The sequence below is a fragment of the Eurosta solidaginis genome, chromosome 3 (genome assembly GCF_040869045.1).
Source record: "Eurosta solidaginis isolate ZX-2024a chromosome 3, ASM4086904v1, whole genome shotgun sequence".
Taxonomy (NCBI): Eukaryota; Metazoa; Arthropoda; class Insecta; order Diptera; family Tephritidae; genus Eurosta; species Eurosta solidaginis.
The window spans coordinates 147,459,042-147,948,308 of record NC_090321.1 but is presented as its reverse complement, the minus strand read 5'-3'; the positions used below and the strand labels follow the sequence as shown (position 1 = coordinate 147,948,308).

General features: G+C 38.0%; 1 protein-coding gene and 2 long non-coding RNA genes across 12 annotated transcripts; 2 read left to right on the top strand and 1 right to left on the bottom strand.

Annotated features, from left to right (window-relative positions):
* Positions 1-9,813: 9,813 nt before the first annotated feature.
* On the top strand, positions 9,814-432,433 carry Mmp1 (Matrix metalloproteinase 1). Of its 10 annotated transcripts, none has more exons than XR_010950917.1 (8): positions 9,864-10,200; positions 284,494-284,950; positions 396,831-397,237; positions 399,123-399,664; positions 399,737-400,113; positions 401,386-401,551; positions 406,584-406,661; positions 428,945-429,031. XR_010950917.1 is itself a non-coding variant. In XM_067773239.1 (8 exons), the coding sequence occupies exons 3-8, from the start codon at positions 284,693-284,695 to the stop codon at positions 429,106-429,108; spliced, it is 1,914 nt and encodes a 637-aa protein (XP_067629340.1). In that variant the 5' UTR covers positions 9,864-10,200; positions 100,201-100,656; positions 284,494-284,692; the 3' UTR covers positions 429,109-432,433. The 10 variants fall into 10 exon arrangements, 8 of the variants coding, with proteins under 8 accessions (XP_067629337.1, XP_067629340.1, XP_067629341.1 ...); XR_010950915.1 differs by lacking the exon at positions 428,945-429,031 and adding an exon at positions 416,956-417,488; XM_067773239.1 differs by lacking the exon at positions 406,584-406,661 and adding an exon at positions 100,201-100,656 and having other exon boundaries at positions 428,945-432,433.
* LOC137244349 (uncharacterized) lies at positions 142,938-162,828 on the top strand. The gene is made up of 2 exons (XR_010950918.1): positions 142,938-144,905; positions 162,502-162,828. It is a non-coding gene; the product is annotated as an uncharacterized lncRNA (long non-coding RNA).
* LOC137244350 (uncharacterized) lies at positions 264,517-278,124 on the bottom strand. Its single transcript, XR_010950919.1, has 2 exons — positions 277,994-278,124; positions 264,517-265,455 (listed from the first exon to the last, which is right to left on the bottom strand). It is a non-coding gene; the product is annotated as an uncharacterized lncRNA (long non-coding RNA).
* Positions 432,434-489,267: the final 56,834 nt, after the last annotated feature.

The following is a 489,267-nucleotide window of genomic DNA, read 5'->3' as shown; positions in this document are numbered from 1 at the left end:
AAATCGGAACTTTAATTAAAAACTTTCACACACGAAATGCTGCTTTATAAATCAAATGGCATTTGAGTACTTGGCGTACGTTTTATCACAAGATGAAGAATTACTAAGTTCATCGGCAGTAGACAGACACCTTCCTAGAGAAGTAGATAATCCATTCCCTATTGAATTCAACGGAGTTTCGAAAGCTGTACCGACTAACCCCAGACTTGGGGGTTAAGATACTTGGCTTGGATATCATACGTGGTTCCAGGCTCTGGATCAGGGACTGGTATCAGTCTTAGACCGGCCATAGTGACGAATTGTCACACGTGATTGGTTGTCACGTCCTGCACGAGGTGCCCCTGCTTCTACTGATAATGGCGGATCTAGAGAGGACAACTCGATAAAACCCGCACCCCTGAGTCATTGTGCCGAGCTCAGGGGAGGGAGGACCCTGTTAAGGGTCAAGATCGGTACTCAATGGTGACGAACCGGATTGTTAGGGACTTGATTTTGACTATGGATAGGAATTGATGACTTTGGGCTGGTAGGTGCAGTATTCTGCCACCTTAGTAGGTCGGGGTGAAACCCTATCGAAATGGCTGGTAGGCTAATGCTGCACCTGCCCACGTCCCGTTAAAACCGTGGCGGGCCTCAAGGTACGTTCCGGCTCCGTCGCCGTTAAGTTGGTGGTGTAGGTGCGGTTGAAGATTTTCCCGCTTTGCGTCCGGTCTGGCTCTGAACGCATTACTCATAAGGTAATGCGTCAACCCTCGCGTGGCCTCCCTGCGCAGCATAGATAACCACGGGACCGTTGAAGGGCGACTACACAATCGGCTCCGGATAGCGGCCTTGAGGGGGGACTTCTTAGAATGGACACGAAGACGAAGAAAAAGGAGGGTAGGAGTGACGGCGAAAGTCGTCATGGTGCGGGGGACGCGACAGGTGCGGAGAGTGCTCCGAAGCAGGTCGCCGCCAGCCGGGAAAGCTCCCGGCGGGTCAAAAGGGCTGATCAGACGGATCAGCGCAGGGGTTTGGTTTCAAACCCCGTAGGTACGGGTAGTTCGGTTAGTGGAAGGGTGTCGAAACCGACACCCAATGTAGGCCCATATGGGGCTGTGACAGGGAAAGGCAGAGGTCCGACGAATGCGACGGAGCAGCCCAGTACTAGTAAGGAAGCCCTGTCGCGAGGAGCTTTCCCAACGGGAGCCCTGGGGTCGAAGCCTGCCGGGAAAGGTAGGCGATCGACGCCGCGTAGGAAAGCTCTGGGTGATCGGCGCTTAGCTGAGAAGATCTTGGAGCGCTACGGCGGAAGGGATGCAGCTCAGATGTCTGAGAAGCATTCCCGGACGCTGGAGTGGGCCAGGAGCGTCGTAGCTTGCGACGACCACACACCGGTGTCGAACGATGCGGGTGAGCAGCAGGGTTTGGGGGCTATGAAGCGGCAAAGGTCGGATGAGCGGAATGCCTCAACGACAAAAAGGGCCCGAGGAGGTGGGGACGCAATTTCGTTTAGCGAAATCGCTAAACGTGCAGGCTCCATCACCCTCGGGGTCCTGGATAGGAGTAGGGAGGATGGTGCCATCTCCCGAGAGGAGTGGCCGTGGGTCGCCAGCGCCATATCAGCGGCCTATATGACCGCTGTTATGGAGAGCCCAGGTACGCGGCCATGCTTCGAATACTCGGGGTGGTATCATGGTTTTAGACTGATTACTTGTGCTGACGAGCGGTCGGCCTGTATCTTTAAGAAAATAATTTCTTTGGTAGGGGAGGTCTGGATGGGGGCCAGACTCGAGGCCGTGGAACGGAGGGATCTCCCCCTTCGACCGAGGGCTCGGGTGTGGTTGCCTGCCGGGCCATCTCAGCCGGAGAAAATACTCGAACTAATGCGTTACTGCAACCCGAACCTTCCGACGCATAACTGGAGGGTCCTCAGAGTAGAGGAGGCTGTTGGGCCACGTCGGCAAGTGCTGATTCTGCTAAACGCAGAGTCCACCGGTCCTCTCTCTGACACGAGGGGAGTTATCTCCTATGGCCTCGAGCGTGTGGTTCTTAAAATCTACCACGCCGATTCCAGGGGGGATGGTTCCTCTCCCACAGAGACTGTTCGGGAGGTGGAGGCGTCCGCAGGGGAGCCAGTACCCATGGTTGTGGATGCTGACTCCGCTAATTTGGACAGCGAAAGCACTGTTGACGTCCCGTCAATAGCGGGATCTGTCATCAGTGCTAGTCGTCTGGATGATAGGGCCGAGGAGGAGCTCCTGGCCTCCGAGGGCGAATCATCGATGGCGGGATCCGTCATCAGTGTAAGTCGTCTGTTGGGGGAGGAGGAGGACCTCCTAGTCTCCGAGGGCGAAGCCGCCAAGGATGGGGTGCAGAAGAAGAAGAGTGGTGTTGATGGAAATCCGTCAAATCAATCTTCAGCATTCTAAGGCGGCTTCCGCAAACTTGTTGCTCTGTCTTGAGAAAGGCGGAGTGGATATTGTCCTTGTCCAGGAGCCGTGGCTGAGTAGTAACGGCGGAAAAATTTCTGGATTAAGGACGGGAAAATTCAACACCTTGGTGCATGGGGAGGCAGGTAGGCCTAGATCCTGTGTGCTTATTAAAAAGGAATTTAAAGCTTTTATTCTCTCTAATTTCAGCAATGCTGACGTAACCACGGTCTGCCTCGAGCGAGGCAGTAGCGAATTGTGGGTGGTCTCAGCGTATATGCCCCATGGGGACGTAACGGGACCACCGCCTGTGATACTGGGCGAAATCACCGCTGAAGCAAGGCGGAGAGGTGTTGGCGTAATCATAGGTGCCGATGCTAATGCACACCATAGCATATGGGGGAGCTCGGATACGAACACCAGAGGTGAGTCTTTATTTACTTTTATTGTAGATGAGGGACTTTGTATATGTAATAGGGGGAATGACCCGACTTTTATTACTGCGGTAAGGGAGGAGGTCTTGGACCTCACCCTGGTTAGCAGAGAACTGGAAGATCGGATATCTGGATGGAGGGTTCTCAACGAGCACTCTTTCTCTGATCACCGATATATTCAGTTCTCGGTGAATGAAGAACGTCCCGGTAAAATATCTTTTAGGAACCCTAAAAGTACCAACTGGGACTTGTATTGTAGGAAGTTGGGAGAGCTATTGCCTGAGGCGCCTATCGCTGGTTCGGACCTGTCCGAATCTGAAATAGACGATCTGGTGGAAAACTTCACCTTGGCAGGCAATAGCGCCTTTCAACAGTCCTGCCCACTGAAAACTTACAGGGGGAAGGGCAAGCCGCCCTGGTGGTCTGATTCCCTTGACGACCTAAGAGCGTCCAGTAGGCGGCTCTTTAATAGAGCCAGGAGGAGTAGACTACCCTCGGACTGGGAGCTCTATAAGGTGAGTCTGGGGATTTATAAATATGAAATAAGGTTAGCCAAGCGGGATTCATGGCGAAGCTTCTGTGAAAACGTGGAGGGCTGCAATGAATCCGCGAGGCTTAGAAAAATACTCTCTAGGAATCCCGCCCCTCGGGGGTATCTGAGAGATGATGGTGAGGACTGGTCGATGAGTAGCGAGGAGTCCCTGAGACTTTTACTGGACAATCATTTTCCCGATGTCCCAGTTGCGCAGGGATCTTCGCTTGCGTGTTCGGCGGTTGCTGGCCATGCAGAAATGCCTGCCATCCCACTACGGGAAAGTCAAATATCCTGGGCTATAAATTCGTTCAAGCCCTATAAGTCACCCGGTCCGGATGGCATCATTCCTGCGCAACTTCAAAGGTCTTTAGGGATTTCCTGCCGCTGGTTGGCCATCATCTACACTAACTGCCTCAGGCTTAACTATATCCCTAGGTCGTGGCACACGGTTAGGGTCATCTTCATTCCGAAGGCCGGCAGGGGCTCTCATGTAACACCTAAGGATTTCAGGCCAATCAGTCTCTCGTCGTTTCTTCTAAAGACGCTTGAGCGGCTGATTGACCTGTACCTACGAGAAAGGATACCTGGGGGGTTACTGTCGGCTTCACAGCATGCGTACTGCAAAGGCAGATCGACGGAAACGGCTCTCCATTCGATTGTAAAGCAAATAGAGGGGTCTCTAGAACATAAAGAATATGCTCTGGGTGCCTTTCTAGACATCGAGGGGGCTTTTAACAATGTTCTACCGGGGGCAATCGAAAGAGCTCTGGTGGGTTTAGGAGTCGAAGCGGCTCTGGTTGAATTTATTAGCAAACTTCTATGCGGCAGAATTGTCGCAGCGGAGTGGGGAGGAGCCATAATAAGGAGGAAGGTGTGCAGGGGCACGCCACAGGGAGGTGTCCTATCTCCTCTGCTCTGGGTTGTGGTAGTCAACGAGCTTCTTGTGGAGCTGGAAGCCAATGGCTGTCGGGTGGTTGCCTATGCAGATGACCTCGCTATCCTAGTCAGGGGCAAATTTCTGGGCACCCTGCGCGATGTTCTGCAGGGATACCTGGATACTGTGGCTAGGTGGGCTGAATCATGTGGAGTGGCGGTCAACCCGGGAAAAACAGAATTGGTTCTTTTTACAAGGAGATATAAGATACCCGACTTCAGAACTCCTTCGATTGGAGGGGTACCGTTGGTACTTACTGACAGGGTTAAATATTTGGGAATTGTTCTGGACAAGAAGCTGTCCTGGAGGCCCAATGTGGAAGATAGGGCCAGGAAGGCCGCGGTTGCCTTGTACTGCTGCAGGGGGGCTATCGGAAAGAGATGGGGGCTCTCGCCAGGAGTAGTACACTGGCTTTATGAGATGGTTGTCAAACCGATTCTGCTATATGGGGTGCTGGTCTGGTGGAAAGCACTGGACACGGCGAGCACCTCCAAAATGCTAGTGTCAGTGCAACGGACGGCGCTTATCGGCATCAGTGGCGCTATGAGAACAACACCTACCTTGGCACTGAATGTCATGCTGAATATACATCCAGTAGATATTGCGGGAAAGGCAGCCGCGGCCCGGTCGTTGGTCAGGCTTCGTGATATGGGTTATATGCTTTCTGATTTCGGACACTCTAGCCTTCTTACTAGTTTCGACTTTATCCCGGACAGGACGGACTATTGCATGCCGGTGGCCGCTCCCTATACAACCTTCACCCCAGTCATTCCCCCGAGGGAGGAGTGGAGAAGAGGAATTATCTGGGGCATGGGACCGGTTAACTTGTTCACGGATGGGTCGAAGTTGGACGGAAAGGTTGGCGGGGGGGTCTTTTGTCAAGAGCTAAATGTAAGCCGCAAGTTTAAGTTGGCTGATCACTGCAGTGTATTCCAAGCGGAAGTTGCTGCGATTAAGGATGCGGTGGATGAAATGCTATCCAGCGCTACTACGGTTAGGGAATTTAACATCTACTCTGATAGCCAAGCGGCTATAAAGGCCTTGAGCTCAACTACAGCGCGATCGAGGGTGGTCTGGGAGTGCCTGACCACACTTGCGATTGCATCGAATTATTTTACAATTAAGATTATCTGGGTCCCGGGCCATAGTGATATTCCGGGTAACTGTCAAGCGGATCTCTTAGCCCGAATCGGTACAACTGAACCGGATGAAGATGGCTGTAGGGATTTCGGGATTCCGCTAGCCACCTGTGGATTGCTCTTCCATAGCTGGGCCTCGAGTCAGCTCAGCAAACGTTGGGCGGACACTACGTCTTGTAGGATATCAAGATCTTTCTGGCCGAAAGTGGATGGCAGGAGGTCTGCTGAAATAATTGGGTTCACTAAGGCTCACCTATCAATGGTCATTGGGGTTTTGACAGGGCACTGTCCCATGGGTATCCATGCGGTACGTCTCAATATATTGGAAACTCCATCCTGCTGCAGCTGTATGGAGGATGATGAGGTGGAATCACCAAATCACTTTATGCTTGACTGCCCAGCTTTTGCCAGAACTAGGCGAAAGTATTTTGGTCGTGACTCACTTGGATCTCCCGAGGAGCTATCCAAGGTTGAGATCGGGATCATTCGGAACTTTATCGTTGCTACCCAACGATTCTCTAAGTAGTTATATCTACGTCACCGTTAGTTTAGTTTATTATATGTGGTATCACAACGGACCGTCATGTTGTCCAAGTGAGCTTCCTCTCATCAGGGAAGCTACCACCCAACCTGACCTGACCTGAACCCCAGACTTTTTTTTCTCAGACGTTTTGGCAGCGCACTGCCCTCAAGTGGCCCGATGAAGCCAGGCTAATCCTGTTTTTGGTTTTTTTTTTTTAATTCATACATACTTTTTTTTTTTTTTATGTATCCTAATTCTTATTTATGTGTTATTTATAACTTTTTTGTTACCGAGTCTTTGAGAGGCAGTGGCTTCTCGAGCGACGAGATCTAAAACCGCTCAGCTACAGAGAAACTCATCAGATGAGAAATATAGATTCACAAAATACAATAGACTAACGGGGTTATTCTGTGTACTTGACAAATTGTCAATAAGTTGACAAGTAATCAGGATTTTTATCAAGTTGACAAATATTTCTATTCTGTGCATAGCTTGACAACTCTAAAAAGCTCTACGAACTGTGCTTTTCACCATATTGGGGTGAACTAAATTAGCTAAGCGTGGGGCAGTTGAGGGCGAGCAGTTTAATGTGAGTTATAAGTAAGTAATTTGATGTAGTTGTACGAGTATCAGTCGTAGCACAGTGGATGACGTACCCAACTCACACGTTTGAGGTTGCGGGTTCAAAGCCCACTGCAATCAAGCATTTTTTTAAATTTATTATTTTTTTTATTTTATAAATTATTATTTTAATGGACTGTATTTTATTTTCATTTAAATCAACGGTTTAGTGCAACAATCGCGAAATGGAAAAAACGTAAGAGTTAAATATTGTTCTTAATTTTTTGTAACAAATATTTTAAAATCATAGTTTTTTCAAAGAAATCAATAGTGGAACGTGCTACGCATGAGCAATTGGAGCGATATGTCTCATTTTATGCTTCTAACCACGAAACTGGAATAGGAAAAAATAATCCGCTGGGTTTTTTGCGGGTCATTTCGGCATGGCTTTGGGGACTCCCTCGGGGCATTTGGGGTTTCCCTCAGGGTCATTTGGGGATCATTCCGGAACGGGTTTGTGGACTCCCTCGGGGTCATTTGGGGGACAATGCGGGATTGTTTTGGGGTCCCCATCGGGTGCATTTGGGGGTCGTTCCGGAATCTTTTTGGGGACTCTCGGGATAATTTGGGTGTCTTCCGGGATGATTTTGGGGACTCCATCGGGGTCATTTAGGGGTGTTCCCAGGGTGAATTGGGGTCCTGCGGGATGTTTTTAGGGACTCCTTCGGAGTCATTTGGGAGAATTCTGGAATGGTTTTGGGGACTCCCTCGGGGTCATTTGGGGGTCATTCCAGGATCCATTTGGGGACTCCCTCGGGGTCATTTGGGGGCCATTCCGGGATGGTTTTTGGGACTCCATCGGGTCCTCCCGGGGTCATTTAGGGGTCGTTCCGAGATCTTTTTGGATACTCTCTGGGGGTCATTTGGGGGACAGAACCCCCAAATAACCTCGAGGGAGTCCCCAAAACCATCCCGGAATGTCCCGCAAATGCCCCCGAGGGAGTCCCCAAAACCGTCCCGGAATGATCCCCAAATGACCCCGAGTGACTCCCCAAAACCCTCTTGAAATTACCCCCAAAATCCCCAGAGGATCTTCCCACAATAATAGCAAAAGTAATAAATCTTCCATTTTCTATCGATCGCACAATAACAGAATTCTAATTTAAGTTTATCCGTATAAATTAAATTATCAAGAGCGTTTGACTTATTGACAATTTGTCAGCGAAAAGGCATTTTATTTTTTACATAGAATAGCAATTACTTGATAAATTATCAAACTTGACAAATAAACAAGATGGTGAATTTGTCAAGTGCACAGAATAGGGCTGTAAAAGTAAATATAATTTTTTAATTATTAAGAGAAGATATAACCGTCTTTTTTATGGCAAAGAGCGAGTCCGAAACATCAATTATTCTCGAGTGAGGGTTATAATCTTCACACAAACCTATAAAAGGTTCGTGTACTTGGCTCATGATATTATTTCTCAACTTGATGGTCAATTAAGGGGTACAAGAATAACTGCGATATCAACAGAGAAAAAAGAAATGAATACCGCATTTACTTACCCTTTGTTAAAATATGTACAAACTTGCACAATAATGGCTTTTAAAAGCAGTTAATATACGGAATTTATTTATTTTTGGCATTCTTTTTGTGCTTTTCGCATTTTTTAGGTTTCGTTAAGCTGTGCTATAACCTTTCTACTATTAAAACGAAATTTAAATGTCATTTATTTCAAGTCGTTTAAACTAAGTTGGTGAATAGTACAATCGATAAGGCAAGCGGCAAAATCGTTAATAAATTATATTTTTAATTTCCTTATTCGGATTCGTGGTGTTGGGTCCAAAACACGGACATTTCTTTCGATATTGCATGTGTTGTAGCAGTTGTGAGCTTCAGTAAAGAACTACCGTACTTTTTTCCATACCAATTCCTTTTTGCTTGAATTTTTTTTAAATTGATAATAATTTAGCGCAGTAGATTGAGGTGTAATATAAATTTAAAACGTATTGGTATTGCCGCTTAAAGGTGAGAAATTCGAAAATCGGCAAAATTTACGATTTTCCATTGAATGCCCATAGTCGATTTTCAATAAAAATACTTTCCCGAAAGCAGAAAATTTCCTTGCATTTTTGCATGCTCACCCCATAAAAATTGAGCACACAAAATAAAATAAATAAAAAAATATTATTTAAGAATTCAGTTTTTTCTTACATATTAATAAAAATAATTATTAAATAATAATAAAATGGTCAAAAATACATCAAATGCATGCACGGAAGATCAAAATTCAAAAAAAGAGTAAAAATGAAAGAAAATATTCGTACCTACTCTACAAAGAAATCTACCTTTTCATGGATTAGATCCTGAACTGCTTTTGTTATGTTATATGTTTTGTTTTGTTATACATATTTTCTTAAATTTGTTTGTTAAGTGCGAAATAAGGAAGATGAGCACATCTCAACTCCAATGCAATATAATTTGATTCATTTTAATTGAACAAATGAACGACGATCAAGCAAGCGACATTGAGAATTACCAAGAACAAAACTCATTGAAATTATATTCATGAAAAGCACACACTCTACGAGGAAAGGGGTTGATAATTCAACTAAAGTCTATGTACATGTTCATATGTGTATTTAATAAGTGTTGCCGCTTTAATTGAAATAATCTACAACTTATGCGATTGATGAGCCAGCTGTAGCGAAACTAAAAGTAATTATTAGTAACAATTTTAACTCGAATAAAAATTACAGCTACAACAACAATAACCCCGATTAGTTTTCAGGCTCATTTTTTGTACAAATTGGTGAGACCTACATTTATGATGATGGCAAACATCTGAATTAAAGAGGGGAATCATTTAATAGTACGGACATTTGGATGGTTGCCGACCGCTTTCCAAGGAAGATCGCGTTCTTACAAAAAAAATGGTCTGAAATATAAGCAGGAATCTTCGATATGCAAAGCAATCACACTATCCACATATCTGGCGCCTACTAATGTACACTTTTGCTCTTATTACTACCTCCAGCGTCCATCAAAGTAATCTAAATACTTCGCAACGTATAACGGTTGAACACAAGATAACCAAATAAATACATTTTGTTTATATTAACTCGACAACACTAATTGTTGTATGAATGTATGTATGTACATTAAAGTTGATCTCAGCTTAAGCGTTTGATGCTCACACTTTGGCTGCTGGACCCCTTGCTCTCTGATGCGAGTTGTCTATTTTCCAGCGGTCACTTGTCATTTGTCACCTGAAATATATCGCGTCCTGTCTGTCTGTCAGGTATAAAAGTATTTGATTAACGTGTTTTTAAATTCAGTCTAGATGAGATCGCGCATACATTGCAACAGATCAACGATCGGAGCAGAATCGCTAATCACAAAACTGATTTTTGTTTCTATTCACACTTGTTATTCTGTTTGAGATTTTCATATACCGCGTCCGATATTATCATTCAACTAGTGTAGTGAAAATATAGTGAAAAGTGTTCCGGCATACTCGTAGCGCTTCCGTTTTGTCAAGCTTATACATACATACTTATGTAACTCTTTATCTCAAAGGTATTTCCGAAAGTTCAAAGAAACAATTAACTTTCAAGCTGTATCGCGCTTATCATTAGTCAGATCGCCGGTGTAACTGAAAAGTGAGTCATCTACCTAAGTATAAAATCTTTAGATATAACAGTTGATGTGTCACATACATATGTACATATGTATGTGTACTCGTATGTGCGTGTGTTTATATAAAATATCAATGCAAATTTGGTTCATCAGTCATGTTTGATAACGTACAGTTTGTGTTGTGCTTTATTTTATTGGCGGGACTTCGAGTTTTTATCACAACTAGTGCTGTTTTATTTATGTCAAAGATTTTTCAAAGAATAAGATGTTGCATGATCGAAAAATAGTGTGAAGCAAGCTTCACAAGACTCTAGTAGGTCACATTCCCCACTCACCACAGCATAATTTGTTAAACTACCACTGTCTGTATTTATCATTTAACATTTAATTGTACATTTTTCATTCAGCTAATCTGATCAGAATTTTAATATTTATTCTCTATAACTCCAATTAATGTATTGTGTGTGCTTAAATTATGTTAAAAATTGTGTTAAAATTTGTGGTGTGGTGGAAGTGACCTACTAGAATTTTGTGAAGCTCCGCTACTTTCCACTGAAGTTTGTGTATGCAACATCTTTATCTTTGAAAAAACTTTGTTTATGTACTACTTTTTTTTGAACCCTGCGTGCTCAGAACCAGCGAGCTGTGTATAATTACTAAATGCCAGTGATCTGTCAAATAAAGTAATAGTTAGCGTTAACAGAAGATGATGAAAACGGTCCGAGTTAATACCGTGTTATGAGTACGATAACGGATCGAACATGACTGGAATGCAACTTTCGACCCTTGCGGAGCACATACACTTAATTTTGCAAGAGTCGATACTGCTGAATGTTTCACATGGGCAATTTTAAATTTTTGGTTGGTGTTCAGTAATGTCACAACATTTGTAGCAAAAGTACTCACAGCGGAGATTCTGAAACAACACGTACCCAATTCCCTACGCAGCCTTTCTGATACAAACTGACCGTTATAATACACTCATGCGATCAGCATCAACATTTCTACCCACCACAAATATGTATATTCGTGATTTCAAAAGACTCAATTTCAGAGACAAAAAAATTGTCTGGCTTATAAAACATTTAGAAAGAGAGCTATCTACTAAAACTACAAGGGAAACTAAAAAAAATCGTATTTCCAAAGCAAACTTGATATAGGCCTACCATAAAGGATTCTATGAAACAACCTAAAACTACGCGGTATTAATTTGTTGCGTCCCTCCCCCAAATTGTCATCCTCCCAGCAGATCCTTGCAGGGGCACTGCGCCATATTCTCCTGCTCCGGAAAGGTATCGAACCCAATCCGGGACCTGGTTTTGCTGCGTTTGCCAGAAAAGAATCTTTTTTAGACGGCAACACTCTTCTCAGTGTGTCACGTGTAAGGGATGGTTACACCAGACGGGATGTTCTGGGCTAGACCCCAAGACCCGTCGTCCCCGTAACTTTTACAAATCTTTTGTGGCACTTTGCTGTTCACTCCCAAGGTCGCTCATAGTCTGGGCCTTAGCCCTCACATAGACTGCATGTATCCATACAGTGACCATAATTCGTTTGACGACCAAACGTTTGAACCCGAATCAGCTGCCAGAATAACTCTGTCCTTTTGGCAAATATTAGAAGTTTTCTAGGACCAAACTTAATTGATACTTCGAGACCTAGCAACTCTACCACCCCTAATAGCTGCAGCCTTGACCCGGCGAGTGCACGACACGAACACAGAGCGTGATCAACCGTTTCTTCCTGCAGCTCGCGCTTTCTAGTCTAGTTCAGTTAGTATGCCCATTGAGCCTTAAGTCTTCTCTCTTCAGAGATATAAGTCACTTTGTGAGTCTTATATCGTAGGATTTGCACATGATCTTTTAAATTTCGCAGACCTGCTTTCAGAGCTTGTTTTTTAAACTATATTTATTTATAAACTACATAGTTTTAAGGTCCAAATGTTGCGTCGGCCACAGTAGTGTGGGGTTTTCTTAGGGGGATCCCCCTTGCAAATGTTTTGCAAAGACATCAAAAAGTCTGAAAAGCTTCTCAGATAAAGCTGCTTTAACGCCAAATGGTAGGAACAAATTTAAATAGCTCAACAAAAATTGGGAAAGAAGCATTGCATCTCAACGGAGGTATTTTGAGGATGATAAGCTTACAAAGTTAAATTTTTTTATGTAGGAACTAAGGAAATAAATTCGTTTTAATTCCAATATTAAAACTAACCGTTTTGTTTATTTTTAAATCGTTAAACCATTTAAAAATTTTTTTATATATTCAAGTATTTCTAAGCAAAACAACAAAAATGTTTGTCATTTCATTCCAAATTAACTTACTTACTTAATTGGCGCTTCACCGTCTAAACGGTTATGGCCGTCCAACAAGGCGCGCCAGTCGCTCCTTCGCTTCGCCATCCGGCGCCAATTGGTCACACCAAGGGAGTTTAAATCGTTTTCCACCTGGTCCTTCCAACGGAGTGGGGGCCGCCCTCTACCTCTTCTTCCATAGGCGGGTTCCGATAGAAACACTTTCTTGGCCGGAGCATCATCATTCATTCGCATAACATGGCCTAGCCAACGCAGCCGCTGCGTTTTAATTCGCTGGACTATGTTGATGTCTGCGTATAGCTCGTACAACTCATCATTAAATCTTCTTCTTCGAATCTTTCGAAGAACTTCCAAATTAACTACTAACTAGAAATTTCAATTTAAACATGAAACTTTTTTCTACTACATACATATACATATAACCAAACCAAATTCGGTTTAGAAATCAAACGCTTAATGTGATAAATGTTTAAGACAATTCCCTTTTTTATTTTATTTATTCGTAAACATTAAAACTGTAGGTAACATACAAAAAGGCCCTACATTTTTGACGAAAAATAGAACAACTTCGGATGAATAGCCACTTCCATACGTTAATATATAATTGCAATTGTTTTGGGTCTAACGCCTTCTTTTCGGGTAAAAATATTGCAATATCTGTAGACACAAAAGTTTTTCTCGATAACTTTTTAATGCGTGGAGCGTTGAAACAATCCCGTAAGTCTCTGTAGCGTCAATATATGAAGTTACAACAGTCTCGACCACTTTTTTGCGGTAAGAAAAGGGGCTCACAGCTGCTTTGGTTGCATTGGTACATCGTTGGTGTAGGTGGCCTCGCCTGCAGTTTCCATTCTACTTTCCACCTTTTCAATGAGGTCGTATATTTCCTTGCCCGATGGTATGAGTTGTTTATGTATCCCTGCACCCATGATTGAAGCACAAGAGGTTTGCTCGGCTGACAAACTTTTTGTCAATTGCAGCCATTTTGCTCCCAAATCTTAACTGTGTTGTTTCTTTGCGATTTTTCGAAAAATATTAGTAGTATAAATAGGAAGCAATCAGTTTACAAATTCCCGAAAAGTACTGAACTGCATAATTCCTTAGAAAATTTTTTTTTATTTTGTGATGAATTTATTAACTATGTCATGATCTGGCCGAAGATAGGTAATTTTTGTGAAAAGTACCGTCACCAATGAATCATACACTTTCGTAAACCTATGAACATACGAAACCTAAACCGCTTCGAAATTCATCGAAATGTCATCAAAAATTTCATTAGTAAATAATGGAGATGCCATAACGAAATGTACTCATTGAGCATGCTAACTTATTCATGCCGTAAGAATTTGTGGAATCGTTTTGTATTTGAAATATTATGTATATATTTATTTGTAATATTCGGACCTCGTGGATAGTATCAAACTAACGTGTTGTGAATATTCTAAATTAAAAGTTTATTCGGAACACTTCCATGAACACCTAACGGAAAAGAGCTTTCTGAAATTTAATAATAAAAAGGTGAACACTCCCTGTGTAGCAGGACCGCACAAAAGCTTAACTCTTCTGTCAAAGCCAAGGCCGTAATATAAAGTTCTAAGACAATACCCCATTTTATTTTATTTTTTTCGTCAGTTCATTGCGGCTGCTGAGTAGAGTATCACCCCATGTCGGCTGCCAGTTCGAAATAGTCCTATCTCAAAATATTTTTCAAAAATTTCCAAACTCAGGATTTGTCATAAAAAAACGTATATCAGAACTAGGTTGAAGAACGCCTTATCTCAGAATGCTTTTATTAACTATCTCCTATGTCAAAATGCATTGAACATATGCTCAGATAGAGAGTTTTTGAAACAAATTTTGATAGTGTATTTTTAAATAAAATTCTGACGTACGGCATTCTTCAAACTAATTCTGAAAGAATGAGCAAACCAACATAACTCTTTATCAATTCGCGAAATATTTATTAGAACATGAATTATTTCCCCCAAAACCTGTTGGCATTTACAAATTTATTATCACTACTAATATACTACTAAAGGTACTTTTCTACTACAATTTTCGCTGAAGGGGATAGAATTATTCCTCATTTTCCCTACTTCTTAAAAGCAACCCGTCCGGATTTTTCAATTTGGGAGTGTCAAAGCTCTGTCCTCATTGGAGAACAACCCTCTAGTAATTGAATCATGCCTGCAGCGCCTTGTAAACTGATGGGGCCTGTTTTATAAAGCAAACTACGGATATTTCCGCGGTTGGGGTTTAATTCATGTTCCTAGAAGAAATAATCTATTTAAAAACTTGAATAAATCATACACTGGTACTACTTTTATTAAAATTTCTTGCTTACATCGACTTTTGTCTATTGAGCTCCAAAATAATTTGAAAAATAAAAAGAATTACAAATATTTTAAAATTTTTCAGTTACAATTTCAAACAAACTGAAAATATTTAATTTTTCAATTCTTTGCACGGAAAAAACTAATTTTTTCAATACGTTTACTTTTTTCATATATTTCATACCGTTCAGACTCAATTCCAATCCTGCTGGCTTAAAATTTAAACCCTTTTTAGAATGTACTATATTCTTCTCTCAACTTTTCCAGCCTTTTTTAAACTATAAACAGACTTTTAATAAAAACATTGTAGTACTTTCGACCGTTTCCAATTTCGGGAAAGAAATTTTAAATTTGGTGTAAAACTTAGATCGGTTTAAAATTTAGGCTCAAATTTCTAGCCGTGTAACAATAACTTTTGGGAGATTTTAAATCTCCTTGAATTATTGGAATTTTTCAACCGTGTGGATGCATGCAATTAGCCTTGAAATCGTAGAAGGTTTTCACCGTATTTATCTTCTATTATAAATATACTAAGCATACTTTGTTGAAAGAACCGCCAAATCATTCAATTTATTCAAATATGAAAGAATTTGTTTACATTACAGTGCTATGCTAGTACTTGAGAACGCCTTTCGTAAAGACTTCTGATTATTTCAGGTCCCATATTACGTTTTACGTTCAGTGACTAAAAACTATTTTCACTCAAATGATAACTGTCAAACAACTGTCAAACGATTTCTAAAAATTATGATGATTTAAGGATCTAACAAGTACTATTTGTCGCTAGTTCACATATTTCACCAATCCGAAACTTACCTATTGCGATTTAAAAAAGAGTTTCGATCACGAATCGTAAAATGTAACATGGGCCTAGGCTTTAATTTATCTAATTAAAGCTGCAGACGCAGAAGTTGGCTTGCAAATTTCGTAAAAAATTCTTACACATAAGCGCACAAACTAAGGCATCAAATTTCGAGGTTCCTTTGGAATCACGGGTTTTCGATGTTTAAAAATGACAATCTCGAGATTCGGGATCATCCAGGGAGTTTTATCTTTGAATCTGTTTTGGTTTTTAAAAATAATTATATATGTACGTATACGTACACAAATAAAAAATTTGTGTTTTACACTTTTTTAACACATGTGTTACATATGAAAGTTCGGCCAATTCAAAATATTTCTTTGTTCTAAAAACATTCTGTAAAGATATGTAAGTTCATAAAGTAACATCCGAAAGGCTAGATCTTAACTTTTTACACATATAACCGTCAGTTGAGAAACATCTTTCAGACTCTACACTTGTAGTGGAAACTATAATTATACTCCATTTATAAATGTTAACCACTAGATCCATCGGATAAAAAAATGTATGTATATTTCCTTTGATAGGATCATCAAAATTTGTAACGTCAAAAGAATTTTTTACTTTATCAAGAAAAGAGGATTTCCTGTTGCTTGACACTGAAACTTAAAAAATAAGCAAATTAAAGACATTTAAATTTGCAATCTGAGATCCTGAAAAAAATTCCGAAATCCCGGGATTTTATTAAATGTAATCCCGGGATTTCGGCGTGTCAAATTGGTTCGGAAGGCCCGGGATCGGGGTTCCCAGGACTCGATGCCTTAGCACAAACCCTACGTCTGTGTGTACCTAAGTGGAAATGAGAAGACACCTTTCTTAAGCGTGAATCATTTGAGGCACCATTGAACATACAATGCTGCTATTAAATGGAATGTGCTTCTCACAAGAAGGCACGAACTCCCGTGTAATGAACCGGATGTGGCTTTGAACATAAATGTAAAACATAAAGAAAAATAATGGGTTTACACCATAAATAAATATTTTCATGTATAAAATTTTCACGCTCCAACAGTTTGCAATTAACAGGATTGAGCGAGTTCAAAAATTTTTTCTTAAGTTTTTCTTAAATACTCTCTGCGATCACTTAGATTTACTAGCCCTGTTCCCTCATATAATCCACGTTTACTTCTTTTAAATCTTAAACCTTTAGAAGCGAGAACGTCTATTCTTTCTTTGACCTTTTTATATTGCATCATCCATGGGGATAAAGATTGTGTTGCTCATCTTGAGAAAATTAATTTTAATGTTCCAAGAAAGGAACTTAGAAGCTTTTACCCTTTTTATGGCATTAATAGTAGAACGAATTATGTCAGAAATGTCCTAATTACCCGCGCTATGAGTGAATATAATAAGATTTTATCGAGTTTGATTTCTAGTTGTTACATGTGCAAATTTTAAGCCGAATTTCAAAAGCAACAAATATTGATAATGATTTATTGTCTGGGCCTGAGGAGACAATAAAAACATCAAACAAAAATGTGTTTCTCAGGGGGCCCGCGACTTAAAAGTACTAAGACATTTTTTTAATTCAGGAGAGTCTTTAGTTGTTCCATGTGCAAATTTTAAGCCGAATTTCAAAAGCAACGAATATTGATAATGATTTTTTGCCTGGGCCTGAGGAGACAATAAAAACATCAAAAAAAAAAAATGTGTTTCTCAGGGGCCCGCTATATAGAGGTACTAAGACATTTTTTTTATTCAGGATCGTCTTTAGTTGTTCCATGTGCAAATTTTACGCCGAATTTCAAAAGCAACGAATATTGATAATGATTTATTGTCTGGGCCTGAGGAGACAATAAAAACATCAAACAAAAATGTGTTTCTCAGGGGGCCCGCGACTTAAAAGTACTAAGACATTTTTTTAATTCAGGAGAGTCTTTAGTTGTTCCATGTGCAAATTTTAAGCCGAATTTCAAAAGCAACGAATATTGATAATGATTTTTTGCCTGGGCCTGAGGAGACAATTCAAACATCAAACAAAAATGTGTTTCCCAGGAGGCCCGCGATTTAGAGGTACTAGGGTTTTTCTTTTTAATTCAGGAGAGTCTTTAGTTGTTCCATGTGCAAATTTTAAGCCGAATTTCAAAAGCAACGAATATTGATAATAATTTTTTGCCTGGGCCTGAGGAGACGATAAAAACCTCAAACAAAAATGTGTTTCTCAGGGGGCCCGCGACTTAAAAGTACTAAGACATTTTTTTTATTTCAGGAGAGTCTTTAGTTGTTCCATGTGCAAATTTTAAGCCGAATTTCAAAAGCAACGAATATTGATAATGATTTTTTGCCTGGGCCTGAGGAGACAATAAAAACATCAAACAAAAATGTGTTTCTCAGGAGGCCCGCGATTTAGAGGTACTAGGGTTTTTCTTTTTAATTCAGGAGAGTCTTTAGTTGTTCCACGTGCAATTTTAAACCGAATTTCAAAGCAATAAAAACATCAAACAAAAATGTATGTTTACATGAATTCGAAATCGTTAAGTTTTGGTGGTGACACTGATGAAGGTACATCTTCCAACAATACCACCAACTCTGTATCGGAGTCCAGATTATTTAAATGAAAATTATTTAAATGAATTCGGTACCCGTGAATAATGAGTTTTTGCGATCTGAAGAAGTCAACGAAATAATTCGTCTAGGTCATCAAAAGTGTCCTGTTATTTTTCCACGTGATTGTCATGACGAGGCATTTCCTACCTCATTGTTAAACAGAATCTTACCAAATGGAGAGAAAGTGGAGCGCGACTGGTTAGTGTGGAGTGCCAGTAGCAATGCTTTTTATTGCCTACCATGTCGTCTGTTAAGCACCAATACTTTAAATCGACCTAAAATTTGTTGTGCGGTTAATCGAAATTCCAGGTATGAGAATCTATACTATAAACTGCCATCACACGAAAATACTCAAGATCACATTAAATGTTATATTCAATGGCGATCTTTACAAAATCTAATTCAAAAGGAGGCTATAATTGATACACTTACCAATGAACAGCTAATCACTGAAACTCAAAAGTGCAAAGAAATTTTATATAGAGTTTTGGACACTATTTTATTTTTGGGTGAAAGGGGGGGGGTCTAGCTTTGAAGCCGAAGGTATATATTTTGGTGAACGAAACGATGGACATTTTTTGAGCATCTAAGATCTCATAAGCCATTATGATCCGATACTCAGAGATCATTTGGAGAAAGAAATTTCACAACAGCAGCACAAACGTTTGCAAGTTCACTATCTTTCCCCAGACATTCAGAACGAGTTTATAGAAATTTGTGCAAAGCACGTGAGGGAAACTATATTAGATCAAGGCAAGAAAGCCAAGTATTTTGCTATTATCGTTGATGCTATCCCTGATGCTAGTCACGTTGACTACGTTCATTTTTCGTTAACTCAATTTCAGTTCGAAAGCAACAAATTTTACAATTCCAGAACGGTTTTTGACTAATTTGCCATACTCTAGGTAAACATGAAATCCCATTAAAAGATTGTCGTGCACAAGGTTACGATAACGGCGCCAATATGAAAGGAGCTTACAACGGAGCCAGGGCCGTAGAGAGAAAATCCGGGCCCGGGCCTAAACAATTTACGGACCCCCTATAAAAAATCCACTAATACAGTTGATTAACTTGAATTAATGACGTCTCCTTCATGAATCATTATTGATGCATTACATCAAAACTAATTTTTGCCACATCAAGTAAATGATTTTTGGACTAAGAGCTGACAATAAAATTAACACAGAATATTTACTATTTATACTATTTTATTGTAACGTAGAAATAAAATTCTCTTTTAACAGCCACATATTGTTTGAAATAATCTTTTCTAGTTATTTGGTAATATATATTTCTGATAAATTTAGTGATAATTATAAATTTTAATTATTCAATATAGAAATTTCGGATATCAAAGAGTGGCTTTACTTGCTTTTTTCGCTGCAAAATTTTTATAATAATATAAAAAATTTAACTGTCTTGCCAAAACGGATTCAACACAAGCGTGGCAAGTCCTGAAATTCGCTCTTGAGATGAACATGATCTATGAAAGTTTTTGATTCTTGAAAGGACGCTGAAAGAACGTTCTGCACTAGGTATAGTGCAAAAGCACCGTAAAGCAACACACATGTTGGGGAAAACTGTATACAAATTTTGAACATATGTAGATGCCATTTAGCAATTCCAATGGTGACAGACCTTTATCAAAATTTGCTTCGTAAATGTGTTTCAAGTAAATTATTTCGCATTCTAAGCTTTGAGAAATGTCCGACTTGTATTTTTCGACAAATTTTGCTGCACTCGCCCGAACCGTAGTCTCATCCATGCCTTAAATTGCCACAAAAAGCAAACGTCTCGTTCAAATTTCTCATAGCTGCAAATCGTTCAGTAATGCCAGTAATTACCGAATCATGGAACACCAAGAATGTATTGTTTTTAAAATCAGACTCTGGATCATCCGTAATCATCTCATTTCCATTATCTTCAAAAAGTCTTTTGGGTTTTCTCTTTCGAATGTCCGGAAACTTTGGCGAGATGTTCAATTGAATAGCAACTGTTTTGCATTCGTTTAAAATTGTTTCCCATTGGTTCCTGATCAACTTCAAATCAGCTACTAAGGCGTCTAGATGTCGGACCTCAACATCTATGGTGGCGTCTCTAGCTTAGAGGACCACGTTTCTTTCATTAATGGTAGTCAGTATTTTGAACCACCGTAGTGTGATGGTAGCGTACTCCGCCTACCAAAACTCCGCCTAAAATTTTAGAAATAAGGTTTTTCAAATTAGAAGAAAATTTTTCTAAGCGGGGTCGCCCTCGGCAATGTTTGGCAAGCGCTTCGGGTATATTTCTGCCATGAAAAGCTCTCAGTGAAAACTCATCTGCCTTGCAGATGCCATTCGGAGTCGGTAAAAAACATGTGGTTCCCGTCCGGCCAATTTGTAGGGAAAATCAAGAGGAGCACGACGCAAATTAGAAGAGAAGCTCGGACTTAGATCTCTTCGTAGGTTATCGCGCCTTACATTTTTTTTTTTTTATTTTGAACCAATTGAGAACAGCAAGATATATTCTAACTTGTTGATGTACTTGAGAATGCCGGTAACATCGCCGTATGCTTGCGTAGTAAAACTTGGCTTTTGGCTGAAAGATTATGAAAAGAGCTCGGTACATGTTTTTTAGGATGTCCCATCGTTGTGGAGTGCTGCTAAACATAGTAAAACATTTTTATACAACTCCGAAGAAAGTAATTGAAGCCGTACAACATTCTTCAGCATCAACGCCACATAACTTGAGACTGTGGGTTGCACAAAGCGAGTAATCAGCATTCGAGTTTTTGTCGAGAATGTGATCTAGTGGTCCGTTGTAAGCTCCTTTCATATTGGCGCCGTTATCGTACCCTTGCGCATGGAAATCTTCAATCAAGCATGGCAAATTAGATCAGCGATTTTCTGACCAGTTTTTTGGCTACAATTCACGAAAACCAAAAACCGTTCTTGAATTGTAAAATTTGTTGCTTTCAAATTGAAATGGAGTTAGCGCAAAATGAACGTAGTCAACGTGACTAGCATCAGGCATAGCACCAACGATAATAGCAAAATACTTGGCTTTCTTACCTTGATCTAATATAGTTTCCCTCACGTGCTTTGCACAAATTTCTATAAATTCATTCTGAATGTCTGGGGAAAGATAGTGAACTCGTAAACGTTTGTGCTGCTGCTGTGAAATCCTAACTTTCTTCAAATGATCTCTAATTATCGGATCATAATGGCTTATGAGATCTTAGATGCCCAAAAAAATGTACATAGTTTCGTTCACCAATACCTTCGCCTTTGAAAGCTAGACCTCTTTCACCCAAAAATAAAATAGTGTCCAAAATTCTATATAAAATTTATTTCCAATTTTGAGTTTCAGTAATTAGCTGTTCATTGGTAAGTGTATCAATTATAGCCTCCTTTTGAATTAGATTTTGTAAAGATCGCCATTGAATATAACATTTAATGTGATCTTGAGTATTTTCGTGTGATGGCAGTTTATAGTATAGATTCTCATACCTGGAATTTCCATTAACCGCACAACAATATTTAGGTCGATTTAAAGTATTGGTACTTAACAGACGACATCGTAGGCAATAAAAAGCATTGCTACTGGTACTCCACACTAACCAGTCACGCTCTACTTTCTCTCCATTTGGCAAGATTCTGTTTAACAACGAGGTAGGAAATGCCTCGTCGTGACAATCACGTGGAAAAATAACAGGACACTTTTGATGACCTCGACGTACTATTTTGTTGACTTCGTGAGATCGAAAAATCTCATTCACGGTACCGATATCGAAGTCGTTTAAATAATCTGGATTTTGAAGCAGAGTTGGTGGTATGGTTGGAAGACTTTTTGAAGATGAACCTTCATCAGTGTCACCACGAAAACTTTACGATTTCGAATTCATGCAAACATACATTTTTGTTTGATGTTTTTCTTGTCTCCTCAGGCCCAGGCAAAAAATCATTATCAATATTCGTTGCTTTTGAAATTCGGTTTAAAATTTGCACATGGAAGAACTAAAGCTCTCCTGATTTAAAAAAAATGTCTTAGTACCTCGAAATCGCGACCCCCTGAGAAACACATTTTTGGTTGATGTTTTTCTTGTCTCCTCAGGCCCAGGCAAAAAATCCTTATCAATATTCGTTGCTTTTGAAATTCGTTGCTTAAAATTTGCACATGGAACAACTAATGACTCTCCTGAATAAAAAGAATGTCTTATTACCACCAAATCGCGGGCCCCCTGAGAAAACCCGGGCCCGGGAGGACCGATGGGACATCCTCAAAAAAATGTACCGAGCTCTCTTCATAATCTTTCAGCCAAAATTCAAATTTGACTGCGCAAGCATACGGCGATGTTACCGGCATTCTCAAGTACATCAACAAGTTAGAATGTATCTTGCTGTCCTCAATTTGGTTCAAAATACTGACTACCATTAATGAAAGAAACGTTGTCCTCCAAGCTAGAGACGCCACCATAAATGTTGAGGTCTGACATCTAGATGCCTTAGTAGCTGATTTGAAGTTGATCAGGAACCAATGGGAAACAATTTTAAACGAATGCAAAACAGTTGCTATTCAATTGAACATCTCGCCAAAGTTTCCGGACATTCGAAAGAGAAACCCCAAAAGACGTTTTGAAGATAATGGAAATGAGATGATTACGGATGATCCACAGCCTGATTTTAAAAATAATACATTATAGGTGGTCGCCGATTCGGTAATCACTGGCATTACTGAACGATTTGCAGCTATGAGAAATTTGAACGAGACGTTTTCCTTTCTGTGGCAACTTGAAGACATGGATGAAACTACGGTTCGGGCGAGTGCAGTAAAATTTATACAAAAATACAAGTCGGACATTTCTGAAAGCTTAGAAACTAAATAATTCACTTGAAACACATTTACTAAGCATGTTTCAATAAAGGTCTATCACTATTGGAATTGCTAAATGCACTTTGCTAAATGCATTTACATATGTTCAAAATATGTATACGATTTGTGTTGCTTTACGTATCTTTTGCACTATACCTGTCACTGTAGCTAGTGCACAACGTTCCTTCTGCGTCCTTTCAAGAATCAAAAACTTTCATAGATCGTGTTCATCTCAAGAGCGAATTTCAGGACTTGCCACGCTTTGTGTTGAATCCGTTTTGGCAAGACAGTTAAATTTTGATATTATTATAAAAATTTTGCAGCGAAAAAAGCAAGTAAAGCCACTCTTTAATATCCGAACCTTCTATATTGAATAATTAAAATTTATAATCATCATTAAATTTATCACAAATGTATTAAAATGTTACCAAATAACTAGAAGATATTATTTGAAACAATATGTGGCTGTTAAAAGAGAATTTTATTTCTACGTTACAATAAAATAGTATAAATAGTAAATATTCTGTGCTAATTTTATTGTCAGCTCTTAGTCCAAAAATGGCAAAATTTTTTTTGATGTAATCCATCTATAATGATTCATGAATGAGATAAGTTAATCAAGTGTATTAGTGGATTTTTTATAGGGGGCTCGTAAATTGTTTAGTCCCGGGCCCCGATTTTCTCTCTACCGCCCTGGTCCCACCCGTGACGATGGAACATCCCTTATGTATTCGGTATAAAAGAGTTACATTCATACAGCAGCGAACAGACAAATAGCAGTGGGAATTTTTCATCAAATTTCGCCAATTAAACTCTATATGCCAAATATCCGAAACATGCAACTCCGATCTGGGTACTGTAATTGGTTAAATATTACTTATCGAAATTCAGCCCCGACATACTAAATGTACATACATATGTCGCGCATGTAACGTGTACCCACATGATACCAACTATTTTTTCAAGTGCAATGTGGAACTAACCTCTAACGCCCTTATCTCTTTAGGTCAACCCTGTTGAAACTGCAAGTTTCCTTGCGCTCATGTTAGAAGATATTGATGTCAGTTTGTGAGTGATCGCACCTTTTGGATGGGGCAAAGCACTGCCAAAACAACAAAAACAACAACAAGCGCATGTGTCGAGTAGTTGGCCTAACCAACGATGAGAGCAATCGGTTTGCAAGGGCCCGTGAGATTGTGGAGAAATTACGAAGACAATTCACTGACGAAAACTTTGGTGCGAGAAAGAAGCCCCGAGAGGCAAGAGGCAGCGATCGACTTAACTTTACGAGCCTGCTTTTAAGAGGCAGAAATGGAGAGAAAAGCCGGAATGGCAGCAACCAAACCTCAAAATCTGCCTAGCGGATCGAAGAGGGAAACATGTGTACCTCAAAAGCTGTCGGTTGGGCGGGCTGTGGTGGGTACTAATCCATCGGGTTTATTATTATTACAGAGGAACACAGTAATGCTTTTAGACACAAAAGAACATATGCTAATAAGCTAAAGGCAGATAACAATCAGACTTCAGCTTGATCGATGATACTAATGGGAGCTAACGCTGGGACCCTGGTTTTCACAGAGAAGAAGATGAACGAAATTGCGAAGCAGTCTGTGCGCTACTAGATTGCAGCGTCCACGATGAGCAGATGTCGACCGAAAGTAGAGATCCGATTAGTATCATAACCAAAGTGATGCATGATGAAACAACCAGACCGCTACCAGCGTTCGAAACAGCTGCATGGCACAATGGGGTTAAACTGATGACCTTCAAAAAGAAGAAGCCGCAAGGATGAAGGTCGTGGATATGACCCTAATGCCCACAATACCAAAGGCCAAGGTTTTGATACCCCGAATGATGAAAGCGGAGGACACGCTTAACATGCTGCAGCGGTAGAACTCGAATATATCAACATGGGATTGGAAGGTACTTCATGTATCCCGAGCCGTGGACGGGGACCAGTACTACATGCTTCAAATTAATCAAGAATCGGAGGATCTGTTGCACTCACAGCTTGGGAAAATGTCCTGCGGTGCAGGTAGTACTTTTATGCACCTTGAAAAAAGGAGTGCTCAGGACAATAACCCCAATACGCTAAAAGCGGGGGAGGTGGAAAAGAACCTCGAGAACCTGAACCGGGACAAAGACGTAGTGGCAGAGGTGCACAAGCAAACCAGTGATCAGAACCTTAAGAAAGACCACAATATGCCAAATGCAGGAGAGTTAGGAAAGGACCTCTAGGGTCTGGAGGTAGCAGAAAAAGACAAAGGTATAGGCGAAGAGGCGGAGATGTTGGAAAGGGACAAACAGCTCAATGATGCTACGAGACTAATAAAGACGCCTCGACCAGGGTATAGAACATCTCAATGGCGCTGCGAGTCTTACAGATAAACCTTAAACACAGAAGCGTCTAGCGAGCTCCTCCTGACTCTGGAGGAGGGTTCGGTTGATGTGGCGCTGATAGAGGAGCCATGGCTTTCACCTGGAGGATTCAGCGTTTATTACGCAAAGACGGTAGGCAGGGTTAGAGCTGCAGTCATGGTAAGGAAACACCTATTCTCGTGTATACGGGGCCGGATTAACAAGTAGGCAGAATAGGTAGTTGCCTGGGGCCCCCGATTTTAGGGGGCCCCCGACAAATGAAGAAGGCTTCTAAAATTTTCTTACAAACATAAAATTCTAGAGAGTGAAAGAAAAATATAATCAGAAATGAAAACAATTTTTACCAAAATAAATAAAACTCAATTGACCGCATTCAAAAGGCGACGACTGACAAACTAGACAAGGTTCCTAAAAAGGACATTGACATTTGAAAAATTGTATGAGCGTGCAAAGAAGTATATCGAAGTGAAAGGAGAGTATATTGAATAATAAAAAAGGTTTATAACTTTTCTTCGGTTGGAAGGTCATACTGGTGAAAGTCCAGCGAATCAAACTTTAAGGCTTCTTACTGAAGACTGTGGTTTAGATATTCAAAATTGTAGAGGACAATAATATGACAACGCATTAAATTGTCCGGAAAGCACAAAGGTGTGCAAGCAAGAATATTGAGTTTGAATGAGAATGCGATCTATGTTCCTTGTTCCGCGCATTCCCTTAATTTGGTTGGAGAGCATGCTGTGAAGTGCTGTTTTTATGCAGTAGATTTTTTCGCCATTATGCAGACATTATATAATTTTTTCCGCTTCCACCTATAGTTGGGGCATATTAAAAAATAAAATAAACAATGAGAAAACTTTTACGATTCATTTGATATCATATTAGAGGCTCTAGAAATATTGCTGATGACGAATCACAAAAATCGAATTTGGTTTCATGTTCATTTTATGGAACTCTATTTTGACTGCTATGCGTTGAGTGAATAAGTCATTGCAAAGTGGAAAAGCAGATTTGCAAACGTGTGGTTTTTTGTACGGATTGTTAGAAGAGAGTTTAGTTTCATTGCGTGAAAAGTTCAATGATTTCGAGGAAAAAACAAAACAATTATTACCTGCTGTAGTTTATACAGAAATCATAAAACGTACTCGTCGTAGAAAAAAAACAACCTAATGATGGAAATGCTCCAGAAGTCCAGAAGTAGAATATTCGCCTCGCGATGATTTTAGGACAAAAGGTTTCCTCGAAATCTTCGAAAATCTTCACAGTGAAATCACACCGTTTTTACTCTAGAGATTTGAAAGAATTTTTTATTGAAATGAAACAATTCTAAAGTTACGTGAATTCCAGATACACTGATGCACAAAAAACTCATAGTCATTTGTATAAGATTCTAATGTAAGATCAATTAGCTGATTTATTCCTAACACAGAAATAACTCCTCGGATTTTATTAACATTAATGATCACAAATTGTTCTGTCGAACGATCCTTCTGGCAATTAAAATGAATCAAAGCTGCTGAAAGAGCTACAACGCGACAAGAGCAACTTCAGATATTAGGTATACTTTGCATTGAGTCAAATATATTGAAAAAGATCGATATTGATGATATAATTGATGAATTTGCCGAAAAAAATGTAGAAAACGACATGTTTAAAATGTAGATAATAATTTTATTGATATTATTACATTGTGACAATAAAATGGTTATGAAAGATATAAGATTGTATTTTTTAATCGAAAAAAGAAGGGAACGGACGTTAAAAAAGGGCCCCAAATCGATGGTTGGCTAGGGCCCCGTCGAGGGTTAATCCGGCCCTGTGTGTATGATATCTAACTTCAGCACCAAAGACCTCGCGGTGGTCGCAATAGAGGTTAAAAAAGAACCGTACTTTATCCTGGCATTCTGCTACATGGCCCATAACGTGGCCGCCCCACTAGGGGAGTTCAAAGGGCTGGTGGATCAAGAAGGGTGAATATTACGCTTGTCATTGTCGCGGATGCGAATGCGTATCACAGTGTATGTGTAGGGGACGCTATTAATGATAGAGGTGAGTCCTTTTTATACTATATACTACAGAGTAGTCTACAGGTGGCCAACGTCAAACAATGTGCTTGATATCACATTGAGTTCTGCGTAGGATATACCAGGGTATGAATGAAAGGTCCTTGACAGACCATTCTTCTCAGGCCATGCGTTTATCAGCTTCAGAATCCCCCTAAAGAGGGTAGAGAAGGGCAAAACCTTTAGAAACCCTAGGGCAACGAACTGGTACAAATTTCAGGAAGATCTAGGGCAGCCTTAAGAGGTTACCACCTTAGAGGAGTTGGAGGAGTGCAACAACTTTTTATCAAAGGCGCTGACAACTTTTCATACTCAATTCATATAAGCGGAGAAATGATAACATGCGAGATTGTGCTTTTAGGGGGAAATGTTTATGTAGAAAATTAAATATATAACAGAATTCTGCCACTCAATAGCTTGACATATATACATATCTACTTAGTTATTTGCATTCTTATATTCACTCATTGTACTCTATTCTCTTTTACTGGTGCCTATGTACTCAACCAAATGTACTTACCTACGTAAATTTACTTTTGAATTCAGTTCTTATTAAATAGTTCACCGAGACTGTCTAAAATCGGGAACCTTACGAAATAGCGCGTTTTTATTTAAATCATTTTTTTCATGGTGCCGAAACCCGGGACAGTCGGACTTAGCGATCGGTTGAATTTAATAAAACCCAAAAAAATCGAATTGATAAGTCATTATGGAAGCGGTAGTCCGAGCATCGTATCGAACGCAAGTTACTAAGCTATGTAACGCGGCCAACGATTATCTAAAAACAATCAAACCTACAATTTTTTCCGGTTCAAGTTGTCCAACTACAGTAGAGGAAGAGCTGACCATATTCATACAGCGATTGAAAAATGCTCATTCCAACCTCAAAAGGGGGGATGAAGCCGTACGAAACACTGTAAAGCTCGATGATATGCAAAAGGAGGTTGAAAGAGTAATCGAGTACGACGATAAGGCCATAACGCTACTAGCAGAGATGGATTACGTTCTTTCTACCTATTTTAAGCCAGCGCAAAGCAATCAACCCAGCAGCGAGGGCACCGCGCCACCCGTTCAAAACAATGAAAGTGGTCATTATGGCATTAAACTAAAGGCTTTCGAGATAAAGAAGTTTGACGCAAGTCTGGAAAACTGGTTGCGATTCTGGGATCAGTTCAAGCTAGCGGTTAATGAAAATCAAAAATTATCAACAGCGGCAAAGTTTAACTTCCTAAGCGAGGCGTTGATAGGAAAAGCTGCAGCTACGATAGCGGGATTTACTTCATCTGAACAATGCTACAACGATGCCATAGCCCTGCTGCAAGAGGAGTATGGCGATAGCGACAAACTAGAAGAGAAATGTTTGCAAAAATTAATGAATCTTAAAATAGTACAGTCGTCGAGCGACGTTCATGGTCTACGCAAACTGTATAATCAGGTGAGCGCCACTATGAGATCCCTAACGGCACTTCAAATACCATCGTCACACTATGAAGTTATGGTGAAGTCGGTATTGCTTAAAGCTCTCCCATCAGCCATGCGCGTTCAATTCCATAGATCAGCTGGTAGGACATCCCTTTCTAGTACGGTACTTAACACAACCACTAACAACGCCCAGTTAAAAACTCTACTTGATTTCATTAAAGTTGAACTGGAAGCTTTGGAAAAGTCATTATTGTCAGAGCGAGAAAGTAAGCGGTTCGTCACATCGCACGAACGTAAGGATGGCATGCTAAAACAGGTACCGCCACTGGCCTGTACACCAGCACAAGTGATAAGCAGCCTCAATGTGTGTTTTGGAAGAAAACTAACCACACCACAAGAAATTGTAAAGGTAATTTGAGTGCTGAACAGCGGAAGGCCATTCTCCGTCGAGAAGGAAGATGCTTTCGTTGCACAAACAAAAACCATAATTCAAAATTCTGCAAAGCCCAGTGGCTTTGTGTGAGTTGTGCGGTGGGAGGCATGTGATGTCAATGTGTGAGCCGACAAAGAACGAACAAAGCGCAATAAACGATAAGTCGAGCGCTGTCGAAGCCAAAACGTTACCGTCGACAGCGAGTGCTGCTACGTTAAGCACGACGGATGAGAGCGGTGCAAAGGCTTTTTTGCAAACAGCGAAGGTAATAATTAGTAACGAAAATAATTCAGAGCGTATTCTGTCCAGAATTATAATGGACAATGGAAGCCAGCGAACATACGTTACTGAGAGAGTTGTGAAAGAGCTCAATTTACCCACGTATGATACGGAAAAATTACGAATCATTGCATTTGGCAATAAAAATCAGAGCAAACGCCTAACAGAATTTAAGCGAGTACAATTGTCACTAATGAGTCAATACAACAGCGTTCAAAGTAAAGTCATAGCGACTGTAGTGCCCTCAATATGTGAAGACCTTTTACCCACGCCAACAGTTGACAACACGGAGCTAAACAATGTGCGAATGGAATTAGCAGATTATAAGAGTTGTAATGAAAGGCTAATCAGCGGTATAAATCTATTGATTGGGCAAGACTACTATTGGAAATACAATACATCGGAGAGCAAATCGGTAGCGGATAACTTAGTAGCAGTGAAAACATTTTTCGGTTGGACAGTTCAGGGTCAACATAAAGGCAACAAAGGCGCAGCATATGTATTTCAAGTGCGCGAAGAGGACGCTGCAGATTTTGATATTTCACAATTTTGGAATTTAGAGTCAATTGGCATAGCGAACGTAAAAAATTACGATGAGAAATTGGCAACTGAAAACACACTGGCTAATATAACGATTGACGATGGACGATATGTAGTTAAATTGCCGTGGATAATTGACTGTGCGACACTAAACAATAATAAACAAGTAGCCCTCAGTCGGCTTTTTGGACTAAACTACAAATTGAGAAAGAATTGTGAAAAATTTGCGGAATATGATAACGCGATTCGCGATTTAATACACAATAACATCGTGGAGAAAGCGCCTGAAACCGCCGTTGGTAACCCAGTGTACTACATGCCACATCGCCCAGTTTATCGCGAACATAAAACCACTACAAAAATGCGTATTGTGTTTGACGCGTCCTCAAGCGAACCAGGATATACATCTCTCAACGAACATTTGAGTGCAGGAGAAAATTTGGTTGCGGATTTGGTGAGCACTATTTTAAGGTTTCGTTCCAATGCAATTGCTATTACTTCCGATATTGAAAAGGCATTTTTACAAATTTCCCTAGCTGTCTGTGAGCGTGATTCGCATCGATTTTTGTGGTATAAGTCCCTGCCTAATTCACAAGACGAGCTCCCAGAAATAGTTGAATTCCGAATGACGAGAGTTACATTTGGTGTCGCATCCAGCCCATTTTTATTGGCAGCTACGATTCATAAGCACTTAGATGTTAGTGAGAACCAGTATGGTCCTATTTGCTATAAATTGAAAAAGTCGTTTTATGTTGATGACTTGGTTTTAAGCGAGCAAAATTTAGATATGGCTATGGCCACATATCACCAAGCCTCTAAGATCATGGGTGAAGCGAAGTTTACCTTACGAAAGTGGAACACAAACGATACCGAATTACGAAAACGTTTTCTTAATGATGGGTTTCAAACCGAACCCAATCAAAAGATTCTTGGCATCAATTGGTGCACGTTAATCGATAACATCAGCGTAGATGTGTCAAGCAGCATCGACTATTTACAGTCCTTGCGTGGCACAAAACGAAATATTATGAGAGCGATGGCCAAGATTTACGATCCAATAGGGATTCTTGGTCCATTTACAATTACAATTAAACTCATTTTGCAAGATGTTTGGAAAGTGAATGTTGGATGGGACCAAGCGTTGAGCGGCGAGTTGTCCAGTGATTTTCAATGTTGGCAAGACGATTTGCAGTTACTACAAGATTTTGCAATACAGCGATGTTTATCTACGAGTGATTCAAAATGTGAGCTACACATATTTGCTGATGTTAGCCCCAAGGCGTACGGAACTGTTGCGTATGTTCGCCGAATATCAGCCTGTGGAACTATAACCACACATTTCGTATGTTCAAAAAACAGAGTGAGTCCAATCGAAAAGGGCTCTGCGAAGAGGGAACTCACTTTGCCAAAATTAGAGTTGACAGCGGCATTAATAGCAGCAAGATTAAGCAAATTTTTAATAAAGTCATTGGATTTCAAAATAGCATCTGTTCATTTTTAGACTGATTCCGCAATAGCACTTAACTGGATAATCGGTCATGGTAAGAAAATTAAAAACTATATTGCAGCGCGGGTAAGCGAGATCAATGACCTTACCAACATTTATGATTGGAGACATTGTCACGGTAAGACAAATCCTGCCGATCTTTTGACCAGAGGCGTTCGAGCCAAGGTACTTGCGGAATCTAAGTTATGGAAATATGGTCCACCTTGGCTATCAGAAGATTCATCAAGCTGGCCCTCGAAATTTGTTATTGTAAACTTTACTAATTTAATGGTAGCTACCCCTGAAACTAACAGCGTAGCAGAACGAATGTCAATTTTACCCGTCGAGAAATTTAGCCAACTTAAGCGGCTCTTACGTGTCACAGCATTCATATTCAGGTTTTTGTGTAACTTAAAGCGATGTTCCTCAAATCAACATGTAATATCAATTAGCGAAGTAGAAGAGCTGACGTCGCAAGAATTAAAATCGGCGGAGCTATACTGGATAAAAACTACACAGCATAAATTTTACTGCAATGAGATTCAGGCTCTGTCCAAAGGATCGACGGTTTCGTATGATTCAAAAATTTATTCTTTAAGCCCTAAACTGGAAAACGGCATCTTACGACTAACTGGCCGTTTACCGGCGGACAAAGTTGGTAAAAATATCTCTATGCCAATAATATTACCAAAAAGGTCTCATTTCAGTCAGCTGCTCGTGCTTGAAATGCACAAAAAAATGTATCATGCCGGTGTTAATGCGGTTTAGCCCAAATCCGACAGAAGTACTGGATAGTACAAGGAAGGCAGCTGATAAAGAATGTTTTGGGACATTGCGTTATTTGTAAGCGGCTGCATGGTAAGAGCGCTTCCGAGCCATGGACTGTATTGCCTATAGAGAGAGTGTCAGCTAGTCGCCCATTCGAAACGACTGGTGTTGACTTTGCCGGACCACTTTTTATAAACTCAGAGAGCGAGAAACAACAAAAAAAGGTTTACATTATGCTGTTTACATGTGCGGCGATTCGGGCGGTACATTTAGAACTGGTTGGCGATATGTCAACGAAAAGCTGTACAGATGCACTAAGAAGATTTATAGCGCGTCGTGGAGTGCCAGCGACCATAGTCTCTGACAATGCCAAAACGTTTAAGCGCGCAGACCTGGAACTAGCTAAACTAAACGAGCTTATGAAAACAACTGAAATGCAGCAACTAACAGCTCACCAAGGCATTAATTGGAAGTACATACCCGAACGAGCATCATGGTGGGGTGGCTTCTGGGAACGCCTTGTTAGAAGTGTGAAAACGTCATTGAAGGCTGCTGTTGGAAAAGCGCGTCTAACATACGATGAATTAGCTACACTCCTAGCAGAGGTAGAAAGCATTGTAAATGCGCGACCTCTTACGTATATAACAAACGATCATAACGATTTGGAGCCACTTACTCCATCTAATTTTCTCACTGACTGCAAATCTATTTTATTTCAGGCCGATCTCAAAAATGACGGAAGTGCCCTTTCACAATCATGGCATTTGCGACAAGCCTTAATGAAGCGCTTCTGGAAGCGCTGGCAGCAAGACTACCTAAATCAACTTCGTTCAATTCACCATAACCAAGGCGGCCCAGTTCGCAGCATTAAAATCGGCGATGTTGTGTTGGTCCACGAAGATAAGAAGCCGCGTCTTCTATGGCGGTTGGCAATTGTACAAACTACGTATCCTGGACGAGACGGCCGCGTTAGAGCATGCGACATTCGGCTCGCAAATCAGCAAGTGCTAAAGAGGCCTATTCAACTTCTATATCCTCTCGAAATTACATCATCCATTTCCGGGGCCGAGGATGTAGAAAATTAAATATATAACAGAATTCTGTCACTCAATAGCTTGACATATATACATATCTACTTAGTTATTTGCATTCTTATATTCACTCTTTGTACTCTATTCTCTTTTACTGGTGCCTATGTACTCAACCAAATGTACTTACCTACGTAAATTTACTTTTGAATTCAGTTCTTATTAAATAGTTCACCGAGACTGTCTAAAATCGGGAACCTTACGAAATAGCGCGTTTTTATTTAAATAATTTTTTTCAGTTTATAAGCCGGGTGGTTATGGCGTCATTTTTCATGTACATTTAAATAAGTAAAATGTTCTTATAGTTTTTCTTAAGCCTATAACCTGGGTGGATTTAAGAGAGGAGTACTATAAACTCAGCTGTGACCTCCAGAAAAAAAATCAAAACTCGCATCTAGCTCAAACAAGGGTGCGGTCGCCTAGAATTTTTTCTACAGCAGTTGAATTAACTTTATTTTTACGATATTCTTTTGGCAAAATTTCAATCAAACGGATTTTTTTTCTGATCAGTCACATTTGTAAAATCGGTTTTATCCAAGGTGGGGCATGTTGGGGTATTTTTTACTAAATAATCACCATTTTTCAAAATATTCCAATTTATATTGTGACGAATATTAGCAACACTAAGGGATACTATCATCTCTAAGCTGATACTAAGCATTCACTTGTATCTACATAAACAAAACCATCATGTCTACACATTAGGCCAGTCGATTTGCGGGGAGGCAAAAAAATCACCCATTGCTCTGTGAAAATCGTATTCTAGGGATCAAAATAAGAAACTTTGCCGAAGGAACCATACCTCTAAAACGAATTCTGATGTCCCCCCCTTTGGGTCGTAGGGACAAATTTTGAAAAATCCCGCTTTGAAATGCCTATGTTTTTTCTTTTTGGAGTTTATTTGAAAAAATGAATTTAACTTAGTAATAGAAAAGAAATTAAAAAAAATTATTAGAAATTAGCGTTTTTACAACCCCCTTTTTAAACCAAGGCATCACTGTGATGCATTTGCATGTCGTAAACATAGTTGTGTGGGTTTTTTATTCAACCGTTTTAAGAAATGAAGGTATCACTGTGACACAATTGCAGATCGTAAAATTGCTTGTGTTGTTTTTTTAAGCCACCACAAGACACAGCAGGTAGAATTGAAATTGCCCCTACACAAAAGTTCGACCCAAAGGGGGGACATCAGAATTGGTTTTAGAGGTATGGTTCCTTCTTATTTTGATCCCTAGAATACGATTTTCGCAGAGCAATGAGCGATTTTTAAATCGACCCGCCCTACTACACATATATACATACAGCAGCGGAGAGATACTCACAAAAGTATGCAATCATCAGCAAAGTAGTTCTCACACATTCACATGCATATTTCTGAGATATTCACAAAAGTATGCAATCTTCAGCGAACTAGTAAATTCTAGAAGGAGAAACGCCTAGAAATATGCACCAGCTGCGTCATGAGCAATCAGTTTGATTTAATCTCGCTATTGGTTGGGAGGTGTTATTGTGAAGTACTTTCAAGTAGTATAATAAAGACCATTTTTGCATTATTGAATATTGTAGTTATTTATTCAACAGTTTAGTAACACACTTTACAGGACCTTATTTGCGATACTAAGAAAGCTGATTGCGCGATAGTTGGCGCAGTTTGCAGTATCCCCTTTCTTGTGGACTGGGCTAAGAACACTTCCATTCCAATCGTAGGGCATGCACTCGTCCGACCATATTTTTCAAAGAAGCTGATGCATGCGCCTTAATAGCTCTTCGCTGCCGTATTTGAATAGCTCCGCAGGCAATCCATCAGCGCCCGCGGCCTTGTTGTTTCTTAATCTGGTTCTTGCTATTCTGACTTCATCATATTCGGGTGGGGGGACATTTATTCCATCATCATCGATTGTGGGATCGGCTCCGTCATCTCTGTGCGGTAAATCGCTGTCTCCGTTCAGTTTTTTAAACTTTGCAATTATGTTGAATTGTTGTCTCAAGAAGTGCAACCTTCCCTTCAACCACGTTGGCCGGTACGAACAGGCCTGTCAAAGACGTTACGATCAATGTAGCTCAGGAATCTCAACAATGCTCTGTCGCCTGCATGGTCGGCGGTCGTTGGCCATGCAGAAGTGTCTGCCATTCCAATACGGGAAAGTCAGATAACCTGGGCTATAGGGTCGTTCAAGCCCTATAAGTCTCCGGGCCCGGATGGAATCATTCCTGCGCAGCTTCAAAGGTCTTTGGGGATTTCCTGCCGCTGGTTGGCCATCATATATACTAACTGCCTCAGGCTTAACTATATCCCAAGTCTTGGCACACGGTTAGGGTTATTTTCATTCCGAAGGCCGGCAGAAGCTCTCATGTATCACCTAAGGATTTCAGGCCAATCAGTCTCTCGTCGTTTCTTCTTAAGACGTTCGAGCGGTTGATTGACCTGTACCTACGGGAAAGGATACCTCGGGGGTTACTGTCGGCTTCACAACATGCGTACTGCAAGGGCAGATCGACGGAAACGGCTCTCAATTCGATTGTAAAGCAAATAGAGGGGTCCCTAGAACACAAAGAGTATGCTCTGGGTGCCTTTCTAGACATCGAGGGAGCTTTTAACAATGTCTTACCGGGGTCAATCGAAAGAGCTCTGGTGGGTTTAGGAGTCGAGGCGGCTCTGGTTGAATTTATTAGCAAACTTCTATGCGGCAGAATTGTCGCAGCGGAGTGGGGAGGGGCCATAATTAAGAGGAAGGTGTGCAGGGGCACGCCACAGGGGGGTGTCCTATCTCCTCTCCTCTGGGTTGTGGTAGTCAACGAGCTTCTTGTGGAGCTGGAAGCCAATGGTTGTCGGGTGGTTGCCTATGCAGATGACCTCGCTATCCTAGTCAGAGGCAAATTTCTGGGCGCCCTGCGCGATGTTCTTCAGGGCTACCTGGATACTGTGGCTAGGTGGGCTGAATCATGTGGATTGGCGGTCAACCCGGGAAAAACGGAATTGGTCCTTTTCACAAGAAGATATAAGGTGCCCGATTTCATAACTCCCTCGATTGGAGGGGTACCGTTGGTACTTTCTGATAGGGTTGAATATTTGGGGATTGTTTTGGACAAGAAACTGTCCTGGAGACCCAATGTGGAAGATCGGGCCAGGAAGGCCGCCATTGCCTTGCACTGCTGCAGAGGAGCTATCGGAAAGAGATGGGGACTCTCGCCAAGAATAGTACACTGGCTTTATGAGACGGTGATCAAACCGATTCTGCTATATGGGGTGCTGGTCTGGTGGAAAGCACTGGACACGGCGAGCACCTCCAAAATGTTAGTGTCAGTGAAACGGACGGCGCTGATCGGTATCAGTGGCGCTCTCAGAACAACGCCTACCTTGGCACTGAACGTCATGCTGAACATATACCCAGTAGATATTGCGGGAAAGGCGGCCGCGGCAAGGTCGTTGGTCAGGCTTCGTGATATGGGGTATAGACTTTCTGACCGCGGACACTCTAGCCTTCTTACCAGTTTCGACTTCATCCCGGACAGAACGGACTACTGTATGCCGATAACAGCTCCCTATACAACCTTCACTCCAGTTATTCCAGAGAGAGAGGATTGGGGAAGAGGAATTATCTGGGGCATGGGACCGGTTAACTTGTTCACGGATGGGTCAAAGCTGGATGGAAAGGTTGGTGAGGGGGTCTTTTGTCAAGAGCTAAATTTAAGCCGCAAGTTTAAGTTGGCTGATCACTGCAGTGTATTCCAAGCGGAAATTGCTGCGATTAAGGATGCGGTGGATGGAATGCTATCCAGTGCTACCACGGTTAGGGAATTTAACATCTACTCTGATAGCCAATCGGCTATCAAGGCCTTGAGCTCAACTACAGTGCGATCGAGGGTGGTCTGGGAGTGCCTGACCTCGCTTGCGATTGCATCGAATTATTTTACAATTAAGATTATCTGGGTCCCGGGCCATAGTGATATCCCGGGTAACTGTCAAGCGGATCTCTTAGCCCGCATCGGTACAACTGAACCGGATGAAGATGGCTGTAGGGACTTCGGGATCCCGCTGGCCACCTGTGGATTGCTCCTCCATAGATGGGCCTCGAATCAGCTCAGCAAACGTTGGGCGGATACCACGTCTTGCAGGGTAGCAAGATCTTTCTGGCCGAAAGTGGATGGCAGGAGGTCTGCTGAAATAATTGGGTTCACTAAGGCTCACCTATCAATGGTCATTGGGGTTTTGACAGGGCACTGTCCCATGGGTATCCATGCGGTACGTCTCAATATACTGGAAACTCCATCCTGCTGCAGCTGTATGGAGGATGATGAGGTGGAATCACCAAATCACTTTATGCTTGATTGTCCAGCTTTTGCCAGAATTAGGCGAAAGTACTTCGGTCGCGACTCACTTGGATCTCCCGAGGATATATCCAAAGTTGAGATCGGTATCATTCGGAGCTTTATCGTTGCTACCCAACGATTCTCTAAGTAGCTGGATCTAGGTCACCGTTATTTTTGGTGTATGTGGTATCACAACGGACCTTCGTGTTGTCCAAGTGAGCTATCCTTATCAGGGCAGTTACCACCTAACCTATCCTATCCTATCTGTCGACCTTCTGGTGCTCCTTTGCAGTTGCTAACTCGTAGGGCCATATTTGTGATTTATGTCCCGATTACATACCTCGCTAACCGAAAATGATATTGCTCATTATATTTGCTCTAAACTAGGTGTTGCACCCACTTGCAACATCAATGTGCATAAATTCAACTTTAAGTATGAAAGAGACATAATAATAATAATAATAATACCCAAAGGATTAATACCCTCCAAATCCCGCCCGACTGGTGCGAGGGGCTCATCCGCATGACGCACGGATTTGTTATTGCCGAGTCGTTGATAGGCGGAGGTTTGTTAAGCGTCGAGATCTAAAACTTCTCAGCTACAGAATAAAAATCATCAGCTGAGTACTATACATAACAGTTAGAAATTATACATATATATACTACATTGTTAAATAAGTGAACATTTTTAATTTATTGAATTTTTTTTTTTTTTTTTTTTTTTAAGAGTTAAGATAGGATAAGACATTTATGGTAAAAAGTGAATCCGTTATATCAAATGAATTAGAATGTGTGTTAAAATCGTGACACAAACACCGAAAAGGTTCATTTGATTCGAAGTTAGTTCTACACTGCCTCAAAAGAAGAGGTTTGTAATGTCTTGACACCCGTGATGGAACGTTAAAATTTACTTCGTTCAAAAGAATTGGACTAGAAATCAGTCCATTCAGGAGTTTAGCCATAAATATAACGCCTAGCATTTCTCTACGACTTGCAAGAGTTGGAAGATTGATAAGCCTCAACCGACTAGTATATGGTGGAAGATTATACGCAGAGTCCCACTGAAAATTCCTTAAAGAGAAAAGTAGAAATTGCTTTTGTATTGATTCAAGTCTATCTGCATGTACTCGATATTGTGGATTCCAGACTATTGATGCGTATTCTAGTATCGGTCTAACTAAAGTGATGAAAAGAGCTTTAGTTACATAAGGGTCACTAAATTCTTTGGACCACCGTTTCACGAATGAAAGATCACCTCTAGCCTTATTGACAGTAGCATTAATATGAAGGTTGAAACTAAGTTTAGCATCTATCGTGACTCCCAAGTCTTCAAAATTGTTTACTGATAGCAGAAAAAAATTATTAATTACGTAAGAGTCTGCTGGCAAAGATCTTCGAGATAGGCACATGAATTTGCATTTATTGAGGTTCAGCGGCAGTGAATTTACGTTGCACCAAGTAACTAGGCAGTTTAGATCCGCTTGGAGCAAGGGACGTTCTTCGATAGACGCATAAGACCTAAAAAGTTTTACATCATCAGCATACATTAGGATTTTGGAATATTTCATAGTGGTACAGATATCATTAATAAATAGCAAGAACAGAATTGGACCAAGGTGGCTGCCTTGTGGGACGCCAGAGGGAACATCGATGACATTTGAAAAAGTAGTTTTTTGCGTTAGACAGCAGAGATACGACGAGATCCACTGGGTGAGACCAGGTTGGAAGCTAAGCCGATCCAGCTTGTAGATAAGTAAGGAGTGGGATACTTTGTCAAATGCTTTACTGAAATCAGTATAAATAACATCTGTGTGAAGATTTTCTCTAAATCCCTTAGAAACATGCGTTGTGAATTCAAGTAGATTAGTAATGGTAGATTTGCCTTTACAGAATCCGTGTTGCGGTTCTGCAATCAAAGTAGAAATGGTTGGTAACGATAGCTTCAAACAACTTTGGGATGGCCGACAACTTTGCTATTCCTCGATAGTTCTCTACACACGACCTACTACCACTTTTGTGAAGTGGTATGAGAAAAGATTCCTTCCAAGCAGAAGGAAAGACTCCACTTTTTAGGGACATATTGAATAAATCAGTTAGAGGCTGATAAATGTGTTCAGCGCATTTTTTAAGAAAACAAGTGGGAATTAAATCAGGACTTGTAAGATTCTTTCAAAGACGTTAAATATGAAAAAACTTCATCCGGATATATTTCTGGAATATTAATTGTGTTAAGTGAGTTAAGCTGAAATGGATATTCATTTGTAAAAGTATTAAATTCAGTGGAAGAGTTGGACTTGAAAAATTGTGCAAAGAAGTTAGCAATATCTTGATCGTCGCTAGACAAATCACCCTGGTATTTTAAAGCAGAGGAAAACCCTTTAACCCTACGTTTAGAGTTCACGAAGTCATAGAAAGCTTTCGGATTGCAAGTTATTTTCCTTTTCATCATACAGATGTATGTACAAAACTCCACGCCAACGCGAACGGACGTTTAACTCAAAAATTCCCTTGAAGACGGTTACTGATGTGTAACCGAAATATATCGGAATAAAAAATAAAAACTGGTGTTTTTATTACCAAAATATTGACCTCGAGCCGGTACACATAAAACCAATTTCTTTAAATATAAGGTCGCCAAAAAAGAATATTATAGCACTTTTTGTTTAATTCAAAATATTTATGACGCAAAATAGAGTAATGCAAGTAATCGGAGTGAGAGCCCGACCTTTTGTATAATTTGAAGAAGCGCGACTTTCTGTTTTTTAAGGACTTCAGCTCTTTAGTGAAACATATTTGGACTGATTCGGTAGACACACGTTTTCGCTTAGGTACGTGTTTTTCCAAAATACCGTAAATGGTGTTATAAAAGTCAGAAACATTTTTGTCAATATCTAAATCATATTTGAGCCAAGCCACTGTAGATAAAGTTTGATTAAGTTTACTAAAATTAGCCTTCGCAAATTGAAATCTGAAACTAGAGTCGTATTTAGTACCAATGCTACTGGGGGAATTTCTTTCGAATTCGTATGCTATTTCCAGGGAAGGATGGTAAGGGTCTTCAGGTACAGTAAGAGGTTCACCCCGGCTTAGAGTAAATTTTGATGTATCGTCAACAAATACCAAATCAAGGGTCCTCCCGAACATGTTAGGAATTATATTTATCTGTTTAAGGCAAAGTTCAGTTATTTCGGCTAAAAATTCGTTGTTGGCCAGGTTTGAAGAAATAGGTACAATATCCTGGTCAGATATGGTCCATAATACATGTGGGAGATTAAAGTCACCCAGGACTATCATCGAATCAATGGGCTTCAACAATGAATTAACAATTTTGAGCAGGGAAATATGATCCATATACACCGAAGGATCAGAAGATGGTGGGATTAGCAGACGGCGATATAGACACAACCCATTCCGAGATTGATTCTAATGCATTTGAATTCGATCTGGGTACTGTAACTGGTTAAATATTACTTATCCAAATTCAGCCTCGACATACTAAATGTACATACATAAGTATGTCCCGCATGTAACGTGTACCCACCTGATACCAACGATTTTTTCAAGTGCAATGTGGAACTAACCTCTAACGCCTTTATCTCTTTAGCTCAACTCTGTTGAAACTGCAAGTTTCCTTGCGCACATGTTAGAAGATATTGATGTCAGTTTGTGAGTGATCGCACCTTTTGGATGAAGCAAAGCACTGCCAAAACAACAAAAACAACAACAAGCGCATGTGTCCAGTGGTTGGCCTAACCAACGATGAGAGCGATCGGTTTGCAAGGGCCCGTGAGACAGTGGAGGAATTACGAAGACAATTCACAGACGAAAACTTTGGTGCGAGAAAGAAGCCCTGAGAGGTAAGAGGCAGCGATCGACTTAACTTTACAAGCCTGCTTTTAAGAGGCAGAAATGGAGGGAAAAGCCGGAATGGCAGCAACCAAACCTCAAAATCTGCCTAGCTGATCGAAGAGGGAAAGACGTGTACCTGAAAAGCTATCGGTTAAGCGGGCTTTGGTGGTTATTAATCCATTGTGTTTATTATTATTACAGAGGAACACAGTAATGCTTTTAGACACAAAAGAACATATGCTAATAAGCTAAAGGCAGATAACAATCAGACTTCAGCTTGGTCGATGATACTAATGGGAGCTAACTCTGGGACCCTGGTTTTCACAGAGAAGAAGATGAACGAAATTGCGAAGCAGTCTGTGGTGCTACTTGCCCAATGGGCAGATGTCGACCGAAAGTGGAGATCTAGTATCACAACCAAAGTGATGCATGATGAACCAACCAGACCGCTACCAGCCTTCGAAACAGCTGGATGACACAATGGGGTTAAACTGATGACCTTCAAAAACAAGAAGGCGCAAGGATGAAGGTCGTGCATATGACCCTAATGCCCACAATACCAAAGGCCAAGGTTTTGATACCCCGAATGATGAAAGCAGAGGACATGCTGCAGCGGTAGAACCAGAATATATCAACATGGGATTGGAAGGTACTTCATGTATCCCGAGCCGTGGACGGTGACCAGTATTACATGCTTCAAATTAATCAAGAATCGGAGGATCTGTTGCACTCACAGCTTGGGAAAATGTCCTGCGGTGCAGGTAGTACTTTTATGCACCTTGAAAAAAGGAGTCGTCAGGACAATAACCCCAATACGCTAAAAGCGGGGGAGGTGGAAAAGAACCTCGAGAACCTGAACGGGGACAAAGACGTAGTGGCAGAGGTGCACAGCAAACCAATGACCACAATATGCCAAAAGCAGGAGAGTTAGGAAAGGACCTCGAGGGTCTGGAGGTAGCAGAAAAAGACAAAGGTATAGGCGAAGAGGCGGAGATGTTGGAAAGGGAAAAACAGCTCAATGATGCTGCGAGACTAATAAAGACGCTTCGACCAGGGGATAGAACATCTCAATGGCGCTGCGAGTCTTACAGATAAACCTTAAACACAGAAGCGTCTAGCGAGCTCCTCCTGACTCTGGAGGAGGGTTCGGTTGATGTGGCGCTGATAGAGGAGCCATGGCTTTCACCTGGAGGATTCAGCGTTTATTACGCAAAGACGGAAGGCAGGGTTAGAGCTGCAGTCATGGTAAGGAAACACCTATTCTCGTGTATACAGGGCCGGATTAACAAGTAGGCAAAATAGGCAGTTGCCTGGTGCCCCCGATTTTAGGGGGCCCCCGAAAAATGAAAAAGGCTTCTAAAATTTTCTTACAAACATAAAATTCTAGAGAGTGAAAGAAAAATATAATCAGAACTGAAAACAAATTTTACTAAAATAAATAAAACTCAATTGACCGCATTCAAAAAGCGACGACTGACAAACTAGACAAGGTTCCTAAAAAGGACATTGACATTTGACAATTTGTATGATCGTGCAAAGAAGTATATCGAAGTGAAGAGAGTATATTGAATAATAGAAAAGGTTTATAACTTTTCTTCAGTTGGAAGGTCATACTGGTGAAAGTCCAGCGAATCAAACTTTAAGGTTTCTTACTGAGGACTGTGGTTTAGATATTCAAAATTGTAGAGGACAATAATATGACAACGCATTAAACATGTCCGGAAAGCATAAAGGTGTGCAAGTAAGAATATTGAGTTTGAATGAGAATGCGATCTATGTTCCCTGTTCCGCGTATTCCCTTAATTTGGTTCGAGAGCATGCTGTGAAGTGCGGTTTTTATGCAGTAGATTTTTTCGCCATTATGCAGACATTATATTATTTTTTTCCGCTTCCACCTATCGTTGGGGCGTATTAAAAAATAAAATAAACAATGAGAAAACTTTGAAGACATTGTCAACTACAAGCTGGAAGCACATTAGAATGCAGTGAATGCAGTTTACGATTCATTTGATATCATATTAGAGGCTCTAGAAATATTGCTTATGATGAATCACAAAATACTGATACTCGTTATGAAGCGACGTGTATCGCGAATAAAATGCAAAAATTCGAATTTGGTTTCATGTTCATTTTATGGAACTCTATTTTGACTGCTATGCGTTCAGTGAATAAGTCATTGCAAAGTGGAAAAGCAGATTTGCAAACGTGTGGTTTTTTGTACGGATTGTTAGAAGAGAGTTTAGTTTCATTCCGTGAAAAGTTCAATGATTTCGAGGAAAAAACAAAACAATTATTACCTGGTGTAGCTTATACAGAAATCATAAAACGTACTCGTCGTAGAAAAAAAACAACCTAATGACGGAAATGCTCCAGAAGTCCAGAAGTAGAATATTCGCCTCGCGATGATTTTAGGACAAAAGGTTTCCTCGAAATCTTCAAAAATCTTCACAGTGAAATCACACGACGTGTGAAAGTGTACATGGAAGTTTCAGAGAGATTTGCATTTCTCATCAACTTTTCTCTAAGTGATGGAGACCTCCGCGAAGCTATAAATAACTTAGTTCGTTTTTACTCTAAAGATTTGCAAGAATTTTTTATTGAAATGAAACAATTCTAAAGTTACGTGAACTCCAGATACACTGATGCACAAAAAACTCATAGTCATTTGTATAAGATTCTAATGGAAGATTAATTCGCTGATTTATTCCTAACATAGAAATAGCTCTTCGGATTTTTTTAACATTAATGATTGAATGAAAAATTGTTCTGTCGAAACGATCCTTCTGGCAATTAAAAAGAATCAAAGCTGCTGAAAGAGCTACAACGCGACAAGAGCAACTCAAGATATTAGGTATACTTTGCATTGAGTCAAATTTATTGAACAAAATCGATATTGATGATATAATTGATGAATTTGCCGGAAAAAAAATGTAGAAAACGACATGTTTAAAATGTAGATAATAATTTTATTGATATTATTACATTGTGACAATAAAATTTTTATGAAAGATATAAGGTTGTATTTTTTAATCGAAAAAAGAAGGGAACGGACGTGATAGTTGCCTAGGACCCCGTCGAGGGTTTATCCGGTCCTGTGTGTATGATATCTAACTTCAGCACCAAAGACCTCGCGGTGGTCGCAATAGAGGTTAAAAAGAACCGTACTTTATCCTGGCATCCTGCTACATGGCCCATAACGTGGCCGCCCCACTAGAGGAGTTCAAAGGGCTGGTGGATCAAGAATGGTGAAGATTACGCTTGTCATTGGCGCGGATGCGAATTCGTATCACAGCGTATGTGTAGGGACGCTATTAATGATAGAGGTGAGTCCCTTTTATGCTATATACTACAGAGTAGTCTACAGGTGGCCAACGTCAAACAATGTGCTTGATATCACACTGAGTTCTGCGTAGGATATACCAGGGTATGAATGAAGGGTCCTTGATAGGCCATTCTTCTCAGACCATGCGTTTATCAGCTTCAGGATCCCCCTAAAGAGGGTAGAGAAGGGCAAAAACTTTAGAAACCCTAGGGCAACGAACTGGTACAAATTTCTGGAAGATCTAGGGCAGCCTTAAGAGGTTACCACCTTAGAGGAGTTGGAGGAGTGCAACAACTTCTTATCAAAGGCGCTGACAACTGCATACAACAAAGCTTGTCCTCTGAGAAGATTCAAGGGGAAAGCAAAGCCAACCTGGGTGGATTAAGGAGCTGAGTCTTCTTAGAGGGCAAGTTAAAAAAAATTTTTAAGCTGGTAAAATTTGCGGAAAGTGTGGAATGCTGGGACAAATAAACAGATCTGTTGAGGATTTATAAACGTGAAATAAGCCGGTCAAATCGCGTTTGGTCGAAGAAATTCTGTGCCGACATAGAAGTCATATATAAAGGAGATGCAGTCCAGGGACTGATAAAAAATGACGACTATTGATATTAGACAAAAGTTGTAGGGTTTACACACGGCGATGGTTACTAGGACATGTTTCTGAATTTCACTTCCACATCAGCTAGCTTTTCGGGAGCTGAGGGAAATGTTCATACAATAGTGAAGAGTCACTTCGGCCACAACTTAGCACACACTTCCCATCAGGAAACGATGCGAAAGAGTTATGTTATCACGTCCACAATTTTAATACGGAGCGAGGGGTACAAGGATTGGTGACAAATATCAAAATTGAATGGGCAATAAAAACGTTTGCTAAGTTAAGATCACCGGGTCCAGATGGGATATTTCCTGCTATGCTGCAGATGGCCAATGGAACGATTATAGAATGCCTAAGAATAATCTTTGAGGGTTGCATAAAACTGAACCACGTACCGTAACCTTGAAGAACGGTTCGAGTAGTTTTTAAACCGAAAGCGGGAAATGCCAGTCATCTGCAAAGGAAAGATTATAGACCTATTGGTTTGACATCTTTTCTGCTCAAAACTCTAGAGAAATTAATAGATGGGTATATAAAATCCAATATGAGCGAGGAATTATTCTCATCAGCGCAACATGCTTATCAGAGACAAGTCAAGTCAAACTCTATTGATAGGGTGGTCATGAATATAGGGAAGCCCTGGAACACCAGGATATGCCCTAGGTGTTTTCTGGACATAGCCGGAGCTTTCAAAGTCTCGCTCGCAATGTCTCGAAAAAAGTAATCTTGGACAGTCTCAGCTCGATTGCAGTTCATCCAGCTTCAGCAAACTGGATCGGCTCTATGTTAAGCTTCGGAATGATCGTATAGCAATAAGGGTTTATGCGAGGCAACAAAATCTGTAAACAGAGGGACGCCGCAGGGTTGGTTGTTATCACCAATGCTGTGGACACTGATTGTAAACCAATCTCTTAGGCGGTTCGACGGAGAACCAGTCAAACTTACGGCATATGCAGATGACGTTGCAGTCACCACAAGCGGGAGATGGCTAACAACAATTAGCTCTCTGATTGATCGGTCACTTCGGGATGTACATAAATATAGCACAAAGTATCTAGAAGTTGTACTTGATAGTGGAAACTCCATGTGGAAGAGACAGCGAAAGAAGCCTCCGCTGTACTGTATGCATGCAAGAGAATGCTTGGATGCACGTGGAGTCTATCACCCAAACTCTCTCATTTGGTATTTACGGCAATTGTGAAACCAATTCTTTACTATTGAGTTCCTGTTTGGTGGACAGTCGCACAAAAAAGTACGTATACCAAAAAACTTGAGGGGGTATGCAAATTATCTATGATTAGCATAACGGGAGCCTTAAAAACTACCCCAACAGCACCATTGCACGCCGTTCTACACATCCCGCCCTCAGACCTAATGGCCAAAAACGTCGCCTTAGCAGCTACAAGAGTTAAGGCCTCGGACAGCTATTGTGGAGGCCATATGGCGTATAGCGCCATCTAAAATCGGGCAAATGGAATACATGGTCCCATGCCTGAGCTTCGGAAGAGATCTTGGGGCCAAAATTGAGCCGGAGGGTTAGTGCAGGGTGCAAAAATGGTATCAAATTCTATACATGTGTATACGGATGGTACCGAATTGATGGTAGGGGTGGGGCCTGCTGTTTTAATCGATCCAGAAATAAGTAGATCCTACAGACTTTCAGATTACTGCAGAGCCTTTCAGGCAGAAATTATAGCCGCGAAGAAAGCAGCCGAATTTCTTAAGGAAGCGTGCTTGAGCTGCAGTCTTGTATATATATATCAGAGCTGTAAAATGATTCAATCAATACAGTTATAAATCAAGATTGATTCATTTTACAAATATGATTGTTTGATTTCAAATATATAAGCCAAATTTGAATGCGATTTCATTTTTATACCTGTCATGAAAATGAAATGGTATATTAATTTCGTCACGAAACCGAAAATTGTAAGTCCTTAAAGGAAAATAGATAGACCCACCATTAAGTATACCGAAATAATCAGGTTGAAGAGCTGAGTTGATTTAGCCATGTCCGTCTGTCCGTCTGTCTGTTTGTATGCAAACTAGTCCCTCAATTTTTGAGATATCTTGATAAAATTTGGTGAGCGGGTGTATTTGGGTGTCCGATTAGACATTTTTCGGAACCGACCGGATCGGACCATAGATATAGACTTCCATATATCAAAATAATCAGGATCCAAAAAAAATTTGATTGAGCCATGTCCGTCCGTCCGTCCGTCCGTCCGTTAACACGATAACTTGAGTAAATTTTGAGATATCTTGACGAAATTTGGTACGTAGATTCCTGGGTGCTCATCTCAGATCGCTATTTAAAATGAACGATATCGGACTATAACCACGCCCACTTTTTCGATATCGAAAATTTCGAAAAACCGAAAAAATGCGATAATTCATTGCCAAAGGCGGTTAAAGCGATGAAACTTGGTAGATGGGTTGACGTTATGACGCAGAATAGAAAATTAGTAAGATTTTGGACAATGGGCGTGGCACCGCCCACTTTTACAAGAAGGTAATTTAAAAGTTTTGCAAGCTGTAATTTGGCAGTCGTTGAAGATATCATGATGAAATTTGGCAGGAACGTTACTACTATTACTATATATGTGCCAAATAAAAATTAGCAAAATTGGATGAAGAACAAGCCCACTTTTTAAAAAAAAATTTTTTTAAATTCAAATTTTAACAAAAAATTTAATATCTTTACTGTATATAAGTAAATTAAGTCAAAATTCAACTCCAGTAATGATATGATGCAACAAAATACAAAAATAAAAGAAAATTTCAAAATGGGCGTGGCTCCGCCCATTTTCATTTAGTGTGTCTAGAATACTTTTAATGCCATAAGTCGAACAAAGATTTACCAATCCTTTTGAAATTTGGTAAGAGCATAGATTCTATGACGTTAACTGTTCTCTGTGAAAATGGGCGAAATCGGTGGAAGCCACGCCCAGTTTTTATACACAGTCCTCCGTCTGTCCTTCCGCTCGGCCGTTAACAAAATAACTTGAGCGAAAACTGATATATCTTTACTAAACTTAGCCCACGTACTTATCTGAACTCACTTTATCTTGGTATGAAAAATGGCCGAAATCCGACCATAACCACGCCCACTTTATCGATATCGAAAATTACGAAAAATTAAAAAAATGCCATAATTCTATACCAAATACGACAAAAGGGATGAAACATGGTAACTGGATTGGCTTATTGACGCAAAATATAACTTTGGAAAAAACTTTGTAAAATGGGTGTGACACCTACCATATTAAGTAGAAGAAAATGAAAAAGTTCTACAAGGCGAAATCAACAGCCCTTGGAATCTTGGCAGGAATACTGTTAGTGTTATTGAATATATATATAAATTAGCAGTACCCGACAGATGATTTTCTGGATCACCTGATCCACATTTGGTCGATATCGCGAGAACGCCTTCACATATACATCTAAGGGCCACTCGCTTTTAAAACCCTCATTAATACCTTTAATTTGATATCCATATCGTACAAACACATTCTAGAGTCAACCCTGGCCCACCCTAATGGCGATATCTCGAAAAGGCGTGCACCTATAGACCTAATGCCCACTCCCTCTTAAAATGCTCAGTAACACCTTTCGTTTGATACCCATATCGTAAAAACATTCTAGAGTCACCCCTGGCCCACCCTAATGGCGATATCTCGAAAAGGCGTCCTCCTATAGACCTAATGTCCACTCCCTCTTAAAATGCTCAGTAACACCTTTCCTTTGATACCCATATCGTACAAACATTCTAGAGTCACCCCTGGCCCACCCTAATGGCGATATCTCGAAAAGGCGTCCACCTATAGACCTAATGCCCACTCCCTCTTAAAATGCTCAGTAACACCTTTCGTTTGATACCCATATCGTACAAACATTCTAGAGTCACCCCTGGCCCACCCTAATGGCGATATCTCGAAAAGGCGTCCACCTATAGACCTAATGCCCACTCCCTCTTAAAATGCTCAGTAACACCTTTCGTTTGATACCCATATCGTACAAACATTCTAGAGTCACCCTTGGTCAACCTTTATGGCGATATCTCGAAAAGGCGTCCACCTATAGAACTGAGGATTACTCCCTTTTAAAATACTCATTACCACCTTTCATTTGATACCCATATCGTACAAACACATTCTAGAGTCACCCTGGCCCACCCTAATGGCGATATCTCGAAAAGGCGCCCACCTATAGACCTAATGCCCACTTTCTCTTAAAATGCTCAGTAACACCTTTCGTTTGATACCCATATCGTACAAACATTCTAGAGTCACCCTTGGTCCACCTTTATGGCGATATCTCGAAAAGGCGTCCACCTATAGAACTAAGGATTGCTCCCTTTTAAAATACTCATTACCACCTTTCATTTGATACCCATATCGTACAAACACATTCCAGAGTCACCCCTGGCCCACCCTAGTGGCGACATTTCGAAAAGGCGTCCACCTATGGACCTAATGCCCACTCCCTCTTAAAATGCTCAGTAACACCTTTCGTTTGATACCCATATCGTACAAACACATTCTAGAGTCACCCCTGGCCCACCCTAGTGGCGACATTTCGAAAAGGCGTCCACCTATAGACCTAATGCCCGCTCCCTCTTAAAACGCTCAGTAACACCTTTCATTTGATTCCCATATCGTACAACTAGAGACACCCCTGGTCCACCTTTATGGCGATATCTCGAAACGGCGTCCACCTAGGGAACTAAGGATCACTCCTTTTCAAAATACTCATTAACAGCTTTCATTTGATACCCATATCGTACAAACATATTCTAGAGTCACCCCTGGTCCACCTTTATGGGGATTTCTCGAAAAGGCGTTCACCTATAGAACTAAAGCCCATTCCCTTTTAAAATACTCATTATCACCTTTCATTTGATACCCATATCGTACAAACACATTCTAGAGTCAGCCCTGGTCCACCTTTATGGCGATATCCCTAAATGGCGTCCATCCATAGAACTATGGCCTACTCTCTCTTAAAATACTCTTTAATACCTTCCATTTGATACACATGTCATACAACCACATTCCAGGGTTACCCTGGGTTCATTTTCCTACATGGTGATTTTCCTTATTTTGTCTCCATAGCTCTCAACTGAGTATGTAATGTTCGGTTACACCCGAACTTAGCCTTCCTTACTTGTTTATTTTATATTTATCTTAAAAATCGTTTAGATATGTTCAAATTTCACTAAACGCTTACGTGTATAGCATATATTGTTGTCTGAGAAAATCATAGATACCGGTGGTATATATAGTATATATCCCATACAACCGATTGTTCAGGTAAGAAACTTTGCGCAACTTCTTCCCCATTTTAACAGCTAGAAGCTTCAAATTTCACCAAATGCTTACGTGTATAGCATATATTGTTGTCTGCAAAAATCATTTAGATCGGTGGTATATATAGTATATATCTCATACAACCGATTGTTCAGTTAAGAAACTTTGCGCAATTTCTGCCCCTTTTTAACAGCTAGACGCTTCAAATTTCGCCATATGCTTACGTATATAGCATATATTGTTGTTTGAAAAAATCATAGAGATCGGTGGTATATATATTATATACCCCATATAAACTCTAATTTTTGCCCCCTTTTTACGGCTAGAAGCTTCAAAATTCACCGAATTTCATCAAATAGTTACGTTTACGTCATATATTTTTGAAATACGTGATTCGTAGTCATAGTTTTTACACGCAGACCACAAAAAACCTGAAACTTTGCATCCTCACACAAAGTACCTACCTGTTTTTATATTCAGTTGAGCAGAGCTCACAGAGTATAATAACTTTGATTGCATAACGGTTGGTTGTACAGGTATAAAGGAATCGAGATAGATATAGACTTCCATATATCAAAATCATCAGTATCGAAAAAAAATTCGATTGGGCCATGTCCGTCCGTCCGTCCGTCCGTCCGTCTGTCCGTTAACACGATAACTTGAGTGAATTTTGAGGTATCTCGATGAAATTTGGTACGTAGGTTCCTGGGCACTCATCTCAGATCGCTATTTAAAATGAACGATATCGAACAATAACCACGCCCACTTTTTCGATATCGAAAATTTCGAAAAATCGAAAAAGTGCGATAATTCATTACCAAATACGCATTAAGCGATGAAACTTGGTAGGCGAGTTGAGCTTATGACGCAGAATAGAAAACTAGAAAAATTTTTTACAATGGGCGTGGCACCGCCCACTTTTAAATGAAGGTAATTTAGAAGTTTTGCAAGCTGTAATTTGGCAGCCATTGAAGATATCATGATGAAATTTGGCAGGAACGTTACTCTTATTACTTTATGTCTGCTTAATAAAAATTAGCAAAATCGGAGAACGACCACGCCCACTTTTTAAAAAAAAATTTTTTTAAATTCAAATTTTACAAGAAAAGTTAATATCTTTACAGCATATAAGTAAATTATGCCAACATTAAACTCCAGTAATGATATGGTGCAACAAAATACAAAAATTAAATAAAATGTCAAAATGGGCGTGGCTCCGCCCTTTTTCATTTAATTTGTCTAGGATGCTTGTAATGCCATAAGTCGAACAAAAACTAACCAATCCTTGTGAAATTTGGTAGAGGCTTAGCTTCTAGGACGATAACTGTTTTCTGTGAAAAAGGGCGAAATCGGTTGAATCCACGCCCAGTTTTTATACACAGTCGACCGTCTGTCCTTCCGCTCGGCCGTTAACACGATAACTTGAGCAAAGATCGATATATCTTTACTAAACTCAGTTCACGTACTTATCTGAACTCACTTTGTATTGGTATAAAAAATGGCCGAAATCCGACTATGACCACGCCCACTTTTTCGATATCGAAAATTACGAAAAATGAAAAAAATGCCATAATTATATACCAAATACGAAAAAATGGATAAAACATGGTAATTGTATTGGTCTATTGACGCAAAATATAACTTTAGAAAAAAACTTGGTAAAATGGATGTGACACCTACCATATTAAGTAGAAGAAAATGAAAAAGTTTTGCAGGGCGAAATCAAAAGCCCTTGGAATCTTGGAAAGAATACTGTACGTGGTATTACATATACAAATAAACTAGCGGTACCCGACAGATGATGTTCTGGAACACCCTGGTCCACATTTTGGTAGATATCTAGAAAACGCCTTCACATATACAACTAAGGGCCACTCCCTTCTAAACCCTCATTAATACCTTTAATTTGATACCCATTTCGTACAAACACATTCTAGGGTCACCCCTGGTCCACGTTTATGGCGATATCTCGAAAAGGCGTTCACATATAGAACTAAGGCCCACTCCTTTTTAAAATACTCATTAACACCTTTCATTTGATACCCATATCGTACAAAAAAATTCTAGAGTCACCCCTGGCCCACCTTTATGGCGATATCTCGAAAAGGCATCCACCTATAGAACTAAGGCCCACTCCCTTTTAAAATACTCATTAACACCTTTCATTTGATACCCATATCGTACAATCAAATTCTAGAGTCACCCCTGGTTCACCTTTATGGCGATATCTCGAAAAGGCGTCCACCTATAGAACTAAGGCCCACACCCTTTTAAAATTCTCATTAACACCTTTCATTTGATACCCATATCGTACAATCAAATTCTAGAGTCACCCCTGGCCCACCTTTATGGCGATATCTCGAAAAGGCATCCACCTATAGAACTAAGGCCCACTCCCTTTTAAAATACTCATTAACACCTTTCATTTGATACCCATATCGTACAATCAAATTCTAGAGTCACCCCTGGTTCACCTTTATGGCGATATCTCGAAAAGGCGTCCACCTATAGAACTAAGGCCCACACCCTTTTAAAATTCTCATTAACACCTTTCATTTGATACCCATATCGTACAATCAAATTCTAGAGTCACCCCTGGTTCACCTTTATGGCGATATCTCGAAAAGGCGTCCACCTATAGAACTAGGGCCCACACCCTTTTAAAATACTCATTAACACCTTTCATTTGATACCCATATCGTACAAAAAAATTCTAGAGTCACCCCTGGCCCACCTTTATGGCGATATCTCGAAAAGGCATCCACCTATAGAACTAACGCCCACTCACTTTTAAAATACTCATTAACACCTTTCATTTGATACCCATATCGTACAAACAAATTCTAGAGTCAGCCCTGGTCTACCTTTATGGAGATATCTCGAAAAGGCGTCCGCCTATAGAACTAAGACCCACGCCCTTTTAAAATACTCATTAACACCTTTCATTTGATACCCATATCGTACAAACAAATTCTACAGTCACCCCTGGTCCACCTTTATAGCGATATCTCGAAAAGGCGTCCACCTATAGAACTAAGGCCCACACCCTTTTAAAATACTCATTAGCACCTTTCATTTGATACCCATATTGTACAAACGCATTCTAGAGTCACCCCTGGTCCACGTTTATGACGATATCCCGAAAAGGCGTCCACCCATAGAACAAAGGCCCACTCCCTTTTAAAACACTTACTACACTTTTCGTTTGACACCCATATTGTACAAACGCATTCTAGAGTCAACCCAGGTCCACTTTTATAACGATATTCCGAAAAGGCGTCCACCTATAGAACTAAGGCCCACTCCCTTTTAAAATACTCATTAACAACTTTCATTTGATACCCATATAGTACAAACAAATTGTAGAGTCACCCCTGGTCCACGTTTATGGCGATATCTCGAAAAGGAGTCCACATATAGAACTAAGGCCCACGCCCTCTTAAAATACTCATTAACACCTTTCATTTGATACTCATATCGTACAAACAAATTCTAGATTCACTCCTGGTCCATCTTTATGGCGATATCTCGAAAAGGCGTCCATCTATAGAACTTAGGCCCACGCTCTTTTAAAATACTCATTAATACCTTTTATTTGATACCCATATCGTACAAAATAATTTCTAGAGTCACCCCTGGTCCACCTTTATGAAGATATCTCGAAAAGACGTCCACCTATAGAACTTAGGCCCACTCCCTTTTAAAATTATCATTAACACATTTCATTTGATACCCATATCGTACAAACAAATTCTCGAGTCAGGCCTGGTCCACCTTTATGGCGATATCCCTAAATGGCGTCCATCTATAGATCTATGGCCCACTTCCTCTTAAAATACTCTTTAATACCTTCCATTTGATACACATGTCATAGAAACACATTCCAGGGTTACCCTAGGTTCCTTTTACAACATGGTGATTTCCCTTACTTTGTCTCCACAGCTCTCAACTGAGTATGTAATGTTCGGTTACACCCGAACTTAGCCTTCCTTACTTGTTTATTTTATATTTATCTTAAAAATCGTTAAGGTATGTAGATCTGTTCACTATATATTTCTTATCTTATACATCCGATTATTCGGAGATTACGAACGGGATAAGATTATTGTTCAGCCCCATTCATGAAAGGTATGAAGTCTTCGGCACAGCCGAAGACAGTCCCGTTATTACTTGTTTCCATTCAAAAATTCCCTTAGTTATTGCATGACTGTAAAAAAAGCGTTCAGCTTGATTGTGAATGCATCGAGAGCACTCCCACTCACGATTGATTGCAAAATTTGTTGACTGCAATCACTTTTTCATCCAGTTCCAGTGAAATATCCGTTTTCAGGGTTGATACTTTCGTAATTTTAATGGCTAACATACCTGTGATTGGTTTGAAGGTATCAAACTAGTTATAAATAACCGGGCTGCCATATTTCATTTAAAACATTATGTTTGATTCTAAAAAGTTCGGGAAATTTTGCCCCAAATGAATGAAATTCAATTTTGCATGCTTCAATTCTGATCGAAATAAATAAGAAGCACGTATAAATGAGTTAGTTATTCATAAAACATAATTGGAATAAAATATTATTTCCAATAAAATAATTTCCAATCATAAATCCCAAATGTAGATCTCGCATTCAATAGCGACGGCAACTCTAACTCAATGTTATGACATTTTATATTGTAAAACTGTATTTTCGTATTTTCTACAAAAATAAGCATTATTTTTTTAAAAGTTAAGAAGAAATCAATTGCCACATAAATAAGGAATATAATGAAGTGCTTTTTATGGGTTATAGTGCAGTGAAGGTGGAGAAAAATGCGTTTAAAAACCTGAAACGGTAGACGTCAAATAGTTGTGCACAGTGTTCCTCTTTATATCAAAAACACATAAAATGTGATTATATTATTCAAAGGCCCGGCATTTTTTGATCTTCTCCAAATATATATTCTCAGACCGCGAGACTATTTCACTTGCAGATATAAGCTTGCATTTGCAATATATTTATTTCAACATTTCTTGATATGGTTAACTTTGATAATCAGTGACTTTACATTTTATAATTTTAAACCTCTGTCTATTTCACCACGCATAAGTAACTTGAATATGTAAAAGATATGCACTCTGTAAGTTCGCGTAATAAAAATTATTTTAATCTGCCGGCTTATAAAACTGAAGCAGACAAATGTGATCTGTATTATAAAGGTCTTAAATCCTATAATGAACTACCAAATGATATTAAATCATGTCATTCCAATAAATTTAAACAAAAATTGTACAATTATTGTAGAACACTACCAATTTAGAGCTGGACAGGCGGGCTTCCATAGCATCGATAGAAGTGCAGCGAAACTATTCTGCTATGTAGCGTCAAGGTTTCCGAGCTCTTGTGCGCATACAAAAAAATTTTGCCGAATCACATACTGAAACTCATCACTCGATTAACTCAGTAAGTACATCTCCGTGCAGATGTTGCCTTCGCGCTTTACTAACATGCGTAAAATGCCTACATACTACACTAGCACAACACTTTGTTCGCATGATCTCCCATCCATGGTACTCTACGGTAGGACACAGATGTAACTATTCTAGATTGCATAGCCCAGAATACAATTATAAACATTGTAAAATAGATTTATGTTAGGTTTAAGAAAGCCGTAATAAATAAATAATAATAAAAATAATAATAACAATTCTTTGATTACAAAAAAGATACTCTGACACTTAAAAAAGCCATGTTTCCGATTTACAAAGTCTTTGGCATTGTGTGCGTAACATAAAATAAACCAATATGTGATAGTTAATTTCCACTAGATCTGGGGGTGGATATCTCTGTGCACTGACTAAGCTTCCCGTTGCGTTTGGTACAAATAAATGCATAAGCGGGATCAAAACCAAAGAGAAAGGGTAATTTTGTACAGATTATAATTTATAAAAACGATTTTTTTTGTTTTCTCGGAGCCGCTGCAATACTTTTGAAAGTTTAGAAAGTTTTGGCAGCTAATGGTATCAAAATTGGCCAGTTTTTTTAATGAAAAATATGACCTGTATCGTTTTGAAGGCTTTTTGAAAATTTGTTTATATAAAAAGATGAAATTCGCATGACAACAACATGATTTTTTATTAATAGCGTAACTATATTGTACTTTTAATCACGTTAGCTGGCTATAGGCTTGTTGATTTATATTTAATGTTTATTAAAAATGCTACACTGTGCCTGGAAGGCGATGTTTTTATACCTTTCATGAAAATGAAATGGTATATTAATTTCGTCACGAAACCGAAAATTGTAAGTCCTTAAAGGAAAATAGATAGACCCACCATTAAGTATACCGAAATAATCAGGTTGAAGAGCTGAGTTGATTTAGCCATGTCCGTCTGTCCGTCTGTCCGTCTGTCTGTTTGTATGCAAACTAGTCCCTCAATTTTTGAGATATCTTGATAAAATTTGGTGAGCAGGTGTATTTGGGTGTCCGATTAGACATTTGTCGGAACCGACCGGATCGGACCACTATAGCATATATCCTCCATACAACCGATTTTTCAGAAAAAGAGGATTTTTGTAATATCTTACCCAATTTAACAGATTGAAGCTTCAAACTTCACCATATACTTTCGTATATTGCACATATTGTTGCCTGAAAAAATTGATGAGATCGGTCGTATATATAGTATATATCCCCACAACCGATTGTTCAGATAAGGAACTTTTCGTAATTGCTGCCCTATTTTAAGAGCTAGAGGCTTCAAATTTCAACGAATGCTTACGAATATAGCATATATTGTTGTCTGAAAAAATCATAAAGATCGGTGGTATATATAGTATATATATGGTGGTATATATAGTATATATGTATAAATAGTATGTATATATATATATATTTTCGCAAATTTTAGCCCCATTTTAACAGCTAGAAGCTTCAAATGTCACCGAATATTTACGTATATAGCATATATTGTTGTCTGAAAAAATCATAGAGATCGGTTGTATATATAGTATATATCTCATACAACCGATTGTTCAGATAAGAAACTTTTCGCAATTTCTACCCCATTTTAACAGCTATAAGCTTCAAATTTAACTGATTGCTTACGTATATAGCATATATTGTTGTCTGAAAAAATCATAGAGATCGGTTGTATATATAGTATATATCTCATACAACCGATTGTTCAGATAAGAAACTTTTCGCAATTTCTACCCCATTTTAACAGCTATAAGCTTCAAATTTCACTGATTGCTTACGTATGTAGCATATATTGTTGTCTGAAAAAATCATAGAGATCGCTTGTATATATAGTATATATCTCATACAACCGATTGTTCAGATAAGAAACATTTCGCAATTTCTACCCCATTTTAACAGTTATAAGCTTCAAATTTCACCGATTGCTTACGTATATAGTATGTATTGTTGTGTCAAAAAATCATAGAGATCGGTGATATATATAATATATATGATGATATATATAGTATATATATATAGTATATATATATTTTTTTACGATTTCGGCCCCATTTTAATAGCTAGAAGCTTCAAATTTCACCAAATGCTTACGTGTATAGCATATATTGATGTCTGAAAAAATCATTGAGATCGGTGGTATACATAGTATATATCTCATACAACCGATTGTTCAGATAAGAAACTTTGAGCAATTTCTGCCCCGTTTTAACAGCTAGAAGCTTCAAATTTGACAAAATGCTTACGTATATAGCATATATTGTTGTCTGAAAAAATCATAGAGATCGGTGGTATATATAAAAACTTAAACTTCATATAAACTGTCATTTTGACCCCTTTTTAACGGCTAGAAGCTTCAAAATTCATCAAATTTCATCAAATAGTTACGTTTACGTCATATATTTTTGAAATACGTGATTCGTAGTCATTGTTTTTACATGCAGACCACAAAAAACGTGAAGCTTTGCATCCTCACACAGATTACCTACCTATTTTTCATTTTATATTTATCTTAAAAATCGTTTAGATATGTTCAAATTTCACCAAATGCTTACGTGTATAGCATATATTGTTGTCTGAGAAAATCACAGATACCGGTGGTATATATAGTATATATCCCATACAACCGATTGTTCAGATAAGAAACTTTGCGCAATTTCTTCCCCATTTTAACAGCTAGAAGCTTCAAATTTCACCAAATGCTTACATGTATAGCATATATTGTTGTCTGAAAAAATCATTGAGATCGGTGGTATATATAGTATATATCTCATACAACCGATTGTTCAGTTAAGAAACTTTGCGCAATTTCTGCCCCTTTTTAACAGCTAGACGCTTCAAATTTCACTATATGCTTACGTATATAGCATATATTGTTGTCTGAAAAAATCATAGAGATCGGTGGTATATATATTATATACCCCATATAAACTCTAATTTTTGCCCCCTTTTTACGGCTAGAAGCTTCAAAATTCATCGAATTTCATCAAATAGTTACGTTTACGTCATATATTTTTGAAATACGTGATTCGTAGTCATAGTTTTTACATGCAGACCACAAAAAAGCTGAAGATTTACATCCTCACACAAAGTACCTACCTGTTTTTTATTTTATATTTATCTTAAAAATCGTTAAGGTATGTAGATCTGTTCACTATATATTTCTTATCTTATACATCCGATTATTCGGAGATTACGAACGGTATAAGATTATTGTTCAGCCCCATTCACGAAAGGTATGAAGTCTTCGGCACAGCCGAAGACAGTCCCGTTCTTACTTGTTTCTATTGTAAAACAAAAAATATATAAAAATAAAAAATTATATTAATGACATAAGCACAATATTGAACTACCTACCCAATTGGAAACTTTATTGCTCATATAATATATATCGCCGTGTCTTTTCCAAAAATATGGTAGTAAGAAAATTTTGGATTTCGCGCAAATAAATAAGTTAATAATAATAATTAGTTTTTCTCTTGCAAATGAAGATGTACAAATTTTTTTATCCTCTGCGTCAAGCGAAGAAAAGTCTCTTTTACAATCAGATTTGGACACATTGCTCAATTGATGCACCATCAACTATATGCCACTTAAACTTAAAAATGCAGATTTATGTAGATTACTTCAGCCAGCTTCCTACACTCTTTATCAGTTATAATCAACACAGAAAAGGTATACAGTTTTATAGACCTTTATACGTATAGTAAACTTAACTTCAACCTTCATATTAGTGCAACTGTTAATAAGGCTAGACGTGTTCTGACGTTTGTAAAGCGATGGTATAAAGAATTCAGCGACCCGTACGTTACTAAAGCTCTTTTTACAACATTAGTCAGGCCGATATTAGAATACGGTGGAATAATTTGGAACCCGAGCTACCAGGTTCATATTGATCGACTAGAATTAGTCCAAAAACAATTCTTACTTTTCTCCGTAAGAGACTTCCTTGCTAGTCGTAGGGAAATGCTTGGAATTGTATTTATGATTAAACTACTAAATGGTTCGGTCTCTAACTTATTTCTGTTGAGCGAAATCCGGCCTTTAAGACATCTTAAACCTCACTACTCAAAACATTGTAGATCAAATTTTGAATTAAATGAGCCCTTCCGCTGTTTGTGTCACAATTTCAACTCCCAATCTAACATATTTGATGTTTCGGACTCGCTTCTTTGTATTAAGATATCTGTTCTGTCCTCTCTTAACAGTAACTAACTGCATTCATTAACATATTGAATTCATTTTCCACTAATTCCATCCATTAAATGTATGTATATTAATACGGCATTTATTTTACTTAGCTAATGAGGTTTCCTCTGTAGCTGAGCAATTTTAGATTTCGACGGTTAACAAACCATTGCCTTCCAACGACTCGGCATGAACAGGATTAGCCTGGTTTCGTTGGACGATTTGAGGGCAGTGCGCTGTCACAACGTTCATAAAAAAAAATGTTAAAAAAAACTCTTTCCGTTTTGAACACTTTTTGTTCAAAAGAGAATTTTCTAAAATGTTCAATTTGCTTGATGGGATCATTTAAAAAGAACGTAATAAAAACTTAAATCCTTTAAGTCCTTTAATTGGTGGTGCCAAAACGTACACTAACAATCATAATTTTCTACTTTGATTTATATCATTAAAACAACTTCTTAGTACTGAGAATAAGTACGAGTATTTTTCTGAAAAAAAAAACAATGTTGGGGAAACGGTTAAACAGAATTAATGTGTCAGTATGCAAAAAAAATTGTTAAAGTAATACTGCGGAAGTGCTTAAGGGCCCATTACTGATACTTAGCTTATACTTGACTTGATTTGGCCTAAACTTGGCAACTTAGCCACGATTATACTCCACTTATTGACTTAAATGTCAATTTGTATGACAAAATGTCAAAAGGACATGGAAACAAACAAATAGCATCTCAAAATGTAAACGTCACTAAGAACTTACATAGAAAATCAAAATTCAACAGACTTCTAAGTCAAGTTAAGTGTTGCTAAGTTTTGAGTAATCAGTAACATGCAATGTTCATTTAACAGGACAGTTCTCAAGTCAAGTCAAGTCTATGCTAAGTATGAGTAATGGTCCCTTTAGACTTCAATTGTTCAATTTAAGGGTAAAGTTTATAAAACCAACGGCGGCCACCGTGGTGTGATGGTAGCGTGCTCCGCCTACCACACCGGATGCCCTGGGTTCAAACCCCGGGCAAAGCAACATCAAAAATTTTAGAAATAAGGTTTTTCAATTAGATATAGACTTCCATATATCAAAATAATCAGTATCGAAAAAAAAAAATTTATTGAGCCATGTCCGTCCGTCCGTCTACCCGTTAACACGATAACTTGATTAAATATTGAGATATCTTCACCAAATTTAGTACACGAGCTTATCTGGACCCAGAATAGATTGGTATTGAAAATGAGGGAAATCGGATGATAACCACGCCCACTTTTTATATATATAACATTTTGGTAAACACAAAAACGTGATTATATAGATTTAGCTTTATATCAATGGTATTTCATTTCCCAAGTGGATTTATAACAATAAATAGGAAAAACTTCAAATTTTGTAAAATGGGCGCGGCACCGCCCCTTTTATGACTAAGCAATTTTCTATGTATCGGCAGCCATAACTCGAAGAAAAATTTGTTCAAAATAGAACCATATGTATATGTATTGTAACGAATTTAGTGCAATTCCTCTTATTTGCAACCTTCTACTAACGGTCGAATCACTAAACTGTTGAATAAATAACTCCACTATTCAATAATGCTATTATTAAAGTACTTCACAATAACACTTCTACTGCTCGACAGATAGCGTGCTTAAATCAAACTGATTCTCTATGCCTGAGCTGGTGTTGCTTTTATACTCTTTGGTTTCCTCGTTGACATATTTCTAGGCGTTCCTATTTCTAGGATCTGCTACTTGTTTACTAGCTATAAAATTACCAGCTATAACTACAGATGCAGTTATAGCTTCTCATATGCGCGCGTATATGTGAGTGATACTTCCACCGATGATTGCCTACTTTTGGGCGTATCTAAGATATATGCATGTGTTTGTGCTCTCCGCTGCTTGTATGGACATATGTAAAGACATAATGATTGATTAAATTTATGTGCATACAAGTCACTGCTTTGTATTGGCTTAGAGATGATAGTATCCCTTAGCGTTGCTAATATTTGTCACACTGCCCTCCACCTAAGTCTGATCGTCCCGATCAGACAAATCTCTCGATCTAAACGCTTCTAGCATCTCCAAATGAACCACCCTCTATTTCGTGGTTTCCCAAAGGTATGCGGTAGTTGGTATTACTGATCTTCTTCACAACTTTGTACGGGCCTTCCCAACTGCACCAAAATTTTGATGGAACAACTTTCCGCCGGTGAGGGTTGTATAGCAGTACCAAATCTCCCTCCCGGAAACCTTCCGAATTATTGTTCTTGTCGTACCTGTTTTTCATCTTACTACTCATTACCCTGAGCCGTTCCCTCACACTCTGTTCTTTGGCCAATGAAGAACTACTTCGCAGAGCTTGATTTTGACGGATTGACTTTGCATCATCAGTATCGTCTTGAAGTTTCACAGCAGTAGTGCGCGCTGGCTTGAAACCACCCTTGCATTCTTTCTGGAAAATTCTTTCAGTCGTTTTAGTGCATCCATTAGGGTTTGTCAATGCCAGTGTTTTTCTCGCAGGAACCTTCGGTTTTCATTTGTTTAGCCCATTCGTTCCATCAACCCTTACCCGATCTGCTGCCTTTGACTTTTGTGTTTTTTGTCGAATCTCTTTCACCAGCACTCTATTACTGCTGAACCCTTTTCCAAACTGAGTGGCACATCCTGGTTCTCTTAGCGCATAATCCTTCTCCGCATATCGATCCTGATGTCATGGTCAACTAAGAAGTCCACTCCCAATATCAACGATCCCCGCCACAACGAATTTGTGTAAAACTGTGACCGTTCCAATTAGGACTTCACATATCACTTCTCCCTGGACTTGGTTATACTCGCCAGTGACTGTACGCAACCTTGCTCCAGGTAATGGCTGTGCTCTCCTGTTGGCCAAATCAGCTCGGATTTAGGAATGAGATTCGCCCGTATCTACAGTCAGTAAACGCTCCTTGTCATCCACATTTCATCTGACGGCAAGACTGCTTGATTTCACTTTAGTCCAAAGTCACTCAAAAATCATAATAGATGTCAAACATGTTACGTACAACACTTGCCATTGTATTCACACACATACACACATAATATGCAGTTAGTTTGCAGACAATTGACATTGTTATTTGCCGACAGTGGTGCGCGTGCGTGTAGGTGCCGAGGGGCGCAGTTTGTTAAAAGGCTGTCGTTACAGGCTCGCATCCGCCGATGATGCCTGCGTCATGGAGCGCGTGCGTAAGAAAAGTTCATAACACAGACGCTAATTCCTTTCACCTCGACCCACTTCCAATACCGGGCTTCATCGTATCCTTACCCTCCTTTGAATCAACCTTGTCGGATACTTATAAACATAAGGAGAACTACTGGGGCTTAAAACTACTTACCTAAGGTATCGCTGGTTCATAATCTAAATCTATATCAGAGGCTAATCTTATTTTATATCACAGATTAATGTTGTTAGGAAATTTAAATGTATAATTACTAAAATAATTACATGAATTGATAAATAAATAATAAATGAATCAATAAATAAATAAACAAAATGGCTAATAAATACATGGTCAAGTCGGATATTTAGTTAGAATGTGTTATTGGTCTACAGAATTTCTACCGTCATTAACAATAAATAACATGAAACATAATTTGAGAACCAGCTACACTTTACATTGGTTACAAGGGCTACATAGAATATATATCTTACGCCGCGAAGAGATCCTTTCCGTGGTATACCCCGATTGCTTTGCCACTAGTATCTCCCGCTGAGCGGGTTGTGCGCTGGGCTTGGGACACGCCACGTAAAACCATACTCCAATGAAATATAACAACAAGCCTCGGATAAATACACTCTCTATTGATGACGACCATGGCAAACGTTTGAAGGACAATGATTAGATGGCAATGCTCTGGAACGTCCGCTCACTGAATGGGATTGGTGCAGATTCCCTGCTGGTTGATGTCCTTGTCAAAGCAAAATCTGACTTCACCGCCATCCAAGAAATGCGTTGGAAGAAAGAAGATTGAGACATATATTGGAGTGGCCATACGAATAAGCGCAGTTTCGGCGTCGGATTCGTGGTGGGAGAGAGACTTTGTCGCCAAGTGCTGGCGTTCACGCCTGTGGACGAGCGTCTCGCCGCTATCCGAATAAAAGCAAAATTTTTTAATATATCATTCATCTGCGCCCATGCGCCGACAGAGGAGAAAGACGATGAGGTGAAAGACACTTTTTATGAACAATTAGAACGCACATACGAGCGCTGCCCCCGTCATGATATAAACGTCGTGCTTGGCGACTTTAACGCCAGGGTGGACAAAGAAGGTGTTTTTGGCCCTACACTCGGAAAGTTCAGCCTACACAATGAAACTTCTAATAATGGACTGAGGCTGATTGACTTTGCCGGTGCTCGAAACATGATCATATCCAGCACGAGGTTCATGCATAAAAAGATACATCAAGCTACATGGCTGTCTCCTGATCGAAATACTCGCAATCAGATCGATCACGTTGTGATAGACGGACGGCATGCCTCCAGTGTTTTAGATGTGCGCACGATCCGAGGACCTAACATCGACTCGGACCATTATCTCGCTGCAGCCAAAATACGCACCCGCCTCAACGCGGCTAAAACCAAGGAACAAAAAAAACAAGGAAAGCTAGACGTCGAAAAGCTTCAATCACAACAGACTGCCAATGATTTCGCAACTCGACTCTCACACTTGCTCTCTGAGTGCACAACTCATCCTGAAGGAATACAGGAGCAGTGGGAGCATATCTCCAAAGCATTTCGTACTGCCGCCGAGGAAAAAATTGGTTACCGGCGGCCACGAAAAAACAACTGGTACGATGAAGAATGCCGCGTTGCAACCGAAAGAAAAGACGCTGCCTACAGGGCTACGTTAAAAGCGAGCGCGACAAGAGGAGTGTGTGAACGCTATCGTGAGTTGAAAGGGGAAGCGAGACGCCTTTTCAGGAAGAAAAAAGCAGAAGCAGAAAGGCGTGAGTGCGAGGAGCTTGAGCTGCTAGCCACCAGGAATCACGCCCGAAAATTCTACCAAAAAATACGGCGACAGACGGAAGGTTTTAAGACCGGGGCAAACTCCTGTAGGAATGAAAACGGCGACCTTGTAACTGATGTCCAGAGAGTGCTTAGATTATGGAGGGAATACTACTCTGCTCTCCTAAATCGAGGCAGCAATTCACCGCGCAGAGATGAAGAACCCGATCCCGCAATCGACGATGACGGAATATATGTCCCCCCGCCCGATTATGACGAAGTTAGAATAGCAATAACCAGAATGAAAAACAACAAGGCCGTGGGCGCTGATGGATTGCCTGCGGAGCTATTCAAGTAAGCATGCAGCAGCTTCTTAGCAAAATATGGGCGGACGAAAGCATGCCCGACGGTTGGAATCTAAGTATTCTTTGCCCAGTCCACAAGAAGGGAGCATCCCAACTATCGTGGAATCAGCCTTCTTAATATCGCATATAAGGTCCTTTTAAGTGTATTGTGCGAAAGATTGAAGCCCACCGTGAACCGGCTGATTGGACCTTATCAGTGCGGCTTCAGAACTGGTAAATCTACCATCGAACAGATTTTCACAATGCGCCAAATCTTGGAAAAAACGCGTGAAAAGAGAATCGACACACATCACCTCTACGTCGACTTTAAAGCCGCCTTCGACAGCACGAAAAGGAGCTGCCTATATGCCGCTATGTCTGAGTGTGGTTTCCCCGCAAAACTTATACGGCTGTGCAAAATGATGTTGAGCAACATCATCAGCTCAGTCAGAATTGGGAAGGACCTCTCCGAGCCGTTGGAAACTAAACGAGGTTTCAGACAGGGTGACCCCCTATCGTGCGATTTCTTTAATTTGATGCTGGAAAAAATTATACTAGCTGCAGAACTTAACCGCACTGGAACAATATACTATAAAAGCGTGCAATTACTGGCATATGCTAATGACATTGATATCATCGGCCTAAACACCCGCGCTGTTAGTTCTGCTTACTCCAAACTAAAAAAAGAAGCGGTAAAGATGGGTTTGATGGTGAACGAGGACAAAACGAAGTAACTGCTGTCATCGAGCAAAGAGTCAGCGCATATGTGCCTTGGCAACCACGCTACTGTTGGCAGCCATAATTTCGAAATAGTAGAAGACTTCATTTATTTGGGAACCAGCATCAACACTAGCAACAACATCAGCACTGAAATCCAGCGAAGAATCAATCTTGCCAATAAATGCTACTTTGGACTAGGTAGGCAATTGAAAAGTAAAGTCCTCTCTCGGCGAACGAAAATCATACTCTACAAGTCACTTATCGTACCCGTCCTGCTATATGGGGCAGAAGCATGGACCATGACAACAGCAGATGAAGCGGCTTTGGGAGTGTTCGAGAGAAAAGTTCTTCGAAAGATTTATGGACCTCTACGCGTTGGCGATGGCGAGTACCGAAGAATATTTAATGATGATCTGTACGAGCTATACGCAGACATCAACATAGTCCAGCGAATTAAAACGCAGCGTCTGCGCTGGCTAGGCCATGTTATGCGAATGAAAGATGATGCTCCGGCCAAGAAAGTGTTTCTATCGGAACCCGCCTATGGAAGCAGAGGTAGAGGGCGGCCCCCACTCCGTTGGAAGGACCAGGTGGAAAACGATTTAGACTCCCTTGGTGTGACCAATTGGCGCCGGTTGGCGGAGCGAAGGAGCGACTGGCGCGCCTTGTTGGACGGCCATAACCGTTTAGACGGTTAAGCGCCAATTAAGTAAGTAAGTAAGTATCTCCTAATTCGTACATCGAGTTGCCAATGACCCTAAGTACAACGCACTTAACTTGTTTTGGTGCGAGTTTTGCGTTAAAATTTTCTACTTTTGAACTTTGTTTAAAATTGCGGCGTTATACCATTTGCCCTACTTTAAAAACAACATCTCTACTTCTGAGGTCGTACGTCGTCTTACTTCTTTCGTGTGCCAATTTGAGTTCCTTCATGATCTTTTCCCTGAGTATGTGCATCTTATCTTCCGTTGTCTCACCTCGACGTCAGTATCTGTCAGGGCACTCAATTTCGAATCTCCTCCTCCACTCGCTTACTGCTGAACCCTTTTCCAAACTGAAGTTAAGTGGCACATCCTGGTTCTTATACTGCATAATCCTTCTTTGCATATCCTGATGTCATAGTCAACTAAGAAATCCACTCCAAATATGACTTCATCAACGATCTCTGCCAGAAAGAATTTGTGTAGAACCATGACCTCCCCAATTAAGATTTCACATACCACTTCTCCCTGGACTTGGTTATGCTCGCCAGTAATCGTACGCAATCTTGCTCCAAGTAATGGCTTTACTCTCCTGTTGACCAAATCGGATCGGATTAAAGAATTAGATGCGCCCGTATCTACAGTCAGTAAACGCTCTTTGCCATCCACATTTCCTCTGACGGTAAGACTGCTTGATTTCCTTCCAATTTGCGACACAGATATCACAAGACATTCGATAGCTGGAGCTAGCTCTCGACCTCTACATCTGACTTGCTCTTGCTTATCTCCTCCAGCTTTACGTTTACGACCAGCCAAGTTGGAACTACCAGGACCGCTGCTGCAATTACTAGCAATGTGACCTGAGTTACCGCACTTGAAACACTTCATAACTCTGTCATTTTTCTGTTGTGATTCCTTAAGCGCCTCCAATATTGTGCTCACCCAGTCTGGACTTTCCACTTCCACACGGCGTGCTTTGAAAACTGGCTTACACAGAAGCTACGCTGTTTCCTGAATCATAGCATGTGATACCGTTTCTGCGAATGTAGGTTTTGGGTTTGCGTATTACGCACGCTTCCTTTCGACATCCCGTTTTCCATTATTAAAGCTCTGGATTTTTACCCTTTCTGTGTATTCCACTGGTGCGTCCACATTCGCTAAATGTGCCAGCCTTTCAACATACGGCGCAAACTCTTGCAATGTTTCACCAGGCCTCTTGAAACGATTCAGTAACTCCAGTTGGTATATCTGTCTCCTACGCTCAGTTCCGTATCGTCTCTCTGGAGCGCCCATCAATGCTTCATAACAGTTCCCTTCGCTCTCTGGAATGGTTTGTAAAATCTCAGCTGCAGGCCCTTTCAATGCCATGAACAGGGCAGCCACTTTATCTTCCACGTTCCAGTTTTTCACTGCTGACGTCTTCTCAAATTGAAGCTTAAATACCCGGAAAAAGCTGGGCGATTTAATTGCAACTCCTGTGTACGACCTCTCAAAGCATCCACCTCGGCTTCGATTTTTTCTTCAAACTGCGTCGTCCATATGCGCTTCGAGTTTTGATGATATACTCGCCTCTTGCGCTTCGAGTTGTACTGTTATGCATGCCTCTTGCCCTTTCAGTTGCGTTTCCATCTTTGATGTAATCTGTGTCGACATTTCTGAAATACGCGTTTCTTGTGCTTCAATCTTCGATGTTATTTCTGACGACATTTCTGCAATACGTGTCTCCTGTGATTCCATCTTGGATGCCATATATGTCTTCTGCGATTCCAGTTGAGATGACATTTCGGTTGATATTTGCTTCCACACTGCTAGTATCGCGTTAGTTTCAACACTTGCCAATGGATTCGGAGTCTCTATCTTCTCCTCCATTTTAGTCGTTGGCTCTTCCACATCAGGATAAAAGAACCACTCGTTCACATAAATTCATTGCGACTCTATTACCTCCGTAGCCGTGCTTGAAGTTCGATTTTATTGCCGGTTGTATTCAATCCACGGTTCTCCACTCCTTTTTCAGTTGCTGGATCTTCAATTCACTCAACTTTGCCATGTCCAAGTTGTATTCAAAATCTTCGAAATTTATTCAACAATTCCTCTTCTCACACAATTTGTAACGAATTTAGTGCAATTCCTCTTATTTGCAACCTTCTACTAACGTTCGAATCACTAAACTGTTGAATAAATATCTCCACTATTCAATAATGCAAAGTGGCCTTTATTCAAGTACTTCTCAATAACACTTCTACTGCTCGTCAGATAGCGTACTCAAATCAAACTGATTCCCCATGCCTCAGCTGGTGTTGCTTTTATACTCTTTGGTTTCCTCGTTCACATATTTCTAGGCGTTTCGATTTCTAGAATCTGCTACTTGTTTACCAGCTATAAAATTACCAGCTATAACTACAGATGCAGTTATATCTTCTCATATGCGCGTGTATATGTGAGTGATACTTCCACCGATGATTACCTACTTTTGGGATTATCTCAGATATAGGCATGTGTTTGTGCTCTCCGCTGCTTGTATGGACATATGTAAAGACATAATGATTGTTTTATTGAGGTGCATACAAGTCACTGCTTAGTATTGGCTTAGAGATTATAGTATCCCTTAGCGTTGCTAATATTTTTCACAGTATTATTGCGCAGCCTTGTAACACTATTAAGCACACAAAACAACCAACAACATTAATTCAAGTGTACAGCTGGGTATGTAATGTTCGGTTTCGCCCGAACTTAGACTTCCTTACATGTTTGTTACAAATTTGGTGGTAATGTTATTATTCCATCATGGTGTGCATGAAAGGAATTTTAAGTTAAAGTTTCACACTCAGTTCATATAAGCGGAGAAATGATAACATGCGAGACAAAATTCAGTGCTTTCAGGGGGAAATATTTATAAGCCGGGTGGTTATGGCGTCATTTTTATGTACATTTAAATAAGGAAAATGTCCTTATAGTTTTTCTTAAGCCTATATATAACCTGGGTGGATTTACGAGAGGAGTACTATAAACTCAGCTGTGACCTCCAGAAAAAAATCAAAACTCGCATCTAGCTAAAACAAGGGTGCGGTCGCCTAGAATTATTTCTACAGCAGTTGAATTAACTTTACTTTTACGATATTCTTTTGGCAAAATTACAATCAAACGGATTTTTTTCTGATCAGTCACATTTGTAAAATCGGTTTTATCCAAGGTGGGGCATGTTGGGGTATTTTTTACTAAATAATCACCATTTTTCAAAATATTCCAATTTATATTGTGACGAATATTAGCAACACTAAGGGATACTATCATCTCTAAGCCGATACTAAGCAGTCACTTGTATCTACATAAACAAATCAATCATTATGTCTACACATATATACATAACAGCAGCGGAGAGATACTCTCAAAAGTATGCAATCATCAGCAAAGTAGTTCTCACAAATTCACATGCATATTTCTGAGATACTCACAAAAGTATGCAATCTTCAGCGAACTGGTAAATTCTAGAAGGAGAAACGCCTAGAAATATGCACCAGCTGCGTCATGAGCAATCAGTTTGATTTAATCTCGCTATTGGTGGGGAAGTGTTATTGTGAAGTACTTTCAAGTAGTCTAATAAAGACTATTTTGCATTATTGAATATTGGAGTTATTTATTCAACAGAACACAGTTCTTGTGGGTGTTAATAGTGTTTGTAACACCAATCTTACTCCTGCTTCTGATGTGAAAAGTGCAAATGATAGAGTTACCCGCTCTAAAGCAAAGGGTAATGAACCTTCTCCCAACTCTAATAAGCCTAAGCGCACTCATTCTCAGCAAGCACAAGAATCTGCAAAGAGCTCGAAGCACTCATTACTTGTTGTTAGTGACAGTGAGAAGAGTACTACTGTTGTTGCTGATGCTGCTGGCAATTTGTCATCAAGTTTGCCTACCACTAATATTCGCATTAGAACAAATTCAGACACTGCGCTCGCTGATATGCGGTGTGTTAAAAACTCATTGCCTTTTCCCGATTTGACAGTGAAAAATAACAAACACAAAAAGTCAGCTGTTGTGTTAGGCACTAATAATAACACCGATCTCAACGTAGCCGTTCGTAACTCTTGGTTCCATTTATCGTCATTCACCTCGTCTGTTACTAGTGATGATATTATTAAGTACGTCTCTCAACATATTGGCATCGCAGCTGGGGAACTCCTGTGTTTCAAGTTGGTTAAGAAAACTGGCGATAACTCATCTCGAAAGTGGTTTAATTTTAAACTTGGTCTACCTGCAAAATACAGCGACAAGGTCCTTAATGCATCAGCGTGACCTAAAATGTTAAAATCAAACCTTTTTTCCAGAAACGTGGAGTGACAGCACCAAAAACCTAATGGAGTCCTACATCGGAAATAAATTGCCTACGTCATCCACTATCACTTCTAATCTTAAAATTTATTTTCAAAACGCATCCGGTTTGAGAACGAAAGCGGATATTGTTAACTCGTTTAGTGCGCAAATGGAGTTTGATGTTTTTGTTATAGTCGAAACTTGGCTAAATTCAGACTTTTTTGATGGCGAATTTTTCGACCTCAACATATACGATGTCTTTCGCAAGGACAGAGATCCTTCCAAAACTGACTCTCGCAGGGGCGGAGGTGTTCTTATCGCTGTTCAACGAAAGTATCGCAGTAATTTAATTACGCTTAATAACGACGACTCTCTACTTGATCAGGTATGTGTCTGTCTGAAAGACTCTTCCAGATCCTTCTATATTGTGGCCTCTTACATCCCTCCGAATTGTAATCATGAACTTTACAAAATGCATGCAGTTAACATTATATCTCTGGCAGAAAACAATGTAATGGATGATAATTTGTGCATTTTAGGAGACTTCAATTTAAGTAATGTCCACTGGTCTGAAAGTTCTTGTCTTTCATTTCTTTCGCCATCCAATGTAACTGCCTCTGACGAGACATACTTTATTGATTGTATAATAAGTCTTAATCTTAAGCAAATCAATCTGTTTTTTAACAAACTAAACAAAATCTTAGATCTCATTTTTGTCAGCGATAATATTAATTAAAATATTTCGGAATGCTTGCTGCCTTTAAGTCAATGTGACAAGCATCATGTACCTTTAAATATATTGATTGTTATGAATACATTTCTACTAGTCAAAATACTAGTGATGTGATCGCTTTCCAATACAATAATTGTGATTTTACTGTTTTAAATAATTTATTACAAGAAGTCAATTGGACTGCTCTTTTTTCATATTCAAATGTTAATAATTGCTTTTCTAATTTTAAAAATTTTTTGCATGACTTTTGTTTAGAAAATATAGGAGTTAAAAAGAAACGGCCACATAAAATTCCGTGGTACACTAAAGATTTAAAAAAGCTTAAAAATCTGAGAAATAAGTTTCACAAAAAATTTCAGACAACAAGGAATATTTATTTTTATAATAAATATAAGTACTTTGCTGGCAAATTTAACCGGTTAGATAAGTTTCTATACAATAGAGATGGGTCTGACTTCACTGAAGCCTTCGTCTGAGACCGACGTTGATGGCCTATCGGCGACTTTGCTAAAGAATGCCCAGCTCTCATCGAACCTCTTAAAATAATGTTTAACTTATCTCTTTCATCAGGTACTTTCATTAATGATTGGAAAGTAGCACACATAGTTCCGATTTTGAAATCTGGTAAAAAGAATGATGTTCGGAACTATAGACCAATCTCGAAGCTTTGTTCCGTTTCAAAACTTTTTGAGTGCATCGTAAAAGACAAATTTTTCTTTGCAACCAAGCCGCTTATTTGTCATAATCAGCATGGCTTTGTACCAAGGCGGTCCACAGCCACGAACTTAGCTGTGTTCACCGACTACTGCAATACTGCCTTTTCGGCTGGATTCCAGGTTGACTGTGTATATACAGACTTTTCAAAAGCTTTTGATAAAGTTTCTCATATAGTACTACTTAAAAAACTAGCATTTATGGGCTTCCATTCCAGCTTTTTGGAGTGGATAAAATCGTATCTCACTGATAGACGTTGTGTTGTTACCATTGATGGTGTGTTCTCACAACCTTTCATTGCCTCTTCTGGGGTACCGCAAGGGAGCGTCTTAGGCCCTCTACTATTTGTTCTGTTCATCAATGACATTAGTAGCTGCTTTTCCTTCGCAAATTTTTTACTTTATGCCGATGACCTCAAAATATTCGCCAAAGTCCAAGATGCCTCTGATGAAGCAAAGCTTCAATGCGATATCAACGCTGTTCATTCATGGTGTCTTCGTTTTCGTCTCCCTTTAAATATAAAGAAATGTTTTAAAATGACATTTGCTAAAATTTTGCATTTTCGAAGTACGTCCTACCACATTTCTAATACTGTCCTTCAGAATGTTGTCGAAGTAAAGGACCTAGGATTTTTTTTTTACCCGAAACTGTCTTTTAACAAACATGTTGATTTCATCATTGCGAAGGCCTACTCTGTTCTAGGCTTTATTCGTCGGAGCTGCACCAAGTTTTCAGACCCTTATACTCTTAAAATGTTGTATATAACTTTTGTTCGCTCAAACCTTGAATATGCAGTTTTTGTCTGGAGGCCGTATAACCAGATATCAATAAAAAGAATAGAACATATTCAAAAGGTGTTCATTAATTTCGCTGTACGGTCCCTCAAATTTGATACTCCCATTCCACCTTATGCATCCCGTATTATACTACTTGACCTACAATCTCTCGAAACCCGTAGGTCAATCTTATATTTGACTTTCATGTTTAATGTTATTCATGGTACGATAGATTATCCTTATCTTCTGGAAAGGATTACTTTTAACATTCCAAGGCGAAATCTTCGTGTCACCTATCCTTTTTACTGGAAAAAAGTCAAAACTAAATTTGCCAGTAATGCTCCTCTTGCAAGATCTATGCGCGAATTTAATATTCTATCTCAGAGTATTTCCCTTGGGAAAACAAGCTTTTTTGAATATTTTACTCTCTTATTTTAAGTAGGTATGTTTCATTTTGTAACCTACACCATTGTTATTAGTCTGTAAGAAATGTTCTTTCATAGACAGTATTGAATATAAATAAATAAATAAATTAAAAAAAAAAGATTAGTAACACACTTTACAGGACCTTATTTGCGATATTAAGAAGGCTGATTCCGCGATAGTTGGCGCAGTTTGCAGTATCCCCTTTCTTGGGGACTGGGTTAAGAACATTTGCGCTCCAATCGTAGGGCATGCACTCGTCCGACTATATTTTTCAAAGAAACTGATGCATGCGCCTTAATAGCTCTTCGCTGCCGTATTTGAATAGTTCCACAGGCAATCCATTAGCGCCCGCGGCCTTGTTGTTTCTTAACCTGGTTCTTGCTATTCTCACTTCATCATAATCGGGTGGGGGGACATTTATTCCATCATCATCGATTGTGGGATCGGGTTCGTAATTTCTGTGCGGTAAATCGCTGTCTCCATTCAGTTTTTTAAACTTTGTAATTATGTTGAATTGTTGTCTCAACAAGTGCAACCTTCCCTTCAACCACGTTGGCGGGTACGAACAGGCCTGCCAAAGACGTTACGATCAATGTAGGTCAGGAATCTCAACAACGCTCTGTCGACCTTGTGGTGCTCCTTTGCAGTTGACTGCCGTGCCACCTCGTAGGGCCATATTTGTGATTTTTGTCCCAAATACATACCTCGCTAACCGAAAATGATATTGCTCATTATATTTGCTCTAAACTAGGTGTTGCACCCACTTGTAACATCAATGTGCATAAATTCAACTTTAAGCATTAAAGAGACATCTCATATAAAGTAACTCTTTCGGGTGCATATATCGATAAGGTACTTGATCGATCTTTTTGGCCTAAGGATACTGTGGTTCACTTGCTCACAAGAAACTTGAGGGCTGAACCTGTTTTATTAGAAAATCTAATAAAAAGAAAATAAAAAAAATTTATGCACTTCCTTCATATAAATGGACAAAATTTAGCGAAATATATGTGCTTATACAAAGACATATTCTTGCTGAACTTTGATTTTAAAAATTTGGCATAGAAATTGTAAAAATATTTATGAGAAATAAAAATATAAAGGTGAAGCGCACATTACTTGGATTGGAAATTTGGCAAGTTGGAGTCAATTTATCAATATATTGTGGCGAATATTAGCATTTCGGTTCATAAATATGCTGCTACTAAATAAATGCACAACAACAATAAAGCAAGCAGTCACACTTATGTACATGTAAAAATCAAAGCAAGCAGCCACACATACATGTAAACAGCGAAGCTAACAACAAAGAGAATATTTCACATACATACATGTAGGTAGCAGCTAAGTGCAGAATTTATTGCTCACAAATGCATACGCATAAAACTAGAAGACAAATCGTGAAAATCAGAAACATACAGGAGAAATATGCGAAGAAGGCAACAGAGGGTATGAAAGCAGCGCCAGCGGAGGAATGATCAATCGGTGTGACTTTAACACGCTATTAGCGATTTACGCGAGTTTTGTAATTGTGAAGTACTACTACTACAGTAAAGTTGTAATTAAAGTAGATATTGCTATACTGAATATTTGAGTTATTTATTCGACAATTCAGCGAATCGAACGATAGCACAAGGTGCAAAATAATTATCAGGAATTGCCCAGAATTCGTTACAATATAGTCAACTAATTGCGTTACACCGTTATATTTTTATTTCTCATAAATATTTTTACAATTTCTGTGTCTAAATTTTTAAATCAAAGTTCAGCAAGAATATATCTTTGTATAATGAAATATTTTTCGGTGATTTGTGTCCATTTATATAAAGGAAGTGCTTGGAATTTTACTTTTAACTCATACTTATACTTGCATAAGTTTAAAGATGCATAATTCATAAAAAATGCAGATTTCATAAAAATAAATAAGATATAAATATGGTAAGCTATTATTCGCTGTTGTTGTATAGTTGCAGAAATATTTTGCTTCAGATCGGGGACACAGATTTGCTTGTTTAACGAAATGTGAATCATACTTGAGCTTGTATTTATCACCCCGCTTCAAAACGTAAATAGCATAGAGGTCGTGTAGGCTATCATACGCTGATGTTGTTGTGGTAGCAGAAACACCTTTATTCGGTCCAACCTGTTCGTTCCAAGCCGCTATCTTCTTTGTTTGCTTTAGAGCGGGGACTTTAATTTACTTTTTTAAAAGAATGTATGTAAACTATACTTGTGTTTTATCAAATGAAGCAGCTTATGCAGTGTACATACATACGTATCTATGTTAACGTAAATGAAATAGGCTTCACTATCTCTGTATAATAGACTTATCTTGTTTTGTTGATTTTCCGACAGGGTGGATAAATGATGTATATTGGAACGATTTTCCGTCATCCCTTGTCTAATTTGGTTTCGAAACAAACCGGTTTCGGCGTTGTGCCATCACCAGTTTCAATTTTCGTTCTGATCTGTTGTTGGCGTTTGCCTTGTATTTATAGTTCGTAGATACATGAACAGGTATTGTCAAAATTGATGCTTGTATATGTTTAGGTATGTTCGTTTATTATTCTACCGTCGCATGTTTTCTGTTTGTAGGTTTCCATGTTTTCGAGGACGTTGAGACGTCGGCATTTTGCTTGTATGTGAAGAACACTAACTGTTTTATTGATATTTGCTGGGGAACATTCATTTTCGACCATGTGATTCGCGAAGTTAGACCCTGGTATAATGTTTGGATTCCGTGTTTTTTTGTTGTAATCTCTAATTTGCTCTCTGAACCTCGTTCTTATTTGCCACCCTGTTTGTCCTAAGCAACTATGTTGGCATCCGCAGGTAAGCTTGTATATGCCGTGGTTGCTAAACGGATCCTCTGAGTTAGTGTTAGTAATTAGTTTCCGCCCTAGATTGTTCGATGTTTCGAACGCTGTGTTAATATTGTATTTTTAAAGAAGTTTGCCAATATATATTTGATTTTCCAGTATATGTCATAGTCGTCCAGGTGTTATTATTTTCCTTTTCGTTATTCCTTTTTGGTTCTGAGCTTATCTACTAGTGCTTTTTTAAATCCGTTGTTTGCAGCAATGTTATATATGATTTCAAACTCTCTCTTATATGCCTCTTGTGTAAGAGGTGTTCTTTCAAGTCTATGTACCGAATGTCTTAATGCTACATTTTTATGCTGTTGGGGGCGATTGGAGATATTAGGTATTATTGTGTCGGTGGCCGTTGGCTTTCTATATATGTCATAGTTAAATCTTTTGGCAACTTTATCAATATTTATCATGAGGTCTAGATAGTTGATTCCTCCGTCTTTTTCGGTATATACATCTGTATAATAATTATCTTTTCGTGCATACTCTAATTTCCGGAATCACTCCATTTCGTGCATAGCATTCTCGATGCATGGGGTTTTTCCCATTAGCTTGGCGCAATCGGGCTCTTCTATACGAAGACCAAAGATTTTATTCGACTCAATATTACGTAGACCTGGCCTTTGGCGAAAAGTGCTGACCCTACATACACCACTGCGTTATCCACCGTACTCCCTTGCATTTTGAGCTGTGAAAGCCCAACAAAGTATAATAATCGATCGCAAGATTCCCTACGTTCCGTACGATTTTTTTAAATATCGCAATTCGTGCGCCCACTAGCGAAACTTTTTGTCATCGGCCTCTGAATTAAGTTTGAAATTTCAAGTCTTTAACTCATCCGGAAGTCACTTAAAAGCCGGTTTCAAATTTCCAAATCCTCTTCTAATTATTTCGGTCCGTGCACCGCCCAACGGAATTTTTTCTTTTTGTTCCTTTGCCTTAATCTATATGTGAAGTTTCACGTTTGTAGCTCAATGAGAAGTAACCGACTAAATATAAAGGAAATAAAAAACGCGATGACGAACACAGTAATAACAACACAATGGTAATTGCTGAATTGTCTCGTTTAATCATTAATTACCAAAGTTTTGGTGGTTTACGATCAAAATTTGTTCCTTTCTTCCTTAATACTTTCAATTTTTCGGCACATGTTTTAGCTTTTACGGAGACCTGGCTAAACCCTAATAATTACACTTCTGAGGTATTTTCAAATAAATATGCTGCTCATCGGCGTGACCGCATCGAATATAACATGTTCAATACGATTTTCCCAAAAGCCTGATGGACTCATTGTAGGGCCTTTACTATGGCATTAAATAAATTGTAGATGGCAACCCTCTTTAGAAATATGCAAGATGCAACCATACATCAGATGCACTTGGCATCACTAAAATTATTAGAGTCGAGCAACCCGGAGAGTTTCTGATTGGCTGAAACTGCCGTTGCTCGACGCCATGATTTATTTCGACGCCATCATTAATTTCGTTGCTAAGCAACGTAAAGAAAAACTGCCGAGCTACAGAGTTGCGTTAGCGGCAGTTTTCAGTTTAAAGTGAATCGGCAGCTGCATAAGCACGTAATAAGAAAAACTTATAGAAATTAAAGAGTGGTTAAAAAAAAATAAAAGTATAAAATAAAGCTGTGTAAGAGACTTTAAAGGAAAGTGTTACATATAGTTATAAAGAAGGAACTAAAGTGTACATTTATAAATAAAGTTTTATAAAGAAGAATATAGAAACTAAAAACTGTTTTTACTGAATTAAATAAGTAAGGAAAAAATAAGGGTGAGTATGCGCCTAGCAGCTCTGCGTGTGTGATCAGAACATTTTGGTCGGATCCCTAAAAATGGATCCTCGATATGGCGACCGTGGGCCGAAGCCCTGTAAAAACGGTGTGTTGCCGAAATGAGGCAAGCCTCCTAACAGGCGTGGGTGCTCAAAGTAAAGAAGAAAAAAAGAGAAGGCCTGCACAAAATTTAAAAAAAATAATGGAAAAATGAATAATCTACAAAAAAAATTACAAAAAATATAAAAGTTAAATACCTATCTACAAAACAAAAATCAACAAAAAAAAATTAAAAATATCAAAAATCTACAAAAAAAAAAATACAAAAATTTAAAAGTCATTTACAAAAAATACAAAACATTTAAAAATTCTTACAAAAAAAATATAAAACATTAAAAACCATTACAAAAAAAATATAAAAATTTTAAAAAATACAAACAAAAACCACAAAATTTACAAAAATCCTTCAAAAATAAAAAAAATTTAAAAACATTGAAAAATCTACAAAAAAAATACAAGTTTAAAATTCTACAAAAATATAAAAACAAAAAATAGCACAAAAAGTTCAAAATCAAAAAATTTACAAAAAAAGTACAAAAGATTAAAAACTATTACAAAAAAATTTAAAAATTTGAAAAATCTACAAAAAAAACACAAATTTTCAAAAACCATTTCAAAACAATTATAATATTTAAAATCATTACAAAATATATATAAAAATTAACAAAAAAACTACAAAACGAAATCAACAGAATTATGGCAGTGGTGGTGGATTTTTTTTGGTCATGGCTAGTGGTAGAAAAAAAGATCGGTTGAAAAATATACATATACACATAATACCAAGACTTAATAAAAATCGGAAATTATACGAAAATTCAAAGCTTATAACACAACAAACTAATCGGCAGCAGAAATAATAAAAGAAATTAGAAAGAAACTGGAAAAAAAAAAAAAATCAAAAATCGAACTGTACCAAAAACTAGTGGAAAAACGGCACTAGCCACACCACATCAATAACGGCACTAGCCACGCCACATTAATAACGGCACACCACCGTAACATCATGAAATAGCGGAATGCACAGCAACAAAAGTGACGCCACCCAGCAGCAGCAGAACAGTAAGCGCAGCGGCAGACCAGCAGCAGCAAAACAGCAAGCGGTAGGAGGTACAGCGGCAGTGGTATGCGAAACATTTTTTTCATTACATATGTACATTTTATAGGTTATACTTTTCAATTTTCATCAATATATAAACTAAAGTACACATTTTTATTGAAGAAATAAACATAAACTAAATTACTAAATTATATAAGAAAAAAAAACTTTCAAAAAAAAATTTTTTATCAAAAAATTACCATACTAATCACAAAATTTGTTTCATTACATTCAAAGTAAAGTACAAAATTATTTACTACAAAAAACAACAATAATTTTTCACATACATATAGGTATATGCGTAAGCTTACAGGTAGACACTGTGGGACAGGGTCGGACAAAAACGGAAAATTTTAAAGCTTTATTTAGTCTTTTCAAATTTGCCATAATTAATAATTAACCATAAAAGTTGTTGGTTTTAGTCCCACTCTGCTCCATCACAAAAGAATACAAACAAAAATTTTGTTACTTTTTTCAAAAGCGGTGCGTCCGCATATAAGCAGTTAAAAATATGATTACAATTTTTCTTTAAAGCGGTGCGTCCGTGTATAACATGACATAATTTGTTACATCCCGGTGCGTCCGAGAACATTTATATTACAATTTTGGAAAGATGCGGTGCGCCCGTATCTATAAAAATAAGAACAATACAATTTTGATAAAAGCGGTGCGTCCGTTTAAAGCCTGTACAAAAATATTTGCCATTCTATAATCTTTGCATTTAAATTCAAATAAAATTATAATTTTTGCCATACATTTCAAAAACAAACATTTTTTTCACATTCTGTACAATTAAAAATTCTTACATTTCAATAAATATATTCGTAAACAATATCCAACATCTTTTAAATTGCATGTGAATTCCAATTAAAACTTCCTTTTTGCATGGAAAGTTTTCAACTAATTTCAATCATTGGGTTTGGATTTGCGGACAACAAAAGCGTAAAGTAAATATTTTTTTAATCTTTCTTTTCATTAACTAATCACTAACTTTAGTATTTCAATAAAATTCACTAACTAAAGTTTTTGAAATAAGTATTCGCTAACCAATTGTATAATTATAACTAAAATCTAAAAGCTTTCAAAAATACATACTTTCACAAATTTCCTTAAAAATATTTTCATAAATTTCCTTTACGAATACTTTCATAATTTTCTTTTTAGCTCAACTCAACTCGTTCAAAAATTTAATTTCCTTTAAATTCAATTTCTATTCAATCTTCATAAACAAATTCCACATATCTTGCAACAAAAAAAAAATTTAATATTTTGTCTATTCGTTTCAACGCGTATGGACCTAAGAAGCGGGAAGGTTGTTTCTAAAAATTCACATCCGAGTTCAAGTTCCAAAAATTCAGAGCAAAATTTAGATTCCAAAAACTCAGAGCAAGATATAGATTCCAATAATTCAGATTCGGATTCATCTTCAAGTGCATCGTCAACTGATACCTTAACAAGTGAACATAATTATAAACTATCCCTGAGTGCAGACTTTTGTAATTCCAAATTCAGGTTTTTCTATTCTAACTCCGATTCTTAACGTTACAACCATGGCCACAATCGAGGAGAAAAAATCGTTTATTAATACTTGTGCCTCGATTATGCGAGACAACTACAGTGGAGACCCGTTAGCACTTGGCTCATTTATAAATAAAGTTGAATTAATGGAAGTATTCTCTAACGAAAATTTAACTCCTACTTTTATTGCATTTTTAAAATCCAAGCTCGAAGGCAAAGCTCGCGAAGCCCTCCCAACGCATATAGCATCAGTCAACCAAATTAAAGAAGCGCTATGTAGTGAAATTAGGCCAGACATTTCGAAAGTTGTCGCGGGAAAAATTGCAGGCTTAAGAGTTCCCAATAACAATTTTTCAGAATTTTCAAAGCAGGTAGAAGAGCTTTCTGACTCGTTAGAACGCTGTCTAATCATTGAAGGTATGACGAAGGCAAAAGCCCATGAGATGGCAGTTGAAGAAACCATTAGCGTTTGTAGATTAAATAGTAGGTCAGATATGGTTAAATCAATCCTTGCGTCAACAACCTTCAAAGACTCAAAGGACGTAGTAGCAAAAATGATTATAGAGCGAGAACAGGAAGTTAAAGAGCGGCAAGTGTTAGCGTTTCGGTCACGTCCGATAAGATATAATAATTTCCGTGGAAATTCTAGAGGTAACAGTAATTTCAGATATAACAACAATAGTAATTTTCGATTTAACGGTAATGCAAATAGGCAACACAGTAATACAAATTTCCGACATAACAATTATAACAGAGGCAATAATCGCAATTACAATAGAGGCAATAGTAATTCCAACAATAACAATAATAATCGGTCCGGAAATAACAGAAATTCCAATAATCAGGGTTCAAATTCTAGAAACTCAGCCAATGTTCGTGTTTTAAATGTCGAAGCCCCTCAGGCGCGAACACTGAGGGAGCAGGAGCAATTCGACTAAATACTTCTCAGTCTATATATTGTCTAAATTTAAATTTTTCCGATTTCGTCGAAGTCGCTTGTAGCGATTCTCATAAAATATGTTCTTTTCTAGTAGATTCACCGGCAGACATTTCACTAATAAAAATTTCCAGTTGGGCAAACGATGTAAAAGTAGACAATAGTAATGTAATAAATATAACAGGCGTAACAACAAACACGGTAACAACACTAACGGTAACAACGCTAACAGTTAATACAAGTATAATCGCATCAAATACATTTTTTCCTCTGACTCTTCACGTTGTCAATGACAACTTTAATATCCCTTCGGACGGTATAATAGGAAAAGACTTTCTAAAGGCGAACAAATGCATAATCAATTATGCTAATGACACAATTACATTCGTAATAGGGACAGAAAAGGTAAATATTTCAATTTTGCATAGCACTTCAACAAATACTCTTGTAATTCCACCTAGATGCGAAGTTTTTCGTGTTTTTAGTTTGAAAAATTCGACAAGTCCAGTTTTTGTAGATTCTCAGGAACTCTGTAACGGTGTTTTCACAGCAAAATGTATCGTTGATACAAAAAATCCAATAATAAAAGTTATCAACACCACCGACGAGGTCAAGTACGTAAAAGATTTTAATATTCAAACTGAAGACATTAAAAACTTCAATGTCTATAGCATAAATGATACACCTATCGATTCAAAACGTATTGAAGAGCTTAAATCAATTTTGGCAAAACAAATGCTTTCTTACGCTAAAAAGAAATTACTTGATTTATGCTTGAAATATTCTGATATTTTTGCATTAAAAACCGACTTAATGACGCTTAATAATTTCTACGAACAAAAACTTAGATTAACTGACAAAACACCTGTCTATATTAAAAATTACCGTTTGCCATACACACAACGCGAAGAAATAAATAAACAAGTCAAAAACCTATTACAGAATGATTTAATCGAACCTAGTTTTTCAAATTATAACAGTCCTTTAATTTTGGTACCGAAAAAAGATCCAACAGGCAAAAAGTCGTATCGTATGTGCGTAGATTTCAGAGCAGTCAATAAAAAGCTTATAGCCGACAAGTTTCCACTAGCACGCGTTGATGACATACTCGACAATCTTGGCAGAGCCAAATACTTTTCAACTCTAGATCTTTTTTCTGGTTTTCACCAAATACCCCTTCACCCTAAATCTAGAGACGTAACTTCTTTTAGTACAGATCGAGGTTTTCGTTGGAAAGTTTTACCTCTCGGGTTAAATATAGCACCAAACTCTTTTTCTCGTATGATGTCAATAGCATTTTCAGGCATTTAGCCAAATCAGGCTTTTATGTATATTGACGACGTTATCGTCATTGGTTGTAGTGAGACACACCACCTTAAAAATTTAGAAAAAGTTTTCGAAACCTGTAGAAAGTTTAATTTAAAGCTGAATCCAAACTAGTGCAATTTCCTTCGTTCCAAAGTAACTTTTCTAGGGCATAAATGTACGTCAAAAGGTTTGCTGCCAGACGATTCAAAAATAGACGCTATCAAAAGGTATACTAAGCCAAAAGACAAAGATACGGTTAGGCGATTTGTCGCATTTGCAAATTATTACAGGCGATTTATACCGAATTTTGCGTCACTGGCAGCGCCTTTAAATCGTTTAAATCGGAAAAAAGTTGAATTTGTTTGGGACGAAGCGTGCGAAAACGCTTTCGAAAAACTAAAACTTGCATTAATGCCTCCTCAACTTCTACAATACCCTGACTTTACAAAAGAATTTATAATTACAGTAGATGCTTCTAAGAGTGGCTGTGGTGCTATATTAAGCCAAAAGCATGGTGATAACGATTTACCAATTTGTTTCGCGTCAAAATCTTTCAATAAAGCAGAACAGAAAAAAGCAATTATCGAATTATAACTCCTAGCAATACATTTCGCTATAAAGCATTTTCGTCCATATGTTTACGGTACAAATTTCATAGTAAAATCCGATCATAGACCACTAGTTTATCTTTTTAACATGAAAGACCCTTCGTCTAAACTTTCTAGAATTCGATTAGAACTGTCAGAATATAAATTTACGATTAAATATATAAAAGGAAAATCTAACGTCGTGGCTGATGATCTTTCACGCATTAGTAAAGACGAAATAAAAGAATATACAAATCATGTGTTAGCAGACCAAACAAAAGGAATTACAAAATAAAGACGATAATTTTACTGATACTTTTTGCGAAACGCCTAAAGTACAAGTTTATGACAATTTTCATACAATTTTTCAAAAAAGATACCGCGAATAAAGTCGACTATACAATTTAATAAGAATAATGAGATCTCTAATATAGAAATTCATGCGCATTTGAAATATAAAAAACTAAACTTACTTAATTTTGTGGATGCTAACGGAAAGACAAATTTAGATGAGTTATTTTCGAGGCTTGAAAAGCAGCCGGCAGTCACAATATTAAGCAGTTAGAATGGCCAAAAAATGATATATTTTTCAAAGAATTTTCAATTACAAATTTTAAAATCAGCGGTAATAAAATTTTAAAATCATTACAAATAATATTAACAGACCCCGTAGAAACTGTAACAGAAACAGAGCAGAAACAAAAGCTTATGACAATTTATCATGAGGACCCTTTGTTAGGCAGTCATTGCGGTACAAAACGATTATATTCCAAATTAAGAACAAAATACTATTCGAAAAATATGACAAGAGACATTGCGAAATTTGTCAAAAATTGCAATAGATGCTTTTTAAATAAAGTAATACCAAAAACAAAGGAAAATCTTTTCTTGACTCCAGCAAACCCTTTGACATAGTAATTGTGGATACAATAGGTCCACTTCCGGAATCCAAATATGGTAACAAGTTCGCTGTTACTATGATTTGTGACTTTTCTAAATACCTGGTAACAGTAGCTGTACCAGATAAATCAGCAAAAACTATTGCTTGCGCTATTTTTGAAACCTTCATATTAACATATGGTACAATGAAAGCTATTAGATCCGATTTAGGAACGGAATATAAAAACGAATTATTATCTGAATTGACAAAACTTTTAAACATTGATCATAATTTCTCAACAGCCTACCATCACGAACCTGTTGGTACTGTTGAAAGAAATCATAGAGTCTTTAACGAATACTTGCGTGCATACCTAAATGAAACGTATTCAGATTGGGATACATATTTAAAATACTTTACATTTTTACACAATACTACAAGTAGTTCGGTTTTTGATAATAAATTTACTCCGTTTGAATTAATATTTGGCAGAAAAACTACAATGCCACATGAATTGCAAAAAGAGCAAATTGATCCGATCTATAACGTAGAAAATTACGCAAAAGAGCTTAAGTTTAGAATGCAAACATCGCATAAAATGGCAAAAAATTTGATTAATAAGCATAAGATTAGAAATAAAGATTTATACGATAAAACAGCTAAGCCTTTAGAAATTAAAATTAATGATAAAGTGTTAGTAGAAACAGAACCTAGGAATAAACATAAAAATATATATCACGGTCCCGACATAATAATGAATATTGAGGGGCCAAATGTAACAATTTGTGAAATAAGTAAAGAAAACGAAAAAATTGTACACAAAAATCGAGTACAAAAAATTAATTAATTTAATAACCTATTACTAATCATCTTTAGATATAAATGTATTTTAAAAATCCGCCAATAAAGGCTAAAAAAATGTAACAAACAAATATACATTTAAAAATAAAACCGGTTTACTTCAAACATTAAAACAAATATTTCAACCCAACTTTTATATTTCATTTTATTCAAAACTTTCTTTTCATTTTTAATCATATTTTTAGAAGTTGCACTGTGATGAACGAATGAGTCTCGGGTTAGAACACCCATATTAAAGCCTAAAGAAGAATGTGGCAAGATTAATTACTAATCGCACCAAATTCTTCTTTTCTAAAGGGGGATGATGTAGTGCCATAGTAAATTGCATTAAAATAAATTGTAGATGGCAACCCTCTTTAGAAATGTGCAAGATGCAACCATACATCAGATGCACTTGGCATCACTAAAATTGTTAGAGTCGAGCAACCCGGAGAGTTTCTGATTGGCTGAAACTGCCGTTGCTCGACGCCATCATTTATTTCGTTGCTAAGCAACGTAAAGAAAAACTGCGGAGCTACAGAGTTGCGTTAGCGGCAATTTTCAGTTTAAAGTGAACCGGCAGCTGCATAAGCACGTAATAAGAAAAACGTATAGAAATTATAGAGTGGTTAACAAAAAAAAATAAAAGTATAAAATAAAGCTGTGTAAGAGACTTTAAAGGAAAGTGTTACATATAGTTATAAAGAAGGAACTAAATTGTACATTTATAAGTAAAGTTTAATAAAGAAGAATATAGAAACTAAAAACTGTTTTTACTGAATTAAAGAAGTAAGGAAAAAATAAGGGTGAGTGTGCGCGTAGCAGCTCTGCGTGTGTGATCAGAACATTTTGGTCGGATCCCTAAAAATGGATCCTCCTCGATATCATCTCTTCTACATATTATAAATGTTCCAAATAGTAGAAACAAAATGCTAGATTTAGTATTTGTGGATGGCTCGGTGGGTACTGACTTTACTCAGATTCCACCTTTATCTCTTCCAAAAGATCCTCTGCACCCTACGCTTGAGATATCACTTGATATCAGCCTACCGCGCAGGATTCAAGTACTTACTGTCTCGACCTCTATTAAGTATTAAAAGAGAAGGTTGCTAAGCTTGAACGTCAGGTGAATTTCAATGCACAAAAGCAGCTGGAAAATGACGTAGGATAGTTGGTGTACCTAATGCAGAAGCGAATAACTTAAACGAATGCCTCGAGTGTATTTTTACGAATGCACTAGGCTTATCAGTACCAATCCAACAAATTGAGCGAAGCTACCGAAGAAATTAAAACCGATCAGTGCTTCCTCTGCCCCGCGTACCCCTATATTTGTACTTTTCACAACACATCATATCAAACAGAGTATAAAACGCGCGAAATTGTTAGCAAAGAAAAAGCTCACGCCAGGGTTTTTCTCTTCCGATAAGAGTAGGCAGACAATTTACATGAATGATAGCCTTAGTTATTATAATAGAGCTCTGTACGCTGCTGCCTATAAAACTTAATTACGCCCAGACATTTCGTCTACTTAAAACACAATGCCGGGCGAAATTGACGCTGTTTATTCAGAGTAGCCATTATTTAGAAATAAAGATGAAAACAATTAAAACTTCTTTAATTCTCTGCTTTAGCACGTGACTGCTAAAACACGCTTAAAATATTAAGAAATTAACAAAATAAAACAAAAATATTAAGAAATTAAATTAAAAATTATATGTAAAGAAAAAAAAATTGTTTTTGGATATTATGTTTTCTTTTTTTATACTTAAAAAATTTAACAGCAGCAACCCTTGGGATGTTTGTCGTTATCGCCCGGCGGCGACGATAGAAATAAATACATCGTCGCAAAATGACGTCGCGTAAATTTCGCTCTTGGCGTTCATTGTGTTCACCTTCATGTATATATGGGGATTGTATTTTTGACAAGGCGATGTTCGTCACGTTTATTTCGCGGCGTCAGGGCATTGTGTTTCAAGCTTAAGAAATAGATTCACTACAAATATCTGTGGAAAACTCAAAAATAATGTTAAGAAACACAGACAAAAGTGGTATTGTTGTTGGGAGATCTTTTGATTATTTGTCTGGGTTACTAGACTAGTTTTTTCTGTATTATATTTTATATTCTTTTTTAAGATTTAAGTGATGAATTTATTGCTCCCTCTCAACAGCAACAATCCTTTTGTTGACAGCCCTATTAGCAGTATCGATTTTCTAACTCCATATAATAATTGTCTTTACATTGTCCATCAAAATATTCGAAGTCTGGATATACTCCAGTCGAATACAACATCCGAAAACTATCTACCCTTATGGCTAGACATGGTTTTATTTCTTATGTCAACGAAACAACGATAATTTCTTCGGGAACCAGTTTGAATCATGTCTTTTGTAGATTTACTAGCATGTGTAATTCCAGGGGTCTAAACGTGGATTTTCAAATCACTGATCATACCATGGCCGGGATTAAAATAGAAAACTTATACCAGAGAAATAAGAAATAAAAAAAAACTAGGTACAATACATAAAATAAATTATGCATTGCTGAACGACTACAGGCTTCGTCATGTAGATTGGCTTAGGGTGTATACGGAGCCTGATATCTCAAAATCGTACTCACTGTTTATAGGTATATTGCAATTTCATATAAGATGTGCAAGCTACACTTGTGCCCCGCGAAGGCACAAAACCAAACTAAAATCCTGGATTACCTTGGATTTAGTTAAAAAAATTAAACTTAAAGATAAGTTAGGCAGTAAATGTCGTAAGCATCCATTCAATCGGGAACTCCGCTCTCGTTTTGGTAAATTATGCAAAGATTTAAGGAAAGATATCGATCTACAGTGTAATAGCTATTTCCGTAATAGATTCATAGATTGCCAAGGGAACTCGAAAAAGGAATAGAAACTAATTAATCGCGTTGTCAATAGGAAATGCGCAAGTGATGATCAAGTAATTTGTCTAAACGAGTTCGGCAAAACTTTTTCAGATCCGTCCGGCGTTTCCGCTGTACTTAATGAGTTCTTTGTATCAGTAGGGCAGTCTCATCCTACTCCATGCAAGTGTATTATGTCGAGTAATGACGTACCTAGTTTCAGAAATAGTTTTTTGTTTGAACCCACCACAGGTTTAGAGATTCCAACAATTATTAAAAATCTAAACAATTCCTGTTCGTGTGGTTTCGATGGGATATCAAATAAACTGCTAAAGAACACAGCCAGTAATTTAATAGACATTTTGAAATATCTTTTTAATACCAGTATTTACACATGTGTCTTCCCTGACCAGTTGAAATGTGCGATAATTTTACCCCTATTTAAAAAGGGTGACAAGGATAAAAATAATTATAGACCGATTTCCCTGTTGTCATCCATCTCTAAAGTTTTCCAGAAAGCACTAAAAACCGCATACTACTATTTCTTGAAAGCAAACATTTCTTTAGCTCGAGGCAGTTCGCGTTCAGGTCGGGCCGTTCTACTGAAGATGCACTCTTCGAATTTTGTTCATTCATTTGCAAAGAGTTGAATAGCAAAAAAAAGCTGTGGGGGTCTCTTCGTTGACATTACGAAGGCTTTTGATACAGTTGACCATAAATTTACTGGATAAATTATACCGTGCCGGCTTTCGGGGGTTTATACCCTACTGGGTTAGATCTTATCTAACAGATAGGGTGCAAAGGGTAAGAATTCAAGGCACTCTAATTGATCATAAATCAACAATAGTTTGGGTTCCACAAGGTTCCGTGCTGGGCCCTATTCTTTTCCTAGTTTATATAAACTCCATTTTTGACTTACCCTTTAAAGGAAATGTTACTGCATTTGCTGACGATCTTGCATTAGCGTATGGTTCAGGTAGTTCTTTTGACCTAATTGCTAATATAAGTTACGATGTCTCTCTGTTAAGATCTGGGTTTTCAAAACATAAACTCGTCATCAGCAGTAAAATTAAGTTAATGTTTTATAGCTTGAATTCAAAGCAACCTCCAGATGTCAACAAACCTTTTCATTCTTCAGATTGCGAACACTTCACCCTTCATCAGCATTTATGTCCTGAGATAAAGTCTTGTACTTTCAATTCTCTTACACCCTGTAGCGCCAATTGCTTTTTAATTGGCATAGTAGAGGAATTTCAATACCTAGGTCTAGTCGTTGATTGTAATATGAACTGGTCGTCACATTTCCCGCTTGAAAAAATATTTGCAATATTCACTACGCTGCCTCTATCAACTCAGGAATTACTGCTCACTCAAAATCGCTATAAGGCATCACCTGTTGGGGAGGCGCCAGCCTGAACAAAATTCAACCACATAACATTGCAAAAGTGTGTAATACGGAGAATATGCAAGGTGAACCGAATGCACTCCTCAAGGGAGCTTTTTAGAAGGTTATTGATTCTTCCAGTGAGAGACCTATATTATTTTAAAGTTTTTTTCGTTAGATGTGGTTACCGGGAAAGCATGGCCTCTGAAGTATATAATCTGAGGAGAAACGCAAACAATACCGTCGCTGTGCCTTCTTGGAGAACCACGCACTCTAACAAATTTTATACAATAGTGTCTCGTAAACTATTAAATGCACTACCAGCAGAAGTTCGGGGCTTAAGGAATCTTCAACTCTTATTAAAATATGTGAAATCTTTCCTTCTAAGCAGATCGTATTTCGAAATGGAAGTTTTGCTTCGGACAGATAATTAAAAATTTAATATTCTTAAGAGTTATAATTTAATTTAATTAATTTCTTCTGTTTTATTTTTGAATACTATTCACTTTTACTCAACCCACCTTGTGTACACAATTTTGTTATGAATTTACAAGTTTTGTTATTTTGTTATCTTTATTAACCTTATGAAAAAATTTAATATTAATTTAACAGTCCACCCCACTGTATTATTAACAAAAATAGGATTGGCATTTCACGCTATGTTATTCACAACATGTAAAAGGCCCTAACTTTTCTTATGTCTTGAATTTATATTCATACTTTTCCTTATTGTATTTATATTTAAAATTTATGTAGATATAAGCAAAATGATTAATAAACTAAAATTCTACAAAAAGAATTTCATTATGCTCAATGAATTGTTGGCTTCCCATTGCTGTCGATTCCGAAATCTCTATATTTTGCAGTACACTTGACGGCTTCTTTGATAACTGCATTCCTACTCGCTATACCCTGTGTGCGAACAGGCTGCCCACGTTTTGAAGGCAACATATCAGATTTAATAACATTAAATCTAAGCTTTACCATAGCTTCAAGATATCTGGAACATCTGCAGACCGCTCGTTTTAACTTTCACCGTCTTAGTCAGCTTTGTTATAAAGATTACTCAAGTTGTTGTAAAGATCAATTTTTAAAAAATCCAAAGAAGTCCCACAGTTATGTAAATTCAAAACGAACAATTTCTAGGTATCCTTCTTTATTTACCTTTGGATGTAAAAAAGCTAGCACTGATGGCGATTTGGCAGAACTATTTTCAGAGTTCTTTAAGTCCACCTATTCCTTCAGCAGTTTTCATTCCTGTGTATGCCTGTATCGCTTAGATAGCTCGAATTCCATTATGAATCCTGCTATTTATAGTAATAAATATTTTTCTTCAGAGTCTTCAATCTTTGAAGCCCACCATTTCTCCGGGACTTAAGTACTCCGCTGCAAATATATATGATCAGATTGTAAAATTTTTTAAGTTATCTCTGGGATCTGCGTCTTTCCCGCCACTTTGGAAACAGTCTTCTATATACTCTTGCATAAAAAGATAGTATGTCAAAAGTTGATAACTACAGGGTATTGCTAAACGTTCAGCTGTTCCTTAAGTTTTTGAACAGATTGTTACCAGTCAACTTCAATATCAGTGCTCTTCCTTTTTATCTCCATGCCAACACGGTTTCATTCGTCAAAAGTCAACCACTACGAACTTTATTGTATTCATATCTCTAGTTATGTAGAATTTTTAGCGAACAAGCAAACGGATGTCATCTACACTGTTTTCAGCTAAGCATTCGATACCGTCAACTATGAGCCACTTATTCATAAGCCTGATTTACTGGGATTTCCGTTTCACCTTTTAATGTGGCTGAAAAGCTATATTTCTAACTGGACCCAGAAAGTTTGTAGTTTCCTCCCGTGTACCTCAGGGAAGTCATCCTGCCCCTTTTCTCTTTACCCCGTTCATAAATGACCACCCACAGATAATATTACATTCCCATACTATAAGGTATGCGGATGATGTAAAACTTTGACACACTTATTGTCCTACCTATTTGAGCTCCTTAGATCTTCTTCAGGCCAATTTGAACTCGTTCCAATCTTAGTGCATAACAAACTTATAAGCTTTAAATTTCTCTAAATGTAAGCAAATGACATTTCACCGAGTGAAGTATTTTCTGAAACCTTATGTAATAGATGGTACCCCTTTGGAACATATGTATATTTATTGCAAATGATCTAGGTGTCCTTTTTGATCCGAAACTATGTTTTAACATACATATTTTATCTATGGCCAAACAGCGTTGGGTGTACTTGGAATTGTTTAAAGATGGGTTATAGAGTTCGATTATCCCTACCTCACTAAGATTCTTAACAAATCGCGGTCCGTCCAATACCCGAGTATTGCCCATGCGTTTGGTGTCCTGATTCTCAAAATCTTATAAAGCAATTTTTGATATTCGCATTACGTGCCTTAAGCAGACATTCTATTGGGTTGGTTGCCGTCAGTCGGTCACCGAGTGGATTGCCAACTGCGAGGTATGCAACAGAGCGAAAGGGCCCAAAACCCGAAGTCATGGCCAGATGAAGCAGTATATTTCAGGTGCACCATTTGAAAGGATCGCCATGGATGTCGCAGGTCCATTTCCTACTAGCAACCGCGGAAACAAATACGTACTGGTGGTTATGGATTATTTCAGTAAATGGCCAGAGGTATACCCAATCCCAAACCAAGAAGCAGAAACAGTAGCAGAAGTGGTTAAAAACGAATGGGTTGCAGGGTATGGTGTACCAATGGAGTTACATTCTGACCAAGGCAGGAATTTTGAATCAGCTGTGTTCCAAGAAATGTGCAATAAGTTGGGCATTCGAAAAACACGGACAACTGCATTGCATCCTCAGTCCGATGGTATGGTGGAACGCTTCAATAGAACATTGGAGGAGCATTTAAGGAAAGTTGTAGACAAGTACTATAAGGACTGGGATACACACATATTATTATTCTTGATGGCCTACCGATCGGCAGTACATGACACAACGGGCCAAACTCCCGCAAAGGTAATTTTTGGCAATGACCTTCGACTGCCAGCTGATTTGAAGTATGGGATAGATGCCGATGCGGAGAGGAATGTCAAGAAATCCACTGGTGTCTTGGAAGAAGAGCTGAGAGAGATACACGATCTGGTAAGGCAACGAGCAAAGATTATGAGTGACAAGATGAAAGCGAGGTACGATAAAGTAATTAATTCGGAAGGGTTTCAGGAAGGAGATTTGGTGCTGCTATACAACCCACAACGAAAAAAAGGTTTGTCCCCGAAATTGCAGTGTAACTGGGAAGGCCAATACAAAGTTGTAAAACGGATCAACGATGTAGTGTACCGCATACAAACCACTACCAAACCACGAACCAAAATGAAAGTGGTACATTTGGAGAGATTAGCAGCGTTTAGATCGAGAGATTTGTCTGACCGGGACGATCAGACTTAGGTGGAGGGCAGTGTCACGGATATTAACATCACTAAGGCGATGCCAAGGCCACGATAAGCAGTATTTACGTCAATAATCAAATCATGTATACACATATATAAGGCAGCCGAAAGATGTCACACACAGATGTATTTACTTATACGCCTATGTATGCGCGAGAGACTGTAAACTACAAACATTCACATAAATAATTCAATCATTATGTATCTACATAAACGAATAAATAAGTGTGTCTACACATATGTACGTATACGAGCAGCGGAGCGGCAATGCACAAACACATGCATATATCTTATCTGAGTTGTCACAAGAGAGAGCAATAATTTGTGCACGTAGTTGTGACTGGCGATTTTGTAGCCGAACTAACTAGTAACTTCTGGAAATCGAAGAGCCTAGAAGTATGCAGCGTAAACTATAAAAGCGGGGCAGGCGAGTAAGAATTAATTCAGTTTGAGTTGAGCTATCAATCAGTTTGATTAAGCACGCGATCTGGCGGCCAATAGTAGAGTTTCATTTGAGTTATCAATCAGTTTGGTTATTAAGCCAGCGAGTAGCAAAGTATAAGTGTTATTGTGAAGTACTTTAATAAAGGCCATTTTTCCATTATTCAATATTGGAGTTATTTATTCAACAGTTTAGTGATTCGAACTTAGCAGAGGATTGCAAATAAGAGGATTTGCAGTAAAATCGTTACAATATAATCAATATGATCCGTAAACCTCAATTGGCAATCAGGATCCCTAAGTACTTAAATATTTTGACATCCTCAATTCTCGTATTCATTATTTTTAGATCTAAATTAAGTGATTCTTTATTGGTCGTCCTAGATAAAACCATGAACTTAGTTTTGTTAACGTTAAGCTTGAGTTTATTAATGCAAAGCCATCTATACAATGAGTCCAAATCTTCTTGCATTTTGCTCCTTGCTATTGAAATGTCCGTTTCATTTACTTCAAGTAGCGCATCATCTGCAAACAACCTGATTTTACTATATTTCAGTGCTGATGATATATCGTTTATGTAAATGTTGAACAGGATTGGTGCTAATACCGACCCTTGTGGTAAGCCTATGACCACTTGTGCCTCGGATGAGACTACTGACTCGATGGCTGTTCTTTGTTTCTGGTCTGATAAGAAGCTTCTAAACCACTGCACTTAATTTTCCCTAATACCAATTTTTTGTAGTTTATCGAGCATTATATTACTATCAATTGTTTTGAACGCTCTTCTCAGGTCAATGAAAACTGCTACTATATGTTTTTTTAGGCTCAGCTCTTTATTCCAGCTAGATATGACGTAATTTAACACCGTCTCGCAAGAGTGACTTTCTCGGAAACCGGATTGTTCCTTTATAAAGATTTTATTATTTTCTAAGTAATTAAGCAGTTGATTTTTTATTACAATTTCCAGAATTTTTTCTATGTTCAGCAATGTATTTATCGGCCTTAGTTCTTCTTAGTTGACTTGCTCTGCCGAGAATTCGGGATACCCTCAACAAAATATTCGAATAAACTCTCCTCATCAAGGCTAATAGCATTCCCTATCTCCATTAGACAATACAAATACTCTCGCAAGGTTTCCGATGGTTTCTTCCTCGGATTTTTTAACATCTTATGGACTTCGACAGCTGACAATTTTTTACCGAATTCTAGATTTAGTGCTTCTTTCAACGATTTCCAGTCGCCGATGTTAGATTGGCTTCTAACAAAAGCTCTGGCATCTCCCTTTAACAACTGCCTTGCATAAACAAATTTTTGCAGTTCGTTCATTTTCGCATTATCTTCAAAATCTCTCACCCATTGACCTATACTCGGATAACGTACCCCCGTAAAATGGCCTATCGAGTCCTCTATATCACGCAATGTAAAGTGTGATGGCTGAATAGTCGATAGTTGTTGGGGAACACCGGTTGCATCTCCATATAAAGAACCATTATCTGAGCCGGATTCCCCATCGTTATACAAATTGAAATGCTGGAGCAACCTGGTTTGTAATTCAACCTTTCGTCCCGTTGTACTCAACCCTAACTCTGTCAACTTTTCCGTTCAGTCCGTCCACTGTTAATGATGTAATCGTTTGTACGTCCATAGTGTCAGTTGCGCCCAAGATTGATGTGAATGGAGAAAAAAAAAATCATTTTTTAAAAATACTTAAATTATTGTTATTTTTTACTATCTTATCGATCTTACTAAACTACAGTGTTTGGTTAAGCGAAATTTAAGGCAATGTTAAATATCTGTTTGAATTCTAATAAGAATTTTGTTTTTACTTTTCTTCTTTATTAGCAATTTTCTTGTTGAAAATTATTGATACTTCTTATTTACTCTAACTTTTGTTATTATTTGCTTTCTTCAGCACAAAACTTTATTCGCCCTATAGTTAGAGGATAGATATAATAAGAGCCGTCACTCGTTATTTTTTAGGCATTTACTCGATGTAAACTATGAGGTAGTCGCTACTTTTGTTTTATCAAAGAGGATAAATATAATAAGAGCCGTCACTCGTTATTTTTTATGCATTTACTCGATGTAAACTATGAGGTAGTCGCTACTTTTTTTTTGGGCGAGATGTTTATAAATGTCTTCTATACATTTTCATGGGGTATTTGTGTTTATTTTTCCGACTGTATTTAATTAATTATTTAATTCTCTTTCCAAAAAACACGTTTGCATAAAGTGACAACACCGCATGGAGAAATGGAAGGCAATTCAAAAATGTTCCTCATAAAACAAAAGTAGCGACTACCTCATAGTTTACATCGAGTAAATGCCTAAAAAATAACAAGTGACGGCTCTTATTATATCTATCCTCTTTGGTTTTATGAGGGACATTTTTGAATTGCCTTCCATTTCTCCATGCGTGTTTTTTGGAAAGAGAATTAAATAATTAATTAGATACAGTCGGAAAAATAAACACAAATACCCCATGAAAATGTATAGAAGACATTTATAAACATCTCGCCCAAAAAAAAAGTAGCGACTACCTCATAGTTTACATCGAGTAAATGCATAAAAAATAACGAGTGACGGCTCTTATTATATTTATCCTCTTTGGTTCAGCTATATTTTATTATGACACTAACTTCTCTTTCTAACTACGCCCTTTGATCTACGTCTTCATTACATTCACAAATTTTTTCTATATTTTCACATAACCAAAGAGGATAGATATAATAAGAGCCGTCACTCGTTATTTTTTATGCATTTACTCGATGTAAACTATGAGGTAGTCGCTACTTTTGTTTTATCAAAGAGGATAAATATAATAAGAGCCGTCACTCGTTATTTTTTATGCATTTACTCGATGTAAACTATGAGGTAGTCGCTACTTTTTTTTGGGCGAGATGTTTATAAATGTCTTCTATACATTTTCATGGGGTATTTGTGTTTATTTTCCCGACTGTATTTAATTAATTATTTAATTCTCTTTCCAAAAAACACGTTTGCATAAAGTGACAACACCGCATGGAGAAATGGAAGGCAATTCAAAAATGTCCCTCATAAAACAAAAGTAGCAATTACCTCACAGTTTACATCGAGTAAATGCCTAAAAAATAACGAGTGATGGCTCTTATTATATCTATCCTCTTTGCCTGTATATTTCAACTTTTGCACTTTTTAATTTTGATTTAGAAACTCGCTACTTTAATTCGCTGCTTTAATGAGCTTCTTTTCTCACAACTCAAATCTTTTAAACTTTACAATTTCATCTTAACTTTTATTTATAAAAATTTCGTTTCTACTACTACTATTTCTACTAAAATACAACGTTCACTTAGCTGCAACTTCTTGTACTCCGCTCTACTTTGATATGCTTCTTCCACTTAAGAATTTTTCCGAAATTGTTGTTGTTGTTGTTGGATTCTTCCTTTGATCTGCTGGCGCACTTGCCTTGAAATTACTAGCGTCTCTGCTACTGCGTACAGTTGACTTAAAAAATTTGCTGTTTCACAATTTTCGCATGATGGCGAATTTTTCCAGCCTTTTCACAAACTAGCGGAGCATCTGATTTTGGTTAGCCCCCAATTTTTAGTTCAATATTTATTGTGTTTATTAAGAATGTTTATTAGTTGTTAATTAGGTTTAGTTTTTACACATAGTTGTAGATTAAGTGTAGTTTTAGAATAGTAATAGTTGTAATTGTTGCTTAGATTTTAATTTCGCAAAATATTTTCGTTAAATATTTTAATCAACTTTAGTTATTAAACAATAGTTATTTTCAAGGCTAAGTAGCCGTGCGCATGTTAAACGCGTCCGTCCGTTTCGAGTGCTTTAATTCAACTGTCCTTTCGGTATTTTTTGATTGTCCATTCGTCCGTTAGTTATTAAGCGTTGGTCAAGTTTTCGTTGAGTCTCAGAGTCGCTTTTTATCAGGGTCGCTTAGGTCAGAGTTGCATTCCCACATAGATGTTGATGATTTCTAGGTTTGCATCGCCTGACCGGACAGATAGGCCTTGACGTTCTAACACATTGTCCCTGCGGTCGATGCCAGGATCAAATATATAATATTGCACAGAGTGGTGTATGATAAACGCGAGGCCGCCTCCATTTCCGCTCTCGCGGTCTTTCCTGTGGACATTATATCCAGAGCAGGTCTGCAATGCAGATCTTGCTGTGAGTTTAGTCTCTTTAATCGCAGCAATGCGGATGTTGTGCCGCTTCATGAAATCGACTATCTCCGTAATCTTCCCAGTTAGTCCATTACAGTTTAACAGCAGAATTCTGAAGTGCATAAGGGGAGACATCGCCACTCTGGGGGTAAGTGACGGGTGACTACGCCTGGGTTGTGGAAGGCCAGGACGCAATTGCTGTTGTGGCCCTGGGACTGGGCGTCCTTGGGCAAGCATTGGGGTACCCGGATGATTTGGGTTTGTTCTTCCTCCATACAGAAGTAAATCTGACTTGGAAGTATAATGACAAAGTCTATAGTACGAGCATTCCATGGTAAATCGTTAATTTTAACCGATTTCGAATTGCTTTCCTTTTTAATTTTCAATGTTAATATATTTCAATTAGTATCAGTTTGAGAAAGAACAAGTTAAAAAAATGGTATACAAAAATTAAATGAAAAAATCAAATTATTCTCAAAAATTTATTAGCAACCATTTTTTTATTCCATCCTGAAAAAATATAAAATGGTAATTTCTGTACATAGACTAAGCCTGTACCTGGGATATATATGTGAATATAAGTAAACTGGAGTAAATTTCCAGAAGAGAACTTAGGCCTAGCTTCTCTCTCTCTCAATTTATGTCGTGCTCCTTTTAAGTTTTCCTACAAATTGGTGGGACTGATCCTACATGTTTTACGCCGACTACGAACGAGATTTGTAAGGCAGATAAATTTTCACTGAGAAATTTTCTACGGCAGAAAAACATTCGAAATCAAATGCAGTTTTTATGTCAGTCTTTCGAAGTTGATCATATAAAATTTTAGCAGTGTAGCCTTATAAATGTCGGAAATATCTCCTAAAGTATTGAATTTTTACAGAACTTTATTTCTTTTTGAAACAATATTTATTTTTTACAGGATTATTAGTCGCGATCAGAAGAACTAATGTGTTGAAATTCATTACAATACATTTCTTGACAGTTATTGCAAAAAATAGGCTGGCGAATAGACCGACGAATAGATGAGCAAAGTTAACATACATTTTTTTTCTGTTGAGACTACCGGTTTTTCCGGTTTACTTAAGTAGGATATAAAATAAATCGTTAGGTGCTACCACCGATTAAGTCCATAGTGGCTACCGAAAAAATCGTATTTTTTCGAGAAGTTCCCTCACGCAAAAATGCCTCTCTGGATCCACCCATGGTACACAAAGTATTAGATAAATTATCTATTTCTATATTATCTATTTTATATCAAGCGTAGACTTTTCCGTAACTTCTCGGTTTTCTTTGATATCCTACTTAAGTCAACCGAAAAAATTGGTAGTCTAAACCGTAAAAGAAGTTTATGACAGCATTGCTGATCTATTCATCGGTATATGTGACAGCCCATTTTTTTTTTTTTTGGCAATAACTTTAAAGAAATGTATTGTTATGGAACTCAACACACTAGTTCCTCTGACCGCGCTAATACTCCTGTAAAAATAAATATTATTTCAAAGTGAAATATAATTCTGTGATAATTCATAGCTTAATTCATAACTTAACAGAATTACGGAAGTCATTTATAAAGCTACAACTAAAATTGTATATGATCAACTTCGTAAGGTTGACTTAAAAACTATATTTAACTATCTTGAAAAAAAGCGCTTGGCAATGCCTACTAAGGCAGCTCGAATCTTTTGGAAATCTTTGAATCGAATTCAAAAACGGTTGAAGATATTGTTATATTATTTATAACCATCTATCCTTTTCCAAATAGAATTGCCCTAAGAAAGGATTACAAGATCACACATATAGAACAAACATACAAATCGAGATCTGTAGCATTTACCGCTTTTCCCCAAGTATTTGGCAATGAAGAAATGTACATTTACACATATCGACTCGCTGTTTTCCGAAATGTTTCCATATCCAGCTCAAAATTAAGACATTAAAAGATCCATAAAGCTGTCAACCGATGGAGAAACACTGCCAAGATATAGGAAAAATTTAAAATGGTAGCAAAAATTCGGCGAAAGATGGAAGGTTTTAAGCCGCTGTCAAATATCTGTCAGAATGAAAAGGGCGGCCAGCCCGAGTCCCGTTCTCAGTCCAATGCCCAGAAATGGGCAACACTTTAAGCGACACCAGAAGAGAATTGCCGGCAATAGTAACACGGAGTTTATGCGTTTGAACTCGGACATTTCGTATCGGACATATGTACATACGTATGTGGGTATGTAGGTATTATCAATTAATGTCTTTATTTTGCATATTTATCCTTTTTTTCAGGTTGAAAATTACTTTACTTTAAAGCTTTCATCAACAGGTTTCATTTGATATCCATATTGTATAAACATGTTCTAGGGGTATCCGGGTCCACGATTTGGCCTATATCTCAAGACCCTAGTCACCCAGGTTATGAGAAATTACGCTGTACTAAATCAATCATCAACAGCTATCATTTCATATCCATTGTGTATAAACACATTCTAGGGATACCCGGGTCCACGTTTTGGTCTATATTTCAAGAACCTAGCCACCTAGCGAGATAAAAGTATGCCTAGGGACTTCCGTGGGAGAAACTACATAAGCATGCACATTTTTGCATTATTCCGTTGTGCAGTATAGGCGCCATTACGTAATAACGTACAAATATTCGATTTATATATGTATACTAGCAGACCTGTCAGACGTTGTTCTGCCCTAAATTTGGTCTATCTCCATACATTTTAATAAGATTTTTCCACCTAACTCTGCCCCCCCCCCCCCCCCTCCTCACTTTTTCTTAATCCTTTTATTCACTCCTCCCTCCGTCTTTTCGCTTCATCTGTCTCTATTTTCGTCTCACTCTATCTCTTTCTCAGTCTCCTTCTCCTTCCCTCTTTTCTCTTCTCTAAAGTTTTTCCCATTCTTCTTCATCCCTTATTGTCAGGCAAATCGAACAGGACGTATGTAAATAGTTATGTGGGTATTATTAATTCGTGTCTTTATTTCGGCTTCGCATGCACAGTTATCAGTTTTGCCAAGTTAATGCAACTAAATCGAATATCACAATGAAAATTACTTTAAAGCTCTCAGCAACAACTTTCATCTGATATCCATATTACACACACATTGTAGGGGTATCCGGTCCAGGTTTTGCCCATATCTTGAGACCCTAGTCACCCAGCGGTATAAAAATTACTCTGTACTAAAGCACTCTTCAACAGCTTCAATTTGATACCCATAATGCGAAAACATATCCTAGTGTTACCCTGATGCACGTTTTGGCCTATATCTCGAGACCCTTCACAAATAGGTATGAAAACTACCCTGTACTAAAGCACTCATCAACAGCTTTCATTTGCTATCCATATTCTATAAACACGTTCTAGGGGTACCCACGTCCACGTTTTCGCTTATATCTCGAGACCCTCGTACCCCGCGGGTACGAAAAATACCCCGTATCAAAGTACTCATAAACAGCTTACATTCGATACCCATATTGTACTAACATATCCCAGGATTACCCAGGTCTACGTTTTCATCTCAAGACCCTATCCAGAACGGGATAAAAATTATCCTATGTCTGTCTCCTGGTTCTAAGCTACCCCTCCACCAATTTTCAGCCAAATATGTTCATCCGTTACTTCCTCTTAAATCACTCTTTATCTATTAAAAAAAAGCGCATCAAAATCTGATGCGTATATTCAAAGGGACATAGGGACAGAAAAAGCGACTTTGTTTTATACTATGTAGTGATGTACATCCATACATACCTATAAACCTACGCCCGAAGTTAAATAACGCAGCGAATACTATATATCAGGCATGCTTAACCAACGAACCGATATCATTTCGTTACGATAATTAACGTTAATAAACGAAACAAAGTCATTTCGTTTCGTTTATTAACGTTAAGAACGTCAAATTAACGAAATGATTTCGTTTCGTTTCCTGCCATATCAAAACGAAATCAAATCGTTTATGTTGATTATTAATTTCAAACTATGCTGGCAAAGCTGATTGATGGCGGAGTCATTAAAGGTGAAAGCATTAGCCAAGCTGATTGCAACTTTTCTCATGAATTTTGACAGTACGAACATTGCTCAGAGTATTTTTGACATTACCACCAACGAATTACACAAACAAATTACATGGAGTTTGTGTGTGTATGTGCGCTCGTTGTTACCACCTTACGGCTTCACCATGGCTATAGCATTGCCAGCACAATTCAAACATAAAGTATCACGTTTTTGTTAGCGTTTTTAACGTTAACGAAAGCTTTTCGTTTCGGTTAAAAACGAGATACAATTTATCTTGATAATTTCTTTATCGATAATATTTCGAAGTGTTTCAACGGAAACGGTGGAAATTTTTTGATAAACGATTAGCTTAACGTTAAGGTGCATCCCTGCTATATATGTACGTATGTATGTGTCGCATCAAGCCTCGCTCAAAAGCAATTAGCACGGACAGTTCACAGCGAACAAACGCACATACGCATTTTTTGATAAAAATGTTACTTTTGTTTTAACAATTTGGCTGATATAAGAAAGGAATCAAGTATTTTTTTGATGCAGATCGAAGGTAAATATTTCAAAGTTTTACTTAAAAGTAGAATTTTTTAAATCCATCTATCCGTTTAAGAGTTATAGCTGTGTAAACAAAAATTTTATGATTTTTGACTACATTTTGGCAATTTGCCACGCCCCTATAATATATACCTTCATATTATATTAACTGTACCATCTCACGTAGCTAAGCTTTCAAATGCAAAACACCGTTTTAAAATCGGAGCATTATGTGCGAAGTTATGTGTGTACATGGCATTTAGCGACTTTATTTTGTAAGATTTTTAGATAGATAGATAGATAGATTATAGATACATATATAGAACAAGTAAGGAAGACTAAGTTAAGGTGTAACCGAAAATTGCATACTCAGCTGAGAGCTTTGCACAAAAAATTGTCTTTTTCATGGATACATACAAATGGTAATACTAAAAAGTGAAGAAACTTGCCTTTGCTATCTTTCTTCAGCTATCAATTCGTTTTATTTGAATACTTTTTTAAATATGAAAATTTGGTTAAATTTGAAAGCATTTCTTCAGTTTTTTTTTTAAATTCCCCCTGAAATATTTTCAAAGCGCTCTTAATTATGAGTCCGATAAGAGTCCGAAATTGAAAAAATATGTTAAATTCAATTCAAAAAAATATTTCATACATCGGGATTGCAGGGAAATTCAAAAATACAAAAAGAAACTTATAATCTAAAAAATTATTTTTTAAACCAAAATAAAAACTATAGAATATTCTCGGCCCCCTCCGTGGTGGTGTGATGTGTCGTATTTGCGGCGAATTCGATGAGATGATGAGTCCGCTCCCTACTTTTGGGCTCTTCTCACCACAGCCCTGCTGACGCAGCAATCCACACCAGGGTTGGGAAATGACATTTGATGAATTGTACTAAATCCACTCAAAAATCGTACTTTTTTCGTTCAAGTTGTACTGAATTTTTTTGTGTATGGATTTACATATATTGCACTATTACTCATTTACTTTTTTTTACTTTTTATTACCAAAATTCGCTGAAGAATGTGAAATTGATAAAACCCCCTGTGAAATTCTGTATATATTTGCAAAAAAACGGCTCGTTCAGTTCATTTTTCAATAATCGTACCTTTGCCCAAAACTCAGAAATGGAATGATTTTTAAGAGCACGCAATTCTTCATGTTCTGACAGGACTCGATATTCCGAATTAATTTTCTCGATTTTACAATTTCACATGTAGGAAATAATTTAGCAACCAGTGGAACAATGCTAGTTACTTCTCCTGATAAAACAGTTTCAGGAGCAAGCTTTGTGACCCAATTCAAAATTTCATTATCAAAGTCAATTTTCTTCTGTAGGTTTTTACAAACCTCGATGTAAAATATTTTGACGTTTAGTTTTAAATTTTTCCAATAATTTTTACAAATGAATAGATCAATATCCATATGGTTTTTGTTTACTATTTTAGAAATAGTAGTGTTATCCAAATATTCTTTTTGATTTCAGTGAAAAACAGGTGGATTTCATACATTTGTATGTAGGTACATATTATTTCAAACTAATTATTGCTTGAAAAATCGTATGTGATAAAGAGAGACAGTGCTAATCGAACTACTAGTGCAAGTACACAAATGAAAGCAACGTTGTCCTTTGTTCGAAAGAAGGTTGCCATAGCGTCAAAATACATTACTAAAATTGGAATATTAGCTGTAGGCAAAATTGTACCAAAAATGGCAGCGTAGTACTTCAGTACTTTCTTGAGTCAAATTGTATCAAAAAAGTACAATTGTATCGAAAAACCCAACCCTGATCCACACCAGCGACTGGCTAAATATAACTCACCGCTATTAGTTGTTCACGATATGATGTAACGTGACGTGATATCATGTGATACGATGTGATGTGGTCTGATGTGATGTGCAGTGATGTGTGTTTTAGTTGGTTTTTGGAAAATGGTCTTCCACCTGCTAATAGTTTTGGTTGTGTTTGGGCTTACCGTGTGTTTTGGTGGATTGTTGGAATTGCTGAATGTTGGTTTTAGATACTATTTCCGTGTTTGAATGCTTTCGTATCAGAAATGTGATCGCGGTGTTTCTAGGTCTTGAGTGGTAGTCGCTGGTGTGGTTGTGATCAGCGGGAGTGGTTGTTAGCTGTATGATCTTGTGATATTGATGCTTATATGTCTTTTGGTGTTTAGTTGTGAATGCTGGCGGATGGTATTTGGTGCTGTTGAGATTGGTTGGTCCTTTGTTTGCGTGTATCTGTGTTGGTTTCGGTGGATTGGTGGTGTATTTGTGTTGAAGCGGTGTGGTTGGTATCTTATGTTGTGGAGGCGTATGTGTGTTTAGGTGGATGGTTGCAAATGCGTATGGTTATGCACGTGGAATTATGCCATCTCTTGGTGTGGATCTGAGTGGACTTCGTGTTCGGTGTGGTTTGCTGTAGATTTTGGTGACTGTGAATAGGTGTGGTTTTTATTTTTTTTTTTGGTGGTGTGTGTGCCTCGCACGATTGCTGCAAACTATTCCCGTGGTGGTGATGGGGATTCTACAAAGAAAACCAAGCAATAAAATAGATATTTAAGCCGGGCATCACAATGTCGTGGAAAGCATTTAAAGGTCGTTTTCTCCAGTAAACTTTAAGGTTTATCTGTCCGAAACTAAATCAAATTTTTTTAAAAAACATTTTCTTCGGCGGGCAGACAAACTTCAAAGTTCACTTTAAAAAAAAAATGGCACTTAATTCGGTATCACTTTTGGGTCACTAAAGGGTGGATGTATTTAACTTACCGTTGGTGAGTTTGTGGTGTCTAGCACCGACAGTGGTGGTTGGTTTCCTTTGCGGATTCCTTCAACAGAAACTATATGATGAAAAGAGGGGGATTATATAAATTATAAGGGTATTAATAAAAGTTCATAGGCCTGTGACTACAAGAGAGGCTTTGGGTACACAGGAATGGTGGTGGTACTTACCGTTGGTGGTCGTGCTGGAACTGTTGGTGGCAGGTCTACTATTTCTTTCGGATGCGGCACTTTTCACTTAGCCGCTTCCTTGCGGTATATCACTTCAAAACTTTATAAAAGTTTTTTTTATATATCTACATCTATATATATTTTTATTATTTTTTTCTGCACTTACATTGCACTCGCGATTCGGCGCCGTATTTAAGATTTTTTGATGGAAAAGAACGGGATGGTGGCCCTTCTATAGACAACTTTTCCCTGTTTTTTCGGTTTTTTTTTTTCTTTTGTTAAACCTCTTTTGATAGGCGTCAAACATGTTAGCTACAACACTTGGCATTGTATTCACACACTTACACACATAATATGCAGTTAGTTTGCAGACAATTGGCATTGTTATTTGCAGAGACAGTGGTGCGCATGCGTGTAGGCGCCGAGGGGCGTAGTTTGTTAAAAGGTTGTCGTTACAGGCTCGCATCCGCCGATGATGCCTGCGTCATGGAGCGTGTGCGTAAGAAAAGTTCATAACGCAGCCGCTAATTCCTTTCACCTCGACCCACTCCCAATACCGGGCTTCATTGTATCCCTACTCTCCTTTGAATCAACCTTGTCGGATACTTATACATATAAGGACAACTACTGGGGCTTAAAACTACTTACCTAAGGTATCGCTGGTTCATAATCTAAATCTATATCAGAGGATAATCTTTTTCTGTATCACAGATTAATGTTGTTAGGAAATTTAAATGTATAAATACGAAAATAATTACATGAATTGATAAATAAATAATAAATGAATAAATCAATAAATAAATAAACAAAATGGCTAATAAATACATGGTCAAGTCGGATATTTAGCTAGAATGTGTTATTGGTCTGGAGAATTTCTACCGTCATTAACAATAAATAACATGAAACATAATTTGAGAACAAGCTACACTTTACATTGGTTACAAGGACTACATAGAACATATATCTTACGCCGCGAAAAGATCCTTTCCGTGGTATACCCCGATTTCTTTGCCACTAGTATCTCCTAATTCGTACATCGAGTTACCAATGACCCTAAGTACAATGCACTTAACTTGTTTTGGTGCGAGTTTTGCGTTAAAATTTTCTACTTTTGAAATTTGTTTAAAATTGCGGCGGTATACCATTTGCCCTACTTTAAAAACAACATCTCTACTTCTGAGGTCGCACGTCGTCTTACTTCTTTCGTGTGCCAATTTGAGTTCCTTCATGATCTTTTCCCTGAGTATGTGCATCTTATCTTCCGTTGTCTCTACCTCGACGTCAGTATCTGTCAGAGCACTCAATTTCCTGCATAATTCTTAGGACGCGCTGTGCTGAATCATCGGGATTCCAAACACAGCTGCATATGGCGACGTACTTATTGCCGCATGTACGACACTGCGAAGGGCAAATGCTGCATCGCTTACAGCTCTATCCCAATTCTTTTGGTCTCCTTTAATGTATGACCGGATGATTTGCAACACGCAGCGGTTAACCCTCTCTGCAGTATTCACTTGTGTAATAATAAAATGACGTGGCTCGTTTGAAGACCGTTTATTCAGTGACTGATCTGGATGAATACAATGTGTGTATGCTGTGTGTGTGTGTAATGTTACAATGTTGGACTACAGTTAGTGAACATGAGAGATGTGAATATATAGAGCGAAGTATATAATATAAATTAAGAAGAGCACTTAAGTAGATGTTACTATATGTAAAGGTAAGAATGGTAATTAATGCATAGGTAATAAAGGGTGTCTGAATATACTTAATGCTAGAATATTTACTACATCTCGTTTTTTTTTTATTTTATTTTTTTTTTATATATATATATACATAGATCAATTAAAGATACTATTGATTTAATAATTATTTAGGTTTTTGGCAATTCAATTCAAGACAATATAGTAACAATTTTAGATTTAGTAAGTATACATGTCCAAATATATGTATATGTGACTTATTAACAAAATGAATATTTAGAAAATTTTCTTTTGTTTTGTTTGTTTTTTTTTTCAATTTTATTTTCGAATTCTCAAAAAGCTTGCATTTCTACGGACAAGACTATCGTTCATATCCACTACATAAGAACGAGGGCTTGCATGTTTGCTCTTAATTATACCCGGTACCCAAACTTTTCTTTCTTTTACCCATACCTTCTCTCCTACCTTAAATTCGGGCCTAGGCGTAGCATTACGATGATAGTATGTTTTGTTTACTGTGTTATTATATTCTAAAATTGGCTCTATGATCTTGCTAAGCTTTTCAGTTCTAAAAAATTTCTTTTTCCCGGGTACTAATGTTCTTGTTAGTCTACCCATTAGTAGTTAGGTAGGAGATAGCTCCGAATTTTTAATAGGCGTATTTCTATATTCAAGCAACGTATGCCATAAATTTGATTTATCATCGTTGCATTTGAGGACCAATTTTTTTGCTACTTGCACCATTCGTTCAGCAAACCCATTTGATTTTGGGTACAGTGGAGTACTAGTTGTAATCTTAATATCTAGCTCTTTTGCCCATTTCAGAAATTCGAATGACCCAAACGGAACATTGTCAGCCACAATTGGCAAGTGGATACCATATATAGAAAATACAACTGTAAGCTTATCAGTTATAGCTTTTGTTGTTTCCTTGTCAATGGAATAATGTCTAAATACTTGGAATAATAGTCTCCTATAATTAAGAAATCTTTTACGGCGACTGTTATGACATCCATTCCTAACTTTTCGTAGGGCCCACTCGGTATGGAGTGATTCAATAAAGACTTTTTTGTTTGCAGATCTATATCTTTGGCAAATATTACATTTGTTAATCACTGACTCTATATCGTCGACCATATTTGCTTTGCTCTGTTTTTTGTTTTTTCCATACCAAGATGGGACTTATGAAGTTGTGCGAGTACATCTGGCCGAACAGAGTCTGGTATAAAAATTCTATCATCAAAATATATTATACCGTCTTCCGACATAAGGTTCATTCTATGTTTCCATATATAGTTTATTGTGGGATTTATGTGCTCCTTTCGGTTAGGCCAACCTCTTTCTAAATATTGTTACGAATATTAGCAAAACTAAGGGGTGCTGCCATCTCTAAGCCGATGCTAAGCAGCGCCTTGCATGCACATCCATAGATCAATCATTATGTATCTACATTAACGAATCAATCATTATGTCTACACATATGTAGGTACACGCAGCTGAGAGCAACGCACAAGCACATGCAGATATCTTATCTGATATGCTCCTAAAGGTATGCAATTGTGATTGCGGAAGTGTTGCTCACACATACAAGCGCATGGGGTATAAGAGAAGCTATACAAATTATACATCTGTAGTTGTAGCTGAGAAATTTATAACTAACTAAGTAAATTCTGGAAGCGCCTAGAAGATGCCACGAGGAAATCACAGAGTGTAAAAGCATCAGCTGTAGACGCGCTATGGGCAGTCTTCAGTTAAGCACGCTATCTGTCGGGCAATAGATCAGTCTCATTTAAGCTATCAGTCAGTTTGGTTATTAAGCAAGCTAGTTGCAAAGTATAAGTGTTACTGTGAAGTACTTTAATAAAGGCCATTTTTCCATTATTCAATATTGGAGTTATTTATTCAACAGTTTAGTGATTCGAACTTAGCAGAAGATTGCAAATAAGACGATTTGCAGTAAATTCGTTACAACTGGTGTCAGAAGAGGAATTGTTGAATAAATTCCAGAGGACAATAAGGAAATGGCAAAGTTCAGTGAATTGACAGGCACGACTACGAGTGGCAATGGAAGCAGAAGGAATTAACGTGGAAGAGTATGTCTTTCATCTTGATGTCGACGAGACAACAAAAATTGAAGAGAAAAATGAAACATCGCAGACAGTTACCAGCACAGACTTGAACATGTTATTGGCTGCAATAACTGCTCAAACATCGACAGTGGCATCTCAGCTGGAATCGCAGGAGACACGTTTAACATCCAAGATGGAAGAACAAAAGACATATATGACATCTCAGTTGGCAGAGCAGTTGAAAGCACAAGAAATGCGTATTTCAGAAATGTCGACACAGATTACATCAAAGATGGAAACACAACTGAAAGAGCAAGAGGAACGAATAACAGTACAACTCGAAGCGCAAGAGGCGCGTATATCATCAAAACTCCAAGCGCGTATGGACGAGCAAATAACGCAGTTTGTGGAAAAAAATCGAAGCCGAGGTGGATGCTTTGAGAGGTCGTATACAGGAGTTGCAATTAAATCGCCCAGCTGTTTCAGCAAGCAATACGAAGGTAAAAACTCCATCTTTTGACGGCTCTGTTCCTTTCCAGGTCTTTAAGCTGCAGTTTCACAAGACCGCGGCAGTGAACAACTGGAATGCTGACGATAAAGTGGCAGCTCTATTCATAGCATAGAAGGGGCCAGCAGCCGAAATCCTACAGACTATTCCCGAAAGAGAGCGGAACAACTATGAAGCATTGATGGCCGCTGTCGAGAGACGTTACGGAAGCGAGCATAGAAAACAGATATTCCAAATTGAGTTGCAAAACCGTTACCAAAAACCAAATGAGACATTGCAGGAGTTTGCTCCGGATGTTGAAAGATTGGCTCATCCTGCAAATGCGTACGCACCCGTGGAATACACTGAAAGGGTAAAGATTCAGAGCTTTATAAACGCATAAGGGACGTCGAAACGAAGCGAGACACATACGCGAACCCAAAGCAAACATTCGCTGAAACGGTATTCCATGCACTGACTCAGGAAACTGCCTCACTTTTGAGTAAGCCAGCGTACAAAGCCCATCGTGTGGAAGTAGAAAGGCCAGATTGGGTTGACACAATTTTGGAAGCACTGAAGGGATCACAACAGATAAACTCTGGAGTTATGAAATGTTTCAAGTGCGGCAACCCAGGCCACATTGCACGTCATTGCAGCGCCGATCCAAATAGTTCAACAATCTGGGTGACCGTAAACGCAGAGCTGACGGAGATGGCAAATCTCCAAGTCCACTCAATCGTTAAACTAAAGAGAGTCAGCCACAAGGGGCGACAGCAGGATCCCGCAATTGAATGCCCCATAATCTCTATCTCGCAGATTGGAAGAAGATCGAGCAATCTTACTGTTGGAGGGCATGTGGATGGAAAGGAACGTTTACTGACTGTAGATACGGGTGCATCTCATTCCATTATTCGAGCGGATTTAGTCAACAAGAAGATAAGACCATTGCATGGAACAAGATTGCGTACAGCCACTGGAGAAGACAGCACGGTTCTAGGAGAAGTATCATGTGAAGTTGTAATTAGGAACGTCACGGTAGTACACAATTTTATAGTGGCAGAGATTGTTGATGAAATCATAATTGGAGTGGACTCCTTAATCGACCAGGGCATCAAGATCGACATGCAAAGCAAGATGATGCGATATAAGAATATGGATGTAGCACTTAATTTCGGCTACGAGAGAGGCTACAGCAGTAAACGAGGGCTGGTGGAAGAGAGTCAGCGAATACCACCAAAATCCGAAGCAGCCATCTGGGCAAAGGTTGATGGAGATTGTGGGACAAACAAATTGTGGGTTGTCGAAACAACAAACAAATCAGCACTGAACATACTTGTAGGAAAAACCCTGGCTATGACAAAACAAGATGGACGTATTCCGGTAAGAGTACTCAATGAGTTCAAGTCACCATTTAATTTGACCAAAGGAGCTATTTTGGGAAGATGCCAAGAGGCTGAATTAGTTATTAACTGTGAACAACTCCTGGAACATGTTTCATCTAGTAATACTGATCTTTCAAATGACATCACGGCATGGACGCAGGGGCTAGAGGAAGCCTATCAGAATAAGGCAAAACAGCTGCTCCTAAAGTACGCGAATATAAGTGACCAGGATGGTTCTAAACCAGGCCGCACCAATGTTGTGAAACATCAAATTGACACTGGAGACGCGAGGCCGATCCGTCAAGCACCACGTAGTATTCCACTGGTGAAGCGGGAAGTTGTGAGTCAAATCATACAAGAAACGAGCGACAGCGGCGTCATTGAACCTTCAGCTAGTCCATGGAGCTCACCGGTAGTACTTGTAAAGAAGAAGGATGGAAAAATGAGGTTTTGCGTGGACTACCGGAAGTTGAATGACGTTACGAAAAAGGATAGCTACCCATTGCCAAGATTTGACGACACTCTGGACTCGCTATCTGGTGCGAAATGGTTTTCCACACTGGACTTGAAAAGCGGCTACTGGCAAGTTGACGTGAAGGAGGAAGATCAAGAGAAAACAGCCTTCAGTATCGGGGATGGTCTTTGGCAATTTACAATGATGCTTTTGGACTTTGTAATGCACCAGCTACTTTTGAGAGACTCATGGACCAGGTACTGAAAGGACTACATTGGAAAACATGCTTGGTGTACCTGGACGACATCGTCGTATTGGGCAAGAATTTTGATGAACATCTTAAGAACTTGGAGGAAGTTTTCCAGAGAATAGCTGGCGCTGGTCTGAAGGTAAGTCCCAAAAAGTGTACGCTGTTTAAAAAGGAAGTAAATTATTTGGGCCACAAGGTAACGACAGAAGGTGTCTGTACAGCGAATGAAAAGATAGAGGCAGTAAAGGATTGACAAAGACCACAGAATCTGCATGAATTGAGAAATTTCCTTGGGCTGTGCACATATTACCGCCGATTTGTACCAAATTTTGCCAGCGTAGCCCATAGTCTACACGAGCTAACAAGAAAAAATAAAGCTTTTGAATGGAAGAAGGAGCAAGAAGTAGCTTTCCAAACATTGAAAGAGCGGTTGTGCACTGCCCCAATTCCAGGAGCAACGTTTATTCTAGATACAGATGCCAGCGGATATGCTATAGGAGGTGTTTTATCACAACTGGTCGATGGGCAAGAGAAGGTAGTTGCATATTACAGCCGTTCAATTGGAAAACGAGAGAGGAACTATTGCGTTACACGGAGAGAGCTGTTGGCATTGGTAGAGTGCATTAAACATTTTCACAAATACCTCTACGGCCAGCGATTCTGTGTCAGGACAGATCACGCAGCGTTAAATTGGCTTCTGCCGGAAGGACAATTGGCACGGTGGATCGAGCGGCTACAAAGCTATGCCTTTTCCATTGATCATCGAAAAGGTAGTACCCATGGAAATGCCGATGCAATGTCACGAAGACCATGTAGTTTGGAATACAAGCACTGTTCAAAGGCCGAGGCTAAAGAAAACATTATAGATGTCCGGCTAATGACTATAATGTGTACGGATGAATGGGACAAGGAACAACTAAGAAAGTGTCAGCTAGAAGATACAGATCTGTCACATGTTATGCAAAGGCTCGAACGAAACGAAAGACCAAGCGGAGAGGAGATGTCAGCAGAGATTTCCATTGCGAAGTCATATTGGGTACAGTGGAACAGTTTAGAATTGATATCCGGTTGCTTTCATCGAGTATGGGAGAGTGAGGATGGTCAAAGAAAAAAGAAACTGCTAGTTGTTCCCAGAAAGTGGATTCCTGACGTGCTCAGCGAGCTGCATAATGGTCCAAGCGGAGGTTATCTTGGAATCAAGAGGACGCTGGAGAAGATTAAACGGAGATTCTATTGGGTTGGTTGCCGTCAGTCGGTCACTGAGTGGATTGCGAACTGCGAGGTTTGCAGCAGAGCGAAAGGGCCCAAAACCCGAAGTCATGGCCAGATGAAGCAATATAACTCAGGTGCGCCATTTGAAAGGATCGCTACGGATGTCGTCGGTCCATTTCCCACTAGCAACGGCGGAAACAAATATGTACTGGTAGTTATGGATTATTTCAGTAAATGGCCAGAGGTATACCCAATCCCAAATCAAGAAGCGGAAACAGTAGCAGAAGTGTTTATAAACAATTGGGTTGCAAGGTATGGTGTACCAATGGAGTTATATTCTGACCAAGGCAGGAATTTCGAATCAGCTGTGTTCCAGGAAATGTGTAAATCATTGTGCATTCGAAAAACACGGACAACTGCAATGAAAGTAGTAGACAAGTACCATAAAGAGTGGGATACCCGCGTACCATTATTCTTGATGGCTTGTCGATCAGCAGTGCATGAGACAACGGGTCAAACCCCTGCAAAAGTAATTTTTGGCAATGACCTTAGACTGCCAGCTGATTTGAAATTTGGGATAGATGCCAATGCGGAGAGAAATGTCAAGAAATACACTGGTGATTTGGAAGAAGAGCTAAGAGAAATACATGATCTGATAAGGCAACGAACACAGATTATGAGTGACAAGATAAAAGCCTGATACGATAAAGCAATTAATTCGGAAGGTTTTCTGGAAGGAGATTTGGTGCTGCTATTCAGCCCACAACGAAAAAAAGGTTTGCCCCCGAAATTGCAGTGTACTGGGAAGGTTCATACAAAGTTGTAAAACGGATCAACGATGTAGTGTACCGCATACAAACCATTGGCAAACCACGAACTAAAATGAAAGTGGTTCATTTGGAGATGCTAGCAGCGTTTAGATCGAGAGATTTGTCTGATCGGGACGATCAGACTTAGGTGGGGGCAGTGTTACGAATATTAGCAAAACTAAGGGGTGCTGCCATCTCTAAGCCGATGCTAAGCAGCGCCATGCATGCACATCCATAGATCAATCATTATGTATCTACATAAACGAATCAATCATTATGTCTACACATATGTGGGTACACGCAGCTGAAAGCAACGCACAAGAACATGCAGATATCTTATCTGAAATGCTCCTAAAGGGATGCAATTGTGATTGGGGAAGTGTCGCTCACACATACAAGCGCATGGGGTATGAGAGAAGCTATAAAATTATACATCTGTAGTTGTAGCTGAGAAATTTATAACTAACTAAGTAAATTCTGGAAGCGCCTAGAAGATGCCACGAGGAAATCACAGAGTATAAAAGCATCAGAGGTAGAGGCGCTATGGGCAGTTTTCAGTTAAGCACGCTGTTTGTCGGTCAATAGATCGGTTCATTTAAGCTATCAGTCAGTTTGGTTATTAAACAACCTAGTTGCAAAGTATAAGTGTTATTGTGAAGTACCTTAATAAAGGCCATTTTTTCATTATTCAATATTGAAGTTATTTATTCAACAGTTTAGTGATTCGAACTTAGCAGAAGATTGCAAATAAGATAATTTGCAGTAAATTCGTTACAATATTCTCTTATTAGTTTCAAAACTTTGTCTTTCTTTGTTTCTTATTGAATTTTAATCTTTCTCTCTTCACTTACGTTAATGGAATGTACCATATAATTAACCCCTTCAATTTCGTCTTTGGGTTTATTTTGCTTTGAATAGCTTCGAGAAAGCCAATCAGCTAAGTATAGATATTTACCTGGTAGAAAGTTAAAGTCTAGGTTGTACTTTTCTAACTTCAGCTTCATTCTTTGTAACTTAGCTGAGGGTATTTTTGAATAATCTTTTTTCATAATTCCTAGTAAGGGCTTATGGTCTGTGATCATTTCAATGTGACGACAATATATACATGAATGAAATTTCTGGCATGCAAATACAACTGCCAACGTTTCCTTTTCTATCTGTGCATATCGTGTTTCTGCATCTGTGAGACTCCTAGAAGCGAAGCAGATAGGTCTTTTATTCTGCATAAGAACACTGCCTAAACCATCTTTTGATGCGTCCGTTTGTATAAAAATTTTGTCTCTAATATTAAAGGGCTTTAATGTCGGAGCACTCAAGATAAATTTTTTTATTCTATCTAAACATGTATCATGTACCGGCATCCATTCAAAAACTACGTCCTTTTTTATAAGCGCTCTTAGTGGACTACTTACTTCAGACAAGTTGGGTATAAACTCTCTCAAATAATTTATAAAACCCATTAGTCTTTGTAAATATTTTTTGGTTTTCGGCGTTCCAAAATCCTAAATGCCTTTCAATCTTTTAGCATCATGGCTGATACCTTCACTGGATATGAGGTGCCCTAAAAATCTAACTTCCTTTTGTTTGTATTGGAGCTTTTCTTTATTAAATAACATTTCTTTCTCGAACCCTTTGCAAAACTAACTGAAAAGTTTTATCATCTTCTTCCTCATTCTCTGCGGCTATGAGGATATCATCGATATAAACGATCATATTCTTTGTATCCCGAAGGTGCTATTTTAATTCCGAAAGGCAGACGCTTGAATCTGTAGCAACCAAACGGGGTACTAAACGTACAATGATTTTTCGATCACTATAGTAGCGATAACTATTTGCATTTGCACTTGCATTTGTCTTTGCTGCACAAATTTTATCACACGTTTTCACAATTTTCGTCGAGTTTTTATATCAACGCACGCACTTATTTTTTACAATAAAATTGACGATTGAAGTGGCGGGTGGCCCCCTTTACTTCGCACAATACACATTGGTGTTCATTCCCCTGCTCCGTGTTTTAATGCACAAATAATCTGCAAAATCAGACAAAAATAAACAAATTAAAAGTAATAACTAAAATTTTGCGTAATTTAATAGTGGTTGGTTGGGTGATTCGAACAGGTTCATACAAATTTATATGCTCCAAGGAATCTAAATACAAGTACGAGTTATCCATGTTTTGGTTTTTTTCTAAATTAAGCTCACCTACGCACTTCTTTTCGCAAACATTCGAAAAATGATTTTTATTTTTACAATTATTGCAAATTTTTCCAAAAGCTGGGCATTTGCCCTTTAAATGTGACCTAGCACAGAATGTGCAGTTTGCGATATAATTAGTTTTGTCATTATTCGTTTGCTTACTGTACAGCGGTTTTTGCATTTTCTTATTGAAAGTTGCATTATTACCTTTATATAACCTATCTAAATTCTTACGAATTACATGCACTGCTGCGCTGCCTCCTTGAATTTTCGCCACTTGATCATTTCCGCCTCTGCTTCCCTTGCAAAGTCAACTGCCATCTCCATTGTTAGATTGGTTGTATCCAACAGCTTCCTCTGAAGTCTTTTGTCGTTAGTCCCGAGAACTGTTCGATCACGTACCATTCGTTCTCGTTTTCAAACCCACACTTTCTCACCGACTTTTAACGTCCATCAAAAAATCGTCAAACGGCTCACCTTCCCCTTGGGATCTGCTATGAAAAATAAAGCTTTCATAAACCTCATTTCGTTTAGGTTTGAAAAAATCTTCGAACGCCTTGGTCACTGCATCGTATTGTAACGAATTTACTTGCAATCCTCTTATTTTCCCTTTTTCTAAGTTCGAATCACTAAACTGTTGAATAAATAACTCCAATATGTAATAATTCAAAATGGCCTTTATTAAAGTACTTCACAATAACACTCAAACTGTGCAACGAATAGCTTGCTTAATAACCGAACTGATTGATAGCTCAAATGGAACTCTACTATTGGCCGCCAGATTGCGTGCTTAATCAATAACTGCTTGATAGCTCAACTCAAACTGAATTCCAGCGCCTCTACATTTGCTGCCTTTTATACTCTCTGATTTCAACGTTGCATCTTCTATGCGCTTCCATTTCCAGAATCTTCTAGTCCATCAGCTCTCAAACTTCTGAGTGTAACTACAATTGCACGATTTTATAGCTTCTGATTGCATACTTTCAGGAGTATCTCAGATATATGCATGTGTTTGTGCATTGACTCTCCAATTATCGTATACGTACATGGTACATATGTGTAGACGCAATTATTGTTTCGTTTATGTAGATACATAATGATTGAATTATTGATGTGAATTCACGTCACTGCTTAGCATCGGCTTAGAGATAGCAGCACCCCTTAGTTTTGCTAATATTCGTAACACTGCCCTCCACCTAAATCTGATCGTCCCGATCAGACAAATCTCCCGATCTAAACGTCGCTAGCATCTCCAAATGTACCACTCTTCTACTCCGTGGTTTCTCAATGCTTTGTATGCCGTAGATGGTATCACTGATCTTCTTCACAACCTTGTACGGGCCTTCCCAACTGCAACGAAATTTGGCTGGAACACCTTTCCGCCGGTGAGGATTGTTTAACAGTACCAAATCTCCCGCCAAGAAACCTTCCGAATTAAAGTTCTTGTAATGCCAGTGTTTCATCTTACTACTCATTACCCTGGGCCGTTCCTTCACACTCTGTTGTTTGGCCAATGAACTATTTCGTAGAGTTTGCGCTGGCCGGATTTGCTTTGCATAATCAGTATCGTTCCGACGCTTCACAACAGTAGTGTGCCCTGGCTTGAAACCACCCTTGCATTCTTTCTGCGAAATCCTTTCAATCGATTTAGTACGTCCGTTAGGGCTTTTCAATGCCAGTGTTTCTCTCACAGGTACCTTCGGTTTTGATTTGTTTGGCCCATTTGTTCCATCAACCTTTACCTTTGAATTTCGTGGCCTTTGTCGAGTCTTCTCCACCAGTACCCGATTACTGCTGAACCCTTTATCCAAACTAAAGTTAAGTGGTATGTCCTAGTTCTTATAGCGCATAATTTGTCTCCGCAGATCGATCCTGATGTCATGGTCAACCACGAAGTCCACTCCCAATATGACTTCTTCAACGATCTCCGCCACAACGAATTTGTGTAAAACCATGACCATCCCAATTAGGACTTCACATATCACTTCTCCCTGGACTTGGTTATACTCGCCTGTGACCGTACGCAACCTTGCTCCAGGTAATGACTTTACTCTCCTGTAGACCAAATCAGATCGAATCAAGGAATGAGATTCGCCCTTATCTACAATCAGTACATGTTCTTTGCCATCCACATTCCCTCTGACGGTAAGACTGCTTGATTTTCTACCAATTTGCAAAACAGATATCACAGGGCATTCAATAACTGGATCTAGCTCTCGATCTCTACCTCTTACTCGCTCTTGCTCATCTCCTCCAGCTTTGCGTTTACGGCCACCCACATTGTTGGAACTACTAGGATCAAGATCGCAATAACGTACAATGTGACCGGACTTCCCGCATTTGAAGCATTTGATAACTTTTTCACTCCGCTTTTGCGATCCTTTCAGCGCCTCCAATATTGCGTCTACCCACTCTGGCCTTTCTACTTCCACACGGCGTGCTTTGAAAACTGGCTTAAAGAGAAGCGACGCTGCTTCCTGAATCAGAGCTTGTGACACCGTTTCTGCGAATGTTGGCTTTGGGTTTGCGTATGTAGCTCGCTTTGTTTCAACCTCCCGTATGCCATTTATAAAGCTCTGAATCTTTACCCTTTCAGTGTATTCCACGGGTGCGTCCGCATTCGCTTAATGTGCTAGCCTTTCAATATCCGACGCAAACTCTTGCAATGTTTCACCAGGCCTCTGGAAGCGGTTCAGCAACTCCACTTGGTATATCTGTCTCCTATGCTCAGTTTCGTATCGTCTCTCTAGAGCGCTCATCAATGTTTCGTAGTTGTTCCGCTCTCCCTCGGGAATAGTCTGTAGGATCTCAGCTGCAGGCCCTTTCAACGCCATGAACAGTGCAGCAACTTTATCTTCCGCATTCCAGTTGTTCACTACTGGGGTCTTCTCAAACTGTAGCTTGAAGACCTGGAAAGGAACAGAACAGTCTAAAGATGGAGTTTTTACCTTCGTATTACTCGCTGAAGCAGCCGGCCGATTAACTTGCAATTCCTGTATACGACCTCTCAAAGCATCCACCTCTGCCTCGAATTTTTCTTCAAACCGCGTTATTTTCTCGTCCATACACGCTTTGAGTTTTGATGATATACGCGCCTCTTGCTCTTTCAGTTGTGTTTCCATCTTTGATGTAATCTGTGTCGACATTTCTGAAATACGTGTCTCATGTGATTCCACCTGGGATGCCATATATGTCTTCTGCTCTTCCAGTTGAGATGACATTTGCGATGACATTTCTGAAATACGTGCCTCCTGTGCTTCAATTTTCGCTGTTATACGGTTCTCCTGTGATTCCAGCTGAGTTTCCATCTTGGATGTTATGCGTGTCTCTTGCGATTCCAGTTGGGATGCCATATTTGTGATGACATTTCTCTTATGCGTGTTTCCTGGGTTTCCATTTTTGCCGATAACTGTGATAACAAAGCCAATATCGCATTATTCTCGCTGCTTGCGACTGGACTCGGACTTCCGTTCTTCTCTTCAATTTTTGTTGTTATCTCGTCCCCATCAAGGTGAAAGACACTCGTTCACATCAATTCCTTGCGACTCCATTACCTCTCGTAGCCGTACTTGAAGTTCGATCCTATTGCCGGTTGTATTCTCCACGGCTCTCCAACTCCTTCTTCAGTTGCTGGATCCTCAACTCACTCAATTTTGCCATGTCCAAGTTGTCCTCTGGAATTTTTTCAACAATTCCTCTTCTGACAGCAGTTGTAACGAATTTACTTGCAATCCTCTTATTTGCCCTTTTTCTAAGTTCGAATCACTAAACTGTTGAATAAATAACTCCAATATGTAATAATTCAAAATGGCCTTTATTAAAGTACTTCACAATAACACTCAAACTGTGCAACGAATAGCTTGCTTAAAAACCGAACTGATTGATAGCTCAAATGGAACTCTACTATTGGCCGCCAGATTGCGTGCTTAATCAATAACTACTTGATAGCTCAACTCAAACTGAATTCCAGCGCCTCTACATTTGCTGCCTTTTATACTCTCTGATTTCAACGTTGCATCTTCTAGGCGCTTCCATTTCCAGAATCTTCTAGTCCATCAGCTGCACGATTTTATAGCTTCTCATTGCATACTTCCAGGAGTATCTCAGATATATGCATGTGTTTGTGCATTGACTCTCCGCTGCCCGTATACGTACATGGTACATATGTGTAGACGCAATTATTGTTTCATTTATGTAGATACATAATGATGGAATTATTGATGTGAATTCACGTCACTGCTTAGCATCGGCTTAGAGATAGCAGCACCCCTTAGTTTTGCTAATATTCGTAACAGTATTTTTTCGGATCGTTTTCTGTAAGATTTAGTGAGTTGAACGCATCAAGTGCATCTGGCCCAATAGCATTGAGAAAAACTGGAACCTTGACGAGCTCTGTTTTTTCTCCAATTCAATGGCATTTGCAAAAACTTGAAAATTTTGCCAGAATATACGCCAGTTTTCCGCTATATTTCCGCTAATCTTCAAATCCTTCACAAATTCCATTGCACGTGATTTTACTTGCACGTATCTTCTTTGTTTTGGAGGTCTTCCCATTAAATTTGCATACACGCACTTTTGTTATACAAATTTCATTTCCTTTTTGGTTCTTTTAAATCGGTTGCGCAATGTAATAATAAAAAAAGTAATGAAGGCTAAGTTCGGGTGTAACCGAACATTACATACTCAGTTGAGAGCTATGGTGACAACATAAGGGAAAATATCCATGTAGGAAAATGAACCGAGTGTAACCCTGGAATGTGTTTGTATGACATTTGAAGCAAATGAAAGGTATTAAAGAGTATTTTATGAGGCAGTGGGCCATAGTTCTATAGGTGGACGCCATTTAGGGATATCGCCATAAAGGTGGAACAGGGCTGACTCTATAATTTGTTTGTACAATATGGATATCAAATGAAAGGTGTTAATGAGTATTATAAAAGGGCGTGAGCTTAGTTCTATAGGGGACGCCTTTTCCAGATATCGACATAAAGGTGGACCAGGGGTGACCCTAGAATTTGTTTGTACGATATGGATATCAAATGAAAGGGGTTAATGAGTATTTTAAAAGGGAGTGGGCCTTACTTCTATAGGTGGACGCCTTTTCGAGATATCGCCATAAAGATGGACAAGGGGTGACTCTAGAATGCGTTTGTACAATATGGGTATCAAGCGAAAGGTGTTACTGAGTATTTTAAAAGGACATGGGGCTTAGTTCTATAGGTGGACGCCTTTTCCAGATATCGCCATAAAGGTGGACCAGGGGTGATTCTAGAATGTGTTTGTACGATATGGGTATCAAATTAAAGGTATTAATGAGGGTTTGAAAAGGGAGCGGTGGTAGTTGATAGGTGGTCGCCTTTTCGAGATATCACCATAAAGGTGGAGCAGGGGTGACTCTAGAATGCGTTTGTACAATATGGGTATCAAACGAAAGGTGTTAATGAGTATTTTAAAAGGGAGTGGGCCTTAGTTCTATGGGTGGACGCCTTTTCGAGATATCGCCATAAAGGTGGACCAGGGGTGACTCTAGACTTTGTTTGTACGATATGGGTATCAAATGAAAGGTGCTAATGAGTCTTTTTAAAAGGGAGTGGGCCTTAGTTCTATGAGTGTTCGCCTTTTCAAGATATCGCCATAAAGGTGGACCAGGGGTGACTCTAGAATATGTTTGTACGATATGGGTATCAAATGAAAGGAAAGATTTCAGGGGTTTTTTATTTCGCCCTGCAGAACTTTTTCATTTTCTTCTACTTAATATGGTAGGTGTCCCACCCATTTTACAAAGTTTTTTTCTAAATTTATATTTAAACCAATCCAATTACCATGTTTCATCGCTTTTTTCGTATTTGGTATAGAATTATGGCATTTTTTTCATTTTTCATAATTTTCGATATCGAAAAAGTGGGCGTGGCCATAGTCGGATTTCGGCCATTTTTTATACCAATACAAAGTGAGTTGAGATAAGTACGTGTACTGAGTTTAGTAAAGATACATCGATTTTTGCTCAAGTTATCGTGTTAATGGCCGAGCGGAAGGACAGACGGTCGACTGTGTATAAAAACTGGGCGAGGCTTCAACCGATTTCGCTCTTTTTCACAGACATAAGTTATCGTCCTAGAATCTAAGCCCTTACCAAATTTCACAAGGATTGGTAAATTTTTGTTCGACTTATGGCATTAAAATTATCCTAGACAAATTAAATGAAAAAGGGCGGAGCCACGCCCATTTTGAAATTTTCTTTTATTTTTGTATTTTGTTGCACCATATAATTACTGGAGTTGAATGTTGACATAATAACTTATATACTATAAAGATATTAACTTTTCTTTTAAAATTTGACTTTAAAATTTTTTTTTTAAAAAGTGGGCATGGTCGTTCTCCGATTTTGCTAATTTTTATTAAGCGTACATATAGTAATAAGAGTAATGTTCCTGCCAAATTTCATCATGATATCTTTAACGACTGCCAAATTACAGCTTGCAAAACTTCTAAATTACCTGGTTTTAAAAGTAGGCGGTGCCACCCCCATTGTCCAAAATTTTACTAGTTTTCTATTCTGCATCATAAGTTCAACTCACCTACCTAGTTTCATCGCTTTATCCGTCTTTGGTAATGAATTATTGCACTATTTCGGTTTTTCGAAATTTTCGATATCGAAAAAGTGGGCGTGGTTATAGTCCGATATCGTTCACTTTAAATAGCGATCTGAGATGCTCAGGAACCTACATACCAAATTTCATGAAGATACCTCAAAATTGACTCAAGTTATCGTGTTAACGGACAGACGGACGGACGGACGGACGGACATGGCTCAATCAAATTTTTTTTCGATCCTGATGATTTTGATATATGAGAGTCTATATCTATCTCGATTCCTTTATACCTGTACAACCAACCGTTATCCAATCAAAGTTAATATACTCTGTGAGCTCTGCTCAACTGAGTATAATGACGTGACTCGTTTGAAGACCGTTTATTCAGTGACTGATCTGGATGAATACAATGTGTGTATGCATTACTAATGTTACAATGTTGAACTACAGTTAGTGAATATGAGAGATGTGAATATAGAGAGCGAAGTATATAAAATAAATGAAGAAGAGTACTTAAGTAGATGTTACTATATGTAAAGGTAAGAATGGTAACACTGTACAACAAAATGAGAGTTCATCTCTTAGTAATTGATGAAACCCACAAAATTGGAAGCTCTATCCCTCTCGTATCAAGACCTCATACCAGGTTTTTGGCCTATAGGTCTGGTTTTTATTTTATTTGAGTTTAAAGTTTTTAACCCTATGTATAGGGGTTAAGTGAGGAAAACTTGATAAAATGAAGCAATTGGTTACAAAATATTGGCTAAATTAATGTTTTTTGGGGCAAGGAATTCATGTTTGATATTTATTTTTACATAAAACTTACGATAGATGACGCTGTGGTAAAATTTTTCAAATTTTTTAACAATTTTTCATGGAAAAATAGTATTTTAATAGTTTTTAAGTAGAAATAGTAGCAATTGCTTACGAAATGTGTGTTAAGGTAATGTTTTTAGGGTCGAGCAACTCATTTATGACATTATTATTTTAATAAATCTTACGATAGGTGGTGCTGCGGTACAATTTTTCTTATATTTTCATTGTAAAATTGGAAGTTTACTTCTTTAATTTAGCATTCGCCGTCTAAGCACTGCTATATCCCTCTCTCTCATTTTCTGGATGCTCTTCGTCATTCGTATTATCATCTTCATTTGTTATCTGTAACCACAAGCGTAGATCTGCTAACATGCCTTGTAGTTTTTTCCCTTTATATCTTGTCTCCATTGTGAAAGCTACTTGGTGAAAACGTTCTCCTTGTTCGTCTGATTCGGTGTAAATCTGGTGCTCAAACCAATCCATATGGTGATGGATAATGGATCTTCAAACTCATGTGCACACCGAGCTCATCAAACGCTCTCATGAGATATTCTACTTTTTCTCTGATATCTCTGCTACGATGTTTACCTAGAACAACAGTTATCACATCTTTTATAGAATTCCATGCTTTAAGCTCTTTTTCGTTTAAAGAGTTATCAAACGCAGTAGTTTTTATCAGCTTTCTAATGTCTGGACCATTAAACACACCTGTAAAATAATAAAGCATTTACATAAATCTTAAAAAATCATTTGTTTTATTTCTAAATATGTAATACCTTCATTAACTTTACTTGCACTTAGTCGTGAGAATATTGACCTTAATGTAATAAAGGCTGGTCCATCTGGGGGTAGTGCTTTGACAAAATTTTTAAAAATACCCAATTTAATATGCAGTGGAGGTAGCAACACTTTTTCAATTTGAACAAGCGGTTTATGTATGATATTCCCCGATCCAATAACTAAATCTTCTCTGTTAGCCCAGTCATGTTTTTGGTACTGGTTTCCTTTATAGCGTGTATCCCACAAACATATAAATCACATATTCTTGGTATATCCACATTGTAGTCCACAAAGTAGAGCTATGATTTTCAAATCACAACATATACGCCATTTATGTGCTTCATAATTTACTGTTTCTAGAAGATGCTTAACTGATTCGTACGTCTCTTTAGTGTTCAAATTGTATGCTATCGGAATGCTGGGTTTCGTATTGTTGTAGTACAGCAAAACTGCCTTCATACTAGTTTTGGATGAATCAATAAATAACCTCCATTCGTGAGGAACATAAGTCATACCCATATCTGCAACAAGCTTTTCAATATCGTTACAATAAACGAAGGTATTTTCCTCATTGGCAGTAAAAAAATTCTTGAAATCTTGCATGGCGATTGCGATATCCCGTAACCCTTACATTAGGTTGGAGTAAATAATTTTTTTTTCAACTTGCGTGCTAAATACTCTGAATCATTTTTTGACAGATTCAGATATTTTACCACGTCATCCATCCAATTTTGAGATATTGGTATCATATTTGTGCTACCTTCAGATACTTCATAGTCAGGATCTATCGACTGTTCATCCAAATTTGCTGTCCATCTGGAAATTGTACCAGGGCTTGGTGGTCGTGGTACAGGAATAACGTCCGTATGCGGCAATGGAAGGCTTACGTAATGTGTTCCAACATATGTCATTGATCTTCCCGATATTTTGGTTCTTCCACTTACATCTTTCAAACACACATAACAACAGGCTTCACTATGCTCTCCTAATGGACACCATTAAAATGTGTATAAGTACATAACACATACATTTATATTTACAAGTGTAGTCACCCCAATAAACACAATAAACTTACCGGGATCACTCCAAATCGTCGGAACACCAAACTTCATTGAGCTTTCTTCCCCTTTAGCCCAGAGGCGTAAGTAATTGTAACAAGTTCTACATATATTATTAGGAGCCCAATTCACGTTTTGGATAACCGGCATCCCAAAATAATATTCATACCACTCTTTCGCCCTCATACTTATACCAACCAGATTGGTTGCTATACTGAATTTTCCACAAACATAGCAATAAAGTGATAACTTTTCTAAGCATTTATTCATTTTTAATTTATTTAGTTAATTTAATTTTTGCACAAGCACAATTTTAAGAATTTATTTTACCGTTATATGCGTGGAAGCTAGCACGAAACTCACAATAGTAGCGATAACACTGTACAAAAAGATTATTAGTAATTTATGAAACCAACAGGGATCGATATGCCGAAAGATAAGAACGGTGCTCGGGATAGACGGCGAATGCTAAATTAAAGAAGTAAACTTCCAATTTTACAATGAAAATATAAGAAAAATTGTACCGCAGCACCACCTATCGTAATATTTTTAAAAGATTAATGTCAAAAATGAGTTGCTCGACCCTAAAAACATTACTTTAACACACATTTCATAAGCAATTGCTACTATTTCTACTTAAAAACTATTAAAATACTATTTTTCCATGAAAAATTGTTAAACAATTTGAAAAATTGTACCACAGCGTCATCTATCGTAAGTTTTATGTAAAAATAAACATCCAAAATGAATTCCTTGCCCCAAAAAACATTAATTTAGCCACTATTTTGTAACCAATTTCTTCATTTTATCAAGTTTTCCTCACTTAACCCCTATACATAGGGCTAAAAACTTTAAACTCAAATAAAATAAAAACCAGACCTACAGGCCAAAAACCTGGTATGAGGTTTTGATACGAAAGCGATAGAGCTTCCAATTTTGTGGGTTTCATCAATTACAAAAAATCTTCTTGTACAGTGTAATTAACGCATAGGTAATAAAGGGTGTCTGAATATACTTAATGCTAGAATATTAATACACCTTGTGGCGAGTAAAATGCTGTCTTTATGTGCGTCGTACCATACTTCTTCAAGAATGAGGTAAATACATCTGACGTAAACTGCTTCCCGTTGTATGAGTGTACATACTCAGGTACTCCGAAAATATGGAACACGTCTCTCTCTAAATATTTCACGACTTCGGCAGAGGTGGCTTTTCGCATTGGGAAAAACCAATTTTGAAAAATGATCTAGACATACAATGTGTATATACATTACCTTCAGAAGTACGTGGGTATGGACCCATGAAATCGACGAACAGACTTTGAAAAGGGCGTTCGATGAGATACTGCTTTCCTATTATTGGCTTGTGGAAAGCATTTTGCGTTTTATTGCCTTTACAAACTTCGCAAGCTTTCACGTTCGCATGCACATCTGCAACCATTCCTTGCCAATAATATCTTTCGCGGATACGTGACAGGGTCTTATGTATTCCGCCGTGTCCAGCTGAAGGCGATTGGTGTGCTATTTGCACTGAGCTCCTCCGCAGCTCAGTTGGAACCCAGAGTTTCCAGGCATGGTCTTCTTGTAGTTTGTCGCCCCGGTTAAACTGTGTCCGTCTGTACACGTATCCGTCTGATACGCAGAGTTCTGATAGTCCGTCTTTGTTCTCTGTTATTGTTTTCTGCAACTCTAAGTAGTCAGTCGATTTAAAGTTTGGTGAGTTAATATCGACGTCCAGCCTTTTGTCCTGAGTGTCGATTTCGTACATGTCCATTCGCGATAGGGCGTCAGGCATTACGTTTTGTGCCCCCTTATGGTGTTCTATTGTGAAATCATACGCTTGCAGCTTAAAGCTCCACTGCGTAACATTCCAGTTCCGTAATACTGTAATTACGTTGCGCTTTATTAAATTTTGCGGACACATACGCTATTGGTCGTTCGTTGTTGTCGTCTTCCAGTTGAAACAGTACTCCCCTACCCCGTCAGTCGATGTGTCACACTGTATGTAAAATTGTCTGTTGAAATCTGGGTGTGTCAGTACGGGTGCCGATATAAGACTTTGTTTTAAACTTTTAAACGCTTTCGTTGCTTCGTCCGTCATTGTAAACTTCTTTATGTTTTCTTTCGTCAGTCTGTCGTGTGTTGGTGCAGCAATCGTGGCACAGTCCCGTATAAATCGACTATACCATCCCGTCATACTCAGGAACCTTCTAAGCCGCTTCGGAGTTCGTGGCTCTGGAAAGTCTCGCATCGCCACTATTTTACTATCGTCTGTACGGAGGCATCAGTCCCCGACCACGTATCCGAGATAACACACTTCCTTGAAACAAAATTTGCACTTCTCAACGTTGATCGTCAATTTCGCATCACGAACATTTAGCTACAACAGATAACAAATATAAATGAGACGAAAATTCTTCTGAACATACGAGTAAATCGTCTAAAAACACAAACACAGATTCACGAAGGGAAGCAGGTATCACCTTGTCCATTAGTCGGCATGTCGGTCGAAAGTCATTACCGTGAAATGGTGCAAGGGTCTCCCAGGTACTGTGAAAGCCGTCTTTTCTCTTGATTTTCTCTCTAACGGTATCTGCCAAAATGCGCATTTTAAGTCGATGGCAGATATATAGCGGGTATTTTGTAATCGAATTAAAATACCATTTATGTGTGGGAGTGGGTAGGCGTGTTTTATGGTGCGTTCATTAACCTTTCGGGCATCGAGGCACAGTCTGTTTTTGGTTCCTTTGTTTACGAGGGACACAGTTAAGTTCCAGCAGCTGCTGCTCTCTTCTATTACTCCCATCTCTAGCATGCGATCGAGCTCGTTGTATATTAATTTCTGTATTGCGGGTGAAATAGGATAATGCCTTTCCTTCACGGGTAGGTGTTCATCAGTGACTTCAATAATGTGTTCCTCCATGTCGGTTTTTCCTAGTCCCAGAACAGCAAACGACGGAAACTGTGCCTTGATGCCCTCTAACGCTTTGCTTTCCTCAGGACTTAGCCTATGTTGCACCGCATCAAAACACAGATCACCCTCTGCGGGCGCAAATTCTGATACGACAACACTCTTAGACGTGTCACTGCATCCCTTACTAAAAACGCTAAGTTCAAAAGCCTGTCAAAAATCAACCCCTAAGTAGACCTCTTACTGTAGGCCAGGGACAATCAAGAATTCCAGATCTCGTGTCATACCATCCCACCGAACTGGTAAAGTTATAACACCCTGCATGGGTGTTTCACCTCCATTAGCCGTCCGTATATTCTGTCCCTTGACTGGTAGGATCAGATGTTCTTTATCCTTTAATATTTTTTCCGAATTTTTTCCTAAACAACAAGCTCCTGCACCTGAGTCTAATAAGGCTAATATTTCCCAACCCCCTCGGTTCTTGCAAAAAATCGGTTATCACCCTTAATTCTAACGACTCTGGCTATTATTTTATTTCTTATTCTTCTAAAATTCTTTTCCTTTTCCCGCGTTTTCTGTCATTTGTTGTAATTCCTATTTGTATTTCTATTTCCTCTTTTATCTAACTCCCCGCAGAATATGCGTCTACGGGCTTCCTTATATTAATTTTTATAGCATGTAAACTATCTTTTTCCACTCTTGGTTTCTTTTCATTTTCTTCTTTATCCAGTACCCCTACTAACTTCTCACGTTGCAAAATCTTAATGCCTACCCCTTGACCTAGTTTGTTTCCTGCCCTTCCGGGTGTTCCTTGTTCTGGAGAGAGTGTCCGGACATCTCTGCCAGACCCCGGTTTCCCGCCTCAGATTTAAGCATACAGAAGGACGATCTTTACCACATGCAAAACACTTGATAGGGTGAAAAGTGTACTTATATTTACTGTTCTTCGCTGCTTCAGCCGGGTTTCTAATATAATAGTATACCGGCATTCCACAAGCGAAGAACAACATGAGGTGGAATGGTGACGAACAGAACGCTTGATTTGAGGCACTACTAACATTTTTACTGTGATTGACGGATGACTCACACACATTTGGGTTAGGATTATATGACGAAAGATTATAGGAAGGAGGATTGGGTTTCGACAAATCACGCGAAGAGGCGAAGCCGGGGCTGATTTTACTCGACTCGGAAGGTGAGGACATGGATATCGGCGTAAAACTCGTCGAAACTCTCTTGCGGTAGTTGTTTCCTCTCCATGATCTCGCGGATCACCTCATAGTCAGAGCCTGCCGATTTGAATTGGGCCAAAAATTCCGTTTTCAGGCGAGAGTAGTCGAAGTGTGGATTATCTGCGTTATCTTCCAAGACCTGCCAGGACCATTTGAGTGCCGAGCCAGTCACTAAACAGTGAAAATCTGCAAGTATCTGCTCGTGATTCAACTGGCACTGCAATCTCATTCTCTCTACCCTAAAAACGAAACTTTCGACTGCCATTCCCTTCTGCGACCCTTCGAATTTAAGGTTCCACTTATGAAGATCGATCCGTTTTCTGCCGTAATTGTCTCTAAGCCTATATTCCCGTAGCTGAGTGTTACCGCTAGTTTCCCTACTTTCCCTCTCGTTGTTTTGCCCTGGTGTTGAGGTAGATGCTGGAGGAGGTGCTGCAGCTGGTGCCTGCATCGATGACTCTACGTCGGCTACGCGATTACTTCGACGCGACACGTCCGCCCTCATCTTCCGTAACTCGTCCATTGCCTCCAGTACTGGAGGTATCTGGTTTTGCTGTGAGATCGTTTCCATAATTTCGTTCAAGTTGTCCATGCGATCTGCATGCGGTGCGGTGGTCCGTCGTCCCTCCTTCTCTTCGTTTCCAGGTGATCTCCGTGGTGTAGCTCCCTCGAATGCTCCTCCCGTCAGCTGATCCTCTCCCTGTTCGGACATCTCCAGCATAGACAACTTTCGAGAAAAACTAAGGGACCTTTCGGTGTCTTCTACTACTAGTGTGTTGGTCACAGCGAACTCTTTCCTCCCCTTGTCAATCGGCTCGAAATTTCCAAAAACTCTGGCAGAACAACGGTTAAGGAAATCGGTTGGCAGGAAGTCTACCGGAATATCTATACCTTTGTCTATCTTTGTGAATACAGACCCAAATACCTGGTTCTCGAGTGCTCTAGAAATGGTTCGAGTGACCGGCCTCCGTCTATTGCTACTAAAAATCCCTAATCCTGGGTTTGGTATCTCTTCTTCCTCTTTTTGCCTATCCATGTACCACTGTAACGAGGCACACAAAGAAAGCAATCAAAAAAATGTTGCACAGTATGATCCAAAACTATGCTTCAAACTTTATTTTCAACCGTTATGCAAGAAAAAAAAGGTTATGAATAAAATTTAATACGTATACGCAATGGTACTCATATTTTCAGTTGCGGATATATGCTGTTTATGAGTGCTTTAGTACAGAGTCATATTTTATCCAGAGACGGACTGGGACTGGGATTAGGACTATGACTGGGACTGAGACTCGGTGGGACTGGGACTGAGACTCGGAGTTGGGCTGGGACTGGGACTGGAATAAAATACATACCACCCTCTGGGACAGGCAATAAGGGATGCAGAAGAATGAGAAGAAATTGAGAGAAGAGAAAAGAGAGAAGGAGATTGAGAAAGAGATGGAATGAGACGAACATGGAGATAGATGAAGCGGAAAAGACGGAGGGAGGAGTGAATAAAAGGATTAGGAAAAGGTGAAGAGGGGGGAGGGCAGAGTCAGACGGAAAAACCTTTTTAAAATGTATGCAGATAGGCCAAATTTAGGGCAGGACAACGTCTGCCGGGTCTTCTAGTATCAAAATATAAATTGAATTACTATATGTGAAATAATATATATGTGTTCCGGTAAAATTCGAATATAAATGTGTATACGCAAGTGTGTGTGTAGATTTCTTAAAGGTCTAGCGAGGTTCAAAATTCAGTATCCTCTACAGAATTCAAAACGTGGTAGGAAAAAAACGAAAATTAAATAAAAACATAGATTTATAAAAGAAAAAAATTGTTAAAATGCAGTACTGGATCTAAAACTCAATATTTGGGTTTCTTAGTCCTATCGGCATTAGACTTGATTATTATTAGGAAATTTTATATAAAAAATTTAAAGAAAATTAATAAAAAAAATCAAAACTAAATATCCACCTTTAACTCCAATTACTTATAGTTTCCTAAAACCTAATTTATTAGAATAATGTACAAAAAAAGCAACAAAAGCAAATACGATGAAAATTCAAATTATGTGTTTTTTCTTTCAAATATTGATCTTAGCCTAAATGTATTTTGACATTAACTCAAAACACTAATCTTTCGTTTTTCCAAAAAAAAGAATTACAAGTAAATTTCCCACAAATTTAAGAATTTATTAATTATTGCTTCTTCCTAAACTTATGTAAGTTAAGATTTAAATAGAAATTTAAGCTGATTACTGAATTTTTAAATTGATGCAAAAAAATATAAATTGAATTTGTATGTGTTAGCGGTTAGTGTGTCCTGGTGTTGACTTTTCGAAGGAATCAAAATTTATTTCGGTGTTGCTCAAGTCCGTCTGTTCCCTGTCCGAAGTCTTGTCAGCTAATTCCCCTTTAATTACCCTGTTTGGGACATCAACGGTCAGAGCACTTGCTCCAGCCGTGGTTGCAAAACATACTATTTTCTTAAAACCCTATTCTACCCCCAGTGGTCAATCGCTGTAAACCTCACATGCAGTTGTTGCTGGAACATCTTCATGGCAGCTTGAGCAGCTTTGCCAAAAAAAAAAAAACGTCTTGAACTGTGCTAGTCTCGACTTCGAATAGCATCTTAACAAAACGTTAAAGTAGAGGAAAGGGAATTTCGAAGTCGGGCTAGCACTACCCCCGGTCTATCCAATTGCTACTCAGGTACAAATCACTTCGCCGACTCGGAAAGGGATGCTACCCTCGTAACCCTAACCTGTCCGATAGAAGGAAAAATATATTGCAAAAAAAAGTTACTAGAATAATAAGAAAAATAAGAATAGCGAAAAAGTTGGTTTAGATCAAAACAGTAAGCGGTGATGGGAAATTGAAATTAATGTTTGGGTTATATTTTGAAAATTAAAAAAAAAGCAACTGAAAGAAAGATTAGTAGAGAGAAATGTGAGAAAAACTAAGATATGATGGGGATATTCCGATGGGCGCCATTGTAATGTACCTGCTTCGTCCGGGGCGAGAAGGGTGGCGGTTAGGAATGATGGTAGCCCTGCTGAGGCTCATCGGCGTTGAGGCGCGGTTCTTGCCACCTTCCTCGACCCACAGTCACAAAAACAAAATTTTAGATATCATGCCTAGATGAGAGGAATATAGGGACCTGTGAAAGATAAAGAGAAAGAAAAGAAAAAGTAAGCGGGAGGAGACCGTCCGTGTCAGGTGGAGTCATCCCACTCCTCTTGTTCATGAGGCATGAACAACCATGAACTCCACTTTGACTCCGATAACCGAGTGGAGTTCCCTTTTCCTGACGTTTGTCCGTCTGCGATGGTTTGGTCTAAATCATCGTCCGTCAAAATGTTGCAACACCTAACTCGATCCTAGTGTGCCACAAGGCCCTTGTGACAAGGGCAACACCCACACTAACACAAAGGAAACTATGAGGGCCTGCATTTTTCCTGACATTGTATCAAACAATAAATTGAAAGTAATTCATTTCCTCTTACAAAAGTTTATTTTCACAAATCCATTATTTACTTATATACTATTGATTTGTGTTGGTAATTGTAAATTCAATTATTTCTTATCCTGATCTAAATAATCATCGATCAAATTATGTAAAAAAAATACTGCAATTATTGCATATAATTTCTAAAGTTTAAAAGAAAAAAAATAATAAGAATACCCCAGACGGGAACACCCTTTACTAAAAATCTCTATCCCTTGCTTATATTAGGCAATAGTTAAAGCGATCAATTAAATATGCGCATACGATTATATGTTGAACAAAGAAGCAAAGAAAAATAAAACAAGTAAGGAAGGTTAAGTTCGGGTGTAACCGAACATTACATACTCAGTTGAGAGCTATGATGACAACATAAGGGAAAATAACCATGTAGGAAAATGAACCGAGGGTAACCCTGGAATGTATTTGTATGACATGTGTATCAAATGAAAGGTATTAAAGAGTATTTTATGAGGGAGTTGGCTATAGTTCTATAGGTGGACGCCTTTTCGAGATATCGCCATTAAGGTGGACCAGGCGTGACTCTACAATGTGTTTGTACGAAATGGGTATCAAATTATAGGTATTAATGAGGGTTTTAAAAGGGAGTGGTGGTAGTTCTATAGGTGAACGCCTTTTCGAGATATCGCCATAAAGGTGGACCAGGGGCACCTCTAGAATTTGTTTGTACGATATGGGTATCAAATGAAAGGTGTTAATGAGTATTTTAAAAGGGCGTGAGCCTTAGTTCTATAGGTGGACGCCTTTTCGAGATATCGCCATAAAGGTGGACCAGGGGCGACTCTAGAATTTGTTTGTACGATATGGGTATCAAACGAAAGGTGTTAATGAGTATTTTAAAAGGGCGTTGGCCTTAGTTCTATAGGTGGACGCCTTTTCGAGATATCACCATAAAGGTGGACCACAGGCGACTCTAGAATTTGTTTGTACGATATGGGTATCAAATGAAATGTGTTAATGAGTATTTTAAAAGGTTGTACGATATGGATATCAAATGAAAGATGTTAATGAGTATTTTAAAAGGGAGTGGGCCTTAGTTCTATAGGTGGACGCCTTTTCGAGATATCGCCATAAAGGTGGACCAGGGGCGACTCTAGAATTTGTTTGTACGCTATGGGTATCAAACGAAAGGTGTTAATGAGTATTTTAAAAGGGCGTTGGCCTTAGTTCTATAGGTGGACGCCTTTTCGAGATATCGCCATAAAGGTGGACCAGGGGCGACTCTAGAATTTGTTTGTACGATATGGGTATCAAACGAAAGGTGTTAATGAGTATTTTAAAAGGGCGTTGGCCTTAGTTCTATAGGTGGACGCCTTTTCGAGATATCACCATAAAGGTGGACCACAGGCGACTCTAGAATTTGTTTGTACGATATGGGTATCAAATGAAAGGTGTTAATAAGTATTTTAAAACGGCGTGGGCCTTAGTTCTATAGGTGGACGCCTTTTCGAGATATCGCCATAAAGGTAGACCAGGGGTGACTCTAGGAAGTGTTTGTACAATATGGGTATCAAACGAAAGGTGTTAATGAGTATTGTAAAACGGAGTGGTGGTAGTTGTATATTTGAAGGTGTTTTCCAGTTATCGACCAAAATGTGGACCAGGGTGACCCAGAGCATCATCTGTTGGATATCGGTAATTTATTTATATATGTAATACCACGAACAGTATTCCTGCCAAGATTTCAAGGGCTTTTGATTTCGCGCTGCTTTTTCATATTCTTCTACTTATATGGTAGGTGTCACACCCATTTTACAAAGTTTTTTCTAAAGTTATATTTTGCGTCAATAAACCAATCCAATTACCATGTTTCATCCCTTTTTTCGTTTTTGGTATAGAATTATGGCATTTTTTTAATTTTTCGTAACTTTCGATATCGAAAAAGTTGGCGTGGTCATAGTCGGATTTCGGCAATTTTTTATACCAATACAAAGTGAGTTCAGATAAGTACGTGAACTGAGTTTAGTAAAGATATAACGAGCGGAAGGACAGACGGTCGACTGTGTATAAAAACTGGGCGTGGCTTCAACCGATTTCGCCCTTTTTCACAGAAAACAGTTATCGTCCTAGAATCTAAGCCAAATTTCAAAAGGATTGGTAAATTTTTGCTCGATATATGTCATAAAAGTATCCTAGACAAATTAAATGAAAAAGGGCGGAGCCACGCCCATTTTGCAATTTTCTTTTATTTTTGTATTTTATTGCACAATATCATTACTGGAGTCGAATTTTGACATAATTTACTTATATACTGTAAAGATATTGAATTTTTTGTTAAAATTTGACTTAAAAAAAATTATTTTTAAAGTGTGACCACGCCCGATTTTGCTGATTTTTATTAAGCATACATACAGTAATAGGAGTAACGTTTCTGCCAAATTTCATGACGATATCTTCAACGACTGCCAAATTACAGCTTGCAAAACTTTTAAATTACCTTCTTTTAAAAGTAGGCGGTGCCACGCCCATTGTCCAAAATTTTACTAATTTTCTATTCTGCGTCATAAGTTCAACACACCTACCAAGTTTCATCGCCTTGTCTGTCTTTGGCAATAAATTATCGCTTTTTATCGGTTTTTCGAAATTTTCGATATCGAAAAAGTGGGCGTGGTTATAGTCCGATATCGTTCATTTTAAATAGCGATCTGAGATGAGTGCCCAGGAACCCACATAGCAAATTTCATCAAGATACCTCAAAATTTACTCAAGTTATCGTGTTAACGGACAGACGGACGGACGGACGGACGGACATGGCTCAATCACATTTTTTTCGATACTGATGATTTTGATATATGGAAGTCTATATCAAACGCGATTCCTTTATACCTGTACAACCAACCGTTATCCAATCAAATTTAATATACTCTGTGACCTCTGCTCAACTGAGTATAAAAAAATATGTATGTATAAAAAAATTTGGAAATCAAAAAAAAATATGTTAAATTCAATTCAGAAAAATATTTCATACATCGGTATTGCAGGGAAATTCAAAAATATAAAAGGAAACTTATAATCTAAAAAAATTATTTTTAAACCAAAATAAAAACTAAAGAATATTCTCGGCCCCCTACGTGGTGGTGTGATGTGTCGTATTTGTGGCGAATTCGATGAGATGATGAGTCCGCTCTCTACTTTTGGGCTCTTCTCACCACAGCCCTGCTGATGCAGCAATCCACACCAGCGACTGGCTAAATTTAACTCACCGCTATTAGTTGTTCGCGATATGATGTAACGTGACGTAATATCATGTGATACGATGTGATGTTATGTGGTCTGATGTGATGTGCAGTGATGTGATGTCTTCTCTTTGCGTGTTTTAGTTGGTTTTTGGAAAATGTTCTTCCACCTGCTAATAGTTTTGGTTGTGTTTGGGCTTACTGTGTGTTTTGATGGATTGTTGGAATTGCTGAATGTTGGTTTTAGATACTATTTCCGTGTTTGAATTAGCTTTTTTTTAAGCAGGCGTGTTTGTTATCCGATTTTGCTAATTATACTCAGTTGAGCGGAGCTCGCAGAGTATATTAACTTTGATTGGATAACGGTTGGTAGGAATCGAGATAGATATAGACTTCCATATATCAAAATCATCAGGATCGAAAAAAAATTTGATTAAGCCATATCCGTCCGTCCGTCCGTCCGTTAACACGATAACTTGAGTAAATTTTGAGGTATCTTGATGAAATTTGGTATGTAGATTCCTGATCACTCATCTCAGATCGCTATTGAAAATGAACGATATCGGACCACGCCCACTTTTTCGATATGGAAAATTTCGAAAAACCGAAAAAGTGCGATAATTCATTACCAAAGATGGATAAAGCGATGAAACTTGGTAGATGAGTTGAACTTATGACGCAGAATAGACGTTGAAGACATCATGATGAAATTTGGCAGGAACGTTACTCCTGTTACTATATGTATGCTTAATAAAAATTAGCAAACTCTGAGAATGACCACGCCCACTTTAAAAAAAAATTTTTTTTAAAAAAAATTTTAACAAAAAATTTAATATCTTTACAGTATATAAGTAAATTATGTCAACATTCAACTCCAGTAATGACATGGTGCAACAAAATACAAAAATAAAAGAAAATTTCAAAATGAGCTTGGCTCCGCCCTTTTTCATTTAATTTGTCTAGGATACTTTTAATACCATAAGTCGAACAAAAATTTACCATTCTTTGTGAAATTTGGTAGGGACTTTCTAGGACGATAACTGTTTGCTGTGAAAAAGGGCGAAATCGGTTGAAGCCACGCACAGTTTTTATACACAGTCGGCCGTTTGTCCTTCCGCTCGGCCATTAAGACGATTACTTGAGCAAAAATCGATATATCTTCACTAAACTCAGTTCACGTACTTATCTGAACTCACTTTGTATTGGTATAAAAAATGACCGAAATTCGACTATGACCACGCCCACTTTTTCGATATCGAAAATTAAGAAAAATGAAAAAAATGCCATAATTCTATACCAAATACGAAAAAAGGGATGAAACATGGTAATTGGATTGGTTTATTGTCGCAAAATATAACTTTAGAAAAAACTTTGTAAAATGGGTGTGACACCTACCATATAAGTAGAAGAATATGAAAAAGCAGCGCGAAATCAAAAGCCCTTGAAATCTTGGCAGGAATACTGTTCGTGGTATTACATATATAAATAAATTACCGATATCCAACAGATGATGTTCTGGGTCACCCTGGTCCACATTTTGATCGATAACTGGAAAACAGCTTCACATATACAACTACCAGCACTCCGTTTTACAATACTCATTAACACCTTTCGTTTGATACCCATATTGTACAAACACTTTCTAGAGTCACCCCTGGTCCACCCTTATGTATAAAATTGATGCCGTGGTTATCTTGAGCAATGTCCATACATGGAAATTTACATCTTCCCATATATTTCCTTCAGTGTAGATGGGTCGCAACTGCAAATCCAAATCACTTTTCCACTCAAAATTATGAAAAATCTTTAACAAACCTTAAAAAATAATAGTACAATAAAATAAGCCATCTGCATTCATAACTTTCCTTAGTAGTTGATTACGCAAAATTTTAAAACACTTATTTTTCTAGTTACGAAAAGTTATAAATATCGATGGGTTTTTTGTTGTATTATTATTATTTAAAGGGAGTGTTCAAGATTCTAGTAAATTTCAGCTCTTTACCATACCTCGAAGAATATAGCTAAGGACCAACTCAAAGGCACTACACTACACGACAAAATAATCTTCGCTTCCCAAGGCAGCCGGTTCCATGTACCAACAGACATCTGATTGATGATGCTATACCGCCCAGTGGCTTAAGGGGTTATCTCGCCGTAACCATTATGAGGAAATACGGTACCTGAGAACACAGCCGTGTGAAGCTAAAAAGCACAAGCAGGTCGTCAGTGAAATCCACAAACAGGCGTCGGACCTCTATGCCAGGAATTGCCAATGAAACCAGTACTTAAAGAACAATACTCAAAACTAGCAGAGGAGGAACGCACGCTCCCTAGGGAGACGCGTGTCACTCTAGCTCAACTTCGATCTGGATACTGTAACAGGTTAAACTCTTACCTATCCAGAATCAGCCCCGACATAAAAAATGTAAGTCCTGCTTGCAATGTGTCCCCACATGACACCAACCATCTCTGCAACTGTAATATGGAACCAACGCCTCTAACACCCCTCTCATTATGGTCCACCCCTGTTGAAACAGCAAATTTCCTTGGACTCCCATTAGAGGACTTTGATGACAATTTGTGATTGGTCTACAACAACAAAATAAACTTTGCATGCATACGTATGAAGCAGTTCACCCCTATCAGCAGCTGCACTACGCGACGCGGCAATCAGCAACAATGTTGATCAAATCGGCAAAAAAGTATTGTGTTGTGAAGTGTCCCAAGGTGTGTCCTGAACATATATTTTAAACCACCCCGAAATACTACATGGGCTGGTCGGGAAACGTCGGGCCAACGCATGCCAATCTTTTACAACTCGCGTGATTCACTTGGATATTTGCTAATAAATAATGTATATATGTATGAATGCATATACATATGTATACATTAGGGCGGGTCGATTTAAAAATCACTCATTGCTCTGTGAAAATCGTATTCTAGGGATCAAAATAAGAACTATACCGAAGAAACCATACCTCTAAAACGAATTCTGATGTCCCCCAATTTGGGTCGAACTTTTGGGTAGGGGAAAATTTTGAAAAATCCTACTTTTACCCATTTAGAGTGCTCCAATCGAGTCCAAATGTATGACCGACCCCCACTAACCTTGGAGGCCCGACCCACCGATGCCAGTGGCACACCCCCTGGAACCCCCCGAGGGTTCACCATACAAACATTTCAAAAAATCGCCGGTTTTGCACTTTACATGAAAAAATCAGCTAAATGGGTATGTTTTTTCTTTATTTTTATTTATTTATTTATAATAACATTTATTATTTATTTATAATAATATCTATTTTTTCTCTTAAGAAATTTATTTAGTCAGAAAATATATAAATGAAAAAATAAATTTAAGTGAGTTATAGAAAAGAAACTAAAAAAAATATTGTTTGAAGTCTGTTTTACTTTCAAGTCTGGGCAATTTCGCACGGCTCTCTAACGTCGTCGCCATAACAGCCTCTACATTTTCCGGTAGAACCCGTTTGGAAACGCTAGCTAGCAGTTGAACATGTCGTTCCGTTCCTTGTATGTGTGATGGAATTTTTGGATCATTAAACGGTGGATCATCTTGATTTAAATATTCTTTCAATGTATCGTACGGAATGCTTCGCGTGAATGGTGGTCCAAATACGATATTTATATCATTCAAATTGATCATTTCCGTATAGCTTGTGGAATAAAAGTTTATATCGGGTTTTTTATAAACTCTAAGTTCCATTGGCTCGTCAACATCGGTTCGATAGCGTAGAATTTTTTTGATGGCACAGTCGCGCTTTTCTTTGATATCATCAAACAACATTGATAACAAGATATTTTCCGAATGCGCATAATATGAATTATCTATAATTACTTGATTGACAATTTTGCGTAAACGAGGTTCTAGAAATCGTGACCAACCAATGAACTTGAAAAATATTGCACTGCCGTACACGACAGAGCTGTAATACTTGATATTGAAGTACATTGGCACATAACATTTAATTATAAATTCAACCAGAATTCTTAAATTTGCATCTGGATTTTCCGTTGTCACATATAATCGCAATAATCTAGTGGCCTTGGTGAACCACCGAGAATGTACAATTTTCCCTGGTTTGATGTTAGCCAGATCCACCGGAACCACGCCGCTAGAAATTGCATGAGCCATGTCGTATAAGTACTTCGAATCGGTGGAAAATTCAATTTTTTCTGGAGCAGGGGGCATATTTTGCAACTCAATTTTCTGGAAGCCATCCACCACCTGAAAATATATAATAATAAAATAATTAAAATGGTTGACAATTAAAATAAATGAGTGATAGCAATAACTTACCGGAAGAGTTTCACAAGTTTCGATTTGACGGCTCAGTTTTCCGGTTGCCGATCTTGGTCCAGTGCTGGTTGATTTATCCAAAGCTTCAAACAAATGCCGAAACGGAAGTTCGTTGAAGTGTAGAAGGCAAACGAACCAACAGCAATTCGAATCGTATCGTATAATTCCACCGTGTGGGCCAGTGTTTGTTGGCTCACCGTCAGTGCATATTCCAGTGCATCCAGTGATATATTTTTATCGTTGAAAAAACCATTTAATTTGGTTGTTTTGTATTCAGCGGTTTCATGTTCCAGTCTTACGTAACCAATCTATTCAGAATTGGGTTCTCTCAAAATAACAAGATGAGGTTCTTTTACCATCCTAGTATGATACTTGTCATCAATTTTATCTATCGTTAAAGTATCATCTTTTCTGCTATCGAATGAAAACGCTAACAAGTTGGTATCATCTAACCGTTTGCGAAGCACTTCTTGTCTGCATTTCTCTTGTTCTCTGCGAACTTTCGATTTATCCATGATGAGAGGTTTCCCATGCTTATCTTTAATTTTAAAATCTTGCAAAATAGCGGTGCCCAATGCTGATGCTACTCTGTCAGGCACATCAAATCTGTCACATACCAAGGTAAAGTTAAAACAATCGTATCTCTCTGTGTATTGCGAACTTGTGCTTCTATCCATATCTTCTTGAACCGGTGGCGGTGCGTATGTTGAATCATCGGGATCTTGGTATGTTGGCATTGATGACATAGACGTTGCTCCTTGCTCTTCAGTTTCCATAATAAATGCATCCATTGTTAGTCTTCTCTGATTATGTTGATCGTGCATGAACTCTTTGAGGCGTTCGGGAACCCAGCCGCATGCACATGGAGCTGCCTTCAAATCGCATTTACATGTTCCAATGTAAAAAATTGTTTCCAGAGATTTTACATACTCTGTAAATTGTTGGGTGTTGTTCCTTCTCTTGATTTGCTCTTGACACTTGTCAAGCAATTTATTCAATTTATTAAATACACTTTTTTCAGCATTATTTCAATACCAAGTTTTTCCCAAATTACAATCAACTTATCTTGTACTTGAATAGTGAATGATTTATGGGGAAACTTTTTTGTTCTGTTTTAGCACGTTCGCTTAAGTAAAAATAATATCTCAAGATATCCAGATGGGTTGGTAAATTAAGATCAGTTAAATCAGTAGACACACCAAAAACAGTAACATCATGCTTGGGTATATGACTCATTGGGTTTTCGATAGTTGTTGATGTAGTTGCTTCATCTTGCGGTGTAGAGGATGGTGGATTCATTGTAAACTTTTTGATTTGGAATGGTCACTTCACTTATTATTTTTTTTTTTAAATATTTTTTTATCTGAAATTAGCACTTCACACTTTGATTTCTTCACAACGACTTAATGCATTCACAAAAACTGTTGCGTTATATATGGTCTACGAGACGAGGTAATTACAATGAAATGGTAATTTCAATTCTACCTGCTGTGTCTTGTGGTGGCTTAAAAAAAACAAGACAAACAATTTTACGATCTGCACTTGTGGCACAGTGATACCTTCATTTTTTAAAACGGTTGAATAAAAAACCCACACAACTATGTTTACGACATGCAAATGCATCACAGTGATGCCTTGGTTTTAAAAGGGTTGTAAAAACGCTAATTTCTAATAATTTTTTTTAATTTCTTTTCTATTACTAAGTTAAATTCATTTTTTCATTTACATATGTTCTGACTAAATAAATTTCTAAAGAGAAAAATAAACTCCAAAAAGAAAAAACCTATATTTCGCTGATTTTTTCATGTAAAGTGCAAAACCGGCGATTTTTTGAAATGTTTGTATGGTGAACCCCCAGAGGGGTTCCAGGGGTTGTGCCACTGGGATCGGTGGGTCGGGCCTCCAAAGTTAGTGGGGGTCGGTCATACATTTGGACTTGATTGGAGCACTCTAAATGGGTCAAAGTGAGATTTTTCAAAATTTGCCCCTACCCAAAAGTTCCACCCAAATTGGGGGACATCAGAATTCGCTTTAGAGGTATGGTTCCTTGGGCAAAGTTTCTTATTTTGATCCCTAGAATATGATTTTCACAGAGCAATGGGCGATTTTTTTGCCTCCCCACAAATCGACCCGGCCTAGTATACATATAATCCTACAAAATAATTGTGTTAGTGAATATGGCAAAGCGTAAGGCCTTATGCAAGCCTACTTAACATGACCTATTTACTTTGGAATTTTCAAAGAGAGAGTATGGATCCTTTATACAATGTTAAATTTAAAGCGTATGCCGGATGTTGACAGCTCAGTTTTGAAGCTCCCTTATCAGAGTAACATACACAAAGGAACAAAAAAGAGGAAATACGATTTCCGGTTGTAGTAGAAAAGAACAGAATGCGGATTTTTTTAATTCGAATGTTTCTCAAGTTATATGGCATTTTCACCTTACCTTACAAAGGCGAAATTTTTGGTGTTTCGTTAAAAAAACCACAAAATGTAAGTAAATTGACAAAATTGACTTAAAATGTCTTTTGGAAGTGGTAACTGACAAGCTCTCATAAAATTTAGTTCCAGATATAATTACAAAACCCCGAAGAGTGGGGTGCTGCTCGAAGAGCGTTATATAAACATACAAATTAAAATATAAGTGGTAAATTTTTTTTATTGCTTATCGCCAGCTTACTTCAAAAAACCCCTAACTAACAAATTTATAATTTTACAGAAGAAGCAAAAAACAATTCAATTTTACATATCAGTTTTTATCGGGGTAAACAAATTCTAATTTTTACAGCGGATGTATTTTAATACGCCATACCAGAATCTGTGAAAAATTCAGTTTAGAAATATATGTTCATTGGGTTTAAACTTATTACTTACTATGTGCCTATGTGGCAGCTTTATTAACGATAGATTACTGTTGTACATAAAGCCCATATAAAAGTGGGTTCCTCAAAGATCCTTTAAGGCGGAACTCTAACATAGCCTCAGGGGCTTTCCAGTCATTAAAAATTTTACCTCGCTTGTCAGCTGCTTGAATTATATAGAATCGAGAGTCGCTTAAGCCGGAAAGTGCGAAAGGATGCCCGATTAGTAGCTTAGTAAAAAATGTATGGTCTATACTTCTGGCTATTTAACTAAAGATGATTAATACCTCCGTATATGTGTGTGCCTTGAGGTTTTGTCTAAGGCACCACGTGTGGGCGGATTTCACATAATTGTTCTAAAAACTGATTGGCGCTATTAATGGAGGTGGTCGCAATTGTTGTCCGGGTCCGCAAAGTATTTTCGTGTTAACAAATTGATGTGTCGGTATGTATTTCATTGATGGCTGTCAGCAAACTTACTTCTCAAAATAAGAGCATAATAAAATATCTTCAGTTTTTAGTTCATTATTTGTATATTTTTTAAAATAAGCAGCACCTTCTGTATTATAAGCTTATTAATCAAAGGAAATAAGCCTTGGATAAGATGGACATTTTTTACTTTAGTTCAGTAATTGTGAATGTGTGTATGTGTTTTATACACGACAGAACAGTTCGCTTCACGCATAGTTTTGGGGAAAGCTGAGTGACTAGAGAATAGCAAAGAAGTTAGCAACAGAATGGCTAGAATTCTTATAACAACATGAGTCGAAAACTAGTAGTGTATAAGAACGGTCATGCTACACAATTCGTCGGAAAATTGAGACGGGTGAGCCAAATATCCCGAAGAAGGTTAGGCAAGCGCGATTAACGACAGTAAACTCTATGAAAAAGTACAAAAGGAGTATTTGATTCGCAACGTGTTGATATGATATTTTCAGGGTAGGGTGTAATTCCGAGTGCGGCGTATGTTTATATGTTTATTGGCCTTTGATTAATTGATATTAAAACTCGAGGATATGTAAAATCAACAGCCTAAAGTGTATGTTTGTACGTCGCAATCCTGTTATTGCTCAAAATAATCGATGTCATTCACTTCCTCAGACCATACAGACAGATTTAATGATAGCGTGATTGGGTGAAGCGTTCCTTGCGTTGGTAGGTAGGTACGTGTATCATAAATTTGGTTCAATCATGAAATATATTATGTCAATATTTACTTATTGTGTTTAAGTGTTAATTATCTGTAATCAAATTTATTTTGCTTGCTATCACAGAATACACTTTTAACTGACTAAATCTAAATGATAAAATTTAATGATAGAAAAATGTGTGCAGCGATATTTACTAGTTCGTTAAATTTAAAAAAAACTAAATTAACATTCAACGTTTCTAGTAGCACGGATGATTCGCGTATCAGCACTTACATATATTCTTCCGACCACATAATTATTTGCTTTCATATAACCCATATGATTGATTGCTTTACTTTCTCAAGAAAAGAGAATATCAGATTCAAGCATTAAAAACATTTTATGCATAATTATGTTTCAACAACATTAAGGAACTCCCACGTAAATGAAATGTATTGGTTTTATTCAACTGGTATGCTATTATTCTGAACTAACAATCTTACCATCTGGTGACACAATTCAAGTTATGCCGATATGCCGTAACAATAAATATAATGTTTTCAGTATAAAAATACTTCTGCTGTTTTGTCAAAATTGTTGTCATATTATTGAACTCATTTAAGTGCATTTATTTCATTAAATTAACCTTTTGTAAACGTATGTAAATAATGTAATGCGAAAAATAAGAATGAAACATAGGAACTTCAATCAATTTTATCATAAAACAAGTAAGGAAGGCTAGGTTCGGGTGTTAACCGAACATTACATACTCAGCTTTGAGCTTTGGAGAAAAAATAAGGGAAAATCTTACTTACTTAATTGGCTCTTAACCGTTTAAACGGTTATGGCCGTCCAACAAGCGGCGCCAGTCGCTTCTACTCTCTGCCAACCGGCGCCAATCGGTCACACCAAGGGAGTTTAAATCGTTTTCCACCTGGTCCTTCCAACGGAGTGGGGGCCGCCCTCTACCTCTGCTTCCATAGGCGGGTTCCGATAGAAACACTTTCTTGGCCGGAGCGTCATCTTTCATTCGCATAACATGGCCTAGCCAGGGGAAATCAAGGGAAAATCACCATGTAGGAAAATGAACCTAGGGCAACCCTGGAATGTGTTTGTATGACATGGGTATCAAATGGAAGGTATTAAAGAGTACTTTAAAAGGGAGTGGGCCATAGTTCTATAGGTGGAGGCCATTTCGGGCTATCGCCTTAAAGGTGGACCAGAGATGACTCTAGAATGTGTTTGTTTGATATGGGTATCAAATTAAAGGTGTTAATGAGTATTTTAAAAGGGAGTGGGCCTTAGTTCTATAGGTGGACGACTTTTCGAGATATCGCCATTAAGGTGGACCAGGAGTGACTCTATAATGTGTTCGTACGATATGGGTATCAAATGAAAGGTTTTAATGAGTATTTTAAAAGGGTTCTATAGGTGGACGCCTTTTCGAGATATCGCCATAAAGGTGGACCAGGGGTGACTCTAAATTGTGTTTGTATGATATGGGTATCAAATTCAAGGTATTAATGAGGGTTTTAAAAGAGAGTGGCCCTTAGTTGTATATGTGAAGGCGTTTTCGAGATATCGACCAAAATTTGGACCAGGGTAACCCAGAACACCATCTGTCGGGTACCACTAATTTATTTATATATGTAATACCACGAACAGTATTCCTGCCTTGATTCCAAGGGCTTTTGATATCGCACTGCAGAACTTTTTCATTTTCTTCTACTTAATATGGTACCCATTTTACAAAGTTTTTATACTCAGTTGAGCAGAGCTCACAGAGTATATTAAGTTTGATTGGATAACGGTTGGTTGTACATATATAAAGGAATCGAGATAGATATAGACTTCCATATATCAAAATAATCAGGATCGAAAAAAAATTTGATTGAGCCATGTCCGTCCGTCCGTTAACACGATAACTTGAGTAAATTTTGAGGTACCTTGATGAAATTTGGTATGTAGGTTCCTGAGCGCTCATATCAGATCGCTATTTAAAATGAACGATATCGGACTATAACCACGCCCACTTTTTCGATATCGAAAATTTCGAAAAACCGAAAAAGTGCGATAATTCATTACAAAAGACAGATAAAGCGACGAAACTTGGTAGATGGGTTGAGGTTATGACGCAGAATAGAAAATTAGTAAGATTTTGGACAATGGGCGTGGCACCGCCCACTTTAACAAGAAGGTAATTTAAAAGTTTTGCAAGCTGTAATTTGGCAGTCGTTGAAGATATAATGATGAAATTTGGCAGGAACGTTACTACTATTACTGTATATGTGCTAAATAAAAATTACCAAACTTGGATGAAGAACACGCCCACTTTTTAAAAAAAAAAATTTTAAAATTCAAATTTTAACAAAAAATTTAATATCTTTACTGTATATAAGTAAATTAAGTCAAAATTCAACTCCAGTAATGATATGATGCAACAAAATACAAAATAAAAGAAAATTTCAAAATGGGCGTGGCTCCGCCCATTTTCATTTAGTTTGTCTAGAATACTTTTATTGCCATAAGTCGAACAAAAATTTACCAATTCTTCTCAAATTTGGTAGGAGCATAGACTCTATCACGGTAACTGTTCTCTGTGAAAATGGGCGATATCGGTGGAAGCCACGCCCAGTTTTTATACACAGTCCACCGTCTGTCCTTCCGCTCGACCTTTAACACAATAACTTGAGCAAAATCTGATATATCTTTACTAAACTTAGCCCACGTACTTATCTGAACTCACTTTATCTTGGTATAAAAAATGGCCGAAATCCGACCATAACCACGCCCACTTTATCGATATCGAAAATTACGAAAAATGAAAAAAATGCCATAATTCTATACCAAATACGAAAAAAGGGATGAAACATGGTAACTGGATTAGTTTATTGACGCAAAATATAACTTTGGAAAAAACTTTGTAAAATGGGTGTGACACCTACCATATTAAGTAGAAGGAAATGAAAAAGTTCTACAAGGCGAAATCAACAGCCCTTGAACTCTTGGCAGGAATACTGTTAGTGGTATTGCATATATAAATAAATTAAGAGTCCCGACAGATGTATTTCTGGATCACCTGGTCAAAATTTGGTCGATATCGCGAGAACGCCTTCACATATACATCTAAGGGCCACTCGCTTTTAAAACCCTCATTAATACCTTTAATTTGATATCCATATCGTACAAACACATACTAGAGTCACCCCTGTCCCACCCTAATGGCGATATCTCGAAAAGGCGTCCACCTATAGACCTAATGCCCACTCCCTCTTAAAATGCTCAGTAACACCTTTCGTTTGATACCCATATGGTACAAACATTCTAGAGTCACCCCTGGCCCACCCTAATGGCGATATCTCGAAAAGGCGTCCACCTATAGACCTAATGTCCACTCCCTCTTAAAATGCTCAGTAACACCTTTCGTTTGATACCCATATCGTACAAACATTCTAGAGTCACCCCTGGCCCACCCTAATGGCGATATCTCGAAAAGGCGTCCACCTATAGACCTAATGCCCACTCCGTCTTAAAATGCTCAGTAACACCTTTCGTTTGATACCCATATCGTACAAATATTCTAGAGTCACACCTGGCCCACCCTAATGGCGATATCTCGAAAAGGCGTCCACCTATAGACCTAACGCCCACTCCCTCTTAAAATGCTCAGTAACACCTTTCGTTTGATACCCATATCGTACAAACATTCTAGAGTCACCCCTGGCCCACCCTAATGGCGATATCTCGAAAGGGCGTCCACCTATAGACCTAATGCCCACTCCCTCTTGAAATGCTCAGTAACACCTTTCGTTTGATGCCCATATCGTACAAACACATTCTAGAGTCACCCCTGGCCCACCCTAATGACGATATCTCGAAAAGGCGTCCACCTATAGACCTCATGCCCACTCCCTCTTAAAATGCTCAGTAACACCTTTCGTTTGATGCCCATATCGTACAAACACATTCTAGAGTCACCCCTGGCCCACCCTAATGGCGATATCTCGAAAAGGCGTCCACCTATAGACCTAATGCCCACTCCCTCTTAAAATGCTCAGTAACACCTTTCGTTTGATGCCCATATCGTACAAACACATTCTAGAGTCACCCCTGGCCCACCCTAATGGCGATATCTCGAAAAGGCGTCCACCTATAGACCTAATGCCCACTCTCTCTTAAAATGCTCAGTAACACCTTTCGTTTGATGCCCATATCGTACAAACACATTCTAGAGTCACCCCTGGCCCACCCTAATGACGATATCTCGAAAAGGCGTCCACCTATAGACCTCATGCCCACTCCCTCTTAAAATGCTCAGTAACACCTTTTGTTTGATACCCATATCGTACAAACATTCTAGAGTGTCCCTTGGTCCACCTTTATGGCGATATCTCGAAAAGCGTCCACCTATAGAACTAAGGATTACTCCCTTTTAAAATACTCATTACCATCTTTCATTTGATACCCATATCATAAATACACATTCTAGAGTCACCCCTGGCCCACCCTAATGGCGACATTTCGAAAAGGCGTCCACCTATAGACCTAATGCCCACTCCCTCTTAAAATGCTCAGTAACACTTTTCGTTTGATACCCATATCGTACAAACATTCTAGAGTCACCCCTGGCCCACCCTAATGGCGATATCTCGAAAAGGCGTCCACCTATAGACCTAATGCCCACTCCGTCTTAAAATGCTCAGTAACACCTTTCGTTTGATACCCATATCGTACAAATATTCTAGAGTCACACCTGGCCCACCCTAATGGCGATATCTCGAAAAGGCGTCCACCTATAGACCTAATGCCCACTCCCTCTTAAAATGCTCAGTAACACCTTTCGTTTGATACCCATATGGTACAAACATTCTAGAGTCACCCCTGGCCCACCCTAATGGCGATATCTCGAAAAGGCGTCCACCTATAGACCTAATGTCCACTCCCTCTTAAAATACTCATTAACAGCTTTCATTTGATACCCATATCTTACAAACATATTCTGGAGTCACCCCTGGTCCACCTTTATGGCGATTTCTCGAAAAGGCGTTCACCTATAGAACTAAAGCCAATTCCCTTTTAAAATACTCATTATCACCTTTCATTTGATACCCATATCGTACAAACACATTCTAGAGTCACCCCTGGTCCACCTTAATGGGGACAACTCGAAAAGGCGTCCACCGATAGACCTAAGGCCCACTCCCTCTTAAAATGCTCAGTAGCACCTTTCATTTGATACCCATATCGTACAAACAAATTCTAGAGTCAGCCCTGGTCCACCTTTATGGCGATATCCCTAAATGGCGTCCATACATAGAACTATGGCCTACTCTCTCTTAAAATACTCTTTAATACCTTTCATTTGATACACATGTCATACAACCACATTCCAGGGTTACCCCAGGTTCATTTTCCTTATTTTGTCTCCATAGCTCTCAACTGAGTATGTAATGTTCGGTTACACCCGAACTTAGCCTTCCTTACTTGTTTTAAGTTATATTTTGCGTCAAAAAAAAAGTCCAATCGCAATGTTTCGTCCCTTTTTTCGTATTTGGCATAGAATTATGGCATTTTTTTTTTAATTTTTTGAAATTTTCGAGATCGAAAAAGTGGGCGTGGTCATAGTCGAATTTCGCCCATTTTTAATGCCAAGATAAAGTGAGTTCAGATAAATACGTTAACTAAGTTTAGTAAAGATATATCGATTTTTGCTCAAGTTATTGTACTAACAGCCGAGCGGAAGGATAGACGGTCGACTGTGTATAAAAACTGGGCGTGGCTTCAACCGATTTCACCCATTTTAACAGAAAACAGTTATCGCCACAGAAGCCATGCCCTTACCGTTTCACAAGGATTGGTGAACTTTTGTTCGACTTATGGCATTAAAAGTATTATAGACAAATGAAAAAGGGCGCAGCCACACCCGTTTTAAAATTCTCTTTTATTTTTGTATTTTGTTGCAACATATCATTACTGGAGTTTAATCTTGACATAATTTACTTTATACTGTAAAGATATTAAATTCTTTGTCAAAATTTGACTTTTAAAAATTTTTTTTTTTTTTAATTGGGCGTGTTCGTCATCCGATTTTGCTAATTTTTATTTAGAACAAATATAGTAATAGGAGTAACGATCCTGCCAAATTTTATCATGAAAGCTTCAACGACTGCCAAATTACAGCTTGCAAAACTTGTAAATTACCTCCTATTAAAAGTGGGCGGTGCCACGCCCAAAATTTTACTAATTTTCTATTCTGCGTCATAAGGTCAACCCGCCTGCCAAATTTTATCGCTTTATCCGTCTTTGGTAATGAATTAGCGCACTTTTTCAGAAATTTTCGATATCTGAAGTGGGCGTGGTTATAGTCCCATTTCGTTCATTTTAAATAGCGATCTGAGATGAGTGCCCAGGAACTTACATACCAAATTCTATTAAGATACCTCAAAATTTACACAAGTTATCGTGTTTACGGACAGACTGACGGATGGACATGGCTAAATGAATTTCTTTTTTCGCCCAGCTCATTTTGATATATAGAAGTCTATATCTATCTCATTTAGTTTATGCCGTTACGGGGTACCGTTATGAAAACAAAATTAATTTACTATGTGAGCTCTGCCAGCTGAGTTTGAAAATGAGGTAGTAAAATAAATTTGTTTTATATTTCAATTACTTCATATGTATTTCTGTTGCCAACTGGAAGCAAAAATTGATACCAATCACGTAGATGGTGGATTTTCATAGTAGTCTTCTTCTTTCTTCGTTCGGTAAGGGCGTGAGTCACATCACACTCCATATGTGTATGCCCTGGCTCAAGGAACTTATGCTCAATCATTTTAATATTATGATTGCTCTCTATAAAAGCTATAAACATAGAGCTTACGAATGAGTTCTAAATTTGGCCGACGCATGAATCGATGTAGAAAATGATAGAGTCAACATGTTTAACTGCGGACAAAACCTTTAAATGTTGAAAAATACATGAAGATATTTCGTCAGCACCTCTTTGGCCAACATATAGCAAAAGGCTTTATTCCTTTCACAATCATATATGGTAAGATTTTAAGTATTCAATTGCCTCTTATAGTAGCAAATGGAGGTTTTCAGGTAAGGAGTTGGCAAAACTTGCTGCATCAAATATCTAAGTCTATACATTTTTGAGCTTCCCAGCCAGATCTTTGTAAAAAATCTTAGATTTATATGCTCTATCTGCATTTTTGTGATGCATTACCTGTTTTTCAGTCAGTGTTTTATATTCTGACGTATTCTTATTTATGTGGTCCATTTGGGATTTAAAGTAATCGCATTTACAACAAGTATTTTCGGTTGTTTGAATTTTAAGTTCATTGTGTGGAATATTTCTGAATATTTTGATAATCTAACAGGAGTTTCAACATCTTTACAGTACAGACTATACATTTTTGTTATTGGTAAATCGGAATGGCGGCCACCGTGGTGTGATGGTAGCGTGCTCCGCCTACCACACCGTATGCCCTGGGTTCGCACCCCGGGCAAAGCAACATCAAAATTTTAGAAATAAAGTTTCGGCCTTAGATCTCTTCGGAGGTTATCGCGCCTTACATTTATTTATTTATTTATTTAAATCGGAATTTAGATTTTTTGCACCTGAATCACGCCGACAATAGTGGCTTTCGTAGACAAGAAAACTATTAATATGCTCCCTAATAGTTTCGTGTTGTGGTTCTTTCAGTTTGTTTTTTGGAATTGATTTACCTCTTTTATCGCTCAATGGAGATTTTGGAACACATTTTTAAGAGCAAATTTTTTCGGCAACTATCTAGAGGTATGCACTTTCTTACTATCAGCAATCAGTTTTCCTTTTTTTGTCACATATAATCTTCCTAAATTTCTGTTGAGTTTTCTGTCTTTTTCGTACCTACTGTTTGCAGATGGTTGATTAAAATTTTGGATATTGTCATAAATATCTTGAGATGGACGATTTAATTCTGACTCCGAAATATTTACAGATTTCTTCTCTTTTTCTGATTCCGTGGTCACATTTGAAACAATATAGCCTGGATCTTTTATAGAATCGTCGCTGCTAAAGCCTATCTCGAATAATTGCGGAGAGGTAGTATTGATATCGGTTGGGATCGATTTTGCTAAATTATTTGTAATATGTTGAAATCCGCAATTAGCACTACAAGATGTTTCATTCGGTACATGGGGAACATGTAACTTACTTAAACAAAACGTATCGCCTATGGATAGAGGGATCGTCTAAAAATTAATTTTTGGAAGGTCCATTGATATAGCTCTTGGAATTCTGAACCTTTAATGAGACAAAGATGTGTTATAATGAAATAAAACCTTTTTAATGCAATATGGATGTTGGATAAACTTTAACCTACCTCTTTCATCCATTGTTTATTAACTTTAAGTTATGTAAATATGTATTGCAATAAAAACACTATTCAACGATTTCTTGAATCTAGCAGTTGGAATAAAAAAGTAAGTCAAGTTACTTTATTTGTCTCAAATAAGTCGTCTTGGAAAAATAACATATCTCTTATTATGTTTACAAATAATAGGAAATATATCATAGAACAAAGGCATAAGTTAAGTAATGATACGCATTTTTGGGAAAATATATTGAATAAAACATTACAAGTATACTTATGTACGTTTTCGAACAACAAACTTACTGTGGAATAAAAGCACAAGTTAGATATGCTATTTTTCCGCACACAAAAAATTAACAACCAACCGCTTCGCTTGCTGAATTACAACAGGATACATGAACACAAGTGAAGTGAGAATCAGCTGATATTAGAGAACTGAGATGTGGTGTTATTCCCTATGCAAACTGCAATAAATTTGACTTGAGCTGTTTGCCTTTAACGGCCCGATTCTTAGCGGTACCGGTAAAATAGTACACAGAACATTATGTAACCAAAAATCGTTACCAGTTGTTTTATTCGCGATTCTGTCCAAAGTGGAAACGCTGTCATCACCGAAAAACTCACCAGTGTCTGTGGTGAAATTTAAAAGTTGGTTTTCTTCGCTTTACCCATGGCGGAACGATACAAGGTGGCAGCATGGGACAGCTGAATATAAACTTTTTTTATTTAATTTGATACATCAACTTCCGGCGCAGTACGATTTTGACATTTGTCCATCGAATTTACAAAAACGAGGTACATGGAATTTTTATTTATGTTTGTAGGTATGTCAACATGCTGCCACCGTGTATGGTTCCGCCATGGCTTTACCGAAAATGTGTCACTCGTAGATACGATGTTAACGAATAAACGGGACGATGTGTATATACATATGTGCATACATGCATACGTTTTTACATAGCTTTATTGTAATATATACTGTGAAAGTACATGGAAATAAATATGTATAGCAAGAGGCAACACTTTTTTACTATTATGTTTACTTATTTGCGCTCACAATTCTTTATTTTTCAGTTTTGCCTTTTTCTAGACAACAGCTGTTGTGTGGTTATTTCGATGTAACCACCTACTTTTGTGGGTAAACAATTATCCGGCTACTTTCGTGGGCAGAATACCAAAGGGGTACAAAAGTTACCACATGAAGAAAGTTGCCGTGGTGAAGAAAGTTGTTACCACATTAGAATCAGGCTGTTAATATCTCGTTAACTATTGGAGTGATCTTCACTAAATTTTGACACAATATGAAATCGAATAAGGAGAATCCAACCATGATAATAACTTAAATTGAAAAAAATGGAGTTGTGCTGTTAGGCCTTGTGACCACAGATATATTCAGCTAATTGCGCTCCAACTTTATCATAAATATTTTTACAATTTCTATGTCAAAATTTTTATATCAAAGTTCAGCAAGAATGCATATGTCTTTGTATAAGGACTAGAAGTTTACGCCGATCACTTTATCAGCTGTGGCGGCGTAGGATCCATTGTATACCGGCGGCGGCTCGCCGGCCACCAACCCATACGGCTGCTCCCACTCATACCTACAATCTCCGTAGTAGAGTCGGGTGCAATGCCGAGTATCATCCCCTGCTCCCGTCTTCTCCTTCCCTGTTTTCCGGCAGCAATTGTGTAGGTCAGGGAAACAGACTCTTGGTCCCTACCTCCCTTTGCACCGTTTCCCAGCACAGAATATATATGTTCAGGACATCCGCCCAATGCAGCTCCTGCCATGGACGGTGCCACTTTCCTAGATGTTCTGGTCTCGGCGACGGTAACCTCTGGACCGGTTTCATTGCGCCATGTTGCCAGGCCGCATACCCAAATACACCGGGTACCCCAATGCTTACCCAAGGACGTCCAGTACCAGGGCCACAACAGCAGTTGCGTCCTAGCCTTCCACAACCCAGGCGTAGTCACCTGTCACTTACTCCCAGAGTGACGACATCTCTCTCCCCCCCCCCCCCCCCCCCCCCCCCTCCAATTCAGAATTCTGAAGTTAAATTGTAATGGATTAACTGGGAAGATCACTTTCCGGCGGAGGCCGAAAATTCAGCGAGAGGACGTGACCTCATAAGACAGCTCGATCCCGGCGACCCCCAAATAAGGGATATAAACCAACGCTCAGATTGCTTGTGGATGAACACAAGCGGGCGAAATGGGAGGAGCACCTAAGCAGTTGTAACCTCTCTTCCAGTGTAGGTAAACTTTAGGCCATCGTAAAGTCCCTATCGGATCCGTCTAGGCACAATGACAAAGTTTCCATCGCCTTTGGCGATAAAGTGCTGTCGGATGCGAAAAAATGCGCGAGCGCTTTCTGCCGACAATACATAATGCATCCTACGGTCGACAACGATAGACGGAGGGCCAACCGACATGCACATAAACATAAATTCATCACCGCCAAATAGGTTGAGAATGCCATCGGCCATTCTAAACCATCCAAAGCAGTGGGCCCAGACGGCATAGCCATGCCGATGCTTAAAAGCCTATGGAAAGAGGGTTTCAAATATTTAGCGCATGTCTTCAACCTGTCTCTTTCCACCTTTGTCATTCCCAAAAATGGAAAATGGCCAAGGTGGTCCCGCTACTAAAGCCTGGGAAACCAGCTAACATAGGAGAGTCATATCGCCCGATATCTCTCCTATCGCCAGTAGCCAAGACGCTTGAAGCCATTTTACTCCCCTACTTCAAAGCAAATTTGCAGCTAGCCTGTCATCAGCATGGCTTCAGAAAACTCCATAGCACCACCACAGCGCTAAATGCCATTAGCACACAGATAAATTGCGGTTTAAATCAAAACCCCCACCATAGAACAGTACTCGTTGCGCTAGACCTATAAAAACTTTTGATACGGTCAACCATGGCACGCTACTGCAAGATCTGGAAGGGTCTACCCTTCCCCCATATCTTAAAAGGTAGACCGCAAATTATCTGGGTGGTCGGCAGGCATCGGTGCAATTTGGAAACGAAACATCAAAACCAAGAAGAATTAAACAAGGGGTGCCACAGGGTAGTATCCTATCCCCACTTTTGTTTAATTTCTACATATCTACGCTACCTTCGCCACCAGAAGGAGTTACTATCGTTTCCTACGTCGATGACTGCACAATAATGGCCACAGGCCCAGGCCCACAGATCGATTAGCTTGCCAACAGAATAAACGGTTATCTCCCTAATCTCTCCATTTTTTTCTCCTTGCGAAACCTGGCATTATCACCGACTAAATCCTCCGCGACCTTATTTACAACATGGACGTCCCAAATGTCGACCATTTTGAACATCCACGTCGATGGCACTACGCTACCGACTGTCCTACACCCCAAAATCTTGGGTATGACGTTTGATCAGGATCTACATTTTGGTGAGCATGCAGCCGCAATTGTACCGAAAATCCAGAGCCGTAATAAAATCCTCTAATCCCTTGCTGTCAGTACTTGGGGAAAGGCAAAGAAACGCTCATTACCACATACAAAGTAATTGTCCAGCCGATTGCATGCTACGCGTCCCCTATATGGTCGCATCCCAACAGACATCTGATTGATGTGCCAACACCACCCAGGGGCTTAAGGAGTCATCTTCGTAAGCATTATGAGGAAATACGGCACCTGAGAAGCAAAAAAACAGAAGCAGGTCCTCAGTGAACTCCACAAACAGGCGTCGGGCATTTATGCCAGGAATTGCCCTGTGAATCCAGTAATCAAAGAATAGTACCCAAAACTTGCGGAAGCGGAACGCATACTCCCCAGGGAAACGCGAGTCCCCAGCTCAACTTCGTTCTGGATACTGTAATAGGCTAAACTAGTGAAAATTTTTATATGTTTATACCGTTAGTTAGTGAAACTTTTTATAATATGTTTATACCGTTACCGGCCTCTGAATTCATTTTGAGGTTACTTAAAAGCCGGTTTCGAATTTCCAAATTCTTATTATTTCGATCCGTGCGTCACCTAACGGAATTCTTCCCCCCCCCCCCCCCCCCCCCTTTTGTTCCTTTGTCACGGTGTCTTAACCTATCTCTGAAGTTTCACGTTTGTAGCTCAATGAGAAGTTACTTAAAAATCGACCTCGAAATTCAAAATTTTCCAAACTCTTATCTAATTATTTCGATCCGCGCGCCACCTAACGCAATTTTTTCCCTTTTGTTGCATTGCCTCGGTGTCTTAAACCATGTGTGATATTTCACGTTTGTAGTTCAATGAGACGTTACTTAAAAATCGATTGCAAGATTTGTAGATATTGAATATGAGGAAAAACATTCCACCGACTTAATATAAAGGAAATTATAATAAAAACTAATTTTATCGTTTGATTTATTTCGTCATCACAATTTCATGGTAAGCTACAGTGTAACTAGTAGTGGTTCGTTAAGGGTTTTGATATTTTATTAACACTGAACTAGTACAAGAAATTAAATGGAAGTAGAATTTAGGAGTATGAAACTTTACCTTGTGATAAATTTGTGTACGTACCAAGGTTCTTGGTTTCATATTCATATTAAATATATTCGAAGAATACACGAGAAGAAAATTTGATGCGAATGTAGGTATTTTTCATATGTATTTAATTAGCGAGCTTTGCTCATATTGCTTTATACAATGGGTTTTGTTATTGCACGGAGAGAATTTGTTACTTAAACCAAAGCAGAAACAAGTAAAATTAGGCAAGTTTTTCAACTTGGAAAATAATTTCTTGTTATTAAGAAAATATGGGATTTTTGAATTTTTCAATTAACAAGAAAATATTTACTTATTTCCGTCTTGATAACCAGTTAAATAGTTAAGAATTGTTTCCTTAAGTGAAGTACATATTTTCTTGCGTAAGCTGCAAAAATAAGAAATTGTATCCTCAAGTTAATCAACTTTTTGCTTAGTAAAATATCAATAACTAAGAAAGACCTTTCTTGAAGTAAGAAAACTTTTTCACCTTAAATTTAGTAAATATTTCCTTAATGTTAACTTAATTAATCAAGCAAATTTTTTCCTTAACCCAGTAAACCCTTTTCCTAATAAAACACAGAAATATACTAACACCCAATTGGGCTGGCATAGATTTTATTGAAATTTTTGAGTTTACAAGTGAATTCGTTTTTAAAGTATCTAATATGAGTTACATGAAGATATGTACAGAAATGCTTAAAAATTAATGTTTACTTAAGTTAATTTAATGAATCATTTTACCTATGTCACAAAATATCAAGTTTGAATGCCGATTTACCATTTGGTAAACGAAATTTTTGTAGTGGCTTACATTTTAGTATTTCAATATTTATTTTTTTACATAAGGTAGTATGTTTGTTTATATAATAGCCATATAATGGTCATCCGTAGTAGATATTTCGATTGTCTCTAGTATAAAGTATACACTGTCACTAATTCTAACAATATCGGATATGTTATAAAGATTATCCTCGAAGTACAAATTATTATTTAGTTTATACAAAGTGTTTTTAAATATAATACTGTCACCATGCTAAGGACATATTACAATAATTACAAATTTAAATCTAGGTTCACAAGTATAGTTTAAAATAATATTTGTGAATATTAAGCAACATTTCTTTGCTACAGAATACGATAAATTTATTCTCGAACAAGTTACATGCGCATAGTTAACAATTTCTTTATGTTTGGATTCAAACCGCATACACCATCGATTTTTCAATGGGGCACATTTTCTAACAATCGAGGGATAATGCAGCAATAAATGGTGTCTCGGTTTTACAGAATCATTGAATACATTATTATATTGAGTATGATGCAGCCTTATTACGTCTGCTAATTTTCTAATATTTTCAAAAGTGAATTTATTTGATAAAATCAGACGTAAAATTTCTTCAAGTGAGCAGACATATTTCCATATCTCATTCCCTGGTCTTGGAAGATAAATATTTTTACAAATCCTTAAATGTTAAGTGAAAAATTCATTTAAAAATACAATTTCACGTATTCAAATTGTATACTTACAAAATCAGCAGACCCTAATTTAAATTCCCTTGGAGCAGGCGAAGTAGCAGCCCCTAAAAACTTCCGGAGCTTTATCTCCCAGGTTTCCTAAAAATGTTAATAATGTATAAACCAATTTGCTATAAAGCCGCCATGCTTCCAAATATTACGTTTTGTTTCTGTTTTTCATTTGTCTCAATTTCGATTGATTTTAATTTTGTCCTTAAGTCGTCTCTAAAGATTTTCCCAATATCGCTTTCTGTCAAACATAACAGCGTTTCTTGATCACTAATTCCAAAAGCTTTGTAAAAACATTGAATTATTGGAAATGTGCATGATGATTAGTATAAAAAAGCATAAATGTAAGTTTTAGAACTCAAAGTGCTTACTTGCTTATAAATATTTTCCAAAACTTGAAACACAAACGAAATGCAAAATTCTTTTAGCAGTGCATAAAATATTTGTTTCTTGAAATAACTTGCTAAAACTATTTACATTTGTGCATTTTTTGTTTGGGCTTATTTTAAATATATTTACTTACAATTTATATGCCAAAATAACGTGTCCAATTTCCACTCACTAAGTCTTTTCAACAAACTATTCGCCATTACTTGTTTTATTTTTTACTCACTGGTATGAAAAACGTCTTTTCACTTTAAAATGCAACCACTAACTTGAAGATTTTTGTGTGCTTGCGGTGCCAATAATATATTATTTTTAAAAGATGTCGTTATTATGTCTGGTTTCGTTTATCTTAATAGCCAATGAGAGTCCAAGAAACTTGGTGGGCGATGCGAAAAAACCAAGAAACGTTTTGCTTCATTATAGAAAACATTTCTAATTTATTTGCAAGCTTCTGCTACAATCTGTTGTATCTAGATTCAAACTAAGCAATATTAAGTTTTCTTGATAATTTTCACAGTTTTAAAACGTGTTTCTTTATATAAATTTGTTGTTGTTTGGCAGCAAGAAAATCGTTTGCCTAATTTTTTCTTAATATAAGTAAACCCGACTCTCAAATTAAGTAAATGTTAAGAAATATTTACTAAAAAAAAGTAAATATTATTTTTATTTACATTTTTCTTGTATTTTGTTTTTGTTTTTTAATAAGAAACAAAATTTCTTATTTCAGGAATAGTCGTTTTGTTAATTCAAGTAAAAACCAGGTCAATATTGACTATATCTTAAATTTTTGGAATAAGAAAATATTTTTCTAGATTTAAGTAAAACATTTTTCTCCGTGTGATATTAGAGAAAATTTGTAAAGTTTACAAACGGCGATATTTAATAGGACACTTCGTCATCAGCTAGCTTTTCGGGAGCTGAGCATTGAACTCGATCAGAACTTGGTCAGATTTTTACAGTATTTGTTTTTAATACTTCCGCTGTTACTATTACATCAATATGATCATATGTATTTAATTAGCGATCTTTGCTAATATTGCTTTATACAATGGTTTTTGTTATTGATGTTAGAGAAAAATCGTAAAGTTTACAAACGGCGATGTTTACTACATGTTTCTGAATTTCACTTCTTCATCAGCTAGCTTTTCGGGAGCTGAGCATTGAACTCGAATCTCCAACATTCATATCAGAGCAAAGGCAGATGCCTTTAGCTACTCAGCCATATGAATGTCCCGTTGCTCGCTTCACAATTGGTCTCTAAGAATTGCCTTTTTGTTTCTATTCCTTTTATTGACCATGTAGGCACATACATTCTGTATGTAGTTTATTCCTAATAGTGTGGATATGATTTAGGCGCGCTTTTGAAAGCTTAGTAACATTTGGTCGGTATTTTTCACTGTAGAAGTCAGTGATGCAAGTAATCGAGAATAAATATATATATGATTAAAATGAAGGTGGGTTTTCCGCAGAATAAACGATTACCACACTTATTTTAGTGGTTTCATTTTTGACAGGTAACCCATCTTCTCTGGTTTGTTTTGGCTAGAAATATGTACTGGAAAAACTGTGTGATACGAGTAGGTTTTCATATCGGGACTAACCGAGTTTGTATCAATAAGTCTACCTTCGATGATAAACAGAAAATTAAATTACTTAACAATTTGTTTTATTGAATGATACCTTAAACTTTTTAAATGCTTTAAACATTTCTTAAACGCAACGTACAAATTATCGTAAAAGCAATATTTGTTTAATTACCACTCAGCATGAATGTACATACTTGAAAGTATCGTAAGCGATATTCCCTTTAAAATTTATTAAAAACGAAAATTTTGGTATTCTTTAGAAAAGAACACTTAATTGTTGTTCTATCCATTAAAGTTTAGTTTTAGTATTTAATGGTTTAAGATAGAAACAATAAGAACAGTCCGCTGTAAAATTTTCTTTTTGGCGCTAACGATTCGAAATATTGGCTCGTTATTTGATAAGTAAATTCAAGGGTTGCCTGGCAAAATTTGCAAAATTTATTTTGCTCACTCTGAAATATGTTGTGCAAAAGTGTACTCTCAAAAACTATATATGTATAGGGTGGATGTACCAGTAACCGGACACTTAACTTTTTTTTGCTTTTGAACTCTTCTTGGTTACATTTTATAAGTGATATTAAAAAACTTTGAATTTTCAAATGACTATTGCTTAATTCTAAATCTAATAAAATCAGCCACTTCGATAGAAAACTCTCTATTTTTTTGGAAAAATTCCAGTTACCGGACGCTCATGATCTAAAATAAAAGAAATTGTTTTGTAACGTTTTATAACGTTCATTTTATTTTTATTTAATATTTAAACCAAAAAAATAATAATACTAGAATTGTGCGGTTGTTAACTATTTCTAGTAACCGGACACTTTGTCCCGATTCTGGAAAACACTAGTATTTTTATTCCAGTATCCGGACAGCTGCATTTACAAAAATATATACATATTTTCACTAATTTTAAACTGTTATGACGTTTTTTTTTATCAATTATTTATAGAATAACAGTTATTTGAAACACTTGTCACCAAATTATTAGTAAAAACTCACCTGATAGAATTGAAGTACAACTAGCAAAAAAAATTAAAAGTAACACGTCTTAGCACTTCACTTAACAGACGTAAACTAAAAGTAAAACAACAAAGCTTCTTTTGAAAATAAAGCAAAAGGCAAATTACGAAACCGTTATATATGAGTGGCTTCCAATGAATTTTTCGAATTGCTTATTTCAAACGATTAAAGTGAAAAATGTCCGGTTACTGGTACATTTGCCCTACTTACATAATATACGTATTACGTTAAACATGTGTTAAATACAAATTAGTTCTTTTAGGCAAGGTGCACACGAGGCAACGCGTCATAGACGCGTATTTGACGCTGCTGGCGAGATCTGTACGCTCTGATGCCGAACACATGTACATGAATGGATAGCTGCACACGAGGCGTAAGCTGCATGAAAGTGACAAAGCATGAAAACTTCATGTAGCTAAGCGTACAACAATGTTGGTCGCTGAGCGTACGTACGTTTGAAAAAAAGGAAGAACAAGATGTTTGTTAAAATTTTTTTTTGTATGCAAATTTTTGTATTTAGTTAGAAAATGTTATTTTAGTTAATAAAAGTGCGTGAAAGCTGTATTACCAAAGCGAAAAAGAGTATTCAACACCATAAAAGCTTGGTTAGGCATTGTTGAAGTCATTAAAAGGCTAAAAAGTGTTGGAAACTAGAACACTTTTTTCTCTAGTGCGTGGTGGTGTAAAGTTGCCTTTCATAATTTACAAAGGCACGGGGATGCAAACAACTTTTAATACCAATTTTCCTTTGGCTTCTGGGACGGATATACCTGCAGAAATTTAATTTATTATTTTTTTTTTTTCAATAATTGTTTGCTTTTTGTAGCGACGCTCGAAAGTAGCTACATGTCATATCTTGTCCTCGTCTATGAAGCTACGCCTCGTGTGCATCTTGCCTAAAGGCGGTGACACAATGACATTTTTCATATAGATGCGTTTAACACAAGCTTATGCATTCCAATAACATCGCCACAATCAACCAAGATTTTGCGTTTGTAAATATGAAGGAACTTCAGACTTCGCAATTGAAGTTTATTACGCCTTGCCGATTCACAAACAAAATTTCGCGAAGCACTGTTGTAAACATTCTCCCTATACAACAAAAATACTTGCTAACATATTTTGTGTCGTATTCGATTGTTATGTTGCAGTTTTTAATTGTGAAAAATGTTAGAAAAATAATTTCACCTGCAAAGTGTGCCAACACCCTTAGCCAAAGCAAATGTCAAATTCTTCTTCTTATGATTTGCATGGAACAAAATTGGGGAGTTGGCTACCTTTCAATTTCAGATAGCGCTAGTGTCGCTCATTCTACCATTCTCCAGAAAAATACATGCAATCTACTCATAATGCATAAGCATGTATTAAACTCTTCTATATGAAAAACTGCTTATGTTCGGAGCTGTAAGATACTAGCTATCATCCGGTGGCAAAAACCTGGGCCAGATATATAATTTTGCATGTAAATGCAACAACAACGATTTGAGCCAGATAAATCCAGATAGAAGTCTGGTTCAATTTGTGAACCAGATAATTTGTTAATTACTTCTTTTTAGGTTGGCAACGCGGCCTTTAATATACATACTTTTTCAAAAATAGATGTCGCTGCTTAGCTTTTCGACGTATGAGTTAAATGAAAAACAGTGGCGACATCTGCCTATCACATTTCACGTGTGCGAAAATTTCACGACATCTGCTTCTCAAGTCTCTCAATGATCCAGAGCATTCCCGTGAGAATTGAGCGTGAGCCGGAGCTGTAAAACTCACTGAAAGACGGCAACTATTTTTCAATGTGTTGTACGCTCATTTAAATAAACGTAATATGCATACAAAGCCAAATATGAGTGTACAATAAAATATGTATAATTAATACATATGTACATAGGTAGGAATTAGTATTGGGTTGTCGCATAAGTAGATGGACGACCGCGACGTGCTAGACTTATAAAAGTCATATTTTGTGTGTTATTGCGTTTCGACTGTGAAAAAATAATGTATTTCAAACTCAAAAGTGCGAATAATTAATTGACCCCTGCTCAAGCCAAAGCTATATACATACATATTTTGTATGTACATTAAGGTGGTCCATTAATTTCAAACGGTAACAACACAGTCAATGATAAAAATAATTTTTGGAATGGAGGCGTTTAAGGCGTTTGGCACAAGGGACAAATTCCTATCAAAACATGTTTTAGGTATTACGCTTAAAATTATAATGCAATTTTAAAGTCGACTTAAACTGAAGTTTAAGCTGAACTTAAGCGCCCGATCTGGCAGGGTTCCACTCTAGTTAACCCATAAGTTATTTGCGTTCTTGGTTGGTTTGATTGCAAAATATATTGTTGAACAAATACTTAAGCTACACTATTTTTACGAGCAAATAATATCTAATAATAATAAAGCAGACAAGTAAGGGTGTGTAAGTTAAGGTGTAACCAAATATTATATACTCAGTGCTAGTTTCAATTGTACAGTTCATTTCATATAAATTACTTTTTCGAATTTTGTTATAAAGAATTCATTTTTTTTCGATGCCCTCGAACTGTTGTGTCATGCTTGATCGGAATAGGGGCGTGGCACCGCGCATTACAATAAAACTTGGTAAGTGATATATCATTGATACAAAACTATTTTCGCTAAGACATAGCTTATTATTCTAGTGGGCGTGGTTTTTAACCGATCCTATCCATTTTTATTATAAAAATGTCCTGCTATAAGGAAAATGTTATTACGATCCTTCCATTTTTCTTCGATTTATGGCTCCCGAAGGGGCGGTGCCACGCCCATTTTCAAAAATTAGAATTTTTTGCTTTTTCTTGTTATAATTTTACTTTGGAAATGAAACTCTATTGATATGAATCTCTTTTACAAAGATATAGTGATAGATAGATATAGATATAAAAGTGGGCGTGGTTCTTAACTAATTTCGTTTATTTATTGTTAGAAAACCTCTCTGTCGAAATTTGTTATTATATACAAACCGTTAATTTATGATTAATAATATTTGTAAAATTGATTTTAGCACAAGTGGGTGGTGCCACGCCCATTTTCAAAAAGTTTTTCAAACTTTTATCAAGAGTCAATATCAGTCCAACTATCACATTTCAACATTCTAGGTGTATTATTTACTTAATAATCATGTTTTTTGTGTTTTCGAAAATGTTATATACATATGTAAACAGTGGGTTATCATCCGATTTCGCTCATTTTAAATAGCGATGGGAGATGAGTGCCAAGGAACCCATATACCAAATTTTAATAAGACATCTCAATATTTACTCAAGTTATCGTGTGCTTGGCGACTTTAACGCCAGGGTGGGCGAACAAGATGTTTCGCGGTCGGAAAGTTCAGCCTACACAATGGAACTTCTCCTAATGGACTTAAGCTGATTGACTTTGCCAGTGCTCGAAACAAGGTCATGTCCAGCAAGACGTTTATGTATGAAAATATACATCAAGCTACATGACTGCCCCCCGATCGAAATACACGCAATAACATAGACCACGTTGTGATAAACGGACGGCATGCCGCCAATTGTTGTTGTTGTTGTAGCAGTGCGTCTCCCCATCCAATAGGCGCGACCGATCGCAAATGTCATCAATATCCTCTAACGGGAGTCCAAAGAAACTGGCATTTTCAACTGGGGTGGACCATAGTGAGATGGGTGTTAGAGGCGTTGGTTCCACATTACAATTGAAGAGATGGTTGGTGTCATGTGGGTATACATTGAAAGCAGGACATACATTTTGTATGTCGCGGTTGATTCTGGATAGGTAAGAGTTTAACCTGTTCAGTACCCAGATCGAAGTTGATCGAATTTCTAACACAGCAGGCCTACCATTACGCTATCACTGCCGCATAGAACCAGAAGGATTCAGCTTACTACGTCAAGAAAATAAAAATGACATAAAAAAATAACAAAACAAAAAACGGGAAAAACTGAAGTTAAGCCACACAAAAACAAACGCAGTGATAGCCTAATGGTAAGCCTGCGGTGTTAGAAATTTGATGACTCGAGTTCGAATCTCACTCGGGGAGAATATAATTTCTAATTTAAGTTCGGGTGTAACCGAACATTACATACTCAGCTGAGAGCTATGGAGACAAAATAAGGGAAAATCACCAGTTAGGAAAATGAACCTAGGGTAACCCTGGAATGTGTTTGTATGACATGTGTATTAAATGGAAGGTATTAAAGAGTATTTTAAGAGGGAGTGGGCTATAGTTCTATAGGTGGACGCCATTTGGGGATATCGCCATAAAGGTGGACCAGGGCTGACTGCAGAATTTGTTTGTACGATATGGGTATCAAATGAAAGGTGTTAATGAGTATTTTAAAAGCGCGTTGGCCTTAGTTCTATAGGTGGACGCCTTTTCGAGACATCGCCATAAAGGTGGACCAGGGGTGACTCTAGAATTTGTTTGTACGGTATGGGTATTAAATGAAAGGTGTTAATGAGTATTTTAGAAGGGAGTGGGCCTTAGTTCTATAGGTGGACATCTTTTCGAGATATCGCCATAAAGGTGGACCAGGGGTGACTCTAGAATGCGTTTGTACAATATGGGTATCAAAGGGAAGGTGTTAATGAGTATTTTAAAAGGGAGTGGGCCTTAGTTCTATGGGTGTACGCTTTTTCGAGTAATCGCCATAAAGGTGGACAGGGATGACTCTAGAATTTGTTTGTACGATATGGGTATCAAATGAAAGGTGTTAATGAGTATTTTAAAAGAGAGAGTGGGCCTTAGTTCTATGGGTGGACGCCTTTTCGAGATATCGCCATAAAGGTGGACCAGGGATGACTCTAGAATTTGTTTGTACGTTATGGGTATCAAACGAAAGGTGTTAATGAGTATTTTAAAAGGGAGTGGGCCTTAGTTCTATGGGTAGACGCCTTTTCGAGATATCGCCAAAAAGGTGGACCAGGTGTGACTCTAGAATTTGCTTGTATGGTATGGGTATCAAATGAGAGGTGTTAATGAGTATTTTAAAAGGGAGTGGGCCTTAGTTCTATAGGTGGACGCCTTTTCGAGATATCGCCATAAAGGTGGACCAGGGGTGACTCTAGACTTTGTTTGTACGATATGGGTATCAAAGGAATGGTGCTAATGAGTATTTTAAAAGGGAGTGAGTCTTAGTTCTATAGGTGGACATCTTTTCGAGATATCGCCATAAAGGTGGACCAGGGGTGACTCTAGAATGCGTTTGTACAATATGGGTATCAAAGGGAAGGTGTTAATGAGTATTTTAAAAGGGAGTGGGCCTTAGTTCTATGGGTGGACGCTTTTTCGAGATATCGCCATAAGGGTGGACAGGGATGACTCTAGAATTTGTTTGTACGGTATGGGTATCAAATGAAAGGTGTTAATGAGTATTTTAGAAGGGAGTGGGCCTTAGTTCTATAGGTGGACATCTTTTCGAGATATCGCCATAAAGGTGGACCAGGGGTGACTCTAGAATGCGTTTGTACAATATGGGTATCAAAGGGAAGGTGTTAATGAGTATTTTAAAAGGGAGTGGGCCTTAGTTCTATGGGTGGACGCTTTTTCGAGATATCGCCATAAAGGTGGACCAGGGGTGACTCTAGACTTTGTTTGTACGATATGGGTATCAAAGGAATGGTGCTAATGAGTATTTTAAAAGGGAGTGAGTCTTAGTTCTATAGGTGGACATCTTTTCGAGATATCGCCATAAAGGTGGACCAGGGGTGACTCTAGAATGCGTTTGTACAATATGGGTATCAAAGGGAAGGTGTTAATGAGTATTTTAAAAGGGAGTGGGCCTTAGTTCTATGGGTGGACGCTTTTTCGAGATATCGCCATAAAGGTGGACCAGGGATGACTCTAGAATTTGTTTGTACGATATGGGTATCAAAGGAATGGTGCTAATGAGTATTTTAAAAGGGAGTGGGTCTTAGTTCTATAGGTGGACGCCTTTTCGAGATATCGCCATAATGGTGGATAAGGGCAGACTCCAGAGTTTGTTTGTATGGTACGGGTATCAAATGAGAGGTGCTAATGAGTATTTTTAAAGGGAGTGGGCCTTAGTTCTATAGGTGGACGACTTTTCGAGATATCGCCATAAAGGTGGACCAGGGATGACTCTAGAAAATGTTTGTACGATATGGGTATCAAACGAAAGGTGTTAATGAGTATTTTAAAAGGGAGTGGGCCTTAGTTCTATAGGTGAACGCCTTTTCGAGATATCGCCATAAAGGTGGACCAGGAGTGACTCTAAAATGCGTTTTTACAATATGGGTATCAAAGGAAAGGTGTTAATGAGTATTTTAAAAGGGAGTGGGCCTTAATTCTATAGGTGGAAGCCTTTTCGAGATATCGCCATAAAGGTGGACCAGGGGTGACTCTAGAATACGGTTGTACAATATGGGTATCAAAGGAAAGGTGTTAATAAGTATTTTAAAAGGGAGTGGGCCTTAGTTCTATAGGTGGACGCCCTTTCGAGATATCGTTATAAGGGTGGATAAGGGGTGACTCTAGAATTTGTTTGTATGGTATGAGTATCAAATTAGATGTGTTAATGAGTATTTTAAAAGGGAATGGGCCTTAGTTCTATAGGTGGACGCCTTTTCGAGATATCGCCATAAAGGTGGACCAGGGGTGACTCTAGAATGCGTTTTTATAATATGGGTATCGAAGGAAAGGTGTTAATGAGTATTTTAAAAGGGAGTGGGCCTTAGTTCTATAGGTGGACGCCTTTTCGAGATATTGCCATAAAGGTGGATAAGGGGTGACTCTATAATTTGTTTGTATGGTATGGGTATCAAATGAGAGGTGTTAATGAGTATTTTAAAAGGGTATGGGCCTTAGTTCTATAGGTGGAAGCCTTTTCCAGATATCGTTATAAAGGGCGACCAGGGGTGACTCTAGAATGCGTTTGTACAATATGGGTATCAAAGGAAAGGTGTTAATGAGTATTTTAAAAGGAAGTGGGCCTTAGTTCTATAGGTGGACGCCTTTTCGAGATATCGCCATAAAGGTGGATAAGGGGTGACTCTAGAATTTGTTTGTACGGTATGGATATCAAATGAGAGGTGTTAATGAGTATTTTAAAAAGGAGTGGGCCTTAGTTCTATAGGTGGACGCCTTTTCGAGATATCGCCATAAAGGTGGACAAGGGGTGACTCTAGAATTTGTTTGTATGAAATGGGTATCAAATGAAAGGTGTTAATGAGTATTTTAAAAGGGAGTGGGCCCTAGTTCTATAGGTGGACGCCTTTTCGAGATATCATTATAAAGGTGGACCAGGGTTGACTCTAGAATGCATTTGTACAATATGGGTATCAAACGAAAGGTGATAATGAGTATTTTAAAAGGGAGTAGGCCTTAGTTCTATAGGTTTACGCCTTTTCCAGATATCGCCATAAAGGTGAACCAAGGGTGACTCTATGATGTGTTTGCATGATATGGGTATCAAATTAAAGGTACTAATGAGAGTTTTAAAAGGTAGTGGTGGTAGTTGTATATGTGAAGGCGTTTTCGAGATATCGACCACAATGTGGACCAGGGTGACCCAAAACATCATCTTTCGGGTACCGCTAATTTATTTTTATATTGTAATACCACGAACAGCATTCCTGCCATGATTCCAAGGGCTTTTGATTTCGCCCTGGAGAACTTTTCATTTTCTTCTACTTAATATGGTACGTATCACACCCATTTTACAAAGTTTTTTTCTAAAGTTATATTTTGCGTCAATAAACCAATCCAATTACCATGTTTCATCCCTTTTTTCATATTTGGTATAGAATTATGGTATTTTTTTAATTTTTCGTAATTTTCGAAATCGAAAAAGTGGGCGTGGTCATAGTCGGATTTCGGCCATTTTTTATACCAATACAAAGTGTGTTCTGGTAAGTACGTGAACTGAGTTCAGTAAATATATATCGATTTTTGCTCAAGTTATCGTGTTATCGGCCGAGCGGAAGGACAGACGTTCGACTGTGTATAAAAACTGGGCGTGGCTTCAACCGATTCCGCCCTTTTTCATAGAAAACAGTTATCGTCATAGAATCGTAGGTGCTTAGATTATATATACAAGGATTGGTAAGTTTTTGTTCGACTTATGGCATTAAAAGTATCCTTGACAAATTAATTCAAAAAGGGCGGAGCCACGCCCATTTTGAAATTTTCTTTTATTTTTGTATTTTGTTGCACCATATTATTACTGGAGTTGTATGCTGACATAATTTACTTATATACTGTAAAGATATTATATTTTTTGTTAAAAATTGAATTAAAAAAAAAATTTTTTTAATGTGGGCGTGGTCGTTCTGCTATTTTTCTAATTTTTATTAAGCATACATATAGTAATAGGAGTAACGTTCCTGCCAAATTTCATCATGATATCTTCAACGGCTGCTAAATTACAGCTTGCAAAACTTTTGAATTACCTTCTTTTAAAAGTGGGCGGTGCCACGCCCATTTTCCAAAATTTTACTAATTTTCTATTCTGCGTAAGTTCAACTCACCTACCAAGTTTCATCGTGTTATCCATCTTTGGTAATGAATTATCGTTTTTTTTGTTTTTCGAAATTTTCGATATCGAAAAAGTGGGCGTGGTTATAGTCCGATTTCGTTCATTTTAAATAGCGATCTGAGATAAGTGGCCAGGAACCCACATACCAAATTTCATGAAGATACCTCAAAATCTACTCAAGTTATCGTGTTAACGGACGGACGGACATGGCTCAATCAAATTTTGTTTCGATACTGATGATTTTGATATATGGAAGTCTATATCTTTCTCGATTCCTTTATACCTGTACAACCAACCGTTATCCAATCAGAGTTATTATACTCTGTGAGCTCTGCTCAACTGTGTATAAAAATACAAAGATATCTGAAGAGATCCGCTTATCAAATTTGGTTTAAAGACAAATCGGGTTCTTCGTTGATGTTGGCGCAACGCTGAAAACCGTTTTGCCTCCAAAAACTTTTACATGTGTTAAAAAGATATTGAACTAGGAACAATGTTTTAAATTTCAAGCCCCTAGCCTACTAGACAGTTACTTAAAAAACGGTTCATAAAATTCAAAATATCGTTAAGCTATTTGTCGTGAAATGTGTGCTATTTAACGGGTTTCTTTTTTATTATTTTGTTGCATTGTCAGGGTACCTGAACTATGTACAATGTTTAAAAACGATCGCATAATACAAAAATGATTTTAAGGTTCGATTCGAGCTCAAGGCGAGAAAATATTTTTTTTCTAATGACAATTATTGTTGTTTTTTAATTTTTCTAAATTTGAAAAATTGCATTTTGTTTTTGGAATAGTAAGTAGAAAATTTTTCAGACAATCTGCCATAGCTGCGAAGATAGATCCATTTCGAAGGGTGCTAAGCCTTCATCATCAGTACACTTTAGGCACGCTGCGCTAAACATTTAGCTATACAGGGGATTTTATTAAAAACATTGGAGCTTGACGTTCAAAGTTTACGATTTCTTGATTAACGGGAAGTTAGTTAAAATTCGAAATAAATTTTTTTATATTGCGACGATTCATAGCAAAAGAACGTGACCCAATGCCTGGCGCTTCCCAAGGCAGTCGGTTCTATGTACCGGAGCGACTCGGGATTTTTCCCGACCAAGGACTGTCATTTCAGTGTAACCCCATTTAATTTGTTGCGTCCCTCCCACAAATTGTCATCCTCCCAACAGCTCCTTGCAGTGGGACTGCTCCATATTCTGTTGCTCCGCGAAGGTATCGAATCCAATCCGGGTCCGTCTCCTGACCCCGGTCCTGAGAAACGGGTTTGCTGCGTCTGTCGGAAAAGAATCTTTTTAGGACGGTCATACTCTTGCCAGTGTGTCACATGCAAGGGATGGTTGCATCGGGCAGGTTGTTCTGGGCTAGATTCCAAAACCGGATATCCACGTAACTTTTATAAATCTTTTGTAGCTCCTTGGTGTTTACGCCCTAGGATGTCACGTAGTCTACGCTTTAGCGCCCCCCACTCCCTTCCAGCAGCCCCACTGCTCAGCAAGCCACAAAAAGTACCCACTGCTGCTCGCGTCCCAAGGCACCACCAACTCATACGGCCGCTCCCACTCGTACCTACAACCTCCGTAGTAGAGTCGGGAGCAATGCCGAGCATCAGCCCCTGCCCCCGTCTTCGTCCCCCCTATTTTCCGGCAGCAATCGTGTAGGTCAAGGAAACATACTCTTAGTCCCTACCTCCGTTTTGCACCGCTTGCCAGTTCCTGCCTTGGACGGTGCCCCCTTCCCTAGATGTTCTGGTCTCCGCGACGGCAACCCCCGACGGGATTCATAGCACCATGTTTCCAGGCCGCAAACCCAAATACACCGGGTACCCCAATGCTTATCCAGGGACGTCCAGTCTCAGGGCCACAACAGAAATTGCGCCCTGGTCTCCCTCCGCTCAGGCGTAGTCACGCGTCACTTACACCTAGAGTGACGACGCCTCCCCCGTTGCACTTCAGAATTCTGCAGTTAAACTGTTATCGATTAGATCACGGAGATAGTCGATTTCATCAAGCGGCACAACATGCGCATTGCTGCGATTCAAGAGACTAATCTCACAGCAAGATCTGCTCTGCAGACCTGTTCTGGGTATCGCGAGAGCGGAAATGGAGGCGATTTCGCGTTTGTCATACACCACTCAGTGCAATATCATATATTTGATCCCGACATCGGCCGCAGGGAAAATGTCGTAGAACGTCGCGGGTTATCTGTCCGGTCAGGCGATGCAAACCTAGAAATCATCCACATATACATCCCTCCTGCCACCTGCTTCCCCAGTGGATAACGCCCTAATATTAGCGCCTTACTCACTGGCGACAATCGCATTATCTTAGGCGATTTCAATGCCCATCACGACTTACGGCATTCAAACTTGCGGGCGGACAGCAGGGGTGAGATGTTGGCGGATCAAATAGAAGAAACGACGTTCTACACAATAAACGGAGACGGACCCACTCGTATGATAGGAAGCTGTCACAGTTTGCCAGATATATCAATCGTGAGCGCAGGGCTCGTAAACTGCGTCAACTGGCAGCCTATGGTAACAATGGCATCCGACCACCTGCCAATACTTATTTCGCCCGAGCGTACCGCCGTCTTCATCGTCAAAGAAAAACCCACTTTCATAAACTTTAAAAAAGGAAAGTGGGGTGAGTACTAATCCTTTACAGACAGCCGCTTTGCTGCCCTCCCTATCCCGACTGATGCTCGCCAAGGGGAGCGTGCTTTCCGCAAGGTCAATGTAAGGCCGCAAATTTAGCGAGAGAACGTAACCTTATGAGACAACTCGATCCCGGCGACCCCAAATAAGGGATATAAACCAACGCTCAGATTGCTTGTGGATGAACACAAGCGGGCGAAATGGGAGGAGCACCTAAGCGGTTGTAACCTCTCTGCCGGTGTAGGTAAGCTTAGGTCCACCGTAAAGTCCCTATCGAATCCGTCTAAGCACAATGACAAAATTTCCATCGTCTTTGGCGATAAAGTGTTTCGGATGCGAAAAAATGTAATAGATTCATTGTCACATTCATTCATTTGTACAAATATATATTTTCTACACGCCACGGTAACTACGCCGTGCACCGTCTGGTAACATGAACCTTGGTATGTTACTGTTTAAACTAATCAAATGCTCTCCACAAGCCTTTACCTGTAACAAGTTATTAACATGATTTACTTATGCTTGCGTTGCAGATTCCACAGCTAATTTTTTTATGCATAATGCATTCTACGGTCGACAAATATAGACGGAGGGCCAACAGACGCGCACATAAACATAAATTCAGCGGGTCTCCAATTACCATCACCGCCAAAGAGGTTGAGGATGCCATCGGTCATGCTAAATCATCCAAAGCAGTGGGCATAGCAATGCTGATGCTTAAAACCTAGGGAAAGAGGGTTTCAAATATTAGCGCATGCCTTCAACCTGTCTCTTACCAACTTCGTCATTCCCGAAAAATGGAAAATGGCCAAGGTGGTCCCGCTACTAAAGCCTGGGAAACCAGCTAACATAGGAGAGTTATATTGCCCGATATCTCTCCTATCGCCAGTAGCCAAGACGCTTGAAGCCATTTTGCTCCCCTACTTCAAAGCAAATTTGCAGCTAGCCTGGCTTCAAAAAACTCCATAGCACCACCACCGCGATAAATGCCATTAGCACCCGCGACCTTATTTACAACATGGACGTCCGAAATGTCGACCATTTTGAACATCCACGTCGATGGCACTACGCTGCCGACTGTCCTACACCCCAAAATCTTGGGAATGACGATTGATCAGGATCTACATTTTGGTGAGCATACATCTATAATTGTACCGAAAATCCAGAGCCGTAATAAAATCCTCAAATCTCTTGCTGGCAGTACTTGGGGAAAAGACAAAGAAATGCTCATTACCACTTATAAAGCAATTGACCAGCCGATTGCATGCTACGCGTTCCCTATATGGTGGCCAAGCCTAAAAGCTGCTCTCTGGAAGAAGCTACAGGCCTGCCAAAATACTGCTCTCAGAACCGCCACGGGCTGTCTTCTTATGTCCCCATAACACCATCCACATAATGAGGCGAGAATACTCCCCATCAGGGAGAGAAATAAAATGCTAACCAAACAGTTCCTGTTGAATACCCAGAAACCTGGGCATCGCAACAGACATCTGATGGATGAGCCAACACCGCCCAGGGACTTAAGGAGTCATCTCCATAAGCATTATGAGGAAATACGGCACTGAAAACTCAGCCGTATGAACCAAAAAAACACAAGCAGGTCCTCAGTGAACTCCACAAACAGACGTCGGACCTTTATGCCAGGAGTTGCCCGGTGAATCCCGTACTCAAAAAACAGTACCCAAAACTTTCGAAAGAGGAACGCACACTCCCCAGGGAAACGCGAGTCACTCAACTTCGATCTGGATACTGTACCAGGTTAAACTCTTACCTATCCAGAATCAACCCCAACATACAAAATGTATGCCCTGCTGCAATGTGTCCCCACATACCACCAACCATCTCTTTAATTGTAATGTGGAACCAACGCCTCTTGCACCCCTCACATTATGGTCCACCCCCGTTGAAACAGCAGGTTTCCTTGGACTCCCGTTAGAGGATATTGATGACAATTTGTGATCGGTCGCACCTATTTGATGGGGCGAAGCACTGATACAACAACAACAACAACAACCCAATGCCTTGTATAGGTTTTATACGCAAAAGGGTGCGCCACGATGGAACGTCCATAAGCTTGGAAACACCCATATAGGTATCGCCTTTGTTTATATTAAAGTTTATGTTTATTTGTAATAATTGTTAGCAAACTATGTACCTATTAGTCTGTAATAAAGTTATGTCCCATTGACTAAATTGAATAAATAAAAAAATACAAGAAAATACAAAAAAAAAAAATATAAGAAAATACATCTGTCCATACAGAATACATATCCATATGTATGTATTCGTAAATATGCATTAAAGGGGCATGGGGTCCAAAAACAATGGTGCGTATCGTCTTAACCAACTACTTGCTCCTCGTCAGTATGACAAATCCAGCTAATTCCAAGAATCAATATATTAATCATCAACACTTTAAGAGAGAGAGATAGGTTAGGTAGTCCCCATGCGTCGGAAAGTTCGTTTAATTTTTATTGAGTATCGACACCGCAAAACGTATCAAACAGAGCGTTCACAGTACGAGTTGAACTACACTCTTTTGTGTTGTAATTTCCATTTAGCACGCTTCATAAATATCTACAACAGCAACAAAGTATTTCATAGCAATCCAGCAGCGCAATGAATTGTAAGGTCAATAAGTTATGTGTAAATGATAATCACAATAAAGTAGATATTTGCGCGCCTACGACGGCGAAACAACAACGTTTTTTGAGTGCAACTAAGCTTACTCTCAATGGAAGTATCAAATCTTGTGAATGACAATATAAATATTAAGCTGGGTCGATTTGTATGGACGAAAGTTAACCGATATCGCGCCATCGGTTTTTCGATAGGATTTGGGCCCAGGAACAAAGTTCCACTACGCATACCCAAAAAAATAATTTTCGAGCCTGCGAAAAAAATGGCGAAAGGGTAAACTTTTCTACCAAAACACTCCCCAAAAGCTAAAAAATATCAATTCTTTTTTTCAAAAAACTGTTGTAAAAACGTTGGCGATAACAGTTTTTTGAAAAAAAAAATTAATAAATATTTTTTGGGTTTTGGGGAGTGCTTTGGTCGAAAAATTGGCCCTTTCGCCATTTGTTTCGCAGGCTCGAAAATGACTTTTTTGGGTATATGTAGTGAAACTTTTTTTCCTGATCCCAAATCCTATCGAAAAATCGATGGCCCGATATCGGTTAATAAATCGACCCAGTCTAACAAATACATACATATATATAAAAGTAAGTAGCTGGCGATGTTTTTGTTTTTCAATAACTTCGGAATCTACATAAAATTCAACTTTAAATAAAGTCCATTGGTTTAAAGTGGAATTTGAGCAAATTTGAAAGAAGCTTCGAATGAGTAAATATACTGTTTGCAGAGCTTTCACGCTTAAACTGAAGAGCTGGATCCGTATTACGTGTTACGATCAGTGACTGAATACCATTTTCACTCAAGCGATAACTATGCAACTGTCAAACTTTTTCTAAAAATTATAATAAATTACAGATCTAACGAGTACTATTTGCCGCTAGTTCAAATATGCCATTAATCCGATCTACCATTTCAGAGCTATTGTGATTTAAAAATGAGTATCTATCACGGATCGTAATACGTACGGGCCCTGATCGCCCAAAATTTTCTTTACATAAACTTAAGGAAGAGAAAAACGGCCATTGATTGCATATGATTTCGATATAAATCTAAACCTAAAGCAAGTATCCCAAATAAATATTTTTTTACAATATACATATGTTGGTATCAAATTCGCGTCTGCAAATCATCAACATATTGCACTCGTGCAGATAATATTACAAGTTTCCATATCTCGAGAGATTGTAGCGAAATTGACCCTGTCACGAATGATATAGAAAAAATCGCTCCATTAAAATTTACCCACAGTAAAATAAATACATGTACAATACAAGGGGAGAACTCTCACACATAGCTCTGGTGAAATATCATCGAAACTGTTTACAACACAAAGTTATAAACAAACAAAAACCGCAAAAGCTCGATCATTACTCTCTCCATAATTATATGTGTATGTACTTATGTAGATATCGGGATGGCTATAGCTTTGCTGCACCGACCAACGATCAGAGTGGGTGACTTGGCCCATCGCGTATGGCAAAAAGTCAGTTCAGTTTTGATCGCAGCACTTAACGGCTGTGCTTTGTAAACGATATAAATATTTCGGTCCCGATTTATAAAACTTAACTAAATTATTTAAATTTAAATGACAGCCGTCAGCGACAAAGTTGCCCACATAATTAGTGACTAGTTTGAATATATACATACATACATATGTATCTTCATACTTACCTTTATCTAAAAAGTTTGTGTGAAGTAATTGGACAAAATATTGGTTAAGCTTATTACGTGCGACGTTTCGATCGTTTTCAGCCGGTGCAAGTACATACATATACTTTATTCTTTATCGAATCGCGTCCTTTTATGTGCAAAGTGAATTCAGTCTATCAATTTATTCAGTTACATGGAAAAAAGCTGCGTCAAATCCAGTTATCAACAATAGCAAATTGTGTAAGGAATACTAATCTAAAATCGTAGTTATCTCAAGTCTTTATTAAAGCAAAAACAAACATACTTAATTACATACATACATATCTACATAAATATGTAGATACAAAAGAAACTTTGATATTTAAAAAAATTAAAATATGGCATTATCACAAAGTTACTAACAAACTTGCATAGGTACAAACATAATAAAAAAACGTAACTGCGTAACAAACTGGATAGATAAGTACTTGATTGATACATACATAAGTTAACACTAAAATTTTGGTGAATCGACTTAGTGGAATTTGTTGTTATTTTACCCATCTACAATCCTTGAACGGTGGTCGAAAGGCTTCATTGCGCCATGTTGCCAGGCCGCAAACTCAAATACACTGGGTACACCAATGCTTACCCAGGGACGTCTAGTCCCAGGGACACAACAGCATTTGCTTCCTAGCCTTTCACAACCCAGGCGTAGTCACCCGTCACTTACTCCTAGAGTGACGACGTCTCCCCCTCTGCACTGTAGAATTCTGCAGTTAAACTGTAATGGATTAACTGTTAAGATCACAGAGATGGTCGAGTTCATGAAGCGGCACAACATCCGCATTGCTGCGATTCAAGAGACTAAACTCACAGCAAGATCTGCTCCGCAGACCTCTTCTGGGTATCGCGAGAGCGGAAATGGAGGCGGTCTCGCGTTTATCATACACCACTCAGTGCAATGTCATATATTTGATCCCGACATCGGCCGCAGGGAAATTGTCCTACAACGTCACGGCTTATCTGTCCGGTCAGGCGATGCAAACCTAGAAATCATCAACATCTACATCCCTCCTGCCACCTGCTGCCCCAGTGGATACCGCCCTAATATTAGCGCCTTACTCACTGGCGACAATCGCATTATCTTAGGGTATTTCAATGCCCATCACGACCTATGGCATTCAAATTTGCGGGCGGACAGCCGGGGGATCAAATAGAAGAAACGACGTTCTCCACAATAAACGGAGACGGCCGCACTCGTATGGTAGGAAGTTGCCACAGTTCACCAGATATATCAATTAAGCGCAGGGCTCGTAAACTGCGTCAACTGGCAGCCGATGGTAACAATGGCATGATGGTAACCACCTGCCAATACTTATTTCGCTTGAGCGTACCGCCGACTTCATCGTCACCGAAAAACGCACTTTCATAAATTTAAAAAAGGAAAGTGGGATGAATACAAATCCTTTACAGACAGCCGCTTTGCTGCCTTTCCTATCCCGACTCATGCTCGCCAAGGGGAGCGCGCTTTCCGCAAGGTCATTGAATCCGCCTCGGCTCGCCGGAAGTATTCCCTTCCCCCATGTCTTAAAAGGTGGACCGCAAATTATCTGGGTGGCCGGCAGGCATCGGTGCAATTTAGAAACGAAACATCAAAATCAATAAGAATTAAACAAGGGGTCTCACATGGTGGTGTCCTATCCCCACATATCAAAGCTACCTTCGCCACCAGAAGGAGTTACTATCGTTTCCTACGCCGATGACTGCACAATAATGGCCACAGGCCCAGGCCCACAGATCGATGAGCTTTGTAACAAAATAAACGGCTATCTCCCTGATCTCTCCAGTTTTTTCACCCCGCGAAATCTGACATTATCACCGACTAAATCATCGGCGACCTTATTTACAACATGGGCGTCGCAAATGTCGACCATTTTGTACATCCAAAATCTTGGGGTGACGTCCGATCAGGATCTACATTTTGGTGAGCATGCAGCCGCAATTGTATCGAAAATCCAGAGTCTTAATAAAATCCTCAAATCTCTTGCAGGCAGTTCTTGCGGAAAAGATAAATAAACCCTCATTACCACTTACAAAGCAATTGGCCTGCATGCTACGCGTCCCCGATATGGGGACTACTCACTGGATGAAACTACAGGCCTGCCAAAATACTGCCCTCAGAACCGCCTCGGGTTGTCTTCTTATGTCCCCAGAACACCATCTACATAATGAGTTAGAATACTCCCCATCAGGGAGAGAAATGAAATGCTAACCAAACAGTTCCTGTTGAATACCCAGAAACCTGGGCATCCCAGCAGATATCTAATTGATGAGCCAACACCGCCCAGGGGCTTAAGGAGTCATCTCCGTAAGCATTATGAGGAAATATGGCACCTGAGAACACAGCCGTATGAAGCCAAAAAGCACAACCAGGTCCTCCGTGAACTCCACAAACAGGCGTCGTACCTCTATGTCAGGCCCGGTGAATCCTGCACTAAAGAACAATACCCCAAACTTGCAGAGGAGGAACGCACACTCCCTAGGAAAACGCGAGTCACTCTAGCTCAGCTTCGATCTGGATACTGTAACAGGTTAAATTCTTACCTATCCAGAATCAATCCCGACACACAAAATGTATGCCCTGCTTGCAATGTGTCCCCACATGACACCAACCATCTCTTCAATTGTAATGTGGAACCAACGCCTCTAACACCCCTCTCGTTATGGTTCACCCCCGTTGAAACAGCAAGTTTCCTTGGACTACCTTTAGAGGATAGTGGTGACAATTTGTGATCGGTCACACCTATTGGATTGGGCGAAGCACTGCTACAACAACAACGAAAAGAAGCCACCTTCGAACTTTTGGAAGCAAAGCATAAGAAGAAGAGTTCGACATTTGCTTTGGATAAGGGCTCTTTCACACTTTGCAAGTGAAATTATTTTTGCCGCTTGGTTGTACTCTTCTAACATTTTTCACAGTTAAAAAGTTCAATTTAACAAGCAAATAGGACACAAAATACATATTGTGACGAATATTAGTGACACTAAGTGATACTCACATCACTAATCTGATAATAAGTAAATAAAGCCACAACAACAATAAAGCAAGCAGTCAGTAGATACAAATAAACGAATCAATCATTATGTCTACACATATGTGCGTACACGCAGCAGGGAGAAACGCACAAACACATGCATATATCTATATCTGAGATACTCCCAAAATTAGGCAATCATCTGTGGAAGTATCACTCACATATCCACGCGCATGGGCTATGCGAGAAGCTATAATCATCGTGCATCTGTAGTTATAGCTGGTAAACGAGAGTAAATTCTAGAAATGGAAACGCCTAGAAGTATGCTAACGAGGAAATTACAGAGTATAAAAGGAGGTAAAGCTGATAATCAGTTTGAGTTTGATTTATGCACGCTATCTGTTGAGAAATAGGAGTGTTATTGTGAAGTACTTTAATAAAGGCCATTTTGCATTATGGAATAGTGGAGTTATTTATTCAACAGTTTAGTGATTCGAACATTAGTAGAAGGTTGCAAATAAGAGGAATTTCAGTAAATTCGTTACAATATGTTGGCAAGTATTTTTCTTGTACAGTGAGAATATTTATAACAGTGCTTCGCCAAATTTTGTATGTGAGTGGAAAATGCGAAATAAACTTCAATTGCCAAGTCTGAAGTTTTTTTTATTTTTACAAACTCAACATCTTCGGTGATTGTGACGATGTTACTGGCATGCATAAGATTGCGTTGAACGCATCTATATGAAAAACTTCATTGTGGGTCGGTCATAAATGCAAAATTAAATTCTGCCGTAAGTGTTCGTGGTTTCCAACAAAGCGGTGCCGCTGAAAACGGTGAGTATTTATATAGCGGCATCGCTTTTGGAGGAAAAGATGGCAGCATTGCCATCAAATAAGTCCAATTTTCACATCCATTCTGCAACAGATGTCGCAGTGTTGTGAATATCAATTGGCACGAACCAGAATAAAAGTAGGATTAATGAAGACAAACAAAAAACCGCTGTGATGGCTGAATGGTTATAGCAGCGGCGCCTAAACGTTGCCGATGAAGGAATTCAGCAGTTCCCGAAATGGATCTATACAACGAGCTTTGGCAGTTGTCTAAATTTTTTTCTTTCTTCTATTCTAATTTAAAAATTTTTTCAATTAAGAAAAAATTTATCATAACAATAATAATGATAAAAAATTATGGTTAGGCCTTGAGCTCGATTCGAACCCGCGATCTTAAATTCAGTAGGCCGATATAACAACAAAAATTGTTAATACATCCCAGAGCACGGGGAAAAAAGTGTCAATAAAATATGACACTATGGCAGCATTGCCATCAAATAAGTCCAATTTTCACATCCATTCTGCAACAGATGTCGCAGTGTTGTGAATATCAATTGGCACGAACCAGAATAGAAGTAGGATTAATGAAGACAAACAAAAAACCGCTGTGATGGCTGAATGGTTATAGCAGCGGCGCCTAAACGTTGCCGATGAAGGAATTCAGCAGTTCCCGAAATGGATTTATACAACGAGCTTTGGCAGTTGTCTAAATTTTTTCTTTCTTCTATTCTAATTTAAAAATTTTTTCAATTAAAAAAAAAATTAATCATAACAATAATAATGATAAAAAATTATTGTTAGGCCTTGAGCTCGATTCGAACCCGCGATCTTAAATTCAGTAGGCCGATATAACAACAAAAATTGTTAATACATCCCAGAGCACGGGGAAAAAAGTGTCAATAAAATATGACACTATGGCAGCATTGCCATCAAATAGTCCAATTTTCACATCCATTCTGCAACAGATGTCGCAGTGTTGTGAATATCAATTGGCACGAACCAGAATAGAAGTAGGATTAATGAAGACAAACAAAAAACCGCTGTGATGGCTGAGTGGTTATAGTAGCGGCGCCTAAACGTTGCCGATGAAGGAATTCAGCAGTTCACGAAATGGATCTATACAACGAGCTTTGGCAGTTGTCTAAATTTTTTCTTTCTTCTATTCTAATTTAAAAATTTTTTCAATTAAGAAAAAATTTATCATAACAATAATAATGATAAAAAATTATTGTTAGGCCTTGAGCTCGATTCAAACCCGCGATCGGAAAAAGAACCTTAAGAAAACGTAAGATATTTAAAATGACTAATAGTTATTTCCGTGTACGAAATTTAACTTTCCTTTGTCGACTGTGCGAATTTTTTCTAATTGTTCGAGTGCTATTTTGGAACCCTGCTAGAGTCATGACAAATATAGCAACGAATGTTGCTTGTAATAGGGAATACTCTAAGAGTACTTTTTTATGAGAAAATTTTGCATTTTTTGGTTTAGGAAGTATTTTGACACTGGGAACTGTGGAATAACCATGTTTGTATTTAATACCAATAATGTACTTGAATATTGAAAATATGTATGTATGTGGGCATGTCAGCGTTATAACATACGTTGGAATATTGAGTACTGCTAGAATTCATCTGTCCTTAAAATTACTGAAATAAATATTACTTAACAAAGTAAAACATTGTAATCGCAGCCAACCGGCACTCCCTACTTATGTATTCATAATCATTTCTATTATTTATCTTATCTGAATTTCGTCATATACCAACTTACAAAAATATTCGAATATCTGCAAGTAAATTTGTTTACATTATAAACTTATGTTTAGTATCTAATGAAACCGATTCAAAATTACGTTACGGTTTCGTTCTGGCAACGTGTTTTGTTATTGTAACGAATTTAGTGAAATTCCGCTTATTCCAAACCTTCTGCTAACGTTCGAATAAATAACTCCAATATTCAATAATGCAAAATGGTCTCTCTTATATTACTTTGAGAGTACTTCACAATAACTCTTACTTCAAAACTAATTGCGTGTTTAAATCAAACTGCTTAGTCATGCCTCAGCTTGCGCTGCTTTTATACTCTTGGTTTCCTCGTTCACCCATTTCACCTAAGGTCTCGTAATTTCGTGAACTTCATGCTTGGTTACCAGCCATATACATGTATATTTGTAGTTTGTAGCCATATACGTGTGTATATGGAGTACTACTTCGGCTGAAGATTACATGTGTTTATGAGTATCTCTCCGTTGCCTTGTATGTATATATGTGTGTACATGATGATTGATTTGTGTACATACGAGTGGCTGCTTAGTATCGGCTTACTGATGCTAGTATTGCTTAGTGATGCTAATATTCGTCACACTATCTGCATATAGGTGTTTCCGGAGAAGCGTCAGCCAAGAACAAACCAACTTAGCTTTTTCCTAGGAAAATTTTATTGATGTCAATCGAAAGCCGCATATGTTGTCCTCTGCAACACAAAATATGAATCCAACTATTTGGCTAAATGGAAGTTATTAAAGGTTATTCACATATACTAAGCCATTAGAAAAATTAGTTTGACAAATCGTCCACAATATAGATATACATACACATAAGGGGCGTAGCGAGGGGGGCGCAAGTTTGGGGGTTTAAACCGCCCCCTTGCCTAAGGATCATTTGATTTTTTAGGTCGTTACAATTCAAATATTTGATGTTTTTATGTCTATGTTAATACATTTCTTTATACTTCTGCACATATTTACTTTGTTAGTGATATTATATTTTTAATATGCAAGCATATGTATGCACGAAGCAAACACTTATATATATTAATTATATTCTGTTTCATAATAAAGAAGTTTCCTTGTAAATTTGCCTAACGACCATCTACATACATATCAGAGAACAGAAAAAATCGAACACAACAACGTTCGATTACATTCGGCAAAATGATCGTGTTCAATGATCCATCTTGCTCAAATGAACATAATCGACATGGATTTAAAATCAACCAACATACTGCATGCGTAAATATAGTCAATTCAGGCGTTTGCTCGTTTGCCGCAACAGCGATTACATTCATCGGAATGAAAAGGCAAATATGAAAACTCCATGCGTCTGAATATTTGCCTGATTCTTCTGCCCTTACGTAACGGCGACAAGCTACATATAAAAGAATATGTACCAGACAGTTGAAGCAGTATGCTCTTCTAATGAAATCCCTATTATTTTGCCTAGAAAAAGATTGGGAATTTACTTCGATTGTAAAGCCTATTCTTTACTATGGAGTTGTTGTTGGTCGGACAGCCACACAAAGGCGTATGTATGCAGGCTATCACAGCATAGCAGTACGGGAGCCCTGAAAACAATTCCGACGGCTGCACTGTATGACATTCTGCACATTCCACCTTAGACCTGATGGCAAAGAACATAGTGATAACAACTGCAACGAAGCTCAGTAGTGGAAGGAGTAGGGTCTGCGGTATACTGTACTGATCCGGAAATAAACAGATTCTACAAGCTGTCAGGTCAATGTAGCATTTTTCAGGCAGAAGTAGCCGTAACCACAGCAGTAGAAACAATGGAACAAAATAGCTTAAACAGCAGCCGCGTAAATTTTTATAATGACAGCCAAGCAGCAATAATCTCGCATAGCACAGTATCTAAAAGTGTAAGCAATCCCTGGAAAGAACGGGCCAGGGAGAACCGTACATCTTTATTGGGTCCCAGGGCATATGGGAATGAAAAAGTGGATCAGGGCACATCCCTCGAAGCTTGCTCCGTAGACGTCCCAATTAAATTGGGCGAGACTTAGAGAAGGCGAGAGGTGCACATGTGAAAGGTTGGCTTTTTAACGCCAACCATTTTGCTGGGATTATATTCACGCTTGTGGGTATGCAGACCAATGCGCACACCCGCACCCACACGCAACAATAAAATTTTTTTATCTTGTTTGCTTAGATTTAGTTGATTTTTTTTAAAGTTAATTTTAGTTGTCTTTTTATTATTTCACTTTAACAAACGTTCTCTTACTTTATTTCTTAGTTACACTTTTGGTTTAAATAAATGTTTATCTTTCTAGTTTAATAAATTTGGTTTCGGTCTTTCTATTTTATAACCTTTACTTTTAATTTTCTTCACAATGTAGATTTTACGACCGGTCACTGCAAAAGTCCAAAAACGAATTCACTCGGGTTCGGCAGTGCGGTTATACCACCCTTCCTTAGAAAAAAGAAGAATCTGACAAGCTGATCAGATTTGTCATATTCTTCTTGTTCCTATGACTTAAAATTGTTTTTATTGAATTAATGTATGATATTAGGGTATTCCTCCCTTTTTTTCATTCGTTCAATCAGAACAATTTTTTTTTCTTTTTGTATATGAAATTTTGTTAATATTATAATATGAATTCAATTACTTACATGTAATTTGTTTTCTAATTTCTATTGCATTAAATTAATGTATTATATATATTTATTACAAATAGTGCGTGTATATTAATATTTGGTTTTATTTGCATGCCAATTGAAATTTTTGTTTTCGTATATTAATATAAATTTTAATTTGAGATTTCATGCTTCAAAAACAGAGTAATGAAAATTTAAAATTAGTTACAAGTTAGATTGTAAATTTGTATTAAAAAAAATTTTAGGTTACCTTATTGATTCGGTTTTTGTGAACGGTTGTTTCCTTTTTATTTATCTCATCTAAAACCGTGACATTAACTCCATCAATTTTTGTGACTATATATGGTCCTTGGTAAATACTTTCGTGTTTAATTCCAGGTTCTTTTTGTACTACTACTTTATCGTTTATATTAGTAGCTAACGGACGCGCCCTCTTATCATATAGATCCTTATTTTTAATTTTATGTTTGTTAATTAAATCTTTTGCTATTTTATGTGTTTTTTGTAGTCTATATTTTTGTATTATGCAAAACTGTAAAATATTTCAAATAAACGTCCCATTCGGGGAAGTTATCATTTATAAAAGCTCGTAAATATTCATTAAACACCCGATGATTTCTTTCAATTGTACCTAGGATTTCATGATGGTAAGCTGTGGAAAAATTATGTTCGATTTTTAGGAATTTGGTTAATTCCGAGAAAATTTCATTTTATTATAATTATATTCGGTTCCTAAAACGGTTTTAATTGATTTCATTATGACATAAATGGGGATGAAGCCTTCAAAAATGGCAGTTGCAATTTTTTTTGCTGTCTTATCAGGGATTGATATTGTAACTAGGTATTTGCTTAAGTCCCACATAATGGTAACCGCGAACCTATTCCCATTATTCGACTCAGGCAATGTTCCTATTGTATCTATAACTACGACATCGAAAGGTTTGCAGGGTGTTGGTGTAAGCACCAAATTTTCTTTGGTTTTTGGCTCGACCTTATTCAAAAGACACTTTTTTCAATTTTTGACGTATGTGGCAATATCACGGGTCATACCTTTCCAATAATATTTTGTACGTATTGTTGCGTAAAGCTTTTTATTTTCGCAGTGACCACCTTATATCGGGTCATTATGGTAAATTTCCATTAGTTTAAATTTTTTGTCGTTGTCCGTAACTGTGTAGACAGGTTCTATTAATAGTATTTGTAAATTTTTTAAAATTGAATTCCCTGTGCTTTTAAAATTTGAAATAGAAAAATATTTAAATAACTGATCATCTTGTTGCCATTCTGCTTGCTTAATATTGTGTTTAGCACCTTCCTTTTCAAGCTTTAAAAGTAATTCATCTAATTGCATTATTTTGTTAGTACACACAATATTAAGTAACTCGAGTTTTTTATGTTTTAAATGCGTATATATTTTTAAATTAATTTTATCATTATCGTTGTCATGACATATTTGGCTTTTTATCCTACGTATTTTCTTGGAAAAATTATATGAAAATTTGTCGAATACCTGTAATTTAATATTTTTTTCGTTTACGTTAGATTTTCCTTTAATATATTCTATGTTAAAATTATATTCGGACAATTCCAAGCGGATTCTGGAAAGTTTCGACGACGGATCTTTTATATTAAATAGATAAACTAGTGGACGATGATCTGATTTAACTTTGAAGTGAGTGCCATAGACATATGCACGAAATTGCTTTATTGCAAAATATATTTCCAAAAGTTCTAATTCTATTATTGCTTTATTTTGTTCCGATTTGCTAAAGGCTTTTGAAGCAAAATAAATTGGCAAGTCGTTACCATTATGATTTTGACTCAGTATCGCACCACAACCTAACTTTGAAGCATCAACCGTAATTAAAAATTCTTTGGTGAAATCTGGATATTGTAATAGTTTTGGAGAAATCAGACTTTTGATTAGTTTATCGATAGCTAACTCACATGCCATATCCCAATTAAATTCAACCTTTTTTCTACTCAAACGATTCAATGGAGCTGCTAAAGAAGCGAAATTGAGAATAAATCTCTTATAATAATTTGCAAATGCCACGAATCTTCCGACAGCGTCTTTATCGCGTGGCTTATGATACCTTTTAATTGCTTCAATTCAATTGTCTGGTAGCAACCCATTTGCTGAGTATTTATGCCCTAAGAAAGTTACTTCAGGTCGAAGAAAATTACACTTTTTTGGGTTAAGTCGCAAGTTGAACTCCCTAAAGGTCTCGAAAACTTTTTTTTTTTAGTTTAGTGAGATGATGTGCTTCGCTACATCCAATTACTATTATATCGTCTACATATATAAGGGCTTGGTTGGGTGAAATACCAGAAAATGCAATTGACATCATTCTTGAAAATGAGTTTGGAGCCACGTTTAAACCAAATGATAACACCTTCCATCGAAAAGCTCCGCGGTCAGTACTAAAAGATGTTATATCTCTTGAATCTTTGTGAAGTGGAATTTGGTAAAAACCCGAAAAAAGATCTAAAGTAGAAAAGAATTTCGCACGGCCAAGGTTATCCAATATATCGTCTACACGTGCCAAAGGAAATTTATCGGCAATTAACTTTTTATTTACAGCCCTAAAGTCAACGCACATTCTATACGATTTTTGGCCATTTAGGTCTTTTTTCGGTACCAAAATCAAGGGACTGATATAATTCGAACAACTATTTTCGCTCAGATCGTTTTCCAATAATTTATTAACCTGTTTATTTATTTCTTCGCGCTGAGAGTACGGTAGGCGGTAATTTTTAATGTATACTGGTGTTGTATCGTTTAGTCTTAGTTCATAAAAATTGTTTATTGTCATTTTATCATTGTCTAGCGCAAAAATATCGGAATATTGTAAACATAAGTTAATAAGCTTATTTTCAGCATAATTAGGTATTTGTTTTTCTAAAATGCTTTTAAGTTCTTTGATACGACTATCTTGTTTTACTGGTTTATTGATTTTATAAACGTGATAATTAGAAGGTTTTTCTGTTTGAATGTTGCAGTTATTTACGTATTTTACGATATTTGTAGTGTTTATTACTTTAATGATCGGATTACTAGTATCAACTATACATTTCGCTGTGAAAACACCGTCAGAAATCTCTTTAGAATCCACGAAAAGTGGTTCTGAGTTTTTTCCAAGGCGAAAATTCTATAAACTTCGCAACGAGGTGGTATATCAAATGTATCGCTTTCCATTCCGTGAAGTGCGTTCTTTTCATTGCCTATCCAGAAGGAAATGCAATTTGTTGCATAGCTGATATCGCATTTATTTGTTTTTAGGAAAACCTTACCAAGTATTCCATCCGATGGAATGTTGAAATCATTGTCTACCACGTGCAATGTATGTTTGATATAAAAATTTGAAAAGTGTAAGATTATTTTCACACACACGGCTTATTGAATAATAAAGGCAGTTTTCTACATTAAGGCGCTTATTGAGCTCAATCTTCCATACAAGTATCGAATCTATAATTATTTCATTAGTAACTAATCGAATGCCTAATGAAGTCAAAAGCACAATGCAACTCTGTTGGCAGCGTTCAGTTTCTTAGTTTTCGGTGTGTTCAGTGCTCAAAAATATCATTTGTCAAAGTAGCATTGTCATTTTATTCGCTTGACATTTCATCCTTCATACTAATCGAGCAGTTACTTGTCTGTCATATAGCATTGTAATTTTATTCGCTTGACATTTCATCCTTCATACTAATCGAGCAGTTACTTCTGTGTGAAAGCAAAAAATTTACGATCTCCTTAGAAGGTGAAATGAGATCATTAAGTTTGTTGTCATTTTATTCGCTTGAAGTTTCATCCTTCATACTAATCGAGCAGCTACTTATGTGTGAAAGCAAAAAATTTACGATTTTATTAGAAGGTGAAATGAGATCATTAAGTTTCTGTGTGAAAACAGTATAAGTTAGTTGTAAATATTAGTGGTATCATTGTTATTAATTGACAAATTTTTATTTAGAGAAGAAATTTTAATTAATGAAATTTCGGCTTGTGTATCGACTAGAAATGTACAAAATTTGGTAGAGCCAGTAATGTGTATTTGTATAAAATCGGAATAATTTAAGTTAAGACAATAAACGTTTTTAGAAGAAAAACTGTGAGCTGAATCAGTTATTAATTTGTCCGGTCCTCCCTCAGTGTTCGCTCCTGAGGGGCTTCCCTGTTTAAAGCCCGTACACTTGCTTTTCTAGATCTATTATTGGAAGTGTTAGAACCGTTATTATTTCTAATACGACTATTGCTGCTATTATTATTATTATTATTATTATTATTATTAGACTGATGCCGATTTCCGCAGCCGGAACGGAAATTTTGCCTTTGATTGCCGCGACTGAAGTTGTTGCCATAGTTACGGTTACTAAAAGATGGTCTATTTTGTCTATAATTGTTAAAGTTACGACTTTGATTTTGGAAGTTTCGACCTCGGTTATTACTATGAGAATTTCTGAAATTGTTATTGTTCCGCGCCCTAAATGTTAAAACTTGGCGTTCTTTTATTTCATTTGATTGCTCTACAATCAGTTTAGCTACTACGTCCTTGGAATCAGAAAAATTGGTTGAAGCGAGCATTGATTTGACTAAACTGGTTTTTGCGTTCAATCGGCAAACGCAAATGGCCATCGACATTTCATGGGCTTTTGCCTGAGTAATCCCTTCGATAATGAGCGAACGCTCTAAAAAATCAGACAATTCCTCGACACGTTTTGAAAAATCTGTATAATTATTATTATTAACTTGCAAAGCTGCAATTTTTCCGGCCACAACTTTGGAGTTGTCGGGTTTTATACGGTTACGTAGTGCTACTTTTATATCATTAACTGAAAGTATTTGAGTTGGTATCACTTCTCGAGCTTTACCATCGAGTTTGGATTTAATATATGAAATACAAGTGCCAGTTAAATTTTCGTCGACAAATTCTTCGATTAACTCAATTTTATTAATGAAAGATTCAAGACCCAGGGGTTCGCCGCTATAATTTTCACGCATAATACCAGCACAAATGCTGATAAACGATCTTTATTCCTCAGGAGTTGCCATATTTGTATCAGAATTTGGAGGATTTGAAATATTTGTTTCGGGCAATTCCTCAAATCCGTGAAATTCTTCGGACAAAGAAAGTCTAACAACAAGGTTTTTGATTGTACTGGGCGAATATGTGGTTGAGCCTTCGGAAACTGGGCTTTTAAAATCAAGATTTTCGGAATCGGAACTTTCGGAATTAAAATTTTTGGAATTGGAATCTGAATTTTTGGAATTGGAATCTGAATTTTCAGAATCTGAGTCTTGCTCTGAAATTTTGGGAACTACTTTCTTGTTTCTAAGAAACATATATAGTAGGAAGCAAAGAAGAAATATTTAAACTGATTAAAGTCGAATTTATAGAAATTGCTTACGAAAATTTAACCGTAATTGAAATTGAATTCAATGTTGATGTGAAATTGAAAGAATTATCCGACAGTTTAATGAAAGACTGAATATTTAATGATAAATTGAATGTATATTGAAGTAATTTAGTTTAAATTGATTTCAAAAGAAAATATTTTATTTTGGTAAAAGTTAACGGACACACCGCTTTATTAAAAAGGATCTCAATGTATTTGTGTTATTACGGACGCACCGTTTTTATTAAAATTGTATGGTTTTATTTTTATAGATACGGCCGCACCGCATCTTTTCAAGCTTGTAATATAAATATCCTCGGACGCACCGGGATTAAAAAACAATTTCATTGGTTGTTCACGGAACCACCGTTTACGCAAAAAAAATCTCTTGGTCATTTACGGAACCACCGCTTTATGCAAAAAAAAAAAAAATTTATGTATGTTTGTTTACGGACGCACCGTATTTCCAAAAAAACAAAAATCTCATATTTGCAATTATGTAAGATTACTCAAAAATTATAAATTTTCTCAACTCTGGTTTATACATTAGGGGCTTCATAGTAAAACACGATAAGTGCAATCGACAAAAAAAAAACAAAATTTGGTGAAATTAAACAAAAAAAAAATGTGCAAAAAGTATTGATCTGGTGAAAATAAAATATTTACTGACCATCTTAGGTAGGCTAGTCTCACAATTCTCAAAATTAGATATTCGCATGAGAAGAAGATTATGTCAAAATTCCGAAAAAAAAATGTCTATGTACACTTATGCGCTTGATTTGAAGCTCCTCAAATGTTCTATCTATTTATCAATATATTATTCATATTCACAAGAATATTTAATTTATTTGTTGTAGTTTACTTATAAAAAGAGAAAAAGTCGAAAATTTTAGTATGTAATCCATATGAGAATTACTGATATATGTATGCAATTTGAAATGATTATTTTGAATGGTCGCAAGTCGAGAATGGGAAATTTTAGTTATACAAGTTTAACAAATTCGATATATGTGTATTTTGTCAAAATTTTAAAATTTAAAGTTACAAATCCCAAAAAGTTTTACATACATACATATTTTTGCCGAATGATACTGCTTCGCTTTATGCTGCTCCGCTTCCGCTGCTGACCGAATTCTGCTGCTGCTCCAAGGGTTTGCCTCTGCTGCTGGTTTTCTTAATTTTTCATTGATGAATGCAATTGGCATTGTTGTTCAGCAACAGCTGACAGCGATGCCATTTGCACTCAGGGGTGTGTTTAGTGCGTAAAGGCTGGGTAACGCAGTGCGGTTATACATGTTCGACCAAGCGGGAAAGATGGTGAAGGAAGTGCGGGTTGGAGGAGACTCCAGCTATTAGGAGTTATAATTAACGGGCCCCCTATAAAAAATCCACTAATACATTTGATTAACTTGAATTAATGACGTCTGAAACTGACGCTAAATATAATATTAGCACAGAATATTTACTATTTGTACTATTTTATTGTAACGTAGAAATGAAATTCTCTTTTAACAGCCACATATTGTTTCAAATAATCTTTTTTTGTTTTTTTTTTTATTTATCTCGGACTTTGTGACAGCGCACTGCCCTCAAGTGGCCCGATGAAACCAGGCTAATCCTGTTTTTGGTTTTTTTTTAATTCATACATACTTTTTTTTTTTCTTTTTTTTATGTATCCAAATTCTTATTTATGTGTTCTTTATAATTTTTTTGTTACCGAGTCTTTGAGAGGCAGTGGCTTCTTAAGCGCCGAGATCTAAAACCGCTCAGCTACAGAGAAACTCATCAGCTGAGAAATATAGATTCACAAAATACAATAGACTAAAAGTAGATATAATTTTTTAATTATTAAGAGAAGATAGAACCGTCTTTTTTATGGCAAAGAGCGAGTCCGAAACATCAATTATTCTCTAGTGAGAGTTTTAATCTTCACACAAACATAGAAAAGGTTCGTGTAGTTGGAAATTGCTTCTTCATTGTTTAAGAATTATAGGTTTATAATGCCTTGAAACTCGGCATGGAACATTCAAGTTTACTTCGTTCAAAAGAAATGGGCTTGAAATCGATCCATTTAAAAGTATAGCCATAAATAGTACACCTAGCATTTCTCTACGACTTGCAAGTGTAGGAAGATTTATTAGTTTTAATCGATTAGTGTAAGGAGGAAGATTATACGGAGAGTCCCATAGAAGATTTCTCAAGGCGAAAAGTAAAAACTGTTTTTGAATTGCTTCTAGTCTATCCACATGAACTTGATAACGCGGATTCCAAAATATCGATCCATATTCTAATATCGGCCTGACCAATGATGTAAAAAGGTTTTTGTAACGTAAGGATCACTAAACTCTTTTGCCCAACTTTTCACAAATGCTAAAACTACTCTCGCTTTATTGACTGTGGCATTAATATTAGGGTTGAAACTAAGTTTGCAATTCATTGTAACTCCCAAATCGACAAAAACATTAACGCTTTGCAGAGTTTGGCCATTAATTGTGTAGGAAGCTGGCTGTATGTTCCCACGTAAAAAATACATGGATTTACATTTTTCTATGTTGAGAGGCATAAAATTCGCATTACACCAAGTAACTAAACGATTTAAATCCGCCTGGAGTACAGAACGTTCTTCAACCGAGGCGTATGACTTAAAAAGTTTTACGTCGTCGGCATACATTAAAATTTTGGAATATTTTATAGTTGTGGAAACATCGTTTATAAAGATCAAAAACAAAATAGGACCGAGATGGCTGCCCTGAGGCACACCGGAGGGAACATCGATGACATTCGAACAAAGGTTTTTAAAAATGACTCTTTGAGTTCTACCGCAAAGATAGGAGGAGATCCAGCGAGTTAGGCCAGGTTGAAAACCAAGCAATTCGAGTTTATAAACAAGTAATGAGTGGCGTACTTTGTCGAATGCTTTGCTGAAATAAGTGTATATAACGTCGGTATGATGATTGTTTTTAAACCCATTAAAGACCTGAGTTGTAAATTCAAGCAAATTGGTTGTGGTTGATCTGGCTCTGCAATAGCCATGCTGAGAACTATCTATCAATGTAGAAATCGAAAATGTAAGGTGATTAGTAACGATTGCTTCGAAAAGCTTGGGGATAGCGGAGAGCTGAGTTTTCAATAGACGACTTGCTTCCTTTTTTATGGAGTGGGATAAGAAAAGATTCCTTCTAAGCCGTCGGGAAAATGCCATTTTTTAAAGAGAGGTTAAACAGATCAGTAAGGGGCTGGTAAATGTATTCCACACATTTTTTAAGAAAACATGTTGGGATCAAATCGGGACCGTATTTGAAGGATTCTTTTAGGGTCTTTAGATGTAGTAGAACATCTTCAGGCAGCAAATGTGGGGCATATATTGAGTTACTAGAATGGAGCTCAGACAGCGTAATTAGAGTGAAAAAAATGAGCGAAGAAGTTTGCAATCTCTTGACCGTCGCTGGAAATGCTATTTCTAAACTTCATGGCAGAAGGAAACCCGTTAGTTCTGCGTTTAGAATTTACGAAATCATAAAAAGACTTCGGGTGGCAAATAATGTTTGTTTTAATTTTACATATGTAAGCTTTATAACACTTTTTATTAAGTTCAAAATACTTATGACGGAAAATAGCGTACTGTGCATAATGAGAATGTAAACCGGTTCTCTTATATAATTTGAATAAACGTGATTTCTTATTTTTTAAAGCTTTTAAATCTTTAGTAAACCAAGCTTGCACTGGTTCTATGTACGAGCATGTGCGTTTAGGCACATGTTTTTCAAATAAAGTATAAATGATTTTATTAAAATGTAAAACGTTTTTCTCTACATCCTCTTTATATCGAGGCCACGTTATCTCAGAAAGCTCTTTATTTAAATTGTTGAAATTAGTTTTGGAAAGATCAAAGCATCTGGTAGAGACACGTGTTTTGTTAGTGCAGCCGACTTCGTTGCTTATGATTTCGTAAGTTATCTCAAGAGAAGGATGGTAAACGTCTTCTGGCAAAACAAGAGGTTCACACCGATTTATAGAGAATTTAGATATGTCGTCAACAAATGCTAAGTCTAAGAATTGTCCATACTTATTCGGAAAGAAGTTGATCTGATTAAGGCAAATATCAGTAATTCCATCCAAAAAGTCATTGTTATGCATCTTGGATGATACGGGGACAATATTGTGATCAACGGTATTCCAAGATATATGTGGCAGGTTAAAGTCGCCTAAAACAATCATTGAGTCCGTGGGCTTTATCATCGAGTTGACTGATTGTAACAGTGAAATATGGTGCATATACACTGATAGATCAGAAGACGGTGGAATATAGCAAACGGCTAAGTAAATATGACCCCGGCCTAGTAAGATTCGGATGCATTTAAACTTGATGGAATAAACTTCGGCTAAATTAACATCTTCAGATGGAATTGAAGAATGTACAGCTAGCAAGACACCACCTCGGGTCCTATTTAAGCGATCATTTCTATAGGTCTGATACTCACCGCAAAAAATTTCGGAATTTAAAACATTGGGTTTCAGCCATGTTTCGGTAAAAGCAATAATATTATAGTTACAGTGAATGGTTTTCAAATATAAGTCAGTTAATTTAGTATTTAAGCCTCTAACGTTTTGGTAGTAAATGCTTAAGCAAGATGTTAAATTAAGTTTTTTGGATCGGAACTTTGAGGAGGAATTTTTGCTACATTTTGAGTAATCTCAATAGTCTTATGCACAAATTCACGAACAAAAGCCCCTGGCGGCCAAAATGCGCTGTTTAAAAGTTTATCAAAATCTTTTGAGTAAACATCAATTCTAAATGAAGAAATGTTTCTTTCGTAATTAAATTTAAATTTTCTTAAAGTCATGCCGTCAGCCTTAATTTTCGAAGTGACATAAGAATTGATATCCTCAACGGAAGTGTCTTTGTCAAAGCGAGATACAAAAATCGATTTTTTGAGCGGGACTACAACCAGCTTCTTAGTCGGTGCTTCTGAATAAGAAGTCACAGATTGAGAAGTTGCAGTTTCAGAAGTTACAGTTTGAGACTCTAAGGTTTTTTCCGCGGCCTTAGAAGTGAATGGAACCACAGCTTGCGGATTAGGGAAGCCAAATCTATGAGCTCCACTTGCGGAAGATTAAAGTTCTGAGCAAGATTAAGATTCAAAGCGTTAGGTGAGTCTTCAGAGTGTTTTTGTTTATTATCGCGGTTGTCTTTTTTTCTATTTAAACAATGCGGTAACTCATCCAAACACTTTAAGGATTTGAACAAGCTATCGTATTGATTGAACTTTTCTGTGATTATGGAAAACTCTTTAGCAATTTCAGAAAACGCATTTCGTGTTTGTCAACTTCAGTTGATCTGCATTTAATGCATGACCAACGTACTCCCTTCTCCCCATCATTGACAGTGTCAACAACTCTAGCCGTCAGTCCCGCGCACTTTCCATGGGCGAGCCCATCGCAAAGCCAACAAGAGACAAAATATTCGGATTCGCTTTTTACCTGACAGTTTTTGAAAATGCAAGTCATTTTTTATAGAAAGGTGAAAATAGACTAGTATAAGAATATAGAAATGGTAAAGATATGTTTGTAAATTACAAAGAAAAAACAGTTGAAATAGCACTGAGAATAAGAAAGGTTATATATAAAGCAACTCTGAAAGTTTGGGAGCTTAGCGGTAGCTAGCGGTTTTAGAGTCACTGTCACTTGACACTTAAAAAGCGACGCAAACAGCTGCGAAGACAGTAAATTGCGAGAAAAACAAAAAGTGTGCGCACAAAAACAATTGCAAGGTGAAAAGGTGGCAATCAAAATTGCAACAAAAACACAAATGCACAATGACTCGGCAAACACAAAATGAATAATAAGAAATTGATTAAAAACTTTAAAAATTCACAAAATCTTAACTTTTCAAAACAAACCAATTGTATTAAAATGAACTCTAGGTTTTCGCACTTATTTTTGTCACAAACTAGTATTACAATTTAGATATTATAATTTAAAACTCGCAAAATAAACACAGCAAAATAAAATGCAACCTCACAGCTATAATGACATTTGGTAACATTTTAATACATTTCTGATAAATTTAATGATGATTATAAATTTTAATTGTTCAATATAGAAAGTTCGGTTATCAAGGAGTGGCTTTACTTGCTCTTTTCGCTGCAAAATTTTTATAATAATGTAACGAATTTAGAGAAACTCCACTTATTTTACACCTTCTACTAGCGTTCGTATCGCAAAATTGTTGAATAAATAACTCCAATATACAATAATGCAAAAGAGTCTTTATTAGACTACTTTGAAAATACTTCGCAATAACACTTATATTTTGCAACCAATAGCGTGCTTAAATCAAACTGATTACGGACTACTCAGCTTCTGCTGCTTTTATACTCTCTGCCCAATGTCTAGACGTTTCTTCTTCTAGAATCCTCTGGTTGATGATGACATGCGTTTGTGAGTATCTCTCTGCTGCTTGTATGTGTGTGTGTACATGATGATTAATGTGTTTATGAACATGTACACGTGTGGCTCGCTTCAACGTTTTTTTTCTGTTGTTGCGTGATTATTTACTTAGTAAACACTTAGATATGGTAATATGCGTCACACTACCCTCCATCTAAGACTGTTCGTCCCGATCAGACAAAATTTCCGATCCACACGCTGCCAGCCTTTCCAAATGAACCACTTTCATTTTAGTTCGTGCTTTGCTAATGGTTTGTATGCGGTAAACTACATCATTGATCCGTTTTACAACTTTGTATGGGCCTTCCCAATTATACTGCAATTTCGGGGACAAACCTTTTTTCCGTTGTGGGCTGTATAACAGCACCAAATCTCCTTCCCGAAAACCATCCGAATTAATTGCTTTATCGTATCTGGCTTTCATCTTGTCACTCATAATTCGTTCGTTGCGTTACAAGATCGCGTATTTCTCTCATCTCTTCTTCCAAGAGACCAGTGGATTTCTTGGTATTTCTCTCTGCATCGACATCTATCGCAAAAATCAAATCAGCCGGCAGTCGAAGGCCATTGTCAAAAATTACCTTTGCCGGAGTTTGGCCCGTTGTCTCATGCACTGCCGATCGGTAAGCCATCAAGAATAATGATATGTGTGTATCCCACTCTTTATGGTACTTGTCGACTACTTTCCTTAAGCTCTCCTCCAGGGTTCTATTGAATCGTTCCACCATACCATCGCACAGTGTTTCGTGTAGAATAAGCTAGCTGGACAAAATTATTTTATGAGATTTTCCGTTTCATATGCAATCATTTTTTTTCAACCATATGTTCTTTTTTTTATTTTTTTCCAAAATTTTACTTCATATGTATACATTTGCTTATTTCATATACAGTAACTCATCTGAATAAGTGACATAGATCCAAAAAAATTTAAAGGACTTAAGAATATTACTCTATTGTACTTAAATTGAATGGACTACAAATCTCAATACTCTAAAAAATTCTAAAAATTCGGATGAGTCACTTTCATTCGATGAGTCACTTGTGGAATAGTCATGAGCATCAGCAACACTACTGTGAAAGCTTGAAACAACTGGGGTATTTATTGACTCCTCAACAATATCGGGGGACAGTAAATTTAAGACTTCTGAAGTCAGACTTTTAAATTTTTTCTTAGGTATCTCCCTAAAACTGTTAACTAAAGGATCCGATGTTATAAGCAACATATTCGTGGCTTCACGCGACTGCTTTTGTGTTATCATCCCTGAATCGTCTCAAATCTTTGTTACGGGCTTCCTGTGCTTCCTCAGAAAGTTGACCAATAGGTAAAATTGCTGATTTAATAATATCAGTACTATGCACTAAGATTTTATGAACTGTAACAGGCATATTAAACCATGGATAGAAATCTATGTATAGTTTTTTAGTCTCGACCGCAAATTTTTCAAATCTTTGGATATTTATATTGTACCCGGATGCTAATGCGCAAAGGAGAGTGTCGAATCTTTTGATGAGCGTTACATCCAATCCCGTCATCTCAGCACTAGCCTCAGAATTTTCGAAAAACCTACGAGCAGTGTTGCCGTTATTGGTATTGCCGAAACCTGGTTTTGGTTTATCTACTATCAATCCAAGTACACTTTTAAATTTATTCTGGATTTCGTTGGAACGTAGCTTTACACTCCCTTTATCTGCCTCATTCTTAAGCTGCCATTTTTTTCCTTCGAGGCGATAACTTATGCGAAGCAAGCATTCAAAACATCTTATCCATGCATGGAGAGTAGACAAACCAAAATCAAGATTATCTCGGTTAGGCGTAAAGTCCCGTAACTCATTATTCATATCTTTTGGAGTGGCACCACAAATATAACACTTTTGTGCGGAAGAAGTTTCAGTCAAAGCATTGCAAACTTTTCCGTCAATCATTGTTAGAAGCATATTGTGATTTACGGAAACTTCGAATTCTTCGAGCATGTACTTTGTTGGCAACAACGCATTTATCTCCTCTAAAACTTTGTTCCTTTCAAAAAAATAAAATCTTTTGTTTCTAAATTTAATTGGACGACAATACATGGTAGAAGAAGGTCGAAGATTCTGCCAAACAATGTTACCTTTTTCATCCTGTAATTGAAGAGGAACGAAGGAAAATATAAACAAAAATTCATCAGTGTCAGAACTGCATGTAAACTTTTGCTTCTATGTGCTATGGCCAGAGCTTCCATCGCAACCTCACTTGCTGATTAAAGTATACGTCAAGTTTGTAGGTAATAAACTAACAAAAACTTCTTGATTTGCTAAAACTAAACGCTCAACGGACTGGACTTTAATTTTCGCACGTGTTTCACCCACATCAATTTCATTTGGATAGCATTCTGCCTTAGCTTTTCTTAGACTATAAAATGATGGATAAACCTTATGGCCTGCGTTGATGCTCCATTTCCGAGTCGTTTTGTACCAATGAGTCGTCGACTTGCTATCTACGTAGTATACTAAAGCTTCTATATTGCTCAAGCATCTTGCATCTGACTGACATGTCATCTTTTTGCCGGATATTTGAGTGGTTTCCTGTGATTTTTTTTATAATGTTAGCAACATTTCTGTTGCCGGACATACGCGTTGATACTTCTGCCGCATAACGTAACTCACCAGGACTTCTAGATTGCCAGAGGTCATCCAACCGGCGCCGTTTGGGGTTTTCACTGCAGCTAACAAAGTCCTTCTTTCGTCTTTCGGGGCCGGGGTTACCTGAAGAAGTGGTTGGTTGGTCTGATGGCAACTTGGAATCCACCGTTATTGTAAATGTGAAGTCTGAACCCGAAAGCCACTCCGAGTTTTATTCAAAAATCGTTCTTTATGTCTTCCAGGAGTGTTCCACTTTTGATCCAGCTCCGACGAATATGCCGATATTTGTAAGCCTAAACTTTTTATCGAATACTCGGCTGCTTCGCTTAAATTGTACTTAAGTACAACAACACTCAATAATTCTTTATATAAGGTTTCCTTCGAATGTTGAACCCAAATGTCAAAAAACTCAGTTCTTGATACGGTTATAACTAAACTGCTTTGTGTTGTTGATTTTCCGACAGGGTGAATAGTCGATGATTGTGTCGTAAGTGTCGTTGATCGTTCTGATTTTTATCAGTCGTGCAGTATTTATATTACATTCAGGTACTGGCGTAGATGCTACCAAATGGGGTTGTTTTGTGTAGCGTTCCTGTGTGTTTATACCTGCATTAGGATTGCTTTGTATGTACCTGTTTTTATGCCTTGGTGACTGGTGAGGTAGGTTATGGCAGGTTGAAGTCAGTGATCTTGGCCTTTTTGCTTTTGGTGTGCTCTTGTTGGCCTTGCGCGTTGATTTTTGTGTGTTTTATGGCTACGTGTTTGTTCCCTGTACCTGGGAATTGGTTTTGCCGTTTGTAGATCAGCTGTAAAGGTTCAAATATCTCGTCGGAGCTGGTACGTACATACATCCTATTTTATATGTAGAGATAACTAAATCTACAAAAAAAAAAAAATTAAAAATAGATGTGCACAGAATTCGCAATGGTTTTTTCTTTCGACTATTAGAGAATACTCGGACTATTACATATGTAAAATTTAGCCCGGATGTCCGCGGATGTATGTAACTTTTTTGTCCCTAAATTTAAAAATATAGAGAAACAAGTAAGGAAGGCTAAGTTCGGGTGTAACCGAACATTACATACTCAGTTGAGAGCTATGGAGACAAAATAAGGAAAATGAACCTGGGGTAACCCTGGAATGTGGTTGTATGACATGTGTATCAAATGAAAGGTATTAAAGAGTATTTTAAGAGAGAGTAGGCCATAGTTCTATGTATGGACGCCATTTAGGGATATCGCCATAAAGGTGGACCAGGGCTGACTCTAGAATTTGTTTGTACGATATGGGTATCAAATGAAAGGTGCTACTGAGCATTTTAAGAGGGAGTGGGCCTTAGGTCTATCGGTGGACGCCTTTTCGAGTTGTCCCCATTAAGGTGGACCAGGGGTGACTCTAGAATGTGTTTGTACGATATGGGTATCAAATGAAAGGTGGTAATGAGTATTTTAAAAGGGAATTGGCTTTAGTTCTATAGGTGAACGCCTTTTCGAGAAATCGCCATAAAGGTGGACCAGGGGTGACTCCAGAATATGTTTGTAAGATATGGGTATCAAATGAAAGCTGTTAATGAGTATTTTGAAAAGGAGGGATCCTTAGTTCCATAGGTGGACGCCGTTTCGAGATATCGCCATAAAGGTGGACCAGGGGTGTCTCTAGAATGTGTTTGTACGATATGGAAATCAAATGAAAGGTGTTGCTGAGCATTTTAGAGTGGGCATTAGGTCTATAGGTGGACGCCTTTTCGAGATATCGCCATTAGGGTGGGCCAGGGGTGACTCTAGAATGTTTGTACGATATGGGTATCAAACGAAAAGTGTTACTGAGCATTTTAAGAGGGAGTGGGCATTAGGTCTATAGGTGGACGCCTTTTCGAAATGTCGCCATTAGGGTGGGCCAGGGGTGACTCTAGAATGTGTATTTATGATATGGGTATCAAATGAAAGATGGTAATGAGTATTTTAAAAGGGAGTAATCCTTAGTTCTATAGGTGGACGCTTTTCGAGATATCGCCATAAAGGTGGACCAAGGGACACTCTAGAATGTTTGTACGATATGGGTATCAAACAAAAGGTGTTACTGAGCATTTTAAGAGGGAGTGGGCATGAGGTCTATAGGTGGACGCCTTTTCGAGATATCGTCATTAGGGTGGGCCAGGGGTGACTCTAGAATGTGTTTGTACGATATGGGCATCAAACGAAAGGTGTTACTGAGCATTTTAAGAGAGAGTGGGCATTAGGTCTATAGGTGGACGCCTTTTTGAGATATCGCCATTAGGGTGGGCCAGGGGTGACTCTAGAATGTGTTTGTACGATATGGGCATCAAACGAAAGGTGTTACTGAGCATTTTAAGAGGGAGTGGGCATTAGGTCTATAGGTGGACGCCTTTTCGAGATATCGCCATTAGGGTGGGCCAGGGGTGACTCTAGAATGTGTTTGTACGATATGGGCATCAAACGAAAGGTGTTACTGAGCATTTTAAGAGGGAGTGGGCATGAGGTCTATAGGTGGACGCCTTTTCGAGATATCGTCATTAGGGTGGGCCAGGGGTGACTCTAGAATGTGTTTGTACGATATGGGCATCAAACGAAAGGTGTTACTGAGCATTTCAAGAGGGAGTGGGCATTAGGTCTATAGGTGGACGCCCTTTCGAGATATCGCCATTAGGGTGGGCCAGGGGTGACTCTAGAATGTTTGTACGATATGGGTATCAAACGAAAGGTGTTACTGAGCATTTTAAGAGGGAGTGGGCATTAGGTCTATAGGTGGACGCCTTTTCGAGATATCGCCATTAGGGTGGGCCAGGTGTGACTCTAGAATGTTTGTACGATATGGGTATCAAACGAAAGGTGTTACTGAGCATTTTAAGACGGAGTGGGCATTAGGTCTATAGGTGGACGCCTTTTCGAGATATCGCCATTAGGGTGGGCCAGGGGTGACTCTAGAATGTTTGTACGATATGGGTATCAAACGAAAGGTGTTACTGAGCATTTTAAGAGGGAGTGGACATTAGGTCTATAGGTGGACGCCTTTTCGAGATATCGCCATTAGGGTGGGCCAGGGGTGACTCTAGAATGTTTGTACGATATGGGTATCAAACGAAAAGTGTTACTGAGCATTTTAAGAGGGAGTGGGCATTAGGTCTATAGGTGGACGCCTTTTCGAAATGTCGCCATTAGGGTGGGCCAGGGGTGACTCTAGAATGTGTATTTATGATATGGGTATCAAATGAAAGATGGTAATGAGTATTTTAAAAGGGAGTAATCCTTAGTTCTATAGGTGGACGCTTTTCGAGATATCGCCATAAAGGTGGACCAAGGGACACTCTAGAATGTTTGTACGATATGGGTATCAAACAAAAGGTGTTACTGAGCATTTTAAGAGGGAGTGGGCATGAGGTCTATAGGTGGACGCCTTTTCGAGATATCGTCATTAGGGTGGGCCAGGGGTGACTCTAGAATGTGTTTGTACGATATGGGCATCAAACGAAAGGTGTTACTGAGCATTTTAAGAGAGAGTGGGCATTAGGTCTATAGGTGGACGCCTTTTCGAGATATCGCCATTAGGGTGGGCCAGGGGTGACTCTAGAATGTGTTTGTACGATATGGGCATCAAACGAAAGGTGTTACTGAGCATTTTAAGAGGGAGTGGGCATTAGGTCTATAGGTGGACGCCTTTTCGAGATATCGCCATTAGGGTGGGCCAGGGGTGACTCTAGAATGTGTTTGTACGATATGGGCATCAAACGAAAGGTGTTACTGAGCATTTTAAGAGGGAGTGGGCATGAGGTCTATAGGTGGACGCCTTTTCGAGATATCGTCATTAGGGTGGGCCAGGGGTGACTCTAGAATGTGTTTGTACGATATGGGCATCAAACGAAAGGTGTTACTGAGCATTTCAAGAGGGAGTGGGCATTAGGTCTATAGGTGGACGCCCTTTCGAGATATCGCCATTAGGGTGGGCCAGGGGTGACTCTAGAATGTTTGTACGATATGGGTATCAAACGAAAGGTGTTACTGAGCATTTTAAGAGGGAGTGGGCATTAGGTCTATAGGTGGACGCCTTTTCGAGATATCGCCATTAGGGTGGGCCAGGTGTGACTCTAGAATGTTTGTACGATATGGGTATCAAACGAAAGGTGTTACTGAGCATTTTAAGACGGAGTGGGCATTAGGTCTATAGGTGGACGCCTTTTCGAGATATCGTCATTAGGGTGGGCCAGGGGTGACTCTAGAATGTTTGTACGATATGGGTATCAAACGAAAGGTGTTACTGAGCATTTTAAGAGGGAGTGGACATTAGGTCTATAGGTGGACGCCTTTTCGAGATATCGCCATTAGGGTGGGCCAGGGGTGACTCTAGAATGTTTGTACGATATGGGTATCAAACGAAAGGTGTTACTGAGCATTTTAAGAGGGAGTGGGCATTAGGTCTATAGGTGGACGCCTTTTCGAGATATCGCCATTAGGGTGGGACAGGGGTGACTCTAGTATGTGTTTGTACGATATGGATATCAAATTAAAGGTATTAATGAGGGTTTTAAAAGCGAGTGGCCCTTAGATGTATATGTGAAGGCGTTCTCGCGAAATCGACCAAATTTTGACCAGGTGATCCAGAAATACATCTGTCGGGACTCTTAATTTATTTATATATGCAATACCACTAACAGTATTCCTGCCAAGAGTTCAAGGGCTGTTGATTTCGCCTTGTAGAACTTTTTCATTTCCTTCTACTTAATATGGTAGGTGTCACACCCATTTTACAAAGTTTTTTCCAAAGTTATATTTTGCGTCAATAAACTAATCCAGTTACCATGTTTCATCCCTTTTTTCGTATTTGGTATAGAATTATGGCATTTTTTTCATTTTTCGTAATTTTCGATATCGATAAAGTGGGCGTGGTTATGGTCGGATTTCGGCCATTTTTTATACCAAGATAAAGTGAGTTCAGATAAGTACGTGGGCTAAGTTTAGTAAAGATATATCAGATTTTGCTCAAGTTATTGTGTTAAAGGTCGAGCGGAAGGACAGACGGTGGACTGTGTATAAAAACTGGGCGTGGCTTCCACCGATATCGCCCATTTTCACAGAGAACAGTTACCGTGATAGAGTCTATGCTCCTACCAAATTTGAGAAGAATTGGTAAATTTTTGTTCGACTTATGGCAATAAAAGTATTCTAGACAAACTAAATGAAAATGGGCGGAGCCACGCCCATTTTGAAATTTTCTTTTATTTTTGTATTTTGTTGCATCATGTCATTACTGGAGTTGAATTTTGACTTAATTTACTTATATACAGTAAAGATATTAAATTTTTTGTTAAAATTTGAATTTAAAAAATTTTTTTTTAAAAAGTGGGCGTGTTCTTCATCCAATTTCGGTAATTTTTATTTAGCACATATACAGTAATAGTAGTAACGTTCCTGCCAAATTTCATCATTATATCTTCAACGACTGCCAAATTACAGCTTGCAAAACTTTTAAATTACCTTCTTGTTAAAGTGGGCGGTGCCACGCCCATTGTCCAAAATCTTACTAATTTTCTATTCTGCGTCATAACCTCAACCCATCTACCAAGTTTCGTCGCTTTATCTGTCTTTTGTAATGAATAATCGCACTTTTTCGGTTTTTCGAAATTTTCGATATCGAAAAAGTGGGCGTGGTTATAGTCCGATATCGTTCATTTTAAATAGCGATCTGAGATGAGCGCTCAGGAACCTACATACCAAATTTCATCAAGATACCTCAAAATTTACTCAAGTTATCGTGTTAACGGACGGACGGACGGACGGACGGACGGACGGACATGGCTCAATCAAATTTTTTTTCGATCCTGATTATTTTGATATATGGAAGTCTATATCTATCTCGATTCCTTTATATATGTACAACCAACCGTTATCCAATCAAACTTAATATACTCTGTGAGCTCTGCTCAACTGAGTATAAAAATTGTGTTTGTTTGTTGGGATTGGTTCTGAAACAAAGAACTAAAGAAAGTGTTTTTTGCGAGATGCATTGTGCTTATATATACAAATATGAACTTATACATATATGCACATCAAAATATGAAGGAATGCTCTACATATATGTATATGGGGTATTCCATCCCATTTCGATCAATTTTGAACCCGACCCCTTTAGAATTGGCTGAAAGTTTTTCTTCTTTTTCTAGCTTACGAAAGACGTTTTTCAGAAGTTTTTAAAATATTTTCATCCAACTCAAAAAAAGTTATGAATTTTAAAAAAAAACACCGTTTTTGTTTTCAAAATGCTATAACTTTTTCAAAAATTGACCGTTTGGGATCATTTTTTTTTTTTTTTTAATAGATTTTTAAATGTACTTTTCGGAAAAAATACAAAAAAAGGTTTAGTTTTTTTCTCAATTAAAAAAAAAAAAAATTTCTCGGCCCACTCCGGGATTAGTGGGGATGATTGCAAAATTGATTGAAGTTTTTTAAGAGAAAAAAAAGGGCGAAATTCGAAAAATCTCGAAAAACTGAAAAATTACAAAAAAAAACTTTAAAATTTGTTTTGAATTTTTTCCGAAAAGTACATTTAAAAACAAATTTAAAAAAAAAAGATCCCAAACGGTCAATTTTTGAAAAAGTTATAGCATTTTGAAAACAAAAACGGTGTTTTTTTAACGATTCATAACTTTTTTTGATTTGGATGAAAAAATTTGAAAAACTTCTGAAAAACGTCTTTCGTAAGCTAGAAAAAGAAGAAAAACTTTCAGCCAATTCTAAAGAGGTCGGGTTCAAAATTGATCGAAATGGGATGGAATACCCCATATGTACAATGTGGATTGTACATATTTATGTGTTTGTGCCTTGGCGACTGACGAATTCTTTAATTAATGTGAATGCAAATGAATCATTGGAGTGTTTCTTATTTCTTCCAACAAAACCGTTAATAAGCACTTTCAATATACATATACACATAGTGAAAGAATTATAGACCATCAATTGATAGTAATCTATAGTAAAATATATCAGTTTTTGTCAGGAAACCCCCAAAAATATAACATATGTACTTCAAAAGCTAATTTTATTGGGAAAACGCAAACAAACAACAAAGTTCTGTTTTCTCATAGAGTTCTATTATAAAAATGAGATTGAAAAGCACATATGTGGGACAGATAGGAATTTCATTGGTGCACCACTATTTCTTTTATATGATATGCGAAAAACGTATGATCTATCTCGAACTTATTTCGACATTTTTTGCGAAAATTGTGAAAAATGTATTTAATACACATGATTGCATTTAGAATAAGTAAGTAACTTGATACAAATCGTCAGCATAAACGTGGTGCAGTTTTTGCTTCTCTTTAATAATGTACAGTTCCCCACATACAAAAAACAAAAAAATGTACCCTTACGGACCGTGTCACAAAAGGATAATAAGCGTATTTCTGAAAATATTACTTGCTTAATTAAGTTCCCCGTTACTCTATCAGTTTGGGTCGGCTTAAGCGTAGTTGAAACAATGTTCAAAGCATAATGCTCGAGCCACAATGAACTTTTCATATATATTTCCCAACAATCCACAGTGGTCGGTTCCATAGGCCAAAAATAAAAAAATCAAAGTGAAAAGTTTGTCACCAAATGTGTCGTTGGTATCTCTTATTAGAACAGCCTTTTAAAAGGTTGTATTCGAACTGTACTCTTTAAGAATAGCTTCAATAGTGAGGTTTTTGCAATGTGAGCAAGTTAAAAATAAAGTGCAAGTTTAAGCTATTTAATAAAATAATTTAAAAAAAATGTTTAAGTTAAATGGTTTTATTGAAAACAATACTTACATGAAGTAATAATAATACTAAAAGCAAGAAAATAATTAGGTAGGTCCTAGGTACTAGTCATCACACTCCTCATCAATCTAGGGCGTTGATCAGACAATTAAATAAAAACGTTGGGCGTGTGAAATTTCTAAAAATGTGAGGCGTAGCATAACCAGATTAAGGTTAAGTTGGTCTTACTTATGACTATCAATAGAAATTTTACGCGTCCAACGCTTTTATTTAATTGTCTGATCAACGCCCTTGATTGATGAGGAGTGTGATGACTAGTACGTAGGACCTATCTAATTATTTTCTGGTTTTTAATATTATTATTATTACTTCATGTAAGTATTGTTTTCGGAGGGTGGGCCGTGTGTGGAAGTCCACGATTGTGGGGAAAGTTTCTGACCGCCATTCACCTGGGAGTGGCCAGAGCGATTCTTTTGCATGCGGTTCAAGCAGCTCACTACTGCCGGTCGCCTGCGCCCAAGTATCTTCTGGGTAGCCGCTAAACATCCGTTTAGCGGTGAGCTAATGTGAGAAGGCGACAACCTGGCTAGGCCACTCTGACATAATCGGTTTAAGGGCTAGCCGGGGAAGATCTCATCGGCAGCGTCTGTACACCTCTAGGTGCGGCTGCAAGCGGGCGTCTGTCTTGGAGCAAGCGGCTCGCTATATAAACGTGCCAAGTAATATTTTTCACCCCCGCTGAGCGGGTTGTGCGGACCCGCCACGTAAAACCATACTCCAATGAAATATAACAACAAGCCTCGGATAAATACACTCTCTATTGATGACGACCATGGCAAACGTTTGAAGAACAATGAATTGAGGGCATGCACCTGGAACGTCCGCTCTCTGAATGGGATTGTTGCAGATGCCCAGCTGGTTGATGTCCTCGTCAAAGCAAAATCTGACATCACCGCCATCCAAGAAATGCGTTGGACGAAGCAAGGAAGAAAGAAGATCAAACATTGTGACATATATTGGAGTGGCCATACGATTAAGCGCAGTTTCGGCGTCGGATTCGTGGTGGGAGAGAGAATTTGTCGCCAAGTACTGGCGTTCACGCCTGTGGACGAGCGTCTCGCCTCTATCCGAATAAAAGCAAATTTTTTAATATATCGTTCATCTGCGCCCTTGCGCCGACAGAGGAGAAAGACGATGAGGTGAAAGACACTTTTTATGAACAAATAAAAGTCGTGCTTGTCGACTTTAACGTCAGGGTGGGAAAAGAAGGTGTTTTTGGCCCTACAGTCCGAAAGTTCAGCCTACACAATGAAACTTCTCCTAACGGATTGAGGCTGATTGACTTTGCCGGTGCTCGAAACATGGTACGAGGAGCTTGAGCTGCTAGACACCAGGAATAACGCTCGAAAATTTTACCAAAAGATACGGCGACAGACGGAAGGTTTTAAGACCGGGGCAAAGTCCTGTAGGAACGAAAACGGCGACCTTGTAACTGATGTCCAGAGAGTGCTTAGATTATGGAGGGAACACTTCTCTGCTCTCCTAAATTGAGGCAGCGATTCACCGCGCAGAGATGAAGAACTCGATCCCGCAATCGATGATGATGGAATATATGTCCCCCAGCCCGATTATGACGAAGTTAGAATAGCAATAACCAGATTGAAAAACAACAAAGCCGTGGGCGCTGATGGATTGCCTGCGGAGTTATTCAAGTTCGGCGGCGAGGAGTTGGTAAGGCGCATGCAGCAGCTTCTTAGCAAAATGTGGGCGGACGAAAGCATGCCCGATGGTTGGAATCTAAGTGTTCTTTGCCCAGTCCACAAGAAGGGGTATACTGTAAAATGCACCAACTATCGTGGAATCAGCCTTCTAAGTATCGCATATAAGGTCCTTTCAAGTGTATTGTGCGAAAGATTGAAGCCCACCGTGAACCGGCTGATTGGACCTTATCAGTGCGGCTTCAGACCTGGTAAATCTACCATCGACCAGATTTTCACAATGCGCCAAATCTTGGAAAAACCCGTGAAAAGAGAATCGACACACATCACCTCTTCGTCGACTTTAAAACCGCCTTCGACAGCACGAAAAGGAGCTGCCTATATGCCGCTATGTCTGAATTTGGTTTCCCCGCAACACTTATACGGCTGTGCAAAGTGACGTTGAGCAACACCATCAGCTCAGTCAGAATTGGGAAGGATCTCTCCGAGCCGTTCGTAACTAAACGAGGTTTCAGACAGGGTGATCCCCTATCGTGCGATTTCTTTAATTTGATGCTGGAGAAAATTATACTAGCTGCAGAACTTAACCGCACTGGAACAATATACTATAAAAGCGTGCAATTACTGGCATATGCTGATGACATTGATATCATCGGCCTAAACACCCGCGCTGTTAGTTCTGCTTACTCCAAACTGGAAAGCGGTAAAGATGGGTTTGATGGTGAATGAGGACAAAACGAAGTACCTGCTGTCATCGAGCAAAGAGTCAGCGCATATGCGCCTTGGCAACCACGCTACTGTTGGCAGCCATAATTTCGAAATAGTAAAAGACTTCGTTTATTTGGGAACCAGCATCAACACTAGCAACAACATCAGCACTGAAATCCAGCGAAGAATCAATCTTGCCAATAAATGCTACTTTGGACTAGGTAGGCAATTGAAAAGTAAAGTCCTCTCTCGGCGAACGAAAATCATACTCTACAAGTCACTTATCGTACCCGTCCTGCTATATGGGGCAGAAGCATGGACCATGACAACAGCAGATGAAGCGGCTTTGGGAGTGTTCGAGAGAAAAGTTCTTCGAAAGATTTATGGACCTCTACGCGTTGGCGATGGCAAGTACCGAAGAAGATTTAATGATGAGCTGTACGAGCTTTACGCAGACATCAACATAGTCCAGCGAATTAGAACGCAGCGGCTGCGCTGGCTAGGCAATGTTATGCGAATGAAAGATGGTGCTCCGGCCAAGAAAGTGTTTCTATCGCAACCCGCCTATGGAAGCAGAGGTAGAGGGCGGCCCCCACTCCGTTGGAAGGACCAGGTGGAAAACGATTTAAACTCGCTTGGTGTGACCAACTGGCGCCGGTTGGCGGAGCGAAGGAGCGACTGGCGCGCCTTATTGGACGGCCATAACCGTTTAGACGGTTAAGCGCCAATTAAGTAAGTAAGTAAGTATTGTTTTCAATAAAACCGTTTAACTTAAACATTTTTATTATTATTTTTTTTTTTTCAAGTTTTTAGTCTTTATTTAATTACCTATTATTTCTCATTCTATTTAGTTCATTTAGTGACTCATTATTACAAGAACTCTTTCCTGACAATTTGTTACAATCTAAGTCCTCAATACATAATCCTTCCAAAGACTTTACTCGACTCTGCGCCACGTATGCTTGTCTCTTCTCGAACTCCAAAATATTTTGATGTCACTTCTACCGGGCTGTATGTAATATTTGTTCCAAATATGGACCAAATCGGACCACAAATACGATTTTTTTTAATTTTTCGATCCATGCACCACCTATTGGAGTTTTTTCTCATTATTGCATTGTCATCGGGTTCTGAACTATAATCCAAGTTTCAAGCTTGTAGCTTATCGGGAAGTTACTTAAATTTTAATTAAAAAATTCGTTCACAACGGCCGTGCGGCCGGCCTGTCAAGTCAAGCTAAATAAAACCATTTAAAAATATATAAAATATCCATATATGTATGTAACACTCCTATATTGCGAATATAAATTCGAAATCAAAACAAGACAGCATATAAAATTTTTGTGAATGTAGCAGCATAAGTGTGACAAGAAAAAATAAAAATTTAGGTACATTCGATTATTGAATACAAAAACAAAAACGTTTGAACAGCAATATATCGGCACTCTGATGTTTGGGATTGTGCCATTTTGTAGCAATATTACATATATATAATATATTACGTATATGAAAATATCATTCTATTGAAATAAATAAAAATGAATATTGAAGTCAAAGGTATTTACTTCATTTTGAAATAATCTTAGAGTCTTTAGATCGCACCTTCCCTACAAATGGGATTTTTCAGAACTATGGCTGCCGTACAATCTTAGGTTATTTTAACACCTAAATTCTGACTGCATTGTTGAGTTTGGCTGTTATTCCTTTTGAACTTTTAGTAAACTGCCGCTGTTAAAAAAATTTGTTAGCTTCAGTCTATCTACATCTTCTATAAAATAAAAATCAAATTCTGTGTGTGTGTTCCCTATGGAAACGTATTTCCCACACTTCAATCATCGGCAAATTCTGGCTATAGGTTCCTTCGATCAAGACGAAGGTTTTTCATATTTCAGAATTAAGAATTTTAAATTTAAATTTTTTTTGGCTATGCGAAAGAGCAATCTTAGCTCCCAAAAATGATCATGTTAAGAAAATCAATGATCGGATTCAAAACCCAATTCTTGGTGAAGTGGCAAATAAATCGATCGACACAGTTACAGATGAAGATCAAATTGTGAATTATCCAATTGAATTTCTAAACCCTTTAGAACCACCTGGAATGCCTGCGCATATATTAACTTTGAAAATTGGCTCACCAATCATGCTTTTTCGGAATTTAGACCCACCAAAACTGTGCAATGGAAGCAGACTTTGCGTTAAGAAATTAATGTCGAATGTAATCGAAGCAACAATCATCAGCAGTAAAAGCAAAGGTGAAGATGTGCTCATACCACAGATCCCAATGATTCCTACAGGTTTGCCATTCAATTTGAAGCTCTTACAGTTTGCTGTACGCCTTGCTATTGCAATTACAATCAACGAAGCACAAGGACAATCGCTTACCGTTGCAGGATTAAATTTAGAGAGTCCGTGCTTTTCCCATGGCCAGCTATATATTGCTTGCTCTAGAGTTAGAACGCCAAAAAATTTGTTTATCGTTGCACCGAACGAAAAACCAAAAATATTGTGAACCCACTTCCATTACAATAAGATACAATAATAAAATCTTTTAAACGAAAATTTCACCAAATATGCGTACAAAATTCAATTCAATTTACAGAACAATAATCTAAATTATCAACAAACAAAACAAAAATAACGCAACATTCATTCGATCTCGGGCGTTACAACGTACGCCGGGTAAAGCTAGTTTAATTATAAACAAGTAAGGACGGGACTGTCTTCGGCTGTACCTTTCATGAATGGGCCTGAACAATAATCTTATCCCGGTCGAAGTCTCCAAATAATCGAATGTATAAGATAAGAAATACATAGTGAACAGATGTACATACCTAAACTATTTTTAAGATAAATATAAAATAAAAAATGGAAAAAAACCCCTTATCTGAACGATCGGTTGTATGGGATATATATTATATATAGCTCCGATCGAAATGATTTTTACAGGAAATCTTCTATGATATATTAGAATAAATATCACCAAGTCTAACGTTTTTATATTGGAAATTAAGGGAGAAATTGTCAAAAATCTTTCTATCTGAACGATCGATTTTATGGGATATATACTATATATGTATAGCTCCGGTATAAGTGATTTTTTCAGAAAATCTTCTATGATAGATTAAAATATATATCATCGAGTTTCACGTTTTTTTGTTCTTTAAAATGTCTCCAATGCCTTTATTGGTGTTGATTTGCACAAATATTTCAATTTCAGCTACAGTTTTAGTTGGGTTCTTCACCGATCCTCACGTCCTATTATCAGTCAAAGTTTGAAGATTCTAAATTGTTAATATCAGCTGCCACTTTCTGCCACTAACTACGTTTTGCAACACTTTTCTGATAGCGTCACCCTGATAAATTATTGTCGTATGTTATACATATGTGCTCACATGTAACATAACGACATTTTATCCAGTCGACGATATGCAAATGTAAACTTTTGTGTGTGTTTGTTGCTTTGATATTGTTATGTATGCAAGATCTTTTAATAACTTTAATTTCTTTATTTAATCCTATTAAACATTGTATTTGCGATAGATGATCTTACCATATATCGCCATAAAGGTGGACCAGGAGTGACCCTAGAATTTGTTTGTACGATATGGATATCAAATGAAAGGTGTTAATGAGTATTTCAAAAGGGTGTGGGGTTTAGTTCTACAGGTGGACGCCTTTTCGAGATATCGGCATAAAGGTGGACCAGGGGTGACTCTAGAATGTGTTTGTACGATATGGGTATCAAATTAGAGGTATTAATGAAGGTTTTAAAAGGGAGTGGTGGTAGTTGTATAGGTGGTCGCCTTTTCGAGATATCGCCATAAAGGTGGACCAGGGGTGACTCTAGAATGCTTTTGCACGACATGGGTATCAAATGAAAGGTATTAATGAGGGTTTTAAAAGGAGTGGTGGTAGTTGTATAGGTGGTCGCCTTTTCGAGATATCGGCATAAAGGTGGACCAGGGTGACTCTAGAATGTGTTTGTACAATATGGGTATCAAACGAGGGGTGTTAATGACTATTTTAAAAGGGCGTGGGGCTTAGTTCTATAGGTGCACGCCTTTTCGAGATATCGCCTTAAAGGTGGACCAGGGGTGACTCTAGAATGTGTTTGTACGATATGGGTATCAAATGAAAGGTATTAATGAGGGTTTTAAAAGGGAGTGGTGGTAGTTGTATAGGTGGTCGCCTTTTCGAGATATCGGCATAAAGGTGGACCAGGGTGACTCTAGAATGCGTTTGTACAATATGGGTATAAAACGAAAGGTGTTAATGAGTATTTTAAAAGAGCGTAGTGCTTAGTTCTATAGGTGCCTTTTCGAGATATCGCCATAAAGGTTGACCAGGGGTGACTCTAGAATGTGTTTGTACAATATGGCTATCAAACGAAAGGTGTTAATGAGTATTTTAAAAGGGAGTGATCCTTAGTTCCATAGATGGATGCTGTTTCGAGATATCGCCATAAAGGTGGACCAGGGGTGACCCTAGAATTTGTTTGTACGATATGGGTATCAAATGAAAGGGGTTAATGATCATTTTAAAAGGGAGTGGGCCTTAGTTCTATAGGTGAACGCCTTTTCGAGATATCGCCATAAAGGTGGACCAGGGGTGACTCTAGAATTCGTTTGTACAATATGGGTATCAAACGAAAGGTGTAAATGAGTATTTCAAAAGGGCGTAGGGCTTAGTTCTATAGGTGGACGCCTTTTCGAGATAACGCCATAAAGGTGGACCACGGGTGACTCTAGAATGTGTTTGTATGATATCGGTATCAAATTAAAGGTATTAATGAGGGTTTTAAAAGGGAGTGGTGTTAGTTGTATAGGTGGTCGCCTTTTCGAGATATCGGCATAAAGGTGGACCAGGGTGACTCTAGAATGCGTTTGAACAATATGGGTATCAAACGAAAGTTATTAATGAGTATTTTAAAAGGGAGTGGGCCTAACTCTATAGGTGGACGCCTTCTCGAGATATAGTTATAAAGGTGGACCAGGGGTGACTCTAGAATATGTTTGTGCGATATGGATATCAAATGAAAGGTGTTAATAAGTATTTTAAAAGGGCGTGGGGCTTGGTTCTATAGGTGGACGCCTTTGCAAGATATAGCCATAAAGGTGGACCAGGGGTGACTCTAGAATGTTTTTGTACGATATGGGTATAAAATTAAACGTATTAATGAGGATTTTAAAAGAGAGTGCTGGTAGTTGTATATGTGAAGGCGTTTTCCAGATATCGACCAAAATGTGGACCAGGGTGACCCAGAATATCATCTGTTGTATACCGCTAATTTATTTATATATTGTAACGAATTTACTTGCAAATCCTCTTATTTGCAACCCTCTGCTAAGTTCGTATCGCTAAACTGTTGAATAAATAACTCCAATATGTAATAATGGAAAAATGGCCTTTATTCAAGTACTTCACAATAACACTTATACTTTGCAACGAATATCTTGCTTATTAACCAAACTGATTTACAGCTCAAATGAAACTCTACTATTCAAAATAATACTGCTATAGCTCGCTAGATAGCGCTTAATCCAAATCTCAAATCAAACTGAATTACTTCTTACTCGCCTGCACCGCTTTTATAGTTTACGCTGCATACTTCTAGGCTCTTCGATTTCCAGAAGTTACTAGTTGTTTCGACTACAAAATCGCCAGCCACAACTACGTGCACAAATTATTGCCCTCTCTTGTGACCACTCAGATAAGATATATGCATGTGTTTGTAGTTTACAGTCTCCCGCACACACATAAGCGTATAAGTAAATTCATCGGTGTGTGACATCTCATCTCTCGCTGCCTTGTATGTAAATGTTGCTTGTCGGAATGTGTACATATGTGTAGACGCAATTATTGATTCGTTTATGTAGATACATAATGATTGAATTATTGATGTGCATTCACGTCACTGGTTAGCATCGGCTTAGAGACGATAGCATCGCTCAGTGCTGCTAACATTCGTTACAATATATATAATACCACGAACAGTATTCCTGCCAATATTTCAAGGGTTTTTATTTCGCCCTGCAGAAATTTTTCATTTCATTCTACTTAATATGGTAGGTGTCACACCCATTTTACAAAGTTTTTTTCTAAAGTTATATTTTCCGTCAATAAACTAATCCAAATACCATGTTTCATCCCTTTTTTCGTATTTGGTATAGAATTATGGCATTATTTTCGTTTTTCGTAATTTTCGATATCGAAAAAGTGGGCGTGGTCATAGTCGGATTTAGGCCATTTTTTATACCAGTACAAAGTGAGTTCAGATAAGTACGTGAACTAAGTTTAGTAAAGATACATATATCGATTTTTGCTCAAGCTATCGTGTTAACGGCCGAGCGGAAGGACAGACGGTCGACTGTGTATAAAAACTGAGCGTGGCTTCAACCGATTTCGTCCTTTTTTCACAGAAAACAGTTATCGTCGTAGAATCTAAGCCCCTACCAAATTTCACAAGGACTGGTAAATTTATGTTCGATTTATGGCATTAAAAGTATCCTAGACAAATTAAATGAAAAAGGGCGGAGCCACGCCCATTTTGAAATTTTCTTTTATTTTTGTATTTTGTGACACCATATCATTACTGGAGTTGAATGTTGACATAATTTACTTATATACTGTAAAGATATTAAATTTTTTGTTAAGATTTGACTTTAAAAAAAATTTTTTTTAAAGTGGGCGTGGTCGTTCTCCGATTTTGCTAATTTTTATTAAGCATACATATAGTAATAGGAGTAACGTTCCTGCCAAATTTCATCATGATATATTCAACGACTGCCAAATTACAGCTTGCAAAAATTTTAAATTACGTTTTATTTTAAAAGTGGGCTGTGCCACGCCCATTGTCCAAAATTTTACTAATTTTCTATTCTGCGTCATAATTTCAACTCACCTACAAAGTTTCATCCCTTTATTCGTCTTTGGTAATGAATTATCGCACTTTTTCGGTTTTTCGAAATTTTCGATATCGAAAAAGTGGGCGTGGTTATAGTCCGATATTTTTCATTTTAAATAGCGATCTGAGATGAGTGCTCAGGAACCTACATACCAAATTTCATCAAGATACCTCAAAACTTACTCAAGTTATCGTGTTAACGGACGGACGGACTGACATGGCTTAATCAAATTTTTTTCGATCCTGATGATTTTGATATATGGAAGTCTATATCTATCTCGATTCCTTTATACCTGTACAACAAACCGTTATCCAATCAAAGTTAATATACTCTGTGAGCTCTGCTCAACTGAGTATAAAAAGAGATTAAAGTCAAAGCCTTTGCTTTTAGGCGTAAATTATCTAAAGTGGCAGTTACCCACCGACGTGTGTAACGTAGTATACGTATGCCGTACGTACACACATTTGAACGAAACTTATGCCCGTAGTGGCAACGAAAAATTTAAATTTTTGATGTTGTAAAACGCTGGAATTAATATTAAATAAGTATATATAGATAACATATTTATAATCTGCACTTTTATATAATTATTTCGAATTATTTTCACAATGTTTCAAATTTTAATTAGGTGTTTTTGCATAAAACTGCAAACGGTCAAAAATTACCGCACAAAAGTTTACTAGGCAACTCTGTCTAGTGAGAGAGCGATAAAGCTGACACGTTCTTACGGAAAAAATCAAAATTGTTTTGATTTCTACGTTCCGGGCTACTTACGTACGTGTGTTGCACGGTGAGTTTTCGTTTACATTGCACATTCATAAGATAGGTCGTATCAGCTGACACGTTTTTTGTACGTGCGTTCGTGGGTAACTGCAACTAAACCAGGCATCGGCAAATTGGAAATGCAGATGGTTAGTGAGTGCGCGATAATCGCGCACATCACTTGATGCATCGGTCTGCTTAGTTCATTCGCTTATTAGCAAGCAACAAGACAAGATTGTTTGTTATTATATTTTTTATGCGCACAATGGGAAGCTCATAGAAAATTATGACAAAAAGCTGCAACTAAATTTAAATCCTATTTTATTTTGACTATGATTATGCGCCATTGTGTTTGCGCAAAAGGGTTGGTCAACATTAAATATTTTTCGCTTGTGCGCATTGAAAGAATTAACAAACGATCTTTGCTTGTTGCTTGCTAATAATATTCGTCAACAATGCGAGCGACGCACACAGTCGATGTTGCTGCGCCAAATGCTCAATGACTACTAAACTAAAGAGAATAAGAATATGTGTGAATTGAGTGTGCACAATTGTGCCACTAAATGCCGATGTCTGATCTAAACTCTAAAAGAAGTCAAAAGTCGTATATGTAATTGGTACTTTGTTTAGCTGCTTTGACATTTCTACTTCTGACGCAGTACGTTTTTAACACTAATATTCTTCTGTTTACAAATGCACCCTCACGCTTCAAGTTTCCCATTTATGGCCTAGATTCAGTAAGTGCGAGTTGTGAAATGTATAATTTGTTTCCATATAATTTTTGTTAGAGAAAAATGTACCTTTCAAAGCCTAATTTATTGCATCTACACATTCCTCAGATTAACCGTCGAGAAGTCTTAAATGTTTCAACTGTGTAGTATTGGAATTCTGATCACATTTGACTAGGTAGGATAAAATAATTAACGATGTTATTATTAAAGTTTCTGGGGTTCTGCTCTCCCACGGGAATAATTTGGCACAAAGCGTTTATACGAGTATCAGATCTACGAGTGCGTTGATTGTCGCTTTCAAAAATATTTCTGCCTTACTTCCAACAAAAAAATTCTTTGGGTTAAGATACTTAGTATTCTAAATTATGTACATTGAAATTTATTAAATATACAATATTTGGATATAATCAATGTGCCTAAAATTATTCAAAATGTGCTTCATATTGATGGTATAATATCGACAAACTTTTCCTGCTTAAACTAATTAGTATAGGCCGGAAATATATATTGTAACGAATTTACTGCAAATCCTTTTATTTGCAATCTTCTACTAAGTTCGAATCACTAAACTGTTGAATAAATAACTCCACTTTTCAATAATGCAAAATGGCCTTTATTAAAGTACTTTACAATAAATAATATTGCCCGACAGATTACGTGCTTAATCAAAACTGATTCTAGCGCCTCTATTGTTGAGGCCTTTTATACTCTTTGATTTCCTCGTTGTATCTTCTGGCGCTTCTGTTCTCGAATCTACTAGTTGGTTATCTGTTATAATTATAACTACAGATGTACGTGTATAGCTCTCATATGCGCGTGTGTTTGTGAGCGACACTTCCACAATTATAATTGCATATCTCAGATAAGATATCTGCATGTGTTTGTTGCTTCTCAGCTGCGTATACGTACATATGTGTAGGTATAATGATTGAATTATTGATGTGCATTCACGTCACTGCTTAGCATCGGCTTAGAGATGGCAGTTCCCCTTAGTGTTGCTAATATTCGTAACACTGCCCTCCACCTAAGTCTGATCGTCCCGATCAGACAAATTTCTCGATCTAAACGCTCTCAGCCTTTCCAAATGAACTATTTTCATTTTGGTTCATGGTTTGCCAATGGTTTGTATGCGGTAAACTACATCGTTGATCCGTTTTATAACTTTGCATGGGCCTTCCCAATTACACTGCAATTTCGGTGACAAACCTTTTTTTCGTTGTGGGTTGTATAATAGCACCAAATCTCCTTCCTGAAAACCTTCAGAATTAATTGCCTTATCGTATCGGGCTTTCATCTTGTCACTCATAATCTTTGCTCGTTGTCTTACAAGATCGTGTATCTCTCTCAGCTCTTCTTCCAAGACACCAGTGGATTTCTTGACATTTCTCTCCGCATCGGCATCTATCCCAAACTTCAAATCAGCTGGCAGTCGAAGGTCATTGCCAAAAATTACTTTTGCAGGGGTTTGGCCCGCTGTCTCATGCACTGCTCATCGGTAAGCCATCAAGAATAATGGTATGCGGATATCCCACTCCTTGTGGTACTTGTCTACTACTTGCCTTAAATGCTCCTCCAAGGTTCTATTGAAACGTTCCACCATACCATGGGACTGAGGATGCAATGCGGTTGTCCGTGTTTTTCGAATGCCCAATGATCTACACATTTCCTGGAACACAGCTGATTCGAAATTCAGTTTATTTTTGCATTGGCCATCCTCACTCTCCCATACTCGATGCAAGCAACCGGATATCAATTCGAAACTGTTCCACTGTGCCCAATATGACTTCGCAATGGGACTCTCTGCTGACATCTCCTCTCTATTTGGTCTTTCGTTTCGTTCGAGCCCTTGCATAACATGTGACAGATCTGTATCTTCTAGCTGGCACTTCCTTAGTTGTTCCTTGTCCCATTAGCCGGACATCTATAATTTTTTCTTTAGCTTCGGCCTTTGAACAGTGCTTGCATTCCAAACTACATGGTCTTCGTGACATTGCATCGGCATTCCCATGGGTACTACCTTTCCGATGCTCAATGGAAAAGTCATAGCATTGTAGCCGCTCGATCCACCGTGCCAATTGCCCTTCTGGATTACAGAACTGCAGAAGCCATTTCAACGCTGCGTGATATGTCCTGACGCGGAATCGCTGGCCGTAGAGGTATTTGTGAAAAGGTTTAATGCACTCTACCAATGCCAACAGCTCTCTCAGCGTAACGCAGTAGTTCTTCTCTGGTTTTCCAATCGAACGGCTGTAATATGCAACTACCTTCTCCTGTCCATCGACCAGTTGTGACAAAACGCCTCCTATAGCATATCCACTCGCATCTGTATCTAGAATAAATGTTGCTCCTGGAATCGTATATGCTAACATTGGCGCAGTGCACAAACGCTCCTTCAATGTTTGGAAAGCCACTTCTTGCTCCTTCTTCCATTCAAAAGCTTTATTTTTTCTTGTAAGCTCATGGAGGCTATGGGCTACGCTGGAAAAATTTGGTATAAATCGGCGGTAATATGTACACAGCCCAAGCAAACTTCTTAATGCATGTAGATTCTGTGGTCTTGGCCAAACTTTTACAACCTCTATCTTTTCGTTCGCAGAGCAGATGCCCTCTGTCGTTACCTTGTGACCCAAATAATTTACTTCTTTTTAAACAGCGCACACTTTTTGGGACTTAACTTCAGACCAGCGCCAGCTATTCTCTGGAAAACTTCCTCCAAGCTCTTAAGATGTTCATCAAAGTTCTTGCCCAATACCATGATGTCGTCCAGGTACACCAAGCATGTTTTCCAATCTAGTCCTTTCATTACCTGGTCCATGAGTCTCTCAAAAGTAGCTGGTGCATTACAAAGTCCAAAAGGCATCACTGTAAATTGCCAAAGACCATCACCGACACTGAAGGCTGTTTTCTCTTTATCTTCCTCCTTCACCTCAACTTGCCAGTAGCCGCTTTTCAAGTCCAGTGTGGAAAACCGTTTCGTACCAGAGAGCGAGTCCAGAGTGTCGTCAATTCTTGGCAATGGATAGCTGACTTCGTTCAACTTGCGATAGTCCACGCAAAACCTCATTTTCCCATCCTTCTTCTTCACAAGTACCACCGGTGAGCTCCATGGACTAGCTGATGGTTCGATGACGCCGCTGTCGCTCATTTCTTGTACGATTTGACTCACAACTTCCCGTTTCGCCAGTGGAACACTACGAGGAGCTTGACGTATCGGCCTCGCGTCTCCAGTGTCAATTTGATGTTTCACAACGTTGGTGCGGCCTAGTTTGGAACCATCCTGATCAAATATGTTCGCGTTCTTTAGGAGCAGTTGTTTTGCCTTACTCTGATAGGCTTCCTCTAGCCCCTGCATAAAGCAAAAACTATTTCCAATATCTACTAATGACAGAATGAAATTTTCGGAATTTCTTCAATATTTTTCAACACAGTATAATAAATAAGCTGATTCCATAGTTGTCGAGTTCAAAAAGAACACGCCAAATTTTTTCCTATTAATTTTATTTTTTTTTTTTGGTAATTTTCCGGCGTTATATATACATAAACTAGCAGACCCGGCAGACGTTGGTCTGCCCTAAATTTGGTCTATCTGCATATATTTTAATAAGCTTTTTCTGTCTAACTCTGCCTTCCTCCTCTACACTTTTTCCTAATCTTTGTATTCACTCCTTCCTCCGTATTTTTCGCTTCATCTATCCCCATCTTCGTCTCATTCTATCTCTTTCTCAGTCTCCTTCTCCTTCTCTCTTTTCTCTTCTCTCAAGTTTTTCTCATTCTTCATCTCTTATTGCCAGTCCCAGAGGGCGGTATGTATTTTGTTCCAGTCCCACTCCGAGTCTCAGTCTCAGTCCCAGTCCCAACCCGTCTCTGGTCTACTTCCCGGAAAAAAGCATCGTAAATACTAATATAGGCAAATTTATATACCAAATTTCAGGCAAATCGAATAGGACGTATGTGAATATGTATTTGTTTATTATTAATTCATGTCTTTATTTTGGCTTCGCACGCATATTTATCAGTTTTGTCAGGTTGATGCGACTAAATCGAATATCACAATGAAAATTACTTTAAAGCTCTCAGCAACAGCCTTCATTTGATATCCATAATACACACACATTCCAGGGGTATCCGGGTCTATGTTTTGGCCTATATCTCGGGACCCTAGTCACCCAGTGGTGTAAAACTTACTCTGTACTAAAGCACACATCAACAGCTTCAGTTTGATACCCATAATGTAAAAACACATTCTAGGTGTATCCGGGTCCATGTTTTGGTCTATACCTCGAGACCCTGGTCACTCAGCGGCATAAAATTTAATATCCATAATGTAAAAACACATCCTAGTGTTACCATGATCCACGTTTTGATCTATATCTCGAAACCCTAGTCACCAATAGGTATGAAAACTACCCTGTACTAAAGCACTCATCAACAGCTTCAATTTGATAATGTAAAAACACTATCTAGGCGTTCACGGGCCCACGTTTTGGCCTATATCTCGAGACCCTAGTCACCCAGGGGTATGAAAATTACCCTCTACTAAAGCACTCATCAACAGCTTTCATTTGATATTAATATTCTATAAACATATTCTATGGGTACCCGGGTCCACGTTTTTGCCTATATCTCGAGACCCTAGTCATCCAGGGGTATGAAAATTACCCTCTATTAAAGCACTCATCAACAGCTTTCATTTGATATCCATATTCTATAAGCACATCCTAGGGGTACCCGGATCCACGTTTTTTTTTCGTTTAACTCGAGACCCTGTGCGTCGATCGCAACCAAATTATGTGCAAACCACCGCGTGAGGTATACGCAACTTATGTAAAAGTTTGAACAAAATCGACCGGATAATTTTTGGTTCTATAAGCCTCACACAAACGGACATTCATTTTTATATATTTAGATAAGTTTCTAAAATTTTATATCGTAGCTTACTCTTTCATACACACTAAATCATGTAAAAGCATCTAGTTAAATAGTTCGTGTATAAAAGAAAACTGATGTTAATTGCACAGTAACTTTATTTCTTTAAAAAGATATAAACAAACAGTTCAAATATTAATTTGGTTGTTGTATTTTGCCATATTTGCTGTACACACATACACTTATGCAGAAAGCTGTGCGGTGCGCATTTAATTTTGATTCCGAAACCGTTGTTGGAACACCCGGGGTTATTTTATTAAATCGCGGCCGTATGCCCCCAAGGCAGGAAGGTGTTCTGTAAAAAAAAAAAAGCTATGGATCGGGCCCCATATTTCGGACCTTCTCGGATTCTAAAAACGGAGGCTAAGCGCGTCTTTTGATATCACCTTTGATTATTTTTGATTAAAATTAGGTGGGCGCCGTCTTGTAAAACTTTACCCTAATTGCCAATACATAACTGGTCAAATTTTCGATTAGTGCTCCAAGCGTCAACACAAAATATAAAAAAATATTTGATAGAGAAATCCCCCTATATGCCAAAATTAAATGCTTCATCTCCGGAGGCTTTTAGTTCTTGTAAACTTATATTTTATTATTTGCTATTGCTTTTGTAGAACAGCGGCCTACTCCTATCTCTTGACAGAGTTGTAATTTTTTTTCCGCCTCCGGACTGTTGGTGCCGAGTTCAAGACGCGCCGTTCGAACACCCCTTCCGATATTTTCAGACGCGTTTTAGCAGTCGACCGCTGTTCTAGACTTTTACCTTACCTTTAACAATTTACTTAAGTACTATAATAAAAAATTGAAGGAAGTGACAATTTGAATAAAGAAATTTTCCACTAATTTTTACACTCAATTCCATATAAAAAAGTATTTGGTATTAGTTTTCTTAATGCTGATACGATTCATTTGATACCCATTTTCATGACATCGGACCGATTTTAGATGTTGATCATTAGCATTATACAGCCTAAAATAAGTACAAAATATTTCACTGCACCGGACGCCGCCGCCACCGCGCCGAAATTTTTTACTTTTTGCGGCGGCGTGCGAAACAAAACTAGCTCACACATTTAACTAGCATCATAGAAGGTTATAAATAATTTTCAACTGCATTGTGCATATAAATAAATGTTAGTTATATAATTAAATAAAAAAATGTAACATTAAAGTACGTGTATTTAGAATATGGTATGAAAAAGGTTGCATTAAAAACTCAAGCGCATGCGTCGGCTTTTCTTTGCCATTTCACATAAAACTTCATCAACGCACATAGGTAGATTTTCAAGTTTTAGGCGGCCAAAAATATTTTATTGCCTATATCTTCTTAAAACTGTTTAATAAATGAAAAATTATAATAATTTGTGTAATTAATCGATTATATTAAAAAATAGATATTACACTTTGTAACACTAAAAAATACCTGCGCAGTGAGGCTATTTTTCTTGTTATACAGCAAGAAATGTACTAGCTTAGTTCTGTTTTTATCTAGGGTAAATTTTTAATTGGTTTTATGAAAAATTATAATAATTTTTGTAACTAATCGGTTATATTAGAATAGATATTACACTGTGTAACACTAAAAAATTCCTGAGCAGTGAGGCTATTTTTCTTGTTCTACAGCAACAAGGGTGTATCAAACCCTCTATCTAACCCCTATCTACAAGTATCTGCAGCTAAATTTAAAACAGTTGGCAAGCTAATTGTGCCGAGTACCATGTTCAAAACTAATTTTAACTTGGACGGAATTGGAAACATAACAAAACTGGTTTTGAACACAAAAAATCAAAAAAAAAGTTGTTTTTTAATATCCTAAATAAAATAGGTTCTTTATCAATTTATAACTTTTAAAAATTACAAACACCATTAATAATGTTAGTGTTTACCTGAAATATCAGAATCCATCACAATTACTCAATTCAATTGTCTTAAAACTTAAAATATTCACGTTAAAACATGCGATTTCACATAAGTAAAAAAGACTATAACACGCGTTTCAGAAATAGCTAAATTCCTATTACTTGACAGCTAACGCTAGGTATGCGATGGATGGGAAGGGCTATAATTATTGTTCCCCTGTATATCCTTAAGCTCTGGGAGTGCTTTTTTTTGTAATTGTGGTAACTTCCAGAAATTCATTTGTGGCCGCCTAAATGTCTAAAATCTACCTATGTGCAACGGTAAAAATTTGATCACGGTGGATGCTTAGTGATGCACAGCCATTCAATCGAGTTGAAAAAGATTTCTCGTTCGTTACCGTTGTTACTGGAAGCGTACACAAGATTTCAACAACATGTGAACATTAGGAAAAGCCACAGAATCGCATTCCTGTAATATTAATCAAAGATAAATTGATAAAAAAACCGAAGTACCTCCTTCAGGAATAAATAGAATTCATGCTTTTTGAGCCTATGCATGAGATCTAACGTATACGGCTATAAAATTCAAAAGAAACAAACTGATCGAATAGAAAAAAAAATTATTTAAAAAAGTCATATCTACACGGAAAAAACACTAATGTGTTTTTTACATTTTAAAATGTGAAAAACACATTACTTTTTCATTTATCAAATAATTTGGATTTTACATTTTTGAAATGTTTTTTTGGTATGAAAAAAATGTAGATATTACATTATAATAATGTGTTTTCCACATGGAAAATAATGTCAAATTTGCATTATATTTCAAAATAGGAAATGTGTACTTCGAAAAAATGCTGTAAATTTAACATTATTTAAATGTGGAGAATAAAATCAAAGCACGAGAATTAGTATCGTTTAGTTCGGCAAACAAAAAGAACCGTAAGCAATGTTTATATGTAGCTTGTCGCCGGGACGTAAGGGCAGAAGAATCATGCAAATATTCAGACGCATGGAGTTTTCATATTTGCCTTTTCATTCCGATGAATGTAATCGCGGTTGAGGCAAACGAGCAAACGCGTGAATTGATTATATTCACGCATACAATAAGTTGGTTGATTTTAAATCAATGTCGATTATGTTCATTTGAGCAAGTTGGATCATTGAACACGATCATGTTGCCGAATGTAATCGAACGTTGTTGTGTTCGATTTTTGCTGTTCTCTGATGTGTATGTAGATGGTCGTTAGGAAAATTTACAAGGAAACTTCTTTATGAAATTATAGTAAAAGTTAACATGTACATTTGTATATTTAATAAATTGCAGAATTATTATGAAACAGAATATGATTATAAGTGTTCACTTCGTGCATACATATGCTTGCATATTAAAAATATAATATCACCAACAAAGTAAATACGTAGCAGAATTATAAAGAAATTTATTAACATAGACATAAACACATCAAATATTTCAATTGCAACGACCTAAAAAATCAAATGATCCTTAGACAAGGGGGGTTTAAACCCCCAAAACCGCCCCGTCGCTACGCCCCTGCCGAAGGACGAAACACATTCGACTTTTTTCGTTGCGTCAAATCCGAATTTGAACACACACGTGCCAATTGCTATATTCTCAATCTGCAGGCAATGCAACGTCAACGCCGAAGCAACACAGACATACCATCATAACTCAAAAATTTTAATTTTTACTAGCGTTGAAATGTATTACATACTAGAAGACCCGGCAGATGTTGTTCTGACCTAAATTTGTCCTATCTGCATACATTTTAATAAGCATTTTCCGTCTGACTCTGCCCTCACCCCTCTTCACTTTTTCCTAATACTTTTATTCACTCCTCCCTCCATCTTTTTCGCTTCATATATCTCCATCTTCGTCTCATTCTATCTCTTTCTCAATCTCCTTCTCTCTTTTCTCTTCTCTCAATTTATTCTCATTCTTACCCTCTACACAACTAAAGACTCTCCTGAATTAAAAAAAATGTCATAGTACTTCTAAATCGCGGGCCCCCTCAGAAACCCCCCACCTTCTCTACGAGCCTGGTGCTGTGCTATACTCTATATCATTCGCTATAATATTGTAACGAACTTACTTGCAAATCCTCTTATTTTCAACCTTCTGCCAAGTTCGAATCACTAAACTGTTAAATAAATAACTCCAATATTTAATAATGCAAAATGGCCTTTATTAAAGTACTTCACAATAAATGACTCTACTATTGCCCGACAGATTGCGTGCTTAATCAAAACTAATTGTAGCGCCTCTACCGGTGTCGCCTTTTATACTGTTCGGTTTACTCGTTGACATTTCCAGGCGGTTCTGTTCTAGAATCTAGTAGTTGGTTATCTGCTATAAGTTTCTCAGCTATAGCTACAGATGCACAATTTTTTTAGCTTCTCTCACAGCTGATGCGCGTGTGTTTGCGAGCGACACTTCCCCAATTATATTGCATATCTCAGATAAGATATCTGCATGTGGCTGTGCGCTGCTCCTCCGCTGCGTGTACGTACACAATGATTGAATTATTTATGTAAATACATAATGATTTATTTATGGATGTGCATACAAGTCACTCCCAGCATCTGCTTAGAGATGGCAGTACCCCTTAGTGTTGCTAATATTCGTAACACTGCCCTCCACCTGAGTCTGATCGTCCCGATCAGACAAATCTCTCGATCTAAACGCTGCCAGCCTTTCCAAATGAACCACTTTCATTTTGGTTCGTGGTGTGCCAATGATTTGTATTCGGTACACTACATCGTTGATCCGTTTTATAACTTTGTATGGGCCTTCCCAATTACACTGTAATTTCGGAGACAAATCTTTTTTTCGTTGTGGATTGTATAACAGCACCAAATCTCCCTCCTGAAAACCTTCCGAATTAATTGCTTTATCGTATCGGGCTTTCATCTTGTCACCCATAATCTTTGCTCGTTGTCTTACAAGATCGTGTATCTCTCTCAGCTCTTCTTCCAAGACACCAGTGGATTTCTTGACATTTCTCCCGCATCGGCATCTATCCCAAACTTCAAATCAGCTGGCAGTCCAAGGTCATTGCCAAACATTACTTTTGCGAGGGTTTGGCCCGTTGTCTCATGCACTGCTGATCGGTAAGCCATCAAGAATAATAGTATGCGGGTATCCCACTCCTTATGGTACTTGTCCACTACTTTCCTTAAGTGCTCCTCCAATGTTCTATTGAATCGTTCCACCATACCATCGGACTGAGGATGCAATGCAGTTGTCCGTGTTTTTCGAATGCCCAATGATTTACACATTTCCTGGAATACAGCTGATTCGATATTCCTGCCTTGGTCGGAATGTAACTCCATTGGTACACCATACCTTGCAACCCAATTGTTTATAAACACTTCTGCTACTGTTCCCGCTTCTTGATTTGGGATTGGGTATACCTCTGGCCATTTGCTGAAATATCTAATCCATAACTACCAGTACATATTTGTTTCCGCAGTTTCTAGTAGGAAATGGACCTGCGACATCCATAGCGATCCTTTTAAATGGCGCACTTGAGTTATATTGCTTCATCTGGCCATGACTTCGTGTTTTGGGCCCTTTCGCTCTGCTGCAAATCTCGCAGTTCACAATCCACTCAGTGACCGACTAACGGCAACCAAACCAATAGAATCTCGAGCGCCTTCGTAATTCCAAAATGACCTCCGCTTGGACCTTTGCAGCTCGTTCAGCACGTCAGGAATCCTCTTTCTGGGAACAACTATCAGTTTCTTCTTGCATTGACCATCCTCACTCTCCCATACTCGATGCAAGCAACCGGATATCAATTCTAAACTGTCCCACTGTGCCCAATATGACTTCGCAATGGGACTCTCTGCTGACATCTCCTCTCTATTTGGTTTTTCGTTTCGTTCGAGCCCTTGCATAACATGTGACAGATCTGTATCTTCTAGCCGACACTTCTTTAGTTGTGCCTTATCCCATCCATCCGCACACGTTATAGTCATTAGCCGGACATCTATAATGTCTTTTTTAGCCTCGGCCTTTGAACAGTGATTACATTCCAAACTAAATGGTCTTCGTGACATTGCATCGGCATTCCCATGGGTACTACCTTTCCGATGCTCAATGGAAAAGTCATAGCTTTGTAGTCGCTCGATCCACCGTGCCAATTGTCCTTCCGAATTACAGAACTGCAGAAGCCATTTCAACGCTGCGTGATCTGTCCTGACACGGAATCGCTGACCGTAGAGGTATTTGTGAAAATGTTTAATGCACTCTACCAATGCCAACAGCTCTCTCAGCGCAACGCAGTAGTTCCTCTCTCGTTTTCCAAACGAACGGCTGTAATATGCAACTACCTTCTCCTGTCCATCGACCAGTTGTAATAAAACGCCTCCTATAGCATATCCACTCGCATCTGTATCTAGAATAAATGTTGCTCCTGGAATCGGATATGTTAACATTGGGGCAATGCACAAACGCTCCTTCAATGTTTGGAAAGCCACTTCTTGCCCCTTCTTCCATTCAAAAGCTTTATTTTTTCTTGTAAGCTCATGGAGGCTATGGGCTACGCTGGAAAAATTTGGTACAAATCGGCGGTAATATCTGCACAGCCCAAGGAAACTTCTCAATTCATGTAGGTTCTGTGTTCTTGGCCAATCCTTTATAGCCTCTATCTTTTCGTTCGCAGTGCAGATGCCCTCTGTCGTTACCTTGTGACCCAAATAATTTACTTCCTTTTTAAACAGCGCACACTTTTTGGGACTTAACTTCAGACCAGCGCCAGCTCTTCTCTGGAAAACTTCCTCCAAGTTCTTAAGATGTTCATCAAAGTTCTTGCCCAATACCATGATGTCGTCCAGGTACACCAAGCATGTTTTCCAATGTAGTCCTTTCAGTACCTGGTCCATGAGTCTCGCAAAAGTAGCTGGTGCATTACAAAGTCCAAAAAGTATCACTGTAAATTGCCAAAGACCATCACCGACACTGAAGGCTGTTTTCTCTTTATCTTCCCCCTTCACCTCAACTTGCCAGTAGTAGCTTTTCAAGTCCAACGTGGAAAACCATTTCGTACCAGATAGCGAGTCCAGAGTGTCGTTAATTCTTGGCAATGGGTAGCTATCCTTTCTCGTTACCTCATTCAACTTCCGGTAGTCCACGAAAACCTCATTTTTTCATCCTTCTTCTTTACAAGTACTACCGGTGAGCTCCATTGACTAGCTAATGGTTCGATGACGCCGCTGACGCTCATTTCTTGTATGATTTGACTCACAACTTCCCGCTTCGCCAGTGGAACACTACGTGGATCTTGACGGAACGGCCTCGCATCTCCAGTGTCAATTTGATGTTTCACAACGTTGGTGCGGCCTGGTTTGGATCCATCCTGTTCAAATATGTTCGCGTACTTTAGGAGCAGTTGTTTTGCCTTACTCTGATTGGCTTCCTCTATCCCCTGCGTCCATGCTGTGATGTCGTTTGAAAGATCAGTATTACTAGATGAAACGTGTTCCTGGAGCTGTTCACAGTTAATAACTAATTCAGCCTTATGGCATCTTCCCAAAATAGCTCCTTTGGCCAGTTTGAGTGGTGACTTGAACTCATTGAGTACTCTTACCGGAATACGTCCGTCTTGTTTTGTCATATCCAGGGTTTTTCCTACAAGTATGTTCAGTGCTGATTTGTTTGCTGCTTCGACAACCCACAATTTGTTTGTCCCACAATTTCATCTACCTTTGCCCAGATGACTGCTTCCGATTTTGGTGGTATTTCCTGACTCTCTTCCACCAGCACTCGTTTACTGCTGTAGCCTCTCTCGTAGCCGAAATTAAGTGGTACATCCATGTTCTTATATCGCATCGTCTTGCTTTGCATGTCGGTCTTGATGCCCTGGTCGATTAAGAAGTCCACTCCAATTAAGATTTTATCAACAATCTCTGCCCCTATAAAATTGTGTACTACCGTGACGTTCCCAATTGCGACTTCACATGATACTTCTCCTAGAACCGTGTTGTCTTCTCCAGTGGCTGTACGCAATCTCGCTCCATGCAATGGTCTTATCTTCTTGTTGACTAAAACCGCTCGAATGATGGAATGAGATGCACGCGTATCTACAGTCAGTAAATGTTCCTTTCCATCCACATGTCCTCCGACAGTAAGATTGCTTGACCTTCTTCCAATTTGCGAGATGGAGTTTATGGGGCATTCATTTGGGGGAGCCAGTTGTCGCCCCTTGCGGCTGACTCGCTTTAGTTTAACGACTTATTGGTCTTGGATATCTGCTCATCTCCTTCAGCTCTGCGTTTACGACCACCCACGTTGTTGGAACTGTTAGGGTTGGTGTTGCAATAACGCGCAATGTGCCCTGGCTTTCCACACTTAAAACATTTGACTGCATCATTATTCTTCTGCTGCGTACCCTTCAATACTTCCAAAATTTTGTTTACCCACTCCGGCCTTTCTACTTCCACACGATGAGCCCTATATGCTGGTTTACTCAATAGGGAGGCAGTTTCCTGAGTCAATGCATGTGATACCGTTTCAGCAAATGTTGGCTTTGGGTTTGCGTATGTGGCTCGCTTCGTTTCGACGTCCCGTATGCCATTTATAAAACTCTGGATTTTTACCCTCTCGGTGTATTCCACGGGTGCGTCCGCATTTGCCAAATGAGCCAACCTTTCAACATCCGAAGCAAACTTTTGCAAAGTCTCATTAGCTTTTTGGTAACGGTTTTGCAACTCTATTTTGTGTATCTGCTTCCTGTGTTCGCTTCCGTATCGCCTCTTTAGAGCACTCATCAATGTTTCGTAGTTGCTCCGCTCCCCCTCGGGAATAGTCTGTAGGATTTCAGCAGCAGATCCTTTCAATGCCACGAATAGTGCAGCAACTTTATCTTCAGCACTCCAGTTGTTCACTGCTGCGGTCTTCTCAAACTGAATCTTAAACACCTGGAAAGGAACAGAGCCGTCAAAAGAAGGAATTTTTACCTTCGTATTGCTTGCTGAAACAACTAGGCGATTTAGTTGCAACTCCTGTATACGACCTCGCAATGTTTCAATCTCGGCATCGATTTTGTTCTCAAGTTTCAAAATTTGTGTGTCTTGCGCCTCCATCTTCGAAGAAATACGTCCTTCTTGCTCTTCCAGTTGTGCAGAGATCTGCGCTGATATTTGTGCCGACATTTCGGATATTCGTGCCTCTTGTGCTTCAATCTTCGATGTTATACGGTTCTCCTGCGATTCCAGTTGAGATGCTATACGTGTCTTCTGTGATTCCAGTTGAGATGCCAAATATGCCTTCTGTTCTTCCAGTTGAGAGGACATTTGCGACGACATTGATGTTACTGTCGATGTTTGTGCAGACATTGCAGCCAATATCATGTTCAAGTCTGTGCTCGTAACTGTCTGCGATGTTTCATTTTTCTCTTCAATTTTTGTTGTCTCCTCGCCATCAAGAGGAAAGACGTACTCTTCCACGTTAATTCCTTCTGCTTCCATTGCTTCTCGAAGTCGTGCCTGAAGTTCGAGTTTAATGCCGCTTGTATTCAATCCACGGCTCTCCAACTCCATCAGTTGCTGGATCTTCAATTCACTGAACTTTGCCATGTCCAAGTTGTATTCAAAATCTTCGGAATTTATTCAACAATTCCTCTTCTGACACCAATTGTAACGAATTTTCTTGCAAATCCTCTTATTTGCAACCTTCTGCTAAGTTCGAATCACTAAACTGTTGAATAAATAACTCCAATATTTAATAATGCAAAATGGCCTTTATTAAAGTACTTCACAATAAATAACTCTACTATTGCCCGACAGATTGCGTGCTTGATCAAAACTAATTGTAGCGCCTCTACCGTTGTCGCCTTTTATACTGTTCGGTTTACTCGTTGACATTTGCAGGCGGTTCTGTTCTAGAATCTACTAGTTGGTTATCTGCTATAAGTTTCTCAGCTATAACTACAGATGCACAATTTTTATAGCTTCTCTCACAGCTCATGCGCGTGTGTTTGTGAGCGACACTTCCACAATTATATTGCATATCTCAGATAAGATATCTGCATGTGGCTGTACGCTGCTCCTCCGCTGCGTGTACGTACACAATGATTGAATTATTTATGTAGATACATAATGATCGATTTAGGATGTGCATACAAGTCACTCCCATAATCGGCTTAGAGATGGCAGTACCCCTTAGTGTTGCTAATATTCGTAACAATATTTTTTATTGATAAGCAGGTTGTTTAATTAAACACCAAGCAATTACACGGAAGAGTATCCGCACCACCTGAAAATATGAGTGCCACTGCGTATGCGTAACATTTTATTATTACGTATAAATAAATTAAAAAATTTGCAATAAAATAATATTGCTACAATAAACTGAGATATAACATATCCTATGTTTTAAGTTAGATGAAACTACACACGGGCTACAAAACAAATTCAAAATCGGTTCAGTAGTTAGGAGTCCATCCCGCCAAAAATGTTGTGACACGTGTTTTTTATATATTAAGCTTATAACTTTCTTGTACGCACTGATCCAGATCACTTCGACTCGAAATGGTTTAAAATTTAAACCAAGTAGTGCAGTAAGTTGCACGAAAGCATTCTTACTCATAAAGTTATATTCTGTATGAAAGCAAAAATATATGCAGCAGATGACAATTGCGAAAAAGGTTGTTCAATAATAGGGCGTGGCTTTGGTTGAGTATGTTTGTTAACAAATCGATCAGGAAGCTTTGAAAAGGTTTCCAAGGTATAAACGAAGTAGTTGTCCTGAGGTCACCTTTACCCAAAAATATTTAACAAATAAAAAATTGAAAAAAAGATTTTTTAAATGTTTTTACATGTTAAACAATAAAGGGTACTTTCCGCAAGATAAAAACTATTGATCAATTGAATTGAACTAATTGTTTGGAAGCTAAGGGAGGATTTCCAAAATTAGTTTACGAGACCCAGAGAGAATAGCGTGAGCTTAATTCACCAAAGCCCTAACCAACAGATTTTCGTATGATATATTAAAATTCGATCTCATTAAAAATATAAATGTTTTAGAACAATGCTCACCATTTAGTTGAATATTTATTGGCGCCACTTCACACGTATTAATATTCTCTTTCGTCTTTATTCGGCTTTGGTTGTCGCTGAACTATGTACATAGATTAATGGATTTGCGACTCTTTGTTTCGAGAGAGCGCTGTCAAAATGCATGTTTTTGTCAATGATGCCACTCGAAACAAAAATGAATAGATCTGAATATGAGATTTTTGATATATATTTCGCCGACTTTATTGTTTAAATCATTTAGTAAAATGATCGTCGAAAAATATTCATTTATTTAAACTTATTTTACAAAAATACGACTAGTTAGAGTTAAATATAAACAAATCTAAGTTAAATTTACATTTTGATTAAATTAATTAGTCAAATATTGTAACGCATTTAACTCACAGTGAAAACCAAATATTCTTTTAAAATTTGATTAAATCGGACCAAGTTAACATCATTTAGTGGATAGGGCTTATCTTACATGTCTAACGTTCCAGGTTCTGTGATCAAAATGGACTGGTTGCATCGGGACTTTATATTTACAAAACATATTTTTAGTGATAACTTTTGAATAATATTTACCCTCCGCAATCGAACTAATAATATTTACACTAAAAAAAGTATTTTTATCTTTTTTTCCAATAATTTTTGAACGCATTTCTACAGTTGTGGGTCAAACTAAAGTTTACCGAAGTTTATGGCCTTTTTTTCGTTTAAAGGGCCAATTAATGGTGTCCTATAACCATATCACCATAACTAGATAAAACAGCTGATCGAACCTACCTTATGGAAATCAATGTAATCGATTAATGGTGTCATACCATAACGCTAACGCCATAACCATATCATAGCTAACCAATTGGTTTTTGATTTCTCGCCATATGCATAACCTAAAAATATTTGAGTTTGTGAATTTAATAAGTTTTCGTAGATTTTATTCATTGTTTTGTATACGTTATTACTAAGAGACTTATTTTTTGTGGAATATGTCTGTAATTTTTTGCGTTTTCTTCATTTTTATGAAATTTTCACGACTTTTAGGTTAAGGCACCATTAATCGATTACATTGGAGATGAATATGGGTACGGTTACGACTATGGCGTTAGGGTTAAGGAAGTTAAATTAGCCCTTAAGCTGGCACACTTTTTGTTCTGTCACCCGCTTCATCTGGAGCGAGGGATTTATCTGTGATTGTTGCCAGCACAAATTTGAGATAAATCCCTCGTGAGAGCGAAAAAAAAAATTAGAGCGTAAACGAATGTTTCATATCAAATCATATTTGCTGAACAAGCAAAGTGGCAACATCGGGTGAGGCTATTGTTTATTTGCGCATTTGCGAAAAGATATTTTGCAAACAAACTCTCATGCACAGAATGTTTTAATGGTTTAATGTTAGCAATTTATTTTGTTTAAATTTTTCCTTAGACTCAAGCAATGTGTGTTAACAATTATGTATGCATATTGATTCATCACCAACTAAACCACCACCAATAAGATGATTTTAGTTTTACTCACACAGCCACAGTTTTGATTTCTGCGACCCCTGTTTTATAATCAATAAAAACGAAGTTGTGCTAACTTTAAAAAGCAAATAGTAAATGCGAAAGTGAAGTGTGTTTGTTTCACCTGTAAAATTTAAAATGTTTTCGTTAGGGTCATTGGGAATTAGGCTAAAGATATGTACATTGCTGTGCGCTTCCATATTTTTTTGTCTTTCGATGTTACATGCCAACCTAATATAAACGCACGCAAGTCATTTTCTGTCAAAAATGTCTCATGCACATATAACTTGTATGAGAGCAACCCAAATTGAATTTCCAGCGTGAAAACCTAACTCGATTTCCAATTTTTGTTCTGCGTGACATTTAGATTTGCCGTTTGCACACATGCTTTACATTGTCGCAACGCATGCTTATTTGGGTTAGGGCAAAAAACGCCGGTTGTTTGCGTGCGCTAAAAAACGCAGTGCGGTTTTATTAGGTTGGCATGTTATATCGCCAAAACTTGTAGCAAAATAAGTGTGCGTGTGTACATATGTACGTAAATAATATATCATATTATATATATTATTATTTATATATACATATATTATATATATGTAAATTAAACGGCTTAGTAGTCCGTTAAAAAAAAAAAAGTTTGTTCGCCGGGAAGAATATGGTAAATTGTGTTTTAAAAATAAGCTCTGCGAAAGTTCAGCCGATGCATCGCCGCAACAACGATAACCAGTTCCATTGTTAACAATGCTTCTAAAAAATTAAAAATATGTTTTCAAAATGTTTCTGGGTTTAGAACCAAATCTAATTTGTATGCCTTGACCTCGCACCTTGATTACAATATTTTTGTTCTCGTTGGGACGTTACTAAACGAGAGTTTCTTCGATAATGAATATTTCCATGCGAATTTATATAATAGCTCATTCCATTTCAAGACACCCGGTCCGCGCAGGTCAAGATTTTTGGTTTCGATGAATATTTAATATGTTGTTCTTTAGTCAAAATAATGAAACACGTGTTTTTCTTTTGCCTCAAACAATTTTTTTTCGGATTGATCGGCAATTGTATTCGATAAAATGCAATCTATATTTTATTCACCTATTTTTCCAACTGTCAATAACTTTGTCAAAAATTAACCGATTCTCATGATTTTTACTTTGAAATGTTCGCTACTACATTTAATTTTATATAAATTTATAAACAATAGCATATAGTTTAAAACAAATTTTTTTAGTATTAAGTAAAATTTATGACTTTTTTCAAAAATTTATTTCTCAAAAACCTTATATTTTTTTGTTTAAACTTTCAGAGCAGTTCATATTTCAACTTGGCCAAATGCCTATTAGCCAAACCTCGTTGTTTTCGAGATATACATTTTTTAATATTAAACATCTCCTTGTGCGGTTTCAGTTAGAATACCCTGTTTTTATCGGGGACCATACTACAATTGTCAAATTACCAGGCTTGAACGTGTGGCAAAAATTTTTGTTCGCTATGCCCTACATTCGTTACACTTCAATGACCCGATTCCTCCTTACAGTAGTTGCTTTTTGCTTATTAACCTAAATTCGTTAGACAGCAGCCGTTCTATTCTGTCTCTTACCTTTGTTTTTGACCTAATAAATGGAACGATGACTGCCGATGTCTGCTAGTAAGAATTTGTTTCAACATCCCTAAGAGAAATCTACGGAATCATGATACTTTCTGGCTGGACACGGTTAGAACCAATTACGCGTATAATGCTCCGATTTTTAAAGCATTAAAGGAGTTTAGATTAGGTTGAAGTGGCTGCCCGATGGCCAATGAAATTAGTCACGTTGTGATACCACAAAAATAGCGTTCTTGGCCAGGAAGAATCTGCATGGTTATAGCCTGCCTAGCGAGTTCAACTGCAATGCAGTTTCCCTATGTCCAGGTACCAATGTGAGGTGTACACGGTTCTCTTGCGACATCTCTTGAAAAGATCGGCGACAGTTTAGTGTTAGTTCACAATTGAATTAGTAGGAGCCAAGAGATTTTATGGCAGCCTGGCTGTCGCTGAAAATAAAGATTTCTTTGCCGACATTGTGTTTCCTATCCTAATGCGACTTCCATGATGGCTGAAAATTCTGCCTGGAATACGCTGCAATGATCGGGCAGTCTGAAAGAGAGCTGGAGGTCAATATTCTTTAAGTATACTCCCCTCCAACTCTACCGTTTAGCTTAGAGTCTTCCGAGAAATGCTGCCATCAACAGTAAGGTACCTATCCGACTCCGTCCAATCAGGGAACGTGTATCATAAAGTTGGGTTCCGCAACTGTTGTGGTTTTACAGCGATCCGTGCTAGGAGGACGAAAACTGTATTTTTTTGGTATACTAGAGTGACCTGTGGTCTTGTTGTTCCAACAGGACAACTCCCTTAAGCACAGGGCTGGCGTTGCGGTCGCTCGATAACTGGCTAGATCCAATGGAAAGAGGTCAAGAATGATCTGAAGAGATTCGCTAGGAGTTGTTCTTAAAGCACCGTTTATGCTGATCATGATAGGTCTGTAGAATTTGCCCAACAAGTTTAGGTTTGACGCCTTGCTCAAGGCTGTCCACCATACGACTACCCCATACAGCAGTATGGTATAAATCCATCTGCATATGTTGGGGTGAGTCCCCTTTTTTGCAAATTGCTTGTTTACACGTATATAATGCAATGTACGCTTTCTTTTGTCGCCGAACGACGTTGTCCTTCCAGTCCAGCTTTTTTTCCAGAAGTACGCCTAGAAATGTGGTTTGTTTACCAAGGCTAAGCCGCACACCTCTTAGTTGTGGTAGGTTTAACGGTGGTATTTTGTACCGTTTGGTATATAAGATAAGCTCAACTTTATCAGAATTGACGCTGAGTTCGCATCGGGAAGCCCATAGGGTAACCTCTCGCAATGCTACCTGCGTTAAGTTTGAGGGAACTTGCCTCTGTAAGCAACCGCTAGGTCCTCATCATATGCCACAATCTTCCCGCTTCTCCATATACATAACCTAAAAATATTTGAGTTGGTGAATTTAATAAGTTTTCGTAGAGTTTATTCATTGTTTTGTATACGTTATGACTAAGAGACTTGTTTTTTGTGGAATATTTCTGTAATTTTTTGCGTTTTCTTCATTTTTATGAAATTTTCACGATTTTTAGGTTAAGGCACCAAAAATCGATAACATTGGAGATGGGTATGGATATGGGTATGGTTACGACTATGGCGTTAGGGTTAAGGGAGTTAAATTAGCCCTTAAGCTGGCACAATTTTTGGTCTGGCACCCGCTTCAGCTGGCGCGAGGGATTTATCTGTGATTGTTGCCAGCACAAATTTGAGATAAGTCCCTCGTGAGAGCGAAAAAAAATTAGAGCGTAAACGAATGTTTCATATCAAGTCATCTTTGCTGAACAAGCAAAGTGGCAACATCGGGTGAGGCTATTGTTTATTTGCGCATTTGCGAAAAGATATTTTGCAAACAAACTCTCATGCACAGAATGTTTTAATGGTTTAATGTTAGCAATTTATTTTGTTTAAATTTTTCCTTAGACTCAAGCAATGTGTGTTAACAATTATGTATGCATATTGATTCATCACCAACTAAACCACCACCAATAAGATGATTTTTGTTTTACTCACACAGCCACAGTTTAGATTTCTGCGACCCCTGTTTTATAATCAATAAAAACGAAGTTGTGCTAACTTTAAAAAGCAAATAGTAAATGCGAAAGTGAAGTGTGTTTGTTTCACCTGTAAAATTTAAAATGTTTTCGTTAGGGTCATTGGGAATTAGGCTAAAGATATGTTCGTTGCTGTGCGCTTCCATAATTTTTTATCTTTTTTCTATGTTACATGCCAACCTAATATAAACGCACGCAAGTCATTTTCTGTCAAAAATGTCTCATGCACATATAACTTGTATGAGAGCAGCCCAAATTGAATTTTCTGCGTGAAAACCTAACTCGATTTCCAATTTTTTGTTCTGCGTGACATTTAGATTTGACGTTTGCACACATGCTTTACATTGTCGCTGCGCATGCTTATTTTGGTTAGGGCAAAAAACGCCGGTTGTTTGCGTGCGCTAAAAAACGCAGTGCGGTTTTATTAGGTTGGCATGTTATATCGCCAAAACTTGTAGCAAAATAAGTGTGCGTGTGTACATATGTACGTAAATATCATATCATATTATATATATTATTATTTATATACATATATTATATATATGTAAATTAAACGGCTTAGTAGTCCGTTAAAAAAAAAGTTTGTTCGCCGGGAAGAATATGGTAAATTATGTTCTAAAAATAAGCTCTGCGAAAGTTCAGCCGATGCATCGCCGCAACAACGATAACCGGTTCCATTGTTAACAATGCTTCTAAAAAATTAAAATATGTTTTCAAAATGTTTCTGGGTTTAGAACCAAATCTAATTTTTATGCCTTGACCTCGCACCTTGATTACAATATTTTTGTTCTCGTTGGGAAGTTACTAAACTTGAGTTTCTTCGATAATGAATATTTCCATGCGAATTTATATAATGGATCATTCCATTTCAAGACACCCGGTCCGCGCATGACAAGATTTTTGGTTTCGATGAAATTTTAATATGTTGTTCTTTGGTCAAAATAATGAAACACGTGTTTTTTTTTTTGCCTCAAAAAAATTTTTTTTCGGATTGATCGGCAATTGAATTCGATAAAATGCAATCTATATTTTATTCACCTATTTTTCCAACTGTCAACAACTTTGTCAAAAATTAACCAATTCTCATGATTTTTACTTTGAAGTGTTCGTTACTACATTTACTTTTATATAAATTTATAAACAATAGCATATAGTTTAAAACAAATTTTGTTTAGTATTTAGTAAAATTTATGCCTTTTTTCAAAAATCAATTTCTCAAAAAACCTTATCTTTTTATACTCAGTTGAGCAGAGCTCACAGAGTATATTAAGTTTGATTGGATAACGGTTGGTTGTACATATATAAAGGAATCGAGATAGATATAGACTTCCATATATCAAAATAATCAGGATCGAAAAAAAATTTGATTGAGCCATGTCCGTCCGTCCGTCCGTCCGTCCGTCCGTCCGTCCGTCCGTCCGTCCGTCCGTTAACACGATAACTTGAGTAAATTTTGAGGTATCTTGATGAAATTTGGTGTGTAGGTTCCTGAGCGCTCATCTCAGATCGCTATTTAAAATGAACGATATCGGACTATAACCACGCCCACTTTTTCGATATCGAAAATTTCGAAAAACCGAAAAAGTGCGATAATTCATTACAAAAGACAGATAAAGCGACGAAACTTGGTAGATGGGTTGAGGTTATGACGCAGAATAGAAAATTAGTAAGATTTTGGACAATGGGCGTGGCACCGCCCACTTTAACAAGAAGGTAATTTAAAAGTTTTGCAAGCTGTAATTTGGCAGTCGTTGAAGATATAATGATGAAATTTGGCAGGAACGTTACTACTATTACTGTATATGTGCTAAATAAAAATTACCAAAATTGGATGAAGAACACGCCCACTTTTTAAAAAAAAATTTTTTAAATTCAAATTTTAACAAAAAATTTAATATCTTTACTGTATATAAGTAAATTAAGTCAAAATTCAACTCCAGTAATGATATGATGCAACAAAATACAAAAATAAAAGAAAATTTCAAAATGGGCGTGGCTCCGCCCATTTTCATTTAGTTTGTCTAGAATACTTTTATTGCCATAAGTCGAACAAAAATTTACCAATTCTTCTCAAATTTGGTAGGAGCATAGACTCTATCACGGTAACTGTTCTCTGTGAAAATGGGCGATATCGGTGGAAGCCACGCCCAGTTTTTATACACAGTCCACCGTCTGTCCTTCCGCTCGACCTTTAACACAATAACTTGAGCAAAATCTGATATATCTTTACTAAACTTAGCCCACGTACTTATCTGAACTCACTTTATCTTGGTATAAAAAATGGCCGAAATCCGACCATAACCACGCCCACTTTATCGATATCGAAAATTACGAAAAATGAAAAAAATGCCATAATTCTATACCAAATACGAAAAAAGGGATGAAACATGGTAACTGGATTAGTTTATTGACGCAAAATATAACTTTGGAAAAAACTTTGTAAAATGGGTGTGACACCTACCATATTAAGTAGAAGGAAATGAAAAAGTTCTACAAGGCGAAATCAACAGCCCTTGAACTCTTGGCAGGAATACTGTTAGTGGTATTGCATATATAAATAAATTAAGAGTCCCGACAGATGTATTTCTGGATCACCTGGTCAAAATTTGGTCGATATCGCGAGAACGCCTTCACATATACATCTAAGGGCCACTCGCTTTTAAAACCCTCATTAATACCTTTAATTTGATATCCATATCGTACAAACACATACTAGAGTCACCCCTGTCCCACCCTAATGGCGATATCTCGAAAAGGCGTCCACCTATAGACCTAATGCCCACTCCCTCTTAAAATGCTCAGTAACACCTTTCGTTTGATACCGATATCGTACAAACATTCTAGAGTCACCCCTGGCCCACCCTAATGGCGATATCTCGAAAAGGCGTCCACCTATAGACCTAATGTCCACTCCCTCTTAAAATGCTCAGTAACACCTTTCGTTTGATACCCATATCGTACAAACATTCTAGAGTCACCCCTGGCCCACCCTAATGGCGATATCTCGAAAAGGCGTCCACCTATAGACCTAATGCCCACTCCGTCTTAAAATGCTCAGTAACACCTTTCGTTTGATACCCATATCGTACAAACATTCTAGAGTCACACCTGGCCCACCCTAATGGCGATATCTCGAAAAGGCGTCCACCTATAGACCTAATGCCCACTCCCTCTTAAAATGCTCAGTAACACCTTTCGTTTGATACCCATATCGTACAAACATTCTAGAGTCACCCCTGGCCCACCCTAATGGCGATATCTCGAAAGGGCGTCCACCTATAGACCTAATGCCCACTCCCTCTTGAAATGCTCAGTAACACCTTTCGTTTGATGCCCATATCGTACAAACACATTCTAGAGTCACCCCTGGCCCACCCTAATGACGATATCTCGAAAAGGCGTCCACCTATAGACCTCATGCCCACTCCCTCTTAAAATGCTCAGTAACACCTTTCGTTTGATGCCCATATCGTACAAACACATTCTAGAGTCACCCCTGGCCCACCCTAATGGCGATATCTCGAAAAGGCGTCCACCTATAGACCTAATGCCCACTCCCTCTTAAAATGCTCAGTAACACCTTTCGTTTGATGCCCATATCGTACAAACACATTCTAGAGTCACCCCTGGCCCACCCTAATGGCGATATCTCGAAAAGGCGTCCACCTATAGACCTAATGCCCACTCTCTCTTAAAATGCTCAGTAACACCTTTCGTTTGATGCCCATATCGTACAAACACATTCTAGAGTCACCCCTGGCCCACCCTAATGACGATATCTCGAAAAGGCGTCCACCTATAGACCTCATGCCCACTCCCTCTTAAAATGCTCAGTAACACCTTTTGTTTGATACCCATATCGTACAAACATTCTAGAGTGTCCCTTGGTCCACCTTTATGGCGATATCTCGAAAAGCGTCCACCTATAGAACTAAGGATTACTCCCTTTTAAAATACTCATTACCATCTTTCATTTGATACCCATATCATAAATACACATTCTAGAGTCACCCCTGGCCCACCCTAATGGCGACATTTCGAAAAGGCGTCCACCTATAGACCTAATGCCCACTCCCTCTTAAAATGCTCAGTAACACTTTTCGTTTGATACCCATATCGTACAAACATTCTAGAGTCACCCCTGGCCCACCCTAATGGCGATATCTCGAAAAGGCGTCCACCTATAGACCTAATGCCCACTCTAAAATGCTCAGCAACACCTTTCATTTGATTTCCATATCGTACAAACACATTCTAGAGACACCCCTGGTCCACCTTTATGGCGATATCTCGAAACGGCGTCCACCTATGGAACTAAGGATCCCTCCTTTTCAAAATACTCATTAACAGCTTTCATTTGATACCCATATCTTACAAACATATTCTGGAGTCACCCCTGGTCCACCTTTATGGCGATTTCTCGAAAAGGCGTTCACCTATAGAACTAAAGCCAATTCCCTTTTAAAATACTCATTACCACCTTTCATTTGATACCCATATCGTACAAACACATTCTAGAGTCACCCCTGGTCCACCTTAATGGGGACAACTCGAAAAGGCGTCCACCGATAGACCTAAGGCCCACTCCCTCTTAAAATGCTCAGTAGCACCTTTCATTTGATACCCATATCGTACAAACAAATTCTAGAGTCAGCCCTGGTCCACCTTTATGGCGATATCCCTAAATGGCGTCCATACATAGAACTATGGCCTACTCTCTCTTAAAATACTCTTTAATACCTTTCATTTGATACACATGTCATACAACCACATTCCAGGGTTACCCCAGGTTCATTTTCCTTATTTTGTCTCCATAGCTCTCAACTGAGTATGTAATGTTCGGTTACACCCGAACTTAGCCTTCCTTACTTGTTTTTTGTTTAAACTTTTTCTGTATCGAGGGAACAGTTCATATTTCAACTTGGCCAAATGCCTATTAGCCCAAACTCGTTGTTTTCGAGATATATATTTTTCAATATTAAACATTCCTCCAACTAATGCCTCTTAACAGTGAGTTTACCGTTAGGGGAAGGGACACCACCCTGGGGTGTGCCCCTTGCGACAAAGCATGTTATATCAACCTTTTCCAGTAAAGTAAACACATTTCTTCCCTTGAGCAGTTGAACAATCAGTCCCACTAGGGCTCTATTTACATCCAGATTCGTTACAGCATTTTTCACGGCGTCTGGACCTATATTGTTGAATTCTCTTTCAATGTCTACATAGGCCACAAGAAAATAATCCTTTTCAAACAAGGATGTTTCGATAGTAGAGACCAGGGTAAGTAGCGCAGTCTCCGCAGATTTCCTTTTGGTGCACGCGTGTTGATAGCCAGATATGAGGTTCCTATCAATATAGTGGTAGTTAAGAAATTGCTAATTATCTCCTCTAGGGTCTTGAGTACGAAGGACGAAAGACAGATAGGTCTGGAGGCAGACACCAGGCTTTCTGCGTCGGGGAGCTCCACTTCCTCTTTGGGTGCCTCGATGTCTTTGTCCAAAGAGGCAACCGAAAGGGATGCGCGCTGTCCGCCGCCGCGGTATACGAGTGAATTACAACCTCGCCGATGCCGTAAAACACTCGTCCTTTGCTCTGTTTAAGTGGATCGGCGCTCGGAACTTCTGGAATCCATGCCCTAGCCCTTGGCCGAGCCGGAATGTCCGTCCAGTCGACGACCACAATTTTTCCCCCGGGATAGACCTGTCCCAGCTTTGCAGCTGCTGCCTTATCCAGTACAGTAGATCTTGCGTCTTCGCAAGCGAGGGCCTTGACCTGGCCCTGATACCATCCCGCTTAAGAACCTCGCGGCGGACTACCCGAAGACTCCATCAGACCGTCGAGAACATCATTGACGATATCGTTCCGAACGTACGGCAACTAGTCTTTAGGGATGACAGCACGGTCATTTCCACGGTCCAGGATTTTTATAAGAATCCGCCCGTTGGTTACCTCGGCGAAGCTGGGTTTGGCTACCCCGGGGTGATTTAGTAGATGCCTGGGGTTGCGCTTTCCACATTTGCTGCCAGAGAACCCCTAAAATTCTGCAGCAGAGCGCGCGCCCTTTCCACCGCATTCCCGACGTTCTCTGACAGCGTTTCAAGCGGAACGCTCTCATATCTTAACAGGACTTTTGCAGCCCCTCTTTTGTTCCTGTGGAACGATCCACTATGTGAATTTTCTCGAGAAGGGGTCCGACCCGTTTTTAGCCTCGCGGCCGTACCCGGATGATGGCTTATCTCTGCCGCCTTTCTCCTTTAGCTTAGTGTGACCACATCGTGGGACCCCTGTCACAGCCGTGGGGAGACCAGTCGCCGTGCCGACGTCTGATGGGCGCCCAGCATGAACAGGCGTATCAGTGTTCGCCGTTGCCAGCGTAACTGCCTTCGCTCCATACTGGTGCTTGCCCCGGTCAGATCACCAAGGGCGGATTTTAACGAGGTTGCCCTCTTGTCGTCCAGGGGGAGCCGACTCGTCGTTGCCAACGCAGCCGTTTCCGCGCTAGAAATTATATTTGCGGCCCCCTTTTCCTTTGGCTCGGAGTGGTCAGCTCACGGGACCCTGCCACATCCGTGGGAAAAACGGTTGCCGTTCCGGCGCTTGGTCGGTGTCCGGCCTCAGCAGGCGCGTCAGTGTTCCCCGCTGCCAGCGCAACTACCTTCGCCGCCATACCAGTGCCGACAGCCCCCAAGTCGCTCTTCCCTTTATTTGTGGTAGCCTTCCCTATGGGTTCACTCGGCGCTTGCATCAGAGCGATCCTTCTCCTTGTAGAAGAGGACGAAATTTCATTTTTTTTTTTTTTTGATCATCTTGTTCTAACGAACCCTTACTAGACGAGGCCGGCTTAGGGTAAATTAATTGAAAAGGGGAAGAAGTGTCGTCCGCCGCTGAAGAGCCCCTTACCGCGGTAAGACCATTAATACTCTCTGAGGCGGCCCGGTGTCAGAGAGACTCAGTACAAACAGAGCCCGACTGCAAGCATCCAATAGACACGGAGCCGCATAATACCCTGGATTGGGAGGGGCAGATCTTGGTCATCGCTCACCATAGGACTAAGCCACCCCAGTCATGGCGATCCATACGAACCTGCATCATAGCGTGTGGCCCAGCCCCGTGGTCATCGACTAAGCCCTCGCATTGCGGCAAGATGTGTGTCCTTCGCGAGGATTAAAAGATTTTAATACGCTTTCAAATCCTCTGGGTCTAGACTTTTCCTCCACAAAATACATATTTATATCGTTATTAAATGATTTATACACGTAAACTTTTAGTTAATTTTCAGTGTTTACGCTTAAACATTAGTACGTCTATTTTTAACACGCTTATATTAGCTTCACTTGTATATATGTTTGCTTGTTTGTAACTCTCTAGGCTAGGCGCGCAAAGGAGAGTTAGACCTATCTAGCGGCAATTATTGAAGACTCGCGGCAGTGTTTATTTAAGCTCGCTATAAAACGAGTTGTGTTTAATAGCGGAGACAAGAGCCTCTGTGCTATGGTGCTAGGTGCTATCAACATCAAATACTAAAACGACACCATATTTGCGTGTTTTTAGTGTTTTTATACTCAGTTGAGCAGAGGTCACAGAGTATATTAACTTTGATTGGATAACGGTTGGTTGTACAGGTATAAAGGAATCGAGATAGATATAGACTTCCATATATCAAAATCATCAGTATTGAAAAAAAATTTGATTAAGCCATGTCCGTCCGTCCGTCCATCCGTCTGTCCGCTAACACGATAACTTGAGTAAATTACGAGGTATCTTGATGAAATTTGGTGTATAGGTTCCTGGGCATCCATCTCAGATCGCTATTTAAAATTAACGATATCGGACTATAACCACGCCCACTTTTTCGATATCGAAAATTTCGAAAAACCGAAAAAGTGCGATAATTCATTACCAAAGACGGATAAAGCGGTGAAACTTGGTAGGTGAGTAGAACTTATGACGCAGAATAGAAAATTGGTAAAATTTTGGACAATGGGCGTGGCACCGCCCACTTTTAAAAGAAGGTAGTTTAAAAGTTTTGCAAGCTGTAATTTGGCAGTCGTTGAAGATATTCTGATGAAATATGGCAGGATAGGGGGTCACTCCTATTACTATATGTATTATTTACTTACTTAATTGGCGCTTAACCGTCTAAACGGTTATGGCCGTCCAACAAGGCGCGCCAGTCGCTCTTTCGCTCCGCCAACCGGCGCCAGTTGGTCACACCAAGGGAGTTTAAATCGTTTTCCACCTGGTCCTTCCGACGGAGTGGGGCCGCCCTCTACCTCAGCTTCCATAGGCGGGTTCCGATAGAAACACTTTCTTGGCCGGAGCATCATCTTTCATTCGCATAACATGGCCTAGCCAGCGCAGCCGCTGCGTTTTAATTTGCTGGCCAATGTTGATGTCTGCATATAGCTCGTACAGATAATCCTTAAATATTCTTCGGTACTCGCCATCGCCAATGCGTAGAGGTCCATAAATCTTTCGAAGAACTTTTCTCTCGAACACTTCCAAAGCCGCTTCATCTGCTGTTGTCATGGTCCATGCTTCTGCCCCATATAGCAGGACGGGTACGATAAGTGACTTGTAGAGTATAATTTTCGTTCGCCGAGAGAGGACTTTACTTTTCAATTGCCTATCTAGTCCAAAGTAGCATATATTGGCAAGATTGATTATTCGCTGGATTTCAGTGCTGATGTTGTTGCTGGTGTTGATGCTGGTTGCCAAAGAAAAGAAGTATTTTACTATTTCGAAATTATGGCTGCTAACAGTAGCGTGGTTGCCAAGGCGCGTATGCGCTGACTCTTTGCTCGATGACAGCAGGTACTTAGTTTTGTCCTCATTCACCATCAAGCCCATCTTTACCGCTTCTTTTTCCAGTTTGGAGTAAGCAGAACTAACAGCGCGGGTTTTTAGGCCGATGATATCAATGTCATCAGCATATGCCAGTAATTGTACGCTTTTATAGTATATTGTTCCAGTGCGGTTAAGTTCTGCAGCTAGTATAATTTTCTCCAGCATCAAATTAAAGAAATCGCACGATAGGAGGTCACCCTGTCTGAAACCTCGTTTAGTTTCGAACGGCTCGGAGAGGTCCTTCCCAATTCTGACTGAGCTGATGGTGTTGCTCAACGTCATTTTGCGCCGTATAAGATTTGCGGGGAAACCAAATTCAGACATAGCGGCATATAGGCAGCTCCTTTTCGTGCTGTCGAAGGCGGCTTTAAAGTCGACGAAGAGGTGATGTGTGTCGATTCTCTTTTCACGGATTTTTTCCAAGATTTGGCGCATTGTGAAAATCTGGTCGATGGTAGATTTACCAGGTCTGAAGCCGCACTGATAAGGTCCAATCAGCCGGTTCACGGTGGGCTTCCATCTTTCGCACAATACACTTGAAAGGACCTTATATGTCATAGTAAGAAGGCTGATTCGCCGATAGTTGGTGCATTTTGCAGTATCCCCCTTCTTGTGGACTGGGCAAAGAACACTTAGATTCCAACCGTCGAGCATGCACTCTTCCGCCCGTATTTTGCTAAGAAGCTGCTGCATGCGCCTTACCCATTCCTCGCCGCCGTACTTGAATAGCTCCGCAGGCAATCCATCAGCGGCCGCGGCCTTGTTGTTTTTCAATCTGGTTATTGCTATTCTAACTTCGTCGTAATCGGGCGGGGGACATATATCCCATCATCATCGATCTGATCATCATCTCTGCGCGGTGAATTGCTGCCTCCACTTAGGAGAGCAGAGAAGTGTTCCCTCCATAATCTAAGCACTCTCTGGACATCAGTTACAAGGTCGCCGTTTTCGTTCCTACAGGAGTTTTCCCCGGTCTTAAAACCATCCGTCTGTCGCCGTATTTTTTAGTAAAATTTTCGGGCGTTATTCCTGGTGGCTAGCAGCTCAAGCTCCTCGCACTCACGCCTTTGTGCTTCTGCTTGTTTCTTCCTGAAAAGGCGTCTCGCTTCCTTTTCCAACTCACGATAGCGTTCACACACTCCTCTTATCGCGCTCGCTTTTAAAGTAGCCCTGTAGGCAGCGTCTTTCTTTCGGTTGTAACGCGACATTCTTCATCGTACCAGTTGTTTTTTCGTGGCCGCCGGTAACCAATTTTTTCCTCGGCGGCAGTACGAAGTGCTTTGGAGATATGCTCCCACTGCTCCTGTATTCCTTCAGGATGAGTTGTGCTCTCAGAGAGCAGGTGTGAGGGTCGAGTTGCGAAATCATTGGCAGTCTGCTGTGATTGAAGTTTTTCGACTTCTAGCTTTCTTTGTGTTTTTTGTTCCTTGGTTTTAGCCGCGTTAAGGCGGGTGCGTATTTTGGCTGCAATGAGATAATGGTCCGAGTCGATGTTAGGTCCTCGGATCGTGCGCACATCTAAAACACTGGAGGCATGCCGTCCGTCTATCACAACGTGATCGATCTGATTGCGAGTATTTCGATCAGGAGACAGCCATGTAGCTTGATTTATATTTTTATGCATGAACCTCGTGCTGGATATGACCATGTTTCGAGCACCGGCAAAGTCAATCAGCCTCAGTCCGTTAGGAGAAGTTTCATTGTGTAGGCTGAACTTTCCGACTGTAGGGCCAAAAACACCTTCTTTGCCCACCCTGGCGTTAAAGTCGCCAAGCACGACTTTTATATCATGACGGGGGCAGCGCTCGTACGTGCGTTCTAATGATATGTTATAAAATGATATGTTAAAAATTGATATTTTAAAAAATTTTTCTTTTATTAGGATAGCGGCGAGACGCTCGTCCACAGGCGTGAACGCCAGCACTTGGCGACAAAGTATCTCTCCCACCACGAAACCGACGCCGAAACTGCGCTTATTCGTATGGCCACTCCAATAAATGTCACAATTTTTGATCTTCTTTCTTCTTTGCTTCGTCCAACGCATTTCTTGGATGGCGGTGATGTCAGATTTTGCTTTGACGAGGACATCAACCAGCCGGACATGTGCACCAATCCCATTCAGGGAGCGGATGGTGCATGCCCTCAATTCATTGTCCTTCAAATGTTTGCCATGGTCGTCATCAATAGAGAGTGTATTTATCCGAGGCTTTTTGTTATATTTCATTGGAGTATGGTTTTACGTGGCGGGTCCCAAGCCCAGCGCACAACCCGCTCAGCGGTGGTGAAAATATTACCTGCACGTTTATATAGCGAGCCGCTTGCTCCAAGACAGACGCCCGCTTGCAGCCGCTCCTAGAGGTGAACAGACGCTGCCGATGAGATCTTCCCCGGCTAGCCCTTAAACCGATTATGTCAGAGTCGCCTAGCCAGGTTGTCGCCTTCTCACATTAGCTCACCGCTAAACGGATGTTTAGCGTCTACCCAGAAGATACTTGGCCGCAAGCGACCGGCAGTAGTAAGCTGCTTGAACCGCATGCAAAAGAATCGCTCTGGCCATTCCCAGGTGTATGGCGGTCAGAAGCTTTCCCTACTTTGGTGGACTTCTACACACGGCTCCACCCTCCCCTGTATATATGCTTAATAAAAATTAGCAAAATCGGAGAACGACCACGCCCACTATAAAAAAAATTTTTTTAAGTCAAATTTTAACAAAAAATTGTATATCTTTACAGTATATTTGTAAATTATGTCAACATTCGACTCCAGTAATGATATGGTGCAATAATATACAAAAATAAAAAAAATTTCAAAATGGGCGTCGCCCCGCCCTTTTTCATTTAATTTGTCTAGGATACTTTTAATGCCATAAGTCGAACAAAAATTTACGAATCCTTGTGAAATTTGGTAGGGGCTTAGACTATAGGACGGTAACTGTTTTCTGTGAAAAAGGGTGAAATCGGTAGAAGCCAGGCCCTGTTTTTATACACAGTCGACCGTCTGTCCTTCCGCTCGGCCGTTAACACGATAACTTGAGCAAAAATCGATATATCTTTACTAAACTCAGTTCACGTGCTTATCTGAACTCACTTCGTATAGGTGTAAAAAATGGCTGGAATCCAACTATGACCACGCCCACTTTTTCGATATCAAAAGTTACAAAAAATGAAAAAAATGCCATAATTCTATACCGAAAACGAAAAAAGGGACGAAACATGGTAATTGGATTGGTTTATTGACGCAAATATAACTCTAGAAAAAAACTTTGCAAAATGGGTGTGACACTTACCATAGTAAGTAGAAGGAAATGAAAAAGTTCTGCAGGACGATACCAAAAGCCCTTGGAATCTTGGCAGGAATACTGCACGTGGTATTACATATATAAATAAATTAGCGGTACCCGACAGATGATATTCTGGGTCACCCTGGTCCACATTTTGGTCAATATCTCGAAAACGCCTTCACATATACAACTACCACCACTCGCTTTTAAAATACTCATTAATACCTTTCATTTGATACCTATATCGCACAATCAAATTCTAGAGTCACCTCTGATCCACCTTTATGGCGATATTTCGAAAAGGCGTCCACCTATAGAACTAAGGCTCACTCCCTTTTAAAATACTCATTAACACCTTTCATTTGATACCCATATCTTACAAACGCATTCTAGAGTCACCCCTGGTCCACCTTTATGGCGATATCTCGAAAAGGCGTCCACCTATAGAACTAAGGCTCACGCCCTTTTAAAATACTCATTACCACCTTTCATTTGATACCCATATCGTACAAACACATTCTAGAGTCACCCCTGCCCACCCTAATGACGATATCTCGAAAAGGTGTCCACCTATAGACCTAATGCCCACTCCCTCTTAAAATGCTCAGTAACACCTTTCGTTTGATAACAAACATTCTAGAGTCACCCCTGGCCCACCCTAATGGCGATATCTCGAAAAGGCGTCCACCTATAGACCTAATGCCCACTCCCTCTTAAAATGCTCAGTAACACCTTTCGTTTGATACCCATATCTTACAAACGCATTCTAGAGTCACCCCTGGTCCACCTTTATGGCGATATCTCGAAAAGGCGTCCACCTATAGAACTAAGGCCCACGCCCTTTTAAAATACTCATTAACACCTTTCATTTGATACCCATATCTTACAAAAAAATTCTAGAGTCACCCCAAGTCCACCTTTATGGCGATATCTCGAAAAGGCGTCCACCTATAGAAATAAGGCCCACTCCCTTTTAAAATACTCATTAACACCTTTCATTTCTAGAGTCAGCCCTGGTCCACCTTTATGGCGATATCTCGAAAAGGCGTCCACCTATAGAACTAAGGCCCACGCCCTTTTAAAATACTCATTAACACCTTTCATTTGATACCCATATCGTACAAACAAACTCTAGAGTCAGCCCTGGTCCACCTTTTTGGCGATATCCCTAAATGGCGTCCACCCATAGAACTATGGCCTACTCCCTCTTAAAATACTCTTTAATATCTTCCATTTGATACACATGTCATACAAACACATACATTCCAGTGTTACCCTAGGTTCATTTTTCTACATGGTGATTTTCCCTTATTTTGTCTCCATAGCTCTCAGCTGAGTATGTAATGTTCGGTTACACCCGAACTTAGCCTTCCTTACTTGTTTAAACTATATTTGTTATTATTTTTTTCCTCTGTATGAAAGTTTTTACATTTTCTAGATTAATACGAGATAAATAAATAAGTTGTGGGTCTGTTTGAAAAACATTGAATGGCGGGATGTTATGGCGAAAGAAGATGTTTAATGGGGTGACAATCGTCTTCGCTGCACCATATAAAAAGCTGGAGATTTTTATATTTGACGAAAATGGAGTTTTTATGTTTTTTCGAAAGCCGATAATTTCGCGAAATCTCAGACCCAATTCAATTTTACTGATTTTAATACTCATAATCTTGTTCTTTTAATTTTTCGCATAATAAATGATAAACAAATTAACGTTTATCAATTATTTTATATAAATTGCTGCACCCTGAATGTATATGGGCTTAAGAACCTCCAAATGCAACATGGCATTTCTAAGAGTTATCTAATTGGAGTAGAAATTTGCAGGACTTATTTTTAGACCATTATTTATTATATTTCGACAAACTTAATATTTACAAAAAGAAATATGTATAACGAACGGATTAACCCACAGCGGATTAGCGGTCTTAGAATATACTCGCGACAGGTATGCCTGTCGTAAGAGGTGACTAAAATACTCAAATGATTCAAAGGGTTGCCAGCGCAATTAGAGCTTCTTCAACCCAATTGCCAACCTCGCCTACCCGTGGCGAATCTTGTTTCTTAAGCAGCCGGGGCTCATGGAACTGGAGTGTGGGGAGCGGATTGGCCTAGAAGGTTCAATGTGGTTATATTAAATCGTTCCCGAGATGGTCGGGCTTGTATCTTAATGGTGCTTGTTACCGGAACCTACCGGATCTATTTCCGGCAAAGAACCGTTAACATCGATAACACTCCTCAAACCGTTCGTTGTTGTGATAAAATTACTGGTTTGTGATAAAAATTACTAAATAAATTCAGTTTCGCTCCTGAAGAAGCTAATGTGCTTAGCCAAACGTTGAACCGAAACAGTGGAGTTTAATTTAGCTTTGCACTAAGCAAATAATGGCCAAAAAGCCTATTTATACTGCTGTAAAATAAATAAATTTAATAGAATGCGTTTTTGACAACAAAATAACTCTTTCAGTTACAACCTATTAGCCGGTCTCCTGATACGGCCTTATTAACAGTATGTCTGAGATACGCCCTTTTTAAAAAAAAAACTTTTAACTTACGACTTTTCTATTAGGATAGACAGATATGTATGTATATAGTGTGTTGAATCAGCATCCGCAGCCTATCCGATAATGACCTTAAACTTCGCAGGTGGCACTCAACTGTAAAAATTATTTAAGCATTATTTTGGTGTATGCATATACATATGTATAAATATATATATACACATACACACCTTGCAGGAAAACAAAGAACAATGTAAATTAGAAACAAATATTATATAATGACATGGTCCGTAACTGTTCTAAAATATGCCCTGCCAAAAATGGGGCCAGTCTATGAATCCGGGATGAGTAGCAAAGGAGTATGCGACTATAGCCCGATATCTCTATATGGGTTGGAGTGGTCCCTTTTGTTTCAGTATGTCCTATGGAGAGTGGTCTCTCCTGTGAACCTGTTTATGCCTGAACGGGTAGTGTCGGACTGGTCCTCTTTACACCCCTACGACTACTGTCGGACAGAGCTTTTCTGCACTGTTCGATACTTACTCTTTGTACCACTATGGGAACTGTCCGACAGGCGCTTTTTGTATCCATACGGGTAGTGTCGGACATATTCTCTTCGCACCTCTACAGCCACAGTCACACAAGTCTCTTTTGTTCGTAAGTTGTTTGTGTTGTACGGATTGATCGCACGATTTTTTGCAGGGTGCTTTCCAGTATCAACAATTACATCCATACATTTGTATATATTCATTTGTACAATTCATGGCGGAACTATACAAGGTGGCAGACGGGACAGCTGATTGGTATTTTTAAATTTTATTTGATACATCAACTTCCGGCGCAGTACGATTTTGACATTAGTCCATTGAGTTAACAAAAACAAAGTACATGGAACTTTTATTTATGTTTGTGGGTATGTTACCATGCTTCTTACCACCTACCAATTAAACTGTGATCGGCGCGCATCAAAATATTGATTTCATAAATACTTGCATGTTGTTTGCATGTATTTGTAAGTGAATACGTAAATGTTTTTTTGAATTGAACAAAAACTAACGGCAGTATGCCAGATTGAGCCCGCTATTGTTGTCATATGTTAAAAAAAAGTTGATTTTACTTGCTGGTGTATGCCCCGTAGGGAAGTCAGTGAGGAAGAATAATAATTTCTGCTGCAGAACTAGACCTAAAGTAGCAAATAAGTACTATTTCGATTGCAACTAGAATCTTTCTAGTTCAAAAGTCGATAGTTTGGGTTTTTATATTTCATGCTTAACATATATTTGATAAATATGTTATCTGCAAGAAGCTTAATACTAATTTCACACAGACGGCTTATTGAATAATAAAGGCAATTTTCTACATTAAGACGCTTATTGAGCTCAATCTTCCCTACAAAATTCGAATCTATTATTATTTCATTAGTAGCTAATCGAATGCCTAATGAAGTCAAAAGCACAATGCAACTCTGTTGGCAGCGTTCCGCTTCCGTTTCCGTTTCTTAGTTTTCAAAGCAAATGTCATTGTCTGCATGGCGGAACGATACAAGGTGGCCGCATCGAACAGCTGATTATAATCTTTTTTATTTGATTTGATACATCAACTACCGGCGCAGTACGATTTTGACATTTGTCCATCGAATTTACAAGTACATGGAATTTTTTTTGTTTGTAGGTATGTCAACATGCTCCCACCTTGTATCGTTCCGCCATGATTGTCTGTCTATCCTTCATACTAATCGAGCAGTTACTTCTGTGTGAAAGCACAAAATTTACGATTTCATTAGCAGGTGAAATGAGATCATTAAATTTCTGTGTGAAAACAGTATAAAGATGATTGCGCCTTTCCCAAATTGGCAAGAAACAGGTTCCGCCAAGAGAATTATTCCGCCATAGCTTCAACATAGTACAATTAGACAGTGACAAGCAACTTATATTTAGTCAATTCATATTAAACATGCCTAAAGGCCGCGCCACAGTGAAATTTTTCATATAGAAGCGTTTAGCACAAGCTTATGTATTCTAGTAACATCGCCACAATCAACCAAGATGTTGCGTTTATAAATATGAAGGAACTTCAGACTTGGCAATTGAAGTTTATTTCGCCTTGCCCATTTAAATACAAAATTTCGCGAAGCACTGTTATAACCATTCTCCCTATACAACAAAAATACTTGATAAAATATTTTGTGTCGTATTCATTTGTTATATTGCAGTTTTTAATTAAAAAAAATAGTAAATTCACTTGCAAAGTGTGCCAGCACTCTTAGCCAAAGCAAATGTGAAATTAATCTTCTTATGCTTCGTTTCCAACAAAAGTTGCAAGTTGGCTACTTTTTCATGTCAGTTGCCGCCAGTGTCACTCAATCTACCGTTCTCCATAAAAAATACGTGCAATTTACTCATAATGCATAAGAATATATGAAAAACTGTTTATGTGACGGGGCTTTAAGTCCTTAAATATTTCAGTCAAACTTTTACGTACACAACTTTTATCCAAATTTTCGGTTATATTATTATTAACCAGGATAACTTAAGATTAAAATATAAAGGGGGCATTTTTTTAAGATACTAAATTTAATATAATTAAAAATTGTTTTCCTAAATGCGCCGACACTTCAAACTAAAATTTCATGGCTTGATATATCTGTATATATTATCTGTATAAAAAATTGTATTTGATTTCCCGTATATTTATATCTGTGGAAAGGTCTAAGACTCTTATACGATCCGAAGGGAAACTGATAATCGGGTTACAGCCAGCAAAGTTACAGGCTCGCAAGAGTCGCGGTACCAATCCTGCACGGAACAGAAAGCGACAGTTGTATCATTCCTCCCAGTTGCGAAATTTTCAGACTTTTTGATTTAGGAGATTCACTCGAGCCACTTTTCGTGGGCTCGCAGGAAAATGAAAAGGGTGTTTTCACAGCTAGGTGCATTGTTTATTCCAGTAACCCAATAATTAAAGTCATAAACACCACGGATGATGTAAAGTATGTGAAAAGAAACAGTATTCGGACGGAAAACCTTTCAAATTACAATGTTTATACAATTAACAAGACAGAAACAGAAAACAAACGTACGAAAATACTTATTTCAATTTTAAAAAGTCAAATACCTCACATGCTCAAAGTAAATTAATTGACCTTTGCATAGATTATCCAGACATTTTCGCTCTTGACACGGACAAAATGATTTTAAATAACTTCTACGAGCAAAAATTAAGATTGACAGACAAAGACCCGGTATATGTTAAAAACTATCGATTGCCATACTCTCAACGCGAAGAAGTAAGCGGCCAAATAAATAAACTGTTAGACAACGATTTGATTGAACCTAGTTACTCTAATTACAATAGTCCTTTGATTGGAGTCCCAAAGAAGGATACTAATGGTCAAAAAGCTTATCGTGTGTGCGTAGATTTTCGCGCAGTAAACAAAAAACTCATTGCTGATAAATTTCCACTAGCTAGAGTTGACGATATTTTAGATAACCTTGGCAGAGCAAAGTATTTTTCGACATTAGATCTTTTTTCGGGATTTCATCAAATCCCTTTGCATCCTGGCTCACGTGACATTACGTCCTTCAGCACTGACCGAGGTGCATTTAGATGGAAAGTACTTCCAGTCGGCTTAAATATAGTACCAAATTCGTTCTCACGAATGATGACAATCGCTTTTTCGGGTATACCATCCAATGTCGAATATTTGTACGTCGACGATATTATGGTCATAAGTTGTTTTCAATACTTGTAGGTCTTCCAATCTCAAACTGAACCCAAATAAATGCAACTATTTACGATCAGAAGTTACATTTTCAGGGCACAAATGTTCAGCCAAAGGTTTGTTGCCAGACGACTCCAAAATAAACGCAATTAAAAAGTATACAAAACCGACTGATAAACACGCGGTACGACGATTCGTCGCGTTTGCAAACTATTGCAGAAGGTTTATACCAAATTTTGCGTCTCTGACAGCGCCTCTAAATCGATTAAGCAGAACAAGAGTTGAATTCGTTTGGCATGTTGAGTGCGAAAGGGCATTTTTATCTTTGAAAGCAGGATTACTTTCACCAAAATTACTACAATACCCAGATTTTACTAAACAATTCATTATTACCGTTGATGCTTCCACAACTGGATGTGGTGCTATTTTGACCCAAGAACAGCAAGACAGTGATTTACCAATTTATTTCGCTTCTAAAGCATTTAATAAAGCAGAGCAAAGAAAAAACCAATTATAGAATTGGTACTCTTAGCTATTTACTTTGCAATCAAGCAATTTCAACCATACGTTTATGGCAGCCATTTCATTGTAAAATCAGACCATAGACCACTAGTATACCTATTCAACATAAAAGACCCATCTTCAAAACTTTCAAGGATAAGGCTAGAACTAGCTGAATATAATTTCACTATTGTATATATTAAGGGTAAATCAAACGTTGGCGCTGACGCACTATCGCGCATTACAATCGATGAGATTAAGAATCGAACAAACAAATTATAGCAACAAAAACAACTTACTTCATATGTCGAGGACAAATTTTCATTTAATTTTTCAAAAAAAAAATACCACGCATAAGATCTGATATTACTTACGATAAAGATATAAAAAACCCAAAGTAGCAAAAGCAAAATTAGACAAATTTATTGACCTAAAAACGATACTTTATTCAGACATTTTACTATTACACATTTCAAAGATATTGGAATTAAAATTTTAAAATCATTAGAAATCATTCTAACAGATCCAGTGGAGACATTAACAGACGAAGAAGCGAAACTAAAATTAATGAAAATTTACCATAACGATCCAATTTCAGGTGGACTTTGCGGAATGAAAAAAATTTACACAAAACTACGAACAAAATTTTATTGGAAGAACATGACTCGTGATATAGCGAAATATATCAAAAGTTGTAATGATTGTCTTTTAAACAAGGTTAAACCTAAAACGAAAAAAAAACTTGTTTTAACACCAACACCTTGTAAACCATTGATGTACTAGTTATAGATACAATAGGACCTTTTTCTGAGGCCAAACACAGTAACAAGTTCGCAGTTACCATTATTTGCGACATGACCAAATATCTGGTAATAGTTGCTATACCATACAAATCACCAAAAACAATTGCTTCAGCAATTTTCGAAACATTTATTTTAACCTACGGCGTAATAAACGCCATAAAATCAGACTTAGCTACAGAATTTAAAAATTAATTATTTGAAGAATTAGCTAAACTTTTAAATATTAAACATAATTTTTCAACTGCATACCATCACGAAACTGTTGGTACAATTGAACGTAATCACAGAGTTTTTAATGAATACTTACGTGCATATTTACACAATACTTTTAATGATTGGGATATTTATTTAAAATACTTTACTTTCCTACACAATACAACTTTCAACCCGGCATTATATGCCAAGGTATGAATATCCCGAAGCGCCTGATCCATCAAAAGAGCCGTGAAGAAGCAGCAGAAATTCTGGAGGAGGCGTGCTTAAGCTGCAGTGTCGTCAATATATATTGATAGTCAGGCGGCGATTAAGGCAATAATCTCACACAGTACTTCATCAAAAAGTTGTTTGGAATGCAAACAATTATTCGAAAAACTTCGTTCAGGCCATACGAGATAGAAGGTAATGAAAGGACCGATGTGTTGCTCGCCAAGTCAAGGCTCCAGTTATTAGGAGCGGCAGAGTTGCCAGATCTCGAGGCAGCAATTAAGCTAGGCCCCAGAAAACTTCTATTATTTGCCAAGAAGACGGAGTTATTCTATAACATTAGTCCTGGTACCTGATTGGGGTTCTTTCGTTTGGTCGTGAAACAAATTCTAGTAACACTATGGACACATTCAGTCTATAAGCGAGCTTTATTGGCCGGCCAGTTCTACGTAATACCTTTAACTGTTGGTTTTGTTTTAAAACCAGAAGTGTTTCTAATATTCTATTTTTGGATTTTTTGGACTTTCTGGTTTTATTTTGACACAATTTTGAGATTTTGGACTTATTGCTAAATTCAGTAATGTTTAGAACAAGGCCTAAATTAGAGTTTATTAAGTTCTGAAATCAGTGGAGATAAAATAAAAAAAAAAAACAGCAAATCCTCATCCAAAAATTATTTCAGATTAGATCTCGCATTTGCTTTCACATCGTTTTTGATTTTATCCTAACCTTGACCTAGATTGGCAAAATATCCGATGTTGGTTACTATCAGTGATAGGCCCAAAATATTCTACCACAATCGCCTGTGCCTCATTATGTAATTTCAGTTGAATAAATGTCATATATTTAGTTATAAACTCATCCAAAGTATAGTCTGCTTATTTAATATTTTTCTATAATTTGCTGAGAGCTAAAGCTTTCTTCTAAGCTACATTATACAATTTCTGATGGCGGATACATTTTTTAGATATCTAAAGTGGTACACGAAACGACGACCTTCAGCAATGTAGGCAAACACACTACCCAACAAACCATATTAAACATTAGTAACACGTTGAAATTGTAAGCACTGATTAAGTTTTTTATTTTTACTTAGAAATTTTCTATAATTTTGTTTACCGCAATTAGGTTATGCCGAAAATTGGGGTTTCCAAACAATCAAATGTGTCACAAACTCAGAAGTTTGATCGTTGTATATGGCGAAATGGGCGAATGATGACGAACCCCCTCTTATTTAAACAATCGGATGTATTTGAGATACTTAATATTGTAGTCATATCGTATCAGTTCCTTTGAATGAAACGGATGCATTTGTTGCATTTTATAAGTATATCTCAAAAATTGAGAGATCAGCTGGCTTCAGATGGATACATTCCGCTCGTCGTAGTGATTATGTTCGAGCACTTAAAGATTTCTCCTTTTCTTTTTGTTCGTACAATTTTTCGGTACCGAGCCCGACGTTAGTATAACATTTAGTGTTCATGAAAAGAATGGAAATTACTAACTACATTCTTGCTAGGAAAATTACTAAAATAAGTCTAATAATTCAAACAACAAGAGGCCAATTCCAATGTTTTTTCATGCATTATACGAATGTGAATTACGCAAAAAGTTGGCGCTCCTTTTGATGGACGCACGACAATTACAACAAATTATAAAAATGGCAGTGGCCGAGACATTCAGCAGCGTTAGCCCATGTCACGCCTTTGTTGTGTCCACTTCCACACGCAATCATATATACATATATCTATGCACGTATATAAAAAAATGAATGACTGCATGACATTTTAGTAAAAGTGGCTGAAATGAATATTTATTAATGTTCCGATATAACTCTCAAGATAACGCATCGAATATACAGGGTGTACCACTTTTACATGAATATTAGCTGATGTAATTCCAGTTCAAACCGAGTGATTGCTGAAACGAGCTAACCCGTAAATAAAAATACTTGGCGCGATTTACCTCCGAGGAGACTTTCGCTGAGCCTCTCCTCCAAGCTTCCTTTTAATTGTTCCCTACAAATTGGCGGGATTGGATCTAGATATTTTATGCCGACTCCAAACGGCATTTCCAACAGTTTTCATTGAGAATCTCTTCATCGCAGAAAAAAACTCGGGGTGTTTCGCAAATCCCTGCCGAAGGGCAGGTTATGTCAAGCCTCTAATCCCATTTTCTTTACAATTTTGAAAACTTGGTTCAGATTTCCGAAAACAGTCCAAAAATATAGTTAAGTCTGTACTAATATAATCTTGGTAGAGTGTCTTAACCCAGCAAAAAGTAGACAGGCCCTTACTGTACCTGAATGGAATTTTCTATACTGGCAGATTATAGAAAAATATAGCTAGAGCCTTTACAGTTTACATACTACATTGATCGTAAATGGACAAGTGTGTGTTTTGCATGCAGAAAGCAGTCCAGGCCAGGAAGGTTGGGTAATGACATATAAAACCAGAGCCTTTACTGTGCATGGATTTTGCTATATTATTTTTTAGCCGACATGTTTAATATGAAAACTTGTTGATATATCGATGTGAAAAATAGGCTTGATAAAAACTTCGACTAAATGTCGACTTTTTATTGCTAAAGCAAGAAGTAGAAATCTTTTGTTGCCTTGCTAGGTAGGTAGGTAGGTTGAACTGGCCGGTCCATGAGGACCTCACATAGACTGATTGAGTCCGTAGTGTTACCAGAAGTTTGTTTTAACGACCAAACTGAAAAACCCTATCAAAAACCAGGACCTATGTTATAAAATAACTCCGTCCTCTTGGCAAATACTAGAAGCTTCCTAGGACTTAAGCCACTTGCTGCTTCTAGATCTGACAGCTGTATCACTCCTAATAGCTGGAGTCTTAGCCTGGCAAGTGCAGGGCACGAGCACAGAACGTGCTCGATCGTTTCCTCCTCCAACCCGCACTTCCTACACCTGCTATCACTGACCAAGCCTAATTTAAAGGCATGTGACGCCAGAAGGCAGTGTCCAGTCAGAATACCCGTCATGAGTCTACAGTCCTCTCTTTTTAATGATAGAAGCAACTGTGTTAGTCTAAGGTTGTAAGACCTACACATAATCTTCGACACTTTACAGCCCCGCGCTTGAACCCACGCCTTTTCTGCTTGGTCGATCATGTGCACCTCTCGCCTTCGCTTAATCTCGCCCAATCTAATTGGGACGTCTACGGAGCAAGCTTCAAGGGATGCGCCCTTTTTAGCTAATTCGTCCGCTTTTTCATTCCCATCTATTCCCATATGCCCTGGGACCCAATATAGATGTATGCTTCTCCCTGTCCCGATTCTCTCCAGAGACTGCTTACACTCTAACACGCATTTAGATGCTGTGCTATGCGAGATTATTGCCTTAATTGCTGCTTGACTGTCAATATAAAAGTTAACACGGTTGCAGCTTAAGCTATTCTCTTCCAGGGTTTCTACTGCTTTGGTTACGGCTAATATTTCCGCTTGGAAAACGCTACAGTAATCCGGCAGCCTGTAGGATCTGCTTAATTCCGGATCAGCGCAGTATACCGCAGACCCTACTCCTTCCACTATTTTGGAACCATCGGTGTACACATGTATCGCCTCGTCCGCCATTTGCGCACCCTTGCGCCAACCGTCCACCTCTATTGTGGCCTTAAGATCTCCCTCAAAGTGCAGGTAGGGAATCATGTAGTCTGTTCGTCTTGTGACTGAGGACGCTATACTACTATGGCCATATGGTCGGCGCTCAAGCTGCCCCGAAGCACCGAGCCTGGTTGCGGTCGTTAATGCTTTGTTCTTTGCCTTGCTAGAACTACATAGACATGTATTTGGTAACTGTTTAAAGAAATAAAGTAAACACAATATAAGCACCCGTTAGTTTCATACATATGAGTACATTTTGCTTTTTGTAGTTTAACAAAATATTTTCCCATTCATATACAAATCTACGTACATATGACTACATGTTTCACCTACCAACATTTCGCTGATCCACGAACTTATTGGAACAACTGGCTGACCTTAACTGCTATTTATATTTATCATAAGCCGAATTCACCTTTTCTATAAGTTTGGTTGATTTTCCGACAGGGTGGATAAATGATGTATATTGGAACGATTTTCCGTCATCCCTTGTCAAATTTGGTTTTGAGACAAACCGGTTTCGGCGTTGTGCCATCATCAGTGTCGATTTTCGTTCTGATCTGTTGTTGTCATTTGTCCTGTATTTATAGTTCGTAGGTATATGAGCAGGTATTGTCAAATTGATGTTTGTGTATATTTAGTTATGTGTATGTGCTGTGTGTTCGTTCAGAACCGAGGGTGGTTTACTAATCGATTTGTGTGGCTGACTGGGGTAGGTAGAAATCTGTGATTTTAGTCGTTTGACCTTCTTTGTCGGTTTTTTGTTTTGGTGTGTTAATTGTTTTGTGTTTATTTGTTGTTGTGTGTTTGTCTGTTGTACCTATGTGATTAAGTTGTTTCCTGTAAACAAGTTTTAAAGGCTCGAATATTGTGTCAGAAATTGTGTTTATCTGTTCGTTTACTATTCTACCGTCGAATGTTTTCTGTTTGTAGATTTCCATGTTTTCGAGTACGTTGAGACGTCGGCCCTTTTCTTGTATGTGAAGAACCCTAACTGTTTTATTGATGTTTGCTGGGGAACATTCATTCTCGACCATGTGATTCGCGAAGTTAGACTCAGGTATAATGTTTGGATTCCGTATTTTTTTGTTGTAATCTCTAATATGTTCTCTGAACCTCGTTCTTTTTTGCCGTCCTGTTTGTCCTATGTAACTATGCTGGCATCCGCAGGTAAGCTTGTATACGCCGTGGCTGCTAAACGGATCCTCTGGGTTAATGTTAGTTCTTAGTTTTCGCCCTAGATTGTTCGATGTTTTGAATGCTGTGTTAATGTTGTATTTTTTAAAGAAGTTTGCCAATTTATATGTTGCTTTTCCAGTATATGTCATAGTCGTCCAGCTATTATTTTCCTTTTCATTATTTCTTTTTGGTTCTCCATTTGTTCTTCTGAGCTTATCTACTAGTGCTTTTTTATATCCGTTGTTGCAGCGATATTATATATGACCTCAAGTTCTCTCTTATATGCCTCTTGTGTAAGAGGTGTTCTTTCAAGTCCATGTACCAAGTGCCTTAATGCTGCATTTTTATGATGGTGATTTGAGGTATTGTGTATTATTGCGTCGGTGGCCGTTGACTTTCTAAATATGTCATAGTTAAATCTTTTGGCTTCTTTATCAATATTTATCGTGAGGTCTAGATAGTTGATTCCTCCGTCTTTTTCGGTTTCCATTGTGAATTTTATATTGCCGTGCTGTTTGTTGAGGTACTCCAGTACGAGCTCTTCGTTATTAGTAGTTAAAACGCATATTATGTCATCCACGTATCTAGCATAAAATGACACGCCTTTTCTATAAGGGCGAGTAAATGTATAGAAAGTTTCATTTCATCATACGACAGAAGAAAATTTAAATTTAAGTTTATCGAAATAAAATAGTAGATGTGTATTATATACATAAAAAAGCGAATCATTACGTATTTTAAAAAGTGGAATTATTACATATTTCATTTTGAATTGAGTTCTCAATTTGGTTCATATTTTTCTAACGGCAATAAATTTGGTTTTCATTGGAGCTACACAACAAAAAGTTAAAGAAAATAGCACCACTCTACATACCGTTCATTTCACTGTTTCTATTTTAATCTATTTATGGCAGGCCAAATGCACAGAAAGCTAGGCCAACCATCATACACAGTGAAGGAAGGGTAGTATAATAATAATAATAATAATAATAATAATAATAATAATAATAATACCACACTAGTGAGCTGCTACCTGTCCCCAAACGATCCAATTCAAGGGTTTAAAGATAAGCTAGAACTACTCGAAGACGATTTGCGTGAGGAAACCGGTAACGTGGTCGTCGCTGGAGATTTCAATGCTAGGGCTGTTGAGTGGGGAATGCCCCAGACTAACTCCAGAGGAAGGCTAGTGCTAGAAATGGCTGCCCGACTCGGATTGGTCATTCTGAATACCGGCACGACCCCGACATATCGGCGACCAGGCTTTGGACACTCTATCCCTGATATTACATTAGTATCGGAAAACCTGCTGTCAAAGGCGGCTGGATGGAGGGTGATGGAGGATCTCACGGGTAGTGACCATAACTACATCACCTTCCATCTTAATGACTCAGGGCAAAGTCGGACAGAGAGACCGCCCCGAAACAACGAAACACGACAGATAGTCGATAGTGCCGAAGCGTCGAACGCTACGGTAGAAGCCACCATGCGTTGCCTGAACAACGCATGCAAGACCTCAATGCCACGAAAAGGGCCTAGGAGAGGTAAAAAACAAGTGCACTGATGGAGTCACGAAATCGCCAAACTACGCAGGGTATGCCACAGAAAGCGAAGGCTGGCAACTCGCGCACGCAGCAGGCCTGACGCGCTAGAGCATGCGGAGGCATACAAAAGAGCAAAAAAGGTTCTCTGTGCCGCCATAAAGCAAAGCAAACTTGATAGCTGGAAAAAGCTTTGCAAAGAAGTTGATCGTGATCTTTGGGGAAAAGGGTATAAAATAGTAATGGGGAAATTCCGCCCACCGAACCAAACGATGGATGAGGGAAAGATGCTCTGTTCCTCACTCGCACAAGCAGAGAGGGTGACCACGTCACCCACGAAGGCCACGACGTGCAGCCGTTCAGTGAAGGTGAGCTAAAAGCGGCCCTATACAGAATGAAGCCCGGTAAAGCGCCAGGACCGGATGGGATACCAGCTGAAGCAATAAGACTGGCTGCTAAGAGCAGTCCTGAGTTGCTGTTGCACATGTATAACAAATGCCTGGAAGCCAGGATCTTTCCTACAAGTTGGAAGACAGCGCACCTCGTGCTAATCCCGAAAGGCAAGGGAGACCCGAACTCCCCGTCGTCTTTTCGACCACTATGCATGCTCGACACGGCCGGGAAAATGATGGAAAGCCTCCTTAAACAACGTCTGATAGCAGCCATTGACGATGGAGGTGGTCTGTCCCATCGGCAGCATGGGTTCCGGAAAGGTCACTCCACAATAGATGCCATAGCCGAGGTTATAAATGCGGTAAGGAAAGCCGAGACCGCGTGCCACCAAGTTAGGCCGGTTGTCTTACTGGTCACGCTGGACGTGAAAAATGCCTTCAATTCCGGCAGGTGGGACGATATGCTCGATGCGCTGAAACACTCTTTCAAGGTACCTCCTTATCTACTAGCCATATTAGGGGACTACCTAAAAGATCGCTGGCTCACGTACGAAACAAACCAAGGTCAGAGAAAGGTGAGGATAACAGGCGGAGCAGCCCAGGGATCGGTGTTAGGTCCCGACCTCTGGAATGCTTCGTATGACAGCCTCCTTCGTTTGCACATGCCAGAGAGTGCTTTTCTTGTCGCTTTCGCAGACGACGTGGCTGCCGTAATTACAACACGGAACTGCGAGCTGGCGCAGCTTAAATTAAACCAAGTAATGCGCAGTGTAAATAGATGGATGAGTGACCATGGACTTCAGCTCGCGACAGCGAAAACTGAGATCGTAATCCTCACGAAGAGACGAATTCCCACCATTACGAATATGATGGTTGGAGAACAACAAGTACAAACACGCAGCTCCACGAAATACCTTGGGGTGAGGCTAGATAGCAAACTAACCTTCTCGGAATACTTTCAAGGAGCCTGTGAGAAAACTGCACGGACCATAGGATACTTAAGTCGATTAATGGCAAACACAGGCGGGCCAAGGCCATGTATAAGAAAGCTGCTTGCTTCCGCTTCGGATTCTATACTCTTGTACGGTGCAGAAATTTGGGCGGATGCAATGAAATTCCGAAAGTATCGAGCAGCTATTACTTCTGTCCAACGCAGAGGGGCGCTACGAATTGCCTCAGCTTACCGCACGGTATCCGCAGACGCAGTTCTTGTTATTGCGGGAACCATACCGATACATCTTCTCGCTGAGAAGAGGAAATCAATTTACCACCTCCGAGGAGAAGTACGTAGAGATGTTGCTGCCGCGCAGGCGCGAAAAGTTTCTATCCGACGCTGGCAACAGCAATGGAGCTGCAGCACTGCAGGCAAGTGGACCAGGGAACTGATTCCCGAGCTGGAGCCATGGTTAGAACGGCCACATGGAGAGGTCGACTTCTACCTGACACAGTTTTTAAGTGGCCACGGCTACTTCCGGGAATACCTTCACAGGATGGGCAAGGTTGAAAATCCGAATTGCTTATACTGTGGGCTCATAGACGACGTACGCCACACCTTTTTCGAATGCTATTACTTCGCACAGCAACGAAGAAGAGTGGAAGTAACACTAGGCGACCTATCCCCGGGCAGTGTCATCCATAAAATGACCTGCGGAAATGGCAGATGGGACATGATCAGCAGATATGCAAGGAATATTCTCCTCGTTAAACGGCAAGATGGTTGCTTAGCCCAATAACGTGAGAGTAGCCAAAGAGCTCACGTAGCGCGCTTCCGTGCCCGAAGTTAAGCTAAACGCGGTCCCAGGTGCGGAAAATGCGCGGGCCGTGGGAGGTTAGGTTTTAGTAGGTAGACCATGAACAAAAAGAAAGGGAGTCCTACACTCGGAGAGGCTCGCTACTACAGAGAGTAGCACCGAGGCTTAACAACCCGGTTAGTGCATAAAGCATTTCCTCCTTCCACGAAAAAGAAAAAAAAATAATAATAATAATAATAATAATAATAATAATAATAAGCCCAGCGGATTAATACCTCCAAAGAACGCCCAATCGACACGAGGGGCGCATCCGCATGACGCACGGATTTTGTTTTTGCCGAGTTGTTGATAGGCGGAGGTTTGCTGAGTCGAGATCTAAAACTGCTCAACTACAGAAAAAAAAAATAATAACCAAACACAGAATCCCCAGGTAAAACAAATATTCCAAATACATAATCCCCAAATTTAAAATCCCCAACACAAAATCCGCGCGTTTTTTTGGGGCTAAATCCCCAAACCTTTTTTGAGGAAATATCAAAAAACCTCGAACATAAAATCACACAAATTTTAATTAAATCATAAAGTAAATTTCTGACGCGTATACACATAATTACGCATTTATATATATGTAAGTATGACTATAAGCATAAAGTAATATGATGGGGAACGGTATACGTTCTATTTGCATTGTGTTTTCATATCTTCTTTCTGTTCTAACCATGTCAACGTTATATTGCGAATTTGACAACAACTTCTTATGTACATCAGTGGCACAGATGCTTAGGTCTTCAACTACTGTGCAAAAGTCGTCGGTTCAATGCCAGATCACGGATTTAAATTTCAGTTTATGTTTATTCAATTTTGGTTTATAAATTTATTATTCAAAATACTGTGAAAAACTATTAAAAAATTTAAAAGAAAAACGTAGATCTGGTAGTGAACCCACGATGAGAATATATTGCAAAATTAGCATAATATCATTAATATAGCTATTGAATACGAAAGCAAACTGCAAAAGTTCTCAAAATAATTGAAAAAAAGGAAATTTCAAAACCCTACACATCTCCATCACCAAAATATCTTCTTCGAGAAAAAATACCGTTAAAGTATAAGTTTTATTGGTCAAATTAATTTCTATCGCCTCATTAATTGCAAAATGTATCGAATTAGTTACTTCTTGGCGATAGATGATAAAATTATCAGAAAACTGCTGGCAGGGTTTTGTAATGTAATTTATACATAAAAATATATGTATGTACATATGTATTTATAATTTATAAAAACAAAAAAAATGTTACGGTGTTTATCTGCAATGCAATGAATTTTGAATTTGTTTGTTATGTAAATACTGTATTAATTGTATTTATAAGTTATTGCGTTGCACTGTATTTTCTTTAATGTGCCCATTAAATATTTGTGAAATCATCAATATTGAAGTGTTAATTTGGAAATAGAATAAACATAACTATCCTTTTTCTGTGCGTAAAACATTCAAATCGCGGCGATTTTAAACCTAATTTGAATGTTTTTCACACAGAAAATGGGAATTTCGTGTTGGGGATTTTGATTATGGGATTTTGATTTTGGGGATTTTGATTTGGGGATAAAGGGGGTAACCCGAGTATTATACATAATAGTTGGAAATTACACATATACATAGTACATTGCAAAATAAGTGAACACTTTTAGCATATAAAGAATTTTTTTTTATTTTTTTTTTTTAAGATAGGATAGGACAGTTTCCTTTATAGTAAAAAGGGAATTCGTTATATCAAATGAATTCGAATGAGAATTAAAATCATGACACAAACACCGAAAAGGTTTAATAAATTCGAAATTAGTTCTGCACTGCCTGAAAAGAAGAGGTTTGTATTGTCTTGACGCTCGTGATGGGACATTGAAGTTTCCTTCGTTCAAAAGAAAGGGGTTAGAATCAGCCCGTTCAGTAGTTTAGCCATAAATAGTGCGCCTAGCATTTCTGTACAACTTGCGAGAGTTGGAAGATTGATAAGCTTTAACCGACTAGTATAAGGTGGAAGATTATACGCAGAGTCCTAATGAAAATTCCTTAAAGGGCAGTAGCTCGTGAGAAAGCATGTCACGAAATTAATTTTTTAATAAAATAATACAATTCATAAATTTAAGTCTTGTTTCAGTGCTTATTATTTAAATAAACGGTCTATCAAAAGGTCTAACAAAAACTTGTTTTAATGATTTTCTAGAACTTGCAAAGATACAACTCCTGCTAAAATATAATTTACAAAACAGTTTGACAGCTCAATTCTTTTAGAAGACAAAAAATACAAGCATATGATGTACATATTTAGAAATTCTATTTATATTACACAGATATTTACTATATAGCAGTATTAGTTGTTACTCTCATGGAAAACAGGAAATTTAGCATTCAACTTCCTACGTTGCATGTTTTCGGCCATGTGAATACGCTATTTATGTATATATTTTCATATGTATGTCCGCTTATTTACCTAGCATTCATATTTGACTTACTTAGGTCACCTTACGTACATACATATAGTATATGAATCTAATTATACATGTACTTGTTGTGCTTGCATTATTGCTTGTTGCACAGATATCATACTTACTTGCATTAGAGATGTCCTTACTATGTTTAACCTAAATAAGCTTAGTACCGCATTTTACTAACAATTCGAAGTACTCTACAAGTATAAATAGTAAACTTAACATGTTCGATTATTGAATTTAATTTGCTAATGGGACTGGAAGTGGCTTGCTCCTTAGAAGGGTAGACGGCGAGGTAAGAAAACGTTTTGTTTGAATAATGCTTGTAAAGAAAATACTTTGGGGCGCAAAAGATACCTATGACTCATGATAGGTTTGTTCTCTTATAAAGGCAATAATATTAAAAATTAGGAGGGATTGCTTTTACTAAGTACGGAGATCGGGGATTAATTCAATCCCCTTCAGCGAAAACTGTATTAGAAAACTACCTTTAGTAGTATATTAGTAGTGATACTAATTTTGTAAATGCTACCAGGTTTTGGGGAAATATTCAGTTTTTACTAAATATTTTGAGAAATGTTAAAAAGTTATATTGCTTTGATCGTTATTTCAGAGTTTGATTGAAGAACGCCGAATTTCAGAATTTTATTCAAAAATACTCTATCTCAAAATTTGTTTCAAAACCCCCTAAATGAGCATAAATTCAATACATTCTGACGGCAGATATAGGGCACTTTTGGGACAAATCCTGAAATTGGAATTTACGAAAAATATTTTGAGGTAGGGCGATTTCGAGCCGGCAGAGAACTTGAGTCAGCAGTCGCAATGAGCTCACAAAAAATGGCTGATTGTCTGACAACTTTATATTCCAGCCTTGAAAGAAGAGTGAACTTATGTGCTGTCTTGCTACACAGCATTTATTTACCTATATGCTCTGAAACTTCGAAAAGCTCTCTTCTGATTAAGTATTCATGTAATCGTTCCGGATAAACGTTAATTTGGAATACTCTGAGCACGTTCGTTTGATACTATGTCACGAGGTCCGAATGTTCTAAATAAGTATATAAATATTCCAAATACAAAAACGATTCCATAAATACCTATGTAAATAGAGACGAACGTAACGAACATACGGAATGAATAAGATAACACACTCAATGAGTAAAACATTACATTACAGTATGTATTTATAGTATTTCTAATGCTATTTTTAAATTAGTCGATTTTCTTTTCCAGTTTTTGACGTTCAACCATGAGTTTAAATTTAGATTTAGGTTTCGTATGTTCGTAGGTTTAGTTTTCATACAAATTTCATTTGTTCAGTCCCACGAATAGATCCAGGTTTATTCAATGAATTTATCAATGAATCGAAAAAAGTATTACCAAGGAATTATGAAGTTCAGCCTGCATCGGGCAATTGAAAATTGTTTGCCTCCTATTTCTACTACAAAAATTTATCTTACATTTGCGAAAAAACAACACAGTTAATGGATGTCAATTTGATTTGCCAGCAAGATGGCTGCAATTGTCAAACATTTTGTCAGCCGAGCAAATCTCTTGTGATTTGATCATGTCTATGACTTACCTTTGCTAGGAAAATGTGTTTATTCAAATTAAAACAATATACCTAGTAGCACATGAATGTGAATGAAATGTTGAGAAATCAAGTTGTAAAGTTTACTATTTTCGAAAAATCAATGCAGAAAATGCACAGTGTGCTTCAAACAAGTTCAGGTTGAATTATCCTGATTTTTTTTGATGGGTGTCCTAGGAGACACACGAGCATTTGCCAAACAAAACCAAAATTCGTTAAAACCCGGACCTCAGACCTATCACATAGTTGGCTATAAATTGACTTAAATTTCTTAACGGTTTTCTAGAGATTAAATATAGACCTTTCGATTGGTATATGAGCTGCTCTCTAGAAAAAGTCAATCGTTATCTGAAAATTCAAAATATTAAAGAGATCAAAAATATTTTTATTTTCATTTTCTCATGTTTGTACATACATACTTAGATACTAAAAAAGTCTACGATCCATTGCACATTCAGAAAACGTGAATTTTGTATAGATTTTGCTTAAAGCGCCAAAAGCAATGTACAATAGCCCATATATCTCGTCTCCCATTTTTGCAATTTGGTACTGAGTTGCATTATTTTATTCTTGAAGAGGGTACCTTCGCTTGGATTAGATATTGCTACTCTTTATATTGTAACGAATATTAGTGACACTAAGTGATACTCACATCACTAGTCTGATGCTATGTAAATGAAGCCACAACAACAATAAAGCAGGCAGTCACTTGTATCTACATAAACGAATCAATCATTATGTCTTCACGTATGTACGTACACGCAGCGGAGAGAGACGCACAAACACATGCATATATCTTATCTGAGATCTTCCCAAAAGTAGGCTATTATCTATGGAAGTATCACTCACATGTACACGCGTATATGAGAAGCTATAACGTGCATCTGTAGTTATGTTATAGCTGGGAATTTTATAGCTGGTCGCAAATTCTAAAAACAGAAACGCCTAGAAATATGTCCACGAGGAAACCAAAAAGTATAAAAGCACCAGCAGCTGAGGCGTGACAAATCAGTTTTGATTTAAGCACGCTATCTGTTGAGCAGTAGAAGTGTTATTGTTAAGTACTTTATTCAAGGCCATTTTGCATTATTGAATAGTGGAGTTATTTATTCAACAATTTAGTGATTCGAACGTTAGTAGAAGGTTGCAAATAAGCGGAATTGCCCTAAATTCGTTACAATATATTTGGTTATTACCTACTGAATTAAAATTTGCTTTCCTCAGTTAAACAAAAAATTTCAAATTTATATTTTCAAATTATGGTGATTTTGCTGACATTTTTGACTTTTAATTGACGGATTTCGGTCATGTTCTTTAGCGGTAACATATGGTCAGACGAATATTATACACATACATCACTAAACTGTTTCCCAAAATACTACTGGACATATCAGAAACATAACGTGGTAATGAGAATTTTGTGACACACCTTTTCATTTCTTTCAGTAATAGTTTACGCTATCAAGCAGCGGTTTATTCAAAGCTTATCAGTACAAAAATCAAGTCCCAACCAGTTCTTTACAAAATGCTATAAATTGAGACATTTTGGAAAAATAAAAGTAACGCCAGTCTTACGAAATCCGAATTTTAATAAATGAAATTTTAAAAGGATGTAGAGGGACAGGCATTTTCACAGTACATAAGCAAAAAAAATAAACTTAAAACTAGAAGCTCGAAAAACTTCGAAAAGGACATGACGTGGTACTGGCATTTTGAATAGTTTTGGTTCTCCAAAATCTGATGATCTTCTCTTGATTAGTTATCGAGCGCTAGCTGTTGATATGGGGTACTCCAAGTACTTTAAGTCCCAAGGAGAGGAATCGGGGCCCTCTTCACTCTCATTTATATACATGTATTTACTTCAGTACCTCCAAATGTGTATAGATTTTTAAACGGGTAGACGATGAAGGCCTTTACTGATAGCAGAAGTCAAGTTTACCATCAATCTTGGAATGTTTCTTTATAAGTAAAGCGAATATGTACATACGAAAATATGTAAGCATTTGAAAATCAGTTGTAATATTTACACAACTAGCTTGACTAAATTTACACAGCCTTTGGCAATAAGCCAAAGTTGGCCAAACGTTAAGGTCTAGCTATAAAAAGCTTCAATCAAATCTCATTATTAACATTTGTAACCGATTTGCATAAAACTTACTTTTATTCATACTCGTATATATTTTCGGTAACATACAAGCTCCAGCGAGAAATGGTGTAAGCAATAATAAGAAAGAAGAAAATTTAATGATGAGCTTTAAGAGCTCTATTCCTGCAACGAATTACAACAAAGTCATTACACTGGCGCGGCTTTCGGTTGGAAGGGCCGGGTGAACAAGGATTTGAGTTTATTTGGTTATCGTTGTGATTTTTTGACCCCAAAGTATTCTCCGATATAAATCAGATAGTCTCCGAAACCTTCCCTGTACATAAGACCTAATGCATAGCCAATGTACAATAATATCCAGTGTTACAAAACTTGTCCTGTAGAACTCGCCTGAATGTATCCTTCACATCTTGGGTAAAGGTAAAGAGAACCGCCAACAGAACGAATAGTGGGAAGCAGTAAACCATCCAATCGCGGGTAGGTAATTCACCACTGGGGAAATGTAGAATGAAATTCGTCAATTCCAATGCTAGAAAATGTTTTTTTTTTTTTTTTTTTTTTTTTGATATAATAATCACATTTTAACTTTTTTAAGGTTTTCAATAACTTTTTGTGAAATTTTAACCAAAACACCGCGTTTTTTAGAAATCTTTAAGTAGGTGAATTACCTACTGCCAGTTTGAAAATTTCTACTGCTGTCCGTCTCTATAGCTTTACATCTCTGTCCGTTGCGAAGTTTTGTAATTTTTCTCTAATCTTATATATTATTTCTAATTGCTGCTGTTATGAACAGGTCCCTTTTTCTCTCTTATTTGGAATCCAAATCTATAAATAAAGTTTTGAGTGTAAAGATGGGGATTCATGCTATTAGCGAGCTTTGGGCATTATTAGTCGTAGTACTTTTGTTTAGCTATATTTTATTAAAATAATTTGTTAAAAATACACTGTTGTGAGCACACAAAGAAATCTATTTGTACTATGGCACTATTGTGAATATTTGATTAGAACTAACACTGCATGACCGGCAGTTGCTAGGATTCGCCAGAAGGCAGCGTTTATAGTAAGTTTATAGATGTTTGATTGATAGAACAGCTGATTTCTGTTGATATTTTATATGAGACTTTTCTGTTGTTGCGCAAGATGCGCACGGGTCCGGCTCGTATACTTTACAATAAAATTGACAGTGAAAATTTAGGTACTGCTGTCATTCCTAAATTCTAGGTCACGTTGTGTATTCAAGAACTGCATACTTAGAGTAGACATTTTGAGTTAGGGGCCAAAAACTCTTTTTTCCATAGGTTGAAGCATATATTGTGAGTCAGCATTAACACATACAACAATGTCAGCTTGAAAATCCGGCGAAAAATCACTTCTGGACTGTGAAGGTCCTCTCTCGTTAAACAAAAAAACATTTTCTACAAGTAACTTATCTTGCACGTTCCGATACATGGTACAAAAGCATGGACACTGAAAAAAAAGTTTTTGGAAAGATTTAATGATGAGCCGCACGTGCTTTACGCAGACATCAACATAGTCCAGCGAATTAAAACAGACCGGCTACGCTGGCAAGACCATATTAAGCGAATGCAAGGGTGACCCCCCTCCGTTCGAACTAAGTCATTACGTGCAAGGTTGAGGTATCATATGTGCGAGTTACGTGCATTTTGCAAAATTGATCATATAATCAAGATTTTTGTCAAGACGAATGAAGACGAAACATAGTTATATGAAGTCTTCAAAAGAGCCGAGGAAAAAGCATGTGAATTGGGAATCAAACTCGAAATTCCCCGCATTTGTGGTCGGCAAAAGCACGGTGAGTTCTTGTTGATTTAATGCGTTTATTTACGTTTTTAATAGGGGTGAATGATTCGTTGACATTGTACTTACAGAGCTACAATTTACTACCCTTTCCTGGACTACATGATTTCTTCATTGACGTCAAGGTTCAAAGGTGAATGTTTGAAGATATTGCCTCTGGAGGGACTGATTCCAGCATACTCTGTAGGAGTAACGATTGAAGAAATTGTACTTGCTGCTTAAGTTTATAAAGAAGATCTCACCAGCACAATGAGACAGTGCTGAAAAATGAGATTTTATTGTGGCATAACCATTGCAAAAGTGAACCATTCAAGAGTGCTCAAACAGCTACTGATGCCCTGAAAATCATTAAATCAGCACACTTTTCTTCATTTTTTCCAAACGTGGCGACACTGTTGCAAATACTTGCGACTATCCCCGTGACATCAGCGACCGCAGAGCGTTCTTTTTCTGTTTTAAAGCGCTTGAAGATTTATTTGAGAGTCAATATGACTGAAAATCGACTGACTGGTCTGGCACTAGGGAACGTCCACAAAGAAATAGAAACGGACATTGAAGAAATAACCGATCTTTTCTGTAAATCGAAGCCCCGACGACTCGAATCTTTGGATTGGTCGATAGAAGATTGAACCAGCAATAAGTGGGTTTGAAAGAAAGGTTTTTTTGACTATTTGTATATGGTTGTTATATCATTATCTCGAGTGTGCTGAATAAAAGAAGAACTTCATTTCAGAAAATATTGCTTGAGTTTCAATTGTACAGTTCATTTTAGATAAATAAATGTTCTAACCCTGCTGAAGAATATTTTAAATACAAAGTATTCCCAAAAAAGGAAGGGAGTCTATGTCCGGTTTTAACCGAAGTTGGATTTACGCTGGTGTTTATTATATATGTATATTTATTTACGTAAAACTTGAAGCTTTCGATATGTTTTAATATTATGAACTTTGGTGACATAACGGTTGATCGTAACGGCATAAACGAATCGAGATAAATATAGACTTCCATAAATCAAAATGCCCAGGATGGAAAAAGTAATTGATTTAGCCATGTCCGTCCGTCCGTCTGTCTATGATCACGACAACTTGAGTAAGTATTGAGATATCTTATTGAGATTTGGTATACTCATCTCTCATCGCTATTTAAAATGAGCGAAATCGGATGATTACCATGCCCACTTTTTATATATATAAAATTTTGGAAAACACAGAAACCCTTATTTTTTAGTAATTAATATACCTAGAATCTTGATATTTGATGTAGGCCATTTTTACTAGAAATACTTCTTGTTATAAGCCTAACATGTGTATCAAATTTTGTTACGAGGAATTAATTTTTTTTGAGGCTCTAGAAATGTTGTGTAATGCTTGATCGAAATAAAGACGTAGCACCGCCAATTTAAAAAAAATTCTCCCAATTATCACGAATAGGTGCTAACACGCTTACGGGGCTTACTTACGTTTGTCAGGGTTCCGAATAATTAATTAGACGCACGCTATTTTATTTACTGTTAAATTAGGAAAGTATTACTATTAGATTTACTAATTATTAGAAATGATTAATATACACTTTAATGTATTTTAAGCGAATTATGATTGTGTTAAATACGACGTTTCGTTCTGAGTGCTCGCGACAGACTGCTCTTCTCACTCATTTCTTCGATTTTATTTCTCTTGTCAAAATGCGTTAATTGGTTAGAGTTGCCATGTCGGCTGACAACTCGGCCCTTCCCAACTCCAAACCGGCATCCATTTGATCAGGGTCATCGTCGTCGTATTCGTCAAGTTCGGGTGCACTGCGACACCAGGGCTTTATTGCGTCGGTACTAATTATTGAGCAGAATTTGCGATTTGTTATTTTGATACCAGAAATATATTCTATGAGGTATCGGTCGTTTCCCAAGTTTCGGGTAATAACGTATGGACCGCGAAACTTGGGGTTAAGCTTTCTCGATTCGCCAGTTGCTCCTGGCTCGTTCTCAATAACTACGCGGCTACCTTCAGTGTACATTGTCGGAGTACGATGCTTATCGTCGAACCTACGTTTCCATTTTTGTCGTTCGTGGTTAATATTTTCAAGGGCTTGTTACCGTTTTTCGTCGATTGGTAGCGGATTCGGATTATCGGTTGCGTCATGAATAGCTGCAATTAGTTTATTTTGTACGATATCGCGTATATGAATCTAACATCATTTAAACGCATATTTTGCATATTTGCAATATATATATTTCCGACTATTATGAGTAAAGCATATATATGTTGCTCTTAGTCAAGCTTACATATGTATTTATATAGTTGCCAATGCAAGTTCTTATCCGATTGTCGTTCTTGTTATACTCGTACTTTTAGGGGAGTTCTGCGGAATTGTTACCATCTTCTGGTACTAGCCCGACTGCCACGAGAGTGATTTTTATGATCCCCTTGTTACTTGGGGTCTGCTGATTACAGTAGCATCTTAAGACAGGCATGCCCTTAAGGTGGTTTGGATGTTTGCGGAACATCCATTGCTTAAAGTTGAGCAGGAGTGAATGAAGTCTTCCTAGGGATATTGCATTCTTGTTCTGCTGAAGGTAACGGTGTTAACCCCTTCCGTTTCCATAATTTTCTTCCTTCCCCCTCTTTCATTTTCTTCCCATTATTTTCTTTTTCTTTCCTTCCCAATCTATATAGAGTTGGCACACAAATGTACTGACTTTTTGTGGAGATCGGTGACGAAAAGCACTCCAGCTACCTATCGAAAGCATAAAAACTAGGTTTTGGGAGCCATTTAAGTTTCTTGTTGACCAAAATAAGAAGATAGTGACGACTTTTTCCGGACACAGCGGTGTTAAGTATGTAAAGCGAGATCCCAAGATTACTTAATCTTAAAGAGATCAAAGGAAGTTGCTGAATTTAAGAATGTATTAGTTTGAATGCAAGTTGATTAGTATTTCTGTTTTTAGTCAAAGTCCAAATCGACTTTTTAAAGCCAAGGTTTTCTTAGCATAAAATACATGTTTTCTATTATATATATCTGTGGCCACAAACAATAATCGCCCAAGTCCTATCCTTTTAGATGGGACTCGGGAAATTATTGTTTATGACCAGAGATATGATCATGGCGTGACCGACTTTTGTATATGTACATATATATGATACAAGATACATCGGGATCTATTAGTGTCTTTTCAAGAGCCTGTTGGAGCGGTTTCCGGCTGGGGCTGGATATCCTGACCATCAGGCCAAATAGTCTTGCCTTGCCCAGTCTGAATAATTTTGAATTTAACGAATATATGAGTTTTCTAAGCTCTTATAGAAGCTTAATTCTTCTCTACAAATCCAACAGTGTTTCTGTCATCTCTTTTACATGCTTCGCTTCATTCCTATGCCCTACAACTTTTTTCCATATTCTTACAGAACTCATCGAAGTTTCTTTGAAGTCCGATAAATGGCTAAAAAAGTACAGGAAAAACAAAAACACGCATGTGTTTCTGTCCAATTTTTGGAAATTATGCAAAATGTGCATTATTTTTGATGTAAAAAATAAATTTAAAAAAACCAAAATCTAAATTATTTGATAAATAAACAAATAATAGGGGTATTAACCCTGTCTAGAAACCATAGAAAACGTAGAAAGTTTTCCATTTAATTGTTAAAAGCTGACAAAATAAAATTTCAATTGATTTCGATTAACTGACATATTGTTGTACAAGGTGTTGTATGGAAAATAATCAAGAAGAAGCAATCAACTGTTGGGATAAAAACACCTGGTACTGAATTCGCCTTGGACATAGCTGTCTTTGATTCTCATTGTTATAATCAAGGCTGTTGAAACATGTTTATATTGAAGTGTAAATCACAATACATAAACAAAATTATATATACACTGAAACTTTTATAAATTAAAAAAAAATTATTTTTTGAAAAAATTTTTGTTGTAAATTTTTTAGTGTAAATTTGAATATTATACCGAAGTGCCTTGGCTTCATATGGAAGAGCTTTTTCTTTGCATTTTCATATAAAATGAAGGCACTTTCATATGAATCGAATTTATATGCGAGTGCTATACATTTTTTTTTACATAATACACTGTTTTTCTGCTGGCTCGAAATCTTAATAAAAAGGCAATTGTTTTTATACCAATATATTTCGGTTTCTCCACGGTAACCATCTTCAGCGTAGAATTCAATTTCACGTCCGTCCTGTGTGACGCGGAGTTTTAAACAATTGTGTTTTTATTAAGATCACGAGCCAGCAGAAAAACAGTGTATTATATACAACAAAGGTCGGCAAAAACTTTTTTTTTTATATTCAAATTATGAATTTGTAGGTGTGCTTATTTTTCAATACAAAAGTGCTATAAGTGTATAAGGATTCAGCAGCTCTGGTTATAATAAAACTGTATGAAAAATAAAATTTCTTTTGCGTTTTTGGATTACTTCTGCGAACTGTTGAGACTGAAGTTTCAACTAAAAAATAATTTTCTGTGCGCGGCAGCTTTGAATCCATTGTATATACATTTTATATTTCACTTTTGACGCTAATTGCAGAATCAGATAAAAAAGACATTAATTGTTTAAGTTATAAATTTGTTCCAGAACACGGGGGATATTTTTTTCATTTACTACGTTTCCTAGATTGAGAGAATTACCCTAATGTGTTTCTGGCCTTTTAAGATGTGTAATCCAGATTTTTTCATGTTGGATTTGTTTTTGGAAATAAAGGCGATTTCTTTGACAACAGCAATAACTGAGGGCAACTCTCACCTATTTTCATGTCAGTATTTATTGTATTCTAAAGTGCAAAGTGCTTACCCTGTTTATGTATGTAGTTACGTATGTAAGTACGAGCCATTTATATTTGAAAAAACTGTTGAAATGAAAGCAACAACGTGATGTTACGAATATATACAAACCGCATCGAATTTATTTACTCAATAAGCGAACTTAAGATACATAATATAATGGTAAATGAATTATAACTTTTTTGAATTGAAGCACACATTAGAGTGTTCCAAACTGTTAAATTGTGTTTGTAATAAAGTTTATTATTATATCTTTAATAGTTCATAATCGACTAATTCTTGCTTTTGTATTTAATTATTTAAGTTAGCATAGTTTGCCTAACGGTAGGTTCTAACACATTTGAGGAACTAAAATATAAATACAGTTTTATGTACCAAATTCAGTTTAGGTGAGGTCCTTCAAACAAAACCATCCGCTGTTCCCCTGCCCGGCTGAAAACTATATTTGTACGGTATATTGAGAGAGCAGCAAAAATTTACAGATTCCTTTTTACTTAGTATTTGAAACAAGCGAACCCAGATTGCGAGGACCTCCTCACAGGAGTTTCACAAATCTGAACAGCGAAAGCTCAAAAAACGTGCAAAATTAATTAGGTTATATAATAATTACTCATCCACCTGTCAAAATACTCTTAAGAAATGCTTCTTAATGGAATCTGCGCCTTCAGTTAAAAAGTTTTGACACGTTTATCCATTATCACAGAACGACGAATTTATATTCGGACAACTATTAAATCTTATTCATACCACGGCGTTCTCAATCTCGTTTTCCCAAAATGATTTTTGAAGAATTTTGTTTAGGATAAAATTTGAAATATAAATTAAATCAAATCAAATCAATAAATAATTTGCTTTCGTGCTTGCTACGCGTTGGTGTATACTACACATTAGACTGGGTTGGTCCCCATACAAAAAAAAAAAGTTGCTAATGTCCGCCCTAAATTTGAAGATTATGTTGTGAGGGTTTCGGAAAATTTTTTTAAAATTTTTTTTTATCCTTCGAGATACAGCCAAAAAGGTTTTTTCGTTGTAACTTGGTTATTTGACGCCCGATTTTTAAATTTGGCTTTAAGAAGCTTCACATTTCCGTTTAATGTCCTTTTAAGCTGTGAAGTCGTTTTCACATGATTAGGTCAGCTAACATAATTTTACCACCCCTAATGTATGTTTGTTTCCTTACCAAACGAAAGTACTTGAAAATTCAAGAAAATGTTGCTTTGAAACCATATTACTAAAATAATAAGCAAAGAAGTTATAGCACTTTCAATATTTATTAGACCTGAAACGCATGATATTTTTGGAGGAAAAATTGCAGGGTTTGTATTGAGAAGTTAATAAAGATATGCCAAATATCAGAAATAGGGGAAGTCAAAGTAAATAAGTGAGTCAAACCTGTAGTTTCGTATTTATAATAATAACCCTATGCGACAAAATCAACTTTTTTTCTAGGTATTGGACAAACCCACTTTTTCGTAGAGATTGAGGCTTAAGTAAACAAAGTACTATCTCCGTTTTTCGAAGTTAGCCTCCAAAAAATAGATATCGGCTTACGAAGTTTGAAGTTCGAAATTCTACATTTCGAAATTTTATTTTATTTTTTTTTGTTAACGCGTTCAGTAAATTTAACAAGTAAAAATTTGGGCGTGTTCCGCCCTTTTCCCTTATTAGAAGGGCTGGATTCTTTTTTTTTTTAGAAATTTAGTATAACAGCTATTATACGAGGTGAAAAGTCAGACTCTGACTTCTGAATACGACTTCTGACTTCTGACTTTTCACCTTTACTTTTTCAATGTGCTGAACGCGTTAACAAAAAAAAATAAAATTTCGGTTGGAAAAACGGAGATAGTACTTTTTTTACTTAAGCCTCAATCTCTACGAAAAAGTGGGTTTTTCTAATACCCAAAAAAAAGTTTATTTTGTCGCATAGCGTTATTATTATAAATACGAAAGTACAGGTTTGACTCACTTATTTACTTTGACTTCCCCTATTCCTGATATTTGGCATATCTTTATTAACTTTTCAATGCGAACCTTGCAATTTTTCCTCCAAAAATATCATGAGTTTCAGGTCTAAGTATAATAAGAATCAGGTAAAATAACAGTTGCAATAAATATTGAAAGTGCTATAACTTGTTTGTTTATTATTTTAGTAATATGGTTTCAAAGCAACATTTTCTTGAATTTTTAAGTACTTTTGTTTGTTGAGGAAAAAAACATACATTATTGGTGGTAAAATTTTGTTAGCTGACCTAATCATGTGAAAACGACCTCATAGCTTAAAAGGACATTAAACGGAAATGTGAAGCTTCTCAATGCCAAAATAATGACATATCAAAATCGGTCGTCAAATAACTAAGTTTCAACGAAAAACCCTTTTTGGCTCTATTTCGAAGGATCAAAAAAAATTTAAAAAATTTTTCCGAAACCCTCTCAACATAATCTTCAAATTTAGGGGCGGACATTAACAACTTTTTTTTTTGACCCAGTCTACTACACATTCTCAATTTGGTAATGGTGCCCACCGCTGCTTATAACGTTGTCGTCTACTTGATACTCCATTTTTCTTCTTATTCTTGCTCATCCCTTATTCCATTTATCTCTATCCCACTCCCACACTCACTCTTACTATCACTCCTATTTCAACTTTCACTCCCGATCTCACTCGATACCTCATTCCCGCTCCCATTCACACTCAAACTCTCACTGAACCCCCACTTATAGATGGAATCTCTATTACATTATTTTATAATTATTCTTCGAATAATTGCGGAGATAAAGCGAATTTAAATTCTTCCTAAAAGGAGGGGTGGCACCGCCTACTTTTTCAAAAAGAAATTTTTCTAAACCTCTAAACCATCTTGAACCATAACAAGCGAAACAATAAATATCGAAACTGGTTAAGCCGTTTTTGATTAAAATAAGTATGTAGATATTGATTTTTTTATAATACGTTATTGGAGATAATTTTCCTCTATTTAACCTCGCTGGTCTGGAATTTTCCCTTAGGTAAAAATGCTGAAATTTGCTTACTGGAGCCTCAACATCTGTAACTAAACATCCCATTATAAACGAAATAAAATACCAAATTCTTCCCATCTACATGAGCATGCACATTCATATGTCTTATACCTATGCATAACTTTTAATGATTTCTCTTAACTTTATTTCACTTTTTAGATTCTTCGAATTCTTTCATTTAAGCTAAATTTAATCAACCTGACCACTCATAGTTAAGTTATTCAATCGTAAATACTTCAAATTTGAAACCAGCAGATATTCAAATATATATGTAGCACATACATAAAGTTGATATATGTATTTGTAAATAACTTCAACTGCTCAAAGTTTGTGATATTGGATGTACAAGAGATATTAAATGATGTTATATTGTAATCGGAGTAAAGGGAACACTGAAACATACCCTGCAACAGCGGAAAAGGAAGACGACTGCTTGAATAATTCCAGGCGTTGTCGAACAACGATCAATAATATCGTTCGGCGACAAGCAATTGAATTATTTATCCGTACAATGAACTCCTGCCACCAGAACACAGTATTCATAGTGTTAGTGATATTATTAGGTTTACTCAGTACTGGCATAAGTAATCCTGTACAAACGACCACCCAAGCTGAGGTAAGTGGATATACATAATACACTTTAAATATAATTTTTTACATAAAATAGATATCGTCCGCTTAAGGTCAAGCTACAATCAACTTTTTCATATAGATGCACTAAACGTAGTGTTATGCATGCCAGTAACATCGCCAGAATCACGCAAGATGTTGTATTTGTAACTATAAAGGAACTTTAGACCTGGCTAATGAAGTTTTTTTCGCCTACCCCATTCACATCCATTCGCGAAGCACTGTTATAAACATTCTCACTATACAAGAAAAATACTTGCTAACATATTTTGTGTCCTATTCATTTTTTAAATTGCAGTTTTTAACTGTGAAAAATGTTAGAACAGCACCAGTGGGAAAAATAGTTTCACTTGCAAAGTGTGAAAGCGCCATTAGCCAAAGCAAATACCGAATTCTTCTTTTTATGCTTTGCTTGCAACAAAAATTGAAAGTTGGCTACTTTTTAATGTCAGTGCGCCAGTTTCGCTCGATCGGTCCTTCTCCATAAAAATACGTGCAATCTACTCATCATGCATAAGATTGCGTTAAGCGCATCTATATGAAAAACCGCTTGTGTGCCGTGGCTTTTATATTGTAAACCTTCTAACTGACAAAAAAATTAACAGTGTGTGGCGAATACTTAATATTAATATTTTGTCTGAATGATGCATTAGCTGCTTTGAAAAATTTTGTATTTAAAAAGTGTAAGCCAAGATGTTTTAGAATTAATAGGATAGCTGTTAAAGAGGTTTAAGTATAATTTTCGAGTAAAATAGTTATTTGTCCATATAATTGTTTTAAGAAAGAAAAAATCATACTTTGTTCACTTACTTTAAATTGTTACAATAAAGTAGTTACTCAGTTAAATTTAACAAGTATGCATACTGCCGCCCTGGTATGGGGTAGTAAGTAATAAAACTTTATCGCTCTTCGGCTATGACTTGGTGAGCTATGAATGCTAGGAAAAAAAACTGTAGCTCTCTGACTAATAAAATACCGCAAATCAAAGTAGAAGCGAGGCCTAAATCGCCGAATTATTTTACCTATTACTAGTTACATGTGTATGAATGTACATATTTATTTATGCACATATTAACAACTATTCATACCTAGGATCAAGCAAATTTGTATTGCGATCGGCAGTAATCTAATCCAATAATTTGCCTAATGATAATCTGCTTGGAGACTTGATGATTCATATCAATATTTAAAAACTTGTATTAAAACAAACATTAAATGTGTAGATGGGGTAGTCTATAGAAACGGGTGTGACATTTTGACTCGACTTTGACCCAAACTCTAAGTAATTTCCAAGGCGAATTCAGTACCAGGTGTTGTTGTCCCAACAGCTGATTGCTTCTTCTTTATTATTTTCCATACAACGCCTTGTACTTCAATATGTCAGGTAATCGAAATCAATTAAAATTTTCTTTTGACTTGACATTCTGCACGGCGATTTGGTTGAATTCGCTTTGCCCCCACCCGGTATGGATTTGCCTTGGTAGTTTCTCTTTACCTGTTAATTACAGAAATTTTATAATTTAAAGGGAATATACATTAGACAGGAAGCTACTCAAATATAAAACTTAGATGTGTAATTAACACGAAAAGTTACCATTTTGTAATAGCGAATGGGAGTGGAACTACGAAATCAACCGCCTTTGTAGGTGAAATACTTCCAATTTTAGGCAAACTATAAACCACTTTTCAAAATTGGTTGTATCATATATTTTAATGAGAAACTGAGATCTAATTTGTAGCTAACGTCACTTTTATATTCTACAAAGAGAAAAATAGAAGCTCGTTTTAGCTCGGTATGGATGGGACAAGGTGCATTGGAAGCACAGAATTTGCGAATAAATTTCGTCTGATAGCTTCGCTGTAAGTATTTGTTTTATCATTGATAAACCAGAGACTTATACCTCTATGACACTACTTTATTTTGTCTTGGATGCCAAGCTAGAAAAACTGACGAAACTTTATCGAAAATCAAATTTCAAGAACAATTTCGCACGAGAGAAAGCGTGAATGAATTTGACATAAAATTCTTTCACAATATAAACAGCAAAGAACACGGAAACATTATTTTGCGCTCCCTTGGTTCACTTATTTCACAAAAATAAAATTTTCATTTGTCAGAAAAAAAATCAGCCGAATGTAAAAAAAACCTAACGAAAGACAAATTGGCTCGTTTGTTTTTAATGAACTAGGTTGTATTTTTCTTGTACTTTGTTAGTTTTTTGGAATATAGCTTACATACTTACACTAATTCTGAAACCGCGTTAGAAGGGAAGGCGAAACAAAGTTGATGAAAAAAATACCTGAAAATAAAGTAGTGTCATATACGTATTAGTGGTGTATTTTTTTGGTTCACTGTCCCAGATATTGATACGTACGAAAGATGTAAACGGCTTTCTATACTCGGAGAAATACAACTATAAAATGTACATGCATACATACATATTTGTTTGCGTTCAAATGAAATTCATCACAAATTACTTTGAGTCAAATAGGTGTGTATTTACTTATAATAATGTTGTACATTATAGCCTGATCGAGAGATGGTGCTCCCGTGTGTGTAAAAATGTGTTTATTAAATGTAATTACTTAAGACATTTCTACTTCCAATTTGTTAGATCTTATAAACGTAATAAGATAAATACTCTTCAGTGAAACATCAAACTAGTCAGAAAAAGACATGTATACAACTAGAATTTGCTGACGGATATCAGAACTCGAACCCATGAGCTAAGTACTTCTACACTTGCCCGTCAGTGTTTAAATCATTTTCAGAGATGTAGAATAATTGAGCTAGATTTTTTTGTCACATTAGAATAAGCTTTGGAATGGAATATTTCTGACCATAATATCCTCGGCTTGGCCTAATGCTTTTTGCTTACATCAAAAAAAGGCAGACTAATTGGCTTGGGACTCATACATGTTACAAGGAAATTTAATTTAATGCCCTTGCAAGTACTGTTAGGCAGGTTTCATTTGTATCCCTTCGGTTACTGTCGGTCAGATCCTCTCGCCCTTCCAGGTACTGTTCGACAGGTCACACGGCAACTCTTACCGATTGTGTAATTTTTTCGAATACAGTATTTTTAACTTTTTTTCGTGCTATTATTGTAGAAAAATAAAAGAAAAACAAAATCCACCATAATTTAACAAAAGCTACTATGTAGTAGTTTAGGCTTGGTATGGGACTCCGCATCTTTCTTCAATAATTCGTTTCAATTCCATTTTTTTTTTTTACCCATTTCTCTACCATTTTTTTATTGTTTCTCAAAATTGACTACAAGAATTTCAATCTGGAAAATCCCAACTGTACCCAAAGGGACTAGAAGGGATCCGTTAATTCTCAACGTAGACTAAATATATCAATCGCAGACAACTATCTTTAGGGATTAACCGCAAGATTTTTCGCAGGGCACGTATAAGTGTACATACATATGTATGTGTAAGTTTGAAAACGTGCCTGGTGCCGACGCGTGCGTGAATTCGTTTGTGTTAATTGAATTCGATATCAGGTATTTGTTTTGTCATCAAGAATTTTCTCAACACGGAGAGCAGTAGTTCGCATGCCCTGCCAAAACCCATCGGCCTCCTCTAGAAGATATAAGCGATGATTCTGACAAAAATAAGAGATATAGAAAGGCCGGAAACCCACTAGTTCGAAAGCAGGTTATCATATGTGTAGGGTTCTTATTCTTTTTATTTAACTTTGTATTTTAGTTACTTTGAACTTTGTAATTTTAAAATGTTTTATCAAAATTTTAATTTTCAATATTGATTTTTCAATTTTCAAAAATTTTGATTATGGTGAAAAATTTAGAAAGAATTTGACGCATACTTTTAGGCGTTTTAAAAAATATAATTTAAAGTTTGGTTATAAAATAAAAACGTGGTTTCAATTACTACAATGGCGATCAGCCAGTCTGTGAAACATAAAAAGTAAAAAGTTCAAATGCATTCGCTGCAATTCAGTTTTCGCGATATTCAACGATATAAAGCAAATTTGTTTACAAAATAGCAAAATCTTGTCGGAGGAGAATTAGCAAAACAGACAACAAAAAGCAGAGAAAAGGTGGCAGCAACAATAAAACAGCACCAGCCGTAAATCAAAAGCGGACATAAAGCATTATACCAACGCGACTTTAGAAGTTCGACGGAGACAAGTGAAAAATATCAAGGTGTAGTAAATTGACAAAAGAAATACTTGAACCAGTGCGGTGTGCTGTTGGAAGAACTCAATGACAAGAAAAGTTTTTTTTAATATAAAGGCAACCAAAGGTCACCTAAAAAGCTTACAACACAGAAGCCAAACGCAACGATAGACAGACATTTATTTATTAAACAATAAGCACCGCTTCCTAAAAAACTAAATTACAGCTTCGTTAGCCACGTATACCCAGTGAGCCAAGTCACAGTCAAGCAGAGTTCGAATTTTGCTTGTCAGACGCGGAACCAAAAAAAAAAAAAACAAGTAAGGAAGGCTAAGTTCGGGTGTAACCGAACATTACATACTCAGTTGAGAGCTATGGAGACAAAATAAGGAAAATCACCATGTAGGAAAATGAATCTAGGGTAACCCTGGAATGTGGTTGTATGACATGTGTATCAAATGGAAGGTATTAAAGAGTATTTTAAGAGAGAGTAGGCCATAGTTCTATGGATGGACGCCATTTAGGGATATCGCCATAAAGGTGGACCAGGGCTGACTCTAGAATGTGTTTGTACGATATGGGTATCAAATGATAGGTGATAATGAGTATTTTAAAAGGGAATGGGCTTTAGTTCTATAGGTGAACGCCTTTTCGAGAAATCGCCATAAAGGTGGACCAGGGGTGACTCTAGAATATGTTTGTACGATATGGGTATCAAATGAAAGCTGTTAATGAGTATTTTGAAAAGGAGTGATCCTTAGTTCCCTAGGTGGACGCCGTTTCGAGATATCGCCATAAAGGTGGACCAGGGGTGTCTCTAGTTGTACGATATGGGAATCAAATGAAAGGTGTTACTGAGCGTTTTAAGAGGGAGTGGGCATTAGGTCTATAGGTGGACGCCTTTTCGAAATGTCGCCAATAGGGTGGCCCAGGGGTGACTCTAGAATGTGTTTGTACGATATGGGTATCAAACGAAAGGTGTTACTGAGCATTTTAAGAGGGAGTGGGCATTAGGTCCATAGGTGGACGCCTTTTCGAAATGTCGCCACTAGGGTGGGCCAGGGGTGACTCTGGAATGTGTTTGTACGATATGGGTATCAAATGAAAGGTGGTAATGAGTATTTTAAAAGGGAGCAATCCTTAGTTCTATAGGTGGACGCCTTTTCGAGATATCGCCATAAAGGTGGACCAAGGGTGACTCTAGAATGTTTGTACGATATGGGTATCAAACGAAAGGTGTTACTGAGCATTTTAAGAGAAAGTTGGCATTAGGTCTATAGGTGGGCGCCTTTTCGAGATATCGCCATTAGGGTGGGCCAGGGTGACTCTAGAATGTGTTTGTACGATATGGGTATCAAATGAAAGGTGGTAATGAGTATTTTAAAAGGGAGTAATCCTCAGTTCTATAGGTGGACGCCTTTTCGAGATATCGCCATAAAGGTTGACCAAGGGTGACTCTAGAATGTTTGTACGATATGGGTATCAAACGAAAGGTGTTACTGAGCATTTTAAGAGGGAGTGGGCATTAGGTCTATAGGTGGACGCCTTTTCGAGATATCGCCATTAGGGTGGGCCAGGGGTGACTCTAGAATGTTTGTACGATATGGGTATCAAACGAAAGGTGTTACTGAGCATTTTAAGAGGGAGTGGGCATTAGGTCTATAGGTGGACGCCTTTTCGAGATATCGCCATTAGGGTGGGCCAGGGGTGACTCTAGAATGTTTGTACGATATGGGTATCAAAGGAAAGGTGTTACTGAGCATTTTAAGAGGGAGTGGACATTAGGTCTATAGGAGGACGCCTTTTCGAGATATCGCCATTAGGGTGGGCCAGGGGTGACTCTAGAATGTTTTTACGATATGGGTATCAAACGAAAGGTGTTACTGAGCATTTTAAGAGGGAGTGGGCATTAGGTCTATAGGTGCACGCCTTTTCGAGATATCGCCATTAGGGTGGGCCAGGGTTGACTCTAGAATGTGTTTGTACGATATGGATATCAAATTAAAGGTATTAATGAGGGTTTTAAAAGCGAGTGGCCCTTAGATGTATATGTGAAGGCGTTCTCGCGATATCGACCAAATGTGGATCAGGTGATCCAGAAAATCATCTCTCGGGTACTGCTAATTTATATATATATTCAATAACACTAACAGTATTCCTGCCAAGATTCCAAGGGCTGTTGATTTCGCCTTGTAGAACTTTTTCATTTTCTTCTACTTAATATGGTAGGTGTCACACCCATTTTACAAAGTTTTTTCCAAAGTTATATTTTGCGTCAATAAGCCAATCCAGTTACCATGTTTCATCCCTTTTTTCGTATTTGGTATAGAATTATGGCATTTTTTTAATTTTTCGTAATTTTCGATATCGATAAAGTGGGCGTGGTTATGGTCGGATTTCGGCCATTTTTCATACCAAGTTAAAGTGAGTTCAGATAAGTACGTGGGCTAAGTTTAGTAAAGATATATCGGTTTTTGCTCAAGTTATTGTGTTAACGGCCGAGCGGAAGGACAGACGGTGGACTGTGTATAAAAACTGGGCGTGGCTTCCACCGATTTCGCCCATTTTCACAGAGAACAGTTAACGTCATAGAATCTATGCTCCTACCAAATTTCAAAAGGATTGGTAAATTTTTGTTCGACTTATGGCATTAAAAGTATTCTAGACACACTAAATGAAAATGGGCGGAGCCACGCCCATTTTGAAATTTTCTTTTATTTTTGTATTTTGTTGCATCATATCATTACTGGAGTTGAATTTTGACTTAATTTACTTATATACAGTAAAGATATTAAATTTTTTGTTAAAATTTGAATTTAAAAAAATTTTTTTTTAAAAAGTGGGCTTGTTCTTCATCCAATTTTGCTAATTTTTATTTGGCACATATATAGTAATAGTAGTAACGTTCTTGCCAAATTTCATCATGATATCTTCAACGACTGCCAAATTACAGCTTGCAAAACTTTTAAATTACCTTCTTGTAAAAGTGGGCGGTGCCACGCCCATTGTCCAAAATCTTACTAATTTTCTATTCTGCGTCATAACGTCAACCCATTTACCAAGTTTCATCGCTTTAACCGCCTTTGGCAATGAATTATCGCATTTTTTCGGTTTTTCGAAATTTTCGATATCGAAAAAGTGGGCGTGGTTATAGTCCGATATCGTTCATTTTAAATAGCGATCTGAGATGAGTGCTCAGGAACCAACGTACCAAATTTCATCAAGATACCTCAAAATTTACTCAAGTTATCGTGTTAACGGACGGACGGACGGACGGACGGACGGACGGACATGGCTCAATCAAATTTTTTTTTGGATCCTGATTATTTTGATATATGGAAGTCTATATCTATCTCGATTCCTTTATATATGTACAACCAACCGTTATCCAATCAAACTTAATATACTCTGTGAGCTCTGCTCAACTGAGTATAAAAAAAAAAACAAAAAAAAAAATACGAACTTTAAAAACATCAATCAATTTTAAAGACATTGCACAATACATTGTCCAATTTCATCAATCAATTTTAAAGCCATTGCACAATATTAAAACCATCGTCACAGTCAAGCAGAGTTCGAATTTTGCTTGTCAGACGCGGAAACAAAAAAAAAAAAAAAATACGAAAAGTGCGTCTATTTCTTTTGTACGCTCTACGTAGCGTCCTTACTTATAAACTTTAAAAACATCAATCAATTTTAAAGCCATTGCACAATACATTGTCCAATTTCATCAATCAATTTTAAAGCCATTGCACAATATTAAAACCATCGTCAAATTTCAACAATCAATTTTAAAGCAATTACACAATTTAAAAAACAAAATTTTGGAAGAAGAATTTTGAGGTTGGATTGTTCTACGTTAAATATATATATATTGTTTATCTAAACAGGTATTATAAAATATAAATATTTTTTAATATTGATATTTAATATTTTACTAAATTTGTAAACTCCTTCTTCAATTTAGTTAAAATGTTTCATTATCCACGACACAATACACACACTTCTACACTCACGCAAAATTTAAATGATTCGCTTATTGATTTACAGAATAATTCTTCTCAAGAAGAATTAGTAAATCCATATGCAAATCAAAATAATTCTGAAATTTGTGCTACATCTGTCAAACTTCCACAATTTTGGACTAGTTGTCCAGAAGCGTGGTTTATACACTCTGAAACACAATTTAGCACCAAAAATATAACTCAAGAGAATACCAAATATGAACACATTATAACAGCACTTCCACAAGACGTAATAGTAACAATTTTAGATTTTATCCAAAACCATCCCCTCACTAACAAGTTTAGTGAACTCAAAAAAGTTTTAATAGAAAGACATTCTCTTAGTGAAAATTCAAAGCTTGACAAAATCTGAAATGATTCTGAAATGGGTGATCGCAAGCCCTCTGAATTTTATCGGTCATTAATTTTGTTAGCCGGTTCAAATTTTAGTGAAAATATTTTAAAGAGAATTTGGTTGAGAAAACTTCCCAAAAATTTAAATGCAATTTTGGCTAGCTCAAGTTCTAATAATATTAATGAATTAGTAAAATTAGCGGATAACATTTTTGAAGTTATGAATAAAAAAGAAGTTTTCTCAGTAAATACAATATCAGATACAAAAGCTCAAAATTCAGTTATTGAAAATCTAGTTAAAACCACTTCTTTAATGTGTGAAAGTTTTCAGAAACTTTCTTTGGAGTTAGCAGAAATTTAAGCAGAAGTGTATAGGAATAAATCTAGGTCGCGTTCTAATTCTAGGAATAATTTTAGAAATTCTTTTAGGCATCGTTCTAACTCGCGTAATAATCCAAATTGGTTGTGTAGATTTCACTACAAATTTGGAAATAATGCTAGAAGTTGTGAACAACCGTGTTCTTATAACAAAAACAAAGATTCAACAAACTAAATTCTTCCGTTGTTGCAGCGACGAACAACGGAAATTTAGAATTTTCGACGCGTCGCTTATTTATTTTTGATAGAGAAAACAAACAAAATTGTTTAATTGATAGTGGAGCAGAAATTTTGGTATTACCCGCGTCTAAATTTCCTCATACGAAACATTCAGACATAATTCTCACTGCAGCTAATGGCTCAACAATTTCCACATACGGAAAAAGGCTTTTAAACGTAAATTTAGGTTTATGACGTGAATTTCCCTTTACATTTTTGATTGCGGATATAGCCAAGCCAATAATTGGCGCTGATTTTCTTTGTAAATATGGCCTTCTTATAGACATTAAACATAAACGTTTAGTAGATCCATTTACCAATCTCTCAGTTAATACAGTATCTACTTTTGTGATATTCCATTACCGAAATTATTTGTGGTTGACAATAAATTTACAAAATTATTAAAAGAGTTTCCGTCACTTATTTCAAAACCAGATTATACTAAACCTGTTAAACATACAACAGTACATCGACTTGTAACAGAAGATAGTCTTCCATTTTAAGCCCAGGCGCTTAGATCCGGTAAAATACAAAGTCGCGAATGATTTCTTAGGTAAAACAGGCATTTGTCGGCCTTCAAATTCTTCAGTAGCATCACCACTTCACCTTGTACCTAAAAAAGAGTTGAATGATTGGCGTCCATGTGGTGATTTTAGAAGATTGAATATTGTAACTGTTCCCGATCGTTATCCCTTACCTCATATTCAAGATTTTAATATGAACCTTCGTAATAAAAATATATTTTCAAAATTAGATTTAGTTAGGGCATATCACCAAATTCCTATGGCTGAAGAAGATATTTATAAAACTGCTATTACAACTCCTTTCGGTATGTTTTAATTCATGATAATGCCTTTCGGACTTAAAAATTCTGCTACAAACCTTTCAAAGATTCATAAATGAGGTAGTAGGTGACTTAGATTTTGTATATGCTTACATCGACGACTTACTTATTGCAAGTAAAGACGAAGAACAACATTTAAAAGATTTACGTGTCCTTTTTCAAAACCTTACAGAGTACGGTTTAAACATTAAACCAAGTAAATGTACTTTTGGTGTAACAAATATAGATTTTTTAGGACATAACATTTCTGGAACAGGTATTCGACCTTCCGATGAAAAGGTATCAGCTATTCGCAATTCGAACGTCCAAAATCAGTTAAGCAGGCACAGAAATTTATTGGTATGATAAATTATTATCATAGATATATTCCAAAACTAGCAGAATTTACAAACAAAATTTATGATCTAATTAACAAAGTAAATAAGAAACGTGACAAAACTTTGGTATGGGGACGAGAATTCGAATGAAGCTTTTGAATGCATTAAAGATAAATTTGCATCTACGATATTGTTAAATCATTTTAACAAAAATGCTAAATTATCTTTAACAGTAGATGCATCTAACACAGCGATTGGGGGCGTTATACAACAAAATTACAATAATAAAATTGAGCCCATTGCATTCTTTTCTAAAATACTTTCTCCAATTGAAATTAAGTATAGTGCTTTTGATAAGGAATTATTGGCGATTTATTTAAATATAAAAACATTTTAGATATCTTTTGGAAGGACGACAATTTACAGTTTATACGGACCATAAACCTTTGACTACTGCTTTAAATTCAAAAACAGAACGAAGTCCTAGACAAACGAGACACTTGAAATTTATAGCACAATACATTAAAGGAGAATCCAATGTTGTAGCAGATACGCTATCTAGAGCTTTTAAGGTTAATGTATTATATAATACAGAACTAAATTTTAAAATTTTACAATCTGAACAACAAAAAGATGACTTAAATCAACTTGTATCTGATTTTCAATATCTAAATTTAAAGTTAATTAATATTCCCATTTTAAATTTTGATATTTGGTGTGAGATTTCAGGAGAAACTCCTAGGCCATTTGTACCGAGTAATTTGCGAAAGACAGTAAAAAGCAAAGACATATATGTCAAATACATAACCAAATATGTAGATGACATATTCGCAATTGTTAAAGCTAAAGACGTGGAAGACATACTAACCGTATTTAATGCACAGCATACCAGGATACAATTTACTAAAGAATTAGAGCAGAACAACAAAATTGCCTTCCTAGACGTAGAAATACACCGAAAAAAACCAAAACTTAACGTTCAACTGGTATGCAAAGTCGATGGCATCAGGAAGAATTATCAATTATCACTCCAATCATCCATGGAAGCAGAAAATTAACACAGCAACAAGTCTAATAAGGAAAATACATCTTCTAAGTGACGGTGATTTCATAGAAGAAAACAAGAAGAAAATAAACAAGTAAGGAAGGCTAAGTTCGGGTGTAACCGAACATTACATACTCAGTTGAGAGCTATGGAGACAAGATAAGGAAAATCACCATGTAGGAAAATGAACCTAGGGTAACCCCTGGAATGCGGTTGTATGACATGTGTATAAAATGGAAGGTATTAAAGAGTATTTTAAGAGAGAGTAGGCCATAGTTCTATGGATGGACGCCATTTAGGGATATCGCCATAAAGGTGGACCAGGGCTGACTCTAGAATGTGTTTGTACGATATGGGTATCAAATGAAAGGTGATAATGAGTACTTTAAAAGGGAATGGGCTTTAGTTCTATAGGTGAACGCCTTTTCGAGAAATCGCCATAAAGGTGGACCAGGGGTGACTCTAGAATATGTTTGTACGATATGGGTATCAAATGAAAGCTGTTAATGAATATTTTGAAAAGCAGTGATCCTTAGTTCCATAGGTGGACGCCGTTTCGAGATATCGCCATAAAGGTGGACCAGGGGTGTCTCTAGTTGTACGATATGGGAATCAAATGAAAGGTGTTACTGAGCATTTTAAGAGGGAGTGGGCATTAGGTCTATAGGTGCACGCCTTTTCGAAATGTCGCCATTAGGGTGGGCCAGGGGTGACTCTAGAATGTGTTTGTATGATATGGGTATCAAATGAAAGATGGTAATGAGTATTTTAAAAGGGAGTAATCCTTAGTTCTATAGGTGGACGCCTTTTTGAGATATCGCCATAAAGGTGGACCAATGGTGACTCTAGAATGTTTGTACGATATGGGTATCAAACGAAAGGTGCTACTGAGCATTTTAAGAGGAAGTGGGCATGAGGTCTATAGGTGGACGCCTTTTCGAGGTATCGTCATTAGGGTGGGCCAGGGGTGACTCTAGAATGTGTTTGTACGATATGGGTATCAAACGAAAGGTGTTACTGATCATTTTAAGATGGAGTGGGCATTAGGTCTATAGGTGGACGCCTTTTCGAGATATCGCCATTAGGGTGAGCCAGGGGTGACTCTAGAATGTTTGTACGATATGGGTATCAAACGAAAGGTGTTACTGAGCATTTTAAGAGGGAGTGGGCATTAGGTCTATAGGTGGACGCCTTTTCGAGATATCGCCATTAGGGTGGGAAAGGGGGTGACTCTAGAATGTTTTTGTACGATATGGGTATCAAATGAAAGGTGGTAATGAGTATTTTAAAAGGGAGTAATCCTTAGTTCTATAGGTGGACGCCTTTTCGAAATATCGCCATAAACGTGGACCAAGGGTGACTCTAGAATGTTTGTACGATATGGATATCAAACGAAAGGTGTTACTGAGCATTTTAAGAGGGAGTGGGCATTAGGTCTATAGGTGGACGCCTTTTCGAGATATCGCCATTAGGGTGGGCCAGGGGTGACTCTAGAATGTTTGTACGATATGGGTATCAAACGAAAGGTGTTACTGAGCATTTTAAGAGGGAGTGGGCATTAGGTCTATAGGTGGACGCCTTTTCGAGATATCGCCATTAGGGTGGGCCAGGGGTGACTCTAGAATGTGTTTGTACGATATGGGTATCAAATGAAAGGTGTTAATGAGTATTTTAAAAGGGAGTACTCCTTAGTTCTATAGGTGGACGCCTTTTCGAGATATCGCCATAAAGGTGGACCAAGGGTGACTCTACAATGTTTGTACGATATGGGTATCAAACGAAAGGTGTTACTGAGCATTTTAAGAGGGAGTGGGCATTAGGTCTATATGTGGAAGCCTTTTCGAGATATCGCCATTAGGGTGGGGCCAGGGGTGAACTGTAGAATGTTTGTACGATATGGGTATCAAACGAAAGGTGTTACTGAGCATTTTAAGAGGGAGTGGGCATTAGGTCTATAGGTGGACGCCTTTTCGAGATATCGCCATTAGGGTGGGCCAGGGGTGACTCTAGAATGTTTGTACGATATGGGTATCAAACGAAAGGTGTTACTGAGCATTTTAAGAGGGAGTGGACATTAGGTATATAGGTGGTCGCCTTTTCGAGATATCGCCATTAGGGTGGGCCAGGGGTGACTCTAGAATGTTTGTACGATATGGGTATCAAACGAAAGGTATTACTGAGCATTTTAAGAGGGAGTGGGCATTAGGTCTATAGGTGGACGCCTTTTCGAGATATCGCCATTAGGGTGGGCCAGGGTGATTCTAGAATGTGTTTGTACGATATGGATATCAAATTAAAAGTATTAATGAGGGTTTTAAAAAGCGAGTGGCCTTAGATGTATATGTGAAGGCGTTCTCGCGATATCGACCAAAATGTGGACCAGGTGATCCAGAAAATCATCTGTAGGGTACTGCTAATTTATTTATATATGCAATACCACTAACAGTATTCCTGCCAAGATTCCAAGGGCTGTTGATTTCGCCTTGTAGAACTTTTTCATTTTCTTCTACTTAATATGGTAGGTGTCACACCCATTTTACAAAGTTTTTTCCAAAGTTATATTTTGCGTCAATAAACCAATCCAGTTACCATGTTTCATCCCTTTTTTCGTAGTTGGTATAGAATTATGGCATTTTTTTTCATTTTTCGTAATTTTCGATATCGATAAAGTGGGCGTGGTTATGGTCGGATTTCGGCCATTTTTTATACCAAGATAAAGTGAGTTCAGATAAGTACGTGGGGCTAAGTTTAGTAAAGATATATCGGTTTTTGCTCAAGTTATTGTGTTAACGGCCGAGCGGAAGGACAGACGGTGGACTGTGTATAAAAACTGGGCGTGGCTTCGACCGATTTCGCCCATTTTCACAGAGAACAGTTACCGTCACAGAATCTATGCTCCTACCAAATTTGAGAAGGATTGGTAAATTTTTGTTCGACTTATGGCATTAAAAGTATTCTAGACAAACTAAATGAAAATGGGCGGAGCCACGCCCATTTTGAAATTTTCTTTTATTTTTGGATTTTGTTGCATCATATCATTACTGGAGTTGAATTTTGACTTAATTTACTTATATACAGTAAAGATATTAACTTTTATGTTAAAATTTGAATTTAAAAAAAATTTTTTTAAAAAGTGGGCGTGTTCTTTATCCAATTTTGCAAATTTTTATTTAGCACATATACAGTAATAGTAGTAACGTTCCTGCCAAATTTCATCATGATATCTTCAACGACTGCCAAATTACAGCTTGCAAAACTTTTAAATTACCTTCTTGTAAAAGTGGGCGGTGCCACGCCCATTGTCCAAAATCTTACTAGTTTTCTATTCTGCGTCATAACTTCAACCCATCTACCAAGTTTCATCGCTTTAACCGCCTTTGGCAATGAATTATCGCATTTTTTCGGTTTTTCGAAATTTTCGATATCGAAAAAGTGGGCGTGGTTATAGTCCGATATCGTTCATTTTAAATAGCGATCTGAGATGAGTGCTCAGGAACCTACATACCAAATTTCATCAAGATACCTCAAAATTTACTCAAGTTATCGTGTTAACGGACGGACGGACGGACGGACGGACGGACGGACGGACGGACGGACGGACGGACGGACGGACGGACATGGCTCAATCAAATTTTTTTTCGATCCTGATTATTTTGATATATGGAAGTCTATATCTATCTCGATTCCTTTATATATGTACAACCAACCGTTATCCAATCAAACTTAATATACTCTGTGAGCTCTGCTCAACTGAGTATAAAAATATTCTCTTCAAAAATAGCTACCCGAATACTCTAATAGAAAAGCTTATAATTAATACGACACAAGAAATGGGCCACCCTAATTCATCAAATGGACAAACAGAAGCAAACACAAACAAAACTTATATTGGAGTTACCTATATACCCGGACTAACAAGTAATCAATCGCTCAGGAGAATTATGAAAAAAGACAACAAAACATTTGCTCACAAACCACACAATACACTTAATCGTTTCTTTACAAAAACAAAAGACAAAATAGACAAGGGACAACAATGCAATGTAGTGTATAAAATTCAATGCAACGGTAACAACAACAATGTCTGCAATAAATGTTACATTGGCACAACGAAAAGAGCATTGAGAACGAGAATACACGAACATGAAATGGACGCAAAAAACAGAAAAACAAATACCGCGCTTTCTCAACACCTGACTGACAATGACCATACAGCTGATTTTGGGAACGCAAAAATTTTAGATGTTGAGAGAAGATGCAAAAGGAGGATGACACTGGAAAGTCTCCGCATCCAACAACATATGACGAATGTCATGAATTTTAAAGAAGACATTGACAATACAAATAGCGCTTATACAGCAATAATAAAAAATGATAAAAACAAAAATAGAAAATAAGAAAAATGAATGTGTCGATTGTCCTGTGATATTATTGTGTTTGTACAACTAATTAAATTATTGTGAGTTATTGTTTTAATGTTGAATTTGTAATGTTTATTGAAAATAATGATTACTTTTGTATTTTCATGTTGTTTGTTTGAAAATAAATAGACTTCCTACAGTATTTGATATTTTACATGGACTAGCACATCCGGGTACAAGAGCTACACGACGGCTCATAGTTAAAAAATATTATTGGCCTAATATGAATAAGGATATTAATGTTTGGTCAAAAGAGTGTCTTAATTGTCAGAAGTCTAAAATTTATCGTCATACAAAATCCCCTTTTGTCAAAATTCAAATTCCCAAAAATAGATTTGAGCACATCCAGATATAGTTGGACCATTACCTATTTCGAAAGGACATCGCTATATTTTAACGATTAGTGAAAGATTTACCCGTTGGCCTGAGGCATATGCATAGCATCTACAAATGCAAATAAGTTTTTTAGATAATATATTTCTCGGTTTGGAGTTCCGTTAAAGATAACAACTGATCAAGGTAGCCAATTTACATCGAAATTGTTTTCAGAGTTAACTAAATTACTTGGTAGTCACCAAATTACAACATCCGCATATCACCCTCAAGGAAATGGTATGGGTGAAAGGTTTCATAGACAATTAAAGACTACTATAATAGCTAGAGAGGACACAAATAATTGGTATGACGAGTTACCTGTCATATTACTTGGTTTGCGATCTATTTACAAAGAAGATATTTGGGCTACACCAGCGGAAATGGTTTTCGGTCAGAATTTACGTTTACCAGGGGAACTTGTTGTGCCATCAGCTAAAAATTTCTCATCAACTGAAATTTTAAGTAATTTACGTGAACATTTTCGAAATATTAGATCAAATTTAAGTCATCATAAAGATTCTGATACTGGAATTTACGTTCCACAAGATCTTCAAACTTGTAAATTTGCATTTTTTCGAGTCATTAATTAAATATAAACCATATGAAGGACCTTACAAAATTGTGGAAAAAGACCAAAAATGTTTTAAACTTGAAATATATAATAATATTAAAACTATTCCTACTGATAGATTAAAACCTGCAATAATTGAAACAACAGACACAAACAATACCAAGAATTTACGTAAAAAGAGAGTTACGTTCAATTTGTTTAATGATAAATTTTCTTGAAGGGGGAATAATGTAGGGTTCTTATTATTTTTATTTAACTTTGTAATTTTAAAATGTTTTATCAATATTTAATTTTCAATATTGATTTTTCAATTTTCAAAAATTTTGATTATGGTGATAAATTTAGAAAGAATTTGACGCATACTTTTAGGCGTTTTAAAAATATAATTTAAAGTTTTGTTATAAAATAAAAACGTGGTTTCAATTACTACAATATGTGTTTTCGTTCAGAGGAATAGTTTTCTGCCTGGACCTAGAAATCACTCAAAAGCCATAAAATTCACCGATTTGAGTGATATGCGGCACTTCAAATTTATTTTTAATATTTCATTATGAGTAGTCTTACTGTTACCTAAATATGTATGGATATTTGTAAGTAATCGTATTACCATTATCGTACTCCGTACTCGAGCAATGAGCTACAAATTCTAGGGTTGATAAGGTTGATAATTTCAAGTATATAAAAACCACAATCGATGATAAGCATACACAGTTAGGCAATTTTAGTCAGTAAACCTGCAAGTACTTAAGCAGAAGGTAAGGGTTTACAGACCCATATTCAAAACTCATTTCATATACTGTCCAACTTTATTCTGTATTATGTTAGATGGAAAATTTTGCAGTGCTTGGTCAGTCAGTGTGCAAAATATATGTATGATAATAATAAAGTTATAGGCCAATATATGATTCAACCTATGAAAAAGGGGGCTAAAAACCTCCATACTTTGAAGATGTATTCGAAGTTCTTAGTATGCAGTTGTTGTGTACTTGACTAAACTTACAACTTAAGGTATGACACACAAAAAGTATATTTTCACTGTCACAGTGTTAAAGTAGAACACTGTCATTCTAGGGCAGGGCGGGCAAACTTCCGAGCATGGCATACATCTCAAATACTCTGCGCTGGAAGCCTTTACATACATATATAGAATACAAAAAGGAGCTGAAGCTCATACTGAAATGCATAACTCAACCAAATAGTACATCACCGATCAGATCTTTTCTTCGCACTTTAAATACGCTAACAACATCTTTATCAGTTATTGTTGGTATATATACTTTGAGAAGTTTGGTAACTTCTTGTTCCTGAAAAGTTTTTTACGAAGCGAACTCGTCCCATTCAGATTTTTCAGGTGCTTTCATGATGCCAGTGAACTCTGGATCACAATTAAGTTTTCTAATCTTTGGACTCCAACTTTTCAGAACTCAGTTTTGGAAATGATTTAGAAATGTATTGGAAACCTTCACCACTTTCGTCTTTGCCTTTACATATTGTTTCATAATACCCAATTTGATATGCAGAAAAGGTAATATTAGACGGTAGCAGTCAGTAGGTTGTGATAAGTCCATTTTGAGTGATTTCTTCGGTGTGTTTCTGTTACGTTTACCACAAAATGTACCAGACCGACGGTTCACACCATATCAAAGGAGTTTGGTACTTGAACTTATTTTTTTTATTTGCTCATAAGCGCAATGACTCAACACAACCTGTACATACGAAACATTTAGTCCAGGGTTTGTTATTAATTTCATGTGAGGTCTCGAATAAGTCAATATAAGCTCGTTTCGATAGGTCTGACGGGCTCAAATGAAATTCCTTGAGCATATACGCGCCACAAATAAAACGAAAACTGTTTGGATTGTTTACACGCATTATCCCTGGTAAACTCATAATAAATAACGCAACGGATTACAGCAGTTACTACACCGGGTTGGTGTCGAAATTCTGTATGTACAAAATTCTAAAAAAAAAATTCTGCTTTTTTAAAATTCTGCTTTCAAAATTCTGTATTACAAAATTCTGTATTAAAATATAATGTAAACAATGTTAAAGAGGTCATGTAATTATTTTGAAAAAGTGCGCCATGCACAGTAGTTCTGCGTAGAACACCAAGTCCGGGTGTGTGGTATAACCGGTGATGTCCTTTTGCGTAGTATACCCTTCTGCGTAGGCGGCCTTCGGCCGCACTTTAAAAAAATAACCCTTAGCCGATCCAACACCGGCTACGCCATGCCATGATTCCGGAATTTTGACTTCCAGAATTAAAGATGCAGAATTTTGAAAAAGCAGAATTTTAGAAAGCAGAATTTTAAAAAGCTCAATTTTAAAAAAGCAGAATTTTTTTGCAATTTACAGAATTTTGTCACCCAGAATTTTGTAATACAGAATAATGACACCCTCTCTACTACACCTACTATGGTACTACATATGCCAACTCAGAAGTGTTTTTTTTTATACTCAGTTGAGCAGAGCTCACAGAGTATATTAACTTTGATTGGATAACGGTTGGTTGTACAGGTATAAAGGAATCGAGATAGATATAGACTTCCATATATCAAAATCATCAGTATCGAAAAAAAATTCGATTGAGCCATGTCCATCCGTCTGTCCGTTAACACGATAACTTGAGTAAATTTTGAGGTATCTTGATGAAATTTGGTATGTAGATTCCTGGGCACGATATCGGACAATAACCACGCCCACTTTTTCGATATCGAAAATTTCGAAAAATCGAAAAAGTGCGATAATTCATTACAAAATACGGATTAAGCGATGAAACTTGGTAGGTGAGTTGAGATTATGACGCAGAATAGAAAACTAGTAAAATTTTGGACAATGGGCGCGGCACCGCCCACTTTTAAAAGAAGGTAATTTAGAAGTTTTGCAAGCTGTAATTTGGCAGTCGTTGAAGATATCATGATGAAATTTGGCAGGAACGTTACTCTTATTACTATATGTCTGCTTAATAAAAATTAGCAAAATCGGAGAACGACCACGCCCACTTTTTAAAAAATTTTTTTTTGTAATTCAAATTTTAAAAGAAAAGTTAATATCTTGACAGTATATAAGTAAATTATGTCAATATTCAACTCCAGTAATGATATGTTGCAACAAAATACAAAAATAAAAGAATATTTCAAAATGGGCGTGACTCGCCCTTTTTCATTTAATTTGTCTAGGATACTTTTAATGCCATAAGTCGAAAAAAAAGGCTTAGATTCTAGGACGATAACTGTTTTCTGTGTAAAGGGCGAAATCGGTTGAAGCCACGCCCAGTTTTTATACACAGTCGACCGTCTGTCCTTCCGCTCGGCCGTTAACACAGAGCAAAAATCGATATATCTTTACTAAACTCAGTTCACATACTTATCTGAACTCACTTTGTATTGGTGTTAAAAATGACCGAAATCCGACTATGACCACGCCCACTTTTTCGATATCGAAAATTACGAAAAATTAAAAAATGCCATAATTATATACCAAATACGAAAAAAGGGATGAAACATGATAATTGTATTGGTCTATTGACGCAAAATATAACTATAGAAAAAAACTTGGTAAAATGGGTGTGACACCTACCATATTAAGTAGAAGAAAATGAAAAAGTTTTGCAGGGCGAAATCAAAAACCCTTGGAATCTTGGAAGGAATACTGTTCGTGGTATTACATATATAAATAAATTAGCGGTACCCGACAGATGATGTTCTGGATCACCCTGGTCCACATTTTGGTCGATATCTCGAAAACGCTTTCACATATACAACTAAGGGCCACTCCCTTTTAAAACCCTCATTTAAACCTTTAATTTTATACCCATATCGTACGAACACATTATAGAGTCACCCCTGGTCCACTTTTATGGCGATATCTCGAAAAGGCGTCCACATATAGGACTAAGGCCCACTCCTTTTTAAAATACTCATTAACACCTTTCATTTGGTACCCATATCGTACAAAAAAATTCTAGAGTCACCCCTGGCCCACCTTTATGGCGATATCTCGAAAAGGCATCCACCTATAGAACTAAGGCCCACTCCCTTTTAAAATACTCACTAGCGCCTTTAATTTGATACCCATATCGTACAAACACATTCTAGAGTCACCCTTGGTCCACGTTTATGGCGATATCTTGAAAAGGCGCCCACCTATAGAACTAAGGCCCACGCCCTTTTAAAATACTCATTAACACCTTTCATTTGATACCCATATCGTACAAACAAATTCTAGAGTCAGGCTTGGTCCACCTTTATGGCGATATCCCTAAATGGCGTCCATCTATAGAACTATGGCCCACTTCCTCTTAAAATACTCCTTAATACCTTCCATTTGATACACATGTCATACAAACACATTCCAGGGTTACCCTAGGTTCTTTTTACAACATGGTGATTTTCCCTTACTTTGTCTCCACAGCTCCCAACTGAGTATGTAATATTCGGTTACACTTAGCCTTCCTTACTTGTTTTTTTTTTTGTTTGTATAATAACCGTATTTCAAATACTCGAGCTGCTAAAAAAAATTTGAGGGAAAATTTTAAATCAGCAACCACAAACTAATGAGAAGCAAGAGAAAAACTCCATTCAACAAACGAACAGTGCTTTTTTGTCCACGAGTATAATCTTACTTGTGTTATGGCTCAATGGCAATATTAAGGACGATATGTTGAAGCTTAGCCCAAAAATTTATTTTATTAATTAAGTATATTTGATTAACCGTTAATATCTTCGATATCAGCCAACAAATCAAGCCAATATTTGGTATTTTAAGGGACAACAGGTGCAGCTTACGATTGAGGATTGCTTTTAAAAATAACCTAGGCAGAACTTATTTTTTATTCTTTTGTCTTGGTTGAGACTTTTACGGAAACACACATATATACATTAGAGCGGGTCAAATTGTATGGATGGATTTTTTTCATCGCGAGTATAGCAAAAACGTAATCTACAGATGATTCTAAGAAAAATTGCTGAAGACACCATAACTCTAAGTCCGATTTAGAGTCCCCCAATTTTGCAAAATAGATATTTTGTTATATGAATGTGGGGTTTGGCCAAAAAATCTTCATAGCTTCTGATAGAATTATAGGAAAGATATCATATTGGGCTTACTTTAAAGGTATTTTACGTACATTTCAGAATCTGTATTAATATCTATATTGTTTTTAAATTTTAGTAGAGATATCAGGCTTAAATTATGAGAAATTAGCCTAAAATGAACTTTTAACTACTATATTATCATTTTTAACAAATTTTTTTCTTCACAGCTAAAATAAGCTCAGAAGATTTCGAACAACTTTCATTCAGACAGTTTTTCTTTTTTCGAATACGTTTTAGTAGAAAAAAATTGTCAAAAAAAACCTATATTTTCAAGTAGTAAGCAAAAAACACAATTTTTATAATTTTAATGTAATTTTTTAAAAAATTATTTTATTACTTAGAATTGACCATTTTAACGTATTTTTCAAAATAAAAGTAATGTTATGTTATTATTATTTGTTAAAATCTTGTTTGCTCTCCATTCGTGGTTGTTTTTCGCGACTTTCTGCTGTAACAGATGTTAACAACTGTACATATCTTACTGTTCCTTGTATATGCATTGGTTTATTATGATCATCTAGTGTTGGCTCATCATAATCTAAGACTTGTACCAAGTGATCGTATGGAATATTTCTTGTGAATGCCGGTTCAGATAGTAAATTTTTGTCTTTCAGATCAATCACATCAGTATAATCTGAAACATTAAAATTGATATTATATTTTTTGTAAACTCTGAGTTTAGTTGGATCAAGTATTTTTTCTCGATAGAATGAAATTTTTTTGATAGCTCTATCACGTATGGCTTTTATATCATCAAATAACATTGTAATAAAATGTTTTCTGGATGAGCGTGATATGAATTATTTTGGATTACACCATCTATAATATTAAGAGAATTACGTGGTAGGTATCGTGTCCAACGAAAAAACTTTGATAAAAGTACACTGCCGTATAAAACAGAATTATAGTATTTTACATTGAAACACATTGGCACATAAATTTTAATAATATAAACTGCTAGAGTTTTAAAATTTTCCGATGGTGTATTAGTTGTTGTATATAGACGTAATACCCTGCTTGCTTTGGTTAGCCATCGAGAATGTACAACTGGTCCTGGTTTTATGTTAGCTAAATCAACTGAAAGAGCACCATTTCAAATTACTTTGGCCATTTGATATACATATTTAACATCTGTAGATAATTCTCGTTATTTTTCACCACTGATCATATAAGGCATATTTTCCAATGCTATTGGTTCAAAATCACTTACAACCTGAAAAATACATTTTTTAGGTCAATTAAAATTATTATAATTTTCCTATTTTAATTTGATTGTAAAAATATTATAAAATAATTTGAACAAATGCATACCTGAAAATTTTCACAGTCTTGAATGTCTTTGTATAATTTTCCACTTGCTGCTCTTGGTCCACTCGTGATTGTTTTATCTAATGCTCTGAATAAATGACCAAATGGTAATTCATTGAAATGAAGCAAACATATAAACCAGTGCAGTGGTCTATTTCATTGCTTTTCAAAACGTCTTATAACACCATTTTCTATTCAGTATTAGCTGGTTTTAATGATGGACGATATGGCGATAGCATAGTATAGTAAAGTGAATCAATTTTTAATGAAAAATACAGAGGAAAAATATAGCAAATTCTTCAAACTGTTATAAAAATATTCTTTAGCAGAAAATTAGCCACCCACTTCGGTGCCCTAGAAATTAGCCGGAGAATTCAACCATATGACAAAGCTTGAATTGCATTCTCCCAAAAAACTTAAATTTTGAGTTAATCTGTTTCAATAACACGAGTGATATACGTTTCTATAATTCTTTTATTTTTCCACCAAAAACACAAATTTTATATAACTGTTAACGGATACAGCCTAGAAGTATTAACTTATGAATAACACATGCATTAGTTTCGGTAACGTTTTACCAGACGGTGCACCACCTAATTTTTATCGAAATTTATCAAAGGTCGTATCAAAAGACGCGCCTCGACCTCCGTTTTAAGAATCCGAAAGCGAAAATTAAATTTTTATTTCTGTCAAAAGATATAAGCAAAAAACGGTTAAAATTTCCATGTGGTTGTTGTTTTTTGCCACATTTGATGTACACACACACACTAATGCAGAAAGGAGTTCTGTGCGCATTTTTTTTGTTACCCAGGGTAATTTTTTATAAGCCAGAAAGGTGTTCTATGCAAAAAAATTGTTGATAGGGCCCCATATTTCGGACCCTCCCGAGGTCGTTTTACAGTTTTTTGTAAATATCTTTTGACTGAAATAAAATTTTTGATTTTCGCTTTCGGATTCTTAAAACGGAGGTCTAGAGCGTCTTTTGATACCACCTTTGAGAAATTTAGATAAAAATTAGGTTGTGCACCGTCTTGTAAAACGTTACCTTAGTTTCATATCCGAATCAGTTTTAGCAACCGTTAAGTATGATATTGTTTTTTTGTTTAAGCCAACGTCCCATCTTATTTCTATACCCTCCTGTGTTTGCGATTATTTTAAATTTTTATCGTATTCTGTTTCTAGGCGCACAAGTGGACCAAAAACTTTCTCGTATTGATAACCATCTTCATAACGCAATAGCACTTTTGATGGTTCAGTATCTATACCCGGGTTCTCTAAATCCTGAAATGTTGCATCAATATTTTCCTTTCATAATTCCTCCAATTTGTTTATTTGTGCTGCTGATATTTGTCGTGCACGCAACTGCTCTTGCTCGGTAGGCATCTTAACAATCACAGCAAAAACGAACGATCAGTTATAAGTGGCTTCCATTGTTCTTGATCCCAATTCATATCTTTCAAAGAGTTTTCGCTGCACATGGTTGACTAAAATTTCAATTTATTCGTTTAAATAGATACATTTTTTAATATTTACTCCATTTTCAGCTTACCGGCATAACAACACTACAACAGAATCAGCCAGTGCTGGAATGAATCCTAATACAAATACATTACGTACGCCACACGAGTAACATTTTAGTACTGTTTCTCCAAGTGGACCTTCAGAATGTAGGGTAACTTCCCTATGTTTAGCCCTCACCGAATGATTAACAATTTGGGATCCAGATGTACTTCCACGCCCATTGCAAACCCATTTTTTGCAATTATTGCACATCACTTCGTCGTCGAAATTGTTGTTGCACAAGTTTGCTTTGTTCCGTTCGCCGTTTCATTAATTTCTCTGCACAAAAAGCAGCCCTTATTTACCACTATCTGTTGACGAGAAATTTTTTTTCGTGGTGCACTTCTTAAGACAACTATCCCGATTTTTCGATAATAACTGGCAAAATTTTTTAAAAGTATATTTTTTCCAAATTTCGAAAAAATTATTCCTTTTTGTATCCAATCAACTTTTTTACTCAGTCGGAAAGTAAAGCACACAGATGAGTAGTGATAAACGATATTTCACTATCGATGAATGCATCGCCGCTATCACTATTAAGCGGCAGTTACCCACAAACGTACGTAGAAAAAACGTGTCAGCTGACACGACCTATCTTATGAATGTGCAATGTAAACGAAAACTCAACGACGTGCAACGCCCGTACGTACGTAGCCCGGAACGTAGAAATCAAAGATGACTTGATACGAAACATTTGTTTACACTCTCATTTTTTCCGCTCTCAAGAGGTATTTATCTCAAATTTGTGTTGGCAACGATCACAAATAAATACCTCGCGCCAGCTGAAGGGGGTGCCAGAACAAAAAATGTGCCAGCTAAAACGAATTACGGGCCAAAAATTTGGGTAAACTTTAGTCTGATCTATAGCTGCAGAAATGCGTTCAAAAATTACGTGAGAAAAGATAAAAATATTTGCTTTGGTGTAAATATATTTATTTCGAAGGCGGAGAGTAAATATTATTTCCCATTCAATAGTTATCACTAAAAACAGGTTTTGTAAATATGAAGTCCCGATGCAAGCAGTTGATTTTGATCACAGAACCTGGAACGTCAGACATGTAAGATAAGCCCTATCCACCAAATTATGTTAACTATTATATCCTTGGTCCAATTTACTCAAATTTCAAAGGAAGATTTGGGTTTCACTGCGAGTTAAATGCGTTACAATTTTTGACTAATTAATTTAATTTAAATGTAAATTTTACTTAGATGTGTTTATATTTAACTCTAACTAGCCGTATTATTATAAAATAAGGTTATGTTTTGGTTTTATTGGTCTGTAAATAATTAATTATTATTATATTAATTTGTTGTCTTCAATTTTATATAATTAATTATGAAATAAGTTTAAAGAAATGAATATTTTTCGATATATTATTTATTAAATGATTGAAACCATAAAATCGCCAAAGTGTATGTCAAAAATCCTCATATTCAGATCTATTCATTTTTGTTTGGAGCGGCATCATTGACAAATGTTATAAAAAATTTGCAGTTTGACAGCGCTCTCTCGAAACAAAGAGTCGCAAATCCATTCCTCTATGGTAGAAATCAAAACAATTTTGATTTTTTTCGTAATAACGTGTCAGCTAATTTTGTGCGCTAATTTTATGCAAAAACACATAGTTAAAGTTTAAAAAATTGTGAAAATAATTCGAAATAATTATGTGAAAGTGCAGATTATAAATATGCAATCTATTTATATTTATTTTAAAATTATTTCTTCTAACTGGCTCTAGGTCAATAAATTAAACAAGTTGTTGTTGTTTTTGTTCCAATATATTTCGATCTCCAACGGAGATCGTCATCGGGGACTACAATAATAAATAAATAAACACTTTATTTTACACAATTTATCACAGGCAAATGTATATATATGTATGTATAAACATATTAGCATTACTGCAAACATACATACATGTTAGGTGGGCAGCGTCTGTTCGAGATGCTGTTGTTGAACTGATTTTCGCGAGTCAAGTAAGTGGCGGTAGATGTGTGCACACATTTCAGAGTCTTTCTTGTAGTTCAATCTTTTGTTCTCGTCCGTGTCTATTATGTGGAGCATCTCCAAAGTAAAGCGTTGTTGTAGTATGCTCACAGCGTCAAAGTCTGGTTTATGTCCGCTCTCCGCACAGTGGGCCGCAAGTGCTGTTTTATGCGTATTGCTTGATTTTAAACATTTGATGTCAGATCGGTGCCCTGCTATTCTTGTTTTTAACTTATTTTTCGTTGTGCCAACATATTCGTTCGCACAAATGTTATCTCCGTCTCCTGCACATGGTATCTTGTATACAATATTGTTTTTCTCCATCGTTTCTAATTTACTTTTCATATTCTTGAAAAATATTTGGTTTGTGTACGCCGGTTTGTGTGCAATTCCGATTTTTTCTTTATCATAAATATTTGAACATTGTAATCTTTCGGAAAAGCCAGGTATGTATATAATAGATTTATATGTGATCGGGTTTTCACCTTCGATTTTTGATTTGGTACCCTTATGATGCGTGTTTATCCATCTACGTATTACCCCGGACGGGAAATCGTTCATCTTGAGAATGTGCTCGATACGTTTTTTATTCGGGTGAAAAATTTAATCACTAGTATCTAAAACTCGCCAGATAAAATGTTTCGCTGTATTAAAAATCATACTTTTCGGATGTTTAGATAAATAATTTATAATACGTCCTGAACTTGTAGGCTTTTGGTACCAATCTACTTTAATTTTATTGCTTATTTTACATACCAAGGAATCTAAAAATGGTAATTTGCCATCTTTTTCCAACTCCATCTTGAATTGTATGTCTTTGTGGTATGAATTTAGCAAACCTAAGGTTTCGTTCAGTTTATCCTCCTTTACTAATGCAAACACATCGTCTACGTATTTACTAAGTAGTCTCGTGTTCTTTACTACTTTTCCTAAAATTTCTTCCATTATAATGTCGGCGACAATCGGTGATGCCGGAGATCCCATTGGAAGACCCTTTAATTGCGTATATATTCGTTCCTCGTACTTAAAATATCTATTTTCACAAATACAAAACGTCACTATTTCCATAAAAAGATTTTTAGGCATATCCGTATATTGTTTAATATCCTCCCATTTCGCCCGAATCGTCTGTATAGCAAAGTCTGTTGGTATACTTGGAAATGTGATATAACATCAAACGATACAAAACGCTCATCATCACATATATAGTTGTCATTGACTTTGTCCTTAAATTCTATTGCACTTTTAACTTTGAACACCGATTTCATCGTCAAGTTTTTTAAAATATTAGTCAAGTACTTACATAAATTATAGGACGGAGCATTTATCATGGAACAAATGGGTCTTAATGGCATATTTTCCTTGTGTGTGCCATTAAGACCCATTTGTTCCATGATAAATGCTCCGTCCTATAATTTATGTACGTACTTGACTAATATTTTAAAAAACAAAGACATACAATTCAAGATGGAGTTGGAAAAAGATGGCAAATTACCATTTTTAGATTCCTTGGTATGTAAAATAAGCAATAAAATTAAAGTAGATTGGTACCAAAAGCCTACAAGTTCAGGACGTATTATAAATTATTTATCTAAACATCCGAAAAGTATGATTTTTAATACAGCGAAAAATTTTATCCGGCGAGTTTTAGATACTAGTGATTCAATCTTTCACCCTGAGAATAAAAAACGTATCGAGCACATTCTCAAGATGAACGATTTCCCGTCCGGGGTAATACGTAGGTTGATAAACACGCATCATAAGGGTACCAAATCAAAAATCGAAGGTGAAAAACCGATCACATATAAATCTATTATATATATACCTGGCTTTTCCGAAAGATTACAATGTTCAAATATTTATGATAAAGAAAGAATCGGAATTGCACACAAACCGGCGTACACAAACCAAATATTTTTCAAGAATATGAAAAGTAAATTAGAAACGATGGAGAAAAACAATATTGTATACAAGATACCATGTGCAGGAGAGGGAGATAACATTTGTGCGAAAGAATATGTTGGCACAACGAAAAATAAGTTAAAAACAAGAATAGCAGGGCACCGATCTGACATCAAATGTTTACAATCAAGCAATACACATAAAACAGCACTTGCGGCCCACTGTGCGGAGAGCGGACATAAACCAGACTTTGACGCTGTGAGCATACTACAACAAGAACAGCATTACAACAAACGCTTTACTTTGGAGATGCTCCACATAATAGACACGGACGAGAACAAAAGATTGAACTACAAGAAAGACTCTGAAATGTGTGCACACATCTACCGCCACTTACTTGACTCGCGAAAATCAGTTCAACAACAGCATCTCGAACAGACGCTGCCCACCTAACATCTGAAATCATGTATGTATGTTTGCAGTAATGCTAATATGTTCATACATACATATATATACATTTGCCTGTGATAAATTGTGTAAAATAAAGTGTTTATTTATTTATTATTGTAGTCCCCGATGACGATATCCGTTGGAGATCGAAATATATTGGAACAAAAACAACAACAACTTGTTTAATTTATTGACCTAGAGCCAGTTAGAAGAAATAATTGTTAAATTTAAAGGTCGCCAAAAAACAAAATTTGTTATATTTATTTTATATTAATTCCAGCCTTTTACAACATCAAAAATTAAAATGGAAAAAGTTGGTGTTTCCATAAGCATGCATGCAAACTGGTCAATGGTAACAGCGCTTTGCTCTAAACAATACACACACAAATATGTTATGTACATGTACACAGACGCACACATTGATTCCTAAGGGCTTGAGGGTTCGGTCAAACGTATTTGGTACGACAAACGTTCGTACGTACGGCACACGTCGGTGGGTAACTGCCGCTTTAGTATTACAATTTCATGCTGAAGGAAATCGCCAATCGCTATAATCGCTATTGGCGATATTCTGCCAGAGGTGATTGCCATTCAAAAGAATCGAATGAAGGAAAATCGCCTATCACTGATATATTTGGATTGCAATAGCTATGTATAGCTATTACCGATTTATCAATAGCGGCGATGCAATCACCAATAGCGAAATATCGTTCCATCACTAGCTGGTTCTCCATCGCTGCATATGCCAGTTTTGTGCTATTGTAGAATTCATTTAATTTTTTTAATTTGTGTTTTGCATTTTCGTCTTCTTAACATTCTAAGTAATTCAGCATTAGGCTCTTTTAGAACAACTAAATGGGTTCTTTTACCATATTTGTATGAAATTTCTCATTACTTTTTTCTCTAGTTAATTAATCATGTTTTCTGCCATCGAAAGAAAATGCAGTTATGTTGGAATATATGTATCGTTTACGGAGCACTTCATCTCTAGTTTTAATTTTTTCTCTTGCAACTTTAGATTTATCCATTATGACAAATTCACCACGAACAGCTCAAAAATTTATATCTTCGAGAAGGGCTGTTGCTAAACATGAAGCAACTCTATCTGAAACACCGAAACTGTCACACTTCATAGTAAAATTTAAAGCATCGTATCGTTGAGTATAATGTCCTCGCTTCATTGTATCAGATACTTCTGCAACCCCAGCGGGTTAGAGGATCAGAATATACCCGCGGTAGGTATGCCTGTCGTAAGAGGCGACTAAAATACCAGATTCAAGGGGCTGTGTAGCGCAACCTTTCAGGTTGCCAGCGCAATATATAGCTTCTCCAAACCCAATTGTCAACCTCACCTATCCGCGGCGAATCTTGTTTCACTAACAGACGAGACTCTGGCAACCCCAAGCTCCTCATGGAACTTGGGGGTAGGGAGGGAGGGAATGGTCTGAAGGTTTAACGTGGCCACATAAATCGTTCCCGAGATGGTCGGGCTAGCACCTTAATGGTGCTATGGTACCGGAGCGTACCGGATTTGTATCAAAGCCTTCGGGGAGCAACCTTATCGCTACAACAACAACAACACAACTGATACTTCTGCAACTGCTTCATTTGCAATTTTTGCTTCACCTGTTTCCATATCTGTTGCAAGTTGTTCGTATGTGGATCATCACTAACTGTTGTCATTGTTGATATTGTTGTAGGTGTTTCTTCTACAATGTCATCCATATATTCAGGTATTGTGAATTTTCTATCATTATGTTGGTCCATCATAAATTCTTTTAAATAGTTTTGGTATTAAACCACATGAGCATTCTGTTGTTTATACTCAGTTGAGCAGAGCTCACAGAGTATATTAAGTTTGATTGCATAACGGTTGGTTGTACATATATAAAGGAATCGAGATAGATATAGACTTCCATATATCAAAATAATCAGGATCGAAAAAAAATTTGATTGAGCCATGTCCGTCCGTCCGTCCGTCCGTTAACACGATAACTTGAGTAAATTTTGAGGTATCTTGATGAAATTTGGTATGTAGGTTCCTGAGCACTCATCTCAGATGGCTATTTAAAATGAACGATATCGGACTATAACAACGCCCACTTTTTCGATATCGAAAATTTCGAAAAATCGAAAAAATGCGATAATTCATTGCCAAAGGCGGCTAAAGCGATGAAACTTGGTAGATGGGTTGATGTTATGACGCAGAAGAGAAAATTAGTAAGATTTTGGACAATGGGCGTGGCACCGCCCACTTTTACAAGAAGGTAATTTAAAAGTTTTGCAAGCTGTAATTTGGCAGTCGTTGAAGATATCATGATAAGATTTGGCAGGAACGTTTCTACTATTACTATATATGTGCTAAATAAAAATTAGCAAAATTGGATGAAGAACACGCCCACTTTTTAAAAAAAAATTTTTTTAATTCAAATTTTAACAAAAAATTTAATATCTTTACTGTATATAAGTAAATTAAGTCAAAATTCAACTCCAGTAATGACATGATGCAACAAAATACAAAAATAAAAGAAAATTTCAAAATGGGTGTGGCTCCGCCCATTTTCATTTAGTTTGTCTAGAATACTTTTAATGCCATAAGTCGAACAAAAATTTACCAATCCTTCTCAAATTTGGTAGGAGCATAGATTCTGTGACGGTAACTGTTCTCTGTGAAAATGGGCGAAATCGGTGGAAGCCACGCCCAGTTTTTATCCACAGTCCAACGTCTGTCCTTCGCTCGGCCGTTAACACAATAACTTGAGCAAAAACCGATATATCTTTACTAAACTTAGCCCACGTACTTATCTGAACTCACTTTATCTTGGTATAAAAAATGGCCGAAATCCGACCACAACCACGGCCACTTTATCGATATCGAAAATTACGAAAAATGAAAAAAATGCCATAATTCTATACCAACTACGAAAAAAGGGATGAAACATGGTAACTGGATTGGTTTATTGACGCAAAATATAACTTTGGAAAAAACTTTGTAAAATACCTTACCATACCTACCATAGTAAGTCGAAGAAAAGGAAAAAGTTCTACAAGGCGAAATCAACAGCCCTTGGAATCTTGGCAGGAATACTGTTAGTGGTATTGCATATATAAATAAATTAGGAGTACCCGACAGATGATTTTCTGGATCACCTGGTCCACATTTTGGTCGATATCGCGAGAACGCCTTCACATATACATCTAAGGGCCACTCTCTTTTAAAACCCTCATTAATACTTTTAATTTGATATCCATATCGTACAAACACATTCTAGAGTCACCCTGGCCCACCCTAATGGCGATATCTCGAAAAGGCGTCCACCTATAGACCTAATGTCCACTCCCTCTTAAAATGCTCAGTAACACCTTTCGTTTGATACCCATATCGTACAAACACATTCTAGAGTCACCCTGGCCCACCCTAATGGCGATATCTCGAAAAGGCGTCCACCTATAGACCTAATGCCCACTCCCTCTTAAAATGCTCAGTAACACCTTTCGTTTGATACCCATATCGTACAAACATTCTAGAGTCACCCCTGGCCCACCCTAATGGCGATATCTCGAAAAGGCGTCCACCTATATACCTAATGTCCACTCCCTCTTAAAATGCTCAGTAACACCTTTCGTTTGATACCCATATCGTACAAACATTCTAGAGTCACCCCTGGCCCACCCTAATGGCGATATCTCGAAAAGGCGTCCACCTATAGACCTAATGCCCACTCCCTCTTAAAATGCTCAGTAACACCTTTCGTTTGATACCCATATCGTACAAACATTCTAGAGTCACCCCTGGCCCACCCTAATGGCGATATCTCGAAAAGGCGTCCACCTATAGACCTAATGCCCACTCCCTCTTAAAATGCTCAGTAACACCTTTCGTTTGATACCCATATCGTACAAACATTCTAGAGTCACCCCTGGCCCACCCTAATGGCGATATCTCGAAAAGGCGTCCACCTATATACCTAATGTACACTCCCTCTTAAAATGCTCAGTAACACCTTTCGTTTGATACCCATATCGTACAAACATTCTAGAGTCACCCCTGGCCCACCCTAATGGCGATATCTCGAAAAGGCGTCCACCTATAGACCTAATACCCACTCCCTCTTAAAATGCTCAGTAACACCTTTCGTTTGATACCCATATCGTACAAACATTCTAGAGTCACCCTTGGTCCACCTTTATGGCGATATCTCGAAAAGGCGTCCACCTATAGAACTAAGGATTACTCCCTTTTAAAATACTCATTACCACCTTTCATTTGATACCCATATCGTACAAACACATTCTAGAGTCACCCTGGCCCACCCTAATGGCGATATCTCGAAAAGGCGTCCACCTATAGACCTCATGCCCGCTCCCTCTTAAAATGCTCAGTAGCACCTTTCGTTTGATACCCATATCGTACAAACATTCTAGAGTAACCCTTGGCCCACCCTAATGGCGATATCTCGAAAAGGCGTCCACCTATAGACCTAATGCCCACTCCCTCTTAAAATGCTCAGTAACACCTTTCGTTTGATACCCATATCGTACAAACACATTCTAGAGTCACCCCTGGCCCACCCTAATGACGATATCTCGAAAAGGCGTCCACCTATAGACCTAATGCCCACTCCCTCTTAAAATGCTCAGTAACACCTTTCGTTTGATACCCATATCGTACAAACATTCTAGAGTCACCCCTGGCCCACCCTAATGGCGACATTTCGAAAAGGCGTCCACCTATAGACCTAATGCCCACTCCCTCTTAAAATGCTCAGTAACACCTTTCATTTGATTCCCATATCGTACAACTAGAGACACCCCTGGTCCACCTTTATGGCGATATCTCGAAACGGCGTCCACCTATGGAACTAAGGATCACTCCTTTTCAAAATACTCATTATCACCTTTCATTTGATACCCATATCGTACAAACACATTCTAGAGTCAGCCCTGGTCCACCTTTATGGCGATATCCCTAAATGGCGTCCATCCATAGAACTATGGCCTACTCTCTCTTAAAATACTCTTTAATACCTTCCATTTGATACACATGTCATACAACCACATTCCAGGGTTACCCTAGGTTCATTTTCCTACATGGTGATTTTCCTTATTTTGTCTCCATAGCTCTCAACTGAGTATGTAATGTTCGGTTACACCCGAACTTAGCCTTCCTTACTTGTTTTAACTTGAATTTACATTTTCCAATGTTAAATAAAGCATTTGTTGATTGTGCGAATGCTGTAAATTCCTGAACTTTTTTCTGTGTTTAACGCTTTCGTGATATTTTTCAATTAAAAGTTTCTTAGAAGTACTTAATGTATCTCGGCCCACCGAGGTAGGTCAGTTCTACATCTTCTAAAGAAACAAGCAGGCGGAGGATATTTTGTACACGCAGCTTGGCAAAATGTCCTTTGGCACTGGCAAAATTTACATACGACTAAGGAAAAGAAGTCCCGAGGATAAAAATCCTAACACGCTAGAGGTGGGCGAAGTCGAAAAGGACCTCAAAATCCTAAGGGAAAAAAGACAGGTGGAAGTCCCGACGACACCACGAAGGTGTTAGAAGAGGACCAACCGCCAAATGGCGCTGTGACTCGCACAGAGGAACACCCGGCACAACAGTTACGAGAGGCTGAAGGGGGCCTCGAATAATCTAAACCAAAAGGGTAAGGGGAGGACGACGACGTTACGACGAAGGTGCTGGAGGGGTACAAACAGCCCATTGGTGCTGCGAGTCCTACAGATAAACCTCCAACACAGTAAAGTGGCGTCGAGCGAACTCATCCTAACCCTTGAGGAGGGTTCGTTTGGCGTGGCGATGATCCAGGAGGCGTGGGTCTCATCGGGAGGAAAGGTTTCTGGACCTAGCGCGCGCGGGTTTGGCGTTTACTACGCGCAAACGGAAGGACAGGTGCGAGCTGTAGTAATGGTAAGGAAAAAGCTGCATTCATATATGCTGCCTAATTACACTACTGGGTACCTCATAGTGGTGGACATTGAGCAAAAGAATAAGCAGGCATTTATCCCGGCGTCCTGCTGCATGGCCCATGCTGCGGAGGTTTCACCGATGGAGTGCAAAAGGCTAGTATTGGAGGAAGGGCGCAAAGGGCGGTTGGTCACAGGCGCAAATGCAAATGCACACCAAAATGCGTGGGGGGGAGCAGATGCGAACGAGAGAGGCGAATCTCTTTTTGTTACATCCTGCAAACCAATTTGCAGATAGCCAACAGGGTAAATGTTCCTACATACATTGGTGCAACATCCAGCAATGTTCTGGATATTACATTGAGCTCCGAGCGTGATATATCAAGGTATGATTGGATAGTTCTTGATAGCCCATCCTTCTCCGACCATGCGTATATCAGCTTCAGCATCCCCCTAACGATGGTAGAGAAGGGAGGAACCTTTAGAAACCCTTGGTCAACGAACTGGACTAAGTTCCATAAACAGGTAGAAACAAAACTGGGACAACCCAAAACAGGTTGCCAATGTGGAGGAACTGTAGGAGCCGAATGAATTCCTAACAAGGACGCTTATGACTGCGTATAACAAATCTTGCTCTCTAAGAAGATTCAGAGGAAAAGCAAGGCCGCCATGGTGGAGCAATGAGCTGAGTCTTCTAAGAAGACAGGTAAAAGAAATGTTTAAGCTCGCAAAGACCGCGGAAAGCGAAGCGTGTCGGGACGAGTACAGGGATCTACTGAGGATCTACAAGCGTGAAATTTCCAGGGCGAAGAGAATCTCATGAAAAAGTTTCTGTACGGACATAGAGAGCTCCAGCGAAACAGCACTAGCAACATTCCCATCGGGAGAGAGTTTAGAAGAGCCAGAAGGCATCACTCACACTTTGATCACGGAGCGGGTAGTGCAGGGCTTGGTGACCGATACCAAGAGCGAATGGGCAGTGAAAACGTTTTTTAAATCGCCGGGCCCAGACGGTATATTCCCGGCCGTGCTACAAGTTTCAAGTATGGCGGTCGTGGAATGGCTTAAAATAATATTCGATGGGTGCTCGTGTAGCTTTCCTACCAAGGGTGGGCGAGATCAGTCACAAAGACTATAGACCCATTAGTTTAACATCATTTCTACTCAAAACTTTTGAGAGGCTGATAGATGTATACATAAAGTCCAACGTGGATGAAAAGCTGCTCTCCATAACACGGCATGCGTACACCAAAGGCAAGTCGGTAGACACCGCATTGCATAGGGTTGTAATAAGCATAGAGAAATCCCTGGAATATAAGGGGTATGCTCGAGGAGTCTTCTTGGACATTGCCGGGGCTTTCAATAATGTTTCTAAATGGGCGATTATGGATGGTCTTAATTAGATTAAAGTACATCCCGCCTTAATCAGAGGATCGGCTGCATGTTAAATTGCAGGAAGATTACATCACAATGGGGATTATACGAGGCCACGAGACCAGTGGACAGGGGCACGTCAATGCGGAGAAGACGGATATGGTCTTGTTTACAAAGTGGTACAAGGTCCCAAATTTGACCAGGCCTAAGTTAGGGTGACCTTATAGGAGAAACCTTGCACAAAATATCTAGGAATCATCCTAGACAGTAAGCTGTCATGGAAGCTCAACGTGGGGGAGAGGGTGAAGAGGGCCTCAACGGCACTTTGTGCATGTAAAAGAATGCAGGGGTGTACGTGGGGCTTATCGCCCTATCTTTCTCATTGGGTATTTACAGCGATTGTAAGCCCTATTATATACTATGGAGTTCTTGTTTGGTGGAAGCCAGATGGTTCCAAAGTAGTGGAAGGAGTAGGGTCTGCGGTATACTGTGCTGATCCGGAAAAAAGGAGATCCTACAGGCTGCCGGATTACTGTAGCATTTTCCAAGCGGAAATATTAGCCGTAACCAAAGCAGTAGAAACCCTGGAAGGGAATAGCTTAAGCTGCAACCGTGGTAACTTTTATATTGACAGTCAAGCAGCAATTAAGGCAATAATCTGGCATAGCACAGCATCTAAGTGCGTGTGAGAGTATAAGCAGTCTCTGGAGAGAATCGGGACAGGGAAAAGCATACATCTATTTTGGTCCCAGGGGATATGGGAATAGATGGGAAAAAGGGCGCATCCCTTGAAGCTTGCTCCGTAGACATCCCAATTTGACTTGGCGAGATTAAGCGAAGGCGAGAGGTGCACATCATCGACCAAGCGGGAAAGGCGTGGGTTCAAGCGCGGGGCTGTAAAGTGTCGAAGATTATGTGTAGGTCTTACAACCTTAGACTAACAAAGTTGCTCCTATCATTAAAAAGAGAGGACTGTAGACTCATGACGGGTATTCTGACTGGACACTGCCTTCTGGCGTCACATGCCTTTAAATTAGGCTTGGTCAGCGATAGCAGATGTAGGAAGTGCTGGTTGGAGGAGGAAACGATCGAGCACCTTCTGTGCTCGTGCCCTGCACTTGCCAGGCTAAGACTCCATCTATTAGGAGTGATACAGCTGTCAGATCTAGAAGCAGCAAGTGGTTTAAGTCCTAGGAAGCTTCTAATATTTGCCAAGAGGACGGAGGTATTTTATAACATAGGTCCTGGTATTTGATAGGGTTTTCCAGTCTGGTCGTTAAAACAAACTCCTGGTAACACTACGGACTCAATCAGTCTATGTGAGGTCTTCATGGACCGGCCAGTTCAACCTAACCTAACCTTCTTAGAATACTACGTCTATCAATTAGTTGAATATTCAATTTATTCCAAATTTCAACCAATTTATCAATTACATGAGGAGTTAAATTTTTATGCGAAAACATTTTACTTTGAATTTAAGCATGATCACTTAAAAAAAATAAAGGCCCCTATTATGAGACAAATTCGATCTTCCACTGTGGTCGAAAGAGCTGATCGAACGAATATTCATTCGGTATTATGACACTAATTCGATCAAGACTAGTGTCATTGTTCGATAATTCGATAAATTCAACCGTTTAAAAGCACATTCCCATCATCTGTCAAAGAAAATATAAGCAAAATTATTTATTAAGAAGAAAATAACTTTTTAAGTACTGGAACTAGCCAGAAGTATAAAACGCTAAAATTAATTTCAACGCGTAATTGTAGCTTTCTAAACATTGTAACTTTCTAAACATGTTGTTACATGTGTTAAAAACTAAACTTCATAATGACCATAGAAGCGTTCATGGACTTGCTATCCAGTAAAGATGAATGGCTGCAACAATGCACAAGAGCCAAGTCTATTCCAATCATTTTGAAATTGGCAACAATTCTCAGATTTTGCGTTAGTGATTTTCTCAACTGCGCATCGGGTACGAGAATGCACTTTGAATTTTTTCCACCTGGTCCTTTCGGCAAGTTCCTTTTGTTATAAATAGATTTCGTCCAATTTTTGAAACCAGTCTTTCAAGCAGTTGCTTTGTATTCACGACCTTGGATCTATATGTAGGGCTCTTAAATTATATTGACTCAATTATTTTTATTTAACTTTGTTATTATGTTAATTTGAACTTTGTAATTTTAATCAGCATAAACATCAGTATAAACATTCCCTCGATAATTTGTTCTCGTGGATTTTTTTATCCCCGCGGAAAAATTCCTCCAATTCTTTTCTCCTAGGGAGAACAATAATTGGGGAATAGGAATTTAGAATTTTCTAAGTCAGCTGTTTTGTCAATTGAAATTTCATCGCGCATTTCTTATTTTGTTTAAAAAATTGAAAAGTTTAATTATTGTTGCGAATTTGTTTGAAATTAAGAAATAAAGTATAAATAATGCACAGTATTGCATTTTATGTGGTATTCACTGAAATGAGTAATGGATTGGTGCCACAGCAACATCAACAGAGGAGCGTAAGAAGAAGAAGACGGCGGGATACCACAAATCCGCCGGATTTGCCTAATTCCATTCAATAAAGCAATTTTTTGGCGGCCAAGTCGACTTGAATTAGTCTTTCGTCTATTTAAGCCTTCTTAAAAAATCTTTGCGCAATTTCTGGATGGCTGCATCAAATATACCAAGAGCTCTTTCGTTGCTTATGATATACTTTTCGACTTAAAATAAAGAATATTGTGGTAGAATGTACATATTTTAGCACAAATTTGTACTAATAAGTGTTCTTTCTTAAAAGAACCAATTTCCTTTAACTATTTCTATGCCGTTCCGAGTCGGCATAAAACATGTAGGTCTCGTCCGCAAATTGGAAGAGAGGCTCGGCCTAAAATCCCTTCGGAGGATATCGCGCCTTACATTTATTTTAATTTTATTTCGATTTATTCCCTTTAATTTAACAAGTGAAAAAACTCCTAAGTAATGGCAGAGAAATCTCCGTCACTCGCATTCATAATACCTACTTTTCTCCTATTTCCGCTTTTTCGAACATTGTTGACCGAGATTAGATGTCGTAATACCAATTTCAAATTCGATTTTCGATGTTCGAGAGCCAACGAAGATAGAAGATCGAAAAATGCTTATAATAGGGGCCAAAATCTTAAAATGTCATGACTAGGCGGTAAATTCAGATTATTTAATTCACTTCAAGTATATGTGATAAAGTGGATTCAGATGATGTAGAAGAATTTGGTTCATTCAAATTAAATTTAAATAGAAAAAGCTGTAAAGAAAAAACATTTTCCATAAGAAATTTGTTAAAAATGATAATATAGTAGTTAAAAGTTCATTTTAGGCTTATTTCTCATAATTTAAGCCTGATATCTCTACTAAAATTCAAAAATACTATAGATATTGTAAGGAATTTAGGGGAATTCCTGCTTATTTGCAACCTTCTGCTACGTTCGTATCGCTCAATTGTTGAATAAATAACTCCAATATTCAATAATGCAAAAGTGTCTTTATTAGACTACTTTGAGTGTAGTTCACAATAACTCCTAGTTCACACCTAATAGCGTGCTTAAATCAAACTGATTACTGATTACTCAGCTTTCGCTGCTTTTATACTCACTGTTGTCTCGTCCACCCATTTCTCCTAAGATCTAGTAACTTCTCGAAATGCATGTTTGGTTACCATCCATATATGTACATGTACATTTGTAGTTTATAGTCTCTCGCATTGCCATATGCATGTGTATATGAGAGTACTACTTCGACTGATGACTACACCTGTGTGTTAGTTATCTCTTCGTTGCCTTGTATGTATGTGGGTAAGTGATGATTAATATGTTTATGTAGCTTGCATTAATGTTTTTGTTGTTGTGCATTTACTTAGTAACAGCTTAGAGTTTGGAATATTCGTCACAATATTAATACAGATTTGGAAATGTACGTAAAATACCTTTAAAGCAAGCCCAATATATTTTTCCTGTAATTCTATCAGAAGCTATGAAGATTTTTTGGCCAAACCCTACATTCATATGACAAAATATCTATTTGCAAAAGTGGAAGACTCGAAATCGGACTTAGAGCTATGGTGTCTTCAGCAATTTTTCTTAGAATCATCTTTAGATTACGTTTTTTCTATACTCCTGGAAAAAAAATATATATTTATACCGAACGCAAAACACGAATTATCTATATGAAACGGGACATTTTCCAAAAATAAATTTTTTCTTTTTTTTTTTAATTTTTTGTTTGGCCAGAATATTAAATCATTTAGTATTGAGGTCTAATACATGCTATATATTAACTATTCTCGTTGTTATAAACCTCTATAAAACTATTATAAGTGTTTAGCACGAAAATTATATGCTTATTGCCGTTACATGAGCTAATGTAGATTATTGACTTTATATCTGTTCACTTTCATAAATCTTTTTATGCCTCTCCAAAACATACACCACCTTATTCATAAAAAAATACAAAAGGTTTATTAAAATTTGAAAATAACATTTCCATGCAAATGCCTTATTGTAAAATCTTTATTAGCCTATTTTATTTATTATGAATAATGGGCTAAAGTTGTATACGTATTTTTTAACGAAATTAGAAGTCGAAGAGATAATTGATGTCTGTTCACTTCGTGTAAGAAACAATTTGCCGCCGCCAAAATATTATAGGAGAAGTTCAACTTCAATCTCATCGGATGTATAGTACACCTTTTACCATTTCAAACTCAAGCTTTGAATCAGCGCCCGTATGGATGCGTTATCGAAATCAATTTTCTAAATTGCAACAGCGCTGAAATGGGTAATCGGATAAGGGAAATATGAGAAATTGTGGCTACCAGTACTCATTGGATCCACCATAATCATTTTTACTGTTTCAAAATATTTCTAAAAACAATGCATGTTGTTGTTATTGTAGCAATAAGGACACTCCCCGAAGGCCTTGTGGAGTGTTATCGATGTTGATGGTCCTTTTCCGGATGCAGATCCGGTGCGTTCCGGTAACAAGCACCATAAAGTTACTAGCCCAACCATCTCGGGAACGATTTGGTATGACCACATGCAACATTGTAGACCATACCGCCCTCCCACCCCCTAGATCTATAAGGAGTTCGGGGTCGCCAGAGCCTTAGCTGTTAATGAAACAGGATTCGCCACGGGTGGGTGAGGTTGACAATTGGGTTGGAGAAGCTATATATGTATTGCGCTGGCAACCCCTTTAGAGGATTGCGCTACAAAACCCCTTGAATCAATTTGGTATTTTAGTCGCCTCTTACGACAGGCAGGGTAGCCGCGGTAGGCAGGGTATATTCAAATGGTTGTAATACAAGTAATTGTTATTATTACCTTCATTATACCTTTCATGCAGAAGGCAGTACAAATTGAGGATTTCGTTGTGTAGCGTTTACTTAGTTAAATCCATCAAAGGTATACAATCTTTGGTAACAGGGCTTCCTCTACTTGTTTTATAAAAAAACTGGGTTTGTGTCGTATATTCTTTTGAAATCGCAAAATTGTTTCATTTTGATTTATTTATAAAATTATTACATTGCCATTTGAAAATAAATATCAGTGGTGTCAAAATTTACTTTTATTTTTATTTTTGCATTGTAAAATAATGGTGTTGAAAAGTGTTTGCGACAGCTATTGAAAGTGTTATACCAAAAAAAGCATTATAACTATGTACATATATTTGTATCTAAGTATTTATACATTTACTATATTGTATAATATATGTCCATATGTTTATAATATATTCATACAACGCAGTTGAAAGAGCAGTCAAAAGCGTTAATGACATTGAAATACTTATCACAATCTCGCACGAAATTTATCTAATATACCCTGCCGGACAGCGCAAACGATTCCCACTCGTCAGAAATGAGTCAAGTTCGTACGAAGATTATTTATAACCTAAGATATTTCAGCACCTCGGAGAGTTATGTCGCTAAAATTTGGAATGGGGTTTACTGCGGTTGTTTTAAGCGAACCTTTAATATGTTTGTAACGAAGTCTAGTAATTAAAATTTCCATAAATCGGCTTGTACAGAAATAGCTGACGAACAAAAACTACATTATCTCAACTTTCAGTTCTTTCTTCCATACATAATAGAAGACATCGTGATACAAAAAAATGGAGGTAGTTCCATTTAGTGTGACGTTAGCGACTTTACTTTTGACAATGACCAAAAACAAGCTACCAGATTGAAAATTGTACGAATTTTTCTAATTTTGATGGATTTCATATTAACGAATACGACCAAATTACTTTCGTAGTTATTTTAAATAAAAAAGAAAAAAATGAGCCGCTTGCGTTCTAAATATTTTAATACGAAATACCAGCCTAAAAAAAGCTTTTCAATAAGTTTTTCGAGCTCCTGAAAATTGCATTGGTGGAAGAAACATGGTTTGAAGTATACAAAGCAAGGGAATATAGCCTTCTTAAGTGTCCGTACGTTTGCTCAGAACATGTTGACAAAACATATATGAGAGTTCTTTTGCCCGTTGTACCAGGGGTCACCTTGGGGCAAGCCCCGCCTATACACATTCAGTGCTCTTTTAGCATTGACATTGATGTAGCGTTCCACAAACGTAACAAATTTAACACCTTACACTCACTGTAGACTTTGAACGTACACTTTTTCTGAACATGCCTTGAGAAAAATCTACTGTAGAGGTATGATAATAGGGCCATGCTAGAACAACAGAATTTGTTGTGTATTTTTTTTCTGTCTAAGGGGTCAAGCTGCCATAAAGATATGAGTAATTGAACAATGAGTCATTATTGACTATTTTTCAATAAAATTGTATGTTTTACTATATTCTGAATAGATATGTATGCACATAAATCGTGCTAAAGCATATTATTATTGTTTCAGATGACCGTTGCGTTTTCATCCTGAAGCAAATTTCCATTCCGAAGACCACTCTTTCGCCTTAAACAGTAACGGTATGGCAACGCTTCTAACAAAACAACAAACATATGAAACTTCAAAAATCCCCAAATACGTCAAAATATTTTGAAGACATTTGGTTGTGAAATAAAAAGAGTAGATATATTTAAAAATTTTGGAAAATAGGAATGGCGTAGTCTTGCGTGCCTAAATGCATCTAAATCTGATGGATGCTACGTTCGTTCCTCGAAATGGACATAAATACACCTGCCAAAATCATAGTTCTCACGTTGAAAATTATAATCTATTCAATATTTTACATTTACAACTTAAGACCTATCGTTTTATTAACTTGAGAAATAGCATGTTTTGCCATAAAAAACGCCCACTTTGTTGAGAACCCTATGATTCTCAAGTTGGGACACAGTTGAGAAACAACGCTTGAGTCTTTATATGGACGTTAGTTCTCAAATTTTACTCTAATATAACTCAAGCCTTAATGTTTACTTGGTTGCTTTCTCCTTTAATTTTCTAAAAGAAAACATTAATACTAATCAAATGCAGTCACCTCCTATTTTAATAGCTTAGCCTCAACTGGGGGCGTAGGTTAAAAACTATGAAATGAAGCGATACTGAAATTGATATTGATTGATTGAGATATAGATCTTTCGTGTTGTTTTTAGTACATTTGTTCGTTTTTTTCTGGAACCTAAATCAAAGATATAGTTCAATTGTTCAGTTGAAAGATCAGGTTAATTGAACAAGGATTGAATGAAATGACCCATTTCAAGTTAAAATCCTGCGCAGATAGCATCAAACCACTTCAGACAAATTATGTAAAACAAGCTCTACATTCAGCTGTGAGCAGCAACCATTTAATTTTCTGACATTAGTAATTTTCAGCTAAAAGTCATGGCGCCAGGAACTGAAGTTTCCACTAAAATATAGGAAAAATTTTAAAAGATAGCAAAGCGTAAATTAGACGAATTGCTTGGTCTCAATCTTTTTGGTGGCACATCGGATGAACAATAATAACACTGGTTTACAGCCAAAATGCACCAGAGACGCCATTATGAAATTCCTATGTAAAATCACCCCTTAATTTCGAAAATCAAGGTTATTTTTAATTCTATGGTAACGTTTTTGAGATATTTACGAATAACGGGTTTTCCCAAAAAACTAAAAAATTGGGCCCACTTAATCATATATATTTCAAGAACGAATTGAGCAATTCCAAAACGGTTTGAAGCTTTTAAAAGGTAATAAAATTTTCTATAAACTTTGCATTTTTGCTAGGCCCTGCAGTTTCAAAAATAACGAACAGTCATTACGGATTTTTTCCATTTTTTTTGTAAAAATATAAAAAAAGTTGTAATTTGCGAGGAAGGATATCGAAAACTTTTTATTTTTTTGCAGATTTGTTTTTTTCTCTCTAAGCTCTGTTTTATTACAAAAAATAAGCTTTCATTCAACAAAATCGATGGACTAATACAAAAGTTATAGGCATTCATGTAAATATATCAATTTAATACTTAAGTACCCTACTGGTACATATGTGTTAGTATTCGTATATCAGTTAGTTAGTTTTTGCATATTTTTTTGTAATAAAATAGAGCTTAGAGAGGAAAATACAAATCTGCAAAAAAATAAAAAGTTTTCGAGCTCCTTCCTCGCAAATTACAAATTTTTTTATATTTTTACAAAAAAATGGAAAAAATCCGTAATGATTGTTCGTTATCTTTGTATGCACAGTTTATAGAAAATTTTATTACCTTTTAAAAGCTTCAAACCGTTTTGGAATTGCTCAATTCGTTCTGGAAATATATATGATTAAGTGGACCCAATTTTTTTGTTTTTTGGGAAAAACCGTTATTCGTAAATATCTCAAAAACGTTACCATAGAATTAAAAATAAACTTGATTTTCGAAATCAGGGGGCGATTTTACGTAGGAAATTCATTCATAATGGCGTCTCTAGTGCAGAAAAACAATTGGAATTTGTGATCCAATGTAATTAGATATTTAAAAGTACACTAGCAGACCTGACAGACGTTGTTCTCTTTGGTCTGGTCTATCTGCATACATTTTAATAAGCTTTTTCCGTCTAACTCTGCCCATTTTTCCTAATCTTTTTATTCGCTCCTCCCTCAGTCTTTTTCGCTTCATCTATCTCCATCGTCGTCTCATTCTATCTCTTTCTCAGTTTCCTTCTCTCTTTTCTCTTCTGTCAACTTTTTCTCATTCTTCTTCATCCCTTATTGCCAGTTCCAGAGGGTGTTATGTATTTTGTTCCAGTCTTATTCCGAGTCTCAGTCTCAGTCCCAGTCCTAGTCCTAATCCCAGTCTCAGCCCGTCTCGTATTTATCAGTTTTGCTAGGTTGATGCGACTAAATCGAATATCACAATGAAAATTACTTTAAAGTTCCCAGCAACAGCTTTCATTTGATATCCATAATACATACACATTCTAGGGGTATTCGGGTCGATGTTTTGGCCTATATCTCGAGAACCTAGTCACCCAGTGGTGTAAAACTTACTCTGTACTAAAGCACACATCAACAGCTTCAATTTGATACCCATAATATAAAAGCACATTCTAGGTGAATCCGGGTCCACGTTTTGACCTATATCTCGAGACCTAGTCGGCATAAAATTTACTCAGTACTAAAGCACATATCAACAGCTTTCATTTGATATCCATATTCTATAAACACATTTCAGGGGTACCCGGGGCCATGTTTTGGCCTATATCTCGAGACCCTAGTCACCGATTTGGGATTTCAAAATCAACTAACCATCATCTCTCCTTCCTGTATCTTTCCTAAACATGTCATGGCAATCTTTCTATCCGTTCTCGAGTTATGGACTGACAATCAAAATGTACACTTCGTTTTATATATATATAGATAACACGAATGCATATCAAAGTTAAGATTATAGATAATCCATATTTTATCTATGTTATAAAAAAAACGGCATTAAAATATAACTCTTTTGAGACTTCTTAATTTTATTTACATTTATTTCTTTTACTTCAACTGCAGTATTTTTGCAGACTTGTTTTTTTTTCCCCCTCTAAGCTCTGTTTTATTACAACCAAAAAAAATAAGCTTTCATTCAACAAAATCGATGGACTAATACGAAAGTTATAACCCATTGATGTAAATATTCCCATTTAATACTTAAGTACCCTACTGGTTTTCGAGATCCTTCCTCGCAAAGTACAATTTTTTTTTTTATTTTTACAAAATAAAAATGGAAAAAATCCGTAATGATGTGTTGTATGCACATTTTATTACCTTTTAAAAGCTTCAAACCGTTTTGGAATTTCTCAATTCGTTCTTGAGATATATATGATTAAGTGGACCCACATTTTTTTTTTTTTTTGTTTTTTTTTTGAAAAACCCGTTATTCGTAAATATCTCAAAAACGTTACCATAGAATTAAAAATTATCTTGATTTTCGAAATCAGGGGGTGATTTTACATAGGAATTTCATAATGGCGTCTCTGGTGCATTTTGGCTGTAAATCAGTGTTATAGGCCATACGATGGACTTATCTTATTTCGTTGTTGTTGTTGTTGTAGCGATAAGGTTACTCCCCGAAGGTTTTGGGGAGTGTTATCGATGTGATGGTCCTTTGCCGGATACAGATCCGGTACGCTCCGGTAATACAGCACCATTAATGTGCTGGCTCGACCATCTCGGGAACGATTTATATGGCCACATTAAACCTTCAGGCCATTCCTCCCTCACCACCCCTAAGTTCCATGAGGAGCTTGAGGTCGCCAGAGCCTCGTCTGTTAGTGAAACTGGATTCGCCGCTCGAAGGTGAGGTTGACAATTGGGCTGGAGAAGCTATATATTGCGCTACACAACCTCTTGAATCCCTTTGTTATTTCGTCAGGTAGGTAAGTGTGAAGTTTGTACGATATATTACAAGAAGTAATATTTTATGAACGAACTATACCAGGGTACAGAGGTAGCGTGACTGCATACCATACCAAAATACCCAAGTACATATCTAGGCACGTGCACGGGTAAAAATTTAGCCTAAATCGGAAACTTTTTTATACTGCATATATAACCAAACCAACTTTGGTTTAAAATTTAGATTATACCTGTCTTTGTGAAAACAAGTACACATAACTAGGTTTCAATTTTAAACCTGAGAAGCCTACACGTGCCGTTATAAAACAAGTAAGGAAGGGTAAGTTCAGGTGTAATCGAACATTACATACTCAGCTGAGAGCTCTGGAGGCAAAATTGTCTTTTTTTGCGGGCAGACGGACGGACGGACATGGCTTAATGAATTTATTTTTCACCCTGATAATTTTGATATGTGGAAGTCTAAATTTATCTCAATTAGTTTATACCGTTACGGAATACCGTTATGAGGACAAAATTAATATACTCTGTTAGCTCTGCTCAGCTGAGTATAAAAAGAAGAAAAATCGTTTAGGCACTGGCCTGGTTTCGAACCGATGTGCTCCGTATTGCAGTAATATGCTCCTCTCGCTGAGCTACCGTTTCTCTGTAGCAAAGCATATCAGAACCTTTCATATGTATAACAAATTGTGGTCAAAAATAAAGCAGCGGTTTCATCATATTTAAATTTTTTTTTTTTATTAGTTTTAAGCATTAAGTATAAACGTATGTATTTAATTAGAGAGACTTGCTCATATTGCTTTATACAATGGTTTTTCTCTAATAATTAAGTTTAAACATTTCGGGTATGTGTATACAAATTTTTATTTTTAGATGCTTGAAACTTTTTGATTTTGCTTTAAAATAAATTTGAGATTTTAGACTTATTGTCCAAAAAAATTTAAACCGAATAAATTTCAAAACACAGTACTAAATTCAGTTCAAACTAACTGAAAAGAAAACTTATAATATAATAAGTAATAATGTGAAATAAAAATGTAATAATAATACTTAAAGCTAGAAAATAATTAGGTAGGTCCCAGGTACTAGTCATCACACTCCTCATAAATCTAGGGCGTTGATCAGACAAATATATAAAAGTGTGGGTCGCGTCAAATTTCGATTGATAGTCAACCGCTCATATCTTTAGAAATGATATTTTCATACATATATATATAATTAAGACCTACTGAGCCTTAATCAGGTTATGCTACGCCTCACGTTTTTAGAAATTTCACGCGCCCAACGCTTTTATTTATTTGTCTGATCAAAGCCCTAGATTGATGAGGAGTGTGATGACTAGTACCGGGGACCTAACTAATTATTTTCTAGCTTTTAGTATTATTACTACATTATTATTTATTATATTATAAGTATTCTTTTCAATAAAACCGTTTAACTTAAACCTTTTTTTTCAAGTTTTAGCCTTTATTTAATTGCCTATTATTTCTCATTCTATTTAGTTCATTTAGTGCGTCATTATTACAAGGACTCTTTCCTGACAATTCGTTACAATCTAGCTTCCCAATACATAATCCTTCCAAAGACTTTACTCGACTCAGCTCCATGTTTGCTTGTCCCTCCTCGAACTCCAAAGTATTTTGAAGTCACTTCTACAGGACTGTATGTAATATGTGTTCCAAATATGAGCCAAATCGGACCACAAATAAAATTTTTTAAATATCTCGATCATTTCGCCACCTGGCGGCGATGTTTTCATATGCCGCCTTCTATTTTTGTATATAATACGTGTTCCAAATATGAGCCAAATCGGACCCAATACGATTTTTTTACTATCTCGATCCTTGCGCCACCTGGCGGCGATTTTTTGTCATATGTCGCTTTCTATTCTTGTATGTAATATGTGTTCCAAATATGAGCCGAATCGGATCACAAATACGATTTTTTGAAATATTTCGATCCATGCGCCAACTATCGGAGTTTTTTTCTTATTATGGCATTGTTATCGGTTTCTGAACTATATTCTAAGCTTCAAGCTTATAGGTAATCGGGAAGTTACTTAAATTTTAGAGTCAAACCAAATAAAACCATTTACATTGGAAACGGAAAAACTGAATTGAGCAGCATAAAAAGAGATGCAGTTATAGCCTAGTGGAAATCTTGCGGGATTAAAAATCTGACGACGCGAGTTTGAATATTACCTCGGGGAGAAATATTTGGCAGGTGGAAACAGTTATAATGTCAGCCAGTATTAATAGTATTTAATAGTTTTCAAGTTTTTCTATCATAACAGAATACAATAATTTTATAAACAGATTATTGTGAACGGCGCCTGAAACTCATTAAAATTTACAAATGTACTATATTTTGCATTTAAGGTTAGGCTCCTTTTAAGACCCCTTCAGTTATAGCATTAAACCTATTTTTATACAGAATTCAGGAAAACAAGCTGTCACGGAGAAGGTTGTGAATACTCGAAACAATACTTGTCACTGCACCATAAAAAAAAATAAATAAATGTAAGGCGCAATAACCTCCGAAGAGATCTAAGGCCGAGCTTCTCTTCCAATTTGCGTCGTGCTTCTCTTGATTTTTCCCTACAAATTGGCCGGACGGGACCTACATGTTTTATGCCGACTCCGAACGGCATCTGCAAGGCAGATGAGTTTTCACTGAGAGCTTTTCATGGCAGAAATACAATCGGAGCGCTTGCCAGACACTGCCGAGGGGCGACCCCGCTTAGAAAAATTTTCTTCTAATTGAAAAATCTTATTTCTAAAATTTTGATGTTGCTTTGCCCGGGAGTTGAACCCAGGGCATACGGTGTGATAGGCGGAGCACGCTACCATCACACCACGGTGGCCGCCATCACTGCACCATATTGTGCATTTTTTTACTGAAGTTATATCTAATTTCAGTATCTTAGAATATTAAGCGTTGAAAATTTTAAAATTCATGAATATTGCAATTTTATTTGATTTAATCTATGTATGTAGTCAATCAGTAGCTGTCATGCGATCTAATCGAAAAGCGCGTGACAAACACACCCGACATGATCAGCGCAATTTGTTTTATGTCCGCTTCTGATATTTGTTGTACTCCGTGAATTAGTGATGTCTCGATAGGTATATATTTTAATATCCGACATGCAACAGTGTCCACAATAGCAATTACAGGCATTCATTACCGGTGATTTGCCATTTTTCTTTACACATATACATAAACATAAAAATTAGACTGGGCGGATAAAACACCTCTGTAGAATTTTTAATGCTAATAGAGAAAGCATTTGGGTTAAATATACATTCTTTGCTAATATTTTGCTTTTGGTAAACAATTTGCTCAGATTTTCAGCAATTAATTTCGTGTACATATCGAATCCATCCCAGTTAAATGGAAACGACAATCTTCTTTTTTATACCTATCTGTACTTGTACACAGTGTAATATGACATTAATCGGATAACGGTGCGTTGTAATGGTATAAATTAATAGAGGTAGATTTAAGCATTCTTATATACATATAGAAGTATGTTTTTCATGGATCTCATATAAAGGATCAACATTTAAAATCTGTATAACATATTGGGAGAAATCGCGAATATCTTTTCTATTTTGCAGTGTAAATTATGGTGGTAGCATAACTATCTTAAAAAGTGGAAGGTTCAAAAAAAATAATAATATTTTCGCCGACATGTTTGGCATCATCGGCATTAGATGTCTGCATGAATCCATTCAAAATGGCAAATGAATCATTCATATAATAATTGAATGAATCAGATGGCGGCGAAAGTTTATTAAATTTGAATGAAAGCGATGAAAATCCAATTGTGTTGTATAACTGACAGTTGGCCACATGCATAAAACTAGTAAACGCTGTGTTCAAAGCAATCAATAAAAAATTTCAAAATAACTCTCAAGTGATTACTTTCAAAAATGGCTTACTTTTATGCAATATGCTTACCGTATTTTAAACTTATTCATTTACATATATTTAATGCTTACTTTTTTGGCTAGAGCCTTGGAAAAGTAACAACGAGGTTAAAAAAATGTCTGAAATAATTAAGCCCTAAGGTTTTTTCAAACTCTTCGCATGCATTTATTTTTGATTTGTGCAAGAGTTAAAAGGCGTTTGAGAGGGGCATTTAAAATCCATTCTATTCCGGACATGTTTGAGATGGGTAAGAAATTTTAAATTTCTTAACTTGAGAGACAGCACACATTCCATGCATTTTAGTTTAAACAAACATGCGGTAGGTATTTGACTTGTATTATAGAACTAACGTTTTAGTTTTATTTATATAATGCCTCTAAAATAAGTTGAATAACAATATTTTTTGGAAAATGTTACAGCAATTAACCATCAATTCAACAAACTAAATGAAAACAGTCCAATAGAGTGTTTCTCACATATTGTATAATTACAAATCTAACAAGTAAGGAAGGCTAAGTTCGGGTGTAACCGAACATTACATACTCAGCTGAGAGCTTTGGAGAAAAAATAAAGGAAAATCACCATTTAGCAAAATAAACCTAGGGTAACCCTGGAATGTATTTGTATGACATGGGTTTCAAATGGAAGGTATTAAAGAGTATTTAAAAGGGAGTGTGCCATAGTTCTATAGGTGGACTCCTTTTCGAGATATCGCCATAAAGGTAGACCAGGGGTGACTCCAGAATGTGTTTGTACGATATGGGTATCAAATGAAAGGTGTTAATGGGTATTTCAAAAGGGAGTGGGCCTTATTTCTATAGGTGGACGCCTTTTCGAGATATCGCCATAAAGGTGGACCAGGGGTGACTAGAATGCGTTTGTACGATGTGGGTATGAAATGAAAGTTGTTAATGATTATTTAAAACGTAGTGGGCCTTAGTTCTATAGGTGGACGCCTTTTCGAGATATCGCCATAAGGGTGGACCAGGGGTGACTCTAGAATGCGTTTGTACAATATGGGTATCAAACGAAAGGTGTTAATGAGTATTTTAAAATGGAGTGGGCCTTAGTTCTATAGGTGGACGCCTTTTCAAGATATCGCCATAAAGGTGGATCAGGGGTGACTCTAGAATTTGTTTGTACGATATGGGTATCAAATGAAAGGTGTTAATGAGGGTTTTAAAAGGGAGTGGCCCTTAGTCGTATATGTGAAGGCGTTTTCGAGATATCGATGAAAATGTGGACCATGGTGACCCAGAACATCACCTGTCGGGTACCGCTAATTTATTTATATATGTAATGCCACGAACAGTATTCCTGCCAAAATTCCCAGGGATTTTGATTTCGCCCTGCAGAACTTTTTCATTTTCTTCTACTTAATATGGTAGGTGTCACACCCATTTTACACAGCTTTTTCTAAAGCTATATTTTGCGTCAATAAACCAATCCAATTGCCATGTATCATCTCCTTTTTCATATTTGGTATAGAATTATGGCAATTTTTTTCATTTTTCGATATCGGAAAAGTGGGCGTGGTCACATTCGGATTTCGACCATTATTTATACCAAGATAAAGTGAGTTCAGATAAGTACGTGAACTAAGTTTAGAAAAGATATATCGATTTTGGTTCAAGTTATCGTGTTAACGGCCGATCGGAAGGACAGAAGGGCGACTGTGTATAAAAACTGGGCGTGCCTTCAACCGATTTAGCCCATTTTCACAGAAACCAGTTATCTTCATAGAATCTATGCCCCTACTAAATTTCACAAGGAGTGCTAAATTTTTATTCGACTATTGAAATTTTATTTTATTTTTGTATTTTGTTGCACCATATCATTACTGGAGTTGAATTTTGAAATTTACTTATATACTGTAAAGATATTAAATTTTTTGTTAAAATTTGACTTTAAAAAAAATTTTTTTTAAGTGGGCGTGTTCGTCATCCGATTTTGCTAATTTTTATTTAGCACACATATAGTAATAGGAGTAACGTGCCTACCAAATTTCATCATGATATCTTCAACGACTGCCAAATTACAGCTTGAAAAACTTTTAAATTACCTTCTTTTAAAAGTTGGCGGTGCCATGCCCATGGTTCAAAATTTTACTAATTTTCTATTTTGCGTCATAACATCAACGCACCTACCAAGTTTCATCGCTTTATCCGTCTTTGGTAATGAATTATCGCACTTTTTCGGTTTTTCGAAATTTTCGATATCGAAAAAGTGGGCGTGGTTGTAGTCCGATTTCGGTTATTTTAAATAGCGATCTGAGATGAGCGCCCAGGAACCTACATACCAAATTTCATTAAGATACCTCAAAATTTACTCAAGCTATCGTGTTTACGGACGGACGAACGGACGGACATGGTTAAATGAATTTCTTTTTTCGCCCAGATCATTTTGATATATAGAACTCTATCAGACCAATTCTAAATATTCTCACGGAATTTTGTTCTCGCGGATTTTTTTTATTCCCGCGGAAAAATTCCTCCAATTCTTTTCTCCTAGGGAGAAGAGTAATTGGGGGATAGGAATTTCGAATTTTCGAAGTCAGCTGTTTTGTCAATCGAAATTTCGTTGCGCATTTCTTATTTTGTTTAAAAAATAGAAAAGTTAATTATTGTTGCGAATTTGTTTGAAATTAAGAAATAAAATAAAAACAATGCACAGTATTGCATTTTATGTGGTATTCACTGAAATGAGTAATGAATTGGTGCCACAGCGACATCAACAGAGGAGCATAGGAAGAAGAAGACGGCGGGATAACACAAATCCGCCGGAGTTGCTTGCTTTCATTCAGCAAAACTATTTTCTGGCGGCCAAGTCGAGTTGAATTAGTCCTTCATCATATGCCAAAATCTATTTAAGCCTTCTTAAAAATCCTTGCGCAATTTCTGGATGGCTGCATCAAATATACGAAGAGCTCTTCCGTTGCTTATGATATACTTTTCGCCTTAAATTAAAGAATATTGCGGTTGTTGTTGTTGTTGTATTAACAGGTAGTGGTAGAATGTAAATACATATTTTAGCACAAATTTGTACAAATAAGTGTTCTTTCTTAAAAGAACCAATTTCCTTTAACTATTTTGATGCATTCCCTTTAATTTAACTAGTGAAAAAACTCCTATGAAATGGCAGAGAAATCTCCCTCCCCCTCAAATTCATAATACCTACTTTTCTCCAATAACCGGTTTCCGCTTTTTCGAACATTGTTCAGAATAGGAGGAAAGGGAGAAGTGAAAAAACTCACAAGCAATTTTTATTTACAATACGAGGAATGGGAGAAGGGAAAAACTCGCACGGAATTTTCGTTTAGAATTGGGCTGTATATCTATCTCGATTAGTTTATGCCGTTAGGGATTACCGTTATGCGAACAAAGTTAATATACTCTGTGAGCTCTGCTCAGCTGAGTATAATAAACGGGATATACCAAATTAAGAAAAGAACAATCCCTACCAAGACTTTCATGATCCAAATATGTATATAATTTTTACGTGACGAGTGTCTTGTTCATGACTATGGCGATTTTATCCCTGGATTTTGAATATATAACAAAGGATGAATAAAATTATCTTGGACTTCGCATTTCGGGTATCTATTTTATAAGTAGTTCTAGAAGCGAAAACTATCTACTTATTATCGAAGGTGATAATTGTTAGAATATTTATTTTACCATCATTTTTGCGTCATTTACCATTTTTAATGTTTATTTGTTTATCTCAAAATGACGCGCACAGAAAAATGTTCTTTAAAAAAATTCAGTTGTAACATTCTTGTCACATTCATAAATTTTCTTTTCAAATATACATATGTACTATGTAATAGAACCCGGCATAGAAAATGTAGAAACCGTAGACAATTTTCCAAGATTTATTTTGTTGTTGAGTGTAGAAAACCTTTGACAGTAAAATGGAAAACGTTGTACATTTTCTATGCTTGAAGATAGAAAATTTAATATGCAATGAGTAGTCGTAAAATGCAATATCTAGTTGCTGAGCGTTTTGTAAATAAAATAGAGAGTGCAAATTTACTGTACTTTGCGTATAATATATATTGAATTCATGTATCTTATTTTTTTACTCGAGTTACTGAATTAACACTATTGACACATTCAGTCTACGTGAGGTCTTTATTTACCGGCCAGTTCAACGTACCGAGTTAAAAAAAAAAATTGTATTTTAAGCTTATACAACATTATTATTTATTTGTTTATTTATTTAACAACAAACAGCGGTTGCATGTGGACCAGGGGTGACTCTAGAAATGAAAGGTGTTAATGAGTATTTTAAAAGGGAGTGGGCCTTAGTTCTATAGGTGGACGCCTTTTCGAGATATCGCCATAAAGGTGGACCAGGGGTGACTCTAGAAATGAAAGGTGTTAATAAGTATTTTAAAAGGGAGTTGGCTTTTCGGTGGATGGCTTTTCGAGATATCGCCGTAAAGGTGGACCAGGGGTGACTCTAGAATGTGTTTGTACGATATGGGTATCAAATGAAAGATGTTAATGAGTATTTTAAAAGGGAGTGGACCTTAGTTCTGTAGGTGAACGCCTTTTCGATATATCGCCATAAAGGTGGACCAGGAGTAACTCTAGAATGTATTTGTACGATATGGGTATCAAATGAAAGGTGTTGATGGGTATTTTAAAAGGGATTGGGCCTTAGTTCTATAGGTGGACGCCTTTTCGAGATATCGCCATAAAGGTGGACCAGGGGTGACTCTAGAATGTATTTGTACGATATGGGAATCAAATGAAAGGTGTTGATGAGTATTTTAAAAGGGAGTTGGCCTTAGTTCTATAGGTGGACGCCTTTTCGAGATATCGCCATAAAGGTGAACCAGGCGTGACTCTAGAATGTGTTTGTACGATATGGGAATCAAATGAAAGGTGTTGATGACTGTTTTAAAAGGGAGTGGGCCTTAGTTCTATAGGTGGACGCCTTTTCGAGATATCGCCATAAAGGTGGACCAGGGGTGACTCTAGAATGTATTTGTACGATATGGGAATCAAATGAAAGGTGTTCATGAGTATTTTAAAAGGGTGTGGGCCTCAGTTCTGTAGGTGAACGCCTTTTAAAGATATCGCCATAAAGGTGGACCAGGGGCGACTCTAGAATGTATTTGTACGATATGGGAATCAAACTAAAGGTGTTGATGAGTATTTTAAAAGGGAGTGGGCCTTAGTTCTATAGGTGGACGCCTTTTCGAGATATCGCCATAAAGGTGGACCAGAGGTGACTCTAGCATGCATTTGTACGATATGGGAATCAAATGAAAGGTGTTAATGAGTATTTTAAAAGGGAGTGGGCCTTAGTTCTATAGGTGGACTCCTTTTCGAGATATCGCCATAAAGGTGTACCAGGGGTGACTCTAGAATGTATTTGTACGATATGGGAATCAAATGAAAGGTTTTAATGAGTATTTTAAAAGGGAGTGGGCCTTAGTTCTATAGGTGGACGCCTTTTCGAGATATCGCCATAAAGGTGGGCCAGGGGTGACTCTAAAAATTAAAGGTGTTAATGAGTATTTTAAAAGGGAGTGGGCCTTAGTTCTGTAGGTGAACGCCTTTTCGAGATATCGCCATAAAGGTGGACCAGGGGTGACTATAGAATGTATTTGTACGATATGGGAATCAAATGAAAAGTGTTAATGAGTATTTTAAAATGGAGTGGGCCTTATTTCTATAGGTGGACGCCTTTTCGAGATATCGCCATAAAGGTGGACCAGGGGTGACTCTAGAAATTAAAGGTGTTAATGAGTATTTTAAAAGGGAGTGGGCCTTAGTTCTATAGGTGGATGCGTTTTCGAGATATCGCCATAAAGGTGGACCAGGGGTGACTATAGAATGTATTTGTACGATATGGGAATCAAATGAAAGGTGTTAATGAGTATTATAAAAGGGAGTGGGCCTTATTTCTATAGGTGGACGCCTTTTCGAGATATCGCCATAAAGGTGGACCAGGGGTGACTCTAGAAAATAAAGGTGTTAATGAGTATTTTAAAAGGGAGTGGGCCTTAGTTCTATAGGTGGATGCGTTTTCGAGATATCGCCATAAAGGTGGACCAGGGGTGACTATAGAATGTATTTGTACGATATGGGAATCAAATGAAAGGTGTTAATGGGTATTATAAAAGGGAGTGGGCCTTATTTCTATAGGTGGACGCCTTTTCGAGATATCGCCATAAAGGTTGACCAGGTGTAACTCTAGAAAATAAAGGTGTTAATGAGTATTTTAAAAGGGAGTGGGCCTTAGTTCTGTAGGTGAACGCCTTTTTGAGATATCGCCATAAAGATGGGCCAGGGGTGACTCTAGAATGTATTTGTACGATATGGGAATCAAATGAAAAGAGTTAATGAGTATTTTAAAAGGGAATGGGCCTTAGTTCTATAGGTGGACGCCTTTTCGAGATATCGCCATAAAGGTGGGTCAGGGGTGACTCTAAAAATTAAAGGTGTTAATGAGTATTTTAAAAGGGAGTGGGCCTTAGTTCTGTAGGTGAACGCCTTTTTGAGATATCGCCATAAAGATGGGCCAGGGGTGACTCTAGAATGTATTTGTACGACATGGGAATCAAATGAAAAGTGTTAATGAGTATTTTAAAAGGGAATGGGCCTTAGTTCTATAGGTGGACGCCTTTTCGAGATATCGCCATAAAGGTGGACCAGGGGTGACTCTAGAAATTAAAGGTTTTAATGAGTACTTTAAAAGGGAGTAGGCCTTAGTTCTATAGGTGGATGCCTTTTCGAGATATCGCCATAAAGGTGGACCAGGGGTGACCCTAGAAATTAAAGGTGTTAATGAGTATTTTAAAAGGGAGAGGGCGTCAGTTCTGTAGGTGAACGCCTTTTCAAGATATCGCTATAAAGGTGGACCAGGGGCGACTCTAGAATGTATTTGTACGATATGGGAATCAAATGAAAGGTGTTGAAGAGTATTTTAAAAGGGAGTGGGCCTTAGTTCTGTAGGTGAACGCCTTTTCGAGTTATCGCCATAAAGGTGGACCAGGGTTGATTCTAGAATGTATTTGTACGATATGCGAATCAAATGAAAGGTGCTAATGAGTATTTTAAAAGGGAGTGGGCCTTAGTTCTATAGGTGGACGCCTTTTCGAGATATCACCATAAAGGTGGACCAGGGATGACCCTACAATGCGTTTGTACGATATGGATATCAAATGAAAGATGTTAATGAGTATTTTAAAAGGGAGTGGCCTTAGTTCTGTAGGTGAACGCCTTTTCGAGATATCGCCATAAAGGTGGACCAGGGGTGACTCTAGAATGTATTTGTACGATATGCGAATCAAATGAAAGGTGTTAATGAGTATTTTAAAAGGGAGTGGGCCTTAGTTCTATAGGTGGACGCCTTTTCGAGATATCACCATAAAGGTGGACCAGGGGTGACTCTAGAATGCGTTTGTACGATATGGATATCAAATGAAAGATGTTAATGAGTATTTTAAAAGGGAGTGGCCTTAGTTCTGTAGGTGAACGCCTTTTCGAGATATCGCCATAAAGGTGGACCAGGGGTGACTCTAGAATGTATTTGCACGATATGGGAATCAAATTAAAGGTTTTAATAAATTTTTTAAAAGGGAGTGGGCCTCAGTTCTGTAGGTGAACGCCTTTTCAAGATATCGCCATAAAGGTGGACCAGGGGCGACTCTAGAATGTATTTGCACGATATGGGAATCAAATGAAAGGTGTTGATGAGTATTTTAAAAGGGAGTGGGCCTTAGTTCTATAGGTGGACTCCTTTTCGAGATATCGCCATAAAGGTGGACCAGGGGTGACTCTAAAATGTGTTTGTACGATATGGGTATCAAATGAAAGACGTTAACGAGTATTTTAAAAGGGAGTGGACCTTAGTTCTGTAGGTGAACACCTTTTCGAGATATCGCCATAAAGGTGGACCAGGGGTGATTCTAGAATGTATTTGTACGATATGCGAATCAAATGAAAGGTGCTAATGAGTATTTTAAAAGGGAGTGGGCCTTAGTTCTATAGGTGGACTCCTTTTCGAGATATCGCCATAAAGGTGGACCAGGGATGACTCTAGAATGTATTTGTACGATATGGGAATCAAATGAAAGGTTTTAATGAGTATTTTAAAAGGGAGTGGGCCTTAGTTCTATAGGTGGACGCCTTTTCGAGATATCGCCATAAAGGTGGGCCAGGGGTGACTCTAAAAATTAAAGGTGTTAATGAGTATTTTAAAAGGGAGTGGCCCTTAGTTCTGTAGGTGAACGCCTTTTCGAGATATCGCCATAAAGGTGGACCAGGGGTGACTATAGAATGTATTTGTACGATATGGGAATCAAATGAAAAGTGTTAATGAGTATTTTAAAAGGGAGTGGGCCTTATTTCTATAGGTGGACGCCTTTTCGAGATATCGCCATAAAGGTGGACCAGGGGTGACTCTAGAAATTAAAGGTGTTAATGAGTATTTTAAAAGGGAGTGGGCCTTAGTTCTATAGGTGGATGCGTTTTCGAGATATCGCCATAAAGGTGGACCAGGGGTGACTATAGAATGTATTTGTACGATATGGGAATCAAATGAAAGGTGTTAATGAGTATTATAAAAGAGAGTGGGCCTTATTTCTATAGGTGGACGCCTTTTCGAGATATCGCCATAAAGGTGGACCAGGGGTGACTCTAGAAATTAAAGGTTTTAATGAGTACTTTAAAAGGGAGTATGCCTTAGTTCTATAGGTGGATGCGTTTTCGAGATATCGCCATAAAGGTGGACCAGGGGTGACTATAGAATGTATTTGTACGATATGGGAATCAAATGAAAGGTGTTAATGGGTGTTATAAAAGGGAGTGGGCCTTATTTCTATAGGTGGACGCCTTTTCGAGATATCGCCATAAAGGTGGACCAGGGGTGACTCTAGAAAATAAAGGTGTTAATGAGTATTTTAAAAGGGAGTGGGCCTTAGTTCTGTAGGTGAACGCCTTTTTGAGATATCGCCATAAAGATGGGCCAGGGGTGACTCTAGAATGTATTTGTACGATATGGGAATCAAACGAAAAGTGTTAATGAGTATTTTAAAAGGGAATGGGCCTTAGTTCTATAGGTGGACGCCTTTTCGAGATATCGCCATAAAGGTGGACCAGGGGTGACTCTAGAAATTAAAGGTTTTAATGAGTACTTTAAAAGGGAGTAGGCCTTAGTTCTATAGGTGGATGCCTTTTCGAGATATCGCCATAAAGGTGGACCAGGGGTGACCCTAGAAATTAAAGGTGTTAATGAGTATTTTAAAAGGGAGTGGGCCTCAGTTCTGTAGGTGAACGCCTTTTCAAGATATCGCCATAAAGGTGGACCAGGGGCGACTCTAGAATGTATTTGTACGATATGGGAATCAAATGAAAGGTGTTGATGAGTATTTTAAAAGGGAGTGGGCCATAGTTCTGTAGGTGAACGCCTTTTCGAGTTATCGCCATAAAGGTGGACCAGGAGTGATTCTAGAATGTATTTGTACGATATGCGAATCAAATGAAAGGTGCTAATGAGTATTTTAAAAGGGAGTGGGCCTTAGTTCTATAGGTGGACGCCTTTTCGAGATATCACCATAAAGGTGGACCAGGGGTGACTCTAGAATGCGTTTGTACGATATGGATATCAAATGAAAGATGTTAATGAGTATTTTAAAAGGGAGTGGCCTTAGTTCTGTATGTGAACGCCTTTTCGAGATATCGCCATAAAGGTGGACCAGGGGTGACTCTAGAATGTATTTGTACGATATGCGAATCAAATGAAAGGTGTTAATGAGTATTTTAAAAGGGAGTGGGCCTTAGTTCTATAGGTGGACGCCTTTTCGAGATATCACCATAAAGGTGGACCAGGGGTGACTCTAGAATGCGTTTGTACGATATGGATATCAAATGAAAGATGTTAATGAGTATTTTAAAAGGGAGTGGCCTTAGTTCTGTAGGTGAACGCCTTTTCGAGATATCGCCATAAAGGTGGACCAGGGGTGACTCTAGAATGTATTTGCACGATATGGGAATCAAATGAAAGGTGTTGATGAGTATTTTAAAAGGGAGTGGGCCTTAGTTCTATAGGTGGACTCCTTTTCGAGATATCGCCATAAAGGTGGACCAGGGGTGACTCTAAAATGTGTTTGTACGATATGGGTATCAAATGAAAGACGTTAACGAGTATTTTAAAAGGGAGTGGACCTTAGTTCTGTAGGTGAACACCTTTTCGAGATATCGCCATAAAGGTGGACCAGGGGTGATTCTAGAATGTATTTGTACGATATGCGAATCAAATGAAAGGTGCTAATGAGTATTTTAAAAGGGAGTGGGCCTTAGTTCTATAGGTGGACTCCTTTTCGAGATATCGCCATAAAGGTGGACCAGGGGTGATTCTAGAATGTATTTGTACGATATGGGAATCAAATGAAAGGTTTTAATGAGTATTTTAAAAGGGAGTGGGCCTTAGTTCTATAGGTGGACGCCTTTTCGAGATATCGCCATAAAGGTGGGCCAGGGGTGACTCTAAAAATTAAAGGTGTTAATGAGTATTTTAAAAGGGAGTGGGCCTTAGTTCTGTAGGTGAACGCCTTTTCGAGATATCGCCATAAAGGTGGACCAGGGGTGACTATAGAATGTATTTGTACGATATGGGAATCAAATGAAAAGTGTTAATGAGTATTTTAAGAGGGAGTGGGCCTTATTTCTATAGGTGGACGCCTTTTCGAGATATCGCCATAAAGGTGGACCAGGGGTGACTCTAGAAATTAAAGGTGTTAATGAGTATTTTAAAAGGGAGTGGGCCTTAGTTCTATAGGTGGATGCGTTTTCGAGATATCGCCATAAAGGTGGACCAGGGGTGACTATAGAATGTATTTGTACGATATGGGCATCAAATGAAAGGTGTTAATTAGTATTATAAAAGGGAGTGGGCCTTATTTCTATAGGTGGACGCCTTTTCGAGATATCGCCATAAAGGTGGACCAGGGGTGACTCTAGAAATTAAAGGTTTTAATGAGTACTTTAAAAGGGAGTAGGCCTTAGTTCTATAGGTGGATGCGTTTTCGAGATATCGCCATAAAGGTGGACCAGGGGTGACTATAGAATTTATTTGTACGATATGGGAATCAAATGAAAGGTGTTAATGGGTATTATAAAAGGGAGTGGGCCTTATTTCTATAGGTGGACGCCTTTTCGAGATATGGCCATAAAGGTGGACCAGGGGTGACTCTAGAAAATAAAGGTGTTAATGAGTATTTTAAAAGGGAGTGGGCCTTAGTTCTGTAGGTGAACGCCTTTTTGAGATATCGCCATAAAGATGGGCCAGGGGTAACTCTAGAATGTATTTGTACGATATGGGAATCAAATGAAAAGTGTTAATGAGTATTTTAAAAGGGAATGGGCCTTAGTTCTATAGGTGGACGCCTTTTCGAGATATCGCCATAAAGGTGGACCAGGGGTGACTCTAGAAATTAAAGGTTTTAATGAGTACTTTAAAAGGGAGTAGGCCTTAGTTCTATAGGTGGATGCCTTTTAGAGATATCGCCATAAAAGTGGACCAGGGGTGACCCTAGAAATTAAAGGTGTTAATGAGTATTTTAAAAGGGAGTGGGCCTCAGTTCTGTAGGTGAACGCCTTTTCAAGATATCGCCATAAAGGTGGACCAGGGGCGACTCTAGAATGTATTTGTACGATATGGGAATCAAATGAAAGGTGTTGATGAGTATTTTAAAAGGGAGTGGGCCTTAGTTCTGTAGGTGAACGCCTTTTCGAGTTATCGCCATAAAGGTGGACCAGGGGTGATTCTAGAATGTATTTGTACGATATGCGAATCAAATGAAAGGTGCTAATGAGTATTTTAAAAGGGAGTGGGCCTTAGTTCTATAGGCGGACGCCTTTTCGAGATATCACCATAAAGGTGGACCAGGGGTGACTCTAGAATGTGTTTGTACGATATGGATATCAAATGAAAGATGTTAATGAGTATTTTAAAAGGGAGTGGCCTTAGTTCTGTAGGTGAACGCCTTTTCGAGATATCGCCATAAAGGTGGACCAGGGGTGACTCTAGAATGTATTTGTACGATATGCGAATCAAATGAAAGGTGTTAATGAGTATTTTAAAAGGGAGTGGGCCTTAGTTCTATAGGTGGACGCCTTTTCGAGATATCACCATAAAGGTGGACCAGGGGTGACTCTAGAATGCGTTTGTACGATATGGATATCAAATGAAAGATGTTAATGAGTATTTTAAAAGGGAGTGGCCTTAGTTCTGTAGGTGAACGCCTTTTCGAGATATCGCCATAAAGGTGGACCAGGGGTGACTCTAGAATGTATTTGTACGATATGGGAATCAAATTAAAGGTTTTAATGAATATTTTAAAAGGGAGTGGGCCTCAGTTCTGTAGGTGAACGCCTTTTCAAGATATCGCCATAAAGGTGGACCAGGGGCGACTCTAGAATGTATTTGCACGATATGGGAATCAAATGAAAGGTGTTGATGAGTATTTTAAAAGGGAGTGGGCCTTAGTTCTATAGGTGGACTCCTTTTCGAGATATCGCCATAAAGGTGGACCAGGGGTGACTCTAAAATGTGTTTGTACGATATGGGTATCAAACGAAAGACGTTAACGAGTATTTTAAAAGGGAGTGGACCTTAGTTCTGTAGGTGAACACCTTTTCGAGATATCGCCATAAAGGTGGACCAGGGGTGATTCTAGAATGTATTTGTACGATATGCGAATCAAATGAAAGGTGCTAATGAGTATTTTAAAAGGGAGTGGGCCTTAGTTCTATAGGTGGACGCCTTTTCGAGATATCACCATAAAGGTGGACCAGGGGTGACTCTAGAATGAGTTTGTACGATATGGATATCAAATGAAAGATGTTAATGAGTATTTTAAAAGGGAATGGCCTTAGTTCTGTAGGTGAACGCCTTTTCGAGATATCGCCATAAAGGTGGACCAGGGGTGACTCTAGAATGTATTTGTACGATATGCGAATCAAATGAAAGGTGTTAATGAGTATTTTAAAAGGGAGTGGGCCTTAGTTCTATAGGTGGACGCCTTTTCGAGATATCGCAATAAAGGTGGACCAGGGGTGACTCTAGAATCCGTTTGTACGATATGGGTGTCAAATTAAAGGTATTAATGAGGTTTTAAAAGGGAGTGGCCCTTAGTTGTATATGTGAAGGAGTTTTCGAGATATCGACAAAAATGTGGGCCAGGGTGACCCAGAACATCATCTGTCGGGTACCGCTAATTTATTTATATATAATACCACGAACAGTATTCCTGCCAAGGTTCCAAGGACTTTTGATTTCGCCCAGCAGATCTTTTTCATTTTCTTCTATTTAATATGGTAGGTGTGACATTCATTTTAAAAAGTTTTTTCTAAAGTTTATAACATAGCAATATCTAGCATAACATATTTTGTTTAATACAATAAGTCAATACCTTGCATGGTAATAACTAGTATGTATCTTTTATGGCAATGCCTTTGTATGAAATCACTTTTTCGCTGTCAAATGTATCCTACTATAGTTGTCTCTTATTAACTTAAGTATTTTGATTTGTATAACTTTTTATAATAGAATGTACTAAAAATGATTTTGCTATGTGAAAAGGTATAAAAAGCCAGCGCACTCATAATTCTTCATCATTTCGTTCTGCGATCGGCGGTAAAAACATCTCCAAGCAAAATACGGAGAGCGTGGCAGGCTCTAAGCTCGCCGCACTTTGTGTTAAAGCAAAGAAGATGTACTTGAGTAAACTGCGATGGCTAGCCGCTGCAAAGTAGTTGGCCATAACCAAACATCGCTGAACGAAATTTCCGACTGTTTCATCTAGTTTTACGTTCACCAAATTGATTTTCCCTTTACAATTTCAACAAAAATAAAAGTTTTCTTAACTATTTAAAACTTCAACGTTTTTCTATATAAAATATTAAACGGTGTATCAAACACTCTACAAATTGGCGCCCAACTCATCTGGCTCGAATAATTTCTTATTTCGAAATTGTACCACGGCGAAGTCCTCGGCTGAACAAAATGGTGACTCTTTCCACGGAACAGTTCGAATCATTAAAGAAATCAGTAAGCAGCAGTGATAATCGTGTGGGTACGCTGAGCACATGCAAAGCTCGTTACAATGGAGAGCGTAATCCTGCAAAGGTGGAAGAATTTATAGCAGCGATTTCAACCTTTAAGATGGTAGAAAAAATTAATGACGCCGACACAGTAAATGGTATGCCGATGTTGCTCGAGGGAGACGCAGCGGAATGGTGGCGTGGTGTGAAAGAGCAAATATCAACTTCTGCTGACGTAGTTCGCATGCTTCGCAAAAGTTTTTCACCCGCAAAGCCGGCATGGAGAATATATTGCGATATATTTGAAATCAGGCAACAAAAAAGTGAACCGACGGACACATTCATCCGTAAAAATCGAGCACTATTTGCCCAACTACCAAAAAGTTCAGCCGAAGCTGACCAAATAGATATGGTGTTCGGTTATTTACATGCAAGCATTGGTGAAAAAGTAAGCCGTCATAAGGTCACGACATACGAACAACTTCTCAAAGATGCACGAGAAGTTGAGTTATCACTAATGGAACGCGAAAGTGCTAAAAAGCCACAAGAGCAAGTACTCCTATGTACATATTGTAGCAAAAAGGGACATTTACGTGAAAACTGTTTTAAAAACAAAAAAAATTTATGGAAAAAAACTTTTTTAAAAATAAGCTTTTATTATTGGTTAGTAAAATTAACTAAAAAGTAAAAAATAAATTGAATGTAAAGAAATATAACACTTTATAAGTTCATTGTAACCTTTAACGATAATTAGGCTTCTTCGTCTGCGACAAAAAAATTCCATATTCTACATAATTACATATTTTAACATTAAAACTTTAGACCTAAATTATTCAATCTTACAGTTTATATCACAGTCCTAATTGTTCTAATAAAAAGCGGGTTAAATTTTGATGCTATAATTAAGAGCATTTAGGACCTCCTTTTCTTGTTATCGCAATGTATAGCGCTTTTATTAGAACAATTAGGACTGTGATATAAACTGTAAGATTTAATAATTTAGGTCTAAAGTTTTAATGTTACAAATATATAATTATGTACAATAACAATTTTGTTGTATTATGAACCCGCGATCTTATGTACAATATGGAATTTTTTGTCGCAGACGAAGAAGCCTAATTATCGTTAAAGGTTTCAAAGAACTTATAAAGTGTTATATTTCTTTACAGTTAATTTATTTTTGAATTTTTAATTAATTTTATTAACCAATAATAAAAGCTTATTTTTAAAAAAGTTTTTTTTCTTTAACTTTATTTTTTACTTTTTAGTTCGTTTTATTAACAAGTAATAAAAGCTTGTTCTTAGAAAAGCTTTTTTCTTAAATTTAATTTAAATATCAATTTTTTTAAATTTCTAGTAGGGTAAAATATTGTTTAAATTAGTTATGTAATCTTTGCTTAGTTATTTGTAACGTTTCTCGTCCTATCCATTTCTTTTAATGCATCAACATTACAAGGTTTCTTCAAAGTCAACTTTGGACAGTCAAGTTCTTCGATTCGAGTGTTAACTAACTTAAAATCATATTTTATTGTGACTTTGCCTATATCGCGTTCAGCTTACAACTACTTATTGCAGATCTCTGCTCTGTTTTAAAATAAAATTTCAACTTTCGCTTAGCTAAAACAAAATCAAGTGCGCAGAAAAGTATGCAACATTTAGCGATAACAGCCTAACTTCTACGTTCGTGGTAACACAAACAAAGCGAAGTTACCTGCGTTCTTGAGGACTTAGGCTTTTATTATCGCCAAAAATCTGTAAAACAAAATCAAGTGCGCAGAATAGTATGCAACATTTAGCGATAACAGCACAGTGTGCAACAAACATAAAAGTTCTTCGAGTGGAACTATAAATTTAATGCGATAACCCCTGTAAATATTGGCAGAGATATGCCGTTAGTTAATGTGCAGCTTTCGGTGTGCGAGGTCAGGCCTATTTTGATACTGGTGTCCGTACTAGTGTGGCAAGCGCAAACTTGAAACGGGTTATGGATTTTGTAGGTTGCAAATATCAAAACGTGACTTGCGATACTGCCCTAGCAGATGGTATAGTGTCGAGGAAAAATTGCTTGGCAACTGTATGTAAAATGGTAATAGGTGGCCGCTGTTCGAACATACAATTCATTGTATTACCAGATGCAGATAATAACCGCACGTTAATTGGCGCTGATTTTCTTGAGCAAGTTAATATCGTACTCAATGTGGGACAAAGGTACTGGTATTTTGAGGATAACCCCAGGCAGCACTTCGATTTCGTAGAAAAAGCGCCCGTTAATGTAATAGAAGTGATGAAAGTAGCTAATGTTACTCCCAAACGAAAACTACCGGTTAGAAATCCTCGGATTCGTTTACGCCAAAGAGACAAAAGGACCCAGCACTATTTCCAAGCTTCGTTTACAAGCAATCCGATGACAACGATGACGATTTTATGAGATTATACTCACTTGATTTTAAATTGCTAAAGCCCACAGATGGTGCTAATCTAAACATGCAACAAAAAAAGCAACTAGATGAAATTCTCCACGCTAATGCAGAAGCATTCGGCAATGTAAGTGAACCATCACCATACGCTGAGCACAAAATAGACACAGGCGACCAGGAACCGATTTTTAGTCCACCATATCGTCTTTCTTTTGCAAAGACTCATCAATTGAACACGGAAGTCGAGAAGATGATCGAAAATGAAATAATTCAAGAATGTAAATCACCATGGGCATCTCCAGTCGTTATGGTGCCAAAGAAACCCTGAGGAATTCGAGTTTGTATCGATTATCGAAAACTGAATGCAGTAACTGTGTCAGACAGATATCCACTGCCAAGAATGGATGATATACTGCATGCCGCAAATAGTACAAAATTTATGTCTACATTAGATTTACAAAGCGGTTATTACCAAATAAAAATGAATGATAAAGACGCTTACAAAACTTGTTTTATTACCCCTTATATTTATTTAGAAGAATTCCATTTGGTTTGCGTAATGCACCCGCAACTTTCCATCGTCTCATGGACCAGTTTAAAGCTTCAATTCCCAATGTTCAACTGCTGATCTACCTTTATGACCTAATTGTGTGCTCCTCTTCATATGATGAACACCTCAATGATCTTAATATTGTTATTCCAAAGTTGCAACAATATAAGCTACGGGCAAATAATACTAAAAGTAAGTTTTGTTGTGAACACGTAAAGTATTTAGGTCACGTAATTACGGCCGACAGCATATGTGTAAATGAAGAGAAAACAGCTGTCATTAGCCAAAGAAAAGAGCGAATTTGAAGGAGCTAATTTCATTTGCGCAAACTTGTTCTTGGTATAGAAGATTTATTTCTGGCTATACCGAGCTTTCGAAACCATTAACCGAACTTATGAAAAATAATGTAAAATGGTGTTGGACGGAAAGGCAAAAAGATGCTTTTGAATCACTTAAGCAAGCCTTAACGTCAGCACCCATATTAAAACAGGCTCAAGATAACATGCCGTTTTGTATGAAGGCCGACGCGAGTGCATACGCTATTTGCGCAGCTTTACTCCAGGGGGAGGAGAGCAAAGAGCACCCAATTGAGTATGCAAGTAGACTGTTGTCAGCAGCTGAGCGAAACTATTCCACCACCGAGCGGGAAGCTCTGGCTATAATGTAGGCATGTTCAAAGTTCCGTGTCTATATCGAATATTCCGAAATAATTTTGGTTACAGACCATCAACCTTTAAAATGGCTACTCAAAATCAAATCACCTTCTGGTTGTCTAGCACGATAAAAAAAAAAAAATAATAAATGTAAGGCGCGATAACCTCCGAAGAGATCTAAGGCCGAGCTTCTCTTCCCATTTGCGTCGTGCTCCTCTTGATTTTCCCTACAAATTGGCCGGACGGGACCTACATGTTTTATGCCGACTCCGAACGGCATCTGCAAGGTAGATGAGTTTTCACTGAGAGCTTTTCATGGCAGAAATACACCCGGAGCGCTTGCCAAATACTGCCGAGGGGCGACCCCGCTTAGAAAAATTTTCTTTTAATTTAAAAAGCTTATTTCTAAAATTTTGATGTTGCTTTGCCCGGGGTGCGAACCCAGGGCATACGGTGTGGTAGGCGGAGCACGCTACCATCACACCACGGTGGCGTCTAGCACGATGGGCTTTACAAATTCAGCAATACGATTTTAAAGTTCAATACAGTCCTGGTAAAACTAATTCTCTAGCTGATATGTTATCTCGTCCATTAAGTGATGACACACAAATTGAAGTCGAACATAATTATATATGTGCTTTTCAAGTAGATTTTCCCCGAAAAAGTTGCAAAGAAATACGGGATGAGTAATTAAAAGACGAATATATACAAAAGATTATATCGTCAATAGAGTCCCAAGACGATAATTTAACTTTTTGGTCAAACAGAGGATACGTGCTATTTGATGGGATCCTATTCTGTTATGCAAATGAGGATAGGGAAGAAGCCCAAATGGTAGTTCCACAACGTGAAGGTAGGACCTAGTCAAGAAATACTACGACAAAAGCACTGCAGGCCACTACGGCATAGAAAGAAGCATTCATCGAATTGCTAATCGCTATTTTTGGCCAGGCATGCGGACCGATATTGCAAATCGTGTTAAAGCTTGCATAGAATGTCATATAAAGCAGCCAATCTAAAACCAATGGGTCTTTTCCAGACCACAAGCAGTAATCAACGATTTGAAGTTGTAGCAGGTAACTTATTTGGCCCTTTTCCAAAAACAAATTCAAACAACAATTCAAATTTTTCAATGATTACTACTAGCAGAGGATGTTGCATTGCGTTGAACGGAACTTTTCGCGCTTAAAGAAGCAACAGCCGAAATTTGTGCTAAAATTTTAATCGACGAAATATTTCTTCGTTATGGGATTCCTCGTCGACTGAAATCAGACAACAGTGTCAGTTCATATCGGTGATAATGCAAAGGGTTGACTGCTGTATGGGAATTGAGCAACAATTCACACCTGTCTATCATCCGCAAGCTAATCCCGTCGAGCGTAAGAACAGAGATATCAAAACTCAATTATCTATCCTTGTTGGCAATGAGCATAACACATGGAATCTAAATCTACCCTCAATAAGATTCGCATTAAATACCGCAAAATATCAAAGTACTGGCTTCACATCTGCATACCTAAAGTTCGGTAGAGAGCTGCGTATCCTAGACGACGTACAACATGACGTAAAAACTATTGTGGAATCTGAAAATTTTATTCCGCAAATAACGCCTTATCTTCAAAGGATCAGCATTGAATTACAACATGCGAAGGAAACGCAACATCATATGCAAGACAAAAACAAAACCTACTTTGATCAGCGCAGACGGTCTCAAGACGACTTCGATATCGGTACAGAAGTATTTGTAACTACGCACACCTTAAATCAAGCATTAAAGAACCTAACATCGAAATTTGAAATCGCATCAAAACAAAACCTAAACTTACCATTAGGAACATATCACGTTTCATCATTTACAAAGTACAATCATAGCAACCAAGAAGAAACTCCAGCACCTATGCGAACTTTACGAAGACGGGGAAGACCAAAGAAAAATTTAAAGGGGTATTTTCGTGCCTCCGGAACGATTTCGTCACGCCAAAGGGGGAGAATGTAATATAGCAATATCTAGCACTAGCGGCCCGGTACGTGCTTCGCTACGTATAAAGTGAAATATTAAATCAAACTCATTTATTACACAAAAAAAAAGATATTTTATTATATGCTAGCTATTTTAAAACTTTATCCAAATGATAAACGTACAGGATATTGTAATCGTTTGAATTCAGATGGCATATCAGTTGGAATCATAGGGATACGCGGCATTAAACAAACTTCTCCTTTCGATTTACCAGTTAAGATCGTAGCTTCAATCAAATTTGGCAATAAATTTTTCACTGCCAATCTGGTGCCATTACACAGTTTTGGTGGATTAATATTTAGCAATAATATAATCAAAGAACCCACTTTCAGATTCAAACAATGCGGTGGCATACCAGCCGGTTCTAATGAATTTAAAAATTCAATTGGATAATTCATTGCCTCATCTAGATTCATAGCACTGTCAATTGATTTATATGTCGTGACTACACCTGGGAGTTTTGCTTGAATTTGAACATTAATGGCATTGATATGAATGTCTTTCGGTGCTAAAATGGCGCGTTCTCTAAACCAATCATGACTTCTGTAATTCTGAAGAATATTTGGAAAAACACATTCAATCAATTCATCTATAGATTTCGTAATTGTAAAAAAATTGTTCGGTACAGTGATCAATCCGTTGGTTATGTCGATTTGTATTTTGCCATCACCAATTTCTAACAATTGTTTTGAAAACTCATGGGCAGCTGGATCATTTTATAGGTGAATACGCATATTAATGTTCAGTGTCAATTTTTGTACATATCTCCAATGAACTGATGACTTCAAACAGGCATTTATTTCATCAGCAGGATTTGATCGAGGAATGACAGGCAATGTTTGTCGAAAATCCCCTGACAGTAATATCAAAGCACCACCAAAAAGCTGTTGATTACCACGTAAATCTGGCATTGTTAGATTAAATGCTTCTAGTAATTTTTTATTCGCCATTGTACACTCATCCCATAAAATAATTGACGCAGAACTTTTGCCATAGCAGAATTTCTTGAAATATTGCAAGTTGGAGTTTCAATCGCCTGTACATTCAATGGCAATGTTAATGCAGAGTGTGCTGTCCGACCACATTCTAACAATGTAGCAGCAATTCCCGAAGATGCAAGTGCCAATGCAATTTTCTGTTCCGATCGAATAGTCGCTAAAATCAGTGATATAACGAACGTTTTGCCTGTACCCCCAGGTGCATTCAAGAAATATAATCCAACTGCATTATTGGAAATGGCTTGTATGATTGTGTCATATACATGTTTTTGCTGAATATTCAATTTGGTTATATTCGATTGTACAAATAAACGCAAATCATTAGAATTGAGCTCACGCTCACGTTGCAATTCGCGATCAAACAGATCATGCATCTCACGATTTGGTAATGTACCCAATTGTACTAATGTTTTATTTGCAATCGTTAGACACATATCTTCAATTATTATCAAAGCTTCGTTGTACATTTCCAAAGTTATCAACAAATCAGGATTTCTTGCATCATGACGCATACGAATTAAGATATTTTCTGCAATATAATGTTTATATTTGTTCCATAATTTAAGTGGATTTGATGGCATACATGTTGATAATATAATGGCAAATAGCATTCGTATTTGTTGAGGATGAGCCGAAATAGACGCATCATGAAGTGTTGAATCCCAATGTGCATCATCCTCCAACAAATGGAAAAGTTGGCATGCTGCACGGTATGTTTGACACAAATGACCGTCGACTGTTCTCAATTTTTGAAATGATTTTGGGACATTCACGTTAACTAATAACAATCTCAAATAAAAACACTCAACATTGTTTGGATGTACTGTATATATTCTCCCAATTGCATCTGTTTGGAAAATGCCAGGATGCCCATGAGCTACTGTCCCTTGTATACGTCTTTGGAATTTTTTCCAAGACACATTCCATGTAAAATACTGAGGCACTTGAGAATATAACAAAGTTATCGCAAATGTATCACTTTCGCATAATTTGAAAAAAGCTGTTAAAGTAGTTGCTGGTGGTTGTGCTGCTATTTTCAATACATTTGCTACATTAAAATAAACACGTTGGCCATTCTCAAGATGTACAGCCAAGTGAACAACCGCAGGATGTCTTTCGTGCATTGGAAACGACATAATCCTCCAGACAGTTTCATTGCTACTAATACAGCGCCCCATTTGATACTGAGTAATTTCATCATTTGTATTATCACCAGCAACACCGAAAAGTGCCATATCGCTCCCTTTATTTACATACTTGCAAATATATTAAATGGATTTGACAGAATTACAATATTTCACATTTATATGAGCATTGAATATTTTCGATAATAATGGACAATACGGAACCACCCAACGATTATCAACTTCAACTTCCTGGTTATGCATTCTAATGGTTGCCGTTTTGCCATTATCATTAGGTGATCTACGTCGATAAAACGGATATCCGCCATTGCCCATTATTCTGTCTGAAGTAAATTGCCTTGGGTATCGTTTCGAACACTTTTCATCAATCATACATGGTGAATTCACATTTAGTTCACCGCACGGTCCATTATCATGTTTTCAACGACGACTTGAAATAACTCAGGATCAGCAGTGTGATCAGGAATTTCAGCTGATATAAGGTTATCGATTTGATCCGAAGTTATTTTATGTACCAGCCAAATTAGTATATGTGCGTGCGGCAAACCCCTTTTCTGCCATTCCATGGAGTACATATGGCAACACACCTCCCCAAATACATATAATTTCGCAATTAAATCCATAAGTGACTCAAAAAGTGCTTCGAATTTTCAGAAGTCCCAAAAATTAATGAAGACAATGGTTCGGGTGGAGTTTCTAATGCTGGAAATCTCACTTTGCCATTAGCATAACACATGCCGGGGGATTCACCTGGAAATTTAGCCGCATCACAATGTGGACATATTGCGTCCACTATTCCAATATATGCGTACATACTGTAATCAATCTGACTGTTTTAATTAAAAGCAGCACGCATAATTTCAGGTACAACAGATCTATTTCGTGCATTACGTTCACGCTGTGATGCATTAGCTTGTGCTCGTTCATCTGGAGTTTTTGATCGCCTTTGTAATGCCGCAGCATTTGCATGACGCGTTCGGCGACCTATATTTCCTCGTGTTGGTCGTGGCGTTTTTCTTTCAATTAAAAAAGAATAAATTAAATTTAAAAAAATGTCTACATTAATATTGTTACACCATATATTTTTTTCAAATAAGGAAACGCACATGCATTTGTGTAATTCACTTCAACAGTTCAAAACTTACCGTTTTCTGCTCGGAAATTCGCTTTGCGCTATATATCTTCTTTTCACAAATTTACACAAACTTCAATAATTATTAAACAAAAACACTATTTGCGTTTTTATGTAATAATTTGCACCGCGGTAATTTCGGACACTACTGAACGTATTGGGCTGCTTCGTTTATTCTGCTAACGAATGGTGTTTGAGGCCAAAGAAAACGCTCCAGCGATGCTTACACTTCAATGTCATTTATTCTCCTAATTTGAATTTTCTTAATGCTAAGAACCAAAGCTCTCTATACCTATCTATACAAAATATTCATGTATTTCTCTATCAAAAAAAATGCACCGTAATATTGTTCGATGTATTTTCAAAGCCTACTTTGTTTGTCGATCTGCCTGCTACATACATACATGTTGATATAAATATAATGCAAGTAAGTTTGTAGGTGGGAATAATAAGTAAGCTAGTTAAGACGAAAGTACATAAATTTTGGGAGCGAAAGAGCGTAGCTAAGTAGGTAACAATTCGTTTAGTAAATGACTAAACTATTATTGATGTATGTATGTTAATATGAAAACGTATAATCCGCTGGCTAATTGGGATCAATCTGACCAAACAAATGGGTTTTTGGTGTGTTTTTTCAAAATAATTTCACCATACATTGAGCGCTTTTCAGCGCCTTCAGGTAAAAAGATTATATTGTTATGTGATTGGATATACCATTTTAACTGGTTGTAGTACATAAGAATGCAATCTCTTAACCTGAAGGCGAGTTCCCAATTGGTCTATATCTCGAGTCCTTAGTTACCCAGCGAAAAGAAAATCCCTCTTTTCGTTAGCATTTATCAACAACTTACAATGGATACTCATGTGGTTGAAACATATCCTAGGGTTATCCGGGTCCACGTTTTGGTCTATATCTCGAGACCGTAGTCACGGAGGGGCATGAAAAATAATCTATACTATAGCAATCATCAACAGCTTCCATTTGCTACCCATGTTGTACAAACACATCCTAAAGTTATCCGGGTCCACGTTTTGGTCTATATCTCGAGACCCTAGTCACGAAGGGGCATGAAAAATAATCTATACTATAGCAATCATCAACAGCCCCCATTTACTACCCATATTGAACAAACACATCCTAAAGTTATCCGGGTTTTGGTCTATATCTCGAGGCCCTAGTCACGGAGCGGCATGAAAAATACTCTATACTATAGCATTCATCAAGAGCTTCCATTTGATACCCATATTGTACAAACACATCCTAAGGTTACCCGGGTCCACGTTTTGGCCTATATCTCGAGACTCTGGTATCCGATTCTTAAAATTTCAAAACACAAACCATCTACTCAATAGTCGGAACAAAGCCTAAAAATTTGGTTTGGATAGGTGAGCCCGTTCTTGAGTTATAAAATCACAACGAAAAATAGCATTAATTTTTATATATATAGAATAACATATTTTCTTTAATACAATATGGCAATACCTTGTATGTATCTTTTATGGCAATGCCTTTGTATGACATTACTTTTTCGCTGTCAAATGTATCCTACATTGGTGCGTTATCGGTAACCGTATCGTAACCTTATAACAGCTGATTCGACCAACCTTATGGGAATCAATGTAATCGATTATTGGTGTCATATCGTAACGCTAAGGTCGTAACCGTATCGTAGCCAACCAATTGGTTTTGGTTTTTCGCCATATCCATAACCAAAAAATATTTGAGTTGGTGAATTTAATAACTTTTTGTAGATTTTATTCATACTTTGCGTTTACGGCCACCCACATTGTTGGAACTACCAGTACCGGTGCTGCAATGACGAACAATGTGACCTTGGTTACCGCACTTGAAACATTTGATTGCACCATTATTCTTCTGTTGCGTTCCTTTTAAAGCTTCTAAAATTTCGTCTACCCACTCTGGCCTTTCTACTTCCACACGGCGTGCTTTGAAAACTGGCTTACACAGAAGCGACGCTGTTTCCTGAATCAGAGCATGTGATACTGTTTCTGCGAATGTTGGCTTTGGGTTTCCGTATGTAGTTCGCTTTGTTTCGACGTCCCGTATGTCACTAATAAAGCTCTGAATTTTTACACTTTCGGTGTATTCCACGGGTGCGTCGGCATTCGCCAAATGTGCAAGCTTTTTGACATCTGACGCAAACTCCTGCAAAGTCTCATTAGCTTTTTGTTAGCGGTTTTGCAACTCTATTTGGTGTATCTGCTTCCTGTTTTCGCTTCCGTATCGCCTCTCTAGAGCGCTCATCAATGTTTCGTAGTTGTTCCGCTCTCCCTCAGGAACAGTCTGTAGGATTTCAGCAGCAGATCTTTTCAATGCCACGAATAGTGTAGCAACTTTATCTTCAGCACTCCAGTTATTCACTGCTGCGGTATTCTTAAACTGAATCTTAAAAACCTGGAAAGGAACAAAACCGTCAAAGGATGGTGTTTTTACCTTTGGATTACTCGCTGAAACAGCTGGGCGATTTAGTTGTAACTGCTCCATACGACCCTTCAAATCATCGACTTCTGCCTGAAATTGAGCGATTTTTGCATCCTGCGCGTCCAGCTTTTATGTTACCCTTGTTTCCTGTGCTTCTAACTGCGAAGACATTTGTGCCACCTGCAATGATAAGTGCTCCTCTTGGTCTTCCATCTTGGATATTATGCGTGTCTCCTGCGATTCCAGTTGGGATGCCATATATGTCTACTGTTTTTCCAGTTGAGTTTCCATCTTGGATGTAATCTGTGTCGACATTTGTGAAATACGCGTTTCTTGTGCTTCAATCTTTGACGTTATGCGGTTCTACTCCGATTCCATATATGTGTTCTGTTCTGCTAGTTGAGATGACACTGTCAATGTTTGAGCAGATATTGCAGCTAAAATCATGTTCAAGTCTGTGCTCGTAACTGTCTGCGATGTTTCACTTTTCTATTCAATTTTTGTTGTCTCCTCGTCATCAAGAGGAAAGACATACTCTTCCACGTTAATTCCCTCTAGTTCGATTGCCTTTCGTAGTCGTGCCTGAAGTTCGAGTTTATTTCCGGTTGTATTCAATCCACGGCTCTCCAACTCCTTCTTCAGTTGCTGGATCTACAATTCACTCCACTTTGCCATGTCCAAGTTGTATTCGAAGTCTTCGGAATTTATTCAACAATTCCTCTTCTGACACGAATTGTAACGAATTTACTGCAAATCCTCTTATTTGCAACCTTCTGCTAAGTTCGAATCACTAAACTGTTGAATAAATAACTCCAATATTTAATAATGCAAAATGGCCTTTATTAAAGTACTTCACAATAAATAACTCTACTATTGCCCGACAGATAGCGTGCTTAATTGAAACTGACTCTAGCGCCTCTATCTGTGGCTGCCTTTTATACTCTTTGATTTCCTCGTTAGCATCTTCTAGGCGCTTCCATTCCCAGAATCTACTAGTTGGCCATCAGCTATCAAATTTCTCAGCTGTAACTACAATTGCACAATTTTATAGCTTCTCTCATTGCATACTTTCGGGAGTATCTCAGATATATGCATGTGGTTGTGCGTTGCTTCTCAGCTGCGTATACGTACATATGTGACTGCCTGCTTTATTGTTGTTGTGATTTTATTTACTTAGCATCAGACTAGGGATGTGAGTATAACTTAGTGTCACTCATATTCGTCACAATATTATTATTAATGTACGAAACTATAGACTAGAAGACTAATTGTTCTAATAAAAAGCGTGTTAAATTTTGATGCTATAATTACGAAAAATTAGGACCTCCTTTTCTTGCTATCACAATGTAACACGCTTTTATAAGCACAATTAGGACTGTGACATAAATTGTAAGATTTAATAATTTAGGTGTAAAGTTTTAATGTTAAAAATATATAATTATGTGCAATATGGAATTTTTTTGTCGAAGACGAAGAAGCCTAATTATAGTTAAAGGTTACAATGAACTTATAAAGTGTTATATTTCTTTAAAGTCAATTTATTTTTTACTTTTTATTTAATTTTATTAACCAATAATAAAAGCTTATTTTTAAAAAAGTTTTTTTTCTGTTCGTTTTATTAACAAGTAATAAAAGCTTGTTCTTAGAAACCTTTTTTCTTAAATTTAATTTCAATATCTATTTTTTTTTTATTTTTAGTAGGGTAAAATATTGTTTAAATTAGTTATGTAATGTTTACTTAGTTATTTGTAACGTTTCTCATTCTATCAATTTCTTTTAATGCATTAGGATTACAAGGTTTCTTCAAAGTGAACTTTGAACAGTCAAGTTCTTCGATTCGAGTGTTAACTAACTTAAAATCATATTTTATTGTGACTTTACCTATATCGCTTTCAGTTTACAACTACTCATTGCAGATCTCTGCTCTGTTTTAAAATACAATTTCAACTTTCGCTTAGATAAAACAAAATCAGGTGCGCAGAAAAGTATGCAACATTTAGCGATAACAGCCTATCGGAGTTATACATGCGTGCAAAATTTCAGCTCAATCGGACACCGGGAAGTGTATCAAATTTAACTTGCAAGATTTGATTACTGGCAACAGCCAAGTGAAAGTAAATAAAAGCTTATAAAAAAGCAAAATTACTTTTAATGGTACTGTGTATTCAAAATGATTTACTCAAAAAGTTGTATGGCTGAAAATTATTATTTTTTCATTTTAATTTTTTTCAAGGTAGGAGGTATATGCCACATAGAAAACTCCATCGCATACATATTTTACAAAAAGTTTTGATCCAGTTCTAACAATTCACCACATATGCCAGTTATCTGCTGAGATAAAACTCTAATTATATTTCTCTCATATTTTTTTAATAAATCTCGATTGGATAAAGGGGGGCAAAATCCGGCTGAAACAAATTTAAAACGCGCGCATTAGAAATCGGTACCCAGTCCAACATAACCTCAAACATGTGCGATACTTTTTAGGACATACGATGTAAATGTATTTCTTATTTATATATGTACACATGTCAACTTAGAAAAATAATAATTTGTCGTGATATACTTTCGTGATGTGTGCTGGTTTACGTTTTCCTAGCCTACCCTAACTCTATACCACCCCGCCACCTATAAACGGACAGGATATACTCATAGCTAGCTTAAATTCGAAATTTTCACGATATGCGCATATTTTTATTACTGATTTCTTATATTATTTACAAAAGGATATACCTGAATACTTGCATTTTCCCTTGTTTTAATAAAGCAGATGCAAAGAAAGAATTATTTAATGGCTCCAAATTTAACTACGTATGTAGGTATGTGGTACATAAGAAATAAGCTAGCAAGCCAAATATCTTGTTATACAATTTTATAATCTAATGAAAATCACTATCGCAAAAGCTTTTGGATAGACAAAAAAGGACTATCTGGGTAACATAATGAATGCTAGGGAACAGTCGACGACGCTTCAGTTATTGAGAAAGAAGACAAATGGAAGAAGAGGTACACATTAGAAATGTTACATATCGTTAACACACCTTCAAACATACGAATTAACTACAAAACAGATATTGATAATACTGCACAGTCGTACAGACACTTGTTGACAAAAAAAAAACAGTATAATACTCCACGTCAGACAGTGAAAAAGTGAAATAAATGTATGTAATTAGAAAAATTATTGTTATTTGTGATATATTGTTTGATTATAATTTTCATGTTGTTTTTTATTGTTAATAGTTACACTGAGGACGATTACCGAAGGTAATCGAAATATATCGGTTATACAAGAACTTCTTGTGTTTTATTACACCTGACCTCGAGCCAGCTTAACTCACAAATACATTGTTAAAGGTCACTAAATTAACTTAAATTACTAAATAAAAATAATTGCTTTTTTTTTGCAATCCTGCATTAAATTAAAAATGCAAATCCTTTAGCTGTAAAACCCAATACTTATACATACGTATACAATACATCAATGTATACAATACATCCTTTGGAATTTTTCAATTTCTACGCTTTGTTAGCCTATACTTTAAAGTTTTCAGCTGATTTGTACTGAAACTGGTTTTTTAGTCTTCATTACACGACTCCTCCGCATTTTATTTAATTTTTGAAAATTCTCACGTACCTAGCTTGCAAACAAATAAGGAAAAAATTATACGGCATTGTTTTGTTTGGCAAATGTTATATGCGCGTTCATTTCAGTAGGAAGTCTAGCTGTAGAGTTGTAATAAAGAAATAAAAATTGGCGAATAAAGAATAATAAATAATGGCGAATCAACGCTGCTATGCAGTGACTGCGATTAACACAAAGAATTGAATTCATATACGAATACAAATTTAAATAAACGGGGTATTCATATGGTTTATGTATTTTTATACAGTCCACCCGAGCAGTGGAGTTCGCCCCTAAAAAACCAGCAGGTTACGTTTTTTATTTTTTCGTAAAAATTCAAAGAAATAATTCTTAAAATTAAATACATACGTTTGAGAACAATACCCACGTTAACGTCAGGGCTTTGTAGTAATGATTACTTTAGGAATTAAATTACCGTCAATTCCCCATTGTTATCAATGTTATCAATTCCTTTCCTCCACAGCAAAGGAATTGACTATATTACAATTCTGTAGAAAAATACCAAAAACATTTCGTTTTTCTTTTTTGAGGCTCAAGTACAAAGAAATTGCTTTTTTTTTTAGGCTAAAGTACAAAAAAAGTTTTTAATTGAAAAAATACTTTACGTAAATGTTATTTCTGTGGCAATACTTTCGAAAGGATTTGAAAATATAATTTAAGATGTTCCTATTACATTAAACGGAACCCAAAAGTAATTAGAAAATTCCCATTACTTAAAAGAATTGGAAAAGTAATTGAAAAACTCTTAGCATAAAAAATATTTTTGCGATTGCAAAGGGTGAATGTATGTGGTCATACTGTAGGTAGTTATTATTACTCTCTGTATCTAAGGTTAGATGACATCTGTCGACTTCATTTCATCATAAGACGTCCTTGGTCGAAAAGAAAAATTTTCTATAATACGAGCACCTTCTTCTAATATTGGCAGCATCCATGTCTCCTCGCCATATATCAGGACAGGTATGGTAGGTATACACCATCGCCGCTTGGTTTTGTTGTTTAATTGTATCTTCTACAGAATCAGGTTAATAAAATCGCATGAAAAGAATTTGGGGTAATATCTAGATCATTTTGGGTGATAATTTGGGCTCGTTTCAGGATTATTTATAGCTAATTTGGGAAGCACCTCGCAGTCATTTCGATAAGATTTTGGGGACTCTCTCTTGATCCTCTGAGGTCATTTGGGTGTCACTTCCAGATGATTTTTGGGGGCCATTGGAAGGTCACTTAATGATAATTTTGGGGATATTTTCGAGGTCCTGTCCCTTTGGAGATCACTTCGAATACAATTTGGGGTAATTTCCGGACGATTTTGAGGACTATATAGATGTCCTTCCAGGACTGTTTTGGGATCAATTCAGAACCATTTCGGGACTATTTTGAGGTCCGTCCGCCTAACTGGCCAAAGGCTCATTGTCATATGTTCTTTTGTATTAACTTCTATTGAGGTTCGAGTATCGAAACGATCTTCCGCGCACTACTTCTTCTCGTCACAAGAAAGGCTTATACGCCAAAGTGTGTAATCGGTTGGTAACCACGCGCAATTTTTGTATCTCAAGTATTTCCCATAAAAGTAATTATTCGATATTTCAGTACCCAGTGAAATTATTATCTTAAAAATTGGCACTTAGACTGTCTATATAAAATATCGACTAAATTGTAGACCAAGGGTGACGTTTTTGGAACGATTTTTCTTCATCCTTTGTCAAATAAGGGAGAATCACCATGTAGGAAAATGAACGAAAGGTGTTAATGAGTATTTTAAAAGGAGTGGACCTTAGTTCTATAGGTGGGTGCCTTTTCGAGATATCACCATAAAAGTGGGCCAGGGGTGACTCTAGAATGTGTTTGTACGACATAGGTATCAAATGAAAGGTATTAATGAGTACTTTAAAAGGGAGTGTGCCCTAGTTCTATAGGTGGACGCATTTTCGAGATATCGCCATAAAGGTGGACGAGGGGTGGCTCTATAATGTGCTGGTACGATATGGGTATCAAATTAAAGGTATTAATGGTGGTCTTAAAAGGCAGTGGCCCTTAGTTATATATGTGAAGGCGTTTTCGAGATATCGGCCAAAATGTGGAACAGGGTGACCCAGAACATCATCTGTCGGGTACCTCTAATTTATTTATATATGTAATACCACGAACAGTATTCCTGCCATGATTCCAAGGGCTTTTGATTTCGGCCTGCAGAACTTTTTCATTTTCTTCTACTTAATGTGGTAGGTGTCACACCCATTTTACAAAGATTTTTTAAGTTATATTTTGCGTCAAATAAATCACCATGTTTCATCCCTTTATTCGTATTTGGTATAGAATTATGGCATTTTTTTCATTTTCCGAAATTTTCGATATCGAAAAAGTGGGCGTGGTCATAGTCGGATTTCGCCTATTTTTAATACCAAAATAAGTTGAGGGAAATTGGGAAGGACCTCTCCGAGCCGTTCGAAACTAAACGAGGTTTCAGACAGGGTGACCCCCTATCGTGCGATTTCTTTAACTTGATGCTGGAAAAAAATATACCAGCTGCAGAACTTAACCGCACTGGAACAATATTCTATAAAAGCGTGCAATTACTGGCATATGCTGATGACATTGATATCATTGGCCTAAGCACCCGCGCTGTTAGTTCTGATTACTCCAAACTTGAAAAAGAAGCGGTAAAGATGGGTTTGATGGTGAATGACAAAACGAAGTACCTGCTGTCAACGAGCAAAGAGTCAGCGCATACGCGCCTTGGCAACCACGCTACTGTTGGCAGCCATTATTTCGAAATAGTAAAAGACTTCGTTTATTTGGGAACCAGCATCAACACTAGCAACAACATCAGCACTGAAATCCAGCGAAGAATCAATCTTGCCAATAAATGCTACTTTGGACTAGGTAGGCAATTGAAAAGTAAAGCCCTATCTTGGCGAACGAAAATCATAATCTACAAGTCACTTATCGTACCCGTCCTGCTATATGGGGCAGAAGCATGGACCATGACAACAGCAGATGAAGCGGCTTTGGGAGTGTTCGAGAGATAAGTTCTTCGAAAAGGTTATGAACCTCTACGCGTTAGCGATGGCGAGTACCGAAGAAGATTTAATGATGAGCTGTACGAGATATACGCAGACATCAACATAGTCCAGCGAATTAAAACGCAGCGGCTGCGCTGGCTAGGCCATGTTATGCCAATGAAAGATGATGCTCCGGCCAAGAAAGTGTTTCTATCGGAACCCGCCTATAGAACTAGTAGTAGAAGACGGCCCCCACTCCGTTGGAAGGACCAGGTCGAAAACGATTTAAACTCCCTTTATGTGGCCAATTGGCGCTGGTTAGCGGAACGAAGGAGCGACTGGCGCGCCTTGTTGGACGGCCATAACCGTTTAGACGGTTAAGCGCCAATTAAGTAATTAAGCAATACATATAGTAATAGGAGTAACGTTCCTGCCAAATATAATCATGACTGCCAAATTACAGCTTGCAAAATTTTAAATTACCTTCTTTTAAAAGTGAGCGGTGCCACGCCCATTGTGCAAAACTTTACTAGTTTTCTATTCTGCGTCATAAGATCAACCCATCTACCAAGTTTCATCGCTTTATCTTTATTTGGTAATGAATTTACTCACTACTCCGGTTTTTCGAAATTTTCGATATCGAAAAAGTGGGCGTGGTTATAGTCCGATTTCGTTCATTTTAAATAGCGATCTGAGATGAGTGCTCAGAAACTTACGTACCAAATTTCATTAAGATACCTCAAAATTTACTCAAGTTATCTTGTTTACGGACGGACGGACGGACATGGCTAAATGAATTTCTTTTTTCGCCCAGATCATTTTGATATATAGAAGTCTATATCAATCTCGATTAGTTTATGCTGTTACGGGGTACAGTTATGCGAACAAAATTAATATACTCTGTGAGCTCTGTTCAGCTGAGTATAAAAAGTGAAAGTCACATATTTAAATACTAATACATATAAATGTAATAGGTTGAGTAAAAACTAATGTATTTTCTTCTTTTGATATAGTGAAAATATTGTTCAGGATAACCAAATATATATATACAGTTGCGGTCAAAATCTTAGTAGTGCTCATTGCTCATTTTATTTAATGGCCAAGTTTTTATTAATCACAACAGTTTATCGACATCTGCTGTAAAATACATTAGACTAAGAAGTTGGCGTCTAAACATGCCAACCGGTTTGTTAAGTTTTTATAAATTGAATAAATTGATAATGTAATGGAATTGCATTTTTAGGCATAGCATAAGAAAATTTTTATTCATTACAAACGACATTCGTAAACCTCTATCAAACCCAATTACAAATATTTTCCGATAGCGGTACACAGCTACTTTATAGCGATCTGAAGTTGCTGTTCGGACGTTGCGAAAACGTACCTCATATTTGGGATGACATTATATTTTCCTAGAATTTAGCGAAACGGCTTTTGCTGCATGAAAATGTTTAAGAATTGTACGTAAGGGAATATATGAGGATTATGACTGCATAGCTTTTATCTCTGCAGCGAGGTTTTTTGATGGTCAAAAATCGAATTTAACCTGTTCGTAAGTTCCATTTTTTTGTCGTAAACCCTGAATTTTTTGTGCAAATAAAAAAATTATGTAAATGTAAAAAATTATGCCGAAAATCGCATTAAATCTTGCAAAATTAATTTCTCAACTTCACTACTCAGATATGAGAAATTCTGTTTCAAATAAATGTATAAATAAATAAGAGACAATTTTTTAAGAAGTGTTCCGACTTTCTGACCTTTGACTTTCCTACAATCTTGACTGGTAATGCTTTTCAAAAAACAAACAACGGGACCATAAAAAAGATACCCTTAGATAACTTTTCCACATATGACATATAATGCAATGTAGCGTTTACAAGGTCCGTAAATAAAAAATACTACGTAAGATAATAGGAGACCTTGTGAAAAGCCTAATTGGCATAAGGCATTTTTAGCGCTATTTTCAACGAAAGTTTACATTTATAATTGAAGCTCTTAACCGGGAATTACTGTATCCCATTTATTATAAATTTATACATATGCGTTTGGTTGACTGTATTTAAGCGTTCAAATGTATACACAATCATACATATACATACAATTTGAAATATCTACTTTCTTATAATTGTATATACGCAATAAACACATGAAAAGGTTAACAAACTGTATTGAATATCTCCCGAAACATCGATTTGTATTAAAAATTATTCTCATAATTGGTACCAAAAAACTCTAATGAAACCCAAATAACTTTTTTATTATACTCAGTTGAGCAGAGCTCATAGAGTATATTAACTTTGATTGTATAACGGTTGGTTGTACAGGTATAAAGGAATCGAGATAGATATAGACTTCCATATATCAAAATCATCAGTGTCGAAAAAAAATTCGATTGAGCCATGTCCGTCCGTCCGTCCGTTAACACGATAACTTGAGTAAATTTTGAGGTATCTTGATGAAATTTGGTATGTAGGTTCATGGGCACTCATCTCAGATCGCTATATAAAATGAACGATATCGGACTATAACCACGCCCACTTTTTCGATATCGAAAATTTCGAAAAATTGGAAAAGTGCGATAATTCATTACCAAATAAGGATAAAGCGATGAAACTTGGTAGGTGAGTTGAACTTATGACGCAGAATAGAAAACCAGTAAAATTTTGGACAATGTGCGTGGCACCGCCCACTTTTAAAAGAAGGTAATTTAGAAGTTTTGCAAGCTGTAATTTGGCAGTCGTTGAAGATATCATGATGAAATTTGGCAGGAATGTTAATCTTATTACTATATGTATGCTTAATAAAAATTAGCAAAATCGGAGAACGACCACGCCCAATTTTTAAAACAAAAATTTTTTAAGTCAAATTATAAAAGAAAAGTTAATATCTTTACAGTATATAAGTAAATTATGTCAACATTCAACTCCAGTAATGATATGGTGCAACAAAATACAAAAATAAAACAAATTTTCAAAATGGGCGTGGCTCCGCACTTTTTCATTTAATTTGTCTAGGATACATTTAATGTCATATGTCGAACAAAACATTACCAATCCTTGTGAAATTTGGTAAAGGCTTAGATTCTAGAACCGTAACTGTTTTCTGTGAAAAAGGGCGAAATCGGTTGAAGCCACGCCCAGTTTTTATACACAGTCGACCGTCTGTCCTTCCGCTCGGCCTTTAACACGATAACTTGAGCAAAAATCGATATATCTTTACTAAACTCAGTTCACGTACTTATCTGAACTCACTTTATATTGGTGTAAAAAATGGCCGAAATCCGACTATGACCACGCCCACTTTTTCGATTTCGAAAATTACTAAAAATGAAAAAAATGCCATAATAATATACCAAATACGAGAAAAGGGATGAAACATGGTAATTGGATTGGTCAATTGACGCAAAATATAACTTTGGAAAATAACTTTGTAAAATGGGTGTGACACCTACCATATTAAGTAGAAGAAAACGAAAAAGTGTTGCAGGGCGAAATCAAAAGCCCTTGGAATCTTGGAAGGATAACTGTTCGTGGTATTACATATATAAATAAATTAGCGGTACCCGATAGACGATGTTCTGGGTCACCCTGGTCCACATTTTGGTCGATATCTCGAAAACGCCTTCATATATACAACTACCACCACTCCCTTTTAAAACCCTCATTAATACCTTTAATCTGATACCCACCCATATCGTACAAACACATTATAGAGTCACCCCTTGTCCACCTTTATGGCGATATCTTGAAAAGGCGTCCACCTATAAAACTAAGGCCCATGCCCTTTTAGAATACTCATTAACACCTTGCATTTGATACCCATATCGTACAAACGCATTCTAGAGTCACCCTGGTCCACGTTTATGGCGATATCCCGAAAAGGCATCCACCCATAGAACTAAGGCCCATTCCCTTTTAAAATACTTGTTAACACCTTTCGTTTGATACCCATATTGTACAAACAAATTCTAGAGTCACCCCTGGTCCACCTGTATGGCAATATCTCGAAAAGGCGTCCACTTATAGAACTAAGGCCCACGCCCTTTTAAAATACTCATTAACACCTTTCATTTGATACCCATATCGTACAAGCAAATTCTAGAGTCACCCCTGGTCCACCTGTATGGCAATATCTCGAAAAGGCGTCCACTTATAGAACTAAGGTCCACGCCCTTTTAAAATACTCATTAACACCTTTCATATGATACCCATATTATACAAACGCATTCTAGAGTCACCCTGGTCCACGTTTATGGCGATATCCCGAAAAGGCGTCCACCCATAGAACTAAGGCCATTCCCTTTTAAAATACTTATTAACACCTTTCGTTTGATACCCATATTGTACAAAAGCATTCTAGAGTCAACCCTGGTCCACCTTTATAACGATATTCCGAAAAGGCGTCCACCTATAGAACTAAGGCCCACTCCCTTTCAAAATACTCATTAACACTTTTCATTTGATACCCATATCGTACGAACAAATTCTAGAGTCACCCTGGTCCACCTTTATGGCGATATCTCGAAAAGGCGTCCACCTATAGAACTACGGCCCACGCCCTTTCAAAATACTCATTAACACCTTGCATTTGATACCCATATCGTACAAACAAATTCTAGAGTCACCCCTGGTCCACCTTTATGGCGATATCTCGAAAAGGCGTCCACCTATAGAACTAAGGCCCACGCCCTTTCAAAATACTCATTAACACCTTGCATTTGATACCCATATCGTACAAACAAATTCTAGAGTCACCCCTGGTCCACCTTTATGGCGATATCTCGAAAAGGCGTCCACCTATAGAACTTAGACCCACTTCCTTTCATTAACACCTTTCATTTGAAACCCATATCGTATATACAAATTCTAGAGTCACCCCTGGTCCACCTTTATGGCGATATCTCGAAAAGGCGTCCACCTATAGAACTAATGCCCACTCCCTTTCAAAATACTCATTAACACTTTTCATTTGATACCCATATCGTACGAATAAATTCTAGAGTCACCCCTGGTCCACCTTTATGGCGATATCTCGAAAAGGCGTCCACCTATAGAACTTAGACCCACTCCCTTTCATTAACACCTTGCATTTGATACCCATGTCGTACAAACAAATTCTAGAGTCACCCCTGGTCCACCTTTATAGCGATATCTCGAAAAGGCGTCCACCTATAGAACTTAGACCCACTCCCTTTTAAAATACTCATTAACACTTTCATTTGATACCCATATCGTACAAGAAAATTCTAGAGTCACCCCTGGTCCACGTTTATGGCGATATCTCGAAAAGGCGTCCACCCATAGAACTAAGGCCCACTCCCTTTTAAAATATGCATTAACACCTTTCATTTGATACCCATATCGTACAAACAAATTCTAGAGTTTCCCCTGGTCCACCTCTATGGCGATATCTCGAAAAGGCGTCCACCTATAGAACTTAGACCCACTCCCTTTTAAAATACTCATTAACACCTTTCATTTGTTACCCATATCGTACAAACAAATTCTAGAGTCACCCCTGGTCCACCTTTATGGTGATATCCCGAAAAGGCGTCCTTCCTATAGAACTTAGGCCCACTCCCTTTTAAAATTCTCATTAACACTTTCAATTGATACCCATGTCGTACAAACAAATTCTAGAGTCAGCCCTGGTCCACCGTTATGGCGATATCCCTAAATGGCATCCATCTATAGAACTATGGCCCACTCCCTCTTAAAATACTCTTTAATACCTTCCATTTGATACACATGTCATACAAACACATTCCAGGGTTACCCTAGGTTCATTTTACTACGAGGTTGATTTTCCCTTATTTTGTGTCCATAGCTCTCAACTGAGTATATAATGTTCGGTTACACCCGAACTTAGCCTTCCTTACTTGTTTTTATTATGTTATACTAATTTTTTGTCACCAATATTGCCACCCTCGAAATTTCGTAATATCGGCCCACGTCAAAGGTCACTAAATTTTCTCGCATGTGATATCACTACAAAAAGAGCATAGTATGCATTTCGAAAAATGCAGTTTCTTTAGCTGTAATTTGTTTTTAAGGCTGGCGAGTTCGCCTAAAATTTATCTACATAAACTAGTATGCCACTGTAACTTTCATTCACTGCTTTTATTTAGGAAAAATAATATAAAATCTATGCGAGTTCTTTTGTTTTGACCTTCTAAATTGGTTTTTTTTTTTTTTGGTGGTTTTAGGAAAAAAGAATATAAGGAATAATGGCAGCTTCAGATATTTTTTTTCGCGGGCGTCTTTGAACAAATGGAGAGGGGCGTCCTGCATCAACTTATATTGTCGATTTTAGGCATGTCTTCAATGCTCTATTTTCTGCCACTAATAATAATAAAAGCAAAATTTTTCAATACATTATTCATTTGCGCCCATGCTCCAATAGAGGAGAAACACGATGAGGTGAAATACGCCTTCTATGAACGTTTAAAACGCGAATGCGGGCGCTGCCCGCGCCTTGATATGAAAATCGTGCTTGGCTACTTTAACGCCAGGGTGGGCAAAGAAGGTGTTTTTGGCCCCACGGTTGGAAAGTTCAGCCTACACAATGAAACTTCCCATAATGGGCTGAGGATGAGTGAGTTTGTCGATACCCGAAACATGATCATATGCAGCACGAGCTTCATGCATAAAAATATACATCAAGCTAAATGACTTACTCCCGATCGAAATGCCGGCGAAACAACAGGTACGGTCAATAATGCCGCGTTGCAACCGAAAGCAAAGACGCTGCGGACAGGGCTACCTTACCTTAAAAGCGAGCGCAACAAGAAGAGTGTGTGAACGCTACCGCGACGCTTCCCAAGGCAGTCGGTTCTATGTACCGGAGCGACTCGGGATTTTTTCCGACCAAGGACTGTCATTGTCAGTGTAACCCCATTTGATTTGTTGCGTCCCTCCCACAAATTGTCATCCACCCAGCAGCTCCTTGCAGCGGGACTGATCCATATTCTCTTGCTCCGGGAAGGTATCGAATCAATTCCGGGTCCGTCTCCTGAACCCGGTCCTGAGAAATGGTTTTTCTGCGTCTGCGGGAAAAGAACCTTTTTAGAACGGTCATACTCTTGTCAGTGTGTCCCGTGTAAGGATGGTTACATCGAACAGGTTGTTCTGGGCTAGATCCCAGAACCAGACGTCCACGTAACTTCTATAAATCTTTTATGGCTCCTTGCTGTTCACGCCCAAGAGCGTCCCGTAGTCTACGCCTTAGTGTGCCCCACTACCATCTAGCAGCCCTGCTGCTCAGCAAGCCACAAAAAGTACCCGCTCCTGCTCACGTCCCACGGCGCCACCAACTTATACGGCTGCTCCCACTCACACTTACAAACTACGTAGTAGAGTCGGAAGCAATGCCGAGCAGCAGCCCCTGCCCCGTCTTCTTTCCCCCTCTTTTCCGGCAGCAATCGTGTAGGTCAGGGAAACAGACTCTTAGTCCCTACCACCTTTTGCACCGTTTGCCAGCACAGAATATATATGTTTGCGACATCCGCCCAATGCAGCTCCTGCCTTGGACGGTGCCACTTTCCTAGATGTTCTGGTCTCCACGACGGCAACCCCCTGACGGGTTTCATTGCGCCATGTTGCCAGGCCGCATACCCAAATACACCGGGTACCCCAATGCTTACCCAAGTGCGTCCCGTCCCAGGGCCACACCAGCAGTTGCGTCCTAGCCTTTCACAACCCAGGCGTAGTCACCCGTCACTTACTCGCAGAGTGACGACGTCTCCCCCGTTGCACTTAAGAATTCTGCAGTTATCCTGTAATGAATTAACTGGGAAGATCACGGAGATGGTCGATTTCATGAAGCGGCACAACATCCGCATTGCTGCGATTCCAGAGACTAAACTCACAGCGAGATCTGCTCTGCAGACCTGTTCTGGGTATAATGTCCACAGAAAAGATCGCGAGAGCGGAAATGGAGGCGGCCTTGCGTTTATCATACACCACTGTGTGGAATATCATATATTTGATCCCGACATCGGCCGCAGGGACAGTGTCTTGAACGTCAAGGTTTATCTGTCCGGTCAGGCGATGCAAACCTAGAAACCATCAGCATCTGCATCCCTCCTGCCACCTGTTGCCGCAGTGGATGCCGCCCTAATATCAGCGCCTTACTCACTGGCAATAATCGCATCATCTTGGGCGATTTTAATGCCCATCACGATCTATGGCATTCAAATTTGCAGGCAGATAGTAGGGGCGAGATATTGGCGGATCAAATAGAAGAAACGACGTTCTGCACAATAAACGGAGACGCCGCCACACGTATGGTAGGAAGCTGTCACAGTTCGCCGGATATATCAATCGTGAGCGCAGGACTCGTAAACTGCGTCAACTGGCAGCCGATTGTAACATTGGCATCCGACCACCTGTCTATATTTATTTCGGTCGAGCGTACCGCCGTCTTCATCGTCACATCGTCATCGCAATTTCATAAACTTCAAAAAGGAAAGTGGGACGAATACAAATCTTTTACAGACAACCGCTTTGCTGCCCTCCCTATCCCGACTGATGCTCGCCAAGGGGAGCGTGCTTTCCGCAAGGTCATTGAATCCGCCTCGGCTCGCTTCATTCCCGCCGGTAGAATTCCCGAAATTCGCCTCATTTTCCGGCGGAGGCCGCAAACTTAGCGAGAGAACGTGACCTTATAAAGGTACGTCCACACCGGTAACGAAATAGCAAAGTTGCATAACAATTGTTTTAAAACAACTTGCACCTTATTATACAACCAAGTTATATAATCATTTGATCTTTACCGACAACCTCTGGGTAACATGTAACCTGCTATAACAAGAGAAAAAAAGTTACACAACATCGTGTTGTACAACATTTTTCAGTTGAATTTCTAACAAGTTACATAACATTGGTTATATAACTGTTTGTAACACGTTTTGTTACTGGTGTGGACGCGCCTTAAGCCAGTTCGATCCCGGCGACCCCCAAATAAGGGATATAAACCAACGCATCAGATTGCTTATGGATGAACACAAGCGGGCGAAATGGGAGGAGCACCTAAGCAGTTGTAACCTCTCTGCCAGTGTAGGTAAGCTTTGGTCCACCGTAAAGTTCCTATCGAATCCGTCTAGGCACAATGACAAAGTTTCCATCGCCTGACGATAAAGTGCTGTCAGATGCGAAAAAATGCGCGAGCGCTTTCTACCGACAATATATAATGCATTCTACGGTCGACAAATATAGACGGAGGGCCAACAGACGCGCACATAAACATAAATTCAGCGCGCCTCCAATTACCATCACCGCCAAAGAGGTTGAGGACGCTATCGGTCATGGTAAACCATCCAAAGCAGTGCGCCCAGACGGCATAGCCATGCCGATGCTTAAAAGCCCAGGGAAAGAGGATTTCAAATATTTAGCACATGTCTTCAACCTGTCTCTCCAGCTTTGTCATTCCCGAAAAATGGAAAATGGCCAAGGTGGTCCCGCTGCTAAAGCCTGAGAATCCAGCTAAAATTGGAGAGTCATATCGCCCGATATCTCTCCTTTCGCCAGTAGCCAAGACGCGTGAAGCCATTTTGCTCCCCTACTTCAAAGCAAATTTGCAGCTAGCCTGTCATCAGCATGGCTTTAGAAAACTCCATAGCACCACCACCGCGCTAAATGCCATTAGCACACAGATAAATTGTGGTTTAAATCAAAACCCCCACCATAGAACAGTACTCGTTGCGCTAGACCTATCAAAAGCTTTTGATACGGTCAACCATGGCACGTTACTGCAAGACCTGGAGGGGTCTACCCTTCCCCATGTTTTAAAAGGTGGACCGCAAATTATCTGGGTGTTCGGCAGGCATTGGTTCAATTTAGAAACGAATCATCTAAACCAAGAAGAATTAAACAAGGGGTGCCACAGGGTGGTGTCCTATCCCCCTTTTGTTTAATTTCTACATATCAAAGCTACCTTCGCCACCAGAAGGAGTCACTATCGTTTCCTACGCCGATGACTGCACAATAATGTGCACAGGCCCAGGCCCATAGATCGATGAGCTTTGCAACAGCATAAGCGGCTACATCCCTGATCTGTTTTCGCCTCGCGAAACCTGGCATTATCACCGACTAAATACTCCGCAACCTTATTGACAACATGGACGTCCCCAATGTCGACCATTTTGAACATACACGTCGATGGCACTACGCTACCGACTGTCCTACACCCCAAAATCTTGGGTGTGACGTTTGATCAGGATTTACATTTTGGTGAGCATGCAGCCGCAATTGTAGCGAAAATCCAGAGCCGTAATAAAATGCTCAAATCTCTTTCTGGCAGTACTTGGGGAAAAGACAAAGAAACGCTCATTACCACTTACAAAGCAATTGACCAACCGATTGCATGCTACTCGTCTCCGATATGGTCGCCAAGCCTAAAGACCACTCACTGGAAGAAGCTACAAGCCTGCCAAAATACTGCCCTCAGAACCGCCTCGGGTTGTCTTCTTATGTCCCCAGAACACCATCTACATAATGAGACGAGAATACTCTCCATCAGGGAGAGAAATGCGAAGCCAACCAAACAGTTCCTGTTGAATATCCAGAAACCTGGGCATCCCAACAGATATCTGATTGATGAGCCAACACCGCCCAGGGGCTTAGGGAGTCATCTCCGTAAGCATTATGAGGAAATACGGTACCTGAGAACTCAGCCGTATTTAGCCAAAAAACACAAGCAGGTCCTCAGGTCGGACCTTTATATCAGGAATTGCCCGTCGAATCCAGTACTCAAAGAACAGCACCCAAACCTTGCGGAAGAGGAACGCATACTCCCCAGGGAGACGCGAGTCTCTAGCTCGACTTAGATCTGGATACTGTAACGGGTTAAACTCTTTTTTTTGTTTTTTTTTTTTGCGGGGAGGCTGAAAAATGCCTAATGCACCATAATTGCTGCCGTCGCAGCAACCGTGTGTCCGTAGACTAAAAAACAGCCCCGTTCTGGAACCGTCGCCCACCCCGGCACCACTTTCGCATTACTTCAGGGTGGCGTTCCATATTTCTCATTTTTTAAGAGCCTACAGTTGTCCCTGCGTCCAGGTTCCCGCTATTTGATCTGAGTGTCCATTTAATCGCCACTGCTTCGCATGCACATTTCTCTGTGCTCCCTCTCAGCATCCATCAGGCGTGTCATTACTATAAATGCCATTTTGCTCACTGCAGTCCAGCACTCTTTCCTGTTGCACATATGTGATACTAAATTTCTCGTGGTAGGTTCCTCCCCAAAGACTCCATGCAAGGTGAGTCTTTCTTCGTGGAAACGGGGGCAGTGGAACATGACGTGTTCTGCGTTTTCTAACTCCGTGGTACACATTGGGCAATGAGGATCTTCCTCTATCCTACGCTTCCATAAATACTCTTTGAAACCGCCAGGTTCACTCATTATCTGCGTGAGATGGTAGTTCAGTTCGCCGTGCTTCCGCTCCTTCCATTGGGCTACGTTCCAGACTAGTGTGAAAGTCCAACGCCCTTTACTCGAGGCCTCCCACCGTTCTTGCCACTTAGCTATTGTTTGTGTCCTTGCTCTTTTCTTGTCTTCTTCAGATGGTCGCTCGATATTAGTGTTATACAGATCCGCCATTTCGCTTGCCAGTAAGTCCACTGGTATTTCCGGGTTAGAACCAGGATCGCGTCGTCGGACACCGTCCGATAAGCACTTGCTATTCTTAAAGAAGCAAGTCGGTACGCTGCTAATATATATTTTTGATGGGTCTGTTTAGATCCATACCACACTGGTTCTGCGTATAGTATTATTGAGCTGGTTACTGTGGACAATAGCTGACGTGTAGCTTCGCTCGGGCCACCAATGTTAGGCATTATTCGCATAAGTGATCCATTAACTTTGGTAATTTTCTCTCCCACCGCTCTGAAGTGCTCTTTGAAAGTTAACTTAGAGTCAATGTGCACTCCTAAGTATTTTAAGGAATCCTTTGAGGTGATTTGGTGATCCCCGACAGTTAAGACTAACTCGTTCGCCGACCGTTTGGAGCTTACTAATACCACTTCCGTCTTTTGGCTAGCCAACTCCAGTCCCGTATTGGTCAGCCATTCCTTTATTCTTGCTACGGCGTCATTACATAATGCTTGAAGCAGGTCCAGTTTCTTGGCCACTACTACCACTGCAATATCATCAGCATATCCCACAATTTGCGTGTTTTCTGGTAGATCAATCTTTAGCACCCCGTCATACATTACATTCCAAAGCGTTGGACCGAGAACAGATCCCTCTGGGACGCCTCCTGTTATTTTGTACTCTTTTGCTCCTTGATCCGTGTCAAAAAGGAGTACTCTGTCTATAAGATAGCTACCTATAATTCTGCGTAAGTAAGCTGGAGTGCCGAAGCTTTGCAGCGCTGCCATTATCTGCATCCAGTTCGCAGTGTTAAAAGCATTCTTGATGTCCAACATAATCAGTGCACAGAACTTCCTTTTATTTTGGCCTCCAGAGATAGCTTCTCTAGCTATATTTACGATTGTTTGTATTGCATCTACGGTGGATCTTGATTTGCGAAATCCATATTGACTATTCGATAAGCCACCTGGTCTTTCTAGAGTCAGCTGTAGGCGCTCACTAATTATACGCTCGAAAATCTTCCCTAGGGAATCCAGCATACAAAGTGGCCTATATGAGGATGGTTGGTCCGGCTGTTTACCACGTTTCAGCAATAGGACAAGTCTTTGTCGTTTCCACGGGAGAGGGAACACGCCTTCTTGCATACAGGCATTAAAAAGATCAGTAAATAATGTAGCCCTAGTTGTGATCACGGCTTTAAGGGCTATGTTTGGTACTTCGTCGGGTCCTGGGGATTTGTTATCAGCAACTCTTTTTGCAGCGTCCAGCACCTCTTGCTCTGTAATTTGCGGAATTTCCGTACTTTCTATATCCTCGCTTGGATAAGTCCAGCGATCTTGCGCCGGGAAAAGTGTTTCAACAATAATATTCATCAGTATTGGGCACGTAGGTTGCTGTGATATCGGTCCTTTAACTTTGGCCATCACAATTCTGTAGGCTGATCCCCAAGGATCTAGGTCGACATTATCCAGCAGTTCCCTAAAGCATAACTTCTTGCTCTTTTTTATGGCATTTTTAAGTGCCTTTCTTTGTGCGACATAGGTGCTCTGTAGCTCCGCATATCGTGGTGATGAGCGTGCCCTCTGCGCTATTCTTCGTGCTTTGTGACATTTTCTACGCTCTTCCGCAATTTCGTCATTCCACCAATATACCGGAGTGCGCTGTGATTTTCCGCGACTTCTGGGTATGGCAGCATCACATGCCATACATAGCAACTTAGTGATTTGAACCGACTGGTCTTCCGCATGCGATTCTCGTACTATGGCGTCCTTCCAGATAATGTCGAATATTTGTGGGTCGAAAAGGTGCAGTTTCCATTTCCTACTTTGTCGATGTCTTGCTGCTACCGTTCGTGGAGTTTCGAGCAGCTCTACGCTAATAGCTTTATGGTCGCTGTGTGTGTAGACGTTGCTTATGGACCATTGTGCTCGTCTTGCTATTTCGCTGCTAGCGAAGGTGAGATCTATAATGGATCGTCTGGTACCTGTATCGAAGGTATATATCCCTGGTTCATTTAGGAGTTCTAGCCTCAAAGAAGAAAGGCTTTCGAGAAGAACTCTCCCTCTTTCGTTGGTTCGTCTACTTCACCACACAGATGACCATGCATTGAAGTCTCCACACACTAAAAGCGGGTGTTTACCTCGTGCTTCAATGGTGATCCCGTATATCATATCTTCGAACTCGGCGATGGTCATGCTCGGACGGGCATAGCAACTGAAGACGTATATACCGTTGATTTTTGCCCACGTGAATCCTGCTACCGTTGGCGTCATAATTTCCTGTGGGAGAAATTTCCCTGGTGCCCAAATTGAGGCTTTCCCTGCTGAATCTGAGAGTCAACCCTGCTCCTGGCGAGTATTAAGAACCGCCTTGGCATCATCCGCTGTAAGGCTTATAAGTGCCGACTGTATGTACCCTGTGCGTATGCTTTTTATGGCAGCCACATCTGGAAGTTTGATGTAGCATTGCTGGTGGAGGGCGTTGCAAATCTCCTCGGGCGTAGTAATCTCATCGAGATCTTTGCACTGTAGTGTGACCATTTGGGACTTTGTTATAACTTTAGCCCATTCCTTTAGTACCGCTTCAATTTCTGCTTGGTACGCACTTGTTTTCCCATCTTGCGATTTTTTCAGCTCTAGTAAAAGCTCTCCTTTCGCCGTTCTTCTAATGGTTTTGACGTCATCACCCAGGGATTTTAATTCGTCACATCTTCTCACTTTACGCAATATGTCGGCGTATGTCGCATCCCCCGCCTTGGAAATGATGATTGCATCCGGCCTAGCCCTAAGTGCTTTTTTCTTGCTCTTCTTTTTAGCTAACTGCCACTCTCCCGTATTTTGGGCTGCAGTTTCCTCTTTCCGCTCTGTCTTCTCTTGCGTTTCTTGCCGTCGTTTGTGACCACCCACGTGCCCTGGCAAGACGTCTTTTAGTGTAGTAGTGGGTTTTACCACGTTGTTCTCCTTGGTCGAGTACGAATTATTCCTCGGTCGCTTTCCTGGGGGTGATGGACTTCTATCCTTGGCATATTCGCTTGCACGCAATTTATGTTCTAAATTCTTTACCTCTAGGGCCGACTCGATGTACAGCACTTTTATTACGGAGGCCAAGCGCTTGATTTCCGCGTGTATATTATTACGCCCTATGAAGAACTGCATCAAGTCCTCAATCGCCTTGCCTAGCTTGGTCATCTTTTTTTCTCCAGGGGGGTTTTGCTGATTTAACGCAGCTGACGCCTGCTTAATTAGCTGCCCGTTTGAGCCTTGCTGTCGGAGTTCTTTTTGCAAAGTTTCGGTGTAGCACCCGGCGACAACGCTCCTTGCTTTCTTTCGGCCTCCGCTCCTTTGGGTTGCGTTACCACTTGCGACGAATTGTTAAGCCCCCAGCCGATGGACCACGCCCTTCTGGAGAGCGAGCTAGCTTCCTTCCTACGAATGGATTGAATGCCATTTCATTCTCCTGTGTTTGGTTTTTTATTTTAGCCTTGTTGTTGCTCATCATTTATTTAATTGGGTCCCCACTTGAGGCCGCTATCTTGGTCCGAGTGTGCAGTTACCTATATAGATCCCGTGGTTGTCTATGCGAAGGCAGGGAGGCCACGTGAAGGTTTACGCAGTCCCTCATGAAGACAGCGTTGAGAGCCAGATCAGTATTAATCGGGAGGATCTCAACCGAACCTGCACCACCAACTTAATGTTGACGGACTTTGAACGTACCCCAAGGCCTGCCAAGGTTTTAACGGGACGGAGACGAATGGGACATTAACCGGAAAGTCATTTCGATGATGTGTCAAGCCGTGTACTGAGATATCCGAATGCCACATTCGCCAGCCCTTAACAAACATATCCGAGTCGTTGATTCCAGTATACCTTAATTAAGACCTTACTGGGCTCAGTCTTAATGTGACAATCACCTTAAATTTACAAATAATTTACTTCTTTACCTTCCTGAGTGTGTATCCCACGTCGTAAAGTTGCCTCCCTATCTTGGGTAGGTATTCCCTCGAAGCAACCCCGTACTAGGCTGTGGATGCTTAATTCAGGGCGGCATCTACTCGCCTGCCACTGGAGGTTCTCAGGGTACTTTAGGCCTTTTAAGCCAAACCCTCCTCACCAGCCGCTCTTGGTCGAGGGCTGCTTATTTGATATTCGCAGCTAACCTAATTAATAGGCCGTTCACTGTCCGCCTCAGCCTAAACTCTTACCTATCCAGAATCAACCCCGACATACAAAATGTATGCCCCGCTTGCAATGTATCCCCACATGACACCAACCATCTCTTTAATTGTAATGTGGAACCAACGCCTATAACACCCCTCTCATTATGGTCCACCCCTGTTGAAACTGCAGTTTCCTTGGACTACCGTTGGAGGACATTGATGACAGTTTGTGATTGGTCGTACCTATTGGATGGGGCGAAGCACTGCTACTTGGACTCCCGTTGGAGGACATTGACGACAATTTGTTATTGGTCGTACCTATTGGATGGGGCGAAGCACTGCTACGACAACAACAACAACGCTACCGCGAGTTGAAAAGGGAAGGAGACGCCTTTTCAGGAAGAAAAAGCAGAGGCAGAAAGGCGTGAGAACGAGGAGCTTGAGCTGCTAGCCATCAGGAATAACGCCCGCAAATTTTACCAAAAAGTTCGGCGACAGACGGAAGATTTTAAGTGCGGGGCAAACTCCTGTAAGAACGAAAACGGCAACCTTGTAACCGATGTCCAGAGAGTACTTAGATTATGGAGGGAACACTTCTTTGCTCTCCTTAATGGAGTCAGCGATGTACCGCACAGGGATGAACCCGATTCCGCAATCGATGATGATGAAATTAATGTCCCACCACCCTTTTATTGGGGTCAAGAGAGCAATAACCAGATTTAAAAACAACAAGTCCGCTGGCGCTGATGGAATGCCTGAGGAGCTATTCAAACACGGCGGCGAGGAGTTGGTAAGGCGGATGCATCGGCTGCTTTGCAAAATATCGTGGGACGAATGCATGCCCGACGATTGGAATCTAGGTGTTCTTTGCCCAGTCCACAAGAAAAAATTTGTATAAAATTTCACTGTATTTAATTTCGAAAGACTAGCGACTCAGTGGGTAGCCCTTTTAGAAGCGAGTAGGTCTATAGGGACCGATGCATTTGATGTTGTTGCCAAATAGCAGTGATAGAATCGGAAAGAAGCAAGCAACTGATTAGTGAATTATTATTATTATGTGCGTTCAGTCATTCACTCTTTTTCATACACCAACAAGGGGATATCGATTATCGAAGGTCCGAAAAAACACCACATCGTCGCTGTGTCAACAAAAATATTTTTTTTTTTTGCATACTGCTTTATTGTTAACTATTACGCAAACTTCCCCGTTTGCCGTGTTCTGATTTCTCTTTTCGCTTAAAAGTAATTAAATTTGGTAATTGATCCTCTTGCTTGAGTCGTCCCTTTTTGCTACCATCTGGTAGTACTTTTACTGATTTTTTAGATATCGTCGATACTCGGCGATGTTTAACTCAGTTGTTTGGATATTAAGTGTGCAGGGGGATTTGATTTGAAAATGTGAACAGCCGTTTAAAGGTTACCGAATGTAAGTATAAAACTAAATTGGGGCACTGCTTTAAAACTAAAGCATCCGAATTATAAAGAAACTGCAGGAAAACCTTTCAAGTTCAATAGCAAAAAACTAAGCTTTTCAATTAAACTAATTTGCTGTTTGTCCAATGAAGTGCATTAAACTGTTCTGTGGAAGCTTTTTAGTAAAAATTTAAAAATAAGCCAGTTCAAATGTTTGAAGAATAATTCAGTGAAGTGTCCGAACTACACTGAAAGAAATGGTGCTAGTAAAATCAACATATCGGTTCTGTTGTTCTTGACTTAACGGAGATTCGGTGAAATTGATCGAATTATGGTTAATTCGACCGAGTTCTTTGTCAATCGAACAAATTAGTTTAGTAATTTCAACAGAAGAGAAATTTTCGCTCTTAAGTTACAAAAATTCTGTAAAATCGACAGATTCCTAATCAATCTAACTGATTTTTCTGTTAACACAACTGATCTCACTGGCCATTTCAACAGCGAATAACAGCAATGCATGAGCAAATTTCAAAGAGAATTTTACGCTCACTGTGCTCTCTACTTTGTACTTATGACGATGGTGCCACTTGAATAAGAAATAAGAATAAGAAAACCGCCAAATCTAAAAACACACAAATTAGGAAAACAACAAAAAACTAGTTTTTCAGTTATCAATACGAAACGAAAAAATCCTTTTTTGAATTTACCTACTGTGCATAACACTGCAAAAAATTATGCGATACCGGGACACCTATTTATCGGGTACAATTATGCAACTTCTCCAAGCGAAATGCAAAATTGCGCCCTCTTGTTGCAAAAGTTTTGTTTGAACGAACCGGATTTTTCCAAATTTAGTAACATTTTGTGCAAGTTTTGACGAATTTTCACTCACGCGAACGGATCTAATAAGATAATAAAAAACATCCTTTTTTAATGTTGATGTTTCCGACAGCATAAAAGTTTCAGTTGTTTAGGAATCGTTTTAACATAAAGTGTTACGAGAATTAAACTTGCCGAATTACATGTAAAGTTACTCCAGTGGTGAATTACCTTCTCGCGATTTGATTATTTACTTTTCTACAACTTACAAGTTCTCTATTTAAAATGTTATATCAAACAGTTATACTACCAGTTTTTTTCAAAGCAATCAAGTATGGCAACTCTACATGCGAGAGAAGAAATTGAAAATGAGCTGCAACTGAAAGAATTGAGAATCAGTTTCGCGACCACTATTTTCATTTCTATTTGAAAAGTGAAGTGACGCGCGGCGAAGTTCAAAACTATAAATTAAATAAATTATAAGGAAGTCTAATACTATGTTCAAACAGAAAAATAAATTGAGGCTATTTCGAATTAAATTGAGTGGTGTTCATACAACTCTATTTAGCTTACACAATAGTAATTTGATAGCTGGTTGGCTCATCTCTACAGTAACAACATATCTTTGTTGAGACTGTCAAAATGTGCGTGTTGGTATTAGGTGAATAGAATGGAATGAAAACATAAAACTTTGAAATTTTTGTGTGTTGTAAGAAAATGTGTTCAGTGTTTTGTTTTCATTTTGATTTTGCCATCTTCTTTTGACAGTCCCTACTCCAGTGAAATGAAAGACATAAAATCAGCTGATGAAATGAGCCAACCATATAGTTCAGCCATGCGTAAGTGACGTTTAAATATACTCAATGTTGCATTTGCAGGTTGAAACAATTTATTACGCAATTTTTTTTAAATTGGCAATTTATTATTACAATTTATTATATGACAAATTGCGTAATAAATTGCCCAAAGAGTATAAATTGCCAATTTGGTGTGTGTTTGAACCTAGTATAAGTTCGGGTGAAACCGAACATTACATACCCAGCTGTACACTTGAAATGCTGTTGTTGTTTGTTTTGTGTGCTTAATTGTCTTACAAGGCTGCGCAATAATACATATACATATGGTTCTATTCTGAACTAATGTTTCTTCGAGTTATGGCTCCCGAAACATAGAAAATTGCTTAGTCATAAAAGGGGCGGTGCCACGCCCATTTCAAAAATTTTTTTTTTCAAATTTTTATCAGGAGTCTCAATATCAGACCGCACGTCAAATTTCAACGTTCTAAGTGTATTATTTACTAAATAATCAGGTTTTTTGTGTTTTCGAAAATATTATATATATAAAAAGTGGGCGTGGTTATCATCCGATTTCGCTCATTTTCAATACCAATCTATTCTGGGTCCAGATAAGCTCGTGTACCAAATTTGGTGAAGATATCTCAATATTTACTGAAGTTATCGTGTTAACGGACAGACGGACGGACGGACATGGCTCAATCAAATTGTTTTTCGATACTGATGATTTTGATATATGGAAGTCTATATCTATCTCGATTTCTTTATAATACCCTGTGTACAAGTACAGCCTTGGAATAAAAATAAAATTTGGTGAAAGTGCGTTTAATAAAACAAAGTAATAAAGTGTATAATGTTTAATGTGTGCCAGCATATTTGATGTACGCCCAATTGAAATTCGGTTAGTAAGTATATACACGTGTATGTGCATTAGGGTGGCCCTTCGTTGCATGGAGGCGGAAAAAAGTGTTTGGATTCTTGATCTCACCCCCTAAAAATATGCGAATAGCTCAAAAACGAATATATACAAAGTGTTAGGCCAATCAGAAAAGATTTAGAGGTGGCGCAAAGGGCTTGAAATCCTGAAAAATTACGAATTTTTACAATTTCGTGTTTCAGGCTTCCATATTTCTAAATCCTACAAAAATTTACTTCTTTTCCATGCCGTAATAAGATCCGTATTTTCCTACTTTTCTAAAATGGCCACAATCTTCAAAATCGGTCGATGAATAACAGAGTTACAGGGCAAAATATATATTGCTTTCGACAAAAAAGTAACTGATTACAAAAAAACCATTTGAATCACATAATAAATGTTAATTAAATTATTAATTAAAAATAATTAATTAGATCCTAGGAAATAATATCATATTATATACGTGTCAGCTAAAGTTTCACAAGATATATGTATATGTTTTAAAAGTGTATTTTCGAAAAAGTTTCTTATAAAAAAAATTTGAAACAAACTCATTTACGTATACTCATTATATACACATTCTTGGAGTAATGACACCGTGTTTAAGGCATAATTTATTTTATAACTTTATTATTATTTCACCAATTTTTGTTGTTTTAGATTTATTTGAAAGTCAAATATCTCTCGAACTTACTAATAACACGATAAATTACGTTTCGCCCATAAAAAATGAAGAAGGGTTGGCCAAATTAAAGAAATTGTAAAAATTCGTCATTTTTCAGGACTTCAGTCTCTTTGCGCCACCTCTAACCCTTTTTCGATTGACCTAAAACTTTGTATATTCTAGTTTTTAGGCTATTCGCATATTTCTAGGGGGTGAGTTCGAGAATCGGAACACTTTGGAAAATAAGAGCCACCCTAATGTACATATGTACTTATTTGTCCGATTATTGCTTTAAATTCAAAGAAAATGGAAACATTTTATATCAAATGTGCGTACACAAATATAACTATAATTATAACATAAAAATATGGTGAAAATTTTTGAAGAAAAAGTTGAAATAAAGTTCTTGAAACCGACGCCAATGTGGTTTAACCAACGTAATAAACATATATATATGGAAACATACTTTCGTACAAAGCTGTCGATGATAATTCGGAACAAGTTGTGTTTATTTGAATTCAGATTTAAGTTATTATTTTAATTAGTATTACTAAATATAGCAATAAAATCATTAGAAATGAAATGTACACATAAGTACATTTATATAAATAAAAAAACTACGTAAGTTTAAATATATATTTATCCGGCTTTTATTTTTTCCACAGGTACTAATGTCATATGAACAGAAAACTCTGTTGATGTAAAAGTTTACTCTATTAATCTAGAAAAAACAGAAATATCTGTTATTTCAATAGATTTCACTGGTAGTGTCACTTCGACAATAAACTCAGTTAATTTAACAGTTTACGCTGGTTATTTCGAATGAACAAAAATCTGTGTCATTTCTGAAGCTTTCGCTGTTAGTCTCATCTTAACACTAGCTCTGTTAATTTAACAGTTTGCACTGATAATTTCAAAAGAACAGAAATCCCTTTCATATTAACGGTTTTGATTGGTATTCTTAGAGCGACAGTAATAATTGTTAATTTAAAAAAACTATGTGTAAAGTATAATGAAACAACTTTTTTGTTTATTTGACTACTAAAACGGTCAACTACGAATCAACGATTTGTGCGCAGTTGATTCAACATCTTGTTGCGACAGAAATTTCGGTTGAATTGGCCCGTATTTCGGTTGATATTACCAGTCTTTTTCTTTCAGTGAAGATCTAGTTCGGTGTATTGGATGAACTAGAAGAAATCCTGACCCAGCTCTATTGTCAGTAGATATTTGAGGCACACAATAGAACTAACATAAGATAAGGTTAGTCATCAAACGCATCTCAAATGTAAACTGATTTTCGTGTTAGATTTGGCTTATGTATATATGCTCATGTGTGCATGTTTTTTGTGTTTTTTTTTTGCTCTGTGGAAAATGCATTGCAATTTGCCTGAAAGAATCTATACTTAACTATTTATTCCAAATAATTAATTTTTTTATAACGCATAAACGTTTCCAGTTTTCGTAGCACACATATCATCAATTACCAGTTTGTTATTACATTAGTCATTTTTTCTACATATGTGTATCTTATTTAATGAAATGATAGAGTATTTATTATAGTTAATTGTTAGTTAATTATCTTAATTATTCGTCCTATAAAATAACCATAATAAAGTGTAATTTAATTTTTTTTTTCTAATGGCTAACACCATTACACAATAGACTGGGTCGGAGCCCATACAAAAAAATACAACATTTCGTGCAATTTTCTCCCAATTTTTTTTTTTATATGCAGTTGGAATTATAGAAATCGATTTACGGGATCTTACTCGACTTAGAGAGTGTTTTAAGTAATTAATAAATTATACAGTAATAAAAAACAGTAAACATGTCAGTTAAAGTACGGTAACAGAAAAAAGTGCAGTAAAAATGACACTTTTCTTTTTTTCCAATAAAAATGGGGACACATCGATTCATACAACAAAAGAGGGACTCGTCGTTTTTTGCTCTTCTTTATATCTTTACAGGTACTGTCTGACAGGTTTTCTCTGTACCCCTAAGTTTACTCTCGCACACATCCTCCTCGTACTCCTAATGGCTGTTGTCGGACAGGTCTTCTTTGTTCGCCTACCCGCTTGGTAATTCTTGCCGATTGTATCCTTTGTTAAAAACTAACACAATATATTGAATTTTTTTCGAACTGGTATTGTAGAAAAATAAAAAATATCACGATGATGGTCTCAGTGTGAGGCTGCGGATTTTTCTTAAATTAATCGCTTCAATTCCATTTCATTTTTAGTATACTTTACCCATTTCGTTCTGTTTCTTCAATTGACTACATACACTTTGGGCTGTCTCATCCCAACTGTATACAAAAGGGACTAGAAAGTTTTAATTATTTTCCACTGTAGACACAACAGATCAATCTCGGACCACTATCTTTACGTTAGCCGCACAATTTATTGCAGGGTAAACTGATGCAAGAATATGAATGCACAATAGGGCTAAAAAAATATCAGTATTATATAAAGCTTATAAATCATATAAGATTTTAAACTTTTAAATAGTGAACTTGTTTACAACATTATCTATGCTGAACTTTATTTTGTTTAACTGATGTCATCATACACATAGGTTTAGTATTCCGGCCCAAATAAAGGAAAAAGTCCATATTAAAATGCTCAGGAAAAAACATCGAGCGACATTTCTTTTTTGCTATCCGCATCTATCTCAAAACATTCTCTCTACACTTTCCGTTGCTATTTTTTAAGTGCTTTTTTAAAATGTACACCAAAATATTCATTAACTTAATTATTTATCATTTAAAGTTTAAATTTAAATGTATTTAATTAGCGAGACTTGCTCATATTGCTTTATACAATGGTTTTTGTTATTTATATTAGAAAAAAATTACAAACTTTACAAACGGCGATGGTTACTAGGACATGTTTCTGAATTTCACTTCATCATCAGCTAGCTTCTCGGTAGCAGAGTATTAAACTAATCTCCAACATTCATATGTCTGAGTGGTTAAAGTCATCTGCCTTTACACCAGTATGAAGTATGAATGTTGGAGATTCGAGTTCAATACTCAGCTCCTGAGAAGCTAGCTGATGAAGAAGTGAAATTCAGAAACATGCCCTAGTAACCATCGCCGTTTGTAAACTTTACAATTTTTCTCTAATATCAAGTTTAAATTTAAAGATAAGACAAGATTTAGAATCTGTGTAATATGTACATATACCGAACTTTTTATATTTCTTTACCAAAAAAATCAGTAAATTAGATTTCCAAGACGAGAAATCAGTATAATATAAATATTAAACAAATTTCAAACTGGCATTTAATTATTCTCTATTTCACCTTTTTTCACTTTTTACACTTTACTACCTTTTCGCTATGAACGGCAGTATAGCACATTGTCTTATAATCGCTTATACCATTTTTTGCTGGGTGTTCGCACCGATCGGTACATTTGCCTATGTATATATTTGAATGTACCGGTGTATTCGCCTGAAGCGTGTTAACGCATTTCAGACAATTTGAATGAACATGATTCATTCTCATACTGTTTACGCTTCCGCTTTTACATCACCTGAACTTTATATACAGAACAAACACAAATTGATACAAAGAAAACCCCACAGTCTCATTTTTACAAATAAATTTTTTTATAAGGAAATTAAGCTTTTCTTTGTAACAAGATTTTAACATGAAGTGCCGTTTCATATGCGCATACCAAGCAAGGCATATCCAGCAAAAAATTACATAGGCGGTTCGTAAACACTATGGAATGCGAAGTTAAGCGGGCACACTTGACATATGTGGCTGGATGTCATACAGCACAGCGTGCTTGAGCCAAGCTTAAATCGAAGATTCAACAGGTTTTTGGATGGGTGTCTTGTATGGCACACCAGGAGCCTTTGCCCATAAAAATCAAAATACGTTAGTTTTGAACCTATTTGGAAAAATGTGGGCCCTATATACAAGTATTCCTAATCTACACTAAGGTTGGAAAAACCTATAAACCCAAAACTAAATTTCACGCAGAACGGCAATGTGAAAGAAGACGTCAAATTTTTGTCAAATTGTCCGGAATTTCTATTGTTTTGTGTATTTTAAATATATTATTATTACACCTGGAAGCACTGCTACCTTTGTGTAGATCTATCTATCTTCACACATAAACTTAATGATCTCATTTCACCTTCTAATGAAATCGTAAATTGTTTCCTTTCACACAGAAGTAACTGCTCGATTAGTATGAAGGATGAAATGTCAAGCGAATAAAATGACAATGCTATATGACAGACAATCATGGCGGAACGATATAAGGTGGCAGCATGGTGACATACCTACAACCATAAAACAAATTCCATGTACTTGTAAATTCGATGGACAAATGTCAAAATCGTACTGTGCCAGTAGTTAATGTATCAAATCAAATAAAAATGGTTATAATCATCTGTTCGATGCGGCTACCTTGTATCGTTCCGCCATGCAGACAATAACATTTACTTTGACAAAGGACATTTTTAAGCACTGAACACACCAAAAACTAAGAAGTGGAACGCTGCCAACAGAGTTGCATTGTGCTTTTGACTTCATTATGCATTCGATTGGCTACTAATGAAATAATTATAGATTCGAATTTTGTAGGGAAGATTGAGCTCAATAAGCGTCTTAATGTAGAAAACTGCCTTTATTATTCAATAAGCCGTCTGTATGAAAACAGTATAAGTATCTCTTCAGGCTTTTTACTCCATATCGAATGGGGATTAAGATGGGAGAGACTCTGCCTTGCCAGAGCGACGCATTCTCAGAAACGACAAATTTGAGTATCGGATAGATTGAACTTACTTACCACAGTGTCAGGTATAGTACAAAGTGAGAGGTCTTAGGTCCTCCCTGCTTAGATTAAAAAGTACGGCTGATACTTTCGTTGCTGGAAGTATAAACCGTTTGGCCTGTCTTTGCCCTGGGCAGTCAATCCAGTGACGTCTGAATTGTTTTGTTTGTGAGTCCACAAAGGGGCTCTGGACCATAAAATGCTGCTGTAGCACCCTGCTTTGTTAGGTAATCTGCATGTTCATTACCGTCATGTCCCTGATGTCCGGGAACCCATCCTAACAAAACCTTGTTTTTGGATTTCAATGCAGTCATCCACTAGCTTAGATGTCATTGTGTAGGATTGCAAGGCACGCAGGGCCGCCTGGCTGTCCGACATAATGAAGATGCTCTTCAGGGATGAGCCTTTCCGTAGATAGCCTTCAGCCACCAAACTAGGGAAGCATAGGTGACTATTACTTTACAACAGTATTAAATGTCTTGTTCGGCCTGAGTGCGTCTGAACCGGTAGTCGGTTGGCGCACAAGGGTCGATCTAGGGTGTGATGGTTCACTCAGAAATGAAATGAAATAAACACAAGAGGGTTTTCCGCGTTATAATATTATATTGAATAAAAAGGGTAGAAATTGTATAGTGCAACAGTGTATAAGATTAGTTTACCTGTATATAAAAATGACGGTGGTGATCCTGGACGATGCGTTCGGCTTGATGGTTGATCGAAAATGAGGCCGGTTGTTCCGTTGATTACAACCGCTAAGCCACGGAAAAAATCCTCCGGTTCTACGAAGGGGAAAGACACTCCCACAATCACCCCCGCATATACGTGCATGGGGATTCGTTTTGTCCTTATTCACCATCAAACCCATCTTCACTGCTTCTTTTTCCAGTTTGGAGTAAGCAGAACTTACAGCCTGGGTGTTCAGGCTGATTATATCAATGTCATCAGCATACGCCAGTAATTGCACGCTTTTATAGAATATTGTTCCAGAGCGGTTAAGGTCTGCAGCTAGTATAATTTTCTACAGCATCAAATTAAAGAAATCGCAAGATAAGGGGCGCCCTGTCTGAAACCTCGTTTAGTTTCGAACGCCTCGGAGAGGCCCTTCCCAATTCTGGCTGAGCTGATGGTGTTGCTCAACACACATCCATATACGTTTTGTGGGGAAACAAAATTCAGACATAGCGGCATATAGGCAGCTCCTTTTCGTGCTATCGAAGACGGCTTAAAAATCGATGCAGATGTGATGTGAGTCGATTCTACTACTAAGCCTTGTTTAATCCACTCAGTATCGGTTTATATTTATTTCAAATTGTTATGGAAAGCATAATTACAAAATATAGAGGAGTTTACTATCCAACCTGATACAATGGCTTGCAATATTGAAACTCTTGGCAGCAGATTATAAACTTTAAGACAAAGTCACATTTTTCTCAAAAGTCTAGAGGTAGTGTTAAAATTAGTTAATGTATGTGCCTTATTCTTGTATCGTCGGAATGTAGTTATTATTTATCATACTAGAAGAGGATGTGGGGATTTCCGAGAATTTTGCATTGGAAATAAGTTTAAAACTTTCGAAAAGCTCATTCAAAAAAACGAAGGTTTCGCACCCATTTGTTTTAAATTCATTCAAATTTATTCAGATTTCCATACATATACAAATATATTTATATACCACCTGAATTGAATAAATTGTTCAACAAGTAAGTCACTGGCATGGATGCTTAATGGTTGCGCCGATTTTCAGTCAAAAAAATATCTCATAACCACAAAAATATCTATCGAATTTGAATACAATATCTCCTGGTAACTTCTCAACAATTAATATAAGCCTCTTCTTTTGGTACATATTCTTTGGTCATATATTTAGGCCATGCGGACAGGTACATATTGTGGCGAATGTTAGCGATTTCGATGCGTCACTGTGCGGCTAGAATACGGTTATTATTTCACACACACATAACCAGCAGCTAACAGTGGAGAGAATATTTCACACACATAGATAGCAATAAATGTACATATATAGCTAAATAACCAATCATGAGATACAACTGTTCTAGAATGCATGTTCGTGATACGTCTAGACCTTAGGAGAAATGGGCGAACGAGGTAACTGAGAGTATAAAAGTAGCGCAAGCTGAGGAACCGGGAATCAGTTTGATTTCAACACGCTTTGGTGAGGTTAGGTTAGGTTGAACTGGCCGGTTCATGAGGACCTCACATAGACTGAATGAGCCCGTAGTGTTACCAGAAGTTTTTTTTCAACGGCCAAACTGAAAAACCCTATCAAAAACCAGGATCTATAATATATAAAAATTCTAAAATTACTCCGTCCTCTTGGCAAATACTAGAAGCTTCCTAGGACTTAAGCCACTTATTGCTTCTAGATCTGACAGCTGTATCACTCCTAATAGCTGGAGTCTTAGCCTGGCAAGCGCAGGGCAAGAGCGCAGAACGTGCTCGATCGTTTCCTCCTCCAGCCCGCACTTCCTGCATTTGCTATCACTGACCAAGCCTAATTTAAAGGCATGTGACACCAGAAGGCAGTTTCCAGACAGAATATCCGTCATGAGTCTAAAGCCCCTCTTTTTAATGATAGGAGCAACTTTGTTAGTCTAATTTTGTAAGATCTGCACATAATCTTCGACACTTTACAGCCCCGCGCTTGAACCCACGCCTTTCCTGCTTGGTCGATCACGTGCACCTCTCGCCTTCGCTTAATTTCGTCCAGTATAATTGGGACGTATACGGAGCAAGCTTCAAGGGATGTGCCCTTTTTAGTTAATTCATCCGCTTTTTCATTCCCATCTATTCCCATATGCCCTGGATCTAATATAGATGTATGCTTCTCCCTGTCCCGATACTCTCTAGGGACTGCTTACACTCTAACACGCATTTAGGTGCTGTGGTATGCGAGATTATTGCCTTAATTGCTGCTTGACCGCCAATATAAAAGTTAACACGATTGCAGCTTGGGCTATTTTCTTCCAGGGTTTATACTGCTTTGGTTACGGCTACTATTTCCGCTTGGAAAACGCTACAGTAATCCGGCAGACTGTAGGATCTGTTTATTTAGTGAAGTACGCGATAATTATAATTTTGTGTACTACGCCCAAAGTAGTCTAAATAAAGAACGTTTTGTTATACTGAATATTTGAGTTATTTATTCGACTGTTCAGAGATTCGAACGTTAACAGAAGCTGCAAAATAATTAGAAATTCCAAAAATTCTCTACAATATCTATTTTAATTTTATTTATGAATCAATTTTAATAACAAATTTTTTTCAGTGTCATAATATTTTTGAATAATTTTTAATAGTTAAATTGTAAATTTTTTTTATCATACACAAGGACCTGAGCTTCATATGGAAGTGCTTTTTCTCTGCACTTTCATAAGAAATTCGAGCATTTTCATATAACTCGTATTTATATGTGAGGGCATAAGTGCTACAAGTGTATAGGGGTTGAGCAGCTTTGGTGGGCGGTATCAGGAGATGTAATGAAAATTCTTGCAAGAGATGGTAAAAACGTGATTAAATCACATGTTGTCGATATAATCCATGACTTTGTTGGCATATGTTGTAATAAAAGTATTTTAAGTCTTTGTTTTTTTAACCGTGTGTATATGTATTGGTTCTTTATTAATTTTTAATGTATTTTGCAGATTTACCTGTCACAATTCGGCTACTTGCCTGCTTCAGCTCGTAATCCTGCTAACGGAGGCCTGCTCGATGCAAGCACGTGGACCAAAGCAGTGCAAGATTTTCAGAGTTTCGCCGGCTTAAATATAACTGGGGATTTGGATGATGAAACTTTAGAGTTAATGTCATTGCCACGATGTGGTGTACGAGATAAGGTGGGGTTCGGGACCGATAGTCGGTCGAAACGGTATGCGCTACAAGGCAGTCGCTGGCGGGTCAAGGCTCTAACATACAAAATTTCTAAATATCCAAAACGGCTTAAACGAAATGATGTTGATGCTGAAGTAGGACGCGCTTTCAGTGTATGGAGCGACTTTACTGACCTGTCATTCACTCCAAAAGCATCTGGACCAGTTCATATCGAAATTAAGTAAGCAGTAACTATTTCTAATTAAAATATCCCCCGTTTTTTATTAATAGATGCAATTCCAAACTAAAACTATTTTGGGAAAACTCAAACAAAGTTTTATACAGATCTGGTTTACTTCGGATTATGATTGCATTTCCATTACGATTACTGTAATTGTAATCCCACATTATGCGATTACGATGAAAGTAATTGCAATCGTAAGTTTTTATAATTATAATACCCAGTCTCCTAAAGTAAAGCCTTAAGTACTTTATGCAGGTAAAATATTTTTATTGGATAACTGCAGGGTGGGGACCACAACATCATAATATAAGGTTATTTTTTTATGTTACGGTTTTAATTTCAATTTTTATTGTTATATCGGCCTACTGATTTGTAAGAAAAAATTTGTCATAACAATAATAATGATATGTAAATTAATTACTGTTAGGCCTTGAGTTCGATTCGAACCCGCGATTATAATTAAAAAATAAAAAATAAATGTAAGGCGCCATAACCTCCGAAGAGATTTTAGGCGAGCTTCTCTTCCAATTTGCGTAGTGCTCCTTTCAGTTTTTCCGACAAATTGGCGGGACGGGACCTACTTGTTTAATGCCGACTCCGAACGGCATCTGCAAGGCAGATGAGTTTTCACTGAAAAGCTTTTCATGGAGAAATACACTCAGAGTGCTTGCCAAACACTGTCGAGGGGCGACCCAGCCTAGAAAATTTTCTTCTAATTGAAAAAACTCGCCTTCTAAAATATTGATGTTGATTTGCCCGGGGCGTGAACCCAGAACCCATCACACCAGGGCGGTCGCGATTATAATTACATATACTTTTTTTCTGACTCTACATGTACACGTACATAATCAACGATGAGTCTTACCACTCAAGCCAAATTGCGCAACGATATTTTCAATATTTAAATGATTCAGAAATTAGCGGAGGCAATTGGAGAAAGTATTCTCTGTTGAAAAGAGCTTGTTTTTATACTCAGCTGAGCTGAGCTCACAGAGTATATTAATTTTGTCCGTATAACGGTGCCGTAACGGCATAAACTAATCGAGATAGATATAGACTTCTATATATCAAAATGATCTGGGCTAAAAAAGAAATTCATTTAGCCATGTCCGTCCGTCCGTCTGTCCGTAAACACGATAACTTGAGTAAATTATCAGGTATCTTAATGAAATTTGGTATGTAAGTTCCTGGGCACTCATCTCAGATCGTTATTTAAAATGAACGAATCGGACTATAACCACGCCTACTTTTCGATATAGAAAAAATAAAGCGATGAAACTTGGTAGGTGGGTCGACCTTATGACGCAGAATAGAAAATTAGTAAAATTTTGGATAGTGGGCGAGGCACCGCCCACTTTTAAAAGATGGTAATTTAAAAGTTTTACAAGCTGTAATTTGGCAGCTGAGTGTGTAATGTTCGGTTAGACCCGAACTTAGCGTTCCTTACTTGTTATTACAACAATTCGTTAACTTCAACTGCTTCAGTAGATGGTTTTTTTTTTTCACCGCTGGAGTTGTAAATAACTCACGACGTCATGCCCTATCTTGCGAGATTTAGTCTTTCTAAGAGCAATAATGGATTAAATAAACCAAATTTTATTGTTATTACATAGTTTTGAGGATTATAATTATAGAAATCTTAATCATAAGTAATCAAAGCCAACTGAAATCCTAAGTTTCCAGCTCTGGTTTCATACAGTTTCTTTAAAAAAATCAGGTCCAAAGACAGCTTAGTTGGCCTTTTTAAGCAAAGCCTCATCTCTGTTTTCAAGGAAATGTGCGATATTTGAGAGTCTTGTTGAATACTGAAAATATCTTTCAAATACAATTTAAGTACATCTAGGTATTACATAAAAATGCTCCTTTATTATTATTTTTTAAGATTTGTTGAAAGCGAACATGGTGATGGTGATGCATTTGATGGTGTCGGTGGTACATTGGCTCATGCATTCTTTCCTGTTTTCGGTGGTGATGCACATTTTGATGATGCTGAATTATGGACGATTGGCTCACCTCGTGGAACGAACCTTTTCCAAGTGGCAGCACACGAATTCGGTCATTCGCTTGGCTTGTCACATTCAGACGTACGCTCAGCATTAATGGCGCCATTTTATCGTGGTTTTGATCCAGTATTTAAGCTAGATTCTGACGACGTTTTAGCCATACAAGCTTTATACGGCAAGAAAACTGCTAGTGGAACGGATCGTGGTGTCTTGCCTAAAACTACACAAAGGCCGGTATATGCACCACCAAAATTGCCACGAGATGATATAATTTGCAAAGATCCTAAAGTGGATGCCTTATTTAACTCAGCCGATGGACAAACATATGCTTTCATAGGTAACAAATACTACAGACTCACTGAAAACTCCATTGCCGACGGTTATCCCAAACTCATTTCGGAGGGCTGGCCTGGCTTGTCAGGTAAGACTTTCATATCAGCTGCAAATTTTAATGCTGACACTTAATTAACATTTCTGTGATCTGAAAATCTAGGTGATATTGATGCAGCATTTACTTACAAAAATGGCAAGACATACTTTTTCAAGGGTACGAAATATTGGCGTTACAATGGTCGACAAATGGATGGTGAATATCCAAAGGAGATTAGCGAAGGCTTTACTGGTATACCAGATCATTTGGATGCTGCCATGGTGTGGGGTGGAAATGGAAAGATTTATTTCTACAAAGGCAGCAAATTCTGGCGCTTCGACCCACTTAAACGGCCACCGGTCAAATCAAGTTATCCCAAACCCATTTCAAATTGGGAAGGACTACCAAATAACATTGATGCCGCGCTGCAGTATACAAATGGATATACATATTTCTTTAAGGGAGATAAATATTACAGATTCAACGACAGAACGTTTTCGGTAATATTTTGGTAGAATTTTTGCTTAACAAAGTAGTACAAAGAAAATAGACAGAGTAGCATTGGGACGTAGAAATAAATTAATGCAAGGCGCAATATGCCCTTCGAAGAGATCTAGGCCGAACTTCTCTTCCGATCTGTGTCGTGCTCCTTTTAATTTTTCCTACAAATAGGCATGTATGTCCCATGTTATTACGCCGACTCCGAACGGCATCTGCAAGGCAGATGGGGTTTCACTGAGAAGCTTTTCATGGCAGAAATACACTCGGAGTGTTTGCCAAATCACTGCTGAGGTGGGACCTCGCTTAGAAAAGTTATTTCTAATTAAAAAACTTGTTTCTAAATTTCTGTTGCTGTGGGAACTGAACCCAGGATACAGGTGCATTATCCCAACAAATATAATTACATATGTTTAGTCTCGTTCAATCAAAATCATCTCAAATAACCACTGATAACAATTTCAAGCTAAAAGATAAATTTGTAATATAAGGTTAGAGCTACTTCCCAAATTAAGAAATTGCATATTCTTAAATTCATATCAAACATGACCGAAACGTAATGGAATCGAAATGTCTTTCTTAGATATTTCTCTGAGTGCCCACGGCAATAATTGCCAAAAGATTTTCACATTAACTCGTTTTCGTACTTCCAATTACCGTTTAGAACTTGCTAGTTTATTTTACATTCAATAATGGCAAAGAGAGTAGTTATAAAAGTAACTTAATAAGCTCTTGGGTATGTGCATTTTTTATCACTGAACAAGTATTTCAGTAAATTTGTCAGTTTGAGAAAAATAAATTTTTAGCCACGCCTACTTCCAATAAGCCTTTATACATATGAAGAAGCTTTTAAAATATCATGTGCTATTGTTAAAAACACCAACTTGGTACATAGTATTCGGATTCGCTCTTACTTATGTATATCAAGCGCCTTTTTTCATTTTATTTAAAAAATGCGTTATAATTGGAAACAAAGATAGTTCTGTTTTATTTTAACATCGTTAACTTAATTGAGAATTATATTTAGTTCAAATGAAAGAAAAGTGGCATCACTGGTAATGTCGCTAACAAACTCAAATGTTTCGTTTATTTAGCGTCAAAAGCTTCTAAAAATAAATAAACGAATATTGGTATGACATGATTACTAAATATAGAGATCGATGTAATTATAGTTAAGCTGAGTTGTGTATAGCGAATATTATAAAAAATTGTTTATTACAGAACAGAGCTACAGCTTTAATCGATATTTAGTGATATAATTATTTTTTCAATAGGTCGATGCTGCGAGTCCACCGTTCCCACGACCATCCGCGCATTGGTGGTTTGGATGTAAAAATGTACCTTCATCAACAGGTAATATTATAGAAAATTCCGAAGATCCACATTTGCACTCAGCATACAACAATGACGAAAACGACGAGTCAATACTATTCGATGCAGGTGAGTGGAACCGACCTAGCGCATTGTGAGAATGAACAAAGCTATCGATAATTAAATACATAGTACATATGACTTTTATTTTAAAGTTGTAACTTTAAAAACAAAAAAGATCTCTCATAGAATTTAGTTCAAATAAAAAAATTTTCATATTTCTTTGAAATGTTACAAAACGGATTGATATGGTATGTCAAATCATTCAAAGTTGCAATTGTCCAAAATGTAAGGGTTATTTTAGTTAAATAATTAGTTACCTATAGACTTTTACGTGTGTAATGTTATTTGTGGTTTTCTAATTTAAAATATAGAAAATGTTCTAAATGCTAAGATGTTTGTTCCTTTATGTAGGTTAGGCTAATTCGTGTACCTGATAGATATCCCGAAATTTTGAACTAGAAATTCCTGATGATAACGTATAAATTATTCGTCCGGCTTTGTTGTGCTAATTTTTTCTTTTTTCAATGATTTTCTTGTAGTTTTTGTTGGTGTTATTATTTGTTGTTGATGTTGTCTCTGTTTGCTTTATTTTATTTTATTTTTTTTTTTTGTTTTTTTTTCAACAATTAAACAACAAACGAATAGGAGGAATACCTAAATCGTTGTTTTAAAATTATTAAAAGCAATTAAAAGGAAAGGATTCATATGTACATATGTATAAACTAAGAAATTATGTGGAGAAAATACTGATGGTTTTCAAAAACTCGAATTCACCTTCATATTATTATAATATATTTTAATATCTCTGTATACGTGAATCATGCATCATACTTAGTAGTGCAATTAACAATTCTAATTGAAAAACTAAGCTAAACTGGTGCTTATAAACTATCTTTTAGTACAAACTAACCCACTCACAAACAAATCTTATCAAATATTAGTAACTTTTGCACAAACAAACCTTGTAGGAAAAATCTCTCTTCTCAATGCGCAGTCTTCAACTGTATCTAGAACTCTTATTATATTAACACAAATAAGGACTGCTCCAAGAAAAAAGTGCGCACTTATATTATTTATTTCTGGAAGTAAGTGTGTCGGATCACTATGGATTCAAAAGTTTGATCTATTCTGTGTTAATATTAAATTATTCACATATTTGTGTTTTGATCTATTCTGTTTTAATATTAAATTATTCACATATTTGCGTCGTTCTCCCTTATAATTTTTTCTACAAACTGGCGGGGTGGGACCAACATGTTTGTGGGCGACTCCGAACGACATCTGCAATGCAAATGAATTTTCACTTTACTTCGTGTAACATAACCTTAGTAAAAAATATTTATACTTAAAAGCCACTAAAATTGCCCATAAAGATTGTAGAAATGGTAAATAAGGCATTATTACAGACCAGAAGACCTGTAAGCGAAAGAATTTTCCAAAAACAAAAAAGAAAAAAATGTGTTTCGTTAGAACACGTGAAAGAAGATAGGGACCTAAATGCATAGAAACGAATTATTACCAGTGCGAACTTTACCGAAAGTAAGAGCGTTTTCTGAGTGTTTCGTATATTGAAACAGATAATAGATGAATAGATGACAGCTATTATTGCAATTACATGTTCCTAAGTTACCAAACTGGTCTTTGGTTTTCTTTTCGGGTACTGGTATGCGAACCCATGTACCTCCAACAGTGTCGGTGTTAAGTGTCGGCTTAGAGTTCAAACCTTTTAACCGACATAAAAAAATGGCAGGCAATAAGCTATTTGAACTTTCAGTGAAAGCATAGGAAAAGAACTCATCATTAAGTTGATTTACTGCTGTAGTCAATATTTGATATTACTAAATTACTGTTATGCCAGGTAGATCCATTAGCTCCTGCTTCATCAAACTGCAATTAAAATTCATTTTTGAAAAACAAAATGGTTTGCACTCTAAGCCGACAATATATGTATGTACATACATCCCAGCCAGCATTTTTTGAAAATTTTGATCAAAAAATATTTAAATATCATACCCCAAGATGATTAAAAACGTTCAAATTTAAAAGCATTTTCTGTTCGAAAATTAACGTATCGTCGGGAGAAAAATGTACCATAAATATGATTATTCTTGAATAATCATTTATGATTCATATTTCGAAACGCTTTTTGTTCATATCTAATATCATTGTAAAATTGGGCTTTAATTGTTTTAGAGTAATATTTGAATGCTTTTCACAGTCATTTTCTGATCATATTCGTGAACATATTTCAATCATCTTGGTTGAGGGTTTTGAATCATTTTTGAATGCGATTATTATGCATTTAGTCTTCATATCTCATACAAAATAAGATACTATATGCTAATCTTATTTCATCAGGGGAAGAAAGCATGCGGAAGTGAGCTATTTGAACCACAGGTCACTCGCAACACCTGCGACTAAAACATCCAACATCAGTTATGATCGTCAATATCTTAAAAAACGATAAGGTACGGGATGTTGAAGCCGTATTCAGGTATGTCAAGAGAGTTTCACTTACCTGTGGTTCAAATAGCTCACAAACTTTGTATTGACCAACCATTATGTATTTTCTTGGAAGCCGAAGGTGGAGAAATGATTGGGGACATCTTCGGTTACGAGCAGCATTTACAATATATTTTGTATAAATAAACAAAATTTTATGTATTTTTTCTAACTTCATGATTGAAAAAATGTGTGCACGTGAAAAAATAAGATTTTCAATGAAAAGTAAAATTTTAACAAGTATAAAATTTATTGTTCAGTCAACAAAAATAGTCGGAAAAGATTCAGAAAGCTGATTGAGAAATTATTAAACATTTTTGATCACCTAAACTAAACACATTTGATTCAAATATGATTCCAAAATGTGATTGAAAAACAATATTCAGTTTTCGATCATTAAAAGTATTCATATTTCATTATTCTCTTTGTTGATTTTTATGAAATATTAAAATCTAATCATCAAAGGACTTCAAAAATGATTCCAAACAGTGATCGAAAAATGATTTTCAGTTTTTGATCATCAAAAGTATTCATATTTGATTATTTCTTTTGTTCACTTGTATGATAACTCATTATTTAGTCAGAAAGAGTAATCAAATTGTAGTGATATATAGGAAAATTCAAAATTGAATCACCTAAATGCTGAGTGGGATATGTAATACATCTAAGTATATTGCTAATGTTGAATAATAATTTCATCATGTGTTTTGCTTGTGTTAGTATAAGTGAATATATGTGGCAAACATATGTATACACGTCCAAAAAAAATCCAAAAGGCTGTTCGTACAAGGAGGAGCTATCCCCTTTTTTGTAAGTATATACTATGTCACATAAAAATAATGAAAAATTCACACGAAAAACATAGACCTGACATCTGTTGCCAACTAAAAATAATACGAACGCTACTTACAGTTGATTCACTCCAATTAATTGATTAGCTTTGGAAATTATTGGACTACTTTTGGTAACGCCGTTCTACAGATGTCCCAGTTGTTTGACAGATGGCACGATGATGTTCTTTTTTGATTTTATATACTACGGGAGCTGTCATGCTTGTAAAAACATAACACTCCCACAAATTTTATTTTTATTTCTTTGACACTTCCACAACAGCATAAAAGTCCCTTAGTCTTACTTTCGCCACGATTCATTTTAATAAAATACTTTCAATTGGATAACATTATGCATGAATCGAAAGCTCTCGATATTTCAGCCGAAGTTATTTAAAACCCAGACTTTTAGTTAATTCTAGGGTACCCGGCAGGCTTTGTGCTACCGAAAACCAATTCAAATAGTTGCGAAGATAACGCCATTTGGAATTTTTCGTAACAGAGGGCCCACTTTTTAAAGATTCGACGCAGATTAATATACATCTAGTTTTGGTTGTAATCCTTTATTATTTTAATCACTTAAAACTACTTACAAAAAGGTTATGAAAAAAGTATGATTGCACTAACATGTTCTTGCGATGACGGCGATGAAAAGATAGAGAAAAAGTAATTGTTTTTGTTCTACATTTTACATTTTGACAACTGGCTGTGGTGAACTTTGCTATCAGCTGTTGGAGCGGCCATATCATAGGAGAGGTGTGGAAATCCATAGTTGCCTCATACATATAAAGTACATATGCTGAAATATCAATAGTTTGATCCAAACAGATTCGGATTTTTGGGAAGATACAATTTAAATTGCTTGGGAGCTGCCCCTCCCCCACTCTTCTAACATTTTTTGTGAATCTTAACCACTCCCAAATCCTCTCCGTTTAGGAGGTCAATTACGTACACATTAAAAATGACTATTTTATTATTATTCGTGTTTTTTTATTTTTCAAAACTTTTTTTCGTAAGCCATGTTTGAACCATAGTGACGAAATATAAAAAAGGTATCGGAACCGGTCAAGTCCTTTTTGAGTTTAAGCGAGACTAACTCTTACCAAATTAAATTTTAAAACTACTTTCGATATTAACCTCAAATAATTATTATCTAATGAGCTCGTTGTTAGTCAATTGGTATTGAATAAAATGAATAAAATTGGCCACTTATAGCGTTTGTCGGGATTTCTCACCTCTTTTGTAGGTTTGTGTGTTATTTCACAAACTAGTTTTCTCTGAAGAAACAAAGGCGTAACTTTAGCTACACATTAAGCCAGGTAATCTAATTCATGAGTGAGGGCAACCTGGATGCAACATTTCTTCTAGAAAAGAAAACGCAATAAGAGTAGAACTATCTTACCAATAAAACGTACAATCACTCTAAAATAGAAGTTAACAAAATAATAAATTTTTATACGAATATGCCACAATTAATAATACCCAATCAGCAATTTTGAAATTAGTTGTCAATTTGATACATGCGGGTTGCATTGGTGGTAATTTCTCTCGACAGTATAAATGCAACTTATTCGCCCAAATTGTGTTTCTCATCTCAAAACTGCAACTCGTGGTTCGGTCGACAAGACGAATGGAGGTACTTTTTTCTCGGTTAATTTCACAACTAAAACTGTAAGGAAATCTCGTTTTTGAGAAGATTTTGTTTGAAAATGCTGGTTGGACTCTAATTTATATATTATACTTACAAATTGTGTGATTTTTTGCAGTATATTAATATTCATACAATCATAAAATCTCAAATACATGCCTGAAATAACGCCAAATGTACATACAAATATATACGTGTAAGTATTATTTATTATTATTATAAAAATAATTTAATTATTTAAAGCAAGAACAACTCACAAGTATCTTTTTGAAACGGTAACCCGGTCGGTTTCACTAACCTACAATTGAAAAGTGTGACAATAATTCGACATACATTTAAAAAAAAAATGAATACAATTTACATACATATTTAGAATATAAGATAATTCAAATATAAAATATCACAATCTTACTGGATTTCCTGGCACTCGCTTTAGTTGCTTTTACATTCATACATTACTTATATAACACAAGGTAGTAGATACACGTAATTAGGTGCATTTTTAGATGCACATGCAATGTTAACCTAGCAACATTTTTAAATAATATATTGCATGTTCGATATTTATTAACTAATTAAACACATTGCTAACTTATTCAAATAAATGTAGTTTTAATATTAATTTATCAAATATATTTTTCTAAATAACGGCAAAGTAGATTTGGGTTCTTTAACTGGATTCGAAAGGAAATTCAAACCGAAAGCTATTTAGTAAACAAAATATACCAACATTAGTTATATATATCTGTATGTAAATTTATTTATAATGAATGTGTTAGACCGGAACAATATGTACGTATCTCACAATATTTTTCTAAAACGTCCTAACTCAGGATTTGTTTCAGAAACAAAACTATAAAGGTGAGCGCAGTTATCGAATTTACGCGAATAATTACTTTAAGTCCATCTAGATTGAAAATCATCGCGCTTTACCTTTAGAGTTTTGTTTCTGATAAGCAGCTTGCAATTGCAACTGTTAAAATTTCAAAATCAAAATTCATCGCTACTATGGCTGTGTTTAAGTACCAAATTTCCGGTGTGTTTTCAACGATTTATATGGAATAGGTGTTTACAATTTTCTGTATCTTCTTTCTACCTTCCACTTTTATTGCATTGTCTCGGTTCTGTGTACTAGGGGGGGAAGTTTCAAGCTTGTTTGTTCAAGCTCAATGAAAAAGCACCCTATCTCAGAAAACGTTTGAAGAACGCCCTACGTCAGAACTTGTTTAAAGTACGCCTCACTTCAAAGTTTTATTTAAAAACAATATAATTAATGTAACGAATTTGCTTGCAAATCCTCTTATTTGCAACCCTCGGCTAAGTTCGAATCACTAAACTGTTGAATAAATAACTCCAATTTGTAATAATGCAAAATGGCCTTTATTAAAATACTTCACAATAACACTCAAACTGTGCAACGAATAGCTGGCTTAATAACCAAACTGATTGATAGCTCAAATGAAACTCTACTATTCAAAATAATACTGCTATTGCTCGCTAGATAGCCTCTCAATCGAAAACTCAAATCAAACTGAATTACTTCTTACTCGCTTGCGCCGCTTTTATAGTTTACGCTGCATACATCTAGGCTCTTCTGTTTCCAGAACTTACCAACTATTTCGTGTGTTTATAGTTCTCATATAGTTTCTACTTGTTTACAATTGTCTACTTTTCAGCGTCTCTCAGATGTATGTGAGTTTGTAGTTAACACACTGTAACCCAGAATTGGGTGAATTTTAATAAACTTATTTTGGGTTTTCGACGCGCATATTAAACTATTTAAATACCAAGTTTCTTTTTTTGTTTGGCCATGTACCCCATAACATTAAAACTCATTGGTAATAACTCAATAGCCGTTATATGTGGCCGCTTTTCGCGACAACACGCATTTTTTTTTTTTTTTATTATAAAAAGTTCAAATACTAAACAAGGAAGTTATGGGCTTCTCTTCCAATTTGCGTCGTGCTCCTCTTGATTTTCCCTACAAATTGGCCAGACGGAATTTACATGTTTTTATGCCGACTCCGAACGGCATCTGCAAGGCAGATGAGTTTTCACTGAGAGCTTTTCATGGCAGAAATACACTCGGAGCGCTTGCCAAACATTGCCGAGGGGCGACTCCGCTTAGAAAAATTTTCTTCTAATTGAAAAACCTTATTTCTAAACTTTTGTTGTTGCTTTGCCCGGGGTGTGAACCCAGGGTATTCGGTGTGGTAGGCGGAGCACGCTACCATCACACCACGGTGGCCGCCGAAATTGAAATATTAGAAACTATAATAAGATTTGGAGTTTTATTATAACTCAGTCAGAATGTGGATGTTAGGTTAGGTTTAATAAAGACCTCACATAGATTTAATGTGTCCATAGTGTTACCAGAATTTGTTTGGCGAACAAACGGAAAATCCACAATCAGATACCAGGATTTATGGAACACAGAACGTGCTGAACCATTACATCCTGCAGCTCACACTTTCTACACCTGCTGTTACTGACGGGGCCTACGTATTGGGAAGTTTATTGTCGTTTCAGTGAGTGTTGCACCCTCTTTTGACAACACAGCGTCCTGTTCGTTACCTTCTATCCCTTTATTTATTTATTTTATTTATTTGGATTAAAGTCGACACAGACACAAAGCGGTCGACTACTAAGATAAATATTAACATAAGGCGTGGTGTTTAGCGAATACGATGTCAAACTTGGCTTCACTCGGTGAAATGTCATTAGTTTGCTTTTCGCGCAGTTCCAAAGTAGTAAATTTGCAATACACCAGCATTGAAATGGGCCCAAGTCTGCCTGAAGAAGCTCCACGCGGGAACGCAGTATAGATGTATGGTCCGGCCTGAGCAAAGTTTTTCAAATGCTTGTTTGCATTCCATAACACTTCTTGATGAAGTACTGTGTGCGATTATTGCCTTATTCGTTGCCTGACTATCAAGATACTAATATATTCACGCTACTGCAGCTAAGCACGCTTCCTCCAGCCTTTCTGCTGCTTTCTTCACGGCTATAATTTTTGACTGAAAGACGCTGCAGCAACCTAGCAGCCTGTGTGATGTTCTTATTACTGGATCGATGCAGTGAACAACAGACCCGACCCCTTCCATTAATTTGGAACCATCCGTATCATATATTCCGTTTGCCCGATATTAGATGGCGCTATACTGCTATGGCCATATGGCTGGCACTCAATTCCTCGAGGCCTTGAGCCTTGTTGCAGTTGCTAACGCGATGTTTTTGGCCATTAGGTCCGCAGGCGGGATGTGTAGAATGGCATGCAATGCTGCTGTAGGGATAGTTTTTAGGGCTCCCGTTATGCTAATCATTGATACTCTGCATACCCCCTCAAGTTTTTTAGTAAACGTACTTTTCTTGTGGCTGTCCACCAAATAAGAACTCCATTGTAATGTATTGGTTTCACAATTGCCGTAAATACTCAATGAGAGAGTTTGGGCGATAGTCCCCACGCGCCTCCTAGCACCTACTTGCATGGATACAGTGCAGCGGAGGCTTCCTTCGCTCTCTCCTCCACATGTAGTTTCCACGACAACTTACTATTTAATACAACTTCTAGACACTTATTTTTCTTGTAAGATTTCCCCTCTGAGCTTAGGCTTAGTCCAATTAGGGACCTTATATTTCCTAGTAAATAATACCATAATGGCTTTTTCCGCGTTGGTGGTTAACCTGACTCCAGATGCCCCAGCATGTATATCCCGTAGTGCCTGATCAATCAGAGAACTGATTTTTGTTAGGCATCTGACACTTATGATGACTGAAATATCATCTGCATATGCCGTAAGTTTGACAGGTCCTCTGTCGAACCGCCCAAGCATTTGGTTTATAACCAGCGACCACATCATTGGTGATAGAATCCACCCTGCGGCGTTCCTCTGTTTACAGATTTTGTTACCTCGAATAGACCCCATTGCTATGTGATCATTCTGCAGCTTAACATGGAGCCGATCCAGTTTGTTAAAGCTGGATGAACTTCAATCGAACTGCGACTGTCCTTGATCTTTTTTCGAGACATTTTGGAAAGCTTCGGCTATGTCCAGAAAAACACCTAGGCCATATTCCTGGTGTTCCAGGGCTTTCTCTATATTCACGGCCACCCTATGCAATGCAATATCGATTGACTTGCCTTTGGTTTAAGCATGTTGTGCTGAAGAGAAGAATTAGTCGTTCATATTTGATTTTGTATACACATCTATTAATATCTCTAGGGCTTTGAGCAGAAAAGATGTCAAACTAATAGGCGTATAGTCCTTCGGGTGCAGATGACTGTTTTTTCTGCTTTCGGTATTAAGACTACTCAAGTCGTTCTCCAAGAACGGGACGAGGTATAGTTTTATGCAACCCTCAAAGATTGTTCTTAGCCATTCTATAATCGTTCCATAGCAGGAATATCCCATCTGGACCCAGCGATTTGGATTGGACTTGGCAAAATTTTGGTTTTTGTATTAGTACTGTAGACGTGATAACGTAACTCTCCCGCATCATCTCCTGATGGGAAGTGTGTGTTAAGTAGTGCTTCAAGGAAATCTTCACTACTATGTGACAATTCCCCATCATCCTTCTTTATCGGTCCCTAGAATGCATCTCCCTTAGATATGACTTTCCTCAGTCTTGCCGTTTCGGTGGAGCATTTTATGTCGGCACAGAATTTCTTCCAAGAAAGCCGCTTTGGCCTGTTGATGTCACGCTTATAGATCCCCAACAGATCTCTGTATACGTCCCAGCACTCCTCGCTTTCCCCAACTTTTGCCAGCTTAAACATCTCTTTCACCTTCCCTCTGAGCAGACTCAGCTCCTTACTCCACCATGGTGGCTTTGCTTCCCCCTTGATTGTGGATGTTATTCAAATAAAAATTATAAAAAAAATTATTTTGCACGGACTATTATTTGATTTGTCTTATTAACACTACTTTCGATGTATATTTTATAGTTCCAAATTAACAAATAAAACTATGCACTAAGCCAAATATCAGATAGAACTTTACGAAGGCTTAAAGAAAACCTGCACCTAAATTCCAACATTCGCTAACGCTAAAATTCCATCGCCAAAAATTTCTAAAACTGTACCAAGCGCAGAAATATTATATACATATATATTTTTAACTAGGACTTAGCGGTTATTCCTTGAGACCATATAGTACTTGCTGTTACAATTTTTGGCGATGGAGTTTTAGCGTTAGCGATTGTTGGAATTCGGGTGTTGGACCTAATACCGATAGATCAACATCGCACAGTGCGAGCTTGAACTCCAATTAAATTTGACTAGAGTATAACCCTGTCGTCACTTCGGCCACTTAAAAGCCCCGTCACATAAGCAGTTTTTCATATCGATGCGTTTAACGCAATCTTATGAATTATGAGCAGATTGCACGTATTTTTGTGTGGAACGGCAAACTAAGCGACACTGGCATGGCACCATCTGATATGAAAAAGTAGCCAACTTCCAACTTTTGTTGCAATCAAATCATAAGTAGAAGAAAAATATGTTAGCAAGTATTTTTCTTGTATAGTGAGAATGTTTACAACAGTGCTTCGCGAAATTTTGTATGTGAATTGGAAAGGCGAAATAAACTTCAAATGCTAAGCATGAAGTTCCTTTATATTTACAAACGCAAATTTTCGAGATTGTGGCGATGTTACTGGAATGCATAAGGTTGTGTTGAACGCATCTATATGAAAAAGTTGATTGTGGCTCGGCCATAAGCTATGATGACCAGCAAAACTGTTATCGAAGTGGCAAGGTTAAACTCTAACTTTAACTGGAGCTGAAACTAGGGGCTAAATCTTAACATCCGCGATGTTATAACTCGTCACGTAAAAACATGATTTTCGGATTAAGACATACGTGAACGTACTACTTTGCTCGTAATTTTAGATCCCAACATACATACGTGACGAGCGATTGAGCGTAGACGTTACGTTCCACTTTCACTCGAACACAAACTGGCGATCGTATACACACAAATTTCATTGAAAATGTAAAAAATTGTTATAGTAGATGAATAAATAAAATATAATAACAAATTTCAAACCCTTGTTATTAACAAAGGTAAAATTCAAACAAGCTGTATCCAATGCAACAGGAAATATTGGCTTGCTTCAAATTTAAATTCTCCAGAAAGTAACTAAAAGCTTCTTAAGTTAAGCGAAATCTTTTCAAGGAACTGCAATAATTTATTCGAGCTCAAACAAAGCAATAAAATTGGATCCATCGCAGTTATTTACTTTATTTTTTTTTTATATTTTTGGCAACCAATTTGACAGTTCAAAACCTATTGTGAGCTAAAAATAAAATATGAAAATAAAAAATACAATATGAAAATAAATTACGTTCCGTTTGCTATCGTATGTTATAATCCCATTTTGTTTATACGTTTGACGTATCACGTAATTTTCTTTCGTATCGTTGCTGATCCGTGATCGTATGTTACGATTCGAGCCTAGCATTGAAAAAACATGGGCCTTAATTTGCATAAACGCTTTGATAGCCGGTATTATGGCTCTGTCCAAGCGAAGCAAGGCGACAAATGCGGCAGTTACCCACCGACGTGTGCCGTACGTAAGCACGTTTGTCGTACGAATAAGCACTGTTGCCACTGACCATTTTGCATGTATGCTTATGGAAACATCAACTTTTTCCAATTTAATTTTTGATATTGTAAAAGGCCGGAATACATATTAAATAAGTATAAATAGATTAAATATTTATAATCAGCACTTTTACATAATTATTTCGAATTATTTTCACAATTTTTCAAACTTTAATTAGGTGTTTTTGCATAAAACTGCAAACGGTCAAAAATTAGCGCACAAAAGTTTACTAGGCAACTCTGTCTAGTGAGAGAGCGATCAGCTGACACGTTCTTACGGAGAAAATCAAAATTGTTTTGATTTCTACGTTCCGGGCTACGTACGTACGGGCTTTGCACGTCGGTGAGTTTTCGTTTACATTGCACACTCATAAGATAGGTCGTGTCAGCTGACACGTTTTTGGTACGTACGTTCGTGAGTAACTGCCGCAAAAAGCGTTCATATAAATCCGTCTACCTTTAGAGTTATCATGCATGCCTTCGCCTCTATAAATTTGTCTAAGGATATATTATCCTAGACTGTTTTAAAATCCCTATACACCTGTTTAGGTATTTTTTATCATATTAATATCCTAACATATCCTTTCTAATTTTTTACACGCACGCATTACAGCTATTTATTTGGGTTGGATATTAGTTGAAAATGTTCTCCTTTTTTTCTGAATATTTTCTTTACAACACATTTTTTGTTGCATCAAATCTATTTTGCAGGCATTAAAAAGCGTGGATGAATTCATACCTACAAGTGTTCCATGTGTCTTCATGAAAGTAATAATTAACGTAGATACATTAACCCTTGTAAAACACTGAATACTTATATGCGTGCAAACATATTTATGTATGACTATATATACTGCATACGTATGTACATAAGTATACATATAGATTAATGTAAATGTAGGTAAATGCAAGAGGTATTGAAGTCCATTTATATTTAACAATAATGCATGTAGGCACTCTTGTTCGGTAAAGTGAAAAATTTATACAAATGTAGAGCCAATTTTTTCTCATTTCTTCAATTCAATTTCTTCAGAAGAGGATTACCACCCCTCCCCCTCTTTTTAAAAATTGGAGTATTCCCTAAAATAAACAAACAAGAGCCAGGAAATTTTGTTAAGGTACGTCTACACCGGTAACGAAATAGCAAAATTGTATAACAATTTTTTTTAAAACAATTGCATATTGTTATACAACCAAGTTATCTAATTCCTTTGATCTTTACCCACAACATCTGGGTAACATGTAGCCTGCTATAAAAACAGAAAAAAACTTACACAACATCGTTTTATACAACATTTTTCAGTTGAATTTCTAACAAGCTACATAACATTGGTTATATAATTGTTTGCAACACGTTTTGTTACTGGTGTGGACGCACCTTTAGTTTATGGGCCACTCTACGTCACATAATTATCTCCACAAGAACTCGTTTTCGTTGTTGGCAACTGTGCCAAACGCTAAGTAGATTCAGAAAAAGATAAACCGGCCTAAGCAAGTACAGGTGTCATCGATGCGTTTACCGACAGGGTAACTAACAATTAAGCTAAAGACAGGATAATATCCGTGCAGTTATCTTTGGCTTTGTTGTTATTCGTTATACTGGTTCTTTCTGCCATAAGTTAAACAATGGCGAAGGAAACAGTCGACACCGGCATAGCACCATGCTGCAACAATGCTCCCGCTACACCCGGAGACGGAAAGATATTTGGGATACTTGCAATATGGTCGGAAGCCCCTATGTGCTAGCCACACCATTGAGGGAACAATAGATTTGAAGTTTCCATAGGTCTAGATCCATAGCTTTTTGTCACCTCTAGAAGGTCACTACCAACACGCCGCTATGTTAGTCAACACAGTATAAGCACAATATTAATTGCAAAACTTGTATGCCCCAATAGGTTGCTCACAACAGCGTTATTATACGGTCACTACTTGTTATTAGAGATATTAGAGAGGCTTTTACCTGATTCATGCGCTCAAATTCGCATCATTTAGCAAGGTATTCATGCTCGACGCTTTCGATTTAAGAGGTGAATTGAAGTGTACCTAATTTAAGCATTTGAGAAAAGATCACGCAGTTTCAATTTAAAGTGTTACCGAGCTATATAATCCAGGCATGGCCAAATGCTGACTTGACACTATCCGAACACAAATAGCGACGAATATATCGAGAAAATGTAAGCTTATTTAAAAAAAGCTTAAATTTTCATCCTTCTGTATAAATATAGGTAGGCAGTCACTTGCTGGATATGAATCATATGTACTCCTTCTCGACCGACTACATTGCGAACGATTTTAGACTCCTCAATTCATCGGGTCTGTAGACTTTAGCCACCTCTTTCGCCAGGCATGCCTACCGCACGACTTTTCTAAGCCGTTAACCCGCTGGGTTATTGTGGTTTGTATCTTTTTTGCATTTCGCCGTGGCGTGATGGTAGCGTGTCCGCCTACCACACCGAATATTCTGCGTTCACGCCCCGTGCCAAGCAACACCAAAATTTTAGTAAAAATTGTTTTCAATTAAACGACAATTTTTCTAAGCGAGGTCGCCACTCGGCAGTGTTTGGCAAGCGCACCAAGTGTATTTCTGCCATGAAAAGCTCTCAGGGAAAACTCATCTGCCTTGCAGATGCCGTTCGGAGTCGGCCCGTCCCGCCAATTTGTAGGAAAAATTAAAAAGTAGCACGACGAAAATTGGAAGAGAAGCTCGGCCCCAAATCTATTTGGAGATTATCGCGCCTTACATTTATTTATTTATTTTATTTCTTGTCAGAAGTTTGAGGTACCAGTACAAATAGCTCGTCATTTTCGCTACCAGTAACAAATATGTTGTTACCTGACCGGAGTAATGGCGTTTATCTTTTCGTTAAATAGAATAACTCTTGAGCTTACTAGGTTTTCTAATACAAACAATTAAGAACTTACCACTCTAAGGTCAGTTTTCTTTGTAGCCTAAAACTTTAAGTAACCAGTTCAATTTTTCTAACTACATTTTCTAATAATTGTTTTTGTTTTATCGGCCTATTGATAAACGATGGGAGGTCCGATTCGAGCTCAAGGCCAGCATATGTTCGAATTATGTATATATATTATTTTTGCTATATATATACGAGTATGCGCATCTATCAATCTATTGGATGTAGTTAAAATGGATTTTAAGCTTTTATCAGCATATACATTGGGTCGGGTCGATTTGTATGGACGAAAGTTAACCTGGCGAAAGGGTCAATTTTTCGGCCAAAACACTCCTCAAACCCCAAAAAATATTTTTTTTTTTTTCAAAAAACTGTTGTAAAAACATTGGCGATAACAGTTTTTTTAAAAAAAAAAATATTTTTTGGGTTTTGAGGAGTGTTTTGGTCGAAAAATTGACCCTTTCGCCATTTTTTTTTTTTCGCAGGCTCGAAAATTATTTTTTTGGGTATGCGTAGTGGAACTTTTTTTCATGAGCCCAAATCCTATCGAAAAATCGATGGCGCGATGTCGGTTAATAAATCGACCCAGTCTAATATGCATGCATGTTTATCTATATATATATGTATATGCATATGTAGATAAGTGTATACAAGTAAGTACAAGCATATGTATGTATGTGCGTTATTCGTTCAATTATATGCATAGACAGTAGTTTGAAAGTATGCATACATACATAATCTATACATGCATTAGTTCCGTAGATGCTTATATACTGTCCTGCTTCTTGCACACACAAAACCATTAAAGGAAATAGATTTGCCTAAGAAAATTTATCATTTTTAGCATACATATACAAATTTGGTTTTATTTAATTTTCATATTTCTTTTTTCGGTACAATGTTAATTTTTTACGCAAAAAAATGCAACTAATACGTCATAAATAAATAAATGTAATCTTTCGAATGAAAGATGACTCAACTTTCAAACGCAATATCCCCGGTTGGATGTGGAGCATAGCGAATTCATTCTTCTAATGAAATTCATAAATTTCTTGTGTTTTTTATACGCGATTTTAAAATATATATACGAATATAATCAAAGACTTTAACTAAATTAACAGTTATAAAATAACAAATTTACAATCATAAGGCCTATGAAATATTAAGTCCCAAATCCGTTCGTAAGGATTTAGCAGACTATTTTGGTATATACATCAATTCGAGTTAGCCAGTCGAACCAGATCATCAAATAGCAAAATTCGCCAATAACTATGGGCATATCATCCAGATTCTGCATTCATCAAATCATACTGCTTATTGTCTTCGTCATACACAGTCCATGGAAGTCATGCAACTTGAAATCATGCAGTCGTGGTGGCAACAATGGCAAGCCACACTAGTACGAGTGAAATCCTTCAAGGGACTATAAATTAAAGCGTACTTTTGTGGCCGCATCATACTGTTCCGCCAGGCTTACGCCACTTGTGAAAAAGTGAAAGAAAATGTAGGTGAGGGTTTGTGCTTTTAATTTGCCTTTAGCTTTAAGAATATACAAGGAATGCTGTATGTATGCTTTTATGTATATTTATTTATTATATAACTATCAACATTAGAATCGATATATTTTTTTAATTACGTTACAATTAATATATTAATTTTACCACATACATACATATTACAATGCAGTAAAAGTTAAAATTTCTTAAAACTTTTAGAAATTCAATTTTTTTGTATGAATTAAGCGGGGACTGCCCTCATTGCTTTTTTAAATGTATGAAAACATTTATTTGAAGTAATTTTTTATTTATAATATATATATAACACCTACCTTGGCACTGAACGTCATGCTGAACATCAGGCATGCTTAACCAACGAAACGATATCATTTCGTTACGATAATCAACGTTAGTTTCGTATATTAACGTTAAGAACGTCAAATTAACGTTAATTAACGAAATGACTTCGTTTCGTTTATTAACGTTGATTATCGTATCGAAATGATATCGTTTCGTTGGTTAAGCATGCCTGCTGAACATATACCCAGTAGATATTGTGGGAAAGGCGGCCGCGGCAAGGTCGTTGGTCAGGCTTCGTGATATGGGATATGGGCTTTCTGACCGCGGACACTCCAGCCTTCTTACCAGTTTCGACTTTATCCCGGACAGAACGGACTATTGTATGCCGATAACTGCTCCCTATACAACCTTCGCCCCAGTCATTCCACCGAGAGAGGAGTGGGTTGTAGGAATTATCTGGGGCATGGGACCGGTTAACTTGTTCACGGATGGGTCGAAGCTGGATGGAAAGGTTGGTGGGAGGGTCATTTGTCAAGAGCTAAATATAAGCCGCAATTTTAAGTTGGCTGATCACTGCAATGTATTCCAAGCGGAAGTTGCTGCGATTAAGGATGCGGTGGATGAATGCTTTCCAGTGCTACTACGGTTAGGGAATTTAACATCTACTCTGATAGCCAAGCGGCTATCAAGGCCTTGAGTTCAACTACAGTGCGATCGAGGGTTGTCTGGGAGTGCCTGACCTCGCTTGCGATTGCATCGAATTATTTTACAATTAAGATTATCTGGGTCCCGGGCCATAGTGATATCCCGGGTAACTGTCAAGCGGATCTCTTAGCCCGCATCGGTACAACTGAACAGGATGAAGATGGCTATAGGGATTTCGGGATCCCGCTGGCCACCTGTGGATTGCTCCTCCATAGCTGGGCCTCGAGTCAGCTCACCAAACGTTGGGCGGACACCACGTCTTGCAGGTTAGCAAGATCTTTCTGGCCGAAAGTGGATGGCAGGAGGTCCGCTGAAATAATAGGCTCCCCTATCAATGGTCATTGGGGATTTGACAGGGCACTGTCCCATGGGTATCCATGCGGTACGTCTCAATATACTGGAAACTCCATCCTGCTGCAGATGTATGGAGGATGATGAGGTGGAACAGGCATGCTTAACCAACGAAACGATATCATTTCGTTACGATAATCAACGTTAATAAACGAAACGAAGTCAATGACATCGTTTCGTTGGTTAAGCATTTAACGTTAATTTGACGATCTTAACGTTAATAAACGAAACGAAATGACTTCGTTTCGTTTATTAACGTTGATTATCGTAACGAAATGATATCGTTTCGTTGGTTAAGCATGCCTGAGGTGGAATCACCAAATCACTTTATACTTGATTGCCCAGCTTTTTCCAGAACTAGGCGAAAGTACTTCGGTCGCGACTAACTTGGATCTCCCGAGGATTTATCCAAAGTTGAGATCGGTATCATTCGGAGCTTTATATTTGCTACCCAACGATTCTGTAAGTAGCTAGATCTAAGTCACCGTTATTTTTGGTGTATGTGGTATCACAACGGACCTTCCTGTTGTCCAAGTGAGCTTTCCTTATCAGGGCAGCTACCACCTAACCTAACCTAACCTAATTATAATTTTATTTGATAATTTGGGAAAGATTTTAACAACGTGACATCAGGACGGACAAGGCGACAGCTGTTTCGATTATACCTTGTAAATCTCTTCGAAGCCTTTTCTCCCGGGAGTGGGATTTGAACCCGCACTCCTACGATGGTTGAAGTGTTTCATACGAATTCATGCCTTAGTTGTTGTAAACTTCATCCCAATTGCCTTCCTTGCATATTTTATTCTTTTTAAGATATTTTCAGCGATCATTACTTTAAAAATGTCGAAAATGCTGGCAGGGAAGTAACATTGAACAAATGAATGTTCAAAGGAGTTGAAAATGTCAATGCATTTACTATACATAACAGAAAAAATATATGGTCACCAGCGAAAATTTCCTTTTACAAGGGGCTTATGTGATTATTGCTTATGACCACAGAAAACAAATCTATTAAAATATTTCTTCGTAGACCAGGACAGGAATGTGTGTTTTAATTTTTTCTTTCCTTTACTTGCAGTTTGTTAAATTTTAATAGCATTCTCTCAGCTTTTAATCTGCTTTAAAAGAGTAAATCACTTTATTTTAAATATAGGTGCTTTACGTCATAATGCTTATGAGTCTTTTAATTTGACTGTGACATAATTAAAGTGGTGTTTATCCTTAAACCATCTTTAATATTTAAAACATTATTGTAATTTAACTGAGGAAACTTATGTGTGTGAGAATATATTTCATTTTAAATGTTTTTATAACAGTAGAAGTTAACAAATCTGTATGCATCTACATTAATGGCGGGCAAAGTAATAACTTTCGGCATTGCGCGGTGGCTGTGAAAAATTGCAACTTTGTTTTTTAAGTCTTTGTTAAGGGCGAATTATTGGGTGACTTATAACCATAAATCCATAACCAGATAAAACAGCTGATCGAACCTGCCTTATGGAAATCAATGTAATCGATTAATGGTGCAATACCATTGCCGTCATCCAGTGAGTTTTACAGCTCCGGCTCATGCTCAATTCTCACGGGAATGCTCTGGACCATTGAGAGACTTGAAAAGCAGATGTCGTTTTCGCACAAGTGAAATGTGATAGGCAGATGTCGCCCCTGTTTTTCATTTAACTCATACGGCGAAAGGCTAAGCAGCGACATCTATTTCTGAAAAAGTAGGTTTATTAAAGGCCGCGTTGCCAAACTAAAGACAAGTAATTAACAAATTATCTGGATTTATCTGGCTCAAATCGTGTTGTTGCATTTACATGCAAAATTATTTATCGGGCTCAGGCTTTTGCCACCGGATGATGGCTCATAACGCTAACTCGATTACATTGATTTCCATAAGGTAGGTGTGATCAGCTGTTTTATCTGGTTAATGCTTTATGGTTATAAGTCACCATTAATTTGCCCTTTAAAGGTTAAACTATTTATATTATTGCGTTTTCTATTCTAGAAAAAATATTACCCTCATGTTGACACTCTTAGATTCTAATATTTGAAGATCACCTGGTGCTATGCAGCATGGGTCTATTTGTAGATAATCAGACCCCCTTTCCTATTCAGTAGAAAACATTTTGTGAAAGAAACATACGAACAGGATGACATTATTTTCAGAAAAGAAAACATAGTATAAGTATAAGGCAGCTTTCGGGAAGCACCAAATACAAAGTCTTAAAAAGGTTTTAATATTGTAAATATTTGTACATATTGTATATAGGAAGTGCAAAATACTGTAACCAACATTGGCATACAACGTTTTATAAAGCTTTTTATATAATTTAATGTGAAAGGTCTTCAATGAATAGAATTGGAGCCGAACCTTTTAATTTTTGAATACCTCAGCTAAACTGAAAACCAGTCAACAAAAATTGTTTGATTCAGTACCATATGAAAATGCACTCAACAGAGGTTCCGCGAGACTTGAAATTCGGTCCAGGAATAATGCAACTTTACAGTTGAGTGAATAAAAAAATTTCGACCACCTCTTGTCAAGGATGTACAAGTGGTTGAAAGGCTTTGCATATTATGAGGTGGGTTTGGTCAAAGGCTGAGGTATGCTCAAGTCAATCCAGAGTCGGATGGAGATCCCACTTCCCCCACCTAAATAAATACACAGTGAATTAGTATTTTGATTTCGAACACACACACGCACGCGGCTCTCGGGCTAAAATATCCACAACCTTGAATCCAGGGGAGAGAGAGAGAGAGATGTTCACTAGGTAGTGTCGCTGACAATATAGTGTAATCCAAGGACGACGGCTCTCCACAGAGAGAGCGAGATAGAGTGCTAGCTTAGCGGTGGCTGAGATGGTGAAGACGACGGTGGCTCTCGCTAAGGGGTGCTAACGGCGGTAGTAATGACGGCGGTAGTTAGGATCACGCCCGAAGAGAGAGTACTGAGTGACGGTTGCTCTCACCAAGTCCCGTCTTACTCAGAGGAGATGATAACAAAATATTAGGGTTGCCAATAGGCCGCGAGGGGGAAGTACCATCGGCAGAACCAACCTTGTAACTTTACCCCCCTCGACCCAAAGGGAGTCCCTGGAATATGGGTAAGGCTGCCCAATAGGCCTGGGGGTAAGTACCATCGGCAGAACCGACCTTGTAACTTTACCCCCCGTCGACCCAAAGGGAGCCCCTACAATGTATTTATATTGGCTCGGGCAGTCTGCCAGGGTAGTGGGGAAATCCGCCCCGCCACTGGCGTTGGGACGGGTTTCCTTCCTACCCGAGAAGGCTGCTCGTGCATTACCTTTCCGATGAGTAATAAGGGGTGTAAATCCCGTCTTACTCACCGGAAATGTGGCTAAACCTGCGGGGTGTCCGATAAGCAGGGGGGGCGTACCATCGGTGGAACCGACATTGTAACGCACCCCCCTAACCCAAAGGGCACACCTTGTCGACCGCCAGTGGCGGCCGACACGCACTTCACTTACCTACGGCGAAGTGTGCCTGGTGTATTCCGGCCAATCATTTTATTCATATGTAACTATGAACACGTTGGGAATTATGCTCGCATTGTCGCGCACAGCGCGCAACGAATGAAAATTCCCAAGCATTGTGCGTTCACCATCGCTGGCTTGCTTTGTGCTTGCGCGATGGTTGTTGGTATGTATGTATATATGTATTTCGGTACATACACTACTAGGGGTGGGCAGTAAATGGAAAATATGATGTTAGGGGTGGGCGCTAAATAGGAAATAGATATTGTGGCGTAGCATTTGCTACGTTACAATATGTTATTGTTAACACAAATAATTATGTAGTTTATTGAAAAATAAAGTTAATGAAAGTTATAAAGTAAATTGATAGGTGAACTGATTCGTATTAATAGCCGCTCTGTGACTAAGATTTCTTAGTTTTACGTAATGTAATTTATAAAATATTGAATTAAATACTTATAAATCACACGTGAGCTTGGCAAATATTGTCACAGCCATACACAGCCCACTTTTTAAATTATAGAAAATATTCAAGAAAAATAAGCTACTTTCGCACTATAAGATTCCGAAGGTGTACGCATAGCCAAAAGCCTTTAAACAAGTGAAGCCGCTTTCATATATTAGCAGAGTTTTAATTATAAATAAGGAGGGCGTCTATTTTGTGGCCCACCCAGGAAAAATGGAAAATCGTGATTGCTTTCAAATACTCTAAATACTATTTGAACATTAAGCCCTGAACCTATCTATAAGAACCTAGACTCCTCGAGCTGATTTTACCAAAACGCTTAACAACGATTCAATAAGCGTAAAACTATCCCATCCATGACTGTGAAACACATCTAAAGCAAAACATATCAATAATAAATAGGGCTAAATTTATATAGAAAGCTAGGTTGAAGTGGCCAGTCAATAAACACCTAACATAGATTGAATATGTAGGAGGTACATCCATAAACTAAGAAAATTGGTTTATAAACCTTTTTATGAACAAAGAGAGTAATCTGCAAGTACATATGTATATCACGGCCAGTGGACCCCCATTTTCGGCATAATCATGGAATTCAAGTTTATTTATTATTTCATGAAACAACCGTTGTGAATAGTTAAAAACGTTATTTTAGTTTTACCAGTATTGTATGCCAAAATTTAAATGATTTTAATTGAAAAGTCGGACCGGAAGATATTAGAGATAGACTAATAACACTTACAAGATTTATCTGCAATGTCTATTGCTTGACAAAATGCAATCTAAAATTATTTATTAATTAGCATATATATGTATAATAAACTTTTAAATTTACAAGTAAACGTTGACTTTTCTCTCAAAAGGAAACAAATATCATATCCCGAAAAACCGTAGAATTTAAGTCTACAAATTTTTCCATGAAGTACATAAGTATGTATGTAGATAGCTCGTTTGAATAATTAATTTCTAAAAATTTTAATTTTAGCAATGTCGCTATGTCGCTAAGAAAGCTATTAGAGATACATATGTATTTATTGTGATTATAAAAATTACAATCTACCATATATGTATATATGTATGTAATACTCCTATATTGCTGCTACAGGCTAGGTACACTCACAAATATCAGAGTGCCGATATATTGCTGTTTAAATGTTTTTATACTCAGTTGAGCAGAGCTCACAGAGTATATTAAGTTTGATTGGATAACGGTTGGTTGTACATATATAAAGGAATCGAGATAGATATAGACTTCCATATATCAAAATAATCAGGATCCAAAAAAAATTTGATTGAGCCATGTCCGTCCGTCCGTCCGTCCGTCCGTCCGTTAACACGATAACTTGAGTAAATTTTGAGGTATCTTGATGAAATTTGGTATGTAGGTTCCTGAGCACTCATCTCAGATCGCTATTTAAAATGAACGATATCGGACTATAACCACGCCCACTTTTTCGATATCGAAAATTTCGAAAAACCGAAAAAATGCGATAATTCATTGCCAAAGGCGGTTAAAGCGATGAAACTTGGTAGATGGGTTGACGTTATGACGCAGAATAGAAAATTAGTAGGATTTTGGACAATGGGCGTGGCACCGCCCACTTTTACAAGAAGGTAATTTAAAAGTTTTGCAAGCTGTAATTTGGCAGTCGTTGAAGATATCATGATGAAATTTGGCAGGAACGTTACTACTATTACTATATATGTGCCAAATAAAAATTAGCAAAATTGGATGAAGAACAAGCCCACTTTTTAAAAAAAAAATTTTTTAAATTCAAATTTTAACAAAAAATTTAATATCTTTACTGTATATAAGTAAATTAAGTCAAAATTCAACTCCAGTAATGATATGATGCAACAAAATACAAAAATAAAAGAAAATTTCAAAATGGGCGTGGCTCCGCCCATTTTCATTTAGTGTGTCTAGAATACTTTTAATGCCATAAGTCGAACAAAAATTTACCAATCCTTTTGAAATTTGGTAGGAGCATAGATTCTATGACGTTAACTGTTCTCTGTGAAAATGGGCGAAATCGGTGGAAGCCACGCCCAGTTTTTATACACAGTCCACCGTCTGTCCTTCCGCTCGGCCGTTAACACAATAACTTGAGCAAAAACCGATATATCTTTACTAAACTTAGCCCACGTACTTATCTGAACTCACTTTATCTTGGTATGGAAAATGGCCGAAATCCGACCATAACCACGCCTACTTTATCGATATCGAAAATTACGAAAAATTAAAAAAATGCCATAATTCTATACCAAATACGAAAAAAGGGATGAAACATGGTAACTGGATTGGCTTATTGACGCAAAATATAACTTTGGAAAAAACTTTGTAAAATGGGTGTGACACCTACCATATTAAGTAGAAGAAAATGAAAAAGTTCTACAAGGCGAAATCAACAGCCCTTGGAATCTTGGCAGGAATACTGTTAGTGTTATTGAATATATATATAAATTAACAGTACCCGACAGATGATTTTCTGGATCACCTGATCCACATTTGGTCGATATCGCGAGAACGCCTTCACATATACATCTAAGGGCCACTCGCTTTTAAAACCCTCATTAATACCTTTAATTTGATATCCATATCGTACAAACACATTCTAGAGTCAACCCTGGCCCACCCTAATGGCGATATCTCGAAAAGGCGTGCACCTATAGACCTAATGCCCACTCCCTCTTAAAATGCTCAGTAACACCTTTCGTTTGATACCCATATCGTAAAAACATTCTAGAGTCACCCCTGGCCCACCCTAATGGCGATATCTCGAAAAGGCGTCCTCCTATAGACCTAATGTCCACTCCCTCTTAAAATGCTCAGTAACACCTTTCCTTTGATACCCATATCGTACAAACATTCTAGAGTCACCCCTGGCCCACCCTAATGGCGATATCTCGAAAAGGCGTCCACCTATAGACCTAATGCCCACTCCCTTTTAAAATGCTCAGTAACACCTTTCGTTTGATACCCATATCGTACAAACATTCTAGAGTCACCCCTGGCCCACCCTAATGGCGATATCTCGAAAAGGCGTCCACCTATAGACCTAATGCCCACTCCCTCTTAAAATGCTCAGTAACACCTTTCGTTTGATACCCATATCGTACAAACATTCTAGAGTCACCCTTGGTCAACCTTTATGGCGATATCTCGAAAAGGCGTCCACCTATAGAACTGAGGATTACTCCCTTTTAAAATACTCATTACCACCTTTCATTTGATACCCATATCGTACAAACACATTCTAGAGTCACCCTGGCCCACCCTAATGGCGATATCTCGAAAAGGCGCCCACCTATAGACCTAATGCCCACTTTCTCTTAAAATGCTCAGTAACACCTTTCGTTTGATACCCATATCGTACAAACATTCTAGAGTCACCCTTGGTCCACCTTTATGGCAATATCTCGAAAAGGCGTCCACCTATAGAACTAAGGATTGCTCCCTTTTAAAATACTCATTACCACCTTTCATTTGATACCCATATCGTACAAACACATTCCAGAGTCACCCCTGGCCCACCCTAGTGGCGACATTTCGAAAAGGCGTCCACCTATGGACCTAATGCCCACTCCCTCTTAAAATGCTCAGTAACACCTTTCGTTTGATACCCATATCGTACAAACACATTCTAGAGTCACCCCTGGCCCACCCTAGTGGCGACATTTCGAAAAGGCGTCCACCTATAGACCTAATGCCCACTCCCTCTTAAAACGTTCAGTAACACCTTTCATTTGATTCCCATATCGTACAACTAGAGACACCCCTGGTCCACCTTTATGGCGATATCTCGAAACGGCGTCCACCTAGGGAACTAAGGATCACTCCTTTTCAAAATACTCATTAACAGCTTTCATTTGATACCCATATCGTACAAACACATTATAGAGTCACCCCTGGTCCACCTTTATGGGGATTTCTCGAAAAGGCGTTCACCTATAGAACTAAAGCCCATTCCCTTTTAAAATACTCATTATCACCTTTCATTTGATACCCATATCGTACAAACACATTCTAGAGTCAGCCCTGGTCCACCTTTATGGCGATATCCCTAAATTGCGTCCATCCATAGAACTATGGCCTACTCTCTCTTAAAATACTCTTTAATACCTTCCATTTGATAAACATGTCATACAACCACATTCCAGGGTTACCCTAGGTTCATTTTCCTACATGGTGATTTTCCTTATTTTGTCTCCATAGCTCTCAACTGAGTATGTAATGTTCGGTTACACCCGAACTTAGCCTTCCTTACTTGTTGTTTTTGTATTTAATAATAGAATATACCTAAATTAAATTTTTTTCTTGTCACACTTATGTTGCTGTATTCAAAACTCATTGCGAGCATTTTTTATTAGCAATATAGGAGTATTACATATATGTAATCTCCGATGAATTTCTATTTGCCTTAAGTGATGCAATCACTATCGCACAAAACACAATATTTTTTCAGTCGAAATTATTACCCTGATAGCTGCAACTGACGTCTGTTGGTTTGAATGTATATATGTACATATGTTCATAAATACATTCACATTTTGATAGTGTGCGCAGTGAATTGGGTCGTAAAAAAGTTGCAAAGGTCCTCCCCTAAGCTTGAATTATGAAGAAAGTCTTTCAACTAATTTTCAAAATATTTTTTTATCATTGCAAATACATACAGCAAAAATTATTTTTTTAGTGCAACTTAATTATTTGACATTCAATTTTTTAAATTTTAAAATAGTTATTTTTGTCTTAAAATACTCTATAACACTTTCTGTTGCTCTTTAGAGCTCTGAAGTATTTACTTATGGTTTTTGCCTTCAAGGTATGATTTTCTTTTCACCAAACTATGAAAAAACGACCACAGAGCCTCAAGGACATAAAAGTTATGGCATATAAATTTTAACAATTGGATGGCAAACAACAATAACAAAAAAAGTTACAATAAAAACTCCATTACAGTTGCACTTGTAAGGACAAAAAAAATGATGGACATAGTTATGTTTTTTATTTCAGAAACTATTCCGCCGTGGTGTGATGGTAGCGTGCTTCGCCTACCACACCGAAGATCCTGGGTTCACGCCCCGGGCAAAGTACATCAAAAATTTTAGAAACAAGTTTTTTCAAATAGCGGGATCGCCCCTCGGCAGTGTTTGGCAAGCACTGCGAGTGTATTTCTGCCATGAAAAGCTCTCCGCGAAAACTCATCTGCCTTGCAGATGTCGTTCGGAGTCGGCATAATACAAGTAGGTCCCATCAAGCCAATTTGTAGGAAAAAACAAGAGGAGCACGACGCAAACTGGAAGAGAAGCTCGGCCTTAAATATCTTCGGAGGTTATCGCGCCTTACATTATTTATTCAGTTTTTTTAACCGCTAGTTAAAAAATTTAATACTTATTTCGCGTTGCTCTAAGTTTTAGGAAGGCTGCGTTGGCGGCATGCAAGCAACGAAATAACTTTTACGACGAACACCTGTTTTCAGCAGCTGATTCTATGTACTCCAGCGTCTTGTCGTGCTAATCCACGGAGGGTTTCTGTACTTAACTGTTATTCCTGTAACACCTCATTAAAATGAGTTGTACGCAAAAAGGCAAATGATTGTTTTTTGCAGTGATTGCAATCACAACTTTTATATTGGTAAGAATAAATGATTGTATGGAAAACTTGATTGCAATCACTTACCTCCAACTGCTTGAAGATTATAATATGTAGGCAAAACGAGGTTTGAGTAAATTTTTTCGAAGTGATTAAAGATTGTAATTTCAATCACAATAAATAAAAATCACATATAATTAAAATCCAATGTATTTATAAATTTTAGTACAATTTGTGATTGCAAACAAATTTGATTTTTTTGATTTACCCATACAAATTTTATTATTAGTTAAGAGAGAAGCTAAAAAAAACTCGCCCACGTAAATCTTACTGTATGGCCTAATGATAAAATTAAAAACATGGTTCCATATGTATTTATACATATATAATTTTATTACACACAATTTTATTAAGCTTTTTTTTCGCTTATTTAAAACACCAATACATATATACGTACGGCTTATATACACACATACTTATCATCACAGTAGCAAATATGTTTATGACAATATCAATAAACTAATCAAAATTTGTATACATTTTATAAATAGGAACCGATGACCATCAAGCTCATGATGAGTCTCCTGAAGTCGATGCATCGAGGCAAAGTAATTCAGCGAAGAAATTCCATGGAGCGCATGGTTGGACATCGCTGCTGATGACGTTAGTAATAGGTATTATTTATAAGTTTAAAATACATGAATTAAAAGTATGACAAATTTCTAAACATATCTAAATGTGATGTGTATATAAATGGTACATGCATACATAGTTGTTAATCAACTACTTTTACATATGTCTATGCTTATAACTGCATATACACAGTACACTGTTAGGAATTTGAGCCTAAATTTTAAACCAAGCAATTTAACAAACTTTTTTTACACAAATTCAAAACCTCTCAATTTACTACTAAGTTTTTTAATTTTATTTGGTTAAAGTTTATTGAGCATTACGTCTAAAATTTTTGGTTTACTAACAAAACCCAACATACATACATATTGTTACGAATATTAGCAAAACTAAGGAGTGCTGCCAGCTCTAAGCCGATCTAAGCAGTGACGTGAATGCACATCAATAATTCAATCATTATGTATCTACATAAGCGAATCAATAATTGCGTCTACACATATGTACACATTCCGACGAGCAACATTTACATACAAGACCGCGAGAGATGAGATGTCACACACCGATGAATTTACTTATACGCTTATGTGTGTGTGGGAGACTGTAAACTACAAACACATGCATATACCTTATCTGAGTTGTCACAAGAGAGAGCAATAATTTGTGCACGTAGTTGTGGCTGGCGATTTTGTAGCCGAAACAACTAGTAACTTCTGGAAATCGAAGAGCCTAGAAGTATGCTGCGTAAACTATAAAAGCGATGCAGGCGAGTAAGAAGTAATTCAGTTTGATTTGAATTGTCAAGCAGTTACGAGTAAGACGATATCTAGCGAGCAATAGCACTATTATTTTGAAAGTCAGTTTCCTTTAAGCTATCAGTTTGGTTATTAAGCTATTCGTTGTACAGTTGGAGTGTTATTGTGAAGTACTTTAATAAAGGCCATTTTGCATTGCTACAAATTGGAGTTATTTATTCAACAGTTTAGTGATTCGAACTTAGCAGAGGATTGCAAATAAGAGGATTTGCAAGTAAATTCGTTACAATATGTATGAGTTGTTATGAGATATTTTGTTATACAAATGCTAGATCTCAGTAGGTAGAGCACACTACTGCAATCCGGGGCAAATCGGTTCGAAACAGTTGCACCACCCAATAAAGTTTCCTTTTTTTATAACTGTAAAAGTAGACTTCTCTAGTTTAAAATAGAAAACCGGTGTTGGCAACTCATGTATGTGATGTTAACAATTGAAGATACCTGGCAAGCACACATGTGAAGCTATGTTAGTTAACATAGATGATATTCTAGTATGTTCAAAGAGTATATATTTGTTAAGAGGCGTCACTCGATACTTTTATTGTTGCCAAAGCAACCCTGTCATGTCGAATGTGATTCTCAAGGAAGTTTTGTTTAGTTTTCTTTAACTGCATCCTATATATATATGCGGTGAAGTGACTTTGCATAATTACGATTTTTGGAAAGAGAATTAATTAATTAATTTAATACAATCAATAAAATAAACACAAATACCCCACGAAAATATATAGAAGGCGTTTTTATAAATACATCTGACAAAAAAAACCAACGACTACCTTGAGAAAACATCGAGTAATTTGCTTTGGCAACAACAAAAGTATCGAGTGACGCCTCTTAACAAATATATACTCTTTGGTATGTTCTACATTGCATGAGCAAATTGTAATACTCATCATATTAGTAATGTTAAGTTTTATATGCTCTGTAAAACTTAACATTGAACATCCTTCATTTTGTAACGCCGGTGTGACAAGTACTAGAACAAAAATTTGAAAAGAAAAAGCAAAATTAAATATTCTAAAAATCGCGAATTAAATAGTTTGTTGTTTTTTTATTTAAATGTATATGCACAAAAGGTGTGCATATGGAAATTGACCTGATCAGAATCAGAAGGAATATATAGAAGAGATTGCTCTTTAATTTTAAAGTGTTGCTATCAAAAATAAGTTCTTCTATTGGAGTTGCTGCTGTAGCTGTTGTTGTTGGACTGGAATCTTCAGATTGCTGGACAGGATTATACAAAGCAGAGTGGCTGCATTGGTCGTGCTTTGGTTGAATTATATTTACAATTTAATAACCGGTTTATCTGATTTTTAAACCGAATTTGTTTTTGTCAGATTTAGGCTGAAACTTCTAACAGTGTATGTATGTATATATTCGTGAACACATAGGTATGCATGTTTGTAATTACATCTTTTTAAGTGACTTGATGGACAAGAATTCACCCTTAGTACATACTTTAATTAGTATATATGTATATTGTTCATAGAAAATGCTTTATTTATATAAAAAATTTACTTTTGGAAAGTATCCAAATTGATGTGTGCGTGCGTTTTCTCCATATATAGTTAAGCATTTAATGATAACGTTGATGGAAAAGGACTTTAAGTAAAACATTTTTATGATTAAATGACTTTCGTGATATTTACAACATATTTCGGCTTAACTCAAAATATTGGTTTAGATAAGATAACCAGGTGTTCAGAAAGCGCCCATTAGTTATTCTGAGCTCATGTATTCATGTAAATAAAAATAGCTTCACATTTAGTAAAAAAAAAATATTATTATAACTTTGGTCTTGAGACGCTCTATAATTCCATCTTATGTCGTTTAGAGCTCTGAAGTAGCACGTAAATATGTAGCTGATATTAAACAAGCGATCAAGCGATAAGACCAATGTTCTTCAAATCTTTCGCACTTTTAATATTTCTTAGAAACAAATGAAATAATAAAGATAGTTTCGTGATAACTGAAAACGACAAATTTTCGAAATGTTCTCTCATTCTAGTTAACAAATCGAATTCGAATTTTTCCAGTTTCAGATCTAAAGAAAGAAAATTTGAACATTCCACGAATATCTTATTGAAATAATGACATTTTATTGGCGCTATATAAATTATGTTTATTTTAATAGATAAACACCATTCAAAAATTAATGCATTACTTTGTCATAAAAACTGAAGAAATGTTTTCTGATTTAAAGTCATTGTAATATAGATTGTACATTATTTTGTATTAATAAGAAATATTTTTAAACTTTTATATACTATAATATAGTATTTTTTGTAATAAAATTTATATTGTTAAATTTTAGTAATACATATGTATTTATGTATACAAAAATGTAAATCCACATGTAAGTTTTGCTTAGACGCATTCGAACTGGCGGAATTAATATTTAACTCCGGATATTGTGTAATTTAAGAATTGTACATATGTACGTACATTTGTATGTACGTGTATATCAAAGTAAATAGTTTAAATGCCTTCGTCTTGACATAATATTAATCATATTGTGTTTTATTTTTAAAGTGCCTTGTTTTACAATTTTTTCGTAGTAAAAATAAGAGATAATGATTTGTAAAAACCTTTAAAGTCTTTATACAGTTAAACGTTTGTGTCTAAATTTTAAACCAATCATCGGTTTATGCACTTTTTAAACTTAGCTTAAATTTTATTCAACAATTTACATATTTTCCATCCTTTTGATCCCGAATGTTTAATTTAAATAATTGGTTTTAGTTTTTTGGCAGAAAATTGGAATTTTCCATTTAGTCCGAATATGGACTAGATTTAAATAGGAAAACGTTTTAAGTTTAAACTTTTTTGCTTTAAAAAATAGAAAACTTTTAAGTTTGAATTTAAAGCCACACAATTTTAAAATTAAAACTTTGTTCCATACTCCTCGCTGTCAAAATATTCAAACGGTTGTGATTTCAAACCAAGTATGGTTTTGTTATAAATGTCGTACAAAAGAGTTGTAACTTTAGGCTAAAGTTTTTTTCCGTGTGTGTTATGCTGACGTAAAGTTGTAACTCTTGCAGGTACTTTAAGTTTGGCCAGCCAGATTACACATAATCTTTGTTGCCGATTTGGAATAGTAAGGGGATGTCGCACAGGAGGCAAAATAAATAATTTTCTGTGGAACACTGTTTCCAATCGGTACCAAAATGTATATAAGTCGTATAAAGAGGTGACAAGAAAGGTGAAAAGAACCATTATACTTATACAGATACATATATGGTTCTTGTACATTTCATTAGGTGCACTTAGCGTTGACATGTAAGATGATAAGATCAACGAGACTAGCGCAAATTTATGTTATTGCTGAATTATTTCCTTTTCAAAATAAGAATGCATTCAATAAAAATTTGGAGTAAAGGACCTCCATGGTTAATAATAAATGCCCAATCACGTACAGGGGATATGCGCTGTGCTTTAATTTAACAACGTTGAAGAAACCAAATTTCTTTCAGAGTAAGAACCACTGGGAAATTTGCAAAGGCTTCTAAAAACTAATGGCAAGATAACTTTTTTTTTTGGCAAAAGGGCATAATGCACCATAATTGCTGTCGTCGCAGCAACCGTTGGAACCGTCGCCCACCACGGTACCACTTTCGCATTACTTTACCGCTATTTGCTCTGAGTGCCGATTTAATCGCCACTGCTTCGCCTGGGCATTTTTCTGCGCTCCCTCTCAGCATCCATCAGGTGTGTCATGACTATAAATGCCATTTTGCTCACTGAATTCCTTGCTGTTGCACAGTTGTAATACTAAATTTCTCGTTGTAGGTTCCTCTCAAAAACTCTTTGCAAGGTGAGTCTTTCCTCGTGAAAACGGGAGCAGTAGAGCACGACGTGTTCTGCGTTTTCTAACTCCGTGGTACACCTATCCTACGCTTTCATAAATACTCTTTGAAACCGCCATGTCCACTCAGTATCTGCGTGAGATGGTAGTTCAGTTCGCCGTGCTTCCGCTCATTCCATTGAGCTACGTTCCAAACTAACGTGAAGGTCCCACGCCCTTTGCTTAAGGCCACCGTTCTTGCCACTTATCTATTGTTTGTGGCCTTGCTCTTTTCTTGGCGTCTTCAGATGGTCGCTCGATATTAGTGTTACATAGATCGGCCATTTCGCTTCCTAGTAAGTCCACTGAGTGTTTCCGGTTTAGGACCAGGATCGCGTCGTCGGACACCCTCCGATAAGCACTTGCAATTCTTATAGCTGCATGTTGGTATGCTGCTAATATATCTTTTTGATGAGTCCGTTTAGATCCGTACCACACTGTGCTGCGTATAGTATTATCGAGGTGGCTACTGTGGGCAATATCTGACGGGTAGCTTCGCTCGGACCACCAATGTTAGGCATTATTCGCATAAGTGCTCCATTAACTTTGGTAATTTTCTCTCCCACCGCTCTGAAGTGCTCTTTGAAAGTTAACATAGAGCCAACGTGTACTCCTAAGTATTTTAGAGAATGCTTTGAGGTGATTTGATGATTCCCAACAGTTAAGACTAACTCGTTTGCCGACCGTTTGGAGCTTACTAATACCACGAATTTTTTTGCACTTCTTCATAACTGCAATATCATCAGCATATCCCACAATTTGCGTGTTTTCTGGTAGATCAATCTTTAGCACCCCGCCATACATTGCATTCGCTGCTATCGTCTGGTACCTGTATCGAAGGTATATATCCCTGGTTCATTTAGGAGTTCTAGCCTCAGAGCAGTAAGGCTATAGAGAAGGAGTCTCCCTCCTTCGTTGGTTCTTCTACTTCCCCACACAGATGATCATGCATTGAAGTCTCCACACATCAAAAGCGGGTACTTACCTCGTTCTACCATGGTGATCCCGTACATCATGTCTTCGAGCTCGGCGATGGTCATGCTCGGAGAGGCATAGCAAATGAAGACGTATATGATTTTTGCCCACGTGAATCCTGCTGCCGTTGGCGTCAAATTTTCCTGTGAAAACATTTTCCCTGGTGCCCAAATTGAGGCTGTCCCTGCTGAGTCTGAGTGCCAACTCTGCACCTGGAAACTTTGTATGGTTCAGGAAGTACCACTATGTCATATCCTCCTTCATAGACGGTTTGGAATAATAGCTCTTGGCACTCATGACACAGCCTTTTTGCTGCCCTCTCATCGTGGGCATTTAAAACTGCCTGCCGAATGTTGTCCCCCACATAGCGCGCATTTCGGTGCGTTTTCGCTACTTTCAGCCTTTCCTGCATAGTCTAGACCTATCTACCTTACATTTCTGAGCTATATGCCCGTGGTCCCAGCACCGATAACAGCATCCTACCTAAGAACAGCCTTGGCATCATCCGCTGTAAGGCTTATAAATGCCGACCTCGTGCCACTATACCCTGTGCGTATGCTTTTTATAGCAGTCACATCTGAACGCTTGATGGAGGCGTCGCAAGTCTCCTCGGGCGTAGGAATCTCGTCGAGATCTCTGCACTGTAGTGTGACCATTTAGGACTGTGCTATAATCTTAGCCGAGTCCTTTAGTATCGCTTCAATATCTGCTTGGTAGGCGCTTGTTTTCCCATCTTGCAATTTTTTCAGCTGTAGTAACAGCTGTCCTTTCGCCGTTATTTTAATTGTTTTGACGTCACCACCCAGGTAATTTAATTCGTCGCAACTTCTCACTTTATGCAATATGTCAGCGTACGTCGGATCTCCCGCCTTGGAAATGATGATTGCGTCCAGCCTAGCCTTAAGCACTTTTTCTTGTTCGTCTTTTGGGCTGCAGTGTCCTCTTTTCTCTCCGTCATCTCTTACGCGTTTCTTGCCGTCGTTTGTGACTACCCACGTGCCTTCGTATGACGTCTTTTGGTGTAGTAGTGGGTTTGACCACTCTGTGCTCCTTGGTCGAGTAAGAGTTGTTCCTCGGTTGCTTTCCTGAAGGTGATGGACTTCCATCCGTGGCACTTTCGCTTTCACGCAATTTATGTTCCATGTTCTTTACCTCTAGGGCCGACACTTGAGTCCGCTATCTTGGTCCGAGTGTGCAGTTACCTATATTGATCCCGTGGTTGTCTATGCGAAGGCAGGGACGCCATGGGAAGGTTGAAGCAGTCCCTCATGAAGACTGCGTTCAGAACCAGATCAGTATTAATAGGGAGGATCTCAACCGAACCAGCACCACCAACTTAATGATGACTATGATGCTATTCCTTCTATTAAAAAATTTTTTAGGTCTGCAGATAAAACCGCATATTCAGGGTGGGACCGAGCAAAAGTAGCATACAAAGTTTTTAGGGTTTAAGTATCAGAAAACTTAGTGCAGTTCCACATATAAGACCAAGTACTGAGTAAGCGTTTGCAACAGTGGAGTCATTATGATTGCTGAAAAACAGTTTCGGGTCAAAGATAATCGTTAGGGCCTTTTTGCTTCAACATTATGAAGGAATGTTAGCATGTCCATACGCACAACTGCAGAGAGAATATTCTGGCCCTGGAAGAAACCTCGGATGCTGGGGGCCATTTTTAATTCTTTTAATTTATCAAAATCAGTACAATAATGAAGTAATATGAGATTAATGGGGAAAACAATTTATAAAGGATAGAGTGGATAACTTGATAATAGTAATAATGAATTACAGAAAACTCTGAAGTAGATCTAAAAAAACGCAACTTGAAGAAGTTTAAATTTTTATTAACTAACCCTTTCATATGTTTTAAAATGGCTAACCTCATGTTTAAAATCTTGCCTTTCTTGCTTTAGCTGAGGCAAAAGCTTTTATTATATCTACTGTTGACCAGATTATAACGGTGCGCTAGCTGAAGAAAACTCACGATAAGAGAACTAATACTCACCATCTTTATGTCGACTTCAAAGAAGCCTTGGACAGCGCGAAAAGAAGTTGCTTGTATGCTGCTAGGTCTGAATTTAAGCACCCTGCAAAGCTGATAAAGATCTACGAAATGACGTTGAGCAACACCACCAGCTTCGCAAGCATTGGAAAGGATCTCTCTAAGCCCTCTTCCCAAGGCAGCCGGTACCGGAGCGACTCGGAATTTTTCCGGACCAAGGGCTGTCATTTCAGTCTAACCCCATTTAATTTGTTGCATCCCTCCACAAATTGTCATCCTCCCAGCAGCTCATTGCAGGGGGACTGCCCCATACTCTCCTGCTCCGGGGAGGTATCGAACCCAATCCGGGTCCTTCTCCTGACCCAGGACCCAGGAAACGAATCTTTTTATGACGGTCATACTCTTGTCAGTGTGTCACGTGCAAACTTTTATAAATCTTTTGTGGCTCCTTGCTGTTCACGCCTAAGGGCGTCCCGTAGTCTACGCCTCAGACCTGTTCTGGGTATAATGTCCACAGAAAAGATCGCGAGAGCGGAAATGGAAGCGGTCTCGCGTTTATCATACACCAGTCAGTGCAATATAATATATTTGATCCTGACATCGGCCGCAGGGACAGTGTCTTAGAACGTCAGGGCTTATCTGTCCGGTCAGGCGATGTGAACCTAGCAATCATCAACATCTACATCCCTCCTGCCACCTGCTGCCCCAGTGGATACCGCCCTAATATCAGAGCCCTACTCAATGGCGATTTCAATGCCCACCCGGATCTATAGCATTCAAACCTGCAGGTGGACAGCAGGGGTGAGATGTTAGCGGATCAAATAGAAGAAACGACGTTCTGCACAATAGACGGAGACGCCCCGCTCGTATGGTAGGAAGCGGTCACAGTTCGCCAGATATATCAATCGTGAGCGCAGGACTCGTAAACTTGGCACCTGACCAACTGCCTATACTTATTTCGCTTGAGCGAACCGCCGACTTAATCGTCAACGTAAAACGGACTTTCATAAAGTTTAAAAAAGGAAAGTGGGATGAGTACAAATCCTTTACATACAGGCGCTTTGCTGCCCTCCCTCTTCCGACTGATCCTCGCCAAGGGGAGCGTGCTTTCCGCAAGGTCATTGAATCCGCCTCGGCTCGTTTTATTCCCGCCGGAAGAATTCCCGAAATTCGGCCTCGGCAAATTTAGCGACGGAACGTGACCTTATAAGGCAGCTCGATCCCGGCGAGCCCCAAATAAGGGATATAAACCAACGCATCAGATTGCTTGTGGATGAACACAAGCATGCGAAATGGGAGGAGCATATAAGTGGTTGTAACCTCTCTGCCGGTGTGGGTGAGCTTTGGTCCACCGTAAATTCCCTATCGAATCCGTCTAAGCACAATGAGAAAATTTCCATCGCCTTTGGCGATAAGGTGCTGTCGGGTGCGAAATAATGCACGAGCGCTTTTTGCTGGCAATATATAATGCATTCTACGGTTGACAAAGTTATACGGCGGGTCAACAGACACGCACATAAACATAAATTCAGCGCGTCCCCAATTACCATCACCGCCAAAGATGTTGAGGATGCCACCGGTCATGCTAAACCATCTAAGCAGTGGGCCCAGACGGCATAGCCATGCCGATACTTAAAAGCCTAGGTAAAGAGGGCTTCAAATATTTAGCACATGTCTTCAACCTGTCCTTTTCCACCTTTGTCATCCCCGAAAAATAGGAAATGGCCAAGGTGATCCCGCAACTAAAGCCTGGGAAACCAGCTAACATAGGAGATACTTATAGTCCGATATCTCTCCTATCGCCAGTAGCCAAGACACTTGAAGCCATTCTGCTCCCCTACTTTAAAGAAAATTTGCAACTAGTCTATCATCAGCATGGCTTTAGAAAACTACGTAGCACAACCACCGCGCTAAATGCCATTTGCACCCAGATAAATTGAGGATTAAATCAAAAACCCCACCATAGAACAGTACTCGTTGCACTAAACCAAAATCTTTTCATATGGTCAACTATGGCACGTTACTGTAAGACCTGGAAGGGTCTACCCTTCCCCCAAGTCTTAAAAGGTGGACCGCAAATTATCTGGGTGGTCGGCAGGCATCGGCGCAATTTAGTAACGCAACATCCAAGCCAAGAAGAATTAAACAAGGGTTGCCACATGGTGGTATCCTATCCCCACTTTTGTTTAACTTCTACATATCAAAGCTACCTTCGCCACCATAAGGAGTCATTATCGTTTCCTACGCCGATGACTGCACAATAATGGCCACAGGCCCAGGCAAACAGATCGATGAGCTTTGCTACAAAATAAACGGCTACCTCCCTGATCTCTCCATTTTTTTTTTTTTTGCCTCGCGAAACCTGACATTATCACCGACCAAATCATCGGCGACCTTATTTCAACATGGACGTCCCAAATACCCAGAAACCTGGGCATCCCAACAGACATCTGATTGATGAGCCAACACCGCCTAGTGGCTTAAGGAGTCATCTCCGTAAGCATTATGAGGAAATACGGCAACTAAAAAAACAGCCGTATAAAGCTAAAAAACACAAGCAGGTCCTCAGTGAACACCACAAGCAGACGTCGGACCTCTATTCCAGGAATTGCCCGGTGAATCCTGTACACAAAGAACAGTACCCAAAGCAGAAGATGAACGCACTCTCCCTAGGCAAACGCGAACCACTCTAGCTCAACTTCGATCTGGATACTGTAACAGGTTAAACCAGGATCAACCCCAACATACAAAACATATGTCCTGCTTGTAATGTGTCCCCATATGACACCAACCATCTCTTTAACTGTATTGTGGAACCAATGTCTCTAACACCCCTCTCATTATGGTCCGGACCTGTTGAAACAGCAAGTTTCCTTGGACTCCCGTTAGAGGATATTGATAACAATTTGTGATCGGTCGCACTTTTGGATGGGGCGAAGCACTGCTACAACAACAACATTCCTCTAAGCCATTCGAAACGAAACGAGGTCTCGGACAAGGCGACTCCCTTTTGTGCGATTTCTTATACATAATGCTGGAGAGGATAATTCTAGCAGCAGAGCCAAAAAACAAGGTGGTACAATCTATTGTAAGAGCGTACAATTACTAGCTTATACTGTTTTCACACAGACGGCTTATTGAATAATAAAGGAAGTTTTCTACATTAAGACGCTTATTGAGCTCAATCTTCCATTACAAAATTCGAATCTATAATTATTTCATTAGTAGCTAATCGAATGCCTAATGAAGTCAAAAGCACAATGCAACTCTGCTGGCAGCGTTCCACTTCTTAGTTTTTGGTGTGTTCAGTGCTTAAAATTGTAATTTGTCAAAGTACAAGGTGGCCGCATCGAACAGCTGATTATAACCATTTTTATTTGATTAGATACATCAACTACCGGCGCAGTACGATTTTGACATTTGTCCATCGAATTTACAAGTACATGGAATTTTTTATGTTTGTAGGTATGTCACCATGCTGCCACCTTGTATCGTTCCGCCATGATTGTCTGTCTATAGCATTGCCATTTTATTCGCTTGACATTTCATCCTTCATACTAATCGAGCAGTTACTTCTGTGTGAAAGCAAAAAATTTACGATTTCATTAGAAGGTGAAATGAGATCATTAAGTTTCTGTGTGAAAACAATATTATGCTGATGATATTGATAATAATTTATTTAATATAGTAATCTACACGGTTTCTTACGGACTGTATAACGAATTATGTATATTTACAAATATTGTTTAGGTCAAAAATTCACTTAATTGTAATTTAAGTTTAGATTTTTCAATCATATCGTCACTTCTAAGTTTCCTCTGTCGAACCGGAAGTTAATCCGTTGTAAAAGAATCGGAGCTTCTACTATGCCTTGAATGATGTCGAACACAAAACTAAGCGAAAGCAAGATTCTTCGGTTATCCAATGTCTTCAAGTTAATAAACATCTAGCATTATATGACGGAAAATTTATATAGGTCTTTTGCACCCGTTCTAGTCTCTTTATATGGCAATCGCAAAATGGTCTCCATATAAACACAGCGTATTCTAAAGTGGAAGGAACCGTCGAGGTATAAAGAAGTTTTAGAGTGTATGGGTCAGTAAAATCTGTACTGCAACGGCGTATAAAAGCAAGCATTGTGTATGATTTGGCAATTGTATGATTTATATGATCATGAAACTTAAACTTGGAGTCAAAAATTACCATCCATTAATGTCATATGATGTAGAGATTAGAGAAAGGGATTTAGAAAAAGTTATGTGAAAACATTTACTAATATTGAGTTGCAGGTGGTTTATTCTGCACCAACTGGCTACATTATCTAGCTCTAGACTATAGGTATCAGAAATACAAGAGGTTTTAAGATCCTCCGCATACAAAAGGAACTCAGAGGAGACAAAACAGGAGGATATATCATTAATAAAAATAATTAAAAGGAGGGGACCTAGGATACTGCCCTGTGGAACGCCTGAGGAGGCAATGAAGGGATCGGACGCATAATCATCAACGACTACACACTTCCGAAGAGAAAGATAAGATAAATCCATGATAGGAAAGTTGAATGAAAACCAAGATTAGGTAACTTATCTATTAAAATTGAATGACTGACCTTTTCGAAAGCTTTGAGAAGTCTGTATAAACAGTTTCCACCTGCAGCCGATCATTGAAAGCAGACAAACAGTATCAGATAAAACCGCCAGGTTCGAAACTGTGGATCTCCCGGACACGCAGCCGTGTTGATTGTAGAAAATTAAGTGCCTTCGAGACAAATACACCTTTTGTTTAATGATGTATTGAAACAACTTCGACGTTGTTGATAATTTTGCAATAAGTCGGTAGTTAGCTTCATTTGCTTTATTACCACTTTTATGAATAGGGGTATATTTTTTTTTATATGAGGCAAACTTCCACCCATCAGTAAACACTCCACTTCCAAGAGATTTGTTAAAAATAAGAAGTAGAAAAAGAGCCAGAGCTCTATAGCTCTTAAAAATATAAGAGGAAAACCCGTCAATATCCACTATATCCTTCAAAGTGAGCACCAGAGAGCCAAAATTTAGTGGCCTTTTTAAATTAGAGACTATATTAGGTGAAGAACCATTATCATATTGATTTTAAGAATTCCCCAAAGAGATTAGCAGCTTCGTAGGTCGAACCTGTCTTAGTCTCATTGTAGAACACACCTTAACAAACGCGCTGTGAGTTCTTCCTTCTCTGGATTAGAGTAAGAAGCAAAAACGTGGGTATTGCGGTAAATTAGGACAATACTTACTTGCTATCATCCAAGAAAGAATAGGCGCATTCGCGCAGTGGCAGCCCAACAGACTTTTAACGTCAATGAGATGATTGCCGATCTGGAAACATGAAATTGCTGAGGAGTGTCTGGGAGGCATGTAATACAGGAACTCGGGAATGCGGTACACGGTCAAAAGACCCAACATTTATCTATACAATCGAAGGTGTAAGTTATCACGAAACAGGGATAGCTGGCGTGAGTTATTACGAAACAGCCAAATCGCTTAGGAACTGATTAATTATGATGATAAGCTCCGCATGGTGCGTGAAGTACATATGGTTCTTTTTTTGCAAAATGCGACCCTGAGCCTAATTCAGCGAAATGCCATAAGGCTACACATATTAAATTAGCAATAACTTCACCAGTTTTACCGTGACAATCAAAAAAACCATAATAGCATCTGTTGGGACTTTGCTACCTCTTCCAAATTGTTTAGGAGCACTGGATCATGGTGACGAATCATCTTTATTACTCATAAGTAATATCCATTGTTTTTTTACAAATCAGCACAACAAATTCTACGTGGAAGGAGGAATGCTTTATGCACTAACCAGGTTGTTAAGCCTCGGTGCTACTCTCTGCAGCAGCGAGCCGCTCCGAGTATAGGACTCCCTTTTTTACTTCATGGGCTACCCACTAAAACCTAACCTCACACGGCCTGCGCATTTTCCGCACCTGGGACCGCGTTTAGCATAACTTGGCTACTCTCACGTTATTGGGCTAAGCAACCTTGCCGTTTAGCGAGGAGAATATTCCTTGCATATCTGCTGGCCATGACCCATCTGTCACTTCCGCAGGTCATTTTATGGATGACACTGCCCGGGGATAGGCCGCCTAGTGTTACTTCCACTCTTCTTCGTTGCTGTGCGAAGTGATCGCATTCGAAAAAGGTGTGGCGTACGTCGTCTATGAGCCCACAGTATAAGCAATTGCTTATAACATAATCTTTTACTGAAATCATAAAAACATTTGATATGTTACGGAGTTCTGGGGGAATTATAATTTAATATATTTTTTCAAGCGAAAAATTTCTCAAAATTACTCTTGAGTCCGGGCCCCTCGGAAAACCACAGGGAAACACTTGAGTACTCTTGTTTATTTTTGTAAACACTTTGAATAGCAGCAAAAAACATTCCACATTTACCGTGATGCAATCAAACAGACAGGTGAAGACATGTTTAAGTTCAGTTTTATACTCGCAGCAATACGGACGTGTTTTATAATCGCTCGCATGCGCCTTTTTTAAATTTTCTAAGTATTTATATACTCTTCTATAGTTAAGCGCTTCAAATGCCGTGTAGTTGTGGTCTTGGGGTTGATCGCACTAAACCAAAGGTTCAATGTGCTAAGTGCTGCAATTTTTTCATCTGCCTTGCGTGGGTGTGTTCCAGACCGATCTTGACTTTTTAAACCAGGGCCATTCAAAACTGAAAGTGCACCTGTATTAGTGAGAGCGCAATCGTCGCGATGATCGTGCGGGTGAATTGATTTTTCATTTAGTCGCTTACTAGCAAGCAACGAGCTAACAACAAGCATATGTATCGCGCATAATTTTTCATACATATTTTGATACCGATCAGCCGATACCCATTATTGATGTTGCTACGCCAAGCGCCAAGCGGCGACTAACTCAATTAATGACGGCAGAGCGAATCATATGCGTGTGAATTGAGAGGGCACAATTGTGCTATGAAATGAATGGCCCTGTTTTAAACGCATCCAATAGTGATTTTTATTGTAATGTTTGTGCGTGCGAGCGTCGCAGTTCTATTCGCTCACCGCCTCTCTCTCTCTAAACCAGAGTTCACCATTTAGTCGCATTTGCGGCAATATATTGTCACGGATATTAGCATCACTAAGCTATACCATCACTAAGGCCATGCTAAGCAGTATTTACGTCAATAATCAAATCAAGTATACACATATATAAGGCAGCCCAGAGAGATGTCACACACAGATGCATTTACTTATACGTCTATGTGTGTGCGAGAGACTGTAAACTACAAACTCACATACATCTGAGAGACGCTGAAAAGTAGAAAATTGTAAACAAGTTGAAACTATATGAGAACTATAAACACTCGAAATAGTTGGTAAGTTCTGGAAATAGAAGAGCCTAGATGTATGCAGCGTAAACTATAAAAGCGGCACAAGCGAGTAAAAAGTAATTCAGTTTGATTTGAGTTGTCAAGCAGTTGCGATTAAGACGATATCTAGCGAGCAATAGCAGTATTATTTTGAATAGTAGTTTCATTGATCTATCAATCAGTGTGGTTATTAAGCATGCTATTCGTTGCACAGTTTGAGTGTTATTGTGAAGTACTTTAATAAAGGCCATTTTGCATTACTACAAATTGGAGTTATTTATTCAACAGTTTAGTGATTCGAACTTAGCAGAGGATTGCAAATAAGAGGATTTGAAAGTAAATTCGTTACAATTGGTGTCAGAAGAGGAATAGTTGAATAAATTCCGAAGATTTGGAATACAACTTGGGCATAGCAAAGTTCGGTGAATTGAAGATCCAGCAACTAAAGAAGGAGTTGGAGAGCCGTGGATTGAATACAAGCGGCGTTAAACTTGAACTTCAGGCACGGCTACGAGAGGCAATGGAAGCAGACGGAATTGATGTGGAAGAGTATGTCTTTCATCTTGATGGCGAGGAGACAACAAAAATTGAAGAGAAAAACGAAACATCGCATACGGTTACCAGCACAGATTTGAACATGATATTGGCTGCAATATCTGCGCAAACATCGACAGTAGCATCAATGTCGTCGCAAATGTCAGAAATGTCGTCACAAATGGCATCACAATTGGAATCGCAGGAGACACGCATAACATCGAAGATTGAAGCACAAGAAACGCGTATGTCAGAAATGTCGACACAGATAACATCCAAGATGGAAACACAGTTAGAAGAACAGAAGACATATATGGCATCCAAGATGAAATCACAGGAGACACGTATTGCAGAAATGTCATCTGAAACAACAGCGAAGATTGAAGCACAAGAGGCACGAATATCCGAAATGTCGGCGCAAATTTCAGCACAGATATCATCGCAGATCTCCGCTCAACTGGAAGAGCAAGAAAAACGTATTTCCTCGAAGTTGGAGGCGCAAGATACAAAAATTTTACAGTTTGAAGAAAAAATCGAGGCCGAGGTTGATGCTTTGAGAGGACGTATCGAGCAGTTGCAACTAAATCGCCCAGCAGTTTCAACGAGTAATCCAAAGGTAAAAACACCATCCTTTGACGGTTCTGTTCCTTTCCAGGTCCTTAAGCTACAATTTGAGAAGAGCGCAACAGTGAACAATTGGAACGCTGAAGATAAAGTTGCTGCATTGTTCGTAGCTTTAAAAGAACCAGCTGCGGAAATCTTACAGACCATCCCAGAGTACGAGCGGAACCACTAAGAAACATTGATGAGCGCTTTAGAGAGACGTTACGGAAGCGAGAATAGGAAACAGATATTCCAAATTGAGTTGCAAAACCGCTACCAAAAAGCAAATGAGACATTGCAGGAGTTTGCTTCAGATATTGAAAGATTGGCTCATCTTGCAAATGCGGACGCACCCGTGGAATACACTGCAAGGGTAAAAATCCAGAGTTTTATAAATGGCATACGAGACGTGGAAACGAAGCGAGCTACATACGCAAACCCAAAACTGACATTTGATGAAACGGTATCACATGCATTGACTCAGGAAACGGCCTCACTATTGAGTAAACCAGCATACAAAGCTCATCGTGTGGAAGTGGAAAGGCCAGAGTGCGTAGACACAATTTTGGAAGCACTGAAGGGATCTCAACAGAAGAATGCCGGAGTTATTAAATGTTTCAAGTGCGGCAACCTAGGTCACATTGCACGTCATTGCGATCTTGGTCCTAATAGTTCCAACAATGTGGGTGGCCGTAAACGCAAAGCTGTCGGAAATGAGCAAGAGCGTGTCGAATGTAAAGAACGAAAACTTGCCCCGGCTATTGAATGTCCTGTGATATCTGTGTCGCAAATTGGAAGGAAATCAAGCAGTCTTACCGTCAGAGGGATGATTTTCATAGAGCAATAGGCGATTTTTTTGCCTCCCCACAAATCGACCCGGCCTAATGTACACACTCTTCGCTCATTTCCTGGCGGAATCAGGAACAGGTGACTCCGGAAATCAGCTGATTCGTACTTTTTTAATATGATTTGTCACTTCAACTTCCGGCGCAATACAATTTTGACATTAGTTCATCGATTTACAAAAACAAAGTGTATGGAATTTGTATATATGTTTGTATGTGTGTCAACGTGCTGCCGCCTTATATGATTCCGCCATGGCTCATTAGCTCGCGAGATCAAATCTGAGTTCGTTTGCATGATGCCTGCCGGTTTTCTCAACCCACAATATGAAACACACATAGCGTCCGTAGTGTGCGGACAACAGTATCATAGACTAAAACGTGTATGGCATCTGTGTTAATGTCATTTTTAAATTAATATTTAAGCGCTAATTAAATTTTGTATGGCCTGCAGTACTCCTTGAAAAGACCTATCCATAAATATTTATTTATACCTCAGAGTTATAGATTGACCGTAAAAGGGGCGCAACTTGTTTATTTATGTATCTATATGTATAAAAAAAAGTTTACATTTTGATTGTCACTCCATAACTCGAGAACGGCTCAACAGATTACCATGACATTTTTAGGAAAGATACAGGAAGGAGAGATGATGGTTAATTGATTTTGAAATCCCAAATCGGTTTAGCCATATATATATATATAAAAATCAAATTCTGTGTGTGTGTGTGTTCGCTATGGAAACGTATTTCCCACACATCAATCATCACCAAATTTTGGTTATGGGTTCCTTCGATCAACGGGAAGGTTTTAGGCTAAAAATAATTTCGATGTATAAAAGGGGCGTGGCACCTCCCATACAAATGGAATCTTTGGTACTGCATACCTTTGAAGGTATACATGCCAGAACATTGAAATTCAATGAGGAGTTATATGAGGTCAATCCCTAACACCACCAAGAAAATGCGGAATTTGGAGAAAGGGGGCGTGGCACCTCCCATACAAATGGAATCTTTAGTAATGCATAACTTTGAAGGTATACATGCCAGAAGATTGAAATTCAGTAAGGAGTTATATGAGGTCAATCCCTAACACCACCAAGAAAAGGCGGAATTGGGAAAAAGGGGGCGTGGAACCTCCCATTCAAATGGAATCTTTGGTACTGCATAACTTTGAAAGTATACATGCCAGAAGATTGAAATTCAGTAAGGAGTTATTTGAGGGTAATCCTTAACACTACCAAGAAAATATGGAATTGGGAAAAGGGGGCGTGGCACCTCCCATACAAATGGAATATATTATACTGCATATATCTGGATGTCGTAATGGTAGGATAATTAAAATTGGTAAGGAGCTATGTGACGTTAAGTCCTAAAATCTCCAGTAAAATGTGGAATGGGTAAAAACTATGTCTTCCGTACAAACTTAAGTTATTTTAACACCTAAAGTTTGACTGCGTTGTTGAGTTTAGCTGTTATGCCTTTTCGACGTTTAGTAATCTGCCGCTGTTAAAAAAATTGTTTAGCTTCAGTCTATCTACATCTTCTATAAAAATCAAATTCTGTGTGTGTGTTCCCTATGAAAACGTGTTTGCTATACTTCGATCATCACCAAATTTTGGCTCGAGGTTCCTTCGATCAAGACGAAAGTTTTTCATATTTTGTGACGGCGATCAAAAAGTCCGTAGTATTAATGCATCTCAGAGGGAGCACTCTACTACATAACTCAAATTCACCACGGATTACATACAGCTGATACAAGTTTTCAATTTTCTTCTTCTTTTGAGATTCCAAACACTGTAGTATGAGAGAGAAAAACCGGAACTGACTGCTCGCCGTCTGACTTTTAGATTGGCTCTGCCATTTCATTTTGGGATCGAAAGTAAGCTACAAGTGTAACTTTGAAAAGAAAAAAAAAAACCCTTAAAAAGGTGTCCGTAATTACATCCTCGTGGAAGATCTTAAATCGGAAAATATAATTGAAATCCGTAAAAGTTTTTATTAAAAATGTACGCGGTTCTAGCTTAAAAGCAATTTCGCGACGAATTTAATGGTTATCTCTGAACGCGACATATTTGAGCAGAAACAATTTTAACTTAAATCATCTTACGATTCCACATGGTTGAACCACCAGCCCAAGGATTAGCTGACCTTCGTAGCCTACCATAGGCCTCACACCCGCTTAACATAGCATGTCGAAACCAGCGTTTGCAAGAAATCTACAAAAGTTCCCAGCGAAGCGGAGGTTACCTGGCCAAAGTAGAACGTCCGGCAGAGTTCCCAAATTAAGTCGAGAAACTCAACGCGTCACAAGATTTCGTCCATTGCATCAGGGAATATAATTCTTTTCTTTTCAAATTACATTGATCATTGTTTTGGATAGCATTCCTATGCTTAAGCGCGCGAATAAAGGCCAGACTTATATACATAAGTATACATACATATAAATGCATATGCATTAATTTACATATGTATATATAAATATATATACCTATGCATCCGGCAGAAGACCTAGTAAAGTAAAGTTAAATAACCAGAAAAAAAAAGGAATATAAAATTAAAACAAATAATGAATTAATGTTTATAATTTGAATCAAACATAGTATTAGTAAAATGTTCTCGCTTGAAGTAAAGAGAACCATGTGAATGTTTTTTAATTCGCGTAGCGTAAGAGAAAAAAAAGACCTTTGAGGCATTATATAAGTTAAATTTATTTGTATGAAGAGGTGAAAACTAAATTTCCCCAAATATTAAACAAACTAATATATATGCACACCATAAGAAATGGAAAATTGTCAATCGAAATCATCTGCGTTCTCCGCTGTTTGCGCAAACATCGTTGGACACCCTATTGAAATGTGAGTAACTTCCCTGCACTTTTCTTTATTATAGTATTTTATTAAATTATATCATATAAAAGAATGTATACGTTCACGCAGAACATTTTTGCTATTATTTTTTGTTGTTGTTAAATTTGCTTTCATAAATATGAGCATTATGTAAGAAGCTAAACACGCTCAATTATTCATTCATAAAAACAGAAAGCGAATAAGAGCATACTATGCTCTCTTATATTTGAAATGGAATTGTTGTACTATAACAATGAATAGAGTTTAAAGTAACTAATAAAATCTTGTTAGCTATATGAAGTGATGGGTTCATTTTGGTTGGGTATGGGAGAGCTTAAGTTAGACTCTCGAATACTAATGGTAGGGACGGGAACGAGAGCGACATGGAGATATAACACCAGCAATATTCTCCACTTATAGTAACGTTCATTAGTTGTTATCATATGCTTGTAGGTTGTCACGTGGTATAAAGAGATTACGATGATCATTAATAGATCTTTGAAGAGATTATGTTCTTATTTTACGCGTTTTGTTTGTCAATGAAGTCCGTCCGCCTCATACTGCGGAATACCCATATTCGTATGTCCGTCCGAGCAGGTATAAAATAGGAATTGGTACAGCCACGAATTTATTCTTTTGAATATTAGATCCGGTTTCGGTTTCGGTCTAGTGCAATTTATTTTCATTTGTTGATACAGTGCATGAATTTTGTTTTATGTAGATGTACCACGACATTTCCGACTGGCATAGCCTGGATAATGCTAGCATGCACGCCCGCTCCGAGCTCCCCAGCGAGTCTAATGGTCCATGACATAAAAATGGCGCCCAAAACGTTGGGCCCACGACAATTCAGATATTTGTTGTGAGCCTCTTATTATTTTTGTTGTATTCACATGCCAATTTATAAGTGACGGAATTAGTTTGGATGCGGGAAGTCGTCCAGCTAACCAGCTTACATAAATTGTGCATACACACCCTTTTATTATATATACCTTCATGTATACAGTTACTTGGAATAGATGTTACTAAGCTTGTAGTATACTCTACCAGTATCTTGACTTGAAGAATTTATAAGCAATATGTTTCACCCTTTTCATTATCTTCAGGCGTTTGGTAGAATGCATTGAAATGAAATAGTGAGACATACAATAATTGGTTGCACCAGCTACATATCGTCCGTTCATAAAGCGTGAACAACGAAAGAATGTTACTTTATTATATAAACCCATCACTTATATGCAGTTACAAGATTTTAAAAACATACATTATTATACTTTTTCGAATTTTTTTTGTGAAAATTTATAAAACTAAAAATGTCTGTTCGACACAGCGAAGAAAATTTGGCTAACCTTGCTGCTCCTGGAAACATTTGTTCTATCTGTAGTGAGGAAACAACCAATTTTAATTTTGTTGCTACACCGTGTATGCGTGGCTTTCACAGGTCTTGTCTTACAATTTGGTTGACAGAAAATGAGTCGTGTCCTTTATGCAGAAGAACGATCGACTCTCAGTCTTTAAGAAGCTTTTCGGAACAAGACCTTCAACCAACTATTGGAAACGCTCCTTCACATGGCGCTGTCCCAAGAACTAACAACAATAGTTCTACAGGTCCCACAACTCGATCTCGAGCTGCTTTTAATAATGTCCATGATAGGTTCAACACTGATGAGACGAGGTCTCCAGCTAACACCCGTCGCGGTCGAAATCATCGACAAAATAGAGTTGATAATCGCCAAACTAACACTGATATTCAACGGGTTCAACAAATGATGGACGAAACCACGTTACACCACCGAGTAGCTATGACACGCGAGATATCAGATGTTATACTATGTTCAAACAGAAAAATAAATTGAGGAAATTTCGATTTGAATTGAGTGCTGTTCATACAACTCGATTTAGCTTACACAATAGTAATTTGATAGCTGGTTGGCTCATCTCTGCAGCAAGAACATACCTTTGTTCAGACTGTCAAAATGTGCGTGTTGATATTAGGCGAATGAAATGGAATGAAAACATAAAACTTTGAAATTTTTGTGTGTTGTAAGAAATTGTGTTCAATGTTTTGGTTTCATTTTGAGTTTGCCATCTTCTTTTGACAATCCCTACTCCAGTGAAATGAAAGACATAAAATCAGCTGATGAGATGAGCCAACCATATAGTTCAGCCGTGCGTAGCTGACGTTTAAATATACTCAATAAACACACTTTACAAAGTTGCATTTGCAGTTTGAAACAATTTATTACGCAATTTTTTTTAAATTGGCAATTTATTATTACAATTTATTATATGACAAATTGCGTAATAAATTGCCCAAATAGTATAAATTGCCAATTTGGTGTGTGTTTGAACCTAGTATTATAAGCCAATTAGTACCCCAATCGATAGAAACTTATTTCCAAAGACTCAACATTCATGAAAGGAATAGGCAAGATTTGACAGGCCAACACAATACACTAGATTTTCCAAATCCAATCGATAGGAGACGTGCTGGCGATCCGCAAATACCCAATTTGAACGATAGTAGAAACCCAATTGTAACAAACGTTAGCAACAATCAAAATAGTAATCGAGATGCACAAAACCTATCAGCAGAGGCCATGTCGAAAATAATAACTAATTGGAAATTAACATTCGATGGCTCATTAGATAGCGTCTCCGTGGACGAATTTATATATAGAATTAACGCATTGACAATGACATCCTTGCGAGGTAATTTTAATGCACTCTGTCGAAACGCTCATGTCCTTTTCGAAGGAAAGGCCAAAAACTGATACTGGAGATATCACCATACAGTACATGCCATTGATTGGTTCGACTTGTGCGATGCATTAAAAAGTAATTTTAAAGATGTTCGTACTGACTATGATATAAAAGAAAGAATAAGAAATAGAAAACAGAAACTCGGCGAATCATTCGAACAATTTTTAGAATCAGTTAGGACAATGAGTGACAGTTTGAGGACACCCATGTCTGAAGAAGAATTAGTTGAAATCTTAGTGCGTAATATACTTCCGGAAATCCGCTTGGAACTTCTTCATTTGGATATCACGTTCATTTCCGCTCTACGACGTGCCTGTAGGCGACGTGAAAACTTTTTTGAAACAGTTAAAACAAGCACTGGGCGACCTCAGTTGCCACAAAAGCGAAATGTAGCCGAAGTCACTCAAACAGATCAGAATTCATTTTCTGGTGTTCCTCATGAGGTGGAAGCTTCAACTGTGGAAGCCTCGGAGAAGAAATGCTGGAACTGTGACACTCCTGGTCATAGTTATAAGTTTTGCGTTAAACCACGAAGAGTTTTCTGCTACGGTTGTGGACTACTGGCGTACTTCTTACCAAATTGTCCCAGTTGCAATATTCAGGAAAACAGGCAGAGGGGTGCCTACAACACCACCAGCAGACACCCCAAGCCAACTTCCAACTGAAACAACGGCCAATTGTACCTTCAACGACTAACACGCAAAATGCACCTACATTACAAGTTCACCCTATCCGTCCTCTACATGTACGTTTGCAAGAATATAATGCAAAACGCGAGAAAATTTTTGGTGAATCCCGATCGGCTATGAGAGCTAAAACGTATTGGAAAAACATTAAGTCAAAACGCGAACACTTATCGGCAACTGCGCTTTGTAGGCCAGGCGATATACGACCTTATGCTGCTATAGAAATCTTAGGAGAGAAGGTGTTAGGATTATTAGACTCAGGTGCCTCGATTAGTTGTTTAGGAGCCAAAATGGCTGCAGATATTCTTAAACGAAACCTAAAAATTAAGAAACTTAATACAAATCTATCCACCGCGGACGGATCAAAACAATCCGTTCTGGGGGTTGTTACATTGGATGTCGTGCATCAAAACAAAACGTCTCCAATCCAATTTTTTATTGTTCCAACTCTACGGCAAGATATATATTTGGGTGTTAATTTTTGGAAGGCCTTTAAAATTGCTCCAAATATAGTGAGCGAGATAAATATTTCAGAAACTGATGAAAATGTTCATGTATTATCGGAAATCCAGAAAGAGGAGCTTGCTGCTGCGGTTCGCTGTTTCCCGTCTTTTGAGGAAAGAGGACTTGGCAAGACAACGGTAGTTGAACACGTTATTGACGTTGGTGAAGCGAAGCCTATTAAACAACGCCATTATCCGGTATCTCCGGCAATAGAACAGTTAATGGGACAAGAAATCGATAGAATGATATCTTTAGGTATAATTGAAGAGTCGAATAGCCCCTGGTCTTCCCCAGTCGTACTGGTAAGGAAACCAGGGAAAATACGTCTTTGCCTGGACAGTCGTAAGGTGAATTCCTTAACAGTGAAAGACGCTTATCCATTACCCCACATTGAAGGCATATTGAGTAGATTGCCTCGCGCAGAGTTTATTTCGAGCCTGGATTTGAAGGATGCCTTTTGGCAAATCCCTCTAAGAGTAACCTCGCGTGAGAAGACAGCATTTACGATACCGAATAGGCCACTTTATCAGTTCAAAGTAATGCCTTTCGGACTGTGCAATGCACCGCAGACTATGTGCAGGTTGATGGATAAGGTCATTCCTTACTATCTAATAGAACGTGTTTTTGTATACCGTGACGATCTCATTTTAGTGTCAGAAAACTTCGACTCGCACATTCAATTGTTACAAGAAGTGGCTTTACATATTAAGAAGGCTGGCCTCACTATTAATATTTTCAAAAGTAAATTCTGTCTGAAACAAGTACGATACTTGGGGTATGTCGTGGGATACGGTAACCTAAAACCGATCCTGAAAAAGTTTCTGCAATTAACGACTTTCCTCCACCCAAGTCAGTAAGGCAATTAAGACGCTTCTTGGGAATGGCTGGATGGTATAGGCGTTTCATTGCAAACTTTGCTAGCATTTCCCATCCTTTAACAGAACTTCTGAAGAAGGGTTGCAAATTTGAATGGAATGATGAAGCTCAAGAAGCTTTTGAACTGCTTAAGCATCTCCTAACATCAGCACCTATATTGAAAAATCCCGATTTCAACAGACCGTTTATAATACAGTGTGATGCAAGTCAGAGTGGATTAGGGGCTGTGCTCGCGCAAACTGATGAAAATGGAGTAGAAATTCCAGTTTCTTACATGAGCCAAAAGCTTAACAAAGCCCAACGAAACTACTCTGTAACTGAACAAGAGTGTCTCTGTTCTTGCTGTCAAAAAATTCAGGCCGTACATCGAAGGGCAAACGTTTACATTCGTTACAGATCACGCCAGCTTACGGTGGCTGATGAAGCAAAAAGATCTTAGTGGTCGATTGGCGCGATGGGCACTCAAGTTACAAGCATTCCTTTTTACCATCGAACATCGGAAAGGAACAGCTAATGTTGTGCCAGATGCTCTATCACGTGCTTCATGCGACGCAAACGATGAAATAACCTTGCCGTGCGAAAACGTTCCAGACATTGACTTACAGTCACCAGAGTTCGACAGTACGGAGTACAACGAGTTGCGAGAAAAACTCAACAACGGAGACGGGCTTTTCCCTGACTTTAAGGTTATAGATAAATTTATTTATCACCGCAGCGAATTCTACTCTGGTGAGGCGGACCAGCAGGATTCGGCATGGAAACTCGTAGTACCAAAGGCGTTACGATCTCAGGCTCTTGCGAATGCACATAATGTTGACACTGCTGCTCATGGCGGAGTTGCAAAAACGGTAGAAAGAATAAGAAGATATCTTTATTGGCCAGGTCTTTATCAGGACGTTAGAGATTATGTATCTAGGTGTGAAACGTGTAAAACAACAAAACATACCACCAAAGTACTAAGGCCTCCTATGGGGAAGTTCACGCCAACGGAAAGGATTTTCCAAAGGCTTTACATCGACCTTATTGGACCGTTTCCGCGATCCAAAGCAGGCAATATCGGCATATTAATTGTTCTTGACAATATGTCAAAATTTACTTTCTTATGGCCTCTGAAGAAGTTTAGCACTTCTCCTATAATTGCCTTTCTAAAGCAACAGGTTTTTGATGTATTCGGTGTTCCAGAATTCATGGTTAGCGACAACGGTAGTAAATTTCGGTCGAAGGAGTTTGAAACATTCCTTAAACAGCTCAGCGTAAAACATATTTGTACAGCGATATATTCGCCACAAAGCAACAGTTCTGAACGAATAAATCGCTCAGTCAATGCTGCGATTCGCGCATATATAAAAAGGGATCAGAGAGATTGGGATTTACACCTGAGCAGCATTAACTGCGCGCTAAGTAACTCCTTACATCAAACCTTAAGCCAAACCCCGTACTATATGGTGTTTGGGTAACACATGGTAACACATGGACACCAGTATGAGTTGTTGCGTAATATAGGAATGATTGAGCAAGGTGTTGTTGAAACCCAGACAGATAGGTACGACAAATTGACCATGATAAGAAATGCAGTACGTGAAAACATTCAAAAGGCTTATGAAGTAAATTCTCGACGATATAACCTGCGTTCTAGACCTATTTCTTTCAACATCGGTGAAGAAGTCTTTAGAAGAAACTTCACTCAGAGCGATGCTTCCAAGAAATTCAGTGGTAAATTAGCTATAACTTTCGCCAAAGCAAGAGTTCGTGAAAAGGTGGGAAACTCATGTTATGTTCTCGAGGATATGTCAGGAAAGGTGATAGGAACATTCCATGCAAAGGACATACAAGCAATTAAATAATAGTCTTTTACGATAATTCGGTTATTTAGGTTTTCTCAGATTTTAAAAAAAGTGCGTAGGCACGCACACTTTTAAAACCTGTGGTGTGACGGCGATCAAAAAGTCCGTAGTATTAATGCATCTCAGAGGGAGCACTCTACTACATAACTCAAATTCACCACGGATTACATACAGCTGATACAAGTTTTCAATTTTCTTCTTCTTTTGAGATTCCAAACACTGTAGTATGAGAGAGAAAAACCGGAACTGACTGCTCGCCGTCTGACTTTTAGATTGGCTCTGCCATTTCATTTTGGGATCGAGAGTGAGCTACAAGTGTAACTTTGAAAAGAAAAAAAAAAACCCTTAAAAAGGTGTCCGTAATTACATCCTCGTGGAAGATCTTAAATCGGAAAATATAATTGAAATCCGTAAAAGTTTTTATTAAAAATGTACGCGGTTCTAGCTTAAAAGCAATTTCGCGACGAATTTAATGGTTATCTCTGAACGCGACATATTTGAGCAGAAACAATTTTAACTTAAATCATCTTACGATTCTACATGGTTGAACCACCAGCCCAAGGATTAGCTGACCTTCGTAGCCTACCATAGGCCTCACACCCGCCTAACATAGCATGTCGAAACCAGCGTTTGCAAGAAATCTACAAAAGTTCCCAGCGAAGCGGAGGTTACCTGGCCAAAGTAGAACGTCCGGCAGAGTTCCCAAATTAAGTCGAGAAACTCAACGCGTCACAAGATGTCGTCCATTGCATCAGGGAATATAATTCTTTTCTTCAAATTACATTGATCATTGTTTTGGATAGCATTCCTATGCTTAAGCGCGCGAATAAAGGCCAGACTTATATACATAAGTATACATACATATAAATGCATATGCATTAATTTACATATGTATATATAAATATATATACCTATGCATCCGGCAGAAGACCTAGTAAAGTAAAGTTAAATAACCAGAAAAAAAAGGAATATAAAATTAAAACAAATAATGAATTAATGTTTATAATTTGAATCAAACATAGTATTAGTAAAATGTTCTCGCTTGAAGTAAAGAGAACCATGTGAATGTTTTTTAATTCGCGTAGCGTAAGAGAAAAAAAAGACCTTTGAGGCATTATATAAGTTAAATTTATTTGTATGAAGAGGTGAAAACTAAATTTCCCCAAATATTAAACAAACTAATATATATGCACAACCATAAGAAATGGAAAATTGTCAATCGAAATCATCTGCGTTCTCCGCTGTTTGCGCAAACATCGTTGGACACCCTATTGAAATGTGAGTAACTTCCCTGCACTTTTCTTTATTATAGTATTTTATTAAATTATATCATATAAAAGAATGTATACGTTCACGCAGAACATTTTTGCTATTATTTTTTGTTGTTGTTAAATTTGCTTTCATAAATATGAGCATTATGTAAGAAGCTAAACACGCTCAATTATTCATTCATAAAAACAGAAAGCGAATAAGAGCATACTATGCTCTCTTATATTTGAAATGGAATTGTTGTACTATAACAATGAATAGAGTTTAAAGTAATTAATAAAATCTTGTTAGCTATATGAAGTGATGGGTTCATTTTGGTTGGGTATGGGAGAGCTTAAGTTAGACTCTCGAATACTAATGGTAGGGACGGGAACGCTTCCCAAGGCAGTCGGTTCTATGTACCGGAGCGACTCGGGATTTTTCCCGACCAAGGACTGTCATTTCAGTGTGACCCCATTTAATTTGTTTCGTCCCTCCCACAAATTGTCATCCTCCCAGCAGCTCCTTGCAGCAGGACTGCTACATATTCTCTTACTCCGGGAAGGTATCGAACCCAATCCGGGTCCGTCTCCTCACCCCGGTCCTGAGAAATGGTTTTGCTGCATTTGCCAGAAAAGAATCTTTTTAGGACGGTCATACTCTGTTCAGTGTGTCTCGTGCAAGGGATGGTTGCATCGGACAGGTTGTTCTGGGCTTGATCCCAAAACCCGACGTCCACGTAACTTTTATAAATCTTTTGTGGCTCCTTGCTGCTCACGCCCAAGGGCGTCCCCTAGTCTACGCCTAAGCGTATCCCCACTACCTTCCAGCAGCTTCGCTGCTCAGGAAGCCACAACAAGTACCCGCTGCTGCTCGCGCCCCACGGCGCCAACAACTCAAACAGCTGATACCACTCATAACTACTACCTTCGTAGTAGAGCTGGTAGCAATGCTGAGCATCAGCCCCTGCCCCCGTCTTCTTCTCCTCCCTCTTTTCTGGCAGCAATCGTGCAGGTCAGGGAAACAGACTCTTAGTCCCTGCCTCCGTTTGCACCGTCTGCCAGCACAGAATATATAGGTTTGCGACATCCGCTCAATGCAGCTCCTGCCTTGGGTGGTGCCACTTTCCTAGATGTTCTGGTCTCCGCGACGGCAACCCCTCGACGGGTTTCATCGCGCCATGTTGCCAGGTCGCAAACCCAAATCATCCGGGTACCCCAATGCTTGCCCAAGGGCGCCCAGTCCCAAGGCCACAACAGCAATTGCGTCCTGGCCTTCCACAACCTAGGCGTAGTCACCCCTCACTTACCCCTAGAGTGGCGGCGTCACCCCTCACGCACTTCAGAATTCTGCAGTTCAACTGTAATGGACTAACTGGGAAGATTACGGAGATAGTCGATTTCATGAAGCGGCACAACATCCGCATTGCTGCGATTCAAGAGACTAAACTCACAGCAAGATCTGCATTGCAGACCTGCTCTGGTTATAATGTCCACAGGAAAGACCGCGAGAGCGGAAATGGAGGCGGCCTCGCGTTTATTATACACCACTCTGTGCAATATCATATATTTGATCCTGGCATCGACCGCAGTGACAATGTCTTAGAACGTCAAGGCCTATCTGTCCGGTCAGGCGATGCAAATCTAGAAATCATCAACATCTACATCCCTCCTGTCACCTGTTGCCCCAGTGGATACCGCCCTAATATCGAGGCCTTACTCACTGGCAACAATCGCATTATCTTAGGCGATTTCAATGCCCATCACGACCTATGGCATTCAAACTTGCGGGCGGACAGTAGGGGTGAGATGTTGGCGGATCAAATAGACGAAACGACGTTCTGCACAATTAACGGAGACGCCCCCACACGTATGGTAGGAAGCTGTCATAGCTCGCCAGATATCTCAATCGTGAGCGCAGAACTCGTAAACTGCGTCAACTGGCAGCCGATGGTAACATTGGCATCCGACCACCTGCCCATACTTATTTCGTTCGAGCGTACCGCCGACTTCATCGTCACCGAAAAACGCACTTTCATAAACTTCAAAAAAGGAAAGTGGGAAGAATATAAATCTGCAACAGCTTTGCTGCCCTCCCTATCCCGACTGATGCCCGCCAAGGGGAGCGTGCCTTCCGTAAGGTCATTGAATCCGCCTCGGCACATTTCATTCCCGCCGGGAGAATTCCCGAAATCCGGCCCCACTTCCCGGCGGAGGCCGCGAGCTTAGCGAGGGAACGCGACCTTATAAGACAGCTTGATCCAGGCGACCCCCAAATAAGGGGTATAAACCAACGCATCAGATTGCTTGTGGACGAACACAAGCGGGCGAAATGGGAAGAGCACCTAAGAGGTTGTAACCTCTCTACCGGTGTAGGTAAACTTTGGTCCACCGTAAAGTCCCTATCGAATCCGACTAAGCACAAAGACAAAGTTTCCATCGCCTTTGGCGATAAGGTGCTGTCGGATGCGAAAAAATGTGCGAGCGCTTTCTGCCGACAATATATAATGCATCCTACGGTCGACAAAGATAGACGGAGAGCCAATAGACGTGCACATAAACACAAACTCAGCGCGTCACCAATTACCATCACCGCTAGAGAGGTTGAGGACGCCATTGGTCGCGCTAAAGCATCCAAAGCAGTGGGCCCAGACGGCATAGCCATGCCGATGCTTAAAAACCTAGGGAAAGAGGGTTTCAAATATTTAGCGCATGTCTTCAACCTGTCTCTTTCCACCTTTGTCATACCCGAGAAATGGAAAATGGCCAAGGTGGTCCCGCTACTAAGGCCTGGGAAACCAGCTAACGTAGGTGACTCATATCGTCCGATATCTCTCCTATCGCCAGTGGCAAAGACGCTTGAAGCCATTTTGCTCCCTCATTTCCAAGCACATTTGCAGCTAGCCCCTCATCAGCATGGCTTCAGAAAACTCCATAGCACTACCTCCGCGCTAAATGTCATTAGCACCCAGATAAATTGCGGTTTGAATCAATATCCCCACCATAGAACAGTACTCGTAGCGTTAGACCTATCAAAAGCTTTTGATACGGTCAACCATGGCTCGTTACTGGAAGACCTGGAAGGGTTTACCCTTCCCCCATGTCTTAAAAGGTGGACCGCAAATTATCTGGGTGGTCGGCAGGCATCGGTGCAATTCAGAAACGAAACATCAAAAGAAAGAAGAATTAAACAAGGGGTGCCACAGGGTGGTGTCCTATCCCCGGTTTTGTTTAATTTCTACATATCAAAGCTACCTTCGCCACCGGAAGGAGTCACAATCGTTTCCTACGCCGATGACTGCACAATAATGGCCACAGGCCCAGGCCCAAAGATCGATGAGCTATGCAATAAAATAAACGGCTATCTCCCTGATCTCTCCAGTTTTTTCGCCTCGCGAAACCTGTCATTGTCACCGACTAAATCTTCCGCGACCTTATTTACAACATGGACGCCCCAAATGTCGACCATATTGAACATCCACGTCGATGGCACTACGCTACCGACTGTCCTACACCCCAAAATCTTGGGTGTGACGTTTGATCAGGATCTACATTTTGGTGCGCACGCAACCGCAATTGTTCCAAGAATTCAGAGCCGTAATAAAATCCTCAAATCCCTTGCTGGCAATACCTGGGGAAAAGATAAAGAAACGCTCTTGACCACATACAAAGCAATTAGCCAGCCGATTACGTGCTACGCGTCACCCATATGGTCGCCAAGCCTAAAAACCACCCACTGGAAGAAACTACAGGCCTGCCAAAATACTGCTCTCAGAATCGCCACGGGCTGTCTTCTTATGTCCCCAGAACACCATCTGCATAATGAGGCGAGAATACTCCCCATCAGGGAGAGAAATGAGATGCTGACCAAACAGTTTCTGTTGAATACCCAGAAACCTGGGCATCCCAACAGACATCTGATTGACGAACCAGCACCGCCTAGGGGCCTAAGGAGTCATCTCCGTAAGCATTTTGAGGAAATACGGCACCTGAGAACCCAGCCGTATGAAGCGGAAAAACACAAGCAGGTCCTTGGTGAACTCCATAGACAGGCGTCGGACCTTTATGTCGGGAATTGCCCGGTGAATCCAGTACTTGAAGAAAAATATCCAGAACTCGCAGAAGAGGAACGCATACTCCCCAGGGAAACGCGTGTCACTCTTGCTCAACTTCGTTCTGGATACTGTAACAGGTTAAACTCTTACCTATCCAGAATCAACCCCGACATACAAAATGTATGCCCTGCTTGCAATGTGTCCCCACATGACACCAACCATCTCTTTAATTGTAATGTGGAACCAACGCCTCTAACACCCCTTTCCTTATGGTCCACCCCTGTTGAAACGGCAAGTTTCCTTGGACTCCCGTTAGAGGATATTGATGACAATTTGTGATCGGTCGCGGCTATTAGGTGGGGCGAGCATTGCTACAACAACAACAACAACGGGAACGAGAGCGACATGGAGATATAACACCAGCAATATTCTCCACTTATAGTAACGTTCATTAGTTGTTATCATATGCTTGTAGGTTGTCACGTGGTATAAAGAGATTACGATGATCATTAATAGATCTTTGAAGAGATTATGTTCTTATTTTACGCGTTTTGTTTGTCAATGAAGTCCGTCCGCCTCATACTGCGGAATACCCATTCGTATGTCCGTCCGAGCAGGTATAAGAATAGCAATTGGTGCAGCCACGAATTTATTCTTTTGAATATTAGATCCGGTTTCGGTTTCGGTCTAGTGCAATTTATTTTCATTTGTTGATACAGTGCATGATTTTTGTTTTATGTAGATGTACCATAACTAGGGTGCAAGGAGCAAGAACCACGACATTTCCGACTGGCATAGCCTGGATAATGCTAGCATGCACGCCCGCTCCGAGCTCCCCAGCGAGTCTAATGGTCCATGACAATTTCAGAATTAGGAATTTTAAATTTCAATGTTTTTGTTTTTTGGCTATGCGAAAGAACTATCTTAGCTCCCAAAAATAATCATGTTAACAAAATCAATGATCGCTTTCAAAATCAATTTCCTGGTGAAGTGGCGAAATATAAATCGATTGACACAGTTACAAATGAAGATAAAGTTGTGAATTATCCAAATGAATTTCTATACTCCTTAGAACCAAAAGGAATGCCTGCGCATATATCAACTTTGAAAATTGGCTCACCAGTCATGCTTCTTCAGAATATAATCAAAGCTAAAATCATCAGCGGTAAAAGCAATACAATAATATAAAATAAGATACAATAAGATACAAGAATAAAATGTTTTAACAGAAAATTTCAACAAATATGCGTACAAAATTCAATTCAATTTACAGAACAATAAATTAAATTATCAACAAACAAAACAGAAAAAATAACGCAACATCCATTCGATCTCGGGCGTTACAACGTGCGCCTGGTAAAGCTAGTATAATATGGATTAGAATAAGAATTTTAAGACTAAGCAAATTTTAGATTTATTTTAGCGATATTGTTTTCATATTACCACTGATATATGAGCGTTCTTCGCCCCTCACCTATTATTTCAGAGCTTACGCATAAATAGGCACTTCTTTTTATTATAAACCAACCAACTACACGCAATTTTTTACTGTTCGGTATAAAATAGTTACATAATTAGCGACTAAACGTTTAAACGGTTATGACCGCCCAACAAGGCGCACCGTCACTTCTTCGTTAGGTAAACTGGCTGGTTAACTCGTCGGATTGGGAGCCGTTCCATTCTCTGCTTACATAGCCAGGTTCCGAAAAAAATTCGTTCTTAACCGGAGCATCGTCCTTCATTCGCATAACATGGCGTAGGTAGCTCATCATAAAATCTTCTTCGATAGTCGCCGTCGCCAACGCGTAGAGGTGCGTAAATCCTTCGAAGACCTTTTTTTAAGTTTCAAGTTTAATTCAAAATAACATTAGTACAATAAGATATTTATAATAATATAAGTGACTTGTAAATCATGCTTTCCGTTTGCCAAGAGAGAACTTTGCTTTTCAATTGCCAACCTAGTCCAAAGTAACATTTATTGGCAGGAGTTTTCCCTGTTTATTCTGTGGATTCCAGAGCCTATGTTGTGGTTTGTGTTTTCATCGATCTATTAATATAGGGCTCCAGGTTCTATTCGAGCTTAAGGCTTATAACATTATTTTTATCATAATTATTGTTTTTTGTTATCGTTGAAAAATTATCTTTTATTTTGGAATAGAAGACAGAAATATTTTCCATATAGCTGCGCACATATGCATTTCGAAAATTGCTTAGCCTTCATCATCAGTGCGCTTTAGGCACGATGCGCTAGCCTTGGACAGTGCAAAAAGAAGTTGCTTGTATGCTGCTATGTTTGAATTTAAGCTCTCTGACCAGCTGATAAGGCTCTGCCAAATAACGTCGAGCAACATCATCAGCTTCGTAAGTATTGGAAAGGATCTCTCTGAGCCATTCGAACCAAACGAGCCTGCAGACAAGGCGACTCCCTTTCGTGCAATTTCTTATACATAATGCAGCAAAGCTAAACTATGGTGGTACAATCTATTATAAGAGCGTACATTACTGGCTTATGCTGACGATATTGATATTATTTACCTTAACAAACGCGCTATGAGTTCTGCCTTCTCCGGATTATATTCAAACGAGCTGTAAATTAGGACAAGACAAAGTACTTGCTATCATCCAAGAAAGAATCGTCGCATTCCGACCATGGCAGCCACCTCTCAGTTGACGGATATTCTCGGCTATGAAGGATTTCATCTATTTGGGAGCCAGTAAAAACAATGTCAGCTTAGAAATCAAATGGAGAATAACGTTCTCCGAAAGATTTATTGTCCTGTCCGTGATGCCAACGGCGAGTATCTATGGAGGTATAATAAATAGCTGTATGGGCTTGTTATGCAAAATAGACGAAGACGCTCCGGCCAAGAAAGTACTTCAGTCGACACAGCTATTTGAAAGCAGAAGAAGGGGGAGGCCTCCACCAGGTTGGGAGAGGCAGGTGAAAGAAGACTTGACCTCCCTTGGTGTTCCTAATAGGTGTCAGTTATCACGAAACAGGGATAGCTGGCGTGAGTTATTACGAAACAGCCAAATCGCTTAGGAACTGATTAATTATGATGATAAGCTCCGCATGGTGCGTGAAGCACATATGGTTCTTTTTTTGCAAAATGCGACCCTGAGCCTAATTCAGCGAAATGCCATAAGGCTACACATATTAAATTAGCAATAACTTCACCAGTTTTACCGTGACAATCAAAAAAACCAAAATAGCATCTGTTGGGACTTTGCTACCTCTTCCAAATTGTTTAGGAGCACTGGATCATGGTGACGAATCATCTTTATTACTCATAAGTAATATCCATTGTTTTTTTACAAATCAGCACAACAAATTCTACGTGGAAGGAGGAATGCTTTATGCACTAACCAGGTTGTTAAGCCTCGGTGCTACTCTCTGCAGCAGCGAGCCGCTCCGAGTATAGGACTCCCTTTTTTACTTCATGGGCTACCTACTAAAACCTAACCTCACACGGCCTGCGCATTTTCCGCACCTGGGACCGCGTTTAGAATAACTTGGCTACTCTCACGTTATTGGGCTAAGCAACCTTGCCATTTAGCGAGGAGAATATTCCTTGCATATCTGCTGGCCATGACCCATCTGTCACTTCCGCAGGTCATTTTATGGATGACACTGCCCGGGGATAGGCCGCCTAGTGTTACTTCCACTCTTCTTCGTTGCTGTGCGAAGTGATCGCATTCGAAAAAGGTGTGGCGTACGTCGTCTATGAGCCCACAGTATAAGCAATTGCTTATAACATAATCTTTTACTGAAATCATAAAAACATTTGATATGTTACGGAGTTCTGGGGGAATTATAATTTAATATATTTTTTCAAGCGAAAAATTTCTCAAAATTACTCTTGAGTCCGGGCCCCTCGGAAAACCACAGGGAAACACTTGAGTACTCTTGTTTATTTTTGTAAACACTTTGAATAGCAGCAAAAAACATTCCACATTTACCGTGATGCAATCAAACAGACAGGTGAAGACATGTTTAAGTTCAGTTTTATACTCGCAGCAATACGGACGTGTTTTATAATCGCTCGCATGCGCCTTTTTTAAATTTTCTAAGTATTTATATACTCTTCTATAGTTAAGCGCTTCAAATGCCGTGTAGTTGTGGTCTTGGGGTTGATCGCACTAAACCAAAGGTTCAATGTGCTAGGTGCTGCAATTTTTTCATCTGCCTTGCGTGGGTGTGTTCCAGACCGATCTTGACTTTTTAAACCAGGGCCATTCAAAACTGAAAGTGCACCTGTATTAGTGAGAGCGCAATCGTCGCGATGATCGTGCGGGTGAATTGATTTTTCATTTAGTCGCTTACTAGCAAGCAACGAGCTAACAACAAGCATATGTATCGCGCATTATTTTTCATACATATTTTGATACCGATCAGCCGATACCCATTATTGATGTTGCTACGCCAAGTGCCAAGCGGCGACTAACTCAATTAATGACGGCAGAGCGAATCATATGCGTGTGAATTGAGAGGGCACAATTGTGCTATGAAATGAATGGCCCTGTTTTAAACGCATCCAATAGTGATTTTTATTGTAATGTTTGTGCGTGCGAGCGTCGCAGTTCTATTCGCTCACCGCCTCTCTCTCTCTAAACCAGAGTTCACCATTTAGTCGCATTTGCGACAATATATTGTCACGGATATTAGCATCACTAAGCTATACCATCACTAAGGCCATGCTAAGCAGTATTTACGTCAATAATCAAATCAAGTATAACATATATAAGGCAGCCCAGAGAGATGTCACACACAGATGCATTTACTTATACGCCTATGTGTGTGCGAGAGACTGTAAACTACAAACTCACATACATCTGAGAGACGCTGAAAAGTAGAAAATTGTAAACAAGTTGAAACTATATGAGAACTATAAACACTCGAAATAGTTGGTAAGTTCTGGAAATAGAAGAGCCTAGATGTATGCAGCGTAAACTATAAAAGCGGCACAAGCGAGTAAAAAGTAATTCAGTTTGATTTGAGTTGTCAAGCAGTTGCGATTAAGACGATATCTAGCGAGCAATAGCAGTATTATTTTGAATAGTAGTTTCATTGATCTATCAATCAGTGTGGTTATTAAGCATGCTATTCGTTGCACAGTTTGAGTGTTATTGTGTAGTACTTTAATAAAGGCCATTTTGCATTACTACAAATTGGAGTTATTTATTCAACAGTTTAGTGATTCGAACTTAGCAGAGGATTGCAAATAAGACGATTTGCAAGTAAATTCGTTACAATTGGTGTCAGAAGAGGAATAGTTGAATAAATTCCGAAGATTGGGAATACAACTTGGACATGGCAAAGTTCGGTGAATTGAAGATCCAGCAACTAAAGAAGGAGTTGGAGAGCCGTGGATTGAATACAAGCGGCGTTAAACTTGAACTTCAGGCACGGCTACGAGAGGCAATGGAAGTAGACGGAATTGATGTGGAAGAGTATGTCTTTCATCTTGATGGCGTGGAGACAACAAAAATTGAAGAGAAAAACGAACATCGCAGACGGTTACCAGCACAGATTTGAACATGATATTGGCTGCAATATCTGCACAAACATCGACAGTAGCATCAATGTCGTCGCAAATGTCAGAAATGTCGTCACAAATGGCATCACAATTGGAATCGCAGGAGACACGCATAACATCGAAGATTGAAGCACAAGAAACGCGTATGTCAGAAATGTCGACACAGATAACATCCAAGATGGAAACACAGTTGGAAGAACAGAAGACATATATGGCATCCAAGATGGAATCACAGGAGACACGTATTGCAGAAATGTCATCTGAAATAACAGCGAAGATTGAAGCACAAGAGGCACGAACATCCGAAATGTCGGCGCAAATTTCAGCACAGATATCATCGCAGATCTCCGCTCAATTGGAATAGCAAGAAGAACGTATTTCTTCGAAGTTGGAGGCGCAAGATACAAAAATTTTACAGTTTGAAGAAAAAATCGAGGCCGAGGTTGATGCTTTGAGAGGACGTATCGAGCAGTTGCAACTAAATCGCCCAGCAGTTTCAACGAGTAATCCAAAGGTAAAAACACCATCCTTTGACGGTTCTGTTCCTTTCCAGGTCCTTAAGCTACAATTTGAGAAGAGCGCAACAGTGAACAATTGGAATGCTGAAGATAAAGTTGCTGCATTGTTCGTAGCTTTAAAAGAACCAGCTGCGGAAATCTTACAGACCATCCCAGAGTACGAGCGGAACCACTAGGAAACATTGATGAGCGCTTTAGAGAGACGTTACGGAAGCTAGCATAGGAAACAGATATTCCAAATTGAGTTGCAAAACCGCTACCAAAAAGCAAATGAGACATTGCAGGAGTTTGCTTCAGATATTGAAAGATTGGCTCATCTTGCAAATGCGGACGCACCCGTGGAATACACTGAAAGGGTAAAAATCCAGAGTTTTATAAATGGCATACGAGACGTGGAAACGAAGCGAGCTACATACGCAAACCCAAAACTGACATTTGCTGAAACGGTATCACATGCATTGACTCAGGAAACGGCCTCACTATTGAGTAAACCAGCATACAAAGCTCATCGTGTGGAAGTGGAAAGGCCAGAGTGCGTAGACACAATTTTGGAAGCACTGAAGGGATCTCAACAGAAGAATGCCGGAGTTATTAAATGTTTCAAGTGCGGCAACCCAGGTCACATTGCACGTCATTGCGATCTTGGTCCTAATAGTTCCAACAATGTGGGTGGCCGTAAACGCAAAGCTGGCGGAAATGAGCAAGAGCGTGTCGAATGTAAAGAACGAAAACTTGCCCCGGCTATTGAATGTCCTGTGATATCTGTGTCGCAAATTGGAAGGAAATCAAGCAGTCTTACCGTCAGAGGGCATGTACTGACTGTAGATACGGGGGCATCTCATTCCCTGATTCGATCTGATTTGGTCTACAGGAGAGTAAAGTCATTACCTGGAGCAAGGTTGCGTACGGTCACAGGCGAATATAATCAAGTCCAAGGCGAAGTGGTATGTGAGGTATTAATTGGGAAAGTCATGGTTCTACACAAATTCGTTGTGGCGGAAATCGTTGATGAAGTCATATTGGGAGTGGACTTCTTGGTTGACCATGACGTCAGGATCGATATGCGGAGAAAAATTATGCGCTATAAGAACCAGGACATACCACTTAACTTTAGTTTGGAAAAAGGGTTCAGCAGTAATCGGGTACTGGTGGAAAAGACTCGACAAAGACCACGAAAGTCAAAGGCAAAAGTTGATAGATCGAATGGGCCAAATAAAGCGAAATCAAAAGTACCTGCGAGAAAAACACTGGCATTGACAAACCCTTATGGACGCACTAAAACGACTGAAAGAATTTTTCAGGAAGAATGCAAGGTTGGTTTCAAGCCAGCGCGTACTACTGTTGTGAAACGTCAAGACGATACTGATGATGCAAAGTCAATCCGTCAAGATCAAGCTCTGCGAAATAGTTCTTCATTGGCCAAGGAACAGAGTGCGAGGGAACGATCCAGGATAACGAGTAGTAAAATGAAATACAGGTACGAAAAGAATAATTCGGAAGGTTTCTTGGAGGGGAGATTTGGTAATGTTGTACAACCCTCACCGGCGGAAAGGTGTTCCTTCCAAATTTTGGTGCAGTTGGGAAGGCCAGTACAAAGTTGTAAAAAGGATCAGTGATGCCATCTACCACATACAAACAATTGGGAAACCACGAAATGGAATGGTGGTTCATTTGGAGAGGCTAGTAGCGGTTAGATCAAGAGATTCGTCTGATCGGGACGATCAGACTTAGGTGGAGGGCAGTGTCACGGATATTAGCATCACTAAGCTATACCATCACTAAGGTCATGCTAAGCAGTATTTACGTCAATAATCAAATCAAGTATACACATATATAAGGCAGCCCAGAGAGATGTCACACACAGATGCATTTACTTATACGCCTATGTGTGTGCGAGAGACTGTAAACTACAACATCTGAGAGACGCTGAAAAGATGATTGTAAACAAGTTGAAACTATATGAGAACTATAAACACTCGAAATAGTTGGTAAGTTCTGGAAATAGAAGAGCCTATATGTATGCAGCGTAAACTATAAAAGCGGCACAAGCGAGTAAAAAGTAATTCAGTTTGATTTGAGTTGTCAAGCAGTTGCGATTAAGACGATATCTAGCGAGCAATAGCAGTATTATTTTGAATAGTAGTTTCATTGAGCTATCAATCAGTGTGGTTATTAAGCAAGCTATTCGTTGCACAGTTTGAGTGTTATTGTGAAGTACTTTAATAAAGGCCATTTTGCATTACTACAAATTGGAGTTATTTATTCAACAGTTTAGTGATTCGAACTTAGCAGAGGATTTGCAAGTAAATTCGTTACAATATTTTGCAAACAAACGCTCATGCGCAGAATGTTTTAATGGTCTCATGTTAACAATTTATTTTGCTTAAGTTTTTCTTTAGACTCAAGCAATAAAGTAGTATTTATTTGGCATATTTACGAATTACTTTTTGTGTGTTAACAAATATGCGTGCATACGACCTACCTCATTGATTTTTCATCAGCAACTAAACCACTACTAGTGATGGAACGATATTTCGCTATTGGTTATTGCATCGCCGCTATTGACAAATCGCTAATAGCTTTAGCTATTGCAATCCAAAAATATCAGTGATTGGCGATTTTCCTTCATTCGATTCTTTTGAATGGCAATCACCTCTGGCAGAATATCGCCAATAGCGATTATAGCGATTGGCGATTTTCCTTTAGCATGAAATTCTAATATTAATATTGATAGCGGGGATGCAATCATCGATAGTGAAATATCGTTCATCACTTCTCATCTGTGTGTTTTGCTTTCCGACTAGAGTTGTGCTTTTTCGTTCATTTCAGAGATTCGAATCTTTAGTTCTTTTTCTGATGAACGAACAAGTTGTTCTTTTTGTTCATCTGTTCTTTTTTTTTTTCAAACAAATTTGATCACTGCTGCTCGCACCCGCGAAAAAAACCAACTAGTATAGATGGGGGTGTGTATGCAGCAATGCTTTGTGTAGGTATATTTAAATGAGTAATGAATAAATAAGTTAATATATATGTATAATTAACTTCAAAAAAAGTTACAAATTTCGGAAGATCCAGGAAATTGAAAGAGTACAGACACAAATTGTAAATATGAACTTTTCAAGTTTAATAAATGTAATAATTAGTTTCTTACAACCCAGCAAAAATGCTTGGAGTAATTGTAAAAAGGAGCACTCATTTGTTAATCCATTAGGAACAAGAAAAAATGTTTGTATATTCGTCACTTTTCGTGTCATTCCGTTGTGCCGCCAAACGGCTGATTGCGCTCGCGTTGGCATTGTGTTCGGTTTTTGGTGAAGTAATAGCGTACGCTTACGTCTTATTGCCCTAAAACAAAGAAAACACTAAAAAGTATTAAAACTCAAAAGAAACTAATATAAAATTAACGAAAATTAAAAAAGGTAAGTTAAATAATGTATACTTTATATTCAAAGCGTCATTTTAAGCGCCTTGTAAAGAAAGAAATTAATATGCATAATGAAGGTGACACTTTGACGAGTGAACCGCTGCCATTTGCAAATTCTGTCTTCGCTGCAGATGCAAATTGTGAAATAGCTCTTATATCATACCTTTCTGTAATTAACTAACTCCTTTTAAATTTTCAGCTCAAAGTGATGTAACTATCATTTTAAACACAATGGAGGACAAAATTTATTCAATCTCGGCTGATGTCAAAAAACTTGAAGAAATTGCTTGCCAAAGCCTTCCATAAAAAGCAAAGACAGCTTCATATCGTACAAAATACAATGAAAAATTGAAAGTTTAATCTCTTAAACAATGAATCTCTTAAAACAATGAAATTACTTTTTTTTACTGTTATTTGTTAATATTAGACTTGGTCAAAGAAATTATTAATCTTATTACTTGTACTTGTATAAACAAAATCTGAGATTCAAAAGTTCTTCCAGCCATGGAACGCCCCATTGTTTTATACTTTTTCGTGGATATGTAATCTTATGAAAATTTATATTTTTTAATAATAAAATACATTAAAAACCCATTTTTGGACTTATCTGTAAACAAACGTAGGAGTCTTTATTAAGTATACTCCGTTTCCAATATTCCCAGGAGCAATTCATTCAATAATCCGAGGAGTACTACTTTCAATACTCCGAGGAGCGCTCCCAACAATGCTCCATGGAGTACTTCATTCAATAATCCAAGGAGTGCTCCCTTCAATGCTCCAAGGAGTACTCCGTTCAACACTTCGAGGAGCGCTTCCCACAATGCTCCATGGAGTACTTCATTCAATGCTCCGAGGAGTGCTGTCTTCAATTCTCCATGGAGTACTCTATGAAAAATTTTAAGGAGTGCTCCTCTCCAATGACATGCAATGTTAAAATGGAGTAAAATTTCCATGACCATCGGAGCAATATGGAGTAATCCTGTTATTCAAAATATTGCTCCTTAATTACTCCTTGGATTACTTCTTTTTTTGCTGGGAAAGCATGTTTTTCATAAATAGACCATACATATATTGTTGTAGCAGTGCCACACACAAAGATGACCACACATATCTTTAGTGTAAGTGGCATCATCGACATTCGTGCTCACTGTGAATTTCTGCGTATGTATGTATGAATTTACAGTGTCACGAACGGGAAGAGAGAAAGAATAACATTAGATAAAACGAACTAAAAGAAAAAATGAACTAAAAGAACAAAAAGAACCGAAATCGAAGATCTAGTTCACTTGTTCAGTTGAGAGACCCGGTCAATTGAACAAGTTCAGAACGAAACGACCCAACTCTATTTCCGACTGAGTAAAAAAGTCTATTGGCGACGAAAAGGAATAATTTTCTCGAAAATTGGAAAAAATATACTTTTACAAAAGTTTGCCAGCTATTATCGAAAAATGGGGATATTTGTCTTAAGAACTGCACAACGAAAAAAATTTCTCGTCAACGGATAGTGGTAAATAAGGGCGAAAAAAGTATGCTTTTTGTGCAGAGAAATTGTGGAAACGGCGAACGGAACAAAGCAAACTTGTGCAACAACAATTTCGACGACGAAGTGATGTGCAATAATTGCAAAAAATGGTTTTGCAATGGGCGTGGAAGCACATCTGGATCCCAAATTGTTAAACTTTCGGTGAGGGCTAAACATAGGGAAGTCACCCTACATTCTGAAGGTCCACTTCGAGAAACAGTACTAAAATTTTACTCGTGTGGCGTACGTAATATATATGAATTGTGATCAAGAACAATGGAAGCCACTTATAACTGATCGTTCGTTTTTGCCGTGGTTGGTTTAGGTGCCTACCGAGCAAGAGCAGTGGCGTGCACGACAAATATCAGCAGCACAAATAAACAAATTAGAGGAATTATGGAAGGAAAATATTGATGCAACATTTCAGGATTTAGAGAAGCCAGATATAGACACTGAACCATCACAAGTGCTATTGCGTTATGAAGATGGTTATCAGTACGAGATAGTTTTTGGTCCACATGTGCGCCTAGAAACAGAATACGATAAAAATTTAAAAGGATCGCAAACACAGGAGGGTATAGAAATAAGATGGGACGTTGGCCTAAACAAAGAAACAATAGCATTTTTTCGCTTGCTAAAACTGATTCGGACATGAAACTAATGCATGTGTTAATCATAAGTTAATACTTCTAGGCTGTAGCCGTTAACAGTTTTATAAAATAAAATAATTATAGAAACATATATTACTCGTCTTATTGTAAACAGATTAACTCAAAATTTAAGTTTTTTGTGAGAATGCAATTCAAGCTTTGTCATATGGTTTGTATATGGTTGAATTCTCCGGCTAATTTCTAGGGCACTGAAGTGGGTGGCTAATTTTCTGCTAAAGAATATTTTTATAATAGTTTGAAGAATTTGCTATATTTTTCCTCTGTATTTTTCATTAAGAATTGATTCACTTTACTATACAAATATTATGCAGCCGAATACAACTTTCAGAATAAATTATACGGAGTATTTCTGAATACATCGGTGTAGTATAATATAGTAAATAAATCATGTTTTTATGGTGTTACATATACAGATTTATTTCGGGTTGATTCATTTTACATTTAAAAATCAAAGCATTTTCAATTAGCAAAATTTATAAAACAAAGATGCATAGACATCCATTTCAGCTAGTTTCATCTCATTGAGTGTAATACGAGACTGAACATATTAGAATTTCACATTACATCAGTTTACTATAAAAGGTACATATTTTCGTCTTTTTATTCAAATTTTGGTTCATATATTCTGTATGCTAAATTAAATTAATGTATAACATTCAATCTACTCCGGTAAACAAACTTAAACATTCAATTTTTATATCCAAGTATACAAATAATTGCAGATTCGCTTATCAAAGATAAATGAAAGCGATCGCCATAGCTGTAAAAAATAGCCATATCTATATTCACTGATAGTTCAAAATCGCTGTATCGCCCATCATATCTTCTGTATAGAATCGCTTGTTAAAATAAAGCGATCGCTATAGCTATAAAAAATAGCCGTGATTCAAAAATAGCCATATCTATTTTCACTGATAGCTCAAAATAGCCATATCGTCCATCACTAACCACTACCAATAAGATGATTTTAGTTTTACTCACACAGCCACAGTTGCAATTTTGGCGATCCCTGCTCTAAACAGTATAATGCTAATAATAATGCTAATAATTTGTACAGTGTGGAAACAACACCGAAATACTTAATGAGAGAAATTACTGCGCTAAAGTCTAATAATGCAAAGCTCATATGTTTGTTTGAATCATCGATAGCCGAAGGTACTCCCCTATGTACTCAAGTCAGTGACTTGCAAGTTGAGCTTCGCTCTATGTACCAGTCACTGTGCCACACCTTTCCCTAACTGGCAGCGCTTGCTTGAATTCTGCTTTTGCCTCTTTTTCTAAACAAACTGTAGCGGAGTGATAGAACTTTTGAAAAAAGTATCGATGCCGGTACCTACTCATTTAAAATACTCTAATCAAAATATCGATCCTAGTACTCATAATCAGCTAGAGGTATCGAATATACTCGATCCAAGTGAGTACTTCGGAGTTTTTAAGTGAAGAAAATGTTTTCTTAAGCGAGATCGTATGTTTTGAATTTATAGAACAAACAGCAAAAATACCAGTTTCATTGGAACCGCCAACAAAAAGCATACCTTTAACACATGATTACATACAAAGTATGTACTGTTCAAAAAAAAATAAAATATGCAGGGAAGGCAACTGGGATAAAGTTTACAACAGCTAAGACATAACGTGGCTGCATGCGTTTGTAACACTTCAAATCCCACTCTCGGGAGAAAAGGCTTTGAAGAGATTTACAAGGTATAATAAAATAAATTAAAAATGGCTTCAAATAAATGTTTCCATACATTTAAAAGCATTGAGGGCAGTCCCCGCTTAATTCATACAAAAAAAAAAAAAACAACCAATAACATCTTTGTTCCGTGTGTTTGCCACTCGATTCTATGACTGTTTCATCTGCTTCGAAACCGCTTCCAAGCGAAATTGAATTTTTGATTTCAGAAACATTTAACTTGGTTTCTAAGTCCACATGTAGACAAAAGATACGTGCATTGATACATATATGCTGCGGAAATCGCATCCACACGAATGGGATAACTCCTTGTTTTCAAAATCAGGCTTACATAAGCTGTTATAATAACAAGGAAGAAAAATGATTGGTGTACCATAGCATAGGTTTATTATAAGTTTTATTGCACATATAAAATTGCTTGGCCTTATAAGAAGACATCATCTGACTTCAAATTCCTTTATTTATATTCATAATAACCCATTTCAAAACTTTATTTAACCGAGGGTCACTCATCGGCAGTGGTTCGGAAAGCCCAGAAAGTGTTATGAAAATATTCCCTCCAAAAATTCATTTGCCAGATGTCGTTTGGAGTCGGTGTAAAACACTTACAAAAAACTTGAAAGAAAGGTTCTCATACAGTGTGGAATATAGAGTATACATCTTTCAAGGGTTCTTTAAAAGGATAGAAAGTAGATTTCCTCATTGAAAATAGTTTTATCGGCGTTCTTATTTTGCAAATAAAAAACCATTTACCTCAAACATATTCCGAACACTTATCCCCTTAAATTAAAACATAAAATTAATTTAAATTTTATATTATTGTACCGATTTTACTGAAATTCCCCTTATTTGCAATCTTCTGCCAACGTTCGTATCGCTAAACTGTTGAATAAAAACTCCAATATTCAATAATGGAAAAAATGGCCTTTACTTTACAATAACACTTATACTTTGCAGCGAATAGCTTGCTTAATAACCAAACTGATTGATAGCTCAAATGAAACTGATACTCGCCGCCACTGTTGTCGCCCTTTTATGCTGCCCGACCCCCTCATTGCATATTTCTAGGCTTTTCTAATTCCAGAACTTACTAGTTAGTTATAATTTCTCAGCTACAACTACAGATGTACAATTTTTATAGCTTCTCTCAAACCCCATGCGCTTGCATGTGTGAGCGACACTTCAACAATTGTAATTGCGTACCTTTAGGAGCATCTCAGATAAGATATGTGCATGTGGTTGTGCGTTGCTTCTCAGCTGCGTATACGTACATATGTGTAGACATAATGATTGATTCGTTTATGTAGATACAAGTGACTTTGTGCTTTATTGTTGTTGTCACTTTATTTACTTAGCATCAGACTAGAGATGTGAGTATCACTTAGTGTCACTCATATTCGTCACACTGCCCTCCACTTAATTCTGATCGTCCCGATCAGACAAATCTACCGATCTAAACGCTGCCAGCCTTTCTAAATGAACCACTTTCATTTTGGTTCGTGGTTTGCCAATGGTTTGTATCCGGTACACTACATCGTTGATCCGTTTTACAACTTTGTATGCGCCTTCCCAATTACACTGCAATTTCGGGGACAAACCTTTTTTTCGTTGTGGGTCGTATAACAGCATCAAATCTCCTTCCTGAAACCCTTCCGAATTAATTGCTTTATCGTACCTCGCTCTCATCTTGTCACTCATAATCTTTGCTGGTTGCCTTACCAGATCGTGTATCTCTCTCAACTCTTCCTCCAAGACACCAGTGAATTTCTTGACATTTCTCTCCGCATCGGCATCTGTTCCATACTTCAAATCAGCTGGCAGTCGAAGGTCATTGCCAAAAATTAACTTTACGGGAGTTTGGCCCGTTGTCTCATGTACCGCCGATCGGTAGGCCATCAAGAATAATGATATGTGTATATCCCAGTCCTTATGGTACTTGTCTACTACTTTCCTTAAATGCTCCTCCAATGTTCTATTGAAACGTTCCACCATACCATCGGGCTGAGGATGCAATGGAGTTGTCCGTGTTTTCCGTATGCCCAACTTCTTGCACATTTCTTGAAACACAGCTGATTCAAAATTCCTGCCTTGGTCAGAATGTAACTCCATTGGTACCCCATACCTTGCAACCCAATCGTTTGTAACCACTTCTGTTACTGTTTCTGCTTCTTGGTTTGGGATTGGGTATACCTCTGGCCATTTACTGAAATAATTCATAACCACCAGTACGTATTTGTTTCCGCCGTTGCTAGTAGGAAATGGTCCTGCGACATCCATGGCGATCCTTTCAAATGGTGCACCTGAAATATACTGCTTAATCTGGCCATGACTTGGTGTTTTGGGCCCTTTCGCTCTGTTGCAAACTTCTCAGTTGGCAATCCACTCAGTGACCGACTGACGGCAACAAACCCAATAGAATCTCTTAGTTAGTTTTCTCGAGCGTCTTCGTGATTCCAAGATGACCTCCACTTGGACCATTGTGCAGCTCGCTGAGCACGTCAGGAATCCTCTTTCTGGGAACAACTATCAGTTCCTTCTTGCATTTACCATCCTCACTCTCCCATACTCGATGCAAGCAACCGGATATCAATTCTAAACTGTTCCACTGTGCCCAATATGACTTCGCAGTGGGACTCTCCGCTGAAATCTCTTCTCTGTTCGGTCTTTCGTTTCGTTCGAGCCCTTATATAACACGTGACAGATCTGTATCTTCTAACTGACACTTTCTTAGCTGTTCCTTGTCCCATTCATCTGTACATGTTATAGTCATTAGCCGGACATCTATAATGTCTTCTTTAGCTTCGGCCTTTGAACAGTGCTTGCATTCCAAACTGCATGGCCTTCGTGACATTACATCAGCATTTCCATGGGTACTACCTTTCCGATGCTCAATGGAAAAGTCATAGCTTTGTTGTCGCTCGATCCACCGTGCCAATTGTCCTTTTGTATTACGGAACTGCAGAAACATTTTAACGCTGCGCGATCTGTCCTGACACGGAATCGCTGGCCGTAGAGGTATTTATGAAAATGTTTAATGCACTTTACCAATGCCAACAGCTCTCTCCACGTAACGCAGTAGTTCCTCTCTGGTTTTCCAATCGAACGGCTGTAATATGCAACTACCTTCTCCTGTCCATCGACCAGTTGTGATATAACGCATCCTATAGCATATCCGCTAGCATCTGTATCTAGAATAAACGTTGCTCCTGGAATCGGATATGCCAACATTGGGGCAGTGCACTAACGCTCTTTCAATGTTTGGAAAGCTACTTCTTGTTCCTTCTTCCATTCAAAACTTTATTTTTTCTTGTTAGCTCATGGAGACTATGGGCTACACTGGCAAAATTTGGTACAAATTGGCGGTAATATGTACACAGCCCAAGGAAACTTCTCAACTCATGCAGATTCTGAGGTCTTGGCCAATCCTTTACTGCCTCTATCTTTTCATTCGCTGTACGGATACCTTCTGTCGTTACCTTGTGACCCAAATAGTTTACTTTCTTTTTAAACAGCGCACACTTTTTGGGACTTAACTTCAGACCAGAGCCAGCTATTCTCTGGAAAACTTCCTTTAAGTTTTTAAGATGTTCATCAAAGTTCTTGCCCAATACCATGATGTCTTCCAGGTACACCAAGCATGTTTTCCAATGTAGTCCTTTCAATACCTGATCCATGAGTCTCTCGAAAGTAGCTGGTGCATTACATAGTCCAAATGGCATTACTGTAAATTGCCAAAGACCATCTCCGACGCTGAAAGCTGTTTTCTCTTTGTCTTCCTCATTCACCTCTACTTGCCAGTAGCCGCTTTTCAAGTCCAGTGTGGAAAACCATTTCGTACCAGAGAGCGAGTCCAGAGTGTCGTCAATTCTTGGCAATGGGTAGCTATCCTTTTTCGTAATGTCATTCAACTTCTGGTAGTCCACGCAAAACCTCATTTTCCCATCCTTCTTCTATACAAGTACTACCGGTGAGCTCCAGGGACTAGCTGATGGTCGATGACGCCGCTGTCGCTCATTTCTTGTACGATTTGACTCACAACTTTCCGCTTCGCCAGTGGAACACTACGAGGAGCTTGGCGGATCGGCGTCGCATATCCAGTGTCAATTTGATGTTTCACAACATTGGTGCGGCCTGGTTTAGAACCATCCTGGTCAAATATGTTTGCATACTTTAGGAGCAGTTGCTTTGCCTTACTCTGATAATCTTCCTCTAGCCCCTCCTTCCATGCCGTGATGTCATTTGAAAGATCAGTATTACTAGATGAAACGTGTTCCTGGAGCTGTTCACAGTTAATAATTACTTCAGCCTCTTGGCATCTTCCCAAAATAGCTCCTTTGGTCAGTTTGAGTGGTGACTTTAACTCATTGAGTACTCTTACCGGAATACGTCCATCTTGTTTTGTCATAGCCAGGGTTTTTCCTACAAGTATGTTCGGTGCTGATTTGTTTGCTGCTTCGAGAACCCACAATTTGTTGGTCCCACAATCTCCATCAACCTTTGCCCAGATGACTGCTTCGGATTTTGCTGGTATTTGCTGACTCTCTTCCACCAGCACTCGTTTACTGCTGCAGCCTCTCACGTAGCCAAAATTAAGTGGTACATCCATGTTCTTATATCGCATCGTCTTGCTTTGCATGTCGATCTTGATGCCCTGGTCGATTAAGAAGTCCACTCCAATTATGATTTCGTCAACAATCTCTGCCACTATAAAATTGTGTACTACCGTGACGTTCCCAATTGCGACTTCACATGATACTTCTCCTAGAACCGTACTGTCTTCTCCAGTGGCTGTACGCAATATTGCTCCATGCAATGGTCTTATCTTCTTGTTGACTAAATCCGTTCGAATAATGGAATGGGATGCACCCGTATCTACAGTCAGTAAACGTTCCTTTCCATCCGCATGTCCTCCGACAGTAAGATTGCTAGACCTTCTTCCAATTTGTGAGATAGAGATTATGGGGCATTCAGTTGAGGGAGCCAGCTGTCGCCCCTTTTGGCTGACTCGCTTTAGCTTAACGATTGATTGGTCTTGGAGATCTGCTCATCTCCTTCGGCTCTGCGTTTACGACCACCCACATTGTTGGAACTGTTAGGGTTGGTGTTGCAATAACGCGCAATGTGCCCTGGCTTTCCACACTTAAAGCATTTGACTGCATCATTATTTTCTGCTGCTTATCCTTCAATGCTTCCAAAATTGTGTCTATCCAGTCTGGCGTTTCCACATCCACGCGAAGAGCTTTGTATGCGTGCTTACTCAAAAGCGACGCTGTTTCTTGAGTCAGTGCATGGGATACCGTTTCTGCGAATGTGGGTTTTGGGTTTGCATATGTCGCTCGCTTCGTTTCTACGTCCCGTATGAATTTTTACCCTCTCGGTGTACTCCACGGGTGCGTCCGCATTTGCTAAATGTGCCAACCTTTCAACATCCGAGGCAAACTCCTGCTAAGTCTCATTCGCTCTTTGGTAACGGTTTTGCAACTCAATTTGGAATATCTGTTTTCTATGTTCGCTTCCATAACGTCTCTCGACAGCGGCCATCAATGCTTCATAGCTGTTCGGTTCGTACTCTATAATACTCTGTAAGATTTCGGCAGCTGGTTCTTTCAATGCTACGAAAATTGCAGCAACTTTATCTTCAGCATTCCAGTTGTTCACTGTTGCGGTCTTCTCAAATTGTAGCTTAAAGACCTGGAAAGGGTCAGAACCGTCAAAGGATGGTGCTTTTACCTTTGGATTACTCGTTGAAACTGCTGGGCGATTTAGTTGTAACTGCTCCATACGACCCTTCAAATCATCGACTTCTGCCTGAAATTGAGCGATTTTTGCATCCTGCGCTTCCAGTTTTGATGATACCCTTGCTTCCTGTTCTGACAGTTGCGAGGATATGCGATTTTCTTGTGCTTTCAACAGCTCAGCCATATATGTCTTCTGTTCTTCTAACTGTGTTTCCATCTTTGATGTAATCTGTGTCGACATTTCTGAAATACGCGTTTCTTGTGCTTCAATCTTCGATCTTATGCGTTTCTCCTGCGATTCCAGTTGAAATGCCATATATGTTTTCTGTTCTTCCAGTTGAGTTTCCATCTTGGATGTTATACGTGTCTCCTGTGATTCCAGTTGAGATGCCATTGTTGATGTTTGAGCAGATATTGCAGCTAAAATCATGTTCAAGTCTGTGCCCGTAACTGTCTGCGATGTTTCATTTTTCTCTTCAATTTTTGTTGTCGTCTCGTTGACATCGAGATGAAAGACATACTCTTCCACGTTAATTCCTTCTGCTTACATTGCCTCTCGTAGCCGTGCCTGAAGTTCGAGTTTAACGCCGCTTGTATTCAATCCACGGCTCTCCAACTCCTTCTTCAGTTGCTGGATCTTCAATTCACTTTAACTTTGACATGTCCTTGTTGTATTCGAAATCTTCGGAATTTATTCAACAATTCCTCTTCTGACACCAATTGTACCGATTTTACTGAAATTCCCCTTATTTGCAATCTTCTGCCAACGTTCGTATCGCTAAACTGTTGAATAAATAACTCCAATATTGAATAATGGAAAAAATGGCCTTTATTAAAGTACTTCGCAAAAACACTTATACTTTGCAACGAATAGCTTGTTTAATAACCAAACTGATTGATAGCTCAAATGAAACTGTTCTCGCCTCCACTGTTGTCGCCCTTTTATACTGTCCGAACTCCTCATTGCATATTTCTAGGCTTTTCTAATTCCAGAACTTACTAGTTAGTTATAATTTCTCAGCTACAACTACGGATGTATAATTTTTATAGCTTCTCTCAAACCCCATGCGCTTGTATGTGTGAGCGACACTTCAACAATTGTAATTGCATACCTTTAGGAGCATCTCAGATAAGATATTTGCATGTGGTTATGCGTTGCTTCTCAGCTGCGTATACGTACATATGTGTAGACATAATGATTGATTCCTTTATGTAGATACAAGTGAATGTCTGCTTTATTGTTGTTGTGACTTTATTTACTTAGCATCAGACTAGGGATGTGAGTATCACTTAGTGTCACTCATATTCGTCACATTATGTTATGTCTCTTATGAAAAAAATAAGAAAACGTATAGAAAGTTGCCTTAAACTTTTACCTTTTTTTCTTAGCCTTAAACATTTTTATTTAGCTTTTTTTAGCTTTTTGTTTTTGTCAATCTAGCCTTTTTTCTGAAAAAGTTCTGGCAACTCTGGTTGGGAGAGACAGTTGGAGGAAGATTGGGCCTTGCTTAAAAATAAATAAATGTAAGGCGCGATAACCTCCGAAGAGATCTAAGGCCGAGCTTCTCTTCCAATTTGCGTCGTGCTCCTCTTGATTTTCCCTACAAATTGGCCGGAAGGGACCTACATGTTTTATGCCGAATCCGAACGGCATCTGCAAGGCAGATGAGTTTTCACTGAGAGCTTTTCATGGCAAAAATACACCCGGAGCGCTTGCCAAACACTGCCGAGGGGCGACCTCGCTTAGAAAAATTTTCTTCTAATTGAAAAATCTTATTTCTAAAATTTTGATGTTGCTTTGTCCGGGGTGCGAACCCAGGGCATACGGTGTGGTAGGCGGAGCACGCTACCATCACACCACGGTGACCACGTGGATTGGACCTCGCTTGGCGCCCGCAATTGGCGACTGTTGTCGGAAAACAGGGTCAGCTGACCTCACTGACTCAACGTACTTCATTTTTATATAAAACTTCAAGAAGTAATGTGTGTTGAATTTTGGCAGGATTTACAGATCGCGCCCGGACATATTTTTTGTTTACGTTTTACTCCTTCTATTCTCTTTCCGTGCGGAAAAAGTACAAAACTTTGTGTTAAATGTAAACAAGCATGTCTTAAGCCACGAACAATGAATTCGCGTCATTTCATCCAATCGTAACTTGTAAACAACCAAAAGATATTAGGTAGTAATACTATTTAGTTTCCAACTCTACCCAAATAAACATTCGAGATAAAAAATGTAGTAGGAGGTAAGAGCGGAACAAAATACTCCGATTGGAATAAAGTCTGAACACTGCGTCAGCAATGAAATATGTTGTCAAAAGCGTGACGTCACGTCGAGAAAATTTATTTCACAGCTATGATTTTTTTGCTCTCATTTTTTAATACGGGATCTGTTTATTGGTTCATGCTGTAAAACTGCTAACTCCATTCACAAAAGTTTTACAGTAGAACATGACAATTTAAAATGTATTGAAATTCTATGAAGTTAGCAGCTTTTCATAATTTTGTTGGAGTTAGTGATTCTGGACACTAAACACATATGTACTATTCTTTTACCACCATGGGCAGAAATCTTCTTCCATTCCACTATTTTCAAAAAGTCGGTTTAAGTGAAATATGGAGTTTTTACCACATCGCTGACGATCTTAGTTTTTGCTCAATTTATGTTGTTGACTGAACTTTGTTGACATTAAACATGTAGACCATCGGCACTTGGTAAAGTATCGGGGAAAAGTATCGAAGTAAATTATCGATACCTTACTCGTACTTTAATAAAAGCATCGAGTACAAAATACTCGAGTATTCTTCGTAAAAGTATCGGTACTACCCACTCAGTACTCTTATCGTTATATCACTAGTCCTGACTAATGCTGGCACTGTTGACAATATTGTTACGAATATTAACAAAACTAAGGGGTGCTGCCATCTCTAAGCCGATACTAAGCAGCGCCTTGCATGCACATCCATAGATCAATCATTATGTATCTACATAAACGAATCAATCATTATGTCTACACATATGTCGGTACACGCAGCTGAGAGCAACGCACAAGCACATGCAGATATCTTATCTGAAATGCTCCTAAAGGTATGCAATTGTGAATGTGGAAGTGTCGCTCACACATACAAGCGCATGGGGTATGAGAGAAGATATAAAAATTATACATCTGTAGTTGTAGCTGAGAAATTTATAACTAACTAAGTTAAATTCTGGAAGCGCCTAGAAGATGCCACGAGGAAATCACAGAGTATAAAAGCATCAGTGGTAGAGGCGCTATGGGCAGTTTCAGTTAAGCACGCTATCTGTCGGGCAATAGATCAGTTTCATTTAAGCTATCTGTCAGTTTGGTTATTAAGCCAGCTAGTTGCAAAGTATAAGTGTTATTGTGAAGTACTTTAATAAAGGCCATTTTTCCATTATCAATATTGGAGTTATTTATTCAACAGTTTAGTGATACGAACTTAGCAAAAGGGCAAACAAGAGGATTTGCAGTAAATTTGTTACAATTGGTGTCAGAAGAGGAATTGTTGAATAAATTCCGGAGATTGGGAATACAACTTGGACATGGCAAAGTTAAGTGAATTGAAGATCCCGCAACTGAAGAAGCAGTTGGAGGGCCGTGGATTGAATACAACCGGCAATAAACTCGAACTTCAGGCACGAATACGAGAGGCAATGGAATTAGAAGGAATTGACATGGAAGAGTATATCTTTCATCTTGATGGCGATAAGACAACAAAATTGGAGGAGAAAAACGAAGCATCGCAGGCAGTTACCAGCACAGACTTGAACGTGATATTAGCTGCAATATCTGCACAAACGTCGACAGTAACATCAAGATGGAAACTCAACTGGAAGAACAGAAAACATATATGGCATCCCAACTGGAGTAGCAGGAGACACGCATAACATCCTAGATGGAAGAACAAGAGGAGCGCTTATCATTGCAGGTGGCACAAATGTCTTCGCAGTTAGAAGCACAGGAAGCAAGGGTAACATCAAAGCTGGAAGCGCAGGATGCAAAAATCGCTCAATTTCAGGCAGAAGTAGATGATTTGAAGGGTCGTATGGAGCAGATACAACTAAATCGCCCAGCTGTTTCAACGAGTAATCCAAAGGCAAAAACACCATCCTTTGACGGTTCTGTTCCTTTCCAGGTGTTTAAGATTCAGTTTGAGAAGGCCACAGCAGTGAACAACTGGAGTGCTGAAGATAAATTTGCTGCACTATTCGTGGCATTGAAAGGATCTGCTGCTGAAATCCTACAGACTATTCCCGAGGGAGAGCGGAGCAACTACGAAATATTGATGAGCGCTCTAGAGAGGCGATATGGAAGCGAGCATAGAAAACAGATATACCAAATAGAGTTACTGAACCGCTTCCAGAAGCCTGTGAGACTTTGCAAGAGTTTGCGTCGGATGTTGAAAGGCTGGCACATTTAGCGAATGCGGACGCACCCGTGGAATACACTGAAAGGGTAAAGATTCAGAGCTTTATAAATGGCATTCGGGACGTCAAAACGAAGCGAGCCACATACGCGAACCCAAAACAAACATTCGCTGAAACGGTGTCAAAAGCGCTGATTCAGGAAACAGCGTCGCTTCTGTGTAAGCCAGTTTTCAAAGCACGCCGCGTGGAAGTAGAAAGGTCAGAGTGGGTAGACGCAATATTGGAGGCGCTGAAAGGATCGCAAAAGCGGAGTGAAAGAGTTATCACATGCTTCAAATGCGGGAAGCCCGGTCACATTGCACGTCATTGCGATCTTGATCCTAGTAGTTCCAACAATGTGGGTGGCCGTAAACGCAAAGCTGGAGGAGATGAGCAAGAGCGTGTCAGATGTAAAGAACGAAAACTTGCCCCAGCTATTGAATGCCCTGTAATATCTGTGTCGCAAATTGGAAGAAAATCAAGCAGTCTTGCCGTCAAAGGAAAGCTGGATGGCAAGGAGTGTGCACTGATTGTAGATACGGGCGCATCTCATTCCTTAATCGGATCTGACTTGGTTAACAGGGGAGTAAAACCGTTACCTGAAGCAAGGTTGCGTACGGTCACTGGCTAGTATAACCAAGTCCAAGGAGAAGTGGTATGTGAGGTACTATTTGGAAAGGTCATGGTTTTACACAAATTCATTGTGGTGGAGATCGTTGATGAAGTCATATTGGTAGTGGACTTCTTGGTTGACCATGACATCAAGATCGATATGCGGAGAAGGGTGATGCGTTATAAGAACCAGGATATACCACTTAACTTCAGTTTGCAGAAAGAGTTCAGTAGTAATCGAGTACTGGTATAAAAGACTCGACAGAGACCACGAAAGTCTAAGGCAAAGATCGAATGGGCCAAATAAAGCAAAATCAAAAGTACCTGCGAGAGAAACACTGGCATTGACAAAACCTAATGGACGCACAAAACCGAAGCAACGAATTTCCCAGAAAGAATGCGAGTGTAGTCCAGCGCAAGCTCTACGAAGTAGTTCATTGGCCAAACAACAGAGTGTGAAGGAACGAACAAGGGTATTGAGTAGTACGATGAAACACAGGTACCATGAGGACAATAATTCTAAAGGTTTCTTGGCGGGAGATTTGGTACTGTTATACAACCCTCACCGGTGGAAAGGTGTTCCATCCAAATTTCGGCGCAGTTGGAAAGGCCCGTACAAAGTTGGGAAGAAGATCAGTGACACCATCTACCGCATACAAACCATTGGGAAACTACGAAGTAGAAGAGTGGTACATTTGGAGATGCTAGCAGCGTTTAGATCGAGAGATTTGTCTGATCGGAACGATCAGACTTAGGTGGAGGGCAGTGTTACGAATATTAGCAAAACTAAGGGGTGCTGCCATCTCTAAGCCGATGCTAAGCAGCGTCTTGCATGAACATCCATAGATCAATCATTATGTATCTACATAAACGAATCAATCATTATGTCTACACATATGTAGGTAAACGCAGCTGAGAGCAACGCACGAGCACATGCAGATATCTTATCTGAAATGCTCCTACAGGTATGCAATTGTGAATGTGGAAGTGTCGCTCACACATACAAGCGCATGGGGTATGAGAGAAGCTATAAAAATTATACATCTGTAGTTGTAGCTGAGAAATTTATAACTAACTAAGTAAAATTCTGGAAGCGCCTAGAAGATGCCACGAGGAAATCACAGAGTATAAAAGGATCAGCGGTAGAGGTTATTGGCAGTTTCAGTTAAGCACGCTATCTGTCGGGCAATAGATCAATTTCATTTAAGCTATCTGTTAGTTTGGTTATTAAGCCAGCTAGTTGCAAAGTATAAGTGTTTTTGTGAAGTACTTTAATAAAGGCCATTTTTCCATTATTCAATATTGGAGTTATTTATTCAACAGTTTAGTGATACGAACTTAGCAAAAGGGCAAATAAGAGGATTTGCAGTAAATTCGTTACAATATAAACGCTGCTGTTAACATGATAAACACGATTAAATTGACACCTGGTGCTGCTGGTATTATTGTCAACATGAATGATTCTTCTATTGATAATGTAAACATTAATACGTTAGCATCAAAAGTTGCTGACAACATAATACTATGTTCAAACAGAAAAATAAATTGAGGAAATTTCGATTTGAATTGAGTGCTGTTCATACAACTCGATTTAGCTTACACAATAGTAATTTGATAGCTGGTTGGCTCATCTCTGCAGCAAGAACATACCTTTGTTCAGACTGTCAAAATGTGCGTGTTGGTATTAGGCGAATGAAATGGAATGAAAACATAAAACTTTGAAATTTTTGTGTGTTGTAAGAAAATGTGTTCAATGTTTTGGATTCATTTTGAGTTTGCCATCTTCTTTTGAAAATCCCTACTCCAGTGAAATGAAAGACATAAAATCAGCTGATGAGATGAGCCAACCATATAGTTCAGCCATGCGTAACTGACGTTTAAATATACTCAATAAACATACTTTACAATGTTGCATTTGCAGTTTGAAACAATTTATTACGCAATTTTTTTTAAATTGGCAATTTATTATTACAATTTATTATATGACAAATTGCGTAATAAATTTCCCAAATAGTATAAATTGCCAATTTGGTGTGTGTTTGAACCTAGTATAAAAGCTTTATCTTCGAATTTGAACTTACAGTCAAATTCTGTCAATGGCTCTGCTAATAACTTTAGCTCGTTTTCTTCGGTTCTCAGATCTGGTCCTACCATCATCAAAGATACTTGTACAGAAAGCGATGGTAATAATAATAAAAATCGCAATGCTGTAACCAAACGTCACAAGCAGTTGAAATACTGCTGTTTATGTTCGACTTTATTTTCATCGAATTTGGCATCAACTATAGCATCTGCATCTACTACTACTGTAAAGTTTGCAACTACACAGGGCCGAAGAGAGCCGAGCCGGGCCCCTGGGACAGTTCGCGTTCACGGGCCCCCCTAAGAAATAAACTCAATCCAGTAAAAAAATAACATAACATACATAGATTTTTCAATTCACATTTTCAGTTTTATTTCATCTATCTATATATATAAAAATGAATGTCCGTTTGTGTGAGGCTTATCGAATGAAAAACTATCCGGTCGATTTTGTTCAAACTTTCACATAAGTTGCGTATACTTCCACGGTGGTTTGCACATAGGTTTGGTTGCGATCGACGCACAGGGTATCGAGATATAGGACAAAACGTAGACCCGGGTACCCCTAACATGTGTTTATAGAATATGGATATCAAATGAAAGCTATCGATTAGTGCTTTAGTAGAGGATAATTTTCATACCCCTGGGTGACTAGGGTCTCGAGATATAGGTCAAAACGTGGACCCGGGTAACCCTAGAATATGTTTATAAAATATGGATAACAAATGAAAGCTGTTGATGAGTGCTTTAGTAGAGGGTAATTTCCATACCCCTGGGTGGCTAGGGTCTTGAGATATAGGCCAAAACGTGGACCCGTGAACGCCTAGACAGTGTTTTTACATTACGGGTATCAAATTGAAGCTGTTGATGAGTGCTTTAGTACAGGGAAGTTTTCATACCTATTGGTGACTAGGGTCTCGAAATATAGGCCAAAACGTGGATCAGGGTAACACTAGGATGTGTTTTTACATTATCAAATTGAAGCTGTTGATGTGTGCTTTAGTACATAGTAAGTTTTATGCCGCTGGGTGACTAGGGTATTGAGATATATGCCAAAACGTGGACCCGGATACACCTAGAATGTGTTTTTACATTGTGGGTATCAGATTGAAGCTGTTAATGTATCTCGAGTTTGAACAAAATTTACCGGATAGTTTTTGATTCTATAAGCCTCACACAAACGGACATTCATTTTTATACTCAGCTGAGCAGAGCTCACAGTGTATATTAACTTTGATTGGATAACGGTTGGTTGTACAGGTATAAAGGAATCGAGAGAGATATAGACTTCCATATATCAAAATCATCAGTATCGAAAAAAATTTGATTGAGCCATGTCCGTCCTTCCGTTAACACGATAACTTGAGTAACTTTTGAGGTATCTTGATGTGGTGTGTAGGTTCCTGGGCACTCATCTCAGATCGCTATTTAAAATGAAAGATATCGGACTATAACTACGCCCACTTTTTCGATATCGAAAATTAAAAAAAACCGAAAAAGTGCGATAATTCATTACCAAAGACGGATAAAGTGATGAAACTTGGTAGGTGAGTTGAACTTACGACGCAGAATAGAAAATTAGTAAAATTTTGGACAAGAGGCGTGGCACCGCCCACTTTTAAAAGAAGGTAATTTAAAAGTTTTGCAAGCTGTAATTTGGCAGTCTTTGAAGATATCATGATGAATTTTGGCAGGAACGTTACTCCTATTACTATATGTATGCTTAATAAAAACTAGAAAAATCGGAGAAAGACCACGCCCACTTAAAAAAAAATTTTTAAGTCTAATTTTAACAAAAAATTTAATATCTTTACGGACATAAGTGAATTATGGCAACATTCAATGATATGGTGCAACAAATTACAAAAATAAAAGAAAATATCAAAATGGGCGTCATTTAGGTTAGGTTAGGTTAGGTTAGGTTAAAGTGGCTGCCGTCCACATTGGAGCGGCACACTTAGGCCTTTATAGGCCCATTGTGAAACCACACGGATTCGTTCCCACTCTCATAATCAAACCACTTCGTTGAGTTTCTGAAGCTAACTAAGCGTCGTGTATTGACCTCAGCTATAACAGTCAGATCTACGAGAAACATCTTGCCCATAAAGGTTGCCTTCTTCTACCGAGCGCTGGACATTCACAGAGTAGATGCCTAACAGTTTCAGGTTCTTCTTCGTTGCCGCAGCTTCTACA

Coding starts and splice junctions, on each gene's coding strand:
- Mmp1 (XM_067773236.1), top strand. CDS start 29,489: ATGTCAATGTGTGAGCCGACAAAGAACGAACAAAGCGCAATAAACGAT.